Source organism: Lampetra planeri, chromosome 35 (assembly GCF_965212315.1).
Source record: "Lampetra planeri chromosome 35, kcLamPlan1.2.h2, whole genome shotgun sequence".
NCBI classification, from domain to species: domain Eukaryota; kingdom Metazoa; phylum Chordata; class Hyperoartia; order Petromyzontiformes; family Petromyzontidae; genus Lampetra; species Lampetra planeri.
In genome coordinates, this window is record NC_136141.1 from 6,011,062 (window position 1) to 6,438,727 (window position 427,666).

The 427,666-nt window shown below is 46.9% G+C and overlaps 1 protein-coding gene and 2 non-coding genes across 7 annotated transcripts; 1 reads left to right on the forward strand and 2 right to left on the reverse strand.

The window, feature by feature from the left end:
- Positions 1-41,713: 41,713 nt before the first annotated feature.
- Positions 41,714-299,474, forward strand: LOC144730343 (neuronal-specific septin-3-like). 5 transcript variants are annotated; one of them, XM_078611089.1, is made up of 11 exons: positions 41,714-41,849; positions 135,108-136,985; positions 238,001-238,303; positions 271,110-271,238; positions 275,319-275,400; positions 278,342-278,479; positions 283,123-283,240; positions 285,966-286,061; positions 290,709-290,805; positions 291,735-291,786; positions 294,002-299,474. In XM_078611089.1, exons 1-11 carry the CDS (start codon positions 41,807-41,809, stop codon positions 294,159-294,161), a joined length of 3,096 nt encoding a protein of 1,031 aa, XP_078467215.1. In that variant the 5' UTR covers positions 41,714-41,806; the 3' UTR covers positions 294,162-299,474. The 5 variants fall into 5 exon arrangements, with proteins under 5 accessions (XP_078467215.1, XP_078467217.1, XP_078467214.1 ...); XM_078611091.1 differs by having other exon boundaries at positions 41,762-41,836; XM_078611088.1 differs by lacking the exon at positions 41,714-41,849 and adding an exon at positions 92,551-93,269.
- A 69,547-nt stretch (positions 299,475-369,021) lies between these two features.
- On the reverse strand, positions 369,022-369,093 carry TRNAA-UGC (transfer RNA alanine (anticodon UGC)). Its single transcript has one exon. It is a non-coding gene; the product is annotated as a tRNA-Ala (tRNA).
- Positions 369,094-369,599: 506 nt separating this feature from the next.
- On the reverse strand, positions 369,600-369,671 carry TRNAA-UGC (transfer RNA alanine (anticodon UGC)). Its single transcript has one exon. It is a non-coding gene; the product is annotated as a tRNA-Ala (tRNA).
- Between the last annotated feature and the right edge of the window lie 57,995 nt (positions 369,672-427,666).

The following is a 427,666-nucleotide window of genomic DNA, read 5'->3' on the forward strand; positions in this document are numbered from 1 at the left end:
GTTGTCCCGCGTCTGACCGCATAGGCCAGCCCGCACACGAGTGAATTCAAACCGCATATAGCGAATTCTTTGGTAGAAATGTAAGCCGCTTAAACGCGAAATCTCACAAACCGACCCCGCACAAAGTAAGGGAAACTAATTTTGTACCTACGTATGTTGAACTTCTTTCAGTTTTAAAGAAATGAGTTTTCAATCCAGATGATGATTTGAAAGTGCATAGCTCCAAGTGGCTTCCGAACATCGGGAGGAAGAACGTTCCAGACGGCCGCCAAAGCGCATCTGAAAAGCGCCGCTGTTCGATGGCCAGCCACACGCCACCGCTGCGATGATCACCGCAGTCCTCGCGAAGACTCTTGCTCCGAGACGAGATCAGCGAGCTATTGCGATGTTCCAAATCTACCGGTCAACAAATCAGTGCATTGTTCCACCCCCACCACCACCACCACCGCACGCACTAATCAACGTCGGTACAGAGAGCATCTCGTGGCGTGAAAGGGCTCGCGCGCTTTGAAGTGTGCGAGCCGTTAAGAGGCGACCGGTGAGTTGGAGGGGGGAGGACGGGGGGGGAGGACGGGGGGGGGAGGACGGGGGGGGGGACGGGGGTGGGAGAGGACGGTGGGGGGAGGACGGGGGGGGGGACGGGGGGGGGAGGACGGGGGTGGGGGAGGACGGTGGGGGGAGGACGGGGGGGGGGGACGGGGGGGAGGACGGGGGTGGGGGAGGACGGGGGGGGGAAGGACGGGGGGGGGAAGGACGGGGGGGGGGGGAGGACGGGGGTGGGGGAGGACGGGGGGGGAAGGACGGGGGGGGGAAGGACGGGGGGGAGAGGACGGGGGTGGGGGAGGACGGGGGGGGGGGGGCAGGACGGGGGGGGGAAGGACGGGGGGGGAAGGACGGGGGGGGGAGGACGGGGGTGGGGGAGGACGGGGGGGGGGAAGGACGGGGGGGGGGGAAGGACGGGGGGGGAGGACGGGGGTGGGGGAGGACGGGGGGGGGGGGAAGGACGGGGGGGGAAGGACGGGGGGGGGAGGACGGGGGTGGGGGAGGACGGGGGTGGGGGAGGACGGGGGGGGGAAGGACGGGGGGGGGAAGGACGGGGGGGGGGGACGGGGGGGGGGGGGAGGACGGGGGTGGGGGAGGACGGGGGGGGGGAAGGACGGGGGGGGAAGGACGGGGGGGGGGAGGACGGGGGTGGGGCAGGACGGGGGGGGGGGGGGCAGGACGGGGGGGGGAAGGACGGGGGGGGAAGGACGGGGGGGGGGGAGGACGGGGGTGGGGGGAGGACGGGGGGGGGGGAAGGACGGGGGGGGGGGAAGGACGGGGGGGGGAGGACGGGGGTGGGGGAGGACGGGGGGGGGGGAAGGACGGGGGTGGGGGAGGACGGGGGGGGGGGGAAGGACGGGGGGGGGAAGGACGGGGGGGGGGGAGGACGGGGGGGGAGGACGGGGGTGGGGGAGGACGGGGGGGGGAAGGACGGGGGTGGGGGAGGACGGGGGGGGGAAAGACGGGGGGGGGGGGGACGGGGGGGAAAGACGGGGGGGGGAAGGACGGGGGGGGAAAGACGGGGGGGGAGGACGGGGGTGGGGGAGGACGGGGGGGGAGAAGGACGGGGGGGGGGGGAAGGACGGGGGGGTGAAGGACGGGGAGGACGGGGGTGGGGGAGGACGGGGGGGGGGAAGGACGGGGGGGGGGGAAGGACGGGGGGGGGAGGACGGGGGTGGGGGAGGACGGGGGGGGGGAAGGACGGGGGTGGGGGAGGACGGGGGTGGGGGAGGACGGGGGGGGGGAAGGACGGGGGGGGGAAGGACGGGGGGGGGGAGGACGGGGGGGGAGGACGGGGGGGGGAAGGACGGGGGTGGGGGAGGACGGGGGTGGGGGAGGACGGGGGGGGGGATGGACGGGGGGGGGAAGGACGGGGGTGGGGGAGGACGGGGGGGGGGAAGGACGGGGGGGGGGAAGGACGGGGGTGGGGGAGGACGGGGGGGGGGGAAGGACGGGGGGGGAAGGACGGGGGTGGGGGAGGACGGGGGGGGGAAGGACGGGGGGGGGGAGGACGGGGGGGGGAGGACGGGGGTGGGGGAGGACGGGGGGGGGAGGACGGGGGTGGGGGCTCTCTTGTAAATGTGCGGATGGCGGGAGGTGACCCTGGCGCTTTGGATCGGATGCATTCGCGTACGTAAATAAATAATTAAGTGCGGTTTCTACGGGGGGTGAGGGGGGGGGTGATGCCGCACGGGACGAAGCTTGCGGGCCGCGGCGAGACGCGGCGTCAACGTAAATAAAGATAGCGTCTTTCCACGCCTCCAAGTCGGAATGCACAACAGAAGCACGGCTTGATTGTTGTCTAAGTGACCGTCGGTGTGCTGACGTGGAAACGACGACAAAGATGCCCCACGACACACGAGGGGGGTGTGGGTGGCCAGCACCACGCCCGGCCGCGTTTGTCTCCCGAGTGGCGATGTTTACACACCGCACCAGGTGCTCATTTGAGGCTGAGTCGACCTAGGGGAGGCCCAGGACCGGTTCAGATATCGTCACAAGTCACAGCACCACTCCCTGGAAGCAGGCGCACACACACACCCAGGTGTGGCATGCGCAGCCCAAGTGCACCTAGCCTGGCACAAAGGCCGTGATATCATTACCTCCACTTAGCGGTGAACGGCGGGTGTTGTTGTTATTATTGTTATTGTGTGTGTTTATTTATTATATATATTAAAGTGTAGTGGTTGGATCGCGTGCTTAGTTGTCACGGAAGCGAAAAAAGATTTATATATCTGAAATACCAAAAAAAAATCTATCTTGGCCTTGACCACGGTTTGGTAGTCAAGGCCCCTAATCTGACATATGGCCGGTGGCAGTGTGACATTTGTTCTGCGTGAGTTACGAAATATGCAGCAGAATTCTTTTTCATTCTCCCCCCCCCACCGCCTCCACCCATCTCACCCCCAAGTGTTTAATATTTTGGACGATATTCACTGCTTCAGTGGCTCCTGATGGACATGAAGGGGTTCATGATGCAAGCATCAATGACACTCATCACGCGCGGATTCGGGGCTGCAAGTTGAGTCTTTAAGCTCGTCCACCTGGTGACGGAAATAATGTAAAAAAAAAATACCCCACCATGCAATACAAACCGTGACAGAATTTTTTTTTTTGCTCGACACCAGCACACCTTACGCTTCTTCTAACACCCACAGATATCCATATAAATGCTGTAATCCTCTGATCTCATACGACTTCACTTTTGTATATGCTAGGCTCCTGGATTAGTCTTCACCCCCCCCCCACCCCATTGAAGATGGTAGTGGTCTCTGTGGCATAGCTCCTGCAAGTGTAAGATATTAACTCGATTGTGCCACGTTATTATGGGGGTGTTGCGCTTTATTTCCCCTTTTTGAGATGCTCCGGCCAGTCCATAGCCTCCAGTAAAAGTCAAAGGGCCTCCGTGTTCAAATGAGCAAATTGACGAAACGCATGCTTATCGGTGGCCCGAAGCCAATAGTGGAAATTCCACATTCCCATAGCAGGAGCTCGTCGCCGCCTAGAACAACCACTGCTGACATTTCCCAAATGGTATTGACGTTATTCCCCTCTAGGGGGATGATAAGCTCATGGATATATTTAGCTGCAATGTATTACTAGCTCTTGGAATGCTCTTTGTTTGGAGGTTACCAATGTAATAGCCATCATGCGGTTAGAGGGGGGGGAGAGAGACATTCACGGGGAATGATACCACGACAAAAGACTTGGTAAACAAAATTGCGTGCACAGCAGTGGGAATTGACATTCGCATAATCATAGCAATCACGACGCACTCTCTTTACTCGGGAATACAGATTGTCTCATCGTAAGTGGTGAAACGAGACCGACGTGCACTCCATTCAGCCGAGTTGGTCTTTTTTAAAAAGAGAAACAGCCACTCAGAGGTACACTGACACATTGCCTTTAACAATTGTGCATCTTGGTGTCATGCGGTGACCATTTTGCCATTCATAAATGTGCCCCTCAACGCTGAGCCCCCTAATAGGAGAAGCTCTTCTGCGTTTGTAATTCAAGAAAGTGAGATTCGAAATTCGGAGCATGAATCCCCCACATGCGCGATTTTTCTCCTCGTTCTCCGGTTTACGACCACGTGCCAAACGCTCACGAATGGAGTTGACCCCACGTGACGATGCCGGATTCTTCCTGAAGAAGAATCTTGAAGAGTCATTGAGTCTATCCTGGAAAAAATAAATGACGCTGCTCGTGTTTATTTAGATGGCATGCATTCGTCGTGCTGTATGGATAAAGCCAAATGTGGAGTCAAGTATGCCTAAATATTATATTAAATGTGTGATGCGCCTATGCGTGCGACACTGGATTGATTTTGAGTAAATGCAGTCGTTAGGAAGTGAACGATCTTACATTTCAGCGTCGACAGCGTTCGCGTGGAAAGGACGGCAAAGACAAATATACATATTCTTGGTTCTTTCAGTAAAGTCACGTAGAAGGGAAGTAATGTAATAATAAAAATATAAAACAATAAAAATTCTCACGACGTTTCGACTGCAACACAAGCAATCATCAGGTGTGATGATCAGGTGTGATGATGATTGCTTGTATTGCAGTCGAAACGTCGTGAGAATTTTTATTATTTTATTATTTCCCTTCTACGTGACTTTACCGAAAGAACCAAGAATATGAATCCCTGCAGTCACGAAAGCTTTAAATCAAAACAAATATACATGTTGTTGTTGTTACAGGAAGTATCAATAGGCAATTTACAAGATCAGTCGCACAAGGAAACACGTGTTCTCGCCTAGGCAATGGCACAACGAAGCGTGGAGCGGTGTGTGCAGAGAATCGCGCCGAGAGACAGAGAGAGAGAGGAACACACACAACAGAGAGCACGAACTAGAGCGGTGGTTCTTAACCTGGGGTGGAAGCACCTTCTGGGGGCACGAGAAACCCTTTCTGGATGTGCGCGACAATTCGAGATTTTTTTTTTTATGAATGAATGACATGTTTATGAATGACACAAATTGAGCACGGGCACGTGAGTACAACTATTTTGTTTCATTAAACCCATGTATTTATTAAAATTATAAATGCGTGTTTAACGATTGAAAACAAAAGCGTTGCAAGGCTGCAGTAAAGGTTAATAACAGCCAACACTACGATCACTTCTAAGACGGAGCGATGAGGTCAGCTCATGTGCAAGACACGAGATGGATTATGGCATCGTAGGACCATGACGGATGGCAACCACATGGATTGCTTTGGTATATTTTGGCACGGATGAAACCCATTGGACCGATAAAATGTTCACTTTCAACGGGGGGACTTCACGGAAGTCATTCATCCAGCAGTGGAATGATCAAGACGGTGATGATTATCATATTTTCACAATGCATTTTGCGTTAACCATGAGCGTTCCATTCACTAAATCGGAACCGACAACTTGAAATTAGAGAAATAAATAAGTAAACGTAGAGGGGTTGTTTTTTCCCCTCCTGTGCACATTATTTTTCCTAATTTCTGTCAACAGGGATATTTTTTTTGTTGCGGCCCCGGGACCCAGCATGCTGGAACGCTGCCTTGTCTATGGGCTGTCGTGATGATACAGTCACTCGAGGGGGCCCATTCTAGGAATGTGCCCCTGAGTGCTGCGGGTTGCATCAATATGCCACACCGTGTTTCTGTGGCTTTTTTTTTCTTTCCTTGGCGATGTTACGACGCAGGGAACGATCTCGCGGTTTCCGCCCCCCCCCACCCCCCCACGATGTGCCGAGTGTTGTTCGGCTCGACTTCCGACGTTTCGCTCCACGTGGCTCGCAGCTTTCTGCAGGTCTATTCCCCGAGGCCACGTGCGTGACACGAAGAAGAACAACACGAAAAAAAACCTCGACGCATTTCCCCACCTCCGATTGGCACGGTTGGCTACGTAACGGTGCAAAAGAAGTTCAACATACATACACACACAATAAATAACTGCCCCGATAACGAAAAGAACCCAACGATTTTAACAGGTTACATTTTCGCGCAACATCCCTTTCTGCGATAAAGAAACACCCATTGTCCGAAAAACATCGCTTATGATGTTTTCCTCTTTCGGACAGTGTTATTGACTAAATGTGTTGGAGCCGTCTTGTTATCTTGTGCTCGTGCCCCACTGACAACGCAGCAACAGCAGCAGCAGCATCGCCAATAACAAACAAAGAAAAACACAATTCCACGTTGTTGAACTCACGCCTCACTCCAATGTTTTTAAAAAAAAAATGTTTTCACCCAATTTGACTCTGTAAATCACGACGATTATGATGATGACAAACGACGACTATGTTAAAAACAACAACAACAAAAAACAAATAACTTCTGCATGCCACAGCTGATCAAAGTCCGGACAGATGGCCGGCGGAGATTTGCGCGTGCGATGATGCGTTCGGGGCTGACACGGACGACCAGATACTGTGTGTCACTTTGCTCACGCGTGAATGCGCCTCTGAGATTTGAGCGCGGAATCTGCCAGGAGGGACGATATGATTCCATTGCAATGGCATCGGTCGGCTGTTATATTTTGCTCGTCTCGTAAACAGCCGGCAAACGATGATGCCCAGTGGGGTCTTCGAATATAAAGGAGGGCATCCAAAGCACGTGCTGCATTGATTCTCTTTAAATCCCGGGGGAGGAATCTGAAGAGCTATGAAGCTCTTCTTCACAGATAACCAGTAGGGGCACGTGGTCAGCGAGTTACATCTTTATGGGTCTCTGTGTGGTGAGTCTGTGGGTCTCTGTGTGGTGAGTCTGTGGGTCTCTGTGTGGTGAGTCTGTGAGTCTCTGTGTGGTGAGCTTGTGGGTCTCTGTGTGGTGAGTCTGTGGGTCTCTGTGTGGTGAGTCTGTGGGTCTCTGTGTGGTGAGTCTGTGGGTCTCTGTGTGGTGAGTCTGTGGGTCTCTGTGTGGTGAGTCTGTGGGTCTTTATGAGTATACGTGTCTCGGTGTGGTGAGTCTGTGGGTCTCTGCGTGGTGAGTCTGTGAGCGGTGAGTCTATGGATCTCTGTGTGGTAAGGCTGTGGGTCTTTATGAGTATACGTGTCTCGGTGTGGTGAGTCTGTGGAGCTCTGTGGTATGAGTGAAACATTGTTAAAACAAGCAGAGGCACACGGGAAATCTGAATGAAAGAAGCAGAAAAGAGATGGACCAGATGGGTGGGAGGGGCCCTTTCTCATTTCATTTCTCCGCGGCGTTTTCATGCCACGTGCCTCAATTTGTCAGCGATAGCTAATTACAATTAACGCAGAGTGCGTTGGGGTTGTGTGTGGGGGAGGGGTGCGTCAACGCATGCTCAATGTCTCTGGAGGAGTTTTGGCTTTTCCACAAAAAAATACCACAGCCGTGTTGCAGTGCTAGTGAGGCATATTCATTGGTGGAGTGTGCGGGGGGGGCAGCACGGAGGTGGGGGGGGGGCACGGGAGTGGGGGCACCGGGGGGGGGGGGGCACTGGGAGGGAGGGGGGTGAACGCCCCGCCCAAACTGGGCACATGTATCGCTAACCGCTATGCCACCGCTCCCCACACGGTGCTACGATCGGTCAATCAAACGTGATTATTTAACACGGCTTCCTTTACAACACAATCGTCGCAGAGCGCTTCTGCACGTGAACACAACATTGCATCACTAACGTTTGAGATACACGAAATAGTAAAAAGTGTACACACTTCAAAAGACATAAAGAGAGATTGTCAAATCTTTAGCCTGATTAATAATAAAAACGCAATACCTTCCGTATATCAGACGGTGTTCATGGTCCACTCCACTTGAACACAGCGTCGATCAGCACGATGTATCATGAACACCCTTCACGCTGCACCACGAAGCTCCTCGTGGTGCGACTCACACAGAGACCCATAGACTCATCACACAGAGACACATAGACTCACACAGATACCCATAGACTCATCACACAGAGACCCATAGACTCATCACACAGAGACCCATAGACTCACACAGGGACCCACAGACTCATCACAACAGAGACGCATAGACTCATCACACAGAGACCCATAGACTCACACAGAGACCCATAGACTCATCACAACAGAGACGCATAGACTCATCACACAGAGACCCATAGACTCACACAGAGACCCATAGACTCATCATATAGAGACCCATAGACTCACACAGGGACCCACCGACTCATCACACAGAGACCCATAGACTTGTCACACAGAGACCCATAGACTCACACGGAGACCCATAGACTCATCACACAGAGACCCATAGACTCACACAGGGACCCATAGACTCATCACACAGAGACCCATAGACTTGTCACACAGAGACCCATAGACTTGTCACAACAGAGACGCATAGACTCATCACACAGAGACCCACAGACTCACACAGAGACCCATAGACTCATCACACAGAGACCTATAGACTCACACAGGGACCCATAGACTCATCACACAGAGACCCATAGACTCACACGGAGACCCACAGACTCAACACAACAGAGACCCATAGACTCACACGGAGACCCACAGACTCAACACAACAGAGACCCATAGACTCATCACACAGAGACCCATAGACTCATCACACAGAGACCCATAGACTTGTCACAGAGAGACCCATAGACTCACACAGGGACCCATAGACTCACACGTAGACCCACAGACTCATCACAACAGAGACCCATAGACTCACACAGAGACCCATAGACTCACACAGAGACCCATAGACTTGTCACAGAGAGACCCATAGACTTGTCACAGAGAGACCCATAGACTCACACAGAGACCCATAGACTCATCATACAGAGACCCATATACTCATCACACAGAGACCCATAGACTAACACAGGGACCCACAGACTTATCACACAGAGACCCATAGACTCACAAAGAGACCCATAGACTCATCACAACAGAGACGCATAGACTCATCACACAGAGACCCATAGACTCACACAGAGACTCATAGACTCATCACATAGAGACCCATAGACTCACACAGGGACCCACCGACTCATCACACAGAGACCCATAGACTTGTCACACAGAGACCCATAGACTCAAACGGAGACCCATAGACTCATCACACAGAGACCCATAGACTCACACAGGGACCCATAGACTCATCACACAGAGACCCATAGACTTGTCACACAGAGACCCATAGACTTGTCACAACAGAGACGCATAGACTCATCACACAGAGACCTATAGACTCACACAGGGACCCATAGACTCATCACACAGATACCCATAGACTCACATGGAGACCCACAGACTCAACACAACAGAGACCCATAGACTCATCACACAGAGACCCATAGACTCACACTGAGACCAACAGACTCAACACAACAAAGACCCATAGACTTGTCACAGAGAGACCCATAGACTCACACAGGGACCCATAGACTCACACGTAGACCCACAGACTCATCACAACAGAGACCCATAGACTCACACAGAGACCCATAGACTCACACAGAGACCCATAGACTTGTCACAGAGAGACCCATAGACTTGTCACAGAGAGACCCATAGACTGACACAGAGACCCATAGACTCATCATACAGAGACCCATAGACTCATCACACAGAGACCCATAGACTCACACAGAGACCCATAGACTCACACAGAGACCCACAGACTCATCACACAGAGACCCATAGACTCACACAGGGACCCACAGACTCATCACAACAGAGAACCATAGACTCACACAGGGACCCACAGACTCATCACACAGAGACCCATAGACTCACACAGGGACCCACAGACTCATCACAACAGAGAACCATAGACTCATCACACAGAGACCCATAGACTCACATAGGGACCCACAGACTCATCACAACAGAGAACCATAGACTCGTCACACAGAGACCCATAGACTCATCACACAGAGACCCATAGACTCACACGCAGACCCATAGTTTGTTGTCCTTCCCGCACACCTCGGATTCGCACGGTTGGCTACGAACGGTGCAAAAGAAGTTCAACACACATACATACATTCACCAACCCGCACTGGCCCAGAAGCGTGGTGAAGTATGGTCAATCAACCCCACGTGACCGTCTCGATGCGCGGAGGCCTTCATTGCAGCTGTTTTAGACTAATTTCAGGGTGCTGATTCCAAATCTGATCTCAGATTTGCTCTATCACATCTCATTTTTAAATCCTTTATATTAAGTTCGCTTGCTTGCTTGCTTGCGTGCTTGCTTGCTTGCGTGCTGGCTTGCTTGCTTAGGACCGTGCAAATCTTTCACTCGTTTTTTAACCCACTTCCCGTGATCCAATCGAGCTGACATTTTCCACAGACTCGTTGTGCGAGACAATTAATGTTCGTGAAAATTTTTTCAAAATTTTACACTTCTTAGGCAAAAAAAATGTATTTTACATTTATTCAAATACAACTCATTCATGGCTTTGGCTGAACGTCACAGTGTAGGAGCCCAGAGCGTAACCCCTCCACAGGCCGTGGCGGAGTAGCGCAGTTGGTAGCGCCCTCGCTTCTCATACCAAAGGTCGCGGGATCGATCTCCGCGTCCTCCACATGCGAATATATTTTTAAATCCTTTATATTAAGTTCACTTGCTTGCTTAGGACCGTGCAAATCTTTCGCTCGTTTCTTAACCCACTTCCCGTGATCCAATCGAGCTGACATTTTCCACACAGACTCGTTGTGTGTGACAATTAATTTTCGTGAAATTTTTTTTCCAAAATTTTACACTGTTTAGGGAAAACAAATTAAATATCTAATTACCAATTGCTTAATACTGGCAGACAATCATCTGACCCATAGGTGGCAGCCATCTCAAGCCAGAGGACGAGAAGACTCTAGCTGCCACGCATATAAAGGATTTATAGTGAAAAACTTTGTTTTTACGGGTTTACTTGTTATGCTATCGGCATACCCCATTTTCATTCATTTTACCCGAAATTAACTCTGTCACTTATGATTGCAAGTTGTTGCGAGTCAGTGACTGTTTTAGTGTTAAAATATGGTGCTGTATTTTTAGGATAGTGTGTTTATAATATAATTTTATGCAGATATTCACACTTATTTAATATTTTTCTTCTGCAGTTTTTATTGAAAATGCAATATTTTACATCTCAAAAACCTGATGAGATAAACAAAACTGTCTATCTCATCAGGTGCTGATTCCAAATCTGGCATCAGTTTTGTCTATCTCATCAGGTTTTTGAGATGTCAAATATTGCATTTTCAATAAAAACTGCGGAAGAAAAATATTAAATAAATGTGGATATCTACATAAAATTATATTATAAACACACTGTCCTAGAAATACAGCACCATATTTTAACACTAAAGCAGTCACTGACTCGCAACAACTTGCAAGCATAAGTGACAGAGTTAATTTCGGGTAAAATCAATGAAAATGGGGTATGCCGATAGCATAAAAATGAGATGTGATAGAGCAAATCTGAGATCAGATTTGGAATCAGCACCCTGAAATTAGTCTAAAACAGCTGCAAAAGTCCAGGCCAGAAAAAATGTTTTTTGATGTTGTTGACCAGTGTTATGGTTTGCCAAACGTGGCACGCAAGACCAATCACACACAAAGTGATTGCCACAAATGAACCACCCAACACCTCGCTGATCTCGTCAAGAAACATGAAGAACCATCACGCAAACTTCGCTCATCCTCGCAGCAGCGGCTTTTGGCTGCCCATCGAACAAAGGCGACGGTCACCGCACCGCGCGCTTTCAGATGCGCTTCTGCGGCCGTCTGGAACGCTCTTCCTTCCGATATTAGGAAGCCACTGGAGTTATGCACTGTTAAATCTAGATTGAAAACTCATTTCTTGAGAACTGCTTGTTGCGTTTAGTTCGTTGTCCTTCCCCCGTATCTCCGATTAGCACGGCTGGCTAGGTACGGTGCAAAGGAAGTTCAACACAGTACATGCATACAGGACCCTCATGAAAGAGAGTCTTGAGGCTTACCGAGACATTTCTGGCCATTGAAATACATGCTTGGCACGTTACGCTCGCACTAATTCCAAATATTTTCTCTCCATTGACAAATAATGCAACTATAATTGGGGCTCAATAAAAATAAGAATGGGCGAGCCAGCAGAATGTTGTTCATTTATTTATTTTCTCGAGTGTTCTGTCTGCCGCTGTTCTCTCTCTCTCTCCTACGCCCGCGTTTCAAGGGCTTCATTGTCGGCGGTTGCAATTGTTTAACATTCCAACGCAAAGCGACTGCGTTTAAGTCACGTAGCATGAGCCCGCTGCTCTGACTCTGGCTGTACCCAGTTAAAAGTTGGATTCTTATCGGCAACACAGATTTCTGAAGCTCAGCCGCATTTGATCAGATTGTTTTTGTTTTCCTGGTTGTGTCGTGAATTTTTATAGCGATCGTTCACTTTTGCGCAAGTCACTTTTTCTGCCTTCTGGTTTAGATACCTCTTCAACTTTACCAGACCGAACGATATGATAGTACTGCACATCTTGCAGCGAAGGGAGTTGAATTTTTATTTTATTTATAAGCGGATTTGCTGTAGCCGTACGCCGTTTTAAGAAGGGGGACTGAATGGCATCTTTTAAGATCAAATTGTTGTTTTCGTGCTTGTGGCACGTGTGTTGTAGAATCAATTTGGCGGACGACGGATAACAATCGGGCCAGCTCCTTAAGATGTATTCGTTTGATTTTGAAGGAATGCTCCACACAAGTGGGCCAAAGTAATAATAAAGCTCTCTCTTGGTGGCCCTCGTGAAATCTCAAAATTTAGCTAAGTCTTCAAAGATAACCCCCCCCACCCACCCCCACGATTTCCAGTACATGCTAACTATAGTTTGGCATTTATAATCTTGAGGTATGTCTTACACAAATAGATATCGTTTTTAAGTTTGCCGACTCAGCCTATCACACCCCTGTAAGGTTGATAAATAGGTAACACTTTGTGGGAAGTCAGTTGTGTTGTCCAATGGGTAAGACTGGGTCCCACCATGGAAATGTGGAATTTCCACTACTGGCGGCTCAAGGCTGCCCCATTGTTAGTCTAAGCAAGGAGAGACTTTGATTTTTGCTCTAATAACAATAATATCCACACTTTTAGCATCATCAGCAAATTTAAATCCATTATTGAATAAAGTTGAACTCAGTGTCTCTGATCCGATTTTGCTGTAACGTTTACTACTTTCTTACGTGCCCTCAACGAATTACTCTATGGGGTAATATGCAGGATGACTTGGGTTCGATCCCAACATTGATGCCTACATAATTGGAGTTTGCATGTTTGTGCTCCCTGTGATCGCGTGGATTTTTCTCCGGGTCCTCTGGTTTTTTTCTCCACAACTAGAAACGTGCGCTTCGAGTATTTGGCTGCTATACATTTCCACACGACAATAAACCACTTCGTCAAGCGATCATTCGTGGCCAGGTCGCTTCCGCAAAAGAGCTACGTAGCTCAGTGGACATTACCCGGTAAAAGATATATATTAAAAAAAGTTTAGTTTACTCCGATTTTCCTTTGTTTGACCATTTGTACAACTTCTCTCCTGATCCATTTGTCATTAAAAAAAGCCACATTATGACATTTCTCAAACGATCATTGAGATGGTGCTCGTCTCATATTTACAGTCCTGAGTCAGTTGGTGGAAATTCCATATTTCTATAACGGGGGTGAGTCTATCCATAGGACAGCTGCTGTTGACTTCCCCACAAAATGGAAATAATTGTATTGAATACGGGTGAGTCATGGGCTGAGTCACTCCCCAACCAGGAGTATGAACCAGCAATAGAGCTGCTCGCTCTATTGCTGAGCCGCCACATATAACATTATTTCCAGCAATGTGCCCTTAAACACATTCCTGCGGAGGGAGCTGGTAGGAACGTTGGGTTGCTCGGTCAATGGCCAGGGTCAACGGCGGCGTGGTGTATTCCGCAAATATGCCCGACTGTGAGGGCGGGCACAAGCCGGCATGAGTAGGTTAAACATTGAGTTTTATAAGGGCACCACGGGGTGACCAGCCCCTCCCCACCCAGCCCCACCCCTCCCACCCCCCACCCAGCCCCACCCTCCCCACCCAGCCCCTCCCTTCCCACCCAGCCCCTCCCCACCCTCCCCTCCCCACCCAGCCCCACCCTCCCCAACCAACCCATCCCCACCTTCCCCTCCCCACCCAGCCCCACCCTCCCCACCCAGCCCCTCCCTCTCCACCCAGCCCCACCCCTCCCATTTTTGGATGCACGACGGACGGACACAATAATCCCCTGTGGGCTGGTGGAACCAGGAGGTTCCTACCAGTATAAACATAGATTCAAATATCAGAAATTAATTTTAGTGGTTATCTAACTTATATATTTCCCTCACTGTTCCTTCCAAGTTATTCAATTCGAATGGCCACACGTCTGATCCTCGTCATATCTAACAAAGGTCTTCATCTTCAGACGCAATGTCATTCTTATCATAACAGCGGGATTCATTTCCCCAGAATGCACTCGGTCTCGTTTTGATCGACCCCTTTATTTCATCAGTGTGGCCATGATCCACTTTAAGAAGTTGCCCTTGATGTTGAAATTCAGTCAAATCCGCAAACTGTGTGTCTCTACCAGCAGTAATAGTTATTGACTTTCTCATTGACCGAACAGAATGTTAGCTCTGGGCCAATGCTGCCCTTCAATGTGTATTGATGGCAAGCAATGGCCCCCAATGATGGTTGGCTAACATTGTTGAACCAATCCAAAAACAACAAATCAAGGTCATAGATGATTTTGTCCCCACTCAAGACTTTCTGCAAACAACTTTCGTAGGATTGTTTGTCTTCCCGTCATGCACCTCTTTGGATTCACGCAAAATAATGTACTTGACGCTCCTCATCCACATCAAGGTGTTGTGATCAAGTGCCTATGATTGAATTCACCCAGAATGCAGGCCCAACCGACCCTGGATGGTAAACACGACGCGTCCACCGTCAGTCCCACGGTGGCTTGACACTCACACGACTCGCGTCGAAATGAGTAATACTGGTAGGAACGAAGTGGACCAGCCTACAATAGATTATATCGTCCGTCCGTCCGTCCGTGTAGCAACATCGCCCCCTACTGCAAACACTTGGCAGGACCCTACAAAAACCTTTACACTCAGTGAGGCTTTCCTGGCTAAACAAGTGTAACATTCCCTTATAATTCCCTGAGATAGTTTTTACTGCAAACACTTGGCAGGACCCTACAAAAACCTTAACACTCAGTGAGGCTCTCCTGGCTAAACAAGTGTAACATTCCCTTATAATTCCCTGAGATAGCTTTTACTGCAAACACTTGGCAGGACCCTACAAAAACCTTTACACTCAGTGAGGCTTTCCTGGCTAAACAAGTGTAATAATAATATGTTTATATTCTTTGGTTATTCGTTCCTACCAGCCCACCCCGCAGGGACCTGTTATTTAAAACAACTTTTTTTTAAACACGCTTTAATGAAATGTACTCCACGACTCCAGGAAGTGGCCTCGAAGCTTGCCATAACGTAAAGGACCGTGGCCAATTACAGCCAACGTCAGTTTACCGTGGACAATTCGACCCAAGCCGAAATATAACATGTAAAAAAGATTGTTTAGAAAGCTATTTGTTATTTTTTTATGATAGAATATAGTATTGTCATCAGTACGACATAAGTATACCAAGTTTGCAGTCGATACCACATTGGGAAGTGGGTTAAAATTGAGTTACAATATTTGAGGATGCAACAACGACAACAACAGAGTGAGTTAAATAAAAGCGTGTAAAATAAAACAAATTTAACGCAGCAACGCCAACTTTGCACTTATGATGCATCAAACTGGCGCTTTCAGATGCGCCCCTGCGGCCGTCTGGAACGCTCTCCATTCCGATGTTAGGAAGCCACTGGAGGCTTATGCACTTTTTAAATCTTCTAGATTGAAAACTCATTTCTTTAGAACTTTTTTTTGTGTTCAGTTGTTCTCCCCTGCCCCCCCCCCGGCGCACCTCCGATGATCACGGTTGGCTACGTACGGTGAGAAATAAGTTCAACATAATGTACATACAGATGTGTATCGGTATCTATGGGTCTCTGTGGGTTTCCGTGGGTCTCTGTGGTTATATGAGTCTCAGGATCTTTGTGAGTCTCTATGGGTCTCTTCCTTCCGATATTAGGAAGCCACTTGCACTTTTGAATTGCCGAGATTAAAAATGAATTGAAATTAGAACTGATTATTTGTGTTTAATTTGCTCCCCCACCGCACCTCCGACAAGCACGGTTGGCTACGTACGGAGCGAAAGAAGTTCAACATACATACAGACCGCAGGGCCAAGCTATCAGCAGTGGGCAGGGCAGCAAGTTCAATTGTTGTCATGTACTTCTATGTTCCAATGTCTATGCTCGATTTCTTCGCTAACTAGCACCAACCAGTATAGTCAAATACCCCCCTCCCCTCAACCTGCATCTAGAAGTGGGTTTACTAAAAGGGCTGTAAAAGCACTTGTTACCCAGGCGTCTAAAGCTGCATTGAATACACATGTACTATGACATAATAACAGAATAGATAAGCAATGTCAACATCCATATATCTGCCCCCCCTGGACATACTAAAACAATCAAGTCGACTTGACACTTCCCGTCAAACCAGAGCGCCTTCTGGGAGTGCACACTTTCGGCAGCGTTGGTTCAGTACAAAGCGACATTCTGGACCGATCCTGCGACACGTGGCTCCTAAAGCTGCAACGAATCCACGGCTTTAACAGCAATCAGTGCCGTGCGAGCTACCAGATGTTTAAGGAAAAGAACCTCCCCCTTTCCCCCCTATTTGAGTTCTAGAAGAGACCAGGCAGGCCACCGCGGTGGCCCACACTGCTTTTGTGGCACGGGCTTGCTCTGCCCTCTGCTGGAATATTTCGTTTGCTCGCTACCAGTTTTGGGACGAGATGGAGCAACAAAATATTTCGCGAACTCGGGAAGCGTTAAAATGTGTGCACGCCTGTATGCGGGACTTCTTTTGCACCGCACGTTGCCAACTGTGTTGATCGGAGGTGCGGGGGAAGAACGACAACAAACTGGAAACAAAAAAGCAGTTCTGGAGAAATGAGATTTCAATGTCGATTTAAAAGCGCTGTAGATGCATCGATGACTATGGGTTTTTCAGTCTCAAGACACATCCAGGAGAGCGCCTGTGTAACGCCAAGACATCGAAATGTTCCAATTAGTTTATGTTGTATGCATTTGTAATGACGACTTGATACGCTTCTCTTGAGATGGCATTTTATTGAAGACACGTTCACTTGACATCAGGCGGAGACCCCCACCGCAACAGCCCCGAGTCTCCCGCGCATCTCCCCCTTTTATACCAACACGAGGCCACGCCCTCCTTCTCGAACCTTCTCGCTGACTCCGGACGCTCGCTGCACCAGCAGACTCCACCGTCACCTGACCACGCTCCCGTCTCGAACATTCCCGTAGCCACCAGTCCCTTCGCACTCACAGCTGACTCCCCTGTCATTACCTCCCGTGGCCACTAGTGCATTCGCACTGCAGGCTGACTCCCCTGTCATTACCTCCCGTGGCCACTAGTGCATTGGCACTGCAGGCTGACTCCCCTGTCATTACCTCCCGTGGCCACTAGTGCATTCGCACTCACAGCTGATTCTCCTGTCATTACCTCCCGTGGCCACCAGTCCCTTCCCACTTACAGCTGACTCCCCTGTCATTACCTCCCGTGGCCACTAGTGCATTGACACTGTAGGCTGACTCCCCTGTCATTACCTCCCGTGGCCACTAGTGCATTGGCACTGCAGGCTGACTCCCCTGTCATTACCTCCCGTGGCCACTAGTCCACTCACACCGCATGCAGGCTCTATTGTCATTACACATTTATGATGGATCGCGGGATGTGGTGCTAGCTTTGGAATGGATTTATGTAATGCATTCGCCGCAAAGTAAAAAAGATGGGTTATTCGGTCAAATCGTGACCCCCGAATAGTGAATAAATAAACGGATCTGGTTGGAGTCCCCAAGAAATGTCCACCTCATCCGAAAAGAACAAAATGAGCCAACGCAACCAAGTTTAATCCACATTTGTTTTTTGGTGGCCTAACTCAGAAAATAAACAAACAAACATCGGCCATTGCTTTGGCTTGCAGATTTATAGACGGCTTGGTTGGGAATCCATATTTTTAGAAGGTGAACTTAGGAAAGGTATGGGGTATGGGGAAAAATCCCATAAATGCATTTGTATACATGATTGGCATGGGGGGTTCAGTGAAGACAGTTAGAATGTATCTTGCACAGCACGGAATTAGCCATCACAGACGCTGCGTCTCATTGCAAACATTTCGTGATGCTATGTAACAAAAAGTTTTGCTGGCTTGCTGGCCGACTGGTTCGAGGTCAGCGCACAGACGGGAGGAGGCGCTCGAGTGGCCGGTACGCGGATTGGGGGTGCGTGGTGGTAGGGGGGGGGGCTAAGGGGAGGGGTGTTCGATGTGGTGGGAGTATGGGGGGGTGGTCACGCGCTAGAGGGGGGCGGGGGCCTTGGGTGTGGGGGAGGACCGTCGATCAACGACACATTCTCTTCTACCGTGTACGTATACAACAAGTTTTGCTGGCTGCAATGAAGGGAGAGACGGATGGAGGGTCACGTAAAAAGAAGTGACGGGCGGGCTTTGTTTGTCTACCGCAAAACAAAATCCACCAATGCACTTGCGTGTCACGAGGGGTTTGACATACTGTCTCCAAGCGTGCACTTTTTGTCTGAATGCACTGCATCACTCGGAAACAAACCCTGATAATGTTCTTCATCATTGGAACCTCTTTTGCCAGTAGCAAAATATGATAATTGTTTTTTTACCCTTTTATCTGGCAACAAAACTGACACCTTTTTTTACAAGGAGTCATGTTTGCATTGACCACAATACCTGCGGTCGGAATGCAAAAAAAAACCCAACTCTGATAATGTATGCACTGTCCTTGAAATTGATTGGTCCACACCCGAGACAGCTTTCCTTAGAGCCTAGTCTCACATGGTGTTGGACCAGATGACGCCAAAAGGCGCACAACTCAAAGACAATGCACCATCAGAGTATGAGAGCTCGGGGTAAGCATTTACAGCATTGAAACCTCCTTTGCCAGTAGCAAAATATCATTGTCTTTGAGTTGTGCGTCTTTTGGCGTCATCTGGTCCAACACCATGTGAGACGAGGCTCTAAGAAAAGCTGTCTCGGGTGTGGACCAATCAATTTCAAGGACAGTGCATACATTATCAGAGTTGTGTTTTTTGTTTGCATTCCGACCGCAGGTATTGTGGTCAATGCAAACATGACTCCTTGTAAAAAAAGGTGTCAGTTTTATTGCCAGATAAAAGGGTGAAAAACCAATTATCAATGTTTTTCATATGCACGTTTGTGACTTCACACACACACACGTGCCTGGTGGGTTTATTCAGCTTCTGGACTCTGCAATGGCCTGATAATAAGCAGCAAGAGACAATTTTGGAACCTCTCTTGCCAGAAATTATGTAGCACAGACATTACCTCAACCATCCAGCAGAGGGCACCGCTGTCTAATTTATTTTCTTTTAAATCCCCAATTTAAAATACACAACACTCTTCCATCACACACACACACGTGTCCCTCCACATACAACATCCCATCAGCCCCACACGGCCTTCTGGGAGCTCATGCAAACAAACCCTGGACCAGTTTCGACATACAGTGTCTCCATCAGCAGAGTCAGGCTTTCGCATCGAACTCAGACCAGAGCTGTCCCTAGGGTATGGCGAATCGGGGTGATTGTCCCGGGCCCCGCGCTTTGGGAGTGGGGGGGGGGGGCTACGTCATCACTGAGTTAGATGTCGTTTGAAGGTGTGGAGGGGGGGGGCCCGTACGGTGTGAGTTACCCCGGGTCCCACACCCCCATATGGACGGCACTGACTAGGACCTACTTACAACAGAAAGGGTAGATTTGAAGCTTTCGTGACTGCAAGTATTCATATTCTTAGGTTTTGTCGGTAAAGTCACGGAGGTAAAAAATGAAAGTAATAAAATTAATTTATTTTATTTTACTTTTATTAATTTTAATTTTTTACCTACGTGACTTTACCGAAAAAACCTAAGAACAGAAAGGGTCCTTACCTATAAACATCTGGCAGTGCAGTGCAAGACAGCCCGAGTCCGCTGATGAGGCACTGTATTGTCGAAACCGGTCCAAGCTTTGCTTTTGTTGAACAAATCCTGCTGGAATGATGCACCATCAGAAAGATCACGTGACTGATGGGATGTGTAAAACATGTATTTTATACTTTTTACGTGGACGGACAGATACGTGAAGGGGGTGTATCATCTGCTTAGTATTTTTTTTGTATATTTAAAAGACATTATTATTGTATAATCAGTATAGTAATAAACTAGCATTGTTGATATCACTGAAGCAATATAAAACATATGAATCGAAACCATTTCCTGGCCACCTACTCTAGACATAGACGTTTAATGTGTATTATTTTATTATTTTATTATTTCCCTTCTATGTGACTTTATCGAAAGAACCAAGAATATGAATCCCTGCAGTCACGAAAGCTTTCAATCGAAAAGTATACGTGTTAATATAGCGTTTAATCCAGCCACACACACGAAAACGAGTTACGGTGAGCCCTTCTGAATTGCAGTAAAGAGAGAGACATCCAGCATCATCGGGCAATTTGCCAGAATTAATAACCAGCGAAACGTCGTACTCAAAAATGGAAAATGTTGTGGATTCACTCTTCAACACACCGGTGGGCTAAAGTAGTGAACTATTTGTCTTTTGTCAACGTGACACTTCTTTTACTGATTGGTCGTGTCGGGTGGTGGAAGGTTACGACACATTTTTAAATAACGCGATCTCACCCAAAAACCTTTATTATGAATAATATCGGTCGCGACAGCCTACGTGTTAAACTGACATCTATTAACATTCTTTTCTCGTTACATTGGAGGGCATGGAAGTGCTAGGGGATGAAGTGAGAGAGGCCAAACCTGCACAGAGTCTCGTGCTCATGGGGTCACGGACCCAGGCACCAAACTTTGAAACTTGGAGCAGAACTGGGCCGTTCTTGGGCATTCTAGGACCGGCAGTGCTCAGTTCCCAGTGGTTGTGGAAACGATTCGCGAGTGCTTGGGCTTAAAAACCTACAGCCACGTGCTTTTTCCCGCCTCTCTCTTCACACTATTGCACAGAGGCACACCATGGCAGTTTAATAATGCACATCGCCAGAGGTGCGATACACACCAGTGGGAGATCGAACAGCGAAACAAATGTATACAAGCGGCAAGTATTGCACAACATGTAACCGTATTCACAAGAACAAAAAAACAAGAGTTTTGTTTGCAAACTTGATTAGTTCGTCGATTCGTGCAAGACTTGTGCAAAGTGAGCGTGGTGCGCGAAGTCATTACGCATCAGCAGCAGGAAGCCCTCTGGAGCCCGCGGCCAGCCTGGTGCTTTGAGAATGGGGTGGAAGGTGATGGCGCGGGTGGGTGGTGGTGGTGGGCGGTGGTGGGCGGTAGTGTAGCGGTTAGCGCGCTGCGCTATGAACCCGGCGACACGGGTTCGATTCCCGCCTCAACAACATCCCTTCCTTGCAAGTGAAACTCTCGGACGCTTTCTGTGTGCAGCAGTTCATGGTGCTGCACGCACGGGCTTCTGGGTAGTCAAGTGGTCAAATCAATCTCCATTGCAAGTGCACGAAATCGTGGTGTCAATCTGAAATACTTTGGCGGATAGCGGGGACCCCCCCTTCCCCCATATCTGGAAGGATTTCAAACACAGGCTTGGTGACTAGCGGTGCTTGAGATTGGTCTTTGTGCTCGGGCGAGTGTGCGCGCGGTTGTCACTCATTGGATACATTCCACGTTCACCGGCCGCTGTTCAAAACTGCACTATCTAGTGGGAAACTCCTGTATGGTGGCTCGTGTTGTCACTGGTGAGCGTTCGCCTCGCGTCCGCCCTTGATACTTTGGCACCCACGATCTGGCTGACCGAATGCCCTAACACGGTGACGTCGCGGGGCAATGCGAGCCTTAAACTACAACGTAAGGGAAAACCACTGCGCTACGCTTTTGCTTTTAATGGCTTGGCAGTCGTGCGCGTCATCTTCGTTGTCAAGAGGACGAGATTGCCAAGAATGAAAAAAACAAACAACCCCCACATCAAAAACCCCCCGTGCGCATCTCGCAGACAATAGGGCGGGTGGGGGGAGGGGCACAAACTCAGGTGGTGCAATGGAGATGCTGGGATGATGATGATGATTCATCAAAGAAACACCTGTTGGTTGCTCCAAGGTCTGGAATTCCTGGATGACTTTGCCTGCCCCCTCCCCACGCCCTCCCCAAATAAATAGAGCGTCTACAGTTTGCAGATTATTCACTTTAAGCCTGCAAAAACAAACATTGAAAACAAAAAAAAACTCTCTGCCATGGAATCTTGGCCATCTCCAGAATGAAAGAAGCTGATAAATGAATCTTGCGCATGCGCGGAGTTTGCCGGAGGGGAGGGGGGCACCGGGGGAGGGGGGCACCGGGGGGGAGGGGGGCACCGGGGGGAGGGGGGCACTGGGGGGAGGGGACACCTTCATTCATAGCTTGAAATAATTTAGCGCGGGGCCCTTGAAAATGCGGGGCCTGTAGCATATGCTACTTTTGCTACTGGGATAATCCGGCACTGACTCTATACGATAAATCACGGCGAAGGTGGCGCACACAATCATACCTTATTTACGCTCTGACATTTTCTGCTGGTCATCGAACAAAGACGGCGGTCACCGCATCGCGCGGCGCTTTCAGATGCGCTTCTGTGGCCGTTTCGAGCGCTCTTCCCTTCCGATATGAGGAAGCAACTGGAGCTATAGCACTTTTTTGTTGCGTTTAGTTTTGTTGTCCTATTAGCACGGTTGGGAACGCATGGTGCGAAAGAAGTCCAACACACATGCATTTGTCGCGCCTTGTCAATGTTGGAACTAGTCCCTTCTTTCCATGCGAGCCTTTTGGAGTTCGCGCATGCAGATGTCCCTGCGCGTACGACGCGCTGGCAAAGCTGCCTGCCGCCTTCACTTTGACCACGTGTGTATGTTCAACTTTCTTTCGCACCGTACGCGGCCAACCGTGCTGTTAACACGCGCCCTTGTCCGCGGGGTTTGGCCAGGATGACACCGTTTGAGACGAGGCTCAAAAGAAAGCTGTCTCTGGTGTGGACCAATCAGTTTCAAAGACAATGCATACATTATCAGAGTATTGTTGTTTGTTTGCATTTGACTGCAAGTATTGTGGTTAATGTAAACATGATTCCTTGCAAAAGGTGTCAGTTTTGTTGCCAGAAAAAAGGGGAAAAACCCTATTAGTATATTTTGGTACTGGCAAAGGAGGTCCCATGATGACTATTAGGTCGTTGAGCGAGCATTGGAAATACATTACACCAATAATTCAAAAGAGATGTTTCCGCTTCAAAGCGCAGCAGACACCGAATGTAATCAGTGCCCCAAACGCTCGCGAATGGACGTCGCTGATTGGTCAGACCACTTTGGAGCTCGCCAATTGGCCTAAATTTGCGGTCGCGTGCTCGTCGTTAACAGGGGAATGGTCGGTAAGCGAACACATTGGGCTCTATGGAGGCACTACACTACTATATACTAAACTATACACTACACTACAATACACTACACACTACACTATTATCACTACATATTGGGCTCCATGGAGGCCCGTCGTTAAGCGATTAGTCTTTAACAGGGATTCTACTGTCGATCTATTGGCTGTTCTGTTGCAGCGTCTACCTTGCTGGGAAAAACAAACCACAGCAACATCCCGGTCCCTCCGCAGCCGTGTCCCAGTAGGCACAGCCCTTTCCACAAATGCCCTCGCAATTAAACGTGCCCTGGGTCACGACCTTTCAGCCCAAGCCTCACACTGAAATAGCCACCACCGTCGTCCCTGCCCTAGGGCTTTAACTCTAGATTTGAGATGAGCACTTAGAGCCTCCGGGGGCACTGCATTCTGGGAAGCAGAAGGGGCTGGTTGCTCGTTGGCGCCGGGCGATTTAATTATGAAGGTAGTTATCTGAAAATCTGCCTTGCTTTGCAGGTCTGGATCTTTGGTGTTAATTGTATTTATTTACCCAGACTACAGGGGGGGATAAGACTGGCGCGGTGGGGTCTAGGAATCCAGTTAGCAGGCCTCGGGCTCAAATGAATATATTTCGATTTTTATCAATCCCACTGATGAATTCCGATCGATTTGCATTCCATTTCAGATTACGGGCATACAATTCTGTTTAACAAGCAAAGCCAGGATGGATTTTACTGGTAGGAACCCACTGGTTCCACTAGCCCACAGGGGATTATTGTGTCCGTCCATCGTGCAGGGAGGGGCTGGGTGGAGAGGGAGGGGCTGGGTGGGGAGGGGAAGGTGGGGAGGGGCTGGGTGGGGAGGGTGGGGCTGGGTGGGGGGGGTGGGAGGGGTGGGGCTGGGTGGGGAGGGGCTGGTCACCCCGTGGTGCCCTTATAAAACTCAACGTTTCACCTACTCACGCCGGCTTGTGCCCGCCCTCACAGTCGGCCATATTTGCGGAATAGACCACGCCGCTGTTGACCCTGGCCATTGACCGAGCAACCCAACTTTCCTACCAGCTCCCTCCGCAGGAATGTGTTTAGATCCAAACATTAGATTTTTCGAAAAAAGACGTGAGATTTTAATTTTAAAATGTACCTTTTTTTAATTATAAGTTCCATATGATACAATTTTAAATATATACTATTATTTGCTTGTTTATTTAGATATTTGTATTTATTAATAATGTATTGTGACCCGGTACACTGTAGTTTATCACGTGTACTAACATTGCATTTGTGTCCCAGGTCTCCCTATTCAAAAAAGACTTTGTCTCAACATCCTCTCACCTGGTAAGAAATAAAGTGGCACGGTACTTGCCTATTACTACTGCTGCTACTATAATAAATCAGTCACAATCTACATTTTCAACGAGCTCATTGCCTGCGAGCGTCGGATAATCATTGCTACATTTTATGGTTTGTACTTATACTGCAACATCATATTATTTATGCGACAATATATTGAGAGGCATTGCTCCTCTCTTAAATCCTCTACTTCTCGTGCATGCATTGTGCTCTCTGTGTCCTTAGGTGGCAGTGCTGCGCCAGCGTCTGCCTTGCAGACTGATAACAACGCCCCAAGCTCGTTGCTAACATGAGTTGTTGAACGGCCTGGCTGGGCCGGACAACAACTGTGTTAACTGTGTTAGCTCGTTGTAATTACTGGCGAAACGTCGTACTCACATTATAAATGCTGTGGCTTTGCTCTGCAGCACACACTAGTGCTGTACTAGTGACGAATTGGCCACGTTCTGTTTACGTGACAACCCTTACTAGTTGGCTGTGTCGGGTGGTGGCGAGTTTCACGACACATTTATATATTTATACGATCTAACCCAGAAAAAACCTCTATTATGGATGAATGCGTAAGGACATGTTCGTGCATATATGTACGTATGTATGTGCATTTAGGTCGACTCAGCCTTAATAAAATTAGCTGGCACGGCGTGTAAACATCAGCACTGGGAAGACAAAGGTGGCCAGGCGTGGTGCTGGCCACCCACCCCCTCGTGTGCCGTCGTGACTCTCATAAGTGCTCGCTATCAGCACTTACCCCAATAGCCTCTTCATAGCCTCTTAGAGGCTATACTGGTGATCTTTCTTGTACGTGTACATATGCAATAGTGCATGCCTTCAAAGACGAGTACAGCTATGATAATTCGTTTCGTGCATGTCCTACCGACATACAAAGTGGTACCTATTTTAGTCACACCAGCGATGTGATGAGCTGCGTCCGCCCACAACTGTGATACCCATCCTTGTAGTAAAGTCGCGTACGCTTGGCCCCCCTCACATCCTTACAATCACATGACACATTGCTGTCGACTACAATGAGATGCATTTTCGGAATTCGTGGAAGGCTATAAAGGGATGCACTTTTAGCTACAGGGGAGAATTATCTAAAAGCATAGGCTCTTGAAAGCGCCACTTTATGTTCAATCTAAAGCCACGCTATGCCGATTTAAAGTGCAGCCTGTTACTCGAATCAATTTGTCGGGAGGAAAAAACGAAATCTCTCAGTGGCTTTGCGCAATGAAAGGCGCTGAATGATACTCTCCGGATCTCAACGTTGCATGCGGTTGTTTCCTAACTCTCGTTGCTGAGCCCGTGTAGGAAACCCCCCTCGCTCTGGCTCTGCACACACTGCCGACCTCCAACCCACTCTTCAAGGTTTAGGACTTTCCCTCCGTCTCTCTCCTGCCTCTGACCGAGTCTCACCGTCTGTCAAAAATGTCTCGGTCATCGCTGGAACCGCCGAGTGGAACGCCGAGTGGAACGACGGCGGATGTGCGGAATAAACACCTCACTCGAGACACAAACATCGCACCGCCTGGCTTTGACATTCCGCAGACACTCGTGGGGACGTCAATCGAGTCTGAAAATCAACAGGCCGATGCGCGCACCCCCTTGGTGAATGGGGAATTAAAGACGAGCCACTGCAGCGAGACTTAAGGCCATGCAACCCAAGCTATGGACCACCGAGTAGAACCACTGTCGTCTATGTTCCTTCAATGAAAGAGGAACAGAACAAACTTCAGCAACTCTCTCCCGAAGCCCTCTCGTCGTCGCGAGCAGAACTCGGCGTTGGCATTTGGTTCCTGGACACATTGCCGCACTGAAGAATAGAATCGCTGAAATTGTAATTCCCTGGTCATTTGAACCTTATGGCGGGTACCCCGGCTCTCGCATAATGTCCGCGATGCAGTCGTTTTATACCGTTGATGGTCGGCGATGTGGTAATCGACTCATCTCGACGAGCTGTACACTACGATGCACCACCACGGTGCGTACCGCGAGCGTTCAGGGTTTCAGCGCAATCGTCCTCGCTGCGTTTCGACATCGCGGAGTAGCACCACCGATTTCGGATTGATCGTTACGCCAGTCGCGGAGTTGAGTACACCCCTGGCAAAAAAATAGTGTCCCAGAAATAAAATATTAAATTGCCTCGGCCCATTTTGCGTTATTAGATACCCCGGTGTACAGCCATGAGGATCAATTGCTCTCCATAGTTTCGATGTTAAGCTTTCGTGACTGCAGGGATTCATCTTCTTGGTTCTTTCGGTAAAGTCACGTAGAAGGGAAATAATAAAACATTTATTATATTATTATTTTGCTTTATTATATTATATAATGATATTGTTTTATTTAATTATTATATGATATTATGTTATTTTATTATGTTTTATTTGTATTATTGTATTATTTCCCTTCTACGTGACTTTACCGAAAGAACCAAGAAGATGCTCTCCATAGCTTTTACACTTCACCTTAAGATGCGTGTATAAATATTCCTCCGTGCTTTTCCACGATCTGATAATGTGCACTTGTTAAAAAGGCAATCCGGCTTGGATTGATTTGGCTTCTGAAGGCAACCGCATCTCTCCACTTGCTGCCCAAAAATAGGAGGTGTGTGTGTTTGTGTGTGTGTTTGTGTGTGTGTGGGTGTGTGTGTTTGTGTGTGTGGGTGTGTGTGTGTGTGGGTGTGTGTGTTTGTGTGTGTGTGTTTGTGTGTGTGTGTGTTTGTGTGTGTGTGTTTGTGTGTGTGTTTGTGTGTGGGTGTGTGTGTGGGTGTGTGTGGGTGTGTGTGTGGGTGTTTGTGTGTGTGTGTGTGTTTGTGTGTGTGTGTGTTTGTGTGTGGTTGTGTGTTTGTGTGGTATGTGTGTGGTGTGTGTGTGTATGTTTGTGTGTGTGTTTGTGTGTGTGTGGGTGTGTGTGTGTTTGTAGTTTCATAGAGAAGCAGCGGCCGCGACGACTGTTAATTTTGGACAGCGCTTCGAGACGCCTTCAATTTAAATGCCGCCGTATGAATTCAAATTCCACTTGCAGTGCATAACATACGTTAAAGAAGATAAATGAAACCCTTCAAAAGGTAATTGTCATGCTTGAGATTCGACTTGGTGAATTTCTGGCGACCAGAGACTCGTGACTGCCGTGTGTGTGCGTCTCCTGTTCAACCGCACACAATGAGCCGGCTCCTATATAGCCAGTGCGGGACATGTAGCATATGTTATAAAGGGGCCCTAAATAAAAAAAAAAACGTAAATATTAAAACACGATTTTTTTTACTTGCACAGTAAAGTAAATTTAATTTTTTTTATTTGCTATACAGCCAGATAATACGTCAAATCGCTAACCTTAAACACCCAGTCGTTCATGAAAGTTTAAGGCGGTATAGTACTATAGTAATAGAGCAAGTGCAGAATCACTGAACCGCAATTGATAGCTTGATAGGTAGCTACTTTGCTACGAGGATAATCCGGCACTGCAAGGATGGCTTTTTAACAAACAAAAAAACGACCGCGTGAGAAAAGTTTATTATTTATGTGCGTGACCGCTTCAGAGCGGCACAGAGTCTCGGTTTGTAGAGCCTCGGGTGCTCGAGGCCACCGAATTGACATGAACGGAGCACAACGGCGGTGCGTGGTGATTATTCGACAGCAACCAAAAGCCGAACATCCGTATAGCTTGTGCAGTTGCGCTGATTCTAAAGCACATTCCTGCGGAGGGAGCTGGTAGGAACGTTGGGTGGCTCGGTCAATGGCCAGGGTCAACGGCGGCGTGGTGTATTCCGCAAATATGGCCGACTGTGAGGGCGGGCACAAGCCGGCGTGAGTAGGTTCAACGTTGAGTTTTATAAGGGGACCACGGGGTGACCAGCCCATCCCCACCCAGCCCCACTCCTCCCACCCCCACCCAGCCCCACCCTCCCCACCCAGCCCCTCCCCACCCTCCCCTCCCCACCCTCCCCACTCAGCCCCTCCCTACTCTCCCCTCTCCACCCAGCCCCACCCCTTCCATTTTTGGATGCACGACGGGCGGACACAATAATTCCCTGTGGGTTGGTGTAACCAGGAGGTTCCTACCAGTATAAATAGCAGCAAGGTGGCTGATTTTGCAGTTGCTTTTTTTCTGAGCCCCCCCCCCTCCCGGTTGTACAATGGTTTGCCAGGGTGGGGTTGCAACTCCAGGATAAACACAGATTTTGATTCGAATTGTGGCAGGGATGTGACGCGGACAATATGTTCACAGTTTTCACCAGTGGTTGTCCACTGCTACATGCGAACGACCCAACGCAGAAGATCCCCGGCTATGATCTCCCGATGCGGTTCATGATCCACCCTGAAACCGCATCCGCACAAACCATGACAGATGTGGGTACCTGATGTACAAATTCGATTTTTTTTTCAAACTCTCCAGTGTGCGATTGCGGCCATCCAGAACAGACCCTCCGATGTTGCACGGTTGGCTACGTAGAGTGCGCAAGAAGACAAACGTCCAGCGTACAACGACGCAATGCCCCGATCCACAAATACGAAGGAGACGTCACAGCGATTCTGGACAAGGTGGTTTGCCTTGACCATCTTAATGTGAAATGGCAGTTGTGTGTTCCAGATCTCCACCAGCCGTACGAAAGAAAGAGAAGAAGAGTTGCCACTGTCCCCCCCCAGACCAGTGCTGCTGCTGCTGCTGGCAAGCTGCTTGGGCTGTGGCCGCCTGCCCGGCGAAGAGAGCGCCGATGGTGAAGCCACCTCCGATTATCACGGTTGGCTACGTGCGGTGCAAAGAAAGTTCAATATGTACGTTGTACGTATGTGCGGGAGAAGGAAAACACACTAAACACAAAAAGCAGTTTTAAAGAAGTGAGTCCTCAATCTAGATGATGATTTTAAAGTGCGTAGCTCCAGTGGCTTCCTAATATCGGAAGGGAAGAGCGTTCCAGACGGCCGCAGAAGGACATATGAAAGCGCGCGGTAGTAGTAGCTACAATTGTAGTAGTAGCTATATGTTTAGTAGTAGCTACATGTGTAGTAGCTACTATTGTACTAGTACTATTGTAGTAGTAGCTACATGTGTAGTAGCTACATATGTAGTAGTAGCTACATATGTAGCTACATGTGTAGTAGTAGCTACATATGTAGCTACATGTGTAGTAGTAGCTACATGTGTAGTAGCTACAATTGTAGTAGTAGCTACATGTGTAGTAGCTACAATTGTAGTAGTAGCTACATGTGTAGTAGTAGCTACATATGTAGTAGTCGTATTATCTGGCTGCATATGCAAATGCAAAAATACAATTACTTTACTATGCGTGTAAAAAAAATTGTGTATTAATACTTACGTGTTTATTTATTTAGGGCTCCTTTATAACATAATGCTACAGGTCCCGCAAGAGCTTCCTCCGTCACGGTTACCGTCACCCAGAGCTCGAAAGCCCCGAGGCGAACTTTGTAACTTTCCTTTTTCTTTACGATCAGTGGAAACAAGAAGATGCTCGGTGTAGTCGGCACTTTGCTTCGTTCATCATTTCGTATTTCTTTTTTTACATTTTTAAACTTTGCTTTATGTAAACCCCCACCTCTCGCACACTCTCTCGCTCTCTCTCTCTCTCGCTCACTCTCGCGTTCTGCACGCAGCCCTTCTCGCAGTCCGACGGCCTCCGACGTGTAGCTCATATCAGCATGCAGAGCTCCCCGTTATCTGCCACCGAGCACACGGCCTCCTCCATCGCCCACTGCTCATTGAAGGCCGGCACGGCGTGGGTCAGCCGCGCCTCATCCTGGAGCCACAAGCTGCTACTTAGCGCTGTCTATCCAGAAGGACGTCTCTCTGTGTGCGGTTTCGAGGTCCAGTTGTCGGCATGAATATGGGTTTGATAAGCACAGTTCATTTATTTGTTGTGAATTGTTCCTGTTTTTAACCGCACCCCCCCACCCCCCGCCGCCTTGCGTACCTGTACTTCCAGCCCCACACGTGTCTCCGAGGCTTTTCTTTTTTTAATTTGTGCAAGGATTTTGAAAAGGGGAAATTTTCTTATTGCGACAAAACGCGAGCCCTCCTACAATACGCCGATCGACATTGGGGGGGAGAGGGGACAGAAACTCCGTGAAAGTTCGAATTCAGCGCGAAAGAGAGAGAGGGGGGGGTGCTTTATTTTAAGGGGTTGGGGAGACGGGGGGATGTGGAAGGATTTTTTTAAAGGGAAGCTCTGAAAAAATGTACACGTGCCTTTTTCTCTTTCCCTGTGATTCACAGCTGACGGTTTTGAACCGCCTCTTGAGATGTCGTTGCGTTGAGATGCTTTATACGTAACACATTGCAGCTGTTTATTATCGACACGTTTTTGTTTTAACTTTGTCCGGGGTAGGTTGACTTTCTGTCCAGATGGTCAAGAGGTAATATGTGTTCACACATTTTCAGATGATTCGGATATTTGTCCCGAGGATGATGCAAAAAATTGTTTCGGATGAATCCAAAAGTACGACATTGCACGAAGAGACAAGCCAGGTGGTGAGGAGTTGGCGCTACAAAAAAATGGCCAAGCTCTGCAGTCCTCTTCATAAGAGGATGGTTTCTGCCAATTCACATGGGCGTTTACATATGTATACTCTCGTTCATGTTTGGTGCCTGTTCTGCTAGATTTTGTTGTTGAAACTGTTTCGAGTCATTGTCGCGTTCTGACCTGCCCCAACTGGTCATCTGTGAAAAATACCATTTTCGCTCATCGGATTCCTCCAGTCTAAATACAGATTCTGAATGTTCCAGAAATGTTTTGCGAATTAAATGTTGGCCCTCCATCACGTGTGTCCCCCCCCCCCCCTCCATATTTAGGAGTAAATTGAGACTTGCAGCTCTCTCTCTCTCTATCTCGTGCTGTGTGTCGGTGGTTCTCAGCGGCCCACATCTGTCTGTCCTCTTGTTTCTTGTTTTTAAGGATGCCGGAGTTTTTTTGGTTGCTGAGCCCCAGGCATTCCTCCTGCCAAGTTTCAATCATCCCAAGAATCTCATTAGCCTGCTTACAGAGATGCGCACGACACACACACGCACACACACTTCGCATGTTGCTTGCAATTCCACTTGCACTAAAAACACGTGGTAAAAAAAATATATTGTCAGATATAAATTTTTGTAATTTTTACATGTGTTGCACTGGTGGATGTGTGTACACTTTGTGTTTCATTTAGCTCTTGCGGTCGGGTTTTTTGTTGGTTGTGGTTGCAAGAAAAAGCTTCAACTTGTACATTTTCAAATTAGTATCAAATTAGGAATTGGCAGAACATGTTAAGTAAGCTGCTAGTCTTGAGGCTCATTGGAAACCTTTCTTGGTAAATGAACATTCTTATTCAATTTGTTCAATTGGTATTTTTAGGATGTAAAACATTTTCAATGTTTATTCACCTCATTCAAAAGTTATCCTGTCTATATTGTGTACATTGCAAGCAAGAATGTGTGTAGCTGTAGTAACACGAATTTTGCTAGATAATATATTGCACTTGTTAAACGAATGCCGATTTAGACTTTCAACTGACATGCGTTTGTCACACTCGGTCTCATCATTCTGGAGTGACACAGCCAGACACGTGACAGCTACATTCAAGGGGGCAATAAAATGGCGATCCATTTATAAATACCCGACTAAAATAATAGGTTGAAATTATAGAGAAAACACATTTTTATTTCAAAGCCTCCACACGTCTCTCACACACACATCTCAACACGCGTACGAAATACCTCAACATTATCTTCTGTAAGATATGGAGCTGTTAAATAACAAAAAAATCACCTCTTTCAAAGAACGCAAAAGGGTCATGAAAACTCTGTGATATAACTGCAAATGGACCACCTTGCATTGCATCCGAGATTCAGCGGAGACGAAAGCAAAAACTGAAACGAAGACTGCTGGGTTTACTCGCACAGCTGCCACAGTGAGTGAGTGCAGGCACGGGGAGAAGCATCGGAGAGAAGCAGTGAGAGAGAGAGAGGGGGAGTTTGCGTGGCTGTGTGGATAGGGGGGGGGGCGGTGCTCTGGTGAAAAAGCGGTGGGTGGGTTGGTGGGAGGGTGGCACGCATCTGTAGCTTCTTTCAACTTTTCCGGACTCAGAGATTTTTTTTTGTAGTCATCAGTCAGGCCGGTGGCACCTCCCTGGCAAGGTGGAGCGGTCGGGAGTGCCGGGAATCCTGGACTCCGACGGGGGTGGAGCGATGCTCTACTGTGGCCACGGTGGTCACAGATGCAGCGGCCTACGGAGACGCGAGCGGCATCTACCAGAGGGCCCCCCGATCCACCCCTGCACACAGAGCCGGCCCAGCCACTAAGCGACCCTTGCAATTGCAAAGGGCCCCGTGGCCAGCAGAGGGCCCCCTAGAGTCACTGCTAGCTAGTGGGTGAAAAAAATCAAACATCAAAGGGGCCTCCAACCAAATTTTGCTTAGGGCCCCCAAAGGTCTAGGGCCGGTTCTGCCTGCACACGCCTCCCCCCCCTCCCACTCTCTCTGTCTTCTCCAGTCGCCCCATAAACTTCCGTCTTCGTCTCCCCTCGCCCTCCCAACTCGAGACTTACGGTTCGCTTGAAAGTGCCTCGCGATAGACCCCTGGAGGTTTTTAGATTGTATCGGGGTGGGGGGGGGGTACCCAGGGTGTACCGTGAAGTCGAGGACGACATGCCGATGGCAACAATTGCAGACAACGTTTATGACGGCGCATGCGTTGTTGTTGTTGTTGATGTTGTCGTGTGTGGATTTGTTGTTCGTGCTCGGCTGCAAAGCCAATTCCGTGGCGATGATGCAGGGTTCGATTGTGGTGTAAAGACAGGTCTCATGATATGGACATGTCCCATAATATGGACAGGGCTGTCCGAAAATGAATGTACTAAACAAGAGCGTTGATTAGTTGTGTTGTTATTCGAGATGCTGACGTAAATTTCATGTTAATACACGTCAAATAGACTTAGAAGTTTTCCATAATATAGTTTTTTTTTGGGTTAGATCGCGTAAATATATAAATGTGTCGTTAAACCCGCCACCACCCCGACACAGCCAACTAGTAAGGGTTGTCACGTGAACAGAACGTGGCCAATTCGTCACTCGTACAGCACTAGTGTTTAGTGTAGTAGTGTAGTGCATAGTGTAGTGTATAGTTGTGTATTGTATAGTGTAGTGTAGTGTATAGTCGTGTATTGTATAGTGTAGTGTATGGTGTAGTGTATAGTAGTGTAGTGTATAGTAGTGTAGTGTATAGTGTAGTGTATAGTGTAGCAGAGGTGTGGACTCGAGTCATGTGACTTGGACTCGAGTCAGACTCGAGTCATGAATTTGATGACTTGCGACTCGACTTGGACTTGCATAACAATGACTTTGTCCCACCTATGAGATGTGGACTCGAGTCATGTGACTTGGACTCGAGTCAGACTCGAGTCATGAATTTGATGACTTACGACTCGACTTGGACTTGCATAACAATGACTTTGTCCCACCTCTGTAGTGTAGTGTATAGTGTAGTATACTAGTACAGCACACCGGTGTGTTGGAGAGCAAATCCACAACATTTACAATCTGAGTGCGACGTTTCGCCAGTAATTACAACCAGCTTCATCAGGCGACAGCCAGATTTTCTCCAACGCATCGGTGTACGAATTGGCATGTTCTGTTTTCGTGACAAACTTTACTAATTGGCTGTGTCGGGTGGTGGCGGGTTTAACGACACACATATTTACATGAGCTCACCCAAAAAAAAAAAAATTATGGACGCTATTGGTTACGTATTAAGGTTTAGTTTATTTAAAATGTTACGGTATTGATCAGATATTCTCAAATAATTGATAAGCTCCTACCTGCCGTCCATATTTCACTCTCATCAATCTAATTCGGCGTTCAAACTGTGATTTGTTTCCCACCACCGCTGTCGGGATGGATGATGACACAGCAGCAGCAATACGATGTTGAAGTTCTTGAAGGTCCCTCGGTTTGCTAATTGTAAACTTTTAAACAAAAGCCCAGAGATAAAAAAAACATCTAATGGTGATAAGGGGCCGTCCACAAATGACGTCACGCGATTTTGGACGATTTTTGACCCCCCCCCCCCTCGTCACACGGCGTCACAAAAAGTCAGACCCTCCCCAAATAAAACATCTTTCAAATCGCTTTAAACTATTGTCATTGTAGTGCGTTTTTATTATGGCGCTGCACTCTGATGTTGTAGGAGAAAACATTTAATAAAAAAGCCTATTTAATTAAGTAGAACGTGTTGTCTATATTTATTTAAAGTTGCGCATTTTGATGTGACGTCACCTTTTTCACCCCCCCCTCCTCGTCACACATCGTCACAAATGTCTGACCGCCCCCCCCCTAGGTGCGTGACGTCATTTATGGACGGCCCCTAATTCATCTATTCACATCAAAGTGTGTGTGTGTGTATATCGAGTATAAAGTGCACGGTGGTTGCGAGTTCAAATCCTGCTTGTGGGTCGTCACAGCTCATTTTCCCCCTTCTGGGGTTAATAAAATGGGTACTTTGTACCACTTTGCGAAGAAGTTACGGGTACAATAGCCGACATATATCCGTACAAACGAAGGCAATGCCATGCGGGACTTTTCTCATCTGAACGTGATTTTTGTAGCGCCTTCATCGAGGCGCTTTTCAGAGAATTAAGAACGTTACAGCGTGTTAATGTGACGGTGGGGATGGGGTAAATGAAATCGATAAGAGGAAGCAATTGGGGGGGGGTGGGGCGAATCGGTGACGATGTGTGAATTGGGTGAAATCGATGCGAGTAAATGACGATGAACGGGTTGAATGAATGAATGGGGCTTAATGAGTGATAGCCGTGCAAGGAGAATATGAAGAGAGAACGGTGACGGTGGGTGGTTGAGGAGGGGGGGATGAAGGGGGGGAAGGGGTCGTGGGGTGAGCTAGCGAACGATAAGTGAGTTTGAAAAAATAAAAATAAAGTGAATAAAAATACCACGGCGTTTCGATCGCAGCACAAGCTTTACTATTGTTTTTTTTATCTACGTGACTTTACCGAAAGAACCAAAGAGTAATATGAATTCCTGCAGTCACAAAAAAAAAACATAAGTGCGTTTCAAGTGAGGGGCAGAACCTCGTGAGCGAAGGTGACTGTTTTAGTGTGGAGGGGAAGTTTGTTCATCCGTGTGAGAGATGGGGGGGGAGGGAGAGCCAATGCGTGGGTTGAGCACGAAGACTTGTGGCGGGAGGGGCGGTGTTGTTAGCGAACACCTATTGAGGTCGCATTGGCGACCTCAGTATGTTGGGCCCTTTCGTCTCCTCGGCGATGGTGTTCACTCACTGCACCGGGAACTCGGTTACGTGCCGTTGATTTCGTGGACAGCCCAGGATTCGTTGAGATGTCACTCATCGCGGACATTGTGCGTGCATAGGAATCAACGTCGCGCTGGTTTTTTTCCGACGTTTGAAGTTAATTTTGTTTTAACCAGGTGAGAACTTAAACAAAAAGAGAGAGAGAGAGACCGGTGGTAGTCTCATTTACAAGTCAGCTATGGCAGCTATGGCTGCAGAGTTTGGTAATACATGTTGTTTATGTCGTTTATTGTGAAAATTCGGCCACAGTTCCTATTATCACTGTTTCATTGCTTTTATGGCTTTATTTTGGTGATTTTCGAAAAGTTTTTCGGTTTGGCCATGTTTGTTTGTTGTTGTACAGAGTTAGACTGATGGCCTTAATCTAAGTTGTCTTGTGGTTGTTGTTGTTTGACTTGCATCCCACTGGGATTTTTGCACACGGTGTTGGTGTACGGTGCTTTTTCTGCAATATTTTGCTGTCTTTTCTTGGATTTTCTGTTTGCACATAGCCACTTTAAGATGTTTTCTTGTTCATGTTTTTTTGCCGTTGCACCCGATTTAAGAGCCGAATGGCTCACAGGGCTTTACCTAATAAATGAACTTGAACTTGAAGTTCATGAACCTGCAATGCCACCACTCACCAGACACGTGCACGCACGCGTCCTCGTGGATCATAAAACTGTTGCGGCTTTATCAGCCAGGTGAACATCGCTTCAGTGCTCGCTGTTATTGAACACGTAAACTGAGTATATTTCCACGTGGAAATATTTGAGACCAATGGCCTTTCAGGCATGTTTAGACACACAAACGCCGGATTTAGTTTTACCCAAGGCCGTAGCCATGGAGTCAACATTGGGGGGGGGGACCAAATCTTCCAAGGGGTCTGGGGGCCCCCCCCCCAGAAAAAAAAATCTAAATTTGAAAACGAATTTCCTGCCATTTCCTGCCTACAATATAAAAAATGGACTAACATAGGTTGGACTTTTTATTTATGTTTTACAATAATGTCTAATAGTGTATTGTATTACATTGCTCTGTTTTTTCCTTTTTGACCTTTTCTTGTTTCATTGTATGTAATGGCAGAGATTAGGGATTAATAACGTACAACCATAACCACAATCATATAAACATAAATCTATTTAACAGCGCGACGTTGGTTTGGTTTTACCCTTGGGAGGCTGATCAGCGGTCATGAGTGCTCTATAGAGTTCTGTATTATTATTATTATTTCAAATTGAGGCTTCAGTAATAACAACAACTTAAATTATGATGTTTCTTATAATCATCTTTAAAAAGCCTTCAGTTAATTTCTGATGCCATCGGGTGAGAGCCCATTGACACTGCAAGTCTATTTTTCATAGAAACCTGCGTCCTAAAAACAGATTAGACCTGCCATGGGAACGTGGAATTGTTTAACCACTGCCTTAGGGCTGCCGATGAAGAGGAATGCTGCCTTGCTGCTCGTCTGAGCGGGAATATTATTTGACCTTTCATTAACGTTTATTTTTGGATAGGTATTTGTGTGCAGACATTACACTTAGTACAGACTATGAGAAATAACGTAATCCGAACAAAGTGTGCCAAGTCCTTCATTTAAACATGCGTAAGGGGACACGTACCATCACTGGAGAACATCAGCAGACTTCTTTCATGAAGTCAGTAATTCAGGACTTTCTATTGTCACCTTTGTGTAAATTACTCATACATTTTCTTTCATCCAAAACAGTATTGTGTACTTGTAGGTATGTGTATTGTATTTGTACACAGTACAATGTGTTGTTGTCTGGAGAGTCCAGAGGTCAGTAAGTTTTAACGATGAGCCAGTGTGGACGAAATCAGAAATTGTATTTCAGCATTTGTGGATGGAAGACAAAATCAGCGTGAATGTTCCCGATATAGATGGATCACAGAAGCAAAGGAGAACACATCCTGGTTCATGCTTCGCTGGGTGACCACCAGTTCATAAAAAAAATCAGTGATTATTACAACTATTACTACTACTACGCTTGTTTACCCAGAAAAGTCTCACTGAGTCGGCGTATGACTCTTTCAGGAAGTTCCTAACACCTTTTTTTTGCAGCGGGGTCGTTGATTGCGGTGTGTAATCCCAATTGAGTATTTTGCGGCGTAGTTTTTACAAATTTGGACCACGACACCGCCACGCAATGGCCTACTTTTGTGAGTGACTTCACAAGATCTTTAACGTCCGCTGCGAAGCAGACGGAACCTAAACTATAAAACCATAAACTATATATATATTTTTTTTATTTTACCAGGTAAGGCCCACTGAGCTATATAGCTCTTTTTTTAGAAGCGACCTGGCCACAAATGATACCTCAACGAAGTGGCTTATCATGTGGAAATGTATAGCAGCCAAATACTCGCACGTTTTCTAAAGGTGGAGGGGAAAATCGCAGGACCTGGAGAAAAATCCACACGATCGCGGGGAGGCAATGAAAACTCCAAACATACAGCAGGCGCCAGGGTCGGGATCGCGATCGAACCCACGACCTCCTTTATACCAGGCGAGGAAGTTAACAACAGTCCCGAAGGCCCAACATACCAAGCGGCCAGGAACAAACAGCACTGTCGACGTTAGAACAGATGAGAGTAATACATTTCTTGAGTTGTGAAAGGTCACAATAACTTTGGAAAATAGATGATGGGAGGGAATTCCAAAGTCAGATGAGAGTAATGCATTTCTGCAGTGCGAGGGAAGAAGCAGAGAGAGAGGTGTTCCGGCCGGCAGCGTGGTGAGTTAGTGGGCGAATGGGCGGCGAGTGGGTGAGTGTGTCGTTGTGACCTGCAGTGTGGTGGTGGTTGAACACAGCACGCATGAGACAAAAACAGTCAATTTTGTTAGACCGAGTCCCCAACGTGGGTGGAGAAATCAAGGAGTGAAGTTCACGGGAACACCAATCCTGGCAGCAGCAATATCAGAGTGACAAGGAGGAGAGTTCGTGGCTGGAGATGAAGGCGTGAGACTGGGCAGCGAGGCGTCCAGATGGCAGTACAGATATGGGCTTTGGTCCACGTGTGTAATGACATGCATTGGGTCTGTGGATTGATTCTGGCCACGTGGGGAGCTTTGAGTGTTTTATGGATTCGTCCCACGTGGAGCCAAACGCTCACTGGTATTTGACCAAAACATCTCATTGCTGGACCCTGTTTTGAAAAAAAGGGTTGAGACTCGCTGACATTTACCCGGGTATATGTATTGTCATTCTGTGAGAGCCCAATTGTAGAAATGTCCAAAGTATAATTTGTAAAAAAAGAAACTAATTGTGCTACTGAAGCACAATTCATCCAGGCAAAGCACGCGACTCGCAGTTGTATAGTTCTAGTCTCACATCGCGATCGGGGGGGGGGGGTCTACACAGCCCATCATCGCTCTGTGGGCAGCTAAAGCGAATACAACTAAGCGAGGAGTTGTGAGCTGTTGTTGTCCGGAGAGACAGACTCCTGCCATTGATGGGAGTGGACAACTCAATCGAGACTGGCTCCTGTCACTCTCTATAGAAATGTAGCCTTTGTGTGAGCAGATAAACCCTCCTCCCCCACCACGAGACCCTGGTCACTCTTACAGAGAAGGTAGCGAATCTGAACGAGCTCTCTCACCGGTTGAAAGGAGGACACTGAGTGATGGGAATCGGTGAATTCGCTCTGACACAGCGCTGTCTCTCAGACACGATGAGTGACTTGGATAAAGCCCGTGTAGGACTGTTCGCGTCGCCAATGTTTACTGACGAGGCCGCAAAAGTAAAAAAAACAATACAAAGGTTTACGGAAACTGAATATCCTTTGGCGGTGTTCAGTGGGCGGGGGACACATTAGCGCTCGCTGGCAATTTTGACCAGATGGAGACGGAATGCGGCGGGGTAGGGGGGAGTGTGTGGGGGGTGGGGGGGGAGTGTGTGGGGGGTGGGAGGGCTTCTCCTTGTGTTACTTGTCGCGGCGAGCGACGGGGCCCGCCGGTTTGTCCGCCCGACACAATTTGACTCCGTAGCGTCGCCCATCAATCTCTCAAAAAGTACGGCGAGCAAGCAAAGCCACCACCCCCACCACCACCACCCCCACCACCACCTCCACCGCTCCCACCACCACCCTCATCACCTGCCCCACCACCCCGACCACCACCACTCCCACCACCACCCCCACCACCCCCCCCACCACCACCCCCACCCCCACCACCATCCCCACCACCACCACCCCGACCACCACCCCCACCCCCACCACCACCCCCACCACCACCACCCCGACCACCACCACCCCCACCACCACCACCCCCACCACCACCCCCACCACCACCACCCCCACCACCCCACCACCCGCACCACCCCCCCCACCACCACCCCCACCACCCCCACCCCCGCCGCCTTTCAAATATACGATTAGCACGGTTGGCTACGTGCGGCACCAACGAAGTTCAACATGCAAAAGACAACGACAAAGACCCCCCGTGTAGCCTGTAACAGACTGTTGGGGCAAGTGCTGTTCGCGAGTAGCACCAATGAAGGCCGGCACGGCACACGAGGGGCTGGATGGCCAGCAACCACGCCCGGCGCCCGCCTTTGTCTCCCCAGTGGCGATGATTTTACACACCGCACCAGGTATACCCATTTGAGGCCGAGTCAACCCTAGGGGAGGCCCGGCACCGGTTCAAATAATCGTCTCTACTGGTGTTGGACGTGAGCGGGAATCCGAACCGGGGTCGCCAGGTTCGCAGAGAAGCGCGGCTCCACGCACCATGAATCCAACAAACATCTCGCGGCCGCGAAAAAGCCGGCGGCGCCGCAACCTCCGATGAGCGAAATAAAGCGGAGCTCGATGCGACGCTGCGGCGTTTCCTCCCCCCCAACGTTCAGATTCAGGAAACGTGCATTTTGATCATTGTTTGGCTGCTACCAATTTCCACACCGCACGCCACTTCGTTGAGCTATCATTGTTGTGGCCAGGTCGCTTCTGAAAATTAAGCTAATGGCTCAGTGGGCCTTACTTTGGTAATATAAAAAAATAGTTTAGCTTTACTTATATTTTTGTGTGACTTGCTGACCTTTTCATACTCTTTGTTTTTTTTCGGTAAAGTCACGTAGGTAAAAAATTTAATAAATGAAAACAACTAAATTAAATCACGACGTTTCGGGCGCAACACAAGCGTCCTTCTTCCTTCAAATGTAGAATTGTTGACCTTTCTTATTCGTTGCACTCCTAAAGTGTTTTTGTATCGTGTGTTGTGACTTTCTGTCCCCGTGCGCCTACTGAACATCTGATGAAAAAGAGCTTCATAGCTCATCGGATTCTTCCAGCATAAATATTCTGGTTCTGATTCTGACCGTATTGCGTGAACAACAAAAGGGACACGATCGATGTTCGCTTTACCAAGCAACCCGCGTTGACCTCCCTTTCCGATTGGTTCGGTCGAATGAGAAAATAAAAGCCATGTCGTGAGCAATTGCTCGGTTTATTAAGGCTAAGGTTCGCCTGCGAGATAAACACACACACGCACACACAAAATAACCTGAGCGGTCTAAAGTCCAATTGCCTCGTACTCCTGGCCAGGCAAACATCTCACAAGCGCCTTGTTCTGTGAACATGGATCGGCGATTGGATCAGGCCAAGAAGGTGATTGTCAAAGGTGCGTGGTTTTGCGAGCAAAACAAATAAACGGGACCTTTTAAGGGGGCGCTTTTTTGTCCCATTTGAGTTCTGTTTAAACACGGTGTATAACTTGGGTTTATGGAAGATTAAGTCACACGACGAATGAGACGTCGGTGCTTGGAGTGATTTTTGCAGCTTTTTAAACCAAGCCAATGCGGTGTTGTGATCCACAAACGGTCAAACAAAGGTACTTAATAGGACAGTGGATAAGTAGTGGTGGAAACTACACGTTCCTATGGCGGGCACCAGTCTTACTCGGGGTTATGATGGTTATTGTCTTTGGATCTGTATGAATGTTTCGTAACCTTTAAAACATTTTGCGAAACGTAGCTAACTGCGTTGAGCTGAACGCAACCCATTAATAATATTCTACTTGCAACATTATTGTATTGTTATCATTGTTGTCTTGTTAGTATTGTTGTCTTGTTAGTAGTATTGTCTTGTTAGTATTGTTGTCTTGTTATTATTGTCTTGTTAGTATTATTGTATTATTAGTATTGTTGTCTTGTTAGTATTGTTGTCTTGTTAGTAGTATTGTCTTGTTAGTATTGTTGTCTTGTTAATATTATTGTATTGTTAGTATTGTTGTCTTGTTAGTATTGTTGTCTTGTTAGTATTATTGTATTGTTAGTATTGTTGTCTTGTTATTATGGTCTTGTTAGTATTATTGTATTGTTAGTATTGTTGTCTTGTTAGTATTGTTGTCTTGTTAGTATTATTGTTTTGGCTGCAGGTTGACTTTCTCAGCACCTCTTGACCAAAGCTACATAATCTGACAGCCTGAAGCAGTAGTAATCGCTGTGCTTAAAAATATGGCTATTTACTCTCCTGACAATCCGTTGGATTACTCAACTAACCATTTAACACAGAAATTACTGGGAAAACAATACCTCTGTGCCCAGGTGTGCCACTGGATGGCAGGTGATGGGTGGGGCTTCGTGACGCCGTCGGTATGGGCGTCGGAGTGGCGAGATGTTAGCTACCTCGCCTGGTATGCAGGAGGTCTTGGGTTCATTCCTGACTCTGACGCCTGCTGTATATTTGGAGTTTGCATGTTCTCCCTGTGGTCGTGTTGATTTTTCTCTGGGTTCTCCGGGGTTTTCCCTCCACATCGATATGTATTGAGAGCCTAATAAAGAGTTATTAGGCTCAGTGGGCCTTCCATGGTAAAATAAAAATAATTAATGGTGAAATTAGTTAATAGTTAGCGACCAGAAAAAAACGCCACTTTTTTCTAATTTTCTTGCTGTGTTTTTCACACCTGATGACGATTGCTTGTGTTGCAGTCGAAACGTCGTGAGAATTTTTTATATATTTTTTTTTATTGTTTCCCTTCTACGTGACTTTACCGAAAGAACCAAGAATATAGTTAGTGACCAGTTAACATGAGCATGGGCAGTGCTCGTTGCCATTGCCAGCTCCGAGCCAGCGTTGGAAATTCCACATTCCTATGGTGGAATCCAGTCTGCCCAAATGGAGACGGCCAGATAGCTCAGAGGTCAGAGCCATGAGGGGTCACCGCTGAGGTCTTGAACCCAGGCATCTGCCTGTGAATCAATTGGGTTTTCAAGCGTCACGAGTTATTGGTCTCAGGCTTGTCCACCAATGACCACGTAAAAAAAAGCCATCACGTCCAAAATTGGTTCTGCACTTAATTTCGCTCCAACTATGAAAATTTTTATATAATTTTTGACTGTCACGTGGTGAAAATGACTCTCATGCACAGAGCACTCTGGGAAGTAGCTCTGTGACGTCTGCTTCCGTGGGCCATTCTCCAACACGAGGAGCTTGCAGGGCCCTGCGACAGATCTGAATTGACGCCATGTCTCGTGACACGATGTCGATAGTTCAATCGGGATAAAATTGGGAAGAAAAAAACGTTACCATAACTGACTTGTGTGTTTCACAGTCCCATATCGTCTTTCCCAGGTGATTATACGCAAATGGTCCCGTTGGTGAGGCCCGAGTGAAAACTTTTGCTGATGGAATGACAGCGATGGCAGCCGTCGCGATATAATGGGGGGAAAATAAGAATAGAAAAATGGCTTAACTTGTGCACTCTATATGTAGGTCTCGTGCAGTGAAACTTGTCGATGAGCTGTTGATGGTTTGACACACACATGCGGGAAGCTAACACAAAATCCCCTCCTGAAAAAAACCCACAGTGGTCGTGAAACCTTGCGAAAATGTCATTAACGGCTGACTCCCAGTAAACAAACACGCTTATCAGTGCTGCATCTCCATGAGGGTGCACACGTGTTTTCTAAGACCCCCAAGTCAACCGGAGAAAGATTAAGAAGCCATCAATGGTAGGCGTGGTGGGGGGAGGGCGGCTTTCGTTGACAATTAAAATCAGCAAATCTTCAAAGAATTGAGCAAAATCAAAATGCTCCATCTGGGTGGGGCGTGGTGTGTGACGACACCAGAAGGTCTCCAATGTGCTTGGTTCCCGGAGGAGCGAAACGTCGGACATCGTGCCGAACAACACGCGGCAAGACCTGTAAACACAACGGAGTGCCGGGTGACGCAGCTGTGAAAATGTACGCAGTAACATCACGATCAATAATGAAATTGTTTTCATGTCAATCAGACAAGTATGTATTTTGGAGTATTCTTTCCAACAACAAAAACAATCTTTATTTAGGCTTGTTATTTTGCTTTGAAAATTGTTTTGGTTTGATGACCTTTTTTTGTTGATTTTACTCCAATATTTCATTGGTTCGTGAGAAAAATGACCAGCTTTCACTTTTTGATGCAAAAGCATACCAAACAAAAATGAAGGGACCACTTTAAAAGCCATTCATATGTTACAGCCGTGCAACAGAGCACTAAACTTACCTGTACATTTGATGCAAATGATACGTTAATGTTGCATTTCGGCGAATGAATAAAGTAAAACGGTACAAACAAGACGGTAAACATGAGAACAAAACATTCTTACATTTAAACATTGGCAGACATCACATTGGTGGCTGATTTCATAGCTGTTGAAACATTTTAATAACCCCTACAAACTTTGCAAAAAAATATTCCCGAGAAAAAGGGGAATATTGGCAACATTTTCCTGTGGTCGTTTGAAACGAAATTTCATGAGCACAACGTGACCTAAACAGGTTGTGTTATAAAGACACCCGCGATGGTGTTTAGGTGATGACTGAACAAAATTCCATGGCCAAGAGTCGGCATGGCATAGCATTTGTACACACATTTTTGGTTCTTACCAGGCAAGGCCCACTGAGCTGTTTAGCTCTTATTCAGAAGCGACCTGGCCACAAAATGAAAGCTCAAAGAAGTGGCCTAATGTCACGTGGACATTTACAGCAGCCAAATACTCGAAACGCGTGATGTTGATTCTAAATGTGGGGAGAAAAACCGGAGGACCCGGAGAAAAAAATCCAGGCGACCACGTGGAGATAGAGAGACACCGCAAACTCCAAATATACAGCAGCAGGCGTCAGCGTTGGGATTGAACCCACGACCTCCTGCATACCAGGCGAGGGAGTGAACATCTCGCCACCGTGGTGCCCACACAAACAGACCAGCGCAGACAAGACAACTCGTGAAATCTGGCAACGGCACGCTTGGCAGTTGCTGTGGATTTGAAACTGCAAGGAACTTGATGACAGCCTCAGGGTATTTCCTCCCCCCCTCTCTCTCCAAAAAGTCAACTTTGCCGTATTTGCCGTAAATTCTTGGGGAGCACCTTTTGACAGCACGACAATTAGGAAAGGTCGACTGTTGTGGCATTTTTCACGTGAACACAAAAAAACGGTGTTTGAATGGCGTTCGGTGACCCCTTGTCACCGTTTTTTTTTGTTTAGCTTTTTACCGATCCAGTCTCAAACAAAAAAAAGGGGCTCGGCATGCAACACTGGAGCAGAATTGAGGACAAAAAGAAAGTAGTGTCCACTAACTTTCATCTGGTGTCCTCGAAGGATAGTTGCATGACTGAGATTTGTGCAGATAAACACGCGCCCCAATACCTTGCAGCCCACACAGGCATCTGCGCAATATCCCGAGTGGTTTGCGACACGTGCCAAGCATTCGTTCGAGGCACTGGCCAAACATCCTAATGTAGTCTTAGTTTTTTCGGTAAAGTCACGTAGGTAAAAAATGAAATTAAAATTAATAAAATAAAATGATAAAAATCACGACGTTTCGGAGGCAACACAAGTCTCCGTCATCAGGTGGGACCGTCACAGCCAGATTTGCTGTATCAATTTGCTGTATCAAGCAAATCTGGCTGTGACGGTCCCACCTGATGACGGAAAATTGTGTTGCCTCCAAAACGTCGTGATTTTTATTATTTTATTTTATTAATTTTAATTTCATTTTTTACCTACGTGACTTTACCGAAAAAAACTAAGAGTATGAATCCTTGCTGTCACGAAAGCTTCAAATCTAGAATCCTAATGTAGCCCAAGTCTATAGCCCATTGTCATTCCACTGCTGGATGAAGGCCTCCCTCCGCCTTGCCATGGCGGCCAAGGGGCTTACTTTGACCATGCTTCACCACGCTGGTCAATCGTTTGTCGGTAAGTGAAGGGAGAGGGGGGGCCCAGAACGAATTAAGTTATCGCTGGCCACTGATGTTGGCCGTCGCCAGCAATTGACAAACTCAGTTTGCGAGGTTGAAAGCGCAGTGCGCTAACCACTGCGCCACCCCTCTCCCAGAGCAGAACCCTTCTCAGAGAATGGTCTCAAGACTCGGTGAGGTTTTTTTTTGGTGAGAAATTTTCCATTATTATTTCAGTCATAGTGTCGTTTTGCTTAATCAAGCGTGGGTGACGCTCATCTCCATTGGTGGCGCTGTCTGTGGTGGAAATTCCACATTCCTATGGAGGGAAAGGGGGGCAGTCTCCCCACAGGAAGACCCACTGTTGGCCTCTTACAATGTGATACTCGTTTTATCAACCTTGGAGGGATGATGGACCGAGTTGACCCCCGACCGGGATTTGAACTCGTAACCTTCCGATTGTGAGTGAAGACCTCTAACCACAGCACCACCCCGGCCGCATTGATGAAAGAGTGACCTTTATGAGTGACCTCGTAAGGAAGACACATTAAAGCTGTCCCTGTGGCAACTTAGAGGTTTCGACTTTCTTCACGATCCTCAGCACAACATTGCCGAGTGGTTCACTGTTACATTGTACTCAGAGGGATCATGGAAAAGCGCCTTTACTAGACGAAGCTCTTGAGAGACAATGGCGAGGGTATTGGGTCTACTCTTACACATTGACCAGGCGCATTGGAAGAGGTGGCAGGACCCACACTTTACCCCACCACGCACGGACCTGCCGACTGTATGTACGTTTGGTGAACTTCTTTTTGCACCGTACGTAGCAAACCGTGTTAATCGGAGGTGCGCGGGAAGGACAACAAGCTGGACACAAAAAGTATTGAATAAAATTTCGATTTAAAGCTTTCGTGACTGCAGGGATTCATCTTCTTTGTTCTTTCGGTAAAGTCACGTTACTTTACCGAAATAACCAAGAAGAATATTGAATAACTTCAATTGCACACAAGGGACGTCACGATCATTATCTTCAGCCATGATCAATCCACTGCGAGAAAAAAGGCCTAGCCAAGCCTTCGCCACCTCGCCCGGGGATGTCACTCGAGTGAAGGAACATTTCACTAGAGCTGTGGGGGGCCCCCTAAGCGAGAGGAGCTTTATTTACGGCTGTGTGTTAAAAACAAATCCCGTGTCTGCTCGTGTGTGTGTGTATGGGTTTACCCGAGCAAACGCATGCCGGGAAGAGAGTGCGGTGGCGGTGGGGGGGGGGTTGGGAGAGGAGGGGGGGGGGTAATTGACGAGAGCTATGTCCACCACATGGCTCAGCCGGAGAGCAGCTGGCACATTTACGCGTCGGTGGAAACGAGACCAGGAGCTGAACATGGAACTAAGGGGGGGCGTAAAGGGGCTCGTTCGCATAAACTACCCAGGAAGGGCTCGCTGAGAATGGTGACTTCATTTTTTGTTTAAAGGATGTTTCTGCATTTGGGATTGTATGGCCGAACCCATTAAGTGATGACTGGAGAAAGCCCCACCAAGCACACAAAGAGGTCAAACTCAACACGGCAGCTCCGTGCCCAGTGCCGGATTAAGCTAGTGCGGGGCCTGTAACATGTTATAAAGAGGCCCTAAAAAAACCGCGTAAATATTTAAACGCAAATTTTTTACTTGCAGAGTAAAGTAATTGTATTTTTTTCCATTTTCTACAGCCAGATAATACGACAAATCGATAACATTACACACCCAGTCGTTCGTAAAAGTTTAAGGCAGTATAGTACTATAGTAATAGAGCAAGTGCAGAATCACTGAACCGGAATTGATATCATCTTCTTGGTTCTTTCGGTAAAGTCACGTAGAAGGGAAATAATAAAATAATACAAATAAAACAAAATAAAATAATTCTCCCAGACCTGTTCTTCACCTGAGGACGGATGCTTGCGTTGTGGCCGAAACGTCGTGAGAATTATTTTATTATGTTTTATTTCTATTATTTTATTACTTCCCTTCTACGTGACTTTACCGAAAGAACAAAGAAGATGAATCCCTGCAGTCACGAAAGCTTTAAATCGAAACGGAATTGATATCTTCCAAATATTTAGCGAGGGGCCCTTGAAAGTGCGGGGCCCGTAGCTACATATGTAGCTACTTTAGCTGGCCCGCTCATGCTACGTGACCCGCTCGTTTGCGTGCGTGTGTGTGTGTGTCGTGGAAGGCGTACAAGCACAGTGGTGTCATTTTAATCTCGAAAATTTGGAAAATCAGACTTTCGTCTTTATCCGCTGAAAAGTAAACTTGTGTGTGTGTGTGTACATTAGCTCCATCATGATCAGTGTTGTGTAAGACTTGTCTTGCGGAACGTATGTTTGGTAATTCACATATACGTGCGTACTTTTGTATTTGCGGTCGCCGCTATTGGACATGACTTCGATATGGTGCATGTAGGGTGTATGTCACTTCAAGGGTGTTTCAATACGTGACGAACACGGGGATTTCTCCACAAATCTGTCTGCCCGCCTGATGACGCAAGTTGTAATCACTGGCGAAACGTCGCACTCAGATCGTAAATGTTGTTGATTTGCTCTCCAACACACCGGTGTTGCTGTACTAGTAACGAATTGGCCACGTTCTGCTTACGTGAAAAAACCTTACTAATTGGCTGTGTCGGGTGGCGGCGGGTTTAACGACACATTTATATTTACGCGATCTAAGCTAACAAAAAAAAGATGTTATGGACGCGAAGACCGTTCGCAATTATTGAACCCGTGTCGCAACTCGTTGCACCTTCGTTTGATAAACATGAGGTGTCTTTACACCCCCCCCACGAAGAAGGCAAGTTGCAAATCTGTGCACTTCTAATGTGCACTTGTGCTCGGGGGGGGGGAGGGTGGGGGGGTTGATGTCGTTGATGATGTGATGCATCTGCCGTCTCCTGGCAAAATATGAGTGCCAGGGTCACGTGTGTACGTTGAACTTCATTCGCACCGTGATAATTCGGAGGTGTGGGGGGGGGGAAGGCCAACAAACTAAACGCAAAAAGCAGTTCTAAAGTTTTGAGTTTTCAATCCAGATTTCAAAGTGGCACAGCTCAAGTAGCGTCCTGATATCGGCTTCCTAATGTCGGTAATGCCCACTGGACTATCATAGCTATTTTTTGAGAAGTGAACTGGCTACAAATGATAGGTCAACCGAAGTGGCTTATCAAATGGAAATGCATCGCAGCCCAACGCTGTCAACGCGTGTCTACGAGCGAACATCAGAGACGAGGGGTCGTGCGTCTCTGAATTCACATCGGCTGTCCACCCAGCTTTATAAATTGGTCCACCGCGGTTGATCGATGGGGATGTTGGGAGTGGTGGGATAATGTGGGGGTACTCACATCTCTTTAAAGCCATCTGGCAAAGTGTGAAAGAGTAGGCTTAAATACCCTACGGATGTACCCTCTGGAGTTCGAGCTAGCGGAAGCCCTTCCTGCCAGTAGTGACGTGAGCAAGCGATTGCAGGGCTGCGCCTTTAATAATAATAATAATAGTTCAATTTGTAACGCGCGCAAATTTGCAGACGTAGTGGCCGCAACTCAGAGGCGCGGAGCCAAGCTCAGAGTCGCTCGAAAGCATGATTGTAGAGGTGAGTTTTTAAGTGTCTCTTGAAGGAGGCGATTGAGGTGATGCTGCGAATGTGCAGAGGGATATCGTTCCAGACTGTTAGGGCTGCCACCGAGAAGCGGCGCATAGACATGACCATCCTGGATCTTGGTATCAAGAGGAGGTCGTAAGTCGCGTTGAACTTCTTTCGCACCGTACGTAGCCAACCACGCTAATCGTAAGTGATAGTTCTAATTGTTATGTTCATCCGTTTTGAGAACTTGAAACTTATTTGAACCTCAGCCAGAATCAAATGCTCCCTTTCAAACTTGTTTCTCTTGCGAGTAAGATTAGACTTGTGTTATTCTCATCGAAGAGAGGTCAACCATCTCGAGTTACTCTCATTACAACTCTCTGTGGTGAATGTGTCGAACAGACAGCCTGCTAAAAAACACCTTGGCCCAACGATCCAACTCTGGTCTCACCATCAACTCACAGATTGACTTTACGTTAAATAAAGCGAAACGTTAAATTGTTTTTCTCCGTCGAAATAAGCAATCCGTTCCTCTCACAAGCCACCTTCCCACTGTTGAAGCTCCTACCGTACCTCAGTTTCACGACTGATATGTAGGCCACAGATAGTATTCAAATGCCCTCCTTAGTAAACACAATTATCCGTATTAATCGGCTCCAAGATTCGTCTTAGATACCCAATTAGTAGAGTTTTACTCTGAAGCTAATATAGCGTCACTGGAGTTACGTTGAGATTCGACAACGGATGAACTTCATCGACAAATTTCGCATTTTTTTATGGGTTATATCGCCTAAGTATAAACGTGTCGTAAACCCGCCACCACCCGACACAGCCAATTAGTAAGGTTTGTCACGTAAACAAAACGCGACAATTAGTTACTATTGTAACTGTTGTGGGTTTACTCTCCAACACACCGGTGCGCTGAAGTAGTCACTCATTGGCGCGTTCTGTTTACGTGACAAACCTTGCTAATTGGCTGTGTCGGGTGGTGGTGGGTGAACGACACATTTACATTTACGTGATCTAACCCAACAAAAAAACATTGCTTACGAATAACATTGGTCGCGAAAGCCGACGCATTAAATTAATCTTTTTAAGTTTTAACATCCAAATCAGCTCAGTATTTTCCATTCGCAAAGTCAAAGAAACCTTACGTAGACTTCTGATTGCCTGTTGATCACCCCTACATCAAGAACTCTGGTTCCAGGGTCTTCTCTTGCACTGCACACACACATTTTGTGAATGTCTTCATGACCAATCTTAATATTCCACATTTACTTCCCTCTAGCCACGTGTATTTTGAAGGCCACGCTAAATCACCATTGTGCCTGAGGCTGTGTATATGGTTTACTGACACATACGCCTGTGAGAGGAATTTCTTGACACCGTTTTTTTTAATTTTGTATTCAAGCACTGTTTATTGTTCACCTTGTTCGTGGCAAGTTCTGGCGTGGGTTTCGTGTAAACAATTTGTTGTTGTTTGTCCTATTCTTAGTTTGCACATTTCACCCACCCTGAGATGATGTCCTGTGACTGCTGCCACTGCCAACGGTCTCGGCTTGAGGTCTATGAGCCTTCATGCGACTCTATGGTTCTCTATGTAACTCTATGTAACTCTATGGTTCTCTATGTAACTCTATAAGATCACTACATATCTCTATGGATCTATCTGCAACTCTATGGGTCTCTGTGTAGCTCTATGGATCTTTCTGCAACTCTATGGATCTCTACGCAACTCTATGGATCTCTGTGTAACTCTATAGATATCTCTGCAACTCTATGGATCTCTGTGTAACTCTACCGATCTCTCCGCAACTCTGTGGATCTCTGCGCAACTCTATGGATCTATCTGCAACTCCATGAATCTTTCTGCAACTCTATGGATCTCTCAGCAACTGTATGGATCTCTCTGCAACTCTATGGATCTTTACGCAACTCTATGGAACTCTCTGCAACTCTATGGATCTCTCTGCAACTCTATGGATCTCTCTGCAACTCTATGGATCTCTTCGCAACTCTATGGATCTCTCTGCAACTCTATGGATCTCTGTGTAACTCTATGGATCTTTACGCAACTCTATGGATCTCTCTGCAACTCTATGGATCTCTCTGCAACTCTATGGATCTATCTGCAACTCTATGGATCTCTCTGCAACTCTATGGATCTCTGTGTTAATCTATGGATCTCTCTGCAACTCTATGGATCTCTACGCAACTCTATGGATCTCTACGTGACTCTATGGATCTCTCTGCAACTTTATGAATCTATCCGTAACTCTATGGATCTCTACGCAACTCTATGGATCTCTCTGCAACTCTATGGATCTATCTGCAACTCTATGGATCTCTCTGCAACTCTATGGATCTCTGTGTAAATCTATGGATCTCTCTGCAACTCTATGGATCTCTACGCAACTCTATGGATCTCTACGTGACTCTATGGATCTCTCTGCAACTTTATGAATCTATCCGTAACTCTATGGATCTCTACGCAACTCTATGTATCTCTACGCAACTCTATGGATCTCTACGTGACTCTATGGATCTCTCTGCAACTTTATGAATCTATCCGTAACTCTATGGATCTCTACGCAACTCTATGGATCTCTCTGCAACTCTATGGATCTATCTGCAACTCTATGGATCTCTCTGCAACTCTATGGATCTCTGTGTAAATCTATGGATCTCTCTGCAACTCTATGGATCTCTACGCAACTCTATGGATCTCTACGTGACTCTATGGATCTCTCTGCAACTTTATGAATCTATCCGTAACTCTATGGATCTCTACGCAACTCTATGGATCTCTCTGCAACTCTATGGATCTCTCTGCAACTCTATGGATCTCTCTGCAACTCTATGGATCTCTGTGTAAATCTATGGATCTCTCTGCAACTCTATGGATCTCTACGCAACTCTATGGATCTCTACGTGACTCTATGGATCTCTCTGCAACTCTATGGATCTCTGTGTAAATCTATGGATCTCTCTGCAACTCTATGGATCTCTACGCAACTCTATGGATCTCTACGTGACTCTATGGATCTCTCTGCAACTTTATGAATCTATCCGTAACTCTATGGATCACTACGCAACTCTATGGATCTCTCTGCAACTCTATGGATCTCTCTGCAACTCTATGGATCTCTCTGCAACTCTATGGATCTCTGTGTAAATCTATGGATCTCTCTGCAACTCTATGGATCTCTACGCAACTCTATGGATCTCTACGTGACTCTATGGATCTCTCTGCAACTTTATGAATCTATCCGTAACTCTATGGATCTCTACGCAACTCTATGGATCTCTCTGCAACTCCATGGGTCTCTGCGCAACTCCACGCGACAGCCCTGCTGAGCCCAATGGGGGGGGGGGGGCTCCTTACCGGCTCACGCAAAGTCTAAGTCAGCGCACGAACCCTGGTGCTGTATCAGTGCCGGCAGTCGCGTGCTAATCAACGCACCACGGGAGCCAACTGGCCCCCGCGGTGACTTGGGGGGGGGGGGGGCACCTTGCTGCTGCTACTGCTGCTGCTACTGCTGCTGCGCGTATGTTTTGCTCATCATGACAGCAGCATGCCTGCCAGTGCAGATTGCACAAACAACTCGGCACGGCCCCTGGGCGGTGGTCTACAGCTCCAAGGAAATTGCATCCCGTGGGGATTGTCCAGACGTGTGTATGTTTGTCTTTGTAGGCGTGTGCGCGTGTGTATGCATGTGTGTCATTTTCGTTGTTTGTATATCTGTGTCTGTGTGTGTATGTATGTCTTTATTTCTGCATGTATGAATGTGTGTACTTGTCTTTGTATGTGTGTATATGTGTGTGTGTATGTGGGGAGAGTTGGTGTAGCGGTTAGCGCGCTGTGCTATGAACCCTGGGACCCGGGTTCGATTCCCGCTCACGGCCAACACCCAGTGACGATTATCTGAACCGGTCCTAGGCCTCCCCTAGGTCGACTCAGCCTCAAATGAGTACCCGGTGCGGTGTGTAAGCATCGCCACTGGGGAGACAAAGGCGGTCGGGCGTGGTGCTGGCCACCCATCCTCTCGTGTACCGTTTCAGCCTTCATAGGTGCTCGCTAACAGCACTTGCCCCTATAGTCTGTTAAGGCTATACGGGGGATAGTTGTCTTTGTCTTTGTGTGTATGGGAGCTGTAAGGCCACAGGTGGGGGGGGGGGGGCATCTTCCAGTCATCTCAGTCAGTCAGCCCATCGCGCTTAGGTCTGTCGCATGACCTGCTGTCAGAGAGCCTTCCACACTCCACGTGGCCTCACAGTGCACCTAGGCTGGCACAAGCACTGTGGTGACCCCACCGTCGCTTCGTGGTCAATAGCGGCTGCTGTTGTTGTCTGGAGCAAGTGATACAGTGTTTAGCCGACTGCACCACGAATTTGGATTCCTGAGTTCGATAGCTGGCTGCAGTGGCGAGGGATATACAAACCCCGGTTCTAAGCCTGGGAAGATAAAGGCGGCCGAGAAAGGTGCTGTCTGCACCGTCTCCTTGAGCGCTTGCCCCAAAATACATACTATATGGGGGATCTTTGTATGGTTGGCATGTTTCTGTGTGTGTGTGTGTTATACCCATGCATGTGTTGTTGTTTAATTTCCCATTTTTGTCTTCCTGCCTCCTAAACGAGGTTGTTAGAATAATAGGGCATTGCATTTTCCGATAAATTTGCCGCCCCTGCCATTGGAAGAGGCCTGTCACCAGGCTTCCTTAGGCGGGAAATGATCCTGCTCCACAGCTGTAACCAGTTTGAACTTCAAAAGGTACTTTTAATCAGAGGAAACAGCCTCGGTAAAACTGGGGGGGGGGGGGGGGCACGCCGGCTGAATTTGAATCCGGATGCCCGTTTCCTCGCCGCACGCTGCGCGTAATCCGTGCTGCAAGCTCCTCTTTCTTCTGGAAGCTTCTGCTTCTTCTTCGTGATGACATTTGTTTAAAATGTGTTTATGCTTCGCAGAATTATGATTGTCAAGCAGCTTGCTTTCCCCAGGAACACCTCACTGATGCACATGATACTTTCAGGAGGGTCTTTCTGGAAAAAAAAAACTAAAATAAATTTGAGCCATGATGCTGCCACACAATGGCCTACTCTTTCGCATGACGTCACATGATCTTTGGTGTCCACTGAATATGCCCGCAACCTGTTCTGTTGCCAGAAAGGGTAAACACCTCTTCTTATTTCCCGTCGTGTTAATCGTTGGGTGACCGCTGGAATCGAACCCCCTTCAGCAAGCAGCAAATGTGCGGCCGTTAGGTTCGGTCACAGCCCAGCGAGCTGTGTGCGGTGGCTTTGTGAAACTCCCTTCCCGTGGACATCGAGGAGTCGTGGCTCTGGTTCGCCAAGAGGAGGCAGTACAGCCAGTGGACCAATCGCCATCGGTTTCCAACTTTACGGAGATCGAGCGTTGCTCCCTCTCGCGCGCGTGGGTTTTCTCCGGGGACTCCAGTTTCCTACGAAAAGGATTTCAACGTAAAAACCCAATGCATGAGCCTCCTGAAAAAACAACAACTTGTTACGATACGTGCAGTTGTGGTCTATGCAAACATGACTCCTTGTAAAAAAGGTGTCAGTTTTGTTGCCAAATAAAAGGGTAAAAAAACAATTATCATATTTTTTCTTCTGGAAAATGAGGTTCCAATGGTGTAAATGCTTACCCCGAGCTCTCATACTCTGATGGTGCATTGTCTTTGAGTTGTGCGCCTTTTAGCGTCATCTGGTCCAACACCATGTGAGACTAGGCTCTAAGGAAAGCTGTCTCGGGTGTGGACCAATCAACTTCAAGGACAGTGCACATTATCAGAGTTATGTTTTTTGTTTGCCTTTTTACTACAGGTACATCATGGGACATCCTTTGCCAGTACCAAAATATACCAATAGAAAAAAGGGGAAAAACCCTATTGGTATGACTGCAGGTATTGTGGTCTATGCTAACATGACTCCTTGTAAAGAAGGTGTCAGTTTTGTTGCCAGATAAAAGGGTAAAAAAACAATTATCAGCTTTTTACGACTCAGTGTGATCGGCTTTCCTGGATAAACAAATCCTAATTATTATTCTTATAGTAGCAGCCTTACGATTTTCTGTTCATAACCGAATATAAATCAAACAAAACGTAAACACGTCAGTCAATAGCACTCCCTTAACTGTAGGAAATATATTCTTTGGGTCTTTCGGTAAAGCCACGTAGATAGAAAAAATTATAAAAATATCACGACGTTTCGATCGCAACACAAGCAATCGTCATCAGGTGAAAAAATAGCGAGAGAGCTGCTGAGGCAGGATAACATTTTTAAAATAAATTTTCTATCTACGTGGCTTTACCGAAAGACCCAAAGAATATGAATTCCTGCAGTCATGAAAGCTTTAAGTCAAGATTTGTAAGAAATAACTTTATAATATGTAACATTACGGGCATTTAGCCTTCTTCATTGCAGAGGAATACAGAGGCCATGGGTGTTTAGTGCAGTGTCCAATAATAATTGTTCGTTAAGTCTCACCAGCCGCTCTGCTACGAAGAAAGGCCCATTGCTCAAAATATCACCGGTTATATTTCCTCTTTGGCCAGCGTCCTTGACACGTGTGGTGAGTTTTTTTAAGACTTTAACTTAATTTTGTTGTTGTATTTAAATATGGAGCTGTCCCAGTAATGAGGTGATTTCTGCTGCGTCTGCAGACCACAAGGCCATGCGGTCCGCATACGCTGGTTGTTGTGTATCAGGGAAACATGCTGCCAGACGCAGAGACGGTATGTGTCCGAATGTTTTCAGACATTCACCCATGCAAACAAGTGTATTTAATGTTGCGGACAAAAAAAAAACTGAACCTAATAGTGCAGAGCAATATTACCAATGTGCCTGAAAAAGAAGAACGCGTTTAGCCAGTGGCATCGTACCCGCTTGGGACGTATAAGAATCGGAAAACGTGGACCTTAGCCGATAAACCCCCCCCCCCCAAAGCTTGAGGAGGACACTGAGAGGCACGAAGAGAAGCGTGCTAGAAATTGCATCGAGAGACAGAAACAGAAACGCATGTGGCGCATTGCATCTGCGCATCGTTACATGGACAACAAATGTAGCGGGGGACGCGGTCACATTAATAACAGAGGGGATTGGTGCAAGGCCTCCGATGTGCCATACTTATTATGCCTTTTTCTTTCACCCCAAGAACATTAATCATGACCAACGAATGATGCTTGCAGATGTCAGTCGTTTGTAGATCGTGCTATTTCGGGTCGTATTACATCATGCCCTGCTATAGACGTTCATTTGCTTGCAGTATGTAAGGACTGTGACCTCAACGTTAAATATGTATTGTTTATATATATACACACACACAGTAGCTAGTGGAATAGACGGGACTTTCTTTTGCAAACAAGAGGCCTGTAGATTGTACATCTTTAAAACGATTGCTGCGAATGCCATCTGCCTCCCCATTGCCATTCCGTGCGTTGCATTAACCAAAAAAAAAATACAGGGCGATCCATTTACAGATACCCCAATTTAAATCACTCGGGAGAAGTGACACAAATCGTAGGTAAAATAATTCTCACGACGTTTCGGCCACACCTGAGGACGGCTGCTTGCGTTGTGGCCGAAACGTCGTGAGAATTATTTTATTATGTTTTATTTTTATTATTTTATTACTTCCCTTCTACGTGACTTTACCGAAAGAACCAAGAAGATGAATCCCTGCAGCCACGAAAGCTTTAAATCGAAATTTAAATCGTAGGATGTCGATTGAGAGCCGCGCAGCGTGGGGCAGCGTGTCCGCACATTTGCGTCGCTTCTCAGCTGATTGCTCCGCTTTTTCTTCTACATTTTAAAGATTAGTTTTTTTCATTGTTCTCATTGTTTTTTTATTCTAAGCAAGAGCCCAGCGGTATAGAGCGCTGAGCGGTTTTAAAACAAAACAAAACGGAACGGGGCAACAGAGAAATTCCACGGGGGCTGAACTAGGCCTCGGCAATGTAAGGTAAAAGTGTAAAAACAACGAGCCTACCTTTACCTTACCTTTTACCTTACCACAATACAATCACTCTACCCGACCTTTTACCCTTTAGCAGGTAAGGAAGGTAAAAGGTAAAAAGCAACGAGCCTACCTTTACCCTACCCTTTACCCTTACCCCTTGGCATGTCGACACCTTTACCCTTTACCTTTACCCTTTTACCCGGTAAAAAGGGTAAATTACCTTACCTTGCCGAGGTCTAGGCTGAACCTCGAAATGCGGCGCTCATCATGGGTCGCCCGGGGGGAGGGGGGGGGGAGAAATGAGCTCGCCCCCCCCCTTCCCCGACTTGCTTAGGGATTGCTTGCAGCAGCATGCGGTTTTTTTTGTTGTAAGGGGAAAGGATGGCGAGGGGGAAAGGAAGGCGAAGTGATGGGTAAGACAAGGGTGGAGGCACGGGGGAAAGTGTGCAAGAGCAAGGTCTAGCACATAAAGTAAACCGAGTGAACTTACCGTCGGCGTGAATTTCGCAGGGCAGTGGTGATACCTCTCATGGCTCGAACGCCCGTGACCTCCTTTTCATTTGAGTTTTTAATCGAAGCCAAGTGAACCTATCGTCGACATGAATTTCTGCAAAGCAGTGGTTAGCCCTCATGCCCATTCGTGGGGGCGACACCTCCGAAGCCCGTGACCTCCTTTGCTCCAGAGTCTCAATCGAGCCCGTGTCACAGAATTTTGCGATGCAGTCTCCATGTCGTTTTCCCTTCGGGGTGGCTCGCTTGAGGTGCAGATCCGTGAATCTCGATCCGTGCCACGCCACCTTTCTCCCCCGCTCCACGGAGCCATCGCGTTAACAATGTTCCATCACCAGCTGAGAACAATAGATGGGCCACCCGGCATATTTGCCACGTAAAACCTCACGAGAAAATCAAGGCAGTCGTCATGATAATCTCACTCGTGCTGTTTGGCCAATTCTTCAAGCTGTTTAATATTAATAGTATACGTGTTCAAACTCTTTACAGATAGAACAGCGGCCTGCTTACTCTACTGCCACCAGTATACATGTACCACTGGTATCAACGATTCCAACCACATGTCAATGCTGGCCCAACGTGGCGTGCTTACAGGATAGGCGTCTTGAGCCTCTGCATAGTTTGTGTGTGCACATACTGTATCTTGGGAAACATACGACACGCCTGTGTTGTGCAAGGCGATGCCCTTGCATGCTGTGCTGGCTATTTTTATTTTAAGTGGCCGACGTACGCTTCGGCTTTAAAATTAAACTTAATAAAATTAGCCGCAGCCCGTTCAAGTGCCAGCTTTTCACATTCAGCGCTCGCGGGACTACTGTATACGCTTAATGTAGCTTGCACACAAACGAAGAAAAATCTCACATTTACTCTCTCGCTGGAGGGAAATTGCTGTTCGCAAGCCTCCGATTATGGACGGCATGGCACGTGACTGGGTGCGATGGTCCAACACCACGCCCGGCTGCGTTTTCCTTCCCAGTGTAGATTAGGAGCCGCGGTGACTATGAGATGTTAACTCCCTCGCCTAGTGTGCAGGAGGACATGGGTTCGATCCCGACCCCGAGTGTGCGTGTTCTCCCCGTAGTTGCGTGGATTTTTCTCCGAATCTGTTTTTGTTTCACCTCCACATTTAGAATCAACGTGCGTTTAGAGTGTTTGGCTGCTATACATTTCCACGCGATAAGCCAGCTTCGTTGACCTATCATTTGTGGCCAGGTCGTTTTTGAAAAAATCTGGATAGCTCAGTGGGCCTGACCTGGTAAAAAAAAAAGTTTATTTTTAGGTACACACCGCCAACTCAACTTAAAGAAGACCCACGATTGGGTCGGATATCACTTGCCGCCCACAAGGGCCACAACCAGAAATTGAACTCAGGTCACCAGGTCAGAAGCGCAATGCGCTGGACGTCTGCACCACCTCTGCCCACAAACCACACATCACGCCGCACACACGGAGGTCGAAGGGATTTGCATTGGAATTTGAGACGTAGTTGCAGGCATACTGCTATGACAGTATCAACACATTGTTTCGTGACACTGCGTTGGCAGTGGTCCAATAAGCACAAATCATAAAACATTCAAGCCATTCCTCAATAACACAGTGGCCCTTCTTAATCGCACAGGTGTGCACACTGTGCCAGGAAGAAGGGCCAATGCCCGAAACGTCCACCACTATGTCGTTTTCCATTAAAGGTCGTGTTATTGATGAATGTCAGCTTTTTCTAAAGACGTTGTAGGATATTTTCAGCACTAAAATATACGTCTGGCAAAGTATACTTAACAATGTGAGTATTGTCTTTGAGTTGTACGCCTTTTGGCGTCATCTGGTCCAACACCAATGGAGACTAGGCTCTAAGAAAAGCTGTCTCGGGTGTGGACCAATGAACTTCAAGGTGTTTATTTTTTGTTTGCATTTTGACTGCTTGTGTTGTGGTTATTGAAAACATGATGCCTTGTATAAAGGTGTCAGTTTTTTGTACCAGTTGAAAGGGTAAAACCCTATTATTATATTTTGCCACTGGTAAAGGAGGTCTCATAGTGTAAGTGTGAGTATTAACAATGGATGATTAATGACAGATACAATGTTTTGTTTACGCGATGTAACACCCCTTCACACCCAAAATAAATTAAATAAATGATTAATCATAAAATTGGTCGCTAAAGTCTGCGCGTCAAATTTGAGGCCGGCACTGCCATCGATGGTCCGAACCTGGTCACAACTTTTTTTTCTCTCTCCGCCTGATGACGACCGCTTGTGGTTGCGATCGAAACGTCGTGAGTTTTTGGTTTTTATATATCGTTTTCTTATTATTTATTGTATTATTTTCCATCTACGCGACTTTACCGAAAGAACCAAAAGAATATAACTGCTCAAGAAAACAACAATAACTTGACATTCTAGATTTGAAGCTTTCGTGACTGCAAGGATTCATATTCTTGGGTTTTTTCGGTAAAGTCACGTAGGTAAAACATTAAAATTAATAAAAGTAAAATAAAATAAAAATAAAATAAAAATCACGACGTTTCGGAGGCAACACAAGCTTCCGTCTTCAGGTGGAACCGTCACAGCTGTATCAAGTAAATGCTCATTTACTTGATACAGCTCAATTACTTGATACAGCAAGCGTGCTGTGACGGTTCCACCTGAAGACGGAAGCTTGTGTTGCCTCCGAAACGTCGTGATTTTTATTTAATTTTTATTTAATTTTACTTTTATTAATTTTAATTTTTTACCTACGTGACTTTACCGAAAAAACCCAAGAATAATAACTTGACATTCGGTGTTTAACCAAATTGGACTATTTCCAGCTCCGAGCACGAGCCGGGGGCACGTGAGAGTCGAACAAAAACATTCCCAGAAGCAGTCCTGTGACGTCTGCTCTCGGAGGCTGCTCTTTAACATGCGGTGATTGTTACACCGCTCTCTGTGAGAGCTCCGAATGGAAATTTCCATCCCGTGACAACATGACGCGATTAGGCGCAATTGAGACACAATTGGGGATAAAGACAGAAAAAACCTCCCCCAAAACTTAATTAAAGAATGGTGTGCAGTTTAAGGATGAAGCGGCCAAAACATTTTGACGTGTGCTCGTGTGTGTGTGTGGGGAAGGGGAGTGAAGCGGTGAGCGCGCTGAACCTTGGGACCCGAGTTCGATTCCGCCATATGGCCACCACCAGTGATGATTATCTGAACCGGTCCTGGGCCTCCCCTAGGTCGACTCAGACTCAAATGAGTACTTGGTGCGGTGTGTAAAAATCATTGCCACTGGGCGTGGTGCTGGCCATCCACCCCCTCGTGTGCCGTGCCGGCCTTCATTGGTGCTCGCTAACAGCACTTGCCCTGACAGTCTGTTAAGGCTATACGGGGGATATTTGCTTTGTATAATACACAAGCGAGTGAAGCGGTGGTGCACTGGTTTGCACAATGCACTACGAACCTGGTGACCTAAATTCAATTCTCATCCACTGCTAACATCAGCAGAAAGTGATATCTGAATCGGTCCTGGGATCACTTCACGAACCCGCACTGACCAGCCTGAAGAATGGTTAAACAACCGAAACGACTGACATTGTGTGGGGAGGCCTTTATCCACCAGAGGATTGACAAATGCTTGTAAAAATATATACATACACATTGTACAGTGTGTGTGTACATGAGCGGTAGTGTAGAGGTTTGCGCGCTGCGCTACGAACCTGGCGATCCGGGTTCGATTCCTGCTGACGGCAAACACCAGTGAAGATTATTTTAACCGGTCCTGGGCCCTCCCCTAGGTCGACTCAGCTTCAAATGAATACCTAATGCGATGTGTAAACATCGCCACTAGGGAGACAAAGGCGGCCGGGCGTGGTGTTGGCCACCCACCACCTCGTGTGCCGTGCCGGCCTTCATACGTGCTCGCTAACAGCACTTGCCCCTACAGCCTGTTAAGGCTAGACGGGGGATCTTTGTCTTTGTAGAACCTTGGGGTCAGGTGTCGAATGTGCAACATTTGTGAGATTTGGCCAAGGCGTGTTAGCTGGCATCAATGGCATTGGACTTGACAACTTCACACAAGGAGCAAAACACCATCACGCGAACTCCGGCCAGCCTCGCAGCGGCTTTTGCATAGCCATCAACCAACGACATTCGATGCATTGCGCGCGTACGGTGCTAAAGAAGTGCAACATGCATACACACAGAACTCTCCCTTAACCATTTACAGCAGCAGCAACGACGACAACAGCTCCATCAACAAACTGCTCCTCGATGCGGCGCAACTTTTATGCGGCGATGAAGCTGCGGGCGAGCTCCAGTAGGAACCGTGCCAAAAGTGAGATATTGAACCTTTGCCATGAAAAATAAAACCGAAGTGGAAGGTGATGAAGAAAAAAAGGGGTTTCCGTACGAGCGAGAGGAGGGGAGCGTGCGGAAACTCCTCGGATCGCCTGCTGTCCGTACGCAAGTGCCCTCGGTGTGCTATGGAAGCTAATCCTCGTTGAGGGATTTGGTGAAATTCTCTGATGAAGAATGCAGATGGCATTTCGCCCTTGCCTTCCTCCGTTGTATCTGCGTTGAGTGTTTTCGAGGCGGGTCAACTCGGCTGCTCTGAGTCGTCGTCGAAATGCGGTCACGCACACACAAAGACAAAGACCCCCCCCCAACCCGCGTGTCGCCTTTCACAGACTGTTGGGGCACGTCATGCAGGCCGGCACAGCACACGAGGGAGTGGGTGGCCAACACCACGCCCGACCGCCTTTGCCTCCATTGTGACGATGTTTATACATAGCATCAGGTACTCATTTGAGGCTGAGTCGACCTAGGGGAGGCCCAGGACCGGTTTAGATAATCGGTGTTGGCCATGAGCAGGAATCGAACTCGGGTGGCCGCGTTTGTAGCGTGGCGTAGCGCAAACCGCGAACCCCCCTCCCCCCTGCTCCCCGCATCGAACACGCAAACAGACGGATGCAAGCCCCCCCCTGTGTGCCTCGCGTTTCTGGCTCTGCCGTGACCCCAACCCCAGAGCCCTCTTCTCGGAGTCTCGATAACCATGAAACGGGGGCGGCCTTGCGCTCGAAGCGAAAATGTGACTTGAACGTCGGCTCTCTCATGAGCTCGTGAGAGGATTGAGCCATGGAGTCAACATTGGGGGGGGACCAAATCTTCCAGGGGGTGTGGGGTCCCCCCCCCAGAAAAAAAAAATCTAAATTTGAAAACTAATTTTCTGCCATTTTCTGCCTAAAATATAAAAAAATCACTCACACATAGGATGGACTTACATTGCTCTGTTTTTAATTGTTTACCTTTTCTTGTTTCATTGTACGTAATGGCAGAGATGAGGGATTAATAAAGTACAACCATAACCACAATCATATTAACAGAAATCTATGCATTGATTTATATGAAGACAAGTCCAGATATTGTGGCCAAGGTATAGCAAATTGTTCTTTTTATTTCCATAGCATAGCAAATTTTTTATAGTCATATATTGGGGGGGGGGGCATTTTAGGCATATTTGAATATGGGGGGGGGGGGGGATGTGTGTGGGATTATAATTACGGCCTTGGATTGAGGTAGCCGGCAACGACGACCTGGGGCAGTTGCGCGGTGGCGAGATGTTAACTACCTCGCCTCATATACAGGTGGTCGTGGGTTCAATCCCGACCCTGACGCCGATATATTTTGAGTTTGCGAGTTCTTCCCGTGGTTTGCGTGGATTTTTCTCCCGGGTCCTCCGGTGTTTCCGTCCACATTCAGAAACACGCGTTTTGGATTATTTGGCTGCTTTGAATTGTCCACAGGATAAGCCACTTCGTCGAGATATCATTTGTGGCCGGGTCGCTTCTGAAAGAGAGGTAAATAGCTCAGTGGGCCTTACGTGGTAAAATAACAAAGAGTAAAAAATAAGTTTCAACACAACCCGAAACACAATCCACCGTTTTGCGTCTCCCGACCGTGTTGCAGAGAGCACGGGGCGATAAACGAAACACACCTGCCGATTGATTTATATGGAAACATGGAATGTGTCTCGCCTACACACTTCACCCCATCCCAGCAACGAACCGTCATGGGATTTTTTTTGTATTTGTTTAACAACCGTGCATTTGCTTTTCTTCAAACAAGTTGGCTCTCCAACACACTGGTGTGCTGTACTAGTGACGAATTGGCCACGTTCTGTTTACGTGACAACCCTTACTAGTTGGCTGTGTCGGGTGGTGGCGGGTTTTAACGACACATTTATATATTTACGCGATATAACCCAAAAAAACCTCTATTATAAAGTGAAAACCTATTGAGATATCCCGTTTATTTTTTTCAATGGGGACCTAGGTTAAAAATCTGAATCAGAATCCGATGAGCCATCAAGGCAAATAGAAGAATCAATTCTGTATTTGCAGTGGCGTAACTATCAAGAACCCATGCGATGGAACTACACTCGGTTCCACAGATCATAGGAGCCGAGGTTCTGGGATAGAAACACGTGAAATATTGAACAGGGGGGGCTCATTTCATTCTTTGGAGTGGGGCCTATAACCCAGCGTTTCCCAAATTCTAGTCCTTGCAACCCACCCAATGTTTACCAATTTACTCCTCCCATTCACTGCATAGCGCACTTTTTACGTATGTTGATCTTCTTTCGCAACGTACATATGTGCGGGGGAAGGACAACAAACTAACAGATGCGCAACTGTGGCTGTCTGGAATGCTCTTCCTTCCGTTGAAATAAGGTGTTTTTTCTGGAAGACTTTGCTGTTTTTTCCTGGATTTTTCTGTTGCGTGTAGTCACTTTAAGATGTTTCTTGTTCATGTTTTTGTTTTGTTGCGGTTGCACCCGAGTCAAGAGCCGTATGGCTCACAGGGTTATATCTAATAAATGAAATAAATAAATGAAACTGAATATTAGAAAGCCTCTGGAGCTATACGCTTTTACATCTAGATTTGAAACTAATTTCTTTAGAACTGTTTTTGTGTGTTTAGTTTGTTGTCTTTCCCCCGCACCTCCGATCAGCATGGTTCGTTATGTACGGTGCGAAAAAAGTTCAACATACAAGCAGTACATTCAAATATAAATGAACATGTTCCATGCTTCACGCGCCTGATGATTGAGAAACACGTCCCACGTGGCGTGCTAAGAAATGAACGTGACTGCATCACGTGTTCCAACTTGTACACGCATACGTGGCATCCTTGTACACACACACACACCAACTGAGATCTCAATCTTAATTTGAATCGCCTCTCTATTAACGCAGACTGCGTCAATTTCTAGCGCGGAACGTGTTTAGCAATAATCAGGTCACGTGCAGCGCGGGACGATTTAGTTTGTGCTGCGCAACATTTGAATGGGAAAGACGTCGCGTGATGGGGGGTTCGTGGGGACTGGAGTTTGGGACACCCTTGGTCTTCGCAAAGGGTCGGCAACCTGTGGCTCCGAAGCAGAAGGAGCTGCGTCGTGGCGACATTTATGAAGGACCACCACCGTCTCGCATTCACCGCAGTGCATTGTGGTTCTTGAAAACATGGAGGTTTTTTTTTTTTACAGAATTTGAAAACAATGGCTCTTCTTGTTGTTTTGTTTGCCGAACCCCCCCACCCCTTGGTCTATGCCAACCACGCGACACCACCGGTGCAGTGGGCCCTCTTCAGGTGGGCAGTGATCTCCGCTTCCGGATTTTGCTATTTCAGGTGACATGAGCAGGCGATTTCACGAATTGATTAGGGGACAAATACGATGATGCATCTAGTGGCCGTTGCTGAGCTGGTCGTCAGACGCGTTCACCCAGGGTTTCTTGGCTGGAAAACTTTGTGTTGGAGCTCACTGCCGGATCTGCCTTGAATCCACGGTATGTCGCCTCTCGAAGGAGCTCCCCGGAGCTTCGTCTGCCAGAGGCCCTTCCGCCAGCAGTGGCATGAGTAAGCAGTGTCAGGGCTGCACCTTTACCTTTTTGTTTTTAAATATTAATTGTAGAATGCGTTGTTGCCACCCTCTCCCTTACCCGCAAACGGCTTTCTCTTAAAAAAAAAGTCCCAAACGTGGTAGGGTTCTCTCAAAAAATAGTTAAAAATGTGCTAAACTTGGAGGAAAGGGGATATGGGAATTTGTGTTTTTGATTTCTTGGAAAATGTCAAAGAAACAATATGCTTGCTGCAAAAAAAATACAACTCCATTCCATGCGCAATGGGTAATTCCGTGTTGCAGAGTTGCTGTGAGAGTGCGGAGGAGAATTTCAAGGTCACAATTTTTGGGTGTCTGCCAAAGTGTTGGTACCAAGAAAAACAGTAAATTTACTTCAGCCATACGACTTCCTCTTGATTACCGGTTCGGTTCCCTGAACATGCCGCTCAGTTTGTTTAAACGTCTTCAGCAGAGCATCTGTGCATGTCCTTACAATTTTTGATTTCAACTCTGATGCGTTTATGCATTGCCAATAATGGGCTGCGGGAATTTCAGTCAGGGTAGAGTACGGAATTGGGTCATCATCAGTCATTCACCGTAAATGCGAGTGGAGGTCAAGTGAGTTTCACATCTTGCCAGACTCATCTATCCTACTGAAATAAATGTATCTTTACATTCATTGACTAATGATGTTATTGACTTCGTGTGATGCTATGGGATTATATTTTCACCTCTATTCACTATAACCTTCAACAACAAACAAATCAGGTGGTGATGGGATTGGCGCACTTGACTTAATGGGAAGGTCACAAGTTAAAATCCCAGCCAGGGGTCAACCGAACCTATCATCCCTTCGAGGTCAGTAAAATGAGTACCACTTTTTGGTTGCTCGATGGTTAGACTGGACCTCAGAATAGAAATGTGGCATTTTTACCACTTTGTTGAATAGGAATACATTTTGACTGGAACGTTATAATGTAATAAGCCCGTTCACCACTGAGTTTATTGTTTCATGGTGACACAACCCCCAAATGCGGACACAGCGTGGACACAGCCTTCATCCAACAGCAGATAAAATGACTGAGGAACTATTCACGACTGAATAAATTATGTTTTCAAACGGCAAAAGTGCCTAGTTTTATTTGTCTTTAAAACGTCTCACCCATCATGAGGTGAAATGTGTCTGCATGACGATGTTTACACGTTGCACAATTCATGTCTCGTGTATTTTTTTGCGTGCGAGCCCAGATTTTTTGCAGAGATGGTTAACGGATTTCCACGGTCCAGAAATGAATCTGATTCAATAACGGCCAAACTAACGTCTCAGTCGGGGGAGACAGCTCAGGGCTTGGTCACGGACACACAGAGGCTGTGGCGCCTTGTCGGGGTGGCTCGAGGGCGAGGGCCTTGAATCAATTAACTTGAGGCCTCGTGTAGCAGGGATGGAGATTTGGGAAGACACTTGAGCACTAAAACACCATCGGTCCCGCCAGTCCCTTTCCTGTCTCGGCGAGTTGGCAGACTTTTACACGCGGTTATTTCGCCTTTTTACTTCTTCCTACACGCCGGGTCTCGCTTGGTGTTGTCGCTATGTACGCTGTGGTTTCTTTTCTCTCTCTCTCCGCATCTGTTTTTGTTCGATGGTGACTCAGTCTGCCTACCGCACCTGCTGTCCGCACAGTCACTTGACATTCGACTCATTGTTGTATCTCAGAAGAAGAGAGAGAGAGAGAGAAAAAAACCGTACTTTCTACCATAAATGCCTTTCATTCCTTTCTCCGCCAAACGTGACGGGTTGGGAGGGATACGGTATGTGTAATCGTCAATGGCTGTCTGTCTGTCTGTCCGCCTGTACCCGCAACACCCCCGCAAGCCTTTCGGCCAATGTTGACGAAGCTTTCACGAGCGGACCAGGTCACAGTTGCTGATGGTAAGATTGACTTTTTCAGGTCTTAAGGTCAAAGTTCAAGGTCACCACTGGCTTCCCATGATTTGTCAGGGGAGTAGGAGAGGTTTTGGGGGTGTGTGTGGGGAGGCGGGCAGAACGCTGCTCTAGATTCCTTCTCACCACTGTGGTAGTGAAAGCCGCCCGTCAACGTGCAACTCCGCGAATGTACAGTAACAAGTAACACCACATTCACCATTGACGCTGCTCTGTAAACAGATGAATAACATCGGAAGGCCAATAATTTATATATAGTGGGCCAACATAAAATAAAACACCCATCTAGAGAAGGCTAAAATGCTTGTCTCCTACTGTGTGGGATTTCTTTTTTTGTTACGAAGATGAAGTTCGGGTATGGGGCCTGTGGGCCACTGCAATGCTTGTCCGGCGACAGCTGCCAGTTAGGACTGGTGGCCAATGAAGAGGTCAAGTCGCAAATACGTTGGCAAGCAGAGCTGCAGCTGTCGGCTATTGAAATGATTGATTCATCTATCGAGTCCTGTTTAGTATGTATTATGTATGTTGAACTTCTTTCGCGCCGTACGTAGCCAACCGGGCTAATCAGTTTCCAGTCAGTGGTGGGGTGTGCTGGAGGGGTGGGGGGAGTTTTTGCCCCTACATTGAGATTCCAGATATTGGTGTTGTATTGATATTTCCATACCTGTCAACCCATACGGTTTAACCGTATTCTTGTACAGGAAATTGCATTTTCTGGTCCATACAGCATACAGCCGTTACAATACGGGCATGTTTTTGTTTGTGTTTCTCCCTTGTGATGGGACTTTGTAGGATGAACGTTGAGATGTATAAGGGCACGGGGTGACCAATGAGGTCTGAATTGGTCTGTAATAAGGTAGGGGCACTGATAAGGGTTGACAGGTGTGTATTTATCAGTGGACACACATTTAACTCCCCATTGGAAAGGTTCGAGATGTGCTTCTGTCTCTCGCGTTGTGAAGGCCCGAAGCCTGGCTTCTGTCATTTTAAAATGGTTTCCGATTTAATTTATTAGATGCAAAAAAACCCGTAACTACCGACCTTAAAGGAATAGTAATTGATTAAGCATTGTAAGCAATCAATGCGTTTAATTGTGTGCATCTATTCGGCTCCATTGCCAAGGCTTTCATTCAGACAGTAGGGTGGGATAATTTAACACGTAGGCTTTCGCGACCAATATTATTCATTATATAAGTAGGCTGGGATATAAAGTTGACTGCGCAGGAATAAAATTGACACCCAATTGATTCTGGACCGTTTTAGGCCGGGCGCCTTACAGTTGAATATCCATGTCCCAAATAAAATGTGAATTGTAGGAGACACATGAAAAAGCATTTGGCAGCTCCCAACACGAGGAGTTGTATTTGCCACATGTGTGCTGCATCACTAAAGTGCCTTCGTGTCTGCTGTGGTCATACGTGTGCTCCATTTGATCTGCATCACTGCTCAAAGTTTTGTTATTGCTTTTTCGCTTCTCATGAGAACTGCATCAATCGTGGGTCAAACACAAGGCAATGTCTCCCCGACCAAACAAATGCCGAGATGGCAATCAAATAGGACAGTGGAAGAAATCCAACATTTCTCTGGTGGTGGCTGGTTTATTCAGGGGTAAATCAATGCTGACTCCCTACAAAGTGGTACTTAATTTGTTGCCCTTATATGGATGATGGGTTGATGTGACCCTGATTTAGGAATGTGAATTCAAATAGGCCTTCAGAATAACTCCCCAAGCCTTCGATCTCCTGCACGAAAGACAAAAACAAAGATCCCCCATATAGCTTTTAACAGACCTTCAGGGCAGGTGCTGTTAGTGAGCACCTATGAAGGCCGGCACAGCACACGAGGGGGTGAGTGGGTGTTTTCCGAGTGCCAATGTTTATAAATAGCACCAGGTACTCATTTGAGGCTGAGTCTACCTAAGGGAGGCCCAGGACTGGTTCAGATAATGGTCACTGATGTTGGCCGTGAGCAGGAATTGAACTTGGATCACCCCTCCGATTAGCACGGTTGGTGACGTAATGTGCGAAAGAAATCCAACATACAAAAAATTAACCCCTAAAAACAAAGTTTTTCACTATAAATCCTTTATATGCGTGGCATCGGTTTTATTTTATTATTCATTTCTGTTTTTCTTGAGTAAGAGTTTCATTTTTATCACATTGGTATTCTAAATAAAATATTTAATTTAATTTTTCCTAAAAAGTGGAAAATTTTTGAAAAAAAATTTTTCACCAAAATAAATTGTCACGCACAACGAGTCTGTGTGCAAAATGTCAACTCGATTGGATCACGGGAAGTGGGTTAAAAAACGACCGAAAGATTTGCACGGTCGTAAGCGCGCAAGCAAGCAAGCAAGTGAACTTAATATAAAGGGTTTAAAAATAGTGCAGCACGCTAACCACTACACTACCTCTCCCCACTCCTCACACTATACATACTTTCTGGAATGTCCCCGGCTTTTGCTGCCACTCCATGGTTTGTCTTGACCACCAGTCGTAATCCCTTCTTGTGAACGTGTTCTTCACGAGCCCACTTACTTTTCTTCTTAGGTTTTTTCGGTAAAGTCACGTAGAAAGTAAAATAAAATAAAAACAAAAATCACGACGTTTCGGAGGCAACACAAGTCTCCGTCATCAGGTGGGACCGTCACAGCCAGATTAGCTGTATCAAGTGTGTTGCCTCCGAAACGTCGTGATTTTTGTTTTTATTTTATTTTACTTTCTACGTGACTTTACCGAAAAAACCTAAGAAGATGATTCCTTGCAGTCACGAAAGCTTCAAATCCACTTACTTTTCTCAACAGTCAATGCGGTGGCTCTTTGGTTTTTTCGGTAAAGTCACGTAGGTATAAAATAAAATAAATAAAATTTTCTACCCACGTGACTTTACCGAAAGAACCAAAGAGTATGGATCCCTGCAGTCACGAGAACTTCAGATCTAGTCAATGTGGTGGCTCTTAATTTTGGAGCTTTCGTGACTGCAGGAATTATTCGTTGGTTCTTTCGGTAAAGTCACGTATAAAGATAAAATAATAAATTAAATAATAGCATACTACGACGTTTCGATTGCAACACAAGAAATCATCATCAGGTATAAAATAAACAGCAACAAAAATCTAACTCTGTGACACAGAGACGACCTCTCTCTTTGTGCCGATACGTGTTCTCTCTCTGTGTATCTTTATGATGTCTGTCTGCTTATATGTCTGTCTATATTTTTCTGGTTAGATTTTTGTTGCTATTTCTTTCTTATGATGATTGCTTGTGTTGCAATCGAAACGTCGTAGTATGCTATTATTTAATTTATTATTTTATCTTTATACGTGACTTTACCGAAAGAACCAAAGAATAATGTGGTGGCTCTAAATTGTGCACGTTCTAGGTCATCACTGATGATGAGGCCATCAGAATTAAATCCATCTGGCACTCAGGTATATACTGTGTAAGAATTAATAACTTAAAGCTGTGAGATGTAAAAGGTACTCCGTTGAAACGTTATATTAAATAGTGCACACATGTTAATCGAGCAGAAACCCGTTTGACTGTCACCACATTGCCCGTGACTTGGATACAGTAATCCCTCGCCACTTCGCGGTTCAAGTTTCGCGGCCTCAGTGCATCGCGGATTTTTCGAACTGATTTAAAGGCCTCATTATACCTGTGCAGTAACACCATCATCATCATCATCCATCATCACATTCATCGAACTGCACAGGTCTGTCATCGTCGTCATTGTCATCGTCATTGTCATCGTCGTCGTCGTCATTACTGGAGTCAAGTCTCAAGATACTACTGTCATTGGTGAGTGTAGAACACCATAATACGTATCGTATGAGAGAGAGTGAATGTATAATATTAAGGTTTTATAATTAAATAGATTTAAGTAAAATATATATATATAAAGTATAAATATACATATTTTAAACATTCTGGTACCCACACACACATATACGGAAATTCCTAGGGGGCCAATCCTACTTCGCGGATTTTCACCTATCGCAAGGGGTTCCGGTCCCCATTAACCGCGATAAACGAGGGATCACTGTAATCCACAATTGTCCTATTCCACGAATTTAATCCCACAGATTAGTGGTGTAAAATCACGGATAACCTCGTGGATAATAGCATCCACAAATATGGTTAACACCACGGGTAACATGAGTTTAAGTTCATACTAAACTAACTCAACTATTCTTTTTAGTAAGAAAGGCCCACTGAGCTATGTTGATCTTTTTCAGAAGCTACCTGGCCACAAGCGATAGCTCAACGAAGTGGCTTCATCATCATCACGATCCATGGGCACATAGCCCGTAGATATCCACCGGACATTTCGTCATTTGTGGCTTATCATGTGGACATTTATAGCAGCCAAATACTCGTAACGCATATCTCTTAATATGGAGAGAAGAAACCGGAGTACCCGGACAAACATCCACGCGACCATGGGGAGAGCATGCAAACTACAAATATATGGCATCAGGGTCAGGATTGAACCCACGACCTCCTGTATACCAGGCGAGGTAGTTAACATCTCGCTACTGTGACCTCGTAGCAGTCTTGGTCCTATCACACGTCGTCGCTTATACGTGACTTGTAACAATTTATCTGCTGCCCATTGTTATGTTTTCCTCGGATTGGCAGTAACCAAGGAACAGCGTATCCATGGTATTGTCCTTTTCGGTAGTTGTGCAGTAGCCTTATCATCTGTGCTCGTTTCAAGCTCTCACTCTTTGATCTGTTTGTGCCACTGCAGGGCGCCCCAATTAGTGTGCCATTCAGGGTCTCTTACCGGGTCACAGCTGGGTCACGGCACAGTAAATGTGGCAGCAGCAGCACTCAGTACAGCAGGGGTGCATTGTGGGGTATTTGGGCCCTCAATTGACTGCTGTAGAAATGCGACTTCCAACTTCAATGTTAGCGAGATCAAGTCGCTGCCAATAACTAGAAAATATAATCACGTAATCTTTATTGTTTAGTTTGACTCCTAATCTTCCAATCAAAGTATCAATGATTCTCAATATTGTTTTCAAGAGAGTCCTCAGTGCTGTATTTGACTAATTTTATGTATATTTTTACATTTACGTGGGGAAATACTGAAGTGTGTGTCGAAAATACAGTACATGTACTAGCGGGATGAGGGAATACTCAAACACTGCACAATTCCAAATGTGTGTAATACAATTACATACCGCAAATGTATGTCCATGTGTACAAGACAAGATTGGTGACATTTAGTGGCCATGCCAATTTGTTTTAGTTAAAAAGTCAAAAGTGAACTCCCACTAAAATGACAATTGGGGCAGAGCTCAAATCCATCCCATTTACAGCCTTGAGCCAGTGGAGGAAATTCCACATTGCTGTGGCGGGCTTGTGTGTATACATATAGAGCGACCACTGTTGACTTCCCCACAAAATGGTACTCGTTTATCGATCCTTGGGAGGTGATGGTATGAGTGAAACTCCAACCAGGATTTTAATTTGCAACCTTCCAATTGCGAGCCACCTGCCATTCCCGCTAAACCAGATTTGTTTGATAACTGAAAAAAAATCTAGCCTATTTTAATTAGGTTTCAGAGTCCTATCGGTTTTATTTCCACATTTGTCCTGCTAACGGTTTGCCTCACTACCTCGTGCAAACTCAAGCACTAAGTACTAGGCCTCGCCACGTGGTGCAGGTTCAAGCTCTTCCTCTTAATACTTTGCATGTATTGCATCATAAGTGATTTTTTTTATTTTACTTATTTCTATGCATCCTTCAATCTATTCAAATCACATAGATATCAATGCCCCCTTGATTTGTACAGCATCTTGAAATGCAGACACATTTAGACGTTGAAAGAACATCAGGTATTTGATGTATTCCGTTAAATATGACTTCATGGTGTACAGTATTAGCTTATTCCTGGAAGTGGGAGTCAGCGATGGAGTGGTTAGCACCCATGAACCCCGTGGCCGATCATCCCCCTTCATAAACCGGTACTAATCAGCGCACTGAAGTATGGTCAAACAAAGCATCCTGTCTGCCAACAGTGTTGTTTTTTTAAGCATTCGTCCCGCACTGGGTTTAACCAAGTGCTATAAATCATCACGAATGACATTTATTCCTTGCCACATTTTTTGGAAAGTTGTCATTCACTCGAGTTGCACAGTCTGGGGGGGGGGGGGGGGAAATCTTTGCTTGGCTCAGATATGCGGAGGGATGATGATGTCATTAATAACATAGACCCCCCCCCACCACCCCCAAAAAATGGAATTTTCGTTATCGGTATTAATGACTTATCCCATATGTATTGCACGTGTAATCCTACCCGGTGCGCTCCTCTCTGGCGATTGCCTTGCGTGAAAGCACAAAGGGCCCCAGCTGTACCACAGCCCCATTGTCTGTATCGGAAACACAATGGAGGTCATTATATATAGATTATTACAGAGTCTTTCCGAACATTCCAGTCGTATTACACGCAGTAATTAACAGCGCACGGGGATGTGGAGGCTGGCTGTGCTGTACAGACACCGCTGTCAGGTGGCACTCACATCGGGCTCCCTCTAGATCTACTCGGTGTGAAGCCAGTTGTTATAGTGTGTGAACCTGGAGAGACAAAGGCGGCCAAGCATTTCTAAACTAAACCATATTTTTACACTATGAGACATCTCCTTTACCAGTGGCAAAATATAGTAATAGGTTTTAACCCTTTCAACTGGTACAAAAAACCTATTACTATATTTTGCCACTGGTAAAGGAGATGTCTCATAGTGTAAATGCTTACCCCGAGCTCTCAATACTCTGATGGTGCGTGTCTTTGAGTTGTACGCCTTTTGGCGTCACCTGGTCCAACACCAATGGAGACTAGGCTCTAAGAAAAGCTGTCTCGGGTGTGGACCAATCAACTTCGAGGACAGTGCATAATATTATCATCATCAGAGTTGTTTCTTTTTGTTTGCATTTTGACTGCTTGTGTTGTGGTTATTGCAAACATGATGCCTTGTATAAAGGTGTCAGTTTTTGTACCAGTTGAAAGGGTAAAAACCTATTACTACTAAACCATATTTTGTTTTATTTAGTGTGCTGATCTTAAAGGTGCATTGACATGTTTTCATACTCCGACTGATGCTCCTGCTGTAGTGGAGTGACCCATGCAGCCAGCTATGGCTACAGAGTTTGGTGGTACATGTTGTTTATGTCGTTTATTGTGAAATTTGGGTCACAGTTCCTATGATCACTGTTACATTGCTTTTATGGCTTTATTTTGGTGATTTCGAAAAGTTTTTTGGTTTGGCAATGTTTGTTTTTGTAGTACGGAGTTAGACTGATGGCCTTAATCTAAGTTGTCTTGTGGTTGTTGTTGTTTGACTTGCATCCCACTGGGATTTTTGCACACAGCGTTAGTGTACGGTGCTTTTTCTGCAATATTGTGCTGTCTTTTCTTGGATTTTCTGGTTGCACACAGGCACATAGTCACTTTAAGATGTTTTCTTGTTGATGTTTTAGTTTTGTGTTTTGTTGCGGTTGCACCCGAGTCAAGAGCCGAATGGCTCACAGGGCTATACCTAATACACGAACTTGAACTTGAACTACCAGGTACGGCCCACTGAGCTATATCGCTATTTTTTCAGAAGCAACCGAGCCACGAATGATAGCCCAATCAAGGGGTTTATCCTGGAGAAATGTGTAGCAGCTAAATGCTCTACACATGTTCACACATGTGCAGGGGAAAACGGAAGGATCCAGGAGCGAAATCCACCCGACCACAGGGCGAACACGCAAACTCTAAATATACAGCAGGCGTCAGGGTTGGAATCGAACACCACGACCTCCTGTATACCAGGCGAGGTAGTTAACAACAGCCCCGAAAGCCAAACATATCAAGCGCATAGCAACAAACCGCACTGCAAACGTTAGAACAGATGAGAGTAATACATTTCTTGAGTTGCGAAAGGTCATACTAACTTTGGAAAATCGATGACGGGAGGGAATTCCAAAGTCTCGCCACCCTACGTGCTACCGATGTAACCACCCCATCATGTGCCATCATACTGGCCTTGACACTTGTTGATGGTGCCATGCCTGATGTTTTGTACAGACTGAAAGGGGGATCTTTGTATGAAGTACAGAGTTTGGTGGTATGTATGTTTCTCCTAATGTTCACGCTTGCGTACTTTATCACGCGTCGCCATACTCATTGACATGTACATTTTTTCTCTAACCCCTCCCTCTCTCCGCCCCCGCCCCCCTCTGTCTATTTAAGGCCTCGCCACAGAGACGATCTCCCTCTCTGTGCCTATGTGTTACTCTCTCTCTATGTATCTTGGTGATATCTGTCTGCTTATATGTCTGTCTATAGTTTTCTGGTTAGATTTTTGTTGCTATTTCATTTATACCTGATGATGATTGCTTGTGTTGCAATTGAAACGTTGTATGCTATTATTTAATTTATTATTTTATCTTTATACGTGACTTTACCGAAAGAACCAAAGAGTGGTATGTTGTGTGTGTGTGTTGGGCGTGCACTGAGTCACCTATTTAACGATGCAATAAATCGTCACGAATTGTGGTTTGCAATTAGATTAAATAGTCAATTATTTTTTTTACCGCCTGATTTTACGTATTGTTTTATAATTTTTCTTCAACTCGTGTGTAGAGTTTTGATTCCTTAATTATATTAAATGTAGCATTAGCATACAATGTGAAAATTATCAAATCATCACACGGTCGGTTTTATGTATGTATCGTGAACGTGATAATCATTTTTATTATTATTATTGTTAACGCAGTGAATAGTTCGATGGATAATGCGGGTATATAGATATACACAAGTGCATAGCAAATTAAAAACGACTGTCTCGCCACTCTAATGAGCTTGGAGTTGTGTATAGGTTAGTTCGGGGGCCATGAGCCAGAGGCGTCATTTGCAGAAACACATTGGAAACACATTCTTGCGGAGGGAGCTGGTTAGGTACGTTGGGTTGCTCTTTCAATGGCCAGGGTCAACGGCGGCGTGGTGTATTCCGCAAATATAGCCGACTGTGAGGGCGGGCACAAGCCGGCGTGAGTAGGTTAAACGTTGAGTTTTATAAGGGCACCACGGGGTGACCAGCCCCTCCCCACCCAGCCCCACCCCTCCCACCCCCCATCCAGCCTTACCCTCCCCACCCAGCCCCTTCCCACCCTCCCCTCCCCACCCAGCCCCACCCCTCCCACCCCCCACCCAGCCTTACCCTCCCCACCCAGCCCCTTCCCACCCTCCCCTCCCCACCCAGCCCCACCCCTCCCACCCCCCACCCAGCCTTACCCTCCCCACCCAGCCCCTTCCCACCCTCCCCTCCCCACCCAGCCCCACCCCTCCCATTTTTGGATGCACGATGGACGGACGGACACAATAATCCCCTGTGGGCTGGCGTAGCCAGGAGGTTCCTACCAGTATTAGTAAAACAATGAATAGATTTAGCTGCACTCAAGTTAAATTACAGAACACACACAATCCAAATGCCTGATTATTGTGTGCATTGCTTTATATACGATAAAATAATGCTTTTTCGGATATTCCGAGGATTGCCACCTGTTCCTGTTTTCTCAGGATTGCCCTCTTATTTGAAGGAGCTGTCCCAGGACGCCTGTACGTCTTCTTGGGGGCATTAAAAGTCCCATTCTTTGGTCAATTATTTTATAATGGTAATCCCCTTCTTTCTTATGGCTGATGTAGATGTCAGAGCAACGACTGCAATTTCACATTGAGGTGGTCAAGCCGGACAACTGCGTCAGGAGCAGCGGAGTCGTGTATCGATGTCTCCCTCGTGTTTGTGTGGATCGGGGCTTGGCGTCGTTATACGTTGTACGGTCTGATCTGGATGACCACAATCGCACACTACTGCAGAGTTTTGTAATGATAATAAGTTAATGACAATGCACCACTCAAGACCATTTATATTTATGTGTAGTTCTAACCTGTTGTGGTTATGTGCGATTTTTTTTTATCTTCCCACGATTTGTTCCAGTTTTGGACCTCACGACATTACATGTTGCTAACGCTATTCATCTGTTAGAAGATGGCTTAATTATAGTGACATGACACCCGGAGCTTAAGGAGGCATTGTTAGCCCTCCGAACGACGTGAACATCACCGCGCTGAATTTCGATTTAAAGCTTTCGTGACTGCAGGGATTCATCTTCTTGGTTCTTTCGGTAAAGTCACGTAGAAGGGAAATAATAAAATAATAAAAAGTAAAACATAATAAAATAATTTTAATAAAATATTATTGTATAATAAAATAATAAAAATAAAACATAATAAAATAATTTAATAAAATGTTATATAATAAAATAATAAAAATAAAACTTTATAAAATAAATTTAATAAAATATTATTTTATGATGTTTTATTGTTATTATTTTATGAAATAATTTTTATAAAATATTATTTTATTATGTTTCATTTTTATTATTTTTATTATTTCTCTTCCACGTGACTTTACCGAAAGAACCAAGAAGATGAATCACCGCGTTGCTTTTCCTCATCAACACATTTGCGGTTGTCGTCTTGCACGTGCTCACTGGCGCTGTGGAGACCATTGTGAAGGATCCGTCATCTCCTCTGACTGCCGCTTCAACTCTTTTGGCACGGAAAAAAAAATGTATTCATTGTAAAAGAGCGTCAATTTACGATGACATTACGTCAGTTACGCAATGTCAGTGTCTCCAAAAACAAAGTCGCCGGCATCTGACAGCTTTCGCGCTGGGTAATGGGCAGCTAATGGGGTTTACAGAGGGCAATTTTTTTTATTCGGTTCAACTGGAACATTTCCATCACCGTCTCTGCAAGACATGCATGCTTTCCTTATTAGTGCCGAGAAAGTGATATCGCTCACAGCGTCCACCGCCGTCTGTGGATGCCAAAGTGTCTCTTTACACTCCTTGCGATTGAGACTCATCCCAGTGTCTTTGTTATGATCATATTAAAAAAACCTGCCATCTAAATCTAGCACTTTAAAGGACTGCCTTCACCAGATTATAAAACGCTCCATACATTGAGATGAATCTCAAACGTGTGCCTGTTGCCAGTAAAGTTGTACAGGTCTGGTCATAAAGACAAAGATTGCCCGTATAGCATCAACAAACTGTTGGGGCAAGTGCTTTTAGCGAGTGCCTATGAAGGCCGGCATGGCACACGAGGGAGTAGGTGGCCAACACCACGCCCGGCCACCTTTGTCTCCTCGGTGGTGATGTTGACACACCACACACTCATTTGAGGCTGAGCGACCTATTGGAGGAAGCCCAGGACCGGTTCAGATAATCGTCGCTGGTGTTGGCCGTGAGCGGGAAGTGAACTCGGGTCGCTGGGTTGGTAGCGCAGCGTGCTTACCGCTACACTACCGCTCCCCATTATGTTCTTGTATATCTGGTCACACACGCGCACACACACACCTACTGGAACGCATTCCTGCGGAGGGAGCTGGTAGGAACGTTGGGTTGCTTGGGTCAATGGCCAGGGTCAACGGCGGCGTGGTGTATTCCGCAAATATGGCCGACTGTGAGGGCGGGCACAAGCCGGCGTGAGTAGGTTAAACGTTGAGTTTTATAAGGGCACCACGGGGTGACCAGCCCCACCCCTCCCACCCCCCACCCAGCCACACCCTCCCCACCCTCCCCTCCCCACCCAGCCTCTCCCCACCCAGCCCCTCCCCACCTTCTCCTCTCCACCCAGCCCCACCCCTCCCATTTTTGGATGCACGACGGACGGACGGACACAATAATCCCCTGTGGGCTGGTGGAACCAGGAGGTTCCTACCAGTATCAGATGCACCTCCAAACTTTACTCAGCCTATCAACTCTCCAGTGACAGGAAAATCAGTACTGAAGTCAACGGTATTTGTCCAAAAGAGCCAACAGTTCTTTCCAAACAAACCAATAATTTTACTTTTGGCTCGGGGTAATCAACCCTTGCTTGAGAATTACATTCTAGATTCGAAGCTTTTGTGACTCTCTGGTTCTTTCGGTGAAATCACGTAGAAAATAAAATCAAATACAGGATTTTATTGGTGCGTGTCTCGCTCGGTGTGTCTTTGTGTGTGTCTCTCTCTCTCTGCATGTGTCTGCGTATGCTGTTCCCCGTATTCTGTGTTTTATCATTCATTCTTAACTGATGTAGTGGCTTGTGTTGCAACCGAAACGTCGTATTCTATCATCATTAGAATTTATTTTCTCCGTGACTTTACCGAAAGAACCAATCAGAATTACATGGCTTGATGTTTGACCTTGAGTCAACATTTACTCACATTGATAGGATGCAATATTTATGACTGGGCTAGCAGTGCTGTAGTGCTTTGAACCCAGCGAGCCGAGTCCCATTCTAGGGCACGGCCATCATCAGTGGCGAGTACAACCTGAGCTTTTCATTCAGTCCCTCCTCTTCACAAATCCGCACTGACTAGCAAGGCGAAGTATGATTGAACAACCTCTATGACCTACACAGCATGTGCGGGCCTCCTTGCAGCGGTGGATTGACAAAGGGCAAACACAAATTCTCATAATTTTTTTCTCATAAAAAAAATGCGCTTGTCTGAGAGATTTTAAACAACACCTCCGCTTGAGACCCCAGGGTCAAACCATTAGCCCGGGGCAATATTGCCAAGTTGCCGTCGGAATGCTCTCTAATCTAACGTCCCAGCAGCAACAGCAGCTGTTGCTGCTGTTTCACTCAAGGTTCGCCACGGTTCCGCCAGAGTCTCGTAGAGTGAAGGTGACAAATCGGACACCTCCAGCACTCACTGGGGGGGTGTCGTCCCACTGGGGTGTCTTGCCACCGAGCTGCCAACTCTCGCCGCGTTCGTGCTGCTGCTGCTGCGAGGCCGCCTCGGGCGGTGCTGAAAAAATGAAGACGTACCCCCGTTCCTCCCCTCTCCATCCTACCTCCCTCTCCCGGTGATACTGCGCGCGTTTTTGGGGGTTGTGGCACACGAAAGCTCTCTGATGAGACTCGGGTTGTCTCGCGTGCTGTTCGGCGCGGTGTCTGACGTTCCCGGCAGCGCTCTCCCTGCACGTGGGGACAGATGTTGGACATCGCGCCAAATGACACGCGGCAACGCATCTTGAGCGCATTTCCCGTTGTGAATGTTTTAAAGCGGTTCTGCAGCAAAGCATTTTGTGGTGAGGATTGCGCAATATGCAAGTGAAAACCCAATTATTTTAATACATGTTTATCTATTTATTTTTTCTTGGATTGTAATATTCTTGTCGTTTTGCCATTTGCTTTTAGGTGGGTTTATTGAAAAAAAAAGTTGTTAAGCAGAACGTTTAATTTAAATACATTTGTAATTGTAAGAGACAGGAAGAGGTGGCACAACATTTGGATCGATGGGGGGAGGTGGGGCTGGCATGGCAGACGGTGTGAAGTGCAGGAATTGCTGCATCGGCATTACATTTTCTTTCGAATGAGGCTTCAAAAAAAGTATGGTATTGATTCAGCTGGGTGGCGCTGTGGTTAAAGTCACAAACTTACTTGGGGGCCAATTTAGCCCATCATCGCTCTGGGGTTAATAAAATGGGTACCACTTCACGGCAAGTCAACTATGGTCATTCCACGTCTCGACAGCACCTGTCCATGTGAATGTGGAATTTCTCATGGCCAGGGTGTCTCCCCAAGCTTGTTTGCGCGCGGAGAGACAATTTGACATTGACTTGATGATTCTTTATTATGAAATTTTCCCATCGTATTCATTATGTGATGTGCAGTTTTTTTTAAAGGTGGGGGGAGGGGGGCAGTGAGGCGGGGGGGGGGAATCCAAAAACACACGGATATTTACACAGATATTTTTCCACACCGTGTGGGTGGCTCTCTGATCTTGGGCACACAGACAAGTGACGCACTCGCGGAATAACAGTTTGCGCACATTTGACGACCCACAAAAAAAAAACAATCGGTTTGGGAGGTCGAGTGGCCTTGGCACACCCTGCACGCCGGGTGGCGGAACAAAAAAAAAGGATGAGACCTCTGTTGTTGCTCCTCAGCGGAACAAACCGAGTCCAAAATTTGCCATATGGCCACGTGCGCCAGCGTGTGTGAGGGGAACGGGTGTCTTGCACCGAGCTGCGATGAGATTGAACAGTGTTAAAGGCGTTTGGCGCACGGCTTTAATGACGCCGCATAAAATCGCCCACTTGCACGCGGCTGTAAGAAAAATAAAAGCACGGCTGGGTTAACCTACCAAAGCCGGAATAGAGTTAAAATATGTCCCCGTGCCTGTTCCAGCATGTGATTACACAAATTGTTTGCATCGTGCCGAGTTGAAATTGAAATAATTCTGGATGCGATGCGCGGGATGCAGAAAAAATAATTTTCAGAAAATTATTTTAAAATGTATAAGTTACTCGTTACGTCACTCTACCGTTGTCTGCGGTTAACAGTCCGTGACACACGACCCACGGCTCTTAAAAGATACCGTGCGTGCATTTCACGGCTGCTATCAGGACGTGAGGTGGCTAGTCGATGCTTTAACAACGGCCAGCAATGTTTACTCGTGTTTAGATGTTTGACTTTGAGTGACAGGCGCGTCGGGAATTAAAGCAAATATCAGTGGCCCTGTGAATTAGCGTGGGAACAGTTTAATTGCAAATTTTTTAATTCACGAAAATCCGTGTCCATTTGGTCCCCAATTTTTTTTGCACAGAAGACCTTAACGTTACAATTTTTGGGGTTTGGCATGCTTTCTAAGCTAGATTCAAACACGAGGCAATTCAAATTTTCCTCACAAACATTTTATTTTTCACTCATTTGTAAATGTTGCCACAATTCACATAAGCTGCCACCGTATTTGCACCTTCAAAATTCGATACATTTAACTTATTTTACATCTTCGCTGGACAAAAAAAACCGAACAACTGCTTACTCCTCTTATCGTGTGCATTTGTGGAAGGCACTACCGTGTTTGATGACATGTTTATGTCTGCTATTTAGTGGCAAAATGTAAACAAAATATCGTACACTAACACCACCTAGCCACGTTATCAAAATGCCCTCATCATTGGAGAATACACTCTGGCTTAGATATATCGTGGTGATATCTTAATTGAACGTGGCCATGAGTCGTGACAATTCATCGGAGAGCTGGCAGGAGGAGGAGGAGGAGGAGGAGATGACGAGGGTTACTTGTCCCACGTCTGCTCGAAAGATCCCGAATTGTTCTTAATGAGACTCCGCGGATGGAGTCCAAAACAATGTCCACCTCGTCTGGACAAAAAAACCACCCAGACCATGGGACTGAGCTTGGTCGGGACTCCATCTTCGAGGACGTGTAGACGTTGGGGAAAGTGTGGAGAAAAAACGCAAACACAGTTGAATGCATAATGACAAGGGGTGAGTCGGGAGGGGCGGATTTAGATAAGAGAGAGTGGGTGGAGGAGTGTGGGTGGTTGTGCGAGTAGGTGGTTGGGTGAGTGGGTGGAGGGGTGAGTGGGTGGAGGGATCAGTGGGTGGTTGTGTAAGTGGGTGGAGGGGGTGAGTGGGTGGTTGTGTTAGTGGGTAGTCCGGCAAAAACAACCCCCTACCTCCTATTCATATTCTTAGGTTTTTTCGGTAAAGTCACGTAGGTAAAACATCAAAATTAATAAAAATAAAATAAAATAAAAAATCACGACGTTTCGGAGGCAACACAAGTCTCCGTCATCAGGTGGGACCGTCACAGCCGGATTAGCTGCATCAAGTGAGGCAATGATTCAAGATGTAATCCCTTAAAAGCAAGTTGAGGGGGGAGGAGATGGGGGGGGCTCATCAGAATGTGGTAGCCAATGAATGGAACGTATCGGGAGGGAGGGGGGCGGGGCTCAAAGACGGCACGGAGTGCCACGTACAACGCATCGGGAGGGGGAGGGGGGCGGGGCCAAAAGGATGGACGACGGCTTGGACGCGGTTGCTGCTGCACACGCCAACGCATTGGACAGAGAGGGGGAGGGGAGGCCTGATACACATGATAGAAAAAGAACGAAAATGCCCATGTTTATACCAATGAAGAGAGTACTGTTAAACACTGGGGATGTTAACACTCGGTAAAGTAAAGTAAAATAGTGCCTGTCAGATAAGATGGTCCCTACCTCCTCGTGGTGCCAGACGGCAACGCTGTGGTGGGCAGTGCCGTGGGGGGAGGGACAATTTAGATTGGCCCTTCCTTTCATGGCGTTTGTAACCACCACAGCAGCCAAATGGTGGCTCTGGATGGGTGCGAGGGGCTGGTAACCTCTCCACCTTCAATTAACTACTACTAAACTACGAGTATTTTTATTTATGAAGCTTGTGCCAGAGGCCCCGGGGGGGATAGGCGTCTATGACGTCTCCTGGCCAAACCCCATTTGGTGGAGTCAGGAGACTGAATCCTTACTCTCGGTGCTGTTCCATTACGGATGGTCACGTGAATTGTTCGAACGCTCACTGCGGAGGAGAGGCTGCCATTCCTATGTCGGGAGCTGGACTGGTACCCGCCTGGATCTCCGTGGTATTCAGGAGGTCCGGTGGACCGGCTCTGACTCCTGCCACCATGAGGGGTGGACAGTCCTCTACTCGGGGCAGGAGACTGCCAAACAACAAGGAGTGGCTCTTCTTCTGATAAAAATAATGAAGGGGGTGTAGGAGTGTGGCGGTGAGGTGTGGGAAGCTGTAAGCCCCAGGCTACTTTGGGCTCGCCTTCCCATAAACCAAAGGCGAGGAGTGGTGGTCGTGGTTACTTATGCCCCCACCGAAGACGAACATCAAGGCCGATGAGTCAGATGCCTTCTATGACCTCCTGTCACAGGTGCTGGCTAAAGTGGCCCCTCGGGATAGAGTCATCTTGTTGGGTGACTTTAATACCTGAGTTGGTCATGATGCTAGCACCTGGTCTGGAGTGATTGGAAGACATGGGCCAGATCAGCTCAATAACAACAGTAGGAGGCTGCTATATTTTTATGCAGCCCATGGGCTTGTAATTACCAATTCGCTGTTCCGGCATTGGCACATCCACACAAAATCATGGATGCATGCCGGGTCCAAGCAAGAACATCTGCTGGACTACATAGTGATGGAACAGTGGATGTGGGTCCATGTCTTTGACACCAGGACCTACTGTGGAGCTGATCTGCCCACTGACCATCTACATGTCATCTGTAAGGTGCGCCTGACATTATTTCACTCCGGTGGTGGGTGTACACCCAGGACCCCATTCAAACCCATAGTGCCATGGTCCAGAGGTGTGGACTCGAGTCATGTGACTTGGACTCGAGTCAGACTCGAGTCATGAATTTGATGACTTGCGACTCGACTTGGACTTGCATAACAATGACTTTGTCCCACCTATGAGATGTGGACTCGAGTCATGTGACTTGGACTCGAGTCAGACTCGAGTCATGAATTTGATGACTTGCGACTCGACTTGGACTTGCATAACAATGACTTTGTCCCACCTCTGCCATGGTCTCAGCTAGCTGATGAAAGTTTCAAGCGAGAATTGTATAATCGCTTGCGGTTGGGGTTGGCGTCGTCCCCCACTTCCCCTGATGTTGAGGGGAAATGGGCGAGGTTTAAGACTGTGGTTCAGGCAACTGCAATGGCTGCTTGGGGTACACGGTCCAGACCTCCCCAGAGACCCTGGCTGACAAAGGAGGTGTTCAGGCTGGCTGAGAAAAAGCGACAGGCCCACTCTCATCATCTACAGCATCCCACGTCAGAGAATGAGGAGGCTTGCCGCAGTCTTCGCTCAGAGGTTCGGAGAGCTGTGAGGCGCTGCAAGGATGGTTGGTGGTCATGGGTTGCTGAGGAGATGGAGTCTGCCTCAATGGCCCGCGATCACAAATCGCTCTTTAACTTAATAAAAAAAGTAACCTGCAGCATCATACCTATTACCATCATTAGGGGAAAGAATGGTGATCCAATCTCCGACCCCCAGGAACAGGTTTGCAGATTTGCGGAGCATTTCTGTGAGGTCTTGAGGGAGGGGAAATCCCTCAGCCTGGAAAACATCATGGGACAAAGTGGGGATGACCCTGCTGAGGCTGCGGTGCCTCAAATGTTGGAGGAAGAAGTCACCCTCTGTGGCTGGCTGGCTGAGGTGATATCTGTTGACGAAGTACTGAAGGCGATCCAGAGCCTGAGACCAGGAAAGACACCAGGCAGAGATGTTCTCCCAAGCAATATGATGAGGGAGGGTGACGTTTGTGCACAAACTGCCCTACATGACATCATAACAACAATCTGGACCACTGGACGGGTTCCCCAAGATTGGAAGGATGCCCTGGTGGTCCCCGTCCCCCACTTCCCCTACTTTTAAAAAGGGGACCACACAGACTGTAACAACTACAGGGGCATCTCACTCCTCAGTGTGCCGGGAAAGGTCCTGGCAAGGATTATTCAACATCGCCTTGCCAGGCACACTGAGGAGAGGCTTGTGGAGCTCCAATGTGGTTTCAGGAAAGGGCGGTCCTGCACAGATGCCATATTTTCTGTCCGTCTGCTACAGCAGAGGTATAGGGAATTCCAACAAGACCTACATCTCTGCTTTATTGACCTGGTCAAGGCCTATGATACCATCAGTAGGCCTCGGCTATGGGTTGTTCTTCGTGATTTCGGAGTCCCTGAACCGCTGCTCACAATCATTAAGGACCTTCATGATGGTGAGCGGGCTCAGGTAAAACTACGTGGCCGGGAGTCGGAGCCATTCCCTGTTCACTTTGGGGTGCGACAGGGATGTCCTCTGGGTCCCACATTAATTAACATCTATTTCGACCACGTAGTTCGTGAAGCCTTCAATAGCTTTACCGGAGGAATTTCCATCTGGTACAGATACAATGGGAGGCTGATCAATGTCCGGGTGCGGTCAAGGGATTGCTCCCTATTGCTCAACCATGTTATGTATGCCAATGATCTGGTAATTGCTGCTCACTCAGAGGAGGAGTTGGTAGCGCTGCTGCTGAACCTGGAGCTTGCCACTAAGAGGTAGGTACTTGCCATCAGCCCCACCAAAACTAAGCACCTGCCTGTGTATTTTGTACCATCGGACACTCCATCCCTACAACTCCAAATTGGTGATAGGGCAGTTGTGGAGAGAGTGGAGAGTTTCCCATACCTGGGCAGTGTGCTCATGACCGGCTCCGGTTTGACAGCAGAGGTCTCACTCCGAATCAGTCGAGCGGCATAATATTTGAATTAGTTGCATAATGCTGTGTGGAAGCTACCTGGTCTGTCGCTCCGCACGAAGCTTCAGTTCTTCTCAGCCACGGTTATTCCCTCCCTTTTCTATGCTTGCGAAACGTTGACCCCCCCCCTAATGGAACATCTTCGCTGGTTAGAAACATTTAGGTTGGCCTGCCTACGATCCATCCTGGGTTTAACCAGGCTGGATTTTGTGAGGAGCTCACATTTCCTTCAAAGATCTGGACAAAGTCCCATCGGTGAGCTCCTCCGGCAGGCAAGGCTGTGTTGGCTCGGTCAGCTTTTGTTCAGCCGGATCGAGGGGGCTAAACGGGCGCGGCATGGGCTAGAGAAGAGATGGAGTGATGTGGTACAGGAGGATGTGGAGCTGAGTAGACTTGCCGATGACTGGTATCAGCGGTGTCAAGATCGGCCTCTGTGGAGGAAGCTCGTGAAGGACGCTACTTGGCAGTTGGAGGCAGTCGCCCTCCAACAACAACAGAGGGGGGAGGAGCGACGCTCACAACAACGAGCGGAGTGCCGGGTGGCTAAAGCACAGTAAGTTGGCACAGTAGGGGGCACAGTTGGCGCATCAGCTAGTGATCTCAGTCAGTCGACCCGTGGCACCTGTGCATGCCCCGTGATCTCCTGCCAGCGGGCTTTCGACACTTCACATGGCTTCAACGTGCACATAGCCTGGCACAAGCGTCGTGGTGACATCACCGCCACTTAGTAGCGAATGGCGGTTGTTGCTGTTGTTAGTGGGTGGTTGTGTGAGTTGGTGGTTGTGTGAGTGGGTGGTTGTGTGAGTGGGTGGTTGAGGGATGTGGAAGGTGAGTCGGAGTGTGGTGTGGTTCCCCTTGCAGTTGGAGGGGGAGTTTTCTTTGTGTCCGGTGTCTCGTTACGAACACTCCTCCCCGCTGCCGAAGAATTCCTTCATGAGCACCGCGTGGTGCGTTTCGGCGTGGGGCAGGTGAACTGCCGACAGGCTACATTTTTAGAACGCGAGTGTGTTAGTGTGTGCGTGTGTTTGAGTGCGTGCGTGGAGGAGGTTCGTGAAGAACGCAACTGGGCAGTTGGAGGCAGTAACTCTTCCAGCAACAACGGAGGGCAGATGAGCGACGCTCACAACAGCGAGCGAAGCGCTGGCGACTAAAGCGCAGAAAGTCGGCACAGTGGGGAGCACAGTTGGTGCATCTGCCAGTCATCTCAGTCATTCAGCCCATTGGTACCGAAGTATTTTCCGTGAGCTGCCAGTGGGCCTTCGACAGCAGGCCTGTCAGCAGGCCTACCGGACATCTGTGAAAAAGAGCTTCATAGCTCATCGGATTTCTCCAGGATAAATTAAGATTATGATTCTGACTTCACGTGGCTTCAAAGTGCACCTAGTATGGCACAAGCGCCATGGTGATGTAACCACCACTTAGTGACAAACGGCGCTTGTTGTTGTTGTTTGTGTGTGATGGTGTGTAACACGGTGGGAAGCGGGGAGTGGCAGTGTATTGGTTGGCACACTCTGCTCCGAGCCCGGAGAGCTGATTTAGATTTCTGTTCACAGCTGATATCGGCGATGAATATTTGAACTCGCCCTGGGCCTCCCATAGGTCAACTCAGCCTAAACTAAATAAAACACCCATTAACTCGTTCTTCTTTTTCTCCACATGAGTATTGAGTTGCTGTTGTTTGGCCCACAAAAGTGGTACTTATAGTCTAGGATTTGAACTTCCAACCTTCTGATCGTGAGGTAAGTGTTTAGACCTAGTTTTGGTTAAGGCCGTGTATTTATTTGAGTAAAAACACATTTTTTCAATACAATAATTTTCTTTGTTATTTATATGAACATTTTTTCTTAACCTACTAAGTGGTTCGGAAAAGAACATCATCATCATCACTCACCAAGGACAACCCACTTTTTCATTTGGCAAAATCATAACATAACTCACTACCTTGGGGAGGAATGTGGGCAATGACAATGTAAAAACCAGGCATTGCACCTGTTTCACGTCTGAAATAGTCAAATTCTAACCCATAGTCCAATATGCCTTCCGGTCCAAATCATTCCAGGAGCGTTTGTTTAAGTGGACCATCTTTTGACCTCTTCCATAGTCTCATCAGCAGGATCCGGCCCTCCAAACCAATGCTGCCTCATTGCATGTTTGGAGTTTATTTACAAATGTAAACCGTGGCACAATTTAAACCGTGATCGATCCACTCCTGGGTGGAGGTCTTCGCAAGCTGTCATCGTCTCTCAGGGATCTGTTCAATGAAAGAGTCTTGATTCTCAGTGATGATTTTTTTTATACGTATAAAAAAGCAGTTTTTCCGAGATGTATGTATGTTTATTTTTTTGCACCGTACGTAGCCAACCGTGTTAATCGGAGGGAAAGACAACAAACTAAACACGCAAAAAATGTTCTTAAGAAATGAATTTTCAATCCAGATTTAAAAGTGCATAGCTCCAGTGGCTTTCTAACATCGGAATGCAGAGCGTTCCAGACGGCCACAGAAGCGCATCTGAAAGCGCGCGATGCAGTGACCGCCTTTGTTTGATGGGCAGCCAAAAGCCGGTTTGAGGATGACCGGAGTGAAGACGCCGATTAAGGTCAATTGCAATCTAGAGGTGAGTGCTCGATGGAATTTCCTCGAAGTGGAAGCCCTTCCACCAGCAATGGTGTGAGAAAAACATTGCAGGGCTGCGCCTAAACCTTTGAAATGGGATGTAGAACCGCAGTCAGTGTGCACTGCAGTGTACCCTTTGCTTGTGTATGCTGCAGCAATGTGTGCAGGCAATCTTGAGAATTATTTCAAGTGCCATTTGTGACTCGCAGCCCTGCGTCCTGCCCATCAAGCTAGACAATCGCAAAAACCACGATCGCGTGCAGAATCGCTTGAGGATTATGGAGATTTTTTTTAATAAAAAAAAACTGCCACCTGAAGGAACAAAGAAAGAGGGCCGGAGGAGCCTTAATCTCAACACAACCGCGTGATTCGATTGTTTTTTATTCCAGCAAGGAACGGGTTGACAACATGCGGTCGTTGGCGGCTTATGGCTCTTCCAGCACGCTTCTCGGCGGTGGTGGCTGCGTGTCTGACGCTGTCACGCCATGACACCCGCATGGCTTGTCGAGTGTGTGTTTTTTTTGGGGGGGGGGAACACGTGGTTTCTTTTTTTCCTTCCCTTTTGCCGGATTTGGGTGCTGAAACAAGGTGGCATCTCTCTCTTTTTTTTTACGATCAGTGGAAACAAGAAGATGCTCGGTGTATTCGGCACTTTGCTTCGTTAATCATTTCGTAATTTTTTTTTATAACTTTGCTTTATGTAAACCCCCCACCTCTCGCTCACTTTCTCGCTCACTCTCTCGCTCACTCTCTCGCTCTCTCTCGTTCTGCACGCAGCCCTTCTCGCAGTCCAACGGCCTCCGACGGGTAGCTCATATCAGCATGCAGAGCTCCCCGTCATCTGCCACCGAGCACACGGCCTCCTCCATCGCCCACTGCTCCTTGAAGGCCGCTCTCCCTTCGGGCGCGCTAATCTCTCTGGAAGCCTGTTGCGCATGCTTGCGAGGGCTTCACCGGCCACCACGTGGGGAAGGCAAAGTGGGGTAGGAAGAGAGTGAGAGGGGGGAAAACAAAATATCACACGTTTACCCCCCACCCCCCACACACACATCCCCGTGCGCTCCACAGGAATTTGAGCTCAGCTCGTGTTTTAATTACGCCTTGGTGCTGCTAAGGGAGGCGCAAAGTGTGTGTGTGTGTTTGTAGGTGCTTGTTGGGGAGCTGTAGCGTCGCGGTTAGCGCGCTGCGCTGCGAACCTGGCTACCCGAGTTCGATTCTCTCCCACGGCCACCAACACCAGTGATGATTATCTGAACCGGTCCTTTGGTCTCCCCTAGGTCGACTTAGCCTTAATTGAATACCTGGTGCAGTGGTGTAAACATTGCTACTGGGGCCGTGGTACGAGCCACCCACCCACCCCCTCGTGCGCCGTAGCGGCCTTCATAGGTGCTCGCTAACAGCACTTGGCCCAACAGTATGTGAAGGCTATAAGGGGGATCTTTGTCTTTGTAAGTGCTCGCTGAAAGAACTTGCCCCACACGATATTTGTTTCAGTTGTGTCGTGGTTTCAGGGCCGTGCTATGAATATCAGCAGCACGTGTTCGATATCTGGCTACAGATGCACAACACTGACGAAAATTGTAACTGTTCGTGGGACCTCCCCTAGGTCGACTCAGCCTTAAATGACTACCTGGAATGGTGTGGAACATCAGCACTGGGGAGACAAAGCTGCCCAGGAGTGATGCTGGCCACAACACCCCCTCATTGTGACTTGGCAGCTGTCATAGGTGCTTACGACCAGCACTTGCCCCAACTACCTGAACAGGTTACATAGGCGATCTTTGTCTTTGTGAGCCTACAATCTGCAAAAAATATTTGGTGTAGAAGTTGGTGCATGGGTGCCTGGAATACAAATGATGACATTGAACATCGTTGACAGGCAGCATCTGAACCTGTTTTGGATCTCATCTAGGTGAACTCAGCCTTAAATGAGTACTCGGTGCAGTGTGTCACATTAGTTGGCCTTAATAGGTGCTCACTAACAACACTGGCCCCGAAATGCTCCATTCTACTTAACGCTAAACATGTGTGTCAGTGAAAAATACATCAGTGCGTTCTCAAATGCATCGATACAAATGCACAATTGTGCTCGTTCAGTTGCGTGCGTGTGTATATTATCTCGTGCGCGCGCTCACACGTGGTGAGCACAGATGTGTTTGTATATTTAGTTATTTATTTCTGTTTTGGGATAGTTTGTTGGGAGGCTGAGAGGAGGAGGGAGGGAGGGAGAGACACACACATGGGAAGGGGAGGAGGGATAGGCACAGGGGAAGAAGCTTAGTGCTGTGCGCCTGTGTTGTGGGGTTGGAGTGTTGCGGGGAGGGGATGGGAATTGACGCTGGAGGAGGAGGAGGAAGGAGAGACGGAGCGGGGGGCTACGAGGGGGTGGTCCTGGAGTTCTCAAGTTTTTTTTTGCATACTTCTCTCCACCCCCTTCCAGTGGGTGTCTCTCACAGCACCCCCCCCGTCCTCAAGTACTGTCTCGGGTGTCTCAGTACCGCGTCCCGCAGAAGAAGCACAGCAGCCAACACGCAGGGTGCAGCTGCCCCTTGTGCGAGCGTGCGGCGCGTGTGCCTTCCTGCTCTGGCACTATTTCCCCCCCCCAACCCTTCTCTCTCTCTCTCCCTCTCTCTGTTCTGTTGGGAATTTTTTGTTGTTAAAGGTTTCATTTGGGGTTGCGGTTGTGTTGCTGTGCAGCTGCTCGCAGAGTCTTTGTACAAGGAAAGTTTGCGTCGTTAAATCGGCATGAGATAGACACGAAAAAGTAGAAAACAACAACGAATCAGGCGCTCCTGCAAAGTTCGTGGGCAAAGAGAAGACCGCTTGACTCCTTCTCGCACGAAACTTTTTGTTGTTTCGGATTTGCTGGCGGCCACTGGGACCGGGGTGGTTTTTTTGGAGGGGGCGATTTTTTTTTTTAAAGCCGAACCCAAGGAGGGGGGAGGCGGGACGTGGGGGAGGTGGTGGCCGCAACGCGTGGACTCAAATTCGCGGGCTCGCGCGAGAGAGGAGAGAGAAGAGAGAGGAGAGTGAGAAGAGTGAGAGAGATCTTGGATTCCGTGCCCTCTCCGTCTGCAGAAGAAGCGCTTGGGCGAAACTCACGGCAAGGGGAAGGGGGGGGTGGTGGGGGCGGCCGGGGAGAATGTCAGCCATGAGCGACAAACTCTCCATCAACGACCACCTGGAGGGCATCCTCTCTGACTTCGAAGGTGCGTTCAAGTTATCGCCGCGGTTGTCATCGCACTGCGGACACGATTGCCCTGTTCCCGCCGCTATTGTTTCTCGCCGCGTTTGAAAGGCTTTCGGGGCCGCTTGTCGGCAGCCTTTCGTTTCCCCAGGCCGTCTCGTGTTTCGTTCGCACGAACGCGTGCTGGGACTTCTTTCGCGCCGTACGTAGTCGCGAACCGCGTGGCGATCGGCGGTCGCAAAGTGGGATTGGATTTGCTTCACTTATTCACGTTGACTGACGTTGCTGCATTGATGATATCGTTGATGTAACGTCGCTATTATTAACGTCGAGATGCTTCGCATGACTCGAATATTCCATTGCAAATACATTTTGCGATGCGAATGTCGTTAGTTGCCATTATCGTCGTTGAGATTTTTAATCAGTGGCAATTGACTAGTCTCATTAGAATGTCGTTCAAATGCTCACGCAATTCCGCGAGTTTGTTCTTTGTGAACTCCTGCACAGCTTTGTTAAAGTTGCGCTCACGCACAGGTCAACATCAACGACCTCCTCTTGAGGCGACGGTGAAAATTCCCCTCGTGTTAAAGGGGTTGTTTTACAGCGTCCACTTGTGCGCGTTTATTACGCAGAGCGGGTTTATTTGCACGAGCGGGCAAAAAGTGTGTCGCGTTCTTTTCCTTTCACGTGCCGGCGGCAAATCGCAGCTTTGCCTGCCGAAGAAATACGTTTTGGGGAGGTTGGGGAGGGGGGTGGAAGTTACAGCAAAATAAAATAAATTAATTCGCGGCTGTCAATTCCAGGACGGGTCTGTTGTTTTTTTGGCTCGCGCGGCTAAACGCCCGGGCCGGTTCTCTCTACCCACCCGTGGCTGGAGAGCTTCGGGGCCACTGCTGAAGTTGAGAGGGGGGGGGGTGTTCGTGGCTCTCGACTGGGATTAGACGTGAGGCCTTGGGTGGGTGTGCAGCATGTAGACTTGTCATTCACTGAGCAAGCCACAGTTTTTTCAACTTTTTTTCGTGAATTCCCCCCCCCCCCCACTTTTGCTGTTGGTGTGCGTGCTTGGGTACGGGCGGGGGTGCAGTGGTTTGCGTTGTTGCGATATGAACCCGGCAACGCGAGTTCGATTCCCGCTCACGGCCAACACCAGTGACGATTATCTGAACGGGTCCTGCAGGGCCTCCCCCCCAGGTCGACTCAGCCTCAATTTAATACCTGGTGCGGTGTGTGATGTTGGCCACCCACCCCCTCGTGTGCCGGCCTTCATAGGTGCTCGCTACCAGCACTTGCCCCAACAGCCTGTTGATGCTATATGGGGGATCTTTGTCTTTGGAGTGGCAGTGCAATGGTTAGCGTGCTGCAATACGAGCCCGGCGACCCCGTGGTTAGAATCCCGGCCACGGTTCACATCAGTGGTGATTATCTCCACCGGCCCTGCGCCTCCCCATAGGTCAGCTCAGCCCTAACAGAGTATCTGGTGCAGTGTGTAAACATCAGCACCATTATTCTGGCCATACCCCCCCCCCCCCCACAATGCGATGTACCGGCCTTAATGGCACTGGTCATGGTGTACAAACACAAGGGTGGCCAATTTGAATCCGAGCTTGGCATAGGCATCCTGTAGGTTGGCTCAGCCAAAATTGAGTGCCTGCTGTGTCAGTGGCAGCATTGGGATGATGCAAGTGGCTGGGTATGGTGCCGCTCGTATTGGCCCCTAATCTCCAAAGACGTTCTTAATGAGCGCTTTCCATCAGTACTTGTCTCGGCCGTCTATTTGGTTAAGTGGACATCTTTGCCTTTGTGTTTTAGGCTGAGAAGCCAGTGCTGTTAAAAGAGCTTTGAACGATGGTTGTGGAAAACGTATTCTAGAGAAATGTTCTTGAGCAATAACACCATTTAATACCAATGATCCATCCAAATATCTTAATTCGCTTGTAATCTGGACGTACCATCATCCCCAGAAGCACATTGAGGGCAGTTTCACCCCATTGCACATCCGGGATTATAATTATCAACACGACACACTTAATACGATTCGGATATTATTCATTTGTGCAGCAGGGGACGATTTGCCAAGCTTGCTGTTGTATTTACAGTAAATACGGTATGAAGAATAGTAACTATGAAATGGGTTGTACTCGTTTCGTACGCCGTGGAGTTGATCAGCGGTGTTTATTCTGCGTTCACGTCGAGGTTGGCGAGCGAGCCAGCGGACGGTCTCGGGAGTAGCCTCACGGTGAATATTCGAAACGTTGCCAGAGAATTGGAGCAGGCAGTGATGTTGACCTTAAGAGATGGAGTAAACGTCTTGTATATTCAAAAAGTAAAAAGAAATGTCTCCCTGCTCAAACGATCCATAGGATGGCACTCATCTTTCTTGGCAAGTCTAAACCAGAGGTGGAAATTGCACGTTACCCAGTGATGGGGGCAGTTAGCGTCACTACTGTCGAATTCTCACAAAGTGATACTCTTTTTATTGACCCAGCTTGACAGTTTCCTAAACCAGTCCTCACCAATTCTCAATACTTGTTCAGGTGGGTTCTGCATTGGCATGTTTGGCTAATTATGTTTTTGTAGAGACTAATTTGCACACAAAAATGGGCTTATTTTGAAATCTCATTTATATATGAGTTTAATCATGTTTCACAAGCAAAGTGTACATTAAAAAAGGGCTTGGAAATTCAAGTAGCGAGTGAGTCTCTGCGCACATGCTCATTAATAGCGGCTTTTTTTTACTTTCCCAAAACTTATAAAAACACTTTTCCGGCAACCGCGACGGCAACGTAACCCCAATGGCATCGTTTTTCTGTGCGGCTTAATGAGCCCTCCAATTTAACCTGAGCAACGTGGCTCACAATGAAGAGCGCGGCGTGCGAAAGGCGCGGCAAATCAGCGGGCGCTCCATCGGAAGCCTTTAGCTTCGGTTTGTTGATCACATCGGTGGGGGCCATGCTGTTCCGAGAGCTTAATTGAAATTGGGGCCTGTAATTAGGTGCAGATGTTACATCGTGCCGGACAGACACTCCTTGTTCGTTAGCTTGTAATGTTGCTAGAGGGTAACGTAGAGTAATGGAGAAAGAGCTAAAAAAACACACACCACATTTTATTACACTTAAACAGTTACAGATTTAATACGCATAATACAAATGAGCGTTCGTAATTCACTAGATGCATTCCTAACTAGGTTTGTTTATTTTTTTAATATTTATATATGCAGGACTGGATTGTGGGGCTGGGTGCCTTAGAAGGCAGAACACGAAGCTGGCACTGCTGAGAGCCTGGGTCCCATTCCAGGTATCAGCCACCTGTGATTAAACCGGGCCCTTTACGTATATAGTAATTTCTTTGGCCTCAATCTGACCGCCAATAACTGCACAATTGACTCTCAGATTAAAGCGTGTTTTTTTCCCACTTAAATTTGGCAAAATTCAATTTTTTTGAATTGCAATAAATATTTTTGGCTGCCATGCAACAACAGCACCGATATTTCCGTCGAGCGGGAGGGAAATGTACGCTCCTATACTGCGTAAAAGAAACAAAAATGCCACTTAATGGGTTTATAAAAAAAAAGTTCTGTAAACATTGATTTTACTCAACCCCGGCATTGGACACAAGCGCAAGGTGGCACTTACTCTGCGAGATTTGCCAATGGGATTCGTTATCGCGTGGCGTATTGTCGACAGCGCAGCAGGAATTAAAAACTGAGCGAAATAACCCAAACTAACACCCGCCCGGAGTGAAAAATAGACGTGAGTGCAAGAACAACATTTCTTCAAGAGTTATGTTACACTGTACACACACACAGAAGAGCCGTTCGGTTACGACGAAGAGATGCTCGAAAAGGTGGGTTGCACATGCAATAAACGTGAGTGGGATGAGCAGATAAGCAGCGAGTGTTGGATGATTTATAAAGCAGGAGGATCTTGTTGTTGGTTTGGATTAGAGGGTGCGGCGTGTTTGTCAAAGGATAAAGCCGTGAAAGGAAAGGTGGTGGTCGGGTTTTCGGGAAGAAAGGTGGGGAATGCGACGCAGCGTAAAGGTTCGTGATAATGTTTATTCCTGAGAAATAACTACATTTTTACGGCTTATTTTTCCTTTTCAAGGGGATTGGTAAGAAGTGTGTAACTAAGTGAATAATAATATATTTATGTGCTTGTAATCCAGTGATGCATCTGATGGGGGGGGGGGGTGGGGTGGGGATTGTGGCCTTGATTTGACATCTGCATGCATTGCAGATTTGCTTGGAATAAGCACAAACGAGTTCCTTCTGATAATTTATAAGCAACACATGGATCTGCTAATAATCGGGGGGGGGGGGGTGGGTGAATTTACGAGAATCAACTTAGTCGAGATTTCCAGCAAACGGGTTTTTGCATGCACCGAATAAAAAAAAAGGACACGCTTGCAGAGTTAAGCTACTGGTGTTACACGTCTAGTCGAGTAAAGTTTAATGTGTCGGCAATTTGTTACACGCCGGTGGCTTGTAGTGCAGTTGCACCGCCTGTACACTCGGGTAAGCGACACGACCTCGTCTCTTCGAACCACTAAGGCAGTTTGTTTTTTTATCCGGCAGCGTCACCTGACGGTTATCGAACACAGCTCGTCACAACAAACTTTTGCCCGGCGATTGGAAATTTGAGGACGTGGCCATGCACGAACTTGCTTGGCTTCTGGGATTTCATGGGCAAGCTGCCGATTGGTGTGGCACCACGAGGGCCTATAACGTGTGTCCATAATGAAGGCTTTTGGGTTAGATCGCGATCTATATTACGAATAATATTGCTCGCAAAAGCCTTCGTGTTAAACGTATGTCCACTTGTGCATTGAAAGGGACAATGGGGAGCGGTAGTGATGTGGTTAGCGCGCTGCGCTACGGACCATGCAACACGAGTTCGATTCCCGCTCACGGCCACCAACGCGAGTGATAATTATCTGAACCGGTCCTTGGGTCTCCCCTAGGTCGACTCAGCCTCAAATGAGTACCTGGTGCCGTGTGTAAACATCACCACGAGGGAGACAAAGGCGGCCGGGTGTGGTGCTGGCCACCCACCCCCTCGTGCACTTGCCAACCTTCATCGGTGCTCGCTAACAGCACTTGCCCCAGCAGTCTGTTAAGGCTACATGGGAGATCTTTGTCTTTGACAGGCCCCATTGCAGACCTGCCACCCGGCTACGATGACTTAAAATGAAAAGTTCCAGCCCCTTTGTCAATCCACTGCTGGATGAATGTCTCTCCACGCTGTGCCAGTCATAGGGGTTGCTTGACATACTTCACCGCGCCAGTCTGTGCGGGTTGGTGAAGTTGGCGTTCAAATATCAGTCCCCCGCTAGTCGTGGTCAGGAATAAAACTCAGGTCGTCGGGTGGCATAGTGCGGCACGCTAACCCACTGTTTCACCTACATCCACCGCTGTGTCCACTACACCGTTTGTTTTCTCATGCAGATGGAGTGGTGGGACAGTGGTTAGCGCATCGTTTTATGAACCTGGCAAAGCTGAGTTCAATTTGCAGCCACCGAACATGAGTAGAAAGCGACGTATATCACTTTATATATTGCTTTCTACGCCATTCCAAAGTCAAGGGTCGTATATGCTGACCCAGTGGCATATCTTGAAAACTAGAGCCAATCAACAATTTTAAGCATCATTTTCATTCTTAGTAACCCAGAATTAGTAAAGTTGGGCTACATTTTTTTCGGAAGCATTTTGGCCGTAGAACCAGTGTTTCCGAACAGGTATGTGTGATGATCTTCTTTCGCACCGTACGGAGCCGACCGTGCTAATCGGAGGCGTGGGGGAAGGACAAAAAACAAGTAAACCCGTAAAAACAAAGTTTTTCACTATAAATCCTTTATATGCGTGGCATCGGGACGGCTAGAGTCCTCTCGTCCTCTGGCAGCATTAAACAATTGGTAATTAGATATTTAAACATTTTTCCTTAAACAGTGTTAAATTTTGGAAATTTTTTTTCACGAAAATGCATTGTCACGCACAACGAGTCTGTGTGCAAAATGTCAGCTCGATTGGATCACGGGAAGTGGGTTAAAAAAACGACTTAAAGATTTGCACGGTCCTAAGCAAGCAAGCGAACTTAATATAAAGGATTTAATTAACACAAAAAGCACTCCCCCCCCTCTCTCCCCCCCTCCACACTGACCATCGTGGTGAAATATGGTCAAACAACCACGGCAAGCGACGTCGTTTGGATAGGTTTTCACCCCCAGCAGCGGACAAGCGAATTCGCTGGCAATACATCAATTCATTTTCTCTCTCTTGTTTATTTGGACACGGGGCCATTGTTTTAAATAATCATACCTCGTGTGTGTGTGTGTGTTTCCGCCTCCTCTAATTGGCGCCGCCCACATACTTGGTCCATCTTTCCGTGTGCCAGTGCATGCGTGTGTACGCGCACGTGTGTCTGTGTGTGTGTGTGGAGAGCGGTGGCGCAGTGGTTATCACTGCCCTACGAACCCGGCAACACAAGTTTAATTTCCTGCTCATGGCCAACACCATTGACGATTGTATGAACCTGTCTTGGGCGTAGATCGACTCAGCCTCAAATGAGTACAATTGTTCAGTGTGTAAGTATTGCCACTGGGGAGACAAAGGCGGTCTGGCGTGTTATGGGCCACCCACGCCCTCGTGTTCCATGCCAGCCTTCATAGGCACTCGCTAACAGCGCTTGCCCCGACAAGTCTGTTCAGGCTATACGGGATATCTTTGTCTTTGCTTTACGGGCGCAAAGGTATGTGTGGTGTGCATGAGGAGTGGTTTTAATGTTTTGAGAACAGCTTTCCGCAACCACTGGTAACTCACAATTAGGCTCCTCAAAATGGCCAACGGGGCAGTGTTCATCTCTGATGGCAGCTTGGTGCAATTGGGTTGGATAGTCCACATTTTCATGGCTACATTACAAGTCCTATGCATTGGATAAACACGAAGCATACGGCGGTCAAGACACTAGGAGAAGCGAAGTAATATAATTTATGTTTTGTACTCTGTACATAGATATTTAAAGAAAATAATACATGTTTATTTTTGCGCCGAATTTCAATTCCTGCGGGTGGGTTATTTTGAGCCCTGCTTTCCATCTGTTTTATTTTTTGCACGTTTCCCCCCCCCAAGGCACTGAGCACAAAGCCATCATGTTTTAATTACAAACAGGCCACATCCTATCCATGAATATCCCTGACCAATCAATTCAGGATGCCTTTCACTTGATTTACATACGAGAACCATCTGCCTTCTTGGGGAAAGGCCAGTTCCTTCCCCCCCCCCGCCGCTCTCATAGGTATATTTTTAGAAAAATGACAGAATGAGAAATCGTTGTGTGTTGTACAAAAGCGTGGCCCTTGATTGTGAGCTGTCTTTGTCAAGCGGGTGTCGGGCAACCGGTTAGCAAATGCTTTTTTTCTACCTGTTCCCAAGATTGTGCAGATAGTGTGAGCAGCACTTAAGGCAGTCACGGAGACAGACTTTGTTCGTGGAGTGCCACAATAATCTGCTGCACCCTTAAGCCTCCCCCCCCTCTCTCTCGCGTCCGCGTGTGGACCCACAACGGACATGTCGGGCACGCGGCTGGCGTCGCGTTTACACGCAGCCAACGTTTTTTTTTTCTCGATTTAAAAATTTGTGCGGGAATTACGTAATAATAATTTTTTAAAAAAAAACCTACACCACGAGACAGCGATCGTCACGTGTGAATCTCCGGTGAGAATCGTTGTTTACACGCCGATTTTTTTTTCTCTCGGAGATACAGATCGGAAGTGGCTTTATTTGTTTAACAATGCGGAACACTCCGTGACAGCACGTAATACATTTTATAGAATTTTTTTAGTTCTTGTTGTTGCACTGACAGGGTTCTGTCGTTCAAGACGAGTGTTCCCACCAATCACATCTGGTACATCGGCAGTGTTTGTTTATCAAGCCAAACTCCACTGATGAGACCCAGAAGGTCGAAACCAGCCCATCGTTTTGCTTGTTTAGACACGTGCTATCGGTTAACACCTGAGTTTGTTTCCTGACCATGGCCAACTTTTGTGGCGAACATCAGAACTGGTCCCGAGCGTCTCCCTCGGTCGATTCCACCTACCTGGTGCAGTGTATTAGCATCAGCACTGGGGAGACAAAGGTGGCTGTGAGTATTGCTAGCCACATCTCCCACCCCCTTAGCGCTCGCTAAAACCACGTGGGCCAGCACTCTAATGATGGCTGTATGGGAATCGTTGTATCTGTTATTTGTCATCTATATAAAAATATATATGCTGAAAATAATATATTCTGTGAAGATATGGAATGGATGGGCATTTATTACTTCAACCAGAATTCCCCACTTGTTTGTGGTATTCTTATTCGTGGCATTGCACGAGGAAGCATGGGAGAGATTGAAGGGGAGGACCACGTGGATTATAGATTTATTCAGTTATTAAAACTTTTGATATGTCGCTTGAAGGGATGATGAACGATGGTCAAGAATAGTAACTGAGTGGCAACTATTAAGTGGATTGAGTGAGAGGACGTCTAGCAAGGAGATTGAGCAAAGAAATCGGCTCGTGTGAAGGTGCTGGGTAGATTGTTACATTGCAGAACCAAGAAAGGCTCGCTCCTGCGACCGTCTGGAACGCTCTTCCTTCGGATATTAGGACGCCATTGGAGCTATGCACTTTGAAATAATCTAGATTGAAAACGCATTTATTGAGCACTGCGTTTTGTGCTTAGTTTGTCGTATTTTACCCACACCTCCGATTAGCATGGTTGGCAATGTACGGTACGAAAGAGGTTCAACATACGTGAAGGTGCCAATGGTTTGTGGGAGGCCTTAATGTAGCAGTACATTGATAATGACTGGTGAATATGAAAAGTCATGAGATATATAAACAAGATTGTGCTATTGTGCCATGTTTACGTGGCTATTGAATTGTAACACAAGCTATTCGCAGATAATTAAAGGTTCATTTGCTGATGCATTGAAATAGAGATGGAAAATAAACGTGCCTGGTGACTGCTGACGACTGCACAATGAATGTCTGAGTGAGAAGAATTACCTCATTATTTATTATGCCGGCATGGGGAATTGCAGTAATAACGTGATGCGATGCAGTGCTTGTTATTAATTAGAAAATTATGCTCCTAAAAATATAATCCCCTTTGTAATTGTAGATTAAGCAGAGCTTTAAAAAGTGTCTGTGTTTGGTTATGACAAATTATCTTGACCCCTTGTCTGTAGTTTGTTTAAAATAAATGTCTCTCCCTCAGAAAGCCAAACATTATGTTTACTTTTTTTTACACGAACCATAATAAAGCTTTATTTTTTATGATGCAAGAGGTAAAGATGGGGCCCTGCAAGTTCCTGCTCATGCCACCGCTGGCGGAAGGAGCATCTCTAGAGGCCTCCTCTTCAACGCTGGATATGTTTAAAAAAACATTGCAAGAGGTGGGAATATCCCACCACATTAGACCTACTCGTCGACTAAGTGTGCCCGTAACCCATTTATACCATTGAATGGACAGAAGTGGGGGGGTTGAATACATTTGCGTCGTTCAAACTGCCTGGATTGCACGTGCAGCGTGCCAAACGTTCATTTCAATACGCGACTCAAACAACAAATACACGCTTCGATCGGAAGAGCTATTGTTGCCCATTAAGTATTCGTCTTCACTCTTGTAAACTTTTAAAAAGGTTCATGAGATCTATCTATCCAGGCAGTAATGTGATCGTGTACTTGACTCATCATCATAATTCTCCCTTATGGGTTTTATGAGTAACCACTGCACTGGGGGAAGACCACAGGCTTTGTGCCATGGGACATACTGACACCTGCAATAGGAATGTGGAATTTCCACCACTGACTGGTTCAGGGCCACAAACAGAAATTAATTGTGCACCAATGCTGAATTGAGTCTGGAGACATAACTTTGAACTTTTGACTTCGTCCAATTATCATCTTACTTCACGTAATTAATACGTCTAAGATGGGGCTTCAAATATAGCCCCGGGTTAAGCCGGTGCGGCCTCGTAAAATACAGCCGTCAGAGCATTTTCCCTTCAGCGCGTGCACAATGTGAGTTATGGGGGTAGGTTTACATACTCAAATAAATACTGGAAGAGGCTTCTGGCTTCAAAGAACACAATTTTCTGAATTTACTCTATTCAGAATGGTGGCCTTGGGCCTCTTCGTGAAAGGAAAACGTGAATCTTGCCATTTTCCACGATGGTAATCTGGGGACTAATTTTTCAAGCAAAGGCAACCAGGGAACAAATGTTCTGAGTGGGCTTTCCCCAACCCCCCCGCCCCATTGCCCGCACCACTCCGACCCTTCCCCAACGAGAGGGAGAATCATCACAAGTCTCACGCACTCGCATCTCCGCTTCGTTTGCGTGACGGATTGCCGCGAGATTAATAGACGGGGGGTGTTTAGCTTTTGAAAGAAGGGCGTGTGAATAAACCACCAATCTTGTACACGGGGAGCATTCAACGCGGCCCCACCTGTATGAGGTTTTTGTGTTGTTGTTTGTCCTCTCCACGATGGCGAGTTCGCGTGCGCGTCGCTCGGCCGCCCGCGTGCTTTCTTGTCCGATTGCACGGCTGGACGTAAGAGTACGTGCCGCGAAGTGCACGTGCCATGGCGCGGAAGCGCAGGTGGGAACGCATCTACCGGTCGTCTCAGTTGACCCCACTAACAACCACCCGTCTGTCCCGGTGACCTCCTGGCAGCGCGCGAGCCCTCTTCTCTACGTCGCGCGGCCTACAAAGATTGCCCGGCCTGGCACAAGCGCTGTGGTGGCATCATCACCACCGCTTCGTGGCGGATGGCGGTGGCTGTCACGTCATTGTTGTTATTGTTGCTGTAAGTACGTAAAGTCCCGTGGCTGCGGGAACGGGGAGCGTATGTGTAACGCTTGGCGTCTCGCAGGCCACGGACCCGGCCACCCGAGTTTAATTCCTGGCCATGGCCAACTTTCGCGGCGGATATCAGAATTGGTTCTGAGTATCTCCCTGGTGCAGTGTATTAGCATCAGCTTTGGGGAAACAAAGGTGGCTGCGAGAATTGCTCACCACATTCCCCACCCACTTATGCCAATCGTACTTGGTGCTCAGCTAAAACAAGTTGGGCCAGCAGTTTACTAAAGGCCATATGGGGATCTTCGTCTCTGTATTTGCCATGATGGGATGCAAGTGTGTGGCGACATGATGTATGCGGTAGTGTATATATCATAGTTAGATTCCCGCTCACGGCCAACACCAGCGACGAATATCTGAACCGGTCTTCCCTCGGTCGACTCAGCCTCAAATCAGTACCTGGTGCGCTGTGTAAACATCACCACTGGGGAGACAAAGGCGGCCGAGTGTGGTGCTGGCCACCCACCCCCTCGTGTACTTGCCAGCCTTCATCGGTGCTCGCTTACAGCACTTGCCCCACAGTCTGTTAACGACGATCTTTGTCTATGGTATATGTTTGTGTGTGTGTATATATATAGCGTGGTATCATTCATACTCTACATTTTCCTTGCATCAATCTATCCCAGAAGGATTTGTGGAAGCTCGGCATTGGAGGCGCATAGCCTTGGGAGTGCCCCGAGCATACGAACGTCAGCTTCGCACACGCGTGCGACGTACGGGTGGGCCGAATGGCTTCGCGGTCGCTGCATGCGCCGATGGGACTGTGTGCGAAACGTTCCCGGGGGGGAGGGTTCGATTCCCACGACTGGAATGATTAAGCCACCTGTTTCGAGGTGAGCTTTCGAGCCCATGACGCATCGCTCAACAAGCACCCGGGCCATCGTGTGCCGGTGTAAATATTCACGGTGAATGAATAAAAAAGAAACGGCGTGCAGAGCGAGGCGTTGATTCAGAAGCGCTATCCAACACGATCTGGATTCGTCTGATCTGTCCATACATTGCTAACCCACCCCTAACTAGACATCTGTGCAACAAGAGCTTCACAGCTCATCGGATTCCTTCTCTGGTCTAAATAAAGATTCTGATTCCGATTGCTTTCAGGTGAGGCCTCACGGTGTAGCTTCATGCCAAAATTGTCCTCACGAACCCTCCACCAACCCGATGAAGATTGTCACCTTTACACAGACAGTAGTAGTATTATTTTTCGATTTAAAGCTTTCGTGACTGCAGGGATTCATCTTCTTGGTTCTTTCGGTAAAGTCACGTAGAAGGGAAAGACAGCTGTCTTTACGACAGATCTGTTCTTCACCTGAGGACGGCTGCTTGCGTTGTGGCCGAAACGTCGTGAGAATTGTATTTTATGATATTTTATTTATTTTATTTTATTATTCCCCTTCTACGTGACTTTACCGAAAGAACCAAGAAGTATTATTATTATTACCCTTTAGTTCTTTTGGTAAAATAAATTTCCCCACCTGATGACGGACGCTTGTGTTGCACCCAAAACGTCGTGATTTATTTTATTTTCTACCTACGTGACTTTACCGAAACAACCAAAGAGTATGGATTCCTGCAGTCACGAAAGCTTCAAATCAAGATGATGATTATTATTTTTATTAACCACGTGGGCCAACGCGTCGACCAAATTCTGACCAACGAAGCCGTCGATCCTCGCCGGTGACCCGAGACCTTTCACGACGGAGGTCGAACAAGCGACGGACCGACGTTTCGGCCCAAAAACCTCATTCGGTATTCCATCGTACGTGCACGATCAGCCCAACGGGGCTCAGACAGCGGCTCTGCCGGGGACGGTGCGGGTGACCGCTCGACCAAACGTGGCCCGGTGTTGCATGGGGCACGTCTCTCATAGCGACGAAATTTTTACGCCGCGGTCTAGTTTGTTTTGGGTCACGTGCCTGTGCCGTCGCAGACGGGTGGACAAAGTTGACGCGTCCATTGCTTTTAACCATCGCTAGAAATCACTGAAATGGTCCCGTGGTCAAATCGTAAAATGGCCCTCGGTAAAGAAAAAAAGAATAAACCTTGTCTCCTTTGCCAGGAGCAATGAATCTCAATGTGTTCTCCAGCTGGGTAAATAAAACCTGTAGGCCAGTCAATCAAAAACGTTCAAGTATGTAAACCCCGCCCCCCCCCCCCCCAGTAATTTCCTATTTGGTTTGTGCTCGAGGAATAGGGAGAGGCAAATATTTAATGCGACCGGTGTTTCTTAAGACTCAGTCCCAATACAGATCTGACAGCGAGGGGGGGGGGGGGAAGATACTTAATTACTATTCTTAGGTTTTTTCCTTAAAGTCACGTAGGTAAAAAAATTAAAACTAATAAAAGTAAAATAAAATAAAAATCACGACGTTTTTTATTTTATTTTACTTTTATTAATTTAAATTTTTTATCTACGTGACTTTACCGAAAAAACCTAAGAATATGAATCCTTGCAGTCACGAAAGCTTCAAATCTAGAAATACTTAATTCACCTTTTGCACACTGATTGACGATGTATTGAGGATGGTGGAAAGACGGCTAGAAAAAAAAAACCAAGAGTGATTATTTTTAAAACCGTAATTTACATCGAATCGACGTCGTGCAGCGAGTAGAAAGTAGAGTAGGAGTGATGGCGACACCAATTATTTACTCAAGAAAGCCTCCACTGGCTTTGTTTGGTCAACACCACTTAGCGAGTGTTTGACACGAGGGAGTGAAACCCGGAGTCACCGGAGAGAACTTCCTCTCAACGCCTCCGTCCCCTGGTCACATAGCAGCTCCCCCGTGTCCCAAAAACACCCCTGGCGATTCGTCGTCGTCGTCGTCCACGTGGTGGTGGTGGTGATCGTCCGTGCACAAAACCAGCCCGGGGCTCTTTCGACCGCCTCGCTTCGGAGATCACAAAATATCGGGCGCGAATTTGTTTGGGCGATTTTTTTGTTGTTCTAGATTTGAATCTTTCGTGACCGCAAGGATTCATACTCTTAGTTCTTTCGGGAAAGTCACGTAGGTAAAAAATGAAATTAAAATTGATAAAAAAAATAAATAAAATCACGACGTTTCGGAGGCAACACAAGTCTCCGTCATCAGGTGGGACCGTCACAGCCAGATTTGCTGCATCAAGTGAGGCAAGGATTCCAAGATGCAAGCTCTTAAATACAAGTTAAGGGGGAGGAGGGGGGGCTTATCAGAATGTGGTAGCCAATGAATGGAACGTATCGGGAGGGGGGGCGGGGCTAAAAGAGAGCACGAGGTGCTCGTAGTCGTCGACGTGGACGTGTTTGTTCCCGTACTCCATCTCACGCGAATGAACTCGCTCGACTTTATTTGCATTCGTTTTCATCATCCCGTGTCTGTCGTTAACACCTTACGATGATTGGGGGGTGGGGGGGGGGCCGATATGGTTCCAGCCACGAGCGAGCCAGCCGGGTGTTCGTAAACGTTGGGTGGCGGCGGTGTGGGAGGGCCTTGCGGTTGCGGTGACATCCAACGTCCTGTCAACGTTGCCACGGCTTGGTTCCCTTTGAGGGTGATTGGGTCATTAGGAGATCGGTGTTTTGGTGTTTTTTTCTTCGGTTGAAAGTAAAGAAAAACCATCGTTCTAATAAAATGTGACGAGTTTTTTTTTTCTTTTTCGATTTAAAGCTTTTGTGACTGCAGAGATTCATATTTTTGGTTCTTTCGGTAAAGCCACGTAGAAGGGAAATAATAAAATAATAAAAATAAAACAGTGTAATTAAATAAAAATCTCACGACGTTTCGGCCACAACACATGCAGCGCTCATTGGAGCGATGTCTTTCCGACAGCTCTGTTTCTTCACCTGAGGACGGCTGCTTGTGTTGTGGCCGAAACGTCGTGATAATTTTATTTTATTGTTTTTTTTCCCTTTCTCCGTGACTTTACGAAAGAACCAAGAAGATGAGTTTTTTTTGCTGCTTCATTTCTTATCTGAACGTCATTTATACAGAGCCTTCAACCGAGGCACTTTTCAGAAAATTAAGAACTTTTACAACGTGTTAATGTGACGGTGGAGATGAGGTGAATGCAATAGATGAGAGGAAGAGTGGTGATGAATGAATGAATGGGGTTATTGAGTGATTGCCGTATAATGAGAATATGAAGAGGGAGCAGTAACGGTGGTGGTTATTGAATTTGGACATGAACGGGGTCGTGGGGTTGAGCTAGGGAAAAGAAGTGAGCTTTGAGTGAGGAGCGGGAAACTAGCGAGCGAAGGTGACTGCTTAATGTGGAGGGGAAGTTCCATTGAAGGGGGGCGCGGGGTGGGGGAGGCGAGAGAAGCGAAACAGAGCGGAAGAGCGGATTGTTTGCCAACCGGTTGCTGGAATAATAATTACGCGAATCTCCAAAACGAATTTATCCGTCATCTTGGGACACATTTCATCCTTGGAGCACCACGAAATGCATCCTGGGATCACAGTTTAACCTGACAAAATGATGGCTGTGGTGGTGGTGGTGATGGTGGGGTGGAGGAAGGTGGAAAAGTGGTTTCAGCCTTTCAAAAAAACAAAAAAAACGATTTCAACGGCTTGATCCGGACATTTCCTCGGCATTTTTCCCGTCAAAGCTGAGGACCGTTCATTTCGTCGGCCAAACGTGTGGCGCTTCCCCACCCCCCCCTGCCCACGGACGCGTTTGAGGCGACGGGCAGTGATTGGAACGTGTCTCGTGCCGTCTGGCGAGTAAAAGAAAAGCCCACTTATTCCGTGCCTTCGTACGGAAGGAGGAAAACAAAACCTGTTTGGGAACAATTTTTGCAAGGGCTTCAGTCTCTTTTTATTTCATTATTTACCCAGCCATACAATGTGTGCTTTTTATGGCCCATAAAAATAAAGTGTTAAAAGTGTTGTGTGTGTTTTTTTTTCGTAAACCACCAGCTTATGTACACGAATTGCAATATAATGCACCTTGATCCACAGAGTCTTGTTCAAACACACCTAGCTTGGTACGCTTTTTTGGGTAGCTGCATTCCGCGTAGAGAAAGCAAATCGATCATATCTGTCAACCCTGACTTCAATTCACACAGGAGACGGACCGAGGCGAGAGTGTTTACAACTCGCCGTAGACCTCCTTTTGTCTGCGTGCCCACCAAGTTACAGTCGCCACTAGCGATCGGTACGCGGTCCCAACCCTAAGCCGCATCCAACTGCACCGACCGCGGCAGTCAATACCTGATGCACTACGCTCAAAGTAAAACAAACCAAGAAAACGAAAACTCCCCGGCAGTGTGCGGCCGTGGTCACGCAGAACGGACCGTGCAACTTGTCACGAAGTGAAATGCGCGGTCCACAAATACGAAGGGGACATCACAGCGTCCGCTGCACCAGGGGCTTCACCACCTTGAATGTGAAATTGTATATTTTTTTGCCCTGCATCTACATCAGCCGTACGAAAGAATAATTGGTACAAATGAAAGCATCAACTGGAAAATAAATAAAAACACACGACAATTTTTTGCGTGCATCCCTATTGCGAAATCAGTCAATTTGATCGATGCATTGCATTTCACCCAAAGCACTATACTTGTATTTTTCTGTACAAATGAACTCAATGCATTTGTCAATCGTACTTTGACCTGAAAAGAAAAGTATATAATCGGTGAAATTTTGGGGAATGAAACTTCTCCTTGATGTGCTCCGCAGAAGGTCCAATGCCTGAAATGTCGCCGATTATATGTGTTTTTTTTCTTTTAACATGGTACTATTGACGAATACGAGTTCCTGCGTGTTATTTGTGCTTGTGCATCACTGCCAATGCAGCATCACCAAAAAAACGTGTTTCAATACAGAGTACGCGGACCCGCTCGTACACCACCGACCGACCCCGATTCATCCTGACACTTTGTGTGACTCAGAGTTTCGCTACTCGCGCGCACGGTGAGAGAAGCGAGGAGCTAAATCCCCCCTCCGCCCCTCTCCGCCCCCACCGCCATCACGCGCACGTGGATTTCACGGCGTCAAACCGTTGCGCACGCGACGATTCCAGAAAACTATCGTGTTCTAATTTAGCGTTAATAATATGTAATATATAGTATTTTTAGGGTTTTTCGGTAAAGTCACGTAGGTAAAAAAACATAAAAAAGTAAAATAAAATAAAAATCACGACGTTTCGGAGGCAACACAAGCTTCCGAAACGTCGTGATTTTTATTTTATTTTACTTTTTAATGTTTTTTTTACCGACGTGACTTTACCGAAAAAAACCTAAGAATATGAATCCTTGCAGTCACGAAAGCTTCAAATCTAGAAGTAATATATAGTGTTAATATTAACATGGTGTTCTACCTGACTTGTATGCTACTGATGATTAATGAATCATTTACCGTGCAATACCGTACTGTAACACATTCATGCGGAGAGAGCTGGTAGGAACGTTGGGTTGCTCGGTTAATGGCCAGGGTCAACGGCGGCGTGGTGTATTCCGCAAATATGGCCGACTGTGAGGGTGGGCACAAGCCGGCGTGAGTAGGTTAAACGTTGAGTTTTATAAGGGCACCACGGGGTGACCAGTCCCTCCCCACCCAGCCCCACCCCTCCCACCCCCCACCCAGCCCCACCCTCCCCACCCAGCCCCTCCCCACCCTCCCCACCCAGCCCCTCCCCACCCAGCCCTTCCCCACCCTCCTCTCTCCACCCAGCCCCACCCCTCCCATTTTTGGATGCACGACGGACGGACAGAATAATCCCCTGTGGGCTGGTGGAACCATGAGGTTCCTACCAGTAACATTTTATATACATTCATATACATTTTATATACACTCTTACATTTGATATCTACGCTCGTATAGTAATACAGTAGTATATGGTAGTGTATAGTAATATATAGTAACGTGTATATAGTGTATACACCCGTATAGGCGAACCCCAACTTACGCGAATTCGCGCTTACGCGGGAGTACACGGAACCTAACCCCCGCCGTGTTCTCCGAGACATTACCGTGACGATTAGCGCACCGGACCTGTGACCTCGAGGTCACCAGTTGAGTTCATTCTGCCGGCATATACGCAGGTCAATCAGTGGTGCGAGTTTATTAAATGCCCCATCCCTCCCCTGCACCACCTCTGTTCTTCTCGGTTTGTCGGTCGGAGGTTACGTTTTGGTGGCGGGGCAGACTGTGGCCACTTCCGCCTCTTCCAAGCCGTCTGAATAGTGTGGAAGAGTAGACCAAATACCCTTGATCGTTGGAGGCAGTTGCAGGGGCTGCGCCTTTGCGCTGCTATCCCACAAGTGGGGATCGGGACGTGAGTTGGTGGGTGGCGTGGTACATTGCAGAGGTGTTGCTTCATGGGTAGGTTGTCATTTGATGATATGTGATAGATGCATTAACTGCTCTGGGACTGTTTTTGCTGTTGGTTTGCTGCCTTGCCTAAGCTTGGGAATTGGTGCGCTGATGCAATTTGAACTTACATACTTCATACATTTTACATATTTATTTTTGAGCGATTTGCTTCCCTTTGCTATACTTTGCACTCAGTTTTGTCGTATTGATTGCCGTTGGAACTTTCTGAACCCGACCTCTTACTGGACATCTGTGTGGGGGGGGGGCGGGGCGGGGGGAAACAAGAGCTTCATCGCTCATCGTATTTCTCGCAGGATAAATAAAGATTCCGATTCTTTCGCGGGTTTGTCGCTCGGTGCGGTGCGGAGTGACTGCTTCGGCCTCGCGACCGCACAGCGCGAAGCCGAACGAGGGCTGCGCTGTGTGCTCGTCGCTTTTGAAAGTAAACAAACGACCTTTTTGTGTTTTACTTTTTTTTACCCCCCCCCACCTACCCCCACCACTCTGGATGCCTGTGGCTCCGCCAACTCCTACGCCACCCTCGTTTCAAAGCGAGGGAGCGGATCCTGTTACCGAGAGATCATGTGACATCTGCCTTCCAGCCCGTTCGTCCGGGCTGCCCTCCGTCGGTCGTCGTTTCGTGGCTTGGCACTTTATTTACGAGCCGTATATATTAAAAAACAAAACCTTACTCCTTCTCCCGTCCCAACGTCCATTTCACAAGAGCATCAACGCGGTTTATCGGTGGTTGCAAACGTGCTTAAGAGTTGAATCCTGGTGGAGATTGGGCCCTCGTTTTTCACGTGAAGGATATTTCTCCCGAGGTTGTCTGGTTCCTGGCGAAGCACGCCGCGCTCGCAAACCAAGGCGGCGCTAGCAGCACCGATGCTGGAAATGATTGCGGCAATTGAATGGCTCACGGACGCTTTACGGGTTGAATCTGTACGGACAGGTCATCACAAGGGGTGAAAACCATGCAACTAAATCATTGGCATTGGCAACTAACAAGGCAGAGGGAATTCAGGGAAGAGGATGACTAAAGAGGAGGTGAAGTGACAAGGGAGATGCAAGTGCAGGTGTCTGATGAGAGCCAGAGAAAACGGGGGTCCCTCGTCCAATAGTGGATATATTCAGAAGTTGAATTCTTCGAAACTTGAGTGAGGAAATGCTCAAAATGCTGATGTTGGGAAGGAGCACCAACCGTCACGTGAACTGTGGTCATCCTCGCAGAAGCCGCTTTTGGCTGGCCATTGAACAAAGACGGTCACCATAATTCGTGCGCTTTCAGATGCGCTTTTGTGTTCGTCTGGAACGTTCTTCCTTCCCATATTAGGAAACCACTGGAGCTATGCACTTTAGATCAAGATTGAAAGCTAATTTCTTTAGAACTGCTTTTTGTGTTTAGTTTGTTGTCCTTTCCTACACCTCCAATTAGCACGGTTGGCAACGTAAGGTGCGAAAGAAGTCCGACAGAGTACATACAATGGGCAGCCCAACCCAGGAAATCACGCTTGGATTACAAGCGGCTGCAACAACCTGTAAATTTCAGGTTTTTTGTCAATTCATTTCTCGTTTATATATACTCACATGAAACGCATGAGTAATGGCCTGTGTACACTGGCTACGGTTGTAAACGTGCAACAACCAGCTCAAAAGCCATTCAAAACAATCCAGTGCTGGGAGAGTGGGCACACGTTGTCGCCGCTCTAACAACAAGAGCGGACGTACAAGGTGTAGTTCCTGAGCGCGTGTTGACATGGAGCGCGGTTAAAGAGATTTGACATTCTTGACCGATGAGCGTCGTGTGAACAGCCTTTATCCCTTTTCACCCAAAGTGAGCGAATTCAAAGCTCTCGAAATACCCAAGCTTCATTTCCTGCCAGCGTCGCGCTCGACGTTACGTTTTCGCAAAAGTGCATTGTCGCTATTAAAGTCACACATCAATCCTCTTGCCGGATAAAGGCCTCGCCATGCCACGCTTGGCGCGGGGGGTTGTTCGACCAGAACATCACGATGGTCATTGCAGGTTGCTGAAAGTGGGGGCCCAAGACCGGTTCAGATATCACTTGCCGCTGATGTTGGCCATTGGCCAGAAATTAAACTCAAGGTTTCTGGGTTTACAGCAGAGTGCTACTGCTCCATGCTCAATGTAAAATATACCCTGCAAAAAATAAATGCGTCAGTTACACGCTTGGTCGGTAACAGCATCGGTGTCCAATTGGCGGGGCAATTTTTTTGTTCATGATGCCTGTTGTGATGTGAAAAGGAATGTGAAATTGAAGCATGTAGGAACGATATGAGGAGGTATGGACGCAGTAGCTGCATATACCAACAGATGCCACCAAACTTTTGCACAGGCGACGGTGAGCGCCCTCCTGTTGAGGTGAAAGCACATTTGCAAGGCGGGTTTTTTTTATGCCAAAGTACATGACTGCTCCTGCAGACGCCGGAATCCCGCGTGTTATATTTTGAATCCCTATCAGGCCCAATTTTTTTCTCTCCATTTTTTCACTTTTTTTCATCTCCTAGGTACGGCTCAGGGCGTCGGCTGATTTAACGATGGCTGTTCAGGAAGCGTCCGAATCTTAAACAGGAAAGGCGACGCAGCAGAGGGTTAGCAGCAGAGGGCTAGCAGCAGAGGGTTAGCAGCAGAGGGTTAGCAGCAGAGGGTTAGCAGCAGAGGGTTAGCAGCAGAGGGTTAGCAGCAGAGGGTTAGCAGCAGAGGGTTAGCAGCAGAGGGTTAGCAGCAGAGGGTTAGCAGCAGAGGGTTAGCAGCAAAGGGTTAGCAGCAGGCGGGCGGGCGGGCGGACGGGCGGCATGATCGGTGCGGGTGGCGACGGAAGGAATCACAAATGTGTGACCAAGCCCCACCGACTGCAGCACAGGTCTGACCTTCTGACCGCGGTGTTCTTTGAGCAGACGGGAACTGCTTCAAAGGGGAGAGAGAGAGAGACGCTCATCTGGGGGATTGTGTCGCACTTAAGATGGAGGACACGTGAGACTGGGCAGGAGTAGAAAGTTAAAACAAAGAAATATTCCGGCTCTCGGCGTGATTGATATTCGACGATTCGCTCCACATGTCCGGAAGCTTCCTTGGGAACTGAATTGAGCTGCATACTTTCTCCTTATAGATTATATAAATCTATGTACATACAAAGACAATGATTCCCCTATATAGCCGAAACAGAACATTGTGGCAAGTTCTGTTAGCAAGCACCTATTAAGGCCGGAACGGTACATGAGAGGGTGGGTGGCCAAAACCACACCTGGCTGCCTTTGTCTCCCTATTGTTGGTATTTACACACCGTGCTAGGGACTCATTTAAGGCTGAGTCCACATACGGGAGGCCCAAGATCGGTTTAGATATTCGTCACTGATGTTGGCTGTGAGCAGGAATTGAACTCAGGACGCCCGGATTCAGAGCACAGCACACTAACCACTACACCACCGCTCTCCATATTATTATTTAAAAGACAAAGATCCCCTGTATAGCCATTACAGACTGTTGGGGCAAGTGCTGTAATCGAACACCTATGAAGGCCAGTACAGCACACGAGGGGGTGGGTGGCCCGCACCATGCCCGGCCGTCTTTGTCTCCCTAGTGGCGATGTTTACGCACCGCACACGAGGTACTCATTTGAGGCTGAGTCGACCTAGGGGAGGCCCAGGACCCGTTCAGATAATCGTAACTAGTAACCTCAGCAACCCCAGAAGGATGGCAGTGGTGGTGGTATTTAACTGAGGGTGAACGTTTTCCACTCAATTCAATTTCTGAAGAAGCCCCCTAACACACGCAGTGAAACGTCGGACATCGTGCCGAACAGTAGGAGGTGCAAACCCGAAAACAGGGCGGAGAAATTAATCAGCGCAACTCCGTGAACGTACGCAGTGGCATTACGAAACATTGCATTGTGCAGGCCGTGCGGGAAACTTGAAGCTGTTCTTTTTTTGTTGTAAGATGGATATCGTTGGAGTTGTAGGGGTGCACGAAGATTGCAGAGAGTGTTGAACTTCATTAAGAAAAATGGGCTGATGCGGACGAGATTGTGTTGTCGCTAGGAGGAATGACAAGCCATGGGTAGAATTGCCGATGGAATAGTGGTGTGGGGGGTAAAGCATTCTTGAAGGTTTGATCAAAGGCCATATGGAATGATTAGTGGAGGTGTGGGAGTGAGATGGAATTACAACTGTAGATGAGCGGAGGCGGCAGGGTTATACATGCACTCTGGCCATACAAGCGACAGGCTTGTGAATGACAATTGGTGAATTCTAGATTTGAAGCTTTCGTGACTGCAGGGATTCATACTCATATTTTTTTCGGTGAAGTCACGTAGGTAAAAAATGAAATAAAAAATATTAAAAATAATAATTATTATATTTTCCAAAATGTAACTTTCCTTCATGTGGCAGAGACTGTAACAAAAACAAGAAAAGGGACATTACCAGCAGCAACAGATTTGCCCACCTGTCCACCCGGCCGGGGTGTAGTGTGGCGTCGGCTGCATATCACGTGACACTTTGAGGCCTCCCTATCCTGCCAGTGGCGTGAGAGCCGTGTACATACCTTCACTTTTACCCCCCACTGAAGTTGAAATGGGCCATGTCCACTATTTGCACCAGCAGGCCACCTATCTCGCCCCCATGACGATAAGCACGTGTTGGTAATTAATGATGGAATGTGCCACCTGTTGTTCGGGCTGTTTTGGTTTGACAAACCCTGCACGTTCTTAGGTGAGGGGTCTTGCGTGATATCATAATATTTGGCAAACCATGAGTTTTGAAGGCCGTGGCTGCATTCAATCTGTATTTAAAAGGTATATGACAATAATGCCATATCTTTACCTTATAAACACTCATTGAGTTTCAATATTTTAGGAGGGTTCTGCATTGGGATGTTAACTCACTCACCTGTTAAGATATTACCCCATTCAGATGGTAACTCCCTCGCCTGGTATGTAAGGAGGTGGTTTGGTGAGAGCCCAAACTTGACTCCTGCTGTATATTTGGAGTGTGCATGTCTCTCTCCCCGTGGTCGCGTGGATTTTTCTCCAGGTCCTCTGGTTTTACCCTCAACATTCAGAGTATTTGGCTGCAATACATTTCCACGTGATAAGCCACTTCGTTGAGCTTTCATTTGTGGCCAGGTTGCTTCTAAAAAAGAGCTACATAGCTCAGTGGGCCTTACCTGGTAAAATAAAATAAAAAGTGTTTTAGTTTTAGCTTGGATGTTTGGCCAGTTCCATAAGTAAGTGTTTGGCATATGAGAAACTGGCATACCTGTGCATATGAGGGCGGTAGCATTCAAAGCGCCACAATGATAGATTTATGCACTACAATATTTCAACACCTATATTAAAATAAAATGTCAACATGTATATAAAATGAATGTCGACACGAGAGATAACGAAGTGCTCTCTGGATTATTTCCATCACGAGAGTATCACTGGTATGCCAGGAAAGAGGTCTGGAAAATAACATCGCAGAATTCCCATATGAACGCAAATATATTTTGCCACGTATAAATAAAAAAAGGGATGCCAAAAATAAGAACCCTATCAAAATGAGTCGACACAATAACACGAGGGAGGCAGAATGAGCGACGGAGCGACTCACCGTTCGCTCGCAATTCGTTCTCAACCTCAAACAACTCCAGACAGCCACAGATCTTCAACTCCAGAGGCCCTCTCACCCGGGACTAAAAACAGGGCCTCCTCTCTTCCCTGCAAAGAGCGGCTCGCCACGTATCAAGTCGTGCGATCACTTGTTTTTTTTAAATATTGAGTGTGGTCAAATCACGTGGAAATGACTAGGCCCGCCAGCCACTACAGTGCTTCAATTAGACTACTTCGATGATGTTGCTGCTATAAATGTCCAAATGAGAAGCCACTTTGTAGGCCTATCATTGGTGGCCAGGTCGCTTTTGAAAATTAAGTTAATACCCCAGTGGGCATTGTCTGGTAGGGATGGGGATGGTTTAGTTGTACAGTATTTGTATGTGTTTGGGTGATTTGTTGACCATTCTTGTACTTTACACTCCTGTCGTGTTGTTGTTGTACTGTTTGTTGTTGTAGCGTTCTTATCCGCCAGGACTGGACATCTGTGAAAAATATCTTTATAGCTCATCGGATTCCTCCAGTATAAATAAATATGCATACTTTGAATTGGTGTGATTCAATTAAAAAGGTTTTTTTTTAATAATAAAAAAACAACTTATCTTAAAATCTTACGGTGAAAGAATTTTTACACACGCGATTCTATGCGTGTGTATCAAGAGCTATGTTCATTGATGACTCGATCCATTGTTTTAGCCCCTCGTGCTATGCAGTCACTGGTGACTGGGCTGACAGCATCGAGTCGGTAATCTTGAGAAATCTGTCTTATTGACAGGTGGCTGTGTGAATCGATTCGAACCGAGGATGCTAGCTCAGTGCTCTGACACATTGATTGTTCCGGCTGCACAGCTGCCTCTGTATCTTGACTGACGGAACACAATATAATTCACAACTTCATAGAAGACAGAACAATTGTCATCTCTCTTCTCAAACTTTGAAATTAATCTCTTGAGTCCGATACATTTTCCATGACCGAGGGCACGTGATTTCACGCAGTTAGCCGACTGACCACTGTGCTCAACTCACGATCGCTACCGACAGTAAAAAAAAATAAGTTAAATTCCCAACGATGCATGCATAGCCCGTGTGCGTTGGTGCCCCGGAATGTCCCCCGTGAAATGGGAGGTGTTTACAAAAGAGAGCACAATGAAGGCTCTATGCTGCATTGGTGTGGTGAGTCTCGGGCAGGTTGCGGGAGCAGGTCGGTGTTGTGACTGGGACTGGACGAGAAGGGCCCGTCGCACTATCTCCGCACCTTTACACCCCACGCCACCGTCTGCAGTCGTCCTTTCGCCGTAGCACTACGTACGTGTGTGTACGTGTTATGTTGAACTTCTTTCGCGCCATACAAAGCCAACCAACTGTGGTAATCGGAGGTGCGGCGAAGGACAACAAACTAAACACAAAAAGCAGTTTCGATTTAAAGCTTTCGTGACTGCAGGGATTCATCTTCTTGGTTCTTTCGGAAAAGTCACCCGACAGACCTAGTCTTCACCTGAGGACGGCTGCTTTGCGTAGTGGCCGAAATGTCGTGAGAATTTTTTTTATTATGTTTTATTTTTATTATTTTATTACTTCCCTTCTACGTGACTTTACCGAAAGAACCAAGGAGAAAAAAAGCAGTTCTAGATGAATGAGTTTTTAATCGAGATGATGATTTAAAAGTGCATAGCTCCAGTGGTTTCCTATTATCGGAAGGAAGAGCGTTCCAGACGGCCCGCAGAAGCGCATCTGAAAGCGCGCAAATGCGGTGACCCTCTTTTTGTTCGATGGCTCACAGCCAAAATCCGCTTGCTAGGATGATGGTTTATGCTCCTTGACAAGATCAGCAAGGTATTGTGCTTCATTAGTGGCAAGCACGTTGTGTGTAATAGGCCGTCCATAAATGACGTCACGCATCTAGGTGGAGGGGGGGGGTCAGACATTTGTGACGATGTGTGACGAGGGGGGGGGGGGGTTTGAGAAATGTGACGTCACATCAAAACGCGCAACTTTAAATACATATAGACAACACGTTCCACTTAATTAAATCGACTTTTTAATAAATATTTTCTCCTACAACATCAGAGTGCAGCGCCACATTAAATACACACTACAATGACAAGAGTTTAAAGCGATTTGAAGCATGTTTTATTTTGGGAGGGGCGCGGGGCAAAGCTTTGTGACGTCATATTTGAGGGGGGGTCTGACTTTTTGTGACGCCGTGTGACAAAGAGGTGGGGGGGGGGGTTAAAAATCGTCCAAAATTGCGTGACGTCATTTATGGACGTCCCCTAGAAAGCCCGACCTTAACATGTATTCGTTCTGCAACCGGAAGCCAACGCAGTTCGTCGAGCCCTGGACGGACACGGTCGGATCTTGCAGTACCCAGTCACGACACGCGCCATAAATCAGCAACTTCTCCCCGCTTTCTCGTCTTCGTCATCTCCCACCCCCCCTCTTGGGATACGCCACCCACTGCTCGTCGCTTGCTCACTCTTGAAATAAATCCGCCGACGTTCCTGGGCGGTTGGGGCATCGCTCATCTGCCGTGGAAACGAGGCACGTGCACAGGCGCTCCTTACCGTTGGCCCAAGACTCTGCCAAACAGTTGAAATCATCTCCCTCTGTGGTGAGATTAAAGATGTACTCTAAAAAATAAAAAATAAATCCTAAAACTGCGCAGTGTTTGAGAGATGTTGACTCGCAGAGTGGTGTGTACGCAGTCTGTCTTCCATGCAGATGCCGCTCGGTTTGAAAAGTTTCGCATCGCTTTGTGTCACCCGTGCGTGGTTTGGACACGTGGCTGACGTGTGGCAAAAACGCTGCGATGGCGTGCAGCAAACACTACCCTCCTCTTCGCTGCCCCTGTGGGGTGCAGTCATCGGTCTGCACTGCCGTGCGTGGCCCACGACCAATTGACCGGTGAAGGATGAAAGCAAAGTGAAACGGGCCGCTCTGCGAGCGACGTGCGCGGTTTGCGAGACCCTCGGCTGTCGCGTCTCGCGCGCGGCATCTCGCCGAATCCGAAGGGCCTGGTCGATTGCGAATCCACATTGGAGGCGCATTCGCTCAAATTTAGAGTGCGTTGCACGATCTTGGGAAGCTGTTGGGCCTACGCGAAGCCCTCTTTCTGATCTGGATGGCTGAAGCAGTCGATGTCCAAGGTGAGCAGCGGCGGACGGTTTTAGAAGAAAAGTCGCCGTCTGCAATCTCGCAGAGTGTGGCTCCCGTTTATACAGCTTTCCCCCTGTCTCCGCTTGAGCATCTTCATTGAGGTTGGCTCCGTTAAAAGGTGCCCTTCGTGCCCAAGACGATCACCTGTACTTGCCACATGCAGCATAAGAAATCACATATGGAAGAGCGTAACAACGGTCCCCACGCACAGACTGCAGTCTGTTGAGGTGAGAGCGAGTTCCTAACGAGGGCTGTCGGCATGGTGAACGAGATGGTGCGGCGTGGCCAGCACCACGCCCGGCCGCCTCAATCTCCCCGGTGCCGATGTTTGCACACACACCGCACTGGGTATTCGTTTAAGGCTGAGTCAACCTAGGGGTAGGCCCTGAGCACTAATGGTGGTGACGTGGGGGGAGAGGTAGCACATTAGGCACTTACTTGTTGCAGAGGTTCACGGTTTGACACCAGCGGCCCGCCCCGGTTATTACTCGCAAGCGTCATCATCATTATCATCATCTGGGGTCCCACGAGGTCGCGTATGATGACCTTCCATGGACAGCGATGATGGTCAGGGTTTGTGGGTGCGCAGGTGGCTGTGGGGCGTATTGACCGTACAAATGCCACGCGCGGCGTCCGCTTTCGCAGTGGACGTTAAAGATGCCGTGGCGCCGTTCCCAAGAGTAGCCCGTCGTGTGCCGGCGACATGGTCCAAATTTGGAAAAATGACAGCGCAAATTGTACGTCGCGATCACCGCCCTCTTCTGCGAAAGCGTGACACCACCCCACATGAAAATGAGTCTTGAGACTCAGTGAGGCCTTCCTGGGTAAACGAGCATGATTATAATTATTATAAATAAATAATGCAGTATAAAATGCACACAAATACTGTATACATGTATTCAAGTGTCAATTCACATGGGCTCAATTAAATACAACACTGTCACTTGTGGGAATTGAAATTTTACTATGTTTTGGTCGACTGACCACGTGCAGGAAATGTGGACGTTTTACAGACTCGCAGCGAGAGGCTTACGTCTTAAGCCCTGATATTTCCTGAGGAAGGCCAGTAAGCTAAATTGTCAAGATACTTCTACCCTCTCAGTGACCGTAAATAAACCCCCATTGTTATTTTTGATTAACCTTTAGGTCACTGTACAGGTTCACTGAAGCAGCGATCTTACATGGAGAAATGTATATTGTGTTTGTCCATTGTGTGTGTAACTGTCATGCATATCACACGTGTGGGGAGTGGTGGCGCAGTGGTTTAGCGCACTCTTCTATGAACCCGGCGACCTGAGTTCGATTTCCTACCGTGGCTAGCATCGGTGGCAAGTGATATCTGAACCGGTTGTATACCTCCCCTAGGTTGACTCAGCATTAAATAAGTACTCGGTGCGGTTTGTTAATATCAGTGCTGGGAGCCAAAGGGGTGGCGTGGAACTTGCCATCGCCCCCCTTTTGTCTGCGCTGTTACGCCCTTAAATGGTTGTGCTCGATAACAGAACCTCTGCCGACATTCTCTATGGCTTGTAGGGGTGTATTTGTCCATGTCCTATTGTGGCTGTGTCTACTGGGTACATTTCTATTTTTTTTAAATCAAAATTCCGCGCCAATTGAGAAACAGAGAATCAGTGATTGAAAAAGTCCTTAGTCTGATGCGATGATTAAAAAGGGACCTTGACCTATCTTAATTTTGGAGCTTTCATTTTGGAGCTTTCGTGACTGCAGGAATTATTATTTGGTTCTTTCGGTAAAGTCACGTATAAAGATAAAATAATAAATTAAATAATGACCTGCACCCGTTAAAAACTCTAAAATCAGGTGCAGCATCACAGAAGTGAAAATGCGAATGCGATGGTGGCCCCGGAGCCAGTGGTGGAAATTCCACATTCCTATGGCAGGACACAGTTTGTCCAATGGGCAACCACCACTGCTGGATTCCCACAAAGTCAAAGGTGGGGTTTCATGATGGGCTGAGTCTGGTCTCAACTGGGATTTGAACTCTGACCCTTGTTAGTGTCAGTTGCTGTGTCACAGCCAGTGGTGCTGTGAGATGTTGACACAGTTCTGTCATTTTCATAGTGTTATAATAATACTAATTCTGCATTACTTTATTACTACAACGTACAGCCCTTTGTCAATCCACTGCTGGATGAAGTCCTCTCCACACTTTGTTGATCATTGGAGTTGTCTCGCCATACTTCATGCTGTATAATACCATCATAATAATTCTTCTTTTTATTCTTATTATTATTTAGCGTGTGTGTGTTTATAGTGGCGGTGGTACAAATATCAGGCGAGGAATGTTTTCCTTAAACTGGGCTTTTCACTAAATTGTTAAAGGATCGGGCTGACATGTTTGTCCACGCACCACTGCGAAGCTCGTAGCTTGTCACTCCGGCGGGCGTCACGTGCGCCGAGGGGTTACTCGAGTTTAGGCCGGGAGTGGCTCCAGTCTTGGCTTCGTGAGCACAACGTTTGCAATTGTGTTGTTGAGTCACTTGTGCTCCGATGCCGCAATCTGCAATTGTCTGAGGTTGGCACTTTTAGCGGTCTTGGGGGTGGCATAGCGTGGCACAGTGCGGACATTTGGGCCTCCCAGCAAGAAGGGAGCTGGGTTTGATTCCAGTCTCTGGTGACAGTTTGTGTGTGTTTTGCATTTCCTCTGGTTTCACTGGTTTCCTCCCGTAACATACTGTAACATTAACATATAATTCGTCAAACATCTCGATGTAGAAAGCTTACCTGCAAATCGCTCAATCGAGATTACAAATAGCAACTTCGCCTCTTAGTGCAAAAACTTGGCAGAACCCTCCTGAAAAAAGGGTCTGGAGACTCAGTGAGGCTTTCTCGGGTAACCAAACGTAATTATAATAATAATGTACATCGTCAGTGGAAAGGAGCATGACTCTGGAACTCACTACCAGTTGAAATGAGTCTTGCACCAACCTTGCCGGACTTTAGGGAACTACGCAAGGCAATTCTGTTCATCTAATCTGTTGGTTAAAGGGAGTAAGTTCTGGGAAATCAAACATCGTTATGACTTGTGTGCAGTGGATTGACGTCCGTGAAAATGTATTGAATTGATAACAAACAGTGAAATAAAAAAATGCATTGCTAGGTAACAATTATGATTTAAAAACTAAACATACGGATGTTATTAAAAGTAATGATATAAAACCTAGTACTGTTGGTCAAACAACCTCCATAACCCCAAAAACTGTATATGGCCTGCAAAGGTCATCCAGCAGTGGATTAGCAAAGTGCCGAACGCAAACTTACCGGTGGTCCATGTCTTTCTATGAAATGTACATACCGATGGATGCGTTTATCTTATTGATGTTGTAATTGCCATTGTAATCGTAAATAATATCTGCCAGCATCATCATCATCGTCATCATCGGCATCCGTCGATCATCCGTCAACCATCAATCATCTGCGGACGTTCTTCTGCCGTGTGCTGCATGAACGCCTTTGCGATCGCTTGTGCTGGTGTGTTCCATGTTGAAATCGATACCGCAAGTGTTAATTTGTGATTTATTACGTGCCATAACATCATCCTGCATCTGGTACGAAAGCAGCGGAGCGTAGGTTGGGATGGTATTCTGTTCTGCGCTGGAATGTCGTGTATCGGAGGGTGTTATATTTCATGGTGTTTGGTGTTTGTCCAGTGTTACTGGATTTTTCTTCTCCGCTCTGCCAAATCTTTCTCTGGCTGGGCAGGTCTGTAGTTAGAGTTTCTTATCCGCTCACAGTTGGAAGGTTGCGTGTTCAAATCCCTGTCGGAGTTTGACACAGCAGCAGAGTGTCCTCTCTTCTCAGTCAATAACATGAGCACTATTTTTTCAAGAAGTTATCAGTGGTTCTCCTGCAGAATATACTCGTCCGTGTCATAGGAACGTGGAATTTCCACCACCGGTTCGGGACAGCCGATTGAGAATTTGCCGAGGTATAGCGCAGCCTAATATTGACTTTAGCACGGCGGGGGAAGCACTTCACACGAAACCTAATGCATTTCAATGACTTGTTCCACACAAGCACTCTACCGATGGTTGTTGTACGCATGTTTGGCCACCGCATACGTTCACTTGTATGAATAGGACCAAAATCACAAGCCGTTTTAGCCAAGGTGCCGTGAGAATGTGACCTCCCTGGGTGCACCTGGCAGGAGATGTTTGCCCTAAGTCTTTGTCGATATGCGCAAGCTGCAACCGGAACTACTGCTAGCTACTGGCTTCGGAACTGTTTGTCATTTCGATTTGATGGACAGGAACCTGCTTCAGAAATCCACTTAAACTCTGAGGTGTGTTTGCCAGATCGAGGATTTCATCCCCGGTTTAGAGGCCCTCTGGTTGGGTACCACCAACGGCAAACTTTAGGGCATTTAATTTTTGAAGGCAGAGGATCTTTCTTTTTTCTTGAGTGAACTATTCGTGTGCATCTTTATAATTACAGCGAAATCTACCGATGTGGCGTAAACTACAAACTAAACGAATGCACGTTCAGATTCTGCTGCAAAGAAAACAAAAGCTTCTCAACTGGCTAGGGATAGGTAGGAGGAAAGAGGCAGCCCTGCAATTGCCTGCTCACGGCACTGCTTGCAGAAGGGCCTCCACTTAGACGGAGCTCCAGAGAGCCACACGAAAGGCCATTTTTACCTACTCTTCCATGCTGGTGAAATATATTTGAACAAGTCAGTGTACCCACACTTCACCGCACTGCCCATCGACGAACTGTTGTGTGCCCGTGTATACCACTGGGTGGCCAGAGGCGGGGGGGGCAGATTTTAAGAAATTTGCCACATTGTTTCAAGTGCCGAGCTGATCGAACCAGCGGCCGCTGGATTGAGGTGTGCTAACAGTAGCACCACGGCAGCATTGACGGGTACAGGACATCATTTACGTGTCGCTAGACTGACTCATTGGTGCTTTGAGAAATCGCAGCCAAACCTTCGGGACTGTCTACCAATCCGGTCAGTCTGATGCCAAAATCCGGTGGATGTTGCCGTTCTGCCAACCCGTGAATTGTATCCACGTGTGTTGGTCACGATGAGAGCCTGCTTCTCCGAAGTGTAGTCATCCGTCATTTCAATGAACCTCTACTTACACCTGGTAAGCATTGTGTTTATCAGATGTGGCATATGCTTAAATTAATGGTTCCTGTGCATTTTAACACATGTTTCTATTGACTGTGTGCTTGTTTGCTAACTGGTACTTTAACAATGCTTTGTGTATGTTAGGATACATCAGTGGCTTGAGCATGTTTTTACTTTGAACGTCTTTTCGCACCGTACGTAGCCAACCGTGCTAATCGGAGGTGCAGGGAAGGACAACAAACTAAACACAAGAAGCACATATTCTCAGGTTTTTTCGGTAAAGTCACGTAGGTAAAAAACATTAAAATTAATGAAAGTAAAATAAAACAAAACAAAAATAAAATTCACGACGTTTCGGAGGCAACACAAGTCTCCGTCATCAGGTGGGACCGTCACAGCCGAATTAGCTCACAGCCGAATTAGCTGCATCAACTTGATGCAGCTAATTCGGCTGTGACGGTCCCACCTGATGACGGAGACTTGTGTTGCCTCCGAAACGTCGTGAATTTTATTTTTATTTTTGTTTTGTTTTATTTTACTTTCATTAATTTTAATGTTTTTTACCTACGTGACTTTACCGAAAAAACCTGAGAATATGAATCATTGCAGTCACGAAAGCTTCAAATCTAGAACAAGAAGCACATTTTTAAGAAATTAGTTTTCAATCTAGATTTAAAAGTGCAAAGCTCCGGTGGCTTTCTAATCTCGGAAGGAAGAGCTTTCCAGACGGCCGCAGAAGTGATGCGGTGACCGTCTACGTTTTATGGCTGGCCAAAAGCCGCTGCGAGGATGACCGGAGTTTGCGTGATGGTTAACTCTTTGAAGAGGTCAGCAAGGTGTTGTGGTTCATTTATGGCAAGAACAATCTGAACTAGTCCTGCCCCTCTCCCCCTTTCAACAACCTGCACTGACGAGCATTGATGAAGTAATGGTCAAACAACCCCCATGACCATTAAGGCATCGTGAGGCCTTTACTCAGCAGTGAAATGACAAAGGGCTGTACATTCTAAATTTTTATTATAATGATTTAAGTTGTAGTACTTAAGTAGTCATTTAAATTAATTACCATTGCTTTTGCTTATAATACTGTAGTGAGTCCAACTGAGTCGCAGACATTGTCTTGGGAGCAACACTATTTATTTCAGTAACTCAACACAACATAACACAACCTACACTTGGGTGTTGAATGCCCATCTAGCCACGCTACAGCAGAACTCGACACGGTTCACTATCCCGGTCCGGACCACAAGCTGGGTCTCGGACCGCGTGGCTAGAGGCTTCTTTTACCCGACGTGGACCTTCATCACCAGCAACACGAAGAACCCCGAGCCCCTCACGGACACCCCCCCCCCCCCTTATATCGGCCTGGACTGGGGCTGGCTCCGCCCCTCGCCCCGCCCACCTTCTAGATCTCTCGAGCTGTTTCCCGAAGGCTCCCGAGAGCTCTTTTAGACCATGTGACCGCCCAGCGGCCCCCGTCCACCGGTGGCCCCCCTCCAATATCATCCAGTCACGGGTCAGCAGGTCAAGCAGCGTATCATGCCCCAACGTAACCCTGGCTGGCTGACGCTCCCTCTCGCTCCCTTACCGGGAGCCCGCACCGCACACTGCTCGTGGTGCCTCCGCACTGACCAGCGCTCACCCAAACCCCGCTAGGGCTGGTACTACGCCCAGTAAGCGGGCTACACATAATGCCAACACATTATCCGCCGTGGCTTCGTAAGCCCGGCACCACACAGTGACAATCACAGTCACTACAATATTATCAACACTCAGGCAATATTTTTGCATCAATAAATATCACTTCCTTGGAAGGAAAAAATTCTCTTGTAGATGGAATGGTTCATGCCATAGGATGAAACAATGTGTTATCCCTATCATTAAGTACATTTTCCACGTTCTCTTTTTTCCCCAAAATGTGCATGGCCGATGTACCCATTCCTCAGTTAATCCCAAACGCGGTTCACAGTGTAATATACTGCTGTCAATGTGCTCTCGGCATTGCCCTTTCACCGAACACTTTGTATACACAACGCGAGAAGTATGTGCACGTCTGAGTGAGCGGGGCTCATGCGTATGTTCTATAAAGTACTCAAACACAAATACTTTTACTGGTGATGGCCTCAACACGGGGAGCGCGTGGAGGGGACCAACTTCAGCCAAACAAATACCGCAGCCTGTAATTTACCACCACCACCGCCACCACCGCACGGACATTTGCGGGCATGCGTGCACCGCTGTCTACGTTCCCAGGACGAGGCTGTGGAAATATGGAATCGTTAGCAGTGTTCACGGGAACACGTGGACCGGCCCCCACTTGCATGCGTGCGGGTGCAATTCTGCCCCGAGGCACCGGCAGCAGCGGCGGCAGCAGCGGCAGCAGCAGCCCCAGCGCCGCACATTCCGCGTCTGATTTATGCAACAACCTCGGCTCTTTTCGGGAGACGTCCTGCAGTGTCGCCCTTCCACCGCAGTGGTCGGTTCGGCCGGCTTTGTTTACCGGCCAGACATCTGTCGAAGGGCCCAAGCTGTGATTATGATTGTGTCTGAGACACTCTCCAGGAGTTTGATTCTAGATTACCCCAGAGACCAGCTCACAGCGTGCCGTGGCGAGGCGGGCAGCTTGCAAGGGCTTCCCGACTGCTAGCGTTGCGTCCGCGCGCGTTATCTGGCCGTGACTAATTTTTTTCCGCTGCCAGTCTGGCTTGCCCGCTTGCTTGGGCGCGCAGTCGGAGTTCGCTGCCAGGGGGTAGCCGTCGCTTCACGGCCGACACAGGGCGTCGAGCAGAGGATGTGCCTGCCTTTGTTCATCGCGGCTCGAGGTGTTGTGCAGCATGAATTGCTAGAAATGCCATCGGTGTGAATGCGGTACAACCGGCGCTGTCACGTTCATTTAAAGTTTACCGAGAATTAAGTGGGGGTGTGGTGGAGCGGTTGTTAGTGGAACCGTAGATGATTCAAATGCCAACTTTTCCTTGACGATTGCCAATCTGAGTACATGGCAGGTACGAGCATCTGCTTGACTTCTGGGTCCAGCCACAGGGTGGTTTAGTAACACGAGGTCATGTAAAGTGTGCCCATTATGGACATTGACAGGCACAGTGTTGAACAGTAACCCCAGCTGTGTTTAGTACGCCATCAATTTGGCCATGGAGGTGGTGCAGTGGTTAGCACACTGTGCCATTAACCCATTAACCTGAGTTCAATTCCTGGCCTTAACTAACATGAGTGGCGAATGATATCGGAACTGGTCTTGGGTCCTTTACCCTTCAGCAGCCCACACTGACTGGCATGGTGAAGTATGGTCGAACATCTCCCCATGACCAACGCAGCACGAGAAAGCCTATACCAAGCAGAGGATTGACAAAGGGCTGTGAATTCGTTTTTGTTATTTTGATAAATACATATTTATTTAAGATAAATATTCACTGTCATCTTGGCTTCCCCTTTTGCCATGTGCAGTTGCGGAGAGAACTGGAGAAGGGGACACTTTATCGAACTATGATGCACACAGAGAGGCGTTGATATGGTAAATGGTGAGACTACCTTAAACTGGTCTTGGCAATTTCAACTCAACAGAGAATGCCTGCGATTTTTCATTTAAAAAAAATCACACTTACCTGAAATGGCCAAAAGAGTTCGTTGTGATGGTGCTGCTAAGGATGGCAGCTGGTTATTGATGACAGCTGCTGAAGATGTGGAATCGAGTGTTAATATACAGTGAGGACTTAGACACCAGATCCTTTTGGCCTTTTGGAATTGCCCACTTAAAATCTATTCTAGTTTAAAAATCTATTGTCACCTGGTCGCCAATCATTGGCAGGCACGGCCAAATTAGACTCTACAGACCAGGCGGACGTGCATTCAATTAAGACATGCCCCGAAGGTCACTTGGGACCTGACAATTTAACGCTCAGCATACTAACTGCAGGTGGTGACAAATGCACGGCAGGGTATTGTCAGGCGATATACCTCAAGCATTGCGTCCCTGCTAATCCAGCAGCATTTGTTTTTAATGAAAACCTAACTCTGCCGATGAGGCCCAGTAGATCGAAGCCGGTCCAGCTTTTGCTCTGTCAAGTAAACGCTGCAGGACAACAATTGGTCTGGAAAGCCAAGCAGCTTATGGACTGAAAAATATAGTCATTTGGTTTTGGACAAACAGAGCGTAAACTAAAATGAACCGTAATGCTCCACAACAACGCATTGTGAATCTGCATCGCCTAAGTGGGATCGACCTCTGCTAAATATTTAATCGTTTGCCACTGATAACTTAACCGTGCTGTAGTTTGGTCGCCCAGGTTGGCTACGTTAAGGTCCAAAAGAACTTCATACATACATACAGGGTCATTTCTAGGTCGCGAGAAAGAGCATACCAGGGCATTTGCAGGCGATATACCCGAAGTGAGCTCGCTGTGCTTAAATCACCTGCTGTTGATGATAGAATCGTTTGCTCTTGCCAATAACTTACAATGGCATATTTGGGTGGCCCATGTGGCTAATGCTCTGTGGCAGTGCAATTTTGTACCGCGCACACTTAAACACAGGTCACGGCGTAGCATGCCAGGTTATTTGCAAAGTGACATGCCTCAAGTGAGGGACTTGTTTTCTTACATCGACCGCCGCTGCAAAAGGAATCCTACGCTTTGACAAATATTCAACCGTGCCGAGGTTGGGTGGCCCACGTGACTATTATGCTCTGTGGCAGGATAATGTAGTGATACCTTCTGGAGATCCTGGGTCTGAAGCCCTCCCAGGGGAAAGGTCAACAATATTTTTTTTTCTTTTGCAAGTGGGATGAGGTGGGAGGGGGGGGTGAGGTGGTTGTGGGGGCGGGGAGGGTTTCAAGAGGTGGTTGTTCTCAAGCCAAGTCGTTATTTCTCTCACCACATAGCTGACCCAACCCCGTAAAAGCAGATTGAATGAAAAGGCTGCAGGGGTTGTATCTGTGTATGTTGTTCCGTCATGAGCTCCTCGACTGGGGTGAGACGCACTGAGCCCCGTGACTCACACCTCTGGAATGATAGTAAATCACTGCGACTTTGTGAATGCTTAAAGCTTCTGGATTTGCCCACGGTTTAACTCTTGACAAACTAAGCCCAAACAGCCACGGTGGCGCATGTTTCCGTGATTGTGCTGTGCAGTACAACTCTCCGATCCGTTTTTAGGCCGCATTGCGTGTTGTTGTCGATGATAATAGTTACAGCAGTTTACACCTCGCGTGGTACTGCTTGGCATGACGACGAACGTTTCGTTCCACGTGCCGGGACCTTGCCGGCCGCTTGTGCCGAGCATCGCGCGGCACAACGGCAAAACTCGCCGGAAAGCCACGATTGGCACGGTCATCGCCGCCGTGCGTGCCAATTATTGCCCTGCGGGCCCTTTGTTGCGGAGGGGAACATTCCTGCCCACAACGCAGGGCCATATAACTCCGCAGAAACGCATTCAGAAATGGACACCCTGATAATTTAGTAGTTATGGGGGCAATTCTCCAAATTTGTTTCCCATGATAATGGAGCACAATGGCCCTCTTCTTACAAACAATGCGATGGACTCCCCCCCCCCTTCTCCCCACGTTCGCGCCAAACAAGCAGATGGCACGTTTGACTTGACAGTGTCATTACAGCAGGAGAGATTACGTTGGATTTTGAAATTGTCACTCTTTGGAAAAAAAAGAACCGCAAGCGACAACAAACCATGGGGGTACGCGGGGTACATAACCACGTCCCGTCGCCTCGTGTCGTTAGGCACATCGTCCACACGCAAAGATGTGAGATAATAACACAATGGGAAGTAAATGAAATCTGTATTACCACGGACACATTCAAATGGTTTGTTATGCCACGACGGAGTTGGCAAGGAAAATGTGTCCCACGGGTGACCTTTATCGGGGCAAGGCTATGAAAACAAAGTGTGTGTGTGTGCGCTTTAAACAATTTTCTTTTACCTCACGCACGATTGTTTAGGGGCTTTTTTAACCCGAGGAAGCGATGACCTTTTTGAGGTTTTGGTAACTAACAGGACATCCAGTGAAACGGTGCCAAGTTGGCACGGGAATGATTGCTTCAGGGAGGGACCCTGATCCAGAGGTCGCAAACGGGTTTTGATTCCTTACCCGTACCCGTACCCGACCGCACCAGGGTCGCAAACGGGTACCCGTACCCGGCCGTACCCTTACCCTACCCGTACCCGGCCGGGTACGGGTAGGGTAAGGGTACGGGTACATGATTGCGACCTCTGGGATGAAGCCATGTTGCGGGCGCGGGTGGGTTGATTCTAGGAACTTGAATTGTGAGAAGAGACAAGACGTTGGGAAATGAGTGACAAACGGTTACTCACCAGTGACTCACGGTCTACCCGTACCCGTACCCGGCCGGGTACGGGTAGCCGGGTATCGGGTAGGGTACGGGTATTGGGTACCCGGTTGCGACCTCTGCCCTGATCTGAATGCTTAACGCGCGCTACTGTGAAGCAGCGGTGACGTTCTGGATCTCGTGAGTGTAGTTGGGGTTTAAATACTTGAACACACCGGTTCCACCATTGCATAGGAGTTTGTGATGACGTTTCACAATGGCTCTGTTTAGCGGTATGTGTGTATTGATATTTAATAATGCACTGCTCTTTGTCAATCTCCCCTACTGTGTGAAGTCTTCCCCGTGAGTTGTTTGACCATACTTCACCATGATGGTGTTATAATCCACGTCATGATTCAATGCATTTCTCCAACTCGGGATCAGGGTCATCTACTCAACAATCAATTTATTTATTAACCACGGAAGTTAATTTAGTGGTCTCTCTTTGGCTGGAAGGGTCACTCGTCGATTTATCATGAGCTTAATTATATCGATGGGTCAATCTTTGCACCCTAGCATCTTCAATATTGTACGGGAAGCTTGGTTATCAGCATGCTCGCCACTGGGTCAATGGACACGCATTGATACAATTCAACACATCACAATAACGGTGGACTTTCACCAGGTTCATAACATTATTTTGTTTGTCGCGTGGTAAAGAAGATGAAAAAAGTAAATAAACACATTCATCTCAACACGTCACTCCCAATCTAGCGACTGCAAATGACCCATCACCAATGGTAGTATATATGCCCATCACGTATCTGCTCCGATCAATCAACCAACCAATCAAACATGTTTCTCTCGACATTCACATATCCGTTTTAATTGTTCAAGCGTCCACCCGAGCCTCAGTCCCCGGCCAATTGGATATCTGGCGAGTGGCACTTTAGTCGTGAGTTCAAATCCTGGTCGAGCGCTGGCTCCACGTGCCACCCCTCCAGGCTTTGTTCAACACGATGTCCACTTTGTGTGTAGTCACCAGTAATTGGCCTCGCCATAGTCTGACCCAATCCATCAGAAAATTACACGGTGGCGAGATGTTAACTGCCTCACTTGGTATGCAAGAGGTTGTGGGTTCGATCCCGACCCTGATGTCTGCTGTATATTTGGAATTGTTCTCCCCGTGGCCGTGTGGATTTTTCTCCGGGTCCTCTGGTTTTTCCATCCATATTTAGAATAAATATCACGCGTTTAGAGTATTTAGCTGTTATACATTTCCACGTGATAAGCCACTTCGTTGAGCTATCATTTGTGGCCGGGTCGCTTCTGAAAAAAGAACTACATTAGCTCAGTGGGCCTTACCTGGTCAAATAAAAAATTAACCCGTAAAAACAAAGTTTTTCACTATAAATCCTTTATATGCGTGGCGGCTAGAGTCCTCTCGTCCTCTGGCTTGAGATGGCTGCCACCTATGGGTCAGAAAATTGCCTGCCACCATTAAGCAATTGGTAATTAAATATAAAACACAAAATTCCTAAAAAGTGTAAAATTTTTGAATTTGTTTTCACGAAAATAAATTGTCACGCACAACGAGTCTGTGTGCAAAATGTCAGCTCGATTGGATCACGGGAAGTGGGTTAAAAAACGACCAAAAGATTTGCACGGTCGTAAGCGCACAAGCAAGCAAGCAAGTGAACTTAATATAAAGGATTTAAAAAATAGCTATTTTAAAGTCATAGTTTTTATTAGAATGCGAAATTTCAGAATTTCCACTGCTCGCTGAGGGGGCCTCCCAACCGTGGAGATGAATGCTACCTCCATTTCCCGTTTGATCAGGGAGATGCTTCGAATCGACTTTCATCAATCGACCCGAACTTTTTAACGCACCATATTCATAAAAAAAGCCGACACGTAAGGCGTGGATGCCACTGAGAAAATATAAAGGAAATTCGATGAAATAATAGACAAGAAGAGACTTGTTTTTAATCCGATATGAAAAGCGCAGATTGTGACGGCTGACCGGACTTTGAGTTGGCACGGACTGCCTTGAAGAAAGCAACGTGCAACAATGTTACACTCCAATGGCTCCGATGGGTTCGTACTCCCACAGGCGAGCGTGTGTAATAACCACGTTGGGGACAAAACGGTTTTTATTTCTTTATATTTTCTCAGTGTGCATAAGTGGATCCAGAATGTGTTTTTTTTCTCTTCTATTCTTTGTGCGTAGTTCACATGTCTGCGGTCAACTCCAGCACAGAGGGGTGTCACAGGGCTGACTCTTTCAGGATAATCAATGTCTTGGTTCAGCATTAAGTTGCATTATGCTCACATGATACAATTCACAGACTTTCCCGCAAACCTGGGAGCCGCCGTTTTAAGAATCATTTCACGTGAAAAGTCAATGAAAGCCGCCGAGTGGCGCATCTGGTAACGTGAGCCAGGAGTCAAAGTGCCTCCAAGATTCGGATAAATTATGGGGCCCAACACTGAGCCCTGAGCGAGCGGTGGAAATTCTACATTGTCATGGCAGGGGTTGGTCTCTCCAATGGACGATCATGGTTTGATGTTTGCACGGTTGAGCATGTTTGTGTATTAAAGTTAGTTGCGATAGTTAGAGTAGGTTACTCTTTCTTTCATTGTTGATTAATCTGTAGCCATTCATGCTGACCGATGTTGAAGATACATTAATTAAGTTACAAAAAAAACAACATTAGGAGCCGGTGTTGGCAGCGGTTCACAATCACAAATAATAAAAACCTACCTCATTTATCAGTAACACTTACTTTAAACCGAACAAAAAAAACGAACAATATAGGCTAAGTTGTCGGGAAATAACTTTTTATGTCCGTAAAGTTATTCGCGATTGAATGACTCCAATTTGACAGCAGTTTGCACTGCATCATTGCAAACACTGGCAACGGATAATTTACATATCGAAGTGCTTTTTAAATCTGAACAGCTCACAGCAGGGGCATCTGAAACGATCATCGCCGAGCTGCTGGCGATCACGTGGTGGACTTTTCCCAAATGTCAACGCGACACCACAGCTGGAGCGCGGAGGTTCAGAGGAGTGTGGCGCTCCTACGGGCGACACTTTCCCACGGGCCCAGCAGAACTTGACCGACACAACTGAAACCGCCGTTCAAAGCTGTAGATTCCTCAACGACGAACGATACATGTGTGGGACACCCTGCATATTGACGGGCGGATATTTATACAATTGTAAAATAAGAAGAAGAAAAAAACCCCCCCTCCGAATATAATGACTTTCCGCGTGAATTTTTGAGTCTGCACCAAGATATGGTCATGTGGAAGTAATATGACTCAGGCCGCTGCTTCGAGTGCCAATAATCTGCCGTGAATGCTCTGTGATTGTTATAGCCGCGGAGCGGTTGTGCCGAGCTTCCCGTAACAGTACAATGCGACTCACAGGAAACATCTGCTCCCACTCCCCTCTGCCCCTCTCTCCCTCTCCCTGTTCTCTCTCTCTCTCTCCGTCCCTCCAGCGCTGAAGCGGTCCTTCGAGATCGATGACTTGGAGCAACTGCCGTCCGGCGCGACCATGGAGGTGTCCAGCCCCGGGGGTGGCCTGCTGATTGAGGAGAAGCCAAAGTCCGCCGTCGCGAGCTTCCAGGAGTCGAAGCGTGCCGAGCTGAGCAGCCCTCTCGGCTCGCGGCACGTGACGAGCCTCGTCCACACGCCAAACTCAGGCGCCAGGGCCAGCCCAGACTTCGGTGCGGGCTTCTGCCCCATTCCCAACGCCCGGGCCAGGGCCTACAATGGCTCCGGCTTCACGCTGGGCGAGCCGGTGCACTTGAGCGCCGCCACCGGTCCCAAGGCCTCCGTGAGCATCGTAAGCACCAGCAGCAGCGGCGGCGGCGCCTCCAGCCCGAGTCCGGCCACGCGGCCCAAAATGCGCTCCGTGTCCAACGTGGACGCTCCGAACATCGACCACCAGCCCGCGTCTTCTTTCGTGCAGAGCCCTGCGTTCCAGCATTCGGCCGGCAGGAGCAACGGAGCTTCCGCGAGCTTCACCGTCGTCCCGAGTGCAGGCCTAGCATCCAGGACCAGGCCCAGCAATGGCATTAAGAGCTCCATTTCAATCGACAACCCCGATCTCTCCTACTCTTCCGGCTCTGCCTTTGGTCCTGGAGTGATTTCCGCCGGCAAACCGTCGCCGCATTCCAGATACAAGCCTCAAGCCGAGTACAGCAGCACCCCCATCGCCAGGGCTTATGAAAGCAACTTCAACGCAGCATCAGGCGGCAGCGGCGTTTCTGTCCCTCGTGCTTCCCAGAGCTTCAGGGTCAAGCCGTCCGACGGCTCGAGCTCGCTCTACAGATCCAGCTCCCTCAAGAGCCCCGACTACGTCGCGAGCACCAGCCTCGTGCTGAACGCCGCCCCCCCTGCCGCCAAAGTCACCGGGCCCGGCGGTTACACGCACAAGGCGAGCCCCACCGTGAGCCCGCGCTACCGATTCCCCAACGGCTCCACCTCGTCCATCTCCAGCTCCAGCTCGTACGACGAGCAGAATCTGAGCGGCGCGGCTCCGGGCTACGCGGGGAGCGTGGGACGCTCCCTTGGCGCAGGCGCCAGCGTCAGCCGCGCCTCCATCTCCTCCGTCGGGACCGAGGGGAGCACCGCGCCTGGCACGGCCGAGCCCGTGGGGAGCCCCGTCTTCTCGCCGTCGCCGTCCGCCGGTGAGCCGGTCTCCGTCGCGGCGTCGCGCTCCGGCTCTGCGTCCAGCGGCGCCGACAGCCACGGCAAGGGCGGCAGCCCGGCCCCCAGCCCCGTCCCACGCGGGGGGGAGAAGCAGGCCCCTCGTGGCCCGCCGCCGATGGCCCCCGCGGCCACCGCCACCGTCGCCGCCGCCGCACCCCCGCAGGCCTTCAAGCCGTACCATGGCCACGTCGACGGGGAGGTGCTGGCGCCAGCGACGCTGGCAACCTCGGTCCACGGGTCGCAAGCGGCGGCGGTGACACCGCCGCCATCGTCACAGCTGCCCTTCAAGGAGCAATCATCTCCGAGGCCTCAGGTGGAGCGCAGTCAGCAGCAGCAGCTGCAGCAGCACCGGCAGCAGCAGCAACAGCAGCAGTTTCAGAAGCAGCAGCAGCTGATGCAACTGCAGCAGCAGCAGCAACAGCAGCAGCAGCTGATGCAGCAGCAGCAACAGCAGCAACAGCAGCAGCAGCTGATGCAGCAGCAGCAACAGCAGCAGCAACAGCAGCAGCAGCAGCTGATTCAGCAGCAGCAGCAACAGCAACAACAGCAGCTGATGCAGCAGCAGCAGTTCCAGAAGCAGCAGCTGCAGAAGCAGCAGCAGCAGCAGGAGCACCCAGTGGTGGCTGCACGGGTGTCTGAAGCGAGGATGGCAAGTCCAGGAGGTACGATCTCTTAACTAGCTGACGGTGTGGTCATGGAAACACGTATTTGTTTGTGCCTGTGTGCGTGTGTTTCCAGCGGTAGTGGATTTGTTACCACACTTCGGCACAAACCTGAGTCCGCGCGTTGGCCGTGGCTAACGTTGGTGACCGTGTCCGCGGCCTTGTCTAGGTCGACTCAGCCTTAAATTAGTACCTGGTGTGGTGTGCAAACATCAGCACTGGAAAGACGAAGATGGCTGGGTGTGGAACTCTCGTGTGTTGTGCTTGCTGACAGGACTTGTGCCCCTCACAGTCTGAAAAGCCTTCATGGAGGATCTCTGTTTTTGTGTATTCAGAGATGGGACGTTGACAAGTATCTGAGAATTTTTTTTGAGAAGTTTTTTTTTTGCGTTTTCTATACCATGTGAGTTTTACTTGGGGGTCTTTATCAATGTATGGCTTTACTTGGGACATTATCAATGATGGGTTTTATCAGGGAAATGATCAATTATGGGTTTTACCAGGGCCCTTATCAAGAATATACATTCGTGAGCAGATGTTGCTAAACAAAACAAAATCTGTTTGACAATTGACCTCTTCTTCACGAATTCCCGAGAGCAAGCATAATGCTCCCTCACTGACGACACGCGATACATATTCTGCGTACGCACGGACACTTGGTGATTTTGGTGAAAGCTTTTTGAGGCCTAAGACTGCTTCAGAGATGAATTGCCGCTGATGATATGATGATAGCCATGGCCGGTAATAGAACCCGAGCTGCAGAGCACCAATCACCGCACCATCTGTCTACCACTCCTGCACAAGGATACTGTGCGTATATCTTGCGTACGTTTAACACGGCTTTTACCTCACCAATGAAGCTTTTGCTGTTGGAATATATAAACGATTGTCTGGGTATTATAGTATACGTTCCGTTGATGCGTGGACTTGAAGGGGTCAGTTGAAAATATGTAGGTGTGTTTAAAAGACCTGCATTTAAAACGATCCTCAACAAAAATAACGCGATCGTATCTTTTGCGGCTTTCACATTTTTTTTTCTCTCCCGCGAGAAACCACCGATACGGTTACCACTTTGGACAAAAAAAAACATCTAACTTTGTATATATACATTTTTTCGTGAAGTTAAATTGCAGTCAACAACGGGATGCTTAAGGTGGATCAACGCGAAGAGACGTGGACAACTCGGAAAAAGGACACGTCCGTGCAATGCCGAGAGCTCGTCGCAATCGCCCGTCACACCTTTTAGAGCCACAAGAATTGTTTGCCGCGCAGTCCGTGCGTGGAGCATGCCTTCACGCCACCTCCCATCGAGATAGTAGTCCTGGCGTAGTCTCTCCCTCTCTTGTGGATCCACCCATGACGAGCGACTCGTAAACTTGAGCGTGGAGGCGGGCAGTGGGGTGGGGATAGCCACCGCTTGGTGTCGAGCTTCCAGCTGCACCGATTGGATTGGGAATTCTCTGGGGTTTTTCGCAAACGAACTTTTCTGTCCTATTATTGTTCATGCCACACATCGGGGTAAATTGCAAGCAGGCTTGGCTGCGTATTTGACAGTCGACAATGAAAATTCATGTGCAACGCTAATGTTCAATTCAGGATTGTTGTTGATTCATCCTGAAACATCTACCGTCACCTTGCACATGGATACCTGCTGCTTGTGCTTTATTCACATTGTCGAAATGAATTTACAAAATGCTCCTTTCCTCACTTTTCTACGCTGAAAACCTTACCACCACTTCTACCAATAATGATAACAACACCCATTATTTATCACGGAAAACCTCAATGCATCTCAAGACCTGTATAAGAAGGATTCTGCATTGAGTTGTTTTGCCATGATCATGAATGAGTGATCAGCTTTGTGTGTGAAAACTGGAGAACTGGAAAAAAACCCATCATGCACTCTGACCTCCCAGCGCCATGCCTACGGCACCTGGCAAGCCCTGGCATCTGCAGGCAACTGCCAATTTATCCATTACAGTATCAATTAATTATGCAACACCTTAACCGAATATACATTAAAAGACAAGTTTAACACTTTGCGGGTATGAACCATGAATTACAAATCACAGAATAAAAATAAATTGTGCAGCAATTTGTGTAAACAAAGACTGGCCGTTGCCATGACAATGTGGACATTACACCAGTGAAGATGACTGCCAATTAGTGCTCATTTGAGCTTTAAGACGCTGGCCTTTGGTGAAATGTTTTGTTACCAAAATAAATTAAACGTTGTGATAATTTGGTAATGCGGGTCTGCATTGTGCAGAAATGCAATAAACCTAAAATGTATGCTGCCAAAAAGAGTACATTTCACCATTTTTTGTTTATATGGGAACTTCTACAAACTTGCACAAAGTAGTGATGATCCAGTCATTTTTTTTGCCAAGCATCAGAGGAAACCACATTAACGCCAAGCCGCGAATGAGGCTGTATATCTTCGAATGTCATCTCTTTAAACAATAGACTCGTGTTAGTGGAAATCCGTCGTTGGAATATTCTCCTAAAAATGGGAACATCACGTTGGTAAACTGCACTGGTTATTGCAATTCACATTTATAATCGGGCAATGCCTTAAGCAGACGCCCATGACCAAGCACGGGCGTTGTGCTGAGCAATCGTTTTGTCTGAAAACGTAGCGGCATTAACTCTTTAATTCATTTAGATTGCATAAGGTAAGCTGGTTAGTAATTGGATGGGGAGTCTGCCAATAAATGATCGGAGTTGCAGGGCTTGGCCTGTGAGGCGGCCAGGAGATAACAGCACAGCAAAGGATTTCTTAAATCTGTCTGTGTGGAGCTTTGTGTATTCTGGGTTATTCTTATAAGCCCAACACTCATCGATGGAATTAGCCAATCATCCCAATGCAATGCAAGACCCTCCTGATACTCGGTGAGGCTTTCCTGGGTAAATACAGGGCATTATTATTAGTATTTTTAAGTGATTGACAAACCTTGAGTGGCAACATTTGGAAGGCTCTCTTGAGATCACAGCACTTCACCAATAACCCGATGTCCACAGATCTGGCACACACGCAGGTATGCATGAGCACCTGTGCGGTCATGCCAACCTGCATGAAAGTTAGCCGGTGTGATACACACTACACTACCTGGTTAAGGGCAAAGATAAATAATTTCCTTTTAAGGTGGTTAGAGTTTCGCTTGATCTTGGGTTGACTGCGGATAGTTTTTTGTCCACGGAGGAATGCGCGCCGCACGTAAATGCGAGTGTTGGAGCATGGCGATACGTAATCGATTTTTATCTCGGGCGGAACGCAAAGGCTACGATGGGTGTGGTTGCTCTTTATTATTTCCACTCGATTCAACGCACTGGTGGGTCTACGATAACGTACCGCGGTTGGCGACGGTACGGATTGCTGCAGTTTGCGAGGATATCAGAGCTGCGAGGGCAATTTACCGTTCACGGTGAAGGTAGCGCTTGAGAATGAGCGGTTGTTACGATTTGTGCCCGTTTCTGAACCCGCTGCTGGACGAGGGCATCCCCTTCGCCACGTCGGTCGTAGGGACTGTTTGGGCTGACTTTACCACGCCGCTCCGTTGCGAGTTTCTGCGAAGGTGGTCTTGGCCAGCGTGATCTCGGAGGGCGCTTGGCAGCGGCAGTCAAGCTCGCGGTGCGACAACTACTGTGCCACTCCTCCGTCCACCGCCGGAAATGTTAGGAACGATGTATCATCGGAAAAAGATTAATGCGAGATGTATTTGTTTGATATATGAATAAGGGCACCAGGGTGTCATCAGAGTTCAAAAATGTGCCCCCCACTCCCACCACTCCAGCAAAATTTGTTGACAGATTGGCTCTCTATAGTTGTAAATAGAGCAGTTATCAATCTTGATTTGAAGTTTTCGTGACTGCAGGGATCCTTACCCTTTGGTTCTTTCGGTAAAGTCACGTAGGTATAAAATAACATAAATTAAATCACAGGTGGAGAAATCACAGCAAGAAAATTTTCCCACTTCAGCAAAACATTTTTTTGCTATGGTTTTCCCACCTAATGATGATTGCTTGTGTTGCAATCGAAACTTCGTGATTTAATTTATTTTATTTTATACCTTCGTGACTTTACCGAAAGAACCAAAGAGCATGGAGCAGGTATTTGATTGCGTTCGAGTCGCGTCTTGAAAGACGAAACACCATTGGCTCGATTCATGCGCTGGAATTTGTCACCTTTCCACCCAATTTTGTGCGTGGAAATGCCCTCGTTGGTAGAAGGTCGCAAAGCTGTTTTTGCCATGAGATATTGTGGCACGGGCTCCAGGCTACGTTCACGTTGCCCGAGTGTACTCGCAAAAACGCTATAATAGTTACGATAATTCATCCGTAGTGTTGCTGTCCAGTTATAATTATGATCATTAGGATGGCATTGATTTTGATTGGGAATAGAGATCGAGAGATACGTTTGGATGTCAGTGGATGATGAATGAATGGACTCCCGTTGATGCATAGATATATGTTGAGTGCGTGAATGATGGAACAAGCGATTAATACACATCCGAGTTGGCCCATATAGAGTGCCGTTCATAATTCTGCGGAGACAGACGATGAGTGGTCTGCGTTTCCCAGAATGCCTCGTGGTTTCCGAGAAAAGCCAAGCGCGCTCCGTGCAGTTAATTTCATGATTTACGATTTTCCATTCTGTGGAGGCTCAACGCACAAACTCCCCACTAGAAGCCCCATTGGATACTTTTTGCTACAAATCGGACGCTGGCTACAAATTCGTAATGATCTCAATCACCCCTCCACCGCAATGGTAGGCTCCAAATTGAGCGCTGTCCCATGAAGCCAGACACCGAATTTGGATCGCATCATTCATGTTACAGGGGTGATTTGGGACTTTTCACTTTCGCAGATAATGTCCTCTGGTTCGCCTGTGGAGTGACTCAAGTGTCTGGCATCTGCTTACCAATGGAATGTGGAAATTGATACCACTGGTTCGGGACCACCAGTTAAAGATGGGCAATGCTCTGTAATCATATCATGTGCTTGATTTACAACTCCACTTAATCACACTTGGAATGCAAAGTATAGGGCGCAGGGTGGCAGTAATGTATGCAACTGTCACGCGCTGCTGGGGCAATCAGAGTGGTTTCATTTCAAGGGCGGCCTGGCGAAAAAAAAGATTGGTGAAAAGAAAAGGAAGGGGGAGTGTTTTTGAGAACGTATTAATGTGCCGTGACGTTAAGGCATGCAAAGCAAACATTATAGTTATGTTTTTTTTACGTTTGTAAAAAAAAATGCTGATGCATGCATAAAGTTACTTTTTTTTTATAAAAAAAAACAGCGTTAGGCAAAGAATACTGTTCGTTGCAAGGAGTACTCTTTTCTCACCTTATTTGGTAAGAGTCTATTGATTGTGTTATATCTTTTTTTATCGACGGAATTCATATATTGGTGAAGAAAGTGGTCAGCAAGCGAAGGCCGTCTTTCGAACGTGGAGCGGCTCGCCGCAGTGGTTCTGCTCGCTGTACGATGAACCCCGGTTCATCCGAGTTCACTTCCCCGCCGGCCACAGCTATCACTGACGCGCGGCGGATATCCCTAACCCATCCTGCGTACTCGCCTTCATCAGACCCGCGTGGGGAAGTATGTTCAAAACAAACCCCCATGCCCGGACACGGTGTGGGCAAGCCCTTCATCGAATGGGTGGATTGACAAATGGCGGTTAAAGCGTGTTCTTGTGCGTGGGTGTTGAACTTCTTGCGCACCGTACGTAACTAACCGCGCGAATGCGACGAGCGGGGCAAGGACGACGCTTATTACGTGCGCGCGTAAAATACACTGCTATATACGCATCGAATGGGGAGTCATATGAGTTGAAACCTTGATATTGTTTTTAAAATCCAGGGCTAAGGCAAGCGTGCCCTTCTTTGACAGCTTATTTAAAAAACAACAACTCGTGCATGCACTTACTACACCTGGTCCCAGTCAAACTCTGGGCTGGATTATTCATTCTTGCCGCCCACCCCGTTGGGATCCGGGCTGTAACACGGCAAAGAATGCAACACGGAATGCTGCTATTAGTTGTCTGATTGCTTAAGAAGCAACATACGCTTGGGAACAGGTAATTGAGAAAATCCTGTCAAACATCTGCGTGCGCGATCGCACAAAAATAACCTCGTTTGCTCATTGAGACCACAGGAGACGGTTCTGTTCGCGAGCCCTTATTGAGGCCCTGCATGGCACACGATGGGGTAATGGGACCGGCCACCTAAGGGGCCGTCCATAAATGACGTCACGCGATTTTGGACGATTTTTGACCCCCCCCGCCCATCGTCACATGGCGTCACAAAAAGTCAGACCCCCCCCCCCTGAAATATGACGTCACAAAGCTCTGTTCCCCCCCCCCCCAAAAATAAAACATGCTTCAAATCGCTTTAAACTATTGTCATTGTAGTTGCGTATTTAATGTGGCGCTGCACTCTGATATATATTTAATTGAGTAGAACGTGTTGTCTATATTTATTTAAAGTTGCGCATTTTCACGTGACGTCACATTTCTCAACCCCCCCCCCCTCGTCACACATCGTCACAAATGTCTGACCCGCCCCCCCCTTTGGTGCGTGACGTCATTTATGGACGGCCCTTAAGTGAACCTAGACACAAATAGCTGATGGCTGTGCTTTCGACGTAACTAACACTGCCCACCACTTGACGCACACAAAAGACAACGTCCTTTGATAATAATAATAATATAATAATAATAATAAAACAACGTCGTTTGTTGCGTCCCTACAAGTTGTTGGGACAAGTACTGAGTTGAGCATCTTCTTATGTAAGTCTGATGGAGCACACCATGGGTGGTGTGGTCATTACCACCACACCTGCCTTTGTCTTCCCGCTGCCGATATTTATAGACACAGCACTGGGTACTCATTAAAGGCAGAATTAGCTTCTTTCGCAAGGCAATGTGAATTTTTGCAACGGTTTGCATACATCGAGGTGATTAAACCATTCAAGCAACTCCCCCCCTCGATGGAATCTACACGCAGTTCTCCTGTTCAGCATTTGGCCCCTTGATCTGTGCTGTGCACAATCGGACAACACGACAAATGCTGCCAACTGGCTACCGGACTTCGAGCCGTCGTGCGTCCGGCATGAATCTCACTTGATACAGCAATCGTGCTGTGACAGTTCCTCCTGAAGACGGAAGCTTGTGTTGCCTCCGAAACGTCGTGATTTTTATTTTATTTTTATTTTACTTTTATAAAAAAAAATATTTTTTTATTTTTACCTACGTGACTTTACCGAAAAAAACCTAAGAATATGAATCCTTGCAGTCACGGAAGCTTCAAATCTAGAATGAATGGCAACGTTAAGGCCGAGTCAGCCTCGGTAGGAATCGTCACAGCTTTATGTATAACTTGCCGCTTGCATTGACCGTTGTTGGGAATTAAAGATTAAAGTCGGGCAGCACAGTACGCTGACCACACAGACGCACGAAACAACACCTTCACCTTTTCAACTCTTTCCGTGTTCGCAGACGGAGATGCCTGCTGGATCGTCGCCACTTGATAGTGGCGGCGCACATTTGCAGATGGTTTGAATGGATGGCCAGCAAAGTGCTATCAGTGTAAACAAACAGATCCGGGCTTATCTTTGCACTGCTAGAGGGGGGGTGGGCACAGATTCGACTGGTGGATAAGGTGGCCTGGGGCGAAACTTATGCCGCAGAGGTCAGCAGGTCACGCAAAGGGCATCCAAGAGAGCAGTAATTAGAAGCAGCCTTTGCTGAAAAGTGAGCACAGTCATTGTGCTCCTTTCTCTGGCCTCTTATTTTGTGCGTGTTTTTCTTATTTTATATTATTCGCGGGATGCTCATTATATGACAGGACACACCAGGATGTCCCAATATAACATAATGGGCAGGATATCCTTGGCGTGTCACACCGAGCGAGCGAAGCAGTTTACGTGACTGCTCACGTCATGCCAAGTGTGTCGATACAAGACACAATACATGAATGTTGATGATAATATTCTAGTAGAGAACCTGTTGCTCTGCAACGGAGAAAGAGAGACGGCCATTATTGTCGTTTATTATTAATAATAAAAATCCAAAATAACATGTATGGAGATGTTTTTTGAAAGTTATATTCTGTACGCTTTAAATGATATTTTTTGACAAGACAAGTAACATTAATAGGAGCACAAATTGCAAAATTTAGAGCCATTTGAAATGAACCGTTTCACTTAGTGCCACTTCTTCGGTGTCACTATCTGTTGTTATTATTATGTCTTCTGAACTTCTTCCGCCGATTAAAGGCAATGTTTATTTCTTACACAGAAAATCCTGTTTAGCCAGCTACCCTGCTAATTTCGCGCGCAACATCCCGCAGCCCGCAGCCACTAACAATAGATGTATTGTTGTGGTAGACAGGAGCCCAGCCAGCAGCCAGCCAGGAAATTGGAGGTATAGATGAATGTGAATAGCAGTATGATGAAAGTGCATTAGTTTATCGACAAGAGGCACAACTGAGCCTTGGGGTACTCTTTACAGGAGGGTCCTGTTGAGAAGTGCGCCACGGTGCCGAGATGTTAACTACCTCGCCTGATATACAGGAGGTCGTGGTTTCGATCCCGACCCTGACGCCTGCTGTATATTTGGCGTTTGCGTGTTCGCTCTCCCCGTGGTCACGTGGCTTTTTCTCCGGGACCTCCGGTTTTCCCCTCCACATTTAGAGACATGCGTTTTAGAGTATTTGGCTGCAATAATTTCCACGTGATAAGCCACTTCGCTGAGCTATCATTTGTGGCCAGGTCGCTTCTGAAAAATAGTTTTTTAGCTAAGTGGGCCTTACCGGGTAAAATAAAACAAATGTTCAAGGGACACAGCAAGGGTGTGATGAATATATATGTTCAACTTCTTTCATGCCATACAGTTAGCTACGTACAGTTCGAAAGAAGTTGAACATACATACGTACGTGGCGTTTTTTTTTTTACCATACTTCACCACGCCATGTCAAACACATATTTGGGGTGGTCTTCACCCGGGCAGTCGATTGACAAACGTCTGCGAATTTACGTACATTTCACCATCCAGAGCAGCTGTACTTTGCCAGCACAAAACTCAGTTGCTTGCGCGAATTGTAAAGGTCACCGCGTGCAAGGGGCTGACCCCCTGAGATGCGGTCACCCCTGCGACTGGGATGAGGCCTCTCTCTTCTTTTTTGTTTTATTCCAAAATCCCAGAGGGCTTTTTTTCCCCTTGTTTATAAATCGCACTTGCCAAACGCAACAGCCCTGTGGAGCGCCGCATGATTTATGTCGCTTGCTAACTCTTCCTGTGACCTACGACTTACTGAGATTCTTGCGTACCCCAAGACAAAAATGACCCGTATAGCCTCAACAGACCGTTGGGGCAAGTGCTGTTAGCGAGCACCTATGAAGGCCGGAACAGTACACGAGTGGGTGGGTGGGTGGCCAGCACCACGCCCAGTCGCCTTTGTCTCCCCAGTGCCGATGTTTACACACCGCACCAGGTACTCATTTGAGGATGAGTCGACCTAGGGGAGGCCCAGGACCGGTTCAGATAATCGTCACCGGTATTGGCTGTGAGCGGGAATCGAACTCGGGTCGCCGGGTTCGTAGCGCAGCGTAGCGCTAACCGCTACAATACCACTCCCATTACACGCACACACGCAAAGCGAGTTCAGGAGTGATTGTCGGCCGGAGTTTTGCCTCGAGTGTCTGTTTTGTGTCCTTTTCTTTTTTCTGACCTTAAGCGTTTTAAGTGAAGCTTTTCCTTCGAAGCGTACGTAAATAATAATGTGGGAGCGTTTAACTAAACAAAGGAGTTGACTGATTTCTTTAAAAAAAAAAAATCTGTTTTAATGCGTGATCTGATTTTGAGCACTTCAGTTTGCCAAAAAAAAAAAGCTTATCTGCCATGAAATCGCGCTGACGGCTGAGGTCACAGTGAAAGAGAAAAAAAAAGTAAGAAAGAGAAAGATAAGAACATAATTTAAATGTGAACAGCATCGTATGGGGGGTGGGGGGGGCTGCTATATAAAGATGAATGCGGCATTGTGTGTGATAACACAACAGCAACTCTATTCTCAACCGCAGCACAGCATTGCATATCGGACCATCGCATAGCCATTGTGCGACCACACCCCAGTGAGTGGTGGCTCTGTTATTTTCTACAAATGTTCACAAATGCAGCCCTTTCGCAGACACCGCGTGGATGTACGTCTAATATCTCGTAGATTAACTTACTCATAAAGTACAAGAATGCATACTCTTTGGTTGTATTTGGTTAAAAATAAAATAAAAACAACTAAATTAAATCACGACGTTTCGATTGCAACACAAGCAATCGTCATCAGGTGTGACAACCACAGCAATTTTTTTTTATTTTTTGTTTTCACCTACGTGACTTTACCGAGTTAAACCAAAGAGTATGGATCCTTGCAGTCACGAAAACTTCAAATCTAGAATTACTGGAATGCAATTTCTCACCTTTAAAGCAGGTTGGCAAATACATTTTTTGTCCAGTAACCTATTAGTGCACGGTGTAACTAAGTTTACAGCGAGGCAGATATGCGACATTGTGCTCTTAATAGCTGGTTCACCGTTAGAACTGGGTATTTGTAGTGTGTCGTTGGTAAGTGGATATAGATTTTTGTTGGAATACCAATCAGTATTGGGTCATGCTGAAAAATGTATACGTTTTATTTGAACAGTGTGCTCAAATGCAGCGACTGTTTGAAAAAAATGTGTTAAAATAACTTTGGTTGATATTGTTTAGCAACAAAACCCCCAAAAGACCTACATGAAATCTTACATGCAATAGGTAAGCATATCGATAAGCATTTACAGTATAATCATCACGATCCATGGAGCAGAAAGCCCTTAGGTATCCACTGCACACTTCATCAGTTGTTTCCATTTGCAGTTTCCATAATTATACTAGATATTAAATGATAAGAACCAAGAAGATGAATCCCTGCAGTCACGAAAGCTTTAAATCGAAAATTAAATGATAAATTATATAAGTAAACGATTTTCTAATTATATTGACGTAATTAAAACAATGGGGTCGGACGGCGATGGCGCACGTGGCCTGTACTCCATCACCATGGAATTCTTTAGTTCCGCCCCAAATCGTAAGTTTGCATTTTCTATTCATATATTGATCATTGGAGATGCACAGCAAAGTGCTTGCAACAGAGGAACCACACAATACCTCGCTAATCTCGTCAAGGAACATGAACCAACAAGCCAACTCCGTCTTAATTTTGGAGCTTTTCGTGACTGCAGGAATTATTCTTTGGTTCTTTCGGTTAAGTCACGTCTAAAGATAAAATAATAAATTAAATAATAGCATATTACGACGTTTCGATTGCAACACAAGCAATCATCATAGCTAGATTTTGTTGCTATTTCTTTTATGCCTGAGGATGATTGCTTGTGTTGCAATCGAAACGTCGTAATATGCAATTATTTGATTTATTATTTTATCTTTAGACGTGACTTAACCGAAAGAACCAAAGAATTAGCCAACTCCGGTCATCCTCGCAGCAGCGGCTTTTGGCTGCCCATCGAACAAAGGCGGCGGTCACCGCATCGCGTGGCGCTTTCAGATGCGCTTCTGCGGCCATCTGGAAAGCTCTTCCTTCCGATATTAGAAAGCCACTGCAGCTTTTTACTTTTAAATCTCGATTGAAAACTAATTTCTTTAGAACTGCTTTTTATGTTCAATTTGTTGTCCTTCCCCCCACATCTCCGATGAGCACGGTTGGCTCTGTACGGTACAAAATAAGTTACACGTACAGCCACTTTAAATAACAGTCCCCTTCATCTTTTGTATGGCGTTTTAAAAAAGTTAGCAGCTGAACGTACTCTTTGGTTCTTTCGGTAAAGTCACGTAGGTATAAAACATAAAATAGCAATTAAATCACGACGTTTCGATCGCAACACAAGCGACTGCTATCAGCATTTGTCCTGCTGCTGTATCGGTTCCACATGATGATGGTCGCTTGTTTTGCGATCTACCAAAGAGTATGCATCCCTGCAGTCACGAAAACTTCAAATCTAGCTGAACGTAGTTCGCTTGTTCCTCCAGAATACGCGCGTTGAATCGCGGCGTTAATCGCCGATTCGCGCCCGCCGATGGTTTGCACCTCACCGCATTCGTAGCGTGCCGAGTCCTCGATCTCCCCACGGTAGAGGATGTCCATCCACACCTACCCCGTGGACAGAACAGTGGCCCTAACGTGAGGTGGGCGGGCCTGTTGCGCACCGCCGGAGGCTGATGAATCGTGGATTGTGGACGGTTAAAAGTCGCGCCGCGGAAGAGGCCTGCCGAGCAGAGCAAGTGACCTTGTGCCCGCCGCCGGCTTGAAGTGGAGCCACGTGGTAGGCGGCCATGTCTCCGGGGAGTTTCCCCCCCCCCCCAACCGATTTTTGCACGAATTATAATTGAGCAGAGTCCCCGAAGCAGCAACAAACACCCTCCGCTGCTAAGGAGGGACCCAAGGGATGGGGGCCGAGTTGCAAGAGCTCCCCCTCTACCATTCATAACATCCTATAAACACGAAGCGAGGTCATAGGCAATCGATCGGTCGAGCAAGTGTTTATTTGCGACACGGAAAGCACCCGTTTAGCCAGTTACCCAGCTAGTTTGCGAGGGAGATTCGTGGCGCTATCAGCACCGAACAACTACAACACCGGCGGAGTGATCCGTACGGGGGAACGGGCTGCAACGGAACACAATGGTACAGAGGTACAGAATGTTAATCACAGAATATTTTAGTAAAAACTTATTTTAAAGAAACTTTTAGAAGGCCGTGCGGCAAATGGCTTGTGTATAATAGTATATAAGAATAGGGTTTTCCCCTTTTTTTCTGGAAACAAAACTGAACCCTTTTTACAAGGAATCATGTCTGTATTAACCACAATACTTGTGGTCAGAATGCAAAGAAAAAACATACTTTGATAATATATGCATTGTCCTTGACACTGATTGGTCCACACCAGAGACAGCTTTCTTTTGAGCCTCGTCTCAAACGCTGTTAGACCAGAGGACGTCAGGAGATAAATATGGGAAGGAGGCATACTTTGTTTTCGACTAATCGAGGCATGTTGAAACAAAGATATGCAACTGCAAAATTTAGTTTTGTTCGCATAGAATCCAAAACGATAAATGTTGGAAGGGTGGAGTGATGGTGCAGTGGTTAGCGCACTGCGCTACGAACCCGGCCACAACTAACGTCAGTGGTGAATGATATCTGGACGGAGTTGTGGGCTGTCTCTTCTCAACCCGCACTGACCAAAGTGGTGAGGTATGGTTAAACAAAATTAATGAGGCCTCCATCCAGCAGTGGATTGTTAAAAGCCTGTCCACTACATTTGCTATTGTTTCGTGTTTACAGAAGTACGTGTAATGCATTGTGCAAGATTGATTTGCACATGATTATCAAAGTCTTATTTTTTTTGCTGCAAATTTATGACAATCGAATAACCAAATAAATAAAAAAAGGCTAAATACCAACACCATCCAAAAACGCGCGGGCTGTTTCTAATGAAACTGAAAATCAGGAGAGAAAACAATACGCATGACTGGTCCTAATTAATAATTCTCAAGCTTCATTTAATTCATGAGAAATGTCGATGAGGAATGGAGTTAAAACAAAGTACAAATAGTACCGACATTAATTCAATATTTAAACAAAACACAAATATTGTTTGGACGTTCTCGGTACCCATTTATCTTTGCACTTTAATCAATTTCAAGACCGCCGGTTTTTTGCCAACTTAAAACGGTAATGTTGTGGAAACTTACAGGGGCACCTCTTGGGGCCAATTTGGCACGCGGTCAAGTTGCGCAAGACGCCTGTGGCTTCCTGTGGCTTCCTCTCCGCCGCCTCTGAGAGATTCGTGGGAATGCGGCTTTATGTCTTCCTTCAAAACAGGAGTGACAGGACACGCGGGCCCGTCGCACGTGCTGCTTTGATGACGAATCCCTTCCTCCTCTTCTTTCCGTCGCAAAAAAGAAGCCTGCGATTAGAATTTATAGCACGGCAACACACGGCGGAGGATAACTGTGGTGGTGCATTATTCACACGGTGGCTTGTGCGGCAGAGCATTTGACTTACAAATCCGTAAGGTGTGAGTTCAAATCACAGTCAGGGGTTGGCTCAGAAAGTGGCATTTGTTGATCCACAGGGTTCCTACAATTGTCATCTCTCTGTATGAAATCAACAGGTCTGTTGTCCCTATGCTGAAACGAGTACTGACTGTGGGAATTCTCAATTTCAACCATTGGCTCTCCAGTCACAAAACGTAGATAACCAGCGACCTCTGCACGTTTGAGAATGGAGGCAGTTCATCTTGACTTAGTTATTCTCGTGTTTTCATACTTTGACTTCGTTATTCCTGCAAGTGAGGTTTTCCTGAGAGGATACACGCATCGCGTACTGTAAGTAACGAGCATTGGCACGTTCATTACCCTCAATGAATGTGGTGCACGTTTTAGATTTTCCTTTTTTTTTGTACAGATCGGCAGACTGTCAGTCACTTGGAAGCGGTTCAAGTTCCACTCACCGAGTCGGCACACTGCCGGCATGTTTTGCAGCAGTCGCAATGCAATGCTTTGTCACGTGACAAACCTGGCAGCAGTCGAACGCAACCCGAAACAAAGTCCCGGGGCCAGCGTCTGCCTCTTCTCTCCGACATATTTTTGGGTTGTGCCGCGTGTCAGAACCAGAATATGTATTTATACTTGAGGAATCCGATGAGCTATGAAGCTCTTTTTCACAGATGTCTTCAGCAGTTCAGTTCCTGAACAAGGTCGTAGCTACGTGGAGCGAAACGTCTGGCGTGAACAACACACAGAACAATCTGACAATACATCGGTGAGCTGTACTGAAACAACCAGAAGCTGTCTCTTCTGCCTTACGATAGCCCCAGGCCTTATTGTATTGACGTAAGTGTGCTGAACTTCTTTCGCATCGTTAGTTGGAGGTGCAGGGGATGGACAAGAACACTTTCATCCCCCGACGATGTTGGAAATCCTCACCTGAATCTGTCCGCACACGTACAGGAAATCACTGCAGTAAAAAACACTAAGGCCCATTTTCCATGTAGATATTATTCTCATGATTTTTTCCTCCCCCTCCGTATAAGTGTGGCCCCAAACTTGAGCTCATCATAACGCACGCTAAGGGTTAATATCGGCGGCCGTGGCCAACCGGTGTTTTCCATGCGCTCAAATTCACATCTGAGCCACGGATGAAGAAATGAAATCTGGGTCGAAATCTTATTCTTCAGCGGTACGGATCCAAAACAACCATGCGTGGTAGTCGTCGCCAAAAGTGTCCTCGCTCAACTGGGTTGGCTACTTTATTGTAAACTCAACGAATGAAACGCGCCGCTCTCCCTCTGCCTGCCTCGCCGGGCCAATCACAATAACGAGAGTGGCAGTTGCGTTGCAGTGGAGTTTATACGATTGTGTCGTCAGGTCAGCAGTGAAAGTGCCTCCGTGCTCATGAGGTGGTTGCTAATCTTGCAATGATATCTCCTGAGCCACTGGTGGAAATGTCACACCACTGTGGCAGGGGCCACTCTGTCCAGGGCCTTATTCCCGCCTGAACCCGCTCCAGCGCTTTTTCACTTCCCTACATTGATCTTCTTGGTTCTTTTGGTAAAGTCACGTAGAATGGAAATAATAAAATAATAAAAATAAAACATAATAAAATAATTCTCACGGCGTTTCGGCCACAACGCAAGCAGCCGTCCTCAGGTGGAGAACAGGTCTGTCGAGAAGACCGAGTCTGAATTATTATTTCCATTCTACGTGACTTTACCGAAAGAACCAAGAAGATGAATCCCTGCAGTCACGAAAGCTTTATATCGAAATTTAACTCCCTACATTGCTCGTGCCTCGCTCAACCGTTCCGTTGCGAGCACATTTAGCGGAGCGATCGTAACGGGCGCAGACGCGGTGTGTGATGCTCGGGGTTAAAGCCCACGTCACCGGTGCTGCCCTGGTGTGACCCCCCCCCCCCTGCTGCCCCCCCCCTACGTGCCGTGACGCTGAAGTCGCCCAAAATCCGCAACTGCTCGCAGAGTCGTTCCGCGTTCAGTGGCACTCTGACTTTGCGTGAACCCGTTTGATCCCCCCCCCCCCGTACACAGCACCCGTCTAGCACGCGACGCACCGAGCTTTTGGTCCTGTAAGCAGCGATTTGTCCTGAGTAATGAACAGGAAGCGTTTGGAATTGAGCAGCCGACTTGCGCAGAATAATGGCTCTCATTGTACACGAGCGTGTGCGGAATTATAGCCGCAGTGTTGCATATACAGTAATTTTGAGATTCCTAGAATTTTTAATAAAGATCCAGAGCTTTGGTGGCGGCACCAAGGTAACGCTTTTGTTAATGCTTAAATGGACTGGAACAGAATATTCACAGACGTGGCCGACGCTCTTGTCGTCTGATTTACTTGCTGGTCATGTGGAAAGGTGACACTTTATTTATTTTTTGTTCAGTCAATTAATTTAACCAGGTGGGAACTTGTTGGTGGGACCGCGTGTTTATATTTCAAGGGAGAGACTTGAATTTAAACCAACACTAATATGTAACCAGGGTACATTTCATGAAGCTGCAATGTTTCAGTAATATCCATTTATCATATTGCAAGTCTGCACTGTTGCAGTGTATACATTTTCACGTTCATCGCATAGCAGAAGGCCCTGCACACTTAGCAGTTTCACTTTTTATTTTTAAAATAATAAATCAAAACATGATACATTTTAAAGTTAATATACTATTATCATCGTCTGCATTTGTATAACCTTGATGATGTATTTTGAGCCATACAGTATTTGGTTTTTAGGTTTTGCCAAAATTTGTGTCATTAACCCTCTAACACCCAACGAGATTGTCACATTTACAAATATGTTATGGACACGTGATGTATCCATCAAATTCTAACCTTTGGTGGCAAAAGATAAACCACCTCGGCACCGTTCCGAGATGGTTGATGGCCCTCTCATGAGCTCGTGAGAAGATTGAGGGAGCTGACTTGAAGACCTGGCAGTCGCTGGGCCCCTGATGGTCAAATACACGGTGGCGAGATGTTAACTTCCTCGCCTGGTTTACAGGAGGGCGTGGGTTTGATCCCGACCCCGACGCCCGCTGTATATTTGGAGTTTGCATGTTCTCCCCGTGGTTGCGTGGATTTTTCTCTGGCTCCTCCCCCCCTCCTCTCCCCACGTTAAGAATCAACGTCCTTTTGGAGTATTTGGCTGCTATAGGCAAGGTTGCTTCTGAAAAATAGATGTATAGCTCAGTGGGCCTTACCTGATTAAATAAAAATGGTTCAGTTTAAGTTTATAGTTACCTATCCAGCTCAAACCGCCTTGAGCTTCATCAGGTGATGAACTCTGAAACGTGCTATATGTTGACCACATTTCACTGGCACTGGTTCGTGTGGATTGGTAAAAGGAGTGCCTTGATCAGATTAGATATCGCTTCGTGGCCTGGAATTGAACTCGGATCACTGGGTTTATAGCAACAATGCGCTATGTTAGAACCATCAATGTTTAGCAGTATGTAATATTCTAGATTTGAAGTTTTATCAAATTTAGTATGTCATATCTTTACCTTTAAATTACTCCTTTTGATTCGGTGGGCATCAGCAGGGAAGTCCCCCACGTACCTACATCCCTCAAGGACTGTGAGGAAAAGTTGTTGTTTACCGTGTAACGTTACCTGTATCGCTACAGCAGCTCTCACGCACAAAGACGGCCGATAGGAATCCGTCACGCCTTGCAGAGAACAGCCCTCAGTGCGTGCAGCGGCACATTTCAGCGATGTGGTCACGTAACCATCGCAGCTGAACCAGAATGATAGAGTTGCCCCAGTACCAGCCTCTTACTGAAGATATGCAAAATATAGTTGGTGGGGGTGGTGGTGGGGGAGGGCTTATCGAGCACTCTTTTTAGCACGCTTGAACGAGTGGCCTTTTAAAAACCCCAGTGCTTCTGTTTGGCAATCGGGAGGTAGGCTGTGAGTTGAAACGTTCGTATGTTTAACTTCTTTCACACCGTACGAAGCCAACCGTGCTAATTGGAGGTGCGAAACACCTGATCGGGGGTTGACTAAGCCCGTCATCTCTCTGTGGTGGGTAAAGGAAGCATCACTTTGTGGGGAAGTTGCAAGCAGCAGTCATTCCATGAAGACATTTTTTCCACTGCACCGCGCCAGTTTATGACCAAACATCAAAGCTTCACCCCTGTTTCAATCATTTGAGCAATTATAACGAAATGAAAACAATAACTGTTGAATGCCGCTACGTAAACACGATACCCGCGGCGATGATAATAATTACGCTCACAATTAGGGCTTCGCCCCGAAGCCTTTGAACGTCGCTGTTTCTCTTTGGCAAGCACCGTGACTCCTTAGACCCGTGCCCATCGCGTCGAGTAATCTCGTGGCAACTTCTCCTCTTCCACTCGGCAGCCGACACGCTCGGTGGGGGATTGCGCAGGTGATTCTGAGCCAGCTGCCCTCGCTCTGCCGGGCTGTCACGCTATTGCTCAGTGGGCAGCAATTAGTCAATCGCGCTCTCGGCCAGCCGATCGTACGGCTCCTTTGAATTCAAATGCGTCCCTCGTTGTTTTGTAACGCGCTTGGTTTGGACTGCTGCTCTGGTCACCAAATTCAATGCCCTCTCTGTCAGCCGCTGGGAGCCATGCACTTTCAAATCTCAGATTGGCAACGCATTCCTTCGGAACTGCTGTGCGCGTTTAGTTTGTTGTCCTTAACCCAGCAGCACGCCGCGCCTCCGACGAGCAACGGTTGGCTGCGTACGGCGCGAAAGAAGTTCGGCATACAGTACGCGCATGCGGGACGCTTTAGGCGCGCGGTTTGTTTGTTCTTGCCGCTCTGATCGCGCGCCCACGTGCATGCGCGCGCGCCTAACCCAGCAGAGTCGATGAGCTTCACGGGAATAACACAGGTGAACCGCACATTCCGCTAGAGTGAATCACTTGCAAAGAAAGTCTCCTTTCGGTCGTGATTCATGCGGTAGTTTCTCGTCGACCCCCCCCCCCACCTTTTTTTTTAAAAGAACAAAAAAAAATCTTCTGATTCATCATTCTCATTTGTCTAATTGCCGTGGTGCTTTGCTTTAGGGGCCGTCCATAAATGACGTCACGCACCTGGGGAGGGGGGGGGGTCAGACATTTGTGTGACGAGGGGAGAGGGGGGTTGAGAAATGTGACGTCACATCAAAATGCGCAACTTTAAATAAATATAGACAACTCGTTCTACTTAATTAAATATACTTTTTTTTATAAATGTTTTCTCCTACAACATCAGAGTGCAGCGCCGCATTAAATACGCACTACAATGACAATAGTTGAAAGCGATTTGGAGCATGTTTTATTATTTGGCGGGGGGGGGGGGGCAGAGTGTTGTGACGTCATATTTGAAGGGGGGTCTGACTTTTTGTGACGCCGTGTGACGAGGGGGGGGGGGGTCGAAAAATCGTCCAAAATCGCGTGACGTCATTTATGGACGGCCCCTAAGTCACTAAGGCCCTCTGAGACGCCACGCGATTCTGTTGGCAAGAGGTGGATATTCCACATTCCCATGGCGAACTTCCTTTCTCTCTCTGTGGAACATCCACACCGTTGACTTTCCACGAAGTGGTTGTCATTCTATCTACCCCCTCCCCCCGCCCCACCAATGTATCGTCTGGAAGATTTTGACCGGTGTAATTTTCGAGGGGTCTTTGGCAAGCAGCAGGACAAATCTGGTGTAATGCTATCAAGATGTGCGCGTGTGTGTGTGCGCGCGCTCGCACACACACACACGTGTTTCGTTTATCAATAAAATTCATCTCTCGCACGGTCAAATGCTCCGGATCCCTTTGATAAAGGGCGCGGGTTTCCATGCAGGCTGTCCTCCTCGCGCGTCCGCCCACACTCGTCGCCACTGCAAGGGGGTTGTGCGAGCACGATCCAAGGGTGCGCGGCAACCCGGCGTCTCACTCCGGCGAGGTCTTCGGGCGGCTGCAAGAGGGCACGGCAGGCGGAAGGGTTCAGAGTCGCTCTTTTTGTTAACCGGATTTCGTTCCGCTTTAATGACACCCACAGTTGCTCAGGCCGACGCCGCTGCCGCTGCTGCCACTGCTGCTGTGACGTCGCACTCGTTTGCGATGCGATGCGAACGTAAAAGCGAGAGAGACACACGGTGATGTTCCGGCAAAGATGGGTTGTTGTGTGCTGGTGGAAATGTGCAGATCGCCGCCCCGCAACAAGCAATAATATACACCCCCGCCGCTTAAAAGGGCTCCACTTCAAAGCGCGTGCCGTTGCCGCGCTAAGCATTCCCGGTATCAGTGTATATGAAGTTATGGCACTGAAAATAAATACGCAGCATCACAATAGATCTGTGTGCTTAAGTAACGTCGCGGAACCTATTGAGACTGAATGTCTGGGTTTCTTTTTTCTTTCTGTTAAAGGGAAACCCGCAAGTGCGCAGCCTGTAGATGAAATGAGAGGGAGTCGAAGGCTTTTTTTAAGAACGGGGGGGGGGGGAAGAGGATGTAGCGGTGTGGGTGGTAGCGCCAAGTGGCTTTGACCAGCGTGGTAAATTATTGGTGTGTAAAAAAAAAACCCCCTACGCTCACCAACATTGTATGGGGAATCCTTCATCCTTTGTTGGATTTAAGATGGGGTTACACGTTACTTCTGCTTTCGTAACGGCGGATGTAGATGCGGAGCAACAGAATACAATTTCACATTCAGGTGGTCAAGCCCAGATAACCGCGTGCGGACCAGCGGAGTGTGATCGTCGCCGTGGTGTCTCTTTCGTGTCTGTGGCTCGGGCACAGCGCAGTTGCATGTTGTACGGTCTGTTCTGGATGACCACAGTCGCACATTGGAGAGTTTTTTTTAATTTTCCATTTGTGCATGAGGCGTATCCGAATCTGCCACGGTTTTGTACGGATGCGGTTCAAGGGTGAACCGTGACTGTTAAAGTACGCACTGACTCAGACATTACTTCTCAGCATGGAAACCCGTTGCAAGTGTTATCTCAAAGTCACTGGCTCTCTGATCGAATGAGCAAAGGAGCATTGCTCGCATTGTGGTCAGCTCTGGGGCGGGGCTGGAAATTCCACATTCACGTGACAGGGACCATACTCTCCATAGGATGATCATTCATAAAATGTCTACATTTAATACTCCCAAATTTTGATTATGCCACCGCGCTGGATATAATAACTTTACGTAAATTATGAAATGCATCCACACAGAGCAACGTGCACATGCATATATGTGGCACAATAGAAATTAGTACCCTCCCCAATTGCATTTTTTATATATATAAACAAATAAGTTGGTATTTTTCGGGTCTATCGGTAAAGCCACGGAGATAGAAAAATAATTTAAAAAATAAAAATATCACGACGTTTCGATCGCAACACAAGCAATCGTCATCAGGTGAAAAAAAATGCGGGAAAACTGCTGAGGCAGGAAAAAATATTATATAAACATATATACATATTTTTTATTGCTTGTGTTGTGATCGAAACGTCGTGATATTTTTATATCTACGTGGCTTTACCGAAAGACCCAAAGAATATGAATTCCTGCAGTCACGAAAGCTTTAAGTCAAGATACACAAATCATTGTCATCATCACATACACGCGTGTATCCAAATTGGTGCCGAGTCGCCCTTCATTCATTGTGTGTTTACTCTTGACTTTTTAAATTTCACTCCAACGTGAAACCCCCGTCTCCACGACTCCTCCGGCACCGCGGCGGTCACTTCCAACACTCGACCCTGACACTGAATTCCCAACGAGTAGATCGTTAGATTATTGATAGATGTGTATGTCGTACACATCTATCAATAATCTATAAAACATACGTATACATATCAATACGGTGTGTATATATAGTCAGGTCAGCCTTGAAGATGACACTTATGTTCTCATCGGGCTGTCGGCTGCTCATAAAGGACCAGCTCTTTATGTACAGACCACGGAGTACACATATTCTTGGTTCTTTCGGTAAAGACACGTAGAACGGAAAAAATTAAATAATAAAAATATAAAACAATAAAAATTCTCACGACGTTTCGACTGCAACACAAGCAATCATCATCAAAGATCCCCCGTGTAGCCTTGAACAGACTGTTTAGGACAAGTGCTGTTTTCGAGCACCTATGAAAGCCAGCTCGGCACATGACCGCCTTTGTCTTCCCAGTGGCGGTGTTTACACACCGCACCAGGCTACTTATTTGAGGCTGAGTCGACCTAGGGGAGGCCCAGGACCGGTGCAGATATTCGTCACTTGCTGTTTGGCCTTGAGCGGGAATTGAACTCGGGTCACTGCGTTCAGAGCGCAGCGCGCTTAACCGCTACAACTACCGCTCCAGACATGTTGGATGACGAGCACATGAACACACGTACACACGTACACAAAGATCCCCCGTATAGCCTTAACAGACTCTCGGGGCAAGTGCTGTTAGCGAGCACCTATGAAGGCCGGCACGGCACACGAGGGGGTGGGTGGCCAACACCAAGCCCGGCCGCCTTTGTCTCCCTAGTGGCGATGTTTATACACCGCACCAGGTACTCATTTGAGGCTGAGTAGACCTAGGGGAGGCCCAGGGCCGGTTCAGATAATTGTCACTGGTTTTGGGCGATGAGCGGGAATCGAACCCTGGTCGCCAGGTTCGTAGCGCAGCGTAGCACTAACCGCTACACTACCGCTCTCCACACACGTACACACATAAACACACATACACACATACACTTGCACACACACAGCACCACATCACCACAGCGGGACGCGCTCCCCTAATAGGGCTCGGACGAAAAAACGCAAAAGAAAGCCGCGAGCTAATCCCCCCTGGTGAAAGCTCCTCCCGACTTTCATCTCCGTGCATCCGTTTTATATTCGCACCTCATGACGTGCGGTGGGCAGGACTTCAAACGAGGGTACCCTCTGCGCCACTTCGGGCAAGAGAGCGGGTCGTATTTGGAGGAGGAGGAGGTGGTGGTGTTGGTGGTGGAGCTGTGCTCATTAAACGGAAGAGGAGTTCAGCAAGCTGCGCGCTGATTTTTTTGTTTGAACTATTAATTTTTTTTCTTCCATTTCACCATGTAAGGCCCACTGAGCTATGTAGCTTCAGAAGCGACCTGGCGATCACAAACGATAGCTTCAACGAAGTGGATAATCACGTGCAAATTTATAGCGACCAAATAACCTAAACGCGTGATGTTTATTCTAAATTTAGAGGGAAATACCGGAGGACCCAGAGAAAAATCCACGCGACCACGTGGAGAGAGACACGCAAACTCAAAATATACCAGGCGTCAGGTTTGGGATCGAACCCACGACCTCCTGTATACCAGGCGTGATGTAGTTAACATCTTGCCACCGTTGCTGGTTAAACTGGTTAAGGGAGACCATCCGTGTGACAAATCAAATAAACATGCAGGCACACAAATATACATACAGTACAGCGAAACGTAGGGCATGAGACGAGACCAAACGGGCAGCGCTGGGCACTGCGTGAGTGTCTGTGACGAGAAGCTGCCCGTGGCAGGGGGAAGCCTGGGGGGGCAGTGGGGTACGGTGCGACTTTTGCACAAACACACCCACGCAGCAGATGCCTCGTTGAATGGTGCCAATGGACCCGAACCTGTCTCGTCCGACGGACCCGTGGTTCTTCACGCGAGGGCGCGGAGGGGAGCGGTCGCTGGAGGAGCCCGTCTGCCTCGCTTCCTCGTGGAACTGCCCTCGGCGTGTCCACTGCCCTGCCGCCCCGCCCCACACCCACACTGCCTCATTCCTCCGCTGCGTCATTGGGTTGTACCCAAACGACCAATTAGCACGGTTGGCTACGTACGGCGCGAAGGGAGTTCAACATACGTGCGTTACCGCGTGCCGTTTCCGAATGACGTCCGGCGTTTCGCTTCGCCTGCCGGGAGCTTTCTTCGGGGAAGTGACGAAGAGCGGCACTGAAGGAGCTCCGGGCACGTGGAGATAAACGTCGGACGTGATTCCGAAACGTCACCGCGGCACAACCCGACAGCGCGTCGATCGCCGCGTGAACCCTAGAACGGCGCGATTCTCCATTGTTCCCGTTCCACCGGTGCTCCCGTGAGCTGCGAGTGACGCCGCGCACGCAGCGCCTCGTCTAATCGTGGCAGACGGGGGCACAGCTGTGCGCCACTCCAAGTCAATGCCAGCCCCTGCTCGCAAGAGCACCGGGCGCTGCTAGTCCCCTTTGGCTTGCCCTCGGCCCGCGATTGTAATTCTCCCCATGCCCATTGCGGTGCCTGCTCTCTCTATAGGATGGCCAATGATGATTTCCCGCAAAGGTTATTGCAACTCGCCACTCTACGGGACGTCTGACAAAAACAGTTACCGAGCTGCAGCGGGGACGAAATTTGTCCGGCGCGTGGTCGTGACGGGTTCTGCGAGATCCGACCGTGCCCGTCCGGTGCTCGCTGAGCTTCGTTGGCTCACGGTTGCCAAACGAACGCATCAGAAGGTCGCGCTCATTACACACAAAGTGGTTGTCGCAAATTAACCACAATACCTTGCCGATAGCGTCAAGGAGCATAAACCGTCACGGAAACTGCGGTCATCCTCGCAGCAGTGGCCTTTGACTAGCCATCGACCAAAGACAATCACCGCATCGCACACTTTCAGATGCGCTTCTGCGGCCGTCTGGAATGCTCTTCCGATATTAGGAAGCCACTGGAGCTCTATGCCCGTTTAAATAATCTAGATTAAAAACTCATTCCTTTAGAACGTATTTTTCTGTTCAGTTTGTTGTCCTTCCCACGCACCTCCGCTTAGCATGGTTGGATACGTACGGTAAAAAAGAAGTTCAACATACATACGAAGGTATATGTGTATTTTCCACCCTCATGCTATCCACGGCTGTGAATCAAACTCGGCTCACAACACTCATTGTGCAGTACATAAATCAATACACCAACGCTCCTCCCCTCCATAGTAAATTTTTCGCTCGTGACATTGATATATATACACACACAGCATACCTTAACACTAAGCACATGCAGCTTTGTGCATCCGTGGGCACGTGTGGGCGTACGTGTGTAAGTGCGTGTTTCCGTGCGCGCGTCTACGCACGCGCGCTCACAAAACACCAAGCTCAATCCTACAAGCATTTGGCTGAACCTTACCAAAGAGACGACAAGGCACTCCAATTTGCAGCAATGGTTTTGTATGAGAACTGTGGGCTGGCAGAAGCCTCGTGGTATAAGTGCCAACGATTGCAGTCCCTCCAGCATTGCGTTGAATTTCCCCTGTTTGCTACATGGGGCGCATGACTTGTTTGGCAGGGGAGTAATGGCATTTGTGCGCGCCGTCTCGCAGAGCTGGTGTCTGATTGACCTGACAGGCATTGGCTGTTCTTGCCCAGGCTGGCCGCAGCCGGAGAGTGGGTCATTCGTGAGACGATGCCAGCACACCAAGACCGCTGGCTCAAAGGGAAACAATTAATCCTGCATAACGCAACGGGGATTCTACATTGAGCACGTGGCATGTTAAATTCGTGTGTGCCAAAAAAACAACAGAAATGCTCTCTTCCATGATCGTGCTCCGAAGGAATGCATTTTGGTGTTGTCATTTGGATCGGGACATTCTTTTTAGGAGTTCTTGTGAAAAACTATCATCAATTCTCGTCATGAAAACTTCAAGGTGACTATTGGCAAACGTGATCAATATTGACACTTCATTGACTGTTGACATCTTTCTTGCAAAAACGCTTATTACCCTCTGTTACATTTCATAATGGTGTTGGTGTCACGGTGACCACACACTGGGCCTTGCAATACAGAGGTCGTTGGTTCAATCTCCCGGCGTGACATCTTTTATTCCCTTCGCCACTATCCACCCACCAGCAGCATACATGGGTCCGCCACAAGTTAAGGCGATCGGAATGTCGAGTCGGGTCAAGTGTGCGTGCACTCCTACGTCTGTCCAAGACGTCTGGCCACCTCGAGAGAGAGTAGGCCGAAACACCCTTCGAGGGGAATCTCTCACAAATCCCTCACGTGAACGATCGGTTTTGCCAGTCGTGGCGTGAGCAAGCAATCGAAGTGCTACCCCTTGGACCTGTACTCTTACACACACACATATTATTCTACGTGTTTGTGGGTTAATTCCGTAATAAACACGGCACAAATGTAACGACTTAAAACAAATTGTATTAAATATATATTAATGCAATGCCCCTCTAAAAGATACAATGTTTAGTGTGCTGTCTTGCTGGCGGTTGCCAGGTCACATGACCGAGTGAATTCGCCAGATTTCACAACGTTGTGCAGCAGCGTGTGTGCCGGGGTGTTCTGGTTAAAATATTCAGTTTCAGTTCATTGCAATTTAAAAAGCAGCTTATACTCAATGTGACAGTGGCACACATTGTCGACTATACATTTACATATACGCTAATGTGGCTCAGTTTACATTAATGGTGTGTATGCTAATGCAATGACAAACTTATTCAACGAAAAATAACAAACTTAGGTCATTTCCCGTGATTCTGTTTCATGCTGTAAGTTCATCAGTGTTTCGAAATAATCATTGTGATCGAGACGTGGAAAAGGGATGATTAGTCTAATTACGCTTCATGTTCTGCTCTTGTTTATGACTCAGCATAAGTAGCAGGGAGCAAATGAACCCCTAGACTTTTGAGTGAGCAAATAAACCCCATAGAGTCTAAAGCAGGGGTGGGGAACCTTTATTCTGCCGAGGGCCATTTGGATATTTATAACATCTTTCGCGGGCCATACAAAATTATCAACCTAAAAATTAGCCCGTTATATTTGGTAAAACATTTAATTAACTCACCCCTAATGTGATGGCTGGAACTGCTTCTCTTTTGGCGAGGCGTGTGATGTTAGCTGGTATTGATGATGTTGCTACTCGCAACTGCTTTTCCAAGCTTGCTTCTAGATTTATTGAATTTCGAGTCCTGCCTGCGGTTGCCTTGGCAGGGCCAGACCAAATGATTTCGCGGGCCTTATACGGCCCGCGGGCCAGACGTTCCCCACCCCTGCTCTAGAGGGAGCAAATACACCCCCTAGACTATAGAGAGAGAGGCTTAATTAAATGACAGCGGTTGATGCAAATAGTTGTTTTTTTCTCATGACTGACATCACCAAAATACTTGGCCCATTTGTATATATGTACGTATGTTGAACTTCTCTAGCACCGTACGTAGCCAACTGTGCCAATCGGAGGACCGGGGGAAAGGACAACAAACTCAACACAAAAAAGCAGTTCTGCAAAAAGCAGTTTTGAAGAAATTACTTTTAAATCTAGATTTAAAAGTGCATAGTTCCTGTGTCTTCCTGATTTCGGAAGGGAGGGCATTCCAGACGGCCGCAGAAACGTATCTGAAAGCACGCAATGCGGTGACCCTCTTTGCTCGATGGCTAGTCAAAAGACGCTGCTGCGAGGATGACCGCAGTTCGCGTGGTGGTTTGTGTTCCTTGACCAGATCAGCGGGGCATTGTGGTTCATTTGTGGCGAGCACTTTTTGTGTGCAATGAGTGCGCAATTTGCGTCTCCCAGACTGTGACCGTAGTCAAGCAAAATGCGAATCTGGGTGAAGGTGCGCCTGGCCTGGGTCACTGCGACCTGGCCGACGTCGATTTGCTTCGCGGCACCGAGGGGGGCCCGCTGGCTCCGCCACGAAGTGGGGCACTAACTCCGCATGAGAGTGAATTGTGTCTCCGTGCTGCCCCAAAGCCGTCTTGCGAGGGTAGAGAGATGAGAGGGAGGGCACGGGTGGGATGTGGGAAGACTCCCTTTTAAAGTGGGTCCCCTTTGACCCTCGGGCTGCTGCGTGCGCAAGTTTTAGTGTGGGATTGGGTGGGGGGTGTTAGCACGCCAGCAGAAATACCCCTCCACGACGCCAAGGGGCACCAAGGTGTTTATCCATTCTCTGTTGGCTATGGAGAAACGATCTTGACGGCCCTACTTTAATTAATATTTTGTCGGCGTCAAAGACTCGTACGTAAGTATGTAGAACTTCTTTCACACCGTACGTGGCCAACCGTGCTATAATAATCGGAGGTGCGACTCACAAAGTGCACCCCTCGCTGTAGCCTGCTCAAACTGGGCCGCAGAGCCAAGGCCGCCCACTCTGCGTCGTTGGACTTGTTTGCCACTCGTCTCATTGTTCAAATTCGGCGGCCGCTATGATTACTACTGTGGGTGTAACAAACGCAACCATAATACTCCGACTACTACGTGCCGTCTGCTTAAATCACAGCGGATGTTAAAGATCCCCTGGCGTCATTCGCCTGAGTCAGGGTCCGAATTTTCCCGACGTAAAATTTGCGGTTGTAATTCTAAAAAGTTACACCGCAAATTACTCATTTGGGAATACTCTATACACACACACCGGAAATCATTGCCCCCCTACTGGCAGGCTAATGCCCCAAGTGTTTTGCAAATGAGGCTCTATCCTGGTCTCTTGAGTGCTCACCAGGTTAAATAAAATCAGCTTGAAACAGGACTGCAATACGAATTCACAAGTGTATTTCAGCCTGCAAATGCCTTCAGGATGTGTCCACCTTCGTGATCAAAAGGACTCAACAGCGCTTCGTTGACAAAGTCTGTCTTCCTTTCCCACACTCGTTAGCGTCTCACCACACCGCCTTGGCATTGCGGAGTCAGCCGCGGGCGCACATTTGACAGAAAAGATGTGTGAAAGGACATCGATAATTACCGTCGGCCGTGGAAACTGTGTTTCCTGCAATCCCTTTGAGCTGATAATGTCTCGCGTCTGACCTTGCCTATAAACAACGCTGGCCCCTTGAGTCTGGCCCAAATATCAGCAGAGGTCGTGTTACCATGGCGATGAGGCCCAGGCATGCTCGCCGCTATATCCAGAGATTTTCACTTTTTGAAAGGTTGGCAGCTGCGTGCAGCAAAGGCCTCATTCTGGTGGCGGCTTTGCGCTTCCTAGGCCAGGCGACGCTGCTGTTCGAGCACCTGACTTCAAGTCAGAAGGTGGCAAGTTCACAATCCTAGTCTCGTCAGTTCAATCTATCATCCCGTGAAGTCAATACATCTTTTAGCCCCGCCCCCGCCCTTCCAATACGTTATCATGTGCACCAACACGTCCACGTCGTGCTCTTTTAGCCCCGCCCCCCCTCCCAATACCTTCCATTCATTGGCTACCACATTCTGATACGCCCCCCCCCTCCTCCTCACCTTTAACTTGTATTTAAAAACTTGCATCTTGGAATCCCTGCCTCACTTGATACAGCAAATCTGGCTGTGACGGTCCCACCTGATGACGGAGACTTGTGTTGCCTCCGAAACGTCGTGATTTTTTATTATTTTATTTTTATTATTACTTTTATTAATTTTAATTTCATTTTTTACCTACGTGACTTTACCGAAAAAACTAAGAGTATCAATACATCTTGTTGGTAGCCTGAAACTTCCCACTTTTTCTCCCATTCTTTCCTTTCATAGTTGCTCCCGTCCAGTAGCGGCCTTTGAACTCTGTGACGTCATCCCGCTACTGCAGTCCCTGCAGCTGTCTTCCTCCTCGTTCTCAGCACTGCAGTGAATTCTGTCTCTCATCTCCCGTCAGTTGTTGCCACGCCGCATCCTGGCCATTCCGCTTCATTTTCCTCCCATTAACAACAGCATCGGTGACTTCCCCATAGTTTTATCATATTTATTTTGCCTTTTGACCCACCCCCTTAAAACTTCTGACACTTGCTCCTAACACGCTTCTACCCCTAAGATATGTTGGGGTCAATCAACTGAATACTCATTTGTGGATAGCGAACAGTTGTCATGCTGTGGAGAGGCTAAACCCCGATCCCATAGGAACCTGGAATATTCACCGCTGGCTCGGAGTGAATTTTTATTTTTTAGTTAGATGAGCACTGCCCCCCAGCGCGTAGACACCGACTTGGGCTGCCCCCTCTGCGTGGCGCACGTACAACTCTCAGCGGGTGGGGCAAGGGGGTGAAAGGTCACAGCCGTGTGGAGGTCTATTTACTTGTTTTGGCCACCGCCAGCCTACTGCTGCCGCAATGCCAGGGCTGTCAAATGGGCCCAGTCGCTGTGTTTTCCAAGCGCTGCGTGGCCCTGACTTGTATTTTATGAATGTCTGTCGTTTTTTTTTGGGGGGGGGGGGGGGTGGCCTCTTTTTCAATTGTAAAGCCATGTGATTTTTTGACAAGGATAGAATGGGAGGCGCAGTGGTTGTGCGCCGCTGGTTTGCGAGCCCGGCGGCTTGGATTTGACTTTTAGGCCACGGCTAAGGGTTAGTGGTGAGCGATAGCTGAACCGGTTCTGGGACCGCTCTCCCCACTCCCCATCCTGCTCTGATCAGTGTGGTGAAGTATGGGACACGCAAGCCCCATGAGCGACATGGCTTGGCGGGGGGAGCCTTCATCTAGCAGTGGATTGACAATGGCATGCATATTGAACAATAATTTATTCGTGTTTAGTTTGTTGTCCTTCCCCAACACCTCCGATCTAGCACGGTTGGCGACGTACGGTGCGAAAGAAGTTAAACTCTGGCTGTCGCCTGATGAGGCTGGTTGTAATCACCGGCGACACGTCCATACTCGAATTGTAAATACGGTGGGTTTACTCTCCAACACACCGGTGTGTGGTCACGGGTTTAACGCCATATTTATATTTACACGACCTCATCCAAAAAAACCTCTATTGTGGATATTGGTCGCGCAAGCTTACGTGTTAAACTGAAGTTCAACATACATGCGTGTTATTATTATGAGCGAGTTATTATGAAGAGGGTAAGCATAGGTAAATTAAGAGGACGTGAGAATACATTTTTTAAAATTCTGCTTGATCTATATGGCGATGGGCAAGTTTGTCAACGAGCTCTGCGGTACGACGACATTTTGAGCACTTGTGTAAAATATTGTAGCCCGGCTGCCTCTGTGTTGGTGATCAAGGGGGCAGTGAAGGGGCGCACAGAATAACCACTTTTGCGTTTAGTGGCGTACAGAGAGGAGACCTTACTGGCATGGCAAGCCATCATGAAGCACCTCTTCAATTGCTCTGTCCACAGAGGGTTGTGCGTCAATAAAACCCAAGAACATTGATGCACATGTCGACATTTTTCGAGGCATGGATTGAAACCTATTACAGTGGATACAACATACAGCGATCCTCCGTATCGCCTTAACAAAATGTTGGGGCAAGTTCTGTTTGCGAGCACGCTGATGTTTACAGACCGCACTAGGCGCTCGTTTAAGACTGAGTCGACTGAGGGGAGGCGGCCCCAGAACCAGTTCAGATTTACACTCGCCATTGACGTTAGCCAGGAGTGGGAATCGAACCCGCGTGTGCGCCGGGTCTCTGTGGCACAGCGTGCCAACCGCGAGACCCACCGCTCCACCCTGAAGTGGAGTCCCATACACCAACACAGCACACACAAGGGCGCCCCTTGTATTTCTTCTTTTGTTGGAATTTTTTGTTGAATAATAACACTACATTGGGGTGTGGACTTGCGCTGGTATTTGAGGGGTTTTAAAGTGGCAGTAATTCTGCTTTCGAAGTCAGTTAAAGCAAACAAAAACAGTTTTTACGAGTCCAATTTCAAGAATGGAAAGTCGTTTATTGCATTCCTGGCGTTTATACCAGTGGTTGCATTGTTGTTTTTTCAAGCCCTCAACATACACTGTGCTGTGTTTGTTATCTTGCGCAATGTTGCTTCTTGAACTTACATAAATATCACTTAATTCCTCGTTTATTGAAAAGACTCATGGCGGTCTATTCCCTTGCAGCATATGATGCACTGGTTCCCATTTTAAAGCGAACCACATTTTTAGAAACGTATATTATATGCACGGTAGAGTTCGGGCGGTGGTGCAATGGCCCGCACGCTGTGCCATGTCCCACGGGGCATGAGTTGTATTCCCAGTCACCACTAACATCAGTGGCAAGTGATTTCTAAACTAGGCCTTGGCGCCCCCCCCCCCCCGCATTCACCAACTCACACTGACCAAGCTTGGTGAGGTGTATGGTCAAAGAACCGCCATGAGGTTTTCATTCCATAGTTTATTGTTGAAGGACTGTATCTATCGCATGGAGGAGTAGGCCAAACACCCTATGGATGGGCTCCCTCTAATGGGGGCTCTTTCGCCAGCAATGACGTTTACCTTTGGACATACGCACTCTCTTTGGCATTTTAAAACTACTGCATTTTATAGATTTAATTCTAATGTGTCACTGGCATGAAACCGGGGATTTAGGGATGCTTTACGGTCGGAGACGTTTGTCAGTAAAAACTCTGGAGGACCTCTTCTGCGTCTAATCGATAAACTCGGTTTACTGGCGTTTCCCAGAATGCATTCCACACTGGATCTGATCGTATTTTTTGCCCTGCATTTGTGAATCGTTACGTGCGATATATGCATTAATAGCCAAACGTAACCCAGTTGGATCGAACCACCTATGCTGTGGGTGAGTTTGGCTTCAGCTGACCTGCCCGCAAGAATTTCAGAATCCACAATTATTTTGATGCGAGCTTGTCCAATGCAGGTCAGTAGAAGGGAGGCCACGTAGCCGGTTAAGATATCACGCGCCGCTGATGTTAGCCGTGGTCGGGAATCGAACTCATACGACTGTGCTTCTAACACGTTATCACCAACCAAATGAGAGCTACCGTGAGACACTATATATTTGCACAAGATGTTGCGTTGACAAATTCGCCATACTGAACCAAGTCTGTCTGCTTCAAAGTGTGAAACACACACACACGGTTTTCTTCATGAATCCCGATGGGTGTTTGGGAAGCCATTCGACGCATAAACGTGCTTTCATTAACGGCAGAAACATTTGTTTTTACTTTGCTGCACAAAACTAAACTGTTTGCTATATCGCATTGCACAGCGATGACAAACGCGCCGATAGATACATGGGGCGTATGGAATGCATCCTATCAATGATTTAAGCACCGCATGTAATTATTCTTTATCAAGTTTTATTTCGGCGTGTTGACCCACAACTGCATCTGGTTTCATTCAAAATCTCCCCCCCCCTCCCCTTACATCACACCAATCAGCAAGCCACGGGTACAGCAGAAGTAACGTTTTTTCCCCTTTTCAAACACAGGATCTCCCACCCAGCACTTGGCACAACGTTTTGATCATGTCCACAAAACAAGGGGCGGAGAAGCTCGGCTTCTCACGGCGGCGCGCGCGCAGGTCAACCGCGCCTCGCCTCTGGCATGCAGACGTCGCACGCCGAGTCAGGCGCGCTCTGCCATCTGGTCACGTGCTTTGCACCTGCTGTTGATCACTTCGTATTCTCAGGAGCGGGGCCTTCTGACGCACGACAGCGTAATGTGCTCGCCGGGGTTTAACCGTGCGGCCCCTCCTCAACCCCGCGTGTTGTTCCGCGCGATGTCCGACGTTTCGCTCCACGTGCCGCCGCTGAGCGCTCGCAGACACCGCATCGTAGCACCTCCTGGAAATTTTTCTTCTATGTTATTCGATTCCGATTGGTTTTCATTCCATAGCCGCCCTCGACTGCGGCTCAACGTTTCTTGACATTGCGTGCTCGGTTCCTGATACGGACTCAAAATCAGAAGACTGGGCTTATCCTGTTTGATCTTGGTTCAGCAAAGAGATGTGCCGCTTTCTGGAAAGTAAAGATCGGTTCTGTGGAGAGACTGGCCCCCACCAGACGAATGTGGAATTTCCACCACTTGCTCAGGACCAACAGGCGGACACTTTGACTGATATAAGCGCTTCCACATGCGTTCCCCGTACTACCCCACGAGCACAACAAATTAACCCTCCATGACCGTGAAACATTTAGGATATGCCTTTGTCGTCTGACATTTTACAGCGCCGTCTTATCCTGTGTATATTTTATTACCACATCGTCTCACCGGTGCAACAATGCACACCCACACCCGCAACTCGTTGCGCTAAGAAGCCACAAAGCCGTGATGGGATTAATACGCAACACACACACACAGAGCGTTGATTGCGTACACATTCAGCACAATCGCACTTACAAAGCCCTGTGAAAAGTACAAGCATGGGGCTTGCATAAACATTCGGCCGCACATTTATCTTAAACACCGCTAACGAAAGCAAGCATTGCTTCCTGAGAAATAAATATATATTATAAGTATTTTGAAAGAGAGAGGAGAGAGAAAAAAAACCCACACATTATATATTGTTTTAATGATATAGCGACAGTTTAAATGTGCAGACGGTACTTTCATGAGCCACTGGTTTGGACCCATTGCTCATGAAATGGCTTTTGTTCTTTAATTTAATCAGGATCTTGTTTGTGCAGCCCACATTTTCATGGAGACTTCCGCATAATCACGGGAATCAAATAGTCTCGCATGTGCACGGCGTTCATTGGTCGATAATTGTCAACAAACACGTGCTGTGTCTGCCCGAGACGGTAATGGATTGTGTATGGGCGTGAGCTTTGTCTCGACACAAAATAATAATAAGAAGCCTACGAAGTTGGACCCTTGCCCCCCCCCACCCCGACTCCAGAGATTATTAAATGTAGCTAATTAGAAGCAGGATTATTTGACTCGCCTGTCTGCTCAACGCTGGGAAATGCCCCATGCAGCGTGTTTTTTGTTGTTGTTGCTGATTTGGCATTGTTATGACACAAATGCAGTCTGTGCATATTTCCTTGATTACAAAAAATATTCAGGACATTCAGGACGGTTCAATTATTCTCGCTATGTATAAACAGCTGAAACAACGTCCTGAACCCCCAATCCACTTGTAAAGTTAAGCAATCGTCTGTAATTATATTTAAGTAAATGGGGGGGGGGGGGGGTGTAGTGAAGCATCGATTCGTTCATCAAAATCGATTCTTAGGCTTACGATACACATGTCAACTTGCAGGCGCCTGCATGAATGTGCTTCAGTAAATGCACACCGCGTGATAATAACACGTCGACTTGACGCGGAAAGGACGATCAAACCTACCCGAACGTGACAGGACAAATGAGAGCTTTGTGCAAATGAGGTTGGTAAAGCCAGAGCCGGCCCAGCCACTAAGCGACCCTTGCAATTGCAAAGGGCCCCGTGGCCAGCAGAGGGCCCCCTAGAGTCACTGCTAGCTAGTGGGTGAAAACAATCATACATCAAAGGGGCCTCCAACCAAATTTTGCTTAGGGCCCCCAAAGGTCTAGGGCCGGTTCTGGGTAAAGCACATGCCAAACGGAGAACTCATGCTTGATTCAAATCGTGGTTCTCTCGTCAACAGCATCAGGGATCAGCGACGGTCACCCTCCCCCCCACCCCCTCTGCACGACGATACCCCCCAGGCCATCACCGTCTCTTACGATTCCACAAAGTAATAACCCTCCTATCGCCGGTGCATGGAGTTTATTTTTAAATCTTTTATATTAAGTTCGCTTGCTTGCGTGCTTGCTTGCTTGCTTGCGTGCTTGCTTGCTTGCTTACGACCGTGCAAATCTTTCGATCGTGTTTTAACCCACTTCCCGTGATCCAATCGAGCTGACATTTTCCACACAGACTCGTTGTGCGTGACAATTAATTTGCGTGAAAATTTTACACTGTTTAGGGAAAAAAATAATTAATTACCAATTGCTTAATGCTGGCAGACAATCATCTGACCCATAGGTGGCAGCTATCTCAAGCCAGAGGACGAGAGGACTCTAGCCGCCATGCATATTAAGGATTTATAGTGAAAAACTTTGTTTTTACGGGTTATACTTGTTATCGTTTCGTCTCTCCTCGGTTGACGTCCTCGCTGGCGCGTTGCATTCCGATTTTGGCCCTGCATCGTGACAATGCATAGATTTTTTGCCAGGGGACGGTGAATCACTTGCACCTCGAGTGAACAAATTCAAGTATGGGGGACAGGTGTGTATTCGCGCAGCTCTTGTAAACAAGGCCCTTTGTAAACAAGGCAATTGTAAACACGGCTTTTGTAAATTTTTAATTAAAGCTTTCGTGACTGCAGGGATTCATATTATTGGTTCTTTCAGTAAAGTCACGTAGAAGGGAAATAATAAAATAATAAAAATATAAAACACAATAAAATTCTCAAGACGTTTCGACTGCAACACAAGCAATCATCATCAGGTGTGAAATCCAAATTTGCTTACTGTGGATGTCACACCTGATGATGATTGCTTGTGTTGCAGTCGAAACGTCGTGAGAATTTTATTGTTTAATATTTTTATTATTTTATTATTTCCCTTCTACGTGCCTTTAAGAGATGGGACGTTGCTCCTCTAAGAAAGGAAGACCCAGTGGGACATTCTACTGTTAAGCTAGGCACCCTCGCTTCGACATATTGTCATCATCAGGACAATATGTCACGGTTGGCTATGTACGGTGCGAAAGAAGTTCAACATACATACATCACCAGTGGGATCAAGACAGGGATTTGAACTGGATCAAAATTTGGTAAATCCAAAGCATCAATGCAAGGGCATCAAACCTCCGGGCTGCTCAGCCACAACCACGTGAAGAAGACGAGACAAAAGGCCACTCACTCACTCAACTGTCTTCTACTGAACACGCATATCATTTTATTTTACAATCAAAAAAGTTGTAGGTACCATACTTATTTAAAGATATTTTTTTTTTTAAAATGTCTGGCCGATTCTGGAAAACTCGGAGTGTTTGCTAAATTATTATTGTTATTAACTTTAGTATGTTTGTTGTTGAATGCCACTTCGGCAAAATGAAACAAAAGTTAAAGACAACGTTTAGTGCAAAATGAGAAACAATGGGCCCTTTTTTGGACCAATGTTCCCCAGTCGCGTTTGTTAACACGGGGAACATACTGGGCCAGTTTTATACGCCACTGAAGTAACATCGGGCAGGGTGTGGCCCATTAAATAACTGGCACTGGGCGGCCAAACGTTCTGGACAAAACACCGCTAACATCGCGGAGTGCCCAAACACCCCCCCCCACCACCACCATCAAGTTACATTCCGCAGAGGACAGCAAAAGTTCACCGAATCACTGCGCTCCGCTTTGGGGGAACGTGGGAATTCAATTTAAAGAAAAGTAGTGCGCGGTGATTTTGTTCATTTTCTTTTGAGCTACCGAATGTGACAAATTGCTGTTGGTTTTAAGTGGCTGCTGTGTTAGTCACCCCCCGGATGATGATTGTGAGTGATGGCGAAGGCTTACGGGGACAAAGAGGCACATCGATTTAGACGAAAAATCAAGCAGCTCTGCCTGACAGTACGATACTGATAAACCCCCCCCCTCCCCCATAAATCTCTCATTTCGCCTCTGCTTATGATCCGTCATCAAAATACATCGTGCGCAGCGAAAGGTAGCCGCGGACAGGAGCGGCGCTCACACGGCGGTACAATGCACACGCGTGTCACACGCGTGTGCGCGCACGCGTGCCTGTGTACGCTCACGCTCGTGATGCACCGCACTGTAAAATGTCAAGGCCACGTCTGGGGAAATTGGACCTGATCCAGACCACAAATCAGAAAGAACCGCGCTTTCATCTTCGGCTTTTCCATGGGCCACATAATGTGCTGTTTATGAGAAGCAGGGTAACGCATCCCAGATTGCCGAGAAGGCCACGCAGATACGGGCCGGGCAGCAACGCTCGCCCGTCCTGCTGTTGTTTTATTTAGTCTTGTGTCTGCTCCTCTGAGCCGCAGCTGCGATGAAAAGCATTGTCATATCTTGTGCCAAGTGTACGGAGCTCGTGAAATGAGCTCTTGGAAGGACGTAAAAGTGGCCATGAAAGAGTGGACATTTGTTTTGCGTTCGGATTTTTTGTTATTTCAGTAAAGCTTTTAATTTCTTTTTTTAAAACAACGAGCAGGAGCGCTGTCATCCCCATTTGCCTAAAAATTTCCGAGGCGTCGTGTTTTCACAGTCTGGTGTCTGGGGTGTACCGCTATGCACCCCACTGCAGCCGAGCTCTGCGGTGCGTCAATTTCGCTCGTCAGCGCTCTGGGCGGCAATTTCATTGTGATGCACGTAAATTCTCCTTCGACCGCTGCGTCTTCGTTACCTTATATACAATAATGTCATCTTCCAAGCACGCTCCCAAACCCTATCTTCCCGGCCACTAATAATACAACGTTTACGTGCTCGACAAACGATTTCCTCTTTACCAAGAGCCCGTGATGTCGCGGGTCCACCTGTGCCCCCCAGCACCTTGTGATAGTCATCCACTGAATTCTGTAGAAATCCGAAATGAGTGTTTTTATTTCTTGTAACCACGTGGAGTTTGCACATTCAGCGCGAGCGAATGCAATCGTGAAAATGAAATAAATTTTCCGCAATTTGTTTTCCCATTCGCAAAATAGCACCGAGCTTGCAAGCATGCAAGCACGTGGTTTGTCCACGTGCTTGCAAGCATGCAAGCACGTGGTTTGTTCCACGTGCTTGCAAGCATGCAAGCACGTGGTTTGTCCACGTGCTTGCAAGCATGCAAGCACGTGGTTTGTTCCACGTGCTTGCAAGCATGCAAGCACGTGGTTTGTTCCACGTGCTTGCAAGCATGCAAGCACGTGGTTTGTCCACGAGCTTGCAAGCATGCAAGCACGTGGTTTGTTCCACGTGCTTGCAAGCATGCAAGCACGTGGTTTGTTCCACGTGCTTGCAAGCATGCAAGCACGTGGTTTGTTCCACGTGCTTGCAAGCATGCAAGCACGTGGTTTGTTCCACGTGCTTGCAAGCATGCAAGCACGTGGTTTGTCCACGTGCTTGCAAGCATGCAAGCACGTGGTTTGTTCCACGGACCTCTCGCCCAAAGTGTTGAACGTGCCCGTGACAGATGGCAATGTGCACTTGGTAAACACTGCCGCTGCCAACGTGGTGGAGTTTTGCTCCTGTTCAGCGCGATAAATCATTAAGAGGGCGCAAGACCAGAAACAGAGATTATGTCCTTGTAAGGGTATCCTCGTTTTTATGGGTTTGCCTTAAATGTAGAGGAGCCGTGAAGCATTCCGGCAGCCTGATGGATGGGATGTTGCCCAAAACTTAAAGAGGCCGAAAGAGCATCCCCATGGGAGCTCTTGAAGGTGAAGTCCGCCAGGCTAATGCCATTTAATGTGCCGGGGGTGTCCATGCCGATATTGGCCATCATTAGGGAATTATAATTAGACAGAAGTTTGCGCCAAACTGATTAAACTAAAATAGAAAAAAAAGGTGCTGCCAACAAAGACTGTTGGGGCGAGTGCTGTTGGTAGCGAGGTGACATGGGACAGAGGGGATAGTGTGGCCAGCACCAGACTCGACCACCTTTGTCTCCCCAGTACTGCCGTTTACACACCGCACAAGGTGTTCTCTTGAGGCTGAGTCAACCTCGGTGGAGGCCCAGGGCTCGTTTAGATAATCACCAACGATGGTACAGTATGTATGTTGAGCTTCTTTCGCACCGTACGCAGTCATCCGTGCTAATTATCGGAGGTGCGGGGGAAGAACATCAATTTTAACACTAAAAAAAAACGTGAGCCAAGTACGGTAATCGAACTAGTGACTGCCGAAGTTCGTCCGTAGCACAGTGCGCGAACCACCACGCTTCCGCTCCGCAAACTTGGCAGTGTGAAGATGTTATCTTAGGAGTTGATTTCTCGAAACCAGTGCTTCTCAACCTTTTTGATAAGGCGCCCTCTCACTAACCCCCCCTCCCCTTGTCAAGACCACTTGGCCCCACGCCTGCCCATCCCACCCCACTCGTGTGCGTCACCGCGGTTCACGGTTCGAATCCAGCGGCCGCCCTCGTTAATACCGCGGGTGTCAGAATGGACGTTAAAGTTCCCCTGACGTCATTTTGAAGAGCAGGCCGTTGTGTGCTTGCGTCAGGGTCCAAATTCCCCAAGTTTGATGAATTACCCGCAAATGAAATACATTGGAATATACATGTGCAATCTTTGGTCCCTAGTAGGACAACTTGGCAGGACCCTCTTGAAATAGAGCCATGGGACTCAGTTAGGCCGATTAGCACGGTTGGCGATGTATGGTGTGGAAGAAGTTCAACGTACGTACAACTTAGGCGTGGCACAGCTCGGTTTCTGCAGTGGAAAATAACGAATGTGCGTGCGTGTGTTTTGTCTCCATAATCTGCAACGTGACGCTAAGGATTCTCCACGCACATTTAGCGTTTACAATTTGGACGCATTAAATTTCGATAACTTTAAAAAAAAATCAAATTGAGTTATGTTGTATAGCATATCATGCGAAATACATAATATCCCACAAGGACATTTGTAAATAACCAAGGGGCTTTCTCGATCATGGAGAATGCATATTGCCCTGGGCTTTGAGAATTGAAAGGCTAATGGTTCCATCTTCAAAACATCAACGTATTGTTATTGTATAAACAAACACTGCAGAACAATAACGCGTGTGTTTACCACTACAAAGTGCTGGATGAAATGGCGCTTAGCGTAGATGTTTTCATGTTGGCGTTATTTGCTGAGTTGTATGTCTGCCTCGTGTTTGTTTTATAAACCACAGACCTCCCACACAAACACAGGGGGGCCGGTCCTCCAGTGAATTGCAGAATAGGTTCCAGATGAAATCCCGATTTGTGTGTTTTAAATTGTTACGTTATTTATTTTCCCTCGATCGAATTGACATCAATCAGGATTACACGAAAACAAACAACTCCTTCATAACATTTTTGCAGTAGGCCTTTTGCTAAAGTTGAGTCATAGCTTCTAACTGTACAGGGTGATCACGCAACCAACCGTGCACAAGTGTCAGTGATCACATGGCATGTGAACCAATCAAAAACCATCAGAACAGCCCACTTATAGAAAGCAACGTCTCATAGTGTTACAATTGTATTTACGAAGAACGCTAATTGCAATCAACAGTGGCCTTGTGTGATTGGCTGCTTGACCTCGCCACAAAATGCATGTATGTTGAAGTTCTTTCACACCGTACGTAGCCAACCGTGCTACTCCGAGGTGTGGGGTAAGTACATTCTAAATGTGGAGGGAAAAACCAGAGGACCCAGATAAAAACCCACGTGGCCGTGGGAGAGAGAGAGAGACATGCAAATTCTAAATATACAGGCGTCGCCAGGGTCAGGATCGAACCCACGACCTCCTGTATACCAGGCGAGGTAGTTAACATGTCGTGTGCTTGTGTCATGTAACATCAGAAGTAAGAGGTTTTTTTCCCTGCAGGTCAGACAGTGTGCCCTGCTATAGCGTGTGCCCTTATGGTAGCCGGGACCAGATCTTATCCCTTCTTGCTCTAAACAAGCCTCCCGTAATGTCCTCTCGCCGGCAATAAGGAGGAATACACATTGGTTCAAGTGTCCCTTGAAGTCCTTAACAAATGCCATCAAGTTCATCTCAGAGTTTACTCCCCTCACTAGCAAAGCCCGATTAAACGCAAGGTGTGGATTACAAAATAGAGAGATGCTTACAAAAGAGACATTTTATCTCGACCTAAAGTTAAAGATACGTATTGATTGATTTATATATAGTCAGGTCATATTTCAAGGTGGCTTACTGCGCAAAGGAGCATGGGGTAGTGCTCATCTTCATTCTGGCTAGTGATGAAAATTCCACATTTCTATGGAAGGGGTCAGTTTATCCATAGGGAAACTCACTGTTAATCTTCCACGAAGCAGTACTCATTTTAGCAACGTCAGAAGGGTAATAGGCTGAATAGACCCCGAATATTCTCGCTGTTGAGTCAACTGCTCTCACAGCCTAACAATGCAGCCAAGTTTGCTTGTATTACTGTTATATTTCTCTGAACTACACCAGGGCGTTTTCCCACAATATTAGTCCCACTTTAATAATATATTTCACATTTACAAAGTGGGCTTTGCTTATGATGTCTGCTCGTGCAGTTTCGTAATTGTAGTTCCAGTTGTAACACAATTACATTTCATAACCTAGTTATGGTTCATTTTCACATTTTGGGCCATTTGAGTCATGGCAAAGGCACGCAATGGAGCATCGTTAATTTCAGGAGAGTCCTTCAGCTGGGAGATAATTTCTGAGGGCAGCCGGGCCAAGGCAGCCAAGCCGGGCTGCACATGGCATCCCTAAATATCCGCAAAGCACGGAATGGTTGCTAATTGAAACTCTCAGTCAAAGTTGAGCCTCACAGAGACCCTGAGAAGTTTGACACGGAGGTCGAGCTCACTGTGGCACTCGTCCTCCATGTGTTTTCGATTTCACGTGAAACAAATAATGCTTCCTGGTTGCAGAGTCACCGCCTCATGTATTCAAAGCCATTGTTTGGTCCTCGCGTTTGCTCTGAAACGTGTGCCATGCATTCATTTTGCCCATTCGCGTGTGCAATTCGTGCATCTGTGCCATACATCTGAGATCTGTGTTGAAGGATGCCTCATAAATCCAAATTATTATTTGGATTCAAAGGTTTATGGTGTAATGCACATTAGACTCGCAATGCAGGGAGCTTCTGGTTCGATCTCCCAGTGTGGCATTTTAAACAATGGTGCAAGTTTCTTAAGTTCCCCAGCCTCTGTCCATCCAGCAGTATGAATGGGTGCCCCACATTTAGTCTATCGGCAAGTCACATTTGGTGGGGTAAAGTGTGGGCACTCACACTTCTTGCAATGCGTCTGGCCATCGTGGAAGTCAGCCACAGATTTAATCTAGAGCAGTGGTTCTTAACCTTGAATGCAGCCTTGTAGCCCTTTGGTTCTAATTCGTAAATACATTTATAACGTTACTCAATACATAGGTGAAACAAAGTAGTTGCACTTACATGCCAGTGCTTAATTTGTTTCAAGATTATTTACCTTCGAAAAAGATGTGCCATCTCTCGCACCCCCAGAAAAGGCATCTCGCACCCCCAGGGAGTGCGTGCACCCGAGGTCAAGAAGAACCACTGATCTAGAGGGACTTTCTTGAGCACTGCTATGAGCAAGAAATTGCAACGCTGCACCTCTGTATAAAACTAAATCATATTCCACAAGTCAATGTGCCTCCTTCCCTGCTCAAACAAGCATAGGAGTGGCACTCATTTCTGTTGCCAGCCCTGAGCCGCTGTTGGAAATTCCACATTCCCATGACGGAAGCTAGTGCAGCACGAGTACTGTTGATCTCCCGATGGCTGAATCATCAACTGCTGACTGGACTTTGAACTCGTGTTTTGAACGTCGTGGGAACAAAACTCGTGAAAAGATGCAATAAAAATGTGGAACAGCTCTCTGATGTGTTCTCTGGGGTTGTATCGCATTAATTCATTTCCTGAAAAAGCTCCGAGCAAGGGGAGCGGAACGTGACGCACCGTGCCGAACAACACGCGATTCGACTGGAAACACACACACCGTGAAAACCTACGCAGAAGGAATGTGGAATTTCCACCCCTAACTCTGGATCACTGACAGAGTTGAGCACTGCCGCATGCTTTCTTGAGCCGCGAGGCACTTTAACTTTTTGTTTGCTTCTGAAGTAGCCTAGCCAACCACGGACCCAGTCAGTCAATGGTCTATGTTTATATTCAGGTGAGGGTCCAGTGAGACATACGTCTGCAGGGGAACGATAAACAGGGTGAGCATTCCTATTGCCCACCCCACACTGTGTACATTATTGTACACAGTGTGCACGATTGACAGTATACACCTGTGTATAATTGGCGTTGACAGATGTGGGTTGGGAGGTAGGGTAGAAATGAGCACGTATAAACAAAGCTATATTTCTCTGTTTTGTTTTTTCACAATTGTATTGAAAAAAAATCAGAAAAAAGTCCCTTCAGGACCCTGAGCTAGCCGTCCATCACCCTGTGACACAGAACAGCCCCGGAAGATCATGTCAAGGAATCTATATCGGACGTCACTTCAAAGGCCGATGAGCACGGTTGGCAACGTACGGTGCGAAAGAAGTTGGACACGGGGGGGGGGGGGGGTACAGCTATTATGCGCCCTGCAAAGAGTGTTTGCTGAATGCCAACCAAACTAAATGTTTCACTCTCGGCGCAGCAACTTAGCCAAAGTAAGCGAATCAACACCGACATTGTGAAAGTTTTGTTTCGTGCAGTAATTGGTGACCAGGCTGAGACCATGAACTCCCTGCACTTCAAAACAACATGGAAACCTTCCCGATCTTCGAAATCTACTTCGAGTTCTGCTCTCTTGAATAACATTGAACAAGTACAACCAGTGGGACTTGCGACCTAGATTCGAACCCAGGTAACATAATTGATTGGAGGCGGCTCAGTCCTCCAAGTATCTGACCCCGTAACCACCTTGGCTCCTGCACTCATTCGTATCGGCAAAGGCCGCTTGCAAGCGAGCGGGGGCCATTATCGCGATCCGTGTTCAGTCCTGGGGGCTGGACACAGCCGCGTCGGGCTGCTTGTGAGCGGTCAGTCTGCCGTATCGAGTGGCCCCATGGCACGAGCGCCTCTTGTAGCCGTCCGCTAAGACGGAGCGGTTTGACCGCAAACCTCAAAGGGAACATAACTCTACCTGGTGGGGCGTGGGGGGGGGGGGCTTGCCTGGCAAGTCAGGCGATTACCGATTTCGTGGGGCCTTGTTCGAAAGTGGGTGATGAATTGCAAGGGGAACAGACGCCACTGCGCGACCTCCCATAGCCCCGAGATGTTGGGGCGCCGTGAGGCCGGACGTCGGGACAACTTGTACCAGCATAGACACGAATCTTGGCCCGGCGGCATCGATCGCAACGTTGCTCTGCAAATTAAACTCGCAAACCGTCAAAAAGAGGTCGCCTGTTATGGAATAAGCGACGCTGATTGGGCGATTTAAATGTGCGCAGTGCGATTACGTGCGCTTTGCTCGAGACATTCCAAGTTGTCATCAACACGGACCATTTATAGCAAAGCCTTTCTCATAGTAATAATAATGGCAATTTATTTATCTAAGAGGTCAGCGTTTGGGTTTAGGACCCTTTTTCAGGAGGGTGCTGCAAGGCAATGGGGGTGTTTGGCCAAGCCCCAATAAATAAGTGTTCGGCATTTGGGAGGAATTCTAGATTTGAAGCTTTCGTGACCGCAGGTAGGTAAAAAATAAAATTAATAAAAGTAAAATTAATAAAAGTAATAATAGAAATATTACTTTTATACATTTTAATTTTATTTTTTACCTACGTGACTTTACGAAAAAACCCTAAGAGTATTTGGAAGGAAACTGCATTAGCCAAAATTAACCTAAACGTGCAAGGGGATAACACTCAAACTGCCGCACAGATGGATTCAAACCAATTACGTGATGCACCAACCATCGCTTCCAAAGTGCATCAGCACCCATGTTTTTGATTGTCTTTTGATTCAACACGTTTAAAACCGCGTATATAAAGTATGCGGTGAGCATGTTTGTGTTCATCGATTAGTATTCCTTATCGGGCACATTTTACGTGTACGGCGGATGACAGAGCCGCGAGAGACCGCCCTGCGTTTAATGTCGCGTCGAGGAAGTGAAATTGTGCCGCGTTTATTAATCGGCACTATCTAAAGGTATGTTTCATTTGGAATTCGTAATTACTCCTCGTGGTTCAGATGGGAATGGGCCTGTCCGAGCAGCGGGGGCTGCTGTGACCGTTTCGTTTGTTCGTGGCTCAGAGCCGTTGGTGGAAATTCAACGGTCCCATGGTGGGGTCCGTGTACAATGAACGAAATGCACAACAACAACAACAAGAAAAGTGCGGCTCCATGTGCTGGCCACCCAGCACTAAACCTAAACAAAGCTCTAGCATCAACACATTTTTATTTGACTTCTCAGAAGTCACTCCGCTGAAGCAGGACATCTCCCCCACCACCTCCCCCCCCCTCATAAAGAACCGCCATTGTCAACTTGTTTTGTGACCAAAATTGGTCTTTTCTGGGGCGCTTCCAAAAGCCTTCTTTGTAAATATGTCCATAAGAGGCACCGATAGCCTCGTTCCAGACAGCCTCTTATTAATTTACAAGACACGGACTTGGAAGCGCTCGGCGGCTGGAGGTAGAGGCGGCGGGGGGGGGGTGAAGACCGGGAGGAGTGGCCATTTTGATTGCTTTTTGTCTCGTTGCCACAGTTTGGCCGCGTTCGAGGCATCTCAACAGTGGGCTTTGTGCAAAACAATTCGGGCCGGGCCCGCAGCAGACAACAGCTGTGCGCCGACTTGAATTAAGCGGTGGGTTCGCTCGCATGCCCCCCTCTCGGCTCCGTCACGACGCTCCGTGTTTATGAGACAACTTAATGACACCACGGAGTCTTCAGCCCTGAGTCACTCACGAGGGTTAGGGAGCTCCGCTGTGCTGCAGGCTCACCTGTGTGCGTGATTGCGTGACCCGATTCGTATCGCACTTGGCGCTCGCCTCGTGGGAGAGCGCGTTTGACATCTTGAGCACGCACACCCGAGTCTATTATCGCTCGCGCTCTCTCTCTCTCTCTTAGCCGACTGTCTGAATAAATGAGTGTGCGTGTCCTCCCTTGACTCGAGGGGAGGGGGGGGTAGTTGTCGAGATTAGTGCGTCGTGCTGTGAACCTGGCGATCTTAAGATGTGTGATTGGTCCCGGCCATGGCTCACGTAATTGACGACTTTTTCCAAGCGGCCCTGGCCCTCCCCTAGGTCGACTCGGCCTTAGGGGTCGTCCGTAAATGACGTCACGCACCTGGGGGGGGGGGGGTCAGACATTTGTGACGATGTGTGACGAGGGGGGGGGGTGAGAAATGTGACGTCACATCAAAATGCGCAACTTTAAATAAATATGGACTACGCGTTCTACTTATTTATATAGACGTTTAAATAAATGTTTTCTCCTATAACATCAGAGTGCATGGGGGGGGGGGCAGAGCTTCGTGACGTCATATTTGAGGGGGGGGGGGTCCGACTTTTTGTGACGTCGTGTGACGAAGGGGGGGGGGGGTCAAAAATCGTCCAAAATCGCGTGACGTCATTTATGGATGGCCCCTTAAGCGAGTACTTGGTGTGGTGTGCAAAAGTGAGCACCGCACGTGCCTTCATTGGTACTCGCTAACAGGACTTACAGCCACATTCTGTTACGGCTATAAGGAAAGCTTTGTCTCGTGTTGTAGCTCATGGCTGTACACCTACATTTCTGGTGACGTTGTTCAAGGAAAGGGAGTGTGTGCGAAAGAGATACATTTGAGTTGTTTGTGAGTCATGAAAATAGCAGTTATTAAGAAACCCAGCAAAAGCTTCACTGAGTCTGAAGTTTCTTCATTTCCTTCAGAGCACCTTGTTTTGAATGCTTGACCGATTTCTACGTTGAGTCTTTGAGAATAAGTCAGAGTGCCTGGAGAAAACACACCTAATATCCGATGATAAGTCAACTGAAATTTGTATTAACACTTATATCCAATGGCAGCTCTGTGCAAGTTGACAGAGATTTCACATTGCTCTGGTTGGGTCTTTACATTGAACAGCTATTGCTGACTTCCTACAAAGTGGCACTGACATTTCATTTCTCGACAATTTGAGAGACTACGGAGCTGAGTCCAACGCTTCGCACTCAAGAGGTGGAGCTCAGAACCTTCAAAATCGTGCCGTCACCTGCAAATTAAAGCAACAACACAATCTGTACGGATGGAACAGCCACCTACTTTTCGATTTAAAGCTTTCGTGACTGCAGGGATTCATCTTCTTGGTTCTTTCGGTAAAGTCACGTAGAAGGGAAGTAATAAAATGATAAAAATAAAACATAATAAAATAATTCTCACGACGTTTCGGCCACAACGCAAGCAGCCGTCTTCAGGTGAAACCGATAGACCTGGTTTTCACCTGAAGACGGCTGCTTGCGTTGTGGCCAAAACGTCGTGAGAATTATTTTATTATGTTTTATTTTTATTATGTTATTACTTCCCTTCTACGTGACTTTACCGAAAGAACCAAGAAGATGAGCCACCTACTTGTGCTACTGCCATCTTCTGGCCACATGTTCTCCCTGCACGTGGGTCTTTCACATCCGTGATGTTTAAGAACGAAGAAGGAGGACTTCTCCACAAATCTGTCTGTCGCCTGATGATGCTAGTTGTAATTACCGGCGAAACGCCGTACTCGAATTGTAAATGTTGTGGATTTACTCTCCAACGCATGTGTTGTTTACGTGACAAACCTTACTAATTGGCTGTGTTGGCTGGTGGCGGGTTTCACGGCACATTTATATTTACGCGATCTAACCCACAAAAAACTTATATTATCCGTGGTAACGTTCGCACGATCCACCAACCACCCACCTTTTAAATTCTGGATTTGAAGTGCCCACCACCACGCCCAGCTGATTGTAGTTTATGCTCGCAATTGCTCCAAAAAAAAGCCATCATTATTTGTTGCTCACAATTGCCTATGCTGGGTCCACCCCACAATGCCATAATGAAGCATAAGGGCAATGGTTCTGGCCAAGCCAAACTGCCAGCTGCCCTCCTACTTGTACGCACTGATTTCTGCCAGATTGCGAGGTCTGTTTTACTTAAGAACGCAACCACACTTGGGCTCCGTGGAAGGTCATCGGCACTATTAACATTCCGTCCATCCTGCCACACTCGCCTCAAGGCCAGTTTCGCATGGGGCGAGTGGCTTTTGTTTGTTCGCCTATTTTTTGTTGTTGTTGCCCCTAAGATTATCCCGGCTGTGCGGTTGGCATCGCGTCAACGGATGATGCATCCTATTTGGACATCTCGCAGAGTCGTGCAACCCGCGGTGTTGTTAAGTGGCCCACGGAAGAGCGGATGAAACACAGTTACTTCTGAGATTTTTTAAAGTGACCTCCGGTCCACACAATATGAGGAGGCCTTTGTGGTTTTATTGGTGTGGCCATGTGGCTTTTTCTGTCAGAGCACCATCTCAGCCATATGAATGTAAAACAATGAAATACGGCCCTTTATCTATCCAATTCCGGGACGAGGGTCTCCCCATGCCGTGCCGGTAATTTTGACCATTACCTGAGCAGGCTGATCAGAGTGGGTTGGTGAACGGTGAGGAGTCCAAGCCCGGCTCAGATTTAATTCATCACTCATGTTAGTCGTGGCCGGGAATTTAACTCGGGTCACTGAGTTCATAGCGCAGCGCGCTAACCACTACGCCACCACTGTCCCTTATCCCTGGAAACCATCACATGTATTGCATGAGTAACCCATTGTGTGCTGCATTACAGTCCCATCCTTACCTATTAGATGATGGGTTTAGGTTATGGGTTTGAATTGCGACAGTGAAATTGAACATTTTGCCCCTCATCTCTGGATCTGTGCGGCATAATTCCATGCGGTTTTAGTGATGTGCATCTTCAAAGCAACCCTATGGTAGGCAGGGTTTACGGATCACGGGTGATCCATTCATTTTCATGGAAATAAGGTGCCTGTAGGAGGGAGTACAGCAAGTAGATAATACGACTAAAGTCCATGATTCTATTTTGTATTATAAAGCTAAACTATTTTCATTTCAACCCAGAGCTACAGTTTCAGCTATTTTTTCCGAAGCGACCTGGCCACAAATGATAGCTCAGCGAAGTGGCTTATCACGTGGAAATGTGTGGCAAACAAATTCTCTAAACGCATCGTTGTACTCGAGCATGCACTCGCAATCGGGACTACTCAAGTCGGAATTTCACATACATCATCAAACAGATTGTGAACATAAGGGTTGTTTTTGTTCTTATTACGAGTCAAGTTGTACTGGAATGACGTGCGATCCTTGACTCAATCAACCAGGCTGCCCTTAGAAAGGTCCAAGTTCGATTCCCGTTCAGACTGGGGGTCGGCGAGATTCAGCCTATCGCCCTGTGGTTTTTTTAAAATTCGTATCGCACTCTCGCAATGCGGCGGTGTGTTGGTCATACGGAGATGCCTACCTTGCGACCGGAATGTGGACTTGACACCCCTGACATTGGGCTGCGAGTGAAAGATAAGCAACGGGGAGCGCAGCCACGTGAGCGTAGGAGAGAGAGAGAGGGAGAGACACTTTCGAGTCATTCTTTTTTTCTATTCCAACTATCATCCAGCACCCTACAGTTTTTAAGTTATCTGATGGCCATTTCTTGGGGGGAAATTGATTGCAAACTGCTCTAAAGCGGTTCCCTACCGGGATCGTGAGAATCACCCCGCCGGGGGCAATGAACCCTCGGAACGAGTCCTCCAGCGCCTGGCACGGGCGGCAGAGAGAAGCCACGGGATGTGGGTGTGTGCGTGCGTGGAGTGGTTAGGGGAGCATCTGCGTAGCAGTGAGCGCGCCGCGCTAAGAACTCAGCCACCTGAGTTAGATTCCGGCTCACGGCCAAAGCCAGTGACGATTATATGAAACGGTCCTTGGATTTCCCTAGCTCGACTCAGCCTCAAATGAGCACCTGATGCGATGCGTGAAGGTTGTCACAAGGCGGTCCGGGCGTGGTGCTGGCCACCCACCCCCTCATATTTGCTCGCTAATAGCACTTTCCCCTAACAGTTAAAGGCTATACGGGGGATCTTTGTCTTTGTGCGTAGTGTAGTGGTTGAAGCTCTGCGCTGCGAACATGGCGACCCGAGTTTGATTCCCACTCACGGCCAACGCCAGTGACGATTATCTGGTGCTTGGCCTCCCCTAGGTCGACTCAGCCTCAAATGAGCACGTGGTGCGGTGTCGCGTAAACATCGCCACCCGGGAGACAAGGCGCCCGAGCGTGGTGCAGGCCACCCCTCCTCCCCCCTCACGTGCCATTCCCGCCTTCATAGGTGATCGCTAACAGCACTTGCCTCAAAAGTCTGTGAAGGCTATGCAGGGGATCTTTTATCTTTGTGCATGTCTTTGTGCCAAACGTGTAATGGCCTGTGCCGTTATAGCTGAATGTGGGCCTTGCGGCTCGTTATCATAAAAGGTAATGTTTGGATCGTAATACCCTGATGCTGTGAAGTGTGCTGTTAAGTGTGTGTAAAATACAAATATAAACGAAATGTTAAATTGAAACTGGAAATGGCAATGTTTTATCAAAATGTATTTTTTATTTTATCTTCGCGAGGAAGTGTCAGGTGTGAATTCAGCTTACTTGGTTTGAAACTCTGTTAACAAAGGACATATCAAAATCAGACATCAAAAGATTCTGATAAACAAGGGTTTTTTTTTACTGTGATGTTTCCTTGTTAGAAAATAGACGCTTAACGTATTACTACTTGACATAGCGGGCACAGGGGTCAATTGCACTGCACTGTGAACCCAGAGACATCGGTTCGATTTCTGACCACGACATTGGGAGCGAGCGATGCGTAAAACCCCCTGGGCACCCCCTTCACCAACCCACACTGACCACCGTGGTGAAGTATGGTCACACAATTCTGATGACTGACACAGTGTGGGGAGGGCCTTCGTGATACATATATTTAAATAGTAATTTTTTTTATAATTTGCTAATTTAGTAAATGAAAGAGTCTTGTACCGTACTATGGTTGATTGAGCACCATGATTAGGGTACAGCGGTCAAACCAAAGCGTCCAATATTCATATCAGAATGAAGGCCATTTATTTAGACTGGAGGAATCTGATGAGCTATAAAGCTCTTTTTCACGGATGTCCAGTAGGGGCGGGTCAGAACGTTACAACAACAAACAATGCACTTTTAATAACACAGATTGTTTTTTTAATTCGGCATTTTTTTTCTCTCATTCCAATTGGAATATTGGATTCCTCTGTCATACAATAACCAGCTTGAATATCACGGGACCTTGTTTAGGTGTGTAGGCCAATCAGTTTCGAAGACAATGCATATATAATTATCCGAGCATGCTTGTTTGCATGTTCACCACAAGTACCGCGTGGTTGTTATTACAGACTTGATTCCTTGAAAAAAAAGAATCTATCTGGTGTTTGAACATCTTAACACAACTGTTTTATTGCCAGAAGGGATCACACCTATTCGTATTTTTCAACCAGCTTGAAGGCACCTTTGGCATTATTTATACGACAAGTTTTCAAAAAGGATTGCATTTTTTTTAAAGACTATGGCAGTATCACATGTTTCTCTGTTCAAAGCTCAATCACATTATAAGTTAAACTGAGAAACTGGCAATTGAGAAAATTAATCTCTTTTACAAGGGAGTAAGATCTGGAAAACGTGCATTTGAAAAGTGTGTGTTCTCAGCCTTGTTGTTTTAGGCTCATTGTTGTGCTAACTGGGCGTGAATACATTGCATTATTTATCGCATCCAAATTGTTGGTTAGTTTCTTGGGTTTGAAATCTGCCCAAAATGTAAAATTCATTATCCACGGACAGAGTATGCGAGATGCCTGCCACAACGAGCATCAATGTGCAAGCAATTCTTTCTTGCTGTGGTTGTTCCCACCCGATGAAGGTTGCTTGTGTTGCAATCGTAACGTCGTGATTTGTTTTATTTTATTTCTACCCACGTGACTTTACCGAAAGAACCAAAGAGTGTGGATTCCTGCAGTCACGAAAACTTCAAATCAAGATTGAGCGACAATGTGTTCGGTCCAAGGGGGAAGCAAGGTTCAACTTGAATCCTCAAGAAACACGAACCTACCCCTGCATCATAATTGCACACATACACAATTGAGTTCACCGGAATGTAATTACACAAGCAATGCAGACGCGATAGACATGACAACAGACCGGGTTGGGTTGTTTCTGCGTGTTTGTTTGTCGCACCGACCTGCTGTGTGAGGAACATTAGAAACGATAACAGCCCAAAATGATGCTTGTGTTCAATTCTGTGATCATCATGTTCCCGTGTCCCTTGCTGTTTCCCTCTTACCATGACATTGACCAAATGCTTACAAGTAGACACCAGATCTTAGCAGCGCTTCATATTTTATTTATTTTAACACCGCATCTGCCTCATTTTGTCCTTAAACAATGGAATTATTAATACTTGAAAACCCAGGCCCATTGCATTACCCGACTGCTATTACGATCCATCACGTGCGCCCTGCACATACACAGTGCGCACATTTGATGAAGTGCTCCGCGTTTAAACTAAGGTCAAAGGAATCGACGCTCCATCTCATTTACGTTGATTGCTTAAACGACTCCAAGCAATCAGCCACTCCCGTCAGAGTTGCTCGTCTGGGAGTCGGTTGCGTTTTCATGTTGGCCTGCTCTTAGCAGGCTGATGAATCTGCTGTCAGCGGGCAGACAGACCGAGCAGCAGTCGTGTGTTGAGAAAGAATATCCCCTCGACTTGGTTTACAACAACAACTACAACAAAAAACACCGTTTCTTTTTTGCCAGGGGATTTCCAAGTTCAACTGCGGGACATGAAGGCCACACTCGCAGCCTACGAATAGAACGCCGCCGCCGCCTGCGGATTTGAAGGCACTCGGTGACAATACAAATTGCTCCAATGAAAATAGCTGTTTCGAAAAGTAAAAAAATAAGAATGATCAAATAAAATAATATTAAGATTTTTCCACTGATCTGTGTTATAAACGTCATTTCTGTACGATTCCAATCATTTTTATAGTCAAAATCGCCAAATTTGCGGAGCTCCGCTGCAAATGCAGGAAGAGACGAGAGGTGAGGCAGCGACGAGCTCAGCCTCCCCTCTGATTGCGCAACCCTTCAGTAACTGGATGGAGCGCGGACAATCAGCGCGCGCCTGTTACTATCTCAGTATGTCACCAATGTAATCTTTGTAGACCCCTTCATTTCATGTCCTCGCCTTCCATACTCCAGGTAACTCCACTTGAGCAGAAATTCGGAGGCTGTTTGGTCTGGGGACACCCACGTAGTACGTACGCATGGAGGGGGGAGGGTGGTTAACCCAAATGCGTACACGTGCGTATGGGGGGGGGGTCTACTGACAATGTGCATACACATAGGAAACGGCGGGGGGGGGGGGTGAAGCCTCGATAATAATTTGTCTACATTGACCTTCAAATGAGTTCGATAGTCCGGCGGTGGACGATCTGTTTGCTTAAACAAGTTAATATTATGAATCCTTGATCGTTTCTGCGTTGATTAAATATCGGCCGTTCAATAGGATTCGTGGGGGGGGGGGGGGGGGTGCGTCAGGCGTACGTACGCTGGTAGGGGGGGGGGGTGTAACAAGTACGTGTGCGTACAGCGAGGGGTCGAGTTTTGACAGATTTTTTGCGTTCTGCGTACTCAATGGATGGCCCCTGGACTACTCTGGCACGTTGACAAGTTGCGCCGCAAGACGTTGGGCAAACTTCTCGGCAGCACACGTGACCCGCCTGGCTGCTACCTGTTGGGCGCACAGTTATACTGCTGGAGGCCGGCGATGTGGATTTGAGAACCATGCAACATATACTTTATTTTTTATTTTTTCAAGTGAATATTAGTCACTGTTTTGTGCTTGATGACCTGTTCAATCTGCCGCTCTGTGGGCCGTGTTGGCTCACCACTTCATAGCGAGAGTTGCAACGCCAGTCTAGGAGGCGCGATTGTGGCGTCTGGAACCACCCACAATGATTAACCACCGTTGAATCACCGAATATGCCTGAATGGCCACATTACAAACACAGTCTGCTGTGACCGATATAATCATATCATTCTGACCATAGTACTACAAAGTAGCAATTGAATGTGTGCTCTTACAGCATCTGTCTTGTCGACCTACTGAGAGGGCCTTGGTGTTGAGTCATAAGCTTGCTAATGCGGTATGATCGAGGTTGCTAAATCGGTTTCCTGTGACACATCAGATTGCGTCTCTGTTATTTCACAGTTATGTTTCTAAATGCTGATTGGGTTTGGCGGTCTGCTGAATTTAAAGGAAGTTGGTGACCACAAATTGACATATATTGTCCCGCATTGAAAGCGCTGACAGATAGAAAGCTCCAGTTATGAAGTGGCACACCATCTCTTGGCGACAGCCAGACCTTAAAAGAAAAGCACAGTTACTGCTCAGGATGAGTTTTCTCTATGAGACACAGATGCTTTTACCTACCATTTTTTCACTAAAACAATATCATGGTAACAGACCCCCCCTTCGCCATCAACAGCCATCAGAAATGTGTTAATATCCTGGTGATTCAAATTGTTGGAGAACAGTTTTTAACATGTAGGTTTTCGTGACGAATATCCATAATAGAGGTTTTTGGGTTAGATCGCGTAAATATAAATGTGTCTTTAAACCCGCCACCACCCGACACAGCCAATTAGTTAGGTTTGTCACGTAAACAAAACATGCCAATTCGTTTCTAGTTCAGCACACCACTTGTGTGTTGGAGAGTAAACCCACATCATTTACGTTTCGCCGGTAATTATTTTTACGTGTTGGCTGTGTAGGGTAGTGGCGGGCTTAACGACACATTTATATTTACGCGATCTCGCCCAAAAACCTCTATTATGGTCAATATTGGTGGCGAAAGCCTGCGTGTTAAACCAAAATAATATCACGATGACAAACCCCCATCGACAGCCAACGGAAATGCGTTAACATCCTGTTGAAAAAAAACTGTTGGAGAATTAGTTTTCATTTTTACCAGGTGGCTTGTTCAGCCCTGCGTCTGTAGTTGAAATTTCAGCGCCGTCTCATTCCTGCAGCTGTCTGCGAATTACAGCGCTTGTCCGCTCTGGAGTCGTCGTTAAAGACCCCGTTAAGTCACTCGCAAGAGCGGGTTTCATGGCGTGCCAGCACGAGAGAGTCCAACTGCACTCTTCTTGCAGTTGCCAATCCCACTTGGGCTCCACACGGCCTATCATCATCAACACCATCATCATCATCTGACACAGAGATGATAAACTGAGTATCACTCTGTGCATCGTAAACAATTGTCCTCATTCGGAGAAACCCAACTTAGGTTTATTATTTTTTATCGTCAGTAAAATTTTCACCACACTGCTTTAGGGAGAACCAACACAAATACTTGTTGGTCATTGTTTGCTTGGTCAGGGAGATGCGTTAACGTGGCTTGTAAGTGTGTATATCTACATTATCTGGGATTCTGAAAATGTTGTACATAAACAATCCTGCAGTTTGGTAAAACTTCCTTGCAACGGGTTTTACTTTTACAAATCTTGCAGGATTAGTTTCAATTTCCTCACCAGATCCTGTGAGATTGGTTTAAATTCTCTGTTGGATCGTTCGGGAGATCTGTTTTTAATTATTGCGGGAATCTATACGATGTGTTTCATGCCACCACATGATCTGTCTAGGTTCTTTCACATGCTCTCCTTAACGTGCATTTAATATCACCAGGACATAATGAGACACTTCAAGACATCTTTGTTAACAAGAGTGCCTTATTGTAATATCTGCTGTGCGCAGTCTTAAAGGCAAATCATTTCTGGCTTCAAATTAATCCACGGCACTGTACAGTTTTTCTATTGTACGGCTTTAAAAAACCCCACACCAGGTGCGGTAATGTCTACAATCTGAGATCGGGGCCCCATACCAATGCAATAATTAAATTCTTTTTTTCTTTATAAACCACAGACTTAGAAATTTAAATCGTTTCGGCGCTTAAAATCGGAGTCCTTGGATTGCCGTCAGCTTTAAGCGCCTTGTTTTTTGCCTCAGGTTACTCATTTAATTTTCTCGCTCGCTAATTCTTCAACGCTGAATGTGCCCTTTCAGATAAATCCGAGGGTATACGTTCCGTAAAAAAAAAGAAATTAAAGAAAATCAAGACCGTGTGCAAGCGCTTGTTAAAAAAAAATGCTGAAACTGCACAAAGAATGTTGTGAGGAATTTTACATGGGCACAAAGGAATTTAAAATTCCCATGGCATGTCGGTCGTATAGGTTCTTTTGTTGTATTGTTGGCACGGGCGAATTTTATACTCAATGAATTGGAACCCGTTCTCTTTCCTCGCCCAGCCATCACGACTCCTCCACGCCATCGCAAGCCATCGCGACTCGCGCGGAGAGAGAGAGAGAGGGAGAGAGCGTAAAGACCGGCATTTCCGTCTCAATCGGAGCGGCGGCGTCGGGTTTCTTATTCAGAAATAAAAAGCTGGGGTGGTGCCTTCCCCTGAGCTCCCCATTCCTTTTCTCAGCCGCCGCTCAATGGGACTGCCCCTTGGCGCTCGGCGGAATTTTACCTCGAACGAATGAAACTCTGCAGAGGTGGTAACGCGATACGGGTACCTGAACGGCGGCGTCAAATCGCGTTAAGCGATGTCGCGCGTGGCCTGACGTGGCCACCACCACCACGACCACCACCACCACGACCACCCTCCCCCCCCACTTCTGTTTCGTTAATTGTTTTACATTTGCATTGCCAGCCCGTGGGCATTTTGCGGGCCAAGTGGGGACTCGATTCGGCACGTGTTTATTTTGCTCGGTTATAACTGCTTCGGAGGAATACCAGGTATGTGGGACAAATTGAAACGAGCCAGGTCCAACAAGAAATAGTAGCGACGGGGTTGGCGGGTGAGGGATTGGAGCATGTACTGCATTACAAAGGCGTCCTTATTGTAATGGCCAAGCAGTGGTGGGGGGGGGGCAGTGATGGTTGTCTGGAATGGTAGCAGAAATGGGTGCACGTTGAAACGAGAGAGACTGCATTCAAGCCAAAAGTCAACGTGATTTCTCGGTCAAATGAGCATTGAGGGCAGTGCTCATCTTCTGGCTGCAGCCGTGAGCCAGTGGTGGAAATTCGACATTCCTATGGCATGGGCGAGTGACTCCAAAAGGCAGCCGTTGTTAACTTCCGCACAAAGTGGCGCTCAATTGATCGACTCCCAGAGAGATGATGGGCTTAGTCACCCCCGACTAGGATTTTGACTCGCAACCTTTCCGATATGCGAGCGGCTCGCTCTACCTCCTCTGTATTAGTTTGTAGGTTACGCGTGCCCCAGTGCAACAGGAAATCGAGCTGGATATCTCGACTATTATTATTATTCTTTAATTCCACAGGGCTCTACAAGAGAGCTAAATCATTTGTTCACAATTCTGAAACGGCATGCCAGTGTGTGTTCCTTGCAGGGCCCATTATGAGGTCATGTAGGGATTTGCTTTTCTGCGGATCTTCCGCTTGGGTCTCGTGATGCGAGACCTCGTAAATAAGCAACGAGTGGTGGTTTTCGCGAGTCCTCCGTGGGTGTTTTGTGAGCCCCCCCCCCCTCGGTGGTGTCAGCTACCGCCTGCTGAGGTTTAACGTGATCCCAAATGTAGTTTAATAAGGGTTCATGGGTGCAACCCTGTGGGGTTTGTGAGCCACCTGCAGAGTTTTCACGGAGCCCTTGTGCTGCGTTTGTGGCCTCATTTTGCTGGTTTCATGAACCTCTAAAGTGGTTTCACAGGCCACGCGTAGACGGTAAACAAACGTATGTATGTTGATGTCGAACTTCTGTCGCACCGTACGTAGCAGGCCATGCTGAGCAGAGGTGTGGGGGAAAGACAACAAACTAAACACGAAACGCAGTTCTATATTTATATCCGACAATCCCATGGAATAGCATTTATTTATACTGGAGGAAGCTGATGAGCTCTGAAGGTATTTTTTTTACAGATGTCCTGGAGTAGAATGTTGACAGTTGTCCCCCTAATTATAGAGTGATATATGTTGTGTCTGTCTCACAAGTCCACTGACCTGACACTGAGCTCACAGAACAGTTCAAAGGCTCTCGCAATTAATTGCGAAACGTCTCTATGAAATGTATAAAATGTCATTTTTTTCACACACGTGTATCCCCATGCTTTCCATGGTCCCACGTGGTGGCCGTGCCACTTGTTGCACTGCGTCTTGAGATGCATCTGAATTTAGGCACGCTCTGAATCCAAGTCGCTTTGGAAAAACAGTAAAGGCGCAGCCCTGCAAGTCCCCGCTCATGCCACTGCTGGCGACAGGGCCTCCACTCGAGGAAGCTCTGCAGTTCTCATTTCAGGCGTATTTGGCCTACGCTTCCCATGTTGGCCTTACGCCTAGGCCTCGGCAAGGCAAGGTAAAAGTGTAAAAACAACGAGCCTACCTTTACCCTACCTTAAAACCTTACCACAATACAATCACTCTACCCTACCCTTTACCCTTACCCCTTGGCATGTCGACACCTTTACCCTTTACCTTTACCCTTTTACCCGGTAAAAAGGGTACAATTACCTTACCTTGCCGAGGCCTACTTACGCCTTGCTAGGGACAGGAGCGCCCACACTTTACCCCACCACACACGACCTGTCTGATTGGCTAACCGGGGCGCACCCATTCAAATTTTCGAGGTGGACAGAGGCGGGGGAATAACATAACATCGACCAATTGTTTTAACACCCGCACTGGGAGATCACCGGTGACTTCTGGTTCGTATTGTATTGCAATCATCCTTCTGCACAATTTATAACGAGTAGTAATAAACAGTGTGAGTATAAACACACTCTCTCTCGCAGTCATATCTTCTGTGCTTTCAATCACTTTATGGCAAGAATGGTGTATATCCATTGGGAGCTGTGCGATTGATGCAGACACACGTGTGATAAATTACAGGAAAAACACACACACACACATCACGCACACTCATTTGCACAAGAGTATTGTTGACTTCAAGTTAACTTGTCCGCCTTTGCGATTCAACATTGGGTAGTTGTGGAAAATCCACATTCCTATGGGAGGGACCAACATGTAAACGTTGTCTCTTGTTGACGGCAAATGGAATGATGCACATTGTAATAACCCTGGTATCTCTACAGGACAGCCACCTGCAGATGGATACTTATTTTGTCAACCCTAGATATATGTTGAACTTCTTTCGCACCGTACGTAACCAACCCATGGTAATCGGAGGTACAGGGGAAGGGACAGTAAACTGATCACAAAAAAGTAGTTCTAAAGAAATTAGTTTTCAATGTAGATTTAAAAGTTCGTGGCTTATGGGCCACATCAACAAAATCAACCCCGGACTGAGATGCAAACTCGTAACCACCCTTGTTAGTTGAGTGTTGCACCACAGCACCTCCTGGCCCGATTATGTTCAGTGAAATAATCATTCGTTCAGACATCTTCAGTCATGCTTAAGGCGGTTGTGAATGTCTAATTTGTAGCTCGCGGCCCGATCTCCCCAGAGTGTGCTCTGTGTGCTCGGAGCATAGAAACTCCAAATTCGTTCATCTTACAGTCTTCCGTGTGGTGAGATTTGCATTTAATTTGCTGATTTTTACGAAATGTCACAAATCGATCAATCATCACCACCCGCGATCCATGCGCCGTTTGATGAAGGCTTATCTACGAGTTGTCGCCGTCTAGCTCCAGCACGTGAGCCAATTTGTGTGAAATATCAACATCATCATCAGCCGTGGTGTTGATAATGATGGCTGTGTGTTGTTGTCTTGGTGTGGTCTGGGAATGTTCTTGCTGTTGTTTTGCTGCCTTGCCCAAGCTTGGGAATTGGTGTACTTACTCAAATTTAAATTTATATACATCTGTGAAAAAGAGCTTCATAGCTCATCGGATTTCTCGAGGATAAATATTCTGATTCTGAAAGCCTCGCCAAGCCGCTGTCACCTCTAACGACACTGCGACGTAATGATCCACGCAGCACTTGCTCAGGAGCTCATTCCCATCACTCTGTATGAATTGCATGTACCACAGTGGCGAAATGTTAACTACCTCACCTGGTATACAGGAGGTCGTGGGTTAGATCCCTACTCTGACGCCTGCTGCTGTATATTTGGAATTTGCAGGTTCTCCCCATGGTCGCGTGGATTGTTCCCAGGGTCCTCCGGTTTTCCCCTCGACATTTAGAATCGACGACATGCGTTTCGAGTATTTGGCTGCTATTAATTTCCACTTGATTAACCACTTTGTCGAGCTCTCGTTTGTGGCCCCCGTGTTATTTTCTATGGGGCTTGTCGACCAATTCCCTTTTTGTCGAGCAGGTTACCAATGAGCTTGTGTTTTCCTGACTGCAAGCACGGCCTGCGAGCGCTAGCCAAGCTGTACGATGTCATTTTTGAAACGCTTGCCCAACAATCAATACCCACTATTCGGTAACGATTCATATGGTAATAAAAAAAAACTGTTCTGCAGCAAACATTTTGAAAATACAATTTTTATCATGTCCTATTGTGTATATCTCTTGTCGCCTATCTACATATGCACTATAAAGAAGGGTAATTTCCTGAAACGTTACCCATTATACATTTTTCCTCGTAAGTCCACGGCGTTATTTACGAATTTGTTAAGTTTTTTGAACGATATCCGATTTATATTCTTGGTTCTTTCGGTAAAGTCACGTAGAAGGGATATAAAACAATACAATTTTATACAATTTTATTGTTTTATATTTTTATTATTTTATTGTTTTCCTTCTACGTGACTTTACCGAAAGAACCAAGAATATGAATCCCTGCAGTCGCGAGAGCTTTAAATCAAAAGATATCCGAGTTATCGGTCAGAGCTCCTCAAAAGGGGCTCACTCATAAGCGTGACTGGAGCAAAGCGCCTCAGCGAATGCCATGGCAAGGAAATCAGCTCTCCGGATTGTACTCAACAACAACAACAGCGAGACTGCATTCGCTGTGCGGCGCGCAGACTCAAGCAACGAGAAGTCGACACATTCTTCGACCTTGTGGGCAATTTGATGTCTCCCTCGCCTGGCACGCAGGAGGCCGTGGGTGTTCGACCCTGACCCTGACGATGCTATTTGTATGTTTGGAGTCCGCGTGTTCTCTCTCGACATTGGTGGTCGCGTGCATTTTTGTCCGGGTTCTCCGTTTTTTTGCCCTCCATATTTAGAAACGTGCGTTTAGATTGTTTGGCCGCTGCTATAAATTCCCACTGGTGGATTATGTCCTGTAAGCTGCTTCAGTGAGATGTCACGTGTGGCCAAGTCGCCTCTGAATAAGTAATATTTTAAAAAACTTTTTTTTAAAGCACGCTTTAATGAAATGTACCGTACGGGTAATGGCAGAACTCCACGACTCCAGGAAGTGGTCCCGAGGCTTTCCATAATGTAAGGGGTCCGTGGTGACTTACAGCCAACGTCAGTTGAGCGTGGACAATTAGACCCAAGCCGAAACATAACATATAAAAAAGATGGTTTAAAAATATTTATTTTTAATGATAGAATATAGTATGGTCATCAGCATGACATAACTATACGAAGTTTGCAGTCGATACCACATTGGGAAGTGGGTTAAAACTGAGTTACAAGATTTGAGGATACGACAACAACAACAGACAGAGCGAGTTTAGCGTGTAATAAAAAGAGCTTTACCTGGTAAATAAAACAGTTCTAGTTTATTTGAATAACACTGCCCTGAGAGGATTTTTTAAAAGAATATATTTATTTTTATGTATAAAATATATAACAGGTGACATTTTGGATAATGGCCCTGCTAATAAGATGGCCTATTTCACAAAATGCCATAGATTGCATTTAAATTGACTCGTGGCAACACATTATTATCATGCCATTGCAATTTTTATTAAACTCACAAAGTTTCAGATGATTGCTTTTACAGTGAATGTTATGTTTCGTGAATGACCGATTGTCCTTCAAGCAGTAATACGTTACCACATTTGTTCATCATGTGACAACTCTATTCATTGAGCTGTGTTTGGTGGAGGGGAGGGTATTCGATATACATTTTACTCACCCAAAACATTTTTAAAATTTAGAATCATGGTATTGGTCACGAAAGTCTGCACATGTTAAATTTGCGTCGCGTGTGATTGCGCTCACACTTTTTTTAAATCCTTTATATTAAGTTCGCTTGCTTGCTTGCTTGCGTGCTTGCATGCTTGCGTGCTTGCTTGCTTGCTTACGACCGTGCAAATATTTCGGTCGTTTTTTAACCCACTTCCCGTGATCCAATCGAGCTGACATTTTCCACACAGACTCGTTGTGCGTGACAATTAATTTTCGTGAAATTTTTTTTCCAAAATTTTACACTGTTTAGGAATATTTTTTAAAATATTTAATTACCAATTGCTTAATGCTGGCAGACAATCATCTGACCCATAGGTGGCAGCCATCTCAAGCCAGAGGACGAGAGGACTCTAGCCGCCACGCATATAAAGGATTTAGAGTGAAAAACTTTGTTTTTACGGGTACATTTTTTTGGTTACTCAGGTTCATCAATTGGTTATTGCAGCACTTTATGACGCTCAGAATCATGGTAATTATATACCGCGTGCACACAGAGCTTGACGTTGTTACCCAACGAAGGCAACTTTATTCGGTCTGGGCGGCTCATTCGTAGAGAAACCCCGTTACCCCCTGACTTTACTCATTAAACCATTTTCAAAATCATGAACCCAACCGATTTTTTGATTGGCCATGCAGAACATGATACGGTAATTAAAGCAATTATTTCTATTTTTGTACGGGTGACTTTAGTTAAAATGGCATAATTTAAAATCTGAAATACAGTAATAACAAGGAACAAATGGAATTATGAGCACAAAGCAAAAGTGTCCAGTCTGCTATTTTTACCTCCCCCCCCCCATCTGCAAAGCTTTTAGGTGAAATTGGAAACTATACATGATTTAGGTTATGTGAATGTGAGATCAGAGGAAAAAACACGATGAGGTTAATTTCACTATTTCTTGGTAAGGCGAAGAAAGCGTGAAGTTCACCGTGCCTGTAGTCTGCTGTATTGATTTCGCCATCAATTACGTGAATGTTTGAGTGGAATTTAAACCTCCTTGTGTTTTGAAAGTCCGGTGGGAAAACCAAGTAGAGTTTCAATTGAAAATAATAAATAATGAACAGTTTAAGTGGGGCTTGATCGGGTTTTATTGACCGCTACATAAACTGGATTTATTTGTGTTTTTCTGCACTCAACATTAAACTTATATATAATGTGCCTTTACAACGTGCCTGCTGTCGAAGCACATCAGGATTCTTTGCTAATTAAAACATTACAATGGATTGTAGGGTAGAAATTACGACAAAGTGACAACGTGTAGATTTAAAGAACCTTATTTAATATTCAGCAAAAGCACACGTGTCCGATAGGCTTATAAATAATGATTTTAAAATTAGATCATAAAATCCAATACACTTTGCCCCAGGCTAGCAATATACCATGTTTACAGGCGCAGTTATTTGGCAGCGACGATCATGGAAAAAACATTGCGGGTTCGTGATGAACAGTGGTGGCTTGAGGAGGTCTTTATCCAGCAGTGGATTGACTATGGCTGATGATGACAATGTTGAACAAATGTAATTGTATTGTTCGGGATTGCTCTGTCAAATTAATACAATTTGCGTAACTCTGCTTCCCATTCCCAAAACTTGTTTGCTTCTCCTTGCTTATGTTCAAAGTCAACCCATTGGCACGAATTCCATATTGGCATGGCAGAAACAAGTCTGTCCTTAAAAGTGACAACTGGTGACTTTCCACACCGGCTGATTCAGCATTTGCTTAGGCTTTTAACTAGAGAGTTTTTTTTTCCCACGATGTCATGTCGAGTTGAAGAATCCATTCAGAAAACCCGCCGCACAGTTGTGAACACTCTCCATGTTAAAGAACACCGCCGCGGAAGCAGATGTAACAGAACTACTTCTGACATCCGCTCAAATGACCTCTTATCCAAACAAAATGGGGGGGGGGGAGGGGGGGTGGTAGGGAAGCGCTCTACCACCCGACCTGCTATGAATTCCAGTAATGTTTGTCGCGTGGTGGTCAAACATGATATTTGTCGTTCAGCTGCAGTTTTGCCAAATGAAAAGAAACTCCAAATTGAATATGACGTGGTGAGGTTTTTTTTGTTGCTGTTGATGCAGTAATCAGTGACGGCGCTGAGATTGTAATTAGTGACGGCGCTGAGATTGTAATTAGTGACGGCGCTGAGATTGTAATTAGTGACGGCGCTGAGATTGTCAACTCGCTACAATTGTAACCCCGATTTAATCACGGGTGGCTGAAACCCAGCTTCGAAAGCAGAGGTCTCAGCGGTGCCAGCTCTGACCTCTGAGCCACCTCGAGCCAAGAGCTCGAGTTACAAGTTCCAGCGTTACTTATGGCTCTTTAGCAACGTTTATGGCTCCGAATGTGAGTGTAATTAATTATGTATACGCGCCTGCAAGAAAAAAGCGCGTGCTCCATTTCCAGGAACACTTGAGTTAGGCGTGTACCCAATAAAAACTTGAATACACTTGGTGAACGATGTACCACTCTACACAGTATAAATATGTTAGAATATCTACGAGAAATATATTGAGGATGAGCGTCCATTTAAAATGGAGACGTTATTGAAAACATGGCGCTTACTCACAGTTTATTATATCCCTTTACACAGCGGCTATGAATTTGTGAAACTATAAACTATTTTTTATTATACCAGGTAAGACCCACAGAGCTATATAGCTCTTTTTCAGCAGCGAATTGGGCCACAAATCAAAGCTCAACGATGTGGCTTATCGTGTGGAAATGCCTAGCAGCCAAATACTCTAAACGCGTGATGTTGATTCTGAATGTGGAGGGTAAACCGGAGGACCCTGAGAAAAATCCACGCGACCACGTGGAGAAAGACACCGCAAACTCCAAATATGTTGGCGTGAGGGTTGGGATGGAACTCACGTCCTCCTGCATACCAGGCGAGGTAGTTAACAGCCCAGCCGACATTAAGCCTATAATGAGACGGTCAAATTAAAGTCGTTTTTCATGACATGAACGGCGCATTCACAAAGCAACAGCCGCAAACAAAAACAATCTCGAGCTTAAAGGCCCGCGTCACGTCCTCTATCTCACAGCCAAGGTCCTTAAAGGTTGGGGGAGAAATAATGACCGCTATTAACTTTCCTCCCTCGCGATTTTAACAGAGATGCAGATCACCTCCGCCTTTTCCTACAGCAGCGTACGAAACCGCCGCTCTCTTGAGAAATCAATGCGGGCACGCGTCCTTCCACGTCGTGTGGAGACACGCAGCGACTTCTTTCTGGTGGGTGTGATACGTTCACTTAGAGAGAGAAAAAATATATAATATATTATACACGTTCGAATTTTTTTTTTGTCAAGTGTCCCCAAATCTGTACCCCCGCCCTAAACCACATGTGTTGTGAGCTCGCCTTATCCCGTGGGTTGTTCATAATGAGGGTGATTCACCCTGTCACTGGTGCTAGCTCTAGCGCAGGGCACACAGGAAGGCTTTCATTTCTAGCCTAGTCGCCCTGTGCAGAGGCAAACCTTGAGCTTGTGTGAGGGATTTCTGTGACAGCATCAGTGGCAGCGGGCCTGGCCAAAGCTGTTGAGGCCTTCCTCTCTTTCTCCGCTGTCGCCGGCCACCGTTTCACGCGCTCACGGGGAACTGCTTGAGTTTGCAAGGCGGGTGAGTTGAGCGTTTGTATTGTTTGTATGTCTGGAGGGTTATTCAGTGGTCAGCTTAGAACCAAATGTCAGACGCGCTTAGTGCTGTGTGTGCAGTACTTGTGAATGGTTTTGTTTAGTTCGATTTCTGTTGTTCTTTATGTTCGTATTTTAGTCGGCGAATGATTTTCATATTTTTTTCGGTCACGATTTTTGTTTTGACCATGAACATTTCATTCTCGGCGAGCTTCTTTCCTGAGTTAACGTCGCGCGGTTACGGTTGAACTAATAATCCACCGGCGCAATACAATTCTGCCTTGGTGCGTGTTTTTGTTGCCCCATGCTTCACGCTTATATTCTGCAAGACCAAAACGCGTTGTTTAATCCGAGCAACTTCCTGCATGATTGTTTTGCATAAAAAAAAAACCTTTGAAAAAACGAACCATTCGGCGAAACCCAACTGAGCTAATTCATTGTCGTTCCAACAAAAGCGCTCTCCTTTTCCCCAGTGCGAGATCCTTCACCGCCTCGCTCTCTCGTTTGAGCAGAAGCGAGATTTGCCTGTCGACTGTCTCTTGGACCTCGCCATCATAAATTTCGTTGGCCAATCAGCCGTCCCCGTGAGTGAAAAACAGATGTGAAGCAGAGCTCTCTTGCAGACAGCACGTAGGGAGGGGACCGTCTGTTGGCTCGGTTGCTTCTTGGCGGACTCGTGCAGTGTTGCACCCTGTTGCGTCGACCACACCGCCGTGGATTTATGCCGCAGTTGCTGCGGACGTGACTGTCTTGCGCACATGGCTGTCAGAGTACGGTTGGCAGTCTCTCTCTCTCTCTCCAAAAAAAAATCATGTTTGTTTAAAGGATAGTTTATTTTATAGTTCACTTACAAAAAGAGTCAAAACGTCAGCGTGTACTTCGCCCGGTTAAAGGAGTTGAGCGGTCGGGTGGAGCTCACTTGTGATTGGGGCCCCGAGCCAACAGGAGAAATTCCACGTTGCCGTGGCAGGAGCCGGTGCATCCGCAGGATAACCGCTGCTGACTTCCTTTCAGTTGTGAGTTCGCACAATACGACTGGATGTTGAATTATCTTAAGTATGGAATGTAAAAAAAAAGTTACAAATAAAATTATTATAGATGATTTTTTTTTACTTTGATTAATTGGATTTCATGGCCAGCTAGAAGCCTTTCCAACAACATTTCAAGATGCATTGTTTTGCAAGTGCCCTGTCACCAACATTCCATTCCTCGTACCTCGTTTGTTTTTCTCCATGAAATATTAAGCAAAATAAATATCAGTAATCGCTCAATACCTTTGAGTTTTTCAAATGCGTTTCCATTTTTTTATGGCCACGGGCAAAGAATTTCCAGCCACTGCATTTGTACGCATGCATGCACTTGTGAGCATTGGCATGCTGGAACAGTTTGTACAGCCACGGTGGCGAGATGTTAAATACTTCGCCTGGGATGCAGGAGGTCGTGGGTTCAATCCCGACCCTGGCGCTTGTATATTTGAAGTTTGCATATTCTCCCCGTGGTCGTGGGGATATTTCTCTGGGTCCTCCGGCTTTCCCCTCCACATTTATAAACGTACGTTTAGAGTATTTGGCTCTAATACATTTTCACGTGATAAGCCACTTCGTTGAGCCACCAATTTTGACCAGGTCACTTCTGCAAAATGACTGTATATCTCAGTGGGCCTTACCTGGTAAAATAAAAAAAAGTTTCAATAGTTATTAATTTAGTTTATTTTGTACAGCCACACACCCACTTGCACATATGTCAGAAGCCCTCACCTTTCCATGGCCATTTGTTTATTGATAGACATTATAATAATCTAACAACTATAATCATCAACATGAATTTTTGTTAAGGAGTCACAATCAGCCAATGTAAACGCTTAATGAAACATCAGCAACCAATGCTTGCTTTATACACAGCTGTGTGCTGCTGGTGTTGTTACAGCGCTTGACCCACAATTCGGAGGTTAAAACCCCCTTTCAGGGCTCACCTCTCTCTGTCCATTACTTTTATAGGTTCAGTAAAATGAGTAACACTCCGTGTGGGAACTCCACGATGCCTATTCCAAGGAGAAAACGGACCGTAGTAGGAATATGGATTTTTTTTTTCAAGCTTTGGCTTATCGCTGCTGCTAATGGCAAGGAACAAACACAAATGTTTGTTTGAGCAGGGAGACATTAACAACTTATTTTGAGCATGTTATTTGTTTTGAAAGCAGCGTGTCATATGCCACAAAATATGGGTTGCGTATTGCTCTATTTAGCAGACCAGTGATTGTTGTGCTGCAGAGCTCCCTGCTGCCTTTTCTGCTTGTGCCACGTGTTGTATATCACAAACGTCCGACGCTTCACTCCACTAAAGTGGCTCCCTTTACATTGAAGCATACGCTGCACTTCATAATATACAACACGTGGCACAGCATGGAAACACATTGGGGAACTGAATGTTAAGGTCCATCATATAAACCAGACTTGGGAGCCACCTTGGTGTAGAGCCTAACGCACACCCGACCGGCAATCCAACAGTACCTGGATTTGATTTACAGATAAGGATTTCAATTCTTGGCCAAATTATTTTTTTATACCCCGATACTATATTTCACATTTCCTCTGGCCACGCACCAGTGGACAATCGGTGCACGTTTATGATGCCAATTGGCACACTGCTCGTGGTGGGGCCAAGTAGCAGGTTTGCCCTGGCTCTTCCAACCCGTCCGATGCTACGGGAAGCAAGGGTTCGGCGAAACTTGCACTTCAGTGGCACGGTCACTGAGCGGTGGTCTGCTTTGCTTTGCAACATTCGGCTCACTGTTAAAAGGCAATCGTGGTGTCCGCGGTGACCCTGTTTGGATCTAGCTCTTGTTGTCGCGATGTTGCGAGTCAATGCAACTGGGCACTGCGTGGAAAGGGGCCACGTTTTTTGAGGAGTCGTTTGTTGCCAGGGCGCGTTTGCCGTTGCCTTCGCCAAACGCCAAAAAGAAACACAAACAACCCAACCACGTTGACGACCTCAATAGTGGCCAGCAGACTTTGACCTTCCTTATCACTTCCACGCCCGTCGCGATGTCCATAAACGTCGATTCCAAAGTCTCACTTTGCAGGCTTTGAAAACTGCACACTTTGTATATTTTTAAGAATCGTCTACAATTTGTTTATTTCACCGGGGGGTTTTATTTTTGTTCGTTACACCACGCTGATGCAATTCGAGTTTAAATCTACGGTCACCAGCAAATTGGCGTTGAACATTTTCTGCCGAACTGTCCGTATTTGTTCATAAACACTGAGCAGATTGTACATTCAAAGGTGGGGGTTTGGGGGGGGGGGCATGCTGTGTCCGGCTATCACTTGTATGCACACGCCCGTGTAACATTTTGGCAGCAAACGCTCGCGAAAATCCCCCTTAAAAACCCCGTTGCCCTTAATTGGAGATGTGTGCCACGCGCAAAATGTCACGCTCCGAGGTGGGAGCAAGCCCGCACGGAGGGATCCCGGAGGTTCTGGCAACCACGTCCTGTGACCGTAAGTGAATGTGGTTTAGTTTGTATTTGCCCGTGCCATCCATTGTGTGTATAATTACATGTATATGTCGGTGACGCAAGCCTTGCTCTGAAGCAAACTTTATTGGCAAAACTCTCCCGACACGTTTTTCGGGTCGGGCCGCGCGTTTGTTCGGCGGCCTTTGAAGAGGCCTTGTCCGACAATTCGCTCGGGGGGAGGGGGGGGGCAGCTTCTTCAGGAGCTGAATTGGGGTAGGTCGGGTGGAACTAAAGAAGCTCCCCCAGCACTCGGAACGAAACGTCGGACATCGTGCTGAACAGCACCACGGTACGACCGGAAACGCGTCGGAGAGCCATGCAGCACAACTATGAAAACCGCCCACGTGGTGACCTTCATGGATACCTGCCAAAAGGAGCCCTGTAGCGTTAGGGTGGTGGTTGGACTGGTGACTGGTGTATTTCAAGCCGTCGTTCACCTTTGCGTTGCCATCTCTTTTCTGATCATACATTTTTACTCTTCTTCTAAAAATCCTTTGCGGTGAACGCGATGTGCCTGTTACTGAACACACACATCCTGCGCAACTTAATCGAAGCGAATTAGCCTCCGTTGTGATTGTTTTGAAATTCCATCTCAATGACCTTAACAATACTTTGTAAAGCTTGTCAAGGCCTCCACGAAGTTGACTCAATCTGAAATGACTTGCAAAATGCTGCCCCCCTACCCTACTCTTTCCTTTTTTGCTTACCAAAAAAACCCAATGGAATTTCTAATTCACTCGAAGCTATAGATATGAAGGTTCTGCACGTCGATTCAAAGGTTTGCCATTCACCTCTGCTGGCAACACAAACGTCTTCATGGCAGGCATGATTAATAGGTCTTTAAAAAGTACAACGGTCGCCAACGAATATAATGTTTAGCATGAATTCGTCTCGAGCGTGAGCAGAGTATTGTGGTATAGTTTGTGTTGGAAACTTTCGAGTTACAGGAAGGTTCAAAGAGAGCGGTTGTTTTGGATAAACTGTCCGCCATTGGCTCAGGGCCCCCAGTGGAGATGAGTTGCTGCCCCATTGCTTATCTTACCAGAGCCACTTTCACTTTAGATTGACCAAGTCGTGAATGATCCATCATTCACACCTCAGATTAGCGCAGTTGGCTACGCGCGGTGCGAAAGAAGTTCAACATACACGCATCAATCAATCATAAACTATATTTTCCCGTGACATCAACCCACTTTATTAAGCCATATGTGGCAAAAAAAATCTCTGTTAACATGCAAATGTTTTCATCAGCATCATTGCTTGGATTATTATCAAGCAAAGCCATGAATCTTCATGTTTTCCTGCAAAACGCACTGAACTTTACTGTTCTAAATCTCCCTTGCCTGCCATAGCAGCATGGCTGATTTAATGCCCTATAATTGCCATGTTTCATGTGTGCTTCCAGTGAGACCAAAACAAGCCAGATAATCAGACTTTGGATTATAAACAGCCAAGATGGGTCCCCAGAGGGGAGCCCCGTGCGTGCTTGAATTGGACTGAATTTTACAAAGTTGGGAACCATTGTAAATAAGTGCCGCCCACCGGCTCGCATCCCAAGTGACTGCAGTGGGGCTTGTTTTTGTTTATGTGGCTCATGTTGTTCAGGTACAAGAGAGCCAAATATTTCGAACTTTGAGCATTGACCACAAGAGGGAATTGGGCATCAATAACATTGCCGTTTTTTGTTTATACGAATACATTTGAGCTAATTCTAGCTCAACCCATAAGAATGCTACACATATAGTACCTTGGGAGGTGGCGTGGGATGTAGAAATGTTTTTTGTTACCAAATATTGGGGGGAAACAGTGTTGCAGTACTCTGGCTGTCGCCTGACGGGGCTGGTTGTAATTACTGGCGAAACGTACTCGAATTTTGTAAATGTTGTGGGTTTACCCTCCAACACACACTGGTGTACTGAACTAGTAACGAATTGACATGTTTTGTTTACGTGACAAACCTTACGAATTGGCTGTGTTGGGTGGTGGCGAGTTTAACGACACATTTACATTTACGCGATCTGACTGAAAAAATCTCTATTATGGAGTTGTGCAGTAGTTAGTGCACTGCAATGTGAACCCAGCGACCTGTATTTGACTGTCATCCACAGTTTTGGGCCCTCCATTCACCACCTTGCATTGACCGGTGTGGTGATGTAGAGTCAAACAGCATGGCGAGGGCCTATTCTTATGACTCGAGAAAGAGTTGGGGAAAGTGAACATAACCTGCTGAGCTCTAATTCAAATCAAAGTTGCATAATGCTGTCGGTGGTCCACAACTGCAGTGTAAATTCCACATTCCTATAACAGGGACCAGTCATCCAATGCGATTACCACTTTTGACTCCCTACAATGTGGTATTAATTGTATTGACCCCAGAGAGATGATGGCCTGAGTTCACCCCCAACTGAAATACAAAAAATTCAACCTTCCGGGCATGAGTTTAACATTCTGTCAACAGCACCATCCGTCCCATGGATAGACTGATCCCGTCCATGACAATGTGGAATTGTGGGCCCGAGGACTGCCAATTTGAGAATGGGCCCCGTCCGCTGCTGATGTGAGCACAGGGACATATTCTGGATTTTCGAGACGAGCGGTTGCTGTACGTAAAGGGGGCCACGTGTGGGTCCGCAAGGTCTGGCATTGCTCATGGCAGGACAGAGAGAAAATGACCGTGGAGTTGTTGTTTTTTAAAGTCTTTGCTGGAGAGAGTTGGACGTGTGGCAGGGTGTGGCTTGTGCATGGAGGAGAGGACGGGCAGGAATGGGCATGGTGAGAAGGGCTGGTAATGTGTTGCGGTTGTGGCGGGCAAAAGCAATTAAAACAGTATTTTACATTTTTTTTTTGGTATCTGGCACAATTGACGAGCGTGTGTGCGCCTGGTGCGAGATAGGGCTTCGGGGAGTGTGGCGCGATATGTAACCGGACCACCCAGTGCCGCGGATGTTGATAACAAAGGGGACAAAAGCGGCCCGTGTAAACACAGCACAGATGCCTCTTAACTCAACGCTGTGTGTGGATGCCTCTTTATTTTCACTTGTCAACGTTTCCTCCACATGTACGGGAGAGTGTGGCATTCGTTTTTTTTGTTTGGGGGTAGCCTGTAATCACGTTTAACATCGGCTTTAATGTAAACCTTGCACAGGTCCCCGTTTTCAAAGTGCATTGTGATTTTTCAAAAATACATCGCTTTCTGTAGGGATTAGTGAGCATCGTGAATGCGTTACGGAGTGATTTTATTGTTAGGACGGTGGGGGGGTGGCGTGAAGTGGTGACATGGTGCTTAGTGCAGTGCGCTGTGAACCCAGTGCGCTGAGTTCAATTCCTGGCCATGGCCAACATTAAGTGGCGAGTTATTGCTAAACCGCTCTTAGCCTGACGCCAATTCACCATCTCTCACGGGATATCGAAGTGAAGCAAGGTCAAACAACGATCATGACCAACAAGACATCGTGAGGAGGCCTTGATCTCGTGGTGGATTGACAAAGGGCTGTACATTATTATTATTGTGATATTTATTGTACGGATTTCTATTAAGCAATGCGTTTAAGAGATGTATTGGCGGACCATGTAATGGCCAGCTAGCACAGTGGTCAGAGCGATCAACTTCCAATTGCGAGGTTGCGAGTTCAAATGGGGGGTTGGCTCGTCCCATCAAATCTTCACAACCGATACGAGATCACTTTGTCAGACGTTAATAGCGGTTCTCCTCGGGAGAGAAGACTGGGCCCTACCGTGGGTGATGCGAAATGCCCACCACTGGCTCAAGTCTGGCAGAATCTCCGAAAGAGGTGTCACAATATACTTAAAAAAACTGAAAGATGATCGGAAGAATCAGAAGTTTTTTTAGCAGAGTAAATAACCCATTGACCAGTGCGACTCTTTTTCAAGCGTGACTCGGCTAGGAGACAGTCAGAGAGCGTTACCAATTAATAAATAAACACGATATAAAAATTAAAAAAAACATAAAAAAAATGTATTAAAAGCAAATGATCTTATGAAACGATTATATTTGTATCGTTTCGACCTCTTTAACGTCCGTTTAAAGGAGTACAGAGATGGCAGAACGGTGATCCCTGGAGAAGACACCAAAGCGTGTTTGAATCTTAAATCAACCTTTACTTACAGTGTTGCTCCCTTGTTACATCTTGACACACCCTGCCTCGACAACTGCGGTGGCGTTTAAAGAACAAAAAAACACCCAGTCCATTCGACACGCCCTTTCACTTCTCGAAGAAGAAACAAAACAACGTCTTGGCGCTGTCAGTCAGCCCCCCGGTAAAACGAAGCGATGACTTCTTTATCGGGCATTCTGACAGTCTGTAATTGCGAGCGAAGGTCAGTTTGAATGAGACCTTCTTGGCTAGAGTTGCCTGCATTGAAGGTGACGCATGAAGAAGAATGAACACGATTGCTTTTTTTTTTATTTACCGAGCTCATGAGATTGTAGCCTTTTTTTAAAAATTGTTGTTGTTGCAATTTCAGGTTGGAAATTCACCAACAAACCTGCACTGACCAGCATGGTGAAGTACGGTCAAACAAAATCCTCACGACTGACAAATGCGGAGTGTGGAGGCCTTCATCCAGCAGTGGATTGATAGAGGCTGTACATGACTATTGTAAGCATGGTGTGATCATCATTAGGCATGAAACAATTCACCCAGCTCACAAATACATGTATTGTCAGAATGAAACGCCTCACGATTCGATTCAAGAATATTTCCACTCGTTTCTACATTCGTAATGGTGTACGTAGTATGTCAAGGCGATGACTGCCTACACATCGATAAGAATCGATTATTATTATTGCACCCACGGGTTGATCCATGTGTCATGCGTGCAGGTTATCAATTTACATCGATCAACCGACGTATCTTCACGTGCCTGGCGGTCGCCCCATATACGCTTATAAAATAATGCTGTTTACAATCGCAAGCGACCAATGCGATGGGCCCATCCCTGTTGCTCGCTGGCAGTGGCGACCGCTTCATAAAGAGGAGCAGTGATTTATTGTACTCGCAGCGGGCCAGGTAGGCGTTTACAGGAAGCGCACATTGTCGAGATGGGTGCGGCGTGACCGACGGCACCGTGCCGCTAATGTAGCGACTAGCCCGAACAAGTACGGCCTTTCTTTCCTACCCTGCTGCACCTTTGTCAAGGCATTGAAAAGTGGGATTGAAACTGAAATGGCCTCTGCGAACGGTACAATTTTGGCGCCCGGATTCCCGCGAGCGCTTCTCAGCAGACCGAGTAATCGGTCAGCGGTCTCGTTTCCTTATTTAATTGCTCGTACAAAAATAAAAACTAGCGCGCAACCTGTGCACCTTTTTTCGTGTGTGTTGGGGTTATGCTGACCTCTCTACACTGTGATGAAGTGTCTGGCAGAGAGGCGTCGTAACCGCAATGCTTGACTACCAGTTTTAAAAGTTCACGGGGTTGACCGAATCCCATGCGTCGTCCTTTTAGGGTCGTCGGTAAAATAGCTAACAGCTTTTCGGGATGACAGCAGTGGTTGTCCTGTGGATTAAAGGTCTTTACCATAGGGATGTGGAATTGATGAAACTGGCACATGGCTGCCAATAGAAATGAACGCCACTGCATGTGCTTAGCTTAATAAAGTATATATGTAGTTTCATTATGTTTTGGTTTACATCCCACAGCCTAAGTATACATATATATAAAATTGAAATTTGTGATTATGTGCATCTGTTAAAAATGTTTAGCGTACTTCCCGACATGCAACAAACTTGAAATTTGCCATGTGGGTACTTTCCAGACTGTACACCATGCACAAAATATTAAAATCGACTTTTGTATTTTTTTGGGGGGAGGGGGGCGCAATGCATATATTTTGCACGGCGAGTGAGTGGTGACGTCACATGCGTGATGTCACCCGCACGCGGCAGCGTCACGCAGTGTGCCTGCTGACGTCACGCATCCCCCCCCCCCCCCCCCGTGTATTAATCCAAGACAAGAATCCAAGTCCCAGGCGAAGCCGGGTAGTAAAGCTAGTGCAGTATATAAGAGCATTGTATTGACCTCTCTTTAAAACCAATTCAGAGTTCATTGAAACCACGGGTCTCTTTTTCAAGGGAGACTTGCGTGACCCTAAAAAACACTTTCACAGCCAACCAATGTAATTGTACCATGTGATGAAAAATAAAACACAACCATTGAATCCAAATAGACTGGTCATTAATAAACCCAATAAACACACCCGATCCCGGTTTACAAATAGCACAGGCAAAATTGAGAATGTGCAATGAAAAAAAGATCTAATAAAGTATAAGAACAGAACATTTTCTCTTCTTTATATAACCTGCAGATGAAATAACACATTAAACACGTGAAACATTGCAATGGCGACCTGGGAAAAAAAAGAGAAAGCTAAATTCTCAACAGTTTGTGTAAATATATTTTAAATCAGAAATAGATCGCATTTCAACTTTAAACGAGGTAGCAATCGTAAGACGTCTTTATTTCCATCATACAACACTGGTGGTCCTGAGAACCCAGTGCCCTCATTTGAACATTCATCATCGCCCACTCCACATGGTGAGAGATATTCCCAGGCCGCCTGACTTCGGCAACGGCGAGCGGCTGCTACGGAACAGTTTCCTAACTGCTCACGGTCAGAGTTCCCGATGTGGTTTAAACTCCCCCATCCATCCACCGACCTCACCCTGTCCCCCCCCACCACCCCTGCAGACGCACGACCTTCTAAATTGTAAACACATTTCGTCGTGCTTTGAGGAGGCTCGGTGGGATGAATTTCGTTTTTAATTTCGCAAACCAAACAGGACGAGTGCGTGTGTGCGCGCGCGCTCGAGAAATCGTTCCCGCTGAGATGTAACTGCTGAGCTCTGAGCCGCCACGGCACTGGACTGATTTTTCATTTCGTAAAATGTTCTGCTGGCATGAGAAATCGCTAGGCATGGCTTACACATTATTGCGCGTCCTAAAAGGTCGTACTTTTCAATTTAGAATAATGTTTTTAAAACGATTTGGTGGCGGCGGAGTTGGTTCGCTTTGCCGTGCGGCGAGCCGGGGCCACCCCTGTGTTTGATTCCAGGCCACAGCTCACATTCGTGGCACACGAGATCTGAAATAATATCCGAACTGGCCCTAGGCCTCCTAGACACCCCCCCCCCCCTCCATTATCATTATTATTTCCATCGACTGAGCTTTGTGATGTGTACTGCCGGAGAAAGTACAATAATCGACTCGGCTTAAGAGTACTACACGGTCATATTTGTGAGGTCCGCTGGCCATAGCAGAGCTTTTTCAACAACACTTACCACAACGATGCAGATTCATTGAGAGATCGTTGTCATGAATGCGTTCGATTTTAGAGCGAAATCACACTCTCCGCTCCCTCCCTTCCCTGCCGTGCCATAAATGAGCAAAACGTAGACAGTGCTCACCAACTGTTGGTCGCCCTGAACCTGTCGTGGAAATTCCACATTCACATGGAGTGGGGCTGAGTCGGATGCGTGTCGGATAAGCCGAAACACTTTACTGCCCTTAAAGTGGATGGTGTTGGGGGGGGTGGGGGTGGCACTGAGTCAACCATCGGACGCAAATTTGAACTCGCTGCGGGAGTCCAACACTCTGATGAGCCTTCCCCGACCACGTACATTGTGCAAAAAAATAATGCGATAAAACATAACCAAGGAGCAATGTAACTTTGTGGGGGGGTGGGGTGGGGGGACGAGGGGGAAGGAGCTTGCTAAGCGGTCGCCAGGCTGACGGTTACTAGAGTTGTCCCCGCCTTCAGGGTCAGTTGGAGGGTTAAGTAAATAGTTCCTGGGCTTTTATTACGTCAGTGCCAGCTGTCTGGGAAAGCTGGGGGTGTTTTCGTTGTTGGACCCCCCCCCCCAAACCCCCCCCCCCCACCGTTTCCTTCCCAGGCCCCCCCCCCACCACTTCCACCCCCCTCCACTCCCACGTCCGACTCCGCCGCAGAGGAGCGACGGTCACACTCCTCCCGAGCGAGCGTCACGCCAGGGCGCGGCGTTTCCCGTGCATCTGTTGGCAACAATGATGTCGGTGGCGATTGAATGGCCGTGTCGACATCGGGTCCAGCTTGTTGCACTTGTGCCGATTATTGTAGCACCAAGGTGGCTTTCTTTCAAGTTTGTTAGTTTTTTTTCTTAGCAGCCCCCCCCCCTCCTCCCTCCCCCCACCCGTTGTTGCGATGGTTTGGCAGCGTGGGGTTGCAGCTCCAGGATAAATAAAGATGCCGATTCTGACTGTGGCAAGGATGTGATGTTGACATTTTCAAATCTGTACAGTATCTATTCATCAGTGGTTGGCCACTGATACGCGTGAAAGACCCAACGCAGGAGATGCCTGGGTTTGATCTTCCACGAAGCTCATGATTCATCTAAACCGCATCCACTGCACAAAGCGTGGCAGATGCGGATACCTGATGCACAAACGGAAAATGAAAAACTCTCCAGTAGTTTGCGACTGTGGTCATCCAGAAGAGACCGTGCACCATAACGAAGCAATGCCTGATTCACAAATACAAAGGAGACATCACAGCGATAACCACTCCGCTGCTCCTAGCACGGTTGTCCGGCTTGACCACCTGAATGTGAAGATGTAGTTGTTGCTCTGCCATCTACATCAGCAGTACGAAAGAAGAAGGAGTGGTTGTCCTTTGGAGACACCGGCCACCGCCATAAGTTATTTGGAATTTCCACTATGGGCAAATGTTCATTTGTATTATTTGAGATCAAAATTGCCCTATGCTAATTTGAGTGATGGAAATTGGACTTTGTAGCTCTGATCATCTGTATTTCCCTCGAGCAAAGGTAATTGTATAGGTCACCAAATTCCCAGCCCCACCAAAGACTTAGAATGTACTACTGTATAATTGTTCATAAAGTGAACATTCTACATAATTTATCCTCAAAAAATAATTGCCCAAGAAGCCCAATGTCTTCAGATTCGGTGAATGTTTTGTTCGTGGATAATAATAATAATAATGCATGATGCAATATTATTATTTTCCAGATGGTCCCCAAAATCCAATGAATTTTCTCACCAATACATGTTCAAATGTGAGTCATGCATGTGTTTACATGCAACATTGTGGCTGTGCAACCCCATCCAAGAATAAAAAAAATGCACTCTATTATCGTAGTATTTATTCTATTCTCTTCTTGCGTATGTAGGGCAATGCGTTCAGCGTGTTCATGCCATATCTTGATTTGAGCTAACGACATGCATATTTCGATTTAAAGCTTTCGTGACTGCAGGGATTCATCTTCTTGGTTCTTTCGGTAAAGTCACGTAGAAGGGAAATTTATATTATATTATTATATAATTTTATTAGGTTTTAATTTTATTATTTTATTACTTCCCTTCTACGTGACTTTACCGAAAGAACCAAGAAGACATGCATATTGCTCTCGCGACGGCATTGGTTGTCTTTAATGTGACAGGAAAACACGTACGAGGTGGGGGCCTCTGTAAGAAGGCTACCGTCCCCCACCCAATAGAATAGAAGAGCATTTCGATCGAAAGCTTTCGTGACTGCATGCATTCATATTCTTGGTTCTTTTGGTAAAGTCACGTAGAAGAGTTCTACGTCAATTCCACGTGACTTTACCGAAAGAACAAAGCAATAGAAGAGCATTTTTCATGATATTCTTTCATATTATAAAATAACATTAACCGTGCAGCTGCGTACATGACACGCAGTTGAAAACTCGTGAACGAGAAGACTTGTTTTTGCTTAAGTCGTACACTTCCACATGATGAGCCATTTCCTATAGCTGTCGTTTGTGATAGCCAGGTCGTTTCTGAGAAAGAGCTAAATAGTTCAGAGGGCCTTACCTGGCAAAAATAAAAAAAATAGTTTAGTTTCAACCAACATGCGAACTTGCAAAAAAAAATCAATCAATCGCCGACGACTCATCACACCCCAGCTCGGGGACCATCTCACAGCCACCACCCAAATTGATCTCCCGCGACTTTTATTTTACGACTGCCGATAATCCTGAATATTTTACGAAGAAGACCAGTTGACAGAAAGGTCGTGCTTGGTTTCGTCTAAACGGTGACAGTGTATACACGAACACGTGTTATAGTACTTTAAATTAATCTGTTGATATTTATATGTGCGTGCAGATGCCCACTGAAACAGGAACTTGATAAAGTGACTCAGATGAGCTGTTGACAAGCAACATAGGGGTCCTGTGCCGTCTTTACCACCACTGTTGGCGCTAGGCATAGGGGAACTCGTAAGCAAACGCTTCGTGCCCCAGTGGCCCCAGAGCCATGATAAAATACGGGTAAACCAAAACATATGCAAGCACATTGACTTGAAAATCAAGTTCATCTCTCTCAATCCACAACTTGTCTGTATCTCTCTCCTCTCATCTGACGCCACCACATCTCCGCCTCGTCTGCATCTCTCGGCTCAGCGATCTTTTTGCCTTCCCAGTCTCTTGTCTACATATCTTCTGAGTTTATACATCTGAAAAAAAAAATTCTGCTTAGGGCACCCAATTGACGCCAAGCGCCGCCACTGCACGGGACACTGACAAGATACCGTGGGCCCCGTCCCGTGTTTCTCAAGCGGAACGCACAGAGCCCCGGCCGCTCGCGAGCTGCCAGATATCTGACGCACGGCGCGAGAGAAGTCACCTCGCCTCCGCCGCCACCGCAATCGGTCTTCTAAACCCCCAAAAAAATAAACACCATCGTTGTTGCGAGCGCACATCGTCGGGTGTGTCCCGAATTTGATTGACTCAAACTAAACGGCCGTTTCACCACGTTGCCAAGGGGGGCGCTTGCTGTGGTAAAAAAGAAAAAAAGGGAAAAGCCACATGAAACAGAAACATCCACTCGTGTACGCGAAAGCACTTACAAAAAATATAACATATAACCAGCTCGAAGCCTGTCGAACAAAGCACAGGCCAGGTGCGTGCGATACATATGTTGGAGTGACAAATGTACAAGTTCTGGGCATTTCGGGGTAGTCACAAGAGGAGACGCTCCAAAGATTTGCGTGGAGTACTTCTCGGGAAAGTCAAAGCAAGGGCGGGTCGATCGTTGAGTGAAAGGGCGGTGGATTTTCGGAGAGTTGCGAAGGAATGATGAGCCGAGAGCGTGCTGCTGTGAACAAACCCCGCAAACCGGTCTGACGGACGCATTCCAGGCAGATACAGGTACAACGTCGCCTGTTCACACCACGGGAGCCTCCTTGCTGTGGACGAATCGGGCGGCGCGTGAGGCTACTGGCAGTCCCTTGGAGTCTGGATTTCAGTGAACCCTTGCTCGTTTCCAGATCACTGCGCTGGGAAAAAATTTACCCGTAAAAACAAAGTTTTTCACTATAAATCCTTTATATGCGTGGCGGCTAGAGTCCTCTCGTCCTCTGGCTTGAGATGGCTGCCACCTATGGGTCAGATGATTGCCTGCCACCATTAAGCAATTGGTAATTAAATATAAAAAGAAAATTCCTAAAAAGTGTAAAGTTATGGAAAAAAAATTTCACGAAAATAAATTGTCACGCACAACGAGTCTGTGTGCAAAATGTCATCTCGATTGGATCACGGGAAGTGGGATAAAAAACGACCGAAAGATTTGCACGGTCCTAAGCAAGCAAGCGAACTTAATATAAAGGATTTAGAAAGGTAGCGGGGATGCGCGCCGCTATGTCCTCTGGGATTTTTTATTTCCCTTTCTCAAGGTATCGACCGTGCGTTCTGGGAGGCGTCACAGCCACGTGGTCAAAGTCGTCCCCTCCTGAATGTATTTCACAGTTCAAGGCCCGTTTTCCATACAGCCGCACCTTTCATTGTTGCGGTTTGGCTACGTGTGGTGCGAAAGAAGTCCAGCGTACATACAGACCCCCAGTTATTTGTTTGAGTGCAATTGGAAAGTCCGATCCTCGATAGCGCGGCTAACAGCGTGCTTCAGCCGCACCGAACCTCACAAAAATAATATTCAGGGTCTACCTTGGCTCCTCCCACCCTCATCCAGTATATATACAAGGACTGTTTTCTTGGAATTTCTCTCACTTGATACAGCTATCGTGCTGTGACGGTTCCACCTGAAGACGGAAGCTTGTGTTGCCTCCGAAACGTCGTGATTTTTATTTTATTTTTTATTTTACTTTCATTAATTTTAATTTTTTTACCTACGTGACTTTACCGAAAAACCTAAGAATATGAATCCTTGCAGTCACGAAAGCTTCAAATCTAGGATAGTGCGGCTGTTTAAGATCCAGTGACAAGCATTGGAAAGCCTCTCATCGTGAGCCGTCTTCAGATCCCAACGTTTCTAACTTACGTGCAGCTCAACTTGCGAACCCAAAACTCTCGTTGTATAACTGCAGCTGTAAAGGTACTCATTGCAAAAGAAATGGATTCAGTCTCAATGGTCTTTACATTGTGAACTGAATTGCTTTTTTGAGTCATATTGATTGATTTAGTTGGTGCTGGGAGCAATTACTCATGATTTAGCTTTTTCCCCATGCTCTCAGGGGTCCGTAGTCTATTTGTCACTTGCCCTACGCTATAATTAATTGTATTTCACAAACACTGACCGTGAGTAAATGCAGACGTGCTTCTCCAAGTGGAAAGACGCTCTTCAAAGTAACAAAAAACAAACGGGCAATAATGTATGCATGGCAAACACAGTGCATGCGCTTGTAGTCCGAATGATGTAGTTTTTTTTATCAAACGTTTATTCCATCTATTACAGGTGTCATGAAAAATACATCGAGGCTCAAATAGCACAAAAACAAAAACGTATGAGAAGCAGGAAGCAAAATAAAAAGCGACCCATTCTTATCCTCCCATTCCTAACCCACATGATGAATATTGCCCTGCTGGGAAAGCCCACCCGACCTTCCCATATTTTTCTGTGAACAAATCATATCAATGTTGGGCTGGCAAACGACCAGAATGATTCCCAGCTACGAGATGAACACTCAAGAGGAGGAGAAATGAAACAGAGATGATTTACAGCCGACATCTAAAACCTGCGCATGTATTGTGGTGGGGTGAGGTGGAGGGCATGAGTAGTTTTTGTATGCCAAATGCAGGGTTTTCTCTTCGAGGATTAACTGCTGGTTGAGACTTGGGAGGGCGTGGAGGGAGGTGCATGCCTGTAGTGCGGAACCTTTGAGGTGGGGTTGGTGGGTCACAAAGGGATCATCGCGTCCGAGGGCACCCACTAGCCGGGAAGAGAGGCATGCCTGCAGATGGCAGTACAGCAAGTCGGTTGTTTATATTTTTTTGCATGCATTTTGAAATGTTAAGCTACAGCTAAGCGTGAACTAGTGCCGGTCACGTGATGTCCTTTGTACGGCAGTGCTGTGAAGTGATTGGTATCTCATTATGGCTTTTTCAAACAAACATTTTACTAATCACATCACGGCTGTGGTACAAATGTTGATTCACATGGCCGAGCTAAATACAACCAGCGGAGCCTCACGTCATGCCGCGAAATTGGCCTGGGAAATCACACCAGAGGAGCACTTTTTCGGTGTCGATTCAAGAGCCCTCTCCTACCCCCCACTGCATGGCACATCTTGGTTATCCCATACAGTGTAGAGTTATTCACCTCATGCCAAGTTTGAAGCTGTACGGACATCTGTGGAAACTACTGGACGTCTGTAAAAAAGAGCCTCACGACTCATCGGATTCCTCCAGTAAAAATAAATATTCCTCCAGTTTAAATAAATATTTGAATACAAAAATTTATATTCTGATATTCTCATTACCGATTTTTAGGGAATGTCACTGGACTAGGGACGCTGGCGATGATGTAATGCTCAGCAGCACACTGAACTCGCAATGCAGGGGTCGCCGGTTCAATCTGCTGGCGTGGTAATTGAAACAATGGGGCAAGTTAATTAAATCCCCACCTCACCCCTCCGTCTGCCCAGCAGTATAAATGGGCACACCACAGTTAGTCGATCGTCAGGCAGGTCGTGTGCGGTGGTGGGGGAAAGATGCTGCTGCTGCTGCTTTCACCTTCCCGCACCTCCGATTAGCATGGTTGGCTTCGTACGGTGCGAAAGATGTTCAACATACATACCCTGGCTCGCCAGGAGAAGGCGATGCAGCAAGTGGGTTGATCTCCATCTGTTTCCATCTGGACAGGTGGCATTACAGCGTTGCCACCTCCTTCCCACCCATCGCACGTGTGGGTTTTCTCCGGGTGCTCCAGATTTCCACCACTTGCATAAACGCTCCATAATTGGTCGAAAACATCTCAAAAGAATAACCCAGTGTAGCAGGATCCTCTTACAAAAAAAGAGTCCTTGGACTTTGTGAGACGATGGCTTTCCGAGATGGGTAGGCCAATGTTAAATGTTTTGTCAGCAGTGGTGTGGGCAAGCGAATGTTGAACTCGACCCTTGCCGTTTACTGGACGAGGACGAACTAAGCAAAAATAAATCGAATTTTCAGCAATAGTGGACGGTGCATTGTGACTTAGCCGAGACCATTCGAAACTCGCTGCGCATGGGAACGTGGTTTAGTCTGAATTCTCTGACATAGTCATTGGCCCCCCGAGCGATCCAGCCATCTAAAGTTATGACTTCTTGCGATTATAACGAGTGGGAGTGGGTTGATTTGACATTGATCCATTGCACGTGCTGTACATGGCAGGGGAATGGGTGGGGGGGTAGGCACGGGAGAAGGGGTGGTGTGGTGGGGAGACCCAGCACCTTCTTAAATGAAACAAATAATGAAATAAATGTCAGGAAAAATTAAGCTCTTAAGCTTGTGCTCATTCATGTGGACAATAGTTTTCTCTCAAGTTTTCGTGCGCCGTGCTGTCGTCTCCACAGTCCCACGCAGAGTTAGCCGAGCTTTGCGCCGGGGTCTTTACGGTTAGACACATGCTTGGAATAACTCGATTGGACAGGAGGGGAAACACGAGGCTTTCGAGAACAAAACACCGTGCGCTCGCGATGAAGAAAAACACGCGAAAGGCGCCGCTGCACTTGTCGGCCCAGTGGCGTGGCCATGGAAGTGTGCAGGCGGTGCAACTGCGTCGTGGAGCACACGACCCGGAGATGCCCAGCCACTGGGCCACGAAGAGATGGGATTTTGAACAGGTGGTGACCGCATTTCAAATCATGCACCAGGGCCCATTTCAATCAATGGCCGTTGAGCCCTTAACCCAAAAATGGGTTCTTGGCGCAACCAAGGGTGGCAAATGATAGCAAATATTTCATTGAAACATTTTATCTCGAGATTACAAATATGTATAATAGCAAGGCCACTGTGGTAGCTTTTTAAAAATGAGAAAACAAAATGTTATTAAAGCAGGATACTGTGGGATAGTTTGCTGGAGAATATAATTTTCGTTAAAATATTAGGTAATTTATCGTATATTTTATACCTACGTGACTTTACCGAAAGAACCAAAGAGTATGGATCCCTGCAGTCACGAAAACTTCAAATCTAGGATATGAAACGTGTATGGAATATAAAAACATAATTACCGTGTCTATAAAACAGACAAGTGAATAAGCTAAAGCTTTCTGGTCATGGTGCGTACTGGTATTTGCCACCCCAGGTGGCACCAATCAATCTCATTGGCTCATAGGCTACACCATTGTATTGGCCTGTGGTCGGATGAATGAATTTGGTAGCTTGGAAACATGTAACAGAGTGGTCTGCATGTGAAGGCACCATCAAAGGGTAGGTGGAGCACTGCAGTCAATGCGAATGTGAGAGTAAGATGAATTGCAGCCATGTGGGAAAGGATGTGGTTATATCAGTCGATAGTATGTTTAAACCAACGTTTGATGGAGAATGGATGAGAATGTGACAACTTGGGTTCATGCCAGGAATAAACACGGAGTCAGAAAGCAGACGTGAGTGATTGTGCAATCACCCAGCAACATCTACTGACATGCTAGGAATTAGAGGTGCAATTGGGATTCAATCCCCCCAGCAAATTGATAAGTTGTCATGAATCAAGGTTGTTTTTCGATTCAAGTACTGATTCTTTTTTTTATTACACAATTTGACCCTTCATATCTTCGGATCTACAAAGCCAAACGAGCTGAAATTTTGTACACAGACTCATTTCACTTGACAATTCAAGATTTATATTCTCAGGTTTTTTCGGTAAAGTCACGTAGGTAAAACATTAAAAGTAATGAAAGTAAAATAAAACAAAACAAAAATAAAAATAAAATTCACGACGTTTCGGAGGCAACACAAGTCTCCGTCATCAGGTGGGACCGTCACAGCCAGATTAGCTGCATCAAGTGAAGCAATGATTCAAGATGTAATCCCTTATAAGCAAGTTGCAGCTAATCTGGCTGTGACGGTCCCACCTGATGACGGAGACTTGTGTTGCCTCCGAAACGTCGTGAATTTTATTTTTATTTTTGTTTTGTTTTATTTTACTTTCATTACTTTTAATGTTTTACCTACGTGACTTTACCGAAAAAACCTGAGAATATGAATCATTGCAGTCACGAAAGCTTCAAATCTAGAATTAATTCAAGATTTAATTTCAAGAACCTGTCCAGGTCCCACCAATCCTGGGCCTCTTCGTGTTTTTTGTTACTTAAACATCTATTGCACTATTTCAATTATATAATAATTATCCAGACAATAATTAACTACTGTTATTGTATTGATTGAGATATTGGATTGAATATGCACATGTACAAGTTACGTTTAAAATGTTAATATTAAAATAATATGCATGTATTCGAATGCACACACTTTCATTTGCACTCAAAAGTAGCAATTGTATTATCTTGACCCCAAAATGTATCAAATTTGATATGCTGAATAAAAGTGGGTGCCTTGCATGAAGAAAATTATACATTTCAAAAGGAAACCACTCTGTTTAATTCAGCACATCAAATTGAATTTATTCTGGGGTCAAAATAATGTATTCTCTACCTTTAAATGCAAATAAAAGTGTGTGCATTGAAAAACTTGTCTTTTACCTAATTTATTTAACATTGCAGTGAATGGCTGGAGGGGGCCACATGAACCCATTACATACAACATATACGGATCGAAAAAATAAATCTTCTTACACAGGGTTTGATGCACGCCTCGTGAGCTTAAGAAGTGAGGCTAATCCGCGAATCGATGATGCATCTTTGGAGCCAGTGGCGTGCCCGGCTAACATTTTTTTAGGGGGAAATAGTTTTTTTCCTGCCAAGTCAGAAATTAGTTTTCCTAACTACGTCTTGATTTTCCATTAAACGCTAATTCCTATAATCCACACAGCAAATGCGTCTAAAATGAAATAAACATCATTGCTCACTATTTATTGACTTATTTACAATGCCACATCGTGAAATATTTCGATTTAAAGCTTTCGTGACTGCAGGGATTCATCTTCTTGGTTCTTTCGGTAAAGTCACGTAGAAGGGAAATAGTAAAATAATAAAAATAAAACATAATAAAATAATTCTCACGACGTTTCGGCCACAACGAAAGCAGCCGTCCTCAGGTGAAGACCAGGTCTGTCGGAAAGACAGCGTCTTCATTCAGACGCTGTCTTTCTTCATTCAGACGCTGTCTTTCCGACAGACCTGTTCTTCACCTGAGGACGGCTGCTTGCGTTGTGGCCGAAACGTCGTGAGAATTATTTTATTATGTTGTATTTTTATTCTTTTATTATTTCCCTTCTACGTGACTTTACCGAAAGAACCGAGAAGATGATCGTGAAATATCTCAAAAACGGTCTCCATTATATTAAATCACCACAATAAGAATAATAAAGTAATTTTTAGCGCGCACAAATGTACCGAAGGGGGCTCACACTGCTGTTCGATCGCGAACTTGGGAGGCGCGGGAATTGTCAACTCAACATTTTGCCCCCCCCCCACCCCTCGTCTCCAGTGCACCCCTTCTCACGCCTCCAACAAAATCATAATTATAAATTATAAATTAATTATAGAGCTCATAAAATGCACATCGTTATAGTATACTAATTTTTTTTTTTACGATCAGTGGAAACAAGAAGATGCTCGGTGTAGTCGGCACTTTGCTTCGTTCATCATTTCCTAATTTTTTTTTTTTACATTTTTATACTTAGCTTTATGTAAAACCCCCACCTTTCGCTCACTCTCTCGCTCACTCTCTCGGTCACTCTCTCGCTCACTCTCTCGGTCACTCTCTCGCTCACCCTCTCGCTCACTCTCTCGCTCACTCTCTCGCTCGCTCTCTCGCTCGCTCTCTCGGTCACTCTCTCGGTCACTCTCTCGGTCACTCTCTCGCTCACTCTCTCGCTCACCCTCTCGGTCACTCTCTCGCTCACTCTCTCGCTCACTCTCTCGCTCACTCTCTCGGTCACTCTCTCGGTCACTCTCTCGCTCACTCTCTCGCTCACTCTCTCGGTCACTCTCTCGGTCACTCTCTCGCTCACTCTCTCGGTCACTCTCTCGCTCACTCTCTCGCTCACTCTCGTTCTGCACGCAGCCCTTCTCGCAGTCCGACGGCCTCCGACGAGTATACTAATTGATTGTACTATTAATATAATATATAATTATGATCAAGAACGTTTAAGTCAAATCTTTGGGCCGAATGATTATAATTATAATGTTTTACTTTTCGTTGGGCCCAAGGGTTTAACTTCAACGTTCATGATCATAAATTAACAATATAAGTAAATTTGTACTGGCTGCCACTTTGCCCCACACTTGAGCCAGAGTAATCTCACGTCAGCAAAAACACCTGAATGATTGTTTTCATTTAAACATATATTTAGATATACACAAGTCTATACAGGCATTTCAAACCAAAGGCGATATTGTCTTGCGAGCAGACATTGCCGGAGATGCAAGCTCAAAAAAGGCACATCGTGAACACCTTAGTTTTGGTTGTAACTTTTCAAGACCAGACTCGTACAAATGTCAGGGTGGTCTCCAGCCAGCTAGGCCAGTGGGCTGCGGTGCACTCCAATGTGACATTGTAATAAAAACAAGCCGAAGTGATGCATGTTAACACTGGGCAATGTTTACGTTGTTTGTACAATATGCGTAAAAAGGGGTCCATGTACATCCACTGGAGATGTACACACTAATAAAGTCTGTGTGTCGGTGACAGCTTTGTCCATGTATGGCAGGGAATGTTCGCGTTTTGCCATTCTACTCCGCAAGGTACTCTGTGCTGGTGTGAATCGGGTTTTAATCAGAAGCAAGCGGCGTATTAGTTGTCATTTGCTTATTTTTGTAACACATGCAAGGCCACGAACGCCGTATTGTTCGGGGTAAAAACATATTGGTTTGGCCTACATTTGCTTTTACTTGCCATGAGTGAAGGACGAACCAAATGTTTAATTTAAAAGTTTCCCTTTACACAATTCCTCATCAAGAATGTAATTAAATTCAGTTTGAATAACAAGTTCAACATGCGTCCTATTGTATCTCGAGCGGAGATGGAAGAAGAAAACTTCGATTAGTTTCATCTGACTGGCCTTCTTCTGGAGATGTGGAGATTTTAAAGTTAAATATATGACAACGGGTGCCGTGGGACTGTGCTAATTCTGTAAATGTGTTCAAGATAGAGGTTAAGGTGCAGCGCTGAAATTGCTCGCTTTTGCCACTGCTTGCGGAAGGGCCTACACTAGAGGGGAGATCTAGACGGTGCATCTAGACCAGGGGTGGGGAACCTTTTTTCTGCCAAGGGCCATTTGGATATTTATAACATCATTCGCGGGCCATACAAAATGATCAACTTAAAAATTAGCCTGTTATATTTGGTCAAACATTTAATTAACTCACCCCTAATGTGATGGCTGGAACGGCTTCTCTTTGGCGAGGCGTGTGCTGTTAGCTGGTATTGATGATGTTGCTCCTCGCAACTGCTTTTCCAGGTTTGCTCCTAGATTTATTGAATTTCGAGTCCCGCCTGCGTTTGCCTTGGCAGGGCCAGATCAAATGATTTCGCGGGCCTTATACGGCCCGCGGGCCGGACGTTCCCCACCCCTGATCTAGAGGGTATTTTGGCCCGACTTTTCCACCCTGGCCAGACATCTTGGACGAGGTGGGAGTACCAACACTTGTGTTATTAATACCAGTGCCGGATTAAGCTAGCGCGGGGCCTGTAGCATATGCTATAAACGGGCCCTAAATAAAAGAAATAAATAAATATTGAAACACACATTTTTTTCTTGCATAGTAAAGTAATTGTATTTTTTCATTTGCTATACAGCCAGATAATACGACAAATCGCTAACCTTAAACACCCAGTCGTTCATAAAAGTTGAAGGCAGTATAGTACTATAGTAATAGAGCAAGTGCAGAATTACTGAACCGGAATTGATAGCTTGAAAGCGTTTAGCGCAGGGCCCTTGAAAGTGCGGGGCCCGTAGCACACGCTACTTTTGCTACTATGCTACTTTTCCTACTATGATAATCCGGCACTGATTAATACACGATCATGGGACGGATAATTTATACCGGCAGGTAGACAGACGTGGGGAGAGGAGGGGGGGGGCAGTTAAAACAAATACTTTCCCATCGTTTCAGCCGTCGTGCTGCGTGCGATATCGAACTGGTAACCTCGGGATAACAGATCCAGCCTGCTAACCGTTGCATCGCGGCAGCGTCCCTCTCCGTGTTAACGGCGTGGCGGCCCCAATTGTTGGGCGATGTTGAGGGCTGATGGTGACCAAGTGGTTCAGATTGAGCGGCGATGTCACGCGCCGAGTGTGAAGAACTGCCAAGCCATTCAAGAAGTTATCAGTGGACTTATTGTGACAGTTTCATTGCAGCTGTTACAGTCGAGTTGCTTTCGCATTCCCCGCAAGCGCGTGCGATGGAATGAAGCTGCGGGATGTGATATTGGCAATTTTTTGGAGCGAAGCGGGAGAAATCGTTACATTTCTATTCAACTCCCTGAACCAGTTGGCTAAGCTGCATTTCATTCTCCGGCGAGTGCGCGCTGCCACACGATGACTTGCTTGGGAGATCTCCGAGTGTACGTACCAACACGTGAGGTGGGGAGATGACGAGTGTGAGAATGAGAGTGATGGTGCAGTGGCCTCGCACTTTAAGCTGAGCGACCCGAGTTAAATTCCACGTCCAACATTCGTGGTGAGGGATATCTGAATTGGTCCAGCGCCTCCCCGTTCACCAACCCCCCTCTGGTCAAACAACCCCCATGATCGAAACGGCATGGGTCGTAGGCATTGATTCAGCAGTGGATTGGCAATTGGCTGTATATTTTTTTTATTGTAATCTTTATTATACATTATTATAATTGACAAAGCAACAATGTGTTTGACTCCATTTGACTGCACGGGTCTTTCCATAATTGACATAGTATCAGAAAAATAAACACCGTTTGTACTTTATTTTACGTCAACTTCGGTTTGACAGCGTGAATTTAAAACAAAAATCCCTCTCGGCAATCCGTCTTCCACCGGCTCACGATTTCAACCGTTTATTTCTTTTGGATTTCAGAATTTCTGCTCAACCGCCCCCCCCCCAAAAAAAATCAAGAAATGCCCGTCCGCCCTCCTCGCAGGCACGCCACACTCGTGTGCTCTGTCCCACTCCCACAATGCCGGCTCTATCATCGTCCGTCTTCGTGACGCCCCCCGAGACACGCGTTCAGATAGTGCCGCATTATCAATGGGCGCGCGGCACGCATCACAACAAAGACAAATGTCCCCCGTGTAGCCTTGACACACTGTAGTGGGCAAGTGCTGTTAGCGAGCACCTATAAAGGCCGGCACGGCACACAAGGCAGATACTCATTTGAGGCTGAGTCGACCTAGGGGAGGCTCAGGATCGGCTCAGACAATCGTCAACCGCTGTCGGCCGTGAGCGGGAATCGAACTCGTAGCGCAGCGCACTGACCGCGTTTACACACGTGCTGGGCCTGGGAAGAAGCGAGGGAGGGGGGGAGCTTCTTCTTGCCGTGGCCTGGCCGCTCATCTGTATGCCCCTCGCGCGCGCGTAGTCAAGGCTTGCCCATTGTGAGCTTCCCCAGCCTCGAGGCAAACGTTTTCCCCAGCCACCCTTTTACACCGCCACCACCACCCTCAAAAAGTGGCGAGATCTTTGCTTGCTCCACTCGCTCGCTCGCTCTCCGCTAGCTGTGCCTCTTGAGGATTTTTTTGTATTCCTTCCCCCCTCTCTCTCTCGCGCCGGAATGGCATTGAAATGAGTGCGCGCAAAGTGCTTCCTCGCCGTTCTGCCGCTCGAAATCCTTTTGTTTTGGCGCATCGCTGTCTGTGAGGATACTTTCTCATGTGCCGCTGATTCCTCCACTTTGTCTGCAGGTAAATTGCTACTGCCGTTTGCGTTGAACTTTACGCTCGCATTTAAAACAGATTTTGAGAAAAAGAAAGCGGTTGCTCTGTTTTTTTCTACGAACCGGCATCCACATGCTAAGTTAATTCAGCAGGTTTTATCTGATTGTTATATTGTATACGTTACTTTTGTCATCCCATGTTGTCTTGCAGCATTGTGGCTTTCATAGGAGCTTGCATAACAACAACATTAACTTGCAGAACAACACAATTCTCATGCCACAGCAAACATAGGTTTGTAATTTGCTTGTACGCGATGTGTAAGTGGGTTTCGAGACGTGCCCTTGTCACGAGATGGTTTTCGCTTGCAAGCTATCTCAGTTCGTGAGCAATATGCATATTTCATTGCGACGTATTTAAACAAACTCGGCTCCCTGCTCGCACGAGCAATGGGACGACACTCAAGTCTGTTAGTGACCCCTGACCCAGAGGTGGAAATTCCACATTCTCATGGCAGCGTCCCGTATACCCATTTAATGAACACTGCTGATGTATTATTTCTGTGTATAAGCTGGCGATGCTTTTATAATTTTAAAGACAGCATTCCATGGCATTCCCAAGTCTATTGTAGGTATTTTTAAAGCAAACCACTGTTGGTTGTATCACGGCGTATTCAGTGGCAGGAATCGCATAATAGATAACGATGACTTTTCACTCACTGGAACCCTGAGAACTCCGCAGTGAGGCACCATGCGCTGAAGGGACGAATGCGTTTATCATTGCATTGCATTGTCATTGAGACAATTGCAAATAATACAGAGCCATGAAAAGCGTAGCCTGTATTTGCAGTTCTAAAGTGTGGGAGATATGCAAGACAGGGAAATGCTATATATACAGGGTGCTTCAAAAAATGTTAACACTCATATGGAACTATCGTTTTAATAGAAAAGGAACGGATAATGCACTGCAGCATGATAACAAATGTCATGTTAACAGCTTCAAAAAGTCAAAGAATCTCCACTTGTTCGCCATCATTGTCAACGCACGCCTGGAATCTTCTCCAGGTGGTCTCCAGAGCCTGGAGGCAGACTTCTTGTGGCGTTGTTGCAAATTCTCGGAAGTGTTAACATTGTTTTGAAGCACCCTGTATAAAGAGAAGCAAGACAGTCGTAGGCAGAAGGAAGATGGAAGCCTTGAGCCTGGACTTTTCTCGAGGCAGGGAGTCAACAGCGCGGATAATAAGAACATGCTTTGCCCTCTGTGGCAATAACACAGGAGGTGTTAGGATGTTCAAACACCAAATAGACACATTTTGCAAGGCATCAAGTCTGTGTTAGCCACACACGCTTGTGGCAAAAACATGCAAACACACATGCTCTGACAATAATGCATGGATTGTCTTTGAAACGGATTGGCCTACACCAGCGGCCCCCAACCTTTTTGGCACCAGGGACTGGTTTCGTGGAAGACAATTATTTCACGGACCGGGGGTGGGGGGGGGGTCATCATTGGGTCTTTCCCCCTTTTCAAAGAAGCCCTCCAGCGACGTTTGGTTTTTTACTCATTTTGGCTAGGGGTTGGCTTGTGGGCTCACCAACACTGTGACTAAAACAAGTGCGCAGTGCGGGTAAGAGGCGCGGACGGAAGTGGTGAATAATTAAACAATGGGGGCGGGCCATGCGCGGACTCACCGCTCACCACTATGCGGTGTGTAGAGTGTGTACACACACGGACTCACCGCTCTCACCTCCTGCCGCTGTGCGGCCCGGTTCCTAACAGGCCACGGACCGGTGCCGTTCCACGGCCCGGGGGGTTGGGGACCCCTGGACTACACGACGAGAGGCAGTCTTCTTTATGCCCTTCTCTCACCACTGCTATGCCAGAGAACGCCACAAAGGCGAAACAGCACAACGGCAATGCAAAGTATCAAAGCATTGACAGCTCGGGTTGAGCAGTTATGTCTACGGGACCTTTTTTGGCCAGTTTCAAACCGATGACAAAATCATCATCATCATCATCACGGATGTCAGAGGGTGGGAAGTCCAGAGGGATGTGATGGCGCAGCAGAATGGAGTGAGCCTCGCCGCTGAGTGAAGGTGAACAGGAGGTGGGCGAGGGGATTCGGCAGGTTTTAGTTATCTCTCTCGCCACTCATGTTAACCGTGGCCAGCAATCAAACTCGCGTCCCCGGCTTTTGAGCACGGCGCACAAACCACCGTTCCAGATTCAGAATCGGAAACTTTTATTTATCCTGGAGAAATCCGATGAGCTATGAAGCTCTTTTTCACAGATTTCCATGAGAGACGGGTCCACCTTCTCCACCCCAGTGCAACTTACTGCGATTCAATACGAAAAAATGTGTCCATATAAAACGCACGTGCTAAATATGCGCGATATTAGTGCAGCGCTAGCGTTTAGCACACCCAGGCAACCAGCGCATATTGAGTGTAATTGCATTTAAAAATAATTAAGCCGGCCTTACAATTAGATTACTGTAATGATTTAGAGGGCAAATGAGTATGAAAAACTGTCAATCCTTCAACCAAAAGAACCAAAAATAAAAAAAAATAACACGGCCGTGTCACAAGCAATGGGGTTCTTGTTTAACATGTTTATTTCCACTACAGGTCTCCCCGGAGAGATTTAATTCGCACCAGTATAAGTGTTGATGTTTCTACTGCCATTCAGTTGCTGATAATTTCCCAAAGGAATGTGTATTTGTGCGCACGTGTGTATGCGTGCGCGTGCGTGCCCTTGTGCGTGTACACGTGTGTGTGTGTGGGAGCGGTAGTGTAGCGGTTAGCGCGCTGCGCTACCAACCTGCGCTACCAACCTGGCGACCTCAGTTCGATTCCCGCTCGCGGCCAACGCCAGTGACAATTATCTAACTAGGTACTGGGCCTCCCCTAGGTCGACTCAGCCTCACATGAGTACATGGTGCGATTTGTAAACTTCGCCACTAGGGAGACAAAAGCGGCCCGGGCGTGGTGTTGGCCACCCACCTCCTCGTGTGCCGTGCCGGCCTTCAAAGGTGCTCGCTAACAGCACTTGCCCCAACCGTATTTTAAGGCTATACGGGGGATCTTTGTCTTTTGTGTGTGTGCGTGCACGTTCGTACAAACACGAACCGTGCAGGTGGGTGTTTTCCCAGGAAAGAATGCGTCCCTATATTCAACGCGAGCAGAAATCCGTAGAGGCCCCCCGACGGTTTTTGGTTTATTTTATTTCATTGAAACAAGCCGCGTCTCGATTCACAATTGATTTGTGGGTCACGAATCAAATGTGTGTCGCTTTGCCCTCCTCAAAAGAACCGACACGGCCAATTAATAAAGTTGTCACGAGATGGATAAACGTGCGCGAGTTTTTTTACGACTGCTTCAGCAGCATCAGCATCACCACCGCCGCCACCACTAGTGTGGTTGGAGAGAAATCTCACGACATTTCACAATTTGGTAAGAATTTTCGCTGGTAGTTGCAACCAGCATCGTCAGGCAGTTTCCAGAATTGTGAAAACGCCCTCCAGTCTTGCGCTTTCCTTAAGCCTACGTTTTAAATAAACCGCATCCATCCAATCCATCCAACTTATACATATATTACTGTACGGCGATTGCTTAAATCTTTACAGTTACTTTCATTGAAAAGTGTTGCAAGCTGCCAAGACAATAAGTTAAGGGAGCCTCCATTTTAATAATGTGCTGCACAGCTCTCCAATGCAATTGTCGAGTTGGTTAGATCGCGTAACTATAAATGTGTCGTTAAACCCGCCACCACCCGACACAGCCAATTAGTAAGGTTTGACACTTACACTTAACGTGCCAATGTATTACTCATTTAGCACACCGGTGTGTTGGAGAATAAACCCACAACATTTGCAATTTGAGTGTGACGTTTTACCGGTAATTGCAACCAGCCGCATCAGGTGTGCCATCTTAATTGGCACGATGTCCTTTGCACGTTCCGGGGAGTTTAAACACCCGAATTCAGTTTTTTGTAATCAACTTATATTATTACCAAAAAATAACCGTGATCACAAAGCATTGGTCCCCTAATGATGCCGGTGCTGCCCAAAGTTTCTACCGAATTTATCATCGGACACGCGGAGCCACACAGGATGCTCGCTTGCAGGGCGGGCAGGCAGGATGCCTTTGCGGAAGTTCATTAGTTTTTCTCACTCGTCAGTGCGAGCCGCCGATTTGTGCCTCGCGAGAGGCTGGACGGGCTTGGCGAAGGTTGACAGGGGGTGTTGAAGGGGGAGGGGGGGGTGTGAATGAAATATGGACGGGACTGGGGGGAGGAGGAGTGCATGGGCGGATGGTGGCTACGGCTCAGTTTCATGGACATTTTGCACGGTCGGATGTGATGTCTTCGAAATGACCCCGTCGTGTTTTGGGAAATGGCACGTTTATTCCTCTCCCAGGCTCTCTCTCTCTCTCTGTCTCTCGAACGAACGTGCGTTGTTTATTATTGTTTTTCAACAGTTTTCTGTGATGATCTGAGGATACAGAGCGTGGTAGGGGGCAGGGGCGGGTGGGGGGCTAGGGGTCTGGTGCCCTTCACTTTGTGCGAGCGAGTGGCCTTGCATTGTGTGGCTTACAGTAGAAGCGTCCTCCCTTAGGTCAGCTTGGCCTACGCAATACCGAGGTCAAACTGTGCAGTGGACGCGTCTTCGTTATTAATTGCCGGTCGGCAACGAGCCCGTTCTGTGATGGGGAAAAAATAGTTAGTAAGTGAACCGAGTAGTTAATGAACACGTGTGCAGAATGTTTGTACGTTTGTTGTACGGCGATGAGTAATCTTTATTGTTTTTTGAGCACGTAGCAAAGATGTCAACTGCTGCATAGCTTAAAATATTGGTAATTTAGACAAGCAAAGGGCTTGGTTGATATTTTTTAAAATATAAAAACGCGCTTTTCTCGGCACGTTCTCGTGAAATATTGTTCATTCCTCAAACGGCCAAGGTCAACCGACCAAGGTCAACCAGCCAAGGTCAACTGGCCAAGGTTAACCGGCCAATTGTTTTACTCATTCTCCCAATTGGCCATTGACATCGTGCCACGAGACAAAGTACCCATTTGGAATTCTGCCAGAGCAGTTCAAGCAACCTCATACATGTGAAAGGATGGCCCATGGATGCGGATATAAAAAAAAAACTTTTTGTTGCACGGCGGTCCAACTGATATGTTTAATTCCGAGAGCTGTCATTTTTTCCAAATAAAGTGCAAAGCCAAATTAATTTCGACGGTGGCCGTGCTGTGACCATCAACTCGCTGGCACTTGAGAACCTGGCTTATTCACAAGCAGCTGCCCATATTCAACCCCAGATGTCATTCCAGAATTCTCACCACTGATCCATGTAGAATCCTGCGACCAAACACTACTAAAGCAGAATTTGTCTAATACAATTATTCTTTGGATTGTGACTTAAAATGCATATTATTACAATAAGAACAATTTTTTAAAGGCCCTCTTTTGTACAGTTGTGTGTTTTGAGTCTGTTTCTATGAGATCAATTAAAATTAAAATATTCTGTATCTAAATATCCACTTACAACAGAGCTACATGTGACTCAACTTCAGTTGCAAATCGTACATATCTCACATCTTGGCTGGTGCACAACAATTTAAGGACACTGTCCCAAAGATAATGTTATAGAAATTATCTCGTGCCTCTTCAGGATGTCCACAGACACTTTCTTGTCTTCAGGAATTCTTGTCGACCGATCAGGTCACTCACCCGATGCCTACACTGGCATGAGAGAACGAGGGTGGTGGGGGTAGCGGGGGGGAAGGCGAGAGGAAGTACATGGCGAGGGAGGAAGAGATGGGGTGCATGGAGGCTGGACGGCTGGAGAGGAATATATCTGTACATGTCCCCAGGGAGAGCGCCTGGCTGGCCTTGCTCGATTTGTGTTCAGACAATAATGTTGCTGCCTGTATTCCCTGTTTGGCCATGGCCAAACTGATATGGCTGTTGAGACAAACACCCCCATTGTTGTTGTCCGGCTGTCTCCAGCAAGCGTTGCATCAGCCATTCTGTTGTACAGTATTTTATAATTTTTTTACCATCATGACTGTTAAAGTAATAATAATAGAAATAAACAACTTCGAGGCACTGTTAAATGACGGTCTAGACACGCCATTCTAGATTTGAAGCTTTCGTGACTGCAATGATTCATACTCTTAGTTCTTTCGGTAAAGTCACGTAGGTAAAAAACAAATGAAATTTAAATTAAAATTAATAATAAAATAATTTTAATTTCATTTTTTTACCTACGTGACTTTACCGAGAGAACTAAGAGTATAGACACGCCATGTCAGTCGTGAGGCTTGTGTTTGACCATACTTCACCGTACCGTTCATCGCGGCCTTGGGGGAAGGCTCTAGGGGTTCCTAGGACATGTTCAGATATGACTCGCCGTCGACGTCACCCGTCAAAAAGTCACGAAACAAACACCTCCGCCTGCACGACCCGACCCACAAGATCCCTGGCTTCGATCTTCCACAACTATCCCCAGCCCCAGCTCACCCGAAACCGCCTCCGCACACAAACTATGGCAGCAGCAGCAGATGCGGATACTTCGATGAGAATGATGATGATCATAATGCAAGATGGATAATTTTATAACTCAGCACTGTGCACGACAACTGTGGCCACTCTGAACAGAACCACGAAACAAATGGCGACTCGATGCCCGATTCACAAAAACGTCGGAGGCACTCCAGCGACACGCCACTCCGCTGCTCCTAACGCAATTATCCGGCTCAACCACCTCAATGTAAAATGACAGTCGCTGCTCTACAACACCGTCAGCTGTACTAAGGAGATGATGACACCTGTGGCCCAGAAACGACCGCAGGTTGTTGGATGCATTGTACCACGGTGTTAACTTAACAACTACCCTCAGCCAACATGGTGCGTGGGGATCTTGACCCAGCGTTGTATTGACACGGTGCTGTAATGAATATATTATACTGGTAGGAACCTCCTGGTTACACCAGCCCACAGGGGATTATTGTGTCCGTCGTGCAGGGAGGGGCTGGGTGGGGAGGGGAGGGTGGGGAGGGGCTCGGTGGGGCTGGGTGGGGAGGGGAGGGAGGGGCTGGGTGGGGAAGGTGGTGAGGGGCTGGGTGGGGAGGGTGGGGAGGGGCTGGGTGGGGAGGGTGGGGCTGGGGGGGGCTGGGTGGGGAGGGGCTGGTCACCCCGTGGTGCCCTTATAAAACTCAACGTTTAACCTACTCACGCCGGCTTGTGCCCGCCTTCACAGTCGGGCATATTTGCGGAATACACCACGCCGCCGTTGACCCTGGCCATTGACCGAGCAACCCGACGTTCCTACCAGCTCCCTCCGCAGGAATGTGTTACAATTACTACTACAGCTCCGTACCTAGAACCTAGCAACTCGAAAACATCGTACAGCAGAGCGGCCGACGCAATCCTTGCGAGAGGCAGCCAGACACAAATAATGGGGCTGCTTATACAAAACAAAACGTTTAATGCTGCTCTTTCTCTCTCTTAATGGATACAAAAACCGAGTTCTTTTTTTATCTACAGAACCCTACAAAATAGACTACGGGGCTCGTTTATGTCACTTGGCCGGGGAACAGATGGGACTTGCTAAATTGGGCAGATACAAGCGGGACCGTACTGGCTTACCGGCGACAGATAGCTCCATCCCACCCAAACAAAGCGGCATCTGTTGGGAGGTCTTTGCGTCGAACACTTGCAGGCGTATCGCTTCCCCTGGCACATGCTGGGTGGGGATAAACGAGGCCAAACAACTGTGCGATGCATGCAACGGCTCTTCGAGTGTGACAGCCATTCATTAGGGGCTCGCGGTGCATACAGCACGCATTCAGAAACGCGAGTCAAAGTGTCGCTGTGCTCTGAATGTGCATCAGGCTGTGCTTTGGGGTGCCGCGGTGGCAAGATGTTAACTCCTTCGCCTGGTATACAGGCGGGCGTGGGTTCGATCCCCGACCTGATGCCTGTGTATTTGGATTTTGCATGTTTCTCTTCCCCGTGGCCGTGTTGATTTTTCTCCGGACCTTCTGGTTTTTCCCCTCCCCGTTTAGAAACATGCGTTTAGAGTATTTGACTGTGATACGTTTCAACATAATAAGCCACTTTGTTGAACTGTCATTTGTGGCCGGGTCGCTTAGGAAAAAGAGTTATATAGCTTAATTCTCTTCACTGGTGGCCCTGAACCATAGGTGGACATTCCACATTCCTCTGGTAGTGGGAGTCAGTCTTTCCAAAGGAAACGGCTGGATGTGATTGCACTCCTAAGCAGCCTCCTCAACTAGGATTTTAATTGACAAGCTTACGATTGTGAGTCTACCGTTCAGCAGCTGCTGCGCCGGTATCTGGGAGAAGGTTGAACGCGTTTGTGAAGTGTGGTGGCGTCAATGGCTTTTGCCGTGATGACATCTTGATCTTGATCTGTTCTTTGTTTTGATTGCGAGTCGGGTGCCCGGACTGGAGCATCACTTGGCCACAACATGGATGGACAGAATGAACCGCAGCACAGTTGTGTTTGTAAAACAAGGCGCTCCTCTTTAAAACAAGGCGCCCGTTTAAAACGAATGACCTGGGACATTTCTCCCGCTATTGCCGGGATCGTTGACGAGTGTTTCCCCGGTGTGACTGTTGGAGGCCTTGGCATTCGGCGTCTGGTGTGGCTTACACTTGAGAATCCGGTTTAATTGCCGGTGGCGTGAAACCTTGCCTTTGAACCCATGGCGTCTGCGCAGTATCTGGGAATGATATTACCCCGCGCTGGCGCTCGTTGCAGGGTTTCGCGGGGGTTCGGGCCTAGCGGCCGGCCTGGTCAAAACTGGGTGCATCAGCAATGGGATACGCGCCGCTTGCTTCGGAGTGGGCGTTGAAGTTCCCGTGACGTTATTAGAAAAAGAGTAGGCCACCTCAGGCGCCCCCGGGGTCATTGTCCAACTTGGAACCATTACTCGTCTTATTGTTTAATGAGGAAGCAGCATCACGTCTCGCTGGCAGACCCGTGCCCACGTGGCGGTTGGTGCTGTGTGTCTTACAGGGCCAGCTGGTGGGGGGGGGGGGGTTACCAACAGGGCACCTCGAGATGTGTCGCACGGGAGGCGCTGCTTAGATATTAAGCGACGACGATGACGATGACCATTACGAGAACTCACACAATTTGCCGTCTCTCTGCTTCCCAGGAGTCATATCCTTCGGGAGCCAGTCGCAGGCCATGAGCGAGCGGGAGGGGGGAGGCGAGCTCACGCCGCGCGCCACGAGGAACGGGTTCGGCTCGACGGAGTTGCCTAGCGGGCCCCCCAGGGCGACGGAGCCGCCGGGCGGGGATGGCGGGGTGGCCCCCGGCGAACCGGCGCTGCTGCCGCGCCCCCCGTGGAAGGGCATCGGCGTGGAGCTCTTCGGCTACGTGGGCATCGACGCGGTGCTGGAGCAGATGAGACGGAAAGCCATGAAGCAAGGGCTGGAGTTCAACGTCATGATCGTCGGTAAGTGCCACCGGCGGGCACGGCCGGAGCGACGCTCGCGACGGGCTGGATAAAATACGGTGGGGAGCACAGGGGTGGTGCCTATGCCGGTCGTTCTCGGTGAACCCATAACACCTGGATCTGTACCTTGATCTCTTGCCAGCAAGCTTTAAACGCTTCCCGAGGCCTCAAAGTACATCTAACCTGGCAAAAGTGCTGTGGTGATGTCAATGCCACTTAGCGGAAAATGTTGTCGGGGTGGTGCTGGTGGTGGTGATACCTGATCCACGCACTTACGATATGATCTTGATGAACCAAGCTCAACTTAAAAATTATAGTAACATCTTCACGAAAGGATCCTTGCTTCTGGCATGTGGTAGTCCATCAGTTCCGATTTGGGCAGGCCTGAATCTGCTGATGAGACGCTCTATGTCATAACTGGAGCAGAGTTTGCTTGTACTGAATCAATGCTGCTGAAGTTAAACACTCCCAGAACGCCGTGGGCCCGATGGGTTGCTTTAAAAATACTTTTATATTTTTTTTCATGTGGACAGGCACATCGATGAAGGGACACATTGTCTGCTTCTCTGTTTTCGAGCTATGTGAACGATGAGAACAGAGGCACAGCAGCAATAATACAGATCATGTCTTCCTGCGCAAATGAGCATGTGGTGGTCCTTAACAAGTAGTGGAAATTCCACATTACCATGGTCGGGACCAGTCTATCCATTGTTGCTCTGACGTTATTAAACAAGTAATTTTGAACATTCCCATATTGCCCGGAGTATTTAATTTGATTTACGGTGAAGAATGGCCGATTTAAATACATTTCCTCATCACATTCTCCAGTTTTTTTCTCAGCTCTGTATTTTGTTTAATTCTAACCGTTGAACGTGCAGCGTCATTCGTAAGTGCTTAAAACTGGCATTTTACTGTTGTTGCAGTCACGCTGTCTGCGGGATGCAGATCATGCCAACAGAAGCCTTTCTCGGAAACGGTCTCAGTCCAAATTAATACGGAGTAATCTTTGTATGGGAAAAAATAACCCCTAAGAAACGGTAAATCTGGTTGGTTTTTAGGCCCTTCGTTAAAACACACGTATACATACTCTTTGGTTCTTTCGGTAAAGTCACATAGTGAGAAATAAAATAAAACAAATCACGACGTTTCGATCGCAACACAAGTGGCGTTGCGATCGAAACGTCGTGATTTGTTTGTTAAATTCTAACGTGACTTTACCGAAAGAACCAAAGAGTATGGGATTCCTGCAGTCACGAAAGCTTCAAATCAAAACACGTATACATATGCAGCACTTGCATCAACACACTGCCGGACAAGGCCCTCCCCACACTGTGTGTCTAGCTGACTGCCGTTCAGAGCAAGGTAATCTCGAGGTTAAACAGCGGTGCAACGATTTCACACTGAGCTCTAAACCTGGTAACCCGAGTTAATTCTAGATTTGAAGCTTTCGTGACTGCAAGGAATCATCTTCTTAGGTTCTTTCGGTAAAGCCACGCAGAAAGTAAAATAAAATAAAAACAAAAATCCGAAACGTCGCTATTTTTGTTTTTATTTTATTTTACTTTCTGCGTGGCTTTACCGAAAGAACCTAAGAACCCGAGTTAATTCAATCTCCCGGCGATGGCAAGCATCAGCGGTGCGCGATATCGGAACCGGTGCTCAGCTGCCCCTTCACCAACCACCACGCTCCGATCGTCTGGGTGGCCCAGGGGTTCCCGAAGGCGCGGGACAGGATGCCGTTTGGCAGGGCCCCGTTAATCATGAGCACAACAACACAGGCCTACTTTTGCATGACACCAGTGAGCAAATTGCCACCCCCCCTCCCCTCCTCCTCCTCCTCCTCTTCCTTCCACTCCGACTGGACATCTGTGAAAATTAGCTTCATAGGTCATCGGATTTCTCCAGGATAAATAAAGATTCTGATGCTGGTTAAAAAAATCGACTCACGTGATGGCACCGATTGACAAACGGCTGTAAATTAATGCGTTAATATCTAATGTACGTTCTCCACCGAAACGTACAGAGGGGTTTCCAATCGCCAGAGGCGATCACGTCGCCGGCCAGAGCAGCGCTGATTGTGAACCTCAACGCGACGGAATTGCGCGGCGATTCAGGCCTGAAGCTGCCGTGTGTGTGTATGTTAACAACGCGTGGTCACAATTAGTGACAGTTCATGCCTAGAGGTTAATGTTCAACAGCTGCTGGGTGCTCTGTGTTCCCAAATACTCGCCGATGGTTGTTTTTTTCCTTCCCTCGGCCGTCAGATAGGTATGTACATTTTGTGTGTGTGTGTGTGCACTTTACTCAACTAAATAGTCACAAATTGTTTCCATATGAAGTACGAAGTCAAAATTCCCGTAAGATGGAGTTGAGCCAGCGGCTCACAGTGTGGAATTGACATGCCCTTGGCATCGAGTGGTTCCTGTGTTCCAACGTATGTAATTGTTTTAACTAAGTCGGTGATAATAAAACAAATATGCAAACCCTTGCATGTATTGGGTTCTGATTCCAGTTACCCGCAGTGAAAGCTGGTCACAATGCCTTGGGGTTCTAATTAGCATCGGGTGGGTGCTCTTTTACATTTGCTGACCCTGAACCAGTGGTGGAAATTCCACATTACTCTGCAAGCCCCGTTATATTCATAGAACGATGACCGTTGACTTCCTTTCAAAGTGGTACTTCATTGATCAAATCCACACGTATGAGCAGTCGAGTCACTCCCCAACGGCAAATGTAATTTTCAACCTCATGATTTTGACTGCATTCAATTAATAAGGCTGAGATGACCTAAAGGAGGCCCCCTAAATGCGCAGTTACTGGGATTGTAAGCGCAGTGCACAATCCACTGCGCCTTTGCTCACGACAAATGCGCGTACACAAATTGCAGCCACATGTTGTCGGATGTGAAGCGATTAAAACTCGGTGGCTGATTTGACATCCTTTGGAAAACAGTGTTTGTGACCCAAGTGGTCAGCGCTGACCCAAAGTGACCCCCCCCGTGACCTTCGTGAGGTTTCGTTAGTCTGTCGCCTGGGGCCGATGCCCTAAAACTCCTCGGCCTGTCACAAGTTTACAGCTGCCTGTCCGTCAAGGAGCAGATGGCCTGCATTTTTTTGTTTGTTGCTGGTCCTTTCACTGGAAGGGCAATGGCAAAGTTCAGTTTGGCTAATTTGCCCGTATTAATGGCCTGGAAGATATAAATGACAGTGGCTCAAATACATCGGTGGAGAGAGAAAGGGTGTTTGATGCTGGAGGTTATTATGGGTTGTTTTACACAACGTTTTTGTTGGAGAGACTACAACTCCACTGGTTTGGGGCCAGGAAATGTGATTTTTTTGTTTTAAAACGAAATGGCATTTTCATTGGTCGCTTCAACACCTGTTGGAGTTGTTTAAACTGGCAGTCTCGGATTTTACTTCACTTCAGAATGGTATATAATTGGGGTATTTGTCTTAACAAAATAAAAACATAGTTTTTAAATTTACATTACTTTTGCGCACATTCTTATATAATGTACAGTGTAAACTATTCCATTTGAATTTTAATAATTTTATGAACTCACATCTTTTTTTACCAAATTCAAAACATATCGAAACCGCCCTTTGACAGACAGGGAATCGGAGGAATGTGATCGGACTTTTTTTTCTGGAGGGTGAGACATTAATGTCAAGATGGCACAAAATTTCACAAAGCCACACTTTTTCAGCAAACAAACAAATACGAAACATTAACGTTCATGAGGAACTTTTTTGAGTGAGCTGGCATGATTCAGAGAATGCCAGAGTGTCTTCACTACGAAGACAGATGATTGTAAAATATTATTGATGCTTTTGGTTTTTTTGTGTAAATCAGTTGAATGGTTATTGATTGCAATTGTTTGAAGATTAAAATAATAATATGCACAGGATGCATTCCTGAAAACCAGAACGCAACGCGAAAGTACTTAAGCAAAGAGATTTGGATGGTTGATCGTAACGTGGAAAAGTAACAAAACAGACGACGCTCAGTAACCCATTGCGCATCGATACTGCGCAGCCATCGGTGTGAAAAGTATGTTTTGGCGATGACGTGAGGGGGCCTAAGTCCAGCAGTGGATAGACAATGGCTGCTGATGACATCTAATTTATTTATTTCACTTTCCAGGCTTAAATGGCATGGTTTACCAATGTAGCATATGCAGTTTTTATTTGTATAGGACCCTGTCACAGAAATGTTGAATTTCCATCACTGGCTTAAGGCCATCAACAGCATGAAAATTACCTATTTTTTATTACACGCTTTTATTTAACTCACTCTGTTGTTGTCGTTGTTGTCGTATCCTCAAATCTTGTAACTCAATTTTAACCCACTTCCCAATGTGGTATCGACTGCAAACTTGGTATACTTATGTCATACTGATGACAATACTATATTCTATCATTAAAAATAAAAACATATTTTTGAACAATCTTTTTTTATATGTTATGTTTCGCCTTGGCTCTAATTGTCCACGCTCAACTGACGTTGGCTGTAAATCACCACGGCCCCTTACGTTGTGGCAAGCTTCGGGGCCACTTCCTGGAGTCGTGGAGTTCTTCCATTACTAGTAGGGTACATTTAATTAAAGCGTGTTTAAAAAAAAAGTTTTTTTTTATATTACTTATTTCCATTTATTTTTCATTTAATTAAATGCCATTTATTTATCATTTCATGAAATTCCATTCATTCATTACACACACACACAGATATACCCAGCGTAATTTCTGCCACGTCAATTCTTAGACAAGGCAGATCCTATCGGGAGTATGTTCATTGTCTACCCGGTGGTCCTGCTTTTTATCTCGGGAAAATATCCAATATTTATTTTACGTCCTTGTATACATTGGTGACGCTGGCAGACAGTGGTCTTTTATTTTCAAGAATGTCACGGGGACCTTTAACATCCACAAAGGGGGGGTGGGGGGCGGGCGCCGCTGATGAACACAATGACTGCCGTGCGTTATCCGGAGGCCCCATTGCACAGGGTTGCAGGCTTCACCGCCAGAATAGAATAAAGCAATATTTTTAGCAACCTGTGTATCTACCCGATGCATCGATGCTGGAAATTGCACGGCAGTACAATGCAACAAATCCCACCCTCTGGGGACTGAGATTTTGCTTTTTCATTGAACTTTTTTAAAAACCAGGATGAGTCTCATTTGCAAGCGTGAACAAAAAATTAACCCGTAAAAACAAACTTTTTCACTATAAATCCTTTATATGCGTGGCGGCTAGAGTCCTCTCGTCCTCTGGCTTGAAATGGCTGCCACCTATGGGTCAGATGATTGCCTGCCACCATTAAGCAATTGGTAATTAGATATACATTTTTTTTTCCTAAAATGTTGAAAATTTTGGAAAAATGTTTTCACGAAAATAAATTGTCACGCACAACGAGTCTGTGTGCAAAATGTCAGCTCGATTGGATCACGGGAAGTGGGTTAAAAAACGACCGAAAGATTTGCACGGTCGTAAGTGCGCAAGCAAGCAAGCAAGTGAACTTAATATAAAGGATTTAAAAAATAACCCAGCCAGTCGTGGGGAGGGTGGGGGGGGTGTTGCAATGATTGCCATGTGTAATCCCACTTCAGTAACTCGCGGTGTCATTTTCAAATGTGCCAAATTTGGAGCCTGATGCAGTCGCGCTTGCGGGTGACGTAAGGCGATCTCTGACGCCCGCTGCCCAGTGGACGGCGCGCACCATTACGCTGGCAATGGCACCGCGTATCGGCGGACACGTGGAAGGGTCGGACATGGGGAAAATCTCCGAGAGAAATTACAGCTACGCACCGTGCACAGACACTGTGCCCGTGTGTGGCCGGTCAATTGGTCGGGGTGGATACGCTACGTCGTATTGTACATGGACATTGCCTCGCTGCACGCGTGCTGACGATGCGAATGGGTCGTGTCGCGAGCAAACGAGCCGGTCGACTTGCCCCCCTGACGCCAGTCTGAGAAGCCCGCAGACACACGAGGGAGCTCGATGTTTATTATTAATTTATTTTGGCGCAGGTTTGATGCTTGTTGTCGACAAAGGAAAGAGGCCGGCGTTGTAATTTTGGAGATACGCGCGTGTGGAATGTGAACGGTCCGAGCTATCTCGCCGCGTCTGCCTCCCGCCCTCCCCTCCCTCCCGTCTGTCTCTCGGTGCGTCTCTCTATCGCGCGACGTCTCTTTTGTCTCCGTCTCTCCGCGTGTTGAGCTTTTAAATGGGCACCCGAGGCGAACCCCTAATGCACGTGTTTTACATTCTGACTTGGTGTTATCTGGCCAGTTAATTGCTCGATAATGTTGGGGGGGCTTTTACTGCCAGGAGCGGTTGCTGCAATGCCCCTGGACTCGCCTGGTCTTGCATCCAGTTGCAAATCATCGCGCGATTTTCATCTCCCTCGGGGCCCTTCAGAGGCCTTTCCATTGCGGCGATAGGGATGTCGAAATAGTTGACAGGCATACCTTTGTGCCGAAAGTTTTTTTTGTTGTTGTTAAGGAAATAATTACCCGCCAATAAATTACTCACAGGTCAATTAAGGCACTTTAGGCTCCTATTTAACGATGCTATTTTGTGTGCATTTAAATAAATTGGGGAGGGATGAGTGGTTACATGGGGGTTAAACTGGTGTCAGTGCCAGGGTGCCTGGCTCCTCTGGCTCAGAGAGTAACGGAACGCACATCACTCCTCAGATGGCTGCTTAATGGAACCTCTGACCGATTTTGCAATTCCGTGCCACTTTTATCCACGCAGATTGGAAGACAGTCACAACAAGTTCGCCTAACCTGGTAGTTAATAAGAACAAACGGCTCATGGGGTCATGGGTTGACTCAGCCTTGAATGTGTACCTGGTGCAGTGTGCAATTGTCAGCACTGACGAGCTGGAAAGAGTCCAGACATAGAGCTGGCAACTTACTAACGCTTCACATGCCACAACACCCTTTCCCGTGCCTCCTCCAGTGTGCGTGTGCTGTGTGTGCGTGTGCAGTGTATACATAACACTTTATCGCAGATCCCCTGTTCCGTGTGGGTAATTTAAAGGTAGAACGTGCAATCGATTTATCAAAACGTGGGTGCAATTTTCTGGAGAATGTCGTGCGTTTTTTACAACAACGGGGCAGAGCAGCGATGCAGTGGTTACTTGCACTGCGCAGTAAGCGCCGAGTGGTTACGAGTTCAATTCCCGGTCACGGCGTAGGAGAATTTCCGATTGATGATTTCTCAACCGGTCCTGGTCCCCACAGCTCACCAACCCCACAAGGACTGACCGCTGAAGTGCGGTGAAACAACCGCCATGACGGACGCGGCATTTTGGAGGCCTTCATCATGAGTTCTTCATTCATCATTTGAGGAAAACAATCCTCCATAAACATTTGATTATGATGTATTAAATAACTATTTTAAAATGTTCGTGAAAATCGCATCAGTATTTAACATACATGATTTATCGACCAATATCATGATTCATTATGTATATTTAAAAAAAAATATTCTTTGGGTCTTTCGGTAAAGTCACGTAGATGGTTCAAAGAAATTATCAAAAAACTACGACGTTTGGATCACAACACAAGCGATCGTCATCTTTTCTCCTGATGACGATCGCTTGTGTTCTGATCGAAACGTCGTCGTTTTTTGTTGTTTTCTTTCAACCTATCTACGTGACTTTACCGAAAGACCCAAAGAATATGAATTCCTGCGGTCACGAAAGCTTTAAGTCAAGAATTTTTTTTGTTCAAACCGCGCGAGCAAAATGTGTGTCAAACACTCTCCTCCAACCAACGCGGCCAATTAAATTCCACGTCTTGATTGTATGCATTAAAATAGGGCGAAAGAACAGCGTTCTATAATCATCATGGGAGGAGCATGTACCGCAAGTGCCCCCGTTCAGAGTATCGGGTGTCCATCCCGACTCTCCCTCCCCTCTCCCCCCGCCGCCCCCCGTGAAAACAGACACCGCTCCATGCCGTGTCGATGCCCTGATGCAGTCTCTTCCTCCTTCATCCTCATCTTTGCTCACCCTTTGGTCCCGTTAGTCCGTTTATTTCCCATCGTTTTCCTCTCATTTCCCATACTTTCTTTCTTCTATTCGCTCTCCCATTCTCTTGTTACATTGACTCTACTCCCCTTCCCCATGGTGTGCCACGGGGTAAAAAGCTGCTCGTTCCAACTCCATTTGCGGACCAATCGCGATGTATGTGCCGTACATTGAACTTATTTCGCACCGCACGTAGCAAAACCATGCTAATTGGAGGTGCAGTGGCAGAAAGGTAGGCTGTCGATGAAGAGGTCCTTCCACACCGTGCCATCCATGCATCAGTACGAGTGCACCTCCCATATGAATGTCAGGACCGGCCAGAGCTTTGGTGATGACTCATATGAAATGTAGGATTTTCCGATTTGCAAAAAAGATGTGGGATAAATTTACAGTGCGCCTGGCAAATCTTTCGCCGAGCTGTTATTTCCCAGAAGCTGCCACGTAACATGATCCGGATTTTTATTTTAATTTGGAAGCAAGGTATTGGGTTCCAAAACTTGCGGTGTGTGTATTATCGCTGGCCGCATAAGAGCAGCGTGTGTTATGAAAACCTATGATGTAATTCCTCGAATAGCATTTGCAAGCATTTGCTAATTATAATAAAAACGCAATTTATCGATGAAATCGTCACCGAGTCTCCAGTCAACATTTTCAGGAGGGTACTGTGTGCGCATGTTTGGCCATTACTGAGTGTGTTGACATGTGGGAGAATTCCAGAGGACCTGGAGAAAGCCCCCACACGTATGATTGGATGGCATTAAAAGCTTCACACGGATGGATTAACTCAACTTGCTGGCATTTCCTTCAATGACATGCAGTGTGAGCAACTGAAGTTAATTCTACTAATGCTTTTGCTCTTACAGCTACAGGAATCCTGTTCTCCATCTCAGTCACATTCCTTTTCACCATAATTTACATTTCCCCCACGAGTTTTCGACAGTTACTTCCAATTATGGCTGAGGGCCCAAGTGTTGGCGTTAAGGTGGAAGAAGAGTTTGTATGATGGCTTTCCTCGTCCATTAATTAAAGGTTTAACTCTGGCGTGAGTCTTGCATCTTACAAATATTTTAATTGCAGAGGTAACAAAGTAAAGGTAAACCCCAGCAAATTGTTTGCTCGAGCCACTGCTGGCAAAAGGGTCTCCACTAGAGGGAGCTCCAGGGAGCCCCTTGAGATATTATTTGGCCCACTATTTCATGCTGGAAGAGTTGCGAGTAGCCACACGGTGGAGAGATGTTAACTCCCTCACCTGGTATGCGGGAGTTCATAGGTTCGATCCCGACCCTGACGTCTGCATAGTTGGAGTTTGCATGCCTCTCTTTACGTGGCCGTGTGGGTTTTTTTTCTCTGGGTCCTCCGGTTTTTACCTTTACACTTAGAAACAACGCGCGTTTAGAGTATTTGGCTGCTATATATTTCTCCACGTGGTAAGCCACTTTGTTGAGTTATTATTTGTGATAGCCACGTCGCTTGTGAAGAAGAGCTATATAGCTGAGTGGGCCTTACCCAGTAAAAAATGAAAATAGCTTATAGCTAAGATAGTTTAAGTTTAACTCACCACTCACCATATGGTATAACAATGTTTTATACTCCTGGGTGGGCAGAAGCGGTGGGGGGTGGGGAAGATTTAATAAACTTGGCCCCATTGTTTTGACTGCCCCACCAGGAGATCGAATCGAACCGGCGACTTCTGGTCTGACCATTACACCGTGGCAGCATCCCTCTTTGCAGAGGAAATTCCTCCGATTTGAATTAGCGCGAAGGTGACATTGCAGTCGTTTGGTCTGCTTTGAGCTTTGACAGCACCTGAGTTACGCATCACACCGTGTGTAGTGGCAGCGGCATACACCTACACTCCATCGGTTCGGAGACAGGTCCACGTAGGAGTTCTCAATACAATTGCTGCATGAGAATGAACATATTTAACTGGCGTGGAAATGTGGACTCTGATCTCTCTCCAAAGAGCCCGGAGTTTGAGATCTCTAGAGCGTGCGTCTCTGCCAAAATACAACACTCGTAGAGTCCGCGCGCGTGCGTGAAGTGGCGGCCTATTGTGTGCGCTTGCCACGACAAAGGCAACTAAAGAAGCTGTGTCCCCCACTGCTCCATGCGACCGCCGGACCACCGGCATCGCTGCGAGGAGGGAGGCTGACGGGGCCTTTTCAGGGTTTTCGGGGGCCGAGCTACGAATCCCACACTTTGCCATCGTGGTGCTTTTGCTCTCTGGAGTCGGACCGCGGCACGCGGGAGGGCAGTGAAAGCAAACACGGAAGTTCATTTGAGCTCGGAACGGGGACTTGAGTTGGACGGAACGGCGCGCCGTGGCGGTGCTCGTGGGGACAAACCCCGCCGCGCTTTGTTCGCGGCGGGCCCCGGTGGCGCATTGTGCGCCGTCGCGCGACCGTGACTGCACCACGCACAGGGGGGGGGGGGGGGGGGTGGCTCTGCCTCGTTGCTGCTCTGACCCCCTCGAGTGCAGAGCGGAATGACGGACAAGCCTAACACGTTAAGGGGTGGACGCTGCCGTGCCCCGTGGAGGCTTTCATCCGGCAGTGGATTGTCAAGGTTCTGTGAATGACGATCAGTGTTAAATTGGTGTGACTCACTTCTCTCGCACGATGTGTAGTGTTTGCTTCTTTCTTTTATTTATTATCAACGAGTAAGCATGTGGCTGGCCTTGATAGGTGCTCACTAATGGCACTTTCCCCAACAGTTTGAATCATCTATGAGGTGGATCTCCGTCTTTGCTATGTGTGTCTGTGTTCTGCATCCAACAGCTTGCCATGCACAACATTGGAAAAAAAACCTTAAATATTGCAGGAGGTTTCATCGGGGCTCTACGACACATTCGGCCCCTATTGAGTTGTCACTTAGCCAACAGGGTGGCTCGAGTATTGCAACTCGCCACTCTACGGGACGTCTGGCAAGTGATCATTACCAAGCTGCAGCGTGTACAAAATCCTTTTGGCACGTGTGTCGTAACGGGTGCTGCGAGATCCGACCGTGTCCGCCCAGTGCTCTCTGAGCTGCGTTGGCTTCCGGTTGCCGAACTAATACATTGTAAGGTAGCGCTCATTACACACAAAGTGCTGGCCACTAATGAACCACAATACCTTGCTGATCTCGTCAAGGAGCATATAACCATCAAGCAAACTCCGGTCATCCTCGCAGCGGCTTTGGCTAGCCGTCGAACAAAGACAGATCCACTTCTGCGGCCGTCTGGAATGCTCTTCCGATATTAGGAATCCACTGGAGCTATGCACGTTTAAGTGATCTAGATTGAAAACTAATTTCTTTGAGACATGCTTTTTGTTAAAGTGATTTAAAAGGCCACCAATCTAACTATGCAATTCCCTTATGCCCACGAAACCGAATAATCAGTTGCAGTAGTAGCACCTTCATAGCGGCACAATGCGATTGGTTCGCTTTTAATAGGTGAATTGTTTTGCTCACATTGTGACTTCTTAACATTGAGCGGCCAACAAAAACGGGCACTCTTAAACTTGTGATTGACTCGAGCGAGTCCATTACTTGAATTGAGCAAGGTCATAACAACTTGGGTAAAGAGACGATGGGTGGGAATTCAGATCTGCATTACGGTGAGCGAGCGGTTGAGTGAGTGACTAAGTGTGTGAGTGGGGTAGTTTATTGTTGTGATCTGCAGTGGTGTGAGTTAGTGTGTGAGTGAGTGTGTGATTAAGTGTGTGAGTGAGTGAGTGTGTTGTTATGATCTGCAGTGTGGTGAGTGGTTGAGTGCGTGAGTGGGCGAGTGTGGTGAGTGAGTGAGTGGGTGGTTGAGTGAGTGAGTGTGTTGTTGTGACCTGCAGTGTGGTGAGTGGTTGAATGAATGAGTGAGTGTGTTGTTATGACTTGCGGTGTGGTGAGTGAGTGGGTGGTTGAGTGAGTGAGTGAGTGGGCGAGTGTGGTGAGTGGGCGAGTGAGTGGGTGAGTGTGTCGTTGTGACCTGCAGTGTGTGATGGCGGTTGAACACAGTGTGGAGGAGACGAAGCGGCCAGCCTCAACATGGGAGGCAAAGTAAAACGAGTGACGTTCACGGGAAGTCACCGCGGTATAAAACAACTATCATTGACAAAGATTGCAATGTTCGCACGGCGGAAAAAAAAGACTGAAATATGTTGGTCATCTTTCGATTTAAAGCTTTCGTGACTGCAGGGATTCATCTTCTTGGTTCTTTCGGTAAAGTCACGTAGAAGGGAAATAATAAAATAATAAAAGTAATAAAATAATTTGATATTATAATATTAATATAATAAAATATAATATAATAAAATATATATTGTTATATTATTTTATATTAGTATATTATTATATTATTTTATTATAATTTATTTTTATTATTTCCCTTCTATGTGACTTTACCGAAAGAACCAAGAAGATGTTGGTCATCGCTTTTGGAGGTCGATCTGTGCATCGCAATTGCAGATACCTTATCGATTTGAATCCAGCAGAAATTACTTTCGTGGTTTAACGATGGCGTAACCTCGCGATGCGACGCATGCCTCGTAGACACAGGCTGGCTTTTGTCGGCCGTGGTATGCGCCGTGTAATTTATGGGGAGGGGGGGGGCACCGTGAACTTCGGCATTGTGCGGTGTTCGCTTGATAAGCCGCGTCCCATGCTGGTAGCGGAGGGGTTATAATCAGTCTTGCCGCGCGGTTTTTTCTCTCTCCGCTCTCACCCAGTCGACCTTCACGCTCCATCGCCCCCCACTGCCCCCCCCCCCCGCCGTTGTCCCTCGGCGTGTCCGTTGTCGTGACGCCCGCCCTCATTGTTGTCAGCGGCCTTCGCCCAAATCAAAGCACGAGGGGTGGAGAGTGCCGGTGTAGCGGTGGACGAGACGTGGCCGATTTATGAGGAGGGGGGGTGGGCGGAGAGGGGGGCTATTAACGGAACAGTCCGGCGTCTTTCATTAAGTCACGTTCAAATAAAAGCACAACAAATCAGAGCACGAGCCGGTGTTCGCTAATTAGCCATGGAAAAGCCCGCTGAGGTTCATGAATACAGACACCTAATTTACATACACGAAGTCACTTCTTTAAAAGTGCGTTTTGTGCATAGTTTGTTGTTCTTCCCCCGCACCTCCAATTAGCATGGTTGCGTAGGTGCCATGCGAAAGAAGTTCAACATACATCCATGAATGCAATTTAAAGTGACAAAAGTGGACACCAAAATAGCAGTTGGGGTTGCGCAGTGGTTAGTGCACTTTGCCATGAACTCGGCTGACCGAGTTAGATTTCAGGATCGGCTAATGTGATGGGCAAGTAAGCTAAACAATCTCTCATTTACCAGGTAAGGCCCACTGAGCTATATAGATTTTTTTTAGAAGCAACTAGGCCACAAATGATAGTCAACAAAGTGGCTTATCACGTCGAAATTTACAGCAGCCAAATACTCTAAGAGCACGTCGATCCAAAATGTGGAGGGAAAAACCGGAGGACCCGGAGAAAAATCCACGTGACAACGGGGAGAACAAGGACACTCCAAATATACAGCAGCAGGTGTCAGGGTCGGGTTCGAACCCACGACCTCCTGTATACCAGGCGAGGTAGTTAACACCGCGCCACCATAGCGCCCTCGTCATATTTGAACCAGGGCCCCACGTTTCACCCACCCGTTACTGGCCAGTGCCTTGAGGCATGATCCTCCACGGGCAAAAGTAACGGCGAGGTCTTCATCCACGTATGAGTAACACGTTCAAAATATGTCCGTGCCCAATCATGTCCTGGTTGGTGCTAATCTCTATGGAGGGCTCTGAATCAGTGATGGAATTTCCACATTCCTATGGTGGGGACCAGCCTATCCGCAGGACAACTGTCAATTTGACTTGGGGCAATATGTTCTTCATTTTATTCATCACGGAGGAAGGATGAGTTGCGTCGACCCTCGGCCAGGATTTGAACTCGCAAACTTGCGACTGAGCTGAAATCTGAGCCAACGTCACTTGCCCGGTAGTAGTAACGAAGCCGCACTTACTTAGATGGTTTCGATTTTCATTGCAGGTGGCTTGCTATTTCAACTTTAAAATTAGGACTTCAGTGGTCTATGCCCGTAAGTGATGTTCTGCTTCATGGGACCTCCTTTGACAGTACCAAAATATGATAATAGGTTTTTCTGCTTTTTTCTGGCAACAAAACAGGTGTTAAGATGTTAAAACACCAAACTGAAACCTTTTTACAAGGAATCATGTGTGCATTAACCACAATGCTTGTGGTCAGAATGCAAAAAAAACATACTCTGAAAGTATATGCATTGTCCTTGAAACTGATTGGTCCACACCAGAGACAGGTTTTTTTGAGCCTCGTCTCAAACGGGGCTTTGGCGTCCTCTGGTCTAACACCGTTTGAGACGAGGCTCCAAAGAAAACTGTCTCTGGTGTGGACCAATCAGTTACAAGGATAATGCATACATTATCATGATTCCTTGTAAAAGGTTTCAGTTTTCTTGGTTCTTTCGGTAAAGTCACGTAGAAGGGAAGTAATAAAATAATAAAAATAAAACATAATAAAATAATTCTCACGACATAATAAAATAATTCTCACGACGTTTCGGCCACAATGCATTGTGGCCGAAACGTCGTGAGAATTATTTTATTATGTTTTATTTTTATTATTTTATTACTTCTCTTCTACGTAACTTTACCGAAAGAACCAAGAATATGAATCCCTGCAGTCACGAAAGCTTTAAATCGAAATTTAAGGTTTCAGTTGTTTTACCATCTTAATACCTGTTTTGTTTCTTATCTAATGTTCTGCTGCTCGATGAAGACCCACGCCGAAGTTGGCGGCGTGCTTTTGTAATTCCCGACGAATATAACAGGGCGCTCAGAGAAATCGAACCATCGACTCGGCACTAACTGGGTCAGGGTGGTTGGGTGTTCTGACCGCCAGGCCGTCTGGCTGCATTCGAACGGTCTGTGCACTTTGGCAGTGTGCGCGATGGCTCCGTACAATAATGTCGTGTTGCGTACTTAGTCACCCAGACTGATGGGCGTCAGCAGAGGTGTTTTTTTTTCTTCTTCTTCTTCTACCAGAGTGGGCATGTATCCCTTCCAAACAAAGCAGTGACCAGCTGTTCATCAGTATATAAAATATAAATCACAAGAACATTTTAATGGCCATTTTGGTCATCCACTGCCAAGCTCCTCGTGGAGGTTTGTTGTGAATGTCCTTCATACTTCACCGTGTCTGGTCAGTGTTGGCTGGTGATGGGGTGGCCCAGAACCCGAGTTAGTTAATCCACGCCACTGGATCCGTCTGACTGCGTCCAGAAACCGTATTTTTCTTCCGTCCAAAAAGGTCTCATGCCAAAGCTTCATACTTTTGATCATCTATCTAGATCCAGTTTAGCCTTCTCATCTTACTCCTACACACTCCCTGTTCTTCATGGCAAGTAACATCAAGGCTTTGTGTGGAATGCAAACCAATACCATATTTCAGAATGTCAGTTGAGAGTGCAAAGGACACAACACACGCGCGCTCGTGAGATACTGTCCTTGTTTACATCACTGTCACTCGGGCGTCTGTGATTATTGTGGTACACAGAAGGGTATCACACTTAACCCCCTGATATATATACGCCAGGTGTCCTCAGCCTTGGTTTATACAAGGCCCTTGCTATGGGAATGTGGAATTTCCACGACTGATCCAGGACCACGGAAATGCGAGCACAGCCTCCACATCCTTGCTGGGGATAAGCAGATAGTAACTAGTCACCAATTGACTGTTTCGTTTACGTGACAAACCTTGCTAATTGGCTGCGTCGGGTGGTGGCGAGTTTAACGGCACATTTGTATTTACGCGATCTAACCGAAAAACCTCTATTATGGATCACCTGAAGACGGTTGCTTGTGTTGCGATTGAAACGTCGTGATGTGTTATTTTTTCTACCTACGTGACTTTACCGAAAGAAGCAAAGAGTATGGATTGCTGCAGTCACGAAAGCTTCAAGTCAAGATTGGGTTACAGATAGTTTGATTTGACTTTTATCATAAAATGTGAGTTCAAAATGGAAACTATTATGAATATCTGAAGAGAAAATTGGAAAATATAATTGGCGGAAATGAAAAATGAGATTGTTCATTTAGAAGAAAAATATTATTTGTAATAATGTAATTTTTATTTAATTTAGGCCACTCTTAACGAGTCTGAATACACTCTTTCAGGAGGGTCCTGCATCCGGATGTGTGGCCAATCCCATATCAATGTGTACTTGACTCCGCACGAATGTATTCAATAATCTATTGCTGTTCTGCCATTCTCCGGCTTACCTTACAGCGAGAGTAATCGACGGTCGCTAGACACGGCCATTTACATTGGAACAATCTTTCTAAACGGGTGACGCAATTATTCGACAGAGAGAAACCACGTCAAATCGTCCCGAACAATTTGGGGACCATTACTCGCGTGTAGCCTTGTTGTTTTTTTCGAGAATGTAGAGTCTGACCTTTCATAGGCGCCGTTGACTCTAAACCGCTATTGCACTATACATACAAAGGTGTCTGGAACGCGACCGACCTTTCATGGCTTTGCACCGCCCTGCTACTGCGGCCACCCGCACTTAACACAACGGTTTGAAAGAGCGTGCTCTCACACTCGCGGCGCCAAAGGAGGGCGCGGGGGGCGCTCCGCTGGGACGGCCGTAGACAAACCTGCGGCGGTGGGGCGTTTGATGCGGGGAAAAACAAACGGGGGAGAAAAAAAATGCAGAAAACCCGCGCCGTTGTTTGAATTCAAAGCAACGGCGGGTAGCGTCAACAAATTTGGCCTTCCGAACACATTTGGGGCCATTTGGCCGCACTCCGTTGTGACTTTGTTTTTGTTGAATTGGGGTAAACACTGGTCTGGGTAAAGTGTCGTAGTCATGCCAGTGATGTTCAATGCAATTCTTCCACTACACTGCTGTCTTTGTGCATCCCTAGAATTACACATTGCTTGGCAGTGTCCTCTCCAGATTCCCTCATCGTGGCAATGAGTTGTTTTGAGTCGATGTCCACAGTGGAAACGTTTTATTACGAAGGGCACCGGATAAAGATTCAACAACACGTGCAAAGGTGTGCGGCTCACAAGCGGTAGGGATGCACAACTCCCATCGTGCCTTGCATTCGTGTCACGTGATTCACCAGATTGCACGCAAGATGGTGTGATCCTTGTCCAGACCACCGGCTCAAATACCCGAACGAACGATCGTATTATTTTTTGGGGCAAAGTACTGGCTATGTCGAAACATCGGTGAAGGTTTCTTAAAATCCCACCGACTACGTCCACTCAGCGTCACACATGAATGCACCACCACTGTTAGTCGATCGATTGGCAGGCCGCGTGTGGTGGGGTAAAGTGTGGTTACTCCCACCTCTTCGATGATTAGATAGCGCAGCTGAAATTCATCGGATCGCCCAGCTCTAATGCTCTGCAGGCCTGGGTGCTCTTTGTTGTGAGGCGCTCAAAAACGGCTCGCAAATCTCGCCGCAGTGAAAACGCCGACTTATCAGATGTTCGCCCGTTCGATCATTTTGACGGTGACGGCACCTTGGCTTGGCGCAGACAGGTGGGCTGTGTTGCCGTGTTGGTGCACGTGCAAAATGCGCTGATTTAAAAGAGTGTATTTTGATCTTCCGATGCATTCCCCAGATTCATTGAAATAGTGCCAAGCGTGGCCGACTTTGTCAATATTGATGCCGTGAGAATTTAGGTGACTCGAATTGTTGAAATTAGGCTCGCGCTTTTTTTGCGATTTGTTTCCATGAATTCTGTTGGCCCTGTGTACCTGCATCTGGCTAGATCGAAAACAGCTCCTGTTTGCCAATTACCGCGCCGCTGTGATGGCATGCGACTGAACGACGACGAGACAAAGGGGGTATTTTCTCCATCTGTTTTGTGTCCGGGTGTTTAGTGGGCCCAGGCTTAGCTTGGGGAAATCCGTGTGCCGACCGTGGTGCCGTGTGCCCAAGTGTCTGCTGGTCTCACCTTCTGTGATTGTTTTCTCACCTAGACGTCAATGTCAGTGGCGAGAGCTGAAGCTGCAGCCCCTGCAATTCCTTGCTCACGCCACTGCTGGCAGAAGAGCCTCCACTCGGGGGTGCTCTAGAGAGCCCCCCCCACGATAGAGTGTATTTGGCCTACTCTTCCAACCTTGTCCAGACGTCCTGGAAGAGGTGGGAGCGCCCAGCACGTGCGGCGAAATGTTGGTCATCATGCCGGACAACACTCGGGACAAACCGGCACCACATCGGAGAGCTGCATCGCACAAGCACGATAATCAAGTAAACAGTGGGGTTTTACAGAGAGACTGGACCTTGGCATGCAAATGTGGAATTTCCGTCCACTGGCCAAGGGTTGCCATTGGAGAAGAGCACCATGGGATTTCTTTATTTTCCGGGGAGACACCGGCGATTGACATTTCTCGGTACATCCCTGCAGGTTCCGAACGTGAATGATCGAAGCGCTTTCTTGCGGGAGGTGAATGAATGTTCCTCGACGTAGCGTTTGTCGCAATGTGTGCGCCGGGCCTCGCCTTAGCCCCTCGCCGGCGTGTTTGTCCGCCCCAAAACTCCGGTCGTCGCGGCTGCACGCGACGCGGCGTCGACGCCTATCAAGGCCTCTGCCGTGGACTTCACAGAGAGCGGCACGACGCTTGAACAAATGCCCCCAGTGATTGTCGCCTCTTGATTTGCCTTCACACTTCGTGTTGATGATTGTCGAAAGAAACCTCACAAATGGGCAAACGAAAACGGAGGGACAAGCAATGAGAGCAGGCGACCCAGGCACACGCACGTGTAACACCGTCGCGTCCCCCGGGTGTCGTATGGGAGGGGATAGGAAGAGAGGAAAAGGAAAGAAGGGAGGAGCGTGAGAAGGTGGACATCACGCGATGGGCAAGAAAGTCAAATCCCGCACCTCCGTTGAGCACAGTTGGCTATGTAGGGTGCAAAAGAAGTTCAACATTAATACAAATCAGGAGCAAATCGACAAAGAGGACCACGTCCTCATTATGGCCATCCTCTTTCATTCCACGGCACACACTTTTGAGCTTGCTCGATCTTCGTGGCACACTGAACCGAAAACCTGGGTCGTGTGCCACGGATGGGGATTGACAGCTCTCCGCTGCCGTGCAGTGGCGAGATTTCAGCTCCCTCGCCTGGTCGACAGGAGGTCGTGGGTTCAATTCCGACCCTGACACCTGTATATTTGGAGTTTTCACGCCTCTTTCCCCGTGGTCAAGCAGATTTTTCTCCGGGTCCTCTGGATTTTCCATCCACATTTGGAATCGACGTTTGTTTAGAGAACCTCGGGCTGCTACGCATTTCCACACGATGAGCCACTTTGGTGTAGCTATCATTTGTGATAGCCAGTTCGCTTCTACATAGCTCAGTGGGCCTTACCTGGTAAAATAAAATAAAAATTGTTGAGTTTAGTATTAGTCCTGCACCTCGACCGATGGAGAGGGGAGGGTGGGAGCTGGAGTGGTCGGGGCTGGATCGGAAACTGAACGGCACGGAGGAGAGTTGGTCCGTCCGAATTTGCGAACAGTGAGGGTACTTTCTTTTCATGTCATTTCAAAAATACCGCGGCGCACCTGAGACTTCTTGTCACGGCACACCGGCGTACCACGGCACGCGGTGGACACCGATGTACCACGGCACACCCATGTACCGCAGCGACACTGGTTGTGAAGCATTCAGAATCGCAATCTTTATTTATACTGAAGCGTTGATTTACGCCACCAGGGATCCCTGCGACAGAGCCCCAGCTGTATCCTCTCGCCAGCGACCTGCAATCCATCCGACTCCAGTATTTATTTTTCATAAAGTATCCCTTGTGCTGAAAGAGGGTTTCCCCTCCCCAGCACCACCCCCCCCCCCACTGCATTAAATCAAATGAGGCAATGTTTTGCTTAAGCTGGTGAAGGACAGCCAACTAAAATGGAAATTGACTTAAACTCTGAGAAAAAAAGGACGTGTGCTTCGTTGCCATCAGTAAAAAAAATCGTGAATATGCATCAGCCACCGCCAAAAGTGTTTCCTTGCTGAATCCCTTGCTGGCTTGAGCACTATCGGTGCTGGCGGTGGGGATTCCTCATTACAATGGTACGATCAGTATTTCTATATCCGATCATAATCATTCTTATATTTTTCCACAAAGGTAATGTTTATACCATTGATCTTGCAGCTTAGGTGACCAACCCCCGAGGAATTCAATCACATCCCCCCCCTCCCCCACCAATCCTATTTCGATTGCAAATAAAGACATTTCCGTTTGGAACTTTCAAACAGCTAGCAGTGCACCACCTTGCGTGAGAGAATGACCCTGGGAGAAGGAATCACCTTTAGCCATCACTCGATGACCATCTCTTACGTATCCTGCAAAGTGTTCATCACGTGGCTTCCAAACCGACAAATACAAAAATGAAAGAAAAATATATAGACATCATTCAGATTTGAAATGTGCCGCATCAAGTGAACAAAAAACAAATTCAACACGAGTTTTTGTGTGTGCAATCATTGCGGCCTAGACAGGCCGAGGCCATGAACTCACAATCACTTGAGAAGACAGTTTTATTCGCCGGGCGGTCGTGGCTACGCGCGTGGCCTATAACCGAGCACTGTGGAGGCAGCGATGATTGGTGGATCACCACGCAAACGTTCCCGAAAGACTCTCTTCCCGCGAGCAGTTGCCATACCCTGGATTCACCAGGAGAAGGTGGTACGGTAAAAAAATTATGGACAGATGTCTGTATGTACGTTAAACTTCTTTCTCACCGTACGTAGCCAACCATGCTAAGCAGAGTTGACGGATTGCTACCTATTAGCATGTATGGGCATTCTAGTTTCCTGCCACGTGTGAACACTCATTGATTTGTCGATAGCACCTTCATATATGGAGGACCGCAGAGGTTGGGCAATTGGCTGCCTTCTTGCGTGTCTGTGGTTCCTCGCCTCTCCCGAGTCTCTCTCTCTCTCTCTTCGAGAGTGAGTGGCTACTGTGTGGCAATGCGTTACAAGTTGAGATGATGATTATTTATAGTTATTAATCAAGAGTGGCTGTCTGGAGTATAACCCAGGCTGTCAGAAGTGTTGGTGACCTTCATATCTCGAGTTTGCGATGTTTGCACATCGCACCAGGTACTCATTTGAAGCTTAGTCGACCTAGGGGGAGGCCCAGGACCGATTCAGAAAATCGTCACTGGTGTTGGAAGTGAGCGGGAATCGAACTCGGGTCACCGGGTTCGTAGCGCAGCGCGCTAACTGTTGTGCTACCGCTCAAAAACCCTGACAGCCCCCCCTCCCTCACTTCTCAAATAGGATTTAAACTCACACCTTTTCTGAGTGTCAGTTAAGTGCCTCAACCAGAGAACCATCTGTTCACACCATTATGTTGACATATGGCGCATGCTGATATTTAAATATCAATCAGGGTGCCTAATGAGATTCGAAGGCGTCATCGAATGTTTTGCTTCTACGCCTGTAATAGGACCCACATTTTTCCATCGGACGGTTTCCTGGAATCTCGATGATTTCACTCTGACAAATATACTCGAGCCTGTGTTCGCCCCTCTGTGTTGTTTTATTCTGCAGGTGTTGAGGCTCTGGTGGTGGCAAAACCGTTTCTCCAGGCTTCAAAGAGATAGCACTTAGTTTAACACTTAGGCTTTTGCGACCAATGTCATCTATAGTACAGTGTTTTTTTGGGTTAGATCGCGTAAATATAAATGTGTCGTTAAACCCGCCACCAACACACCGGCGTGCTGTACCAGTAACGAATTGGCTACGTTCTGTTTACGTGACAAACCTTGGCTGTGTCGGGTGGTGGCGGGTTTAACACATTTATATTTACGGCATCAAACCCAAACAACCTGTATTATAGATAGCACTTAGTTGAAAGTGCTCCTTCTATGCTGCCACCTAATGACTTTCTTTTGTTTCTCACGTTCCCAGGCTGTTCTGGATGTTTTAAGACTCCTGTAAGAAAAATTTCCGGGGGCTTAACGGAGCTATAAAAATTAAGAAAGTGTCCGAAACACCTTAATTTATGGTCAGAAAAGTCAGTGGCGGATGAGCCTGTGACGGCAGGTTGTGATTTTTCTTATCAAATTGGTGCCAAATTTAGTGCGATGTGCGTGCGTGTTGCTGCAACTATTAACATTTTTTTAAATTTTACCAGATAAGGCCCACTGAGCTATGTAGCTCTTTTTATAAGTGACCTGCCCACAAATGATCGCTCAACGAAGTGTCTTATCACGTGGAAATTCATCGCTGCCAAATGCTGTAAACGCGTGTTCCTAAATCTCACTACCGCGGAAGCAATGTGGGTGCACTGCTCGACAAGCTGCAGAGATGCCACTGTTGTCTGTACTCATCGTCATCATCAACCGCAGCAGTCTGCGGGATGAAGGCCTCCTCCAGTTATCCTCACCCTCTCTCGGACCTTGCAGTGCCACAATCCGCCCAGCTCCTTCACACTCCGACGTTGGCCTCGACTGTTCCAGCGAAGCATCCCGACCAAGCCCGCTAACTTGCGTTGGTTATTTAATGTACATGTTTTTCTTCCTGCCTCTCAGTGTCATTGCAAGCAGTGCAGCTCTTGCGTGCTTCTTTTTACGCGCACCCTTTTTCAGCTTTCATTCAATTCTCTTTGTCAACGTCAATGTTTCCGATCCGCGCCATCGCACCTCCGATTAGCACGGTTGGCTACGCGCGGCGCGAAAGGAGTTCAACATACGTACATACATCGCAGGTCACATTCGCTGCTTTTATACGTTCTTCTCTTGGCACACTGGAACGTTGCTTTTCATTATTAAGTTCAGTTTGCATATAAATCGCTCCAATCTGCTGTCATCTGCTTCTTTGTTTGAACATATTGATCCCACTTTGCCCTAGGTCTACAAACTCTCATGGTGTTTCCAGTTGTATTATTCTTTCAGCAGACTCTTCAGTTACGGAGTGAACTTGTTGTGCACGCTGTATGTCTTCTCATTACTTTAATAATTGATTAATCATCTTATAATTGGGTGGCACGGAGGCGAGATGTTAACTCCCTCGCCTGGTATACAGGAGGTCGTGAGTTCAATCACGACCTCGACGCCTGTATATTTTGAGATTGCATGTTTTCCCCGTGGTCGTGTGGATTTTTCTCCGGGACTTCCGGTTTTTCCCTCCACATTTAGAAACACACGTTTAGAGTTTTTGCCTCCGATAAATTTCCACATGATAAGCCACTTCTATGAGCTATCATTTGTGACCAGGTCGCTTCTGAAAAAGAGCTGTAGAGCTCAGTGGGCCTTACCTGGTAAAGTGTGTTTTTTGTTTAATTTGTTTATTTATTTTCTCAGTAAGGACTCGCTGGGCCTGGAGATGTGGAAAATGCAGTTTGAGATGTTCAACCAATGTATTTTTTTGGAGGGGAGGGGGTCGGGTGGGATTGTGGGAAGAATACACAATACCTGCAAGAGAGTTCACAGCATAATTAGGTCTACACTCAAGTGCGCCACATTGATTCAAATGCGTCGCATCTCGCCGTGATTCACCAACCCTGCCTCCAAATCAGCATCAAGTCGCAAAACTGCAGTCATCTGTACAAACATCACCTTTACTATTGACATGGCTTTTGTTTGAAAAAAAAAAGTATTAGTTGCAGTTCCCATGCATATATATGCATATATGCATGGGAACTGCACATATATATATGCACATGCATATATATATGTGCATGTGGTGCTATTAATCTCTGTGGTTTTATTACCCTTGGATTTTTCTAGGTTTTTAAAATGGGATTTCAGTCTGCATGTGTAAGCTTTGCATCCTTCATTTGGCTCCCACCAGGTTATGACAAAGGCATGCGTAGATTTATTCACGTATTTATGCGTCTCCACACTCATGCGCGCTATATATATGTAACGTTTTAACCTTGCGCGCGCAATCTTTACAACCAAAGTGTTCGGTGCCTGGTGCCAGTTTTTTCGCGAACCCTCTTGTGCAATGCAACGCGATTTTGTAAAGTCCTGAAGCAAGTTTAAGGTCTTGGCACGATTGACTGGAGGTGGCCGGCTTGACCCAACAGGTCAGAGCGCTGAGCCAACACCAACGACGACCTGGGTTCAAATCCAGGTCATTGCCAGTGATGAAACCGTATTCTCAATCACACTAAATTGATCAATATCTACCTGGTTTAAAAAAAAAACAATCTTCGTGGAAACTTTTCATAGTTCCGCAGGAATTTGGCTGAATTTGATTCCGTCACGTGACAAACATTACGTCATTGTGGAGATCGCTTCCCCCTACGATGTGGACCAGAGATCACTCAAAGCGTTCTGAGGGGGTGGCTCTGTGATATCCATTCTCAACAACACGAAGAGATGCACTGCTCTGACGGAGAACCGAATGCATATTTCCTCCCGTGGCATGAAGCTGATAGCACATTCTGGAAGAAGAAGAAAAAACGGCAAATATATACAAGATTTGAAGCTTTCGTGACTGCAATGATTCATACTCTTAGTTCTTTCGGTAAAGTCACGTAGGTAAAAAATGAAATAAAAATTAATAAAAATAAAACAATAAAATCACGACGTTTCGGAGGCAACACAAGTCTCCGTCATCAGGTGGGACCGTCACAGCCAGATTTGCCGCATCAAAAGCAAGTTGAGGGCTTACATCTTGAATCCTTGCCTCACTTGATGCAGCAAATCTGGCTGTGATGGTCCCACCTGATGACGGAGACTTGTGTTGCCTCCGAAACGTCGTGAATTTTTTTTTTATTAATTTTAATTTCATTTTTTACCTACGTGACTTTACCGAAAGAACTAAGAGTAGCCAATATATATACACGTTCAGCAAAAGGTACTTCGCTATTGCACGTACCGATTGGCGCGGATAATTCCCCACACGAACCTCGGACGGTGATGTCTGAAATGAAAAACGTTCCGTGGGATTTGCCCGCGAGCATTGTAAAACGGAGGTGAAATGCGGCGCGCCTCCTCCGGGCCAGGTGTTCACGCTTGCGTGCGCGGCCCGCCGCGGAGATTTACGCTCCTTATCTTCTGCGAGCACGCGCTGCGAGCACGCGCTGCGAGCATTCTTGGACACTGCCGCCCACTCGGGTGGCGACAGGTGTTCGGCAGAGCCACGTAGCAGGGCTCCATTCTCTTTCCTAATGGCATACCATCACGGAGTCCGATCTCATCAGGGAGGTCAAGGGCGGGGTGATGATGGGCTGCTGGATATTTACACAGGAAATGACAATGTGGAAAAAAGGGGAAAAAAATGTATCGCTCCGCTCCTAAAAAGCAGCGTTTGGTTCTCAGCACTCCAGCTGGCTGGCACGTACTGTGCGTATGTCCGTTGAACTTCTTTTGCACCGTACGTAGCCGACCGTGCTAAGCGGAGGTGCGGGGGAAGGACAACAAACTACTAAACACAAGAAGCAGTTCTAAAGAAATGAGTTTTGTCAACCGAAATGATTTAAAAGTGCACAACTCCAGTGGCTTCCTAATATCGGAAGGAAGAGCGTTCCAGACGGCCGCAGAAGCACATCTGAAAGCGCGCGGTGCGGTGAACCGTCCTTTGTTCGACGGCTCGCGGCCAAAAGCAGAGCCCTTTGACTTGGCTCTGAGCCTCTCGACTGGGTTGCGTTTTGCCCCCCTCCCCCCTCGCTTGGCTGGAACACAGCGAGTGCTGCGGCAGCGTTGCGCGGGGGAGGCGCGGATGCACAAGGCGATGGCAGGGCCTTGCGGCCACAACGTGAAACCGAGGTCCTGCGCGATGCGGACGTTGGGGTGAAGTGCCCTAGCGTGCTTTGCATGTAGGGAAAAATATACGGTATGTCAGTGCCCTGGATACAATCTTAAATAGGTTGCAATGCAGTTTTATTGCACATGCCTCCCCACCGCGCATATCATTCTCAAATGTACGGTCTTAGACATAGGCGCATAAAATATTCATACAAAAACAAGATGCGACGGTGCATTGGTCAGCGCACTGCGCTGTGATATCAGCTCTCATAATTTCACTCCTGGCCATGGCTAACATCACTGACGAGTGATATACCAACCGGTCCGGGGTTGGTGGTCTCCCAATTTTGCTAATCCATGTTGGTCAGCATAGCCGAAGAAAGTTCAAACAACATGACCCAAGTAAAGAACAGGTCTGTCGGAAAGACTGTCTTTCCGACAGACCTGTTCTTCACCTGAGGACGGCTGCTTTCGTTGTGGCCGAAACGTCGTGAGAATTATTTTATTATCTTCTTGGTTCTTTCGGTAAAGTCACGTAGAATGGAAATAATAAAATAATAAAAATTAAACATAATAAATAACTTTTTTATTATTATTATTTTATTATTTCCATTCTACGTGACTTTACCGAAAGAACCAAGAAGATGAATCCCTGCAGTCACGAAAGCTTTAAATCGAAAATTATTTTATTATGTTGTATTTTTATTATTTTATTATTTCCCTTCTACGTGACTTTACCGAAAGAACCAAGAAGATGATCCAAGTAGGCGATCTTTCGGCAGTGGATTGACACAGTGGCTGTAATCCATTCACGTGTTAACGTACATCAAGTTTTCACGAGCCTACTAATTGCCAGAGGTGGGACAAAGTCATTGTTATGCAAGTCACAAGTAAGTCTCAAGTCTTTGCTCTCGAGTCCCGAGTCAAGTCGAGTCAAAGATGAGGCAAGTCCAAGTCGAGTCTGAAGTCATCAAAATCATGACTCGAGTCTGACTCGAGTCCAAGTCGCATGACTCGAGTCCACACCTCTGAGGTGGGACAAAGTCATTGTTGTGCAAGTCACAAGTAAGTCTCAAGTCTTTGCTCTCGAGTCCCGAGTCAAGTCGAGTCAAAGATGAGGCAAGTCCAAGTCGAGTCTGAAGTCATCAAAATCATGACTCGAGTCTGACTCGAGTCCAAGTCGCATGACTCGAGTCCACACCTCTGCTAATTGCGCCGTCAAAACTGTGTTCAACCACCACGACGACACGTCACTACACTGCTCGATCTGCTTCTTCCCTCCCGCCGCTCCTTCCTGGAATCCCCTCCCATCCACTCTTTTTCCCATAGCCCTCGTAACTTTACGCGATTCAAGCAACGTTCGTTCGTTCCATCGTCTCTCAGTCCGCGGCGGCAGCGTGTTGAGTAGTGGCGGGGGTTTCAAGCAACGTGTTTAACTGTTTTATACAAATATAGTATACCTTCACTATTGCTGTTTGTTGCTGACCGCTTGGCATCTAGGCCCTCTTTTGAGTCTGCGCTCAGCAACCGAGCTAAAGGGATCTTGTGTATATCAGTCAAAGGTTTGTTTTGCTTAGCTTGGAGCCTTTGACTATACATCACAATTACTAGTGGGCCCAAGGCAGTGCAAATGAGGTAGCCAACATATCCCCTCTCTGCCATGGATAACCTTGCTGTAATCCACAACCCTCGTGAAGCAGAGCTGCCAAGCGTTAGTTGGTGTACCATCTTACTCAGGGGACGGAAGCCTATGGATAATTTTCTAATTATCCCGTGTCATTCATGAAACCACTTAGGGCAGGAGGGTATACTAATTGCCAGTGTGACTGTCATTTGAGCTCGAGTGCTCGCCGAAGTGTGTGTAGAGACAGCATCTGGTTTCTAGAGCGGCAGATGGCATGGGTGGGCTGCGTAGATGACTGGTGATTTGGCATGTGCAATAAAAATCAGCAATTAGATATTCATTTCAAAGTGATGCAGCCATTCAATCGCTTTGTCTGAGAGTTGATGAATAGTAGATACACCCACCAACTCGCTCACCCACCCACTCACTCACCCAACCGCCGCCTTCAAACGTATATTTGGGGCAGCGTGAAGCTACATTGCCCGTGGTTTGGCGTTCGTAGCACACAGGAGAGAGAATCTTGTTTTGTCCACTTCAGGTGTCCGTGGTTGGTGCGGACCCGGTTAAGTGCTGCCCATCGTTTCCATGGAAGCTGGAAGCCAGGACAGTTTTGTCGTTGGCTCTCTGATCAGATGAAATGACAGAACAGATGGGACACATTTATTTGATATCCCAGTTGGCAATGAGGGTAAGGATTTTTTTCCCCTTTGTGATCCACTGATCCTTGATCAAAGGATCTGACCATTTTTGTTGCTGCAAATTGCCAGGAAACACACTTTCTGCAAACAGAAGCCTGCATCAAGCTGATAGCAAGGATATTTAAATAAGCATTGAAATAGAAAAACACACACGCAGTGCCATCAGCTGGTGCATGGTCACTTTTGGTAAAAGCCCTGCTTTGTTTTGGTTAAATGTTCTGAAGTTGCAGTTTTTTTACGTGTGACTGCACATTCATGCAATGTTGCATTAACGTCTATAAACAAACGTTTCTTTGGGCGGCAGGGTGGCACAGTGGCAGCACTTGTGCCTCGTGGCAGGAAGGTCCTAGGTTCGATTTCCCGACTCAGGTGCCTTTGCGTGTGGAGTTTTGATGCTTTTCCCTTTTTCGGCACGGGGTTTACTCCGGGTTCTCTGGTTCTCTGGTCCGAACAATCGCAGTGCTGAAAAACTTCCAGCAATTTGCTCGATTGGGATCACACACGTAACAAAATTGCCACCCTATTGCAAAAACTTGGCAGAACCCTTCTGAAAAATAGTCTTGAGACACACTGGGGCTTTCCTAGTGAACAAGAGTAATTCAATTAACCTGTATGTATGTTGAACTTTTTTCGCACCATACATAGCAAACCATGCTAATCGAAGGTTTGGGGGGGGGGGGGAAGGACAACAAACTAAACACAAAAGTCAGTTTTAAAGAAATTCGTTTTCAATATCGATGATTTACAAGTGCCAAGCTCCAGTGGATTCCTAATGTCGGAGGGAAGAGTGTTCCAGATGGCTACAGAAGTGCATCCGAAAGTGCGATGCAGTGACCGTGAGTCGCTGCATCCAGGAACATATTACACAGTGCTCAAGTTTAGAAATGTGAGCAGGACACAGCGTTATACTCTTGTGCATAGACTCTCACTGGAGTAGCGGCCTCCGTCCCGGACTGCATCATGCTGCGTCTCATGGCTCAGTTTTCTGTTAATTTCAATCTTCTTTGTCGATGAATAACGGAACTGGCTGCTGGCGGATATGCAGCTCATGAAGTGTGGCTTTCACGAGGCTCCAGCATTAACGCCGCACCACGAGGATTCCATCTGGCCAGGTGTGACTCTCCGCAGTAGAGCAAGCACTCGCAATCGTCAGGGTCTGAGTTCAATTCCTGGTGGACTCAGCCCATAATCCCTTCGGTGGTTCATTATATGAGTACGTGCCACATTACTTTGTGGGGAAGTTTACAATGGTTGTCCTTTATTTGGACTTTCCCCCACCATAGGAATGTGGAATTTCCACCACTGTACACAGGAGACGAGTACTGCCTCGATGCTTGCTTAAGGAGGACATCACTTGGACCTGTACAACTCCACAGGTGCCTCAGTTACGATTGTTTACACTGACTTACTGCGGCTCGCTGAGCCTCATCAATTAACATTAACACCGAACCACTAGAAATATAACGGTGGCAAACTCTGGCTTGTTGCCCCTCGGGCATTTCCAATTAATACTTATTCGAGGTTTCTGAGTCTTGGGCAATTACGTTGAACAATCAGACTCGTATGGGTGCCTTAGTCTGCTTGTGTGTGCCTTAGCCATGAACACTGAACCATGAGATTCCAAAATGTATATATTTTTTTGTTCGATACCCCTCGACATTAATGCTGAACCATAACGATCGTGAAGTGTACATTAGTCTGGATCGTTGAGCCTCGGGTATTTACAGTGAACCCTGAGAATCCTAGGTGTTCATTTGCGTGTCTCTGTGAGCCTTTGGGGGCTTTAACGGTGAACTCTTTGAGAATCTTCGGAACGCCAGTGGGGCTGTCAGAGCCTTGGGGGGGGGGGGGGGGGCGGTGGGGGGCATGAACACGGAGCGCTGTGCGTGCTCGCGGTGCACCAATCTCTTGCACCATTCTGCCAGAGGTCACAACCGGGTACCCGATAGTCGTACCCTACCCGATACCCGGCTACCCGTACCCGGCCAGGTACGGGTACCCGTTTGCGAACCTGGTGCGGCCGGGTACGGGTAGGCCGTGAGTCACTGGTGAGTAACCGTTTGTCACTCATTTTGGGTAGGGTATGGGTAGGGAACGGGTACCCGTACCCGGCTGGGTACGGGTACGGGTACCCATTTGCGACTCTGGTGCGGCCGGGTACGGGTACGGGTAAGGAATCAAAACCCGTTTGCGACCTCTGCATTCCGCCGATGTATGGCGCCAGTAATTTTCCCCCACGATGCGGCACTGGAATGCTGCACGCTCGCAGCTCACGCTCCGAACGGTCTCAAGGCGTGGGCCGTTGAAGGCAGCCAGGACCAACAAGGCCCCGTGTCACGTGCCGTTGTTGCAAGCCCACACGCGGTGGGCTCCTGCTCATTGGCGCCAGGTCACGGCGGGCAGCAGCGCCGCGACGTCCAAATCGGCGCGCTGTCGAGCCGTACCCGGCGTGCTGTTCGGCGGGAATGTCCGACGTTCCGCTGCACTTGCTGCCGGGAGTTTCGTCCGGAGGTTGAGTTGGGATAGATAGAACTGAAGAAGCTTCCGGCACGGGGAGCGCAAACGTCGGACGTAAACCATCACGCGAACTCCGGTCATCCTCGCAGCGGGCTTTTGGTTAGGCGTCGAACAAAGACGGTTCACTGCATCGCGCGCTTTCAGATGCGCTTCTGCGGCCGTCTGGAACGCTCTTCAATTCCGATATTAGGAAGTCAGTGGAGCTGTGCACTTCAAAATAATTTAGGTTGACAAACTCATTTCTTTAGAACTGATTTTTGTGTTTAGTTTGTTGTCCTATCCCTCCTCACCTCCGATTAGCGCGGTTGGCTGCGTACAGTGCGAAAGAAGTTCAACATGCATACATACAGGTCCCTAACCTTTCTCTATGTGTGTGGTATTTGCCGAAGACCAAATCACACTGACAATCTTGTCAGATCTCGGAGAGCAAACCTGGGTCGAATCTAGTTATTCCTTGGATGGGAAGACCACCTGGGAATACCGGGTGTTGTAAGCTTGGCCTGAAAAGTGACCAGGACGTTTTAGTCCTGCAATGGATTTTTAAGTGTATCTGTGTGGAATTCTGATCGCGACCACCGTCGCTGTGTTTGGAAGTTTTTCTCCAAGTTTCCTCCTGCACACCAAAATTAGCCCAACGTCCCAATGCAGGACGCTCCTGTCAACCGGTCTTGAGATTCAGCAAGGTTCCCATAGGCAACGGGCATTAGCGATGTTTATTATTAAATGTGACCGCAAAGACTAAAGATCCGCCTTATAGCCGTAATATATATTTTTTGCAAGTGCTGTTAACGGGCACCTCTGAATGACGGCAAGGCACAAGGCGAGTGGCAATGTTTACACACCGCACCAGGTACTCATTTGAGGTTGAGTCAACCTAGGGGAGGCCCAGGACCAGTTCAGATAATCGTCGTTGGTGTTGACCGTGAGCAGGAATCGAACTCGGCTCGCCGGGTTTGTAGTGCAGCGTGCCAACCGCTGCACTACTGCTCCCCATACACACGTGACCACACACACACACGTGACCCCACACACACACACACGTGACCCCACACACACACACGTGACCACACACACACACACGTGCTGAAGAGGCGCTAGATTGGGAGACGTGTTAAGAGGGTTGGCAAGGGCACTTTATGAATAACGTTCATATCGGGTGCAAATGAAGGGGAAATGCATCTTGCAAGTGGGATAAAAAAATTAATGTTGAGACGAGACGATCGAAATATTTTCTGCAGGAGGCAGTTGTCCCGATTGCTTGCGGGTGTTCGTACCGCAGCTGCGGTGCCCCAGCCAGCGGTCCTCTGTTTACCTACGGCTCCCCGGGACTGCCCCCCCCCCGCCCCACCCCACCCTACCCAACCTCCATCCTCGGACAACTCCCCCGTGAATGAACATCGAGCAGAGAACTAATAACGTCCCAGGAGCGTCGTCCACGCGTATTCAAATTCATCCCGAAGCGCGTTCCTTTCCGTTCTGGCCTCGGCAGCCTCCCTTTGGAAATGAATAACATGTGCGAACAATTACGCGAACGCAGCACATCGTACATCAGTGATCCGCACGCAATAAAAAAAAACATTTTATACGCAGCGCCGTTATGCACACGTACACGGTTGTCCATGTCCGTGGATACCCTCTCTGAGGTTTCGCAGAACCAGAGACGCATGGACGATGGTTCGTTGTGCCGTGCATCGTCGGTTATTATGGACCGCAACGTTACCCATCGCATGGTTTTCGTAGCATTCGGCTTTCCCGTAAGCGTTTATTTATACGTCGCCTGTGGACAGGTTAACAAAGACCCCCCCCCCCCCCCCCCCCCCATACAGCCTTGACAAACTGTTGGGGCAAGTGCTGTTAGCGAGCACCTATGATGGCCGGCACGGCGCACGAAGGCGGTGGGTGGTCAACACCATGCCCGGCCACCTTTGTCTCCCTAGTGGCGATGTTCACATACTCCACCAGGTACTCATTTGAGGCTGAGTCAACCTACGGGAGGCCCAGGGCCGGTTCTGATCATTGTCACTGGTGTTGGCCGTGAGTGGGAATCGAATTCGGGCCACTGGGTTCACAGCACAGCACGTTAAACCGCTCCACTACTGCTCCCCACAGACACGCAATCACACACACACACGGGCTGACGGGTATGAATCTGCGATGTGTCTCACACGCGCCGGCGTCTGTGTTCACAGGTCAGAGCGGCCTGGGCAAGTCGACGCTGGTCAACACACTCTTCAAGTCCCGCGTCAGCCGCAAGTCGTGCACCCCCAACTACCAAGAGAGAATCCTCAAGACGGTGGAGATCCAGTCCGTTAGTCACGGTGAGGTCGCGGTGCTCAGGTGGCTGAGATTATAATTATGGGATGGTGACAATGCTGTTGGGGTGACAATGTTGGTTAATAATGCTAGGAACACTGGGCCGACGATGTCGAAATAACTTTTTGTTGCTGGCTGCGGTGAGATCTGACTGCTGATATCTCTTGGGCCTTTTTCAAATGTCTCTATCGGATGTGGCTTTTGGAGGAGCCACGCTTCAGTAGCAGCCAATTGGCCTCAAATTTGCAACCAATCACAGTCATGCATAGCCGTGCGAGGACCCTTCAAAGATCACAACATAGGCACATCTCTTCTTTGGAGAGGCACTTTCCGCTGATTTTTCGAGTTATACAGTAACTATCGTAGAATACATTACAGCGCTCTGTCAACCCACTGCTGGATGAGGCTTTTCACATGCCAAGTTGGGCATGAGGGCTGTTGGACCCTATATCATCACCATGGTCAGTGTGGTGCTACGAACCCCTGCGACCTGGATTCGACTCCCAGCCAGGACAAACGTCAACGGCGAGTCATTTGAGAACCTGTCATGGGGCCTCCCTTCCTTCCTGCCCACCAACCCGCGCTCATGGGCGACCACGCCGAGTGAGTGCGCGGCAGGGGGCCCAGGACTGATTCTGACATCACTCGCCAACTGATGTTAGCGACGCCGCTCATAAATCCAGCGGCGCGAGAAATCCATCTGGCTCTCGCGCACGGGCTGATTTCATCGCTCCGTCTCCGCAGGGGGGACGTGTCCCCTCGGGTGTGGTGTGTAAACATCGCCACTGGGGAGGCAACGGTGGCTGAGCATGAGGCTGGCCACCCACCCCCTCGTGCGCCGTTAGGTGCTCGCTAACAGCACTTGCCCCAAACAGTTTGTTAAGGCTGTAACAAAGGATCTTTGACTTTGTCTTTGGAGCGGCAGGGTAGCGCTGTGAACCCGCTGACCAGAGTTCAATTCCCGCTAACGACCACAAACATCGGTCGCGGATATTTGAAGCGGGCCTGGGCCTCCCATCGGCCGACTAAGACTCTCAAATGATTACCTGGTGCGGTATGTAAATATCGCCACTGGGGAGACAAAGGCGGCCGGGTGTGGTGCTGGCCACCCACCCCCTCGTGTGTCGTGCAATCTTTCCTAGGTGCTCGCTAACAGGCGCACCTCCAATTAGCGCAGTTGGCTACGTACGGTGCGAAAGAAATTCAACATACAAATGACACGGGGGGGATTCCACCTCTGGGTCACCAGATGTTTGCACATCACACCAGGTACTGATTTGAGACTGAGTCAACTTAAGGGAGGCCCAGGACTGCTTTAGATAATTATTACTCGCGTGTGCCGTGAGCGGGAATCGAACTCGGACGCACAAATAATTGCCTATTCTGTTTTTGGGGCGGAATGTATAGTTATCATTCTGCGAATATTATTGGCGACAGGCAGCCGCCGTCTCACCTACGCGTGCAATCGTGCCCCTCATCATCTCGGCCTCGAAGAGGAAACCCTATCTCGGGACGCTGAATACGCACGCCCCTCTAAGCGTCATTTCGCTACAAGTTGGGTGCACGCACTTGCCGTGGAAAAATTTGACTTGCCTCCGATTGGGGCTCTCATTCAAATATGTCTAAGCTCGCTTGCTTTGAATGTGATGCATTCGAAGTAATTCGCTGTGATTGCACGGGGTGTCGGTTCTCAAGCACTTTGCCGTGCACGTGTTACTTAAGCGCAGAGGGTAAAATTTGATCAGTTACCCCGACGACGTCTAGAATAGCCTGCTCTCGTGCCAGTGTGTGAGGTCTTCGGCAGTGTGCGAGGTCTTCGGCACACGTGCCCACCTGTGTACGTCTCGTATAGGCGTCGTTAACGTGGGCCGCGTGTTTTGCCACTTAATTAGCGAACGTTTGATGACAATTTACTCCTCTTCCATATACGTATATGTATACGGGGTGCTTCAAAAAAATGTTAACACTTACATGGGACTATCGTTTTTAATGGCAAAAAGAACGGACAATATACACCGTAACATGGTCACAAATGTACGTTAACAGCTTCAAAAAGTCAAAGAGTCTCCACTTGTTCGCCAACATTGTCAACACACGCCCTGGAATCTTCTCCAGGTGGTCTCCAGAGCCCGGAGGCACATTTCCCGTGGTGTTGTTGCAAATTCTCAGAAAGTGTTCAAACATTTTTCAAGCACCCTGTATATAACAAACAAAAAGATCACGATGTGAAGAATCCACCCAACGCGACGGCTACACTGAGAGACGGAGCGATGGAATTAGTTAATGCGCAGGAGTGAGATGGAGTGCGGCATCGCAGGGCTGGGCGGACTTGGGACGGCACGTGGAGGCCATCATCCAGCAGTGGATTAAGAATTGCTGGCGACGACGATTATGATGAAGATGCGTGCCCATTGAGTTTTGTGAAACAAAAAAAGACATTTTGAGAATAATAACAATGTCTTAGTGATAACATGTACGTGCGATGTAGTACGTCATGTATTACTCTCTCTCTTTCGACCAAAATTACTGTTTATTTTCATCCGCTTGGCACTTTGGGCCTTCTTTAGGCGTGTGCTTGGCAACAGTGATTTTAAAGTAAACAGAAAAAAATCCTTGTGAGGAAGATGCGCATGGCATGAACTCGTGCACTTTGTGTTTTTGCATTTTAAAAAAATCAATACAACTGTTTTAATATCGAACAGCTTCAATTCTCCCCACGGTGCTGTTTCGTACCATATGGAGCGTGTAACCTTTTTGACCTCATCAAATGTTGGCCTTGCCTTGAGACGTAAAATTTCATGGAAAACAGAAAACAGACCGTGTCACGCACAGTGCATGTAACGTACACTGATGTACGTTTTGGTAAAAAAGTTACTTTTTGTTTTGTTTTAGTAAGACTGAATCATAAATATGTCAAATGGCCAATGAGTGTAAAAATCTTCACCGGTCCCAAGGGGCCGTTGGTTGCTGTCAAGATGAAGACTCAATAGCCGAGTCAGAATTGTCTCCAGGCCGTCTATTTCTGCGCTTGCTGCCAGCAAGACAGCCGCGGTGTCACCACAGCTTGGGTTAGCCTCTGGACCCCGGTGCATTGTTTCATTTATTTGCCTAACTTTGCCTCCACACGCTTAAATGCCTTTTTCTTGGTTGGAAATCTGAGAAAACGAATTAATACCTGGGGCTCTGCCCCCACCTCGCCAGTGCACTTTGATGATGGGGGGAGGGTTTGCAAATACTTGGCTGATATTAACATAAGCCAATCAAAGTTATTACCACTCCGTGGGTTTGCGCACTTTTGCTGTGGAGTCATCTCAGCCAGTCAAGCCATAACACGTGGCTCTGTCCCGTGACCTCCTGCCAGCAGCCAGCCTCCCACACTTCACGTGGCACCTAGCCTGGCACAGGCGCCGTGGTGATGTCACTGTCACTTCGTGGTGAGCGGCAGTTGTTGTTGTCGCTGTGAATCTCTGTGATGTGTGTGTTCGGGTTGTAGCGCGTGGCGTTCTGCACGGTATCCCAAGTTTTACTCCACGTGCTCGTGCTGCGAGATTCACATCCTGAAAAAGCTTCCAGAACGTGCAACGACATATCATACATTTTATAATGCACCTTTAAAAAAACACATTCAAAGCAATTAGTATTATGGTGCAGTCGTAATTTGTTCCAATATCCTTCTCTTATCAGATGAGTGACCTTGAAATCTTTGCAAAATTCCTCGCACGTATTTTCTGTTTTAGAAGACCGCGGCGAAAGTCATTGTACGACAGACCTCATTACAAATTGTTTTGCGTAACACTTCCTCTAGAACACAGTCACGAAACTGAATAAATCCTCGTCTGAGCATGGAGCGTTTCTTCGCGCGAACGATGGACGTTTTGCCGAGCAGAAAAGTCTGGCCCCGCGGGGCGAATAGCCGAATAGCGGCGCTCAATTCAACCGGAAAACGGTGACAGCCGAAATCACGGCCCTGCCTCGCTGACCCTTTTGCACCGTGGTGCCTATAGTATCTGTGTTCCCGTCGGGGCCTGCGCAAGCTGACGTGTGCTCTGCTCCCCGCCCCGTTCGCCGTTGTGCCGTCGGCGCAGTCATCGAGGAGAAGGGCGTGAAGATGAAGCTCACCGTTATCGACACGCCCGGGTTCGGCGACCAAATAAACAACGAGAATTGGTGAGTCCCTTCAACAGGGTCTGATTGGCGCGATCGGCTTCGTACGGGTGTGAAAGAAGTTCAACATACATATGAAAATCCTGGTTCTGTCTGCTCTTCAAACGTGGATAATATTATTATATATTTTTGTGCTTCTGCTGGTGTTGTTTATTATATACACATCATTAGCAGATTTGAAGGCAATGCGATGAATGTGCCTCTTGTCGGCATGAAATAGTCGGTGAAATACAGGCCGGAGGGGATCTCTTTTTTGAGCTTCCGTCTGCCAGCAGTGATGTGGGCAAGCAATTTCATGGCTGCACCTTTATCTTTAACTGTGTATGTGGTTGATGGTAGAGAAACATTTCCTAAACCCGAATCGCTTCCATGGTTGGCTGGCTTCTAATGTTGGAGTTATTCTGTCCCCAATGATCTTCGTGAACAGTTTATAGACATGAACTGAGAGGCTGATGGGTGTGTAATTCTTCAAGTAAATTTTTATCACCGCTTCTAAAAAAAAAAAGTTTCGACGAAGAATAATTCAGGCGTAGGATTTCATACTCTCCGATGCGTTTGGGTGCTGCAGCGTGTCGTTCGGCACGATGTCCGTCGTTCCGCCCCACAGGCCGGGAGCTTCAGTTTGTTTGCCAATGATAATCTTCCGTGTCGCTCCGCGTGAACTGAAAGTCACCCAGCGCGTGGAGCGAAACTCGGGACAGTCGTGCAGACTAACTTACTCTCCGGAAACACATCGGAGAGCTTAGCCTGAAGGCTTTTGCAAACGGCACGCGATGTGATGTTGTATTTGTGCAATAATCTGAAACGCCTTTGTAGATTACGGAACACTCAAAAGTGCATGTGTGCGCTCCATATGAAACCGACATGGAGAATTTAACGGCAATTGAATTCTTACTTTTGCATTTGGCTGTAAAAACACACCCTGTGCTAACGATGCCAGGATGCAGTCGTGCGTGAGCGTCTGAGCCTCAGTTAGCGAGACTCTGAAGGCAAACTGTGCTGTCGTATGGTTGTTATTATTCACTAAATGACATGAATGCTCACTACACGCATGGCTGTACTCGCCTATCTATAAAGGAAGAGGCCCTCTGGGGCAGATGACTCACTTTAGAAGTGTACGACCCCAAATCCTCCTTCTGAACAAGTTATTGGACTACAAATTTAACTGAAACTGAACAATCTTCTTGGTTCTTTCGGTAAAGTCACGTAGAATGGAAATAATAAAAATAAAACATAATAAAATAATTCTCACGACGTTTCGGCCACAACGCAAGCAGCCATCCTCAGGTGAAGAACAGGTCTGTCGAGAAGACAAAGTCTGAATGACACACCCCAGGCTTGGAGCATCTATTTAAGCTAGGATGGAGGGGGGAAGAGCGCATTGACAAAAGAATTTGCATATCAAGAGGAATTTAGCATATTTATGGGAAATGCATAGAGGGTTATTTAATAATGTTTTATTTTTATTATTTTATTATTTCTATTCTACGTGACTTTACCGAAAGAACCAAGAAGATGAATCCCTGCAGTCACGAAAGCTTTAAATCGAAATAAAACTGAACAATGTTTTATTTTACCAGGTAAAGCCCACTGAGCTAGGTAGCTCTTTTTCAGAAGCGACCTGGTCACAACTGATAGCTCAACGACCCATCATGTGGAAATTTACAGCAGCCAAATACTCTAAGCGCATGCGCACTACGAATATTCAGGCGTCAGGGGTTGGGATTGAGAGTGGCGGTAATAATAGTAATATATTTAATAACAACAGGAAAGTATTTCCAGAGTCGTTGAGTTTATTTAATATTTGTGAGCAAAGTCTTCCTTTTGTTCACTGTAAGCCTTTATATATTTTTAGGCCATTATATTTTATAATATTTTTTTTAGTCACAAAGACGTTAATAGTTACAAAACAATAAAACGTTATTTAAAGCAACTTACAAAATGTAATTCGTGAATACTTCCACTGCATGATTATCCATTGATTAGAATCGATCAAGATGCATGAAGCAAATCATACATGTGTAATACTGCGATCATTCGAGTACTATTTATGTATATAGCATGCAAATGATATGCAAATGTTACATTGAGGCCAATGCAGCGAAAATGGGACGAGATAGAACAGATGAGATGACTTCTATCACAGGGAATCTACTATTTTATGGTTATTTGACCGTGTGCAGTATTTTCGATTTTTCTCACAAGATGCAGTTGTTTTTTTTGCGCCGATTTATATTCGCTTCATTGCTGTGATTAACTTTTATTTGTTTTCCACTTGTCAACATTATCCCTGCTCTCTTTTGATTTCTCACCTGCTTAATCAAATAAACTCGTCTTTATCCTCTTCCACGCGAATGTGGACCTTTCACCACCACTGTCAACAGTGGTGATGAGTTCGAGCAAAGGCGATAGGCATGTAGGTGTGTTGAACTTCTTTTGCACCGTACGTTGCCAGCCGTGCTAATCGGAGGTGCGGGTGGAAGGACAACAAACTAAAAACTCTAATCAGTTCTAAAGAAATTAGTTTTCAATCTAGATGATTTAAAAGTGCGTAGCTCCAGTGGCTTCCAATTATCAGAAGGAAGAGCGTTCCAGACGGCCACAGAAGCGCATATGAAAGCGCGCGACGCAGTGGCCGCCGTTGATCGATTGATCGCCAAAAGCCGTTGCCAGGATGCATTTTGGCCGACTCATGCACGCTGGCTAAATGCCTTGGGCATACCCACACTTTACCCCACTACAAGCAATCTGCTAATGAATGCTCGTAATGAAAAAAACTGGTACGTGCACAATAAATTCTGGAGTTTGTCTTTGTAGAGAAAATGTTCCAAATCTATCAGCGGGATGCATCTCAGTAAAATAAGTTGTTAAACGACAGGGATGTGACCCACCCCCTCCGTCCGCTTTGCCCCCCCCCCCCTTCCCCGGTGTTGCGTGCCCGCAGCTGGGAACCCATCCTCAAGTACATCGGCGAGCAGTACGAGAAGTACCTGCGCGAAGAGGTGCGCATCACCCGCAAGCGCCACATCCCCGACACGCGTGTGCACTGCTGCATCTACTGCATCCCGCCCAGCGGCCACTCGTGAGTGGATTCCGAGTTGCAAATTTTCACGTTTCGGATTTTTTTATTTTTTGCTGCAGAATCATCGGTTCGCCTTCATCAGCCACTCTCGCCATCCGCCGCCGCGCGAGAAATCCATCCGTCTCTCGCGCACGGGCTGATTTCATCGCTCCGTCTCCGCAGGATGACGTTACCCCTCGGGTTTATTCGCTCCTGCGGCTGCCACTCCCACCATTAGTCCCGACCACTGGTCCAAGTCCCCGTCTCTTAACGTGAACGGTGGGCTTACTTGTCATGTTTAACTTCCGTTTCTTCTCTGATCCACGTGTGCATCTGCCTGTAATTGCAAGCTTATAGCTCTCCATGGATTTTTAGCACCCATTGGCAGCTTCTTGTTCCCAGTCATTGTCCATGTTTTCCGATCCATAAGCCGTAGCAGGTAATGTACACAGATTTAAAACCAATTTTCTGTCGGGACATTGGTAATCTGCTTTTCATTATGAAGGTCGGTTTTTCAAAAGCACACACATCTGTTCTCACCCAACTCTGTATTTCATACGTTTAATCCCAGGCTGCCTGGAATCAAACGAATGAATGACGCATAACACCCAAAAAATGCCGCGTAACATCCAATTGCATGGTTTATTTCATTGCAGTATTTTGGTTACTCGGAGTAATTTTTCAAATTTGACCACTTTGAGCCGTTACCCTTGCAAAAATGCCCTCTTTCAAATTATATCGCAGTCTTTAGCATTTCGCTTCACAATCACACGTTGTCTGGCTTTGATAATGCGCTGCATTTATTCCTGCTTGGAAGCCGAATTCAAGTGACTTAGCCTTTGTAACCTCGGCCTCATTGGCAAACGCATCAACCCACTAGGCCATCTATCTAGCCAGACCACATAAAATGTCATTGACGTCTTCTGGAGTCGTTTTCAATAAATGTGTGTGTGGGGTTTTTTTTTTTACCAAAGTATTATAACAAGCAAGCATTAATGAGCGAAGCAACAATGGGGACAAGTTTTATGGACAGAATTTTCGAAGAGACTCAATCGTTGTGCCTGCCAGGTCAGTATGAGGGAGCAGATCATCTTCTGGACTTTTCACCGTCACCGGGAAGGACAACGGGCTAAAGCTTTTGATTTTGAAACCAAAACAAGCCAAGCAGGCACGAGCCTGGTTCGTGCTTGGCAGGGGCACCGTCCGTGCATTAGAGGCTATGGGGCCACGTGGTGAGCAGCAGAGGGCAGTGTATCAAAATCCCTTGTTTCACCGCGACGCGAACGGACCAGCGGTGGTGAAGTATGGCCAAAACAACCCTCGTGGGAATGCATCAAAAGTGTTTCATTCGCCAGAGGGTGGGGGGGAGGGGGGTGGATATTTTTTTTGTCGTCTTTTTTTTTTGTTCGGGGCCTTCAACATTTTGGCACGGGCCTGCGCTCGTTTCTGCGGCGGCCCACGCGTGCAACACTCGGCACGGCAAGTTGTCTGCGTGGTGAGAAGTCGCCTCGTCACGGATCACTGGCCCCGTCCGATGCCGGAGCCGCTGTCGACGATGGGGTGACAGATTTGAAAAAAAAACTCCCCGCAAATATGCGTGTGTGTGTGTGTATGTTGAAGTTCTTTGGCAGTGTACGTCTTCTTTGACATTGAAATGTAATCTTTACTCGATGTGGTGTTTAACCACATTGTGTTTCTTGATTGTAAGACACATTTGACTTCGTTATAAAACAACAAGTTTATAGCCTTAATATTAATACAGTAGGTGTGCTTTGGCAGGATGTATCATGGCTAGAAGGGATGGACCATGATCGAGACTAATGATGGAGTGGGAGTCAAAGGAGAGCTCAGGTTAGGTCCAAAAGAATGTTAACTATAACGATGTATGTATGTGTCCGTGTTGAACTTCATTCACGCCGTACATAGCCGACCGCTCTAATCGGAGGTGCGGGGGAAGGACAACGGGCTAAAATCTCGAGTTGACGAGAGCTAAACGTGCCTAACACCGACCGTGACACCCTGAAGCCTTGATATGAGAATTGCATCGCGCTCTCGACACGGAATAAATGGAGCCCTTTAAGCAAGAGTTTTTTTTCGCCGAGCCTATCGCACGCCCGACTGTTTTATAAGCGGCGATAGCATTCTCCTATGCTTTCTGCGCAGGGTGGCTTTAGCGTGAGTGTTTATTTTAGTATATTGTATTTATATACAGTAAAACCTTGGATTGCGAGTATAATTCGTTCAGGAAACGTGCTTGTAATCCAAAGCACTCGTATATCAAAGCACTCGTATATCAGTTGTGATCACGTGACGCTCGGCAGACAAAGCGTATACGTACTACTCGTATTGCAAGACCTCGCTCGTTTATCAAATTAATATTCCTTTAAAAAAAATTGCTCATATTGCAAAACACTCGCAGACCAAGTTACTCGCAATCCAAGGTTTTACTGTATATGTAAACGCTAATATTCATAGTCTGCACACCTTTGTAAAATCGAGAGCTGCCGTGTAATGGCTCACACTTAAAATGGCCTGTCATCGCATGTGATTGCACCGAATTTATATCGGTTAATGATAGATTTAATTTACTGCCCTTCAACTGCTGGATGAAGGCCTCTGCACTCAGTGTAGGCTGTACGGGTTGTTTGACCATACTTCACAGTGCAGGTTGGTGAAAAGATGGCTCGGGACCCAGTTAAATAACTCGGGTAAATGGGTTTGTAGCGCAGTTCGATAAACCACTGCGCCACCCCTCCCATCCCCTGCAGAAAATGTATTCCCGTGGCATTTATATTGATGTTAACGTAAAATGGTATCCGCTTTGTATATCAAACATCCAAGCGAACTGCTTCGCTTATTAAATATTTGGTATTGCCTTACAAATGCAGTCGGTAACAATTCTCAAGCAGGACTTGCGCGACGATTTCGCACGTCATCCATCCTGCCATTTCAATTTACCGTGCGATCCGTAAGCAGTGGATTTATGTGTAAAGATCCCGAACGCTCGCGTCCAACGACGACGAGCGAGTCGATTCATCAAAATGCAGTTCGACACTTGCAAGACAAAGGGTAATTTCGATTTAAAGCTTTCGTGACTGCAGGGATTCATCTTCTTGGTTCTTTCGGTAAAGTCACGTAGAAGGGAAGTAATAAAATAATAAAAATAAAACATGATAAAATTATTCTCACGACGTTTCGGCCACAACGCAAAGGGAAATATTTATGTATTTGTTTATTCGGCAAGGATATCGCACGCGGACATTTGAACAGCTGCTCCTTTTGTGCGCATTGGCACGTTGTACGCGCGCTGTAATATAAGTCAGTCACTTCTGATTTCCCGTCCTAAGGTAATGTATGAGTGCATCTTTCTGGCAAACGGCGAACAGGCAGTTAAATGTCCGTGCTTTCGACGTGCCAATTGGCACGTTCTCTCAACAGGCTCTCATCGAGGTGAATGAAAGAAAGAAAAAAAAACACACCGAGAATTGGAAAAGCACCGGCGATGTTTAAATTAAATTCGAACACATGCAACCCGGGTCGCGAATGCTGGGGCGAAAATAAAATGTAAAAAATGGATATGGCAATAAAATAAGCAGGCGAGACCAGATGCTGCTGCTGCTGCTGCCGCTGGGCCCCGCCAAGGGTCCTTGAGGCCTGGCACGCGAGGCTTCGCTGCCACCACGGTGGCCACGGGGCGCTCGCCGGCGCCAGTAGGAGCGGTCGCTTTCGTATGTGTGTCTATGTACGTTGAACTTCTTCCACACGCTACGTAGCCAACCGTGCTCATCGGAGGTGCGGGGGAAGGACAACAAACTAAGCACAAAAAGCAGTTTAACAGAAATGAGTTTATGTATTCATGAGCCGCAGAGGGCTTTTTCATGGCTAATTAGCCCTCGCTGGGTCTGAGGACGGGGGTTTTCTATAGACTAGGAACTTCGCAAGATCGCAGAATTTCAAGCTTTTTAAATAGGGTCCGATATTAATGCAGCAATAAACACGCAATACATTTGATCTGTTAAATATCGATAGCTTACCGATCTTCATGGTCTCAAGGTGGGGGTGAAGGGGGGAGGGGGGGGGGCGACCAGTGGGGGGGGGGGGGGGGAATACCCCACATTACCCTCCACCCCCTTGGATCTGCCACTGCATTGAGTGGCAGTGAGTGAGTCAATTACCGAGAGAGTGAGTGACCGAGCGGGAGAGTGAGTGAGTGAGTGACCAAGAATGTGGGCTGACCAAGCGAGCGAGTGAGTGAGTTACCGAGAGAGTGAGTGAACGAGTGGGAGAGTGAGTGAATTACCGAGAGAGTGAGTGACCGAGCGGGAGAGTGAGTGAGTGACCGAGCGAGAGGGAGCGATCGAGTGACCAAGAGTGTGGGCTGACCGAGCGAGCGAGTGAGTGAATTACCAAGAGAGTGAGTGACCGAGCGGGAGAGCGAGTGAGTGACCGAGCGAGAGGGAGTGAGTGAGTGACCAAGAGTGTGGGCTGACCGAGTGGGCGAGTGAGTGAATTACCAAGAGAGTGAGTGACCGAGCGGGAGAGTGAGTGAGTGAGTGACCGAGCGAGAGGGAGTGAGCGGGCGATGGAAGCCCTCGGCAAGGCTGGTCTCGTGTGGGGGAGGAGGTGAGCGACCCTCACATGCCCCGGCTGTTCCGTGCGCTTAGGCTGCGTCCCCTGGACGTGGAGTTCATGCAGCACCTGAGCAAGGTGGTGAGCGTGGTGCCCGTCATCACCAAGGCGGACACGCTCACGCTGGAGGAGCGGCATCTCTTCCGGCAGAGGGTACGTTACGCGCACGCAATAACTCGCACACACGCGGACGCACACTCACGATTGAGGGCAAGTGCTGTTAGCGAGCACGTTTTAGGGTCAGAAGTTTCAAGTTTCAAGTTTCATTTATTAGGTATAGCCCTGTGAGCCATTCGGCTCTTGAATCGGGTGCAACCGCAACAAAGAAAAAACAAAAACATGAACAAGAAAACATCTTAAAATGACTATGTGCAAACAGAAAATCAGCAAAATATTGCAGAAAAAGCACCGTACACCATTCCAGTGGGATGCAAGTCAAACAACAACAACCACAAGACAACTTAGATCAAGGCCATCAGTCTAACTCTGTACTACAACAAACAAACATGGCCAAACCGCAAAACTTTTCAAAAATCACCAAAATAAAGCCATAAAAGCAATGAAACTGTGATCATAGGAACTGTGACCGAATTTTCACAATAAACGACGTGAACAACATGTATTACCAAAACCCTGCAGCCATAGCTGGCTGCATGAGTCACTCCACAACAGCAGGAGCATCAGTCGGAGTGTCAACATTTTTCAATGCACCTTTAAGATCAGCACACGGGGTGGGGGGGGGTGTGGCCTGTGCTAAGACAGGCCTGCTTTGTCTCCCCAGTGCTGGTGATTACACAGTGCAGGAGGAACTAATTAAAGGACAGGTCGAACCTAGGGGAAGCCCAGGACTGGTTCAGATAATCGACACTGATGCTAACTATGGCCAGGAATCAAACTAGGGCTGACTGGTTTGGCCACTTGGTATTATGGGCCTTTGGGGTTGCGCTCAGCCTTTAAGAAAATAAATTGCATGGCTTTAATCAGTGCTTGCTTAACGGCACTTTCCTAAACAGTCCGTACAGCTATACGTGGGAAATGTACCTTAGTTACAGCTCCGTACTGATTGTATATCTACAGAGTGCCACTGGCAGTATTTTCCGTGAAGGTGCATAGTTGGGATAGGATCCTGTCAGATCGGTATCTCCGCCCGTGACTCGTGGGGCTTCCTATGATTGATTTGCACGGACAGAAAAATTGCAAACAAAGAATGTTAAGTGCGCGATCAAACGCATCTCTGCTGCTAAAAGGTACGAGGGCAATATTTACGGCGTGGAGGCTGTGGCGATAACACGCTGGACCTATCAGAATCTGATACTTTTGTTCGGCGCATTCGCTTGCGTTGTCCAAACTTGGCGGCCAGGGCGCGCTCATTTCAACATCAACATTCGAGCGCGGTCAACCCAGCGCTGGGGGTCGCCATGGTTTTTGGGGCAAGCATTCTCGGCGCCAGACTTAATACAGGCAATGCCATTCCTCTTAAAGCAAACACTTTTAAAAAGAGGCACGCAGTAAACATGCCCGAGGCACGCGGAATCAGATGGCAGGAAAATTGCGGAACGAGAAGGAAACGTGTGCAGCGTGAGTGAAAGTGGCACAAAAAAAATGAATTGGACAATTGAAGTGGATATTAAGCAGGCCAAATAATGTAACATACATACCTCTGGAATAAAGTTTCTGTCTACGAAGCCAGGCTTTGCATGGCCATTCAATCTAAAATAACTGCAATATGTGGCAAATGTACAAACATATATGGGATGTGCGGCTGAAAAATGGACATAGGCCAATGGCATTGTGGTTAGAATGCCCAGCGCTCAGTCGGAAAAGTGTGAGGTCTCCGATGTGTTCTCTGGTTATACGGCGTGTTTTTTGGCAAGATGTTCCATAATTCGCCCCACATGCTGGGAGTTTCTTCGGGAACTGAATAATTCTGTATTCACTTCCTGAAAAAGGTTGCCAGCACGTGTAGTGCATAAATGGGACATCACGAAACACGCGGTACAACCAGAAAACTCGCGCAAGAGTTAAAGAGCGCAACGGCGATAAACCGTGCATTCATATTCCTGCTGGGAGTCACCTCAGCCCATGAATTGATCTTCTCGGAGCAATAAAATAGGTGCAGATTTTTTTTGTCAATAGTGGCCATAATAAAATGAATAAGTAATATTTTCAAAAACTTTTTTTAAAAACGCGCCTTAATGAAATGTACCCTATTCGTAATGGCAGAACTCCACGACTCCAGGAAGTGGCCGCAAAGCTTGCCATAACGTAAGGGGCCGTGGTGATTTACAGGCAACGTCAGTTGAGCGTGGACAATTAGACCCAAGCCGAAACATAACTTATAAAAATAATGTAAAAAAATGATATATTTTTTTATTTTTAATGATAGAATATAGTATTGTCATCAGTATGACATAACTATATACCAATTTTGAAGTCGATACCACATTGGGAAGTGGGTAAAAACTTGAGTCACAAGATTTGAGGATACAACAACAACAGACAGAGTGAGTTAATAGAAAGCGTGTTAAAATAATGTTTAAAAATATATCTTTTTTATTTTTTATGATAGAATATAGTATTGTCATCAGTATGACATAACTATACCACGTTTGCAGTCGATACCACATTGGGAAGTGGGTTAAAATTGAGTTACAAGATTTGAGGACACGACAACAACAGACAGAGTGAGTTAATAGAAAGCGTGTAAAAAGATCCAAAGCCAGACAGCGTAGGACAGGCAGTGTAAGATCACAAACGAGGGCTTGGACGATTGAGATCTAGCGGGGGGGGGAAAGCGATGGCAAAACAAAGTGCGGTGACCCCGTGACCTCGTGTTGAATGACGTCACTGCATGACGTCACGTTTGACCTGTGTGCAGATTCAAGCGGACCTGGTGGCCCACGGGATCGACGTGTACCCCCAGCGCGAGTTTGACGAGGACGAGCAGGGCCGCCTGGAGAACGCCGAAGTGAGGGTAAGCTACGGCGGGAGCATAATAACAAAAACGTAAAAACAAACACATCAAAATGTATTCATATACGTATGTTGAACTTCTTTCGTGCCGTATGTAGCCAATCGTGCTAATCGGAGGCGCAGGGAATATTTTTTTATTCATAATAAAGTTTTTTGCATTACATCGCGTACGATTAAATATGTCGTTAACCCACCAAAAGACTGACTATGACAGTGCTGTATTTAATAGCGAGTTTTAATAGAACGCTATGTATAGTAAGGTGGCACGTTGACAACTTGACAGAAGCCGTTATGACCTGATGCAGCTAATTGTAATGTTTCGTAGCATCGAGCAAAGTGGAGTCACAACATCTGTTGACTCCTGCTGTCTCTAGAGTGACAGCGAAATGGAACGGCTCATTTCGCTACATTAAAATTATCCGAAACGATGCCGCAATTTGCTCTCCACCGACTTTGCCCGTTGCTGCCAGCTCTTTATTTACATGTGTATATTCATCTTCTTGGTTCTTTTGGTAAAGTCACGTAGAAGGGAAATAATAAAATAATAAAAATAAAACATAATAAAATATTTCTCACGACGCAAGTGCTGTTAGCGAGGCCTCATGACTCATGAGGGGGTGTGTAGCCAACACCACGCTCGGGCGCCTTTGTCTCCCCAGTGGCGATGTTTACACATTGCACCGGTACTCATTTGAGCCTGAGTCGACCTAGGGGAGGCGCAGGAGCCATATCAGATAATCGTCACCGGTGTTGGCCGTGAGCGGGAATCGAATTCGGGTCGCCAGGTTCGTAGCGCTATCCGCTGCACTCCCGCTCCCCAAATTATGAATAATATTGGTCGCGAAAGTCTACGCGTTGCAATGCCAGTGTCACTTCTCGCTGCTGGTTAACGCGACTTACCTCGGACTTGCCCATCCAGGTGGTGTTTCGCCGGGAATGTTTGACCATCAGTCATGAAGACACGTGCACACGTGCGCACGTGCGTAATGATCATTATTTTTCTTCTTCCACGAATAAAAACAACTCGTTGAGGATAAACTAAGCATACGAATACCTTCGCAAACAGTGTGTTAGGAATTGAAAGTTACAAAAGGCAACGAGTAATGTTTTAGGATTTTATGAGTCAGTGTGCAGTATATGCCAAGCACACACACGCGCATTAAATCCCCCAATAGCCAATTTAAAGCAATGTATCGAAGATCCTAAAGGTAATGGGAGAAACGGCCAAAGCCTTTCCGCGAGGCTGTGTTGTTTTAATAACGGACGAAAGATGGGCACGGCTTCCCCTTCACAGAATGATCAATGGGACGTGAATTTAATTTATTTCACCGCCTTGTAGAGTGCGGGACATTCCGAGCTGAGCGCCGCGCACCTGCCGAAGTTGCACGAGGAATGTTGGAGTTGCGTACGAATGGGATATTTACCGTTAGACTTTCTGTTCCGTCCAGCGGTGTGAGAGGAAGGAAGGGAAGGCGCCCCTTTTACAATTGAAGAACCCATGAAGACATTTAATTCGTAAATATAATAGATTTACTTCTGCCCGGTCGTGTAAAAACATATTTCACTAAGATGCATCCAGCTGATAAATTTGGTCACGTTTCTCTATAAAGACAAATTTCAGATTGAATTGGGCACGTACCATTTTTTTTAATTACAGGCATTCATTAGCCTGTAATGGTGAGGTAAAGTGTGGGTGCTCCCAAGACATCTGGCCAGCATGGAATAGTCGGCCAAAATTAAAAATCACAGCGACTTTTGGCTCACCATCGAACAGAGACGCGCATTCAGATGCGCTTCTGTGTCTGTCTGGAACGCTTTTCCTGCTGATATTAGTAAGCCACCATAGCTATGCACTTTTTAATATAAATGAACTCATTTCTTTACCACTACTTTTTGTGTTTAGTTTGTTGTTCTTCCCCCGCACCTAACGCACGGTGCGAAATAATTCTAACATACACACAAAATACACTCTAAGCGAAGGTCCTTTTACTCATTAATTGTACGTTGAAGCTTCCACCCTTTCTGGCATCTGAGCTCTTAGAAGAGTTCAATTCTTGTTTCCGTGTGTCGAGCGTTGTATTTCTTACGGTGGCTCACGATTGGAGCAATCATCTTTTTCGAACTATAAAAGTCCCTGTTTCACGTATTTTTTTTATTTGATTCAGATACGCATAATTTTTCGATTTAAAGCTTTCGTGACTGCAGGGATTCATCTTCTTGGTTCTTTCGGTAAAGTCATGTAGAAGGGAAATAATAAAATAATAGCAATAAAACATAATAAAATCATTCTCACGACGTTTCGGCCACAACGCAAGCAGCCGTCCTCAGGTGAAGAACAGGGCTGTCGGGAAGACAGCGTCTGAATGAAACACCCCAGACTTGGAGCGTATATTTAAGCTGGGGTGTTTCATTCAGACGCTGTCTTCCCGACAGACCTGTTCTTCACCTGAGGACGGCTGCTTGCGTTGTGGCCGAAACGTCGTGAGAATTATTTTATTATATTTAAGTTTTATTATTTTATTATTTCCCTTCTACGTGACTTTACCGAAAGAACCAAGAAGACAGATACGCATAGTTCGTTTATCGGCAGCTCGCCGCGTGCGCTCGGGTTTTAGTGCAGCTGCTCCTTACTCTTCCAAGAGCTCCTCCTAGCGGGAGGCCCTTTGGTCAGCAGTGGCGTGAGCAAGCATTTGCAGCGCTGCCCCTTAACCATGTCACCTCTGCCACAGACACCTGGCAAGAGCTCCTTTGTGTGCGGCCAGCAAATGGAGGATTGCCACCTTGAAAAAAAAAGTACAGACGCGCCGTAACTTATAGCGCAACTTCAATTTAAATTCCTCAGCCACGTAGAAAGCGAGTCATTTCTTTAGACAGGCGTGATTTATTTATGTATTTATTGTGTGTGTGTGTTATGTCACTCGTTTATTTCGAGTTAGTGTTGCTTACCCCCCCGCCTCGCCCCGCTCACCATCGCGGATAATGTACGCGGATTTTCCCGTCCTCGGGAAATAAAAATGCATTTCTTGCTCTTCACGTATGATAAAGTATCTGACGCAAAGTGCCCTCCCAGCTTATCTATTTGCCCTCTATGTATCTCTTGTGAAGCGCCATCACTGGTAGGTACGGCGGAGGGGTTATTGAATTAAGAAAAAAATTGACACGGGGATCTTTTAAAATTACAGGAAGGGAATTCACATTCCGGGTACGGAGAGCAACTTGCGTTGGTATTTTTTTTTGCAGGTGCCCGTACTCAATCACGAGCCAATTAGGACATTCATGCGATGTAATTAATGAAGTGGCTGCACGTGTATCTCTGCTCTGGGGGGGGGGGGGGGGGTCAAGGTCTTTGCGCAGCACGCATCAGCTCTGGAACAAATCTGAGCCCGGAGGAATGTGTTGGAGGGAAAAAAGATAGACGCATTTGAAGAAGGTTTTTTCTGAGAACTCCGTTCTTCACGACTATACCACCATGCTCCGCCTTTCCTCGTTGACCAATTTACTCCCCACACCCACCCGCCCATTCAAATATAAGTTCACTAGTTCTACGCTGCACGCGCCCGATTATTGTTAAACACGTCCCCACGTGACGCGCTAATGAATGTTGAACTTAGGAATCGTGCTAATTGGATGTGCGGGGGAAACGATTAACGCCGTTTTTGTACGTATGTGCGTGTATTTGTATGTATGTCTGTACGTGTATTTGTATGCATGTACGTGTATTTGTTAGTGAATGGCTCAAATACCACTTGATAGGGAAATTGGAACCGCGGTTTCTGCACTTTGCTCCAATACCAATGACCCGAGTGAAATGTCTGGGTATGTACAACGTCATTGGCAAGTGGTACCTGAATCTGTCCTGCAACCTGCTCTTGGTCAAAATGAGTAACTGCCGCCATGTGTTAAACATCAACACTTCGGATACAATTTTGGCCTCGTGTGTTTATTGGCCGACACCATTGCCATGTGCGAAGCGTCAGTGCTAATAGGTGTTCGCTCGCACTGCAGCGAACGTTTGGATTTGGGTGCGTTTCGTTTTCACAGTCGGTGATGTGCCACGCGGACTGTGCTGTGCTTATCAGATCTTGGAGTGTTGAGCCTGGACAATTGCTAGTGTGGTTAATTGGAGGCACGAGCCAAGCAAGGTGTTATGAGGCTATTGCGTGGGCCTACGTGATGGGTCGGCCAAGAGCAGTGTGGCACAACTCCGTGCCCGCCTTTACCAGCCAGCACTGAACGGGCTTTGGTGAAGTATGGTCAAATGACCCCCACAACCTCGTGGGGCATTGAGAGGGCCTCATCCAACAGTATCTTGATGACCGGGCCGTGTGCGTGTGTCCACATTTAAATCCCATCACAAAGAACGCTTTTTTTAAATTGACCTTCCTAGGTTCTGTTTTTTTACATGGTTGTTTGTTGTTACGTGATTTTATAGGATGATCAGTCGTAATAATTGTGTACATTTATCAACATCGTTAAAACAAAGCACAAGGGATATGTATGCCAGCCAAATGAATAGTTAACCGATTATAAAGCCCATAAAAAAATGATTTCTCTGAACAAGAAGGTTCTCGTGCAAAGATCGAACGATGGGGATTGCCGTGTCTCTCCGTCCATTCCTTCGCTCTGTTTCGTTCCCTCCCTCTCGCAGGAAAAGATTCCATTTGCGGTGGTGGGCAGCGATCGTGAGTACCAGGAGAACGGCAGACGAGTGCTGGGACGCAAAACTCGCTGGGGCCTCGTAGAAGGTAACGCGAACCCACGGACAGACAATTAAAACCCGAAGAAACCAAAGACGTCCGCCTAATTGCCTTTTATCTCTTTTCACATTCCGATGGCGTACGCGTACGTCGTCAGTTTTTCTTCCGATTCCGTTTCCGGTGACGGTTTCGATGACGTACGTGGACTGCTTTTGAAGTTTGTCTTCCGATTCATTTATGTAATTAGGGCTGTAACTTTTTAATTCCCGGCAAACACTGTCACGTGTGTCGGTTCAACTGAAAACCATAAGTCTAATTCCAAGTTAAAGACGAGGCAGAGTATTATGATGTTGTCTTGGTGCCGTCATTGGGTGTCCAGGCTCAGACCATGGGCTCACTTCGCTCAGTCATGGGGGTGGGAGGGGGTGGCTCAACTGTTCTTGCCTCGAATGATCTGACCCCTGAACTACTGAGCCACCACAACCGCTTCTGATTCCTTGACTGTGGTAAATGCACGCAATTCAATATCGAATGAGCGTGCGTTTTCGGCAAATAAGGTGAGACTGCGGGATGATGGCACCGTCGATACCGATGGCGGTCAGTCGACATCCAATGAGCATCAGCGTATTCCTAATTGGGGATGTTAACGTGGTTCACCGTTTTTGCCACTGAACGACCATTAACGCGCGACTCTTTGAACCCGTTATTCTTGGTTCTTTCGGTAAAGTCACGTAGAAGGGGAAAAAAAAAACATTATCACGACGTTTCGACTGCAACACAAGCAATCATCACCACACCTGATGATGATTGCTTGTGTTGCAGTCGAAACGTCGTGAGAATTTTATTGTTTTATATTTTTTTATTATTTCCCTTCTAAGTGACTTTACCGAAAGAACCAAGAATATGAATCCCTGCAGTCACGAAAGCTTTAAATCAACATTTCTTTGAACCCGCGTTGTTTTTGTTTTGTTTTGCAGTCGAGAACATTAACCACTGTGAGTTTGCCCTGCTGAGAGATCTCCTCATAAGGTAAAGAAACCACAATCAAGTTCCACCTCAGCGCCGCGCTCACTCGAGCGGGATTAAGTCGACGAGCCAAAATTACATTTGTTACTGTAAAAAAAGAAAGCGAGAGAGAGCCCGGTGGTGATTACGAGCCAGCGTGATATTAAACAGCTTCCTACCGACTAAGTTCCTGAAACGCAGCATCATTGCAGTGGGGGTAGCTAATGGAAACCCTCTTGGGGATTGCAAACAAAATTCAAGTAATTGATGATTTTTCAGGGCCAGACCAAACACACCTTGAAGTCTCGCTGTTTCCATGGTGAGTGGAGGTACCGGTGTGGCAAAATTGCCAAATATTTATATAAATCCGTGGTAACTATTGACCTGAGTCTGCAAAAGTTGATTATTTGATTTGCTCCTGTGTTTAATGTCAGTGTGTGTATCTGGGTTTCTGGCCAACCACTCCATTGTGTTCCATTCCCGCCTTCAGAGGCACTGCTCACTGACAGCACTTGTCCCAACAGTCTGTTAAGGCTATACGGGGGATCGTTGTCGTTGTGTGTATATGTGTAGAATGTGGGGAGTGGTAGTGTTTGTGGTGAGTGCAATGCACTCCGAGTTTGATTCCAGTTGATGGCCAACATCATTGACGAATATCTGAACTGGTCCTGGGTCTTCCCATCAGAACTGGGGAGACAAAGGTGATTAGGAGTGGTGCTGGCCACCCACCTCCTAACAGCACTTGTCCCAACAACCTGTTAAGGATATATGGGAGATCTGTTTTCACGTCGAGTGATGATGGTGTTGTAGTTTAGCACCAAGCCCAGGCCATGCACATGATTGACACGTGTTATCTAAATTGTGCTTGGGCCTCCTTAATTCGACTCAGCCTAAAATAAGTAGCGTGTTACCATGTTTGATACAATGTTTAATAGTCACTCGCTAACAGTGTTTGTGCCAGTAATCTGCACAAATTGTGAATGAGACATTGGTCAAACCCAGGACGTATGAAGCTCAAATGCATGAATGTATGGACACGTCTATTGCACCAGTTTATTGACTTCATCGTCATCATCGGCCATGGTCAATCCACTACAAAATGAAGGCCTTCACAAGCTGCTGCCATCTCTCACGATCCTCCGGTGTAATAATGCAGAGGACCTCCATATGGAGCTGATGTAATTTACCATCATCCCTTCTCCCACCATCCCTTCTACCGGCCAGCATCCCTCCGTGCCTCATTATATTTTGATAACTGACTCTTTGATGAAAACCGCCCGTCTGCCGTGCCCCCCTTATTTTGGCTCTGCTCACCTCCCATGCCCTCGGCTCCATTAGGCCAGCCCCCCCCCCTGTTGCCACCGCCAGTTCATCTCAACTCAACCGGTGATCGCACCCTCTCCTTTGTTGCCCCTGGGGTTAAGAACTCCTCTTCATTCGTTGTTCACGTTGCTCATGGCCGGTGACACGGCCAAGTGGGTGGCGCATTCGTCGATTGCTGCAGAGGTTCGCGGTTTCGAATCCAGCGGGCACCTGATTATTTCTGCGGGTGTTATTACCGTAGTCTGCTTCACTCACAGTCGATGTTAAGGATTGCCTGGCGTCCAGAGGAGGCCATTGTGTGCCACCACCAGGGTTAGATTCTTCCAAATAGCACAGGTCACTCTTGCAAATGAGACCCATCCTGGTCTCTTCAGTTCGCTCCTGTTTGAAGTCCTTGCCCCCAAATCGGCTTCTTCTCCTCCTCCATATTCAACATCTCCCATGCCTTTCATACTCTATGGTAGCCCCTCCTCATCGACACAAAATTACCTCCCTACCTTCACCCACACAATTCGATGGTGGCATTTTTAATCAAATAATCAAAGGATCTTTCGATTTAAAGCTATCGTAACTGCGGGGATTCATCTTCTTGGTTTTTTCGGTAAAGTCACGTAGAAGGGTAGTAATAAAATAAAGTAAATAAAAAACAGAACAAAATGAAACATTATTATATTATTTAATATATATATATTTAATTATTTTATTACTTCCCTTCTACGTGACTTTACCGAAAGAACCAAGAAAATCAAAGGATCGTCACGTGCCTACCGATCGCACACCCCCCTCCCCCCCCCTCCCCCCCCCCCCCCGGCTGATTCTGCGACCTTCGAGATTCGTGCTGGACGATGACTCTCCTCTCCCCATGCCCCGCTTCCCTTCTTCTTGACCCCCCCCCTCCCGTGAACCCCAACTAAAGGTCACACATGGAGGACCTCAAAGACGTGACCCACAGCATTCTGTACGAAACGTACCGGGTGCGGCGCCTCAACGAGACCAACGGCATGGCGGCCTGGAAGTCTCCCTCCAACGGCCACCGGGAGAAGGATGGCGGGGACCTTGCGGAGAGCAGCATCTAGACCTCGAGTCGCCCCCGGACCTTTTAATCGCACGCGTTCGTCGCCGAGGAGCGCAAGTGACAAATGCTGGAAGCCCATCACCACCACCACCCACCACCCACCCACCCCAGAAGCAGTGCCAAGTCTTCAACCGCGGTCTGATGGAAACGAGGGCCACGTGCTCACAGCGGGCAGTGTTGCGGGTTCTTTTGAGCGTGGTGAGCACTGGCAATGGGAGTCGATGGGGGGAAAATGTGATCGAGGTTGGTGCACTGAACATCTGTGACAGATTTCAAGAATATCAAACCAGACGGCTTAGGAGATATCTGAAGCCTCTAACAAAAAGGCGTGAGCGTCGGAGCAGAAAAATATTATTTTCATGCAAAGTAGAAAAATGTCAAGATTTGGAAGATTTCTGTTCCTTGGGGCCAGTTTAAATGGGAATTTCTTGCCTGGCCGCCAAAGTTATAGACATAGAGAAAAAAAAAACCCAGCCAGCTATCTGAAATGTCAAAATAAAATAATCTTTTCAACCATCGACTGCCCATAAACGCCAACAAAGCAAGTGCGTATTTTCAGTGGCGACCTAAAATAAACGGAGAAAAGGCATCTCTCAACCTGACCTTTTTTGGCGAAAGAGCTCGCAACGAAAGCAAAGAAAGTGCCACCGGAATCTCACGCAAAAACACTGCTTGTTACTTCATAAGGAGGCGCGTCTTTTTCGTACGTTTAAAACACGTGGAATTAAATAACGCCGCGGCATGCGCAACGCTAAACCCTTTTGGGAACGGGGATGAGATTAAGTGGCACTGACGTTAAACGGAGTTAAACCAGCGTAATTACATGCCGAGGCGTCACATTGGATATTTTTTACCCCCCTGCCGTGGCTGGCTCGGTGTTCAAACGATTTCCCAACAAAGTGACGTTTCATCGCTTGCTCCGGCGGAGGCGTCGGTGGAATTATATTTGGAGTTTCGAGCGAGCAAGATGGCGAGCCGTTTAACGAGCCGCGTTGTGAAATAACAAAACACGGGAAAGGTTTATAACCATCGCAGATAGTCTCCATTCAGTATATCCGTAACTTCTGATTGAAATGAATAATTAATTGTACGTTGAAGCTTTTCTTTTCTAGCATCATGAGTTCTTGGAGGAGTTAAATCGTTGTTCCCGTGGGTCGAATGTTGTATTTGTTAAGTAGGCTCACGATTGGAGTAATGATCTATATTCGAACTCTAAAAGTCTCTAATACGGCGAAGTAACTGTTTAAATATTTTTTTTATTTTATTCAGATATGCATAGTTGATTGGCAGGTCGCCGCACAGGCTGGGGTTAAGTGTGGCTACTCCCACCTCTTCCAAGAGCTCCTTCTAGTGAATGCCCTTTGGTCAGCAGTGGCCTGAGCAAGCAATTGCAGGGGCTGCACCTTTACGCATATGACTTTAAACATTGTTTAATGTGACCACTAAAACTGTCTGAGCTGAAGCATTTCCCCCTTTTCTTGTTTTTTCACGAATTCGCCGTCACAAATGCTCGTGTCTGCAAAGGGCAAATGTCATTTCACCCGTTGGTATGAACGCTTTAGCAAGTGCCAAAATGAATACGGCACCGTATTTGCATTGTGCGCACAACAGACGGTCGACCATAAAAAAAAGTGAAATGCAAGTTGTGTAAACTACGCGGACCGGCATTTTCCTAGAAAATTTCACAATGCACGTTGAGATGGGATGGATACAGATTTTAGTTTCACCGTCCTAGGCAAATACATCCCTTCACAATAACATTCCTGTTTTGACATTTACCATGATTGAATTTTCTCTTTGAAACATTTTTTTTTGCTGTTTTGTAAAGCGTGGCTTTTATTTTGGCAACACGGTAATTTTGCGGACGTATGTTTACGGAAGTATGTTTACTTCTGTATAGACAGCGAATTAAGTTACATGAGCAATTTGAACAATTGTATGCAACCGGGAGGAGTGTCTAATGCAGATTTCTTGAGTAACATCAGTTGAATAGAAGGAGGGCCATGATCCCCAGCATCTTTGAGAAAGGCCCCTTTGCACGCGGAGAGAAAGAGAGAGTTTACTTCATATATATATGTTTTACTTTCATTCAAACTACAGCGCGCGCACGCATTAATGCCACTCTAATTTCTCGACAAAGTTTGCCAATGTCAGAGGCTAACATTTAAAGAGTATCTCCCTCACGTGATTTTCTCACAATTTAAACGGACGGCGGTAAACGGTGAAAGGGCAACACTCTCTGACGGCACTGTGATCGTTTTTGAAATGCTCTCTCTCTCTGTTGCGTTCTGCCGATGGTACTTGCGCGCAAGTCATCATCATCATCATCAAACTCTATGGGTAGAAAGCCCGTCCGTAGGTGCCCACTGCATGTTTTTGCGTAAGTACAGCAGCCAATATTCACGTTCAGCTTCCTCGCTAAACATCACGAGGCTAACATTTTTTTCCCCCCTTGTCAGCATTTCTAATGAAACCTTTTCTGTTGTTGTTTTACAAAGGGGATGAAACACACTTTTTTTTGTATGATAACATGTTTTATATATATGTATGCTTATGCATAGGGGTTGTGCGTGATGTTCGCTCGCAATAATTCATTTTAAAAAATGTTAATTATTACGAATAAAAAAAAATAATACAATTTAAAAATAGCTGCAGGCCTTTTTTAAGGGGGGTGAAAATTCCTATTAAAGAGATTTTCTTATCAAATATATTTTTAAATGTATACGACTCGGTGCTTTGTTGTTGTGTAACCTCTGTAATTTGAAGCATATTGGTTAGTAAAGCATCATTTAACAAAAACACGTTGCATAAGTCGCACTGTGAGTCCACATTACGATGTATGGTATATCATTGTTTTTACGCCATCATTGTGATGTTAACGAATGTTATAAATGCATCTACTTTTTTTCGTCTGAAAATAACCAAATCACAACTGGCTTTCCATTAGTCGTGACCGTGCCAACTTAAGAACATCTATACGTCTCAATTCATTCAACAAAAGTATCCCATGTAACATAGAGTATATATCAGTATTTTAATTCTTACTTTTGCCACGTTTATAGCACAGGTATACGTTCACGGTTTTTTTTCCTTTCTTCTTTCTCCCTATGGTTATTTGCACTTTCTTAAAGGCTTTGGCTAGGGCCAGAGTGATGGAATGTTGCTTGGAATTTTTCAGAGCGAATAATGCCACCTACTGACAGCTTAAAATATGTTCCTCGTGGCAGGAGCAAAAAAACGCTCCCACGTGCAAACTGCCCAAACCCGAGTGTCAACACAGGGCCGCTTCGCTACAGGTCTACGTGCGTGGTCGAATATTTTAGTCCAAATTGTACATACACTTCGTTGTGCTACCACCACCACCACCACGTAATACTTCTCACAAATGTACCTAACAAACGCAAAAGGTCCGAGCCTTCCCTTGTCCTCGACAATGCAATTGGCCATCAATAACAATAACGCCGTTCGCTCACTCGAGATTCACGGTGAGTTTGATGTCGGGCGTGGCGGCTCGTATGAAGGGGGGTTTGCCCTGGAAATGTAGCCTGCAAATTCAAAGATGCACCGGTGAGCTGGTATATTTCGGTGAGTCATGGCAATGCAGGGCAAACTGCAGGCTGGTTTTCGTGCTGAGGATGTCAAATCGTTTAAATCGGGGGGGGGGGGGGGGGGTAGGTGTAAACTGGCAAGGGCCGATGTGTGACGAGCCCAAGTCTCTGACAGCTTGTACACAACGCCCGGCCCATTAGATGCGTAATGAGTGTAACAGCAGAAATCCCTGCCTCTGCCAAGACACTTCTACGCTCGGTCGGGATTTTTGTTCCTTAACGAAATTGGACAGCTTTGATTTTTATTTTCTCTCTTCTACAAATGCCCTTTTTTGGCAATTTTCTATCCGCTGCTGAACGCCCATACACGAACGGGTTTAAAGACCGTCGTGAAATAGCGGCGGTTCGCCGAGTGGGCGGTAACCAGTTGAGTCTGCGCACAGCGAACGCGCTTGCGTGTGTGCGTGGCAAAGAGCGCGCAATCAACGTCGATCATTGTGTGTGCAGCTCTATGTGCCAATCCACGGTGACATGAGAGCCACCCCCTCCCAAACCGTGCACGTGTTGGGGCTGGTGGAAGGCGAGGAGCATAGACGCGGCAGCGTGGTAGAGTACAACAATGGATCTTTGTTTGTTGTTGCCGTAGTGCCTTTCGCTGCCCTACGTTGCCCCTGATGAATGATACTTTACGGGAATGCCCTCGAGCCAGCATCATTGACCGGTGCATCGCGGATCATGGAGCATTTCCACCTCCCCCCACCCCCTACGGTGTTAACAGCCACATCGTGATGGGCGAGTAAACCCGCGCAACTGATTGGACGTCTGTCAAAAGGAGCTTTATAGCTCATGGGATTCCTCCAGCATGAATAAATATTACGATTCTGAAACAGTGGTTCACTCCTTACTCTTTGGTTCGTTCGGTAAAGTGACGTAGGTATGAAAAAATATATGTTTTTTAAATCACGACGTTTCGGGCGCAACACAAGCGTCCGCATCGCCCGAAACGTCGTGATTACATTTATTTCATTTTATTTTTTATACCCACGTGACTTTACCGAAAGAACCAAAGAGTATGGATTTCTGCAGTCACGAAAACTTCAAATCTGGAGTGGTTCCCTCCCTCGAAATATTCTCTCCCAAAATGTGGGTGCGGTGTCCATGTGGTCTATTCGGCGCGACAGATGGCTTAATTCGCTCACCTGAAGGGCAAGAGATCCACATATGCTGTACATAAGGTATACGCAAAAACAATTTCTTCGCTTCTTTATCCGTGCATAGTTTAACGAAGCAATTATACAAAGGAATACTATTGCCACTGGATAGGCACACGCGTATGTACTTTAAGTAAGGCACGATAGGACGTCAAGTACTGTGTTTGGACACTCGCTATATCGATACCGGCACATTGCATTAGAGGTCACGCGAGTTTATCCAGCGCTGAACTCGGATGTTTACGTCTGACTATAACGATTGCATTTCATTTGCCATTGAATATTGAATACGTCTGTACTCCCGTCTAAAAATTGTGTTCCTGCTTTCATTACAGAGGCTTATGTGATTTGTCTTTTTTGTATGGAAGGAGGTGAGTTGGAGGGCCGGTGGCGGAGCGGGGGTGGGGGTGTATGGGATTGATGTTTTGTTATATTCATCAACTTTTTTTGTCTCGACGTACAGTTAAACCCGCGATCGTAAACAAACAAAAAAAAATTGGTTCACATTTACGTTTATATATGAAAACACAAATAATGAATAAATAAAATCCTGTACGTGTGTGTACATGCTTGCTTTATCAATGGAATATGTTAGTAACCGGATGATGATGATGATAAAAATTCTATTTGTTGTACGTCCACCACACTCTGCCTTCTGATATTAGGAAGCCACTGAAGCTAAGCACTTTTAAATCAAGATTGAAAACGCCTTTTTTTCGAACTGCCTTTTGTGTTTAGTTTATTGTCCTTCCCCCACACCTCCGATTGGCACGGTTAGCTACGTACGGTGCGAAAGAAAAGCAGCATACATAAATACATACGTATAGTGGAGTCGTGTATGCATTTTTCCTGCCAGTCGTGGCTACACACGCCTGTAATAACACATTCCTGCGGAGGGAGCTGGTAGGAACGTTGGGTTGCTCGGTCAATGGGCAGGGTCCGCGGCGGCGTGGTGTATTCCGCAAATAGGACGGACACAAGCCGGCGTGAGTAGGTTAAACGTTGAGTTTTATAAGGGCACCACGGGGTGACCAGCCCCCCCCCACTCCTCCCACCCCCACCCAGCCCCACCCTCCCCACCCAGCCCCTCCCCACCCAGCCCCTCCCCACCCTTCCCTCCCCACCCAGCCCCTCCCTCCCCACCCAGCCCCTCCCTGCACGACGGACACAATAATCCCCTGTGCGCTGGTGTAACCAGGAGCTTCCTACCAGTATAACATCGTGGTAGGCAGTGAGGGTTGGTGAATCACACAAACATTGTGAAACTCATCTTCTTGGTTCTTTCGGTAAAGTCAAAACATTTAATTCAGACGCTGTCTCCCCGACAGACCTGGTCTTCACCTGAGGACGGCTGCCTGCGTTGTGGCCGAAACGTCGTGGGAATTATTGTATTATGTTTTATTTTTATTATTTTATTATTTCCCTTCTACGTGACTTTACCGAAAGAACCAAGAAGATGAATCCCTGCAGTCACGAAAGCTTTAAATCGAAATTGTGAAACTCCCTTCTCGTGGGTGGGGGGGGGGTCAGGGAGCTGCCATATCCTAGCTCACCAGGAGAAGGCAATGCAGACATTTGTGGGGTCCACCTGTTCTGTCTGTATGGGGATAGAGTGTTTCCCCCTCGCACGCGTGGGGTTTCCCCGGGTTGCTCCGGTTTCCTCTCACATACAAAACACTCGTTAATTGGCCGCTAACACCTTAATATATATCGAGGAGCGTGGCTGCTGTTACTGCTCGTCTGTAATTTCTCGCACCTCTGAGTCGTTCTCTCTACCTCTCTTTGAGAGTGTGTGGCTACAGTGTGGCGCATTACAAGTTGATATTCCAGTCGACTTGTAATTACATCTAACAATTCCAGTAGTATTAATTACATCTTACAATGCCAGTACTATTAGTTACATCTAACAATGCCAGTAGTGTTAGTTACATCTTACAATGCCAGTAGTGTTAGTTACATCTAACAATGCCAGTAGTGTTAATTACATCTTACAATGCCAGTAGTGTTAGTTACATCTAACAATGCCAGTAGTGTTAATTACATCTTACAATGCCAGTAGTGTTAGTTACATCTAACAATGCCAGTAGTGTTAATTACATCTAACAATGCCAGTAGTGTTAGTTACATCTAACAATGCCAGTAGTGTTAATTACATCTTACAATGCCAGTAGTGTTAATTACATCTTACAATGCCAGTAGTGTTAGTTACATCTAACAATGCCAGTAGTGTTAATTACATCTTACAATGCCAGTAGTGTTAGTTACATCTAACAATGCCAGTAGTGTTAGTTACATCTAACAATGCCAGTAGTGTTAATTACATCTAACAATGCCAGTAGTGTTAATTACATCTAACAATGCCAGTAGTGTTAATTACATCTAACAATGCCAGTAGTGTTAGTTACATCTCACAATGCCAGTAGTGTTAGTTACATCTAACAATGCCAGTACTGTTAGTTACATCTCACAATGCCAGTACTGTTAGTTACATCTTACAATGCCAGTAGTGTTAATTACATCTTACAATGCCAGTAGTGTTAGTTACATCTCACAATGCCAGTACTGTTAGTTACATCTTACAATGCCAGTAGTGTTAATTACATCTCACAATGCCAGTAGTGTTAGTTACATCTCACAATGCCAGTAGTGTTAATTACATCTTACAATGCCAGTAGTGTTAGTTACATCTCACAATGCCAGTAGTGTTAATTACATCTTACAATGCCAGTAGTGTTAATTACATCTTACAATGCCAGTAGTGTTAGTTACATCTCACAATGCCAGTAGTGTTAATTACATCTCACAATGCCAGTAGTGTTAGTTACATCTCACAATGCCAGTAGTGTTAGTTACATCTAACAATGACAGTAGTGTTAATTACATCTAACAATGCCAGTAGTGTTAGTTACATCTTACAATGGCAGTAGTGTTAGTTACATCTTACAATGCCAGTAGTGTTAGTTACATCTCACAATGGCAGTAGTGTTAGTTACATCTCACAATGCCAGTAGTGTTAGTTGCATCTAACAATGCCAGTAGTGTTAGTTGCATCTCACAATGCCAGTAGTGTTAGTTGCATCTAACAATGCCAGTAGTGTTAGTTGCATCTCACACTGCCAGTAGTGTTAATTACATCTCACAATGCCAGTAGTGTTAATTACATCTCACAATGCCAGTAGTGTTAGTTACATCTTACAATGGCAGTAGTGTTAGTTACATCTTACAATGGCAGTAGTGTTAGTTACATCTTACAATGGCAGTAGTGTTAATTACATCTTACAATGCCAGTAGTGTTAGTTACATCTCACAATGGCAGTAGTGTTAGTTACATCTCACAATGCCAGTAGTGTTAGTTGCATCTAACAATGCCAGTAGTGTTAGTTGCATCTCACAATGCCAGTAGTGTTAGTTGCATCTAACAATGCCAGTAGTGTTAGTTGCATCTCACACTGCCAGTAGTGTTAATTACATCTCACAATGCCAGTAGTGTTAGTTACATCTCACAATGCCAGTAGTGTTAATTACATCTCACAATGCCAGTAGTGTTAATTACATCTCACAATGCCAGTAGTGTTAATTACATCTCACAATGCCAGTAGTGTTAATTACATCTCACAATGCCAGTAGTGTTAATTACATCTCACAATGCCAGTAGTGTTAATTACATCTCACAATGCCAGTAGTGTTAATTACATCTCACAATGCCAGTAGTGTTAGTTACATCTCACAATGCCAGTAGTGTTAATTACATCTCACAATGCCAGTAGTGTTAATTACATCTCACAATGCCAGTAGTGTTAATTACATCTCACAATGCCAGTAGTGTTAATTACATCTCACAATGCCAGTAGTGTTAGTTACATCTCACAATGCCAGTAGTGTTAGTTACATCTCACAATGCCAGTAGTGTTAGTTACATCTCACAATGCCAGTAGTGTTAATTACATCTCACAATGCCAGTAGTGTTAGTTACATCTCACAATGCCAGTAGTGTTAGTTACATCTCACAATGCCAGTAGTGTTAATTACATCTCACAATGCCAGTAGTGTTAGTTACATCTCACAATGCCAGTAGTGTTAGTTACATCTAACAATGCCAGTAGTGTTAATTACATCTCACAATGCCAGTAGTGTTAATTACATCTCACAATGCCAGTAGTGTTAGTTACATCTCACAATGCCAGTAGTGTTAGTTACATCTAACAATGCCAGTAGTGTTAATTACATCTCACAATGCCAGTAGTGTTAGTTACATCTCACAATGCCAGTAGTGTTAATTACATCTAACAATGCCAGTAGTGTTAATTACATCTAACAATGCCAGTAGTGTTAATTACATCTTACAATGCCAGTAGTGTTAATTACATCTTACAATGCCAGTAGTGTTAATTACATCTAACAATGCCAGTAGTGTTAATTACATCTCACAATGCCAGTAGTGTTAATTACATCTAACAATGCCAGTAGTGTTAATTACATCTTACAATGCCAGTAGTGTTAATTACATCTTACAATGCCAGTAGTGTTAATTACATCTTACAATGCCAGTAGTGTTAATTACATCTTACAATGCCAGTAGTGTTAATTACATCTTACAATGCCAGTAGTGTTAATTACATCTTACAATGCCAGTAGTGTTAGTTACATCTAACAATGCCAGTAGTGTTAATTACATCTTACAATGCCAGTAGTGTTAATTACATCTCACAATGCCAGTAGTGTTAATTACATCTCACAATGCCAGTAGTGTTAGTTACATCTCACAATGCCAGTAGTGTTAATTACATCTTACAATGCCAGTAGTGTTAATTACATCTTACAATGCCAGTAGTGTTAGTTACATATCACACTGCCAGTAGTGTTAGTTACATCTCACAATGCCAGTAGTGTTAATTACATCTCACAATGCCAGTAGTGTTAGTTGCATCTCACAATGCCAGTAGTGTTAGTTACATATCACAATGCCAGTAGTGTTAGTTACATCTCACAATGCCAGTAGTGTTAGTTGCATCTCACAATGCCAGTAGTGTTAGTTACATCTCACAATGCCAGTAGTGTTAGTTGCATCTCACAATGCCAGTAGTGTTAGTTACATATCACAATGCCAGTAGTGTTAGTTGCATCTCACAATGCCAGTAGTGTTAGTTGCATCTCACAATGCCAGTAGTGTTAGTTACATCTCACAATGCCAGTAGTGTTAGTTACATCTTACAATGCCAGTAGTGTTAGTTACATCTCACAATGCCAGTAGTGTTAATTACATCTTACAATGCCAGTAGTGTTAGTTACATCTCACAATGCCAGTAGTGTTAATTACATCTTACAATGCCAGTAGTGTTAATTACATCTCACAATGCCAGTAGTGTTAATTACATCTTACAATGCCAGTAGTGTTAATTACATCTTACAATGCCAGTAGTGTTAATTACATCTCACAATGCCAGTAGTGTTAATTACATCTTACAATGCCAGTAGTGTTAATTACATCTTACAATGCCAGTAGTGTTAATTACATCTTACAATGCCAGTAGTGTTAATTACATCTTACAATGCCAGTAGTGTTAATTACATCTTACAATGCCAGTAGTGTTAATTACATCTCACAATGCCAGTAGTGTTAGTTACATCTTACAATGCCAGTAGTGTTAATTACATCTTACAATGCCAGTAGTGTTAGTTACATCTCACAATGCCAGTAGTGTTAATTACATCTTACAATGCCAGTAGTGTTAATTACATCTTACAATGCCAGTAGTGTTAATTACATCTCACAATGCCAGTAGTGTTAGTTACATCTCACAATGCCAGTAGTGTTAGTTACATCTCACAATGCCAGTAGTGTTAGTTGCATCTTACAATGGCAGTAGTGTTAGTTACATCTCACAATGCCAGTAGTGTTAATTACATCTCACAATGCCAGTAGTGTTAGTTGCATCTAACAATGCCAGTAGTGTTAGTTGCATCTCACAATGCCAGTAGTGTTAGTTGCATCTAACAATGCCAGTAGTGTTAGTTGCATCTCACACTGCCAGTAGTGTTAATTACATCTCACAATGCCAGTAGTGTTAATTACATCTCACAATGCCAGTAGTGTTAATTACATCTCACAATGCCAGTAGTGTTAATTACATCTCACAATGCCTGTAGTGTTAATTACATCTCACAATGCCAGTAGTGTTAATTACATCTCACAATGCCAGTAGTGTTAATTACATCTCACAATGCCAGTAGTGTTAGTTACATCTCACAATGCCAGTAGTGTTAATTACATCTTACAATGCCAGTAGTGTTAGTTACATCTCACAATGCCAGTAGTGTTAATTACATCTCACAATGCCAGTAGTGTTAGTTACATCTCACAATGCCAGTAGTGTTAATTACATCTTACAATGCCAGTAGTGTTAGTTACATCTTACAATGGCAGTAGTGTTAGTTACATCTTACAATGGCAGTAGTGTTAGTTGCATCTCACAATGCCAGTAGTGTTAGTTGCATCTCACACTGCCAGTAGTGTTAATTACATCTCACAATGCCAGTAGTGTTAATTACATCTCACAATGCCAGTAGTGTTAATTACATCTCACAATGCCAGTAGTGTTAATTACATCTCACAATGCCAGTAGTGTTAATTACATCTCACAATGGCAGTAGTGTTAGTTACATCTTACAATGGCAGTAGTGTTAGTTACATCTTACAATGGCAGTAGTGTTAGTTACATCTCACAATGGCAGTAGTGTTAGTTACATCTCACAATGCCAGTACTGTTAATTACATCTTACAATGGCAGTAGTGTTAGTTACATCTTACAATGGCAGTAGTGTTAATTACATGTCACAATGCCAGTAGTGTTAGTTACATCTTACAATGGCAGTAGTGTTAGTTACATCTCACAATGCCAGTAGTGTTAGTTGCATCTTACAATGCCAGTAGTGTTAGTTACATCTCACAATGGCAGTAGTGTTAGTTACATCTCACAATGGCAGTAGTGTTAGTTACATCTCACAATGGCAGTAGTGTTAGTTACATCTTACAATGCCAGTACTGTTAATTACATCTCACAATGCCAGTAGTGTTAGTTACATCTCACAATGCCAGTAGTGTTAGTTACATCTCACAATGCCAGTAGTGTTAGTTGCATCTTACAATGCCAGTAGTGTTAGTTGCATCTTACAATGCCAGTAGTGTTAATTACATCTCACAATGCCAGTAGTGTTAGTTGCATCTAACAATGCCAGTAGTGTTAGTTGCATCTCACAATGCCAGTAGTGTTAGTTGCATCTAACAATGCCAGTAGTGTTAGTTGCATCTCACACTGCCAGTAGTGTTAATTACATCTCACAATGCCAGTAGTGTTAATTACATCTCACAATGCCAGTAGTGTTAATTACATCTCACAATGCCAGTAGTGTTAATTACATCTCACAATGCCAGTAGTGTTAATTACATCTCACAATGCCAGTAGTGTTAATTACATCTCACAATGCCAGTAGTGTTAGTTACATCTCACAATGCCAGTAGTGTTAATTACATCTCACAATGCCAGTAGTGTTAATTACATCTCACAATGCCAGTAGTGTTAATTACATCTCACAATGCCAGTAGTGTTAATTACATCTCACAATGCCAGTAGTGTTAGTTACATCTCACAATGCCAGTAGTGTTAATTACATCTAACAATGCCAGTAGTGTTAGTTACATCTAACAATGACAGTAGTGTTAATTACATCTAACAATGACAGTAGTGTTAGTTACATCTCACAATGCCAGTAGTGTTAGTTACATCTCACAATGCCAGTAGTGTTAGTTACATCTAACAATGACAGTAGTGTTAATTACATCTAACAATGCCAGTAGTGTTAGTTACATCTCACAATGCCAGTAGTGTTAGTTACATCTAACAATGACAGTAGTGTTAGTTACATCTAACAATGACAGTAGTGTTAATTACATCTAACAATGCCAGTAGTGTTAATTACATCTAACAATGCAGTAGTGTTAGTTACATCTTACAATGCAGTAGTGTTAATTACATCTAACAATGGCAGTAGTGTTAGTTACATCTAACAATGACAGTAGTGTTAATTACATCTAACAATGCCAGTAGTGTTAATTACATCTTACAATGCCAGTAGTGTTAATTACATCTTACAATGCCAGTAGTGTTAGTTACATCTTACAATGCCAGTAGTGTTAGTTACATCTTACAATGCCAGTCGTATTAATTACATATCACAATGCCAGTAGTATTAATTACATATTACAATGGCGTAGAATGTGTATTGCGCGCAGCTTTCGCACGACAGCGTTGGGACACCACAGACAAGCGCTTGGGAAGGCAGCCCGAACCGGCACAAAAACAGTTGCCTAAGCTCTGCTGGTCCGAAATGTTTTTGTTTTGAGCCAACTCCGTGAGTGAGTGTTCATACAGAACGGAGAAACTCGAGAGTATCCGAAGAAAACCCACGCTTGCCGATGGACGGCGACACCCATACAGCAGAGGTCGCAAACGGGTTTTGATTCCTTACCCGTACCCGGCCGCACCAGGGTCGCAAACGGGTACCCGTACCCTACCCGATACCCGGCTACCTGTACCCGGCCGGGTATCCGGTAGGGTACAGGTACGGGTACCCGATTGCGACCTCTGGGACGAAGCCATGTTGCAGGCGCGGTTGGTTTGATTCTAGGAACTTGAATTGTGAGAAGAGACAAGACGTTGGGAACTGAGTGACAAACGGTTACTCACCAGTGACTCACGGCCTACCCGTACCCGTACCCGGCCGCACCAGGGTCGCAAACGGGTACCCGTACCCGGCTGGGTACGGGTAGCCGGGTATCGGGTAGGGTACGGGTATCGGGTACCCGATTGCGACCTCTGCCATACAGGTGGAATATAGGTGGAAATTAATCCACTTTCTGCATCCCATACCCTGGCGAACCAGGAGGTGGCGATTTCCAAACGGCATGCTGCATAAAGGCATGATTTAGTAACAGAGAAAACATCGCACGTTCACCGGGGGTGGTCTAAACTTGTCTTACAGGCCATATGATGCACACATTGAACCATGAACTCATGTCCACTCGGAGCCTGTGTGTCTGTCTGAGCCTGTGTGTCTATCTGAGCCTGTGTGTCTGTCTGAGCCTGTGTGTCTATCTGAGCCTGTGTGTTTATCTGAGCCTGTGTGTCTGTCTGAGCCTGTGTGTCTATCTGAGCCTGTGTGTCTATCTGAGCCTGTGTGTCTATCTGAGCCTGTGTGTCTGTCTGAGCCTGTGTGTCTATCTGAGCCTGTGTGTCTATCTGAGCCTGTGGGTCTCAGGCGTGAGTATATGGGTTTATATCCAAGAAGTATGGATCTCTATGCGAGTCTATGGGTCTCTGCGTGAGTCAATGGGTCTCTATCCGAGCATATGGGTATCTGCATGAGCCTATGGGTCTCTATACGAGTCTATTAGTCTCTGCATGAGTCTATGGGTCTCTATCCGAGCATATGGGTCTCTGCTTGAGTCTATGGGTCTCTATGCGACTCTATGGGTCTCTGCGTGAGTCTATGGGTCTCTGTGTGAATTTATGGGTCTCTGTGTCAACTTGTGTCCTACTGCAAGGGCGAAAGTGGGATTCACGCCCTGTGCCTGGAAGACAGAAGCTGCAATTACAACCCAGACATGGATTTATCGCTGTGAATACAAACTCATCTGCACAGCAGCGTTTGGCTAAACATCGAACAAAGACGGTCACTACATCACGCGCTTTCAGATGCGCTTCTGCGGCCGTCTGGAATGCTTTTCCTTCCGATGTTAAGAAGCCACTGGAACTATATGCACTTTTAAATCCAGATTGAAAACAATTTTTAGAACTGCTTTTTGTGTTTGGTTTGTTGGCCTTCCCCCGCACCTCCGACGAGAACGGTTGGCTGGGTACGGTGCGAAAGAAGTTCCACATGCAGATCTATGTGAAAGAGAAGAGCGATCAATGCACTGTTGGATGAAGGCCTCCCCAGGCTCTCGGCACCTGTGCAATGCACCTATCGATCTTGCACCTACACAAGGGCCGCAGAAACTAAACAGGTTGGCAATGTGTCGTGACAAGCTTCTGTCTGCCTGACTCACAGTCGCAAGGTTGCATAGTCACATCATGGTGAAGGTTCATCATCATCAATAAAACGAATGCAAGTCATGACTACATTGGTGCAAAGCCCACTGAGCTATTAGCTTATTGTCAAAAGTGACCTGGCCACAAATGATAACTCAACGAAGTGGCTTATCATGTGGAAGTGTTTATCGGCAACATCATCTAAGTAACCTGTACGCACGCTTCTAAATGTGGAGAGAAAAACCGGACGACCCGGAGAAAAAATCCACACGACCGCGGTGGGAGAGAGACACGTCGACTCCAATATAGAGGCGTGAGGGTCGGGATCGGACCCATGACCTCCTGCATATCAGGCGAGGAAGATAACATCACACCACCGTGGCGCCCCTTCAAACAAAATACATGTATATATATTCTTGATTTCTTTCGGTAAAGTCACGTAGAAGGGAAATAATAAAATAATAAAAATATAAAACAATAAAATTCTCACGACGTTTCGACTGCAACACAAGCAATCATCAGGTGTGAAATCCACAGCAAGAAAATTTCAAATAAAATAATAAAAATATAAAACAATAAAATTCTCACGACGTTTCGACTGCAACACAAGCAATCATCAGGTGTGAAATCCACAGCAAGAAAATTTAAAAAGTGGCGGTTTTTTTTTATTAACGTCAGCACCACACTTGATGATGATTGCTTGTGTTGCAGTCGAAACGTCGTGAGAATTTTATTGTTTTATATTTTTATCATTTTATTATTTCCCTTCTACGTGACTTTACCGAAAAAACCAAGAATATGAATCCCTGCAGTCACGAAAGCTTTAAATCAAAACATGTATATATGTTGAACTTCTTTTGCACCATACGTAGCCAACCGTGCTAATCGGAGGTCCGTTGGCCATTGCCACGGGCATTGGAACTTCCACCACTGGCTGCCAAAAGAGATTAGCATGGCCTCGTTGTCGTGTTAGTGAAGGGGGCGCTTTAAGAGTTGACTTTCACTTTTGAGAAGGAAACGACCCTGCTGATGCTGCTGCGTTGGCAGTGGTGCACAAGCACAAATAACAACAACAACAAACACAAACTCAACACATTTGTCAATAACACTGTGGGCTTAAAAAGGAAACTAATAATTGGTGACGTTTCAGGCAACGGACCTTTATATGTTTTCCTTTTAAGGCCACGGCGTTATTGACGAATGTGTTTAGCTTTTAAAATCCTTTATATTAAGTTCGCTTGCTTGCTTGCTTGCGTGCTTGCTTGCTTGCTTACGACCGTGCAAATCTTTCGGTCGTTTTTTAACCCACTTCCCGTGATCCAATCGAGCTGACATTTTGCACACAGACTCGTTGTGCGAGACAATTAATTTTCGTGAAAAATATTCCCAAAAATGTTACACTGTTTAGGGAAAACAAATTAAATATTTAATTTCCAATTGCTTAATACTGGCAGACAATCATCTGACCCATAGGTGGCAGCCATCTCAAGCCAGAGGACGAGAAGACTCTAGCCGCCACGCATATAAAGGATTTGTAGTGAAACACTTTGTTTTTACGGGTTTACTTGTTCTACGCTGAGAATGACCGCACGATGAAAAGCCAGCAATTGCAAGTTGTCAATGGGGTTTCTTTCTCCCATTTATGTGTTTTGTACCTTTGGGTTGTGGTTGTTGTTGTTGTATACACTGCAGTGTCAAGGCGTTTCTAGCATATAGTGGTGCGGCGTGCTCTCGTGCGTTTACACGAGACTGCACGGTTGGCTTGGCAGACGCGATTACAGACAAGAGAGGGGGGCTGCAGCCACATTCACACTCGTTTCAAGCGGCAGTAAGTTGAGTTCAAGGGAAAAGCGCACCCCTGCTGCAATATCTTTGCTCGCACAACTGCTGATGAAGGGGCCTGCGTTAGAGGGAGCTCTAGAGAACCCCGTCTTGAGGGTGTTTAGGCATACTCTTCCCCGCTGGCCTTACATGTTGGAAGAGGTGGGAGCACAGTGCTCACACTTTACCCTACCATACACGACCTGCCAATGCTGTATTTATTTGTACTGCTTGGGGGGGGGGGGCATTCAACAAACTTGTCCCATTCTTTCGACTTACACGCCGGGAGATGGAATCCAACCGGTGATCGCAAGTCCAGTTGTGCGATCCATTGCACCACGGCTTGCATTTCCAGGGATGTCAGCCGTATCTGTTAAATTAATTGGCTGGGTGGTGGCATGCTTAGAGCGCTTGAACTCAAGGTTCTGCCAAGGCATGGTAGAACGATGGTCGAATGCTCGACGTGAATCATCCCTTAATTTTTGAGCTTTCGTGACTGCAGGAATTATTCTTTGGTTCTTTCGGTTAAGTCACGTCTAAAGATACAATAATAAATTAAATAATAGCATATTGTGTTGCAATCACAACGTCGTAATATGCTATTATTTAATTTATTATTTTATCTTTAGACGTGACTTAACCGAAAGAACCAAAGAATGAATCATCCCCACGGACTTTCTAGACGTTTGTGTATATAGAGATAATGATGGGAATTCATCTTTTTTTTATCCAGCAAATGACATGAAAGTGAACGCAATTGACCAATAAACATTTTGGCCAGACGGTGGTGGTATCTTCCTTAAATCCAGCACTGTGGTGAAAGCAAGGCTTGGTGGGGCGCACAAATATTATTTTTTAATATTTATAAAGCGTCATGGCATGGCATCAAGGTACCATGCCGTGGCTTGACAGGAGAAGGCGGTAACAGCAAATGTGGATTCCACCTGTTCTATCTATATGGGGATCGAGCGTTGCCCACTTGCATGCGTGGGTTTTCACTGGGTGCTCTGATTGCCTCCCACATATCAAATAAGATAGCAAGGTTTATGCCACCGCGTTTGGCCTGATTAATAATCATTAACACAATTTAGAACATGTGCATTTTCCTCAAATGAAACGCAATGTTCGATCAAGAACTCGAAGGCACGGAACCAGAGCTCAACGTCCCTCATTTGTAGCTTGAACAGTTGAGAGACTGGACCAGTTAGAGCCTGAACAGGTGAGAGCCTGAACAGGTGATAGCCTGAACAGGTGAGAGATGGACAGGTGAGAGCATGAACAGGTGAGAGATGAATATGTGAGATGTGAACAGGTGAGCGATGAACAGGTGAGAGATGAACAGGTGAGAGATGAACAGGTGAGAGCCTGAACAGGTGAGAGATGAACAGGTGATAGACTGGACAGGTGAGAGCATGAACAGGTCAGAGATGAACAAGTGAGAGATGAATATGTGAGAGATGAACAGGTGAGAGATGAACAGGTGAGAGCCTGAACAGGTGAGGGCCTGAACAGATGAGAGCCTGAACAGGTGAGAGATGAACAGGTGATAGACTGGACAGGTGAGAGATGAACAGTTGAGAAACTGAACGAGGTGAGAGCCTTGAGCTGCTGCTTCAAGGTGGATGGTGATTGGATGCTGCATGTGTGAGTGTGAGGAAGCTCAAGAGGACTGCCGGTGCAGCTACGAATACAGATCGCTCGACAAGGACAGTCCTGGTTCTGGGTGCGATGACCAGGTCTGTATACGGGCGCCACGGTGGCGAGATGTTAACTACCTTGCCTGGTATACAGGAGGTCGTGGGTTCGAACCCAACGCTGACACCTGTATATTTGGAGATCGAATGTTCCGTCTCCACCGAGGTCGTGTGGATTTTTCTCCGGGTCCCCCGGTTTTCCCCTCCACGTGCACGAAGCGACGTGCATTGTAGAGTACTTGGCCCCTATACATTTCCACGTGATTAAGCCACTTCGTTGAGCTATCATTTGTGGAGAGGTCGTTTCTGAAAAATGCAGCTCAGCGAGCTTTCCTCCATAGGATGCGGTGGTTTGCTGTGGTCAGTGAAATGAGAACATGGATATTCATTTATTAATCAATGACCGAAGAATCTGGGACTGACAAAAAAAATATGCTCTAGGATTTAAAATAAAATGAATGTTACGTCTCGTTTTGGGACGAAACATAACAACAAAAAAGTCGCGCTCAACAGAAAACAACCCCCCTCCCCCCGACATTCATAAATGTGTCCAGCAATTCAGAAAGGGCACCAGCACACACGCAGGCCTCTTCAATTTGACACGCAAATAATGTCTTTCTCATTTACTTACTGCGGGGATTTATTAAAAAAACAGCCACGTCGAGGTCGCTTTGAAAGGTTGCACGTGAAGTAGTTTCTGTGACGTTTGCAATGGGCGTTGACCCCCCTCCCTCCCTGCGGGTGCTACATTCTTGGCGTAAACTTTGAGTCAACCTGGAGGCAACCGAAATTCTGCGGCGTTGAGACAATCATAATTGTGAGTCTCCACTCTCTCGTTATAGGGCGTCACGATGGCGAGAGGTTAACTGCCTCGCCTGACATACAGCAGGTCGTGGGTTCGATCCCGACCCTGGACGCCTGCCTATTTGGAGTTTGCGTGTTCTCCCCGTGGTCTGGTGGATATTTCTCCAGGGTCTTCCGGTTTTCCCTTCCACATTAAGGATTTGGCTGCTTATACATGTCCACGTGATAAGCCACTGCTCAATTGAGCATTGAGGCAGTGGTCGTTTCTTATTTATACAATCTGCGGCGATGTGGGATGCGAGTCACTTCGAAGGACAAACCACCCACTGTTGACTTCCCCAGAAAATGATTATCCACTTCGTTGAGCTGTCATTTGTGACCAGGTCGCTTCTGAAAAAGCGCTACGTAGCTCAGTGGGCGTTACCTGGTAAAAGAAAAATGGTTAGGGCATAGTTTAATAATACGTCTTTGTATTCGCGCAATTTTTGGAGTGCAAGGCTATTGCGAAGGTACGATGTTGCACAGACGGATATAGTCCATAGTACAGGCACGATGTTGCTTTGTGATTCGAAGTGTTTTGTGGAAATGTTTCGAATTTTTATCATACGAGGTCGACTCAAATCGCCACGGGATCTTTCACTTCCACTGGCGCAGCAATGCATTTGCGGGCTGGAGCAGAGGCAGTGGTTTTTGCGCAATGCACTATGAACCAGGCCACCTGAATTTGGGATTTAAAGCTTTCGTGACTGCAGGAATTCATATTCTTGGTTCTTTCGGTAAAGTCACGTAGAAGGGAAATAATAAAATAATAAAAATAAAACTATTACATTCTCACGACGTTTTCACACCTGATGACGATTGCTTGTGTTGCAATCGAAACGTCGGGATAATTGTATTGTTTATTTTTTTCTTACCCTTCTACGTGACTTTACCGAAATAACTTTACAGAAAGAACCAAGAAGGCCACCTGAGTTAAATTCCCACCCACAGCTGCCACAAGCGGCGAGTGATTTCTAAACTGGTTCTCGCCCTCCCCTGTACCCCGTCCCACCCCACTCCCCCGACCTCTGTTACCAACCTGCCCTGACCAACTTAATGAAGTCCGGTCAAAAAAAACCTCATGACTCACACAGGATGGAGAGGCCCTCATCCAGGAGTGGCTTTACAAAGTGCCCTGTAGTGCATTTGCAAATGTGACCTATTGCACATTTCTGGGCTAGTCACGTGGCCCTCATGTCCTTTCGCTGCGACACGAGCCAAATTAATTCCGTCTGCAAATCTGATGCATCGATGCATCTTTGTTGCTTAGATGAAAACCAATGGATGTGGCAACATGTTCTGCCCATTGTGTGGTGAGATGGAAACAAAAATATTTGAATTGTAAATGTTAATTTTGATTTGAAATTCAAATGCTTTGCACTGGCCAGGTGCACATTATTTATGTAACGTGATTCCAAATGCAGGGCAACACCTCATTACATTTTTTTCCAACTGCCACTTTAGAAACGAGCAGAGACACTCGATATTCATGGCTTTGTTCGACCGCTACCTAGCTTTTCGCCGTTGTGCTGTCACGTCTCTCCGATGCGTGTTGTCGGGTCTTGCCGCGTGTCGATTGGCACGATGTCACACATTTCATTCCCTTTTCAGGAAACTAAATTCAGTTCAGTTGCACGTGCTGGGAGCTTTTTTCAGTCCCTATGGAATGCCCCAGCATGTGATGCGAAATGTCGGGCATCAAAAGCACATCGAGAGCTTACTCATAGATGTGTTATTTAGAAGTACCTCTTTCACTAACAGCTGAAACATTTCATCCTCATTTGTTAAAACTGATGAAACCAGTTTTGGCTCCATCTCTACAAGCAACTGTTGGCTCATGCGCTGCATGCTTCGAGCCAAAAATTATCGCGCATGGATTATGACAATTGGACAAGAACAAAGCTGCATGCAAGCAAGATGCGTGCACAATCAATGTTGGCATCGTGGTAAGTGCATGACTCTGTGCCGCTATTTTGAGAGACAAATGTAAAGTCGAGTTCTCAGTATTTTCAAGTGTATTATCGCTTCGTATTTCATCAACACAGACTTGATTTCAGCCATCCTCATCGCCACCCACGGTGACAAAACCTTTAATATCTCTTCAATATGAACGACGGTGCACTTTTTTGCGCTGTCTGCAGTACAAACTGTTCAAGTTCAACTGCTGGTGGGGAGCCAATGTATTTTAATTACAGGTAGTCTAATTTTAGCATACAATTCTTGTCCTCGTGAGACGGTGGGTTGTTTCTTGAATATCTTATTACGGCTCCACTTCATTTGCACGTCTTGAACATTCAGCATAAACCCCCACCGGGGTTAAAACTAAAAATGTTCAATTCACATTTTCGGCAAAAAATTACCGTTTTAAATGATTATCTGTCCGTGAATTTCGTCGAACACTCGTGGCCTTTTTAACGTCAATGCAACAGAAGAAACCAATGCCGCGATGGGCAATGTGACACTACTGGGGGAAGGAGCTCCCGATACGTGAAGCGAAAACATGGGACAAACGCATAGGCCGGTGTACAACCCAAAAAACTCACGAGAGAGCTCCTTAGCACAACCGCAAGAAAAAAAAATCCGCAGAAATCACTCATCCTGACACAAACAGCAGTGCTGCCACCCCTGGGTGGCTCGCCAACCCCACGCTCAGTGCTACTGTGGTTAAACGCTTAACTCGCAGTCCAGATCATGTACAACAAGTTTAGGTCCTGCGCCCAGAAAAACGTGGACTATTGGGAGCCAACGTTCGGCCGACGGTGCCAACGACATGCCAATATTGGCCCGACGTTGCACGTTTACTGGGTTTGGCCCATGATCGAGGTTGGGCCCAATTTAAATCACTGCAGGGATATATTATTTGGCTTTACTTTGAACAAATAATTACCGAGCAAATTTAGCCTTTCAATGGCACGCTCTCATACGCTGGGCGTTCGGAAAATTCAAGGCTGGCGTCAATCATGTGTAGGTTATTAGAGCGTATGCAAGTGCGGTGGCTTAGAGGCAAATGCGTTAGATCAAGGTTTTGAGTCGGCACCTTGTGAAACCACGATTAAATATATCCTTAAGGGAACATGATGTGGTGTACACATCGACATGTACATTCCGTTTTTGTAAATCCACTAGGGGATGGCCTCTCCACAACTTGTGTGCCAGTGAGGGTAAATGTAACCACACTTCACCATGCTGGTCAGTGTGGGTTAGGAGTGCCATGGTGTCGAGATGTTAACTACCTCGCCTGGTATCTAGGATGGTCGTGGGTTCGATCCTGACACTAACGCCTGCTATATATTGGGAGTTTGTGTGTCTCTTTCCCCGTGGCCGTGTGGATTTTTCTCCCGGTTTCCCTCCACATTTATAAACAATGCGTTTAGACTATTTGGCTGAAATAAATTTGCACGTGATAAGCCACTTCGTTGAACTATCATTTGTGGCCAGGTCGCTTCTAAAACAGAGCATTATAATTCAGTGTGCCTTACCTGGTAATATTTATATTTTAAATTTTAGTTTAAAGTAGGGGGTGCGGGAATATAGACCAATGGATTTTTCTGGAATGCTCTCTGCTGCTCACAACGCCTATAGCTCCTGTCTCAAATGCGTGATGGTCATGCCCCTATTCACGCACTTACACAGGCTCCCACCGGCTTAGCTTCCGAGATGTGAGATCAGGTGCATTCTGGGTGATTTGGTGCATTCTGGGTCATGGACCTGGTGTGAATTGTAAAGCAAAACCACGAAGGCTACGAACTACTGCATTTACTCTCGAGCGTCGCGCCGCGTCATAAATGTCACAGGCGTCAAAGGTTGAGTATTTATTTTAAAGCTAATCAGTGAATATCAGTTGGGCACGCAATACTTGAGCAGTTAAAAGGGGAAGGCATTTGCGTTTCAAAGGGGGTGATTGTATCACACGATGACCCTTCGTTTGAAAGGGCAAATGCTGAACGCGTGCGCACATACGCAAGCACACACACTCAATGGCATGTTCGTAGATTTGAGGGGCTACATCCAGCCGCACATCCACAGCCAAACGCAATCGAGGTTGGAAGTTGCCGCTGTGAATTCTTTCTCCGTACAGCAAGAGGGCGCCCTCTGAGAGCAAAGCGCGAAAATCCCGCGGCACGTTCCAGCAGTTGGGTTGGTCAAAGCCGTGCAAGCTGTTTGTGCAATCGCCTAAAGGGACCGTCCCTAAATGACGTCACGCGACTTTGGATGATTTTTGACCCGCCCCCGCCTTCGTCACACGGCGTCACAAAAAGTCAGGACTCCCCCCCCCCCCCTCAAATATGACGTCACATAGCTCTGCACCCCCCCAAAACCATATTTCCATTTTGAACAAGAAAATATGCTTCAAATCGCTTTAAACTATTGTCATTGTAGTGCGTATTTAATGTGGCGCTGCAATCTGATGTTGTAGGAGTGTTGTTATAACAATTTGTGTTTCTATAACAATTTTATATTTATTTAAAGTTGCGCATTTTGATGTGACGTCACATTTCTCAAACCTCCCCCCACCCTCGTCACACATCGTCACAAATGTCTGACCCCCCCCCCCTCTCATAGGTGCGTGACGTCATTTATGGACGGCCCCAAAGTGTGCTCCCCTGCCACCTAATTCCACAGCGCACGGCAAGGGCGGCAGCAATAGCTGGGCAGGCGACGAGATCCAGTTTCATATTCTTGTATCTTTCGGTAAATTGACGTGATTCTAGATTTGAAGCTTTCGTGACTGCAAGGATTCATACTCTTAGGTCTTTTCGGTAAAGTCACGTAGGAAAAAAATCAATAATACAAATAAAGAATAAAAATAATATAAGAAATAATAGAAATAAAATAATAAATCACGACGTTTCGGAGGCAACACAAGCTTCCGTCTTCAATATGAATCCCTGCAGTCACGAAAGCTTTAAATAGAGATCCAGGTTGTTTGCGGTTTTGTCCAATAACCCATCCGATAAAAGAAACACCAACATTCGTGACCTCATCCCTGGTTTTAGGTGCACTATATGTGTTTCTTGTTTTCTACATGTTGTTAACTTTTGTTCTTTAAGCACAATGTTTGCCTTGCACCTCTGACGTTTTCTGTTCCAACGTCGCCTGTTCCTCCGTGCGGATCACCCTGATGTTGTTGATTTTGTTCCGTGCTCATAGGGGCGCCGAGATGGCGTGATGTTAACTACCTCACCAGGTATACAGGAGGCCGTGGGGTCTGTATATTTGGAGTTTGCATGTTCTCCCCGTGGTCGCGTGGATTTTTCTCTGGGTCGTCCGGTTTTTTTTCGTCCACATTTAGAAACACGCTTTTAGAGTATTTGGCTGCGATACATTTCCACGCGATTATACCACTTGGTTGAGCAATCATTTGTGGCCAGGTCGCTTCTGAAAAATATCTGTATAGCTCAGTGAAATAAAAAATTAGTTTTAATAGAGAGCACCACGCATTCCTCTTGCAAACTAGCTGGGTAACTGGCTACATTTTATTTTACGTGTAACAAATAAACATCGATTTATTGTGATGCCATTCAGCCCACTTAAACCATTTCTCTCTGGGTAAGTAAACAAAAAAAATGTGATACTGCACTGGCAGTGATGAACAAGCTGCCAGCTACAAACAACAGCAAAACACTCCCATAAAAGAGGAACATTTACACATGGTATGTCATAGGCAATGTCTCCCTGCCGTGAGGAAGGGCCAATTGCGCTACAACGTCACCTACACGAGGTATGATCACATATCATCCCCGACACAGGGCAGTGCTGGTCGCGAGGGTGTAAAAGAAACACCGCATGTGTTATGAATGACGAACCAAAAGCAACTTGAGATGATGTAAAGGGGCGGCGAATCCCTTACTCTGTCGTACTTTCTTCGTGGCAGCTGCAATGCTGCATTAGTTGTGGGTCGTGCGTGCAAGCAAAGTTGGCTTAGTTGCCTTGCATAGGGTTGACAACAACAACAACCGCACTATGTTATACACTCAAAATGATCATTCAGATACTTGTGGGGAATATCAATATAACAAAATGAACGAGCAGACAACACGTCTCCTTCACATATCCGTCTCCTCGTTAAAAAAAAGCAACAAAAACACAGAAACATTTCTCACAGAGACCCATCGGCCGCGCGCGACGCTTTTTCTGAGAGCGCCTCATTTCGGCAGCATTGATCGAAAACGAGCAAACACGGTGGACCGGTTTGGGCTCGCAGCGTCGCCAGCATCATCAGCAGATGCTGGCGAACTGCCGGTCGCGCGGGCAAGGGGACAGCCTCTTCACACTTGGGCGTCCAAGTTCAAATGCTGTTGTACCGGCAAATGCACAATAACGTGGCGACTTGAACGATTTCAGCAGTGGGCCGGGCCCGTTTACCGCATTCAAAACAAGTAAACCCGTAAAACAAAGTTTTTCACTATAAATCCTTTATATGCGTGGCATCGGGGCGGCTAGAGTCCTCTCGTCCTCTGGCTTGAGATGGCTGCCACCTATGGGTCAGATGATTGTCTGGCAGCATTAAACAATTGGTAAATAAATATTTATTTATTTGTCCCTAAATTGTGTAAAATTTTGGAATTTTTTTCACGAAAATGCATTGTCACGCACAACGAGTCTGTGTGCAAAATGTCAGCTCGATTGGATCACGGGAAGTGGGTTAAAAAACGACCGAAAGATTTGCACGGTCGTAAGCAAGCAAGCGAACTTAATATGAAGGATTTAAAAAAGCCATGCATTGAGAGGCATTGAGAGGCATTTCCCTTATTGTATGCATCAAGCGGTACGGTTAGAGTGTGCGGTGAAAAGGGTAAATAATAAAACATACAATCGGCAGCCGGCCGCTTCATTCAGTAGGGTTTGGCAGGCATGTGTGGTATAAAATGGGACATTTTTGCCAGCATCAAAGATCAGTATCAAAAAGGTCCCATTTTGTAGCTGCTCACCCCGAGCTAGAAATGCTCTGATAGTGGCATTGTCTTTGTACTGTGTTCGCCTTTTGGCGTTCTCTGGTCTGACACTGGTGAGACGAGGCCCTAAAGAAGCATGTCTCTTCTGTAGGCCAATCAGTTTCAAAGACATTGCATACGTTATCAGATAAAAACTCCATTCGAAGCTGTCGTGACTGCAGGAATTACTCTTTGGTTCTTTCGGTAAAATCATGTAGAAAATAAAATCAAATAATAATAGAATACAACGTTTCGGTTGCAACACAAGCAGCCATCATCAGGTAAGAATTATTGATAAAACACAGACACGGAAACAACAAAGGCAGACACACGCTCGGCGTGTCTCTGCATGCACGTGTGGTTATTGGACACCCGATTTTTTGCAAAGGCTTTCTATTTGGTGTTTGAACATCTTAACGGCGGTTTCATTGCCAGAAAGGGTAAAACCAATTCTTATTTTATCATACATGTGCTGGTGATGGCCAAGTACACTGTTTTTAGCTTTCTCAGTCTATCCCAGTGTTCTTCACAACAAGGCCGTAGCCATGGAGTCAACATTGGGGGGGACCAAATGTTCCAGGGGGTCTGGGGGTCTCCCCCCAGAAAAAAAAATCTATATTTGAAAACGAATTTCCTGCCTAAAATATAAAAAAAAATTCTTTATTTTTAACAATAATGTCTAATAGTGTATTGTATTACAGAGCGATAGTGTAGCGGTTAGCGTGCTGCGCTATGAACCCGGCGACACGGGTTCAATTCCCGCTCACTGCCAACATCAGTGACGATTATCTGAACCGGTCCAGGGCCTCCCCTAGGTCGACTCAGACTCAAATGAGTACTTGGTGCGGTGTGTAAACATTGCCACTAGAGAGACAAAGGCGGTCGGGCGTGGTGCTGGCCATCCACCCCCTCGTGTGCCGTTCCGGCCTTCATAGGTGCTCGCTAACAGCACTTGTCCCTACAGTCTGTTAAGGCTATACAGGTGATCTTTTATCTTTGTCTTTGTATTACATTGCTCTGTTTTTTCTTTTTTACCTTTTCTTGTTTCATTGTATGCAATGGCAGAGATTATGGATTAATAAAGTACAACCATAATCACAATCATATAAACAGAAATCTATTTTATACCAATATATTGGGGGGGGGGGGGACATTTTGAGCATATTTGAAAATTGGGGGGGGGGGTGTGTGTCCCCCAATTTACCTTGCTTCACACTCATTTTCAAAGGGGGGCCCACATTTCGCCGATAAGACATCATCAGTGTGAGGGCCGCCACACATTTGAAACCATTGGGGGTTTGACAGCATCACGACGATGATGATGATGATGGGGGGAGGTCTTTTCACTCTGTGTGTATTGCCAGGGTGGCACACGTCTGGGGCCGCACTAAAGGCCACCAGGGGCTGCAAGTGCACTGTCATGTCCACTCCATATTCATTCAAAGGAATTCAGAAGTGTCCCGGAAGCCTGGCAAGCCGGGCGGCTCAGTCTACTTAATGAGCCTCCTGTTGCTTTGTAAGGAAACTTAAAAGGTCCGACCTGTCACCCCAATAAGAAACAAATAGGCAGGGATTGTCCCGATATTGGATGAAGATCGTGGCGTTGAAGGTCACAGCGTTCCACGAATAGAACACTGCGTTCCATTGTGCTGCGGGAACACGAGCACATGCCTACAGCTGGTCTATAACATGCTAATGCGCAATAACAAGGATGTAATTATTATTGGCATTTCGTTCTGAAAAAGCAATTAAGTATTTAAGCAATTAAATGGCAGGCGAGTTTCGCACAAATCACATTCCTACGCACACTGGCAGTGGTGGTGGTGCCTTGTTGCCTCGATTGTTGAGGAGGTGATAACATCCTCCTAGGATTTTCCATTCTCCGGTGAAAATAAATACGTGCACAGGTGGGTGAACGAATTTATATGAATGCGCGCGGTGGGAGATGCTGTAACAGTGATGGACTCTCACCAGACGATGTTCGCATGATAGTAAGCTGCGTGGGCTGTGATAGCCCCGTCTAGGGGAGAGAGCGTTCAAGATGAAGCCACTGCCAGCGCCTTCCCGTTTCTCAGTGGGACTCTGTGCGAGTCTAAGGGGTTCTACGTAAATCTATGAGTCTCTCTGCAAGTCCATGGGTGTCTGAGCAAGTGTTGATGAAGCCACTGGAAGCACATTTTAGTTTCTCAGTGGGTCTCCGGCTGAGTCTATCTTTTCTCATTTTATATTTATCGAGCGCCTTTTCTATCGGGTTTCTCGAGGTGCGAAGTGAATTTTAGAGATGTGGGTGTTATTTGACCATACACCGTGCTAGTCAGTTTGGGCTGGCGAAAGCTGGGGAGCATAGATGCGGGAGCATAGAAGTACAGTATAACATGTTAATCATCCAGGCAGGTGCGTAAGCACAATCCGTAAACGAAATCGCAACAATCGTCAATTACACTGGCCTTAAAAGAAAACAAATATAATAATAGGCCACATTTAGTTTCTCTGGCCCTTTATGTGCTATGAAAGAGGCCCACTGTCTGAAACGTTGCCTGTTTATTTTTCTCCACCTTAAGGCCACTTATTAACAAAGGCGTTGAGTCTTTTACAGCCCACAATGCTGCCCCGCAGTAGTCTAGAACGTCTGATTTCATGCATGGTGGTCACCCACCAATGTGTTTTTTTCTCTTCAGACGCTTTGCAGAGGAGGCGTGAGCATATGCAGAAACACACACACACGCCGAGAGTAATTTGTAAACAGCTCTGCGATAAATACAAAAGGCTTACTTAAATAAATGGATTCCAACTACGCGACTCGAATTGCAGACGATGATCGCCTGAAACGTAGCGGCTGCTACACATCAAAGTAAACGCAGAGACGGGGAGATCTTTCGAGGTCATGAATGTTTTACGAGCCACATGGTTTTGTCTTCTCGGAAGAAATTATTTACAATTTCTTAAAATATTCATGCTTGCTGTGGTCGCCTTTCTCTTTTCTACAGCTGTGCGAGTACAATACGTTATGTTCAAATCTTATTTTCCTTGCTATATTTATCGCTGGGTCTGGTTATGCGCGAAGTGGAATGGGCGTTGTTATTGTGTTGCGATGGTTGGCGCCCCGCACTTTGAGAACCTTGGTGACCGGAGTTTGATTCCTGGTCCAAGGCGTCTTGGTCATCGTGGAAGAGTAGGCCAAAAATACCCTGTTAAAGGGGCCCTAGAGAGCTCCCTCCAGTACACCGGGCCGCCTTCAAGCGGTCAGCGTGAGCAAGCAATTGCAGGGCTGCACCTTTACCTTTGTTTTACCTCGGTCAGTCATTCTCAACAACCGGCACTGACCAGTGTGGTGAAGTATGTTCAATCAACCCCTATGCCTGATATGCCGTGAGTAGGAATGTATCCATCATTGGATTGACAAGGCTCTTTAGTTATTTATATACGAGGTTGGTTTTCATCTTCTTGGTTCTTTCGGTAAAGTCACGTAGAAGGGAAATAATAAAATAATAACAATAAAACCTAATCAAATAATTCTCACGACGTTTCGGCCACAACGCAAGCAGCCGTCCTCACAGCCGTCCTCACGGCTGCTTGCGTTGTGGCCGAAACGTTGTGAGAATTATTTTATTATGTTTTATTTTTATTATTTTATTTTTTTATTATTTTATTATTCCCTTCTACGTGACTTTACCGAAAGAACCAAGAAGATGAATCCCTGCAGTCACGAAAGCTTTAAATCGAGAGGTTGGTTTTATTAATTTATCAGTGGCATTCTCAATCCACCAATGGATGAAGGCGCTTATCCCCCCCCCCCACCCCTCATACTATCTCCAGTCTTGGAGGTTATTGACCATACTTCACACACGCTCGCCTGTGCACATCTAGAAATCAACAACTTTGAGGGAGCGTTGGTGGGACTTTGTAACAGCGGAGCCAACCGGGGCAAGGAGGTACCTGCAGGAGGTAGTACAGCAAGGGAGCGGTCGCGGTTGGAGAGACGTTAACTACCTCGCCTGGTATACAGGAGTTGGTGGGTTCGATCACGACCCTGGCGCCAGCTGTTTAAAGTTTGCATCTTCTCTCTCGCCGTGATCGCTTGGCTGTTTCTCCGGGTCCACTGGATTTTCCCTCGACACTTAGAAACGTGCGTTTAGAGTATTTGATTGCCGCTGTACATTTACAGATGATAAGCCACTTCGGGGCCGTCCATAAATGACGTCACGCACCTAGAGGGGGGGGGGTCAGACATTTGTGACGATGCGTGACAATGTGTGACGATGTGTGACCATGTGTGACGAGGGGGGGGGGGGGGTTGAGAAATGTGATGTCACATCAAAATGTGCAAGTTTAAATAAATATAGACAACACGTTCTACTTAATTAAATAGACTTTTTAATAAATGTTTTCTCCTACAACATCAGAATGCAGCGCCACATTAAATACGCACTACAATGACAAGAGTTTAAAGCGATTTGAAGCATGTTTTATTTGGGGGGGGGGGGGCAGAGCTTTGTGACGTCATATTTGAGGGGGGGGTCTGACTTTTTGTAACGCCGTGTGACGAAGAGGGGGGGGGGGTTCAAAAATCGTCCAAAATCGCGTGACGTCATTTATGGACGGCCCCTTCATTGGGCTATCATACGTGACCAGGTCGCTTCTGAAAAAGAGCTCTATAGCTCAGTGGGCCGTGCCTCGTAAAATAAAACATACTTCAACCGTTTTATAGTTTCAGGAGTCTGTGTATAGTTTGTTTCCCTCGTGCGCAACGTGTTTTTCTCCAGGCATTTCTCTCCTCCCGTGTGATTTTAAAACACATTCCTGCGGAGGGAGCTGGTAGGAACGTTGGGTTGCTCGGTCAATGGCCAGGGTCAACGGCGGCGTGGTGTATTCCGCAATTATGCCCGACTGTGAGGGCGGGCACAAGCCGGCGTGAGTAGGTTAAACGTTGAGTTTAATAAGGGCACCACGGGGTGACCAGCCCCTCCCCACCCAGCCCCTCCCCACCCAGCCCCTCCCCACCCAGCCCCACCCCTCCCACCCCCCACCCAGCCCCACCCTCCCCACCCAGCCCCTCCCCACCCTCCCCACCCAGCCCCTCCCCACCCTCCCCTCCCCACCCAGCCCCTCCCTTTCCATTCAGCCCCTCCCTGCACGACGGACGGACACAATAATCCCCTGTGGGCTGGTGTAACCTGGCGGTTCCTACCAGTATAAATATATTCCTCCATTCGAAGCAGCTTCCACGTGGTTCAGCTGAAGCTTGTTGAGAAGCTTGAGTCATCACGCCGAGTCGAGTCTGCATGTGCAGAGTATCTCCGTGTTCTGCGCCGTGCCTCCACGCTCGCGTGATCAATAGGTGCATCGATCGTCTCCATTGGATGCCCGGAGGAATTGGTAAGAACGCGTAGGTGGCAGCCATGCAATGCCTTCCTCACGTCACTGATGGCACAAAGGCCTCTACTGGAGGGAGCTTTAGAGAGCCGCTCTGAATGGTGTTTTGGCCCACTATTTCACTTCAGCCAGATGTCTTGGAAGAAGTGGAAGTACCCACATTTTAACCCACCACCCTGTGTAATCTTGTTAACTACCGGGCGGAGAGAGGAGGCCGGGCGGATAATAAAGCTTGCCTCATTTCGACTGCCATGTCAGGAGATGCGATTGGTGACCTCTGATGACCTCTGGGTTGCAGTGTGCTAACCATAACACCACGGCAGCATCCCTTGTGGGAAGTTGAAGGTGGTGCTGAACATTCAGTGTTCCATTGAAGCGATTCACGTTATATGTTTTGCTGAATATTTTGGTGGCACGGTGGCACCGTGTTAACACTTGTCTCACCAGACGATCCTGGGTTCGATTCCCAAGTTGGGTGCCTTTTCTGACGTGCAGTTTGTATGGTTTTCCCCTTTTCCGCGTGGGTTTCCTCTGAGTTATCTGGTTTTCCCCTTTTCCGCGTGGGTTTCCTCTGGGTTATCTGGTTTTCCCCTTTTCCGCGTGGGTTTCCTCTGGGTTGTCTGGTTTTCCCCTTTTCCGCGTGGATTTCCTCTGGGCTATCTGGTTTTCCCCTTTTCCGCGTGGGTTTCCTCTGGGTTATCTGGTTTTCCCCTTTTCCGCGTGGGTTTCCTCTGGGTTGTCTGGTTTTCCCCTTTTCCGCGTGGGTTTCCTCTGGGCTATCTGGTTTTCCCCTTTTCCGCGTGGGTTTCCTCTGGGTTATCTGGTTTTCCCCTTTTCCGCGTGGGTTTCCTCTGGGTTATCTGGTTTTCCCCTTTTCCGCGTGGGTTTCCTCTGGGTTGTCTGGTTTTCCCCTTTTCCGCGTGGGTTTCCTCTGGGTTATCTGGTTTTCCCCTTTTCCGCGTGGGTTTCCTCTGGGTTGTCTGGTTTTCCCCTTTTCCGCGTGGGTTTCCTCTGGGTTATCTGGTTTTCCCCTTTTCCGCGTAGGTTTCCTCTGGGTTATCTGGTTTTCCCCTTTTCCGCGTGGGTTTCCTCTGGGTTATTTGGTTTTCCCCTTTTCCGCGTGGGTTTCCTCTGGGTTATCTGGTTTTCTCCTTTTCCGCGTGGGTTTCCTCTGGGTTATCTGGTTTTCTCCTTTTCCGCGTGGGTTTCCTCTGGGTTATCTGGTTTTCCCCTTTTCCGCGTGGGTTTCCTCTGGGTTATCTGGTTTTCCCCTTTTCCGCGTGGGTTTCCTTTGGGTTATCTGGTTTTCCCCTTTTCCGCGTGGGTTTCCTCTGGGTTATCTGGTTTTCCCCTTTTCCGCGTGGGTTTCCTCTGGGTTATCTGGTTTTCTCCGACAACTAAACGTAACCATACGATGTAACTGGTATTGGGCGAAACGGCCCAGTGCTGAGAAATATACGTGAATAAAAATGACTCAATGAGGATTGCACAGCAGTAGCAGCAACAAAATCACCCACAACTGCAAAAACTTTGGCAGGACCCTCTTGAAAAAAAACCGTCTGTTGATACAGTGAATATTTCCTGGGTATACCAGTGGACTAACAAGGACAATTATAACAATAATAAAGAAAATATTTAACGTCCCGTGGCAGTCGTACTCCGTGGGGGATGATGGTGGCGTTTCTCAGCGGAAAGATCTCATTTGCAAAGTGAAGGAGCTTCTCCCGGTGGCTCGCTCCGTTGCATGATTGACCGTAAGTGCTCTGCTCTTTCCCTGCCACCGATGATTATTGCACCCGAGAGCTGATTGCGGCCAAGTCAATGCAACACCGACGTTATGGGGGGGGGGAGTGACCGTTTCTGAAAATGTTGCTGCTGTGAGAGTGTAAAACATCATGGGCTTCATCATCATGGGACCTTGCTTGCCAGTGTAATGCGGGCGTAAGCGACCTTCCGGAGGTGACGTCACGGGGGGTGGAGTCATGTGACGTGGGGGTAAGGTTCGGGGCTTTAAGCGGGTAAACCGGAAGGGGAAGGTAGTCGGGGTGTGAGCGGAAAAGAGTGAGGCCACGCGGGCAAGTGTGGAGAGGGGGGGCGCCGACGGCGATCGGGAGCCAACCCCGAAGATAAGAGGAAGCTGCGGAGTGGTGTGCAGCTGGGGAGGAGACAGCCAGGAGGGCTGCGTGTTAGAGGCAGCGGTGTGGCTGCCAGGAGGAGCTGCAGAGAGAGAGAGAGCAAGAAGCTGTGAGAGCTGCGGAGGGAGAAGAGCAGCAGAGAGTACAGCCAAGGGGGGCTGTGTGAGAGAAACAGCAGCGGAGCTGCTGTTGTGGATCGGGCCGACATTGGAGTCAGCACCGTGGAGAAGCTACAGAGTAAAGACAGCCGTGTGGGTGTACAGCACGAACCGAATAATAAAGGACACTGAGCCAGACATCGTGGTCCAGTCGTTTATTACACTGGTGTCGGAAGTGCAACGGCATGTCGAAACAAGTGAGGAAGAAAGTTAATCCGGCGCCTGCATCGGCTTCTTCGTCCGACGACGACGAACTCCCTCCAACCACGGATCCTGTTGGGGTGGTGGAGGAGAGCCAGGCTGAGGCGACCACGGGAACGGGTGTGGAGGATGTTGGCGCGGTGGCGGGTCCGTCGACATCATCAGACGCGGATCAACGATGGCAAGCGATGGCGGTACAACTGGAGGCACTTCAGGACGTCCTGGCGCATCTATGCCATCTCGTCGCGCCAGGGACGATGGATGATGCAAGTGGTGCTCCGCGGGCCGCCACGTTGCCTGTCCTGCCGCCGCCATTGCCCACGCGGCAAGAGGCCGCCATTTTGCGCGCTCCGTGGCGCCAAACCGCCATCTTGGCCACGCCGCGGGCCGACGCCATTTTGAATTTGCCATCACAACCACCACCATTGGAAGACGGCGGGAAGAGGAGTCGGAGTCGCCACCTTACAACAGTTAAATAATTTTCCGTCGGTGGGGACTGGAGCGCGTTCGCCTGCCGCTTCTTGGCGGCGGTACGCACAGCAAGATGGACCGATGCGGAGGCTTTGGAGGTGTTGCCGACTCTCCTGGACGACGAATCTGTCCGATTCTTCCGTTCCATAGCGACCGATAAGAAGGCAACTTTATGTGGTGTTTTTCAAGAAATGGCCGATGCTTATGAGCCACCAGATGATGCGCATCGGCGATTCGCTCAACGACAACGAGCACCAGAGGAGTCGCCCGTGGCGTTCAGGGGTGCGGTGCTGGAGCTGGCCATGGCAGCTTATCCTGAGACGCCACAGGACCTGCTTGAGCCTCTCATATTAGGGAAGATGTTGGAGCTGTCTCGGGATCTAGGGATCCCCATGCCTGTGTGTGGGCATGAGAAGCTAACTTCCCGGATGGCTGCTAAGTGTCTCGATGCGCAATTCAACCTCCGTCGCTGGAAACAAGTGACGGCGTGGACGGGGGGGCCCGTCAAAGAAGGGGATGCGCTGGGGTGGAACCCTGCGCAGGCCGTCTATGTTCCGGATGACCGGGGCCCTCAACAACTGACGGCCGCCTCCGCTCCATGGACGGGACGCGGCGGGCCGAGACCGCGCGCGGTGCTACCAGAACGGGGCCGTCAGGAGGCGAGGCCTGCGCTTCGGCGCAACGAGGCCGAATGTTTCCGCTGCGGGCGTAGGGGCCACTACGCCAGAGACTGCTGGGCCCGCTTCCCGGCTCCGCCGCAGCAGGAGGCCTCGGCACCGGTCAAGTCGGCTAAAGATCCTCCGAAACAGGCATGTCGGCACGCACCAGACACTCGGCAAGGCTTTCCACCTCACCCACCACCTGTGTTGCGCGATCCTATTGTTGTTGTTAAAGAAAGGCCATCGACGGGGCCTTGTCATTCAGTTACGCAGTGGCGCAAATTGGCACGGAGAGTTGTCGCGGCCGCTACGGGTTCGTCCACTGTACCGGGGTCCATACAAGGTGTGGACGTGCGCATTTTGGTCGACTCGGGGGCGTCTGCGACTATTATATCGGATGTCATTTTCCATCTGTTGGGCATTCCGTCGGGGGCTGTGCGTCCGGTTTATGGGTCGTGCGTCGCTGCGAACGGGGGTAGCATGGGCATCGTGGGTCAGGTGGATGCTAAGATATCTATTGGGGATGTGTCGGCCTCGGGTGTTGTGTTGATATCGAGATCTTTGGCGGTTCCTTGTTTGTTAGGCACCGATTTTTTGGCTAAGATGCCCATTTTGATCAAAATCAATGAGAATTGTATTGAACTGCCGGGGGGCCGTCAAATCTCGTTTCTGCCGTCGCCCTGGGGGCGACCTGCTTCGGCCGTACAAGTGCAGGCGCTGTCCGTCGCATCTGTGGACATTCCACCTGGTACACAGATGCTTATACCCTTGCGGTATCGGAAGCCCCTGCCTGATCGGCTAGGAGCAGTAGGGGTCTTGTTGTCACCGTCCGCCACGATAACAACCGGGTTGGCGTTAGTGGGGGCACAGACCATCGTCCGGCCGGATCAATTACCGTTTTTACAGGTGCTTAATGCGGGGGGAGAAAACGTCCGTGTCCCGGCCGGTACGGTTGTGGCACATGCCACTACGGCGTTTGCGACCCATGATTGTCCACATAGCCGGGGAGTTGTTGCTGGGGTTTCCGAGCCAAGGAGTTCGGATGATCGTTGGGTTGCTCAATTATGTGACGAAAATTCTTCCCTGTCCATGGAGCAACGTGGTGCGCTGCGTAAATTGTTGTTGACATATTCCGATGTGTTCAGCTCCGATGATTTGGATTTGGGCCGCACTTCCTTACTTTACCATCACATTGAGACGGGCGATGCTGCCCCTATTCGATTAAATTCGCATCGGATGAGTCCTGCGGAACGAGAACACGTAAGGGGGGCAGTGGAAGACATGTTGGCTGCGGACATTATATCGCCATCTAACAGCCCATGGGGCGCTCCAGTCGTCTTGGTTAAGAAGAAGGATGGCAAATTGCGATTTTGTGTTGATTTCCGCAAATTGAATAAGATATCGGTGGCAGATGCGTACCCCCTGCCGCGTATGGATGACTCCCTCGACGCATTGTCGGGGGCTAAGTTCTTTTCCACACTGGACCTCTCTTCGGGATTTTGGCAGCTTCCCCTTGACGAGTCCTCACGGGAGAAAACCGCTTTCCGTACGCCGCAGGGGTTATTTCAATTCAACTGTCTCCCGATGGGATTGAATGCGGCCCCTGCTACATTTCAAAGATTGATGGAGCTCGTTTTGACGGGGTTGCAGTGGGAGACATGTCTTATATATTTGGACGATATCATTGTCTTCAGCCGCACATTCGATGAACATTTGACGCGGCTGGAGACAGTGTTCACGAGGATGCGTTCTGCCAAATTGAAATTCAAACCAAAGAAATGTCACCTACTGCAACGGTCCGTCCGCTATTTGGGGCACATTGTGAGCGCTGAGGGAGTGTCCACGGATCCGGAAAAGACGGCGTGCGTCCGGGATTGGCCGACTCCGGCCACCGTGGGGGATGTTCGGCGGTTTTTGGGATTTGCCTCGTATTACCGAAGATTCGTGCTGGGTTTTGCGACGATTGCGAGGCCCTTGCATCTCCTTACGGGTAAAGGACGGAAGTTTGTTTGGGGACAGCCGGAGGAGGCGGCCTTTCGGAGTCTGCGTGATCTATTGGCCACGGCCCCAACATTGGATTATCCCGATTTCGATCACCCATTCATTCTTGATACGGACGCGAGTGACACAGGTATTGGGGCGGTGTTATCACAGTCTAAAGGGGGTGTAGAGCGTGTCGTGGCGTATGATAGCCGAGTCTTGTCTCCTGCGGAAACCCGCTACTGTGTCACTCGCAGAGAACTATTGGCGGTTGTTTTTTTCCTACGCCAATTTCGACCATACCTCTACGGTCGTTCTTTTATTGTGCGTACGGATCATGCGGCCTTGCAATATGCCCTTAAAATTGACCAGCCATCCGGACAGTTGGCACGTTGGTTGGACACGCTACAGGAATTTTCCTTCCAAATTCAACATCGGAAGGGTGTGCGCCATGCGAACGCTGACGCACTTTCCAGATTACCGCGGCGCGGCCCTTGTAAATGTGAGTCGGGGACGCATAGGTGTTCGCCGATTCCAAACCCCCCTCAGCCGCTCACGCTGGCCGTCGAGAAGTCGGACACTCCGATGGAACCGGGACCGGCTGACGGGGTTTTGAATCTGCCGCGGTCTGTCTGGATCCGGGAACAGATGATGGATGAGTCATTGGTGTCCTTGCGGAAGCGGTCTGCTAAGGACAATGGGAGTCCGAGTACGGCTGTGGGGCCGCAAACCGCTCTCCGAGATGGTCTGCTTATGTGGCGGGAGGGGTTCCAGGAACGTTGGCGCCTGGTGGTACCAACGTCCTTGCGGTTCGAGTTGATTAGAACCCTCCATTGTGACACTCTCTTACATTTAGGGGTGCAGAAGACCTTGTTGACGTTGCAACGTCATTATTTTTGGCACGGCATGGCGACAGATGTCGTAGGGCACGTGCGCGCGTGCCCTGCGTGTGCACAACGTAAGCCGCCGAAACATCCTTACGTGCCGCCTCTCCAGTCGATTCAGGTGTCTCGAGTCAATGAATTGGTGGCACTGGACATATTGGGACCTTTTCCACCATCGGCGAGGGGTAATAAATATTTGCTGGTAGGGGTTGAGTACCTCTCCCGTTGGCCGATGGCCTGGCCGTTGCCCGATCAGTCGGCCGCGGCCATTACCGACGCCTTTTTGTTTGGGTATATTATGGATAAGGGGGCGCCTGAGAGACTCCTCACGGACCAGGGCAGGAATTTCTCTTCTAAATTATTGGCGGAAGTGTGCGCGGGCCTTGGGACTAAGAAAGTACGGACATCCCCATACCATCCGCAGACGGATGGTATGGTTGAACGGCTGAACAGGACATTGTCTGCCATGCTTTGCCATACCGTGAGTGAACAACAATCAGATTGGGATCTGCACATCCCCGGGGTGCTTTCGGCGTACAGGATGACGCCTCATGCGGCTACAGGATATTCGCCGTTTTACCTTATGTATGGTCGGGAAAACGTGCCGCCGGTGGATGTGCAATTGGGAACTGGGGTGAAGGGACCTCGGAAACCACTTCCTGAATACATCCAGGACACGGTTCGCCGAGTCACGGAGGCGCGGGAGAATGCCCGCGTGGCTACGGCCAAAGCCCAGGCCCGGAACGAGCGATATGCGCGACGGTCTGAGGGGGAGTGCCCTTGGAAGGTTGGGGACCTAGCCTGGCTTCATTGTCCACAGGTACGTCCGGGGACCTCGCCGAAATTGCACAAACCCTGGCATGGTCCCGTACGCCTCATTGCGGTTCCCAACCCACAGACAGCACGCGTCCAGATTGGGTCTCGTCGCTGGGTTGTGCATACGTCGCGCTTGAAACCATATGTTGCTCCCTTACATGATGCGTCATCCCCCAATATTGCCTTGCCGGGGTCTGTTGCTGCTGACTCTCCCCTGCCTGCGTCCATTGATCTCGCTAGAGCGCCTGTCGTACCTGTTCCAGACAGGCCGGCCGTGACATTGCGGGGGACGAGGGGCCCTGCTCGGAGGACGCCTGCCAGGTCTGCGGGACCTTCGAGCCCTGCAGCCCTTCCGACCCAGCTGCGGGCACGGTCACAGGACAAGCCCAAGACTAACTCTTTAGAGACACGGGACGGCGGTGGACTTCCAGCTGCGACAGGGGGATTACCCCCTGTCGTTCCTCGACTTTCATCGCGTTCCCGTTCTGCGAGTGGGCCGCCGACCGTCCGGGACGGGCCGGCGACCCGCACACGTTCCAAATCGCTTACGTTTCGTTGATTGTTGCTGTCTTGTTATTTTTTTCTTACAGTTGTATTTATTGCATGCTTTTGTACGATCGTTGATGTTGATTGCGTTGTTGTTGTTCTTGCTGTTACATTATATGCTTAGTGTCCTTTAGGGGGGGAAGCTCGGTTCGCCGCATTACGATTTGCTATTGGTCAGCCGAGGTCGGCTGGGATTTTTCTACGGGGGAGGGTGGTGTAATGCGGGCGTAAGCGACCTTCCGGAGGTGACGTCACGGGGGGTGGAGTCATGTGACGTGGGGGTAAGGTTCGGGGCTTTAAGCGGGTAAACCGGAAGGGGAAGGTAGTCGGGGTGTGAGCGGAAAAGAGTGAGGCCACGCGGGCAAGTGTGGAGAGGGGGGGCGCCGACGGCGATCGGGAGCCAACCCCGAAGATAAGAGGAAGCTGCGGAGTGGTGTGCAGCTGGGGAGGAGACAGCCAGGAGGGCTGCGTGTTAGAGGCAGCGGTGTGGCTGCCAGGAGGAGCTGCAGAGAGAGAGAGAGCAAGAAGCTGTGAGAGCTGCGGAGGGAGAAGAGCAGCAGAGAGTACAGCCAAGGGGGGCTGTGTGAGAGAAACAGCAGCGGAGCTGCTGTTGTGGATCGGGCCGACATTGGAGTCAGCACCGTGGAGAAGCTACAGAGTAAAGACAGCCGTGTGGGTGTACAGCACGAACCGAATAATAAAGGACACTGAGCCAGACATCGTGGTCCAGTCGTTTATTACACCAGTATCAAAATATGAGAATTATTTTTTACTATTTCTAGCAACAAAACAGGTGTTAAAATGTTAACACCGAAGATAAACCTTTTGTTTAACGCGTAGGCTTTAACACGTAAGCTTTCGCGACCAATATACTCATAATAAAGGTTTTTTGGGTTGGATCGCGTAAGTATAAATGCGTCATAACCCTCCACCACCCGACACAACCAATTAGTAAGGGATCTGTCACATAAACAAAACGCCAATTAGTTACTACTTCAGCCCACCGGTGTGTTGGAGAGTAAATCCACAACATTTAAGAAATCATGTCTGCATATTGACAAGAGCATGTTTTCGTTTGCTTAGTCACCACAAGTGTGAGTGGTACTAGTAGGAACCTCCTGGTTACACCAGCCCACAGGGGATTATTGTGTCCGTCTGTCCATCGTGCATCCAAAAATGGGAGGGGTGGGGTTGGGTGGAGAGGGGAGGGTGGAGAGGGGCTGGGTGGGGAGGGTGGGGAGGGGCTGGGTGGGGAGGGTGGGGAGGGGCTGGGTGGGGAGGGTGGGAGGGGTGGGGCTGGGTGGGGAGGGGCTGGTCACCCCGTGGTGCCCTTATAAAACTCAACGTTTCACCTACTCACGGCGGCTTGTGCCCGCCCCCACAGTCGGCCATATTTACGGAATACACCACGCCGCCGTTGACCCTGGCCATTGACCGAGCAACCTAACGTTCCTACCAGCTCCCTCCGCAGGAATGTGTTTAATGCAGACATGATTCCTTGCAAAAGGTTTCTGTTTCGTATTTTAACATCTTAACACAACTGTTTTATTGCCAGAATGGGTAAAACCTTTTCTCAAATCATGGGCTTAGTTTGAAATTGTTTGAATCTGTATGCCAAAAAATTGGCAGCGGCAGTGTAGTCATTGGTGCACTGCGATATGAACCTGGCCACCCGAGTTTGATTCCCAGCCCCGGCTAACGTCAGCACGGGCAGTCTTTGACTTACGAACATAACTGGTTCCTCGGGGCCCCGTTCGCGAGTCAATGGCGGTTCATAGGCCGTGCGTTCGTAAGTCGGAAACTATCGGTACAGCAATATCCGTCTTGCTTCAGAGGACCTTCACTCTTTACCAACCCGCACCGACCGTGGGTTGTCACATGAGCAGTCTGACCCCGTGTCCACATGAATGTGTAATTTCCAACACTGCCTTGTAGGGCTACCAAACTATATATCAGCACCTCCGCAATGACCGCTTCGAGGAGGCAGACTGTTTTTCCTTGACTTGCCCCCCCCCACCCTCTAACCAGTGCAAACGCAAAACAGTGATGAAGACTTTTATGCGCTCGTCACCTGCACATCTGGTGTTAAGAGAATACACAGGCCTGGGGAGCATACACAGAAGTTGCGTGTCTTGTTCTAGATGGTGTGCTATTCTTATTTACGTATATACACACTGTAATGCAATATGTGTGTTTGTTAAACTTTTTTTAGCACGGTACGTAGCCAACCAAGCTAACCGGAAGTGTGGGGGAAGGACAATAAACTAAACACAAAAAAGCAGTTCTAAAGTAATGAGTTTTAAACTTAGATGATTTAAAAGTGCATGGCTCTAGTGGCTTGCTAATATCAGAAAAAGAGCGTTCCAGAAGGCCGCAGAAGCAGAAACAAGAAAATCCACGAAGGAAATATATATACCGTACACTCTCGATTATCTGCACTAATGACGGGGAGGACAGGATTATTTAAAATCGCGGATAATTCAAAAATATTCATTATCCGCGGATCTCTATGCCAAAAAACACTAATATAGGCATTATGTTAAAGTTAAGAATATTTTGCTTGTAAATTAACAATACAAAAACATTGTCACGAATGTATGACCTTGTTTTATTACAAAAGGCCATACAAAAACACAGCCACTTGAACAGCTTGGAAATTTCCTTCCCTTGCTCCCGCGCAGAAGGCTCCGCCCACTAAGTGGGTCGCAGCAGAGCCATGCCAATGAAAATCAATCAAACTCCGCCCACTGTTGTAAAGATTTGCAACTACTGTACTGTAGAGGTGATCACGTGGATTTCGGATTAACCGGAGCACATATTTGTTCGGTTTAAGCACGTGATTTGTAATAAACATGACGTCATCCTTGACTGTCAATCCGCTTCGCACCTCCCTCTATTCGCCCCCTTATTGGTTACTCACAATACTGCTCTGCACATATCTAATAATTATCAGAGAAAGCTTGTTTGCATGTTTTGCCGCAAGTACGTGTGGTTAATGCAGACTTGATGCCTTGCAATAGGTGTATATGTGGTGTTTGAACATCTTCACACAACTGTTTAATTGCCTGGAAGGGGAAAGCCTTTTCATCTTATTATTATTATTTTCATAATTTTGACACGGGCAAGAAGGTCCCATAGATGCACTTTTAAATAAACTGTCAGTCTTCTGTATTCATTATGTACACCTTTTGATGTCGCTATTTTTATGATGTCTGCCGAACCATTTCAATGCAATGTTTATTTGTTACACGAAAAATCCCGTATATCCAGTTACTTAGCGAGTATGAGTAACAACAGCCCACATGAGCCACTAACAGGGTTACCGTTGAGGGTGGAGAGGCACCCAGCCAGCAGCCAGCCAGGAAACTCGAGGCATAGATATTTGTTTAAATATGTATGTTGAACCACTTTCACGTAGCCAACCGTGCTAATTGTAGCATGATAAAATCTGAGTACGAGGAGCATATATTAGATGCTGCGTGCAGAGAAACAACAATTTGCATTCAATATCGTGAATAAAACATTCAACATCACAGATACCCGGCACGACGACCAAACGCACACACAACAGCGAAACGTAAATTTACAACACAAAAGACTGACTACGACGGTGCTGTATTTAATAGCGAGTATTTAAAGAACGCTAAGTGTAGTAAGGTGGCGGGTTGACAACTTGACAGAAGCCGTTATGACCTGATGCAGCTAATTGTAATGTTTCGTAGCAGTGAGCAAAGTGGCGTCACAACATCTGTTGTGACTCCTGCTGTCTCCTGAATGGCAGCGAAATTAAATGGCTAATTCCGCTAAACTTTACATTATCCGAAACGACGCAACAACTTTCTCTCCACTGATGTTTCCTGTTGATGCCAACCAAGGCCGTAGCCATGGAGTCAACATTGGGGGGGGGGGGGACCAAATCTTCCAGGGGGTGTGGGGTCCCCCCCCCCAGAAAAAAAATCTAAATTTGAAAACGAATTTCCTGCAATTTCCTGCCTAAAACATTACAAAGATTCACTAACACACAGGATGGACTTTTTTCTTTTTTTACAATAATGTCTAATAGTGTATTGTATTACATTGCTCTGTTTTATCTTTTTTAACTTTTCTTGTTTCATTGTATGTAATGGCAGAGATTAGGGATTCATAAAGTACAACCATAACCACAATCAGATAAAGAGAAATCTAAGTTTATAGTAACATATTGGGGGGGACATTTTGAGCATATTTGAATGCGGGAGATGTCCCCCCCCCCTCCCAATATATATTATAATTACGGCCTTGATGCCAACTCTATTATGTATATTCATAATAAAGTTTTTTTTGGGTTGGATTGTATATAAATAGAAATGTGTAGTTAACCCACCACCACCACCCGACATGGCCAGCTTTGTCCCGTGAAAAAAAGTACCAACTAGTTACTCGCCATCACACCGATGTGCTGAAGTAGTAAACCCACGACGTTTACAATTTGAGTAACGACGTTTCACGAGTGATTACAAGCAGCTTCATCAGGCGATTTGCCACAATTGTAAAGCAGTCTTCCTGCTTATGGCATATGTGTTTAAAAGTATTTTTAAATATAAATACATGTATATATTTATCATATGAATCATCGTTAGCCCATGAAATATTCGTCAGACTCAGTCCCCTATAGGTATGGTAAATTGCCACGGATGAATGATTGATTCAGGTAACTCTTTAAAAAAACAATAGGGCATTATCAAACCTTCTTTAACTTGAGCAAAATAAAGGCCCTTTTTCCTCACACGATAGACGGGACGGTGGTTTACGAATGCTCGGTCATGATCCATATTTCTGACTTCTTCAAAATATACGAACAACTTATTACGTGTCATTGTGCCCGTCAATAATTCGCCCTGTAGTATGTTGTGGATATTAATTTAGATGGTTGATACAAAAACACCCGAATGAACATCAAGTACTCTATCCACTTAAATGTGTTGAAACAAAAACAAAAGGCATTACTTTGTACATTCTGTGCTCCAAGGGAGTTTGTAATTAAATTACCTGTCTTTGTTTTCCGATATACAAATGTTTTTCAAGACGAAATGAGACCGTGGCGGCACTAAACAAAAAAAATGCCAACCATCATGTTTCTGTCACAGCATTTGTTCCCTCCGCCCCATTCCCAAAGCGTGTCCATCGCCGCAAGGAAAGATATATTCTTGGTTCTTTCGGTAAAGTCACGTAGAAGGGAAACAATAAAAGAATAAAAATAATAAAAACATATTTTTATTATTATTTAAAGTCACGTAGAAGGGAAACAATAAAATAATAAAAATAATGAATTTTTTTTTCTTATTTTATTTTTTCCCTTCTACGTGACTTTACCGAAAGAACCAAGAATATGAATCCCTGCAGTCACGAAAGCTTTTAAATCAAAATTCAAGGAAAACTTCGATTTAAAGCTTTCGTGACTGCAGGGATTCATCTTCTTGGTTCTTTCGGTAAAGTCACGTAGAAGGGAAATAATAAAATAATAAAAATAAAACATAATAAACTAATTCTCATGACGTTTCGGCCACAATGCAAGCAGCCGTCCTCAGGTGAAGAACAGGTCTGTCGGAAAGACAGCGTTTGAAAGACCTGTTCTTCACCTGAGGACGGCTGCTTGGATTGTGGCCGAAACGTCGTGAGAATTATTTTATTATGTTTTATTTTTATCATTTTATTATTTCACTTCTACGTGACTCTACCGAAAGAACCAAGAAGATCAAGGAAAGCTGTATCGCATTTTGATGCCTCCCGCGGCAACAACCCCCAGCGCAAGTCGGTTGCATCAAGCCTCGAAATGGTGACGCGCGCTTCGACGCAATACCACTCGCGTAAATATATATTTGCATGAATCACGGTGGAGCCAGGATACAAATTGACGAACGTGTAATCGGTGCTCACGAGAGCGCTGGGCAGCGGTTACCTCCGTTGGGAGCCCTGAGAACAGTCGGTGATGGATATTCCACATTTCCTCGTGGCAACGGCCAGTCTGTCCGTAGGTAAACTAACTCGTAGACAGACACACACAATCTGCATCTCATCCATTCCTCAAACTCATCCACAATTTAAATGTGTCATTCGGAATGACAAACATCTAACCATTTTGGCAGCATCAATGCAAAATACGCGTTTCCATATTTGGAGGATTTTTGCTGTCGTTTGTTTTGCATCTGTAGCCGGTCGGCCCCATCCCTTCTCCTTTCGTCGTGAGTCATTTTCGAGGGTGGGGACAGGTCGGCTAAATAGACAACAATAATAACATTAAAACATAAGTAGAGTCTGCGTTGTGTTTTGTCCCCTGGAGAAGCGGGCGACTCGATAACAGATAAATGCCAGAGTGGGGGGGGGGGTGTGAAACGACAAAACTTTCGTTCAAGAGACCTCTTCAGAAGGGCGAATTTTTGTAATCCGCAAAAGCGATCACACCGCAGCTAAATCCCTCGGTCCGACAAATTCGACGTGCCTCGTACCTCCAGGGTCCAATCTCTGTTCGCCATCGCCTGATCTTAAATAATAATAATAACACTGGTCAACAAAAAAAATAAAAAAAATTCTGGCCTGGACTTTTGCAGCTGTTTTAGACTAATTTCAGGGTGCTGATTCCAAATCTGATCTCAGATTTGCTCTATCACATCATTTTTATGCTATCGGCATACCCCATTTTAATTGATTTTACCCGAAATTAACTCTGTCACTTATGATTGCAAGTTGTTGCGAGTCAGTGACTGCTTTAGTGTTAAAATATGGTGCTGTATTTTTAGGATAGTGTGTTTATAATATAATTTTATGTAGATATCCACATTTATTTCATATTTTTCTTCTGCAGTTTTTATTGAAAATGCAATATTTGATATCTCAAAAACCTGATGTGATAGACAAAAACTGATGCCAGATTTGGAATCAGAACCCTAAAATTACCTTAAAACCGTTGGAATACCTTATGCCAGAAAAGGGGTGTTGACCAGTGTAATAAACTCGCCTGGTTATCCGTCGTTACGCGAAATTGTTTCTTACCTTCCCATATGCTACAGAGTTCACAATGATACAGCACGTGTGATTTAATCACAGGTGAGCTCACACCGGCTACACATCGTGACATAACGACAGGAGCTGGGGGAGGGGGCGGGTGATACATCTGTGTATGCGGCCACTTCTAAGGAATCCAGGTGGTCCATGTGCCTTGGTCCACCCATACCACCTGAGCTCGTCTCAAAACTTCTAGACGGTGTGTGGTCATAATAATCATGCCATTCATAACCATACCTGTCAACACCTTTTCAGTGCCCTACCTTATTACAGACCGATTCAGACCTTATTGGTACCCTCGTAAATGTCAACATTCATCCTACAAAGCCCCATCGCTAGGGAGAAACACAAACAAATAGACAAAAAACATGTTTTTGCCCATATTGAAACGGCCGTGCGCCGTATGGACCTGAACTCAATTTCCCTATACAACAATACGGGGTCAACCGTGTGGGTTGACAGGTATGCAGCATAACGCACACAATATTTCCCCGGAGTGTCCACCCCCCGCCCCACCCCACCCTTTGCCAGAAGGAAACGTATTTGCGAGCCAATCTCAACTCCAGCATATGGCCTAGAGCTGCCAGTGAGTGAGCCTTGACGTCCACCTGACTCAGGAAGCCGTGCCAATGGTGACATCATCCCCTTTGCGGTGAATGGTGGCTCCCGTATGTTGCCGTTGCTTGTCTCTGAGTGCTCTCCGAGCCGGTCAGACAATGGCGGTGTAGCAGTTGGCGCGCTGCGCTACGAACCCTGCGACCCGAGTTAGATATCCTGCTCACGGTCCTGGGCCTCCCCTAGGTCGACTCAGCCTCAAATGAGTACCTGGTGCGGTGTGTAAACATCGCCACTTGGAAGACAAAGGCGCCCGGGCGTGGTGCTGGCTACCCACCCCCTCATGTACCGTTCCGCCCTTCATAGGTGCTCGCTAACAGCCCTTGCCCCAACAGTTTGTTCAGGCCATACGGGTGGGGGGGGGGGGGTCTTTGTCTTTATCTGAGCCAGTCGAATAATGGACAACAATGGTCCTTTCTCCATTGTGGTTGATGTTGAGGAAGCTGTTTCATTGCGTTTCAAAGTTAAAATTGCAACCAGAGCAGTTGCTCGCCCATGCCACTGCTGGCGCCTGGGCCTCTACTACAAGGATCTCAAGATATATGCTGCAGAAGGTACTTGGCCTACTCTTCCACGCTGCCCAGGTGTAGTGGGAGAGTCGCATGCGACCTGTCGATCGACTAGCCGTGGTGCAGCTGTTTATACCACTGGATGGACTGAGACTGGGTGGGGAGGTAGGGGGGGGCATGGTGGAATTTATCAACTTGCAACATTGTTTCAACCGCTGCACTGGGGGATCGAATCGAACCGGCCGTGGATTGCATGTCTAGTGTGATGACCATTTCACCGTGACTGCAATCCCGAATGAGAATTCTCGATTCCTAGAATGACATTATATATGGTTGCAATATTTTTGACACTCAGTGTTAAAAAAAATCCCACTCAATTCTAAGGGCTTCGAAATACTTCCATTATGAACTTTGTGAAGACAGCAGAATTTTTTTCCCTAGATATCCAGATCCATTCATATATAACAACGTCATTAGTAAGATATATATATATAATTAGCTACCACCCCTCCCACCGCCTATAGTCAACATACCATTGAAGCACTCACCAACGTTTTTTCTACTCGGCAAACGACAGTCACCCCGACAATTTGGCCACTTTTGGCGTCATCTCCCATCCTCGCTCTCAGCCGGAGTGCCCCAAGGAGGAGGAGGAAGAGGGAAAGGAGAGTTCCATTCATCCGAGACCTCTGGCGTTTCACGATTTCTAATAATGTTAGTGCCACGTCCTGAAATTTTCTGCCGACCCAAGGTTTTTTTTTTTTCCCGCACACTGCATGTCAAATGCAAATGCAATTTGCGGGGCGCTCAAGGGGAGAGTGGGCTCATCCCTTTGTTGTCTTGCCCATTCTTTCGCTGATTAAGGTGCGGCACGTGAATGCCAGATCAGCGGCACACTTTTTACCTCGATGACCCCTGCCCACCACCGTCTACTGCAGATTTAAAGCGAAACGATTGAAAACGAAACTTTATTTGTATTTTACAAGGTAGGGTCCAATTGAGCTTGTGTTGCCTCCGAAACGTCGTGATTTTTATTTTATTTTTTTATTTTACTTTAATTAATTTTAATTATATATATTTTTTTACCTACGTGACTTTACCGAAAAAACCTAAGAATATGAATCCTTGCAGTCACGAAAGCTTCAAATCTAGAATCCAATTGAGCTCTTTTTTTCAGAAGCCACCTGGCCACAAATGATCGCTCAACGAAGTGGCTCGTCATGTGGAAATTTATGAAGGGAAAAAAATCGGAGGACTCCGAAGAAACAAAATCTACGTGACCAGGGGAGAGAGACACGCAAACTTCAACTACACACCAGGCTTCAGGGTCTGGATCGAACCCACGACCATGTTATACCAGGCGAGGTAGTTATTCACATCTCGCCACCGTGGCACGGCGATCCGTTGTCCAGATCCCCACAATTATCCACACGGCCGCACGCCCGAGTGAATTTGGCGAGCGGTGGCGTCGCCACTCGGACCAACGGCCAATTCCCATCGAACGTCTCTTCAATTAATCTCACTTCACTACGGCCAATGTAGAAGATTCACGGGATCACAGCCCCGTGCCGATCGACAGTCAAGGCACGTCTGCCTGAGCCAGGTTCGATCGAAAGCTCTCTTAGGTCAGCTCAGTCCGAAATTAGCGTCGGGGACTGCACGTTCTACCATGGGGGCGATTATAAGAGACCAAGGGGGGCATGATTAATGAATGCGTGCGGGCAGTTCTGTTGCCAGCAGATGTTCTGCCGCAGCTATTTTTGGCCATTCATGAACGCAGCAGAATATTATCTTGCCCCCCCCCGCCACCCTGGAATGGGCAGCGCCAAAGGTTCACTCCACCAATCGTTAACCAATCGCAGTGTAGGGGAGGGGTAAGGGTTGGGAGCGGCGCAGTGACATCACGGAGCAAGCCCTGCTAGGGGACATTGCCTACCAATAGGGCCTTGGGTCACGCTCACACATCTCCTCCCCCTTCTCCAGGTACAAAAAGGGTAACGTTTCAGCCCTTGAAATTACTCGCTCACGCAACTTCTGATGGAAGTGCTCCCCACTAGAGGGACCGACATTGACGTGCTCTCGAGAGCCCCTCCAAGAGGGTGTTTGGCCTACTCGTCCACGCTGGCCAATACGTCTTTTTTTGAAGACGTTAGGGTCACCCACACCTTACCCCACCACACACAACCTAACGATCGAGTAACTGTGGTCTACTCAATTATGTTACTGGGTGGTGGACAGGTGGGAGAATTTAAAACAAAACTTGCACGATTGTTTTAACTTCTATGCCGAAAGATTGAACCGACGACTCCTAGATTGCAAGCCCAGTGTTCTTAGTTCTTACCATTACACCACAGCAGCATCTCTGTATGCAGTGTGTATGTTTAACTTATTTCACACCAACCGTGCTAATCGGAGGTGCGGGGGAAAGGACAACAAACTAAACGCCAAAGGCAGTTCTAAAGAAATGTGTTTTCAACCTAGATTTAAAAGTGCATAGCTCCACTGGCTTCCTAATACTGTATTGGAAGAAGAGCATTCCAGATGGCCACAGAAGCGCATCTGAAATCGCACGATGCAGTGAAAGTCTTTGTTCGAAGGATAACCAAAAGCCGTTGTGAGGATGACCGGAGTTTGTGTGATAAGTTTATACTCCTTGATGAGATCATTAAGGTATTGTGGTTCATTTGTGGCAAGCACTTTGTGTGCAATGAGTGCATCCTTCCAATGTATTAATTCGGCAATCGAATGCCAATGCAGCTCGGCGAGCACTGGACCAACCTGCAACCTGTACAAAAAGCCTCGAACCCACGTGAGCCACCAGTTAATTTAATTATTCGTTCAATTGCACACAAAAAAAGTTTGAAACCTTTCCACCTTGAGATGACTTTGATCAAATAATGTGTCAGCTGCCCAGCAAAAGTAAAGCCCCTCCCGTGATGTTAGGGAAAATGCAATACTTTGTTGTGCTAGTCAGATTATACATGTGCCCCTTTCATTGGGTGGGATTTGTGTGCAGCATGGGGGATGACCGGTTCAAACTAAAACTAAACTCTTTTTTATTTTAGCTGGTAGGGCCCACTGAGCTATATAGCTCTTTTTTCAAAAGCGACCTGGTCACAAATGATAGCTCAACGGAGCGGCTTATGTGAAAATGTATAGAAGCCAAAGACTCTTAAAAGCATTATTTTTAATATGGAGGAAAACAACCAGAGGGACCCGGAGAGAAATGCTCGCGACCATGGTGAGACAAACATGCAAACTCCAAATATACAATCGGGGTCGGGATCGAATCCACGACCTCCTGCAGACCAGGCGAGGTAGTGAACATCTCCTAGCCACCACGGTTGCTCGGACAGTGATCAAAGGAGCGGTCGTCCCCACGAGTCCAGCGAGCCAACGGAAAGAACTCGGAGCACATGACGGGGAGAAGCTGTGAGGGTAGATGGTAGAGGCCACGTGTCCACTATAGCGGCTGCACAGTCGAACGGAACGTAGCGAGATTCGGCGAGGAGTGTCGGCATTAACCATCTTGGGCATGATGGAGTTTTTATCTTCATTGTCACCAGAATGCAGACTGCCTTCATGAACATTCTTAGAATTCTTAGAATGTTCATTTGATTTGGTTAGCACTGCACGATACAAGTGGAAATGTAAGATTATTAATAATAATCAATAACGTTCAGTTCTTTATGTATGTTGAACTTCCTTCACACCGTACGTAGCCAACCGTGCCTTTTCGGAGGTTCGGAGGACCTTCATTTCAGCAGTGCCTTCTTTTGTCAAGGCTCTACTGGAATGAAGGTATCCCCACTTTGTGTGAGTCATGGCGGTTGGAGCTTGTATGTATGCTGAACTTCTTTTGCACCATATGCAGCCAACCGCGCTAATCGGAGGTCCAATAATGAGACTATATCCATAACAGAGGCTTTTGGGTTAGATCGCCTAAATATAAATGTGTCTTCTTGGTTCTTTCGGTAAAGTCACGTAGAAGGGAAGTAATAAAATAATAAAAATAAAACATAATAAAATAAAATAATTCTCACGACGTTTCGGCTACAACGCAAGCAGCTGTCTTCACCTGAAGACGGCTGCTTGCGTTGTCTTCACCTGAAGACGGCTGCTTGCGTTGTAGCCGAAACGTCTTCACCTGAAGACGGCTGCTTGCGTTGTAGCCGAAACGTCGTGAGAATTATTTTATTTTATTATGTTTTATTTTTATTATTTTATTACTTCCCTTCTACGTGACTTTACCGAAAGAACCAAGAAGATGAATCCCTGCAGTCACGAAAGCTTTAAATCGAAATGTAAATGTGTCGTTAAACCCGCCACCACCCGACACAGCCAATTAGTAAAGGTTCGTCACGTAAACAGAACGTGCCAATTCGTTGGTCGCGAAAGCCTACGTGTTAAACAGACTACAGTATACTTCACAGTAGACAAGGATGGGAGGTGATTCGGATGCCACTCGCCAATGGTTTTAGCTGCATTGTGCTCATGCCGCTGGGCCTGCTTGCACCCACAGGTCGACATTTACGTTGTGCAAATTCAAAGCACGCACATGGCGATTTTTTTGACGTCTAAAGGTCCTACCTCGGCATTTTAGTATCCACTATCATTTGGTGTTTTACGATACCAAGGGATTTGGTTGTATCTTGCAGTGGATTTGACAGAGGGCTCTAAATAATTGTATAATTGCCCTGCTAAATATGATGTATGCGCTCTGCAGTATTCTCACATTATTTGCGGGGGATACGTTCCGGAGATGCTCGTGAATAGAACGTTTCATGGATAATTAATGATATTAGCCTACGAAAACCTGTCTTTTCATGAATTACCTCATTTAAATACGCAAATAAGCTCTTAAATACTTGGAAATGATCATAATAACACAACCAAAAAAATGTTATTTTCCGTAAAAAACAAAAAATTCATACAAATTATTCTTGAAGTGTTAAAAATAGTTCATAAATTAGCTTGATTTTATCACTTTCATCACTTTTCTCCTCACTTTATCCCATAACTTCATCTCTCTCGATGCAGTCGTATAGATTTCCAGATACGTTTCGTGGATCGCTAAAATCGCGGATTACAGGTTCGCCAATAGCGAGGGAATACTCTATATTATGATATGGCACCTATATTTCAATTACTGACAATGTACTATATGATGATAGCAAATTGTCAAAAAATTAGGCTTTGTGACCCTTATGAGACGAGGAAATGTAAACATAAGATACCTTAATGTTTGTGCCATTTCCGTTTCATGGTGGAGCATGCACTGCAGGCCACGTTGCCGCTGTCGGAAATTCTAGACATGAGTGGACTCATGGGTGCACCGCCGCGAGAAACAAACTTTGACAATCTCCGTCCGGCCAGAGTTTTGTTTGCGCGTTGCGTCGACGAAACGCCGTCACCTTCACACTGCGAGACGAGCTCAAAGGCGACCAGACCGTGAGCCAGCAATTGCCCAAGTTCTGCAGTCCTCCGCCTATGAAGATGTCTTTCAGCCAATCGTGTGAGTGAGTCTGCATGTGGCAGGATGCCCCAGCGCTCGGGGAAAACGCACACGTGCGAGGAGGCAACCCACTACACACCTGTCAACCCCTTTTCAGTGCCATACCTTATACTGGTAGGAACGAAGTGAACCAGCCTACAATAGATTATATCGTCCGTCCGTTCGATGTCCGATTAGGTGTAGCAACATCGCCCCCTACTGCAAACACTTGGCAGGACCCTACAAAAACCTTTAGACTCAGTGTGGCTTTCCTGGCTAAACAAGTGTAACATTCCCTTATAATTCCCTGAGATAGTATTTAATTAAAACATTTAAATTAAAAATTAACTCACAGCGGCCTAAAGCCTACAGCTAGGCCTAAAGCCTAGAACTAGGCCTCAAACTCTCCCTTCGTATCGTACCCCCGCCATTTCATTTTATTATAGCCATTCATTTGTTCGTTCCTACCAGCCCACCCCACAGGGACCTGTTTACAGACCATGTCAGACCTTATTGGTCATCCCGTGCCCTTAGACATCTCAGCGTTCATCCTACGAGGTCCCATCACAAGGGAGAAACACAAACAAACAGACACGTTTTTTCCCCCGTATTGAAACGGCTGTACGCCGTATGGACCTGAAAACGCAATTTCCCTGTACAAGAATACGGGGTAAACCGTATGGGTTGACAGGTATGCCCACTATCCCATACAGAAGGGAGAGTTGGAGATTAAATTTCGATTTAAAGCTTTCGTGACTGCAGGGATTCATCTTCTTGGTTCTTTCGGTAAAGTCACGTAGAAGGGAAGTAATACAATAATAAAAATAAAACATAATAAAACAATTCTCACGACGTTTCGGCTACAACGCAAGCAGCCGTCTTCATTCCTCACCTGAAGACGGCTGCTTGCGTTGTAGCCGAAACGTCGCGAGAATTGTTTTATTATGTTTTATTTTTATTATTTTATTACTTCCCTTCTACGTGACTTTACCGAAAGAACCAAGAAGTTGGAGATTAGTCCGCAGTTCGCTGAACCGCACTCTCCTGGCAAGCCATGGTTATGTGGCTCTCTTCCTCGACGCTGATGGCAAGGGCGTCTCATAACGTTCATGCGATCTGCCAAAACGAAAAAAATGACCTGAAGTCGCACGCACTTGGCATGCACTCGATGTTGTCAACACGAGTTGTGTTCTCCACGCCGCAGGTGGGCATGGCACTCAGCTTGCACACAATGCAAGCGGCGACTAAAAGGGCGCATGCATTTGAGTTGCTTGGTCTTCATCACGCGTGGATTACCCCTCGAGTGTTTTCCTGGCACAACATGAAATGCTGGATGTTTTACAAATCCATTATTCTCCATCCTGTGATGATGATGATGAGGCTTGGTCACGTTTTTAAAAAAAATATATATAAGCTCGCCATTTATCACTTCTAATTAATTCCGAGAAACGTGCTTAAATATTTCATGAATCTGTTTATGACGGCAGAGGGCCGCTTGTGAACGATCGCTTTGGCACAGGCGCGCCGTTTTGAAAGCGTGCTCGCCGGCAAAAGTTAATTGACGACGTCTCGTTTTGTTTTACTATGTTTTATTTTTATTATTTTATTACTTCCCTTCTACGTGACTTTACCGAAAGAACCAAGAAGACGTCTCGTTCGTCTGCTGCTCACAAAGTATTACTCGCAAGGTGGCAACGTTTTGACGATACTACTCTGTGGCTCAAAAGGGAGCCGTACATTTTTCGTCAATAATTTTCTCCGGTGTTTTTTTTTGTGCCATCGCCGGAAACACTTGCATGGCCGGTCGTTATTGAAACAAACGCAGCACTTTACAGCGGGAGCTGTTATCACTAACATCGTGAGTTAAGTTTTTTACGGCCCCACCTTCTCCAAAGAGCAGCTATAATTATATGATTAGGCTCGACAACAGCTTTCAGAGGTGGAGCGGTGGCGCAGTGGTCGGCGCACTGCGCTTTAAACGCGGCAATTGGAGCCCTCCCACTCTCCACTCTTTCACCAATCCTGACTGTGACCAGCGTGGTGAAGAATGGTCAACAACAACAAAAACGACCATTCACCAATAAATGGCGGTGACATCACCACAGAGCTTGCGCCAGACTAGGTGCACCTTGAGGCCAAGTGAAGTGTGGAAGGATCTCTTCTGGCAGGAGGTCACGGAAGAGACCCAAGTGTTGCGGGTTGACTGACTGGATGACTTGCAGAAGCACCGTCTGTGTTCCCCACTGTGGCAACTGTTTTAGCCGCCCGGTGCTCTGCTCGTTGTTGCGAGCATCACGCCTCTTGCCCTCCGTTGTTGCTGGAGGGCGATTTTCTCCAACTCCCCATTAGCGACCTTCACGAGCGTCCTCCACAGAGGTCAATCTAATCACCACTGCTACCGGTCATCAGGAAGTCCACTCAGCTTGGTCAAACAACCCCCACACCGACATGGTGTAGAGAGGCTTGCATGAGTCAGTTGATTGACGAAGTGCTGCCAGTCAATAAATAAAAACCTCTCCCTGTGAGAACTACTGTTTGAATATGTAAGATACGTTTATTTTTTTGCCACCATAAAATTCAAACAACTATGTAACCGCCATCACTTACCGTAAAACACAACATTACAATACTGTCGAGTGGAATAGCTGAGTTTCTCAAAATTGCTAAAAATTGTTCAACTTACATTCTTATGTGTTCAATGCACAGTAGCCGATTTTACATTTTAAGGACACCGTGTTTATCACGCGTGAGTGGTCTAGAATCTTGAACAAGGCCCCGCCACATTGTGGAAGCTCTGCTCATGCGTTGCTGTTCCCAGCGGTTCGTGGTTACATTTCTGGTAAATGAGAATGCCCCCTGCTTTTGACAGTGCCGTCCCCCTATACGCCGGTGCGTCTCGGAGCACTTAAAATCGCGTCTCAACACATTTGAAAGGGGCACCCCCGGCGGCAGCTGTCAGTGCGTGGCACAAGGTGATTCGGCACCTGGCCTGCACTCGGCCATTTGTCTGCTCTGATTGCTATGCATGATTCCCAATTGGGTCATTTGTATTCGTGAAGTTTTCCCATCGCAGATGATAAGAGGAGTTCCGCCATGTGCAGTTGTAAAATGGTGTTGCGGGAATACATTTGGCACGTCACATCCATCTCGCCTTATTTTGCCCTGAACCTCTTAATCGGATTATGCAAATATAGGGCGCAATAATGTAGGATTATTTTGCCTAGGCGTACGACGATCCATAATCCAAACCACCTAACCAACATTCCAGAAATTATAGGGTGAGAAATTAAGCTCTGACCTCAAACCTACACAACTACTGACTCAGTACAGAACCAACTTTTCGTTCACTACTGTGGTTCAAGACCACCCTCATCACTATAATCGGCAATTTTTACTCATGCATGTTTCTGTTTTTCTCTCAGACGGGCTGTACAGCTCTCTGATGCGATTTCCTCGAGTTGAAATCCGCATTTACTACTGCCGCCTTGCTGACGGAAGAAATGACATGGACTCAAAAAACACCACGCTTACTATACCGTCCAAACGTGCAGCCAGTGTCTCTGAGCCATATATAAAATCGTGTGGAGGAGGGGGGGGGGCGTTGTCTGGTTACCCACGACGCCCGCAGAGGCTGCGTCTCTGGTCTCTCGCAGTCAGAGGTGGAGGGAGAGGACATTAGGATTCAGTGGCAGGCAGCAACCTCCTCGCCCTGCCGGCGTTTGATGCTTTCCCGTATACCCCCCTTAATTTCCCCGTAGGATTTGCTTAGAAATTTCATATACAGGGAGCGAGGTCATGAATGTGAAGCCCCCTGGGTGCGTCGCCTCGCCGGACGAAGGCTGCGTATCTTGGTGAGCTGCCTCGGTCGCCCCCTGGGTTAAGCTGCTGGGGGGCCCTGAGTCGTTGCTGCCTCTCCGTGCCGCACGCGCCGCCCACTGTGGTGCAGTAGAATTCCTCTCGCCCGCGACCCCCCGTGACCGGCGTTTCCTATCCTCCACGGCAACGACCCCCCCGTTACCCACAATTCCTATCGTCCGTGGGAGCGGCCCTGTTATCCCACAATTCCTATCATCCTAGGGAACGACCCCGTTACCCACAATTCCTATCGTCCGTGTGAGCGGCCCTGTTATCCCACAATTCCTATCATCCTAGGGAACGACCCCGTTACCCACAATTCCTATCGTCCGCGGAACGCACCCCAATATCCCACAATTCCTGATATATGTTTACGCGAGAACCGATGTTATCAGTGACCCGATTTTTCCTAATATCCGCGATTACCCCACGGTTGTTTCCATCCTGCGTGCAATTTGTTCACAAGTTGTTCGCCGATAGGAGGAGTTGCGCAACAGATTCATGGAATTATCCACATTTTATTTTCCTGTTATCCGCAATATCACATTGAACACTGCGGGTGCAGTTGGTTAGACAATCGAGGCAAAGTGGCCCCCACTATAGGAACGTGGAATTTCCATCACTGGCTCAGAACGGCCAGTGGAGATGAGTGTTTACCAACGTTCAATCGAGCAATGCGATACCGCGGCTCTGACACTTCGATACGCAGGTCATACTTTATGCAAAGCAATCAATATCAGCCGTACGTGCAGATTTAATTATTTTTCGAACACAACACCTTCTTGGCTAACTTAAAAGCGAGACGCGTGGAATCGCGGCCTGATAATTATGGGCCCAAAAGCGATAGTTGAGCAGCATCTCAATACAAACACTTCTACCCTCTGCACCGATCATGGGGGGGGGGGGGGAGGGGGGGACAGATGCAAAAAAATGGCTAGCCTTAAAGGGACACTATCCCACGGGAATCTTGGAACGAGGATATTTTTGGACGAGGCCCCGGCGAGGCGACCTGCGTGTCATTAGTATGACCTTGTGCAGGAGACCTTTTTAAAGCACGGTGCAATCACTTGAAGGTCTCCTGACAAGTGATGCACAGACGTTTGGTTGTAATTCATTTCCCCATGGCGAGGCTATTTGCATGCTAGTTGGGCTTTTGGTGAATCTAGGAGACTTGTTGAAACAATTGGAACATCCGTAAAAGAGGGTTTTTTTTGGGTTAGATCGCGAAAAAATATAAATGTGTCGTCAAAACCCGCCACCACCCGACACAGCCAACAAGTAAGGGTTGTCACGTAAACAGAACGTGGCCAATTCGTCACGAGTACAGCACACGGATGTGTTGGAGAGTCAAGCCACACAATTTACAATCCGAGTACGATGTTTCGCCAGTACATAATTACAACCAGCTTCATCAGGCGACAGCCAGATTTGTGGAGAAGTCCAACTGTTTCATTCCTTATACAGAGGCGTAGATGTGGTGACCACGCTTCTGCGCTCTTGCGCAAAGTGGCGGGCAGGAGGGGATTAATGAGTCAACGTACATTATGCATGCGCATTATGCAAGCCCTTGGAACATTTCTTAAACCCCCCCCCCCCACCAAAGCTACATCGCGAGCCCCGCCCCCACATGCATTTGTGTCCTCTCAGCACAATAAAAGGGTTTGCCGCAGTCAATCGGCAGCTCGGGTGCGGTGGGGCTAAAGTGTTGGGGACTCCCGCCTCTTGCCAAGACGTCTTGCCGCCATGAAAGTTGAGGCCAAAATGTCCCCCTTGGCGGAGGCCCTTCTGTGGCGACAGTGGCGTGAGCAAGCAATTGCAGGGCTGCACCTTTCTTATCTTTCAGGAGATATGAGGGGTGTTCTACAGGTGACAGGGGTATTTTTGTTTTACATTTGCAGCATACCTACTTGCAACTTGAGGGGAGCCGTGGTGAAGCAATGTTAACTACCTCGCCTGGTGTACAGGAGGTCGTGGGTTTGATCCCGACCCAGATGCCTGCTGTATATTATTAGGAGTTTGCGTGTTCTCCCCGTGGTCGCGTGGATTTTTCTCTAGGCCCTCCGGGTTTTCCCTCCACATTTAGAATCAACACGCGTTTAAGAACATTTGGCTGACGTACATTTCCACGTGATAAGCCACTTCGTTGAACTATCATGTGTAGCCAGGTTCCTTCTGAAACAGAGCTCTACAGCTAAATGGGTCTTGCCTGGTAAAATAAAAAATAGTAAAATCTTAATTTAAAGCTTTCGTGACTACAATAATTCATAATTGGTCCTTTGGTAAAGCCACGTAGATAGAATTTTTTTTTTAAATATCACGACGTTTAGATCGCAACACAAGCAATCGTTAGCAGGTGAATTTTTTTATTACTACGTGGCTTTACCGAAAGACCCAAAGAATATAAAAAATAGTTATTTTAAAAAATGTTGTGTATGAGATCCATGCATATTCTACTCGGTTTGAGAATAAGACCTTAGAAATTGGGGGGGGGGGGGGGTGGAATGTTGATAGCTCACACTGTAAAATAATTTTTGGTAAAACGTTTAAATGTTTTTTTTTGCAAATATCTTTCTGGAAAAAAAATCATCATTGATACTAGCGATTGCTTTTTAATGACCCCAAGTTTTTCCTTGCTCCATTTCCCGTGATGTGGACATTTATAACGTGCATCTAATTTCTTATATTTCTACACAAATATACCACATGTAGCCTTTACAGCCTGGGGCAAGCGCTGTTAGCGAGCACCTATTAAGTCCACGCCACCACACGAAGGGGTGTGGGTGCACCAGCACCACGTCCGGCCGCCTTGATCTCCGTAGTGCTGATGTTTACACACCGCACCAGCTAATCGTTTTAGACTTAGTTGACCTCAGGGCAGCACAGGATCGGCTCAGATATGTGTCATCGATGTTTTCCGCAAACCCGGAATCGAGCTCGGGTCGCCGAGTTCGAACGCAGTGCACTAACTGCTGCACCACCGCTCTTGACGATGTTTCTACACACACGCACACTCTCACACTCGCACACATTGCCATCGAAATACATTTGAAACAACGCGATCCTAAATCGCACTGTGCGTCATTGCTAACGATTGTGGGGAGTGGAGTGAGGCGGGGGGGGGGGGTTTGGTAATTTTCACGTGAAATCGTGTTTTATTTTTGTATCTGGGCATTTGTGTGTCGCATCAACGTGTCGGCGAGGAATTTACACTTTGCCAAAACGTACGAGCGTCAGTGCAAATGTTCACGGTGAAAAACAATAACACTGTACCTAAGGCTGTATGCACGCGGTCATGTGCATTCTGTTATTTTACACGCGCGCATTTGCATAATCGCTTCGTGCGATGCCTGTGATTTGTTTTTTGTCTGACAATATTTTTTCTGACCAGAAGGAGTTTATGAAGTGACGAGCAATAGCATTTGTCAGAGATGGGGAATAAATTGCTTTTCAATATACACTCATCAAGACAGAGATAGAGATATATGCGCCAAAAGCCAAGCGCACATTGCGTCAAGAAAACGTGTGTTTGCATAAGAAGATGTTTGCATCGGACTTCCCCGAGACTGTATTCCATTTAAGAAGACGAATGTTTGCATTTCGTAATGCTTTGCAGCTCATTTCGGAAAACAATTGGCTTCACGGCGCCCCAGGATGAGTTTTTTTTGACTCCCAATATCTGGACTCACGGACGCAAAACACGTCAGTTATAAGAACCGTAGCAGAATAAAAGACAGTACGTTTGTTGATGTTCCATTAATTAAAGTGTCAGTAGGTGCTGGACGGATTGTTTCATCACAGGACGGCGAGGAACGGTAACACCTTGGTGGAAGCCTTCACCTAGCAGTAGATAGATAATGGTTTGGAGTTGAAATTCTCACTTAATGTTGATAGGTTGTGCAATAAAATTGCTCTTGGAATCGCGCAAACTTAATTTAATCGCCACAACTGATTTGTTCACATCTGAGAGAGAATTTTCGCAACAGAGCAATCGGGGATTCCACTGATGACGATTCCATTGATGATGATGATGATTCCATTGATGATGATGACTACTGATGATGATTCCGTTAATGACGATTCCACTGATGTTGATGATCCCACTGATGATGATGATGATGATTCCACTGATGATCGCTCCGCTGTGTGATGATGACTACTGATGATGATTCCGTTGATGACGATTCCACTGATGTTGATGATCCCACTGATGATGATGATGATGACGTTGATGATTCCGCTGATGGTGGTTGGTCACGGAGTAGAACGGCAGCAGATGGCTGTCAACCGCTTGCCGCCGGCTCCTCGCAACTCCTTCGGCCACACGTGCACAGTTACTCAACTAAGCTATTTTTATTTCACCAAGTTAGGCCCACCGAGCTATATAGCTATTTTTCAAAGGTGACCTGGCCACAAATGATAGTTCAACGAAGTGGCTCATCATGTGGACATTTTGTAGCAGCCAAATACTCTAAACGTGTTTTTTCTAAATGTGGACCCGGAGAAAAATCCACGTGACCACGATGAGAACGTGAAAACTCCAAATATACAGGCGTCAGGGTCGGGATCGAACCCACGACCTCCTTTGTATCACGCAACGGAGTTAACACTTTGCCACCCATGGGATTGTTTTGGTTCGGCGCGCCTTGAAGATGGAGCAAACTCGCAGGTGTGCCGTGGAATGGAACAGGGTTGAGAAGTACTGCCCCAAGTAGTACATCTTTTGATGAATGCCTTCTCACTGCATGGAGCACTCCTGACATCTGCTGTTAAGCACAATGTCTCAATAGTTGCGAGTTTAGAATGTTAGAAAAAAAAGTGCCTCTATTCCATTCTTCGATGATGCAGGACATCTTGGAATACAAAGTGCAGATCATCACGTGCAATTGCATACTGTGGCACTCAACTTTATTGCTCCAACTTGATTGCTCGTTTGGACCATGCTGAGATGGAGCTGTCGTAGCGCGGAACACCTGGAGGGCTACAAGAGGCAGCACAGCAAGTTGGATTCTGTCCTATTTGTGCAGAGTTTGTGACTCTCAGCAGTGAGTGGCGAGATATGTAATGACTTGACACACTTCTCTTGAGATGGCACTTTATCGAAGACACGTTCACTTGACATCCAGCAGAGATCCCACTGCACATCTCCCCCTTATATACCAACACGAGGCCACGCCCCCCTTCTCGAATCGTCTCGCTGACTCCGGACGCTCGCTCCACCGGCAGACTCCACCGTCATCTGACCACGCTCCCGTCTCGAATATTCCCGTAGCCACCAGTCCCTTCGCACTCACAGCTGACTCCTCTGTCATTACCTCCCGTGGCCACCAGTCCCTTCCCACTCACAGCTGACTCCCCTGTCATTACCTCCCGTGGCCACTAGTGCATTCACACTGTAGGCTGACTCCCCTGTCATTACCTCCCGTGGCCACTAGTGCATTCACACTCACAGCTGACTCCCCTGTCATTACCTCCCGTGGCCACCAGTGCCTTCCCACACACAGCTGACTCCCCTGTCATTACCTCCCGTGGCCACTAGTGTATTCACACTGTAGGCTGACTCCCCTGTCATTACCTCCCGTGGCCACTAGTGCATTCGTACTCACAGCTGACTCCCCTGTCATTACCTCCTGTGGCCACTAGTCCCTTCGCACTCACAGCTGACTCCCCTGTCATTACCTCCCGTAGCCACTAGTGCATTCTCAACGCATGCAGACTCTATTGTCATTACATATATATCTATTTAAAACCCTCTGGTGTCGGTGTGTTTTCTGTGCTCCTCTACAAATCTTTCTGGTCACGTGTGAAACAGAGCTTCATAGCTCATCGGATTCCTCCAGTAAAATAAAGTATTCTAAATCTGAGATGATTGCGTCGTTCTGTCACTGTGTAAACTAATGGCATTTATTACACGCATAGGCAGCTGAGTGGGTCCCAAAGAAATCGGGCTTTTTTTTAACAACACAACCATAACCAATTGCCATATTTTGAATACAAAATTATCCCCATTTTTTGTTTTGCCGTTTTTTTTTATTACCGGTTACAGCCCCAAGCTCCCGGCTCCGCTTGTATTCCTCGCTCAACGCTCCCAACGAGTTGGTCTGTAAGCGGAACCTGGGGGTGCGAAAAGTCATGGTCCTGTCGCTATCAAAGTGAACCAAAGAGCGAGCGTAGACATCCGTGACCTGAGCCCCAGTGTCCAAGGTTCGATTGTTCTAACTTTTTTTTTTGGCCACCGCTCGCCTTGTGCCCCGGAGCGGTTTCGAAATCGCTGTCGCTCCGCCCTTCCCAATTGTCTGATGAAGCGAAACAAAAGAAAAGGGGTCTGAGGGGGGGGGCTAGTCGTCATGGTTACGGTGCTTTACAAGCGTCTTGGCGTTCCCCGCGTTGACTCCAGCGGGCGGGAGCATCACGTGTGGATATTCCCGGCAGCGCGGCTCTGGAAGTCGGGGGGGGGGCAGCGTGAAATGTGCGATGCAATCTAATGAGTCGTAAGGCGGAGGGGCGAGTCTCGCCGGCGTGGCATCGTGGCACCACGGCGCCTCTGTGTACACTATTGCCGTTTATGCTTTGCAGAAAGGGCCCGTGGCATTTCTGGCTGAGGTGTTACGACTCGCATGGCTGTGTCCATGTGGCGATTGGCTGTAGCGCTGCTGAATGGGGCTCATATGTTGGAGAGTTACATTCGTAAAAAAAACTCTTCGTCAATAACACTGGCCCGAAAGGAATACATACAGTGAGGGAAAAAAGTATTTGATCCCCTGCTGATTTTATACGATGCCCACTGACAAAGAAATGATCAGTCTATAATTTTAATGGTAGGTTTATTTGAACAGTGAGAGACAGAATAACAACAACAAAATCCAGAAAACGCATGTCAAAAATGTTATAATTTGATTTGCATTTTAATGAGGGAAATAAGTATATTACAGGAAATGGCTCTTCTTTTTATGAGTGATGCTTTAAAAAAAGGACCATTGCCTAACATGTCACCTGTCATATATTTCAATATATTGTATATATTATTTAACTTGAGGGCAATATTTGTTGACAAGTGTGCCAAGTTTTTTTTGTTGATTGTGATTGTTCACAGCTGCCAGCGCAGTGTCGCAATTTATTTTCCGTCCACAATTGTGAACGGTTCGTTCGTTAGTTTCTCAGTCCGCTTGTCATGGTGAGGGTCGTGGTGGCAGCGTGTTGAGTAGTGGCGGTCCAGACCTCCCTTTCCCTGGCGACAGACTCTAGCACTCTATTACAATAAACTGCTACACTATACATTACTACACTATACACTACTACAGAATACACTACTATGCACTACTACAATACTACATTATACCCTACTATGCACTACTACACTATACACTACACTACTATACACTACGCTATACACTACACTATACACTACAATGCACTATACTCTACTATAGACTACACTACTATACACTACGCTATACACTACACTATACACTACAATACACTATACTCTACTATACACTACACTATACACTACACTACTATACACTACGCTATACACTACACTATACACTACAATACACTATACTCTACTATACACTACTACATTATACACTACTATACACTACTACATTATACACTACTATACACTACTAGACTATACACTACACTACTATACACTACGCTATACACTACACTATAAACTACAATACACTATACTCTACTATACACTACACTATACACTACACTACTATACACTACGCTATACACTACACTATACACTACAATACACTATACTCTACTATACACTACACTACTATACACTACGCTATACACTACACTAAACACTACAATACACTATACTCTACTATACACTACACTCTACACTACACTACTATACACTACACTATACACTACAATGCACTATACTCTACTATACACTACTACACTACTATGCACTACTACACGATTCGCCACTATACACTACACTATACACTACACTATACAATACACTACACTATACACTACTATACACATACTTGATATCTTCCTGGGGAATTCCCAGGCGTTCCCAGGCCAGCCGAGCGACGCAGTCCCGCCAGCGTGTCCTGGGCCTGCAAGTTTAGGATTGGCCAGTTCAATACATCTTCGGGATTCAACTCGGCACATCAGCTGTGTGTGATATCAAATGTTGGTCGTCCTCAGGAAAGAGACCCATCCTTGTCATGGGAATGTGTAAGATCCACCACTGACTTAGGGCCACCAATAGAGGCGAGCGCTGCCTCGCTGCGTACTCTCAGTAGGGAGACGATCTGCGGATGAGACGGAGGTGAATATCGCTCCTAAGTAAAACAATCAATAAAATAAAATAAATTAAAACAACTCAATTAAATCACGACGTTTCGGAGGCAACACGAGCTTCCTTCATCAGGTGTAAAAAGGCACAGGAAAATAAGTGTAGCTACAGTTATTCCTAAAGAAAACTCTTCGTCAATAGCACTGGCCCGAAAGGGTATATTGATATTACCGGAAATGGTTCTTCTTTTTATGAATGATGCTTTAAAAAAAGGACCATTGCCCAAAATATCACCTGTCATATATTTAAATATATTGTATATATTATTTCACTTGAGGGCAATGTTTTTGACTAGTGTGCCAAGTTTTTTTGTTGATTGTGATTGTAGCTACAGTTATTTTGCTGTGTTTCCTCCGAAACTTCGTTATTTAATTTAGTTGTTTTCATTTATTTTATTTTATTGTTTTACCTACGTGACTTTACCGAAAAAAACAAAAAGTATGAATCCTTGCAGTCACGAAAGCTTAAAATCTAGAATTATCGCTCTTAAGATTGCTTGCTTGAAAGAACGCTGCTGTTTGTCGTTAGTCCTGGGGGGGTCGGGGGGGGCAATGAACAGCCGATGGACTAAAACTGTTTACTTTTGTGTGGAGACACAGGAGTGAGTTGTGTTCACGTGTGGTTTTTAAACAACAACAGTTATTGTCGCAAGGTCAGCACGTTCTACTCAAATGTTGGCGCATTGTTAGCTCGGCCCGTGAGCGGTGAAACGAGGACCATCAGGCCAGTATCACTTTGTTTGCAAGTCAATTGGCAAAGGCCGAGAAGCGAGGACATTGGTTGGAGAGAGGGTTGGTTCAAAAGGTTATGAGCCTGACATGTGTACAATGTACCTACGCCCGTGTTCTAGGGAGCACCTACACCTGTTTTACAGGGTGGTTCAAAACGTTACAGCTTGACACACATTCACTGCACCTACACCTGTTTTACAGGGTGGTTCAAAACGTTACAGCTTCACACACATTCACTGCACCTACACCTGTTTACAGGGTGGTTCAAAACGTTACAGCTTGACACACATACACTGCACCTACACCTGTTTTACAGGGTGGTTCAAAATGTTACAGCTTGACACACATACACTGCACCTACACCTGTTTTACAGGGTGGTTCAAAACGTTACAGCTTCACACACATTCACTGCACCTACACCTGTTTTACAGGGTGGTTCAAAACGTTACAGCTTCACACACATTCACTGCACCTACACCTGTTTTACAGGGTGGTTCAAAAGGCTCTGAGCCTGACATATATTCAATGTACCTACGCCTGCAAGAACCACGTTTTATATATATATAAAATATACTTTACATTATGTATATTAAAAAAAAGCTGTTCTTGCCAAGAAATCATGGGATTTCACCGACAGTTCAGGGAATTCAGCAGCGGATGAGCGTTGCCTAGTGTCGGAGAGCGTATGGGGAAATTGATCTCACAAATGTATTTTTCACGAAACAATTAATATTTAGCGCGTCCTTATAAGTGTGCGTGTGTTCGTGCGCTCGGGCACGCGCGTGCGTTTACTTATTTATCCGGAATGGCCAATCGCGCAAGAGGCGATATTTCGCCAGGCTCCCTGGCTCCTACGAGCCAGTTTTATTGTGTCAAGCAACGCGGGTTAAGATAGAATAACGATGACACTTAACAGCTCCATAATGCGATCCGCCCGAAGATTGCATTCCGCACCCTCTGCAGGGCCGCCGCGTTGGAAATTGCACTTCGTGGTTTAGTGCCGAACAATCCTACGGGGAATGGCTCTTAAAATGCACGGCGATGCAGATACGCGTAATAACATATTAGAGAGAGGGCCCCTGCGGGAGTTACGAGCCGCCGGGCGCGAGAGCAATCTTCGGGAGAGCGTTAATTTGGCCGACGCGTCGAGTAGCTAAGTCGACGTCTGCGGAAACGTTACACGCCAGCAAGCTAAGTGGGGAGCGGTAGTGTAGCGGTTAGCGCGCTGCGCTGCGAACCTGGTCGACCCGGGTTCGATTCCAGCTCACGGCCAACACCCAATGACGATTATTTGAACCGGTTCTGGGCCTCCCCTAGGTCGACTTAGCCTCACATTTGTACCTGGTGCGGTGTGTAGACATCGCCACTAGGGAGACAAAGGCGACTGGGCGTGGTGTTGGCCACCCACCCCGTCGTGTGCCGTGCCGGCCTTTATAGGTGCTCGCTAACAGCACTTGCCCCTACAGTCTGTTAACGCTATACGGGGAATCTTTGTCTAGTTTTACCTGGCGATCCTTTTACAGACGCCTCGCTGAAATAACGGGGATGATTTGTGCCTGCCATACGAATGTGGATGTTTCCACTGCGGGGCTCAGGGTCACCAACACTCACATGATAGTGAGGTTACACACGGGGATGCCACCACGGTAGCGAGATGTTAACGACTTCGCCTATTATGCAGGAGGTCGTGGGTTCGATCCTGACCCTGACGCCTGCTGTATATTTGGAGATTTCATTTTATTCCCGTGGTCACGTGGATTTTTCTTTGGGTCCTCCAGTTTTTCCCTCCATTTAGAAACATGCATTTAGCGTATTTGGCTGCTATACATTTCCATGTGATAAGCCACTTCGTTGAGCCATCATTTGTGGCCAGGTCGCTTCTCAAAAAAAGCTATAAGCTCAATGGGCCTTTCCTGGTAAAATAAAAAAGTTTAGTATACTACATGTAGTTCTGTATTCCTTTATTAACGAAGGCTACATAACCATTCGCCATGATCTGTCTCTTGGTGCATTGAAGGCCCCTCAAATCCGTTGCCATCTCTCACGATCCCATGGCGCAACACTCAACTGAGAGCCGACACAGAAGCAGATGTCATCATCTGCCCGTCCGTTTGCTTCCGGTTGCCAAACGAGTACATCATCGGGCCACAAATGAGCCACACCACCTTGCAGATCTCGTCAAGGAGCCGACGCTGTCACGCGATCCGCGGTCATCCTCGTAGCGGATTTTAACGGTGGTCACTGCACCGCGCGCTTTCACGAGCACTTCTGCGGCCGTTTGGAACGCTCTTCCGATGTTCGGGAGCCACTGGAGTTGTGCACTTTTAAATCATCGATTGAAAACGAATTTCTTTAGAACTGCTTTTTGTGTTGAGTTAGTCTTTCCCCCCCACCGTCCTTCACGAACCAACAGTGTCCCTTGTGAAGTGAAGTCTGATCATTATTATCGAACCTTCGATTAGCACGGTTGGCTACGTACAGTGCGAAAGAAGTTCAACATGCATGCATCTCCACAGATAATATTTTCTTTGACTGCCACTCCATCATTAGGCGCGACCATAGGCCATCCCTTCTAGCCATGATACGTCATGCAAAGGCACGCTTACTTTTTTATATTAAGGCTCTAAATTGCATACGTTTGCTCTTCATGTTTACCGTTGTGTGTTACGAAGTCAAATGTATAACGTGTCTTTGCAATCAAGAAACATACAACGGTTAAATTCCACATCGGTTAAAGTTAACGTTACAAGTAAAAATAGTCAAAGTTACATTTTTTATCAGTTTTTTTTTTTGAAAAGGAAAACAAACCCATCCTTAATTTTCACCAAACGGATCGGGCAATTTCAAGAAAACTAAATCTGCCCACCGCACAATGACACTCTCGATTAAACAAAACAATTCAAATCGGGCACGCGCTATTCAATCACCGCCCCAATACAATAAAATGAATCTCCGCACGCACCCGGTGCTTTTAAGGAGTAAAGCCGGTGGGTCACGTGACGAACATTGACCTGCAACATCGGAACGCGTGCGCCCTGGCCTCCCCTTCGAATTCACCAACAAAGGCAGAGGAGTCATACTCTTAGTTCTTTCGGTAAAGTCACGTAGGTAAAAAATGAAATTAATGAAAATAAAACAATAAAAATCACGACGTTTCGGAGGCAACACAAGTCTCCGTCATCAGGTGGGACCGTCACAGCCAGATTTGCTGCATCAAGTGAGGCAAGGATTCAAGATGTAAGCCCTTAAAAGCAAGTTGAGGGGGGAGGAGAGGGGGGGGGGGGCTAATCAGATCTAGAAAGGCAGAGGAGCCCCGCCCCCCCCGTCCCTCGCCCCCCCCGCCCCTCGCCCCCCCCGCCCCCCCGCCCCGCCCCTCGCCCGCGGCCACCTCCAACCTCGCACAGCGCCCATCGCTCATTCCCAGCCACGCGCTCGCCAAATTGACTCGCAGGCCATTCTCAAAGGACCCTCATTTTACAATGATGGAATGCAGTTTTACTACGCACGCATGTGTAACAACAAAGTGGGTGTGTGTGTGTGTGCGCGCACTGTAAGGCAGTGGAGTGGTTAGGGGCCGTCCATAAATGACGTCACGCGATTTTGGACGATTTTTGACCCCCCCCCCCTGTTGACAGAAAAAGCCCCCCCCACAAAGCTCTGCCCCCCCCCCCAAAACCATACTTCCATTTTGAAATAAAAGATGTTTCAAACCGCTTTCAACTATTGACATTGTAGTGCGTATTTAATGTGGCGCTGCACTCTGATGTTGTAGGAGAAAACATTTATTAAAATGTATATTTAATTAAGTAGAACGTGTTGTCTATATTTATTTAAAGTTGCGCATTTTAACGTGACGTCACATTTTTCAAACCCCTCCCCCCCACGTCACACATCGTCACAAATGTCTGACCCCCCCTCCCCCCCCTAGGTGCGTGACGTCATTTATGGACGGCCCCTTAGTGCGCTGCTCGTTGAACCCGGCTCACGGGCAGCACCAGTGACGATGATCTGATCCGGTCCCGGGCACCCCTTGGGGTGACTCGGCCTCAAATGGGTACCTGGTGCGGTATGTAAACATCGCTACTGCGGAGACAAAGGTGGTGCTGGCCACCCACCCGCTATTGTGCGGTGCCGGCCCTACCGGTACTCGCGAACGGTACTTGCCCAAAAATTGCGTGTTAAGACGACACGAGGGATCTTTGTCTTGAAGACCTGTGCTCTTTCGTTGTGATTTTAATGCCAAGCCACGGCTCATGTAGCAAATGGCGAATATCTGAACCAGTTCTGGGTCTTCTCATTGGTCGCTTCAGCCTAATACAGGGGTCGGCAACCTGCGGCTCCGGAGCCGCATGCGGCTCTTTTGAACCTTGACCGCGGCTCCGGGGCGGATGCTAGCGAGGGGAGGAGGCGCACTGTGACACCTGCTCTGGCGTTGCCGCTGCTGACAGGTCGCCGCTCCGCTCCACACTGCCCGCCCGGTGACAGGCAATAACGTTGCCGTTGCTTTGTCACATGTTTGGAAGAAGTAAAAACCTTCCTGGGCAGCAAAGAGCTCACCTTTGCTGAGCTGGAACAGCCAGAGTGGCTGGAAAAATTACATTTTATGGTAGACATGACAGCACATCTAAACACGCTAAATACAACCCTTCAGGGGAAAGGAGGCACAGCCCTGCACATGCTGGAGGAGGTTTTGGCATTCGAGCGCAAGTTGACAGTGTTTGTCAAAGATTTACAGAGAGGTACACTGTCTCACTTTCCCTCTTTGAGAGAGTTCAAACAAAGTCATGATACGATAAATTTGGAATATTTCAAGTCTGCAATCACCACAATGCAAAGTTCGTTTGGGAAACGATTCTGTGAGTTCAGAGAGGAAAAAACGACATTATCCTTCCCTGTCACTCCCCTGGCGATCGATCCATCCCTATTGAATATGACTGCATTTGCAGGTGTAAGTCAACCTGATCTTGAGATGGAACTGGCCGATATAGCCGACAAAGATATATGGGTGTCCAAGTTCAAATGCTTGACCGCTACTCTTGAGGATGTCGCCCGTCAGAAGGCCATTCTGGCTCAGAATCATAAATAGAGTGATATTGAAAACCTTCCCAAACAGGACAAACTTGTATTCGAAACATGGAATGCCATCCCCAACACTTATATAAACATGAAAAATCATGCATTTGGAGTCCTGTCGATCTTCGGCTCCACATATGTATGTGAGCAGGTCTTCTCCAACATGAACTATATTAAAAACAAACATCGATCACGCCTCACAGATGACAGCTTGCAAGCCTGTGTGAAAATGAAGGTGACGTCTTACAGCCCTGATGTGCAGACACTGTGCACTGAGGTTCAGGAGCAAAAATCCCATTAACCAGGTAATTTAGCTATTAATTTGCAAAAATATATTTTACATTGTTAAGTGAAAAAGTCCTTTTTTTATTCAGATTGACAGCTGACTGCACGATCCTGTATATAGCAATAAGGTAAGAAACAATATATGCAGTGTTATATTTGTTTTAAATGTTGCAATGGTTTTGCGGCTCCCAGTTTATTTTTTCCTTCGGAAACGGGTCCAAGTGGCTCTTTATGTCTTAAAGGTTGCAGACCCCTGGCCTAATACGATTACCTGGTGTGGTGCGTTAGCATCAGCACTGGGGAGACAAAGGGGCCGTCCATAAATGACGTCACGCGATTTTGGACGATTTCCCCCCCCCCCCCCTCGTCACACGGCGTCACATAAAGTCAGACCCCCCCTCAAATATAACGTCACAAAGCTCTGCCCCCCCCCTTCCCCAAAACCATATTTCCATTTTGAAAATAAAACATGCTTTAAATCGCTTTAAACTATCGTAATTGTAGTGCGTATTTAATGTGGCGCTGCACTCTGATGTTGTAGGAGTGTTGTTATAACAATTAGTGTTGTTATAACAATTCTATATTTATTTAAAGTTGCGCATATTGATGTGACGTCACATTTCTCGCCCCCCCCCCCCTTGTCACACATCGTCACAAATGTCTGACCCCCCCCCCCCCTAGGTGCGTGACGTCATTTATGGACGGCCCCAAAGGCAGCCTGATATGAGGCTTGCCAACACTGCACTAGCCTCTCATACGCAGCGCAAGCCTTCATCGCTACCTTGTTGACTCTCGTTACCCCCAAGGTTTAAAGGGATAAATACTAATGTTGGTCATTGCGCGTTTGTGCGTTCATTGTGTGTGTGCGCGCAGATAAGTGCCGTGTAAAATCGGTGTCCGTTCACGGATGATTTCGGCAATGATTTGGAAAGAAAATAGCCATGCCTTTCTCCGGTTGTGCCCTTGGAGTTGGGCTCTGCATTTGTATGTTCAATACAAATTTGGTATGGGGAAAAAAATATATATAAAAAAAATAACCACGGCAAGAAATGTAGTAACTGCATTTCTGTGGGTGACACACCAAATCTGCAGCATGAACCCTATAAACTTCTCCCAAGGCTCACCAAGAGAGCTATTTATATGCTGGTAATAAAAAAAAACACTACGCATGCGTGTCTGTGCCTCGGCGTGTGCGCCGTGCTGTATTCTTACAGTGACCCACATGATAATTAATTTTGTCGACATGGCTATTCTGTGCGCGGCACATCTTGTAAGCAATGCGGGTGTTTTTTGCTGCTGGGTTTCAGTACAACCCTTTCATTTTTCATCTTGATGATTAGAAATCTTGTTCCAACGAAAGAGGACACGCATTCTACTACACCGAATGCAATTGTGAACATTTAAAATATAAATTTGTAACCCTTAAAAAGAGAAACCAGATTTGCGAGAATATTTCAGTTAAGCAGAATATTTCCATATTGTCTCACCGTCCGTCCTCTAATACTACTACAAATAATGCGAATTTTAACACGCACAATAATTCACGAACATAAACGACCGTGGCTCTGATTCACCGAGCTTAGCTCAGTGTAGCTGGAAAGCTGGATGAAAAATCTCGGCCTTTAAGTGTCTCTTAAATGTCGATGTGGATTGAACGCTGCTCTGTGAATGCGCAGCAGTGGTGCTGTGATGGCCGCGTTCTGGAAAGTGTGGGGGAGATTCCGCGGAGCAAGGCCGTAAATAATATTATTTATTGGGGGGGGACACACCCCCCCCCCAATATTCAAATATGCTCAAAATGTCCCCCCCCCAATATATTGCTATAAAATAGATTTCCGTTTATATGATTGTGGTTATGGTTGTACTTTACTAATCCCTAATCTCTGCCATTACATACAATGAAACAAGAAAAGGTAAAAAAAGAAAAAACAGAACAATGTAATACAATACACTATTAGGCATTATTATAAAAAAAATAAAAAAAAAGTTCATCTAATGTGTTAGTAATTTTTTAATATTTTAGGCAGAAAATGGCAGGAAATTAGTTTTTAAATTTAGATTTTTTTCAGGGGGGGGGGGGGGGGGGGGGGCCCAGACCCCCTGGAAGATTTGGTCCCCCCCAATGTTGACTCCACGGCTACGGCCTTGCCGCGGAGAAACGAAACGGGCCCGGTCCTCGGTGTAGAGAGTATGAGGTTGTGAGTCACGCTGCTGTCACAGAGAGCTCTACGGTGAGCTGCAGTGCAGGGGGACAGGAGAGAGCGAAGGGAGACACGTGGTGACACAGACAGCAGAGGCCAGCTGACCCTGCTGGCGATGATGGGAGCCGGTGGAGGGAGCGGGCGGAGGGCGAGGGAATCCAGCCGAGGATGACACGGGACGAGGATGAGGCGGGCGTTAGATGGTCTCACAATCGCTGAAGTTACTGGAGACCACTCGAAGAAGATCAAACCAGGAACGGAATTGCAAGAGTCAAGGCGAGACCCGACTGCTGTCATCCCCTTTTTAAATTGCACGTAGGACACATTTTGCCCACTGATATGGATGCAAATTTTTTTATGTTTTTATAGGATTCAAACAGATATTTTGTTTACATATATTTTGCAGATTGAACTAGATGCGCAACAGTGTCTGCGACATTTCCTCGGGAAATAGTACGGCAGTAATTGGAGACTTGCATCTTTAAGTCGGTGCCGTACGCAAACTATCAAATCGTAATTTGCCATTTACACGGGGGGAGGGGGTGGGAGTGTAACAATTTCTGTATTTTTTTATTGAAATAATTGGGAGAAAATTAATGAAATTGCGTAAAATGAAATATATTATCTTTCAATTAATAAACCCGGTGACTCGAGTTTGATTATTCCTGGCCAGGGCTCACGTCAGTGGAGAGTGTCTGCACCATCCCCGCACATTTCAGCACGGTCAAAACACCCTCCACAACGGCCACGGTGGCGAGATGTTAACTACCTCGTCTGGTATGGAAGATGTCGTGGGTTCGATCCTGACCTTGACGCCTGCTGTATATTTGGAGTTTGCGGTGTCTCTCTCTCTCTCCATATGGTCGCGTGGACTTTTCTCTGGGCCCTCCAGTTTTTCTCTCCACATTTATTAACGTGCGTTTAGAGTATTTGGCTGCTGTACATTTCCACATAAGGCACTTGATCTGGTTATTATTTGTGGCCAGGTCGCTTCTGAAACACGTTCCTTCGGAGTGGGCACGGAGGAACTTGGTTGGACAGCGCATTCGTGCACGGCAGAAAGCTCGCCGTCACGTGATGCACTTCAACTAATCCTGGAGCGTACATGTTTTTTGGGAGGGGCTATGCACGACAGACAAATAATTCCTGGTGGGCAGTGTGGAACTGTTGTTCCTATATAAATAAATATGTTAACTCTTATCGACTACAACCTTGATTGTAGTGCTGTTCATTGCTGTCGTTATGACATGTTGGGCATCTAGATCTGTGCTCAGCAACCGTAATGAATGAAAACAAGCAGACGTTTTGTGCAGGCCACGCATATTCATTTGAGTAAAATTGGCCACTGGCAAAATGTCACTTCGTGGAGATGCCGGGGATTGAACCCGGGGCCTCACACATGCAAAGCGTGCGCTCTACCACTGAGCTACATCCCCATCCCGGTTCTACCTGAGCGCAGTTCCGCCTAGGTACGGGCTGAAACTTCGTCATCAGCTTCTTCCTCTCCCTCCTCAACCCACTCACTCTCCTGTGGGCCCTGGGCCCTGTCCACATCGAGTCTGCACAGAGTCCAAGCAAAACGTATTTCTTTGAAACAAAAAGAAATAACAAGAATACATGTGGATGGATCCTATAATGCTTTCCCAATGTATTTATTCTTGAAAATATTTAATTCGGAAACAAAAAAAAGTGTTTTGGATTCTTTTAAGCGCTTGTTTTCATCTCCAAACGTTTAAGTAAACCATTTGATCACTGTGTGCATCGCCAGTTATACAAATAGCAAGTTCCTGAACTCAACACAAATTCATCCGAAGGTAACGTTCATATAGGGTAATATTTACGAGAATCCATGTGCACCCCTATTACAGGGACATTGACACAGCCAATTGATTTTGGAATTCAACCTTTGTTGGAAAAATGAATTAAATAAAAGCTTCCAACATGGAGATGCCGGGGATTGAACCCAGGGCCTCACACATGCAAAGCGCGCGCTATCCCACTGAGCTACATCCCCACCACGCTAGCAGCCAGCCAGGTAGCCAGCCCCCTTAACTATCGGCCCCTCCCCTTACCCCCCCTCCCTCAGGCCCCTCTGCTGACCCCCCCCTCCCTTAGGCCCCTCCCCTGACCACCCCCCCCCCCCATATCCTTCGGCCCCTCTACTGACCACCCCCCCCCATATCCTTCGGCCCCTCCCCTTACCCCCCCTTCCTTTAGGCCCCTCCCCTGCCCCCCCATATCCTTAGGCCCCTCCCCTGACCCCCCCCCCCCCCTTTAGGCCCCTCCTCTGCCCCCTCAGGCCCTTCTCCTGACTCCCACCTTCCTTAGGCCCCTCCCCTGATCCTCCTCCCTTAGCCACCTCCCCTCTCCGTACCCGGCAGTAGGTCTCCACCAATCAAAGAGTACTAAAATTGTAAATGTTGTGGTTTCACGCTTCAACACACCGGTGGGCTAAAGCAGTGAACTATTTGTCTTTGTCAACGTCACACTTTTTTACTGATTTGACGTGTCGGGTGGTGGAGAGTTACGACACATTCATAAATAACGCGATCTAAACCCAAAAACGTTGATTATGAATCAAAGAGCTGTTTATATATATGTATGCACGACAGACAGACAAAAAATCCCTGGTGGGCAGTGTGGAACATATTGTTCCTTCCTGTAAAAGAGCTATCTAGCTCAGTGTGAGCCTTTCCTGGTAAACTTAGAATAGTTCTAGTTTAGAGAGTCTGTCATCCAGCAGTAGATTGACAGAGGCCTGCAAATTACTCTACATTAGTGTTATTCTTTGTTGTGATAACTTTTTTGTTTGTTTGTGATTTTTACTTTTGGTGCCATTTCTAAATTTTTTATTCATTTTCATTTCGCTTCGCAGTGGCTGTATTTAGGATTTGGGCCTCATGCTATTAGCATGAATGATGCTATATAAATGAAAGTATTATTCTTGCCATCATTGTATGCCACGGCAGTTAAAATTGATCAAACAAAATAGACGGTCATATTTTTCTATGTATACAAAATTGATTTCTCTTTTCATGACTTCCCAAAGGAGTATGCCAAACAGTTGATTTTAATAACCATTTTACATCATTACCTCTTACAATGTTCCATGTCGCCGGCACTAGGGAATTCTTTTACGGGTAGACCTCTGCACGTGTGTACTGCAAGATCGTGCATTATTGCTGCGCATGCTTGATTTTAAGTGAACGAGACCGAGCTGAAGAGCCATTTGACAAAGGCAGTGACTTGAATTGGAACTGCGGTGCTGACAGCGGAATGCTATACGGGGCAGCTGTGCTGCACGGGGCAGCTGGGCTATACGGGGCAGTTGGGTTATACGGGGCAGTTGAGCTACACGGGGCAGCTGGGCTACACGGGGCAGTTGGGCTATACGGGGCAGTTGGGCTACACGGGGCAGCTGGGCTACACGGGGCAGCTGGGCTATACGGGGCAGCTGGGCTACACGGGGCAGCTGGGCTATACGGGGCAGCTGGGCTACACGAGACCGCTGTGGTATACGGGAGATGTGTTTTGTTCGGGTTGTGTCGATTGTTGCTCGGCACGATGTCTGACATGGAGCCCCGAGCACAGCTCGTTCCGCTCGCTGGGAGTGCACTTGCTCACTATGTTGTTCCACTTAGATATTTTTCTTTGCTTGTAATATCGGGGGGGGGGGGGGGCGGGGAAGGTAGGGTTGATCGATCGCGCAGTGTCCACCGGCTTTTTAGAAAAGTCTCCACGTAGCGGTGGGCTTTGCTGAAAACGTGAACCCGAGCAAATTCAGTGGGATCTCGCTCGGAGTTCAACTCCAAAAATTGCTGCACAGTTCATTCCGCTGCAGGAGCAGCATGAGCAGCAGCCCAGAGGTGCATTAGCAGTGGTTCACACTCACCCCAGAGGCACAATGCCGTTTCCTTTACTTCTCGCGCGGACCCGTGACTATGAACTGGAAAGGAGCTTGTTTATTGCAGCAGCAGCAGCAGCTTTAAGCGGTATTTGCATTGTGTGCCATTCCCCCCCACCCCCCCTCACTGTATTTGTCCTTAGTCACAGTAACAATTGTGAGCTGGGGCCACGCTCCATTCACCAGTCAGCCAAGCTGATAAGCAGACAAATACAATGTGCAGAAATTGTGGTCGATTAATGCAAATGTGAGTTGCAGAAATGTTTGAAAATGTGTGTGACGCTATAGCGGAGCATTTACCGTTTGTTGATGGTATACGATTATAAGACACCTCCGATTAACACGGTTGGCCACGTACGGTGCGAAATAAGTTCAACATGCAGACATAACATGTTAATGAAGAAAAATTATTGACGGACGTAACTTTAAAATGTACACTTAAAGACTGCATAACAAATACATTTAAAATGTAAGTGGTTTCCAAAAGTCACATTCGTGGACGAGCTCTATGATCACAATATTAATCAAACTAAATTTAGGTGGCATGATATTCAACGCGTTGAACAGTGGGTATATGGAGAATGGACAGGCCCTTTTAAACTAGGGGTAATCAACATAACAGATTAATCTCAATGCATTTCCATGAATTTCTCATATATTTATGGAAACAAAGGCCCAAGAGCTGGATTTTCAAATGCAATGAGTGTGATGGTTTCAGTCTGGGTTAACCAATTACCTCACAAACAATATTTAACGTTAAATTCGATTTTCTACTTGATTTTGCAGAATGTCTAGCTCTGGAGAATTAAAAACTGTGTTTTCTGTCATGTGACAATCCCATTGCAGAGTATATTATAAATTGCAACATCTATTGTTAAAGCATATAAGAGCCACTCAAAGGCTTTTTTTTCCAGAGAAGTTATATTCAACGTCTTTTCCACGGGCTGTGTTCCGACGCACGGGACACACTGCACTGTGAATTTTCCGAACGGATTCTTAATCTCGTAAACACGATGCCGAGAGCACAAATGGAATACAATAGGGGAAGTGAGGCCCAGAGAAATACAATTTAAATAAAATTGTAAAACTACTATTTATTGTACAGCGCTCCGTGTTTACAAATATACACACTACTACACCCTTTAGCCAAAGGCCAACGTGATCACATTTAGAGATATTTTTAATAAAACGATGTGCCTTCAAGCAACGTGAAATGAATTTGAATTATTCCCTTGATTCATTTTATTAAATGTTCTGTCATTCTTGAGTGCCTTTAAATTGATAGATTTTTTTTGCAGATGGTGACACATTTAATCAGCTTTGTACTCTCGTCTCGGCATGGAAATAATTCAGAGTAAACCTAAGATGGTTTATCCTTTATGCATGCACATTGATGCACAAGCACAGCCCACTGCAGGCCTGTGTCTGCCATCAGCGGCTATGCCTGGCGTCGCAATACTTTTGTATCTCTCTCATTATTTGGGTGGGAAAGCCTGGGTTCTTTCGGGGTATTTAACTATCTGTTAAGAGTTACTGCATGTCCTGGTTTTCCCACGACTTTGTTCTCTTTTTGAGATGTGGCGAGATGTTAACTACCTCGCCTGGTATACAGGAAATCGTGGGTTTGATCCTGACTTTGACGCCTTTATATTTGGAGTTTTCATTTTTTCCCTGTGGTCACATGGATTTTCCTCCGGGTCCTCCAGTCTTTCCCTCCATTTAGAAACATGCAAACATGCATTTATAGTATTTGGCTGCTATACATTTCTACGTGATGAGCCACTTCGTCGAGCTATCATTTGTGGCCAGGTCGTTTCTCCAAAAAAGATATATAGCTCAATCTTAATTTTAGAACTTTCGTGACTGCAGGAATTATTATTTGTTTCTTTCGGTTAAGTCACGTCTAAAGATAAAATAATAAATTAAATTAAATAATAGAATACGACGTTTCGATTGCAACACAAGCAATCATCATCAGGTATAATGAAATAGCGACATAAAATCTAACCAGAAAACTATAGACAGACATATTAGCAGACAGATATCACCAAGATACATAGAGAGAGCAACACAGGTAACAGAGAGAGGTGGTCGTCTCTGTGGGGTGGCCTTAGACAGAGGAGGGCGGACGCAGAGAGAGGGAGGGGGGTTAGAGAAAAAATTAGCATATCAATGAGTGGACAACAAAACGTGGTGCTGTAAGTGCGATGTTGTTTGTTGCAATATATACCGCAGTCTATAAAATAACATTTGAGCCATTTTCATCCACCAACGAACAAAGTCCCCGCCCACGCCGTGCTGGTTGAACGGTTAATTGACCATGCCTCCACCACACTCCTCAGTGCGGGTTGTTGAAGGGTGTGTGGGGCCGTGCTTGTTAACTACCTCGCGTAGCATACGTGAGGGTTTGATCCCGACCCTGACGCCTGCATATTTGGAGGTTGCACGTCTCTCTTCCCCGTTGTCGCATGGATTTTTCTCCGGTCCTCCAGTTTTTTCCCTCCACATTTAGAATCAGCATGCATTTAGAGTATTCGGCAGCCATACCTTTTCACGTGATAAGCCACTACGTTGAGCTATCATTTGTGGCCAGGTCGCTTCTGAAAAAAGAGCTATATAGCTCGGTGGGCCTGATGTTAGCTGTGGCTGGGAATCGAACCGAGGTCGCCGGTTTCATAGCGCAGCACGCGAACTGCTGTTTCACCACTCCACCCTGGCTAATTATTATACAATACAAATCTCCCCCTTCAATGACTTCAGAATCCGAATCTTTATTTCGAACATGTGGAATCCGATGAACACGGATGTCCAGTAGGGGTGGATCAGGTGAAAGGACCTTCACGACAGGGAGCCCCTTCTCAGGGGGTATTTGTCCTGCTCTTCCATGCTGGCCTAACGCGTTGGCAAGAGGCATGGAGCGAGCACACCGACACACGTCACCCCACCGTACGCGACCTCGTGATCGACAAGCCGCGAACCCATTTACACCGCTGCGTGGACAGAGGCGCCGGTATATCGAACCAGTCCGGTGACCTCTACATCGCAAGCTCGGCCTGCTCATCCATTTACACCGCAGCGGCGTGGCCCCTTGTAGCACAGCCACTGGGCACACCACGTGCGGGTAGATAAGGGGCTGCATTGGCGGCGGATCCGCAAAGCGCAGAGGAAAGGGGGAACAAACTCGCCAACATTCATCACCGGATCACGGCCTTGCAACGGAAACAATTTCCAATTGTTTTGGTGATACCGCGTCGCGAGTGGCGCACGCGCGCACACATCACGAAAGAAAAGCGAACACATTGCAAACGTATTTGCTCATGAAGAAGGGCCGTTGCCCGGAACGTCACCTATGATGTTTTCCCTTTTATTGCCCCAGTGTTATTGACAGAAATGTGTGTGTGTATATTTAGATATGTGATAGGCTGATATTACAGGCAGTAATTCTGTGGCGCTTGCTGAACGCGCAACGCAGTGCGGCCGCTTTGCACCGTGGCCCATTGTAAAGCAGCAGTATTGCATCGGCTCTAATTGCACTGATGATGCGTTTGATGTGTACATTTAATCACCGCTCAATTGGAGACGATATACTCCTGTCATCCCGCTGTTAATTTAATGTGCCTCGTCGTTGCATGCCGGCCTCACGACGAGCTTGCAATTGGATCGAGACAGACAATTGACCTCAAAATGTTGCCGCTGCAATTACGATGTCCCCCCCCCCACCCTCTCCTCCCCCACGTGTATGCTCGTGCGAAAAGTGGTGTATGGTATACGGCGTTTATGTGCGCGAGTGCTCGCACACGCCGGACTATGAAGGGTCAGGCGAAGGTGCGTTCCAATGACAGCACCGTTCGCCATTGAAACGATTGCCGTGTTTAAAAATAGCAAGGAGGTTTATATGTAAATAGTTGTGGAGGATTTCTTTTCTTGGCTTTGGAAAATGGCGCGTCTGCCTTCGCCCGGACTCAAATTGGGCATGCTCGGTGGAAATTTCAACAAAACAAACAGGCGTTCTCTTCGAGGCTGATTTATGCTGAAAAGAAAAATGCTAATTCCAAGTGGTAAAAGACGTCCGCACTGTTCGTCAATAACACCATGGCAACGTGTTGGGCAATGGCCTTGTTCCGTAGCAGAGAAGGGATGCTATTTGATCCTATTCTCGCATGTGATGACACCGATGTGTTCAGGAGCTTCATGCCAATGCAGAGGTTTGCTGGGACACACAAGGGCTTCAAGATGCTATGTTTAAGGGGGCCTTTGCCCCAAAATATCACCAACTGTATTTATATATTTTTTTCCTTTTAAGACCAACAGTGTTGACTTAAAGCTTTTGTGACCACAGGAATTCATATTCTTTGGGTCTTACGGTAAAGTCACGTAGATAGGTTCAACGGAAATAACAAACCTATGGCGTTTCGATCGCAACACAAGCGGATATCATCAGGAAAAGGGGGTTAGCCTCTAAATGCAAACTGTTTATAAAGGTTTGAAATGGGCGTAGCCCAAGTGTTAGCAGCATGGGCGGGGCAGTTAATGTTAATGTAAGTGATGGTACTCGTAAAGGGCGATGACGGCGCTGGTGGTGGGTTTCCACCAACGTGTTTAAGGCAGATCTGAAACACGGTAAGACCAATACTTCGGCCGTAGCTGATCATTGCTTTAATGCGGTGGGCTCACGCGAAATTAATTTCTCTAAAACGACGGTACTTTGCAAACCCACTGGCTATCAACAAAGATTCGTTCATGAAGCCATCCATATATATAGACACGGACACAATTTCAACCAAGAAGATGGGTACCAACTCAGCAATCACTGCAAGGACGTTATCAACCAGTAGAAGTCATAACTCGGTTGCCATTTTAGACCTGGCAGCCCTTTCGTGACTGCATGGATTCATCTTCTTGGATCTTTCGGTAAAGTAACATAGAATGGAAATAATAAAAACGTCGTGAGAATTATTTTATTATGTTTTATTTTTTATTATTTTATTACTTCCATTCTACGTGACTTTACCGAAAGAACCAAGAAGAAGTACCATCACCTCTAGCAGCAACCTCCACCGTCAGCAGTATGATTGTGTAAAGCGGGATGCAATGATTACTTGGCAGCCCTTTAATTGGTGGACACCCACCACCAGAGCCGTTGTCGCCCTCTACGAGTACCACCATCTACATTAACATCAGCTGCCCCGCCCATGCTGTTGACACTTGGGCTACGCCCATTTAAAACCTTTATAAACAGTTTGCCTTTAGAAGCTAACACCCTTTTCCTGATGTAAATCGCTTGTGCTGCGATCGAAACGCCATAGTTTTTTAACACGTAGACTTTCGCGACCAATATTATTCATAATCAACGTTTTTGGGTTTAGATCGCGTTATTTATAAATGTGTCGTAACCCTCCACCACCCGACACGGCCAATCAGTTAAAAAGTGTCAAGTTGACAAAAGACAAATAGTTCACTGCTTTAGCCCACCGGTGTGTTGAAGCGTGAAACCACAACATTTGTTATTTTCTTTGAACCTATCTACGTGACTTTACCGAAAGACCCAAAGCATACCAACAGTGCTATTGACGAATGTGTTGAATTGTCTGTTACTTGTGCTTATGCACACACTGCCAATGAGGTAACACCAAGACAATGAATAGATATGTTTATTTATGTTAAATAATGTTGCCGAATTAAATGAGTGTGGATGGACAACAATGTTCCAAGAGACGTTTGCCTGGTAGATGTCAATGTGAAACTGTTTTTGTGTTTGTTTGTTCATAAAACTGAAACTCTCTCGTCTGTTTACTCCAGAGTACAAGTAAATATAATAGTTAGGGTTTATATTGGCTTAACAAAGAAACATGTAAAATGCGTTTTCATATTTGTGCACGTGATTTAGTTTTTAGTTTTCATCTGAAATACATCTTGAATATTATAAATTACGAGCACGCGCATTTCACGTCCAGTATGTTTCCAAAATGGAAATTGTGGCATGACAGGAAATAATATCAATTCGTTTGAACTCCCATCTGTGCCACGCCTGCAATACATACTCGTATATCTGAGGCAGATACAACATTCTGACATCGTTTGTTCGTATGTAAGGCTACCTCATTTAGGGGCATTGTAAGAATGCTCTTTGTGCTGTTTAAAAAAAAAAACTATGAGAATATAGAACCCGGTAATAAGTCTGACGTGAATAAAACATCTCAGAACTTTTATATTACCAGGTTACCAAAAAATAAAAAAAATGGTTCCGTGAAACAGGGATTCAAAGGGTTAAAGTGCTGCCTTACAATAAATGTATGTATTCTATTTTTATTTTAGCAGGTAAGGCCCACTGAGCTATAAAGTTTTTGTCAGAAGTGACCTGGCCACAAATGATCTCTCAACGAAGTGGCTTATCACGTGGAAATGTATTGCAAACAAATACTCTAAAACGCATGTGTCTAAATGTGGAGCGAAAAACCCGAGGACTACCTGCATACCAGGCGAGGTAGTTAACATCTCGCCGCCGCTGCTGGTAGAATGGCCTCCACTAGAGGGACTCGAATTTTGCCTACTCTTCCACGCTGGCGAGACGTCTCGGACGACGTGGGGACTTACCCAAAATTGACCCCACCACTCACGACTAATTGTGGTGAACCTATTTATACGACTGAGTGGACAGAGTCGGCAGGGGAGTCAACTTTAAGGAGCTGGCACCGTTGTTTTAATTCTAGATTTGAAGCTGCCCATCCGGGTTCCTCCCCCCTTAACCAGTATATATACAAGGTCTGGTCTCTTGAGATTTCTCTTAATTTGATACAGCAATTGTGCTGACGGTTCCACCTGAAGACGGAAGCTTGTGTTGCCTCCGAAACGTCGTGATTTATTATTATTTTATTTGTATTATTTCTTCTATGATTTTTATTATTTATTTTTATTTTCGTTATTTATTTTTTTCCTAGGTGACTTTACCGAAAAAACCTAAGAGTATGAACCATTGTTTTAACTTCTGCGCCGGCAGATTCAGTTGAAACTCGCAACCTCTGGATTGCAAGTCGAGTGTGCTTGACTATTATACCACGACAACAACTCTGCAAAATTATAATCTGGAGAGCAATCCAAAAATAACATTATGGATGACACTCGTGAGCGGAGCTCGCGTGCGGCATTTAAAATGGCATTTATCATAACAGCAAGGATCATAAATGCATTTCCTTTTTCGAGTTAAGTCTTACCAAAAATTACAATTTCAAGTCCTGATCACAAATGGCTTTACTAACGCCAATCACAAGTGTAGCACCGTTAGAGCCCAGGGATGCATTACATTTCTTATTTAACCTCGTGGGAACTCAAGAAACAGGAAAATAGCCTCATCCACAAGAGTCACCTTTTTGTTTTGATTCCCTAGGTTGAGCACCCCCCCACCACACACAACTGGGATTGGAAACAGCACCATTCCAATGGTTATCAAGCTATTTAATGTGATTTTATATTTACATAGCACCTCGACTCAAGGCGCTTGACATGGTAAAAAAAAGAAAAACGGTGACAGAATAGAACGCTTTAGATGGCAGGGGAGTGCAGGGATTGAGGAATGAGTGACCGCGATAGAGGGTACTTCGGGATCACGAAAGGGGAGGGGAGGGACGGGAAGGGGTGGAGGGGCGAGGGAAGAGAATGGGCGATAAAGAAGATGCGAGGCTTTAAGATAGGAATTGAAGGCAGTTAATGATGGGGGGGGGGGGGCTGCTTATTGTACAGGGGGAAGTTGATTTCATCAATCCAGATGGCATAGCATAAAAGCTGTTAATATTAAACGTATTTATTCTTGAATATTGTCTCTGGGTTTTGTTGAGAAATGGAGCTCCCAGTTCAATTATCTTTCACAGTGGACTGTGTCTGTTTGAGCCTCTGATATCCTACAGATGAGTAACTTGCCAAAAATCTTCGCGAATGTGTTTTTCCCCCCCAGGTGCGGTGAGTAACAATGTGTCATTATTGTACATTACTGGTGGTGCTCTGCACAGATTTAAAAATGCATCTTCCATGAGGCTATTAAATGAACCGTGCCCCCCCTGCCAAGGAACAATGCAATATGGACAAACCTTGTTACCGCACGGCTGTGTCTTGCTTTTCAAATTTTCATTAAAAAGGTTGCTGCTCCTGAATTGTGCAATGCAATACAAATTGCAACATGAAACGCATTTTTTTTGTTGCCGCGGCGAGTAAACAAACACACGAAGGCAAAGATCCCCCGTATAGCCTTCGCAGACCTTTTTGGGCCAAGTTCTGTTAGCGAGTTTTACCTAAATGAAGGCTAGCACGGCACACGAGGGGGGTAGGTGGCCAGTACCACACCCGGCCGCCTTTGTCTCCCTAGTGGCATTTCTTACACACTGTAACAGGTCCTTGCCATGGTTTGTATTAGGCCATCAAAGCCTGCACCCTACGTCTCTTTTGAAGACTATTAATATCGAAAAATAATGTAGGGCAGCTATAGCGTGTATGTATTTGTGATGTTACAGCCCTTTGTCAATGCACTGCCCCCCACCTCTCCACGCTGTGTCGGTCAGTCGTTGACCACACTTCACTTTGTTGGCCAGTTCCAAGGGTGGCACAGTCGGGTTTTTTACAATCGGGTTTAATTGCCTTTTTATATTTAACCCGATAATGTGAGATTGGGAGAAATCTGGTTTAATTGGTTCTAATTGCAGAACCGCGCTTCGCCAACTTCTCAACGATGGGCTTCATCCATTCCAAGCGAAGGAACTCACTGGCGCCCACGATTGTGGAGGAGAAGCTCGTGTTCATCACGACCAACCTGCCCGCCGCATTCTACGACTACCCCGTGCCCGACGGCCCCGAGTACGATAGCAGCACCGACGAGGAAGCAGCCTAAGCCTATCAGAGTTTCGTATTCATTAAACCAGGTTTTAATTCCCTGAAATCGGGTTTAATTGTATTAAAGAATAAACCCGATGCCTGCCGCTGGAAAAATCTGGTTTTTTTCCACCCATGGCCAGTGCGTGTTGGAGAAGGGGGGAGGGCGGTTACCCAAAATCGGTTCATAGAATCACTGGTGTTTGTATTTGTTTATGTCAACAAGTAATATTCGGCTGTTTATTCTGATCAGGGTTGCCGATAAACCGATGCTGATGTTCCTTGAAATGCAGAATAGCAGAAATGATTTTTTTATTATTATTATACACAAACGTTTATATTGATGCCACATTTATGCAAGTAAGTCTGAACATTTGTTATCGCACTCTCTTATCCAGTCCAGTCCGTCACAAATGTGCCGCGCTGATCGCACGTAGCACGTAAGCTCTTTGGAATAACAGCACCGCTTTAAGTCTGTTTCGCACAGACTCAGCGACGGATGGCGAACATCTGCCGGTCACTGGGTCCAGGTCTTGAGGCCAGAGAGCCAGAAACTGCTCCGGTGAAATGGCACAATGTGATCACTGTGGGCAGCAGATCGTAGTAAAACGAGTTAGAAAACGAATGCATACACGTGTATCATTTAACAATTTGCAACACGTGTTTGTCTTCGGACGTATTTAAACACATTCCTGCGGAGGGAGCTGGTAGGAACGTTGTTGGGTTGCTCGGTCAATGGCCAGGGTCAACGGCCAGGGCGTGGTGTATTCCCGCAAATATGCCCGACTGTGAGGGCGGGCACAAGCCGGCGTGAGTAGGTTAAACGTTGAGTTTTATAAGGGCACCACGGGGTGAGCAGCCCCTCCCCACCCAGCCCCTCCCCACCCAGCCCCTCCCTGCACGACGGACACAATAATCCCCTGTGGGCTGGTGTAACCAGGAGGTTCCTACCAGTATTAGCAATACAGAAGCCGATGGGGAACTTTGTATTTGCAAATAGTTGTTTTTGCTCTGTTTCTGTGCCCAATTTTGGTCAACTCTTTGATAAATTTGGCTGGTTTTCAATAGGGTATTACTAAAGTTTTGTTCATTTTGGATTATCTTTGCAAGTGTTATCATGCCCCCCCACCACCCGCCCATTAAAGATGGATAGACAGGGTTAATGCATTCAACCTTGATTTGAAAGTGTTCGAAAATGTAAAAGTGTTTTCCTGCTCTGTATACAGTCCAAAGCCAGTGGAGGGAATTCACAGGCAGTGGAGGAAATTCGACATTGCTATGGTGGTGGCGAGCCTCTCTTTATAACATCTCCTGCAAAGTGGTACTAATTTTATCAACCCCAGATGGGATGTAAGGCGCGTTGTCAACCCTCAACAGGATTTAAACTTTCCCATGTCGCCTGGCCATATACAAAATTTATGGATGCATGAAATATATTTTATGTGACAATAGCTGACCACACAAGATAATTACTATTCACCAACTGGCGATTAAAGCAAAGCTTTAAGTCAATTGAAAAAATAATTTTACAAATGTAATATATGGCACAAATGATAAACGCAAGTCATCTATTGACTGTGGTCATTAATAATGCATTTATGACGCTGCCAACAGCGACTTGCCCCATTAGCCGTGTCAATGTTGCATGGACACACACACAAGACACATATCCCCCGTATAGCCTTATTGTTCTGTTGAGGCAAGGGCTGTTAGCGCGCACCAAATGAAGGCTGGCACAGCACACGAGGGGGTGGGTGGCCAGCACCACTCCTGGCCGCCTTTTTCTCCCGAGTAACGATGTTTCCACACCGCACTAGGTACTCATTTGATGCTGAGTCGACCTAGGGGAGGCCCAGAACCGGTTCAGATAATCACCACTGGTTTTGGCCGAGCGCGAATAGAACTCGTGTTGTCGAATTCATAACGTAGCGTGCTAACCGCTACATTAACGCTCACACACAAAAGACAAAGATCCCCCCATATATCCTGAACACACTGTTGTGGCAAGTGCTGTTAGCGAGCACATATGAAGGCCTGCAAAGCACACGAGGGGGTGGGTGGCCAACTTCACGCCCGACGGCATTTGTCTCCCCGGTGGTGATGTGTAGACACCGAACCAGGTTCTCATTTGAGGCTGAGGCTCACACACATATACACATATATACACACAAGCTTGCTGTCAAATATCTTATTGAATTTATATTTTAAAAAATGTCTGTTCAGAATACAAAGAGTTGCCGTTTGCTTACTCACTGAATAAAAATCAATCATAAAGGTTGCGTATATATTGTAACCTTGGGCCAATTCCACAATGATTGGTTTGTTTGCGGGAAGAAACTTGCGTACTCACAGAAAATCCAGTGCACATTCCAGGACCTGGCACTCCAGATCTGTACGGACAAGACAGAATTTGCTCTTACAAGATGATGTTGTGCATCATCCACTAAAAAATGCCAACGCGATCTCCTGCTGCTCAAGTGAGCTTTGAGGCAGGCGGTGGTCATCTCCAGTTGACAGCCCTGAACCAGTGGTGGAAATTCCACTTTCGTATGGCAGAGGACCAGTCTCTCTATCGGACAAATGCTGTTAACTTCCAACACAAAGTGTGACTAATTTTGTCGACCTCGGAGTCAACTCCCAACCAGGATTTGAACTCGTAAACCTTCTGACCGCGCGCTACTCACTCTACTTATTTTTAAGGGTGTTTCTCTGAATCGTTTGTTTTGTGTTTGATTTTATTGGTGTGGTCCTGCACTGGTAGGGTGCACAGCAGGCGCATCTGCCAGTCATCTCACTCGGTCAACCCATGGCACCTGGGTCTTGTTCCGTGACCTCCTCTGTCAGCGAACCTTCGACACTTGACGTGGCCTCAACATGCACCTGGGCACAGGCGTCCTGGTGACGTCACCGCCACTTAGTGTAGCGAATGGCGGCTGTTGTTGTTTTGTCCAACGCCTTGTGACCTCCGGGTGAAAGGCGCAATGAGAAGTATACATTATTATGATTATTACCGTTGAGTCACCGAGGCCAGATACTGCAACCAGCTCTGGATTACTGGTACCCACAAACACCTCCGGGTGAAAGGCGCCATTAGAAGAGTAAATTATTATGATAATTACTATGACCGCTGGAGTCACCGAGGCCAGATAATCCACCAGATCTGGATTGCCGGTATCCACAACCACTGTGCCTGGCATCCCCCCCCCCCCCCAGTTGTAACACTGCTGTCATTGAACGACACCGCCATCATTGTCGTCACCTTTAACACGTAGGAGGCATTCGCGACCAATATCATCCATAATAGAGGTTTTTTTTGTTAGATCGCGTAAATGTGTCGTTAAACCCGACACAGCCAATTAGTAAGGTTTGATACGTAAACAGAACGTGGCCAATTCGTTACTAGGGCAGTACATCGGTGTGTTGGAGAGCAAATCCACAACATTTATAATCTGAGTACCGTGACGTTTCGCCAATAAATACAACCGGCATCATCAGGCGGAAGCCAGATTTGTGAAGAAATCTTCCTCCCGTTTGGTTCCTTAAATAGAGGGGTAGATGTGATGACGTCATTTCTGAGCCCTTCTTGAGCGAAGTGGGGGGGGGTTAATGAATGCATATAAATCCACTACTGGTTTGGTTATTCATACGGTAATCAACGTACGTTATGCGTGCGCAAGGTTCCTGTAACTCCTGTTCCTCCTGTTTGTGTGCACTAAATTAGCAGTTCCTGTTATTGTCTGTTCACAGGTAATCCCCAATGACGTATGGTGACCAGTAGAGGCATGCATTTAAACAATGTGTTATTTGATTATTCGCTTCTACTCAGCACTAAGCCTGTAGCTATCCGAACGGTTATTTTTTTTATTTCTCTAAATTTCGACAGATTCTCTAATTAGTCGTGGCCAGTAGTCACTAGTTTTGCACCGAACTTCAACATTGTCAAAATCAATTGAGTGTCCTTGTCGGCACTCGTGTTCTGCCTCTGCCGACAGTTGTATTTGGGAGTGTTTAATCTTCCTTTGGTGTCCTTTTAGTCTCGTGCTGATCATTTGTCCTGTCTGCCCAGCATAGCATTTGCCACAAGAGCAATAAATCGACACATTTATCTTTACTCGCCAGTGGTGATGGTCGTCATCACCACTGGCGGAGCCAGTGGGGGGGGGGCGCGGGGGGGTAATAAATCAGCATTTTGCGACCCCTACTGCCACTGTGTAGCATATTATTACGTGCCAGGGACTCTATGAGATGATAGGACAATAGTCTGAGTCCATAATTGGCAATAAGTAACGGCAAAGCGGTTATAAGTGACTCACAGAATTGTCCGCAGTTGCGTATACAGGACACGACTTGACTTCCCTGAAGGAAAACACCTTCAGCGAGCGTGATGCCAATCACACAACGCGGTTCGAATTCGACCCTCGATAGATGGCTGCACCATCGCCGCACACGCGTCGAATAAACAGCAAGGGACAAGTCCTTACTTACTATAACAACTCCTCTATCATTTTTCATTGCTGGATGGGTTGCCGCCCCCCCTCCACCTGAAAATCCTGGCTCCACCATTAGTCATCACCATCCCCTCGTCGAGTGCACGTTGCTGATTTCTTAGTTGCGAACTTTGTGTGGCTGTTCCGTTTTGGAAGCAAGTTACGTGCGGAGCCGTTCAATGGCCTCTTCAATGCATCATAAAGTGCTGAGGTGAAGCGCCACGATCTTCACGACCGGAGTCTGCCGCAAACACGTTCCTTCGGAGTGGGCAGGTAGGAACTTGGTTGGACAGCGCATTCGTGCGATCCGTGTCACGCGGCGGAAGCTGCGTGGGGCGGCGCGTCACGTGGTGCTGAGCCCGCCCGAAGCGCTCTATGAAATACAAATCGAGGGCGTGGCTATGCACGACAGACAGACAAATAATCCCTGGTGGGCAGTGTGGAACTGTTACTCCTACCTGTATAATTCTTCGCCTTACCGTATATGCAAAACTACCGTAATTGCCCCCGCATTTATGATTGGTGCTTTATTAAGTCTGTCACTGTTGACATTTTTTTTATGTGGCTAGCGATTGATAATTATAAATAATAATTTATTGACTACCCCTTGGCTATCCACTGCTGGATAAAGGACTTCCCACGCTCCCGTGTAGGTCATGGAGTTTTGCTCGGTCATTCGTCACCACGTGGGTCAGTGCGGGTTGGTGAAGATGAAGGTGGGGGTGGTGGTGGTGGACCAGGACTGGTTCAGATATGGCTCACCACTAATGTTAGCCAGAGCCAGGAATTGAACTCGTGTATGCTTAGTTGGAAGGCACATGAATGGAAGAAGTGCATGAAGCAATACCGCAGCTTAAGCGATTTTGGAAGTAGTTATTTCATCTATGTGTAAACCTTACTTGTGGACAGACGCTCTTTACAATTGCCAGCGGTCATTCTTCGCGTGGATGCAGATGTGCCGACAAAAATGTTGCCGAATTTAGACATTTCTGTTGACTAGAAGAAATAATGCGGTGCAGAAATGAGACTGAGACACAGACAACAGACGCAGAATGTCGATGGTGTCTGCAGAACAGCAAGCATGTTGCATTATTGTTGTGTATTGAACGTTTGGGAGAGAATTGCACGAGGTCACAGCACCGCCACTTTTAACCCAAGGCAAACAGGAAGCACGGATTTAAAGCTTTCGTGACTGCAGGGATTAATATTCTTGGTTCTTTCGGTAAAGTCACGTAGAAGGGAAATAATAAAATAATTAAAATAAAACATAATAATTATTTTTTTATTATAAAAATAAAACATACTAAAACATTTTATTTTATTATGTTGTATTTTTTATTATTTATTATTTCCCTTCTACGTGACTTTACCGAAAGAACCAAGAATAGAAAGCACGGACTTAAATATCTCTTGACTTATCGATACATAAACAACAATTACATTTTCGTTAAACTTAACATTTTACCAATGACTCTCATACCGTCTGGAACACTATTCCGATATCGAACCAGGCTACGATTTAAAACACCGGTAGAGCCGACTGATCTATTGGTGTGGTGCTAAAGGTAAATTTTCCTTCAGATGAATGCAATTTAGGAAAACAAAACCTTACGCATTAACAGCAGAGAGTTCCTTTCCCCTTTCTTTCTGATAAGGAAACTTCATTTTAAAGAGCTCAATACGATACCGACACCTGTTGGGAGTAGCGAAGGGAAGTCAGAATGAATTGGCCGCTTACAATAGGAAGCACGAGTGCGGAATTGGAATATGATCAGCTTGAGAATATTCAGAAATCATTCCCTTGTAACCTCGCTGGAACAGAGGGCAATGTAAGTGAAGAAACTGGCATGTGCGTGTACTGTGTGCATAGTGGGGAAATGTGGATGCAGCGGTTATCGCGCTGCCCTACGAACCCGGTGACTCGAGTTCGATTCCCGCTCACGGCCAACACCGGTGACGATTATCTAAACCGGTTCTGGGCCTCACCTAAGTAAACTCAGCCTCAAATGAGTACTTGGTACATCAGCACTGGGGTGATAAAGGCAGCGTGATAATGGGGCTTTACCAACACACAATTTCCCTCTCATACGAGCGGGGTGGCTGGCCACCCACCCCCTCGTGTGCCATGCCGGCCTTCATAGGTGCAACTCGCTTAAAGCACTTGCCCCAACAGTGTGTTCAGGATAAATGGGGGATCTTTGTCTTTTGTGTGTGAGCGTTAATGTAGCGGTTAGCACGCTACGTTACGAATCCGACAACACGAGTTCTATTCGCGCTCGGCCAAAACCAGTGGTGATTATCTGAACCGGTTCTGGGCTTCCCCTAAGTCGACTCAGCATCAAATGAGTACCTAGTGCGGTGTCTAACCATCGTTATTCGGGAGAAAAAGGCGGGCAGGAGTGGTGCTGGCCACCCACCCCCTCGTGTGCCGTGCCAGCCTTCATTAGGTGCTCGCTAACAGCCCTTGCCTCAACAGAATAATAAGGCTATACGGGGGATATGTGTCTTCTTCTTAGTTCTTTCGGTAAAGTCACGTAGAAGGGAAATAAAAAATAATAAGAATTATCATTTTACTGAGGACGGCTGCTTGTGTTGTGGCCGAAACGTCGTGAGAATTTTCTTTAATTATGTTTTATTTTTATTATTTTATTATTTCCCTTCTACGCGACTTTACCGAAAGAACCAAGAAAATGAATCCCTGCATTCACGAAAGCTTTAAATTGAAAGATATGTGTCTTGTCTGTGTGTGCGCATGTGCCTTCATAGGTGCAACAACTCACTAACAGCACTTGCCCCAACAGTCTGTTACAGGCTACACGGGGGGGGGGGGGGAATCTTTGTCTTTGTGTATGGTGAGGAGCAGTGACACAGCAGTGCACGTATTGTGCTATGAACCCTGTGACTTGAGGTCGATTCCCAGCCACGGTTAACGACGTCAACAGCAACGTGGCATCGGAGCTTTGTCCTGGGACACACCGAGGTCGACGCAACCTTAATCCCATGGACTTGGCACAGTGTGTGTAAACATCGTGAGCGGGGGAGACAAAGGCGGCCGGGCATTGTGCTGGCCACATCAACCCTCTGTGCACTTATCAGCCTTCATAGGTGCTCCTGCTTGGTGGATCTTCGTCTCTTTTCATGTATAGGTTGTACTCTTATGTTTTTTTGGTAAAGTCACGTATGTGAAAAATAAATAATAGAAATAAAAATGATAGAAATAATAATAGAAATACATTTATAAATTACGACGTTTCGGAGGCAACACAAGTCTCCGTCATCAGGTGGGACCGTCACAGCTAGATTAACTGTATCAAGGCTTGATTTACTGTATCAAGGCTTGATACAGTAAATCTAGCTGTGACGTTTCCACCTGATGACGGAGACTTGTGTTGCCTCCGAAACGTCGTGATTTATAATTTTATTATTATTTCTATAATTTTTATTTCTATTATTTATTTTTTACCTACGTGACTTTACCGAAAAAACCTAAGAGTATGAATCCTTGCAGTCACGAAAGCTTCAAATCTGGAATATAGGTTGTACGTTTATATTCGAGAACGATCTGGGACACGTGAGCTGCTTTGGCAGAAGAAGGCCTTTAGGCATGTAGCTTAAATGCCCAGCCACCACCTCCTGAAAAAAGGACAATGTTTCTTCTTCACAGTTCTTTCTACACTATTTATGGCAAGGGTCATTGCCTGAAACGTCACCTAATATATGCTGACAATACAGAACACGTGAGAACACCCCTAGCAGACGGTGTGGCGGCGCTCACACTGATGATGTGTGAAGAACACTGATCTAAATAATCAATGTGAGTTTTTGTAACTTGTGCATGTTCACCACTGCCAATGCAGTATCATAAGAAAAAATGGTTTTAATTTACCTAAAAGGAAATGTTTGCTCTGCATAGTAGAGTGGGCTGAATTGTCGAGAACATTCGAAAGGGGAATTTGGTTAATTTCACAAACGGGGGCCCGGAAACCAAGTGGACTTTTTGTCAGCCACAGCTGGTAGCAGTCGCGTGATGATTACCCTCCGTCGAGGAGGATATAGAACGACCCCTGTGGACGATTGGTGGCCACTGCCCTCGAGGTTCAACGAGAGCCAGACGGGCGAGACCGTGAGCAGAGCTCCAGGCAGCTTTTTCGCGCAGTTTTCAGTTTCATGTATTAGGTATAGCCCTGTGAGCCATGCGGCTCTTGACTCGGGTGCAACCGCAACAAACAAAAAACATGAACAAGAAACTTCTTAAAGTGACTACACGCAACAGGAAAAAATCAGCACGTGGGCACAGTGGGGGAGAGATGTTGGTGCGTCTCTGCCTGTCAAGCTGGACGGTGATGTTTTCACTCCTGGGTCTGTCCCCCGACTATCAACCGGTTGGCCTTCGCGCAACTCCACGTGACCTTGAGGCTGTGCCCAGCCTGGTACTGGCCCCGTGGAGGTTGTCACCACTAATGTTGTTTAGCTTAATGGAAGCTGTTGTGTTTTGTTCGCTTTTTTGGGCCTCACAATGAAATGCTCATACGTTGCATCGTTTCGTAGGAGTATTTACATTACATTAATTTACTCAAGGGAGCCTTGCTGTGTCTCACGACTCTCGTTCAGGAGGGTCCTGGCAAGTTTTCACAGTAGGGATGGTGGCGATGATCCGCTGTCCTAGATTTCAATTGAGTAATTTGCTGCCAGTAATTTTTTCAAATTTGCCAAGTGTGGACCACGACTACTCTTACGAGCGACGTCACGGGATCTTTAACGTGGTACCGTTACGGTTATCACGCACGCACACCGCATCATTAATCAGGACACCCATGTGTTGTTTTTTTCACGCTAAGGAAGATGGTAATGACATAAAATAAATCGATGTGTTTTAAGCATTAAAAATAAAAAAGAACATGCATAATTATTCATCCTTGGCAGAAACATGTGTCCGTGCTCTTAAAGTAGATCATGAAACTGGAAAGAAAAAAGTGTTTTGTCTGTATACAGACAAGATCACTCACGAGTCGTGTTTTGCCCTGGCTGGGAATCGAACTCAGGTCGCCAGGGTCGTAGCACTACACAGACGAGGTTGGTGTGGCATGGTGAAACAACCACTGTGACTCACATGGCACGGGGAGGGATATATTCATCCAGCAGTGGCATAACAAAGTGACACAACTCATTATCGATTAAATATTGTGTGTAATGTCAAATCGAACGTTGAAATTAACAAAAAAAATTACTTACTGTCGAGGATTTATATCAAATGAAAGCATCACAAATACGCGCAAGATATATTCATTTTGGAGAATATATTGCTTTTGTGTTTGGCCGGCAGTAATTGGCAACCACCGATTACCGCGGTTGGCTAAGTATGGTGCAAAATAAGTTCAACATAAATACAATGTGCACAGGGACATCAACCATGAGCGGTTCCCCCAGGCTAAACCACTGCGCTCCGTTGTATTTGTTAAACCATGGGCGCAACATTAACGCAAGCTGTTATTTAATCATTGCATAAACTGTCAAGCAGATAAAAACGTTATCCCCCACACGCGTGCGTTTTATTTCCGAGCAGAGGTGCCATTATTTTCGGAATGAAGGTTATCGACTGCAGAGCGAACCCGTGACCTGGATTCGAACCGCCCTCCTCTCAGCTTGCGAGTCGAGCTCTCGTTGCTACGCTGCCACAGCTGAGCCACGGCCGTGCGTGAGCAGCACCCTTGGCAAGCCCTCGTAAAACACACGCACACACACGCACGAGCGCGCGCACGCACACACCATTAAGCGTATGAATAGTAAAACATAGCACGCTAATAGAACGTGCGCGAGACCGCTATCGGTGAGTTTACGGCATGTCCTACAACAACCACGGCGGCGACGAGAGATGTAGCAAAAGATGCCCGCGCGTGTGCGATTTCACGCAGCTGGACGACAAATTGTGATTCTTGGCGACACGTTAACAGGCGCCGGCTGTGTTCTATAAACGGACGCTGCTTGTTGTGACACCACAACGCGCTCCGCTGATGGACATTCTCACTCGAAACCCACACGGCGACGTGGTTTGTGTTGGCCCCGGTATTAGCCGCGGAAGAGCAATGCTCGGAGCTTCGCGCGTTGCTCGGCCCCGCGAAGCTGCATTGTGCAGCGCGTTCACACGGCCGTTTAGAAAATCCATCAGACGTAAGTTTGTCATTACCTCGTTTTTTTTTTAGAGGACAATTTGTACTCGATTGCAAATCTCATTATCATAAACCGTCGCCGAAGCGAAGGTCAATAACGAAATTCTCACCTTGATGCTTAACTCGTTTTCGATGGCTTCATTAACAGAGGGGAGCAGGGTGGGGGGTGCAATGGTTAGTGCGTCGTGTGTTGAATCAGGTGGCCCGAGTTCAATTTTACAGCCTCGGTTAACATCACTGGCGAGGCTTAGATTGTAACCAATACTAGACACCCCCCACCCACTCCAAAACCTCCACTCATCGCCAACCCGAACTGACCAGCAGGGTGAAGAATGGTCAAATACTGGTAGGAACCTCCTGGTTACACCAGCCCACAGGGGATTATTGTGTCCGTCTGTCGTGCAGGGAGGGGCTGGGTGGGGCTGGGTGGGTAGGTAGGGGAGGGTGGGGAGAGGCTGGGTCGGGACGGTGGGGAGGGGCTGGGTGGGGAGGGTGGGGAGGGGCTGGGTGGGGAGGGTGGGGCTGGGTGGGGGGTGGGAGGGGTGGGGCTGGGTGGGGAGGGGCTGGTCACCCCGTGGTGCCCTTATAAAACTCAACGTTTAACCTATTCACGCCGGCTTGTGCCCGCCCTCACAGTCGGGCATATTTGCGGAATACACCACGCCGCCGTTGACGCTGGCCATTGACCGAGCAACCCAACGTTCCTACCAGCTCCCTCCGCAGGAATGTGTTAACCACAACGACCAACGGGGTGTTTCCGGAGACCAACTATATCCGAGCAGTAAAATGACAAAAGCACGTGATGAATTCACGATTTTCATCATTGAAGGCGGCAGCAGTGGGCAGTGCAGTCAAATCCATAAATCCGTGTGGGTGTGTTGTACTTCTGTGCTCGCACGTCTACTCAGCCTGCCCTTCACTAACCCGCAATGACCGGCGCGGTGAAGTATTCATAATAGAGGGGAGTTTTATTGTTTTGGGTTAGATCGCGTAAATATAAATGTGTCGTTAAACCCGCCACAAGCCGACACAGCCGATTCGTAAGGTTTGTCACGTAAGCAAAACATGCCAATTCGTTACTAGTTCAACGTGTTGGAGAGTAAACCCGTAACATTTACAACTCGCTTTATTGGGTTTACTCGATCTAGCTCAAAAACACCTCCATTGTGGATAATATTTGTCGTAAAAGCCTACAACTGGTTAAACTGTGTTGAAGTATGGTTCACATAATTCCCACGGTAAAGGGCCTTCATATCCAGCACTCGATCGTGCATTTGCAGTCTCGACATTGGAGAGGTCAACGTGCTATCTAACGTGTTCTATCTGAAAGGGGAGTGGAGGGGGGGGATATGTTTGCCAAAATACGCGGAGATAACGTAAAATCATGAACCCCTTCGCAACGGCACGGAGCTATTCGAGTGTGGCCGGCGTGGCGCTTGAGAAGATATCGGTGGCAACGTCCCCGTTCCCATTGGAAGGACCAGAGCGGCTAAACTTGAGGTTGGTTCGACTACCGGCAGGCACACGGCAATTTCGCCACCGCCATCCGTGGGTTCAGAATCAATCCCAGGTCACGGAGGTTTTAGCACGGGGCACGAAAGCGCCGTCAGTCAGCGAGGTTCGTCTGATCGTTCTGTTCCGCGCTCGTCATTGGGCACGTTGAACAGGGGCGCACCGAACGAACACTGGTTGAGATTTCGATTTAAAGCTTTCGTGACTGCAGGGATTCATCTTCTTGGTTCTTTCGGTAAAGTCACGTATAAGTGAAGTAATAAAATAATAAAAATAAACATAATAAAATAATTCTCACGACGTTTCGGCTACAACGCAAGCAGCCGTCTTCAGGTGAAGAATGAAACACTGCCAAGCTTGGAGCGTATATATAAGCTGGGTTGGAGGTGGAAGAAGAGCGCCTTAACAAAATAATTTGCATATCAAGAGGAATTTAGCATATTTATGAGAAATGGTTGAGATATCAACGTCGGTTGTGTTAGCCGTGGCCGGGGATCGAACTTGGGTTGTCGAGTTCATCGTGCACCACTCCACGTATTATTTGTTTCTTTCGGTTAAGTCACGTCTAAAGATAAAATAACAAATTAAATTAAATAATAGAATACGACGTTTCGATTGCAACACAAGCAATCATCATCAGGTATAATGAAATAGCGACATAAAATCTAACCAGAAAACTATAGACAGACATATTAGCAGACAGATATCACCAAGATACATAGCGAGAGCAACACAGGTAACAGAGAGGGGTGATCGTCTCTGTGTGGTGGCCTTAAATAGACAGAGGGGGGGGCGGAGGCAGAGAGAGAGGGAGGAGGGTTAGAGAAAAAATTAGCATATCACTGAGTGGTCAACAGACGTGGTGCTGCGAATGCGATGGCACGGCAAGCAAGCCTGAAAATCAGGAGAAGGACACACTAAAATTAAATAACCTAGTAAAATATCGAAATGTAATGTAATACAACACAGAGGGTCGGTCAACACACAATTAACGCATAGCCTAGTTGATTACGTATTTCAAAGATTGCTAAGTTAGAATTTAAGTGTGAACAATCTAAAGAGAGGACACAGGCAGAGAAAACAAGTCGCCAGAGAGAGAGAAAAAAGATAAGCTTAAAACTTCCCCGTAGAAGTGGTTCAATCTTAATTTTAGAACTTTCGTGACTGCAGGAATTATTATTTGTTTCTTTCGGTTAAGTCACGTCTAAAGATAAAATAACAAATTAAATTAAATAATAGAATACGACGTTTCGATTGCAACACAAGCAATCATCATCAGGTATAATGAAATAGCGACATAAAATCTAACCAGAAAACTATAGACAGACATATTAGCAGACAGATATCACCAAGATACATAGCGAGAGCAACACAGGTAACAGAGAGGGGTGATCGTCTCTGTGTGGTGGCCTTAAATAGACTTGGTGATATCTGTCTGCTAATATGTCTGTCTGTAGTTTTCTGGTTAGATTTTATGTCGCTATTTCATTATACCTGATGATGATTGCTTGTGTTGCAATCGAAACGTCGTATTCTATTATTTAATTTAATTTGTTATTTTATCTTTAGACGTGACTTAACCGAAAGAAACAAATAATAATTCCTGCAGTCACGAAAGTTCTAAAATTAAGATTGAACCACTTCTACGTGGAAGTTTTAAGCTTATCTTTTTTCTCTCTCTCTGGCGACTTGTTTTCTCTGCCTGTGTCCTCTCTTTAGATTGTTCACACTTAAATTCTAACTTAGCAATCTTTGAAATACGTAATCAACCAGGCTATGCGTTAATTGTGTGTTGACCGACCCTCTGTGTTGTATTACATTACATTTCGATATTTTACTAGGTTATTTCATTTTAGTGTGTCCTTCTCCTGATTTTCAGGCTTGCTTGCCGTGCCATCGCATTCGCAGCACCACGTCTGTTGACCACTCATTGATATGCTAATTTTTTCTCTAACCCTCCTCCCTCTCTCTGCCTCCGCCCCCCCCTCTGTCTATTTAAGGCCACCACACAGAGACGATCACCCCTCTCTGTTACCTGTGTTGCTCTCGCTATGTATCTTGGTGATATCTGTCTGCTAATATGTCTGTCTATAGTTTTCTGGTTAGATTTTATGTCGCTATTTCATTATACCTGATGATGATTGCTTGTGTTGCAATCGAAACGTCGTATTCTATTATTTAATTTAATTTGTTATTTTATCTTTAGACGTGACTTAACCGAAAGAAACAAATAATAATTCCTGCAGTCACGAAAGTTCTAAAATTAAGATTGAACCACTCCACGTGTTACAGGCGCATGTTACGGTATTTACGTGTGATTTGTAGCTTTTCATCGCGATTAAATCTCTTTTTTGGAACGATGACAACGGTTCGCGTGCACAAGTGGATCGTCACGTCGCAGGGTCGCGAGAGGCGGCGAGCGACTTGGGGAGGGCCTTCATCCAGCAGTGGATTGATCCTGGCTGATAACGATGTTATGAATTAAGAATAAACGATTACAGATAGATTTGCTACAACGTCATACTCTTGGCAGGTTTGTCATAATGGTCTTAATAAATTTGTGTTTTAAATGACATTTAATACGAAAGGGAAAATATTTCTTATTTCTTAAATAGACCGACACTGGTGACACGTGGCCACAGCAGACTGACGTTTGGGTGTGAATGTACATGCCGGTTGAAGATTCACGCTGACCTTTACATCTTCCGCAACCGTGGCCACGATGGTTTCGGATCAACGAGCAAGAGAAACCAGGCTCCATGCGCATGCTTCATTTAAAGCAAGGTTTACTAGGACGTGCTTGCATTCCGTAATTTCCCCATGGTCGGGAAATTGTTTCGTCCCCATGAAAATAACAGATTCCTGGGCTAGCGATGTCCTGTACAGTATATAAATGCGGTCAGTCTAACCTACCCGAATTTTTGTATAGCTTTGTTTTCAATGTAATATAAAGTTTTTTTTTATCTACTTTGCTAACACTCACCGCCAGTAACGTGCATCGTCACTGCCGGATTAAAAGCAGTCTTTTAGACATCATTATTCAATTCTCCCCATCTGCAAGATGAGATCACACACTCTGTTGGCCGGCAAAAACTATGGGCTGATAGAACCACAGGCACGGGGGGGGGGACGTGTGTGCGCGTCTTGTGGTGACTCATTCAACGAGTGCGTCTTTACAACCCCGCCATCACCACCACCAATCCCCCTCAAGTAGCTGTCGATGGCAAGTGTTGGCTTTCACAGCTTACGGTCGCGCCTTTGAGTGTACGTGTTGAGTACCGCGTTACAAGGGCGCCTTTTTTTGGTATCGATTCCATTGTTTTAGTTACCGCCACCGATGGGATATGACGAGGCTGAAAGCTACAAAACTCGGTGCACTTGAGGACGCTGTCGTTTCCTCCTCCCCCCAGATGTGTTATTTTGTTAATGGTTGTGCCACGTGCTGTTCCGGCACGGTGATCCGACGTTTCGCTGCACGTGCTGTGAGTTTCTTCAAAGGAACTGCACCTGAGTGTTCAGTTCAGTTGCTGAGCTCGAGTCAATGCAGCATCTGAGCTTAATTCGTTCCCCTGAGGAAGCTCCCAGCACGCGGTCCTTGACGTTAAACATCGTGCCGAATGGCACACGCGGTGCGACAAGAAATCACTTCAGAGAGATGTAACGGCAGGACCGTGAAAATCTACGCAGTAGCACGACCATTTCTTCTCGATCCACGTGGCGTTTGGAAAAAAATGAGCAGATGTGAGTTGTCTGAGTCACCCTGCAATATTAATGCAACTTTTATTGGACTCTAATCAATACTTTTTTAATGCATGTGTAGTAACGCTCACGACTCGTTCACACCGGAGTTGGAGGCACACTTGTTTATTTAACACCAACGTTGTGACATACACATTTGAGGGGGTATCGGCCCCCTCACCCGTCTATCTGAGGACACACCTCTCTAGCTAACCCTAGCCTGCCTCTGAGTCCTCCACTAATGGGCTAGGGGAGGCTATCTTGGCCCGACACTGGTCAGTCGGGCCCGGTACCCAGAGTCCAGACCAGCACTGGCTCTGGCCCTGGTACCACGCCACTGGCTCGAGCCTGCGCGGTCCTGATAAGGACGGCGTACCAGGGGGAGTCCAGGGCTCTCTCTAAGACGTCTTCCGTCTTCTCTCCTTTAGCTAAACATCACTCCCGAGCCCTTCGATACATTCCCCTTTTATACCCAACCCCTCCCTGAGGGGTGGGGCCCCGGGGGATCATAACGACCGAATCGACCCCCCCAGGGTGTCTGGCGCGGACGTCGCAGAGGGCACCTGCTCGTGCACTCATGTAGCCCCGCCTACTGTGTTTGTTTACCATAGGCTGCCATGCATAACGGGCTCTCTCTCTAACACCCCTACATCACTCCCCCCCGCATAGCATGCAGCCGTCCCGGCTGCCAACATACAAAAATTTGACAATAAAGGTGCCTTCACCCCCTGACCGCGCGTGTGCCTCACTATTTTTGAACAATAACAGGAACCAGAACAAGAACGCAACAGCAAGATGAGAAAACAACCCGTCGCACCCCCCCCGAATAAATACGAATTCCGTAAAAAAAAACAGCCTATATACAATCAGCAGGGAACCCACCACGCACACACAACACACGGTGAAGCCAACATATGTACATCCGAGGAGTGGGGAACACATGACCCACACAACATCCAATGAACACAACAGCTATGTACACATTTTCCGGCCTCACAACAGTTTGCGCATTTTAGCGCGCGTCCTTGCAGCGGGCCCCTCACACGGGGTAACCGCGCGTGGCGGACCATCAGGTGGCAATTGTCCGTCTTGGGGTGAGCATTCATCCGACTCCGCGTGACCCTCGGTATCCGCAGGAGGGGTGATCGGGCGTGAGCCCGTCACTCCTGATGCACCTGAAGGTGGCACAGCCGGCAAGGCATTAGGTGAGAGCGACGGAGACGGACCCAGCGAGTCGGCCGACCCCCCACATGTTTGGCCACGCGCGTGTGAAGTGTGATTGTGTACCGCAGAGAAGGGTTTTAACCTAGAGGGGTGCACGAACCATCGCCGCTTCCCCCACTTGATGCGCACGCACTGCGGTCGTAACACCTCCACCACTTCCACAGGGCCCCGCCACGGCCGCACCAGTTTAGAGGAGGTTGCCAGTGGCACCTGGGGGCAGTGCAGCCATGCCTTGTCCCCCGGCTTCCACTGCGGCATGTGCGCTCGACTCAATCTGAGGCGCTCATTCGCCTTCTGACGGAGGTCAGAGTTTTGCATTGCAGTATCCCGTGCCTCGGTCAATTTGTCCAGATTAAATTTAACGTGGTCAGCCAGATTAGTTTTTCCCTGCGGCACGGGGATCTGCAACTGGGCACGAACAGGCGGGTCTGGTTCTCGGCCGTACATGAGGTAAAAGGGAGAAAACCCCGTAGCTGCATGGGGTGCCATCCGGTACGCCGCCAAGACCCCCTGAATTTGTAGGTCCCAATCCGTTTGCGAGTCCGAAACTTGTTGTGATAACATGGACGTGATGGTGCGATGCAACCGTTCGACCATCCCGTCAGTTTGTGGGTGATATGGGGAGGTCCGAATTTTCTTTGTGCCCAGGAGATCACAGACTTGTCTGAGTAGTTTACCGGAAAAATTTCTGCCCTGGTCGGTCAGCAGCCTCTCCGGAGCACCTTTGTCCAGGACATAACCCTGAACAAAGGCCTCCACGATGGCTGCTGCCGACTGGTTGGCCAGAGGCCAGGCCATAGGCCAGCGTGTAAAATACTCAACACCAGTCAACAAATATCTATTCCCCCTGGGGGTGGCGGGGAATGGTCCCAAAATGTCCAGAGCGACCAGCTCGTTTATCCTGGACACTTTGATCGATTGCAAGGGCGGGTTAGACTCCCGTGCCGGCGGTTTGCGTTGTGCACATCGAGGGCATGATCCCAACAAATCCCCAACATCCCTCGTCATGCCAGGCCAATAAAAATCAAGTTGCAGCAAGGCGAGAGTCTTTTGGGTCCCCAGGTGTAGGAGGCGCTCATGAGCGGCCCATACCACCCTGCCCCGCAACCCAGTAGGGACCACCAGCCGATGTCGACGCGACTTCCCGTCCCAATGCATCAGCAGGCCTTGGCACATTTCCCATGCGTCGGAACCACCTCTTTTTCCCCCCGCCGCACCGCCAACGCGACGTCGCCACCCGAGGAGGGAGACATTCTCCATCTGGAGGCGCCCCCATTCAATGACGGGCAACCCCAACAGGGAATCTTTGCCCTGTTGTTCGATCGAATTAGTAACTACTGTATCGTCGTCGTTGGCGGCCGCCAAGACAGGAACCGATGTGTCCCCTGGAGGTCTGCAACGTCCAGACCCCAGGAGGCATGCACACTCGGAGGTGGTTGGCAAGCGCGACAGAGCGTCCGCGTTGGTGTGGCGAACGCCCTTACGGTATGTGGTTTGGAAATCGTAATCCTGGAGGACCTCCAACCATCGGGACAATTGTCCCGATGGCTGTTGAACCCTCAGGGCGTACTGCAGTGCCGCATGATCTGTGCGGACGGTGAAATGCCGACCGTACAGATATGGGCGATACTGTTGGATGAAATGGACAATTGCCAACAGTTCCCTACGGGTGACACAATATCGTTGCTCCGCTGGAGACAACACCCGACTGCCGTACGCAACCACACGTTCCACGCCGTCAACCACCTGGGAGAGCACGCCCCCAATACCCGTGTTGCTCGCATCGGTGTCGAGCAAGAATGGTTTTGAAAAATCAGGGTAAATCAGGGGAGGAGCGTTTACCAAAGCGTCCCGAAGGGAGCAAAAAGCAGCTTCCTCCTCCTGACCCCAGCAGAACCGAACCCCTTTTGATGTTAAAGCGTGTAGGGGTTTTGCTATAGTCGCAAAATTAGCGACGAAGCGTCTATAATACGACGCAAACCCAATAAAACTCCTAACCTCTCCCACTGAGGTGGGAGTCGGCCAGGAGCTTACACACTGCGTTTTGGCGGGATCAGTAGAAATACCTGAGCGTCCCACGATGTGCCCCAAATAACGCACCGACTCGCGTAACAAATGGCATTTTTGGGGCTTAAATTTCAAATTAGCAGCCCGCATCTTTAGGAAAACCGCCCGCAACCTCTGGAGATGTTCATCAAAAGTTTTTCCAAAGACAATAACGTCATCCAAATAAATCAGGCACGACTCCCATTGCAATCCAGCCAAAACCAATTCCATCAACCGCTGGAAAGTTGCCGGCGCTGAGTGTAAGCCCATCGGCAACCGGTTGAATTGAAACAGGCCGTGCGGAGTACGGAAAGCAGTTTTAGGCTTTGAATCATCGTCCAGAGGAAGCTGCCAGAATCCCGAAAGTAAGTCCAATGTGGAGAAGAATCGCGCTCCCGCCAAGGCGTCAAGCGATTCGTCCATCCGTGGGAGCGGGTATGCGTCGGCAACCGTAATTTTATTAAGGCGCCGAAAGTCAACGCAAAACCGCAACGAACCGTCCTGCTTCTTAACCAGGACGATCGGCGCTCCCCAAGGGCTGTTGGAGGGAGAAATGATGTCGGCGGCTAGCATGTCATCAACAGCCGATTTGACATGGTCCTTTTCGGCGGGACTCAACCGAAAAGGATTCTGGCGTATTGGCGCGCTGTCACCCGTATCAATATGGTGACGCAGCAGATTAGTGCAGCCCAAATCGTATTTATCCCGACTGAAAACGTCGGAAAATTCCCTTAGTAGTGTCTTAAGACGTTGACGCTCTAAATTTGACAGGTCCGTCGATCCCGCACAAAGCGCCTCGAGCCACCCTTCATCGCTGTCCGAATGTGGTCGCGGTGCAGGGACAGCGCCGACATGACTCGCGACGGGTTCCTCACAGGGCACCGGCGTTGCGTGAGCAAGCACGGTCCCCTGTGGGACCACCACCGTCTGCGAGCCCACATTGAGGACCGCGATGAAGGGTTCTCCTTCCCCTCTCACTATGGTCTGGGCCGGGAGTAAATCAGGTCCACTGACCCCGGCCCTAGACGGTCCCAACAGAACCCCTTGAGCCCCAATGCCCTTAGCGAAGGGCCGCCGAAGTTTCAAAGGAATCAACATTTGCGCCCCCGGAGGAACGCGCACCGTTCTATCTACGAACGCCGGCACCGTCGCGAACGCCGTCCGGCTCGTAGCGGGGGATGGCAGAAACGCCATGCGTCGGCCCGATGGGAGCTCAATGCATCCCTGGTCGATTAATATCCTAATCGGCATTTTGGCCAGGAAGTCCGTCCCCAGCAGGCACGGAACCGCCAGCGAGGAGGAAACAAAAATCGGCCCAGACAATTTAATATCCCCGACACAAATTTGGGCACGAATTTGTCCGATGATGCCAAGTGAACCCCCGTTAGCAGCAAAGAATGGCACGTTAACAGGCATCAAAGGACGGCTTTGGGCAGGGAGAATGTTATAAATCAACTCCGAAATAATGGTCGCCGATGCTCCTGTATCGACCAGGATGCGCACCTCGACCCCATCGATGTGACCCACAACGGCCGACGACCCTGACGACGCGGCTACAACCCGATGGGCCAACACGGACCACTGGCTGGGTTCAATCTGAGTACCCAGAGCGGTGCGTGTTGGTGCCATGGTACGTGATATTGGCCCCCCCTTCGCTGCGGTGTTTGAGTGTGTGACGGGCGTGTGCGTGGGCCAAGCATGAGGGGTGCCGCGACTCGCCGGATTATGATGGTGGAGCTTGTGACGAGGGCCGGCGTCCCGTTGAGGTGTCGTCCTGCGCTGCCCAGGAGAGCGGCACCCCGAGGCGACGTGGCCCCGGATGCCGCAGTTGTAACAGCGTGGAAGCGCTGGTGACGACGATGGATGTTGTAGACAGCTTGAACCGGCCCGGTCCTCCCGTACTCCCGCTCCATGCTGCCGTTGATGGTCGATGGCGCAAACCTCTTCCGCCGGGAGGGTGGCTGCAGCCACGGCACGCCCGCTCGCCGCCTTGCTGGCCTTCCGTCGTTGAGAGGACAGGTTTGCGTGGAGAAGACGGGCCGCTTGGAGGGAGCACATCTCTGCATCGTCCTGTGCGACAATGACGATGTCTAAGTCGTCCGCCAGCAAAAGTATCTTCTCTGTCACCATGGCGTCGACACCCTCGTCATCCATTCGTGGAAAGGCCTCCTTCGCCAGTGCCAGGAGGCTTGTGCGGTACGCCAGGGGCGACTCCTTCGTCCCCCGCTGGCGATCGTAAAAGAGTTGGCGACAGTCCGATGGTGGACCATATACCGCCGACAGCACCTGCATCGCCTTCCGCAGCGTGGAGCGCCTCTCCTTCGAAGCCGATGTTAGAGTGGCGAGGGCGTCGCTGTCGAGAAGTGCTGGCAGCGCGCGGAGAGCCTCGGCGTCTGTCCACTGTGCCATCTCCTGGTGAGCGAGGAAGCGCCGCTGGAAGCCGCCCCAGTCGCCATCCTCGCCCACAAATTCCTTGAGTGGAGGTAGCCGCTGATGTAAGGCAGCGGCTGCAGAGGAAGAACGCACTCCCTCGTCCGCCTCACTCAACTCAGCGTCGGCACGAACCAGCGATGGCATCGCCGGTCGCACCCGTGGTGACGTTCCGCCCGTTGGTGGTGACGCGGCAGGTACTGTACTCCCGCCGTTGGACGCGATGCTTAGAGCGGCCACGCCCTCAACAGCAGCTGCGGCGATGGCGGGAGTTTCAAAATGTTGCTCCGTGGAAATGGCGGGAAGGCGCTGTGATCGTCGGCTGCCGTTGCCCCGTGGCGGTCCCGCAGCCCCCAGCTGCGTGATGGTGTCGAGCATGGCGGCTGCGGCGTACAGCAGCTCGGTCAGCTTCGCGTGCGCCTCCCTCAGCCCCTCCATCGACGGCTCCCCTTCCTCCAGCTGCTGTGGCGTGGATGCGCCCAGCCCCGGCTGGTCGATGGCATCTTCAGCCGTCTCGGGCCCTCCGACTGCAGTGGTGTCTTCTGCCTCTGGTACCCCGACTCGAGTCGTCCGGCGTGTATCCATGTTCGTACTTTGTTTCACTTCTGACACCAGATGTAGTAACGCTCACGACTCGTTCACACCGGAGTTGGAGGCACACTTGTTTATTTAACACCAACGTTGTGACATACACATTTGAGGGGGTATCGGCCCCCTCACCCGTCTATCTGAGGACACACCTCTCTAGCTAACCCTAGCCTGCCTCTGAGTCCTCCACTAATGGGCTAGGGGAGGCTATCTTGGCCCGACACTGGTCAGTCGGGCCCGGTACCCAGAGTCCAGACCAGCACTGGCTCTGGCCCTGGTACCACGCCACTGGCTCGAGCCTGCGCGGTCCTGATAAGGACGGCGTACCAGGGGGAGTCCAGGGCTCTCTCTAAGACGTCTTCCGTCTTCTCTCCTTTAGCTAAACATCACTCCCGAGCCCTTCGATACATTCCCCTTTTATACCCAACCCCTCCCTGAGGGGTGGGGCCCCGGGGGATCATAACGACCGAATCGACCCCCCAGGGTGTCTGGCGCGGACGTCGCAGAGGGCACCTGCTCGTGCACTCATGTAGCCCCGCCTACTGTGTTTGTTTACCATAGGCTGCCATGCATAACGGGCTCTCTCTCTAACACCCCTACACATGGTTGAAGGATCACTAAACGAAAGTTATGTGCTCTCAAATTGCCCAGCTGCTGGGGCTATGTGGTGGCCAGGAGATGGCAGGACACGTTTGTTATTTGATCCTAACGGCGGTACCCCGGGGTACCAAATAATACAAAATGGCCGAGGTAATGAATTAATTTTTTTCTGGGACACAATGTTTTTCCAAGGGTGTACTTCAACTCCGCGACTGGGGTACCAATCAATCCGAAATCAGTGCCACACTCCGCGATGTCGAAACGCAGCGAGGACGATTGCGCTGAAACCCTGAACGCTCGCGGTACGCACCTTGTGGTGCATCGTGTACAGCTCGTCGAGATGAGTCGATTGCCGAATCGCCGACCATCAACAGACTAAAAATTACTGCATCACAGACATTATGCGAGAGCCGTGGTACTGTGGTACCCCGGGGTTAAGGTTCATTTCCTGATTTCGAGCATCGCTGTTTAAATTCTCCTTATTGTAACAGGTTTTCTCTGGGTGTCTCATTTTCCTCTCTTCCTCTTATTTAACATCCCCCCCTCCCCCATTGGTTAAAGTGTTTTGAAAATAAAAAGACATGGCAGGAAATTCCTGAATAGTGTGGGAGCCATTCGCAGATAAACTATTGACAAGAATGATTTAAATTTCGATTTAAAGCTTTCGTGACTGCAGGGATTCATCTTCTTGGTTCTTTCGGTAAAGTCACGAAGAAGGGAAATAATAAAATGATAAAAATACAATTTTACCGAAAGAACCAAGAAGAATGATTTAAATCACAGTCGATTTTCAATGCGAGTACGATTCGGGGTTACAGTTTTGTGTGGGCACTCCTATTAGCACGGATGTCTAGGTACGGTGCGAAAGAAGTTCAATATATATGGCTTTATTTTTTTAAGAGGCGCCACGGTGGTGTGATGTTATCTTGTTCGCCTGGTATGCAGGAGGTCAGGGGCCCGGTCCCGAACCTGATGCCTCAACACTTGGGGGCGTCTCTCTCCCCGTGGTCGCATGGATGTTTTTCTCCGGGTCCTCCGGTTTTTCCGTCCACACTTAGAATCAACATGCGGTTAGTGTATTTTGCTGCTGTACATTTCCACGTGATGAGCCACTTGGTTGAGCTATCATTTCTGGCAAGTCGCTTCTGAAAAATAAGCCAATACCTCAGTGGGGTTTGTCTGGTAAGATACCAATATTGATGTTACAATCTTGATTTGAAGCTTTCGTGACTGCAGGAATCCATACTCTTTGCTTCTTTCGGTAACTTTACTGAAAGAACCAAAGATTATTGTTGTTACATTTGTATATTTTAAAGTGTTTATTTAGCTTACCTATACTTTGCACCCCTATCGTGCTTTGTATTGCTTGTTTTTCTGTAACGCTCTGATCTGCCCATACTGGACATCTGTGAAAAAGAGCTTTTCGAGCTCATCGGATTCCTCCAGTCTCAATAAATATTCTGATGCTCTTCCCAGGATGATTAGGTGAGCGTGCAGGAGTGAGCAGGCCACGGGTTCTCTCGAGCAGGATTCCTTCTCGTGGCGTCTCCTCTGCCAGTCGAGCAAATAATGACGGAGCTGCAACCTTCCTTTGAGTTTGTATTGATCTACAGTCTTCCCTCGTTATTCACGAACTCGCTATCCGCGCACGCTTAGGTTTTTTCGGTAGAGTCACGTAAAAATGTACTACTACAGTAATTGTAGTGGAGCAGTTACACCTGATGACGGAGGCTTGTGTTGCTTCCGAAACGTCGTGATTTAATGTAGTTATTTTCATTCATTATTATATTTTTTACCTACGTGACTTTACTGAAAAAACATAAGAGTATGAATCCTTGCAGTCACGAAAGCTTCAAATCTAGAATCGCTATCGTGGTTATGGTCATCCGCCAATCGCATATTGAGCTCTATCCATCGACCGAGAGAGAGAAAGGAAGAGATGAGATCATGTGATTAGAATGTAATGCGATAAAGTGATGAGATTTGCATGTGTTTAATAGCTCATTTATTTAGTCAAGGTAAATAAAAAGGCCCATATCATTTTCCCAGAAATTTGGCATTCACAAGCATCAACGGAACGTATTCCTCGCAAATGACGAGAGGGATACTGTAATGCACCCTGCATGTGACGTATGTTATGCAATGATTAATGACACGCTATTGTTATTTTGTTCCAGGGTTAAATGACAAACTGCATTTTTATTTAATCTGTCAAAATAACGTATCTTACAAATGCATTTAAAATAAAAATGATGACTTGACATTTGCTTTACCCATACAAATGCATAATAGCGTGTGCTCTGTGCGGCCAGAGTGTGTTTAACTAAGAGCACGGTGTTTTCACAGGGCAGCCTCGTGGGTGCGAGTTGCCTTTATGATTGAATAAACCCACACACATCGTACGTTTTCAAAACGGCAGTTTTCAGTACTCATAGTTCATCTTGAGAAATCATTTGTGATACAATCGCCTCTGTGATTGTATGGTGCTGCAAGCATGACGGTGTTCACTTCCACTGTGGTCATGTGAAGGCCGTAGCCATGAAGTCAACATTGGTGGGGACCAAATCTTCCAGGGTGTTTGGGGGTCCCAACCCAGAAAAATATCTAAATTAGAAAACTAATTTCCTGCCTAAAATATAAAAACATTCACTAACACACGGGATGGACTTTTTATTTATTTTTTACAATGTCTAATAGTGTATTGTATTACATTGCTCTGTTTTTTTCTTTTTTACCTTTTCTTGTTTCATTGTATGTAATGGCAGAGATTATGGATTAATAAAGTAAAACCATAACCACAATCATATAAACAGAAATCTATGCATTGATTTATATGAAGACAAGTCCAGATATTGTGGCCAAGGTTTAGCAAAGTGTTTTTATTTACATAGCATAGCAAACATTGTTTTATAGCTAAATATTGGGGGGGACATTTTGAGCATATTTGAATATTGGGGGGGGGGGGGGATGTGTCCCCCCCCCCCCCCCCAATAAATATTATAATTACGGCCTTGGGTCATGTCATGAGAAAATGTTCCTCCCACAGTGCCGACGAAACCGAGTTCAATTCCTGCTCATGGCCAACACCAGTAACGATTATCTGCACCGGTCCTGGGCCTCCACTCGGTCGACTCGGCCTCAAATAAGTACCTGGTGCGATGTGTTTAAACATTGCCACTCGGGAGACAAAGGCGGCCGAGCGTGGTGCTGGCCACACACACACACACACACCCTCGTGTGCCGTTCCGGCCTTCTTACATGCTCGCTAACGGCACTTTTCCCCAAACGGTCTGTTAGATGTCATACGGGGATTCTTGTCTTTGTCTTGTGCGCACGCGCACGTATATGAATGATATATTAAATGTCATAAAATGACAAGGTTAAGAGACATGCATCTAAAATTGTCGCACAAAAATGCTCCTATCGCCTTTGGAGCGCAGTCTCTCAGAGGCGAGGATCGTTAATAATAACAACGGTCTCTCAGCGGTGAGGGCTTCCAATCGCTGGTTTATTTGGGGCCACAAAGAAAAGATTATTCTGCGTAAGCGAAATGCAAGCCCGAAAAAGGGATGCATTACAAGATCTAAACGTGGCAGCATTTAATAAACGAGTGCCCGTGAGATTTTAAAGGAATAACAATGCAGTGTATTTGTTTTGTGTTTATGTTATATCTAAGATATATGAACATTTGCTATGCATGCAATTTTAGGCGTGTGTTCATATTAAATGTCCTTTTTTAACCATATCTAGATTTTTGTTTTGCAAAGAGACCACCTTAATCACCACGTATCATTCGAACTTACTCAAACCGTAGGTCCATATATATACTGGCTTCAAGCTTAATTGTGGTCAACTATAAATAAGCCATTTGTCAACATGCAAACCATCGGCAGATGGAAATCATTACGTAAATATTTACACAAATCTAAATCAATTCAAGTTGGGGAATAATATTTACAACACGGTTTTTGCTTTTGACAAAAATACGGCCATCCCGACAAAAAAAAACACGCCACAAACATGGCCATACAAATTGGGAGGCTACACACAGCAAAGAAACGATTAAATTATTCGTGAGGGATGAAGAAATATGAAGTTAGATTTATATCATACAGTTGACCAGCAGACTATATCAGACAACAACCTTTCCTTCAGTCCCTCTGGTGGCCAATTATACAAAGGGCTTGTAGATCACTGCTTCAGAATGACTTCCACTGACAAAGTGCAGATCCCATCGTCTTTGATACGTTCCACCAGACGCATTTACCATTCAACCCGTATGGTCTGATTTTCAATAAAATAAAAAAAATGCAAAATCTCAAGTAACAAAATGTATCGAAGAATGCGTGCATGTTGAACTTCTTTCGCACCGTACGTAGCCAACCGTGCTAATCGGAGGTGCGCGGGGTGGGGGAAGGAAAACAAACTAAACACAAAACAAATTCAGTTCTCAATAAATGAGTTTTCAACCGAGATGATTTAAAATCGCATCGCTCCCAGTGGCTTCCCAATATCGGAAGGAAGAGCGTTCCAGACGGCCACAGAAGCGCATCTGATGCAAGTGACCGTCCTTTGTTCGATGGCTCGCCAACACAGTTTCCCGCGTTCTGATTGGCTGAAGGACACGCGCCGCTGAACGCGCGTGGGGAAAGGCGCTGATTGGGGAGGGGGGCGAGGGAGGTGGCGGGCGAGGGAGGTGGCGGGCGGAGGGGGGGGGGCAAGGGGGGGGCTGTGGGTTGTTACGTGCGAGACACAGTGGGGGGCACAGGTGGTGCATCGGCCAGTCATCTCAGTCGACCCACGGCACCTGCTGGGTCTGCTCCGTGACCTCCTGCTGTCGGGCGTTCGACACTTCACGTGGCCTCAATGTGCACCTAGCCTGGCACAAGCGCTGTGGTGACGTCACCGCCAATTAGTGGCGAATGGCGGTTGATGTTGGGGCTGGAGGGGGCACCTCGGGGTGGGGATGTTGAAGGTGGGGGTGGGGGTATCACTCCCCGAATAACGAAGTAGATGCGTTCCTGGAGCTTCGTTCGTATATCGAAACTTCATATAATTGGTGACTTATAATATGAGTACTACGAGGATACCGTTGCCTGCCTTCGTAACTTACCATTTAATATTATAAATTATTCATAACTTATCATTCACATTGTAAACAAAGACTATTTATATTGAAAATAATATATTTAATACTGTACAGTATTAAAATGAATTAAAAACGAACATAAATAAAATAAACATTAATGTAATCATTATTTATATAGTAATGTAGCTCAATTAACACATTACTTATTTACTTCGTCATTTAAATGTATATTAGTTTTGTGTTTTTTTAGCTTTCTGTGTAAAAATAATGGTACAAAAATATATTAGTTTTGTGTTTTTTTTAGCTTTCTGTGTAAAAATAATGGTACAAAAAAATCCAAAGTAAGTCGAATATACGCATATCGAGGTAGTACTGTACACACACTAGCCATTGCAAAGGCAGACATACATGTGGGACTATCTTTAAGGCAGCCAGTTAGCTCAGCAGTAGAGCGAGCGGCTCGCAATCAGAAGCCCGAGAGTTCAAATCCCGACTAGGGGTTGACTCACCCCATCATCCCAGCATCCCTCCAGGTTCAAATACATTAATACAACCTTATTTTTCGATTTAAAGCTTTCGTGACTGCAGGAATTCATCTTCTTGGTTTCGGCTGCTTGCGTTGTAGCCGAAACGTCGTAAGAATTGTTTTATCATGTTTTATTTTTATTATGTTATTACTTCCCTTCTACGTGACTTTACCGAAAAAACCAAGAAGACAACCTTATTTTTTAAACAGGTAAGGCCCACTGAGCTACGTAGCGCTTTTTCAGAAGCGACCTGGCCACAAATGACAGCTCAACGAAGTGAATAATCACTTTCTGGGGAAATCAACAGTGGGTGGTTGTCCTTTGAAGTAACTCGCATACCGCATTGCTGCAGATTGTATATATGTAGGAGACGACCACTGCCTCAATCCTCAATTGAGCATTAAATCAATAACTTCAATGCACGGATCTCGCGCGTCCTATTATACGCGGGGTTATCTGAAAATGCGTTCAACTTATCCGCCACGAATGGGAGAAACGGATGAATTCTCCACCCTACAGGGGACAAGTTTTCCAGATAATCGGAAGCGGTTCCACAATGCAAGATGGGAAAAGGTTTTGGATGAGGAAAGGATATGGGGCGAATGAGAGATTTCACAGGCCCTTTAGGCCCCTGTGACTGAATAGGAGTTTGCGGGTGATAGGGCCACGGATGAGAGGCGCTCCACCGCAGTCCATTATGGGCTTGGCACTCAGCCAGCTGTCACCAGTGTGCGATGTTTGATAGTGGGCTTTTGGCAGAACTGCTTAAAGAAGCACTTCCACAGACCAAACGTGTATCCGCTTCGATAAATGATCCAAGAGCTCGCTTTTTTTTTACCAATACTGTACATGGACTTTTGTTTACATTTATTTTAAATTGGAGAGGGGGCTTACAACTGTTGTTGGAACGTTTGTCGGTAAATAAACTTTGTTTTTTTTTTGCGGGGATTTATTTCATCCTAATCAAGTTTTTTTCGGTTAGATTGCGTAAGCACAAATGTGTCGTAACCCACTAACACCCGCCACAGCCAGTAAGGTTTGTCACGTAAACAGCGCGCCAGTTAGTTACTACTTCAGCCCACCGGTGTGTTGGGAAAGTTAATCCACAACGTTTCCAATTTGAGCACGACGTTTCACCGGTAATTACATCCAGCATCAACGGGCGATTTGCCAGAATAGTTAAGAATAATATTGGTCGCGAAAACCGACGTGTTAAACTTATTTCATCCTATCAAACTAAAACCGCACGCAATCTACAGACATGAGAAAAATTCACGTTGAAAAAAGTGCAATCGTCCACTCCCGGCTTCCTTGGGAGTCGGGTGACAAAATGTAGCTACAGGCTTCGATTGTTTAAGTCTTAGGACTCACATAAGTCAAACGGGGAACCTGTCTCCCTCGCTCAAAAACAACCCACTGACATTGTCAATTAGTTTGATGTTGCAGCAAACGTGATGAAAAATGGAAAAAGCTCTCTTGGGCTGAGATCCATGTCACCAATTTCTTCACTGAGGCCAGCGTTCGAGCTAAGCAGCAGAGAGAGGGAGCGGGGTGGGGGGGTTATGTAGTGGTTGTGCCGCTACGCTTCCATCAAAATGATTTTGGTTTCGATTCCGGTCTCCGAGGCTAAAATTTCATTTGCCCCTGTAAACGATAAGGCCCCTCTCGCCGGCGCACTCGGCTCAAAGTAAGCACGCCCGAGACGGCGCGGCGATGCGCCGACCCGAGCGGCATTCGTCATGCGCCACGCCAACGATGGAGCTGCTGCCGGGAACACCCGGCTGATCTGCGCGCTTCGCGGAGGGCACCGCGTTGAATCGCGGTGACGTTGTGAGCAAAGTAGCGCTCATCTTCTTGGTTCTTTCGGTAAAGTCACGTAGAAGGGAAGTAATAAAATAATAAAAATAAAACATAATAAAATAAAATAATTCTCACGACGTTTCGGCTACAACGCAAGCAGCCGTCTTCAGGTGAAGAATGAGACACTACCAAGCTAGGAGCTTATATATAAGCTGGGTTGGAGGTGGAAGAGCGCCTTAACAAAAAGAATGTGCATATGAAGAGGAATTTAGCATATTCATAGGAAATGCGTAGGAGGTGGGTGGGGGGGTTTCATAGTCATATTATGTCCATGCATTATGCAGGATCAGCAGCACCAAGGGAGGGTGCAGGGAGTAGCATTAACAAAGGAAAGGAATGTTAATAGTATGTAGCTGCAGTTACTAAACAACCACGTAGAAAACTAAAGTATAAACTACATAAAAAACTAAAGTATAAACTGCATAGCACCATCAGTATACTTACTATACTCTACAATAAGCTGAGTTACTAACAGCAAGTAATACATTGCAATTTTACGTCGTAAAAATTATATAATATGCTTCCATCTAAACTTTATTCTCTTACATCACACGAGCATACACCGTACTATATACTGCCATAGATAAACCCAACATTAAATTATATACTGTATTGCTATAAACCACTCTATAACTTATACATTTTAATATAACACTATGTATTATTCTACCCACCCTAATGTGTATCACACTGCTATATGTTTACTATACAATTACGATACTATATACTATATATTACCTGCCATACCATGGGTTAGAACCAGCGACCTCTGGATTACAAGCCCAGTTGTGCTACCCATTGTACCACTCCAGATTCGTTCGTTCGTTGCAGGACATTTGCGTATGTGCAGCAAATAAGAGCAGTCAACCAGTTTCATTTTTTTTACCGGTGATTTTCCTGCATTTGCTGGCAATGCCAAATATAAACCAACTTCACAACCCGGGTACAAATCGGCACAAATTACGGCTCTTGGGGTAGTGACGCGGCCTAGTGGCAGCACATTTTGCCGCTCGTTGCAGAGGTTCACGGTTAAAGACCAGCAGGCATCCCTGGTTAATACTGTGGCGCGTAGTCATCGCAAATGACTCTGTGCCGTCAGCTACACGGTGGACGTGAAACATCCCGTGACATCGTTTGAAGGAGAGTCGTCCATTATTTCACCAAATAAAAAAAAAACAGGACAAAACTACCGCACAGAAACATGGCACGACGCTTATGAAAAGAGTCCTGATACTTAACGAGGGTTTTCCTGGGTAAACATGGGTAACACATAATAATAATAAAAACAATTGCCGTGGAATTTGCCATCCATTTCACCTTATTGAGCAGCGAGACATTTGACTTGGACACTTAGGTTGAGTCAGGCCCAGTGTTTCCCTGCTCTTGCAAAGCTCGTCGTCATCAGCCACTGCTGGACGAAGGCCCAAGCAGTCACCGTCTCTCTCACGCTCTTGCGATATTACAATCCATCCTGGCTCCCACACGTAAACTCGTAAAGTAATTAAGTAAAACTCGCTTGTAAAAAGCGCCATTCACGCAATGCCTCACAGCGCTTTACAACACAATCCCAGTAAAGTAAAAAAGAAAAACCCTTAACATTCAATCGAAGAGGAAAATAACCCTCCACGGATGGATACGCAAGAAAAAATAAATGTGGTTGTCAGACGAATCCTACAAACCTCGACTGATGGAACGTCCCTAACAGACTGGGGCGAGGCGCCTGGCTGCTGACCGCTCTATCGTCACCCATTGAACGCAGACTCGTCCCTGGCATACTCAGGTAATCCGATTTCATCACTCAAACTACTGCACGTGTCAGTGACGTGCGGTGAGGTCAATGGCTGGGGAGGCATTGGCTAGTGTCAGAGCCAGATTCACAGAGGGGGCGTGTCCTCACTGAAGGGGCGTGTCCTCACTGAGGGAGGCGTGGCCTCACGGAGGGGGCGTGGCCTCACGGAGGGGGCGTGTCATCACTGAGGGGGGCGTGTTAGACACGTCCCCCTCAGTGAGGCAGATGTGATAGCTGCCTCCCCTGGTGCTTTTTCATTGCAGTTTCATGACGAGACCAGCGAGCCTAAATATCTTCATACACATACGTGAAATAAGTTACCTGGAGTATGGAAGGCGCCGACATGAAATTAAGGGGTCTACAATCATTACATTGGTGACATACTGAGATAGTAACAGGCACGCGCTTATTGCGTAGCGTGATGCGCTTTCGGATGCTGAGGCGTCTAAGCAACGTCCGATAAATTACAAGTTTTTTTACCTAATTATTCTTATCTCCGCAATGGACGTCCTCTTGGTTAAATTGCCTCCTTTGGCTGCCACTCTGTCGTGAGTCTCGACCGCCTCTTCTTGTGGCGTTAATCTGCTGAAGCCCACTTCGTTTTTTTTTATTTCTCCCCAACAGTCATCATACGATGACTCCGGCCTGTGTCTAACCTCTAATCCACATGCATTGAGTCTTCTGATATTTCCATAGTGAGGAATTATGAAGCAATTTATAAATGATAAGTCATGTGTTTGTTTTTTTCCAGAGCCAGTGCACCAAAAAGGCACCCGGCTCAGTCTTCATAAAACAAATTAAAATCGCCATTTATCTGAGCTGTGCGATCGAGATTGTGGAAGGGGCATCACTAATGGGAGACGTGTGGCCATGCATGTCCGACCATCATTCCTCCGATCACAATCGCGCCGGCACAGTCCTAAGGGGAAACAAAAAAAAATACAAAAATGCCTTACAGATGATCTGCTTGCATTCATCGTTAGTATTATCATCATCAATCCTTTGCCGGATTAAGGCCTCCCCAAGCCACGGATGCGCTTCTGCGGCCGTCTGGAACACTCTTCCTTACAATATTAGGAAGCCACTGGAGCTACGCACCTTTAAATCATCTCGATTGGAACCCTCACTTCGATAGAAACGCGCCTCCAATTGGCACGGTTTACCACGTACGGCGTGAAAGAAGTTCAACATACGTACATAAACCTCTCGCGATCCTTCAATGTAATAATCCACCCGGCACTTGCATATGAACTGATTTCATTGCTCCATCTCCTTGGTCAATGTGCTCTCTGATGCTCTCCGTTCCTTTGCTGGCTGCCATTTATGGATGGAAATTCTATAACAAATCGCGTCATCGAGTCACGTGTTCGTGACGTAGCAAGAGTGGGTTGTTGTATGTTACTCGAATGGATTTGTATGTTGACGGATGTTGCTCGTGATGTTGGACATTTGCGTTGATACTTTTCTTTCCGTTATTAATAATGCTGATGAAAACCTTCATTAGTCAGTGTACCCCGCCAATATAAAGGAGAAAATGGGTAATAATCATCTCTCGTTGGTACCCTGCAGCCAGTCGTGGTACATTCCCCATTCCCTTGGTAGAGGTTCGTGTCTCTGCTGACCATAGCTGACCTCACACAATGTGGCATTAAACATTTATTCTAACTGAATGAAGATCCGCCGCATTCAAATATGCACAACTATCACAACCGTGATTTAAATGGTTTAACTAATGAATTGGTCACTGAACTAATATGCTCATTATTTGATTGCTGCATATATATAGTGATGTATGAACCAACCCACTGCTATAAAAATGTTTAACAAAACACGTTCCTTCGGAATGGGCAGGTAGGAATTGGACAGCGCATTCGTGCACGACAGACAGACAAATAATCCCTGGTGGGGAGTGTGGAACCTGTTGTTCCTACCTGTGTACAAGAAAACTTGACTTGAGGTAGCCAGGCAGACAGCCAGGTAGCCAGCCCCCTTAACTATCGGCCCCTCCCCCTTGCTTAGGCACCTCCCCTTACCCCCCCCCCCCCTCCCTTAGGCCCCTCCCCTGGCCACCCCCCCCATATCCTCAGGCCCCTCCACTGACCCCCCTTCCCTTAGGCCCCTCCCCTGACCACCCCCCCATATCCTTAGACCCCTCCCCTGACCCCCCCTCCCTTAGGCCCCTCCCCTGACCCTCCTCCCTTAGGCACCTCCCCTCTCCGTACCCGGCAGTAGGTCTCCACCAATCAAAGAGCTGTGTGTATTATATATTTATTTATGCACGACAGACAGACAGCTAAATAATCCCTGGTGGGCAGTGTGGAACATTGTTCCTCCCTGTATAAACTACTTTTTGTGCGTGGAATAATAACACGTTGTATTCAATTCAATGAATAAAGGGCTATCGGCATAATAACAAATCCAGCTTTACGCAGCGATAATAAACCCAGTTCATAATGTCAACCTTTTACAATGCATCCACTATCTCGGTGTGAAAAATACCCCGTTAGGTAAAGTAGATGCCGTGAAAAAAAATCGATATTGTATGCGGGGGTTTTGCCGCATACAGAAACAGAAGCACGCGCCCCTCTGAACGACGGTAAATTGGTTCCACGAGATCGGTCATTAAAGTGATTTTGTTGTTAAGCGAGTAGAGGAAATACATGTTAAAGGCGTCGTAATTCGTTCCGACAACATCGAAAGTTACTCCATTTTCGCCCAAATAAACGTGCCTTGTCATATTTAAACAATAGGTATTAATACATAAAGATTCTCACAAGATTATAAATACATAACATTGAAAGAAACATGGTGAATTAATGCATTAATATTTACTGTACCTACAAAAGCCCGTAGATAACAGGGGAATTGTCGGTAAGGGAACACATTGGGCTCTATGGAGACACTACACTATATACTACACTATATTCTACACTACACTATACACTACACGTTGGGCTCTATGGAGGCACTACACTACTATACACTACACTATACACTACACTATACACTGCTATACACTACACTATACACTACACATTGGGCTCTATGGAGTCCCGTCGTTAAGCATTAGTCGTTTACAGGGGTGGTCGTTGAGAGGGGTTCTACAGATACAGGCTTTTTGTTGCCGCTGTGGGTGTTGTTTAAACTCCCGCGTGGTGTACTGGTTTACCAAACGGGTTCACTCCAGAGGTCGCCGATTCTGCTTGGGTCTCCTCCCGGCGCAGCGGATGAAACATCTCCGCGGGTTTCCCAAAGCCCCCCGCTGGCCTCTCTCCACCCAGCGGCACGAATGGGTGAGCCACGTTCGACCGGCACATCGTGCGTGGTGTGGTAAGGAAGTGTTTATGTGTCAAGGTCGTAGCCATGGAGTCAAAATTGGGGGGGACCAAATCTTCCAGGGGGTCTGGGGGTGTGTCCCCCCCCAGAAAAAAAATCTAAATTTGAAAACTAATTTCCTGCCTAAAATATTAAAAAAAATCACTAACACATGGGATGGACTTTTTATTATATTGTTTACAATAATGTCTAACAGTGTATTGTATTACATTGCTCTTGATTTGAAGCTTTCGTGACTGCAATGATTCATATTCTTAGGTTTTTTCGGTAAAGTCACGTAGGTAAAACATCGAAAAAACCTAAGGATATTACATTGCTCTGTTTTTACTTTTTTACCTCTTCTTGTTTCATTGTATGTAATGGCAGAGATTAGGGATTAATAAAGTACAACCGTAATAATATAAACAGAAATCTATTTTATAGCGATATATTGGGGAGGGGGACATTTTGAGCATATTTGAATATTGGGGGGGGGGGGTGTAATTAAGGCCTTGGTATGTGTTGAACTTCTTTCGCACCGTACATAGACAACCGTGCTAATCATTGGTGCGAAAGTGTGGATGCTTGCTTCCACCTTTTCCAAAAATGTTTGGCGCAGTGTGGAAGAGTCGGCCAAATGCCACCCCTTGAGGTCATCCCTTGAGTGAAGGTTCCTTCCTTTTTTTAATTGTTTTTTTTACGATCAGTGGAAACAAGAAGATGCTCGGTGTATTCGGCACTTTGTTTCGTTCATCATTTCGTAATTTTTTTTTTTTAAACGGGGCTTTATGTAGCCCTCGCTCGCTCTCTCGCTCACTCTCTCGCTCTCTCGCTCTCTCTCTCACTCGCTCTCTCTCTCGCTCGTTCTGTCGCTCATTCTCTCGCTCACTCTCTCGTTATGTACGCCGCCCCCCTCGCAGTCCGACGGCCTCCGACGGGTAGCTCATAACAGCATGCAGAGCTCCCCGTCATCTGCCACGGAGCACACGGCCTCCTCCATCGCCCACTGCTCCATGAAGGCCGGCACGGCGTGGGTCAACCGCGCATGGCGGAACTCCAGCCACACCCTGGCTCCGACCAGAGCGCGGAAGATGCCCAGGCTGTTGGCCGGACGTTTCCCCTCCAGGGCCACCTTCCTCGCCCTGTAAATGGCGAGCTTGGCGTAGCCGACGAGCACGTTGACCAGCCCACCTGCAGTGACGTTAGCAAGGAATTGCAGGGCTGCACCTTTTCATATTACACCTCCTCTCCCTCCTTCCCGCACAAACCCCAGCCGCGCCTGTCCATCCAGCAGTATAAATGAGTCGTCCATTGGCAGGCCGCGTGTCGTGGGGTAGCACATGGATGCCCCCATCTCTTCGAAGACGCCTGTCTGGTCAGCATGGACGAGTGAGCAAACATATCCTCTACATCGGCGGTTCGCATGCTGTCACAGACCAAGAGCCAAAACGTATCCGTGAGTTCTGCAAAGTGCTAAGTGTATGTCTATATAAGTGCGTATCTGCATTGACAGTTTTCGACACAGCGCGGGAGACATTCGTTATATTCTTTGCGACTGCGATTAGCACGTTCCACGTTATGCCCCTTCGATAGAGAGCCGCGTGCGGTTGATTAAAGAGCCGCATGCGGCTCGGGGAGACGCCAGTTGACCACCACTGCTGCTCTACATCGACGTGTTCCCCAAACGTTTCGAGTGTGCGAAAAGTTTGGGGAACATTTCGCGGACCGCCGCATGCTGCTAGTTATTTGAAATTGTACATTGCCTTGGTGAGGATGTTATTAGGTGCCGTCCATAAATGACGTCACGCACATAGTCAGACATTTGTGACGATGTGTGACGAGGGGGGCGAGTTTGAGAAATGTGACGTCACATCACAATGCGCAACTTTAAATAAATATTGACAACACGTTCTACTTAATTAAATATACTTTTTTTTATAAATGTTTTCTCATACAACATCAGAGTGCAGCGGCACATTAAATACACACTACAATGACAATAGTTTAAAGCGATTTGAAGCATGTTTTATTTTTTTGGGGGGGTGGCAGAGCTTTGTGACGTCATATTTGAGGGGAGGTCTCACTTTTTGTGACGCCGTGTGACGATGGGGGGGGGGGGGTCAAAAATTGTCAAAAATCGCGTGACGTCATTTATGGACGGCCTCTTATATATCTGTGGACCCCCCCTTCCCCCCATAGTGGCCTCGCGGACCACCATGGTCCATGGATCACAGGTTGGGAATCGCTCCTCTAGATGTAGCGGTCTTCAGCTCCCTCTCATGCCAGGCCCTTTTGCAGTGGCGTGAGCAAGCCCCAGCATTCTCAGGGCTGCACAATTTGTTTACCTTTCCTTGTTCGACCAATTCTGTGGGGGACTTACTTTTTTGGGGGGGCGGGGGAGGGGAAATTGAATTATTCATTTACAAGTGGCGTGCAACGACAACACACCACCACACACACGTCACACGCAACACGCACGACCCAGCTGCATGGATCTCCTCATTCCTCCTGCAGCACACGCACACACGAACAGGGACAACTCCAAAATACCACGCCTGATCCACGTGTTGGCGGAAAGGCGCCTTCCGTCACAAACAAATCTGGCAGCGAAACGCAGCCGAGCAAACTGGCATTTTCTGCCGACTTGACCGTTTTTTTGTTTTTGTTTTTTAGCGGATCAACAGAAAAGAACATTTTGTTTGCCATTCGCAAAGCGAATCGGGCCCAACGTGTTTCTGACATAATAGCGCGGTGGTGACACGAGATCAGAGGAGGGAGCGTCTACGTTGTGCCGAAGTTTCTTCGGTCTTGAACTCGCGTAATAGCATTGCGAATTGTGTTGCCTCCATTGCAGACGCTCGCCTTCGTCTCCACCGGTTCCGGTACTGCCGACGGAGAAGAGTACGGCCCAATGCTTTGTGGGAAGAATGGGACAACCCTTTCACTGACCCACGATTTTCTTTGTGCATCCAAAACTGGGGAGTTCAGCTCAGCTCACCATGTTGTCGCTGTTGGAAATCCCGTCGAGACTCAAGGAGGAAGGGGCGCCACGGTGGAGAGATGTTAACTCCCTCGCCTGTTCGTAATAAAGGTTTTTGGGTTAGATCGCCTGGGATACAGGTCGTGGGTTCGATCCCGACCCTGACGCCCGCTGTATATTTGGAGTTTGCATGTCTCTCTCCTCGTGATCGCGTGGATTTTTCTCCAGGTCCTCCGATTTTTCCCTGCATTTAGAAACATGCGTTTAGAGTACTTTAGCTGCTATAAATGTCCACGTGATAAGCCACTTCGTTGAGCTATCATTTGTGGCCTTGTCGCTTCAGAAAAAGAGCTTCATTGCTCAGTGGGCCTTACATCGTAAAATTAAAAAATTGTTTAAGAGACTTGATCTTAACAAATACGTCAGAGCCGTGGCGCGGTTGCTGCTCGTTGTAGAGGCTCACACTTCGAGTCCCTTGGGCAGCCCTGGTTAATCCACTGCAGCGTAGCGACCGTTAAAATGCGCTGTCTGCTTTCACAGTGGGCGTCGTTAGCGACCAGAAAACACTCTGAGACGCGGTGGAGAAAACACGATGGAAAACAGCACCGCGAGACGTCTGTGCAGTGGTGAAATTCCGGCCAGAGGTGTGAGAATCTTTTTTTTTAAGTTGTTCTCTCGACGTTTTTCGTACAGGCGCCAAACACAGGCTTGCTTTATCTGTCCTTCGTCAGGAGGAAATGTGCAGAGCAACTTTTGCCATGTTTTCTCACCACCGGTCAGCGTTTCCCCACTGCAGAGGCATCTTGCAGTGCTATTTTCATGACGTTACAAATATTCGGCCACTGTGTCATGATATAAAGTTTTCAAATGGGAAAATGAAAAATTACTCACTTGGATCAATCTACATAGCAGCATCACTCCTGTCGCACAGACTATGCCTGTCTGTGAAAAAATAACATCTTCACAGGACAGCCTCTGCGCTATAGGACTATCGCAAATACCATATGCACAAATGTATTTAAATATTTATCATTAATTTATAGTTAAAATTCTAAGAATGAAATTTCAGAATTTGTGTATTACATCTCATTATTTTGCAACCACAGGTACCGTATTTATATTAATCTACAGTGCAGTAATTGTTCAACATTTTCTCTCGGTACATAAGCACGCCATTGGCATGCAAACAAAAACCTTTTTCTGAGGATTATTTTCACGACACGCAAAAAAATTCATCATGCGGACATAAACGTTTCCACTTTGCAGTATTACAGGTATTATCTGGCTGCTTTGTTGTCCCACTGCGCGAGCAGGTGAAACCAAACACGGTAACAACAAATTGTAAGTAAGCTGGATGTGAGTTCTACATGTTCTGTCCAACAGGCTGTCGTGGCCAATGATTCACAAATGATTGTTGGGTCAGATCGCGCGTCGTGAACCCTCCTCTTTGACTTCACGTTTCACTTCCTGCCACTGCTTTCTCTCTTTGTGGGCTCTGCGATACAATACACACCCGACGAAAGCTCCAATCGGAGATCTGCCAAAAAATACGGGATAAAGTGTCTTTATTTATCAGAATCAGAATATTTATTTATCCTGCAGAAATCCGATGAGCTATGAAGCTCTTGTTCACAGATATTCCAGTAGTAGGCGTGGCGTTGCCCGTCGAGGCACGTGTCTTTGCCCATATGTGGTCTTGTGGAGTCTGCACGATGGGTGATTCGCTCGCAGTCCGCTTCTATTGCATCACAGCGCTGTACCGTAATGCGATAACAAAACAACGGACTGCGACCGATTCGCCGATCATGCAGACATTAGCCAATCATAAGAAAGTAGGCGATTCACATTACACAATCCTAACCAATGAAATTACGCGATCCATGGAGGCAGAGACACGATCGCTGGCTGGCGATTTTGTCGGTTATCCGATGGTATTGTACTACAGTGCACATCGATGGCATCTCACCACCTTTTTAAGGCCTCAAGACCGAGAGGACATCTTACATTTCTGGTAACTGCCTGGTGATGCTAGTTGTAACTAATAGCCGGATGGCCGTTACCCAACTGTTAAATTCTGCGGCTCGTTCTCCAAAAGTAATAAGCTGGCACGTTTCTTCACCCGACAACTCTATTGTATTGGATGTGTCGCGTGGAGGAGGGTTTTACGACACGAAATTTTGCTTCTGCGATCTGACCCAGATATCAATTATGAATCAAGATTGTTCAGGCCCCCAATCTCACGACAACACCACGTGCATGCCGCGGTTCGCCCGCTGCAAGTGGCTCCCAATGAGGCAGTTTGGTTTATTGATTGCATTTGCAACGGGACGACTTTTGTCCCTTGGAAAAGAACGCTCGTCCGTTGTAAAACAACAATGCGCGTAACGCAAAACGCATCACACGTAACCAAGGCAAAGTTCAAGTGCGGCTCGCTCGTGACTCTCCAATTGAACTTGATTTGGAACAGAGTAAAAAAAACGAAATCTGCGGGAGTAGGAGAGGTTTCGGAGTAACTCGTCCCTGGTAGCCCAGGCAGACATGAATACTCCCGGGGTGCTCCCGCTGATGTCTAAATTCAAAGCTCTCACAGCCGACCGGCCGTGTGACCTCCCAACCCCGCCACCCCCACCCCACTGCGTGTGACTCGCTCAGTGGATGCCTTCGTGGCTCTCTCGGCGACACGGAGGTTTTGGTGGCTGGGCAGCCCTCCAGCACGACTGAAGTGGAGATGGGAAAACACAAAACAAAGTTTTTTTTTTAAATGCAGTCACGTAAAAAACAAGTCGAAATGTATAAATAAAGCTTTCAGTTCAAGGGCCAATGTTCGAAAAGCGAATTGCCTACCACTTTATGGGACTTTAACAGTTATTATTATATAACAGTACTGGTCCCAGGGATAGGAATGTGGAATTCCACCGCTGTCAATGCTCGTTTAAGCATGTGGGGGGAGCACTCGGACTCGCATTTTTTGTTACTTTTCATTCATCTTAAGTAAACACATTGCGCACTTCGTGGATTTTGGGATCGCTATCACTTTAGGCGATAACACGATTCCTGGAAATCGCGTGCACGCGCGGAAGTCTCGCCGCGGGGAGTTGCGAGATTATGTTTTGTGACGTGGAACAATCTGCTGCTGTTAAAAGTCGGAAACGGGAAAGCAAGACATTGCACAGATATCAGAGCAAAGTGACTGTGGGTGGTGTCATCTGTGTTATGCATGCCTCAATATGTACGTGTTTGTGTTGTTTGTATGACATATGGTGGAGAGGTGGTGTAGCAATCGGGTGAACCGAGTTCGATTATCTTAACCGCTCATGGGGCTCCCCTAGGTCGACTGAGCCTCAAATTAGTAGTTGGTGTGGTACGCAAACATCGACAGTGGGAAGACAAAGACGTCCGGGCGTGGTGTTGGCCACCCACCCCCTCGTGTGCTGTACCGGCCTTCATAGGTGCTACTCGCTAACAGCACTTGCCCCAACAGTCTTGAAAGACTATAACGGTGGGATATTTGTCTTTTCTTTGTTTTGTAGGGCATGGTATATATATGCAAGAGGGCTAGATGACATGGCTTGAGAATGAGCTGCAAAAGGTCTCCATCGACTCGCGTTTTATCGAAATAAAACAATAACCCCATACGTAAAGCCACGTGATCCATGACAAGCTGTTAACATAACGTCGATATCACGACATGACAATATTTGAATGCATTTCACATCTTTTTTTCATAACGTTGTGATGATTCATTGTAGCGAATTTACACGATGACCGTGTGGATGTATGTTGAACCTTTTTCGCACCGTATGTCGCCATCCGTGCTAATCGGAGGTGCGGGGGAAGGACAACAAACTAAACACAAAAAGCAGTTCTAAATAAGTGAGTTTTCAATGTAGACGATGATTTAAAAGTGCATAACTCCCAGTGGCTTGCTAATTTTATCGTAAGGAAGAGCGTTCCAGACGGACGCAGAAGCGAATCTGAAAGTGCGCGATGCGGTGACCGTTTTTGCTCAATGGCTACGCAAAATGACCGGAGTTCATGTGATGGTTTGTGTTCCTTAACGAGATCATCAGAACACATTCCTGCGGAGGGAGCTGGTAAGAACGTGGGGTTGCTCGGTCAATGGCCAGGGTCAACGGCGGCGTGGTATATTCCGCAAATATGGCCGACTGTGAGGGCGGGCACAAGCCGCCGTGAGTAGGTTAAACGTTGAGTTTTCTAAGGGCACCACGGGGTGATCAGCCCCTCCCCACCCAGCCCTACCACTCCCACCCCCACCCAGCCCCACCCTTTACACCCAGCTCCTCCCCACCCTCCCCTCCCCACCCAGCCCCTCCCCTCCCTTCCCAACCAGCCCCTCCCCACCCTCCCCTCTCCACCCAGCCCCACCCCTCCCACTTTTGGATGCACGACGGACGGACGGACACAATAATCCTCTGTAGGCTGGTGGAACCAGGTGGTTCCTACCAGCATTATTGTGGTTCATTTGTGGCAGGCACTTTGAGGGGGCGCCCTTCCGCTAACAGTGGCTTGAGCGAGCAAGTGCAAGGCTACAGCCACATTCCAGCACAGCACTCCCATGCAATGCTTTTGTGAACTTATGAACCGGAACTCTGAGCATCTTGGAAAGTGTTCACAATCCATAATCAGTTTATAGACGTACAGTGTTTTTTGTGCACAAATATGCACATTGTTTGGCTGGGAAGGATAAAGAAAGGATAAAAGAATCAATGAACTATGCTGGCAAAAGTCCTGCCCTGGTAACTTTGAATGTCTCCTGCTTTTAAAACTGTGAGGCTGTGTTATTGGTGCGTGACTTGAAGACGATCGAACCACGCTTCACAGAACACAGTTCTGTTTGTCTGCCATTTCATTTGATAGAGAGTTATGGGATTTAATAAGAGGCGCCATTATATATCACCATTGTTCAAGAAAGGATCTATCAAATTACGGCTTCATAATCAAGTTTGTTCAGCTCAGCACAGTGAATACTTTATGCCAAAACAGACACTAGTGCCACTTAAATCCAGACATTAAAGCCGTGTTTGGATAGCACTGAAGAGAGATGTGATCATAATTATTGATGTGTGGAAACAGCGTTTTCAATGTGTTTTACGAGATACATTTTCACATTAATATTTTAGCAGCAGCAACTATTCATTTTTTGAGTAATCACATTTGTAAACGAGTTTAATTGTTTCTAGTTGTTTTTGTATTCGGGCTCAGCTGCAGAGCGAGCGGCTAGCAAATTGGAAGGACGCGAGTTCAAATCCTGTTAGGCGGGAGGTTGTCACAGCCCATCATCATCCATCCGGGGTTTATAAAATAGGTTCCACTTTATACCATTGGAACCTCCTTTGCTACTGGCAAAGGAGGTTCCAATGGTGTAAATGCTTATCCCGAGCTCTCATACTCTGATGGTGCATTGTCTTTGAGTTGTGCGCCTTTTGGCGTCATCTGGTCCAACACCATGTGAGATGAGGCTCTAAGAAAAGCTGTCTTGGGTGTGGACCAATCAATTTCAAGGACAGTGCATACATTATCCGAGTTGTGTTTTTTGTTTGCATTCCGATCGCAGGTATTGTGGTCAATGCAAACATGACTCTTTGTAAAAAGAAAGTGTCAGTTTTGTTGCCAGATAAAAGGGTAAAAAAACAATTATTAGGTTCCACTTTGTGAGGAATTTAAAAGTGGTTGTCCTATGGAGAAACTAGTAGCGAATTGTCATATTTCGTTTACGTGACAAACCTTACTAATTGGCCGTGTCTGGTCGTGGCGGGTATAACGAAACATTAATATTTCTCTTCTTGGTTCTTTCGGTAAAGTCACGTAGAAGGGAAATAATAAAATAATAAAAATAAAACATAATAAAATAATTCTCACGACGTTTCGGCCACAACGCAAGCAGCCGTCCTCAGGTGGAGAACAGGTGTGTCGGAAAGACAGTGTCTGAATGACAGACCTGTTCTTCACCTGAGGACGGCTGCTTGCGTTATGGCCGAAACGTCGTGAGAATTATTTTATTATGTTTTATTATTTTATTATTTTATTACTTCCCTTCTACGTGACTTTACCGAAAGATCGAAGAAGAGATTTATCTCTGTTTGTGTAAAGTCTCTGGAAAGATACAAAAACATACCGGGCCTGTCTCATCCGCTCCATCTCTTTTGGTGGCCGTCCTTTCAGAATGCACTCTGATCGTAAGGCCTGGACAAATATTCAACCTTCCAGTAGGATCATCACGAGGGGAAGGCGGCTGGAAGGTGGCCGGATAGCAGAGGTTGAGGTCTCGAGTGTATGTTTTATTGAACGAGGTGAGAACCCAAAAGACCACGGTGGTCTCAATTTGCAAAAGTGAGCGGGGGGCATTAGTCTGCCAGTTGGGGCTGGGGGGGAGGGGCGATGATTGCTGCCGTGCATGACCCCAAAAATGAGTAATTCGCGGGTCATTTTTTTTTATTTGGCAAATTTGGACCCTGACGCCGGCATGCCGTGTCCTAGGTCTTGCGAGTGGGCATCCGAGAGAATGTTACGAAGCAGGCGGCGCGTCGCATTGTTACGGTTAATAAAGCGGCAGTGTTAACCGGGGCCGTCACTGGATTCGAACTTTCTTTATCTTCTTTGGCGTGGCTGCTGTAGACGCAGAGCAACATCTACAACTTCACATTCAGGTGGATCGGGGCATTGCGTCGTTACATGTTGTACGGTCCATTCTGGATGACCACAGTCGCACAGTACTGGAGTGTTTTACATTTTACATTTATGCATAAAGCATCCGCATCTGGCATGGCTTGTGCGCATGCGGATTAGGGTGGACTATGAACTTCGTGGAAGATCAAACCCAAGGGATTTTCTGCGTTGGGTCTTTCATAAGGCACAAGATCCATGGGTTTGGATCTTTGAACCGTGAACCTCTACAACAAACAGGTGAACACCCCACGGCTTGGCTCGTCACCGGCCAAGGGGATTGCGTTTTCTCTCCCTGGGAGGGTTCACCCCTCACCAGCTGACATCTACGCAGATCCAAAGGTGTTTGGGTTAAATTGAGCAAACGTACGGTGCGAAAGAAGTTGAACATACATACGTATGTACACCCGGCAGCCAATTAGTAACCTCCGTGGTGTGTACAACACGTGCCAGTTCGAGAGTAAACTTACAACATTTACTATTTGACTACGACGTTTCGCTGGTGATTACAGCCGGCTTCTACGCAGATGATTATGAGATTCCCGTAAGAGGTGAATTGGTTTATCGTACTAATGGTTGATGGAGTGATTCGTATTCCAGCCACTGCGTTTGATGCTTAACACTCGCACGCACAGTCTATCGGCAAGGCTCCGGATTTTCTGAGATTCCGATGACCCACATTTGACACAATTTTCTCTTTTCATTGCAATTGAGTCACATTTATCTTTTGTTCACTCGTCTGCGAGACAAATATAGAGCAGGCTGTAAGCAAAGCAGCGCGATAGTGTGCTTTCATTAATAAGGGGATAACATAACACAGTACATTTGTAAAATTGGTTACGGCGACTGGATTGAGACTTTCTTTGAGATCTCCGTTATTTGTTTTGATTATTTTATTATTCCACCACCACCACCACCTCTCCACCCCCACACAATATCAGCGTAGCATTTCACGTTACTTCTTCCTCTTATCGTTGGTGGTTTATTTCTGGTACAGGAAGCAACACTGTTGTACTTTAACTTGGACCAACTACGGGCACCAAAGCTGCAGAGAGCCCTACACCAAGGTTGGCTTGGTGTAGAGCGTCGACCTGGAACCGCCGGTCAGCATGGGTTCGCCAACTCACGTGTGACGAAGGATGGTCACCTATCTCTCGACCACAGCTTTTATTTCTATTTAAAATTTTCGTGACCGCAGGGATTCATCTTCTTGGTTCTTTCGGTAAAGTCACGTAGAAGGGACAGACCTGTTCTTCACATGAGGACGGCTGCTTGCGTTGTGGCCGAAACGCCGTGAGAATTATTTTATTATGTTTTATTTTTATTATTTTATTATTTCCCTTCTACGTGACTTTACCGAAAGAACCAATAAGATGAATCCCAACCACAGCCCGCATCGCGAGCAGAGAGAGGCGCCCAATCAGCATCGGGTTGTATGTACAGGTAGTCCCCGAGTTACGATGGAGATGCGTTACGACGACCCCATCGTAAGTCACAAATATCGTAAGTCGAAGATGGCCTAGCCTACCCAGGAGTCTAAAAGAATGGTGATAATTTAGCAAAACAGAGCAATTTACAGTACCGTACTGTATAAACTATATACTGTATGTATTTATTAATTACATTACTGTATTGCACAGTAAAATCTAAAGTAAAAAAACAAGATCAATTCTTAGCCTACCTATATGAACTGCAATTTACTAGAAAGTTTTCTTCAGGAAACAATCCTATCTGCTATAAAATGTTTTAACATGCATTGAACGAACCGTACATCGTACGCTGCTGCGTTTGCCTGCCGCGCGAAATGTAAAATATTTTACAATTTTGTCGTATCGATATAGCCATCGTAAGATCGAAATATCGTCAGTTGAACCATCGTAACTCGGGACTACCTGTATTGTAAGGGATGTCAGAGTAGGCCTCGGCAAGGTAAGGTAATTTACCCTTTTTACCAGGTAAAAGGGTAAAGGTAAAGGTGTAGTGGGTTCGAATTAGGTGCACACACACGCAGCTTGGAGGCAACACTATTTATTAACGGTAAGTAATATAACACTGTACATGAGGTGGTGACCACCTTCCTCAACTCACTAACACTCTGGAACACGACACAGACTGGACCAGGCAGGCAACGGCCTGCCTGGCCCAGGACGACGACTCGGGACTTGACGACCGATGATGTCTTCACTTTGGAGTACAGTACAACAGCCTCGCTC

What these genes read in the sequence shown, in the direction of transcription:
- LOC144730343 (XM_078611088.1), top strand. Translation starts at nt 93,203, where the DNA reads ATGTCAGCCATGAGCGACAAACTCTCCATCAACGACCACCTGGAGGGC. An exon ending in CATCCTCTCTGACTTCGAAG is followed by an intron (nt 93,270 to 135,107) that starts GTGCGTTCAAGT and finishes CCGTCCCTCCAG; the next exon opens with CGCTGAAGCGGTCCTTCGAG. An exon ending in ATCCCGCCCAGCGGCCACTC is followed by an intron (nt 278,480 to 283,122) that starts GTGAGTGGATTC and finishes CCGTGCGCTTAG; the next exon opens with GCTGCGTCCCCTGGACGTGG.